General features: G+C 47.1%; 1 protein-coding gene across 1 annotated transcript; it reads right to left on the bottom strand.

Moving 5' to 3' along the window:
• Positions 1 to 100,780: 100,780 nt before the first annotated feature.
• Positions 100,781 to 393,965, bottom strand: NAMPT (nicotinamide phosphoribosyltransferase). The gene is made up of 11 exons (XM_085654138.1): positions 393,811 to 393,965; positions 309,036 to 309,192; positions 305,902 to 306,005; positions 233,079 to 233,207; positions 232,766 to 232,924; positions 213,110 to 213,246; positions 185,324 to 185,549; positions 136,391 to 136,510; positions 135,957 to 136,097; positions 135,708 to 135,842; positions 100,781 to 102,253 (listed from the first exon to the last, which is right to left on the bottom strand). Exons 1-11 carry the CDS (start codon positions 393,862 to 393,864, stop codon positions 102,149 to 102,151), a joined length of 1,467 nt encoding a protein of 488 aa, XP_085510264.1. The 5' UTR covers positions 393,865 to 393,965; the 3' UTR covers positions 100,781 to 102,148.
• Between the last annotated feature and the right edge of the window lie 177,296 nt (positions 393,966 to 571,261).

Raw genomic sequence — 571,261 nt, 5'->3', positions numbered from 1 at the left:
AAGTTCCATTCTTGAAACATTCAAGTCAATATGAAAAGTGCATTAATATTTCATTCTTGGCTAACAGTCAAATGATAAATGGATCTTAGCTTTGAGTTAGGTTTGTTTCACTCAAGCACATACTCTTATTTCAAGTCGTTCTTGGGCCTAGTTTCAAATACAGAATAGATCTTGAAGGAGCTATGAAGACTTTACAGCAGGACTCCTCCCACCGCGTTTTGTTCATGCATGATTAGCTTTCAGGGGCTGAAGTGGTGCGGGCATCTCCCTGCAAACTTGCGCCTGGACCATGCATGCTTTACTTATTTACACTATGAGCGCATGAGTTTACTACAGCCTCAGTTATAGTGATCAATGGTGCCACAAGCAACTTTCAAAGTTGTAAACAGTGGCGGCAGGCATCTACAGGGAGGGGAAGGGGAGCGGGAGCATGGGGTTAGGGGGAGGGGGCAGGTGCGGGCACATACAAATAAATACAAAATAAACACTTACTTTACACTTTCAGTGCTCCGCACCTCTTCTTTCTCGAACGGGTCTGTGAGCACGAGAGCCTACTCCCTTGCCCATTCATGGCGCTGCTCGCATGCAGCATGTGAGCAGCGCCCTGATTGGAGGGAGCGGCCTCACTCGGCTTCCACAGCGCTCTAGAGGCCTGCACTTACTCTCAGACAAGAGAGGTTTAAATTACTCATGTCTGGCTGGACATCCCAAGACGGCCGGCCAAAGAGACATGCACACTTTAAACAGTGCAAAGGCCCACCACTCCTCCCTGCTGTCACTCAGCAGGCCCCGCCCCGTCCCGACGCTCGGTTGCGGACGGAATGATGACAAATAAAATGGTAATGAATTACCCTTTTATTTTTTTTTATTTTTTATTTTTTTTTAATATTTTTATTTGCATTTCCAACACAGAACATAATAAGCATGTCACATTGAATCGTCCACCACCTAGTACCCTACCACCACCCACCGCCCACCTCCCCCAGCATAGCGCCAGACACCTCAATGCATTGATATTGCAGCACCCACCATCCATGTAGGAAATTAGCTGCATCCAAGTCGTTCCCATATGCAACAAGGCTGCCAGCTCAGCCCTCTCCACCCCCTCAGAGCCCCCCATCCAGGCCATGATAACGTCGCCATTTCCCCCATACTCTGGAAAATTTCTTCGGGCAGCCCCGTGCTTTGTAGGTAACTCTTTCGGCCGCCATATATATGTCCATCCCCCTCCTCCAGTCCTCGAGCTTCGGGGGGTTCGGGGCTCCCCATTCCCGTGCCACGTCCCTCTTGGCCACCACTAATGCTAACGTCAGGAAAATGAGATGGGGTCGAGTCAGGTCTATATCATTTGTTATCCCCAATAGAACTAATTTGGGCTCCAGGGGTAGGGACACCTCAAGTACGTTCACGAGTTCTCCCACTATCCTGGCCCAATAACTTTGGAGGACCCCACACTCCCAGATGGTGTGGTAGAAGTTGCCTTCGGCATGTCAGCACCGCAAACAGCTAGGGTCAGTGGCCCTCCCCATCCGGTGTAGGCGGAGTCGATCATAGTAGACTCTGTGGAGGATCTTAAATTGGATGAGTCGGAGTCGAGATTTTATTGCCACTTCCCTAGGGTGCATCAGGGCAGTGTCCCAGTCAAGCGTGTCCATTTCCCCTAAATTTGATTCCCACACACTCTTCAGTTTGACCAGTCCGTCCGGCATGTTGTTAAGTAGGTTTTTATAAGTCAAGGAAACTAACTTGGCCTGAACCTGTTCCTGTAGTAGACGGCCCTCCAGCGGCGAATATTCCAGCAAGGGGTCTGACAGCGCCTCTTCTGCCTGCCATGCGTGGCGTAGTTGTGCATACTTTAGGAACTGGGAGAAGTGCAGGCCGTACTCCGCCCTTAATTCCTGGAAGGACTTCAAGGCGCCCCGGCGCTGGAGGTCACCCAGCACGGAAACGCAAATATCATCCCACCGTCGGAATCCTTTCAGCTTATGTAACTCCCGTAACCAAGTACACCTCCAGATGGGGGTTTGTCTTGACGGTTTGTGCCGCCATCCAATTCGTCGTGTCGCCCTGTCCCAGAGCTCTACAGTCACCCTTGTTGCCGATAATAGTGCAGCCTTCCCCTTCCCTCCGTAAAGATAGTGCAGGCATGTACGACGGTCTAGTTTCACCCTTTCCAGTCTATATGTGGGGTGATCCGCCGGGGCATGTAACCAGTCATTTATGGGTGCGAGATGCTCCGCCCAGTAGTATGCCTCTACATTGGGGAGCGAGATTCCTCCATTGTACTGGTTTCTCTGTAGAGTCTCCAGCGCTATCCTAGGCTGTTTCCCCAACCAGAACAGCTCTCTCAGACCCTCATTTATTTCTTGAAACACCCGATGCGGGAGGGGGAAATACTAGTTTTGTAGTGCATAGAGGAATCGCGGTAAAGTGATCATTTTATACATCGTCGCCCGCCCTAGCATTGTGAGTGGGAGGGCCTTCCATCTGCATGCATCCTCCTTAAAGTTCAGTAGAACCCGTTGGATGTTCTTCGTATATGAGACAGAGCTACTACTTGTTATGTAAATTCCTAAATATACAAACCCTTCAGTCGTCACCCGTAGTGTCTCGGGTATCGCCCTCCCCAAGTCTCTCTCCCCGGGATTGTACAGGACCGATTTATGCCAATTTATAGTATAGCCCGAGCGCTACCCATAACTATCCAGCAGAGAGAATAGTCGCGGGATCGAGACCTCTGGAGATGTAACATACAGCAGGATGTCATCCGCGTACAGCGAGATCTTCTCTTCATATCCCTCACCTTGGTGAATTTTAAAACCAGCTATCTGACTATCCTGCCGTACTGCACATGCCAACACTTCTATGGTGAGGGCGAATAGTAGCGGAGATAGGGGACATCCCTGACGAGTCCTTCTTCGTATGGGGAAGTCCTTCGAAAGGGAGCCATTGACTTTAACCCGTGCTCGTTGGTCCGTGAAGAGAAGCGTAATCCACTGCCTAAATTTCGGACCAAATCCAAACTTTATCAGCACGCTATCTAGGAAGGGCCAATGCACTGCGTCAAACGCTTTTTCAGCGTCTAGGGAGAGAAATACATGGGGCTCCTCACGTGCACACACCTCCATCAACCAGTTGTGTGTCCTCCGTAGGTTATGTCTAGTCACCCTATCCGGCAGGAAACCCGTCTGATCTAAATGAATCTACCCATTTATTTTTCATCTAGTGGGGGCTATGGGGGGCATTTAAGTTAGGGACACTCTTCAGCTCCAACGGAGCCGCCACCCTTGAGTGTATTTCCTCTATTCCCGTAGCCAGACAGAGGACACCCAAACACTGAGGAGAGGAGTGAGAGCAGGTATCTTTAGAAATTTCAAGAGGTGTTTTGTTTAACAAGGTAATGCCGATTAGTTTTCCGGAACACTGTCATTTGGTGGATGGCAGGGGTGAGGGGTTGGACTACAGTTTCTGTTTTGTTTTCAAGGAGAAGAAGTGTCTAGACTCGGCCTGTCATTTATCTGTCTTTAGTTGCTGCTTCAGGAAGGATAATGACAGCCAGCCACTACGGTCTTACACTTAATTGAGCCCATGTTGTGGAAACTACTGCTTGGAGTCAGCCCTGGTACTTTCTGTAGTGAGAAACATCACTTTACACAACAGCTGTGTGGGGAGGGCAGCCTGAGCAAAACCTTTGAAAGAGAAGTACCCCACGCCAATGAGCACAACATTAAAAATAAACGTAACTGCACAGACAATTGAAAAGAATACATTTTATTTTGGTTACACTCTGGCTTTACATATATCACTAAGTAATTTAATGTAATAATATCAACAACAAAAGTATTCAGAGCATGCCAGGCTAGTGATAGAAAAAGAAAGTTACAGAAAGTTTCATAAAATAACTGGAAGCGTTGTAAGACAGTCAATATGTTTACACAATGTGAACTTCTTATACAGATTTCACCTGTATATAATTTATTTATTGACTGCATGTAATTAAATATTGTGCATGTGTGTGTCCATGACCTCCCATTAAAATATACATAAAGTTATTATTATGGAAAGCAGAAGAGTAAAAGAAATTCTGTTTACAAGATAAATTGTACACCCTCCTAGCATGAGTTATATGCATTTTAACAATAAAGCCATTTCAGTGTGATGGGATAAATGTCTTCTTTAACAAGCAAGCTAGGCGTTTTCCCTGGAATGTGCATATTTGGAATTATGCCTAGACACAAGAAATGAAAGGAGGTGAATAGATAGATTGAACTCGCCCTGTTCTAAGCAAAGAGACAGTGTGATGAGGTGGTCCTCTAAGGTGAAAACTTTCTGACTAAAGGCGGGGCTAGATGAGAACACAAAAAACAAACTGTAATGGTGGAGGTATGTGAGGGTGAATCAAAAGCCAATATAGAGACAAAATTCCGCCTCTAAAGGTCCAGAGGACTACCCGGGGAATGTCTCTCGATGTAGTGGACCATCCAGGAGCCCCGATGACCTCGTCATTCTGCTTCTCAGAAGTAAACCTCAAACATCTGCTCACAAGAGGGAGAAGGACATGCAGGATACTTTTCGGGCCTGCGAGCATGGTGCATCTGCATTACCATTGCCCATCCTTTAAAATCCCATAGTGTGCGGGTACCCATATCACACCTTGTTCAGCCTGAGATGGACATCAGGGGTCTTCCCTTTCAGCCTAGAGCTCAGAGAAGAGCCACATCATCTGAGGCTTGTCACCTTGAGTTCATAAACAGTTTGAACCATCACTGCAGCACTTACAGTTCTAAAGATGCCATTGTTCAAAACTGTCTAAGGTCCCCAACCATAAATCCCAGTTTATAGTTGCACTGAGAACCAGGGTGTCCATGTTTGAACGGGGACCAACAAGGTGAATGCTCCTAAAGATTGGTTATCTGGGGTTCCTATTGTGGCTGCTAGGTCATTTACAGCACTGGCAACCTCCCTGTTATTAACTTTGACTTTGAAGACCATTTGAGTGGAAGCGAGGTTTGGCATTAAAATGTATCTGTTCTATCTGTTTGTCACCAACCACCAGACTATGGGGCATTTCAGCAACACCCGGCGATAATTATCGCTCAGCGCTCTTAGCGTGAGGATAATTATCGCCGGGTAACGTGGATTTTTATTGCTGAGATAGCGTGCTATTAGCAACGCTTATCTCCTCAGGGATAAAAATCCTCACTCTAACTGCCTAACGTGAGATTATCGCTGGAAACCCAGCGATAATCTCACGCAATGTGGCGTTAGCTAGTTAATAGGGACTCACAAACTTAGCCATGATATCCACCTTCCATAGGATATCATGGCTAAGTCAGTCCTGAAGCAGGCGTAAGGAAAGTAGCGATAACAGGGGTTATTGCTACTTTTCCTGACGCTATGCTTCATAGCGTGGGGCTTGATGATAGGAGAAATGTCGCTTAGCGACATTTCTCCAGTCATGTTAAGTCAGGAACGCCCACTTTGCAAAGCTGGGCGTTTGGAATCCCCACGCTAAAGCAAGGTTTCACGCGTTACCGTGGCCTTGCTAATTAGGCGATAAAATTATCGCCGCTTTTCGGACGAAAACGGCCGCAAAAGCGGCGATAATTTATTATCGCCAGCTTGTAAATATGCCCCAATTTTCTTTTGTAAATGGGACATTTATTTCGGACAGTTCTTTAGTTCCCTAAAGCAATCATGTTTCTGTTGGTAGTAATCAAAATGTACTTTTCATACGTAGGTTTATGTGTGTTTTGGCGACTCTTTTTGCAGGTTCTCAGCAGCCGGAAATCAAACTCACTAAATTGTCTCCCACCTACTCTGAGTGGCACGACAAACACGCCACTCAGAATAGTACACGTGCAACATTTTAGCATTCTGTCTGGCGATTTGGGGTCAGATGTATCAAAGGGTTTTACCCATTCTATGTCTATGGGAAAATGTGTTCGTACATATGGCTCTTGGTTCCTGTGACTGGGATCTGTAAACAGAGCCACAGTAACAAAACTGAGACCGCAGACCTCAGGATTTGTGAAGACAGTCAAGGTCTCACAAACATTCCCCAATGGGGTTCTTCTCCTCAAAGTTACTTCAAGTAAAGTGTGTCACCGCGTATGCATTATAAAGCTGCTTGGGGGTCTTAGCTCACCCTAAGAAGAAACTAGCACCTTCTAGTTTATTTTTTATTTTTATACTTTTAACTGCCCTATGTTTCCGTGTGTTAATAAAGATATATGCATTTAAAAAGATATGGCTAGTCTAGCCAGTAAGCTATATGGACTCGAAGTATACAAAATGCAGTATTCGCAAACCTCCGATTGGTAAAATCACAGAGTATGCAAGTGCAAAAGAGTGTTTTGAAATACACAAACACATTTTTACGACTCCGAGTCAGAAAAGTCTTTCGGTTCAAAAAGTTGTTTTGCGACCCGATTGCAAACCATTGCTCAGAGATACCAATACCGCAAAGATGGCGGAGAAGCTAACCCTTGGTAATCCAGTTGGGCAGCCCAAGGAGGAGCAGGCTGAATGTGCCCCGCTGGATATGTTCCCAAACGGGAAACATGTGTTTTTCAAGCAGCACCTCTCCCTTTAATGGAGAAATGCTACTTTAAAGAGCACATTTCTCTGATCAGAAACCATTCACATGGGACTGGAGCCATTGTAAGCCCAGAGGTCACTGCTGGTGCTGGTGCTGCTGTCACTTTCTCAAGCACCCCTGACGTTAACTGCACATGGCACAGAGCGGGCTTCAGGAAAAGAGAGATATAGAATTAGAGTAAGAGAGAGAGAGAGAGAGAAAGCGTGAGAGAAAGAGAGCGAGAGAGATAGAGAGAGAATATGGATTGATGCATGGATGGATGGATGGGTGGGTGGGTGGGTGTGTGACTAGCTGGCTGGTTGGCTGGCTGGCTGGATGGATGGGATGGATGGGTGGGTGGGTGGGTGGATGGATGGATGGATGGATTGGTGGATGGTTGAATGAGGAAGTGAAAAGTGAGGTAGAGAAAGATGAGGTAGAGTGTGAGGATGGTTTTTAGCATTTGTGCCACAGCAGCTTTTGGTTCCCTATCCAGGCCTTAACCTGCCTTACCTAAAAATTATTAGGCAGGTGATTTTGTTATTTTCTGTGAATGTACAGTTTCCGAAGTGGCCTATTAGTGCATAGGTCACATTGCAAATTACATACCCATTCACAAACCAGTCGGTATGCAAACAGCACATTTGGACTTGGGAATGTATCTGTGTATCAGTGGCAACTGGTGATCTTGTTGGGGGCGTAATACCGGCCAGCTCTTCACCTCATTTTGTTCAAAAGTTGACTCACTCCTACTCACTCCCTCTCACATTTAATCTCTTCTCCTTCGCTCACTATCTCATATATTCTGTCTTACTCATTCTCACTCACTTTTGCTTCCTGGAGCCCCTGAGAAGGAACTGCTGCTGTTTTTCGCAATTTTGCTCAGGTCAGAGGAAAGGGAAACGCGGGAAGTGGATACAAAAACTCGGGATATGGAGTGGTTGGACATTTCTGCCTCAGATCAGCATTCACAAACCCCGCAGGAAGAGTATATGCAACATGCCTGGCCTCTGGCTTCCAAGTGCACCAGCTTGTCATTAACCCCCTCACTGCTGAGGCATGGCGGTAGGAGCAAAGGGAAAGAAATCAATCATTAAAGCACTTTCACATAGCAAAAGCCTTGTGCTTCCAAGCAAGCCTTCCCCATTCTTCTGCACTGATCAGAATACATGCCTTTCATGTGCATTCAGTACACAAGTCCTGCTGTTTGGCTACACTGCATGGGCATGGCTACACTTGAAGAGAGTGCAGATGTTACATAAATCATATCGGATAGTCCTAAGGAGTGCTAAATTTTGGTGTGTACCTCTGAAAACAAATTCAAACTTAGTGATGCATGCCAACCTCTCCCTAGCATTGTTTCTTCATTTCTGCTGGAAATCTAACTCTGCACTCCTTTCATACACCAAGGGCCATATTCACAAGGAGCTATCGCCGAATTAACGGCACTTTATCGCAGCCAAAGTCGTGATAAATTTACCTCCCCATTCACAAGCTTGTGCTAACAGCCATTATCACCAGTCTACATGGGATAGCAGCCGCAAAACATTTCGCTACAGAGGACCCCCGCAAATATCGCTAATGAGATGCAGAGTAGGCGTTCCCGTGCCAAAAGCTGCAACAACCCCACTCCTCAACATTCACAACGACCAGACAGATCTGTGATAACAACACAAATCCGGCGATAAGGCGCGTTAGCACCAGGAAATCTACATCTGCTCTGACCTGGTGTTAAGTCGGACGGCAGCCAGCACCACAAAAGGGAGACCAGCCCAGGGCCACATCGGAAGGGCAACAGATGCCATGGAGCCACCCATCATGCGGCCCAAACACCCAAGAGGGCCACAACACCCACCGACACCACAACCAGGCCTGCATAACCCCTGGGACCACCCCCAACCCCGGATTAAGAAACAGCACACCAACACCACGAATCCCAATACAAACACTTTCCCTGATGTCGCACAAGTAGGAAAATCAACAGACCAGTGTGGCCAGAAAATGGAGACACAGTCAAACAGCAATGCAATCAACCAACACAAAACACCATACAAACAAAAGCAGAGACAACCCTTAGGATGAGTCCTAGCGGCCCCTCACTGGATAATCCGTAGCACACAGCCTAGAAGACCAAACCCAAGAGAAGAAGGTGTGCCATAAGCCCACCAAATGAAAGAGAGGGAGGGAGCGAGACGGAGTGAGATTGCACAAGCAGCGCTAGGCCTCTCGGCCACCTGGCTCCACATGCCAACATACATATGTGTGTGTATCGCCATCCATACACCATGAGCCCAAGGCTGTGTCCCAATCTGAGCGCCAAAGCCACATCACATTCCGAAAACGCAAGTAGTAGTCAGACAAACATCAGGGATGAAAGCTCCATTGTCACAATGCAGAAGATGGGAGGACACCTGCACCTCTGACCTTGGACCAGAACCCGCCTGGAACACCCTGAGAGAGATGCCATAGCAGACGGGGACGACTCCCACACCACGCATTCCGCAAATGAACTATCCGACTCATCCACACCCCACACACAGAAGCCCCTGCCTGTGGTACCCCCGCATGGGATGTCCTTGACACACCCGAAAACAGAAACCCACTCTCCCTAACGTTGCACACACATTCGAATCATTGCTCAGAGCTGTGGCATATCCCCCACACAACTGCCGCAGTTCAGGAGAGTGCCGGTTCCACGAGACGCACCAGCGCAATGGCAGGCCACACCGGGCCCATGCGCAACCCCTGTCACGTGGAACAGTACTGTGCACGTATGCTGCATTCACTGGGCGCACTGCCACTGGCAGTGCTGCGTATCAGTTACCGGCTCAGCTTCTGCCTTGCCTATGTCACCTGAGTCCAGCCCTGGTTCCACTGCCGAACATGCACATTCAAGTGTCCCATGGATCTCTGCCTATCCAACACAACTGTTGATGAATTGGACTATGACTTGTGTCTGCACCCCCTGTTGGATCACGAACAGGAGTGTAACCGAGACAGCCATGCATGGGATGCCCTGACATACTGCGTATGTATTGGTAGTTGTGCATGGGAGATTGCACAATTCCTCGTGTGCAGTGACCCCATCGAGGGGCTTCCCTATTGGGCTGTGATGCGGATTGGTGAAACGGCATGGGCTGAGCACACCTGCCCAGACCACTTAATGGATTGGCTCACCCTGGTGTTCCTTGAACACGGCAACGACGTACTATTGGAACACATTGCACATGAATCTGCACAGGCATACATGGACGAGTAACTACGTTCCTGCAGCCACATCCGATTGGCACCTACAGCACATGTCCCAACAACTTGTTGCATCGTGGGGAATGCCCACATATCCCACCACAACAGAGGACATGTCTGCCTTCATCCGGGCCCTGGATGCATGTGCGTGAAACAACACGTGTGTACACACACATGTGTGAGGTGATGCAGTACCATGCCCGGTGCAACACAGCGTCGTTTGGCAACTTTGTCAATTCGGACACACTGTTGGGGGAGAGCACACACATGGCAATGTAGCACGACATGTGAACCTGTCGGACCCTCACACCTGATCACCGTCAGCAGAGCAGACAATCGGCGCACTCAGGAGGCAGAGCACTATGCAGATCCCATGGGCAGTGAGTCATGCCCCCTCACACGGGGCAATGGGCAGACGCAGAAAAAAACATGACTTATCCGGCAAGGCACGGTGGGCTGAGAGCGTTGCCATCCATGATGAATGTTGCCCATTTTAGCCCCAACTTATCATGAACCTCGAAATGTACCCATGCTGCGTGTAAGTGTCTTAAGCATGTCCCTGCCTGTTGTGGCCGTTGCCTCATCCGTACTGACACGCACATGCCAATAAAGTCCATGCAACTCCACTGGTGTCTGACTGTGAGGTGTGTTATTTGGATTCTCCACTTGTGTGCCACAATGAGCATTGTCCCTACACAGGTAGGAACTGACTGATGCATGTGCAAAGGAGGGGTGTCCCTTTGGCAAGCTCCACCTCGGTGAGCCAGACAGTGTCATTGGATAGGTGCTGGACGACATGTGCACTTACGTGACTACAGCAATGTGAGTATGGTGTCCAACCTCTGAGCATGTGGAGCAATGTCACATATCACAACAGAATGTGTCCACGCAGATGTGTGTGAGTAGGTATGCGACGTGAACTTCTGGTGTCACATGTGGTGTAGGACACCACTCCTGGCCTGCTTTCGTTTGGGTCAGTCCTACACACAGCCCTATTCAATACATAGACATGTCCCTACGTTTGGGGTTGTGAGATTGTTGTTGATGTGCAATGGGGACACAGCTAGTACTCACCTTCACAGTCATCCAATTGACCATGTGTCTCAGGGATACACATGCGCATAGATGTCAGCGACCAGGGTGTACCTTCATGTGCAATCATTGTTCCTACATCCAGCCATATCTCCATATGTGAGTGAACATAGTGATGACACATCTGTGTGATTCAGAATGTTTTATTCACATTCAGGTGATTGCGGGAACTGGGGCTGTACATGGCAATCCAAGCCCACATCACATGGAAGTCCAGTGGTGGGCCAACCAGAGTCCTTTGGGGATTGCACAGTGATTAGGAAAAGGGAGTGTGCAGTCCGCAGCAGGATTGCTGTGTAATTGTCCGGTGGTGATGAAATGGCAGTCCGTGTCGGCTTCCGGGTGAATGTCGCTGAGTGTTCCGGGGGTCAGTAGGAGGTATTTCCCATGGAATGATGCATAGGTCATGACCAGGCAGGAACAGGCCATATATGCGGTGATGGATGCTACTGCCTCCTTCCTCACACAGTAGTTCACATTCCCTACTCACTCCCCTGATACAGGTTCTGTGTCCGGTGTGTGTGGCGGGGTGATGGCTGCATCACTGTGTGCCACAGACACATCAGACTGCGAAGGTGATGGGGCAGCATCACTGTGTGCCACGGACACATCATGGGTCGGAGCTGTGTGTGTTGATGTTGCCGCTGCAGTCATCTGGGAAAGGCTCAGTGGCAGCAATGGCAAGATGAAGTACTGCAGGGCACTGAAGTTCCCAGCTACTACTCGCTGGTGTCCAGCCGTGGAAGACATCCTTCCAGCATGCATCTGCTCCATGGTCTCCATTGTCCTCCGCAGCTGTGCCAACTCTGTGCTGTCATCGTTGGTGCCTGTATGACCATACAGTCCTTGTATTCGATTCATGGCACCAGCGAGGTCAGCCAAGGTCTCAGGCGGAGCATGGTGCGTACAGGTGGTGTCCAATAGGGACTGTATGTGGTCCCTGATGGGACTCAGACACCAACGCATGGCATCGAGTTTGGCTGCCACGAGCACGAAACCCACCCGCAGCTGATGAGCCAACTCCACCTGGCAACCCAACACACGCCGTTAGAATTCCATATATTGGTCGGGGGTCCTGGAAGACAGCCGTGGTGGTGTGTGTTTCCTGCTGTGTGGTCTGTGTAGGTGGTGGGGTTACCTCAAGGCAGCTGGCCTGCCCTGCTCCTGGGGGTGGGGTGCTGAGGCTGTCCATTATCCGTTGGAGGGTGTTTTGACATATGTGCAGGTTGTCCTCCTCCTCATCACTGATGGGAGGTGTGTCATGCTCTGCAGGAGGTGTTGTTTGTCCCTCTGCAATGTAAAGGGGAGATGCAGGTCAACAGAGTTTCACATGTATGTTGCAGATTTTCAGATGTTTACATTCAGACTGCATGCCAATGTACATTATGAATGTTTTGGGGGAGCTGGCTATTTGATGGCAGTCAGTGTGTTTTTTGTCTAAATGACGGATGTGTGGTAGTCCCCATATATTGTCATCACAGTGTTAGGCAATGCCAAATGTGATTGGCCAAGCACTACACACGAGCGTAACCTGTTGTGAGCTCTGTCCTGTGGTGCTGGTGTTGCACGTTGTGCCACATTGGCATCATTGCTGATGTTCTGTGCTTGCTATGTATGTGTGCTGCATTGTGGTGGAGATGACCCTGCAGCTCTGATTACGTGTGGCCTTCTCCCTTTGAGGCGGGGTGCCTTTGAATTGTGTACTTTTCGGGGCCTGATTTGCTTTGGACTTGGGCCATATGTGCTCTCGGACAGATTTTGTGGCCTGGTGCATTGTGCGTCTGCTGCGTGTTTCGTAGGGCATGGGTTGTGGGTGCACGTGGACATGGCAGAGTGTGACTTGCTCCTTTACAGATGTGATCAGCACTGAGCTACCTCCATGTCGATTTGTGGGCCATGTCATTTGTTTTGGCAGCTGCCATGCTGTCGGACATGCATTGTTACTTGCATAGTCAGTGTGGGTCACAGAGCCGCTGCTATGCAGGATTCATCACATTTGCATGGCTCGTGTGTGATAATGGTGATGGGGGGGCCCTCTGTGCACATTGTGGATGGGGGCCTACTTGGCATTTCTATGTATGCTGCTGTGTGCCGAGCCAATCTGGGACATGTTCCGCAGTCATTGTGGGTATGCAGTGTGTTACGCATACTTGTGCATGAGTGCCATTGTGTCCATCTCCCCCCGCACCACCGTCCCTGGTGGTTACTCACCCTGTTGCTGTTGGGTCAGGTCGCATTCTGCTGTGTCCAGGCCACCCAATCCTGCCACCATCTCCTCACTGCTGACTGTGGCCACCATTTGCTCCAGCTCATCCAGCTACTCCTGTGTCTCTGGAGGCCCACCTCCAGTCGCTGTTGCTGCCTCCTTGATGGCAGCGATCTTATGTTTGGTCTGCCTTTTCAGACCATTCCAGCTCCTCTTGACCTCCTCCAGTGACCTCCTCGACACTCCGACTGTATTGACGTTGGTGACGATGGCCAGCCATATTTCTGTTTGGGTTGCCAGTGCCGCAAGGGAGGTGTCGAACAGTTGTTGATGGTGTTGGGTCCCCTCCGTGACGATGGTCCGGTCTTCCTGTGGACTGAACCCCGTATTCCTCTTCCTCTTGTACTTGCCCTTCCCCGAAGGCAGGATTCCTGACTGGTCCTCCGTGGGGCTTGTGGTGTTCGGCTTGATCTCTGCACTCGATCCGGGTGCATCCATGTTGCTGCGCAGTTTGGATTGTTTTTTGGCTTTTCTTTGTTGCTTTTACAGTGCATTTTCCCACCAGACGCGTGGGATTTGCAGGCCTGTGGCTGGTCTACGCTGATTTGTTTATCGCAATTGGCCTCATCGCATGTTTTTTTGTGTTCGCGTATCGAATTTTTGCGGTGTGGCATTGATTTTGACGTGGACATTTTGCGCGTTATCTGGTGTCTATCGCATGGTACCGCCGTGTTGTGAATTCCTCATTGAGACGGGGTTATTTTCCCGCGATGGGCTGCAGTATTTAAAGTTGCGTTACACTACTCATGCGGTAGTTATCACGCATTCTTGTGAATATACCCCCTAGTTCTCTCTCCATGGTACCATACTTTCTCCTCCTGAATGGCATTGTGGCCCTCCTTCCACGGCACTGTCACATCTCATACTTCATTTCTCTTTCCCTTACAGCAGTCTTTCCTCGCTTTCTCTCTCCCTTCTTTCCCTTATCCCTTCCTTCCAACTTCATCTTTTTCTTCATCCCTTCCATCTTTCCCTCCCTCCCTGCCATGATTGCTCATGTTTCCACTGACCCTTTGCCTTAACGTGTGTGCGGAGATGAGCCACCCGCCCTACTATCAGATTGGGGCAGGTGGGGTGAACTATTGTGGCTGATGCGTCTCATTCCTGAATTCAGCTGGAGGCCACCAGGCGACACGCTCAATCGTTCACATGCCCGACTAGGCCACTCAGACCTGAGAGTGCACCCTCCATGCCTCAAGGCATCATCCATCGCCATCTTTCAAACGGGGAACAACCTTTACAACGCAACTTTTACAACGCACTACCTTTACAACGCATTTTTTACAACGCAGAATCCATTACAACGCATGACATTACAACGCATGACACTACAACGCATTTTTAAAAACTACCTTTACAACGCATTCCATTACAACGCATACTACCATTACTACACTATCCAACACTTACCCTACTGTTGCACCCCCTGGAGTTAGAATAGTAATTTTTACCCCTATACTATCCAACACTTACCCTACTGATGCACCCCCTGGAGTTAGAATAGTAATTTGTACCCCTATACTATCCAACACTTACCCTACTGATGCACCCCCTGGAGTTAGAATAGTAATTTTTACCCCTATACTATCCAACACTTACCCTACTGATGCACCCCCTGGAGTTAGAATAGTAATTTTTACCCCTATACTATCCAACACTTACCCTACTGATGCACCCCCTGGAGTTAGAATAGTAATTGTTACCCCTATACTATCCAACACTTACCCTACTGATGCACCCCCTGGAGTTAGAATAGTAATTTTTACCCCTACACTATCCAACACTTACCCTACTGTTGCACCCCCTGGAGTTAGAATAGTAATTTTTACCCCTATACTATCCAACACTTACCCTACTGTTGCACCCCCTGGAGTTAGAATAGTAATTTTTACCCCTATACTATCTAATACTTACCTTAAATGTAATTTAATATTATGCGTTGTAATGGTATGCGTTGTAAAGGTAGTATGCGTTGTAATGGAAATGCGTTGTAAAGGTATTTTTTAAAAATGCGTTGTAGTGTCATGCGTTGTAATGTCATGCGTTGTAATGGATTATGCGTTGTAAAAAATGCGTTGTAAGTGCATGCGTTGTAAAAGTGTGCGTTGTAACGTCATACATCCCTTTCAAACGCCAGCCAATGAGTGAACGCGTCATGCCCGGCATCCTTGGCCTGTGGCAGTCGGTGTGGCACACAGCATGAAGTCTGTGGGAGCCTTGACTTCAAGTTACTGACCCCCCATTTACAGACAATCTGATTTCAGGCCTGCAATTTACTTCCACGCCTCCACTTTTTCAGAGTTGCATGTCTCTCTGGTGTGTAAGTGCACATGATAAATGGCTACTTACAGATGGGCAGTGCTGCATGCAATTGTTTCTTTCTTGGAAGGACTGCAGAGCATCACACTCTGGGAAAGATAGGGGGAGAGGATGTGGTCTGACAGCTAGAGCTGCCGACTTTAGAGCTGGGGATCCGGGTTCGAGCCTCGGGGTCACGTCCACTTCCTGTGATTCTGGGCAAATCACTTAATCTCCCCATACCTACCAAAAATAAAAATGAATGTGTCCTTGTGTAACATAAAGTCCTCATGTAAAGCGCTCCGATACCTTTGGGTCAAGACACGTTGAGTGTTTTTTTTATCCCATTCATCCACCAGTCCACTCTCGTACCCATACCAGACCAGACCAGGGCATGGGCCCTAACCAATCCAGATGCTGTTCTCATGCTATTAACCAGCATCAGAGAAGCACCAGTATTGGATGGAGCGTCCTGGTCCGAGTCTCCCTAAGGCCCTGGAGGACTGTGTTTGCTCTCCAATCATCTGTCTAAGACAGCTCGGGTTGGAGAGCTTCAAAGTGCAAATGTCAGGCTGGCCATCGCAAGACAGCCGGCCAAACTAACATGCGCACTTTGGAGCGTCTGGCCAGCCACTGCTCCAGTCCTCAATGCTGTCAAATCAGCAGCAGAGGACACACACCACATTGCTCTCAGGTGCAGGCACGCATCAGTAAAAAATAAAATGGCTATGAAATCATTTCATTGCCATTTTATTTTTCACAAGTGCTTCGCGTGGCTGGCAGCGGGTGTAGGGAGAAGCACACTCCTCCGCCCTAATGAGAAACCGCTACTGCTTTGTATATCAGGCACATTGTGTTTTGTTACAGAGTTGTGATATATCTATGACCCAAAGTTGCATATGACTTACGTCCGTGTCTTATGTCATGTTGGGATTGCATTTCTGGCACAGTAAATATATGCATACCGTTAAGCGATTTTGCCAAACTTTACGTTTTGTTTCTGAATTTGAATTCATATTATGCCCGAGCCAAGTATAGTCTGCCCTTGCTGTAAATGTTTTCTCATTTTACTTCCACCGCTCCAATTTCGAAAAGGGTCATATTTAAAGCCCGCAGAGATAAGCATAAATTAAATGTTTCTAGTTCGACGTTACCGATTGAATACCACTTTAAGCGGAATGCCTTCCTAGCTGGTCTAATAATCTTGAAGGGAAATGTCTTAAATCGAAGTTGCGCTACTTCAAGGAGCCTGGATTATAGAACCATCTTTTCGAGATGGCTGTGCAATTTTTGTCGGTGCTGTTACAATGTTATGGGCATTGGCGGTTAATATGTCTCATTATGGTTGCACTTTATAGCACTTTAATTCTCCTCTCTCTTTCGGGAAGGTCAAATGTACCGACATTTAAATGGCAATGAATTCAGCTTCTGTACAGGTGTGATAAACACTTAATTGCCATATTAATGAACTCATGAGTGGCCCCAAGTTTTTCGACCCCATGGACCTTAAAAAACGCGGTGTGCTATATATCTGATCCTGTACATTCAGATTTTATTTGGTATGACACCTCGCACCCTCTCTGGACCACTCGTAATTATGTCCCAAGAATTTCTCCAGAATTACATTTTTACTGTACATATTTCAGAGAGAACTCATTTACATGGTGTTTTTTTGGGTCTGAAATGCGTAACACATGAGTGGCATGTGCCTTTCTAAATATGGAATAGGTCATTCTTAGTGTACCTGGAGGGCCCATCTTATCGCACACATACAGTGCTAATGTGTTCATACTTTGTCTCAGCACGAGATGGCCTCGCAGTGTAGAGGGGTCCCTTTAAGACGGGACTTTTGGGATTACAGAAGCAGGGGATGACAAAGGACGCAGGTCAAGAAGCACATTTTATCCTACCCATGAGAGGCAGATTTAAAAGCAACTGATCTTGGTGTAGTAATAAATGTGCTTAGAAATATATGTGTAGTAATATATGTTTGCAGTGATATATATGTGTTGTAACATATGTGTGTAGTGTATATGTGTACTATGCATGTGTAGAATATGCACGGGCCCACGGACTGTTTCGTCCTTATTCGGTGCTTCACTTTTAGCAGAAATACAGCATCCGTTACTTATGCCAGTGTGTAACAATGTCTTCCCTCAGGTCATATCCACAGGGCCTCAGTGGCCCATCACAAGTGAAGCTCAATAGACAAGCATTGGTATAGCCAATAGGTCTTGCCTTTGGAACCTTATAAGTGTTTAGCCATGCAACAGTTGATGTTGTTGCACCAAGGATATTGTGCTGCATAACTAAATACTTATAAGGTCCCAAAGGCGAGACCTATTGGCTATGCCAATGTTTGTGTCCTTTGAACTGCTCTAAGTGCCCGAATAGCAGGAGTCGCAGGGCCTGCATATCCCATTATGCCAAGCGCTTTCTCACCGCGCGTTGATATCACCACCATAATCCATTCCAGTGCGTGCTGGTGTTTTTACTGAGCTCTGATGTTGTTGTTCATGCCATATATTGGTGCCGCAACGGAGGATTACAAAGGAGGCAGCTGGGGCTCAGGAGACAGCAGCAGGCTGCAGTATAACACAGCTCGATTGACCCTCACTTTTGCAGCCTGCAGAGCGCAATTTACAAATTCCTCCGACTCCGTCCATTTCATAAAGCATGGAGGGAATGCCTCGCTGTGGCAGACCCTTCATCACTTTATCAAACACAGTGCATTTACAAATTCTTGTTTATGTGTGTATGCGTGTAAGTACTCACATAAACGGTTCAAAGCCAGGGGGTCCCAGGGAAAAATTTAAAGACCACACAGGGTTTGTTCCCCAACGATGAGATCAAAAACAGTACGAAACCCTGAGGTCTAATAATACAAAAAACTAATTAAGTAATAAGGTGAAGTGTAGGAACAGACTAAGCCCGATAGATACTTCTAGGGGCAATCCCTTTATAGGACGTAATCCCTTACTCACCATAGGTGACATGCTTCATCATTTGGGATTCTCCTCCCAGAGGAAAAACCTAGTTCCTCTGGGGGCTACAACCCCCTCTCTGAGAGGGAGGAGCTCAGGGATGTTTTGAAATACAATGGAGGATAAACTAAATCCACAAATGATGAGCTAGTAATGTAAGTGAGGGGTGCAGTGCTGATCAGAAAACAGTTAGGTGAAAAATGTGTGGTTAAAACTAGTTCAAGAACGGCAAACAGAGGAAAAAAGTAATATATAGCAGCCGTACATGACCAGGATTAAAATAGTGTGCACCACCAGTCAAAAGGTCGTAGACTGTGGTGACTAATTAACAAATATTGGTCGACATGTTTCAGCCATCACGCCTAAAAGGAGGCTAGGCTTTCATCAGGACCACTCAAGCTACTGCAAAAACACAACTGTGTGAGAACCACACAGATAAAGGATACAAAAGACACACGAAACCACTTGACATGTGTCCGTAACTGGTGTGTTTCACCTTCACCCGTCAAGACTGGGTGAGTCACCAACCTCCACCTGGCAACCACTCAGGAAAGGAACACCGCTCTCTCCGTCGGTGAACCGGCATAGCTATGAGCCTGAAGCCGGCTTCACCCGTCAAGCCGGCTCTACTCCCGGGCAGCCGCCGCTGCATCAAGCTGCTGGACGTGCCGTGCAGACTCTGTCCGCCGTACTCCCAGTTCTGGCTCTCACATCGTGGGATCCACAAACAGTTCGCCTGACATTAACGCGCATAATGCCAACTCAGAAAATTGCAGTGATTGAAAACAGTAGTGCTGCATAGCCAGGAGCTCAGAGGAGGACATAAGGAATAACTAACACACCAGAGCTGAGTTGTTTTGAACTTATTACATTTCAGCAATAGACTGACTACGTTCCGTTTATCCGAACTCGTTGAGTAAATTGTGTGCTTTTACTTCGTTAGTTAATAAGAGAAGATGGTGTAGACACAAGTTGTTTTTTGTCACGAAGCAGGATTGCAGATTTAGGTGCATTTCACTTACAATCTTTTTTTTCGAGGACATTTAGTTACGTCATGCTGTGAGGTACGTCTTTTTTTTTTGTCACTTCTTCACCTGGTATGCTTTTGTGATATTTCTGGAAGCAACTTTCTGGTTCGTTGTGCTAGTGCAGTGGAGTGCCCCTTAAGTATCAGGTGTTTTTTCAGAGATGTATTTGTCCATAGCAAGCATACATAGAGAGCCTTCCAGCTTTAGAACTGTGTACATTCAGTTTTTCACATTGAACAAGGGTTTAAAAAAATTGTGTACTAGAAGGTGCTCACAGATAAAATCTCTCACATGCGTGCCAGTCAGTCGATTGCCCCAGACCATACCCCTTTCAAGGGGGCACCGTTGTTTTTTTACTGACGGTTTCAGTGCTGGTATAAAAGTATGACATGTCTACTGTAAAGTGATGCTCCTTGGTTTGTTTGCAGAGACTGTTGTATGTATTAATAAAAAGCCAAATATTTTTCTTTGCTCAAATTGATTTTAAATTAAATCGCACTGATTCGGTTGAGCTTTTATTGTGTTTGTAATGTGGGACAAACTGCACCCCGTTGTCTCCTCTAACCCCCACCACGTACTCAAACGCATCATTTTACCCTACCTGTGTTTATTTTGTCAAATAAGTCCTCGTAAATGAGTTAAAGTGTTTGCATAGCACACTGCCATTCCCCATGCACTCACTAGCCACACATGGAACACACATACAGTCTCGGAAGCCAAGTCCCTCCACCCCGGCAAACAAAATAACCTAAATAAAAACCATTAGCATTTACAACGCCAATAGGTCTAACTTTTAGAAATGTGAGACTTATTGCATTGCATATGCTTCTTAATACTGCTGCCAAAAAGAATTTGCAATTCAATAGGTCTCACATTACTAGAAACAAGGCTGGCAGCAACTGCTCCTCTCTTACTGCCAGCCTTGCTTCTCATAAGCAAGGACTGTAAGCACCAAGTGCATGTTTACACACCAATTGCAGGTTTTCAAAACACATAAATAAAAGATATTGTCATTTACAATGCCAATTGCTCAAACTTTCGCAAATGCGAGTCCTATTGCATTGCAAATGCTTGTTTTTTTAATCTTTTTTTGCACACACTCCTTCACTTATTCTGAGTGAGTACTGACTTATCACCCTTATTCACTAAGTACCTTACTTCATGGGTGTAATCATAAACAGGGTCTGTCTGAGAACCAAATGGAGACCTTGCACAATTTCCCATAAAAACATTTTATGTAGTGTTATATAGCGCATAAAAATTAACTACGTACAATAAAGACACATTTGTAACTTTTAAGGAAGATTATTAAAGCAGAAGAAAAAATTAAAAAATGTTTGGGACTCATTTGTCATTACCTACAACCATTTCTTGATATGGCAGAATGACAATCATATAATGGATGACTGTAGTGATATCCATCCCAGAAGATCTCCTGACAACCTCTCCCTTCAAGCTATGCCTGCTCACGGGCATTACCAATAACAAACAACCCGGAATGGACAACCCTGTGCCCTACCCAGCTTCATGGAGTGTGGTCGTAAGAAATACTACAAAGAGACCTGCAGAGCTGGTCACAGTTAGCGGCTTGTTGAAAATCATAAACTGCTGGTCTATCTCTCACACCTCTTCATCCACCACACTGCTAAGCACTGCATCCCACAGCCTAACAAGCACAGCTCGATAGACATCATACACAACACGGAAACACTTCCCGCACAGAATGAAAACAAAACAACACCCTTCCAACCATGCGTTCCATCTCTCAAACCTCTTCATTCACCACAATGCTAACTGCTGGGTCCCATAGCACGACACCTACACCCATGGACCTCGGTGGACATCACGCACACCATGTAAAACCTCCCCACACGTGATCAAAAACAAGACAACACCTTCCAACCACACACTATACACACGGCAGCATGCTACCTTTGCAGCCAAGCGCTTCAGCGTCCAACATACGAATAGTAGGAGCTATACAAATGTTACAATACAATACCAGACTCCCGTGGACACCAACGCACTGACATGAATAGGTGGAGTCCTGAGAGTTGAAGATGAATTGTTTTTACCACAACAAATTATATTAATAAACCACAATGCAGTACGTAGCCAACGTTTGTGTTTTCTGGCTAACACTAATAATGTGAGCTTTATTTTTAGGCATGTTCAAACCAGCCTAAACATTGTCTCAGAGTATGGGAGAGGATGTGGTCCATCGGCTAGACTGACGACTTTGGATCTGGAAACCAGGGTTCGAGCCTCATGGTCGCGTCCACATCCTATGATTCTGGGCAAATCACTTAATCTCTCCGTGCCTGAATGTGTAATGTAAATACGGTGCTCATGTAAAGCGCTCCAGTACTTTCGGGTCGAGTTTGCGCTATATAAATATGAAAAAAAAGAAAAATGTGAAGGGGTCGATCACACAAGCTCTCTCCCCATTTGCTTCCCCCATCCTGGTTCTTCTTGCCTACCCCGCCACTACCACCATCACACGCAACCCTAACCCTGCATGTACAGAACCCCAGAGCCGGTTCAGTCAGTGCTTAATTTGAGGCAGTGGTTTCAGCACAGGCACATAACTGGTATGCGGTGCTCGGTACCGGCATTTAATTGTCGACATCACACTTATGATAATATGCCACATGGTGGCGCTGATCACGTAATTTAGAGATTAGCAGAACAGGTTCTTTGTGATTACAATATAGATTAAAAATTACTAAAACCTGCCTGCCCAGCCATTCCTTTAGCTTTGGGGACCTGGAATAATCTGCACTTACGCACTTGCAGGCGATAGAGAGGCAGTTAGTAGTTGTTTTGGAGTCTTGACAGGGGCGATGGGCGGTGCAAACTGCAGTGGCCTCCTGGTCAGGTCCCTAGCACTTATCATTCTACAAATTAAACACTGGGTTCAATGGTTTGTGTAATCACTGGGACCTTGTGCAAGTGATAAAGGAGAGAGCCGGTCTGGGACACTGGTTCAGCACAAACACTTAGATTGTGAACTATATTATGGCGTTTGTCTTCAATCATCAGTAGTTCGAAGCTGTGCTGTTCAAATCAAATGTCAACAAACATACACCCTTGAGCACTGGTTCCTAGTTTAAATATTTTTTTTTTATTTCCAACCACTTGATGTTTAAGCAATCTCTTATAGGAATGTTTTGAACAAAATCATATAAATGGGGGTGTAGGACTCTGAGGGCACCACATAATGCTTCTACTGATAAAAACATCCCAGTGTTAGAAAAAGTAAAATTATTGAAGTTACTCAATGAAAGAAAATTTGAATCCTTGACATAGTCTCATGAGCATACGCCGAATCATCAATTTAGCGAGTTATTTAGAGGTTGGCAGATGTGAAACCGGCCCAAAATTGACAGATGTCCTCTTCACCATATTTAGAGTGCATGTATTTTTTTAATCTCTAAATAGGACAGTGCAGTGGCGTAACGAAAATTGATGGCCCCATCCCCTGAACAATGTGTCGCGTTGTCCCTGAGTCGTCCATATCTCACAGATATTAAAAGGCCTTGGATTGAATGTGGGGCGTGACGTCTACAAGGGAGCGGGCTACCGGTGCAGACTGTGCTTCATGGGCCTCGGTTACATCCCTGGGAGGGGTAAGATATCTGCCAAGCGCCAAATAACCCCTTTAGTAGCCCTATATACACTTTCAAGGCCTAGCACACCAACTGCATAGCGACTGATGCACGAGCCTCCCTGGCCAACAGCTCACCCTCAGGAAACCAACACAGCATCAAGCGCCATGACGTCATTAGAAGCGTCACATACTGAAGTTTAACATAGGCGTTCGTGCAACACAAGGTGATGCAAAAGAGAGTACCAATGTACTTACCGTTCTAAAGGCCTGCCTAGGCTCCACATATAGAGCTCACAAGGTGAGGGTAAGTTCTTTGTACCATGTGAGGCATGTGAGAAGTAATAGAAACATGACTAGTGAGCAATCTGTGTATTAATTATTTTCATCCTACACGAAAAACTATCTTAACGTAACGTCATACGCTTTCGCATAAGTATGGGCAATTTTAAGGTCCACACGCATTACCTACAAAGGAGCAAATGGAGTCTAACACTGGTGGCCTTCTCTCAAAAATACCCACAAGGCCACACAAAAAATGAGCATTACGGCCTAAGGGGTCGGATGTGCAGACCTGATAATAGAGGTGAGTGAGCCACTCAAAGCTCGAGCCAAGCTTGTGAGCCTGGAGCCTGGCTCAGCTCGAGGCCCCTCTGGGAACCTCGAGCCAGTCGCGAGCCCAACCTTTAGGTGGCTTCTGCCTGCCTCCTTCCTTTCATTGCTCTAACCAGGAAGGTGCGTTTACGGTCCGAGTTGCCGACTATTGAACTAGAGAAGCAGGTTCGAGTCTCAGCGTCGGCTCAAAATCCTGTGATTCTGGGCAAGTCACTTAATCTTCCTATTCATATCAACAATGCATGTGATCCTGTGTAATGTAACTGCCGCTCATGTAAAGCGCTCCAACACCTTTGGGTCGAGTTTACGCTTTATTTAAGACCTGCAGAAACACGCACCATAAGGGGAAGCCTTAACACAAGGAAAGACGAATAGATACCAATTTACTGGCTGGTCCGTTCAAAGTGAAACCAGAAAACCTGTATAAATCGTGGCTTCTCCACTTTCAAATATGTCAGTTCCGGCCACCATTTGTAGAAAACGAAAGTACTACTTAGTGCAGTGGTATAATATGCCCTATGTCAAAGATTCGACATGTTAAAGGAATCCACTTTTTGGATTTTGAAGAGATTATCCTATTTTACGCGTTTTGTTGGATAATTTACATAGCAAATAATTTGGGCTTGGCTCCTGCATGGGGTCTAAGATCCGAGGCAGACCTTAGGCTCAGCTCTGGCCCAGCTCCCCCTATTAATTTGTTGGCTTGCCCACCTCTACCTGATAAAATGTGCCCCAACCGACGAGGCGTAACAGCCTTTAGAACTGGGAAACCAGGTTTGAGTCTTGGCATTGGCTCAGCCTTCAGTAATTCTGGGCAAATCCCTTAGGGCCCGATTATGAGTCTGGCGGTCCGAGGACCGCCGGACTCGCGTGAGCACGGCGGTGGTGGTCTTGCGACTGCCACATTACGACCCTAGTGGTCGTGCCGCATTGGGACCTCCGACTCTGCTAGGGAATCTGTTCTCTGGCAGTGGCGCGGCGGTCCAGAGGCATATATATGCTTGGCGGGACTGCTGCGGTCCCGCCAAGCATATAACGACTTTCTTCACTGCCTCTGATATCATGGAGATCTTTCCTCCATGAAAACAGTGGTGGTGAGTAAAGAAAGGGGCCCCCTTGTGCCTCACGCCTTGTGGATGTACACTGGGGGTACAACATGTGACCCCCTGTGTGAATGCACAGAAGATCCAGCACGACATGGACTTTTCAGTCCATACCATGCTGGAACTTCCTTTGACATGGCGGTGCCTATTTTATAGGCACTGCCATGGGAATGGCAAAGCAAATGCCAGCCACGGACAAAAAAAGTAATTATAGGGCAGGCGGTCCTCATGCAGCTTTAGCGCAGCCATGCCGGCTCAGAGCCAGCGCAACTGTGCCAAAGTCGTAATCGGGCCCTAAATTTCGCCATGCCTACAGGGCCGGACTGGGAATCAAAACCGGCCCTGGCAAAGTGCTCGGCTGTCCCCCCGAGGGGTGGGGGTTGCGGCCGAGCTGTTTGCCAGGGCCAGTTTCGCCGATTTTGTTACAGGGCTGATATTGCAGCTCTGCTGCTAAAACGTCCCTGTAACAAAAACGGCCCCCCAGGGGCCCAAAACCGGCCCCACCCTGGCGGCCCACCAGGGAAACGCCAGGTGCCCGCTACGGCCAGTCCGGCCCTGCATGCCTACAAAAAAACTTGCAACAAATGTATCCTTGTGTAATATAAATGCTGCTCAGGTAAAGCACTCCAACACCTTTGGGTCGAGTTCGCACTATATAAAACTGCAACAAAAAAAAGTGAGGGCTCAGAAACATGTTGGTGGTTGCTTCACGTGCAGGGTTAGTTTCACCCTCGAGTAGTCAATCCATTTTTAATCACATGATATTGTGTTTGACTGAAGCAGAGAAGTATACATTCACGCATTTTTAATATGCACGATGGGTTAAGTGGAGGGACGCTTTAAATGCTAATTATCTACTTTAAATGAATACCTCCAGAGATCAATAGGGCTGCACCAGCCGAAACGCACCAACACCAGCCCACAGCCCACATTGATTCATTCTTATGATATGGTAGCAAGGAGCTATATATTATGATTGTTATGAGAAGCCAGTGGAATTTTTCACTTCTTCATAGAACCACTTTGTATTTGGGTTCTCAACATTGCAGGTCAGTTTTGAGGTCCAGCAAGGTACCAATACAATTCCTACCAACTTAAAAGTTACCAGATTTAGAGGAACAAAGATACTGCTTTGCAGGTTAGCAGTGTATGTTGAAAGGGACTTTTAACAGAGGTGATCTAAAAACAGAGGTTTGTGACAAAGAGCAAATTAGAATATTTTCTCCAAGGTATATTTTTTCTACAGGTGAAGCGTTTTTTAATCCTTGGAGCAAGGGAATACAATGGAACGACCATGTATTAGTTGTAACCTTGTTCAAGGGAGCAGCTTCAGTGATAATGTTAAGGATTTACACCCCTATGTTGAGTTAGGATTTAATTTGTGAAGAGATTGAGATTTTCTGGAATTTCTGTTTTCAACTGGTATCTCCACACATATTTACTCCTTTTAAGAGATAAACTCCACGAAATGGGGGAACAACTAGTTGTATCAGTTTTTTCCACCCGAAATTCCGCGAGGAATTCCCTGTTTCATGTGGTTTAACAAACACATCGATCAGCCGAATTTTCCAGTCAGTAAGACCATGTCTCTTGTTCCTGTACCCAGTAAATCCACCTGCACAAAGAACTTCTCACTTACAATTGAATGGAAAGGAATTCCATACAAGAATTCCACTTTCGGCCAACTTTTTATCAGGACATTAGATATGATTTTACTCCACTAAAGCACTCGTAGCATTTGAAGATATAAAGAGACATGTCATCATCAGGAAATGAGATGACCATTTAATGTAAATTCCCATGGATATGGCAAATAAACAAGGAAATGAAAACCTTGAGTATACTGGTTTTTGAGCACCATGATTCTTTGCCGTGACCTGGCTGGGGTCTCCTGTATTTAAGGTAGTCACATCCAGTTACCACTCTTACTATTCAAATTCACTCTCGCTGGACGGCGAGGAGGAATGGTCTCTGGCTTACAGTTGTCTGTTGTGGTCTACAGATAGATAAGTATGTTCATGCCTCTTTTACAGTGATGCAGTCCTTGGATCTTTGAGTACATCAATTGGACTGTTATTCCCCCAGGCAGCAGTGAGGCAGTGACAGCTGAGCTGGCCTGGTGGCGGCTGTGCAGCTTTATGGTGGATGCAATAAAGAGAACTGAACACAACTTTACTGCGCATTCTGTTCTCTTGCCAATGCGGCGAGCTGAGGCATGCGCCAGTGAACCCAGAGTTTTACGGACCTAGAGACCTTTCCTGATGAAAGTGCAGTGGAATTTTGTGGAGCGGTGAGTGACTATCTGCGGCTCTACTTTAGGTGAACTTTTTTTTTACTACTATCATAATTGGGCAATTGCATAGCTTTGCTTAAGAGTTTAGCCCGCACGTGCGATTTTGGAGAACTAACTGAGTCTTTCATTAGAGACCAACTGGTGCACTGCACTAATAATCCCAGAGTGCAGGAGAAGTTACTCATGAAAAATCACACTTTAAAGGATGCTATGGATATAGAGGAAAGTATGGAGCACATGACTAGGTGGGTCAGGGAGAAGCAGGATTAAACCACCAGTACTTGTAAGAGAGTGGCTCACCTTAAATTGAGCACTGAGGAAGATGATGACTATTATACATTGATACACAAAGGAAGGGCTAACAATTCCAAGGGCAGTACCACAGGTGCCAAGAACAAAGGAAATGTTGTCAGTGGTACAAAGTATGAAACTAAAACGTGAATTGAAAAAATGTAAATGCTTTAGGTGTGGTAACTCTAATCACTTGTCCAACAGTCCCAATTGCCAAGCCAGGAATTGACTTGTAGGGGGTGTAGAAAAAGGGGACATCTCGCCAGGGTGTGCAATATGTTGATGATCAGCCAGTGGTGCACCAACAGGCTACACTATGTTTTTCACAGACCCACATCAGTGAGGTAAATCAGCTGAACCAGGAGGAGAATGTTGGTCGTGTGGAAATGCCTCAGTATCAGATTCTGGTTGACAGGAGGGTGATATTGGTATGGGCAGATTCGGGTTCCACGTTCACTCTCATAGGTGACAAAAACTGGGAATGCATAATTGGAAATGAAAAAATTAAGCTGTGTGCCCCAGACATTTCCCCTGGAGGTTATGGTGGTGTTTTGACCTCAAAGTGCTTTCTAGCCATGAAGTGCGGCTGCCCGCGGCCCCCGCAGGGGGCCACCTCAGAGGGCGGCCCCCCTTAGTTCCATTTGGGCGTTTCCCCACCCCCACTCTCAACTATGAGACTCCAGGAGGAGTCCCCTTACAGGGCGCGCCAGAAACGTCATGTCCGGCGCGTCGGGGGACGGGGAGGGTATTTATGCCTCCCCCTCCATCTTAGATCCTCTTTGTTGCCTGTCGCGCTGTCTTGAGGGGCCGTTCGTCGTCGTCCTCGTCGTTTTACAGGCCTAGGTGGTCGTGCCGAGGAGCTGCTGCGGTTTTAAGCCGTCGTGTCCCTGGTCTGTCTCGGTTGAGTGGTGAGTGAAGGGGCATTATCAGCCTCCTCCCGTCATCCCTGATGCCTTGGGTTACATGGGGGGGAGCGGCATGGGCCGCAGGCCCACGGCCCAGTTTTGCACGGCCTTTGTTGTGCTCTTGGGCCAAATTTCTCTGCCATAGCTACGGGGGTAGTCGTGTGAGCCCGGCCTGCTGTCCTTATCTCCTGTGCAGTTTAGCAATGGAGTGTTTTTGGCAGAGGGAACAGAGCGGTGTGGAGGGTGTCCCACAGCCCTGTCGGTGCACAGGCCCCCATTTGTGTCATGGACGCACAGTGTCCTGGGGTGGAGGCAGCGGTGGGCATCGTGCGGGACAATGAATGCCTAATGTTTGCGGGGGGCATCGCCGTAATCTAAGCAGTAGCCTCACCAAAGATGAGCTTGCGTCGGGAGTATTGCATTATTTATATGGTGGCAGTAGTTAATTATTTGGAGTGTCGTGCGGGCATGAGAGAGCTGGCAGCCCGTAATGTTGGGCAGCCAGGCAAGCAAACTACATTGGTTGAATTTGCCTTTCCTACCTTGCAGACGGCGCACCCAGCTCCGGTGTTACAGCTTCAGTGTTTTCTAGGTTGAAATTGTGAGTTGGGTCTCGGCGCCAGCTCTCCATCCCATGATTCGGACCTGATCACTTGTTCCCATGGTGCCTCCGAAGAGGTGTGTATTGGGGCTGGCGCTTGTGGGTGAAGTTCTCTTGTTGGAAGGGGATGGTAGATGAGGGCGACTTGGCATATCAGGGGTAGCTGCGTACCTCCACCCAGACGGTAATGCGCTGGGGATATGTTGCTCAGGTCGGGTCACTTGAGCACTACCATCAGGCCAGGCTTTGAGGTGGCAGACCTGTTTGCAGCCAGGGGTCTGATCTGGACATGAGCCGCTGCTGGTCTTGACCGGTGTTGTGGAGTAGTAACACTCGGGGCTTTCTGAGTTGAGTGCCTGCTAACGGGGGAATGCGCATCGAGCAGTTGCTCAGAGAAATGGTTTTGCTCTGGGCCTTGATCTGGCCATTGGTGGAAAGGGCCGGAGGGGCTCTTCGTTTCCCTCGTTATGGGTCACTGGTAGGGTGCCTACGTATATGGTTTTGTGGAATACAAGTATTTGTACTACAGTGACTCATGCAATCACTGTAGTACCCGGGCAGCGCCTAGAGGGCTAGTGGCTCCTGCCTCCGGGCCCCTAGGAGGCATGCCTCGCCAGGCGCTACATGGGGGGGATTTACGAGGATCTTCTTCTCGCCCGAAGCAAGGGTTTAAGCAAGTGGTGGATTCCTAGAAGCCACGAGGTGGGGAGTATGTAAGTCGGTTAACACCCACACCGCGTTGCATCCTACTAGAAGCCAGGATGCAGCATTGGTGATTCAGGTTAAGCTCTGCTGTGAGTGTGGGCCCCTCTGGGGTCGTTTCTCAAGTCCTTGTCAGTGCCTTTAGGGCTGGGTGACCCTGCCTCCGAGTGTTTGGGGCATGCATGGCTGGGCGCTATGCGTGGGGGAGCAAACGGAGTGGCACACTTTCTTGGATAGGAGCTGCAAGTCCGATGCATCGTTTTTATGCAGTAGCCAATGGGTATTGGGCACGTGGGCGCCTTGTTTTGGTATGTGACACACACATTTAATCTGATATAACAAAAAAACTGCTAATACTGCAACCAATTTTTATCTCAACTTTTCTTATAAGAACACATTTTGAAATGAAACAAAAAGTGTAGAAGATCTTTGTTTTCTTTGAATTAATCAATGGATTTGTTTTATTTTTGTCATTTTTTTAAACTTTCATTTATAAGAGCAATTTTAGACTTCAATCGTCTATTAATGACTGATTTTAAGAAGTTGTTTTCCACACCATTAAATGCAACACATCAAATATACTATTCAGACATCCCATTCATTCATATAGTGTTGTCGTGCACATACATTCCTGACACATTCTAAGAAAAACATATACTACAAACTTTAGGAAATATTTGCCCGCGTTTAGAATCCTCAAAACTGACTTGTCACCTCAGATTGTTTTTGCACTATCAAAGTATCTAATGGCCATGTGGTATGTTCGATCTCGCATTTTAAAAGCGGGGGCCTCTGTTTAAAGTATTAAGACATCGGTGTATCTTTTATGACTCTTTTAATGTTTTTTAATGTTTTGAATCATGAAATTTTTGAAGGTTATTAAGTGATTGAATTTGCTTAAAACATTGTTAATTCTCAATTTTTTAAAACAAAATGTACTGTATTTTATCTTTGATGGTCTAAATGACCGAGAATAAAGATTATTGAATTGAATTGATATACTACAAACATCGTTAAACAAACATCCTAATTTTTTTCTGATTAGACCACAGAAGAATGGTTTTGACAAGTTAATCACAAAGGTTATATAATTTTTAGATTACTCAAAATTTCTTGTGGTCTTTTGACAAGGTCTACGCCTTTCGAGACCCATTCTTTTCTGGGGCTCTCATCAGGACCTAAAAGTTAAAAACAAAGCCTCATTTTAGTGACATTAGACCACTCTCTCTTATATGCAAATTACATGCCTCTTATAAATTGAATTTACCTCTGGTTGATATGTGTAACGATCTACCAATCTGACGAAGAATGTAACCTAAGTGGAAGAGTTAAGAGAAGAAGATGTAGCTGTGTGCTAAAACTCTGGCCGTATCAATCTTCTGAATTTTTTAGGAGCTGGAAGAGATTGAAGTAACGTTAATGAGCTGGTAATTCACGCGTTCCAAAGTATATCGGAGGAAAGAATCAGGGCCGACCTGTGTGTCTGCTTCGTCTTTCGCGGTGTTCGAAAGAGGTGGAGTCGGCTTTAGTCACGTAGTGAAACGTCCTCTAGTATTGGTGTTGTTTTACTTGAAAATTGAGGAAGGACTCGCTGCTGAGCGTCAGTTTTTAGTAGCTTTATTGAGAAGGGGAAACAACGAACAATTTGAGAATTTATAATTCCTTAGCTGATAGAAACGTCCTCGCATGCGCGAAAGTGCGCGATTGGAGTTGACAGAATCTATGTTTCTGGCAGTACCCATTGAACTGTAAAATTACAGCGTAATTAAAGTTTGTATAGCAACGTATAGTGTGGAAAGCTCTGTGTGTTTAGTCAAAGCGAGGAAGCACTTTGGGAAAAAATTAAATACGTGCTTGCAGATAACTGACGCTCAGCAGCGAGTCCTTCCTCAATTTTCAAGTAAAACAACACCAATACTAGAGGACGTTTCACTACGTGACTAACGACGACTCCACCTCTTTCGAACCAGCTCCTAAAAAATTCAGAAGATTGATACGACCAGAGTAAAAAAAGAGACTGCGGCTCATCTTCCATTCAAAATCAAGGTATGACGCTTTCTTCTCACACCCTCAAACCTCTATAATTGCTAGTACTCGCATACTAAGTGCTTCCTGCACTTTTCCCTCAGATAGCATCAGACTAGCGATTCTCTCGCTAAAACAAAGAACAGCTGACACCCTCCCTGACTCCGCAATGGAACTTTGAACAAGTAAGCCATCAACAGTTTGTTTGATCATGAGTGAGATGTGATACACTGTTTTAGCACGCAGCTACATCTTCTTCTCTTAACTCTTCCACTTAGGTTACATTCTTCGTCAGATTGGTAGATCGTTACACGTATCAACCAGAGGTAAATTCAATTTATAAGAGGCATGTAATTTGCATATAAGAGAGAGGGGTATAATGTCACTAAAATGAGGCTTTGTTTTTAACTTTTAGGTCCTGATGAGAGCCCCAGAAAAGAATGGGTCTCGAAACGCGTAGACCTTGTCAAAAGACCACAAGAAATTTTGAGTAATCTAAAAATGATATAACCTTTGTGATTAACTTGTCAAAACCATTCTTCTGTGGTCTAATCAGAAAAAAATTAGGATGTTTGTTTAACGATGTTTGTAGTATATGTTTTTCTTAGAATGTGTCAGGAATGTATGTGCACGACAACACTATATGAATGAATGGGATGTCTGAATAGTATATTTGATGTGTTGCATTTAATGGTGTGGAAAAAAACTTCTTAAAATCAGTCATTAATAGACGATTGAAGTCTAAAATTGCTCTTATAAATGGAAGTTTAAAAAAATGAAAAAATAAAACAAATCCATTGATTAATTCAAAGAAAACAAAGATCTTCTACACTTTTTGTTTCATTTCAAAATGTGTTCTTATAAGAAAAGTTGAGATAAAAATTGGTTGCAGTATTAGCAGTTTTTTTGTTATATCAGATTAGCGGCCTAGCTCTACTGCTTTTGGCCCACCTCCAGTGTTGGTTTTGACACACATTTAATCAGCACAGGTGAGATAACGTGCTAACAGTTTTGTGTAAAATGCCTGTCCCACACCGTTTTTGGCCCAGGAGCAGTGTCAGTGTTTTTATGCGATGAGTCCGGGATCATTAGTTCATAGCCCCAGACACGGATTGCCCGGGGACCGATACGATCCCTACACACGGTTTACCCTGGTTCATGATAGGAATGTTTCGTAGACATCAAAAAGTAGTAACGGATTGCTGCCAGGAATCCGAAGACCGTATAGGAACTCGGTATTATCGTGTTGAGTTTGGGGCTTTACATCATGTGGATATTGTGATTGCGGGGGATTTGGAAGTGGTAACCACGTGTCTATTACACTATTAGTGTGTATCAGGCATATTGGTCCTGCCCTGGTCGTCTCGTGGCTCGCCTGATCCAGTGTAATACAGGGGAGCAGAGAGCTTTGCGCCAAAGTCTTGCGGCGCATCAGCAGGAGGCCGATCCCACCGGTTAATGTAGGCACTGTCAATGTGTGCGTTCCGTACAGTCACCAGAGGGTTTGAATCCCCTGCTCCCACAATTCCTTGTCCACTGTGAGGTTCCCTGTTGGGCTGGGGCGGCTTGGGCAGCGGTGTCGCTCTCTGGGCCCAAGGTTTTTGAAGTGTTGGCGCAGGAGCAGCGTCTTTAGCGGCATTGCCAGCTTTCAGTAAGTCAGCCGGTACAATCCCAAACCCCACCCTCCGCATACCCGCTTGGTTCCATGTCTGGGGTATGCAGTATGTGTCCCCGCTACAGCACTGCAGCTGTCGCATGCGGATGGGCCGCGAGGAAGTGGCCTTGTGGCCCAGGGCAGGAGATGTGGGGGGAGGGTTCGCATTCGAGGCCAATTAGCTCTGTCGGTTGGAGCATGGTGTTGGTTACACCTAGGTCCCTGGTACGTGCCAATGTGTCTTCTTATGGGCAGTTAGGCAGGCCCTGGTAATTTAATGTTAATAATTTGCATTTAAATTTAAAATTAACACAGTTGCGCGACGATCGCCCTGGTGACTCGCACTACAGTGGCGAGGTCCTAGGTGCTGCGCCGGTCCCCTAGTTGACCTATCCAAGACCTGCAAGGTCCCAGGCGGCACACCCTACTCTCGGCAGTGAGACGAGAGAAGTGCCCATGATCGCATTTCTCGACACCCACCCTCACGCTGTAGTTGTGAGTGAAGGTGATGTGAACCTTTCTTAAGTTTATATCCTGGATGTGCGGGTTGTGGTCCGCGAGCGCAATTTCTGTTACAGCAGCGGGCCGGGCCATTGCTGCTTGGTCCTGGTGTGCTGCCTCCGCAGCACACAAGCAGTGTGTTAAGGCACGAAGGGCAATTTAATTGACAGTGTGCAAAGACTTTTAGGTGAGGAGCTGCGTTTACTATTACTCCCGCTGGTACACGGAATTGATTGTCCTTAAAAGTTAACACCTACTGCTATGGAGGCAGGTGCTGCATACATGCAGGAGTCAGAGGTGTCAGTACTTGAACTGCCCATGTGAAGGAGTCAAACTCTCTGAGCAGGCCTCTCTGAGCGTTCCGTTCTTGCGTGGACTACTAAACAGTGGCTTTCGGGTTAAAGAATTAGAGGTGCCCTTATATGCCTCCTATTACGGACTAGAGGCAGATTTCAGTAATGAGCCAGAGGTGGTCTCTATTAGAGAGTAGGAGGAGGCCCTTTTTGTGTGTATTCAAGGCGGAAGCATGCTCCGGGGCATGGGCACCGGAGGAACTGTGCCTGCTGCCATAAAACAGCTCTGGTGTCTGAAGGCAGATTTGGTTTACGGCTTGCTTTATGGGTAATGTTACAGGCGAGAAAGTGTGGCAATGAGCCACTAATGCTAAATTACAGCATCAAGTTTACCAGTGTAATTTGACCGGAAGGTTTCTGGTGCGCTGCACGTCACTTAATTGTCACACCGGCGCTTGTGACAGCCTGCCACGAGTTGGCGTTGTCTGTCTATTTTAGGGATGACCACAACAGGCATTCATTAATTCAATTTACATTAAAATCACTATTGCCTGCTGCCCAAGACATTCTTATAGCTTTGAGTGCTGGGATTAGGCTGAAGTGTCACGCTTGCACGTGTCAGGGTTAGTAGTTGTGGTGTTAATATGATTGGCAGCATGGTGGGAGCAAGGTGTGGTGCAAAAGGAAGTGGCTGCCTGACGTGGCTCTTGGCATATAGTAGCCCAATTGTCAGGTTTTCCGTGGAACTACCTTTCTGTATGTAGCGTGGGTGTTTGCTGATTCTAGTTTTGTGCAATATTGGGCGTCTCGATGTATGTGCCATCGTGAACAGCTCTAGGTCTTAAACTTGTGTTTTACCCTAGCCTTCAGTTGGCGTTGCGGTGCATCTGCCTTGGCGGTAACCGGACAGGGTGCTCTGGGTGGGGCAAAACAGTATATCAGTTGGGTTGATTATTGGTGTGTTGAACCAATTTGCATGGCCAGGGTGCCATAAAGTGGGAAGGCCACTTGGGGGCAGTGTTTCTCACTTTGGCTGAACATGAATGAACAATGTCTGCATTCACCAATACCTATAATGGCCATTGCTCCATTCTTCTCAGCAAGGTAGACCAAAGTGGTTTGATATGTCCTTTGACTTCGAGGAGTGATTCATTCAATGCTTTTCTTTCAAAGAACTATTCTCGCCAATTTTAATTCAGTCGTTTGGGTGGCGCCTATGTCTCAAATCTATCAATATTTCATTGACGTTCTGGTGACTGGCATTTAAGGGGATGTCCATGGTTCTTTGCGTGGTCAATTAATGTTTCCAGTCCACAAAGACACCCGTTGCTTATTGCTTCAACCTTGGTTTGGTCGTACCATAAGTGGGCAGTCACTTACGTAACGTATAAACCATCGGTTGGCTACATTAGAAAGACTTTTCTCACACCTGAGATTATCTGGAGCCTCCATAGCTGAGAATTCAGAGGAGAATTGGACAGACCACTGCCTCCAGTGGGGTGGCCGCCCACTGTAGCAATAGGTAGGTAGGGCATGGGTGCATGTGGCACATCTTTTAATGGTGCTGGATAATTATGGTTTTACTTAGGAAACAAGGATCCCATGCCCAGGTTCTGCCTTTTGGCGGTCGGTTACCAGCCCAATAGTAGGAAAGGACAATTTTACATTTACTCTGTGTAGTGTTATGCTAAGTACAGTTCCACGAGCAGCTACGGGGTTGTGCTAACTGAGCTGTAGGATGGAGGCCCGATTGACCTAGTGAGTTATGTAATCACTGTGATGTCATGATGAGGTTTGATAGCACAGGGTAATAGGAGCAGATGGTACGAAGTCTCTCTTGTATAGACGATACGAAGGGTAATTAAAATAACCTGGTATGGAGTCTCTTCTGGAGTGTGCCACTGTGGGAGTTCGGCTGGCACATTAAATTTACACTGCCTCTGGGATAAGCCAAACTCTCAGCCTAGCCACCTAGGGGGTGGGCAAGTGTCAGCCTAAGTGTGTCCTTCTTCCTCTTGACTAGAGAGGTGGGTTCGGCCAGGCTTAGAGGCATACCCTAGCCAACCAGAAACTCCATTTACAACATTGGTAGAGAATGCCTAGGAGTTGTTTGCAGTCCATCCGCAACCGCCAAACAGGGCGAAGGTTTTAGGCCACAAGGTTTGTGGAGTGCTCTTGGGTGGGAGCCTGGTGAAGAGCTAAGGTAAAGCTAGGATGTCTTGTGCTTTCGCCGCACTGTTGAGTCCCAACCATGAGTGGATTGTATCAGGGTGAGCTGGCTGTGGGTCAGGAAGCGCCTAGGCATCAGTAGCACTGAGCGGCTTACAGCCAGATGTGGTATCCGATGCAAAGGGCTAGTGGGCTGCTGTGAGCTGAGCGTTTGCAGGCATAAGTAACCTTATCAGCTACCAGTTCAAACGTGCATCTGTCACTAATTTACTCAGATAACTGGGACAGGAAGTAAGACGGGCTGGATAACTTTCTTCTACCTGCATTGGCACATCTTGTCAGGAGTAATGGTCAAAGGGATTGCACTTCAGCCAGGTAAAGTTGGCACCCATCCACACCAAGCCGATTGTTTAAGGTCACCCTGGGCCTCCCCCAGGCCCACAGGGCTTTCAGCAGAATGGCCACAGGCTCGAGCAGGTCAAAGGGGGATTTCTACGCAGTGCTTGTAGAAGGTCACATACCATTAAGGGCATTTTGTTAATAAAGTTGTCCCAAAGTTTTTTGGTCAAACTGTGTGGGGGCAATACGTTAAGGCACAAATAGGCCACAATGTATTGAAGAACATTTGGCATTCCCAGTATTCAAGAAAGGGCAGGTATTGATACATATTGTTCCCCTTCTGTTCCCATTGTCTTGTCTGCTCCCTGGTATACTAGCAGAAGTTTTGGAGGGCAAGACCTCACTAGGGAGGTGACTGGCTTAATGCAATGGACAAATCCAATATGTTTCACATTTACAAACGTGTGAAAGTTTTGAGCTGCCGGTGCATGTACACTAGCAGAAGTTTGGGAGTGCAAAACTCCACCTAGGGGGGTGGCTGGCTGAATTTGATGGACTAGTCCAAAAGGTTTCACAGCAACTGCATGTGGGAGAGTGTCGGTTACCTGTGCATAGTCACACACATATACCATATCATATTAATTTAAATAATCGCTTTAGTTGCAAGTGGTAAGCGTGAGATTCCCTCAATTTCAGCAACTGGTCACATTGTCAGCAACAAAGCTGCCTGGGAGGTCTGGGTGCAGTCATCACAGATTAAGCTGAACAGACAACAGCCTGGCAGGAAAGGAGGGATGTTGAATCGATTTCCCACTTAGCAGTATGACTATTGCACAGGAGGATGTCAGCTTATACTGAGTAGGAGGTTCCTTATCACCAACCAGAAGGGTGCCAAGTGGCAAACCCAGAAAATATGTAAAAGATTTGTGTTTCTGGCCTTACGGCGGTGTAGAGCCTTTCTCAGTTAGAGGTATGCCTAGGGAAAATTGTGTGCTGCTTAAGGTTCTAGTGAACAGTGCGGTTTGTGGTATCTTTTCAAGGGGAAGAGATATGTTAGGCACTTAATTGCTTACAACGTAGCACATTCAAGCGGGCGTTGTTTTATTGCAAGTTGCAACGGGAGATTCCCTTACTACGCCAGCAGAAGCGCACGGGGCCAGCAGTACGCAGCCTGGGAAGTCTGGGGGAGAATACCACAGATTAAACTATAAAGGCAAAATCACCGTACGACAGGAGGGATAATGGCAAGTACACAAAGACCCCCTTGCCTAAGTCACATATTCCATGGCGGGATAGTCACCACTTGACACTGGGAACCTTAGATTCTAATAGTATCATTGGTAAGTTGCACGCAACTCCGTGGTCTCGTGGGGTATGTAGTCCCACTATGAAGTGTAGAATGCAAGAGAGCTGCACATTGCCACTAGGTTGAGTGTGACAGATGCAACAATTTGATCCCTGCCAAAGCAAACCAAAGTTCTTAGGGTCAGATGCACAACATGCAACCGTTCACTCCAGCCTCACTGAAGGAAGTCTGTTAGCAGAGGTGTAGAGCGGGACGTCTTGCACCAGGGTGCGGTTATCGCACGGGCAACACAGCAGATAGTCTGCTGTCAGACGAGAGTGCTTGTGGTCTAGGAGACCAGGCAAGGTAGCAGAACCAATGCCAAGCACCCCCCTCTCCCCCACTGGACTGCCTGAGAATGTGAGTGCAGTGGGATTAGCAATGTTACAGGTATTTTCCCGCCCATACAGGGGCAGAAGGGTACATTGCAGGAATCTGCTTAATTAGAGTGGGGGCAAGACCTATAGAGCATCTAGGGTCCCAGCTGGTTAGCAGGTAGGTGGGCATCGGTGATCGAGCTTTAGTTAAGCAAGCCTGGTAGTTGGTGTAAGTTGTCACTCCATATGATGGCTGTGACTACAATAGTGTGCACCATGCGAGCAGTCTTGTTCATCATGGTTTATAAATCGCAAAGGTCTGTGCACATGTCTGTTCAACCTCAACAAAGTAGGTGCACTCTGCCCCCTGGGCAGGTTAAGGATTGCTCAGTGATGCATAAAATGCCCGGTCCGCTTAGTCAGAGTATATAGGCTGGTTGTAGAAGCGGTCTTCTTAGCAAGTGTGCTGCTGTTCCATAAATTGGGGAAACAGGCGTTAGGGAGCACTATATGCTTGAAGGGCTGTAAGTACAGCTCGCAGGAGGTGGGAGCCACATCAGCTTGCAGGGTTGCGATGTTTAACAGAGCTCCCTCCTCGGAAGCCATCACCTTTTTGCAGGTCATGTGAGGCACTGGTACATCCCCAGAGAAGAATAACCCGCACCATGCGTAAGTTCGCAGAGCTAGGACCTTTGGCTTCAGCAGGCATTGGCTATGCCAGGCGAACACCAAAGGTTATTCGACAAAGTTGGGGTGCACCTAGGCTCCGGTGGGTTTGAATCTGTTCTTACTGAGCATGAATGAGGCCCAGGTAATTGCAGGTGCAAAGTGAGAATACAGCTGTGTTGGTGGGGGGCTCTTTAGGCGACGGGGGCCGCCTCCAGAGCTGTGGCGGAGTTACAGGGCGATCTGGAAGCAGTTTGGGTACAGAAGGATACCTCTGCAAGAGCACAATAGGGGTGCCAGAGCCAAATCCCAGGAGCCTCATGGGAGGGTCCTGGAACAATGACGTTGGCGCCCCGTTAGTCCTTCGGGCGGTTGTGGGCCTGAACAACCGAGGGCTTGCCTTGCTACGCTCCGCCCTGAAAGGGGCGTGAGTAATAAGGGACCAATGTGTCACGTGATCCAGTAAGGGGATCACCCCTATAAGGGTAGCGCTGATTGGGTTTTCCACAGTGCTTGGCTCATCAGGCGGGCAGGGCAGCATAGTTTGGTGCAGCTGCCTGCCCTTGCATTGCCCGTAAGATAACCCACCATATTTGCATACTTTTGTATGGAATAAACCTGCAGCAATATTTTCTCCAAACAAAAAAGTTGTGTTGTGTATTTATTCATGCATGTCTATTCTGCTGTGGTGTGGGTGGAGTCTTGCGCCTATAATGGAACTAAGTCCAAATGCAAAAGAATTCTGAAGGTTAGCGCAGCATTTTCTTCTGCTTGAAAACTACTAGCATCCCATTCTCATAGGGTTAGCTCAGTGGGATACCAGCTCCCCCCTGAAAACTTTGTCATGGGCCACTCACAAGTTCAGATCTCAGCAAGGCCTCTTCAGACCTCTGATCGATATAAAGCGAAAGCAATTGAAGTGTATAATAATTATATACATCGCATAGAATCTGTTGAAGTTCGCTATAAAAACAGCAAATAAAAATGATAGAAGTACATATATAATACTTGGAAATCTGCAATCCCTTTATAAAAACACGTCGTTAATTTCTTTAAAATAGGCAACTTGTGATGCAGCCAGTTGCCTATTATAACGAAATGACGTCAGAACTCACGGTCATAACTTAATATAGTTACGTTCTGTCACAATGCCTGCTGCCAGCAGCCGAGGGGTTGGGGGGAAGGTAAAGTTAGGTCACAGAGCACAAGTAAAGCAGTTGCTTAAAGAATTTATTTTTTCTTTCTTCTGCTCTGTTTTTCTAGCTGTATAGTTGCAAGTAGAAAGAAGATATTTATGGCAACATGTTTCTTTTTAGCACTCCTTAGTTAATTATAGAAAAGTTTTAAACTTTATGCATGTTTCTACACATTCTGAGCTGTACCTTTCAAAAAATAAATAATAATAATTGGTATTAAACTGATTCCATTATCTTTTTGCAATAAATATCAACTGGCTTTTTTGATGTGCTTAATTTTGCACTAAAGATTCTATTTTTATTCTTCATGTTTGTAAACCTGCTCTCGTTTTCATATGAAAGCACCAAGGATTTAATAGATTTGTGGGAAAGATGATGGGGTAACTTTATATATTATAAGGAATAAATTACCAGCTGACGTATATAACAAAGGATATGCAAGTCACCTCTGAGTTCCATAACCTTATAAAGGAACTCCTCTGCAGCTTATACCAGATTACTTAGCTAGAGGGAAGCTGAGTAAGGACTCCTATTAGGAAAGCTGAATGCCGGGTATCCCCACTCGCCAAGCACTGTTAGCTCCAAAGGATGTTTGTGAGTGTGAAAGTGATGCTATAAAAATTACACTAATAAGCCTTAATGTTATTTAGGACAGAGTTGACACAGTCTGATGCGAATCACCGTTTACTACATGGCAGGAGTTCAATATTGGGTTACTGGCCTAGATTAGGATGAAGGTCCACCATCAACATGAGCACCCCAAAGACAGGCCTGGAGGACAGCTAGAGATCAAGGTGAGGTTTCCCACGGGACCTACGTTGGCAGTGATTGAAAAAATAATCTCCAAAAATGAGCACCCCAGTAAACAACTAATTTTTTCTACGTTCTCTTCCATTTCCATTTCCTGCTTGGTAAACTCCCAAAACTAATTAAGCTTGTACTCATCCAGAGTTAAGCTTTAATGAAAGTTAAAGTATAGCACTTATTTACATTATGGAACATGGTGAGGCTTATGAGAGAGCTACTCTGTAGTTCTGTTAAAGGCTAGTGCAATAATCTCTCATTCTGAAAACATATTTAAGCAGCATTACATATCATGCTGTCCCAAATCAGGTTAGAGTAGATCAGTATCACGAGCCCTGCATTTGGAATTGGGGAGACAACAAAGAATAAAACAAAACAAGGTTGGATAAGCTGTTCCAGGGTAACATGGAAAAACCCCAGAACTCTGCAGGAGAAACACAACTGTGGACTCACATGAAAGAGTTGGGGCCTTGTTTCGAGAAAGCTACAGGCTAAGGGGCTGATTATGAGTTTAGTGCAGTCGCCGGCACAGCTGCACCAAACCCGTGCAAGTACTGCCCACCGTATTACGAGTTGAACTTGTGTACAGCGGACGGTCCATCGCCTTTATCATGGCAGTGCCTGAAAAACAGGCACTGCAATGGGACCTGCAAAAAAAGTTCCAGCATGGTATGGACGGTGACGTCCATGCCGTGCTGGAACTTTTGGGGGAATACAGACAGAGGGGGCACTCATGTCCCCCCCCCCCCCGAGTGTATCCCCATGGCGGGGACGCCATGGGTACCTTATAGGGTCCCATTTGTTCCTCCACCACCAGCCTTTTCATGGCGGGGCTCCCGCCATGAAATGGCTGATGGTGGCTGAACTTGTAATATGCTCAGCGGGACTGCTTAAGTGAAACAGCACAGTGTGCATTTAAAAACAACTATTTGCAATGCAATAGGTCTCGCATTTACGTTTGAGCTATCGACATTGCAAATAACAATGCCTTTTATTTTTGTTTTCTTTTTAAAAACCTAAATAAAAAGCATTGTTATTTACAATGCCAATAGCTTAAACTCGCGTAACTGCCAGACCTATTGCATTGCAAATGCTTGTTACTTCTTCTTGTTGGGCTGCCCATGCACTTTTTAGGTCTCGCCTAGCATCGCAGCGCATGCGCTGCTCGCTCTGCGAGATCTATTGTAATTGAGGCGATTTCGGAAGTGGAGTGGAAGCTCCGCCCATGCTTTTTATTGGCGCGCGTCACACTTTATGCTAAACGCTCACTTTCTATTTGAAGTGAGGCTTGTTTATTCCCTCCCTGTCTCCTTTTCGGCTCGCCCATCCGGACTGGATTTTGCACTCGCGGCGTAACATGGTAGGATTTAGATGTTGGTGCAGTACTATTTTATACACACACTGTTCGGGACAATGGCAGCTACGCTGCATTTCCGGTATGTGACTTCTTCCATTTCATAGCGTTTTCCCTTTAACAATGCGCAGTGATTGAAAAAATAATCTCCAAAAATGAGCACCCCAGTAAACAACTAATTTTTTCTACTTTCTACGTTCTCTTCCATTTCCATTTCCTGCTTGGTAAACTCCCAAAACTAATTAAGCTTGTACTCATCCAGAGTTAAGCTTTAATGAAAGTTAAAGTATAGCACTTATTTACATTATGGAACATGGTGAGGCTTATGAGAGAGCTACTCTGTAGTTCTGTTAAAGGCTAGTGCAATAATCTCTCATTCTGAAAACATATTTAAGCAGCATTACATATCATGCTGTCCCAAATCAGGTTAGAGTAGATCAGTATCACGAGCCCTGCATTTGGAATTGGGGAGACAACAAAGAATAAAACAAAACAAGGTTGGATAAGCTGTTCCAGGGTAACATGGAAAAACCCCAGAACTCTGCAGGAGAAACACAACTGTGGACTCACATGAAAGAGTTGGGGCCTTGTTTCGAGAAAGCTACAGGCTAAGGGGCTGATTATGAGTTTAGTGCAGTCGCCGGCACAGCTGCACCAAACCCGTGCAAGTACTGCCCACCGTATTACGAGTTGAACTTGTGTACAGCGGACGGTCCATCGCCTTTATCATGGCAGTGCCTGAAAAACAGGCACTGCAATGGGAGCTGCAAAAAAAGTTCCAGCATGGTATGGACGGTGACGTCCATGCCGTGCTGGAACTTTTGGGGGAATACAGACAGAGGGGGCACTCATGTCCCCCCCCCCCGAGTGTATCCCCATGGCGGGGAGGCCATGGGTACCTTATAGGGTCCCATTTGTTCCTCCACCACCAGCCTTTTCATGGCGGGGCTCCCGCCATGAAATGGCTGATGGTGGCTGAACTTGTAATATGCTCAGCGGGACTGCTTAAGTGAAACAGCACAGTGTGCATTTAAAAACAACTATTTGCAATGCAATAGGTCTCGCATTTACGTTTGAGCTATCGACATTGCAAATAACAATGCCTTTTATTTTTGTTTTCTTTTTAAAAACCTAAATAAAAAGCATTGTTATTTACAATGCCAATAGCTTAAACTCGCGTAACTGCCAGACCTATTGCATTGCAAATGCTTGTTACTTCTTCTTGTTGGGCTGCCCATGCACTTTTTAGGTCTCGCCTAGCATCGCAGCGCATGCGCTGCTCGCTCTGCGAGATCTATTGTAATTGAGGCGATTTCGGAAGTGGAGTGGAAGCTCCGCCCATGCTTTTTATTGGCGCGCGTCACACTTTATGCTAAACGCTCACTTTCTATTTGAAGTGAGGCTTGTTTATTCCCTCCCTGTCTCCTTTTCGGCTCGCCCATCCGGACTGGATTTTGCACTCGCGGCGTAACATGGTAGGATTTAGATGTTGGTGCAGTACTATTTTATACACACACTGTTCGGGACAATGGCAGCTACGCTGCATTTCCGGTATGTGACTTCTTCCATTTTATAGCGTTTTCCCTTTAACAATGCGCAGTGATTGAAAAAATAATCTCCAAAAATGAGCACCCCAGTAAACAACTAATTTTTTCTACGTTCTACGTTCTCTTCCATTTCCATTTCCTGCTTGGTAAACTCCCAAAACTAATTAAGCTTGTACTCATCCAGAGTTAAGCTTTAATGAAAGTTAAAGTATAGCACTTATTTACATTATGGAACATGGTGAGGCTTATGAGAGAGCTACTCTGTAGTTCTGTTAAAGGCTAGTGCAATAATCTCTCATTCTGAAAACATATTTAAGCAGCATTACATATCATGCTGTCCCAAATCAGGTTAGAGTAGATCAGTATCACGAGCCCTGCATTTGGAATTGGGGAGACAACAAAGAATAAAACAAAACAAGGTTGGATAAGCTGTTCCAGGGTAACATGGAAAAACCCCAGAACTCTGCAGGAGAAACACAACTGTGGACTCACATGAAAGAGTTGGGGCCTTGTTTCGAGAAAGCTACAGGCTAAGGGGCTGATTATGAGTTTAGTGCAGTCGCCGGCACAGCTGCACCAAACCCGTGCAAGTACTGCCCACCGTATTACGAGTTGAACTTGTGTACAGCGGACGGTCCATCGCCTTTATCATGGCAGTGCCTGAAAAACAGGCACTGCAATGGGACCTGCAAAAAAAGTTCCAGCATGGTATGGACGGTGACGTCCATGCCGTGCTGGAACTTTTGGGGGAATACAGACAGAGGGGGCACTCATGTCCCCCCCCCCCGAGTGTATCCCCATGGCGGGGAGGCCATGGGTACCTTATAGGGTCCCATTTGTTCCTCCACCACCAGCCTTTTCATGGCGGGGCTCCCGCCATGAAATGGCTGATGGTGGCTGAACTTGTAATATGCTCAGCGGGACTGCTTAAGTGAAACAGCACAGTGTGCATTTAAAAACAACTATTTGCAATGCAATAGGTCTCGCATTTACGTTTGAGCTATCGACATTGCAAATAACAATGCCTTTTATTTTTGTTTTCTTTTTAAAAACCTAAATAAAAAGCATTGTTATTTACAATGCCAATAGCTTAAACTCGCGTAACTGCCAGACCTATTGCATTGCAAATGCTTGTTACTTCTTCTTGTTGGGCTGCCCATGCACTTTTTAGGTCTCGCCTAGCATCGCAGCGCATGCGCTGCTCGCTCTGCGAGATCTATTGTAATTGAGGCGATTTCGGAAGTGGAGTGGAAGCTCCGCCCATGCTTTTTATTGGCGCGCGTCACACTTTATGCTAAACGCTCACTTTCTATTTGAAGTGAGGCTTGTTTATTCCCTCCCTGTCTCCTTTTCGGCTTGCCCATCCGGACTGGATTTTGCACTCGCGGCGTAACATGGTAGGATTTAGATGTTGGTGCAGTACTATTTTATACACACACTGTTCGGGACAATGGCAGCTACGCTGCATTTCCGGTATGTGACTTCTTCCATTTCATAGTGTTTTCCCCTTAACAATGTGCAGCGTTTATTGTGTGTTATGTAACTTCTTACATATTTATGGTGCTTATACTTTCACAAACAGCGGCGCAACGTTCTTCATATGATACTTCTTAGATTTTTACGGCGCTTTCGCTTTACTAAGCCGCGGCGTTCATTGTGATATGCGAGTTCTAAATCTCCATGTCGCATTCGCTTTAACAACCTGCGGTGCGGCTTTTTTCAATATGGGTGTTCTTAGATATGCACAGCGTTTTCACATTAACAAACTGTAGCGTTTACGGTCTTGTTTGGAGAGCTGGTGGCGCCGGGCAGCACTGGCGCAAACTTGGAACTCATTAGGAAGAACACCTGAGGAGAGGTGAGCCTGGGAGTTAGACAGCGGGTCTCCCCTGCCCCAATTCCACTCCCACGGAAAACGTCAAGCGGGAGACTGTTGTTGCAAGTGCTGAAGCAGGAAAGCGGCGGCGAAGTTGCTTTCGGAAGTGGCTGCTGGCTGTAGCAGAAAACAACGACAAGCCACAGAGGAATCAAGCCAGGCAGGGGTAACTGGGCTTGAACTGTGGTTTCCCTTGAAAATGCGTAGAATTAACAGAACTCTACACACCTCAGGAACTTAATATCTGCCCTGTTCGTGTGCTGTGCGGCTATCCATGCTGCGCTTACCCCATGACTAATGCTTGCATTGCTTCGGTTGCCCACGCTACTCTTGTGCGTGAGGGAAGCTTTTCTGTATTTTGGAAGAATCTGGTGCAACGGCTGCCACTGGCACGTGTGCGTGGGACGTTTTACTGCTTCTGGGTGCAATACATTTGTTCTGCGTGTGAGGCGAGTTTGTACTTTTGTTGCGTGTGGTCTATATATTCTGTCTGTCCAAGTGAACCTTGGGCTAATGTTGACTGAAATTATGTACACCTATATTAGCAAGTGAAGCTTGCACCACTGCTGCACATGCTCCGCCTCCTTTGTGTGTGAGAGGAAGCCGGCACTGCTGCAGCTTAGTGTAGTGCTAGATGCACTCTTGTGGTCTGACACCCTGTGCAGCATTGGTGAGTCTCGCTGGCAAACCTGCCATTGCCGTTTTGGATTTCCTGAGGACACTCAGCGCAACTTTCTCCACGCAACTTTCTCCACGCCTCGCGGAACCCGCTGCGCGGGTCCCGCTTCGCAGAGGGGCGCTTTCCTTCCCGGGCTGAAGCTGCTGCTGGGGTAAAACAGGGGCTGAGGGCTGCGAGCAAGAGGGCTGGGACTCCATTTCTCAGGTGTCCCAGGAACCCGCGCCCGCGCCCGCTCCACCTGGGCTGCTCTCCCTCCCCGCCCCGCCCCCAACAACCGGGTGAACAAATACCAGCTTGCCTTGTACTCTGTGGGACCTCCTAGCAAACCTGCCATTGCCATTTTGGATTTCCTGAGGATACTCAGCGCAAATTTCTCCACGCCTCGCGGAACCCGCTGCGCGGGTCCCGCTTCGCAGAGGGGCGCTTTCCTTCCCGGGCTGAAGCTGCTGCTGGGGTAAAACAGGGGCTGAGGGCTGCGAGCAAGAGGGCTGGGACTCCATTTCCCAGGAGTCCCAGGAACCCACGCCCGCTCCACCTGGGCTGCTCTCCCTCCCCGCCCCGCCCCCAACGACCCGCCCATCACCACAACAGCCATAAAATAACGCGTGCTTACCGCTGCGCGGGAGCTCGCCGGGAGAAGCCCGGGACAAGGGCGGGACCGTCTAAGGCCGTCCAAGGACGATCAAGGTTGGGTCGGGGCTACTCCCTTTATCAGTGATCCCAGATCTCTTACTCTAAACTGTTTGGTTGTAAGTTATAGCACTATATATTTAGTTGTTTCCTAGAACCCACATGATGTCCTTGCGCTCAGGGAAGGGTAGACAGGTTACCGTAAAAACGAACAATGGGAAAGCAACTGGAACTTTAGACGATTTTATAACTCGGGCAACTGTGATCTTAGAAAAAGAAATCGCCCTTACCGAAAAGCGTTTGTCCCTAGATCTAATAACAGGCAAACGCTCATCCTTGGGAGATATTGCCTCTAAAAATACCCCCAATAAGGCACCCACTCCCGAGAAAAGTGCAGATAGTGCAGATAGCAACCTAGAGGCTAGTCCAAATCTAGTGGCACTCTCTGACTCCCGGACAATCACGATAGCAGACCCAGGGGACTCCCAAGCTGAAGCACCCACACTCACTCCTATACCTATTTCATCAGGTATCACGGGGGATAACGCCTTAGACGGCAATTTGAGCTATAATGGGCCCATCCACATACAAGATCATGTAGTAGTCTGTGAGCGGGAACCAAACAATCCGAACAAACGTAAAAGAGGGGGAAACCATAGAAAAGGAACCAGATCCAAGTCAGCGAAGCCAGCACCACCCAAAGTTCTGACAAATCCAACTAAACAAAAGGGCACCCACCCAGTTGACGCGGGACAGAAAATTTTCTCTTTTAACACCAATAATAATGACCGACTTTTGGGGGAAATTGAGAAATCGGTTCAGATGCTCTTGCTGCCTGTTCTAGAGAAAATTCAAATTGTTAATCTAAAATTAGACCAATTGGAACACCTTATCTCCCTTAACACCAACTCCCTTGAAACTCTAGTAACTAAAAATAAATCACTCGAGGTGGGGGGTACTAATAACAATAATAAAAACAGTAACGCCAATAATAGTAATTCAAAAAAAGGGGGAGAGAATAAAAATGCCAGTAAAACACCTAAAACACTTATAACTGGTGACCCTAAGGCAGCACCGGTCCCCTTAGCACGAACAAAACCTGTTCCATTAGCTCGTACTAAACTTGCAGTGGCGGGCACTGTGGGGCCCCCTAGTCAAAATATGGGTAGTACAGCACTAACACCAGAAGTTACTACTTCTAAACAGGGAACTACCCAAGGGCCAAAACAAACATCTTCGCAGGGGCCTGCAGCAAAACATGACAACGAGAGAGCACATAAAAGGAAATCACCACCTGTAAACTTGCCCCCAGACTCAGCTCCTTTTATGGTAATACTCACAGGAGTACCCCCAGTTTTGTCTAATAAAACGGAATCAAACCAGGAGTTAAAAAACAAAGTAATATACTGGCTCAATAATAACAGACCACTCCCTCCTGATTCTAAAACAAAAATACTTAGTGTACGCAGAGTTCCCTGGGTGGGCCCAAGTGAGAAGGACCTAGAGGGGGACTGTATCCTGATCAACTTCAGCGACACCTGGGTAAAAAATATCATCTGCTGTAAACCAAGATTTGCTAGAGCTGGGGATATTCAATGTATAGGTCTAGAATATTTCTATCCAAATTTGAATCTTGCTCCCCCGACTTTGCTTTACAAAAACACTGGGCAGACATCTAACAGTGAAACACACCCTGGGTGGGCCCGGAGAAATAGAGCCGTATGGCCAAACCAAAACAACTGGGGTCCTCTGCAACAGAGTGATGGTTTCTTTAGGGGATCAATTTATAACAATAACAACTCCTCGCAAACCTGGTATAATGAACTAAGACCAAGATTCCAGGGGGAAGACTACCTAGGATGGTTTCCAAGTAATATCCCCCTAAGAAACCGCTTTGATGCACTTGCGGGCATGGAAGAGATAGATTGACCATCACTAATTTCTCCTGGCAATACTAATATTCTGACAACAGGAGAGCCCAGCCAGAGGGAGAAGGGAGAAAGCTGTGACGATAACTCACGGGAGAGTGCTTCCGTTGGTGACGATCGTACTTCTAACCCCCAAGTCCCTGAGGCTGGCTTTACTAAAGAAAGCGAACCAAGTCCAATCATCTTAAGGCATAATCCGGAAGTATTACCTGAACCAGTCAGAAAGAACCAAAGCGAAGTAAGGATGCGCCTTATTTCTTGGAACATTGCTGGGCTCGCCTCAAGATTGGAGGATGAGGCATGGTTAGACTTTGTGGGTGACTGTGACATCCTGTGCCTCCAGGAAACATGGAGCCGATCCACTCAGAACATCGAGGGCTTCCAAGCCTTTAATACCCTAGCGATACCTTCACAAGCGGGTAGGGCAAAAGGTGGCCTAATGACAGCAACCTCTTTAAAACTATGCAAACTTGTAACTTCTATGATAGTTGACTCCCCATGGTTTCAAGTGCTAATGTTGGTTAATTTGTTTCCTGAACCATTGTTGTTGATTAACTGGTATTACAACATCTTTGACAACAATGAGACAAGCGTAATGTTGAAATTGGAGGAGGCCATAGCCAGGGCACGCCACGAGCAACCCCTACTATTTGTCATCTGGGTGGGAGATTTCAACTGTTCATTATGCACCTACGGGGACTCGAAGGTGTGTGGCTTGAGAGACTCCCATGATCAACCCCTGTTACACTTCAAACATACACCCCAGGGGGACGCCTTAAACAACATCATTATTCTAAATGATCTATGCATAGTGGAGCCCTGGGTTGGTCCAAATTTTGCTCCAATACCGACGTTTCAGGGAAGTAGAGGTATGATGAGTTTTATTGACTTTGTAATTGTCTCTAGTGGGCACTTCCATCATGTTGATAAGTTGGAAGTAATTGCTAATGCTGCCAGTGACCACAACCCTCTAAACTTATCCCTGCTTTGTCCCGTTAAACCCAAACATTCTGTTTGGGAGCAACCTGTAAAGTATAGTAGGAACCAAGGTATCACACTTAAATGGGGCAAAATAGACGCGGCAGGTCTTGAGGCAGAGATCCTAAACGGACATAGCTCTGAGTACGAGGCATGTCTAACACCTACAACTACCCCTGAAAAGGTCATAGGGAATTTTGAATCTCTATGTGGGCATGTAGCCGAACGCCTCACAAAACCAATTGGTAAAAGCAAAATGCTAGGTCCCAGATGGTTTGATGCCGCATGCTCGGCAACACACAGATCCTTGAAAGCGGCATTAAAACAAAAACCTAGGGACATAGAACTGGTTAGAGCATCTAGACTGGCCTATAAAGACGCCATAAGAATAAGGAAGTTGGACTTAAAAAACCAAGCCTGGGAAGATCTAGAAAAGGCCTCGGAATTGAAGGACAGTAGGCTTTTCTGGGAAGTTATCAATCGCCCCCTTTTTACAAGTAATGGCAAGGATAACATTGTGATGCAGATTGCATGCGAAACATGGGAATCACATTTTGGGAACATTTTTAACCCACATGGTACTTTATCCAATGAACCATCACTAGGAGACGCTAGGGAATCGGTGGTCTCTCAATCTTCTTTGTCCTTGAGCTCATCGCTCACCTTACAAGAAGTGGAAGATGCTCTGTCGAAAGGCATACCATTAAAAGCACCCGGCCCTGATCTAGTGCCTTTGGACTTTTTTAAACACAATGTTAAGGTTTGGGCCCCCCTGTTGTTAAATGTTTTTAGAGCAGTTGTCATTAGCCGTATTCCGGCATCATGGAAGGAGGCAGTAGTGGTGCCAATTTTTAAGAAGGGCGATAGATCAGACCCCCGATGCTATCGCCCAATCTCATTAATTGATGCATCGTGTAAGATATTGGGTAGGGTCATTTTAGCCAGACTAGAAACATGGGCAGATTCGGTGGGCCTTATTGTGAATTCCCAATATGGGTTCAGAAAAGGTAAAGGTACTGTCGAACAGTGCCTGAACCTGGCCCTGATCATAGGGAAATACATGAAGGCAAGGAAATCCTCCATCCACCTTGCCTTCATGGACCTTTCAAGTGCATTCGACACTGTGTGTCGGAGCAAGCTGTGGCAAATGATGGAGGTCATGGGTTTCGAGGAACCCTTGGTCACCTTGCTCCGTAGACTCCATGAATCCACTACTGTAGCCATAAGGTTTGGGCCAGGGGGAGAGAAAACTAAGTCTATCCTCTCAACTGAGGGCGTTCGACAAGGATGCATATTAGCTCCTTTTTTGTTTCTTGTGTACACCAATGGTCTGGAAAAATACCTGTTGGACCACTGTCATGATTTTCCAAAGGTCAACGGCAGGAGCATTCCAATGCTTTCTTACGCCGACGACACGGTACTTATGACACTCACAGGAAACAGTATGCAGCACTGTCTTGATGCCTTCCACAAATTCATGTTGGACCTAGACCTCAAGGTAAACTTCGCCAAATCCTTTGCTATGGTTTGTGGCCCAAAGGGTACCAAAACCAGAAAGTTTGTAGTCAATAACTCCACCATTGAAAAGGTTGAAAACTTTAATTATTTGGGAAACCTCTTCAACAACAAACTAAGCTGGGCCCCGTTAATGCAGACTCGAGTTCAAAGTGCTAGTCGCTCTATAGAGGGTCTGTTTCGTTTCTGTGGCAAACTAGGACAAAAACCTGTTATACATCTAAAAACCTTGTATAAAGCTAAATGTTTGTCGGTTGCTACTTATGGGGCAGGGGTTTGGGGGACTGAAAGCCCTGACACGATACAGATCATGGAGAACAAATTTTTAAAGCGTGTATTGGCTATTCCACCAGGCTCCTCAAACAGATTTGCCCACAACGAAATAGGTCTAAGCTACGTGAGTGACACCATTCGCCTTTCCCCTTTACTGTTATGGGGCAAAATATGGCTATCAGAGGACTTACAGCTCACCAGAGATATCCTCCGGGATTGTTTAAAATTGGCAAACATGAAACAGATCCCCTGGCTATCTTATGTAAATGAAATGCTCCATAAAATAGGCTTGGGTGACATTTTTGACAACCCCGAAAATATACAGGGAGATATCAAAGCTGTAATTAAAACAAATTATTGGAAATCACCGTTTGTGAATTCCCTGGTTAGCCCTTATGTTCCTAAGGCTACTTTGCAGCACCAGTTTTATTTAACCTTCACAAACCATGTGCAATGGCGATTCTACTTGACAAGGTTTAGGCTACACATCTTGCACTTCCTCTTTGCGTTTCCTAAACAGGGGGGTTGGTGTGAGAGACTGCCCCCCTGTCCTTGTAATAACAAAGATAGCCAAAGCACGATGCATATTGTTCTTTTCTGTTCCCTATATAAGGACCCGAGAATCAGGTTTATTAAGCCGATCCTTAAGGAAAAGCAACCATGCCATTATAAAGAGGGTTATGATTATTTATTATCTCTGTCTTCACCTGGTGTCTGCTGTGCAATGTTAAATTTTATACGGGTGTCACTTTTGATTAGAAAACGGTATGGCTAAATCTGGCCCCAAGAAGCTGACCCTTTGATCATGTATATTGTTGCATCGTGATTATCTTATTTATTTCACCTGCCCTTCAATGTATGCCCCGGCACGAAGAATCTATGAAATCATCTAATTTGATTGAAAGTAAAAGCTATGGGGTCTTCATCTGTGATTATATTAGCTAATGAATTTTATTAGTTTAGTGTTATAATTGTAAGACTGTCTTTTAAAAATGAACTTGAAATAATGCTTGTAAATGAAATTGTTTGACTTTTATGATTCTTTTGTTTTGAATCGAATAAAGTTTTTGAAACGAAACGAAGACACCCTGTGATGACCTTTTACTTCCACTATTTTAACTGACCTTAGTGTTATTTTATCCTAGCCTGAATGTACGACGGTCCTGCATATGCCTTGCTTCTCTTACAAGTTTCTTTCTTGTAATCTTGCTGTCTTTCAGTGGGAGCTGTCACGGAGTAGGACAGCCTTGCCAAGAACAGAGGTGTGGAATGTACTTTTTGGTCTTGAAGTGCAGTCCGGTGGGCAGTGATGTACACATGTGCTTGGTATTTTACATTGAGAGATGAAGTATCTGAATCTATAAGCAGTTGTGCACAATTGTGCATTGTGTTGTACATTGATGAGAAATGGCTTTGACATGGCCTCATGTCATCCTTTTTCCTGACTCTGCCTTGCTTCAGCTTTTCTGCGTGCACAGCAGTGCTTGCAAGTTGTTTGGGTTATTCACTTCAAGGATTGTTTTTGTGTTTAATATACTTTCGTGAGCTTCGTCAAGAAAAAGGCTGGAACATGCGAGATTTGGAGAAGGGTACGTGAGAACTCCTTCCTGACATTGGAATGCTTGCTTGGAACCTGGCCAGTTCTGGTAAGATTCCTCTGGCGCGGGGGGAGGTCTCTTCCGAACCTTCTAGCGTGTTTTGAGATCATAAAGCTGAGGGTTGTTGATTTAGAAACCGGGAGTTTGGAATCCGAGTGGGGACGGACACGTCTACCTTGGAGCATGGACCCTGGTTGCTGAGGCTCTCAATCACGGCTGTTTAATTTCCCCAATTAGGACTGGGCTGAGATGCAGTGTTTGCACCAGGTAAAGTATTTGTTTTGGTTATTGCCATTGTGATGTTTGGCCAGTGGCTTTGATCATTTGATGTGTTTTCTTTGTGATGTGTGAGTGGGTCAAGGTGCACCTCCAAATTACTTATTTGATGTATATATAGCTTTGTGATCTCTTGCAGGACGTCCCAGTATATTTGCTTGAATCTTATTTCATATTATTTGCTGCTTGTTTATTCATCAGTATTATTCATGCATTATATTCACCAAGTGTGTTGTTATTATTGCTTGAATATAAACATATATATCTCTTTGTGTATTTGAATCTTGTGCATTTGGCATCTGGGAAAGCCTTTCTGTTAGAGAGCATTGTGTAAAATAAAACCCCAAGCCTTATTCTAAAAGAGAGAGAGTCCTTGCATTTTGTAAAATAAAACCCTTTTCTAAAGGTGCTCTGTTTATGTCTCCTGCTTTGCCTTGTGGGTTTGGGCTACCGTGTGGAAGATTCTGTATAATCTGATAAGCGTAAGCAAGCCACTTAGTCACTGTTAGTTGCATTTGTATAAGGGCAGGTTGATTTTCTCTTGCCCTTCCTGCGCCTATTTTGTGGTGCAAGCTTGCTCTGGAGATCTGTAGGTTGCACTTGTGTCTATGTGTGAGTGAAGCTTGTACTCCTGGTGCCTGTGTTGTGTTTGACAGGAAAACGGATGCAGCTGCTTCCCAGGCTATGTCTGTTTTGTATAAGTGTGACTATTGCTGTACCGGATTTGTATGTGTGAAGAAAGAGTGTGCTGTAGTATCCCCTCTTTGGGTGTGAGGGAAGCTTTCACTGTTTTGCTTGTGATGTAAGTGCACATATGTGTGTGTGGAGGAAGCTTGGACTGATGTATGTGTTGTTTCTCTTCTTTGCGCAAAAGAACTTGCACTGCTCTTATCCAGTTTTTTTTGGTCTTTTGTTTGAGACTATCTTACTCTTTTGGTTTCTATGCAGCTGTCATCTTCTGTACTGGAGTGCTTTGATGCCTGCATTTGTTCTGTGTGTGAGAGAATCTAATGCTGCCATTGCCAATTCTGCATCTGTTAAGTGTGTGCAAGGGAAGTCTGCACTGCTGCTTCGTGTGTGTGTGTGTAAGAGAAGCTTTCACTTCTAATCCCCATGCCTTACATAATCTACTTGTCAGATATTACACTGCTGTTGCCTGTGCTGTATCATTTCTGTGGGCAAAGAATAATTTCGGCTGATGTGTGTTTGTTTTGAACTGCTGCTGTCTGTGCTGTATGTGTTCTTTGTATACAAGGGGAGTTTGCACAAGATAGATGAAAGTGCTACGTGCTTTTCATAAAATTCTCTCTTGCCACATTTAATGAGTAATAATGTCACACCTAAAGTGTTTCTCTTTTTTTTTTTTTTTTTTTTTGAAAATTTTATTGAACAATAAATCAATTACAAGCATGGGCCTACAACCACCAGGGCCGGCCGCTAGATTCAGAAAGGATCATACAGATGTTAAGGCAGTAGTCGACTCCCGGGGCCCGGCCCCGTACATGGCTCCGGATAGTCCTAGGGAAGCAGGATACATAGGTTTAACATAAATAACAAATAAAAACAAGGCGAGGCATAAGGGCAAAAAATGTGGGTCAGGCTACATCCGGGGGACTCTACTTCAGACCTTCAAATAGCTATCAAGAGGAAGGAGTACTGATAGGTCGGGGGGGGGTCACGGGAGAGGAACGTCTATATTCGGTTATTGCAAAAGTCACAAGGAACCATCAAGGGTCAGGGGGACAAAGCAATATCGGTGTCCACAAGTGTTTCTTTCTTAAATGTAAATATTTGTGCAGTGCATAAATGTCACTGTCCCAGCACAACTACCTTTCACCCATAAAACAAGCATTTACAATGCAATAGGTCTAGCATTTGCGAGAGTTTGAGCTTCTGGCATTGTAAATGACAATTCCTTTTATTTATGTGCTTTTAAAACCTGCAAGCAGTGCGTAAACACGCACTTTGTACTTATAGTCGTCGCTTAGGAGAAGCAAGGCTGGAAGTAACTGCGTCTCTTTTACTGCCAGCCTTGCTTCTTGTAAGCAACAACTATAGTACAAAGTGTGTTTTCAAAACACATAAATAAAAGGCATTGTCAATTACAATGCCAATAGCTCACACTCTCGCAAATGCAAGACCTATTGCATTGCAAATGCGTGTTTCTGGCAAAAGCTGGCATCACATACCAGAAGAGGTATGAGCAAATGGGCACATGCCGACTGGCAGCCTGCAACCTCCCCACCCTCTTTGGTACGCCCTCCTAATATAAACCTATGTCAGCCCCATATCATGTTTCACCAAATTTTACCATGGAAAATGGCGGTTTTTACTGAAGCTCTGTTTAATGTACCTTTCTTCTAAACTGTCATTCTCGGTCTCTGCCATACGCATATGTTCCACAGTACTTCCACATGGTTCACCAAACCTTCCTCTGTAAAGGCTGAAGCACAGACTCCTTCCCACGGCTCCAGTACCCTTCTTTAACAGTATGTACCGAGGAGCACGGAGCGGCTGACGAGCAACAACCTGAACTCCTCGTGAGATCACTGTAGACATTACAATTTACACAGAACTTTTCCACCAGTTGAACTAAATGAATTGCAAAAAAAAACAATGAAGGAAAAGTTTAAAATTATCATTTTTTACACAGTAAATGCCACTTGCTTGTAGAAAGGTTGGATTTTTTTAGTCCAAGCCTCATGAGAATATTAATGCGATGTAGCTTTTATTCATAACGCAAAACTAAAGCTGACAAGTCGTTGAAGGTTGGTTGAGAGAAGTGCATGGAAATGAACAAACACCAGTGGAGGAAAGGTTGTTTAATTTTGTAACAGTCCCAAAAAAGGTAATATGAAGTATTTAAACAAGGGCCACTGTACAAGAATTGTTATGAAAAGAAGATCATGGTACTATAATCACTACCATATTTTATGAATATTAATGTAACAGTGTTTTCCTTCTTTCGGAAGCACTACTAGCTCACACTGGAATATGTAATTACACCTTGTTTTTTATGCTTTTCCCAAAGAAATAATAATCAGACATGTAGATGCCCTCGGAATATTTTGAGTGAAGCTTTGGTTTTGACCCATAACTTCAACTATATTTCTTAGGTACTTGACATTTCTTTTCATGCTTAAACTTGGAATTGATTACTCAAGGTTGCTTCAGTTTAACAACTAGCACAAATACGTAATTGCTATCTTTTAATGTTTTATTTTTCATTTGCACAAGCTCCCAACCATCTCTCATAACACGGTTAACATCTGCGATCAATGATTCAATGACTTGTAGAGCCCTGCTACTTACCCGTGAGGGTCTCAAGGCAATTTGTTTACTAGCATGGACAACTACTGACTTCTGCTTGCTCTTGTCTGATAACAATCAGTCTACTTTGATCCTTTTTAGGTCAAGCCTAGCGTTGCAGCGCGCATGTGCTGCTCGCTCGGCGAGACATATTGTGAGAGAGGAGATTTCAGAAGGGGACTTGAAGCCCCGCCCATCATTTCATTGGGTTGTGTCAGCGTTTATGCTAAACGCTGGCTTCCCATTCAAAAGGATGCTTTTTGGTCACTGCCCTTCCTCCCTTTTGGACGGCCCATCCGGACTGGGTCGTCAGCTTCACGGCTGTTGTGAAGCAATTTCTTATCTCTTGGAGGCGTGTAGTGAGGGATCATGTTTCTGAAGTGGTACTTTTTCAGACCCAGCTTGTTTTTTGTCATTCAGGCTGGAGTGCGGCGCTCGCTATTTATTTCTTGTAATTCCGGCAGGAGTGCTGCGCACACTGTTTATTTATAAAGTTTTACTTTACATCGGAGCGCGGCGCCCACTTTAGGGACACTGCGCTCCGTTTATTTATTTATTTATTTTATACCGGATGTAAAGCACGATGTTGACACCGCGCTACATTAAATATTTGTGCCTAAGTTACTATTCACTGAAATTCAGCAAAATGTGGAAATGCACCCCTGACCGGTGAAAACCTGCACACGGCAGAACCGGAGACGCACCGTTCCCGAAAAACCTAGCAGCAGCTCAGAGACAGAGCTGAATCCGCTACCGGGAGCAGCTCACGCCCCTGTGAGCACTCACCTACAGACACAAAGCGGACAGACTGCCAGGCGGACTCCCTCGTCCCAAGAGCGCACCTGTGTACTGGGTTGAAAGGAACAGGGAAAGAGTAGACAGAAACAAAAAATCCTCCAACTTGCGGAGAATCCGCAGGCGGAATTTCCTTCAACATAACATATATGAGAGAGTAACAGTCTGCGTGCTGATGGCGCAGCCTGAAACTCCCCGGGCGGTGAATGTCGGTTGGGTCGGTTGACAATGGGTCACTCCAGGGGCGCTGGAGAGTGCTGGGAGAAAGCTGGCTGTAACTTCGAGTTTAGATGGGTAATGGGGGCCGTCCGTAACTGCCTACAGAGGGGATGGTAGAGTGCACTTTCGGGGATGAGAAATGTGCTGGACAGGTGTTTGGGTTACAGTCCATCTCCCATGTGACATTTATTGGTGTTGGGAAATGCCGGTCTACACTCGTTGGCGCTGGGAGGCTTATGCCACTCTGTGGGTGCAGGTGGTGACTCTCATGAGTTATGTGGCACAGGGCTGTAGTCTGTAAATCCGAGGCGCTAAGGGGCAGTAAGTAGGAGTGTACCATCACTGTGAGAGACAGAGGACACCGGCAGGCTGTGCCTCACTAGAGGCCAGGGAGCGGGGGTAGACGGCTGTTGGTGCTTGTGAATGCTAGGGGCACCCCATGAATCCAAGACGCTGGTAGAGGGATGCACACCGTACCCCCAGGGCCGCGGCGAGGGCTGGTGGATGTCTGTGGGTCTCTGGATGCTGATAGGTGAAGGATTTTGTATTTGCTATTCACTGATTACACCCCCACTTCCTTCTTATCCCCACTCCTCCATCTTTGATCCTCCCCACAGCTATTTCCCCCTTATCTGCACCCCGGCCCTTCCCATGATGCCTTCTCCCTCCTCCTCAACTCTCTCTCCGCCCTCCAGACCCCCGGCTCCATTCCTCGCACCCATCCCCAGATTTCCTCTCCCTCCTCCGCCCAGACCCTTCCTTGCCCCCTTGACCCCACAAGCCTTTTCCACATGCTTTCAGAGGCACAATGAGGAAGGAGAGGGAGCAGCGTCCTTGTTGTCATGGATACCGGTGGTTGCAGGCATGGAGACGGCACCCCAGCCCCTCGCAGCATCTTTATCCTTCAAGCAATGGCGAACTCAGACCAGCACTGTGAGGAAAGGCAGAGGGACTGGGGAGGCGGCAGGGGCTGCCGAGGTCCCAGCATTGCATGAGAAAGGGAGAGAAGGGGCGAGGTGGGGGAGAGAAAGAGTACAGCAAATGAGAAACCAGCAGGAGAGGTTTGAATGTGGTAGCGAAAAAACACGAGAGGTGGTCAGAGAGCAGGAGAAACAGAGAGGCAGCCAAGATGACGGAGAGATGAGGAGAGTGGTGGGCGAAAGCCGGAGAGATACAAAAAAAAACACCTACAAAAGAGCACGAGGGAGAGGAGGAAAGATGATAAAAGAGCAGCAGACAGATAGGAAGAGAGGCGAGAATAGAGAGAGAGCGCGGGAGAGAGGCATGTACAATTGGGGAGGGAGGCGAGCAGACGGCGCGATGAAAAGAGAAACAAGCATTTTCAATAGAATAGGTCTCACATTTACGCAAGTTTGAGCTATTGACATTGCAAATGACAATGCCTTTAATTTTTGTTTTCGTTTTTAAAACATAAATAAAAGGCATTGTCATTTACCATGCCAATAGCTTAAACTGACCTAAATGCGAGACCTATTGCATTGCAAATGTTTGTTTATATCTGGTCTGCATAGATTCCATCAACCTAGAATCTGCACGAGACATCCTTTCTGCAGGTAGAACCAGTCAGTCCAGAACCGACACTGTTTGCATGATACAACTGTGAGTGCTTTTGTGATAGAAGTAAAATAAATGTTTGCTCGGACCTTGGTCTCAAAAGTGTTTAATAAATTTAGCGTTTTTATTGAATAAATATTCATCTTAAAAAAAGAATTAATAATCAATAAAGATCTTCATCTCATACAGATTAAACCAAATTTAATCTACAGCTAAAATTCATTACACATCCTTCTACTTAAATCAATAGTAAACCCAATACTATCTATTTCGATACTGCTAGTAAGAAAAATCTGTCTAACGGGTAGGTTACATCTAAATATCACATATCCTAAAAAACTTGCAGGGCTTCAATTTGAGTCTTTGTACCATATTTGACAAGAACATGTTTTAAAAATGTACTCATTAATGTGATAACATATAAACAATCCATTAGACCATGAACACAGGCACATCATATTTTTAACCCACACCCACAATATCGGTCGTCATCTATCACACCTTTCCCCTCGCTTTGAATTGCATATGCGGGGCTTAGGCCTGCATTGAATTTCATTAATGCTCTACTCATCACAGGGTTAGTCAGGCTTGCAAGGTAGGAGTACGCCATGCATTTAATACAGGAATATTTTAGTAGGTTTGTGGAGTACTTTGTGTCGCGATATCTCAGATCCCTTACCCTTGATTCCACAACACTCCTTTCCATTGATCCCTCTTTACTCAGAGGCCGGGGGCATCACTTTTAAAATGATCTAAATTACAATACTGGGCCAAAATATTAAGAAGAGTCCTTACCACCCTCTCCCAGCATCAATCACTCTGGCAAATTTCCATCGCATGGAGCATTGAAACTTTTGTTTTGGAAACAGTCAACTGTTTATGCCAGAATCACAGACCTAAATAAGCCGCTATGCTGTACCAAGAGTTCAACTTGGCTCCAATTCTTATTGCTTTAACCATGGAACATGAAGGAGGTGTTTGAGCCAAGAATTTGGGGGCCCATGGACAACTAGTGCAACCCAAAGCACTTACAACAGAGGCCTACTTTGGCACCACTCCATCTCCAGGCCAACAAATCTTTGCCACCATTTTAGAATGGAGCTGCAATCAAACGAATTTCAAATGAAATAATCAAATTTCAGTATTTTAATCATCAGTCAATGATGAGAGTTGTGAGTAGTTTTTAAAGGGTTTTAATTTCTAAATAAAGTTTTAGATTTTTCTGATTCTTTATTCATTAGTCAAATATCAAACAGGTTACAGAATTATTAGAAAAAAACATGGTTAGACCGTATTATAATGTGCATACAGCGTGTTCCATAAAGGAAACATTTTTAATCTAAGAAATTAGGTGGAAAGGATGTCAGTCAGAGCCCATGTAGAGTTCAAAAGTAAAGGTAAGCGTGAGATTAGCATGAAGCTAAAAATCTATAATTAATAATTGCAGATTATTCTGTAAAGAGAAATAAAGACAAGAGAAATCAAGCTTTGGCAAATGCCAATTAGTTAAAGCATAAAGCATGGGTTTTTAATAAATGTCAAAAGGGCTCAGCCTGTCGTTTCTGCTCCGAATCTCCCTTCCCAGCTGAATCTCTGCAATTCTATACCTGCTCTGCCCTTGCCACAGCTGGTCTCTGCTTCACCTGCTCTCAATCATTGCTCAGCTGATCTGCTTCACTTCTCTTGACTCCTGCAACCCTCTCAGCTCCAAATCCCATCTATCTCTCCATACATCTGCACTCCTAAACTAGGAACACGCTTTTTAAAGGAGTAATTGAAAGTTGCGAAAGCACATATGGCCTGTTCTCGTCTCCATCCAATGGAAATTCAGCATTCTCCAAAATGCACATTTCTCCTTGTTTCTCACACGTCTTTGCGTCACCCAGCAGGATGCGGCAGGCTGTATCTTCCTACTTTTGCAACAATAAATAACCATAGCTTACATGACTTCACTTTTTCTAACCTTCTTATAAAGCAGCTGTTATTTTAACTAAACACACGGGGCCTCATTTACAAGTCCATTGCGCCGCCAGTAAGTCACTTTTTTTGATGCATCGGTGGGGCAGTGGGCCTGGCCATATTTACAAGGTCACATAAAGTCACCCTGCATGACATTGCAACTATGGGCCCCTTTCACGCATTACTCTGCGTGAAGGGGGCATTCCATGGGTGTTGCTGTGGGTGTACCAACGCAACATCCATGGAACTTGACACATTCACAGATTTACAAAGTGTTGTAAACCTGGGAATGCGTCAGAATCCTACGCCTCTCCAGGGGAGGCATAGAAGTGGCACAACGAGGAGAAATACTGTATCTCCTTGTTTTGTTTGCAGAAATGTGTCCCTTTCTACACATAAACCATCACCCCTGCAACGTGCAAGAGTGTCTGTGTTGGCACATGGCTGCTGTTTGTGCACCGGTGCAGAGTAGAAGGACAGGAATGTGCTGTAGATACGGCGCATTTCTGCCCTTTTATTTTGACGCATGGCAGCGCACCAGAAAGGCTTGCTGCATGCAGTGCGTGAAAATATAGTAAATGAGGCTCATGGTCTGTAAGCAGCAAGAACAAACTAATCAAGCAGGAAATCATTAGAAACATAAAATTGTAATGCATCTTGCAATACGTGTCTTTTCTTTTCTCTACGGCAAGTAAAATAAAGCATTAAGTCAGTTATGAATGTGTGAATGATAACATTTTACGAGCAACAAAATACGATATCAGTGAAGGTTCCAAGGTTACATGCTGTAATTTATGTGACGCATCTTTATTTCACAACTGAAAAACACATTCCATTTCGTGTTATCTTGAAGGCTAAGCTCTTCAGCAACCTGCATTTCTACAATCCATGATTTTAGTTAGCGATCACTGTGTTCGGCACAATTAAATGTTGTTTTCATTTAATACAAACTGTACGATAATTCCGCACACATGTTTAATAATTATTGTAAGTTAAAAAACACATTCTATAGTTAAGACAAAATCTAAACTAGTCACATTAAAGTCAATCTATCATACGTATTTTTGCATGTTTCAGCATTCTAAAGAACATTAGTTATTAAAGGGAAAGCACCTGGTTGAAAGCCTGGCATTGAATATGAAAGCCTTGTGTTGTTCAGCTACAAAAGTCTGCGTGTCATACTTGCAAATGCATTTTTAATGTTTAAAACCCAAGGCAGATTGTCATTAGTAGTTCTTAATTTTATAGGAACTTTTAGGCGTTTACAGAGGCATAATAGTTTCTTAAGATATTTTCACCTTTAACTTCTCCCAATCATACATGGTGCTTAGGTGTAAAATTTCTGCCCTTTATAACACTTGAGGGGGTACCATAGCTTTAGAAGCTGACAACACAAATTCTGTTGAAGGGTCTTCAAAATGTATTTAAAAATTCTTTAGACTGCCCCCCCCCCCCCACACTTGCGAGAGCTCAAATTTTTGGCGGAGCCACATGCATTTTCCAATGTAACTTTTCATTGATCAGCTTACCAAAGTATTTTACGAGAGGGCTTCTTCTATCATCAGTTTTCCTACAGACTACATAAAAAAGGCATACTTTTTCTCCCTATTGCCAGGATGTTACTTTTCATCATTGTAAGAAATTGGGGGAAGGTGAAGTCCTATTCAAGCAACACCACCAATTCTCGTCACGATGAGGCACAAACAAACCCCATATTAACCTGTACTCAACCCAAGAAAAATCCCACACCAATTTAGAAAGCTAGAGTACATTTATAATAATAAATAAATCAAACAAAATGACAAAAAAATCTCATCAGTAGAACTGGAGATATGCAATTTTAAAGATTTCAGTGAAAGTAGGGCCCAAAAAAATCACACAGGACCAATTTCTGAAGGATATCTGGTTGTGCTAAACTGGGACAAAGTGACAACTTCAGGCCGATCGCGATGTAGCGCATGCTGGCTACAGGGACCCAGTTAGGCCCCTGCACAAGAGTACCTTTAATCCTGGTTTGTGGAGTGCTGTGAAGTCCCACACTGAGGATGTATAGTGCAGCTGAGGTGGTGCATAATTTCTGGGGAGCTGCAATGTGAGGTCCTGCGTCGCCGTTGAGGATCCTGTCGATGAGGGTTTGCAATGCAAAGTCAAGCACCTAGGATGCGTTGTGCAGCCGATGCGGTGCGTCGGTTCCGACGAGCTGGGAGGCTGCAATGTTAGAACTGCCATCGTCATCGATGAGGGATTTGCAATGTGAGGGTCTGCGTCAGCAAAGCTTCATTTAGGTGGCAGATCTGATGTGAGCTGCAGGGGTCGATGTGGACTCCTTGTGTCAGGAGAAGTCTTGCAGTGTAGGTAATGTGTCAGTTCTGCATGGGATAGCGCCGCTCAGCAGATGAGATGCCTACTTTCTGCTGGGTCCACAGATGGAGACAGAGCACCTTCAGTCCCACTTCCAAGGGTCCAGGACTGGGGTGGCACCACTTGGCAGGGTAGAACTCTGAGATGGCAGAGTCCAGGTGCTGGTATTCAAGGTTGCTGGAACCTTGTCCCTGAGGCTCTAATCAGGAGGCCAGCCAACTAGCCCTTGGAGTCACTTTGGGGTCCTGGGTTCAACAGATGCAGATTCAGTCCTTATCCAGGCAAGAGAGCAACAGGCAGACTGTCAGCACTGCATGGCCGGAGTCCATCCTGGCCGCAGTTTTTCATAACAGCAGTAAAGCAGAGTGGCAGTCCTTTAAAAACACAGCAGTCCTTCTTCCTTGCAGAGTATCCAGGAGTGTTCTGAAGAGTTGGTGTCTGGGCTCCAATATTTATTTGTGAGCCTTCCTTTGAAGTTAGAGAAGCTTCTAGAGGTTTCCTTTTGAACTCCACAGGCATCCTGCCTTCCCTGTCCTGACTCAAGACTAACTACAGGAGGTATTCCCTTTATGTGGAGGCAGGACACAGCCTATTCAAGTGTAAGTAGGGCTGTGCCCTGTGCCCAGCTTCGCCCTCCCATCCTGGCAGTGGTGGCCCACCCAGGCACACCTAAGCTCACTATTGTGTGTGGCTGACTAGGAGGAAAGACAAAGCCCAATTGTCAGCTTCACCCAGCCAAGTGAGCCAGAGACAGGCTGCAGGTACTAATTGGCTAAAGTAGGAAAATGTCAGCTTTCAAACTTGGAATTTAAAATCCGACTTCACCATGAAAGAGCATTTTACTTATAACGCCAAAGCCACTAAACATGAACTAACTACCTGCTCCAATTTGTAATGTATCACATATTAGATGTAATAAGATAACTCCAATGTTAGCCTTTAGGAGGGGTAGGCTGTGCAGTAGTGGAAAACAAATGTAAGAGTTTTTCACTACCAGGACATGGAAAACTGAAAAATACATGCCCTACTTTTTAAATTCACTGCACCCTGCTTTCTGGGTTATCCAGGGCCAGCCCTAGGGTTGACTTACATGTATTAAAAAGGAAGGTTTGGGCTTGGCAAAAGGTGTATTTTGCCAGGTCGACATGGCAGACTAAAAACTGCTCACCGGCTGCAATGACAGACCTGAGACATGTTTTAAGTGCTATGTAAGTGGGTGGCAAAATCAGTGCTGCAAGCCCATTATTAGCAATTAAATTACAGGCCCTGGGCACAGGGAGTGCCACTTTACTAGGGACTTACAAGTACATTAAATATGCCAATTGGGGATCAGCCACCTTACCATGTTTTAACAAGAGCATAAGCAGTTTAGCACTAATTAGCAGTGCTAGTGTGCAGAGTCCTAAAACCAGCAAAATTAAGTCAGAAAAACAGGAGGGTTGAAGGCAAAAAATTAGAGGGAAAACCACTGCAAGGATGCCAGGTCCAACAATCCTATTTATTATTAATCATTAGCTTTAAAATAAATGTTAACTACGTGTCATTTTCTTTGGAGCCATACTTGCATCACGTACAGGATGACAAGATCAGTATAGTAGGCAGGGTGTATTCCCCCCTCCCCCCATCTTTAGTGAAAAGGAATGCATGTTCTGTAAGGTAGTTCCACCAGATACAGTGCAAACAAAGTGTGTGTGTGGGGGGGGGGGGGGGACATCCCTATTGTAGACCATTCTCAATTGGGATTTTCCATGATAGAGCTCTGTTTTTGTCTAACTATAACTTGGCCCAAGGCCCCTTGATATAATACCATCAGCACAACTAACAAACATCTGGGAATATTCACACCACCTAATTTTTCCCACAATACCCACCTATTAACCATATCAAAAGTGGATCGAAAATCAACAAATGAGCAAAATAGGCTCCCTTGTATTTTTATTGTCTTTTATTCCATTGCCCATAGACTAAAACTATGATTGATAGTTGAGTGCTCCTCTTCAAAACTGCTTTTCTAGCTGGGATTTATCACTGGTATCAATCCAATCCTTTAGATATTCGTCTGGGCTGATTTAAGAATACGTGTAAACTGGTTTTTAATTCAAATGCCTCAATTATCTATCTAGACTACATCATGAACATTAACAAAAATCGAAGCAACCAGCCTCACTGTAGACTGCAATCTAATTCCGTATGAAGTGATGCGTTATTTGTATCCTATGTGAGGATGGGTCGGTTGGTTGTTGTACGTTTGCTGTCAACAGATGTGGTGACTTGGAGGTCAAGAGTTCGGATCCCTCCAAAGGAAGACTCAGCCTTTTATAATTCCAAGGTCATTAAACTGGGTGACAGTGATGTTTCATTTAGATTCTTATGTTTCATAAATATTTGAAATTAAATGTTTTGGTCAATCACCTCTGGCACGCTGCATGTGTGCAGAAAGAATGGCATGAACTTTAGGGAACTAATCTAATATTTTCTTTGAATGTTTTAATCGAGTGGCAAAGAGTGACCCATATCTGGGAACAGTGGTAGGTAGAGAAGATGAGCACTACAAGGGCCTACGTGTGCGTCCTAAGCAACCGGTGCTAAGGGTGCGTATGCACAGTGCAGGCACTTTGCCGGGACAGAAAAGTCCCCTGCGTGGTGATGAACGTGCACCCCAGCCCTCAGTGCCCCAATTGAGAAGATGTCTGGATCCCTAATGCTGATTTTATCACAATTAATCGACAGGCAAAAAGGGAAACCTATTATTAATCTACTAACTATTTAACGCTAATCTTTGGTTCTGGAGTAGGGTGCTACTCGCTGCAAAGCGCTTCAATGCCTCATCAGGGGTAGTAAGTGCTATAAAATACAATTTACAATTACTATTTTTTATGTCATGAGCGAACAGGTTTCATGCATGTCCATAAAGACATAGGCCTGTCTCGCAGATTGTGGTCTTTTTGAACCGGAAGTGGCAGCCAAAACACTACCCTCATAGTGGTGAAAGGCTACTGCCTCTACCAGGAGTTTCGCAGCATGAGTGTGGTAGAGACCACATACCGTGTAGTGATCAGTAGGTGTGAACGGGTCCTTTTTACCTGTGCCTCTGGAGTGAAGCCTACAAGTCCAATCAATTAAAGCTCTGCTACTTTGTTCTTCACGCAACTTAGGCTTGCATCAGTTTGGTGTGGAGTGCTGCTCAATGCATGTGTGGTACACATATGCTGGGTGTATGTGTGCCTGTGAATGTTACAATGCAGGGATAATGCAGTGCTGTGCGGTGCGTGTAGATTACATGCATGTGCTGGGTGTTCAATACATGGAATCTCTTGGCTCCATTTTTGGAGACCCAGGACTGACTGAGCAACATGAAAGGAGGTAGGGGAATCCATCCCAGACAGATGTGTATTGTTGCATCCATGTAAGCTGAGTGGGACACACTGGATGAAGGGAGAGCCAGAATCTTCAGTACCCTTGAAAGGGTGCACTTTCATTCAGAGAGAAAGATGGGAATGGCGTGACCCTCTAGCCACTCTCATGGCCAGTGTTGGGGCGCTTTGAATTCACTCCTGCTGCAATAGACTGCTTTTTGGAGGAAGGGCAAAGGAGAATGCACTTCAAAAAGAAGCGGACCCCATTCAAACCTCAAAAACTTAGACTCTAAATCATATTTGGTGTCTGGAAATGGACTGTAAGAAGGGGAGCTTGAGCCTCCAAAAACTGTCACCTGCCAAGCAGGGTAGTATGGAGAGGAGAAGCTCTGCAAGGATTCTGCCTATGGCCAGGACTTGGGGGCCCAAGGTCTGCTAGTCTCCCAACTGAGAGAGGGGACATCAGCCAGGGAATCCAAGACCACCTGCCCTTGAAGCTTGGTGCACAAGCACCTGCCTGCTTGCCACAACCAGTGTGCCCTGTGAAGGAAAGGAGAATGCTGGAGGGAGCAAGGTTCCTGGCGAATGGATCCCAGTAGCGAGGCACAAGGAGACCACTGCTGCACCGATCAGGTCATTGCCCATCTGAAGGGAAAAGTCGGCAACCCTTGTATGTTGGAGGAGGGTCACAATGAAAAGAGCAGTGATCGTTGGTGCACCGATTAGGCCATAGTCAGTGTGCAGGCGAGCAAGTCAGCACCCCCGTATACCAGGAGGAGCCGCCTTGAAAATTGCTGCTCTGCTGATCGGTACGTAGCCCATGCACGGAGGAAGAACAGTGACCCTGTATTGGGGGGTGGAGCACTGGGACAAGGCAAGGATCATGGGTGGATAAAGCCAGTTATTGGAGGAAGAAGGTTGCAGTGGTGACCTGAGTGGATCCAAGCCGTGACTGTGGACTAGCATCAGGAGTGCCCCCACCTCACCCACTCTCACCAGCGGGGACGAACTCAAGAAACTTACTTGTTTCGAAGTAGCATCAAAATCCCCCCGGACGCAGCAGGAGCACGTATGAGAATTCAAGGACACCCGACCACAGCCCTCCCAGGTTGTGCATATCTTTCCAGAGGCAGCTGCTTCAACACTCATGAAGGTTACACACTCACACTCCAGTCGCCTAGATCTTGTTGGTGTGAGTGCCAGATAGCGCTTCAACGCTGTAACACTTTTGACTTTACTATAGAGTCGGAGGGGGACTCCTGAGACTCGGTCTACTAGGGGGGTCTACTAGTGGTGCTTAACCTGAATGTCGCCTATAGTAAATCGGGAATAAACACTAGCGCTAGGAGAGGGGAGTGGAACTCAGGGACCCGCCTAAGAAACACTATATCCCCGACCTCAGGGGACTGTGTATTGTTTGTGACTATTGTATTTTACTTTGTCTTGGTATATAAATACTCTTTTTTGGTAAAAGCAACAGGGTTCTGACACACTCAATAGCAGAAGAGAAGTTGAATCAGGGCAGTAGCTACCACTGGTGCAGCAAGTGCAGCGGTACTGGGCCTCAGAGCCCAGAGGGGTCCATCGAATCGTGATAATTGTTGTATTTTACTTCGACAACAGCAGTCAAAGTGGCCATTTTGCTTGCTTGCACCAGGACCCATGACATACCTGCTAGACTACTGAGATGAATTGCATGATGTTGTAGTGTTGTAGCCACTGCTCAATTTTTGGCAAAATATTATTGCAGACTCCTTAATGTCAAAGCTGTTTTCTAGAAATAACACAATGGTACCCCTGTTTTCGTTTACTACCTTTTTGAAAAAAGAAAAAAGCAACACACTGATGAGATACCATACTTACATTAGCTTTTGTACTCTGTTGAAGGCACCAGTTTGCTTTATCAACATCTGTAAATCACCTTTTACCAGTATGGTAGCATAGCACTTTCTTAATAACATGAGCTCGCTTTTTGTAAGATTGTGAGATTGACTTCAGTTGCATGTTAATGATGGGCTATCTTTGCCTTTCAGTTGGTAGATCTTCTAACAAACTGAAGGATGCAACCGAAACCCTTTTTCCTGAAACTCCCCAGGTAACTTCAGATACTAAATAGTTCACCTCAAATCATGCCAAGTACATGATTTGGACAGATGTCGAGGTGCTGGAGAAGCGCTATTCTCTTAAAGTCAACTGAAGTGCACTGACCTTAATTGTGGACTGTATAATTTGTTGGAACAATTGACAAAGTCAATCAATCAGGGTTTTATTTAAGCGCAGCTACTCACCCGGAAGGGTCTCAAGGCGCTAGGGGAGGGGGTGTGCGGCTACTAAGCACTCGGAGTATTGTTGAAGGCCAAGTGGGTTCAGTGGTCTTCCATGGCCCATCAGGGTATTTGCGGAGCCAGACACTTATGGTGATTCGTCTAAGTGCCAGGTCTTGCGGTCCTTCAGGAACTTGGAGAGAGTTGGTGTCTGGCACAGGCGGAGAGGGAGGGTGTGCCATGCCTTGGCTGCAAGGAAGGACCTCCCTTTCTGGTCTTCTTGATGCGCGGAACAGTGACAAGGGAAAGTTGGGCTGAGCGGAGGGATCTTTGGGGTGCGTGGAACGAGAGGAGGTGGTTCATGTAGGCGTGCCGGTGTTGTGGAGGGCTTTGTGGGCATGGGTGAGAAGCTTGAAGGTGATTCTCTTCTCGATGGGGAGCCGGTATAGTGCCCGCAGGTGTTGGGTGATGTGGCGAAGCAGGGTAAGAACTAGTCTGGCGGTGGCGTTCTGGAGTCTGCGGGTGAGGTTATTGTTGATCCTGGTGTAGAGTGCCGGGAGTCCACATTTTTTCTTGTATTACTGAAGTGTTTGATAGACTTATAAAACATAATGCTGCTTTTTTAACAGATTTTAATAATTTTTGATTCATGCTATTACAATTGGGGAACTGCTCTACTGTTAGGCGATTTTAATATACATATAACATTTATTAGCTATGCTTGTTTTGTCCTAATACACAGAGAACCCTATTCATGCAGCAAACACTCCTTAGATCAAATTTTGGATTAAATGATAATCAGTTGTGCAGCCATAGTACTAAAATGTTCATTAGAAATATAAAAACTATTTCTTGTGAAGAGCTGGACTTTGAGTACTCCTTCAGGCGGTAATCCAGCTGATATGATCACCATTCCTGCTATCTTATTAGAGAATATTTGTGCAAAAGGTCAAACAATCCTTGGTATCTCAGCTCATAAAAAATAAAGCTAGTTAGGCCTAGTTGACACACAATTCACTGTTCTATGATATTTATAAATCACTTGATTACTGTGCGTGGGAAAGTGCCTCTTTTGCATGGTCTTCCCCATCTTTGTGGACTGATGCTGCTGACTTTTTGACTCTGTGCACTTGGCACTTCTAAACAGGCCCCAGTGCATGTGTTCCAACCCCTAAAGCATGTCAAATTGGTTAACACCTAATGGGCATACTTAAAGTCCCTATAGATCCATAGTACAAGGTGTCCAAAGTATACATGGACGTGAAATTTAAGTGTCACCTACAATGCGATCCACATGAATCCAGGCCTGCTACAGCAGCCTGGAAGGTGCAGTTTCACCCACCAGCTCGGCCTTCAAAATATACCCTTTTGACAGGAGAAAACCTGTGAAGGTAAAATGATTTTGATACTGCTCAAGATCTTTGTTGCATTTATAGAGGTTGTGTAAAAGAAGACCAAGTTACTTACTTTCAGTAACATTCTTTCTGGTGGATAATTTATCTAGCTCCTGCTTCCTCACCTTTTGAATTTCCCCAGGTACCAGACCAGATCTTTTTGTAGCAATAGCTCCAGCACATCAGCAGGTGGTTCAACTAGACTCTGCTGACACGTCACGTCACTCCACTATATCAAATATATAGTTTTAACCCTTATGTATGAGGACTTATGAACGCCCTTCGATCTTTTCGTTCCACGGATCCAGTGTAAATTTATCTTTAAGGAAGCATTCAATTTCAAACATAATTTGACATTTGTCATTGGTTTCATTTTTTAGATTAGCTATTTTTCCAGTATTTTTTTGGGATGCCTCCATTCACTTACGAAATCACTCGGCGATAGTCTGTCTTCTGTTCAGACATCTCTACACACAAGTCAACTGTCTAGTTTTCATTAGCGTTTCTATACAATTCTCTGCAATGTCACGTTAACTCACGTTACGTACTGCAGTACAAATACTTCCCGTTACGGACATAGTTCAAGTCTTCCGTTTAAACCTTTGCTGCCAATCTACTAAGGTAAGACGTTGCATCTTAACATCTAATTATTGGCACTCATAGATGGGGGATTGAGCATAGAGCTTTGACAACTGTGGATTCAATATAAACTATTCTGACTTGAGAATCAAAAAGATTTTGCGCCTTGCTGACCCTCACGGTTATTCTGGGTCTTTATATACAACAGGGAGACATGAATTCACTGTATTCGTACTTTTATCAATTTTTGATCTTGTTGCATGAGAAATTATAGCTTGCATTTGTTTAGCGCATTCGTGATAGAGTTGGAAATTAAGTTTAAACCCAGGCCCAGTGCCAGATTATAATATACATTGCTTTCAAATTAGACTTCAATTGTCTACATTAATCTCGCTCATTAGAGACTATTAGTCTATATATCATGATTCCACACTGTCTTTAAGAGGCAGATTTTACTTACATATAAACTTAGAATTGTAGCCACATGGCGCCATGCAATATATTTCAATGTCACTATTCTTTCTGTTTCAAAAGTGGAATTCCTTAATCCAACTTTAACTCATCTGGCATGGTTTGGAATCTTTGCGCGACATGTAACCCCATATTGAGGATTATTATAACCACCTCCAATTCAAAAATGTTTTTTAGCTCTATTGCAAAATAAAGATCAACAATCATTAAAGGTAGACCTCTGGATGAATTGTATTTGATATACTGATTTGCAATTATAACCCCCTATTTTTTTTTTAGAAAATATAAATTTTTGATTTATTAAAACCATTATTTCAATATTTTTTTTTGTAACAATTTTTATTAAAGGTGAAAGCAAAGAGTCATCATTGCAATATCATATTACATTTAAATTACAGTGAAATACAATGCATCAACATTCATACTACTAACAACAAAACCTCCCCCTATACAGTTTTAAATAGGTGATTCATCCAACAAAACGATCAGAGCAAGTCTCGTAAAATAAATACCCGGCGAGATTGCACACACCTGGATGGCGTGCTAACGGGCGTGAAACGCCGAGAGTCTAGTGCGCATAAAGTTGGGCGCCATTTTAGGGGTATATGAGTTCCGAGGACGGGCAGATAAACCTTTCCAAAGAATGACATGCTACAAAACATTGAGAGAACGAAATTAGAAAGAATAATTTGATCATCGAATACAAGTATATGTAGAATAAATAAACGTTAATTCCAAGATATGTGAAAAAAATAAAAAACAGACTACTCATCACAGACGGGTCTCATTATAAACTATAACAGGACTCCAAAAGAAACACAATTAAGACAAAAGTGAACACATTGAAACCTAAATGATAAAGGAGACTAAAAAGAAGTATCTTCACATTGGAGAATGTGAGATCTCTACAACCAAGAATAAGAGGCTCAGGTTTAAGAATAGGCAAAGTATACCAAGCAATACATCAAAAGTATCGTCCCAAGAGAATATCCCGCCATTAGGTATAAAACACAGGTATAGAAGTCTATTATCAGATAAATTGATAAGCTGAAAATAGAACAGAAAAACGGCCTGTATGGGGAATACCAAGCCTAGGATAGAGAATTCATAATAAAGCATTATGCCAGGGACAGCATTCATTAAGTCCTGTGACTGCGGTACGAAGAGTAAAAATCCAATACACTTCTCTTTTACATCTGAGGCCATTGATGTTTTTGTCACTGGGAATATGAACTTTTTCTAGTATGGTCCATCTTAATTCATTATCCGCATGCCGGTGATCTATGTTGGACTAGAGGAGCCCCTCTTCGTTTGTTTTTGATCGCCGATTTATGTTCACTGAAGCGGATTCTGAATTCTCTACCAGTATCACACGTATCCCTTGTTACAGGGGCACAAAATTAGATAGATGACATTAGCAGACCTGCAGTTGGTCATTTCTTTGAGTTGTAATGTGTTTATCCCATAGTAATTCCGAAGATACTATGGCTGTGCTGCAAGCATGACAGGTCCCACATCTTTGTTTTCCAATGACCGGGTTAGTACCCATAATAGATCTCTGATTCATGGGTTTGATATCCTCAAATTTGGATTTGACCAGAATATTACGTAAATTTCTGTTTTTCCGAAAGGCAAACATAGGTCTAGGCAAGGGAATAGACTGTTGACCTGAGTTTAATATATGCTATTGAGAGCAGATGATATTGCATAGTTTGTTATTGATGGTCGAGTGTCTGGTGACACAAACCAGTTTGTTTTGATTTTTGGTTTGTTTTTCCTGAAGGAGGGCATCTCTGTTGTAGTACTTTGCGCTTTTGTAAGAGTCTCGCACAAGTCTACGGGGATATCCTCGAATCAGCAATTTGCTGCGGAGGTCCTCCGCATGGCACTCAAAGTCTCTGAGGTTGGTACAGTTTCTTCGTAGTCTCAAAAATTGACTGAAAGGAATACTGTCTTTTTGGCTATGAGGGTGGAAACTTTGATATTGCAAAAGGGTGTTCCTGGCCGTGGGCTTATTATAGAGGGATACCTTAATGATGCCATCTATCGCCCGAATCCAGACGTCTAGGAATTCGATCCTGAGTTTACTGGTATTGGGACTGAATTTAAGATTGGGATCGCATAGGTTAAACCATAAAATAAATTCAGCCAAATCTTCTTCTGGTCCATTCCATATAAAGAAAATATCATCAATATAGCGGTGCCAATGGGATATGTTTTCAGCAAACGGTGCCACTTCATTGAAAACAAAACGAGTTTCAAAAAGTCCCATGTAGATATTAGCTACATTGGGGGCACAGGTAGCTCCCATGCTTACTCCTTGCATTTGTTTGAAAATAGATTTGTTGAACTCAAAGTAATTATCCTGGAGCACTATACTGAGACGTTCAAGAATGAATAGTTTGTCATCAGTACTGTTATTGGCTTCCAGAGTATGTTTAACTGCTTCCAGGGCACCTATTTGGGGAATGTTGGTATATAGTGCCTCTATATCCATGGATACCAGCGTGTCAGTATGGAAGTTAAATGGGAGGCCTTCAATGGTGTTAATAAGGTGGCCTGTGTCTTGGATGTATCCCCGAAGTCCGATTGCTAAGGGTTTGAGAAATTTGTCGACATATTTGGACAACGGTTCAGTGATAGATCCTATAGTAGAAACTATAGGTCTAAAAGGTGGGTTGGTAATGCTTTTATGAGTTTTAGATACCCTATATAATATGGGGATATTGAAAAATGGTTGATTCAAATATTCAAACTCATGTTGACAGATTGAGCCTCTATCTAAAGCTCCTTGGGTAATCCCTAAAATGTCATTTTTGATTCTTCTACTGGGATATGAGTTAACCCTTAGGTAGTGTTCCGGTACATTGAGCATTTTTTCAATTTGTAGCGTATAATCAGAGCTGTTAAGTGCTGCAATACCTCCACCTTTGTCACAAGGTTTAATGGTAATGGTTTTATTACTAGCAAGATCTTTAAGTGCCTTGTATTCTTCGTAGTTAAGATTATATGTAGGTTTGGGAACAAATTTCATCATGTCATTAATTTTAGATGTTACAACTCTTTCTAAAATACCAACCTCAGGGCCCACTTCCTCAAGAGTGGGAGTAAAGAGAGAGTCAGGATGTAATCCTGACCTATTGATGGTCTGGGGAGGGCTGTGATTTTCAAAAAATTATATTGAGTCTAATTTTCCTAAAGAAAGATTGAAGATCTCGTAATTCAAATTTATTGAGTCCTGTACTAGGTACAAAAGATAGTCCCTGTGAAAGAAGTTCAAGTGCCTGATTGTCAATAGGAATATTAGATAGATTAAAGATAGATATAGAATCTTCAGGAGCTGAAGTATTCATTCCCGCCAGTATTAATTTCTCCGGGTTTGGAGAAAGTGTTGCTCGTTCTCTGGGTATGGCTACTGATGTTCCTGGTAGGGATACTGACCTCTCATCGGATTCCTGAATCGTGTACGTGGAGTATTGGGTCTGCTTCCTAAAAAACAATTCCCTCTATTATGATTTTCATAAAGAGGTCTTCTGAAATTGGTATTTCTAGATGGACCAGCACCTAATTCGCCATCAGAGTTCGAAGACTCAGAAAAGGTAAGGATCTTCTTATTGGACCAATGTTGTTGGTCACTCTGATACATTTGTTCCCAGGTAAGGCTGTAATATTGGCTACCCAGATAGGGATAGATCTTTTCCTCCGAAAAGTACCGAATATCTTTCTTGAGTTTATCAGTTTTCTTTTTGATCAAAGTCACTGAAAGAATTAAGTTCAGAATTGACTTCCTCCAATTTTCTCTTAGCCTCCTCAACTGAGTTGTTTTTCCCAAGATTATCTTCAATATCAGATATTTTTTAGGTGTAATTCTACAGCTTCCCTAGCTTTTTCTATAATAAGAATCATTAAATCCCTGGAACATCGGTTAGCTATAAGCGATCATTTTTCCAGGAATTTCCTGACTTCTACAAAGAGACCAGGAATGTTCCTAATTCTTGGTCCGTTTGGTATGACACCTGCCTTGAGGTATTCTAACATGAAATCGGCATGTGATTGTGTTCTTCTTGTTTTCTTTTTAAGATTAAGAAGTTTGAGCCATTCATCATATTCGGTTTTATTAAGAGAAAAAGGACGTTCAGTTGAAGAACTTTGTCCCATAATCCGGAGAAGTCTTCATCACTGAAACCGAAGGTTTTAATACTGTCCATGGGCAAGGCGGACAATAAAGTGTGAAGAACCATTAAGATAAAAAATAAGAAACAAAAGACAGAGCAATCAGTGTGTTACAGAGAATAATAAGAAAAATAGAAAGTGAATGAAAATGCTCCAAAGGATAAGGGAAAAAGTAACCCTCACAGCAAAGTGCTGGGAACTATGGGAACTGAACTCGAGAGGGCCCCTGAATAATGAATAAAAGGGGGGGGGGGGAGGAGAACAGGGGAAATAAACTACTACTAACAACAAAACCTCCCCCTATACAGTTTTAAATAGGCGATTCATCCAACAAATAACTAAAGCCTCATTGCATCACAGAAAAGGAGCGTAATACTTTTTTTTAGGTAAAGATTTATTTTTATATGAACAATATTATAAAACAGAAAGACATTTCAATTTACATAATTTGAATAATTTGTATTAGCAATGTACCAAGGCGAGCCCATAAACAAGAAGCAATTAAAATAATGTAACACAAAATTAGACCTCACATGACACAATAAAACAAAACATGTGAATAGAGCAAAATACATAAAAAACACAACACAATGACGTATGTATGTCACATAAATACTAATAAAGAGAAGAATACAAAAATACACAATAACACAAATTATTCATATCAGCCAATGAGTGGACCCCAATGTCTACCAATTCCTTCGTCAGGGCGCAGTAGAAGATAATCATAGAATGGACAAAATTCCCATCTACTGAGTCTCTTTAATCAATTGAGACTGCGAGGTAAGGGGTTCCTTGGAGACACACTGTATACTCATACAGAATCTGTGAAGCATAATGAGGCAAACAATAATAAAATATGAATATATTAAAACCTATATCAATTGGAGCAAACCACCACCAATTAGACACCAGGATATAAAGTGTCATATTAGAAAGCCACTGAAGCTCCCAAGTTGAAAATAAAAAGGAGCCTATCTAGTGGAAAATCCTGCAAGGCAGAAAAGATAAACCAGTGCCAAGTGAAAATAGAGTATAATGAAAAATTGATAATAATTTTATCAAAGTAGATAAAAATACTGATAGCCAAGGATGACCAGAAGAAATAAAAGGAAAAGTAGAGAAGGAAAAGTAAAACTTGACCGAACAAGTATAGTTACCAGCTTAGAAGGTAAGCGGCTACTAGTTGTTCTCAAACCGAATGTAGATCAAACAGGAAGTACAGGTACCAATATAAAGAGCATCCCAAGAAGATGAATTCACTACAAATGTGATTTCTTTTTTTTTTTATTATAATAAGTACAAGGCCCATATAGATGAAGAAAGCAAAACCATAAGGCAGGTAAGGGCCTAAACTTACATGGTAACTGGCGATTTTGGGAATGCAGGGCATAAGGAGAGTATAGAAAAGAATAGATGATCCTCAATGAAATCAGTGAAAGCGTGCCCTAAAAAGTAAAAAGACTAAATAAATGTGGAGGCACGTATAATATAGGTCCACAGATGGAACGCATCCCTAATCTTATGCCGATAGTATACTATACGCATAATTAGACACTCTATATATCGCTTACTTGCTGCCAAAAAGGACATTCACATACTACATAAATTAAGAGGTTGGGAGTTTAATGTTCCGGTCTTCTCCGCATCGCCATATCCTCTGCCATTATTTCATTTTTAGTTGCTACTGATTTTTCGGTACAATTAATACCTTGGGCTGTAACGTGGATCATTGTTTGACCGGTTTTGAGTGCCTTATATAGCAAATTATTAGGTAATTTCACATATTGTGTTAAAAGCAGTCTTGACAGTTGCTACCTATCTATCTAAATTCCCCATGGTAATGATCATTTTCATGGCTTATGTATCAGCTATTTAACTACATTCTAATTGTCCTGTATAACACATTTTTCGACCACTATATCATTTGGTCTTGGTAAGCAAGTTACCCCTCTACCGTAATCCATTTTATTCACTAAGATCCACATGAATAATGATTTTGGGTTTAACTTTTTGCACATTCTCTTTTCAATCGTTTTCTACCATTCCACGGAAAGTTTACATATTCCCGGATTGTGAACCAGCGATTGGTGCACTTGACTTGGTGATGGCGACTCTTTCCATGTTACCATTCTCTGCCTTCTTCTATATTCACAAAGTAAGACGGGTTTTAACTATGTACTATGTGTTAGTTTTTATCAAGAATCAGTGTACATCTTTTTTCATTAATTTACACTATCTGAAAGAAACACGTTAGTTAGATTCCTCACCTTAGAATATCCCCAGGCGTCAGGCTGGATCTGGAAAGATGTCAGCAATACCCTTGCGCGTTGCTAGGCGTCGTCTGCGGCTCCGAGTCGGTCGTCGGCGTCGTGATGACGTCGGAGTACTTAGACGCTGCCCTCGCGCGCTGACGTCAGTTCTTCTTTTTTCCGCGCCACACAGCGCCGATCCGGGAAGAGCATACCCGTTTAGTCATTTTTTGACTAAACTTTTTTGACTAAACTTTTTTGACTCTTTTGGTCTATTCTGTTGACTCGACTCTGGTGCCGGTAGGATGCCTGGTTTCAAACCCTGTGACTCCTGTAGCCGACTGATGTCGGTTACGGACCACCACCACCGGTGCTTCTACTGCCTTGGGGCCGACCACGATTCCACGTCATGCCTCGACTGCTGGGCCCTAACTTCGAAGGCTAGGCGGGAGCGGTCCCGCAAGCTACTGGAGTTCCGGCAGTCGGCTCCGCGTCACTCCCGGTCCTGGTCGAGGAGGAGGTCGAGGGACCGGTCGCAGAGCCGCAGTCATCACCATCCCTCGTCTGGTTCCAAGTCTTCGGGTAAGTCGAAGCATAGTAAGAAGTCCAAGCGGCGACATCGCTCTTCGGACTCCCCTTGCCGGTCGCGCTACTCGGCTGAGGGTTCGGGTGGTAACACCCACGCGGCTCCGTCGGAGACGTAGGAGTCACGTCCGTCCCCATACCCGCCGGTCCCTGGGACCGACGAGACTCCAGCGGAGGTCAGTGCCTTCCTCTGGGCCATGAGAGGCCTGGCTCCGCCGTCGACGCCTGCCGGCATGCCTTTGGACCCCGCGGGCTCGACTGGGAGGCCTAGCGAGCCGGCGGCTCCGGCCCGACTTCGGTCCCGACACCGCAGGTCCCCGTGGGATCCAGGCCTGGATCTCAGTCGGCGCCGGTCGACCTCACGACCCCTCCCCCGGCGCCGACTCCGGTACCCCCTTCGGACGACACCATTCCCCGGTTCAGTCCCGGTCCGGCGTCGGAGCGGCGCCGCCCAGCGCCACGTCCGACGCCGATGGGTGGCAATTTCATCTTCCGCCTGACTCCATTCATTCCACCTGTCTACCAGGAATCGGATGACTGTGACGACTGGGAGGGGTCTGGGGACCCTCTGGCCCTACAGGGACAGTTATCACAGGACTGAGCAGATGAGCTGGGGGATGCCAGTGGTCTGGATACCTCCCGTGACACTGGCTTCATCTCTCCTCCGACAGTGGCTTCAGAGGAAGGTGCTGCATTTTCTGTGGTGCTGCGCAAGGCGGCCTAAGCCCTTGGGCTGGAGCTGCCTGCTGTGGCCGTGAGGACGAACCTCCTCACAGAAGTGCTTCAACCGTCAGCAAGCTCCTCAGAGCCTCTGCTGCAGTTCAATGAGGCACTCCGTGACGTTCTGAAGGTCACTTGGTCCAAGCCCTCCACAGTTCCTCCTGTGGACCAGAACGTAGCCCGGTGCCACCGCCCTGCACCGGGTGACCCCAGTTTTCTGTCCCAACAGCCCACGTCCGAGAGCCTGGTCATCCAGGCCTCTACTTCCCAGACGCTCCCCCGGATCGGGAATCAGTTTGGAAAGAAGCTGTTCTCCTCCCTTAGTTTGGGACTGCGGTCTATTAACACCGCTTGTCTCTTGGACCATTACTCCCACTCTCTGTGGGATATGGTGGAGGACGTGCTGCCCCAGTGTCTGTAGGAGGCCCGGACACAGCTTGCCCACGCTCTTGCCGATGGGCGGGATGCAGTGCGGCACGCCATCAGATGTGGACTGGACACTACGGACTCGCTGGGTTGGGCGATGTCGACCACGGTGGCGCTCCGCCGCCATGCCTGGCTGCGGTCCACGAGCTTCTCGGGGGATGTCCAGAGCACCCTCATGGACATGCCCTTTGATGGCAGTCGCCTCTTTGGCGACAAGGCGGATAGTGCGCTGGAGCGCTTTAAGGACTCCCCGGGCTACGGACAAGTCCTTGGGCCTCTCGGCCCCGCGTCCGCAAACTTCCGCTTTTCGGCCCTTTCATGGCCATGAAGGGGCGCCCCCTCACGTCCGCCTAGCCACAGGCCGCAGAACCAACCACCACGCGGTCACGGACGTGGATTCCGCAGAGGCGGTACAGGGGGTCAACGTGCCGGTCAGTCCACATCCAGCCCGGCAGCATCCGCCTCAAAGCCCTCCTAGTCCGCGCTTTCAGGCCCATTCCAAGCCAGTGGGAGGCAGAGTTCGCCATCACCTGCTCCACTGGCGTTCCATCACGTCGGACAGGTGGGTGCTGCAAATCGTCCGAAGGGGCTCCTCCCTCCCCTTCGAGGTGACCCCTCCAGACATGCCACCGCAGTACCACCGCATGTCGGGGGATCACTTGAAACTTCTACAGGAGGAAGTTACGGCCCTCTTGGCCAAGGGGGCCATCAAGCGCGTTCCTGGTCCAGAAGAAGGTCGTGGTTGTTATTCCCACTACTTTCTGGTTCCCAAGAAGGGCAAAGGGGGCCTACGCCCAATCTTGGACCTCAGGAGCGTCAACGCCTTCCTCCGCAATGAGAAGTTCAAGATGCTCATCTTAGCTCAGGTTCTGGCTGCCCTAGACCCTGGAGACTGGATGGTAGCGTTGGACTTGCAGGACGCTTATTTCCACATCCCCGTCCTGCCGGCCCACCGGCGTTACCTGCGGTTCACGGTGGGTCAGGAGCATTTTCAGTTTACCGTGCTCCCCTTCGGCCTCACCAGTGCACCTCGGGTGTTCACGAAAGTGATGGCGGTGATCGCAGCTCATCTGCGCAGATTGGGGATTCTAGTCTTCCCCTATCTCGACGACTGGCTCGCCCCAGGCAGTCGTCTCCCACCTCCAGACTATGGCCGACCTCCTGCATTTGCTGGGGTTCTCCATCAATGTGCCGAAGTCGCATCTGATTCCCTCCCAGAAACTCCTCTTTATCGGAGCGGTTCTGGACTCAGCGCAGTTCCGGGCTTATCCTCCGGAACAGTGGGTCTGGGATATTCAGGCTCTGATTCCCATCTTTTGGCCTCTATCCCGGGTTTCGGTCAGGTTGGTGCTGCGGCTTCTGGGTCTGATGGCCTCCTGCATCCTGTTGGTGCATCATGCCAGATGGCGGATGCGGGCTCTGCAGTGGGACCTGAAGTTGCAGTGGTCCCAGCATCAGGGCAACCTGTCCGACCATGTCCTGATCTCGGAGGGCACTGCAAGACAGTTGCAGTGGTGGCTTACGGACCGCGATTGGGTCAGCAGCAGATCCCTCTCCCTACCACAACCGGAGCACGTAGTGGTGACGGATGCGTCCCTCCTGGAATGGGGGGGCCACATGGGAGAGGCGGAGATCAGAGGCCTCTGGTCTCCGTCGGAGTCCCGGCTCCATGTCAACCTTCTGGAGCGGAGGGTGATCCGACTTGCACTGAAGGCATTCCTTCCCTCTGTCCAGGAAAGTGTGGTGCAGGTGTTCACGGACAACACCACCGCGATGTGGTATTGCAACAAACAGGGCGGGGTGGGGTCGTGGACCCTTTGTCAGGAAGCTCTGCGCCTCTGGACATGGCTGGAACTTCAGGGCATCACCCTGGTGGTTCCACATCTGGCGGGCTCTCTGAACGCCAGAGCAGACGAACTCAGCCACCGGTGCATGATGGATCACGAATGGCGTCTAAACTTGGACTTGGCGCAAGGCCTCTTTTGGCAGTGGGTAGAGCGCTTGGTTAGATCTATTCGCCACCGAAGAGAACGCGCAATGTCCGCAGTTCTGCGCGTTGGAGTTTCCAAGGCGGCACTCGCTCGGGGACACCTTTCGTTGCGAGTGGAGTTGCAGTCTGTTGTACACCTTTCCGCCTATACCACTTCTGCCCAGAGTGCTGAAGAAGATCAGGCGCAACCGGGCCCAAGTCATCTCAGTGGCTCCAGATTGGGCACAAAGGTACTGGTATACCGAGCTACTCAGTCTGTCAATTGATCTCCCGATACGACTGCCTCTTCAGGAGGACCTTCTGTCGTAGCAGCAGGGGACAGTCCTCCACCCGAACCTGTCCAGTCTCCACCTCCATGCGTGGAGATTGAGCGGCGACAGTTGATGCCATTTGACTTGCCTTCTGAAGTCTGTGATGTGATTCTGGCAGCCAGGCGTCCCTCCACAAAAATCGGTATACGCCTGCAGGTGGAACAAATTTGTGGCATGGTGCACAGCAAAGGCTGTGGATCCCCTTTCCGCCCCTCTTTCTGAGGTTCTCCTCTTTCTTTGGCCCAGCAGGGCTCTGCTCTGGGCACCCTAAGAGGTTATCTCTCTGCTATTTCTGCTTTCTTGCGGCTTCCTGATCAGCCTTCTCTTTTCAAATCCCCTGTTGTTTCTCACTTCTTTAAGGGCATTACTCACATGTTTCCTCCTGTCCCTTTCGTAATGCCTCAGTGGGATTTGAATCTAGTCTTGACGTTTCTGATGTGCGCTCCCTTTGAGCCACTTCATAATTGTCCCCTTCGTATCTTGATGCTTAAGACTGCTTTCCTGGTAGCCATCACCTCTGCTAGAAGGGTGAGTGAGCTCCAGGCTCTCTTCAAAGCCTCCTTTTCTTTCTGTCCATCCGGACAAAGTTGTTCTCAGGACTCGTCCTTCCTTTCTCCCTAAGGTGGTAACTGCCTTTCACATCAGACAGTCTGTTACGTTGCCCACCTTCTTTCCGCCTCTGCGACCTTCGAAAGAGGAAGAGGCTCCAACTTCTGGACCCAAAACGGGCGTTGTCCTTTTATTTGGACCGCACCTAGCACTTCCGGGTGGACGACCAACTCTTTGTTGGCTACGTGGGCGCTAAGACGAGACGGGCGGTGCACAAGCCGACCATCTCTCGGTGGGTCGTTTTGTGTATCAAAGCTGGTTACTCCTTGGCTAAAAAGCAACCTCCTGTAGGGCTGAGGGTCCATCCCACTCGGGCCACAGCGGCGACAACTGCCCTGGGCCGGGGAGTCCCCTTGCAGGACATCTGTCAGGCAGCAACGTGGGCCTCGCTGCACATGTTTGCTAAACATTATTGCCTGGACAGCCAAGTCCGGAGAGACGGCTTCTTTGGCCGTTCTGTTCTCCAGGACTTTCTGGTGTGATCTTGGTTCGCAGACCCACCACCGGGGTTGTTATTGCTGGGGTATCTATTCTAATGTGAGGAATCTAACTAACGTGTTTCTTTCAGATGAATAAGTTACTTACCTTCGGTAACAATATATCTGTAAGAAACATTAGTTAGATTCCTCACCGTCCCACCCATCCTCCCCGTTCTGCGAACCGATATCTAGGGTTGAGGATATCCCTCTCAGGGCCCTGGAATTGTTTGCCACCAGTGTCGGTCTCTTGCATGGCTCTGCGTTCCTGGCGCGGAAAGCTATGTCCAAGAACTGAGGTCAGCGTGCGAGGGCGGCGTCCAAGTACTCCGACTAAGTCATCCCGGCGCACGACGGACGCGGAGCCGCAGACGACGCCTAGCGACGCGCAAGGGTATTGCCGACGAAAATCTTTCCGGATCCAGCCTGACGCCTGGGGAAATTCTAAGGTGAGGAATCTAACTAACTAATGTTTTACAGATATATCGTTACCGAAGGTAAGTAACTTGTTCTTTAGGCATAAGATTTATTGTGGCTTTCCTGTTGAATGCGCTCTATTCGCCAAAACGCGCATAGATTTTAAGAGATCAATCGCAAAGAGAAGGAGAAGAGCCAAAGAGGCCTGCAAGGCCGCTGCATAGGCCTCCATCTGGGCTCTGGTCGTGCCCGCGCCGGGGAACAGCAGATAGGGTGGCAACGCACGGGCCGCACCACCCACGGAGAACCCGCGCCCCCAACAGGCCAGGGACGGGGCCTCAGGGACAAACTGCAACACTTACCAAAAGGTGAGCGACGCCCTTGTGGCCTGGGAGAGGGACGATGTCGGAGACGGAGGCGTCAGGTCTTGAAACCTTCCGCGGGGGACAGGCGCGGTGCCGCCGCCAACCTGGACATGCGTGCCGAAAGGAGTTTCATCTGGCGCTCCCGCCGGGACTTTGGCTTCTTTTGCTGACACACCTCGCATTCGCACACTGTTCTCAAGAAAAACGCTCAAAGCAGAAAAAGAAGGCCTGAAACAGGCCAGGAACACGATCCGGATCTGTGTTGCACGCAGAAAAGAAGAAAACGGACATCAGCGTGCCGGGGTGGGGCTTATGTGACCTCGCCGACGTCACGCCCACGGAGGACGTCGGGCGGAGTCGCGTGGTACTGCCCCCAGGCGCACAGAGATGCTGGGCAAGAAAGCTTTCCGGGTCCGGTCTCACGCCTGGGGATGGTTCTACGTTAAGGAATCTGCGGCTAGTAGTCTATCAGATGTTGGTTATATTGTGATGTTGTCATATGTTTGACAAAAGGACCACAGAACCTGTAATGGTCATTAAAAAAATTGTATGAATAAAATGAATTTCTATTGAATATTAATGTACACAGTCTATAAATATCATGTGGTTTTATAACAAGGTCTTATATAATTTATAAACCAACAGTTGCCTAGGGAATTTTTATTCAATAATTGTATTTTCCCTGCCCTGGAAATTTATATTAGTAGCAGGGGGTCCTTGTATTGGCATTATAGAGACCTCACTCCACTTCCAGGTGATGGTGCAGAGTTGTATGCAAGTGCCACCCCTGCACAATTGCCAGTTTACTTTAAAACTCTTCAGCACCATCAGAAGTGAATTATCTACAACACGTTGGAAGGACAGTGTGTGAGATCTAACTGGGGGCCTTTTCAGAAGCCTTAATGTCCACTCCACTAAATGTGGAGGGAGGGCAACGAGGAATCTGCTCTAAGAGTATTCACCAGAAAGAATGTTACCAAAGATAAGTAACTTGGTCTTTTTATAGATACTTCCAACCAAAGATCCTTCAAGTTTTTAATACATACCTAATTAGTGCCTCTTAAAAAGGTGGAGGGTCTGAGGAGTAGACTAACACCAAGAGTCTCTGGGTGAATTGAATCCCCAACTTTTAAATTCTGTCCACTGGAGACACCATTAAAACATTAGTCTATCAAGATGCAGTTATTATCCTGGTTACCTCAACACTTACCTCCCCTCTGCACCACTGATGTATCAGACCTACACCACTATCATAGGGACTTACCCCTGTGGTACATCCTCTAAAAGCTTTCCTCCACAGAAGGATATAGCCCATGCTGGCATTTCTCCAATTGCCGGCATGAGGATCTGTACAATAATGAAGTATATAACCTTTGGGTGGGCGAGGGCTTTCATCCTAGAAGAACTCTTCTCTTAGTAGTAAGGTGACACATATTGTAGCTGCAGGCTTTTTTTGAACCACGTAATTTTAATTGTTTAGAAGTAAGCGATATTAAGCATTTGCAATGCCAATAGGTCTCTTTTTTTTTTTAACCCATCGGCTTTGCTAATGCGGTTTGCTGATACTGTGCAGCCTCATCAACAAGCATTTACAATGCAATGGTCTCGGCATTGGTAAAGTTAGAGCTATTGGCATTGCTCATGACATTATTTTTGTTTATGTTTTTAAAACATTTAAAGAAACGACATTGTTATTTACAATGTCAATAGCTTAATCACCTCAAAAGCGAGACCTATTGCATTTGCACCCACACACAGAGCCACCTACACACACACTGATTAAGCTATTGACATTGTAAATAACAATGCCATTTATTTACATGTTTTAAAAACAAAAACAAACAAAAATAATGTCATGAGCAATGCCAATAGCTCTAACTTTACCAATGCAGAGACCATTGCATTGTAAATGCTTTTTTCAGTTTTAACGTCATGATTTCTTTAATTACATGATGTGGCGCTGAAGAGCATTCGTCGTACTTTAGTTTGCATTTTGCTGGCTAGAAAGCAAAGTTCATGGTGACTGATTGCAATAATTTTATGTAAATATATTTGCAAAAGAGTGACTTTCAATTACCATAATGTTGTCATTACATACACTTTCACTGTGATTTTTTTTGTAATCTGTGATTATTTTTTAAGTACTACTCTTCGAAGGGAGTCGCAGTAACACCTACTGGTGAACGTGTAATAAGTCACGCAGTTAATTATCCTGCCACTATTTACTGGTTGAAACACGGGCAGGAGAGGGTTTCAAGTGTTATTCTTTTCAAATTCTCTGTGTACATATCGGTGTGAAGTGAGAGCCGCGATTTATGCATTTATAGTTCACCATGAGCGGAGTGTTACAGAACGTGTTGAGTGTTTCGAAATCTCAGCTAACATTGCATTTCAGACCAATCAAAATGCGAGCTGCATGGTTTTACAGTCTCTCTAGCCGTGACAGAGATATACAGTGGAGACCTGGGTATAAAGCCACACTTCACATAGCCACAGATAGAATAATTGCGACCTTCTGATGGTAGCGGAGTAGCGGCAGCACAACTTTCAGCAGGCAAAGATGGGTGGAACGCTGATATGAATAACGACTTTATCTGGGGGAAATGTTGAGCCCCTATTCGAGTGCCCTCCCCACTTGCAGGTGTCATTCCCAGAGACTGGGGGAGGTGGGGTCCGAGGGAGCAGTGCCCAATTCCTCCGGCCAAAGTAAGAGCTCCAAAGTTTCCCAGGCCATGCACGGGTAACTCACCCACCCAGGCATCCCCCTCCCCCCAATTGCATTGTGGAACTTGTAGTTCTGTTTCCCATTATAAAATAGGATCTACAAGTCCCAGAATGAAAAGCAGAAACCTGGACTAGTTGAGCTATTCACGCACAGACATGGGAAGCTTGAAAGGTCTATCGGAGCAGAGGAACGAGTGGCTGGACAGTCAGAGTCCGGAAGCAGGATTTAAGGAAGATTATTGCAATAAAATGGTACTCGAACCAATATTACATTAAACACTTTTCCAAGAAGATAGGCATTTGTTTTGATGTCATTCTTTAAAGTCTAACTTTGTAGTGTTCTTTCGGGAGGCGAAGGGGCTGGTTCTCCTTTGGTAGAGATGGGGTGGGGGGGTTGTCTCGCTATGGACGGTCACCGAGTAGGGGTGAGTTGAAGCAAGTTGGGGAATCTGTTTAAAAAAATGTTCAGGTTTGTGTGGGCTTTCTGTGCCTTACCCTCAGATAGTGGTGTCTCTGATTGCCTCGCTCTGTGAACGGCATTATAGAAAGTGACGTTCAGTGCTGGTTTGAAACTTGATTGGGATGTCGGTTTAGACAGAGTGTCGGGTGGGCTTTTCCGCGGGGGTCTGACTCGCGCGGTCTCTCTCTGAGGGTCTCTCTCGCCTTTGATAGTTTAGCGGAAAGTGGTCTGCAATGGGCTGAAACATGACTGGTGAGTTGTTTAGAGGCGATCCTGTTTGTCTGGGGATGGGTGGCTTGCTGTGCGCTGGCTCTGGTCTCGCTGTCAGTGTGATGAGTCTTGCGGGGGTCTCTCGCTTGGGGAGGTTTAGTGAGAAGTGGCCTGTCTCTTCTGGGTTGAAAGGTTTGGGGAGTTCTGTTAGGAGAGGTGCGTGGTCACACAGGGTAGCATTCAGGGGGTGGCTGTGTGCCTCGCGCTCTTACCCTGCACGTCCAAGGCGAGCTTCTTCCAGATGGGGGCGAATTTCTGACAGTGTCCAAGATGACCAGCGGGTCTTCCCGCGAGTACATGCAGGCCCAGCCGGGGGCCCACAGGGCCCAGAGGAGCCACAGCACACGCATCTCGGGCATCATTCTATCGGGACCAGCACTGCAGGGCCGGCCGGAGAGAAGACACGGAGCAGGCGGAGCGTGGGCGGGGTAGGGAGGACGGGCCTCTGGAGGGACCTGCTGCGAGGAGAGGGAGGGGGAGCGCGAGCCTGAGTGACAGGCCGCATGAAAAAATGCTAAATAAATAAATAGGGGTAAAGGACCCGCTTGCTGCATTTTAATGAGGAGATCGTACCAAGCATCCGGGTTGGCTAACGAACGGAGCTAAAAGAGGGCAGTGGATTTGTTACCGCACACTCCCCCAAATGCACTGAGCCGGAATATTGCGAAGTCCGAGCAGGTGTACCTGTGGAGTGTGGTCGGGGTCCACCAAGCAGTAACCCGGAGGGAAGATCGGAGGAGCAGTCAGGCACACCACCGCCTTTCTCCGAGGCAGAGCAGAAATGCCTCGGAGAAACGCAGCATCCATTTCGGATTCGTGGGCGTGTTTTGCTGGAGGAGAGAATGAGACTTTCTGCAAAAAACACGCCCCCCGATCCGAAAAGGACGGGGCAGGATTGGAGTGACGGGACCTCTTCTCCAATGGCTGGCCAGCATTTACTAGGCCAGCCAATGGAGAACAGGGGAGAAGAGGGGCGGGTTCAAGCCCCTCTTCTCCCAAGTCATTATCTCTCGCGAGCGAGACTGCGCAAGCGCAGCCATCGCTAGCCGAGACCTAAAAAGCAAACCTGCTGATGCTGTGCAGCATTAGGAAATCAAGACAAAAAAAGGGATGATGATGTGGCTGCAGCCAGGTTCTTCCATAGGTATGCATGCACACGTGATGCACATGTGATCGGGATGAAATGACACAGGCCGCACTTGATAGGTGATTAACAAAAATTACATTATACTTGGGCAAATACAACTTTTGACATGTGGAGCAACCTGGCAGGACAACGGGGGTTGTGGTAGCAACAGAGGAGTGGGTGGGGGGGGAGCAGTTGAAGGAAGCGATGGGGGAGTTGACTGGCAGCATATTAGAAATGAAGGCTCTTGAGGCGGAGGGGAAAACCAGAAAAACAGGGAGGGGCGGGGAAAACAATGGATGAACTTGGAGAGATGAACACAGAGCACACACTGGGGTGGGTGTTTGTAAGGCAAAGCAGCACACAAGGAACATAGTTCGAAAACAAATGCTAAATGTGAGCAGGCGAAGGATACAAGTCTGACAATCAAAATGATGGTAAAGAGGCTACGGCCCTGGGGAAGGAACAAGCAGAAGATGAGGAAGGCAAGCGACAATGAAAAGCAAGCAAAAGAGTGGCAATAAAGCCAATAAACTGTGAACAAATAGTGAACTTTAAGCCAGTGAAAGTTTTTGGAACGGTCCACATGAGGTCTTTTGCAATATCTTTGGTAGGCAAGTAATTTGGAAAGCACGGCCAGGCTTGGAGGGATTGCAAACGCCTTACATACTGATCTCATCACAGAGAAGTGAGTGCATAGTGAATTTGCTTATAAATACAAGATTTCCATTGAAAATACACTGGAACTTGAAAGGAAAATACTAAGTATTTTGAAGAATTTTACTGTGTATTCGCTCATGCCAGCCTAAAGATGTGCATATCTGACAGCCATAGAAAGGGAAAGTAGTGATAGGTAAAGAAATAATTTCATTCAATAACCCCATCTGGGGGGGATAAAGGTATGCTCTTCTATAATTGAATTGAGAGAAGACTGTAGTAGGTTTCATTTTTAGAGTTAGTTCACTGGCACACTGAGATTATATCATAGAAAAAGAGATGTCTCATTTATCAAATGTCAAGATTTAAGTGTTTGCAATGCCCTACTTAACTGTGGTAGAGGACACATTTGAGTTTGTCCTGGTTGCAGATTGAACGGCAAATAAAACGAGCGACCGGAGTAATCGACTGACAGGAGCCTAAAAGCCACAGAGACGCGCTCCGGTACCATATTAGACCACCTAAATCAAGTGAATTAAAGGGGGAATCTGATTAATATTGTACCACCGATTGAAAAGTGGCCTACTCATTATTGGATCAGAAATAAGATCTATAGAAAATAAGGCACAATTGGTGCATCACCTAAAAAGTTGAGTTGGAGCAACAAGCTACTGAGTGCTTTTGCACCGGTATACAAAGATTTAAAACACTTGTGGGACATACTAAACATGGAAAGGAATGAATGAAAGTCTTTGTCCTGAAGAAGGTGGCCTGATTAACTTACAACGAAACACGTAGATGCAGGTTACTCTGCCTAATTGGTAACAGACAGCATCAACACCAACACAGGAAATTCGTTACCCTGGGGGGTGCTGTCTATTTGACTAGAATTGACATTAACAAGACAAATTCTACTGTCTCACTATATTCCTTTCCAGGGAAACTAGTTGCTTAATGACTTTTGCACTATTGACTTTTAGATGTAATTGAGGGTTTTATGCAGTTTGTATGAACTTTAAAAAAAAAAAACATCTTTTGCATATGTTTTTATTGTAATTGCGATATTGTGTATTAAATATCTCGAATAAGTGATTCAGCATCCCAAGTGGAATTGTAATCAAATATACAGTGAGTGATTGTGAATGCGTGTAATGAATAAAAGTGTTGATTTTATGTTGAATATCTCCAAATGGAATCTCTTTTTAAAATGCTTTTCTCTGGAATGATTTGAATTTGGAGACAAAATGAAGTCACTCAAATCCATGTCAGCACTAACTTTGAACATGCACTTTTTCACAGAACGGAGGCTCAATTTTGACAGCCACTGCTGGAAGGGCTTACCGACAGTATATTTAGTCTATGTAACAGGTGAATGATTTGAATACAAAGTGTCTGGTCTAGTAACTAAAGGGTCTGTAGTAACAGACAAGCCATTTTGTATACACACATTATCATCCTGGACTGGATCCCATTTTTGGCGGCCACATGTCATCAGCAGCTTTCCCTTCAGTGGCAGAGCTAAGCAAACCCTTCTTGTTTGCTAGTTTTTATCTTATGTTCTTGACAATCGATGGATTCATGATATTTGAGCAGATAAACCAATCTTTGACTCCACCCTCAAGGGCACATACATGGCATTCTAGATTAAAGAACAAGACAGCTGCAGCACCATTGGTGGATCACTTCGTGGCCATGAATCACACACAAAATGAATTCAAATGAACTGTTCTAGCAATTATAAAAACCTCACCCTTGGGTGGTGACCTAGCGGGTCAGTTAGCAAGAAAGGAGGCTTTCCTAATAATGAAATTCGACACCGCCATTCGTGGACTAAATGAACTTTCTGAAATCACCCATCTACAAACTACATAGTCCAGCGTGCCTTGGGGCTTTCATTCCAGTCCATATTTTCCATTTAGAGGCACTATCAAAGGCCCCTCGCTTCATGAGTTGGAGATGCTGAGGAAGACGCCAGCACACGTACACCTTCCCTTTTGAAATAACTGCAGGCAAGTTAATACTGCGATTTAACCGAGGTGGTTTTCGTTGTTTAAGCGCGTACACATCGAGGGCATCTACACAATCCTAGAGCCAAGCGGCATCCAGCTTTTTCTAATATTATTCAAAAGCACGCGTCCTTTGTTGCAACAATGTCTGGCTAATTAAAGCGTCAGCACGCTTAACAGAACTCTCGAGCGGAGGAAGACGTCGGAGCTTGACAAAACTTTTCTTTGAACACTGGATGCAAGTAAATACCGCAACTTCGATCCAGGCGGTTTTCGTTGTTTAAGCGCACCCGCCCCTTTGTCACCATAACACCAGGGTCAAGTAACATCTTGCTTTTTTTTTTTTTTTTTTAATAGTTTCCAAAAGCACGCACCCCTCACTGAAACAATGTCTGGCTACTCGAAACGTTAGCACGTGTAATAGAACACTTAAGGTGACTTTGTCTTCCACAGGAATCCTGCTTACTGAATATAAAAAATTACGACACAAACAGTCTTCTAGTGGCACGAGGATATGGACACGGGATGCAATCCCGGTAATATGTAGAAGGTACGATACTTTACAATGGTTGAAAATAAGCCAAGTAACTCCATGTGCACTACGTTTTTCTGTGAACTGAGCCCCATCTAATTTTGTCCCCACAGCTTCTGCCTTACAACGATTAGATGAACCATTTACGCCCCATCATACAAGCGTTTGGGCATCCATAACAGGTACTTTCTAAATGAGAATAGGTCACATTTTAAACCTGACAGAAGGGGTCTTTCTTTACACTAAAGCCACATTTTTTAGTTTTTTAGTCATTGAACTACAGTCAGAGTGCGGAGGAAAACCCTAGAACTATTTGGGGTTTGAAACGCGTTGACATCTGGGCAAAGGGGAATTAATTATTTTGGGGGTACAGGATGGGAATTGGTTTAAAAGAATTTCGTTCCCAGTGAGCAGACGACCCTCTTTACAAACTGTGCAGCCCCAAACACAGGCAGGACCGCTGGAACTGCAAAGGGTCCGTCTGTGATCTATATATCAAATATGGACTGGTTCTTTGCAGGACGTGCATAGGACATTGATAATTGTATTGGCATTCACTTTCTCACATGTACATTTATGTGTATTTGTTGTGATGTTAAATGTGTTAAGTTGATAAGTATGGCATACTAAATAAGGTGTTTTCTATCTCATGACATCGATGAATGTTTTTAATTCACATGTGCAAAAAATAAGTTATAAATGATGTGAAATAAATCACATGAACTTAAACTTGCGGTCAAGCCTTTTCTGTATTTCCTGTACACAGAATATAGCATCTGACACAATGAGTTTGGAAACTAAAGGATCAGCCTTCTGAAGGCCTAGGAGGAGGGCAATAATCTTGGTTATTTGTGCAGTTGAGTCACTTAAGATATTAGTAAGAGAATGTAGCGCCTGAAGTTTCCATCTTGAAAGACTCCCTGCACTGCTGCACAAGCAGCAGAACATTTTTGTTTTGTCCCAAATTCAGACTGTGCAGAGCAGTCAGTATAGATCATGCTCTTAAACATATACAAGGGTAATATAAGTGGAGATTGAAGGATAGCCTGTTGCTATTGTAGAAATTCCTGTGTCTTGAGTGTGGAATCATTCTCAAATTTTATAATCACTGGAATTTTGCATGGAGGACCATTGCACCCAGCACCAAGTATATCACAGGTGTCAAACTTGCTTTAGTAGCTACATTGATTGTAGTTATAGGGGACACTACGAGAATCTGTTTTCCCTGTGCCAGATGACTCCTTCAACATGGCTGTGCAGTTTCTCTGCTACGGAGTATCAATGTGGTTTGTACACTCTGGGGGGCTCATTATAAACTACATAGGTGTTATCCTAAATGCTAGGACCAAAACCAAATTACTAGGTTTAGCTTATTGTCCCATATTTTGGAGAAACTTTGCCTTCTTGCAATTTACGTAAAAATATATTTTTCATGTCCATCCTGTTCTTTCCTGAAAAACGCGGCTTCTTGAATTTATATAAGGCGAGTCTCTCAGCACTGTGACAAGTAAGCCCTCCCAAAATTCAAGACCCCCATAATAACTTGTAATTTTCTCAATGTATTTTGAGGCTGTAAGATGACACATTTGTAAGAAATCTGGCACCAGTGCTTTACCTTCACTCAAAAATTCATGACCTAAAAAGATTACATTAAGGTATGCAATTTTTGACTTGCAAAAGTTTTTTTATAACCACGTCCAGCTACGATAGTCATTATTTTGTCAACCCTGCTTAGGTGCATATTTAAGTAATCATCAGTCAGGTATCTTATCAACACATCATAATCTTGTAAAATTTGAGGTATTCTTGCTGCAAATAAACCCCAAAAAGTATTTTTATACTTCTGTAAGAATCTTATATAGTACTTCTAAGTGCTACCAAATGTAAATGCAGTCAAATATTGTAATTTGGGAGCTATATTTCAGCTAAAGAATCCATAAGGAATGACCACAGTTGTTATTTATCATAACTAAATTTGTCAGTAGCATTTTGGATCACATGCATGCATGAGTTAAAATCGTGCATGTATGAGCTCAAATTTCTACAGCTGAGTGAAATACTAAAAGAATTGTAGTTTCAACATCAGAAGGAGGATTGTTCACATGGTTGAGTGACCTAGCATTATCACACCCTGGTACGGTTATTGGTCCAGCATGCTACTTCTTCAATGGTTGAGCCTGTAACTGGTTCACTTCAAAGGGAAATCACACGTGGTATGTAGTCTCTGTCCCACCCCACTTGATTCTATATAATTCAGGAGCCTGTTTTAAAGTCCATTTATGTGCATGCCTGTCCAGGAGATCCACAGGAAATAAAGAGCAAAATACTTTATGTATTACCTCCTTTCACCTTGTTCACTCATTACAAAGGGTAGAGGCCAATTGACCTAAGCAAGGATGATATCATAGGCATCTGCTAAATGGGACTAGAACATGGCTTTATTGCGTGCAATAGATCCTCCTTTATCTGTATTTCTACACAAACTCAAACAGGAGAGTTTAAGTGCCCATCCCGAGTATCTATCTTAATGTATTTTTCAGTTGGGGTCCTGAACCGATGCTCTTAGAGTCTGGCGAACTGTGGTTACTTCTGCTGCGCGGTTCAGAAGTGCTACTGCCCTTATCCCATACTGTAAAATATGTGTAGTCTCTGAAGGGTTCCTCCTTCTTATAAGGAGCTTTTGGTTACAAACCTTTCTGTTCCTTAGTTATACTTTTTCACTTATTACTCATCTTTCCTACAATCCTAAATTCTTTTCCAGAATTCTACAGAGAGTAAGAAAAGACATCAGTATACTGATCCAGTTTTTATAATTTTCCACAGTGCCTAAAGTGGTAACCACCACATCCAGACTCCTTCCGTGAAGGCGAGCTAACCCTGTTTTTCCGTTTAACTTTCTGCTTTTTCTTTAAATCTGGAGCTTTCTCCTTTACCACAACCTCTGACTCGGTCTTAGATTGACTAATGGGCTTTGAAGAGAAAATACATAAGCTAGCTTGACCTACGGATGTGTATATGCCTTAAATAATTTTAGGCAGTTGAGGTTCATGATCTTGTACAGGAACAGCGACCACACTAGTATATGACCAACAAAGCAACCTTCCTGTGAAAGTTACTAAGAAGTAGCAAAGAGTGTCAAAGTTACCTATTAACTTTCTTACCCAAATCAGCTACCAAAGCAAGGTTTTTTTAAATACTTGGTGATACTGCCAAAGACGGTTATGCACTGTGTATTAGTATATATACTAGCAAATATATTTCCCCCACATAGCACAGCCTTCTACATGTGGTATCATAGCAAGAGGAAGTGTCAAGATTCTTGGAGTGTTGCATGAGGCTAGACAGTTTCCAATTACAAGCGGTCAAAAATCCGATTTCATGTTAGCAGGAACCTTGCTAATAGCTTTGTTTATAGTCTGCAGACTAATTACTGCGTTTGTGATGGTAACTGCAGGGACTATGCTAGTTCCTAATGTTCGTAATACATACTGTCAAATTCATCTCTTGACAGTCACAAACTCATTAAGTGACTATCTCAGATGAGCTATCTTCAAGTTTCTGGTGTTCACATGTAGTGGATAACAAACCTATTCTGGGCAGGTAGGTCCCAAATGACCTAATCTAAAAGACTTCAATACATGTGGTACTTCCCCCTTCAAAACATAATGGATGCTCTTGCAAGCCTAGAAGGTTTTATTGTTTGCCATACGGTATTTAATTTGCAGAAAATGAAGCAGGTTTACATGTGATAAAGCGTTTAGTGCCTTGATAGGCTGAATCAAACTTTGGCCACAAGTAAATTATTTCAAAAGGGTAAATTGGAATCCATGTAACCACTAAACTTGCTTCACCCCCCTGCCTTAGGGAATCGTCAATGAACGGTTAAGGTTTACCATAATCTGAACAGCTGGTATAATAACAAACATTCCGCATAAAATTCAGTGGAGAAAAACCTTCTAATCAAGCACTTGACAAAACCTTCAGCAGATGGGGAGTTCCCGTCTGAGCTGATGGAGGAGATAAATACTATAACTGATGTCTTTGCATTATTAATAATTGGTACCTAGTGGTTTGTTACTCCTAAGAATACTAAGAAAATTCAGTCCCACATTAGGCACAATCAAACATTTTTTATTTACAGGTCCACCGAGAATAGGACCCAGTTAGACTTTAAAAGGCACTCTGGCAAGCAGAGATTTCGACTAACTTACCAAGCGGAGTTGGAAAGACAGGCTGGGACCCACACATTTCCCATGAATTACTGGACCATACTGCGTATCGGGCTATGACTAGTCCCGTCAGAACCTGCCAGGAATATACTTGTATATTAGTGGGTTCCAAAACATCTTCGCCCCAAACGATGCCCACACAGAGAAAATCTGCACTGTATCTTTTCAAGAGACCTTATTAATATTAAAGCCTGGTTGGAATACAGCTTCTATGAATAAACTTTATTGTAGGTATAAAAATTATAGAGAAAATCAGAAATGCAATTCATAAAAACAGACATAATATTAGATCAATGTCTATATGAGCACCAAAATCCTGTAATAGGTTTAATGATGGCGTTCAGCATGCATACCTTTTATTTATAATCAATATTTTCTTAGTCTGCTGCCTTGTCTTTGGCAGTGTGGCCAGTATATGTCGCTGTTATGCCGTACTGCTCCTGAGGAGACAGACTGCATGGTTTGTGACTTCGATGCTCCCTCAAAATGCTAGCCTCTAGTTCTCCCCTAAAATGTCAGAGTAGCAATACATATTAATCTCCACTATTATGAGAAAAACGTGCCTTGTAAGTTGTGAAACGAAACGTGTGAATTGAATTGCTTATTTGCCTAAACCTATTGCATTTCTTTCTAAAAATATTGTAGGAATAAATTAAATAGGAACTGGTGATCTACTTATAGCAAAGCATCACTGTACTGTAAAAGCATGCATTTTAACAAGATAATGTATGCAGGAGTAAGAAAAAGAATTCAAATGTAGGAAAAATGCACAGCATTTGAAATTCCGTTTTTAGCACTAGCAAAGCAAATAAAAAAAAGCTGGTCATCAACTCAGTGCTCTTATGTGTGCTTATTGTGAAAGCTAAGAACCCTTTTAGGGTTCACGGAGTGAAGATTCTCCTACTTCTAAGAGGGGGAGTGAAGGAGAGCAAAATAAAAGTAGGGACAGTGTTAGACTGTCTCACATGAAAGTGTGCTACCAATTTAGGCAAAAAGGAAGCACAAGTTCGCAGCACTAATTTATCATGGAACAAGGTGGTGCACGGAGATTGCACTAACACCACCTGCAGCTTCCTAACACGGTGTGAAGAAGTAATTGCAAGGAGAAATACCATTCTGATGGTTAGTAATCTCAGTGAACAACCATGCATGCATGCATATTAAAAGCGTAATGACCAAATTAAGGTTCAATTGAGGCATATTAAAGGCTCCAGCAGGAATAATTTGTGAGACCCTTCATAAAAAATAATTGGTGACTTGAATAATGTAGGTTGATCAGGCAAATGCATATAGGCTGAATGTGCCTAAAATAATATTGACTTGTTAAGCTTGGATTGTACTGGATGAGTTGGTAAGCAAGCAGCGGCCCCAGAAATTTCTTAAACAATTGAATCTGGAGAGGTTTCCTCAAAGGTATGAGAAGAGCTGGATACCTCCAGCATGTAGCAGGGTGGTTAATGTGGATACAGTGCAGGATGAGAAGATTTGCCTGCTGGAAATGGCAGTTTTGAATTTGGCACTCCGCGTAGAAAAATGTTTCTGCTTCTCAGACCTCTGGAACCTCCTATGATGGTGAGCAATTCTGTGAGGTGTTGTGGGTTCTTGTTATGCTGTGCCCTCTGATTGATAATCCATCTGTTGAACTTAAATCTGTTCGAGACAGGTAGCCAGTGAAGATCATGAAGAATAGGTGGGAAATGCTACTATTTGTATTAGTTCCACGTATTTTTTTGTAACTGAATTTAGGATTGGTTTGAGTGGGGTAATTGAGTGAGGGGCAGGCCTGACAATATTAAGTACCCAAAAGGTAGTCTGGGCATATCAAGGCCAAGCATCACTATTCTGAGTAATTTGGTAAGTGATGAGATGTGCATTTTTCCCTTGAACAATGCAGATAAATATGTGATTTTTAATCTATTAATTTGCGCCAGGAAAGTAAATGCAGAGTCAATTCTTACTTAGGGCATTGTAGAGACAACTGTTTATCATTGTATATTTGTGCACAGCAATTTTAAGCCTCTTACAATCAGACTTTGATTCTATGCAGACGTTTAACAGAATTGGAGATGAAAATGAACATTGAGGCACAAAGCAACTTGCTTTGCTGTATCTATTGTGTGCTCACCACTTTTACCAACTGTCTGACCTTAAAGAAAGAAGTTAAGCACTTCTGTACAGCTGCAGGTAGGTCAAAGAAAACTGCAGAACAAGTATCACCTTTTTAAGAATCTAACGTAAATTTTAAAGGTGGCTGATCCTGGGCAGAAACTAGCCCTCAAGGCAGATTGAACTCTCCCAACTTCTTTAGGAGCAGTTTTGAGCGGATGAGATCCAGGACTGAAAATCATGTAAATGAATACAAAATAATGCTATGGTGGTGTCTGGTTCAGCAGTTGTCAGTCATGATTTGCACGGTTTGCCTCTACAGAGGCATCATGCTGTTACAGTATTGTACAACATGTTACTGCAGGAATATTCTTTTTCAAGTCTCTAGAGAGCCTTTCTAGTGGTGGTAGGCTATTATTTCAAGTGAGGATATAAAAGAGCCCATTAAAGCTGTTAAGGAAGTGGTCAAACCAGTTGATGCAGATTGGTTTCTATCCAGCATTGCTATGCAGTAATAAGCAAAGCAGTGTGCATGAGGAGTTTGTGCCCTCAAGCTAAAGTTGTATGAAACGTTTTAAGTTGAAGTCAACCATCTGGCTTTAGATTTTTGGGGAAGGGGCTTGGCTGCACGTGTTCTATTAAGAAAAGCTAATTTTAAGTGTAATTAGAGTGTTTTCGCAGGAAGTGCTGTTTGGATTTCAATAACAACTAGTTGATTAAAGCATATCAGAAGTGTGTTGGGTGTGTTTAGTGTTCTACTGTGTACTATTTGGGTCCTTGTGTGTTGTAGGCTTTGGATATGAATGATGTTTGCAGTACATAAATATTTGAAAATGTGGCAAATCCTAACCACTAAGGCTTGTGGAAACGTCTGTCCTTTTGCTTTCTCCTGCAGAGACAATGAATATTTTCTCTGTTGAATACACTGGATGAGATTGAAGAATTTTGCTAATGCACATTTCAGTAGATGATTTAATAAAGTGTATTGAAATTATCAACAATATAGCATGAGGTATTAACAGTATTTGTTTTTATTGAATCACTGGCATTTGTACAAGAACACCATAGTAACCACAAAGATAATGTAATTGTACCTGTCACCACCTTACATTTGTGTTTAGTTCAGTGGCTCATACTGATGTGTGGGCAGTTTGGTCAGGTGAAAGACAGGTTCAAGCATGTAAGAAAAGAGGTAGGCTGTGATAAAAAAAAAAAGACTATTTTCGAAATTATAACCCACAGCTCAGTAATAAAGTATTTACAACTGTACAAAAACACCAGCTGAAAGAATTTGAGCCACATGGGTACTGTTGTCACCTATTTGATTAATATATTTTTAACTCACTTCTATTATAGTGTTAATGATCATTGTTTTATACACACAATATGACAAGACTAGTGAAGATGATGTTCAAGGCTCATAAACAAGGAGTGAGTGTAGGTTTGATGTATACTAAGTGTGAGCTACAGTTAGGGAAAATATAAAAAACATTTTGAACTGTCAATGAGAGCCTTTATGGAGGCACACAGTTTAAATTTACAAAGGTTTTAGGAAGATATCATCACAAGAAAAACATGTACAAAAACACATTTACACAATGCACAAAATAGAAACACAGCATTGGAAAGCAAAAACAAGTAGTCATTGAGACTCAAATAAGTAGAAATAGTTTACTACAAAACTGAACAAGCAAATTTATTAACCAAAAAAAAAAACTCAAAATATTTTTAACAATCTCATGTGCTCGTCTGTTACTTTTTGGAAGTGTTGGGATGTTGTGCAAGCACTTGAGGACAAAGATATTTTACGATAGTAAACAGTCTTCATAGGCTATGACAAATGCACGTCCACGGAACTGCTTTTTGTGTTTGGCCTGTTGGGATGTTAAAGGTACTAACTTTTTGAAAGATTTAGAAACAGACATGACTTCTAGATAATGGTATAGAAGATTAATCCAATCAAAACGTAAAAATGACAAACCATCATTAAATTAATCACTGGGATACAAAGAAATTGAACTGCATTTACACACTATTGGTTTGGAATTTAAATACAAAAATATGAGTTACAAGAAGTTAACAGCCATCATAGTTGTTGGTACATGAGCACCACTTTACAATAGTTTTCAATCACCAATCACAAAATTTCGTAAATATACACTTTAAGAATTAAAATAGATTCTCTAGTTTTTTTTTTGCAAGTCAATGAGAACTTTATATTTATACATATATATATATTAATTATATATTCTATGATACAACTTAATATTTTACTATTGACTGTTCATTCTACACAAAAGAAACAAAAAAATAATCCAAGTGTGAATAGAAATGCCTTACATGAAATACAGTTTGGGTAATATCCAAAGAACACTAATACCGCAATCTGATTTGAGAAATCTACAGTACAAACTCCTGGTCGAGTGAAAGAGAAAAAACATTTGATCCTTCAAAATTAGATATTATTTGCATGCAATAAGAACCACAAAAGATCGCATTCTCATTTATTGATACATTTTAAGTGCTTCTCAGATCATAATTCCAAATTATTGGTTCTCCGATTTCTTCTGAAACAAGCATATATTGAAGTAGGCTTTCACATAGGGCTTTCTGAAGTCTGATCAGAAAATGACATATTAAGGCATCCTAACCTCCTATCTCAAATAATGAGAGGAACTTATGGTATTATGGCAAGAAGAAGATTATAACTTGTGAAACAAACAGATGAAGACCTAGTTTTCAGGGTGATATTCTGTTTTCCATCAAGGCAAAATAAGTCCATTCATGATAAGTGCCATGAGTACTTGAAGCTAATGGTCAGAAACTTGACAATACCATAAACGTGCAGCCAGGATATGTACAATCAGATTTAAAAGGTGTCACCAATATTTTTCTTGACATTTAAAATTGTTTCTCTAAATACCTGAACAACCAGTTTGAAGGCATCAAAAACAACAAAAATTTAAAATAAGTGCACAATGTAACCTAGTATTATACTTTGAAACAGCAATGTTATATGAAAAAAGCACAACTGTAGACATTGTGTTTTTAAAAAAAAACCAAACACAAAAGTTTACAGTTTATAGTAGGAGTACACATATATTATATGAAGTCTGGATGGGCAGTATAGATCATTTAAGCCCCAGGCTCATAAAAACTTCAAGTGCATATTAGAATGTAGAGGCAACAGAGTGACAAAAGGATGAGCTGCAGGAGGTAATTTGCATTTTACAATTACATACATATATGTGATACTCAAAAAAGAAATACAGAATTACAGGTGAAATGACCAGGTATATAGACATCAGGAGACAGCGAGGACGAGCACTTGCTCATCTAACAAGAATAAAACCAAAGTCATACTTAAGTGGTAGAAAGGTCTGACCACGTTTTGGAAAGGTTGTGGAACAGTTGATTAATGGAAAGAACGAGTTATTGTGTCTATTTTCTTAAAAACTGCAAAACGCATTCAACAAAAATTAGAAAAGCAAAAAATTATCGAAGTTTAAATACAACAGACATGTTTGTACAAAAATACAAATACCATATAATAATTGTAAAGTAATAGCTGATGAAAACTATCCGTATGCGACACGTATGCATATAAAAAGATTTCAATGCCATCTCAGAAATACTCAATACCAGATTAAATTACAGTATACACTAAAATACTAAAGACGCATTTATTATACATTTTGAGTTGCAGTTCTTGCTTTATGCTTTAAAAAGAGGGCAGAATGTCAACAAATAAAATATTTGGATGTCATTCTTCTGCAATACAAACACACCGATCTGTACAATAAACTTGTTATAGACATACTTCTACTACAGACAATCATGGGATCAAAGTTAATAAAATCATATTTCCAGTTCGTCACTTTTCAGTCGAGCGTTGTCTCTTACATCATCAAAAGAGTAACTCTTTGTAACTTTGCCATTCTTAAAGACAGTATGAAGAAGATCCTGCAATAAGATAAGAGATTTGAATAAAATGCTCAGTCTCAAAGGTTTCTTAATATCATGCTAAAATTTAATGAATTACTTTACCACAATGCTAGAGCAACATAAAAGTTTACAATCAAAACACATTAATTGATTGGAGAATACAAAGAAGCACAATTATAGCTGGGAAAACATTTGAAAGATCGAGAGAAAAGCAGGAAACAAAGGAAGAGAGAATGATAGAAACAGAAAAAAATATGGACTAGTAAATTAGGAGGAAGTGAAAAAAGTGATAAAATAACTGCTAACTAATGGTGGAAGAAAGTATGCATGTGCATCAAAAGTATGAACAGAGCATTATCAGAGGAAGTGCAGGCACACTTGGCATACACAACTTAGCAGCAACACCATCTTCTGCTTGCTTGACTTTAAGGACATGAATTCCCAATTGAAGAGCAGGGTAAGTCTAGGGGAAGAGGCTTTTGCTTTTCTCCTCGCAATTCATTCAATTACACAATGCCATGTGGTCTGCAAGGGACAGTAATTATTGAACGGGTTGCTGCAGTCTCATTACATCTATAAAGCTCTTTGCCCTCCTAACGAGGGGCCGAAGCAGAAAAGCAGTTAGATGAGGCACGGCTCAATGTTCCAGATACTTGGAGCAGTTGAACCAAAACAGAATAATGTTAAGGAGTAAAGAATTTAGAGGTGAAAGGGTATCTTGCTTTCCACTCAAAATATACTCACTAAAGCAAGTCTATTTAAAGAAACCATTATGTTTCATTAGGCATTCTATTTTACAGAACTCTGCATTTTCTGAATAGTGCAGTTCATGTAACTGGCTCTCAATGGCACCAAACACATTCCATTAGCACCTGTTCTGAAGCATTTTCTCAACACTGGCATTAAGATGGTTAAAGAGGACTTGGTACTGCTAACAAATAGAATTGCCCGGAGGGGAAGGCAAAAATGGTGGCCACAGCAGTTGTGCTTTTGTGAGCCCTGGCCTGGGCCTGTCAAATATCCTTTCCCCATCCTGCGGGGGCTGGCCTGGGGGCATCCATCCGTTTGCTGGTGAATTGATTTAAGTTGGCGGGGCACTCGATGCCCAGGTCCCACCATATACAACTCGGGGATCTGTTGTAGCACTGGGCCATGTAGAGAGAGAAGCGGCGTGGGCTGGGGTTGCAGCTGTCATATTGGGCAGGCTGTGGGAGGTGTCACGGTGGCCCAGCAGTGTCAAGTTACAGGGAGGACTCGGGGTAATGCGGCTGTAGGGCCCATGGATCCTACGTTTTGAGGGCCCCACGACTCTTGTTTGTGAGGAACCTACAGCAGTCTGAGGCCCGGTGGTGAGGCTCACAGAGGGCAGTGCACAGCGCGACGAGCCTGTGATTCCAATGTTCAGAGTGGGCCGTGGGCCCTGCACCCCAAGTCTGGTGCAGCGTCACTAACGGTGAGTAGGCACTGGGAAGGAGGTGCACAGTGCGGAGAGAGCCTGTAGATCCGGCGATAAAGCAGGACCCCGTTGGAATTGTGCACAGGGCCCGCACTAGCTGTAGGCTTCCCAGGTGGATGAGAGGCAGGCTTCCAGAGACCTGTAGACATTGGGCTTGCAGCGGACTAGTGGCAAGGAGGCCTTAACCCCTTCGCTGCTAGGCCTCCCCCCCCCCCATGCTAAGCCTTTTTTTTGGCTATTTGGGGTAGTTCGGGCTTAGGCCCCTGTAACTTTTTGACCACATAAGGTATCCACGCCAAATTTGCACCCTTTTTTTCCATCATGGGGATTCAAAAGGTACCCAAGGTTTGTGGATTCCCCTGGAGGGGACCCAGAAATTAGCAAAGATACAGCAATTGTTTTTGGGGAGGGGAGGGGGGGGATAAAGGGGGGAAATGGGCAAAAAGGGCACCAGATGAAAACATGTTTTTCCCCCCTGCAAATGGTATCAAAAAAGGGGTTATGGTGCTGAAATCACCATCTTCCCACCTTTCAGGGACAGGCAGACTTTTGTCAGAAAACCAACATTTTTTACACAGTTTTGGCATTTTTCTGGGACAGCCTATTTTTGCTATTTTTGGTGCTTTCAACCTCCTTCCAGTTAATGGTAGAAATGGGAATGGAAGCAATGACACAAATTTCCTACCACCCAGCGTTCCACTGGGTCTCCCGATAAAAATGGTGCATCACTCATGTGGGAGGCCCAAGTACCCGCGACAGGCAAGGGCCCAAAACGTATTGAGGCAACATCAAACTTGCCTATCACAAAAGGACCTGGTTTCGCAAGTGGGGTCATCTGGGTTTTGGCCCCGTGCTCGGCTGCCACCTAGGGAAACCTACCAAACCCACACAGTTCTGAAAACTAAACACCTGGGGGATCCCAGGGAGGTATGGCTTGCGTGGATCCCCCAACGTTTTCTTATCCAGAATTCCCTGCAAACCTCAAATTTAAATGGAAAAAAAAAATTACTTTTTCCTCACTTTTTTGTGTGGGAAAGTTGTGGCATCACCGGGCTGACACAAATTTCCTACCACCCAGCTTTCCCCAGGTCTCCCGATAAAAATGGTGCCTCACTCGTGTGGGAGGCCCAAGTACCCACGACAGGCAAGGGCCCAAAACATATTGACATATAAAGACTTATTGTGCAGGGGGGGTTGGGGGACTTTGGCGTTCCCATAATGTGCAGCCCCCACCCCTAATTTACATAATAAAATAAATCCCTGGTTTCGAAAGACTGGAATTTTGTGTGTGTGTGTGTGTGTGTGTGGGGGGGGCGGGTATTGGCATGTCCATATTGCGCAGCCCCCACCCTAATAACGGATGGCAGCAAAAAAAAATCCCCGGTGTCAAGTGTGCCTTCTGCCCCCCTGGGGGGGGGGGGGGGCAGAAAGACTGGATATGCCCAATTTTTTGGAGTGGGAGCAAAGGCCCTTGTCCACTCCCCCCTCCCTGGTATATAGTGGGTGAATCCCTGCTTGGGAATCGCACTCCTGACTTTCTATGTGCTCAGGGGGCTGACATAGCCCCCTGAGCACGTAGAAAGTGAAACTGAAATGAGTTTCCTTTTCATTGCAATGACGTCAGCGCGCCATGTACGCTATCGGCATTGCAATAAAAATTAAAATTTGCCTCGGGAGGTTGTGGGAAGCTCTTCCCCAACCTCCAGAGGCCAATAAAAAAAAAGGGGAATCCCTCTGCTGTCTGCAGCAGAGGGATTCAGTGCCCCTGTTCTCATGAAGGAATGGTTCTGGCATGAGAACAGGAGCACTGATGCTCATGACGGAACCATTCAGTCATGAGCATCAAAGGGGTTAAGCGACTGACATTGCTCAGCACCTGTACCCTGCTGGGAAGCAAGTTGCAGGGGGTACGATCCTGGCCCTCCGGATGTGCCCAGACACTCATTTGGCTGCAGTGACTATGTGAGGGGAGGGTTACCCCAGCCCTGTTGATGTGGCCCTTAGACTAGCCTCCAAAGCAGACACGGGCCCCATAGTGCCTTCCTTGGGGCCTACAGAGGGGGCATGCCGGACATCTTGATTAGAGCTTGTGCTGGATAGGGGCTCTCCCACATAGTGGGCTGGAACAGACCTTGGGAGCAGGTGCTGCCTGGATGGGAGCCTGTTGGCATACCAAGGCGGGATTGCCACCCCTATAGGCAAAACTGTGAAGCCCAAATCGGTCAGGGTCCCCACCATGGGCTTGGGGTCTGCGGCAGATTCTGCCACTGCCCCTGATCGTGGGCTGGGCACGCTAAGCGATCTCAAGGCCAGTCTACACAGCCACTCCGCCCAGTTTAAGAAGGTTTTTGCATGCCATACTGGACACCAAAAACATGCTGGAGTCCAAGATTGACGCGTTCTCCCTGGATGTGAACCTCCTACGAGCCAATACCAGGAAACTGGTGGGTTGTGTGGATGAAAATGAATCTTCCTTGACCGCAATGTGACCACATTGCAGGAGCTTCAGACCCAAGTGAAAGACATGAAGGCTGAGGTGGTCACTCTACACAGGAGAGCAAACGATGTAGAGGGCCACTCAAGGTGGAATAATGCTTCATGGGCTTTCCAGACTGCTAAGAGTGTCGGAGCATAGAACTCTTTCTTGAACAATGGCAGTTAAGCACAGTGTGGTGGACAAGGTACCCAAGTTTTTCACGGTGGAGAGGGTGCATCATCTGCCTGGTAGCCCCACCCCCAAAACTCCCCCCCCCCCCCTCCCCCAAGGCCTGTAATTGCTAAGCTACTCAATTACAGGGACAGACTTGATTCTGCAGCTGTTTCGTACCAAAGTCCCTTGGCACTTCGAAGACCACACCATCACTGCTTACCTGGACTTCACCATGGAGGTACAAAGCCTTTTCCAACACCTACGCAGCGGTCAAGCAGTGCCTCAGCATTTAAATAGAGTCTCCATCTAATACCTTCAACTTAGCAGGAAAGCGATTGGCTTACTGACTTCTTTAGCGTGTTGCCAGGTCCAAGTGTTGCCAGGTGTCGAGAAGGTCTGCAACCAAGGAACAGGAGACTGGTGAGTAGCTGACGCCCCAGCAGAGGCACTGGTGACTAGGGGAGATTCAGAGCTGCCCCTCCATGATGCAAGCAGCCAAGGAGCAAAGGGAGGCAGTGAAACTTCTCCGCGGTCAGAACTTATTTGAAGGCTTGCGTTCAAACTGTACATCCGACACGGAGTTGGACATTAATGGCTCTTTGGTCTCTGCCAGGGAGGACCCGCAAGGGCTGCAGGCGACACCACGATTGGCAGGCGATCTGATGTGAGGAGTTGGGTCTGGTCTGAGTCCTGTGATGGGGGCCGCGGGTTAACTCTCACTGATCCTCAAGATGCATTTGGGGTGGGAGCAGGGGGGTTGCCCTATGGAGAGGCCAGACACTCTGAACATTGATGAGGGCCCGTGAGCCCTTACCTTTGACTGATCACGTACCAACTAATAACCGAACATGACATGTCTTTATCTAATTCTTCCTTTATGGCTGTTTTTGCCTCTTTATTGTTACACAAGTGGAGTCTAGTGTGCAGATCTTTGGCATTTGCCCAGGGTTGGGGTACTGGGAAGGGGGCGTGTGGGGAGGGGGTATGGGGAGGGGAGTTTGCTGCCATAGGCCACGATTACTATTGTGGGAGGTGATGCATTCCTAAATGCAGACTTACACGATGGGTACACTTTCTAGCGTCACTACTCCACACTATAAGTTGCCGAAGAGGAACCTGAGGAGCATGGCTACTCCCGCTAAGAGGTATCAGGTTCATGCTTACCTTCGATGACGCCATGCGCACATAGCCTTTTTGCATAAGACATCTCACCCAGGTGGAGTTACAGAAAAGAGCACACAAAGTGGAGGGGACAGGTTTATGGCACAACGACCTTTCATATGCCTGGTGGGTCTTGCTTTGGGTTGCTCTGGGGGTTCCAATGCGGTGAACACACAGTCGACATGATGGGTGGGTATGTAGTGGTGGAGGGCCATCTGGATGGATCTCACATTACAATGATTGCACTTTATGCCCCTAACACTAACCATTTTTCTTGTTTGGATCTCCCGACTCCGGACCTCTTCAGAGACCACCATGCCCATTTTATTTGGGGTAGAGACTTAAACTGTGTGCTGGATGTTGCCCGGGACCGATGCACCCCTCAGCCCAACGGTATCCTGTGTGTCAGGGTGTCGCAATCATTCCGAGAATGGATGGAGAGCAAGAGTGTTTAATATTATAGTGATTAAACCATCCTGACACCAGTAAATACTCATTTTATTCCCTGGTACATGACTTACACACTAGGCTGGATCCTATCCTCTGCAGTGAGCCACTAGGCATGCAGATCACCAAGGCGTAGTACTTGGCACGCACTCGGTCTGATCACAGCCCTTTGTTCCATGACTCTCCAATGTGTGAGCGAGCATCCTAGTATACTGACCTGGAGGCTCCATGTGGAGGCAATTCAGGATCCCCCATTCAGGGAGGCTTTGTCCACACATAGTGCCCAGTAATTTGACCTCAACTCCATACCGGTGGTGCAATGGAATGCATACAAGGTGGTGGTGCGTGGTGACTGCATTGCTATGATGCAAGGGGTACGTCCAGTCCTGCACAGGGAGCTTCTGACCGCAGAACGGGAGTGGGGCCAGCTTGAGGCCTAAATGCCCCAGCAGACTGCCTTCAGAGGTTACGAGAGTGTTACGGGGAGCTGGAGATGCACCAGGGGAAGCACGATTATCGATAGCATTCTCCCGGCTTGATGACGAAGGGGATCGGTAGGGTAGGCTTTTGGCGTGGTTGGTCCGGGAGGATCAGGTATGGTATGATGGTTAACACACATGCAGCCATTAATGACGAGTCTGCAGAGTTTAAGCGCTCCTCTTATGCAGATGGTCCCCTGCGGATCAGGGGATTTCTCTGGGAGCTTCCATTACTCCAACTGAATCTGCTTCAACGAGTGGAGTTGGAGGAACTTCTCCAGCTTGAGGAGATGCGGGCGGTTATCGATCAGATGGAACGTAATGTGGATGGGCTCCAGATTGAATATTATGCAGCCTTGAGCACACACCTCTCCCAAAGGCTCTTTGAGGTTTTTATCGAGGCAAGAGAGAAGGGTCGGCTCCTGGACTCACTAAGCTCTGCGCTGATAGTGGTTCTGCTCAAGCCAGGCTAAGATCCCCCTCGATGTGTGCCCATGCAGGCCTCTTGGCCGCTTAAACTTGGATTGCAAGATCCTAGGGACGGTCCTGGCTAATCGGCTGATTCCCGTTGTGACTACCATAGTGCACATGGACCGTTCCAGCTTCATTCCTAAGCGCAACCCCTTTCTTAATATATGAAAACTGCTCTGTCTGATGAAGGCCACATCAAGTGATGCGGGGGATCAGGTGGCAGATGTACTCGATATAGAGAAGGCATCTGATATGTTCATATTGGATTATCTACCGGCGACCCTGGAGAGAATTTGCATTGGACTGGGGTACCACTGCTGGATCTATGATTTATATAGTGACCAGATGGCGGGAGTCCGGACGGGACAATTGATTTCTGACCACTTTGCTATACCGAGGGGCACCAGGCAGAGATGTCCCTCGTCTCCGCTGTTCTTTGCCTTGGCCATGGAACCCCTGGCTTATAGCCTGAGTGTCCGTGCGACAGTGGGGACTCCTGTTTCATGATTAACATCCTATCATTTCTTTGTATGCGGATGATGCCCTTATTTACTTACGTGACGCAGCTGCCTGATGGTGCAATTGGGGGAGTTCGGAATGTCTAGGTCCTCAGGGTCAACTAGACAAAGTCTTGCTTGTTTACCCTGGCCCCGAGCATAATTAGTGAGCCCTGCAGAGCTTCATATATTTAGCGGTGCAAATTTATCATCCTGTAACGATGCAGCCATCCGAGCTGACAGACGGCTGCATCGTTACAGGACTTCTGGCTGTTTGCACGCTGTAGCACGGATTCATCCTTTGCCACTGCTTCACAGACCGTTAGATTGAAAACTCTGGCGAACCACTGGCGAACCACTGACTTGATCTACGTCACCTGTGCCAAGATCATATATGATCTAACCATCAGGTATCCCAAGAGGATTGATTAACCAGTATTTACTCTGTTTCTTTATGGGCAGTCATCCCCATCCCCCATTTCTGTCCTGATGAAGACCCGCCTTGACTATTTGATTAAGCATAGTTTGGGTTGAAACGTCAACGATTCTAAACGGTCCAGATTGACCAAGGCTCTGCGCGCTAAAAGACTAATCAGTGTATAGGCCACAGAGTCATTGTGCTTTTCCCAATTATCTGGCCTCCTCTCTCTTGTACATATTTTATAATCACATTGTATATACACCGTGCACTAAAATCTAACACTGAGCACAAATGTCACTTAATCACACATCACCTGAAAACCTCACCTTGTATTGACAGCCTTTTATTTACAAATGTGTAAATGTATATGAAGGATTCCAATTATATGAATAAGAGTATTCAGCAATTGGTGACATGTGTTACTATTTGTAATGTGTTCCATATGTCAAGACAACCGAGATATATTTTTTGAGACCTTAAAAAATGATTTATAAGCACTAACATATTTAAAAGAAATAGTTGGTAAAACAGACAGAACCATTCTTTTTGTTTATATACCCAAACCCAGTATCTGAGGGTCACCCCATTATGGTTTACCTTTTAGAAAGCGGACATTTTCTTGCTTAGCCATCTTATGTGCCTCTGCTGGGTTGGGTATGGACTATCTAGTTTGGGAGTGAGTGGAGCTGGGGATGTGCATTCACTGTAGACAGCCATTGGGGGGATTGAGGTGTGTCCTGCCTTTCCTGGATGACTCAGAGCTGAGCTGAATAGACCTTGGATGCATTTAGAGTAGTGGGAGGAGTGTTCCTTGCAACTGTGCACAATGCTGTCTCCACCTCCTGCCAAAAAGCTGGACCAGAGAACAGAACTGGTTTGGACTGATCTGAGAGACTTTCTGCCACAAGAGAACAAAGGAAAATATGGTATAAATACTGGAACCCGACCCCGGAACTTTAGAATACTTCTGGACCCAAGAGGAACCTCTGCCAAGGAGAAGAGCTGGAGAAGCTGTAAGGAGGAGTACTGACTCGTTGCTGTGTGGATGCTTTGCTGGGTTGGCCTGCAGTGGCTGCTTCTGCCAAGGAGAGGAAAAAAAAGAAAACGGAACTGTGTTGTGTATCCTGCTTGGAGAAGATCTCCAAGGTCTTGGTGTAGAGCTTGCCTCCTGTTCCGAAGTCTCGGGGACACAAAGACTTCACTCCCTCTGTCCTCTTGCACCTGGAACGACAGTTTAAGCTGCCACAGAGGGGAAAAAGCAACACCGAGCGAAGCCGTGACCTGCAATGAACCCATGGGCACCGCTCATAAAGTGCACTGCCCCAACTTGCACCCCAGCCCCGATGCCGCACCATATGGATTCTGATGCCATCAAATAGACCGCTGCCTGCACCGAAGTCAAGGGCATTGCTCATGGCGCTCACAAGGCACCGGCCCACTCACACAGCAGCCGCAACCTCACTGATGCTGCATTATCGTGGGTGGCCTCTTGAATCCATCGGCCACGCAGCGTCATAAGGAACAGACGGCGCCCGTGTGACTCCGGCCAGACACCATGCACCTCGCGGTTGGCGCCGTACTTTGGGATTCTTGATCTGTCATGACGTCATAATAGCCCCAGGGGAGCTATTTGCTCACAAGAATAAGGCACAATCTATTTTTGATGTATATGTATGTATGTACGTGTATATATGTGTGTATATATATATAAATCAACTTAGTTAACATATATTTTAGAGTGTTTAGATGTGTTTTTAGATAAGGGTTTTATTATATATGGTATTTATTAAGCACTAGAGAAGCACTTTTGTACTAATAATTAGGTGTTTTTAGGCGTAATTTGCACAAAAAATTTTTTGATAAGAAACAACTGGTATTTTAATTTAGATCTGACAATACGACCATGGGAAACTATCAAAATTGTTCACAATCAAATAAGTGTTTGCAATATAGTTTCAAGAGAGGTACATGTGAGATTTTACTGTGGGTTTGTAACAACAGGATTTTAGTACTAAAGGTTGTACCCCATTGCTGGCTGAAAATTTTTTTTGCATTTAAGCAAAGTATTTAAGCATATGTTTATGCGGACAAACTTTTGTCTTGTAGAATATTATTTTTTATGACAGCAATTTAATGGTATCCACTCACATATTTATGTGTTTTATTTCTGCATAGATGAATACAGAATCCGGCCCACAGTATTATGTACTTCACCTAACTCCATATCTTGATTTCCATGGATCTAGATGTATTATTTATGGATTTATCCGATTAATATTGGAGAGATTGTTTTAAATAATGTATTTATTGTTGTTACCTATTTATTATAATATTAGCGTTATTTTGCACATGTGAAAGTGGAGAGAAAAAAACACTTTCATAGTATGTTTTCTATGTCCTTTGGGAGCACGTGACACTAGTAGGTGGTATTTAAAAAAGCTATGGTATACGCATTTCTCCATGTGATCAAGGCTGCTGTGTCAGTCGAAACGCGTAATGACATATTGAGTGAGCAATAAACATCCTGTCATTCAAAAAAAAAAAAAAAAAAAAAAAAAAAAAATGACATATTGAGTGAGCAATAAACATCCTGTCATTCCAACCAAGAGGAGTTCGTGCTGGTTCTTTTCATCGCCCGTGGGGAAGTTGGAAGGCAGCAATTCAGTTATTTATATATATATATATATATATATATATATATATATATATATATATATATATATATATATATATATATATATATATATATATATACACACACACACACACACATACACACATACATACATATATATATATATAGTGTGGATTTTTGTTGTTTTGGTCTTGATTTGTTTAGATAAAGATTACCTATTTTTCTAAACCAGTGTGGTGTCCATTTGTAGTGTATTCACTGTGTTACCTTTATGCGTGCACAAATGCTTTGCACACTGCCTCTGATATAAGCCAGGGACAGGTGTCATGAATGGCATTAACATGCGGAGGTCGCACAGGGTGTCTTCCAATAAAGGGGAGTACGCTTGCTCGATCTATTCATCACTGCAAAAAACATGTATCACCTCGTACAGTACAGTTTATCTAACTGCAGATTCCTCTCAGTTCCGTTGAACGGACACATACAGTTCAATAATAAGATTCTAAATTGAAGTTTCCACACTGCCATCAACTGATTTCAATAGCTCTGTGTCCATCAGATTGCATGGCGATCTAAAATAAACTGACACCACTTCAGACGTACTGCATCGCAAGTGGCCCCAACGTCATGGCTGGGGTGGGACAGAACCGCATGACGCCACCTGACGTTGCATGAGGGAATTACGGCCAAAGATTCTGGATCTGGCACCAGGGACAAATTCACAAGGTGAGGAATCTGCGATTAGTCCTTTCCAGAAAAGACTAAGTGACTGGTTAGTTAAGAGCTCTTCAGCCTGCTTGAGAATCTGTTTTTTGATATGTCATGATGATGATGATGATGATGATGATGAGGAGGAGGAGGAGGAGGAGGAGGAGGAGGAGGAGGAGGAAGGATGGGGAGCTTGGTGTGTGCGGTTGCCCTAATCCAAAGTAATTAAGAGGAGATCACAAAAAGACCTGAATGTATGAGTGAGCTAAAACTGCCGGTATAAGTGATGTCCAAAATAGGTGTGCCTCAAAAGAGCGGGACTTATTTCTCAACCTAGTATTCCAGACAGCCCAGTTGTGCAATGTATCTAGTTATGAATTATTTCAATGTGTAGCCATCGCAGGCCAGCGGACTGATGCATGACAGATGTGGGCCCGACCGAGAACCTCCTGGATCCTGTTGCTGCACCTCCGAAGCCCGCTCTGGGCAAAGATCGCAGTGAGTGTGCCAGGTGCGGGCCGCTGGAGTCTACCTCCCTCCCCGCCTCTTGCTAACCCCATCGACCTCTATGGACCTAAACTGCGCCATACGCTCCTGCTACTCCCGAAGGCCCTGTGGGGACAGGGCCCACGGGCGCGCCTGGGAGGCAGTCACCCGGCTGCTCACGCAAGCACTTGGGGGAGGCGAGTGGCTGGCCTTGTTGGTTACTGTGCCCGGCTACCCCGCGCAATGATTGCTGAGCCGACCAAAGTGCAGACAACTACATACTGGTCCCCACTGGCCCATGGCCCGACTGCTATTTCCACCCCGGAACCGGTGAGCAGCTGCCATTTTGCAGGCTCCGACTTGCGATCTGCGTATAGGAGACCACTCCCCACAAATTGACCAGAGCCGCAGCGCACCGGCTGGCGCACACCTCTACTCCTGCCATACTACTGTGTTCCACTGGGCGATTGCGCCCCCATTGTCACTGCCCTTGACCCTCTTGAGCGGCCTCCCATCGTGCTGCGTCACCGAGGCCTACTCAGCGGTCCTCACGCTCTCTTGCCCCGATAAGCCCCCGAACGCAACCCACCTGTGACACTGTCCCACAAACCGAGCCATTGGCACTGCTACTCCTACTACTTCACACAGCGGCATGGGCCATAAATACCCTAAGCAAAGGGTCCTGCCGTTTGAAAAAGTCACTGAAAAAGCGTAAGACACAGGCCCAGACATGGCAGAGGGTGGGCAGGACGCAGGCCCTGGAGGAGAGACATCAGCTACTTCCAACTCCCTGTTGCAAGAAATTAGAGCTGGCTTTAGAGCATTAGATGGCAGATATGATGCCCTCGACAAACGTCTTGAGGGGCTGGGTGCCAAAATAGAGGTGTATGGTAAGCGGCTTGATGTGGCCGAAGCTAGAATCTCGGACACCGAAGATAGCTCTGCGCAGTCCCTCAAGCGTCTAGAACATGTAGAGCGCATACTCAAAGAGGTTGCTATTACAAATTAGGACTACGAGGCGCAAAGCCGGTTGAATAATATACCCATTTTAGGGGTGCCGGAATGGACTAATACTGGCCACATTGACACCTTCGTTGAAACCATACTTGTGGACCTGTTTGGTAGAGAGGCCTTCACGCCTGGCTTCGTGGTGGAACGGGCACACCGCACCCTGGGCCCACGTCCTAACCCAGGCTGCCCACCCAGGACCATCATTGCCCGAATTATGAACTATTGGGACAGAGACAGTGCTCTGCGTCTTGCCAGAGAGCGGGTTGACACAACATGGCAAGGGTCCAAACTAGCTCTGTACCCGGACTTCACAGTTAAGGTGCAGGAGGCCAGACGTAAATACAAGTTTTAAGGCCACCCTCAGGAATTTAGGTCTCAAATATGGCATGTTGTACCCAGCAAGGCTGTGTGTGAACATTAACGGCAGACCCCGCATTTTTGACTCACCCAACGAGGCACAGGAATTTTGTCAATTATAAACACAAGGGTGGCCAGCCGAAAGTTGACGGTGCTGGGTCCTCCCCCCACCTCGAAGTGGCCCAAACGCTAGCATGGAGCTCTTCTCCACTGAATGACCAGGCACTGGCAAACTATAATAACAGTACCCAGTTCATGGGGTGTTTGTCTATTGGGATAGTAGAATACATGTGTCATGAATAGTTTCATCATGCTGGGCAACCGTTGGAGCGTTGCCTCCCCCCTAGGTGTAGACCACTGGAATGTCAGTTGTGTACTGTTGCATCCACTCACTGTACCAATTCGAATGTTTCTGGGATGTTTTGTATCGTTGTTTGATGGATTTTGATCCTTGCGATAGGGACCGCGAGGCTGGGTGGGGGATGGGGGAGGGATTAGGCTATGGTCATATTCATTCTTGTTTAGTTACTGCTATGCTCACAGCAAACTCCTTTTTTCAGATCACAGATGTTATTTTAGAAACCACACCACCCAGATGACTAGGATAGGCAATGTTACCGGTCCATCGGCCCTGACCCTAATTCCATGGAATGTTAGGGGGCTAAATGACAATAGGAAGCGGAAGCATTTTCTACACTATTTACAGCGGCACGACAGACATCGCATTTTTACAGGAAACACACTTGACCAAATCAGATGTTACACGGTTTGCTTCCAGCTGGGGACAACATTGCTACTTCTCCAACTTTAGCACCTATGCTAGGGGTATGGCAATACTGATACATAAACGTGTACCCTTTCACTTGCACACCGTCCTATGTGACCGAGAAGGCCGCTACACAATAGCTACCGGGAAATTAATGGGACACAACCTCACATTAATCTGCGTCTACGCACCGAATACGGAGTGCCCTGAATTCTTTCATGAGTTGCACTCACATATTGTCCGACTGGACGCAGTTAAAACGATAATGGACGGGGATCTTAATCGGCTTCTCAATCCCACATTAGATTGTTCGAACACATCCTCCACCACCAAACAGCGTGCATGCCGGGCGCTCCTAGAAATCTGTGACTTCCTGACTTTAATCGATATATGGCAGCACCGGAATCCATCCACTACTGACTACACCCACTACGGCACATGGACTATTGGTTACTCACACCTGGTATGTTCCAGTGGTACAAGTCCATAACCACACTCTCCAGGACTTATTCCGCTCACTTCCCAGTGGTGCTTCACCTCGGAGTTCCCAGACCTGACGGCTATGAGCACCAATGGCGGTTCTCAAGACGGGCCCTGAATGACGACATCTTTCTCTCCGAGGTGGGGGGAGGCAATAGAAGACTATTTCAATATCAACACTGGTTCAGTGGATACCTGGACGGTGTTGTGGGAGGCCTTTAAAGCAAACATCAGGGGGTCTGTATCGCGAAGCACGCCGGGGTCTTAAAGGATTTGAGGGCTACGTTGTCCCGTATAGAGCAGTAACTGGTAGCGCTGGATCGGGAATGCACATCTCATCCTAGCCCAGAAAAGACCAAACAGCAGATTACATTACTCACTGACTTTAGGGAATCGGCAGATCATTAAGCAAATATATGACAGCCCGTCGCTATGGGGAAGGCGAATGACCGGGGCGTACTTTGGCACAGATGTTGCGACCCCCATATAGCAAAGCATACATTACGGACCTTAGGTCTGTTTCAGGGCAGCTCGTCACCAGCACCGCCGAGATCCAAGATGAATTCCTAGACTATTATACTGCCCTGTACACCTCCATGACTGTGCGCGACTCTACCGCATAGGAGGATTACCTGTCTGAGATAGCACTTGTGTATATGGAAAAGTATATGTAGGACTTCTTGGCTGAACCCTTCTCAAAAGAGGAGATCGTTAGCACCATCAATGCCCTGAATGGCTCCACTGCGCCGGGCCTGGATGGCTTCACCGGCGATTTTTATAAGTCCTATAAGGATTCATTAGCTCCTAAACTGCTGGAGGTATATGCCGAATCGCTCGGGAGAAACATGATGCCCCCTACACTCAGAGAGGCTGTCATCATCCTTCTCCCCAAGCCGGGCAAGGATTGCTTACTCTGTGGCACATACAGACCACTATCCCTACACAATTTCGACTACAAAATCCTCGCTAAAATGATTGCCCTTCGTCTGGCCCTTTTGATGGACATAATTATCGCCCCGGCACAATCAGGGTTTGTTCCTCAAAGGTCTACCTTGCTTAATCTCCGAACTTTGTTTGCGGTCCTTCATAGAATAAACCCAGAGGTCCCTGCGGCAGCGATTATGTTAGACACCGAGAAGGCATTTGACTCCTTAGAGTGGCCCTTTTTTATATCCGTAATGCTCATGATGGGCATGCCCAAGGTAGTAGTGACAAACACGGCGATGCTGTACAGCGGCACCACCGCGAGACTGCGACTGAATGGCTCGCTATCTCGCCCCTTCTCCTTATCGCGAGTTACCAGGCAGGGTTGCCCCCTATCGCCACTTTTATTTATACGTGCAATGGACCCGCTAGTCCGGCATTCCCAAGAGAAACATTTACAAAGGGGGCTACAGTTTAACACTGGACTATTGCCAATTTCTTTATACGCAGAGGATATTATTCTTTACGTTCGTAAACCTCAGGAGAAATTGGACCCCATGATACGAGAAATCATCCTATTCGGACAATTCTCGGGCCTGGGAATAAACTGGCGTAAATCGGTAAGATTTAAGATTTCCCTTAACATCCAGCACCATGCAATGGGACTGAGTTCCCGCTAGACTGGTGTGCAGACTCGACCAAATACTTGGGCATTCACATCCATCTGGACACCGCCCAATTAATTAGGCTCAATTATGGCCAAGCTGTCCACAATTTAGAGGTGCGGATTGAAAAATGGATACGGCTTCCCCTCTCTCACGGGATGGGTAACTGATTAAAATGATTGTACTACCGAAATTTCTGTACCTCTTTAATAACATTCCAATCCCACTACCGAATAGTTTCTTTTTAACATTATGCTCTCACCTGAACATACTGCCATGGGAAGGTAAACGACCGAGTGCGGTGGCAGGTGTTAACCCTTCCATACAACAGAGGAGGGTTCAGCGTCCCAGACCTTCAGCTCTATTATTTGGTGGCCCAGTGTAGTTATGCGTATGCCTGGTTCCACCCAGACGCTAGGATTCCATACCTGCGGCCTGAAGCAGATTTGGTTTTGCCGATGCTCTAAAAACGGTGTTGCCCAGAGGCCTGGCCAGAGATCCCGAAGACATTCAAACAGTTTCCACCACTAGTTGGGCCTGGGACAAGCTGCGGCGCATCGCAGGCTCTCCCTTATTATATTCATCAGCTCTTCCGATCCCCAACAATCGCTGGATACCGATCATGGGGGAGAAATTAGTACAACGCACATTGGCCAAATTTGACATCAACACGTTTGGGGACCTGTTTCTGGGAGGCCATGTATTCATAATGACGGATGAGGAGCGATTCCGCACCGCCCCTGTTATGGATAGGTTTGTCATGGACCGGGTAGGCTCGGCCTTAAGGACGACTTTGCGTAGTTTTCCCCCTGGAACCAGATTAGTTTGCTCCACTCACGATGAAGATAGAGAGTGCAAAGAGGGTGCACCTTATTTCTAAATTATATCACGCATGCTTAACTATAATTCCTGTTGTGTATGATAAATTCCGTAAGGCCTGGGAGGAGGACCTGGGACATCCCATTCTTGACGAACAGTGGGTTAAATGCTGTTCCCGGACGAAAACTGTTTCCCTAAACAGCCGCCATAAACTAATTCATTTCAAATTCTTACGTAGACTGTATGTGACTCTAGCGAAATCACACAGTCTTGATCTGAATAGACCACACACCTGCTTAAAAGGCGGGGCCCGCAAGCAGACTTTGCACACCTCACCTGGACTTGCATTAAGATACAAGCTTACTGGGAGGCAGTCCACAAGACAATTGGGGATATGGTGGATCTGGATCCCACGCCGCATTGGGTTCTGTGGCCAATTTTCCTAAAAACATTCGGAAATTTGTCGCTATTAGTCTACTGCTGGCGAAGAGAGAAATTGTCATTAATTGGGGACGTAAAGCCGCTCATACACTAAAGAATTGGCTGAACAGCCTAACATACTGTAACACCAATAGTGATTTATATGCCAGCACTTTGCCATGCTCCTCACAGCCAAAAGACACCAGGGGCCCACTCAAGAGTTATGTAGCCACGGAGCGCTTGCCCCCCTCCACATCAATTGAGCAGGGCAGAGGCCCTACCAGGGTGGGTTAATAACACTGCTGGACTAGTCAGAACACATTTGTTAGGACATCTGGCGATGGGTCTGCAGCTCTGCGTACCTGAGATATTTTGGTTATGTTGTACATCTGTGTGGGGTTTGGGGAGGTGTTGGGACTGGTGCGAGCACCTTCTGGGGTGGATTTCAGCATATATCTGTGATGACTGTACCTACAGGTCAATGTTTTTGGTCATATTCTATTTCCGTTCAGACTATCTTCATGTTGTCATAACTACGACAGTGAGCACTCCGGTTTCTTGATATTGTATGCTGCAAAATGGTAAATAAAGTAAAATAAATAAATGAATATGCATCCTGTAGGTCCAATGGGGTTGACGGCAGACAATCTGTGTCGTGGGGAGCATTTTTAACTTGTCTTTCCGCAGAAAGGCATGGTGAGGGCAAAGCTCTAAAATGAGAGAGAGGCCCTCCATCATTTTTCAGCACCAGAAAGCAGTGGAAATGACAATCACAGCTGACTTCTGGTGCTGGTACGCTCTCTATGGTTCCTTTGGCCAAAAGAGCCTGCACTCCCTGCTGCAAGAAAAAGATGATCCTCAGTCATCTGTTCAGAGGATGGTAGAGGATGTAGCAGGGTGTTGTGAAATGCTAAGGCATAACCCGTTTGAACAAATTTGTAGGAACCTCTTTTTTGAAGTTATTCCCTGTAACCTGGTCAAAAAATGTTGAATACTGCATCTGACAGGGTGGCTGTGTTCCATCAAGAGCATGCTAAAGAGGTTTAGGGGATGCAGCAGCTGGGGCACAGACAACTGGCCTGTGAGCTGTCCCAGTTCCCCTCTCCTGTGGACACCACAGCCACCAAAAGGTTGGGGCAATTGGTTCTCTGACTGAGGTGGTTGTCAATACAGGAAGCTCCCATCATAGCCATCAAAAGGACAAATTTGTTGATGCAGCTGGCAGGTGGGAGAAGAGATGTGCTGTGGCCCGGATTTCTTTGAAGCACTCAGTCTGCTTTGTCCCCAACAAGTTGGGAACCATCAAATGGCATGTCAGGAGGCTAGCTTGGATGTCTTCTGTAAAGCCAGAGGACCACATCCATGCTAAAGCCACACTAGTGGCAAAATCTCTACTCCGAGAATCAGTGGTGTCCAGCCCACTGCGAATAGCGAATTTGGCCCAATCATGACCACCCTGCATGGTCTCAGAAAGGATAGTATTGGCTCCTTCAGCAACCATGGGCAATACCTGGATGGGCAATACCTGGACTACTGAGTCCCAAAAGACATGGGAGTAGCGGCTCAAGAGGCAGTTGGCATTCACAGGGCAAAGGTTCGTGCTTGTTGAGGAGAACATTTTTTATCCAATGTTCTATCCTTTTTGACTTCCTGTCAGGCGGAGCCACGGGAAAAAAGTTTGGATTTACTTTACTGGTCACAGCCTGCACCACCTAAGGCTCTCTGGCACAGGGTGAAGAGTCAGAAAATCTGGGTTGTCTGCAGCAGGGTGGTGGTGTGTAAAGAGATTACTCTTTTTGCATGATCACCCCCCAAAGATTTGGGCTGATGCTGCTCTTTTTTTTTTTTTACTCAAATTGCGCCGAGTACTGCTAACCAGATTTCAGTGCCAGTGCTCGGACTCTTAAAGGTGTAGGTTTGATCGGCTTGTAGCTGTGGGCACAATAGTGGCAAACCTGGCTCCTAGACTTCAGATCACACTTGCAGTGGAGAGAGGACCAAAGAAGGTCTGCCCTACTGTTCCCTGGACCTGACAAAGAGAGGCTGTGCCAAAGACTGGAGTGCACCGGTTGCTCCTTGGCTCTTGACTAACAAAGAGGACTGTGTCTGGTGTCCTGCTCAAGAAAACGTCATTCTGAGCACCAGACAGAACAAGTGAACTTCAAGAGTCAATTGGCTGACTCCCAGTTACAACACCAGGGCCACAAAAGTTGAAGAAGGCACCTTGGCCAAGTTGGAAGTTGGCATTTACACTGGCTTGTTCCCTGCGGACCCCGACAGCGCAGCCCGGGAGACTGAACCCTGACACTCAAAAGTTGAACCAGAGTCTGCTAGACCCGGGAGAGTCACTAAAGTGCAGTCTGGTCACCCAAGACAGACATGAGCCACAGTTAAAGAGAACAGCTGGTTTCGCTGTTACTGGAGAAGAGTAGACCTGTGGCAAGTGTTTTTTTGCTGGACTTCACCTGTGACTTTGATGCACATAGACTTCTGTTGCCAAAGTCACTTCACTGTGTTTGTTGACCGAATGGTAGCCCCTGTTGATGGGATCAGCATCCTAAGCATCCCGTATCCCTTAGATCAGGAACACTACGTTGCCGTCTAAGGCGGCTGGCCCATAGGGCTTGGAACTGGACTGCTTTGACTGGACAGCAAATGTCCCATTAAGCCTTACTGACCCCATGGCTTGCTCGACCCAGAGCAGGCAGGAGTTAGAAAAAACAACTTTACGTAAGTTTTCAAAGTAGCTGCTAAGAGCAGTAGTTGCCGATGATGGTTTGCTATTAGAATGAAAAAGCAGTGATTTAGGATTTACTTTATAATTTGTATCGCCTGAACACTCCATTGAATTTTCTTTTGTTTTGGTGTCTAAAAGTTCATAAAGATGACATTTATTTTTATAAATTGGTGTTGGGTTACCTTTGTGTTGCATTTCTTTCATACTCAATTATTTTGGTACTCCGAAATGCTTTACACGTTCATTTGATAAAAAGGAACTGCGCGAGGCCACAGCTACCTAGGGCTGAGCTAAGGATTTACAAACAAGTGACTGAACCCATCACAGGTTTGTGAATTTGTTATACAGGAAGGTCGCACAACCAAGCCATATTATAAACCACATTCCCTCGCTTGGTGATTTACCAGTGGGCCTGAATAGAGTTTAGCCCAGGTCCCCAAAAGCGTGTCGGTTAGAGATTCATTAAACAGAAGAGGCTCCAAATTTGTTTGGCTGTGATGAATTACTTCAAGGAAGACATTAGTCTTAACTTCCTACGTAGGAACTTCCGCCACCCTTCGCACAACCATGGCAAAGGGGGCCCTTTCTTTGGGGAATAGTCCAATGTCTAGGGAGGTATCCAGATCACTGGCATCCCAAAAGTCTGGGTGAGACACATGCAAACACCAAATTTACCTGTGCCCAACCCTCTGTTTGCTTGGGACGGAGCAGTCAGTCTTAGCTTAGAGGCAATGCGTAAAGTATTTATACAGCACTTCAAACAGTAATAAATTTAAACTCAACATAAACATTCCACACAAATTTACAAACTGAGAATAAAATGTAATAAATTATTCAAGACCAACACAACAAAACTCCAATCAGTCGAACCAGAGCTATGCAATTTTAAAGATCTAAGTAAAAATAGGGCCTACAAGAACAAAACTGCAAATGAGGTTATCAGGTCACGCCGTACCTGGACAAAGTTACAAGTTCAGGCTGACTGCGATGGAGTTCAGGCCGAATACAGGAATCAGGCTAGGCCCCATGAACAAAGTATCTTCTATCCTGGTTTGTGGAACATTGCGAGATACTGCTTTAAGGATGTGTAGTGCAGCGGCGGTCCAGAGGAAGCTGCAGGCTGCGATGCGTAGTCCTGAGTCTTCGCCGAGGATGCGGTCGATGAGCAGCTTGCAATATGAAGTCCTGCGACACGGCACGAAGCTGCGATTTTGAGGAAGTTGCAATGCTGCGAGTCAAAGTCCGGCTTTATCAATGAGAGGCTTGCGATGCAAAAGTAGTTGTTGAGGATGCGCAGCAGTTTCTGCAAGGAAGATGCAGACTACAACACGAGGTTCTGAGTCAGGGATGCGTTGCACAGTGGCAGTTACGAAGGGGCTACGACGAGATGCGTTGCGCTGCATCAGTGGTTCTGCTCACAGGACTACAGCTGGGCTGGCAGAGCACATTCAGGCCTGCTTGCACGGGTCCAGAACTAGGGTGGCGCTACTTAAGGAGTAGGACTCACAGAATCCAGATGCTGGGTTCAAGGTGGTTGAAGCCTATTACTTCCCTGAGGTTCTGATCAGGAGGCCGGCCAACTAGTCTCACTCACTCTGGTGGCTCAGGGTTCAAGATGCAGGTCCAGTCCTTTCCACTCAGGCAGCAGGGCAACAGAGTAGCAGTCCTTCTTGCAGAGCAGCACAGCAGTCCTTCAGAGTCTTCCACAGTTCCAAAGGTGTACTGAAGTGTTCGGTCTGATGGTCCACTCTTTATATCCGGTGAGCATTTTGAAGTAGAAGACGGTTGTGGAGGTGTTTGGGATTTCCCACCTCCCTGCCCTGGCCCCAGCTTATAGCAGGGTCACAAAGGACTAGTGTCAAAACCCTTTGTGAGTATTCTGGGCAGATGTCTGAAGCAAAAGTGTGGTAGGTGACAGCTCCTACCACTTATCACGTCAGATTTCCCATCCTGACTGCTACCATCACCTTTTTTTTACTCTATGAATGCAATACGAAAAGACAAAATGCCAGCTTCTCCTAGGCATGTGACCCAGGATACCGACTGCAGGCATCAAATGGTTGGAAAAAGCAAATGCCAACTTTCTAAAAGTTACATTTTCAGAAATGTGACTTAAAATTAGACTCATTAAAAAGGGTTTTACATTACAATTCTTCAGACACCAAACTCTACATTCCTACTAGCTACCAATTGAAATTCATGCACTAATTAAATGCAATAAGGTAACCAAATGTTATCCTATGAGAGAGGTAGGTCTTGCAGTTGTGAAAAATGAACTTTAAGTGGGTGGCACAATTTGTACTGCGGGTCCACGAATAGCATTTAATTTACAGGCCCTGGATACATGTGGTACCACTTTACTAGGGAATAACAAGTAAACTAAATGTGCCAATTGGGTGTAAGCCAATATTACCATGTTTAAAGGAAAGAGCAAAAGCACTTTTAGCACTGGCTAGCAGTGATAAAGTGTGCAGAGTCCTAAATGCCAACAGAAACAGGTTCAGAAAAACGGAGGGTGAAGACAAAAGGTTTGGGAATGAACCTGGTGAAAGGGTCAAGTCTAACAGTGGTAAACTAATTGCAGCTTGGATGAAAAATTGTGCAGCCTTTGTTGAGTTTTTAGGCAGTGCAATCTGTTGGGGTTCTCCGTTCTGAGTCAATGGCTCTGGCATCAGCATTGGTGGATCGCGTTCCAACGGGAGAGAACTGGTACCCAAACAGGTACAGAGCCCTGAGCGAATCCAGATGGCCCAGCAGGTGCTATGGGCGAACGGCCCAGCAGGTGCTGTGGGCGAACGGCCCAGCAGGTGCTGTGGGCTAACGGCCCAGCAGGTGCTGTGGGCTAACGGCCCAGCAGGTGCTGTGGGCTAACGGCCCAGCAGGTGCTGTGGGCTAACGGCCCAGCAGGTGCTGTGGGCTAACGGCCCAGCAGGTGCTGTGGGCTAACGGCCCAGCAGGTGCTGTGGGCTAACGGCCCAGCAGGTGCTGTGGGCTAACGGCCCAGCAGGTGCTGTGGGCTAACGGCCCAGCAGGTGCTGTGGGCTAACGGCCCAGCAGGTGCTGTGGGCTAACGGCCCAGCAGGTGCTGTGGGCTAACGGCCCAGCAGGTGCTGTGGGCTAACGGCCCAGCAGGTGCTGTGGGCTAACGGCCCAGCAGGTGCTGTGGGCTAACGGCCCAGCAGGTGCTGTGGGCTAACGGCCCAGCAGGTGCTGTGGGCTAACGGCCCAGCAGGTGCTGTGGGCTAACGGCCCAGCAGGTGCTGTGGGCTAACGGCCCAGCAGGTGCTGTGGGCTAACGGCCCAGCAGGTGCTGTGGGCTAACGGCCCAGCAGGTGCTGTGGGCTAACGGCCCAGCAGGTGCTGTGGGCTAACGGCCCAGCAGGTGCTGTGGGCTAACGGCCCAGCAGGTGCTGTGGGCTAACGGCCCAGCAGGTGCTGTGGGCGAACTCACCAGCAGAAGCCCAGCTAGGAGGCCTCTCATCTCCAAAAAGCAACAGCATGGCTTCGCAGAAGACCTCAGTTTACTGAGATGTCACAGAAGGCGCTGGAATTTCCAGTTGCTGTGAAACACGCGTTGGCATTCACTTCGAAGGACTGCAACTTCGGGAAAACAACAGCAGGCACAATGAGGATCAGGTCACAATTGGTGGGACAAGGTTGAGTCCTACTTGCACTTCTTATGCTTCTTGGATTTACCCATGGATTTATATTGCTAAGACTATCTGATGCTGGAGTGACACTGGAAGCGGGACTGGGAGCTACTTTTAGACATCAACAGATCTTGGTGTGGGGTCTCGTGGTGGTTTGTCATGGCCTTGGAGTGCATGAAAGCACAATCACTGCAGGCCTTAGAGTTGTGGTCTGACCCTAGGTACCACAGGAAAACCACATGCGGGTCAGTCACAGACATTTGTTTGCAACACTGCCAACAGGGTTTGTTCCCTGCAGGGGTACAGCTTAAGATTTTCCGGATCCAGTTCGATTCCGGAGGAATATTCAAAACGTGAGGAATCTGTGGTTAGAAGTCTCTATCAGAACACATCTGCAATAATACAGTCCATGACATTACACTCTATAGATTGTTGCGCCCCAGGAGTTAATTGTTAGTGAAATATTCAAGGAATATAGCTTCTGCTTCTATGCGGAATGATCGAAGTTCTGGGAACAAATTCCTTTGCTATGTCTGGAGGGTCTTTGAATAAATGGTTACAATTGTCATCACTGATTACTAGTCTGTTTCACTGCACTGCTATTATATAGCCTTTCTATCTGTGTTCACAATTACTCTTCCTAAGTAAAAGATTGCATTCTGGAATTCTCACACCCACCCTCTTTTGTACCGCTTTGTTCGCCATAAGTTGGCAGGGTATGCTCAGACGTGAGTCCCTTGCTCCCTTTGCCACTGGATTCAAGCAAGCCTGGCTGAAGACGGCTGAAATGCCAGAAACCGGTCCTAGGAAGCTTGTTTCCGGTCCAGGGAAGGCATGGCTTGGCAGTTCGGGCTGGACTGTTCCCATGAGGCACAGGGTCAGACTGATTTGCATATGGCCATGTCTGAACTGGGGTGGCAGAGTGGGCTAAAGAACGGTGATGGATCAAACCCAGATCTGTTGATTGGTTGTGAGTGTTTGATTGGTTCTGATGCTCCGTCCATCACCACCCCCTTTTGTACCGCTTTGATCGCCATAAGTTGGCAGGGTATGCTCAGACGGGAGTCCCTTGCTCCCTTTGCCACTGGATTCAAGCAAGCCTGGCTGAAGACGGCTGAAATGCCAGAAACCGGTCCTAGGAAGCTTGTTTCCGGTCCAGGGAAGGCATGGCTTGGCAGTTCGGGCTGGACTGTTCCCATGAGGCACAGGGTCAGACTGATTTGCATATGGCCATGTCTGAACTGGGGTGGCAGAGTGGGCTAAAGAACGGTGATGGATCAAACCCAGATCTGTTTACTGGGTGTGAGTGTTTGATTGGTTCTGATGTCCGTCCATCACCACCCCCTTTTTTACCACCCCCTTTTGTACCATCCTTGAAAACATGCCCCAAACATTGCTCATTAATCCTTTGTGTCATCAATGAAGGTACCATGGTCATTTGATTCAATGAGGTAGAGTTTAAGGATGGACTGTACAAAATTCTGCTGAACCCAGGGTCTGGCAGTAGCGGATTCAGTCTTCAGTTTACTAAACTAAGGGGTCAGAGAGATGCACAAAACTAAAAGGAAGGCGGATATGTTGGAAACACTCAACCTCTGGTATATTTAAGGAATATGCTACTTACCAGTATGCATCTGTTCTTGGCATGTAGAGCTGCAGATCTACACACTTTTGTATAGATCGCCATCTGGTGTTGGGCCCGGATGTTTGCAGTTTGATTTTCCTCTTGGAAAGTCTTTGGAAGTCACGAGGTCGGTGACTCCTCCCTTGGTCCGTATTGCGCATGGGCTTCGGCTCCATCCTCCGATTGTTTTTCGCCAACAGGGAAAGATGGAGCGTAGTAATAATAGTGAAGAAACCCATGTGTGTTGTATCTAAATAAGATAGACTGGAACGGATACAGGTAGCCGGGGAGGCAGGTGGGCGTGTATAGATCTGCAGCACTACATGCCAAGAACAGATGCATACTGGTAAGTAGCATATTCCGTTCGAGGCATATGAGCTGCAGATTATACACTGTGCATAGATTATATAGCAGTACCCAACCCTAGCGGCGACCACCGGCATCCGTTGCAGTAGTTTGAACAGTGTTTTTAGAACAGCTTGGCCCACACTAGCTTGTTGCTTGGTTTCCACATCTACAAAACATTACTGTGTAATGGTGTGCGGTGTTGACCATGTCGCTGCTTTGCAGATGTCATCTAGTGGTATGTTCCCTAGGAAAGCCATAGAAGCCCCCATCTTCCTTGTAGAGTGGGCTTTAGGGGGAACAGATAGCGTTCGTTTTGCTTTGTGGTAGCAAATCTGTATGCATTTTACAATCCACCTAGCTATCCCCGATTTAGAAATAGAGTTGCCTTTATGTGGTGGGGAGAAGGAGACAAATAGCTGTTTGGTTTTCCTGAAAGGTTGTGTCCTTTGGATGTAGTAAAGTAAAGCCCTTTTAACATCCAGTGTGTGTAAAGCCCTTTCCGCAACGGTTTGGGGGTTGCGAGAAAAAGACTGGTAATTCTACCGACTGGTTTAGATGGAATGGGGAAATGACTTTGGGTAGAAATTTGGGGTTGGTGCGGAGTACAACCTTGTTGTGATGCATTTGGAGAAAAGGCTCCTGTATAGTACGTGCTTGTATTTCACTAACCCTTCTGAGGGAAGTGACGGCCACTAGAAAAGCTGTTTTCCATGTGAGAAATTGCAGCTCACATTTATGTAATGGTTCGAAAGGGGGTCCCATTAACCGTGTGAGGACTATATTCAAGTTCCAGACAGGCGAGGGTGGTACTCTGGGTGGAATTACTCTTTTGAGGCCTTCCATAAAGGCTTTGATGGCAGGCACTTTGAAAAGTGAGAGGTGCTGCCTGTTCTGTAAGTAAGCAGCAATTGCAGCGAGGTGTAACCGAATGGAAGTATATGCAAGGTTACACCTTTGTAAATGGAGTAAATAACATATAATGTGCTGTATGGATACATTTAAAGGATTGATTGTGTTGTTGTGGCAGTAAACAACAAATCTTTTCCACTTTGCTGCATAGCACGCTTTAGTAGTAGGGCGTCTAGCTTCCCTGATAATGTTCATGCAATCAGGGGGAAGGTTAAGGTATCCGAATTCTAGGACCTCAGGAGCCAGATCGCAAGGTTGAGCTGAGCTGGGTCCGGGTGCCTGATCTCTCAATGGTTCTGGGTTAGGAGGCATGGTGAGAGGTGTAGCTTTTGGTGTGGTACTACTGAGAGTTCCAGCAGTGTGGTGTACCACGGTTGTCTGACCCAGGTCGGAGCTACTAGGATCAGCGTTAGGGAATGCTGTTGTAGCTTTCGCACCACTAATGGAATTAGTGGGAGAGGTGGAAAAGCGTATGCAAATTTGTTTGACCAGTTCATCCATATCGCATTGCCTTTGGACAATGGGTGTGGATATCTGGCGGCGAAGCTTGGGCATTTTTTGTTTTCGTGGGTGGCGAAGAGGTCTATGTGTGGATGCCCCCACTTCTGAAAGAACGGGTGAAGAACTTGTGGGTGAAGTTCCCACTCGTGGATCTGCTGCGTCTGTCTGCTGAGCAGATCTGCCATGGTGTTTTGGACTCCTGGGACATGTTGGGCCAGGAGAAAGATCTTTTGTGGAATTGCCCATCTCCATATGCTCTGTGCTAATTGAGAGAGCTGTGGAGAGTGTGTGCCCCCCTGTTTTTGAATGTAGTACATGGCAGTCATGTTGTCTGTGCTAATGAGGACTGCCTTGCCTGAAATCTGCGTCTGGAAGGATTTTAGGGCGAGGAAGATTGCCAGAACTCCAGATGGTTGATGTGGAGTAACTTCTGTTGCGGCGTCCATGTGCCCTGTGCTGTGAGATGTAACAGATGAGCTCCCCAGCCGGAGAGCGATGCATCCGTTAGGATTATTTGTGGGAGCATCCGTTAGGATTATTTGTGGGACCGGGTCCAGGAACGGTCGACCTCTGGAAAGTTTTGTGGTGTTCCACCACTGCAGAGAGCGATGGGTGTGACCGTGTACCAACACCAGATCTGTCAGTTGTCCCTGGGCCTGGTTCCACTGGCGCGCTAAGCACTCTTGGAGTGGACGCATTTGGAGTCTTGCATGGGGCACTATAAAGATGCAAGAGGCCATCATCCCTATGAGCTGCATAAACACTCTTGCTGGGAGAGAGTGTTGGCATAGGAATTTTTGACGCAGAGCCTGTATTTTTGCAATCCTGGCAGGATTGGGATAGGCTATGGCTTTTGAGGTGTATATGGTGGCACCGAGGTATTGTTTTGTGTGTGATGGTACCAGGTGGGATTTTTGATGGTTCACCATGAAACCTAGCTGGTGAAGTAGTTGGACCGTAGCGGCGGTATGTTGCACACATTGTTGGTAGGACGTGGCTTTTATTAGCCAGTCGTCCAGATACGGGAATACGTGAATGTGCTGTCTTCTGAGGTGTGCAGCCACTACTGCTAGGCACTTGGTGAAAACCCTTGGTGCTGTTATTACCCCGAATGGGAGCACCTTGAACTGGTAGTGTTGTCCGTCCACCACAAATCTGAGGTAATTTCTGTGAAACTGGTGTACTGGGATGTGAAAGTATGCGTCTTTCAAGTCCAGAGTGGTGAGAAAATCGTTCTGGGAGAGGAGTGGAAGAACCTGTTGAAGGGTTACCATGTGAAAATAGTCTGAATGTATGTAAGTAAGTGTTTAGAGGTCTGAGATCTAGGATAGGTCGTAGAGTCTCGTCCGTCTTTGGAATCAGAAAGTACAGGGAGTAGACCCCTAAATTTTGTTGATTTATTGGGACCTGCTCTATTGCTCCTTTTTGCAGGAGGGAGATCACCTCTTGTGTTAGCGCAGTATGTTCTTGAGACATAGGGCGGTGCCTGGGTGGAATGTTGGGGGGGGGGGGGGGGGGGGGGGGGTAGATGTTAATTCTAGGCAATACCCTGACTGAATAATTTGTGTCACCCATCTGTCTTAGGTGATTGTCTCCCAGACGTGAAGGAAATGTTGTATTCTGCCTCCGACCGGACTGGAATGGTCTGGAGGGAGCGGGGGAAAGTCATTGGGCAGGAGGTGTGGCAGAGCGGGCGGTATTTGTTTTGCCTCTGCCCTTATTATTATTGCCTCTGTATCCGCCTCTTTGATAACCCTTTGTGAAGGTAGATTGAGGAGGGGATTTGTAGGACGTGGATGCACTATCCGAGGAGTAGCCTCTGCCCGTGCCCCGAAAGGAAGAGCGACGAAAGGAGCGCCTGGGAGTATGTGACTGCAGGGCTCCCATGGATTTAGCCGTGTCTGTATCTTTCTTCATCTTGGAGGGCTTCGTCTACTTTGGGGCCAAATAGATGATCTTGGTCGAATGGGTGGTTTAATATAGAGGCTTGTACCTCCGGTTTAAACCCTGAAACTCTGAGCCAGGCATGGCGACGGAGAAGGACACTGGGGTTTATGGCCCTGGAGGCTGTATCTGCTGCATCTAGGGCACAGCGTATCGAGGTATTAGTTATTGTTTTTCCCTCTTGAATCAATTCATTAGCCCTAGTCTTGTACTTTTCAGGGAGATGGTGCATGATGGTCTCTAGCTCATCATAATGCGCCCTGTCGTATCGGGCCAACAGTGCTTGCGTATTGGCGATACGCCATATATTGGCAGCTTGTGACGCAGTGCGCTTCCCTGATGCGTCTAGGAGCTTGGACTCTTTGTCAGGTGGTGGTGCTTCGCCAGACGCCTGAGAATTTGAGCGTTTCCTAGCTGTAGATACCACTAGGGAATCCAATGGTGCAGGGCCTTTAATGTAGGACGGGTCTGTGGGGCGGCTTTGTATTTCTTCTCTATACAAGGGTTTAGGACTCTGGCCCTGACTGGGTCTTTAAAAACCTCAGGTGCATGTTTAATTACGCCCTTTAACATAGGTAGAATGGCAGTAGACCTATGTGCATCGTCAAAGGTGTCTAGGAGAAAATCTTCCTCCACTGGGTCAGTATGTAACTCCACCCCGTGGTAGTGTGCCGCCCTTTGTAACAAGTGGTGAAAGCCCAAGGAATCTTCAGGTGGGGATGGCCTAGATGGGTAAAGGTCATCCTGTGGGACATCTGGGATGTCCGGATTGTTATAATCATCCCATGGGTCTGGAGATCCAGTAGGGGTGGGGTCTTGTGGCACATCTGCTGGATCATAATAAGGGTCTCCCAAATCGTATGGGACAGGAGACAAGGTGGAGGAACGATGAGGTGGAAGGGGTGGAGGTGGAGAGGGTGGAGGAGGTGGGGAAGGCACCCTGAAAGGAGAGGTAGCAATGTCCTTTCTCTTTGGAGGTGGAGCTGGTTTGTCCAAGTGTCTCTTTTTTTAAGACAATGTCATGTGTCCAGTTTTTGGATCCTTGGGGAGTGTTTTATGCAGAGGATCCGGTGTGAAAAGTTCCTGCGACACTGGTTGTTCGGTCGGCGCCGAAGTTTTCGGGGCCGACAGCTTTTTAGGCTTATCTAAGCCGTGTTCTTTGGAACCTCCGATTTTTTGGTCGGTGCCGAAGAAGGCCTCGGCACGGGAGTGTCGGTGCCGAGGGTCTTGTGAGGTTTGGTCGGCGCCGGAGGAGCAGGTTTCGACACCAAAGGCTTGGGTGCCGGGTTCGGTGTGGAGGACGATTTTTTCTTCGGTGCCGAAGGGTGTTTTTCGGCACTGGTGGTCAGCTGGCTCGAGCCCGAGCTGCCGGAAGGCTTAATAGGCTTCTTTACCGGGCCTGAAGGCGGGGTGTGAGAAGCAGTGTCCTTGGTCTTGCCTAGGCCCGGAGGCGAAGGTGTGACCGAAGTCTTTTTCGGTATCGGCGTGGGAGGGGGTATTGTACTCACGACCCGCTGCGCCGGGGTGATGTCCTCCACATCTGAGTCGTCGGCCTCGGAAGCGCTGACGAGGTAGTCGTCCTCCTGTCCGATGTTCTGCTGTACCGGAGCTTCGACGTAGTCTCCGAAAATGTCGACTGGAGCGGAGGTCGAGGAGTGCGCAATGTTGCATCTAGCCCGTCGATCTCGAATGGTCTTTTTTGAGCGAAAAGACTTGCAGGCGGGACAGTCTCGGGCCTCGTGTTCTGGGGAGAGGCAGATTTTGCACACCTCATGAAGATCGGTGTGGGGAAACTTGGACCCACATCGAGGGCACTTCTTGAAGGGAGTTCTTTCCATCAGCCGAGACCGGAGCCGGAATAGGCCCGAAGGCCGCCGTCGACGACCGGAATCGAAGAAGTGGCGAAGAGAAGGGGAGTAAGATGATTTATTATCTGAAGAAGCTCGATGAGCGAGGATTTTTGCGTCGATCGTTGAACTGGGAAGTTCGGAACCGGAGCGCGAAGTATTACATCCGAGCCCGATGGCGGAAAAAAACAAACGGAGGATGGAGCCGAAGCCCATGCGCAATACGAACCAAAGGAGGAGGCACCGAACTCGTGACTTCGAAAGACTTTCCAAGAGGAAAAACAAACTGCAAACATCCGGGCCCAACACTAGATGGCAAGCTATGCACAGTGTATAATCTGCAGCTCATATGCCTCGAACACAATCTTTTCTTGGGCCACGCCATGATCTAAGTGTACTCTCTGTGTTGTCTGAAACAAACAAATATGGTTGATTCCGGTAATGCTGCTGCAGCCTATGGATTGCCGGAATACAACTGCTGACATTGTGTGGAATGTGGAGTGTCCTCAGTACTCACCCAGCAGAATCTGCTGAGGGAGCAGGAGCCACGTACTTCACAACCTGTTGTCTAGGATACAAAAAAGGCCACAGATCGCAGAGACCCATCAGAGCGATGAGCAGCCAAAGCTTAGTAAGTGAAGACTTGCTCCAACTGTGCTGCTTCTTCAGCTTCTTGAGTGCCAGCAAACTGGCTACAGAGATTTGGCAGTAGTCGGGTGCTTCTGCTTTTCGGCATGCACAGGCACAGCCATGGAGCAGGTGGGGGGGGGGGGGCTCCTCGGCTCTTACTGAAACGTCTGAAGTAGACAAGACCACTGTCAAGAGTAGGCTGAAGATTTGGCCTCCAGAACATATGGGACCTTAAAGATGGTCACATAAATACATATGGCTGCTTCTCGGAGTCCCCAAAGGTTTAATAAACTTGGCTTGAGTTACACACTAAGATCGTCAGAGTGCACCACTGTCCAGTAAGAACAAATTGTTCTAATTGAGGATGAGACCCCCTCCCTCTAACATTATGTGACAATCTTTATCGTCAGGGTCACTCTGCTGGTAACACATTGGTATTCAATGGGCTCTTCCAGACCTCTTTTGAGTCTTATGTACCTTAAAGGAAGAGACAACCGAGAGTTTCCATATTGACTATTAAAACTGTATTAGAATAGGCGATACTCACATGCTTTATTGTCTCACAATGTGGGTGCCTATTCAATTCAGGATTAAAACCCAAAACAGAAGTGTAGAATTGGGTGGTTAAATAACTACAGATACGGACAATGGGCTGGTCTATGTGGCTCCCGGTACAAGGTCGACTGGACCGCTCAATGCCCCTCATACATGTGACCTCGTCAGATTGTGTATTGGGAGTGCAACATATGATGGCTATCAAGCAGCCAAACCATTTTAACAGTTGACTTACTTTTTTTTCTGAATAATTCTGTTATAGACTCACAAGCTGTGCATAGTTTACAAAGTGACACTTCATTTTGCAGTAGAATAGGTTGAAGCCCAAGCTCTGTTAAGCACTGCTTACCCCATGCGCATTGTATTGTAAACCAACACAATAATGCTTTATACATGTGGGCATGAAATACTACGTTGAAACTGTGCGACTTGACAAGTAACAAAATCTGAAACAGTCACTGAGGCAGGGATAGCCACTGAGCTCACGGTCTCCAGCAGTTTTGAGGTTTGTTTCTAACATCACTGTATACACTCAATAACCTCCCTGTTATTCCTGCCATAATAGAATTGATGCCCACAAAACTATTTCCTGAATATCTTGTTATTTTGAATATCCAAAAGTGTAGGTAGATCCTTTTTACAGCATTCATTGTGGCTTTTAAAAGGTCAGTAATGCAATATATTGATTAATTTAATATAACACCAAGTATGGCCGTATGTTTGTCCTAAACAGTAGTACTTTTTGTACCATTCTTCTGACATTTTGTAAATTATCCTCAAGGGTTTTTTTTTTTTGGGTGTGCAAAAATCTATTGTTGCCAAAATATATCCTTCCTGTGATAATGGAACATCTTGCTAGGAAATCTCCTTGAACATCAGAGTTGCTAATCCATTTGTCTCACTATCCCATGCTCGGATAGAATTAGAAAGTATGTTCGGTAATTAACTTCCCTCTTACCAGCATTGGGTATTCCCTTGCTTCCTTCTGAAGCAATGTGTTTACTTTTTCCCAGATTAACAGTAAAGGATTTACTTCAAACTTTGTGTTCTAAATATTGTACCCAGCACCCCGTTTTCAGGAAGCGAAGATTTTCTATGTTGTGGATAGCGCCTTAATCTTTAGCTGGCCATGTTCGGAATAAGTCTTTCTGAAGTCCCCGTTTGCAAGAGATAGCATAACTGCGAACACTATCTCCTCCTCTGGTGTGAGTAACACTAAACGTTTCGTTTTCCAGATCAAAGCTCAAAACTATTTAGAGACTCACTGCGTTTCACTGAAATATCATGAGGTACAATAAGCAGTACTTAAAATGGTTCTCTCAGTATCCCAACAAGGGCTACTCCACATGAATGCCAGAACGGTCCATAAGCAGAATCACGGATATATGATATCAGTTTCCAGAATGACAATTGTGGACAAAATCTTCAATATTCTAAATCTCTTCTATCGTTGGAACAACATTTTCTTCACCTTAAACCCAATGATGGTAAAAACAATCTGAAAACTGCACCAACATGCTGATGTTCAGTGGAAAGGGAGCTTCACTGCAGACATGGCCAAGAACAAGAAGAGTGCTAGAGAACAATAAAGGGCTCTGATTTGATCAAGTACAGCTCTGCAGGAGTCACACCAAAGTTCAAAATGTTTGAGGGAAGTTTCAAGCATACATCAAAAAATTCTTCGGGTCTAGAGACACTACCAACCAGAAGAACACTAGACCTGCTTAAACCTCTTTTTAGAGAAACAAACAAAACACTCCTATCTTATTCTAAATCCATCTAAAATACAACAAATATGGCTTTTGAGCTCTATGCCCAAATCTAGTTTAAAAGCACTAATACAACAAGAAACAAAAGATGCAAAGAATACATACAGGCCCGTATCCTTCAAGATCTCCTTTCCCTTCTTCAAGAGTAACATATTCGCCAGAAGAGGTCATATGCAAAGATAGGCGACCTTTTTTGGATCGTTTGTTCGGATCAGCAACAGGGTCTTTGTAGACATTTACCTATAATAAGACATACACATTCCATTACCGTTAAAGACCAAATATTTTCTACAAGGCAAACAGTAAGTAAAATCTGCATTGCTAAACTACAAAATATTCCTTTTCGGGACATACCCCAAGGCCATTGGTCACAACATGACTGCATTTGAAGGAACAGTTCAAAAGATCTCTTGTTAATTTCTGCAGAAGGGCTCCACCAGAACCGAAGGCAATATTTTCAATGCTCCAACGGTGTTGCTTCATGCCTTCCACGATCTATAAAAAGTGAAATATGCAACTTGTGAAACAACCAAACTTTACAGTTGAGCATTGGTTGGGCGCTTAAGGATTCTTAAGGGAAGAATAGGAAGAGTGAATAGTGCAACACATGGGGGGAGGAGTACAATGGATCTGTCTTAGAAACTCAGGGATGTACCCGAATGCATATTAAGTGACTAAATTGTAGAGCAAATTAATCAGAGACAAACAGGAGTTACATGGTTGGAAGAAAGCGGGATAAAAGAGCGGGACTAACTGCCTGGGGACTACACACTAACCGCACTGCTTACTTGTTGGAGAGTATTGATATCCACACCATCTCCTTGAATTACTCTAATATAAGGTGGTAACACTTTGTAGCCTTTTGCATTTTCTGTTGTAGGAAACTTTCTGTCGAGGATCTGTAAAACCTGTTAGAAAAAAAAAAAGGAATACATTACTAATGAATAAAAAAAAAGTACTTTGACTTGGTTAAATAGACTTTTTCGAATGCACAAAAAAAGAAAATCGCATTCGTTGGTAGCAGGGAGCAAAGGAACAAAAACTGATGACCCGGTAAGAGCAATTGGGGAAGTGTTAATGCAACAATTGTTAGAAAGTCCTTTGGTGACTTGAAATAAATTCATTTTTTATAATGGCACAAATATCAAATTTCATCATATTTCTAAGATTTGTCAGAAATATTTATTGAATTTTTTTTTACCATAGTTGATGAATAGTGTTGCCATCATAGCAATACAAAAACTGATAACTATTTACAGTTTTAATTAAATTCCAAACAAGACATGTGGACAGTCCTAAATAATAACTGATGTAAGCATTGCATAAACAAGACACCTGCACAATATTCATAAGGACAAATAGTAAAAGGCAGGCTCTAAAAGGATACCCAAATGTTAGGTTTGTTATTTTATGTAAGCCTTTTATTTGATATTCAGATGTTTGATCATTCCACCTTACAAAGTGGTCCATATCATGCTGAAAATAGGGGGTTAGCAGATCTTAGCACTCTCTGATGCGAGTCAAACAAGAAATATGAAAAATACACCCCTGCCTGTCAGACTGTATTTAATGGGGCTTAACAAGAGGAAGTTCCTCCTAGCCCCAATTATACTTTGGCTTTAGAAGCATTTTTCCATTTAATATGACCCTTCCTATAGAGATACACATCCAGTGTCATTTGGGCATACAAGTTGTTATTCTTTAGTAAGATCTTGGCTATTACTAATTATTCTAAAAATCCTGATTTTTAAGAAACAAAACAGTCGACCTAACTGGTTGAACATTCTTCACTGCCCTAATTCTGAATGGGTTCCAATAAGAATCACTGGAATACATTCAGCAAACTGTCACTCCTGTGCTCACAGACCCCTTTTGTCTCTTATTATGCTCCCAGGTTACAGAATTCTCTGGCCGACTAGTCGAACTATTACATCTATTTACATATTAATCCTTGTAAATGGATAACTTTAAGACCTAGCCAATCTATTTTTATCCATTGATTTTGTAATTCAGCTCATTCAATGATATAACAATATCTGCAAATGAACTTCTGTAGTCCAGTGCATTCAAAAGTCCTCAAGTAAAGTTCATCTTGCTTCATATATATTCTTTATGCCTGCCTTGACAGCACAACTGCCACCAGACTTTGTGTGATTACCAGAAAGTGTTTTAAGAAGCACGACAGAGAGAGAAACTTTGGCTAAGTCCACATGTTGGATTCCTCACAGAAAGTATTTGGTTTGGTTGAGCAAACTTTGTGCACTTTCCCCAAAACAGTGTTCACTGCTTTTTAATTGGCTGATAAGGCGCGTTCCTTCACCTAACATGACTGCTGCGTTCACTTGTAATGATGTGGCAGCATGCAAATAGAAATGCAGCATGATAAACTGAATTTTATTTCTAACATGACAATGGTGGGCGATCTAGGACGATGCTGTTCCTGGGTAGTGTAGTCACCTGTCTTTTATACAGTTTTCCGTATCACAAACGCGTTGTTATAAGAAGGTCAGCCAGGATAGGCTTGCATGCAGTTGATACCAGGGTTGATGCTGTGAGCCTCCCAGTCCTCCTAGGAAGAGTGCACCTAGCATGGCACTCTCTTGAGCATGTATCACTCTAGCCAAGAGTTCACCACACACTGAAAACTGAGTGGATGCCACAGTGAGGAATGTTTATTTGATTACTTTTCACACAGGCAGATTGGTTACTTTATCTGGGGCAGAAGTAATTGGAACTGCTGCAGGGAAACACAAAGTGCAGGTCTTGCAATGCAAAAGACCTACACAGACAGGTATGTTCCTATGCAACCAAACTAACACCCTAAAGGACTGCGCTCACTTTTTTTTTCTTAATCCACAACAGAAATGTGAATACATTGTTATGCCATGCCTTAATTGTGCTACGATCTAACCTAGTCACGTATACAGGTACAATAAAATACTACCACTTATATTAATTAACTTTTAAGGCTCTGTGTTGTTGTCCCATTCCCTACCTGCCACAACACTGACTTCTGCTCCTAGTACTGCTATGGGCTATAGCACATAACTGGCACCGCATTTGGTTTGATCTCTGGCTCTGAGTCCGAGGATTGAATATCTATGTTTATTACTGACAGGGTGGCTGGACGTCTTTTCTTACGCATCCCTGTTGGCACGATGCTCAATATGTGGGACTATTTCTTTGACTTATTTCATTGACATACAAATTAGATCTAAAATTTTGCAATACAAGAGTTGCACCATAAGATAACTTAAGCCTTTTTTTACCTGGCAGAATACCTCTCAAAATCAATAGTAAAACCATGTCTCTAGCAAAGTCATCTTTGATTTACAATTACTTACTCCTCTATGAATGTCGCTCTGTCAGGTTTGGTCATACAACATCCCCTGGTGTCAACCTTAAGAACAACTAGGACACCAGGAGAAATCCTGGCAGCAGTAATTTAGGCCTCTACCACCTGCCCATCTGGTAAGTGTGTGAACTTGTGATCTTAACTACAGCATCTCATCTTTAGTCCTTCCACTGACTTTTCCATAAAGTGTATTAAATGTTTAAAGTTAGATTTCATAGTGGTGTATAAGCTCCTGTAGGTCTCTGTAAAGTGTCTGCATTGGTGGTCATGAGGGTTTATATAGATTAGCATTATCAATTAAAACCGCATCTCATGTCTCTAGCGGCTGGATGCGGTCATACTTTAGAAATACTGTATACAAGAGCACAGGTGCAGCAGCTGAACACATGGGGGATATCTAGCTCTGTGGCTGAAGCTGGTGAGTGAACATTTGAGAGATAATCATCTTATCCATGGAGCACCCCCTTTCACAGTATGTGTGGACAGACTCACATGGTACTAACTCCATTTGCAGACCAATGTTCATTAACGTACAATGCTGGCAATTCAAAACATAACTGGATTTCATGTAATTTATCTATTGAAATCTTCTTCCAGGTACTGGGTACATTGACATCGAAGATATTGTTGAACCATCTATAAGCACAGGGCAGTGGGAAATCGAAGAAGAGAATTTGGTCCTCCCTCAAGCTACAATATTTACGGCTAGCACTTCTCATTAAAAAGACAAGGATGAGGAGGGCCTGGATGAAGAGGAGGGCATTGTTACCCCCACATATAAAGTCTTCAAGAAGGCCACAACACAGCCAGGCAGCAGTGTTCCTCCTAAGGACTGCCTGTTCCCAGCTACTAGGCAAACCGCCACAGATGATGCGTGTGTCTATGCAGCAGTCACCTTCTCACAACCCACACATCAAAGGTCTCTCTGAACAGTCTCCTACACACTCCTCCAATTAAGGTGCATCTCCGTTCTTCCCTCAATGACATGCAGGACAGCACACCCCTATTGTGGAGCAGGTATCCCATTCATGAATCTTCTCTATCCCACCTCCCACCCCTCTCCATGCTGCTCAACATGCTGGCCATGCCAGACCGCCACACATGGGTGGAGTGGGAGCCGTTGGCAAGGACTGTCAGCCACAGAGAGCAATTTTGTTTTATTTATTTTTTTTTTTTTTTAAATCAGCAACCGAGCAATGTGCAGCAGGATATTCATGCTATGGGGGCTACTCTCCGAGAGATCACAGACTCCCTTAAATGGCTTCATCGGAATGCTTAATTTGTGCGGTGGCTTCCCGTGCTCTGCACTGGCACTTAATTGTCATACCGGCTCTAGTTACACTTCCATGGTCATGTTGGTTCTGGCATTGGCAGCGCTGGTAGGGTATGGGAGGTGCAGGCTTCAGTGCTCTTCAGAGAAGGGCCCTGGCACTTATTTTACAAATTAAGCACTGCTCCCTCGGATGATTGACAGGCAACCCTGTGCCTTGGAGTATGTAGTGAAATATTACTAAGATATGGCAAAGATAAGTCAAGAACATTTAAGAAGTTTTAGGAAAGAAAGAGTAAGATACCACGCTTTTGATCTTGAAGAGGTTAGCGGGAATAGACAAAAAATGCCAATGTTAATCTTCACGGCCAATGCATGCAGGCGATTCTAGAGACACCTGCACCACCACCCAGAGCACCGACATAGTCTCAATCTCAATAAAACATTCTCACTAGTAACACTGCAAGGCGGAATAGTAGGGGACTCCCCACCATAATACCTGTGTTCTCTTCGTATCTCGAACATAATCACTGTCGCCATTTTTTCTTGATGAACATGTTGACTTTTTACATCACAAATCCGTGCCGACCTTTCCTCTGTGTTGAATGTTTAATGTTACATTTCGCCTCGTAGAATAGTGTTACAAATGTTTTCTTTGTGGTTTACAAAATGCCCTACACTTTGAAATATTACATTGTGATATAGAAAGCATTGTTTTTTTAAACTAACAGACATTTTCTTTGGCTGACAAACGATGCATCACACTTTAAAATCTGTAAAAGCAATGGGGTTGCTGGCTATGCCGGAATGCAGTTGTGCTCCGGTGCTTGGAGATACGCAAACACCTCTGATGTTTCTCCATCACGAAGGACTACCCATGTAGGTCACCTCTCGACACAGCAACACTCTTGCCAGCTCAGATGTGCGATAGAACACAAGCTGGGGTGCTAAACTGAGAACCAATAAACACCATAATAACTTTGGAGTTGGTTAGCCTCTCCAATCTCCTCCAATCTTTAGTACATACACAACCTATCAAAGATCAGACTGGTGAAGCAGGCCACACCCTAGATCCAATCTCCTTGGGTATATAACTAACACACCTAGTCATAAAGACATAAACCAGGGGCAACCACACCCGAATCACCCAAGAGACTTTTCAAATAATCCCCAAGCCTTCTCTCCAAAGTCCCTGAAAAACATAACTAGACCCTCTTTCCAAAATGTTCTCAATGAGTTTGTTTCCAGCCATCAAAACAGCTGGAGAACACAGATGCCTCAGATGATTTGGTTCCCTCTGCAGTTTAGGAATTTCAAACTGGTAACCAACGCCGCTAAAAAAGTGGTTCAGCTTTTAACTACCAAATTTAAATTTACTTTTAAATAAAGCTATGGAGTAGGAGAGCTAGTTCTCAAATTAATAGATCGGTTTGTAATAAATTAAACAACTGTAAACACTACAGAACTCCATTAAAAAGGAGAGTGCAGCTGCTAAAGACTAGGTGAAATGTCATGAAGCTGTGGTGAATTGGGTGTTAGGAAATTCTGGAAACTAGCTGCAGCTGAAAAGAAGATCAAATTAGTGGTTCCTGTTGAGCAAGTCATATTAGGCCCTTGCACAAAAGTGAGACCGTAACAAGGAAATGCACCACAAAGGGGACCATTTCCTCCAGATATAAATATTCAGTTCACCAAAACTGCAAAAGTAGGCCAGCTACTTGAAGAGGTCTAAGGAAATGGGCACAGACTACCTTTCTATTTATGTGGTGCTTGCCCATCCTTGGGGTTCGGGCTTGAAACACAGCAGGGTGCCACTGAAAATGTTCTCTTCTAGGGAAACTATTGCAGATTTGTGGTGGGCGGCATATCAAATGCCTCAATTTGTAAGAGGAAAAAAATGACAGAACTAAGGTATTTGCTAGGTTTATGTCTGAAGACTGATAATTTTGGCACCGTGGGAATCGCATATATGTGCTTTACAAGGGCAGTTCTTGAATGCCACGACAAAACTAGCTTTTTCTGTGGATCCTATGCTGCATTGCGCATCTGTTGATTTGCGGTCAAATGGTCGTGACTGACTGAGTCAAAAGCTCATGCCGAATGCGATGGACAGCAGGCCGCCTACACGGACCAGGTTAATCTCACTGAAAAAGTTATCTTCTTAAAGTCCATTGCGATGAGTGGAGGAGGCCGTGATGAGCAAGGAGAGCATCATGGATGGCCGTCCCTGTAACACAAACAGTAGGCCAGGAGAAATGCTGCGTATTAAACTCATCTGCAGCACTTAGGAAGACTATAACATCGCGCAAGCAGGAAGAGGTTCCTAGATAGGGGCTACGCAGCTAATGTTATTGACAAAGCCATTAATAAAACTAAGGCGATTGTCAGAGAGGAGGCCCTTTCATAAAAATCTAGTCAAGTTAGTGAGGTTTTGGATTCATCCTCGCAACCAACCAGAATGATCCTCACTTTTAACCGACAACTACAGGCATTACGCAAAATATTGAATAATAACTTGAGTCTTGTAAGGAATGATCCAATTCTGGGAGATTGTGTCTCCAAGAAACCTGAGCTACCTTTTAGAAAGGCTAGATCTATGAGCAACAGACTGGTGAAAAACAGCCCAGAATTGAAAATGCTTGGCAACTGGCTCACCTCTTGCAAGGGTTTCTTCAAATGTCCCTCATGCAAAGCATGTAGATTTGCTAACAAAAAAACATGTTACACCAGCCCATTCAAACCAGATCCAATACCCATTAAGAAAAGGCTTGCATGTAAGACCGAATTAGCGGTTTATGGGCTGGAGTGTCCCTGTGGCCTACGTTATATAGGCAGTACCAAACTGCCGGTACACAAGCAGATACTTCAGCACGTAAGAGCCATCACTAACAGCGATCCAACGTATCCAGTGGCGAGACATTTTGGGGAGACTCATGACAGCTGCCCGGAAAACTTCAAATACTTTGTGATAGACACAGTGTTGCCACTGAGGAGGGGAGGGAGCCGTGAGGCCCAGCTTCGTCTACTGGAGACGAGGTATATTTTGGAACTGGACACAAAAACTCAGTTTGGGCTCAACGCAAGTGAAGATTTCTTCACTTGCTTATAATCAGTTTCTTCTGTGACTTGCTTGCAAATATTTGTTTTAACATTCTGTCCAACTACTCAGCCCCTCAGTCACATAGTTTTTTAGTCCTTATATTGATAGCACTTAGCACTTTTTGAACTCTTGCAGGTTCGAGAGGGTGACACGATATGCACTTACAGTTTAAGACACACAAGACATAGCAGAGAATCTAAGCCCACTGTGGGCATATAATTCTGGGTAAATACAACAGACACTATTTCAATAAAAACCAGTGAAAGAGTGTAATTAATTCACCATCATGGTAAATACATCTATGTACTGACAGAGCTGTGACTTTTACTGTATGGACTTTTTAGCACTCTATAGCATTGCTATTTTTACATTGTTTTCAAACTGCAGGATATAGCGAAATGTTGCAATCAATACGACTCAAATCAAATTGTTAAATGCATTGGTATTATTTTTCTTAATTTTTTTTTACCTATGAAATACTGAGTGATTTTGAACCAATAGGTTTGCATTTTTACCTCTATGATGTAAATTTACTCTGTATCCAGTTGGGATTTTCTCATCAATCTTCTATGTCTATGATGTAGCAACGTGTGAGATCACGAGTGTGGCACTGGCACTTGAAATTTTGGAAAGGCACTACGCAATGCGTCATGTGATCAAAACCTTTGGGAAGGCCGAAACGCGTTATGGCGGTGGTGCAGGGTACCAAATTAATTCATTTTGCACCATAAAGTGGGTTCGCGTTAGTCTGTTTCAGAGAAAATGGGTGTTCAGAGGTGAAGCAGATGATGTGGTATATATTTTTGTGTGTGTGTGTGTATATATATATTCAGTGAAAAAACCTTAGGTTTCACACATGTTATAGTTAGCTGGAAATTTTACTGATAAAAAAACCAATGAAATTCCACCGTTATAGTTAGTGCAGGCAACTATAACTCACGCGACCGCAATCCTCTGCTGATGACATATGTGTCTTTATGAAAAAAAAATATTTGTAATATATGTATAGCTAAAATTTAATGGAAGAAGACATGGGCAAATAAGTGTCTAAATACAGTATTAGCATCAGCAGAAAATTGCGGTCGCATGAGTTATAGTTGCCTGCACTAACTATAACGGGGGAATTTCATTGGTTTATCAGTAAAATTTCCAGCTAACTATAACATGTGTGAAACCTATGGGTTTTTCACTGAATTTGCAAGGTTTTTTAAATGCTAATTCCTAACTATAACGTGTGTGAAACCTATGGTTTTTTCAGTGAATTTGTACGGTTTTTTAAATGCTAAGTTACTCTACGCCATTCGTGGCGTGCGCGCCCACTTTACGCAGTTAGTGCCGTGCACGCACGGTGGGCACGCGGTGCGCTACGCGCACCCCTACGTGCCCACGTTACGCTAGATGGGCCATGTACGCACGATGCGCTTCGCGCACCGTGCGCACATGGAGGACATATGATGCGCTTCGTTGTGAAAGGTAATATTTTAATTTTTCACATCTGTGATATGCCATGCACAAATGGTGCCCTTCGGGCACCATTTGCACATGGGGTGGGGAGAGTATGGATAATTTTTTTTTTAAATAATTTTTTACCGTACGCGTACGGTAAGCGTAATCGGCGAAATTATCGAAAAAATTAAAATTCCGTTTTTGGCCTTGGGGGATCTTTGGGGACTCCCCCAACATGGCTAGGTGCTTAGGAGCTGTCTAAACAGCCCCTTTACATGTTTTTGTCCTTTGTTTTTAAATCCCCACTCAGAGTGCGAGAGAGAAAATGGCGGCCGCCGCTTCCTGGTTTCGACCGATTCGAATGTTTACTAAGATCTAACAGCCAATCAGAATCGCGCTCGCGCACGTCACCGTACGCGTACGGTAAGCGCACCGCAAGCTGGCTCAGATATATATATTGATTTAAAGGCTATTTTCTCAGAATCTACTGAACAGATTTACACCAAACCTACAAAAGGCACTTCCTTGACCTGTAGACTACCTCTCTGCCAAATTTCAAGGAACTCTGTTCAGCCGTTCGGGCTGTAGCCCTGTCTAAAGGTCCTATGGAAAAATGCATGGGAAAAACGCGTTTTGGGACCCCCCTTTTATCTCAGCCCCCGCTTGACGAATCCCCCCGAGACTTTCAGGGTAGGAGCGGAGCGTAGCGCCCCACCTATTTTGAAAATTTCGCGAGGATTCGTCGACCGGCGCCAAAGTTATTCAAAATAGAATGTTGCGGTTTTCCTATGGAAACAGGGTCCTAACTATAACTACCTACTGGCGACCGCCAGTATGTTATATATATATATATATATATATATATATATATATATATATATATATATATATATATATATATATATATATATATATATATATATATATATATATATAGCGTCAAGCGGGAGGGGGAATGGGCGAGAAATAAGGGGGGGGGGGTCGCAAAACGCGTTTTCCCCATGCATTTTTCCATAGGGACCTTTAGTCGAAGGTACAGCCCGAACGGCTGAACAGAATTACTTGAAATTTGGCAGAGAGGTAGTCCTCAGGTCAGGGAAGTGCCTTTTGCATATCTGATGTCAATCTGTTCAGTATTTCCTGAGAAAATTGCATTTAAAAGTACATAAATATCTATAAGCGTGCACCGTGCGCGCACGAAATTGTGATTGGTTGTTAGATGTCAATAAACATTAGAATCAGACGAAATAAGGAAGTGTCGGCCGCCATTTTGTCTGTCGCACTGAAAAGGAAAGGTTGAAAAAAGGTGGAAAACGTGAAAAGGGGGCAGGGAAGAGAGTTCCTGACCCCCTAGCCTTTGTCAGGGGGTCACAGAAGGACCCCCAAGGGTAAAAAAAAAACATTTTTTTTTTTTCAAAAAATTGCGCGGTGCGCGCAGTGAAAAACCCTTAAAAAAAAACCACATAAGAACGTGAAAAGGGGGCAGGGTAGAAAGTTTCTGACCCTAGCCTTTGTCAGAGGGTCCCTGAAGGACCCCGAAGAGTGAGAAAAAACATTTATTTTTTTTAACAAAAAATCGCGAAGTGCGACCGCAATCCACTGCTGATGACGTCAGATATTACATCACTGATGACATGTGTGTCTTTCTGTAAAATAAATATTTGTAATATATGTATAGCTAAAGGTTAATGGAAGAATAAATGGGTAAATAAGTGTCTAAATACAGTGATGTAATATCTGACGTCATCAGTAGTGGATTGCGGTCGCGTGAGTTATAGTTACCTGAACTAACTATAACGGGGGAATTTCATTGGTTTTTTACGAGTGAAATGTCCAGCTAACTATAACATGTGTGAAACCTATGGTTTTTTAAGTGAATTTGCAAGGTTTTTTAAATGCTAATTCCTAACTATAACGTGTGTGAAACCTATGTTTTTTTTAGTGAAATATATATATATATATATATATATATTTTCAGGCTTCAGAGGCGGAGCACTCACGGGACATTTTCAAATAATTTATTGAAGCAAATGCATTTCGGCGTTTATGCCTTCCTCAGTGCTTATCAACCGGCACTTACGCATTGTGTGTTTAAATACATCTGGGAATAATCCGATTGGAAGGGCACACAGTCACCGCAAGTGAGGAAGGACTGTAGCAATTCATAGTTTATTCTATGGCTGCCATGTCTGCGTGTGTCCTAGCAGCCAGATGAAAACATATTGTTGGGCTTTAAAAGGTCACAGTCTTTCATAGACGATTTTCCAAGTGTAGATAACACTCACACGTTATGTTGCTCCAACAGCCCTTCGAAATTACTGCAGTCATGGTGCCTCCAGATGTAAGTGCCGTGATGTTAAATAGAGTCCCTCGCCTGCCAAAGTCAGAAGCGTTGTAACATCCTACAGGTATCTGTATGAATTACTTCAATCCTCCAATATATGATTGTCACCCAAGCTGGAAGGATGTCATCACATTCTTTTTTCTTCGGCGGTGCAGCAGTATTGTAGATTCAAGCTCAAGTGTCACCCTTTAGCTGCAGCACTCGGGCGGGTGCTCTCGTCCGCTAAGACGCGAAGGGTGAAATCACGGTAAATATTCAGGCTTCAGAGGCGGAGCACTCACGGGACATTTTCAAATAATTTATTGAAGCAAATGCATTTCGGCGTTTATGCCTTCCTCAGTGCTTATCAACCGGCACTTACGCATTGTGTGTTTAAATACATCTGGGAATAATCCGATTGGAAGGGCACACAGTCACCGCAAGTGAGGTAGGACTGTAGCAATTCATAGTTTATTCTATGGCTGCCATGTCTGCGTGTGTCCTAGCAGCCAGATGAAAACATATTGTTGGGCTTTAAAAGGTCACAGTCTTTCATAGACGATTTTCCAAGTTGGCTGGACATTTCACTCGTAAAAAACCAATGAAATTCCCCCGTTATAGTTAGTAAAGGGAACTATAACTCACGCGACCGCAATCCAGTGCTGATGACGTCAGATATTACATCACGGTATTTAGACACTTATTTACCCATTTTTCCTTCCTTTAACCTTTAGCTATACATATTTAATAAATATTTATTTTACAGAAAGACACATGTCATCAGTGATGTAATATCGGACGTCATCAGCACTGGATTGCGGTCGCGTGAGTTATAGTTCCCTTTACTAACTATAACGGGGGAATTTCATTGGTTTTTTACGAGTGAAATGTCCAGCTAACTATAACATGTGTGAAACCTATGGTTTTTTAAGTGAATTTGCAAGGCTTTTTTAAATGCTAATTCCTAACTATAACGTGTGTGAAACCCATGGTTTTTTCAGTGAATTTGTACGTTTTTTTAAATGCTAAATTATGTATTTATTAATATATATATTTTTAAGGTTTTTCACCGTGCGCGCACGATGCGCGCACAGGGCGCTTCGCGCACCGTGCGCACGTTAGGCAGTTCGTACCATGCGCGCAAGGTGCGCGCACTCCGCGGTTTTTAAAAAAAATTAAAAACTTTTTTGGGACCCTTCGGGTCCTCCTGTGACCCCCTGACCAAGGCTAGGGGGTCAGGAACTGTCCACCCTGCCCCCTTTTCACGTTCGCCACCTTCCTTTTCCACTGTCGCACTGAAAACAAACAAAATGGCGGCCGACACTTCCCGATTACGACCGATTCGAACGTTGACTGACATGTAACAACCAATCAGAATTACGCTCGCGCACGTTAGGGTGCGCGCACGGTGCGCGGCTATAGATATGTATGTACTTTTAACTGCAATTTTCTCAGGAACTAATGAACAGATTGACTCCAGATATGCAAAAGGCACATCCCTGACCTGAGGACTACCTCTTTGCCAAATTTTAAGTAATTCTGTTCAGTCGTTTGGGCTGTACCTTGGACTAAAGGTCCCTATGGAAAATTGCATGGGAAAAACGCGTTTTGGGACCCCCCTTTTTTCTCAGCCCCCGCTTGACGAATCCCCCCCGAGACTTTCAGGGTACGAGCGGAGCGCCCCACCTATTTTGAAAATTTCGCGAGGATTCGTCAATCGGCGCCAAAGTTATTCCAAATAGAATGTTGCAGATTTCCTATGGAAACACGGTCCTAACTATAACTATCTACTGGCGACCGCCAGTAGATAATATATATATATATATATATATATATATATATATATATATATTCACACAAAAAAAACAAAGGTTACAGGGACGTTATAGACAGGCTCAGGTTTCACTCGTACAAAATCAGAGAAATTGAGCAGTTATAGTTAGCAGACTATACCTCACGCCCGCAATGCACTGCTTAGGACCTCACTACATCACTCTGAGACATCTGGTGACTGGGTGTTTCTAAAAAATGTATGAGTGTTAAATATAAATACACCAGGCTGTATTGATGAATTAGTGGGTGCTCAGTGCCTATATCGATGATTTAGTGGATGTGTGACTGAATGCATAAGTGAGTGATTATATGTGTCTAAGTGAATGTATGGGTGAGTGACTAGGTTGAGTGAATGTCTGCATCAGTCTGTCAGTTTGCGTGCAAGTATTGGTTGGTTAGTAGGTACATGAGTGGCTGCATGGGTGTTTGAGTGTGTGGATGGGTGGGCTAGTCAGTGGCTGTATGGGTTTGTGAGTGCGTCTGTGAGGGGCTGTATGGGTGAGTGAGCGTATGGCTATGTCGGTGGGTGAGTGAATGGATGTGTCAGTGGTATATGGGTGAGTAACTGCCTAGGTGAAACGCAATAGAGGCGAGTGTTGGAGTATATATGGGACTATATGTGAGTGAATGCGAGAGTGGCTGTATGGTTGAGCGTGTGCTTGGGTCAGTGACTGTAGAGGTAAGGGAGTATGTGGTAGTATCCGTATGAATAAATGAGTTGGTGTATGTATAACTGTATAGGTGAGTGAGTATGTGTGTCAGTACCTCTATAAGTGACTGACAGTGTGTGAATGGATGTATGAGTGAATATATCAGGAGCTGAAGAGCAAAAGAACCAAAAATTAGACCTAGTTTGTTTTGAATCATCATCGGAAGGGCAACGGGAAGGCTGATTTAATGAATGTAAATGGACGGGGTAACCCAGCATTAAACAAAATCTTATCAATAAAAACCGCTGCTGTGTTTTAACTATAAATGACAGATAACAAGAGACCAAACACAGGGGGCATCGTCTGATACATTATTACTGAGCTTTTTGCATAATTTTTTCCATTGATCTTGACTACTTTTAGATATGAAAAGATCTTTTAATCTAGATTTGTGAAAGGTTACACAATGAATCAGTGAATCAAATAGATCTGAAAAGCCCAAGGCACTCAGACTGTCTTACATGAGTTAGCCAGGGGATAGATTAAGCACAATCCAGGTTCATAATGTCTTTTAGGATGAGCTGATTTAAATGTACAGAAATCCTTTAACCGAGTCGGCGCGGACCTAGGGTAGGTGGGAAGGCGTCCCGTTCTGCGGACTTCTGACACTGTACTATCCGGTGTCAACATCCAGCGCCAGCTCGTTGGAAATCGTAGCCCTGTACTCTAGGGTGTTGTACCTCACCTTCACTAGTAACCACTTATTAGGGTGCTGTACGTGTGGTAAGTGCCACATTAGTCACTACCACTACCAATAAGTGTGTGAATCACCTGGTCCTGAAGAATTGTGGTTATTTAACTAATGCAAGAAACATGTTGACCACACATTACCATAGCGTAAAACAGTCATTTTAACTGGAGTATTACGCACTTTATTGTTTTTAATTTAAGAGTGGGACCCCTGTCATTTAATAAACGTTGTTATTTAGGTTTCCCACTACTTATTTTTAACACACCTCTTTCACCACACACTTTTTCACTTTAGGGCCCTCACCTGCACTCACCTACCGGCATCTATGGAATAAAGATCTCCACTAAAAGGCGCCACTGAGGTCGCCGATCGGGGATTGCAGCGCCGCCCCGATTCGGAGCAGACCCTATGATGAAACTTGACATCTGGGCCACGTGCTGACGACATATGACAGCTAGTCTGCCGGATGTGTGAGGGTCTTTTTCCTTAAGGAGAATTCTCCTCCTGACTTTGGGGACACATACATCTCTCTACTCACTATTAGCTCTCTTGAGGAACTGCATACTTCCATATCTATTCATTTGTACCCGGGCTATGTATGCTGGACCTATTGTAAACAGCCCCTGTTCCTCCATTTTTTTGATCCATTTTAAAGGTGTCAGTTATATAGGGCAAGCCTAATTCTTTATGGGCAATACAATTGGACCATGACCCAGGGATGGACAGTAACCTTTTTAAAAAGGTATCTTCTGTAGGGTCTCCACTTGTGCTATGCCCCAAATTGCTGCCCCATAGGTAGCTACGGATATTGTTTTCGCTAAATAGATTTCCAACATTTCTTGAATCAGTTTATTTCCTAAATGTTTTGAGAACTTAAAAACGGCAGCTATACTCTTAGACCAAAGATGACATCTGTTTCTCACCATCTCATTCAAATTTAGTTTGGCGTCAAATAGCACGGCAAGATACACAAAATAATCTATTCTTTCCAGCTTTCTTTTATCTTTTTGTAACCAGTGTTTTTGTTCCCATTGCTACCAACAGCCATAACAAAGGACTTTGATTTATTGACAGAGGCCAAAGTCTGCCATATAAGCTGAATAAGTCCCCATCCCTATCAAGGTTTGTAGGGTCATTGGGGTTCTGGCCAATAGGACCGCATTGTCTGCATATAGCATAATAGGCAAAGGTAACGATGCGGCAAACAGTAGATCTTTGCATTTTCCAGTCAGTGCTTCATTTAGCTTATTGGTATAGAATGAAAATTAAAATGGGGCCAGAACGGAGCACTGTCCAACACCTTTTTCGATTTTAAAGGGCTTCGAACATTCCCCCTGTTTCCCGTAGTGGATCTTCCCCCCTGATTCTGTACAGAGCTGTCTTATGAATATAATTATTGCAGGATCCACACATTTCCATAATGGACCACAGTTTGCTGTGGGACACACAATCGAAGGCAGATGACAAATCCATTAAGGTCATCTAAAATTGTCCTCTCTTTGCTTAGGTATATTTGGTCGTCGTTAAAACTAAATTAAGACACTGGCCCAGCGTCCCCCTGCCCTTTCTAAAGCCATATTGTACCTTGGCAAGAATATGATTTTCCATCGCCCATTGCTCCATGCTGTTGAGTAATAGTCTGCCCATTAGTTTGGCTATACTATTAGAGCGATTGGGCGATAGTTTAAAGGATTTGAGCCATCGCCCTGCTCATAGATTGGTATTATTAAAGATTGCTTGCAGGATAACAGTGGGCCTACTTTAGCTATTGCATTAAAAACTATAGTCAGGAGTGGTAACCACAGTGACTTCTTGTTGAGGAAAATATCCAGCGGGACTCCATCTGGGCCTGCAGCTTTCAAGGCAGAGGACTGTGACACAGCAAGATCTATTACTTCAATGGTAAACACTAAGGCAGAACAGTCACATCTGGGTGTTTTTAAAACCTCCAGATTACGGTTACCTGCTTTTGGAATATATTCTTAAAGTGCATTAACCATGTACCTTCATCTATATGAAAGTCCAGAGTTCACCCACCCTCTTACCATAGTTAATCAATAACAGAACACTGAAGAAGTATCTGCAAAAATGGATGGAATTAACAAAATTCACTTACATAGACTCATTCTTGTCCTCAGAATTAGCTCCATCCACTCAACACATAGGAAGATCTCCCATGGGGTCCTCAAGGGACTCATACAACCATACTGCTGCTCAAATTACACATGTGGACATGCAACAATTTCTGATCTACCATAATAATACAAAGAGCTGTATTTCACGAGTGTTTCTAAATATAGGAAATATAGGAACTTAAGAAATGTCTGTCACTTCCTGTGCCTGGGTCAGTCCAAGACGATGCTACTGGTGACAGAAAATACATCATACGAAACAACGTGTCCACCAGAAATAGTGCTATCAAAGCTAAGTAATCTGATATTTTTCCACCATTAGATTAGATATCAAAGCAATACCTTCCATAGTGGTGGGTCTATGGAATGACACTTAAAAAGCTGAAAGAATGAGCAACTAAAATGCCACTCCCGTCAAGCCTAGCTGTCAAGGCAGTAGTGCTCTGTGAACATGTGCACTGATACCCAGGTTGCAGCTGGACATATATCCAGGCGGACGCTATGAAACAAAAGTGGTGAGGGCAGCGTAGAGGGGAATGGGGGGGGGGGGGGGGGGCGTGTGTGTGTGGATTTAAGGTAAAATACAAATAAAATGATTAAAAAGCACCTAACTGCTGGCCATCACCTCTGTGCTATTGTGCACCTCTCCTCTTGACTCCTGTTAGTCTATGCAAGGCTACCAGTCCCCTACGCCAATCCAGACACTGTTCTTATTAATCCACATTGGAGGGCTGTGGAATGGGCCCTTAGACCTTCGGGAGGCTGCTTCTTTACCAAGGCATAACATGCTTTGATGCAGATGATAACCCAGCTTGAGATAGTCCTCTTTTGGACAGCATGCCCCTTCTTTGTCCCACATATCCTATAAAGAGTTGGTCATCCACCCGGAACTATTTTGTGCAAACAAGGTAGAAGGATAACCCTTTTTTTGGGATTCAGACGGTGGAGATGCTCCTCTTCCTTGGAAGGATGCAGAGGTGCAAAGAAAGTGGGCAGAGTAACGGACTATCCCAGATGAATGGGAGGTACGGCCATGGGCAAAAGGGACAACCTAGTTCTCAGTACCACTTTGTCTGGGAAAACTGTCAGATAAGGAGGCTGTGATGACAGCACCTGTAGTTCGCTCACCGCAGGAGAGGTAATTGCCACCAAAAAACCTGTTTTGAGTGAGCAACCGTAGAGGACAGTTGTGCATCTGCTCAAATGGTGCACACATCAAGAAAGTAAGGACCAAATTAAGGTCCCATTGTGGCATCAGAAAAGGAGAAGGGGGAAACAAGTTGGTTCACCGCGTCAAAAATCTCTGCACCAGAGGGGACTTAAAGAGTGAAGACTGATCTGGCAGCCAAAGAAAAGCAGAGAGGCCGAAAGGTAGACCTTCAGAGTGTCCAGAGCCGAGCCCTGCTGCGCTAGAGAAAGGATAAACAGGATGATATCTGCTAGGGAGGCAGTTCTGTACAATATTTACAAAACGTATTCCATCGGCAGGTGTATATCGATTTTGTTGAGGGACACCTGGCGGCCAGATTAACCTTGCAGATTCCAGCGGAAGGTCAAAAGCTGTCAACTGTATACGCTCAATATCCACGCAAGGAGGCGGAGAGTGGATAGGTTCGGGTGGAGAACCCTCCCCTGCTGCTGCGACAGAAGATCCTCCCGAAGGGGCAGCCTGATCGGAGGATTGATGCTCATATACAGTAGCTCAGGATACCAAACTCTGTGTGCAATCTGGAGCCACAAGAATAACTTGTGCCCCGTCTCTCCTGATCTTCTGGAGCACTCTGGGGGTAAAGGGGTTCAGGAGGACTGAGCTCCACTCGTGACAAAAAGCGTCGCTGACCGAAAGCTGCCTTGAAAACTCCAACATGCAAAACTGCTGATATTGTGCATTCTCTTGGGAGTCGAACAGATCTAACCAATGCTCTCCCCACCGCTGAAAGAGACCTTCCACCATCTCCGGACGGAGATGCCACTCGCCAACCTTTGGCGGAGTTAGTCTGCTTTGGTGTTCAGAGATCTGGCCAGATGTTGAACCACCAGGGAAATGCCCTTTGTTCCAGCCGAGTCCACCCCATCCCACAAGAGACGTATCAGTCACTACTGTGAGATCTGGGTGGTCAAGGGAGAGGGGTCTACCTCGGACCCAATTGTGTATTGTTAGCCACCACCGCAGGTCTTTCAAAGTGCCCTCCGATATCTGAAACAGGTTGGTGAGATTTCCTCGATGCTGTGCCCACTGGAACTTCAGGTCCCAATGCAGAACCCGCATGCACTATGTGCATGTTTCACCAGCAGGATGCAGGAGGCCACGAGACCCAACAGCCTCAGCCATTCTCACCGAAATCTAGGATAGAGGCTGAAGCATCTGTATCATAACCTGAATATCCTGGACTCACCGCTCAGGAGGATAAGACCTAAATTGTACCGAGTCCAGAACCGTCCCAATAAGAAGGGAGTCAGGTGCGACTTCGGCATGTAGATCGTGAACACCAGCGAATGCAGGATGTTCGCTGTAGTCTGGAGGTGAGAGACGACTGCTTGGGGCAAGCCATCCTTCAACAACCAGTCGTCAAAATAGGGGGAAGACTGGAACCCCTGATCTCCGCAGATGGGCGGCGACCATCATCACCCAAGGGGCACTGGTGAGGCAGAAGGGGAGCACTGCAAACTATGCTCTCGGCCCGTTGTAAACCACAGGTAGCGACGATGGGCAGGCAGGACAGGGGTATTAAAATAGGCATCCTGTAAGTCCAATGCTACCATCCAGTTTCCTGGGGCAGACCTGACCTAGGGTGAGCATCTTGAACTTCTTTTTGAGGAAGTAGTTGAGGGTTCTGAGGTAACAGATAGGACGAAGGTCTCAGTCCTCCTTTGGGATCAGAAAATAGCAGGAATAACAACCACAGCCTATTTCTGGCCCGGGAACCCTCTCTATAGCTCCCTTGGCCAAGAGAGTTTTGACTTCCTCGCAGAGTAGAGCAAGATGATCCTCCGCCAGCTGATCATACACTGGAGGCATAGATGGAGGGGTATTCTTGAAGGGGAGGGAGTAAATCAGTCAGGATATTTGCAACACCCACCTGTCCGAGGTGATGCTTCACCAGTGGTGGAGGTGATGGCGTACTCTGCCACCAACTGGCCATGTATGATCCTGGGGGAATCGGAACAGGAAGGTTTTGCATTGGAGGAGAGGATCTTGGCTTGGCTCAACTTCTGGCCTCTGGACCCACAGGGTCGGGGTGAACCACGTCCACGGCTGCAGGGGCTGCCGAGCTTGTGGGGCCCACTGGCTGGAATAGGGTGGGCAACCCCTTCCGTAGCTGTGGAAGGAGCAAAAAGCACATACAGGCTGGGACGTTGTAGTGAATCCCAAGGACTTGGCCATAGCCTGCAAGCCCTTGAAATGCTCAAGGGCAGAATTTGCTTGGTCTCTGAAGAGACAGGAACCATCAAAAGGCCGATCCATAAGGTTAGCTTGGAAATCCCTTGAAAAAAAGAAACAGATGTCCTCAGCCAGGTGTGGCAACGTATGTCCACTGCCATGGAAAGCGCTCTGCCCAGTGAGATGGTCATATACAAGCCACATCAGATGGCAAACTTTGCTGCATCTCTCCTGTCTGAAATGGTTTGGGAGAGTTGGATCTGGTCCTCCTCAGACTCTGGACAGTACCTGCACAACGTGTCCCATATCCAATGGGAATAATGGCCCAAAAAGCATGTAGTGTTCACCGACCGCAATGCCAGACCGATCGGAGAAACATTTTCTTTCAAAGTTTTTCAGTCTCTTGTATTCCCTGTCCGGAAGAGCGAAAGGGAACACACAAGGGAAGTGGAAGCTTGAACCACCAAGCTTTGTGGGGTGGGGTGAGGAAAACTGGATTGCCTGGTGCAGGGTGGTGGCAGCGGGCAATCGTCCTATTCACAGGAGCCTCTGTGCTGAGACCAGATGCCCAGAAGTACGTGCATTAAAGCCTCATTGAAAGGCAGCAAGGGCTCCAAGCTGGAGACACCAGGCGTTAGTGTTGAATGCCACAGTAGGGAGCTGTAGGCTCAGTACCTCCGCAGCCCTACGCACCACCATAGCAAATGATACCCACTTCCTCCGAGGCCAGGTTAGGTGGAGACAGCATGCTAGAATCTAGGGAGGTGTCCAGACCACTGGCATCACCCAGTTGGAGTAGTTTCTTACCTGTAACTCCAGTTCTCTTGTAGGGGTATTTCTGTGATAGTCAACCATGTGAATAGTACCACACATGTGTGGACCCCGGAGCACTTCATTAGATATATCTTAAGTTGTCATCTTCTGCCTTTCTTCAGGAAGACCTATATAGACACTTAAGAGATAAAAAGAAAATAATGCAGCCTAACCAAGTCTAGGCTACACTGGCCATTACTTCATCTTGAAGTGAAAAAAATAGCCAGTTTAACTTCTTAAATTTAGCAATTTGCTGATTTTTACACATAGAAAACTCTCCTTCACAAAACTCCTTTTTCTCATGATCGAGATGAAAAGGAATGGATAGAGAAGCCCCCATAGGCTGCCATTATGTGTCTGCAAATGAATACGGTGCCTTTAAGAGTCTCCAGAGGCCACCGGTATCCCATGATGCACAGCCAGTGCTTTTTGAAGGCGTAAAGAAGCAGAGCCTGATGAGTCTTGGGGACATCTGTCTGCAACCGGGGAGGCGGGTGGGTTGCTTATGACTAGCACAGAAATACCCCTACAAGAGAACTGGAGTTACAGGTAAGAAACTACTCCTTCTCTTGTAGGGGATATCCGTGTAGTCAATCATGTGAATAGACTAGCAAGCCCATCCCAAAACAACTCTCCAGCGGTGGAAGACAGAGAACAACCGCACTATTGTGCAAATAGATTTCGAAGAGAAGCCTGCCCAACCTGAGCATCTGCCCTAGCATCAGTGTCTAGGCAGTAGTGCTTAGTAAATGTATGGACTGACTTCCAAGTGACAGCCTTACAGATTTCCGAAATAGGTACGTTACGAAGTAAAGCCACAGTAGCTCCTTTACCTCTGGCAGAGTGAGCCCAAGGCTTATTAACCAGAGTCTTTTTGGCTTTCTGATAACACAGCTGAATACAGGAAACACTCCACCTAGAAATGGATTGTTTGCAAGTAGCTAGACCAGTTCGGACCGAGCCATCATTTACAAATAACTGGTCTGATCTACGGATATCCTTAGTCTTGTCCAAATAGAACTTCAAGACCCTCCTAACATCAAGAGAATTAAGTGACCTCTCAGCAGGAGAAGAGGGATTCTGAAAAAAATGTAGGCAATGTAATAGTTTGGTTCACATGAAACTCTGAAACAACTTTAGGTAGGAACTTAGGCTGAGTCCTCATAACTACCTTAGAGGAATGAAAGACTGTATAAGGCTCTTTACAACATAATGCCTGAAGTTCGCTAACCCTGCGGGCAGAAGTTATGGCCACAAGGTAAGCCGTCTTCCAAGACAGATGCTGAATAGAAGCCTTATGAATGGGTTCAAACTGTTCCTTTATCAGTCGTGAAAGTACCACATTGAGCTCCCAGGGAGGCGAAGGACGCCTAATGGGAGGAAACACTTTCTTCAATCCTTTAAGAAAATCTCTGATGACTGAGGTTTAAGAAAAGGAAGTTTGTGAAGGACATTTCCAATAAGCAGTTAAAGCTGCCAGGTGAACTTTGATCGAATGAAATTGAAGGCCAGATTGAGCCAAGTGTAGCAAGTAAGGAGTAGTTTCTTACCTGTAACTCCAGTTCTGTAGTAGGGGTATCTCTGTTATAGTCATAATCTATGAATAGTCCCGCCCATGTGCGGGGACCCCGGAGCAATCAAAATATCTCTTAAGCTGTCCTGCATTTGCAAACCTGCAAAGACACTTAAGAGACAGACAAAATAATACAGCCTAATAACAATATGGCTGCACTGGCCAGCACTTCCTCTGAAGTGAACACAAAAGCCAAAATAAAGTTTAAATGTCATTTTTATTCACATCTGACATGTTCCTTTATTGTATCACACTCCCTTCACCAAAATCCCTTTAAACAATAGAGAGGAAGGGGTGGACAGACAAGCCCTATAGGCTGTCATTATGTGTCTGCTAAAGGGATACCGTGCCTTTAAGAAACTCTCCAGAGACCCCCGGTATCCCAGGATGCACAGCCAAAGCAAGTTACTTTCAGTTCTTTTTGAAGGTGTATAACAACAGGCCTGATACTGCCAGAATTACTCCACCGGGGAGGAGGGAGGGTCGCTTATGACTATAACAGAGATACCCCTACTACAGAACTGGAGTTACAGGTAAGAAACTACTCCTTCTGTAGTAGGGGATCTCTGTGTATAGTCAATCTATGAATAGAATGGCAAGCCCATCCCAACCAACAAACAGCGGTGGAGTAAAAACCAAACACCAACAAACTACTGTGCAAACAAATTCCTAAGCGAAGCCTGTCCAACCTGCGCATCTGCCCTAGCATCAGAATCCAGGCAGTAATGCTTTGTAAACGTATGGACCGACTTCCAGGTGGCAGCCTTACAAATGTCAGCAATCGGAACATTCCTAAGCAAAGCTGTAGTCGCTGCTTTGCCCCTAGTCGAATGCGCTGTAGGCTTACCCCCCCAACGTCTTATTAGCTTTCTGATAACAAAGCTGAATACAGGACACAATCCATCTGGAGATGGACTGTTTTGAGGTAGCTAGACCAGTTCTTACTGAACCATAATTCACAAACAGTTGATCCGACCTGCGGATGTCTTTTGTCTTATCTAGATAGAATTTCAACACCCTACGCACATCTAAGGAATGCAGAGACCTCTCCGCCGGATAGGAGGGATGCTGAAAAGATGTAGGCAAAGTTATCATTTGATTTACATGGAAATCAGATATCACTTTAGGTAAAAACTTAGGATGAGTACGCATTACCACTTTAGAAGCATGGAATACAGTATACGGCTCTTGACAACATAGAGCCTGAATCTCACTTACTCTCCTGGCCGATGTAATGGCCACAAGGAAGGCGGCCTTCCAGGACAAATGCTGCAGAGAAACCTTATGAATAGGCTCAAAAGGCTCCCTCATCAATCTGGACAACACCACGTTCAATTCCCATGGTGGAGAAGGTCGTCTAACAGGGGGAAACACCTTACGCAAACCCTCCAAAAAATCTTTAATCACAGGGATTTGAAAAAATGAGGTTTGGGAAGGGCCCTTTCTATACGCAGTCAAAGCTGCGAGATGAACTTTAATAGACTGAAAATTAAGCCCAGATTGAGCCAACTGCAGCAGATAAGGCAAAATAACATCTTCTCTACAGGATGTAGGGTCAATGTCTTTTGCCTTGCACCATAAGCAGAATCTCTTCCACTTATAGGCGTAAGAAGTCCTTGTAGACTGTCTCTTCGCCTCTTTCAAGATCTCCATACAGTCCTGAGGTAGGTTCAAGTGTCCATACTGTACTAGCTCAGGAGCCATGCTGCCAAACTCAAGGACGAGAGATTGGAATGAACCATCTGTCCTCCGAACTTCGTGAGAAGGTCCGGCCGACACGGCAGGCGCCGGTGTGGCAGAACAGACCGGTGAAGAAGGTCGGTGAACCACAAGTGCCTCGGCCACTCCGGAGCAATCAGGATCATTCTGGCTCTGGATTGCGACAGCTTGATCAGCACCGCTGGAATCAGGGGAATGGGTGGAAAGGCGTAGAGAAAGCTGTTGGACCAGCTGATCCATAGGGCATTCCCCAGTGTCCCTGGTTGGTAGTACCTGGACGCGAAGTCGCGGCATTTGCTGTTTTCTGCCGTAGCGAACAGATCGATATCCGGAGTGCCCCACTCTGCGAAGACGTCTCTGAGCACGTCGTCATTTAGCACTCACTCGTGATTTTCTTGAACGAGCCTGCTGAGCGCATCGGCTTGGGCATTCTGCACTCCCGGCAGATGGGTTGCCGTGATAGTCAGGTTCCTGGCCACCAGCCAATTCCAGATCGTCTGTGCCTCCCGAGACAGCGTGCGTGAACGGGAGCCCCCCTGCTTGTTGAGGTAGTACATGGTAGTAGTATTGTCCGTCTGAACAAGCAGGGAGTTCGTCGTGAAGGAGGGATGGAACGCCTTCAGGGCCAAGTGTACTGCTCTGAGTTCCAAAAAGTTGATGTGGTAAGTCATCTCCGTCTGCGACCATATCCCCTGAATCTGAAGAGGGCCCGAATGCGCTCCCCAGCCCTGGAGAGACGCATCTGTCACTATGGTCTGGACCGGAATATCTTTGTGGAAAGGAGTCCCCTTGCAAACATTCTCTGAGGAGCACCACCATTTCAGAGATTGGAGAGCGTGTTGGGACAGATGAAGCTTGTCCTCCCAACGCCCCCGCCTCTGGTCCCATTGATCCTCCAGACATTCCTGCAGAGGCCTCATATGCAGACGTGCATTGGGGGTGAGAAAGATGCAGGAAGCCATCGACCCCAGTAAGGAGGACACCGTCCTCACTGTAGGAGAGTGGGCTGAGAGGAGGTGCAGGGCCTTCCCACGGATCGATAAGCGTCTTTCCTCCGAAGGACACACGCTTGCGTTCAAGGTATTGACTGAGGCCCCCCAAGTACTGGAGACACTGCACAGGAATCGGCACTGATTTTGACATGTTGATGTGCAGCCCCAGGCGATGAAGCAAGGCAGCTGTCCTGTTGAAGTGACACTGTGCTTCCCGGAACGTGGAAGCCTTGATCAGCCAATCGTCCAGGTATGGATACACAAACACTTTAGTCTTCCGCAAGTGTGCTACCACCACTGCCATGCACTTGCAGAACGTCCGTGGGGCAGACTTCAGACCAAACGGGAGTACTGTATACTGGTAATGGTTGTTGCCTACCAGAAACCTCAGGAACTTGCGATGTTTTGGTGCGATCGGCACATGAAAGTAAGCGTCCTGCAGATCTATGGCGCACAGCCAATCTCCTCGATGCAACTGAGGGTAAATCTGATGCAGGGACAACATACGGAACTTTTCTCTGCGGATCCACTTGTTTGCTTGACGCAGATCTAGAATAGGCCTGAACTCGTTTTTGTCCTTTTTTCTGACGAGAAAGAACCTGGAGTAAAGGCCTGTTCCTCTTTGCCTCAAAGGAACAGCTTCTATCACCTTCTTCCTTAACAGGACGTCCGCCTCCCCCTGGAGCTCCCGTACCATGAAGGGAGAGCGCACTGGTGGAATCTGAGGAGGCGGGCTGGTGAAACGAAGACTGTCGATTTTATCCACACTCAGTGTGGGAGGGTATGCTCAGACGTGAGTCCCTTGCTCATTGCACCATCAGGATTCAGGCAAGCCGGGCCGACGAAGGCTGTGATGCCAGAAACCGGTCCCCGGAAGCTTGTTTCCTTCCCAGTATAAGAATTGGCTTGGTAGTTTGGTTTGCTCTGTTCCCATCATGCACTGGGACAGGTACAGACTAATTTGCATGTAGCCAGGTTCTGAGCTGGGATGGTGCAGTGAGCTAAAAAACGGTGATGGATTAAAACCATGATCTCTTGACCTGGTAAGAGTATTCTGCATCATTCAGAAACTCTGTCCATCACCACCCCCTTTTCCCAAATCGATTTTATCCACACTCAGTGTGGGAGGGTATGCTCAGACGTGAGTCCCTTGCTCATTGCACCATCAGGATTCAGGCAAGCCGGGCCGACGAAGGCTGTGATGCCAGAAACCGGCCCCCGGAAGCTTGTTTCCTTCCCAGTATAAGAATTGGCTTGGTAGTTTGGTTTGCTCTGTTCCCATCATGCACTGGGACAGGTACAGACTAATTTGCATGTAGCCAGTTTCTGAGCTGGGATGGTGCAGTGAGCTAAAAAACGGTGATGGATTAAAACCATGATCTCTTGACCTGGTAAGAGTATTCTGCATCATTCAGAAACTCTGTCCATCACCACCCCCTTTTCCCGAAACGAAGACTGTATCCATTGCAAACAATATTCAGCACCCACTTGTCCTGTGTTATTGTCCTCCACTCTGCCAGGTAGAACTGAATACTCCCCCCCCACCGGAGCGGGTAACGGACGAGGGGGAAGTGACCTTTCAGGGCTTCGACCCGGCCGGGCCTTTGTTCCCCGACGAGGATTGATGCTGGCCTCTGCCGCTTCTGAAAGGACTGCCTCGGGAACTGCTGTTGTTGCTGATGCTGCTGCTGTTGGTGACCAGACTGGCGCCCTTGACCGCGTTGCTTAGAATAACGCCTGCCATAGGAACGGAATGACTTCTTCTGCTCCTTGGGTCGCTCCAACCCCACGGCCTTCAGGGTTTCTGCTTCGGCCTTCATGCGTGCCATCTCGTCGTCCGCATGAGACCCGAACAGCGTCGAGCCAGAGAAAGGCAAGTTTGCGATCTTCTGCTGCGCTTCAGGCTTGAGAGAGGTAAGCCTCAGCCAGGAATGTCTCCTCATGTGCACTCCATGACAGTACCCATGGGCCGCCAGCAACGAGACATCCCCCGCCGCACTGATGATCTGGTTGGAGACCATCATGCCTTCGTTCAGCACCTCCTGGAAGTCCTCTCTTTTGTCTCTAGGCAGGGAGGCAGCAAACTGTTGCAGAGAGTCCCAAAGCGATCGGTCATAGCGACCCAGCAGGGCAGAGGCGCTAGCGGCCTTCATAGTCGTGGCAGACGTAGAGCACATTCTCCTCCCCAAGGAGTCCATCTTGCGGCTCTCCTTATCCGGAGGAGCCGTGGAAGAGGGCGTCGTGGAGTGTTGTTTACAAGCCGCCACCACAATGACAGAGTCCGGGGGAGGGTCCACCCTGAGGAAGGCCGGGTCCGAATCAGGGGCCCTGTACTTCTTCTGCAACCGTGAGGGAGCAGATTTCACCACCGCAGGAGTCAAGAAAACCTCCATGGCTGGTTCCTCCAAACCCGGAACCAACGGAAGGAGGGGGCGTGAGAGGTGAGCTTTGTGCAATGTCTCAAAGATCACCGAAGTAGTGGGAACAGGGACTGCTACGGAGATCCCCCCAACTTTGCCGCCCCCCTCATCAGCACATCCTGGAACGTGGCAATATCATCCACTGGCGAGATTCGAGTAGGAGGAGTCTCCGACAGTGAGGGGGAGAGCCGTCCATTGCCAGAAGAGTCTGTATACCACGTGCCTCTGGAACGAGATCTATGCCTCTGTCGCCCATGTCTCGTGTGGGTGGACGACCTGCGTCTACTCCGTGCCCTCCGGCGAGATCGAGAACGCGACCTCTGTCTGCGAGGAGCCTTAGGAGCCGCTGGTAGCCGAGGAGACTGTGGAAGCTGCGGCACTGGCGGCGGAGGAGGTGGAGTAGGCCGCGGAGGAGGAGGAGGAGGAGGAAGAGGAGGAGGAGGCGGAGGCGGAAGAGGCGTTGGAGGCTTCCGAGGCAACGGCTGGGGGAGAGGCTGCGGAGCCCCATCACTCCTTGCAGGGGAACCAGGACCAGCACTGTCCGGACTCCCGGCCACCCTTCTCCTCTTGGCGGGCCGATCCCGTGTTGAAGTAAACGAGGGGGAGCGCCGTCGCCTCCGAGAACCACGACTGGAGATTGTAATCACCGAAGACGTGTTCCCCGATGTCACCGACGTCGAGCTGATAGTCGACCTCGACCGTCGTCTCCTCGCCGTCCGGCGTCCCCTCGACGTCGACCGGCGGCCCCTCGACGTCGACCGGTGGCCCCTCGACGGTAACCGACGTCTCGACGGCGATCGTCTTCTTCTCGACGGCGATCTGTGCCTCGACGGCGATCTGTGCCTCGACGGCGATCTGTGCCTCGACGGCGATCTGTGCCTCGACGGCGATCTGTGCCTCGACGGCGATCCCCTCTGTCTCGACGGCAGTCGCCGGTGCCTCGGCGTCGATGTTGTCGGCGTCGATCCATCGCGGGGCTCGGTACGACGTCGACAACGACCGTGGAATCCTCGACGGCGACCTAGTCCTAGGTCTCGCCGGCTCCTCTCTCGACGTCGAGAACGCCGCGATCCCGAGCCCGGGATCGACGGCGAACACACCTGTGCTTTACCTCTCGCCGTCGCCGCCTTCGACGTCGAACGCGATCTACCAGCCGGTAGGCGCCGTTTCTGCTGCGGTTTCTGCCCGGAGGTCCCTCCAGTGGCTGAAGCATGGGCAGAAGAAGGGGAATGGGATCCCCCATGCCCCCAAAGTCCCACCTGTCCTCTGCTTCTCCTGTCCCTGGAGGCGAATCTTCTCCCTGTCCCTCAGGGTCCTCTTGGAGAAGGTCTTGCAGATGGCACACGTAGCAGGGACATGCGAGGAAGACAAGCAGAGGATACAGACATCATGTGGGTCCGTCTTGGCATTCTTCCTCCCACACTCAGGGCATTTATCAAATAAAGCCATGCTAAGAGTGAGCAAACTGCACCAAAACTCAGGATGCAGTACAGAAAGGCTCTAGACGTCGAATGAACACTCCATATAACCAAAAATCTAAGATTTATTCCAAATAACCACCCAAAAGGGTAGAGCTCAAGCTCCAGGGTCCTGCTAGCAGGAGCCGGAAAAAAGAACTGAAAGTAACTTGCTTTGGCTGTGCATCCTGGGATACCGGGGGTCTCTGGAGAGTTTGCTAAAGGGATACCGTGCCTTTAAGAGACACATAATGACAGCCTATAGGGCTTGTCTGTCCACCCCTTCCTCTCTATTGTTTAAAGGGATTTTGGTGAAGGGAGTGTGATACAATAAAGGAACATGTCAGATGTGAATAAAAATGACATTTAAACTTTATTTTGGCTTTTGTGTTCACTTCAGAGGAAGTGCTGGCCAGTGCAGCCATATTGTTATTAGGCTGTATTATTTTGTCTGTCTCTTAAGTGTCTTTGCAGGTTTGCAAATGCAGGACAGCTTAAGAGATATTTTGATTGCTCCGGGGTCCCCGCACATGGGCGGGACTATTCATAGATTATGACTATACACAGAGATCCCCTACTACAGAAGGAAGAATTACATCCTCCTTGCAGGAGGTAGGATCCACATTCTTAGAGGCACACCAGATGCAAAATCTCTTCCATTTATATGCATAGGATGTGCGTGTAGATGGTTGTTTGGCCTCCTTTAATATCTCTATACAGTCCTGAGGGAGATTCAAATGTCCGTACTGTACTAACTCAGGAGCCATGCCGCCAAATTCAACAACGAGAGATTGGGGTGCACCATCTGTCCGCCGAACTTCGCCAGAAGGTCCGGCCAGGATGGAAGACGGAGATGTGGCAGGAGAGACCAGTGGAGTAGGTCTGTGAACCACCACTGACGTGGCCACTCAGGAGCAATGAGGATCATCTTGGCCAGTGATTGCGAGAGCTTGACCAGTACTGTCGGAATCAGGGGAATTGGCGGAAAAGCGTAGAGAAAGCCGCCTGACCAGTTGATCCATAGTGCATTCCACAGAGTCCCGGGTTAGTAAAACCTGGAGGCGAAGTTGCGGCATTTGCTGTTTTCCGCGGTAGCGAACAGATCGACTTCTGGAGTACCCCATCTTTCGAAGAGGTCTCGCACCACTTCGTCGTTTAAGATCCATTCGTGAATTTCTTGAATGAGTCTGCTGAGCGCGTCTGCCTGAGCATTTTGAACACCTGGGAGGGGAGTTGCTGTGATGGTCAGGTTCCTGGCTAACATCTCAGGAATCCCAGGCCATCTGGAACTGGCTAACGCTCGAGATCACGAGCCCCCCTGCTTGTTGAGGTAGAACATTGTGGGCGTATTGTCCATCTGAACAAGCAGGAAACTGGTATGAAACGACGGTTGGAAGGCTTTCAGCACCAAAAGGACTGCTTGAAGCTCCAGGAAGTTGATGTGGTACTTGGTTTTTTTGGGGACCACATGCCCTGTATCTGAAGGTGGTCGGAATGTGCACCCCAGCCGTGGTGAGAAGCATCCGTCACTATGGTCTGTGTCGGAATCTCCTTGTAGAAGGGAATTCCCCACAGGAGATTGTGTGGAGAACCCCACAATCGGATGGTCTGGAGAGCCTGCTGCGACAGTTGAATCCTGTATTCTCAATCCCCTAGTATCTGGTCCCACAGATCCTCCAGACATTCTTGCAGGGGTCTCATATGGAGGCGTGCGTTCGGCGTGAGTAGGATAAAGGAGGCCATGGAGTCCAGGAGAGATGATGCCTTTCTCACCGTCTGGGAGGGCATGGTCATGAGAGCTTGCACCTTCCGAAGGATCGATAAGCGTCTCTCCTCCAAAGGACACACTGTTGCTGTGCGTGTATTGATGGTGGCTCCCAGGTACTGTCGACATTGGACAGGAGTCGAGAGACTTCGTGAGGTTGATGTGGAGGCCCAAACGAAGTAGTGGATTCGAAGTCAGATTGAAAGGCCATTGCGCTTCCTGAAACGTAGCTGCCTTGATCAACCAGTCGTCCAGATACGGGTAGACTAACACCTTGTTCTTCCTTAGATGTGCAGCCACCACGGCCATGCATTTGGAAAATGTCCGAGGCGCTGACTTCAGGCCGAAAGGCAGCACGGAGTATTGATAATGGTTGTTGCCCACGGTGAATCGCAGGAACTTGCGATGTTTCCTCGCTATGGGCACGTGAAAATATGTGTCTTGCAGATCTATTGCGCATAGCCCGTCTCCCTGATGAAGTTGAGGGTAGATCTGTTGCAAGGAAAACATCCAAAACCTTTCTCTGCGTACCCATTTGTTAGTCTGTCGCAAGTCGAGGATGGGTCTGAACTCGTTCTAGTCTTTCTTGCGGACTAGAAAGAACCGAAAATACAGTCCTGTTCCTCTTTGTGCCAGAGGAACCGCTTCTATCGCCCTTTTCTGTAAGAAGGTGTTGACCTTCTTCCGCAACTCATGTAGCATGATCGAGTTGGAGGAATCGACGGAGGAGGACTTGTAAAATGTAGCGAGCATCCACTGCGAACAATATTCAGCACCCAATTGTCCAGAGTTATTTTCTGCCACTCTGCCAGATGGTTTTGAATGCTTCCCCCCACCGGAGTGGGTTACGGACGAGTGGCAAGAAACCCTTCAGGGCTTGAAACCAGCAGGAGCCTTGTTCCTTTTTCCATACTGCTGGTTGGATCGTCCTCGCTGTTGGCGTTTCTGAAACGGCTGTAACGACCGCTGAAACTGCTGCTATTGGTTGGATTGACGGCCCTGAGACCGCTGAAACCTCAGAGGAATAACGCCGCTGGAAATGGCGGAAGGTCTTTGGCGGTTCTTTAGGTTTTTCTAAACCTACAGCCTTCAAAGTCTCCATTTCAGTCTTCATGCGGGCCATCTCGTCGTCCGCATGGGAGCCAAAGAGTCGTGCCAGAGAACGGAAGATCAGAAATGCGCTGTTGCGCCTCAGGCTTCAGAGAAGTAAGAAGAAGCCAAGCAGGACTCTGTAGAGCAATTCCGTGGCAATACCCGTGGGCTGCCAGGAGTGAAGTATCCGCTGCAGCGCTGATAACTTGATTCGAAACCATCAGGCCCTCATTCACTCTCTCCTGAAAATCTTTACGCTTGTCTTTGGGTACGAGATCCACAAATTGTTGAACGGACTCCCATAGGGATCTGTCATAACGGCTCAGTAAGGCAGTAGAGCTGGCCGCCTTCATGGATGTACCCGCGGTGTTACAAGCTTTTCTCCCCACCGAATCCAGCTTAAGGTGCTCCTTATCCGGTGGCACCGTGGAAGTCAAAGCCGTAGCATGCTGTTTCCGTGCCGCCACCACTATGACTGAGTACAGAGTGGGGTCCAGTCGGAGGAAGGCAGGAGCCAACTCAGGTGGGCGATATTTCTTCTGTAACCTGGAAGGTGCAGATTTTATAGAAGACTGTCAAGAACAGCTCCATAGCCGGTTCCTCCAAACCAGGCACCAACGGGAGCAACAGACGTGATGTTTGTCTCTGCTGGAGCGTGTTAAATATCACCGATGTCGACAGCACAGGAGTAGACAGGGGAATGTTCAGCTTTGAAGCTCCTCTGATCAAAACCTCCTGGAAGGTAGATATATCGTCAACAGGAGACACCCTCTGAGGGGGAGAGTCCGTTAGAGTAGGCGAGTACCTCCCCGTACTCGGTGAAGATGTATCCCTAGTATGCCAGGAGCGAGATCTCTCATATCGATGACGACGGATCGTGTGGAAGACCAGTGGCGTCTATGGGAGCGATGTCTCGAGCGAGACCGTGTTCTTAGTCTTTGAGGCTCTACAGGATGCGTGGGCTGAGGAGCCGTGGGCCGAGGAGGAGCCGGAGGAGGAGGAGGAGCCGTGGGCCGAGGAGGAGCCGGAGGAGGAGGAGGAGCCGTGGGCCGAGGAGGAGCCGGAGGAGGAGGAGGAGGAGCCGGAGGAGGAGGAGGAGGAGGAGGAGGAGCCGTGGGCCGAGGAGGAGGAGGAGGAGGAGCCGTGGGCCGAGGAGGAGGAGGAGGAGGAGGAGGAGGAGCCGTGGGCCGAGGAGGAGGAGGAGGAGGAGGAGGAGGAGCCGTGGGCCGAGGAGGAGGAGGAGGAGCCGTGGGCCGAGGAGGAGGAGGAGGAGGAGGAGGAGCCGTGGGCCGAGGAGGAGCCGGAGGAGGAGGAGGAGCCGTGGGCCGAGGAGGAGGAGGAGGAGGAGCCGTGGGCCGAGGAGGAGCCGGAGGAGGAGGAGGAGGAGCCGTGGGCCGAGGAGGAGCCGGAGGAGGAGCCGTGGGCCGAGGAGGAGGAGCCGGAGGAGGAGGAGGAGCCGTGGGCCGAGGAGGAGGAGCCGTGGGCCGAGGAGGAGGAGCCGGAGGAGGAGGAGGAGCCGTGGGCCGAGGAGGAGGAGCCGGAGGAGGAGGAGGAGCCGTGGGCCGAGGAGGAGGAGCCGGAGGAGGAGGAGGAGCCGTGGGCCGAGGAGGAGGAGCCGGAGGAGGAGGAGGAGCCGTGGGCCGAGGAGGAGGAGCCGGAGGAGGAGGAGGAGCCGTGGGCCGAGGAGGAGGAGCCGGAGGAGGAGGAGGAGCCGTGGGCCGAGGAGGAGGAGCCGGAGGAGGAGGAGGAGCCGTGGGCCGAGGAGGAGCCGGAGGAGGAGGAGGAGCCGTGGGCCGAGGAGGAGGAGCCGGAGGAGGAGGAGGAGCCGTGGGCCGAGGAGGAGCCGGAGGAGGAGGAGGAGCCGTGGGCCGAGGAGGAGCCGGAGGAGCCGTGGGCCGAGGAGGAAGAGGAAGAGGAGGAGGAGCCGTGGGCCGAGGAGGAAGAGGAGGAGGAGGAGGAGCCGTGGGCCGAGGAGGAAGAGGAGGAGGAGCCGTGGGCCGAGGAGGAGGAGGAGGAGGAGGAGGAGGAGGAGCCGTGGGCCGAGGAGGAGGAGGAGGAGGAGCCGTGGGCCGAGGAGGAGGAGGAGGAGGAGGAGGAGGAGGAGCCGTGGGCCGAGGAGGAGGAGGAGGAGCCGTGGGCCGAGGAGGAGGAGGAGGAGGAGGAGGAGCCGTGGGCCGAGGAGGAGGAGGAGGAGAAGGAGCCGTGGGCCGAGGAGGAGGAGGAGGAGAAGGAGCCGTGGGCCGAGGAGGAGGAGGAGGAGGAGGAGCCGTGGGCCAAGGAGGAGGAGGAGGAGGAGGAGGAGGAGGAGCCGTGGGCCGAGGAGGAGGAGGAGGAGCCGTGGGCCGCGGAGGAGGAGGAGGAGCCGTGGGCCGAGGAGGAGGAGGATGAGGAGGAGGAGGAGCCGTGGGCCGCGGAGGATGAGGAGCCGTGGGCCGAGGAGGAGGAGGATGAGGATGAGGATGAGGAGGAGCCGTGGGCCGAGGAGGAGGAGGATGAGGAGGAGCCGTGGGCCGCGGAGGATGAGGAGGATGAGGAGGATGAGGAGGAGCCGTGGGCCGAGGAGGAGGAGGAGGAGGAGGAGCCGTGGGCCGAAGAGGAGGAGCCGTGGGCCGAGGAGGAGGAGGAGGAGCCGTGGGCCGAGGAGGAGGAGGAGGAGCCGTGGGAGGAGGAGGAGGAGGAGCCGTGGGCCGAGGAGGAGGAGGAGCCGTGGGCCGAGGAGGAGGAGGAGGAGGAGCCGTGGGCCGAGGAGGAGGAGCCGTGGGCCGAGGAGGAGGAGGAGGAGGAGCCGTGGGCCGAGGAGGAGGAGGAGGAGGAGGAGCCGTGGGCCGAGGAGGAGGAGGAGGAGGAGCCGTGGGCCGAGGAGGAGGAGGAGCCGTGGGCCGAGGAGGAGGAGGAGGAGGAGGAGGAGGAGCCGTGGGCCGAGGAGGAGGAGGAGGAGGAGGAGCCGTGGGCCGAGGAGGAGGAGGAGGAGCCGTGGGCCGAGGAGGAGGAGGAGGAGCCGTGGGCCGAGGAGGAGGAGGAGGAGGAGGAGCCGTGGGCCGAGGAGGAGGAGGAGGAGGAGGAGCCGTGGGCCGAGGAGGAGGAGCCGTGGGCCGAGGAGGAGGAGGAGGAGCCGTGGGCCGAGGAGGAGGAGGAGGAGGAGGAGGAGGAGGAGGAGCCGTGGGCCGAGGAGGAGGAGGAGCCGTGGGCCGAGGAGGAGGAGCCGTGGGCGGAGGAGGAGGAGGAGGAGGAGGAGCCGTGGGCCGAGGAGGAGGAGGAGGAGGAGCCGTGGGCCGAGGAGGAGGAGGAGGAGGAGCCGTGGGCCGAGGAGGAAGAGGAGGAGGAGGAGGAGCCGTGGGCCGAGGAGGAGGAGGAGGAGGAGGAGCCGTGGGCCGAGGAGGAGGAGCCGTGGGCCGAGGAGGAGGAGGAGCCGTGGGCCGAGGAGGAGGAGGAGCCGTGGGCCGAGGAGGAGGAGGAGCCGTGGGCCGAGGAGGAGGAGGAGCCGTGGGCCGAGGAGGAGGAGGAGCCGTGGGCCGAGGAGGAGGAGGAGCCGTGGGCCGAGGAGGAGGAGGAGCCGTGGGCCGAGGAGGAGGAGGAGCCGTGGGCCGAGGAGGAGGAGGAGGAGGAGGAGGAGGAGCCGAGGAGGAGCCGAGGAGGAGCCGTGGGCCGAGGAGGAGGAGGAGGAGGAGGAGGAGGAGCCGTGGGCCGAGGAGGAGGAGGAGGAGGAGGAGGAGGAGCCGTGGGCCGAGGAGGAGGAGGAGGAGCCGTGGGCCGAGGAGGAGGAGGAGGAGGAGGAGCCGAGGAGGAGGAGCCGAGGAGGAGGAGGAGGAGGCGTGGGCCGAGGAGGAGGAGGAGGAGGAGGAGCCGAGGAGGAGGAGGAGGAGGCGTGGGCCGAGGAGGAGGAGGAGGAGGAGGAGCCGTGGGCCGAGGCAGAGGAGGAGGAGGAGGCGTGGGCCGAGGAGGAGGAGGAGGAGGAGCCGAGGAGGAGGAGGAGGAGGCGTGGGCCGAGGAGGAGGAGGAGGAGGAGGAGCCGTGGGCCGAGGCAGAGGAGGAGGAGGAGCCGTGGGCCGAGGCAGAGGAGGAGGAGGAGCCGTGGGCCGAGGCAGAGGAGGAGGAGGAGCCGTGGGCCGAGGCAGAGGAGGAGGAGGAGCCGTGGGCCGAGGCAGAGGAGGAGGAGGAGGAGCCGAGGAGGAGGAGCCGAGGAGGAGGAGGAGGAGGCGTGGGCCGAGGAGGAGGAGGAGGAGGAGGAGCCGTGGGCCGAGGAGGAGGAGGAGGAGGAGGAGCCGTGGGCCGAGGCAGAGGAGGAGGAGGAGGCGTGGGCCGAGGAGGAGGAGGAGGAGGAGCCGAGGAGGAGGAGGAGGAGGCGTGGGCCGAGGAGGAGGAGGAGGAGGAGGAGCCGTGGGCCGAGGCAGAGGAGGAGGAGGAGCCGTGGGCCGAGGCAGAGGAGGAGGAGGAGCCGTGGGCCGAGGCAGAGGAGGAGGAGGAGCCGTGGGCCGAGGCAGAGGAGGAGGAGGAGCCGTGGGCCGAGGCAGAGGAGGAGGAGGAGCCGTGGGCCGAGGCAGAGGAGGAGGAGGAGCCGTGGGCCGAGGCAGAGGAGGAGGAGGAGCCGTGGGCCGAGGCAGAGGAGGAGGAGGAGCCGTGGGCCCAGGCAGAGGAGGAGGAGGAGGCGTGGGCCGAGGAGGAGGAGGAGGAGGAGCCGAGGAGGAGGAGGAGGAGGCGTGGGCCGAGGAGGAGGAGGAGGAGGAGGAGCCGTGGGCCGAGGCAGAGGAGGAGGAGGAGCCGTGGGCCGAGGCAGAGGAGGAGGAGGAGCCGTGGGCCGAGGCAGAGGAGGAGGAGGAGCCGTGGGCCGAGGCAGAGGAGGAGGAGGAGCCGTGGGCCGAGGCAGAGGAGGAGGAGGAGCCGTGGGCCGAGGCAGAGGAGGAGGAGGAGGAGCCGAGGAGGAGGAGCCGAGGAGGAGGAGGAGGAGGCGTGGGCCGAGGAGGAGGAGGAGGAGGAGGAGCCGAGGAGGAGGAGCCGAGGAGGAGGAGGAGGAGGCGTGGGCCGAGGAGGAGGAGGAGGAGGAGGAGCCGTGGGCCGAGGAGGAGGAGGAGGAGGAGGAGCCGTGGGCCGAGGCAGAGGAGGAGGAGGAGGCGTGGGCCGAGGAGGAGGAGGAGGAGGAGCCGAGGAGGAGGAGGAGGAGGCGTGGGCCGAGGAGGAGGAGGAGGAGGAGGAGCCGTGGGCCGAGGCAGAGGAGGAGGAGGAGCCGTGGGCCGAGGCAGAGGAGGAGGAGGAGCCGTGGGCCGAGGCAGAGGAGGAGGAGGAGCCGTGGGCCGAGGCAGAGGAGGAGGAGGAGCCGTGGGCCGAGGCAGAGGAGGAGGAGGAGCCGTGGGCCGAGGCAGAGGAGGAGGAGGAGCCGTGGGCCGAGGCAGAGGAGGAGGAGGAGCCGTGGGCCGAGGCAGAGGAGGAGGAGGAGCCGTGGGCCCAGGCAGAGGAGGAAGAGGAAGAGGAAGAGGAAGAGGAAGAGGAAGAGGAAGAGGAAGAGGAAGAGGAAGAGGAAGAGGAAGAGGAAGAGGAAGAGGAAGAGGAAGAGGAAGAGGAAGAGGAAGAGGAAGAGGAAGAGGAAGAGGAAGAGGAAGAGGAAGAGGAAGAGGAAGAGGAAGAGGAAGAGGAAGAGGAAGAGGAAGAAGAGGAAGAGGAAGAGGAAGAGGAAGAAGAGGAAGAGGAAGAGGAAGAAGAGGAAGAGGAAGAGGAAGAAGAGGAAGAGGAAGAAGAGGAAGAGGAAGAGGAGGAGGAGGAGGAAGAGGAGGAGGAAGAGGAAGAGGAGGAGGAGCCGTGGGCCCAGGCAGAGGAGGAGGAGGAGGAGCCGTGGGCCGAGGCAGAGGAGGAGGAGGAGCCGTGGGAGGAGGAGGAGGAGGAGGAGGAGCCGTGGGCCCAGGCAGAGGAGGAGGAGGAGGAGGAGGAGGAGGAAGAAGGAGGAAGAAGAGGAAGAGGAGGAAGAGGAAGAGGAAGAGGAAGAGGAAGAGGAAGAGGAAGAGGAGGAGGAAGAGGAAGAGGAGGAGGAAGAGGAAGAGGAGGAGGAAGAGGAAGAGGAAGAGGAGGAGGAAGAGGAGGAAGAGGAGGAGGAAGAGGAGGAGGAAGAGGAGGAGGAAGAGGAGGAGGAAGAGGAGGAGGAGCCGTGGGCCCAGGCAGAGGAGGAGGAGGAGGAGGAGGAGGAGGCGGAGGCGGAGGAGGCGGAGGAGGAGGAGGAGGAGCCGTGGGCCCAGGCAGAGGAGGAGGAGGAGGAGGCGTGGGCCCAGGCAGAGGAGGAGGAGGAGGAGGAGCAGCCGTGGGCCCAGGCAGAGGAGGAGGAGGAGGAGGAGCCGTGGGCCCAGGCAGAGGAGGAGGAGGATGAGGAGCCGTGGGCCCAGGCAGAGGAGGAGGAGGAGCCGTGGGCCCAGGCGGAGGAGGATGAGGAGCCGTGGGCCCAGGCGGAGGAGGATGAGGAGGAAGAGGAGGAGGAGGAGGAAGAGGAGGAGGAGGAGGAAGAGGAGGAGGAGGAGGAGCCGTGGGCCCAGGCAGAGGAGGAGGAGGAGGAAGAGGAGGAGGAGGAGGAGCCGTGGGCCCAGGCAGAGGAGGAGGAGGAGGCAGAGGAGGAGGAGGAGGCGGAGGAGGCGGAGGCGGAGGAGGCGGAGGAGGAGGAGGAGCCGTGGGCCCAGGCAGAGGAGGAGGAGGAGGAGGAGGAGGAGCCGTGGGCCCAGGCAGAGGAGGAGGAGGAGGAGCCGTGGGCCCAGGCAGAGGAGGAGGAGGATGAGGAGCCGTGGGCCCAGGCAGAGGAGGAGGAGGAGCCGTGGGCCCAGGCGGAGGAGGATGAGGAGCCGTGGGCCCAGGCGGAGGAGGATGAGGAGCCGTGGGCCCAGGCAGAGGAGGAGGAGCCGTGGGCCCAGGCGGAGGAGGAGGAGGAGCCGTGGGCCCAGGCGGAGGAGGAAGAGGAGCCGTGGGCCCAGGCGGAGGAGGAAGAGGAAGAAGAGGAGCCGTGGGCCCAGGCAGAGGAGGAAGAGGAAGAAGAGGAGCCGTGGGCCCAGGCAGAGGAGGAGGAGGAGGAGGAGGAGGAGGAGGAGGAGGAGGAGGAGGAGCAGCCGTGGGCCCAGGCAGAGGAGGAGGAGGAGGAGGAGGAGCCGTGGGCCCAGGCAGAGGATGAGGAGCCGTGGGCCCAGGCAGAGGAGGAGGAGCCGTGGGCCCAGGCGGAGGAGGAAGAGGAGCCGTGGGCCCAGGCGGAGGAGGAAGAGGAAGAAGAGGAGCCGTGGGCCCAGGCAGAGGAGGAAGAGGAAGAAGAGGAGCCGTGGGCCCAGGCAGAGGAGGAGGAGGAGGAGGAGGAGGAGGAAGAGGAGCCGTGGGCCCAGGCAGAGGAGGAGGAGGAGGAGGAGGAGGAGGAGGAGCAGCCGTGGGCCCAGGCAGAGGAGGAGGAGGAGGAGGAGGAGCCGTGGGCCCAGGCAGAGGAGGAGGAGCCGTGGGCCCAGGCAGAGGAGGAGGAGCCGTGGGCCCAGGCGGAGGAGGAAGAGGAGCCGTGGGCCCAGGCGGAGGAGGAAGAGGAGCCGTGGGCCCAGGCGGAGGAGGAAGAGGAGCCGTGGGCCCAGGCGGAGGAGGAAGAGGAGCCGTGGGCCCAGGCGGAGGAGGAAGAGGAGCCGTGGGCCCAGGCGGAGGAGGAAGAGGAGCCGTGGGCCCAGGCGGAGGAGGAAGAGGAGCCGTGGGCCCAGGCGGAGGAGGAAGAGGAAGAAGAGGAGCCGTGGGCCCAGGCGGAGGAGGAAGAGGAAGAAGAGGAGCCGTGGGCCCAGGCGGAGGAGGAAGAGGAAGAAGAGGAGCCGTGGGCCCAGGCGGAGGAGGAAGAGGAAGAAGAGGAGCCGTGGGCCCAGGCGGAGGAAGAAGAGGAGCCGTGGGCCCAGGCGGAGGAGGAAGAGGAAGAAGAGGAGCCGTGGGCCCAGGCGGAGGAGGAAGAGGAGGAAGAGGAGCCGTGGGCCCAGGCGGAGGAGGAAGAGGAGCCGTGGGCCCAGGCGGAGGAGGAAGAGGAGCCGCGGGCCCAGGCGGAGGAGGAAGAGGAGCCGTGGGCCCAGGCGGAGGAGGAGGAGGAGCCGTGGGCCCAGGCAGAGGAGGAGGAGGAGCCGTGGGCCCAGGCAGAGGAGGAGGAGGAGCCGTGGGCCCAGGCAGAGGAGGAGGAGGAGCCGTGGGCCCAGGCAGAGGAGGAGGAGGAGCCGTGGGCCCAGGCAGAGGAGGAGGAGGAGCCGTGGGCCCAGGCAGAGGAGGAGGAGGAGCCGTGGGCCCAGGCAGAGGAGGAGGAGGAGCCGTGGGCCCAGGCAGAGGAGGAGGAGCCGTGGGCCGAAGAGGAGGAGGAGCCGTGGGCCGAAGAGGAGGAGGAGCCGTGGGCCGAAGAGGAGGACTTGGCAGTGGTGGAGGTGTCACTGGCAGGGCCACCAGTTGACGAGGAGCAGGAGGTGTCATGATGATGAATAGGTACGTGAGCACTCCGAACCTGAAGAGACCAACCTCCTCCGTTTTCGGGCAGGCCGCGAAGAAGGGGCCCTGGACTCAACATCAGACCTTCCCCTCGATATCGATCCACTGCTCGACGGCAAGCGTCAACGTCGTCTGGAACGCAAACTTCCTGTCGACGACTATAAGCTCACTACGGAGCGAGTCCCAGAACGGTACCTCGACGCCGAAGCGACGTCGACCTTCTGATCGACTTAGACCTTCTCGTAGACGTCGATGGCTATCGGCGGTAACGCATCGACGGCGACCTCCGTTGCCTATGTGACTCCGATCGACGGCTATGTCTCGACGGCGACCTTCGTTGCGTCGACGGCGTTCTCGTCCGAGACCTCGCCATTCTTCTCCTAGACGTTGATAGTCGACGTCGCTTCGACCCAGAGTCCTGAGTCGACGGAGAGCATATAGTCGTCATACCTGCTCTTCGCCGTCGATCGGGACCGGTGTAGTGTTTCTGCCGTTTGACTGGGGAACCCCCAGAGGTCGAACCATGGGTCTTGGTAGAGGACTTTCCCTCTCCTTGCCCAGAGGCTGAAGATGCTGCCTTCTGTCTTCTCTGCTCCAACCCTTGGAGCCTAATCTTCTCCCTGTCACGCAGGGTGCCCCTGAAAAAGGTCTTAAAAATAGAGCAGGTGTCAGGAACATGAGACACAGGCAAACACAGAATACAGGCACTGTGAGCATCAGACTTGGCCTTCTTCCTACCACAGTCAGGACACTTGTCAAACAGAGATGGCATTTTGACAAGAAAACTGCAGGAATTCTGCCCAAAAACTACAGCAGAAGGTAGATAAAGGCCAAAGACATTGAGTGAAACTGCAAAATTCCAAATACAGAACTAATTTTGAATGCAATACCAAAAAAAGTAGAGCTCAATGCTCCAGGATCCAGAAAAAAGTACTGAAAGTAACTGCCTCTGGCTGTGCATCATGGGATACCGGGGGTCTCTGGAGACTTTTAAAGGCACGGTATCCATTTGCATACACATAATGGCAACCTATGGGGGCTTCTCTATCCATTCCTTTTTATCTATATCATGAAAAAAAGAAGTTTTGTGAAGGAGTTTTCTATGTGTAAAACTCAGCAAATTGCTAAATTTAATAAGTTAAACTGGCTATTTTTTTTCACTTCAAGATTAAGTAATGGCCAGTGTAGCCTAGAGTTGGTTAGGCTGCATTATTGTCTTTATCTTTCAAGTGTCTATTTAGGCCTTCCTGAAGAAAGGTAGATGATGACAACTTAAGGAGATGTATCTAATAAAGTGCTCCGGGGTCCACGCACATGGTCGGGACTATTCACATGATTAGGACTATACACGGAAATCCCCTACAAGAGAACCTCCTATCAGTTCATGTCTTGTGGTTGCAGGATGTCTAAGGGATCCTGCTCCCCCTCCCAATCCTCCTCATCCATTCCTAACCCTTCAGAATAGGGCTGCTTGAATGGCATGGAGCCGTACGGCTTTGTTGGCGTCAGTCTCTGTGTTGGAGTTCACCCGACTGGCTCCGTGTCATTGGGAATGAAGATTTGGGAGGTGCTGCTGGGGAGGATCTCGGCGGTGGAATCAGTGCCCGGCGCCGGTACGGACCCGGGTGAGGCCATGGTGCCAGGGCCAAAAGCGTAGAACACACAGGGACTCATCGTCTGAGCGTGCGGGGCCTGAAGGCATGCTGGTGGGGTCAGGCCAGACAAATATGGCGCACATGGAGTCATAAAATTCCTTAAGCTGGGCGGGGATTGCTACCGCACACGGAATGACAGAGAAACGCATAGCCACCTGGCACCCGCTCCGCGGAGCGGGGCCTCAAACGTCAAGGGTCCTTTCGCCTCGTCGCAAGACGAGCAAGGCGATGTCAAAGCACACTTCGACTTATTGTGCTTTTTGTGGTGCCTCTTACCTGGCTTTGATGAAGAGGACTTTGATTCACTGGAACTTCCTCTCAACAGAGACCTGGATTGAGAGACGAGGCAACCTCCATTGTGCCGGAGGCTGGGCCTAGATTATCTTTAGGGACTCCTCCCTCAAAGCCTTCGGCACAAGCGCTCCTGGCACCAGAGGCACACTAAGTGGGGGTCTGTGACCGGGATGGTGTGACAGGCACCGCACAGTTCAAACCCTGAGGTCTTCTTACTAAACATCCTACACACCATAAGGAATCAACAAAAAGACAGTCAAATGACAGGGGGTAGCTTTCTTCGACGGACATGCGCTGGATGGCACTGAAAAACGGAAATGAACTTGCGTCAGCTCGCCAGAGTGGCGGTTATATTGACGGGGATGTCACGATGACGATGAACACAACGCCAACGACATCACGCAGAGCCAACCGACACCACCTACCAGCGCTTAGGGGTACTAAGAAAAATCTTCCTGATCCAGCCGGACGCCTGGAAGTTCAAATGTAAAATCTGTGGCTAGATGTCTCCACCAAATAAAGGGATACTGGCAAATACCTTCACACGTACTGCCATGGAGAAGACCGCTTTCTCCACTCCATCGGGATTATATAATTTTAAGGTAATGCCCTTCGGCATCCATGGTGCTCCCACTGCCTTTCAAAGGCTCATGGTCATTCTGTTACAGGCACACCATCAATATGCAGTCGCATATTTAGATGACATAGTTGTGTATATCCCTGACTGGGAGACACAGCTATCAATCAGTGACATTTATAGAGCACGCTATTCACCTGTGAGGGCCTGAAGGCGCTGAAGGGGGGGCAGGGGGTGCCGCTACTGCTCGAATAGCCAGGTCTTGAGGTGTTTCCTGAAGGTGAGATGGTCCTGGGTCAGACGTAGGTGTGCGGGGAGGGAGTTCCATGTCTTGGCTGCCAGGTAGGAGAACGATCTTCCTCCAGTGGTGGTTCTGTGGATCCGTGGGATGGTGGAGAGGGTGAGGCTGGTGGAGCGGAGCTGGCGGGTGGGGGTGTAGAACGAGAGGCGGTTGTTGAGGTACTCGGGCCCATGTTGTGGAGTGCTTTGTGTGCGTGGGTGAGCAACCTGAACGTGATCCTCTTGTTGACGGGGAGCCAGTGCAGGTTTCTCAGGTGGGCAGATATGTGGCTGTGGCGAGGGATGTCTAGGATGAGTCGTGCAGAGGCGTTCTGTAGGCGCTGAAGACGTTTCTGAAGTTTGGCTGTGGTTCCTGCGTATAGGGCGTTCCCGTAGTCCAGTCGGCTGGTGACAAGGGCCTGGGTGGCAGTCTTTCTGGTTTCGGTGGGGATCCACCGGAAGATCTTTCAGAGCATGCGCAGGGTGTTGAAACATGAGGACAAGACTGCGTTGACTTGCTTGGTCATCGTGAGGGAGGAGTCCAGGATGAATCCCAGGTTGCGTGCGTGGTCCGTGGGTGTCAGTGAGGGCCCAGCGCCGTGGGCCACCAGGAGTCGTCCCAGGCGGATGGGGATTGTTAGAGGATGAGGACCTCAGTTTTGTCCGAGTTGAGCTTCAGACGGCTGTGCTTGATCCATTCTGCGACATCTTTAATTCCGTCCTGGAGGTTGGTTTTGGCGGAGGATGGGTCTTTGCTGAGGGAGAGTATCAGCTGGGTGTCGTTGGCGTAGGAGATTATGTTGATGTTGTGTTTGCGTGCGATGGTGGCGAGGCGGCTCATGTAGATATTGAAGAGGGTTGGGCTGAGTGAGGAGCCTTGGGGTACGCCGCAGATCTTGGTGGCCGCGGAGCGGAAGGGAAGGAGGCGGACTCTCTGGGTTCTGTCGGAGGGGAACGATGTGATCCAGTCCAGGGCCTTTCCTTGGATCCCAGTGTTGTAGAGGCGTCGGCTTTGTTGAAGATATGATGAGGGCATAGGTCGGAGGGGGAGCCAGAGTGGATGGTGTTCATGACGTGGGTGGTGTCTTCAGTGCTGATGGGGCTCAATGCGCGGAGGGTGGTGGTGGGGGGGTCGTTGGTTTGGTGGCTGGAGGCGGAGTCTGTGGTCCGAAACGGTTGTGTATATCTGCGATCTTGCGGTGGAAGAATGTGGCGAGGGAGTTGCAGAGGTCTTGTGACGGTGTGATGTTGTTGCTGGCGCTGGGGTTGGAGAGCTCTTTGACGATGCTGAAAAGTTCCTTGCTGTTGTGGGTGTTGTTGTCCAGCCGCTCTTTGAACGATGTCCTTTTGGTGGTGCGGATCATCTGGTAGTATTCGCGGGTGGCGCTCGAGGGCTGTCATGCTTTCTGATGTCCGTTTGTGGCACCAAGCTTTTTCGAGGGTTCGGCATGATTTCTTTGCGACTTTCAGGGCGTCTGTGAACCATGAGGTTTTTCTGTTGCCAGTCTTGCCTGGGGGTTTCTTCAGAGGAGCGAGCTCGTCGGCGCAGTTGGTGATCCACTGTGCGAGATTGTGTGCTGCGTCGTTGGTGTCAGGGGTGTCGGCAGGTGGGTTCTGGCTCAGCGATGTGGTCAGCTGGTCTGTGGTGACTTTGCTCCAGCATCTGTAGCCTGTGGTGGTAGGATGTAGTCTTCTTGAAGGTGAAGTGGATACAGCTGTGGTCGGTCCAGTGTAGTCCGGTGGAGTGGCTGAAGGAGACGTGGTTGCTGGCGGAGAAGATGGGGTCGAGCGTGTGGCCAGCGAGGTGGGTGGGCGTGTCCACCAGTTGCTTGAGTCCGAGGTTGGCGAGGTTGTCGAGCAGGGTGGTGGTGGTGGTGTTGTCGTTTTTCTCCAGGTGGAAGTTCAGGTCCCCTAGGAGGATGTACTCTGGTGAGGCTAGGGCGTACGGGCTGATGAAGTTGGCTATGGTTTTGCTGAATTGTGTCCGTGGGTCTGTAGATGAGCGTTCCTCTGAGGGTGGTCTGGGGGTTGGTGTGGATCTGGAAGTGTAGGTGTTCGGCGGTGGTGAGAGTGTCTTCGGCGTTGGTTGTGACGCTGATGGTGTTCCTGTAGATCATGGCGATTCCTCCTCCAGTTTTGTTGACGCGGGAGATTTTGTAGCCGTCCGGGATGGCTATGGCGATGTCGGGGGCCGAGGAGGAGTTCATCCAGGTTTCCGTGAGGAAGGCAACGTCTGGTGCTGTTGTATCAAGGAGTTCCCAGAGTTCGACGGCGTGTTTGTGGACGGAGCAGGTGTTGAGGAGGATGCACTTGAGGTGGTTGTTATTGTTGCTGTGTTCGGTGGGCGGGGTGCAGGTTCGGAGGCAGGTGAATTTGCAGGCTTGGCAGGTGAAGGGTCCGTGGGTGCGCTTCGGGGTGGCTCGGTGGCAGGTCGTCCAGTGTTGTGTGATGAGGGTGGCGGTGTTGTATCTCAGTCGAGTGCCCTGGTATCGGCAGGGTCCAGGGGTTTTGGTGCTGGGCGCAGTCCAGGCGCAAACGGGCTTGCCTTCGGCAAGTTGCTGCTGCGCGACCTCCATATGAGGGTCAGAGGGAGGGAGGAGTAGCTGGGAGGTGGGAGCGGGGCGGCCAATGGGAGACGAGGGGCGGGGCCGCAGGGACGGGAAACAAACGGCGGGGGAACAGAAAAGAAAAGGGGGCACAATGGGGGAGAGCGGAAACAGGGGTACAGAAGTCAAAACGATCAGGGGTACAAATGGGATCACCAAACAGTGGGAAAAAACAGGGGAAAAAGGCACAGAGGATAAAAACGGGCACAAGTAAGCAGAGGCAAAGACAAGGTAGCACAGTACTCAGCCGGGTAGCAGGCGGGCTGATGCGAGCGACAGTGGCAGCGGGACACGGTCACATAGGGGGCTGCGTGGCGGTGAGGGGAGCGACCTGCCTGGTGACAACCGGCTACAACATTTAAACCTGGTTGTCAATACTCTCAAACAAGTAGGTGCTAAGGTAAATTCTAGACAACTCTTGCTCGGGATCATATGGAGTATTTGGGATATACCATCTATGCCAGCACAATAGAACCCAAACTCAATGAACTCGAAGCTATACAGAACATTCCTTAACCCAAAACAAAGAAAGGGGTTCAATCATTTCCAGGCCTTGTGGACTACTAGCGTAGGTTCATACCCCAGTCCTCAGAGATTGTCAGCCCTCCCACAGACCTAATCGCTAAGGAACACCCTGGCACGAAGATAAAATGGATTGCACTACAAGAAAACAGTTTTCAACAGTTGAATTTCTTCTGTCGCATGCCCGCCTACTTATGTGTCCTGATTTTGACAAAAGGTTTGTTCTCCAAACGGAGGCCTCCGGTCGTGGTCTGTCAGCGGTTATCCCAACCTGATCAACAAGGGGACTTACGCCCATCCTGTTTTTCAGTTGGAAACTGTTTCCGCACGAAGTCCATTATGCTCCTATGGAAAAGGAACGTTTAGCTATAAAATGAGCCATGGAGGCACTTCAATATTATTTATTAGGTCGAACATTCATCCTTTTAACAGACCATGCCCCTCTTACCTGGTTAGCAACACACAAGGACACTAATCCTAAAGTACTGCGATAATTCCAAGCTATGCAGCCTCTCTGTTTTAAGGCATTCCATGTACCAGGAAAACTGCAGGGGAATGTGGACTTTCTATCTCGTTGTTTGGTCTCCACATGCCCCGAACATCCAAGCCTAGAAGAGAGGCAATGTAATCCTGTACGCATTGTTTGAAGCTCACATCACAAAAGCGTCAAGCAGAGGTTCTATGAAAACGCCCGAGGCGGAGGTGATGTTGGACAATTGCTGCAGGGATGAGGACGACGCAGAATCACACAACACAGAGTCTTGACATTACAGGAAGAGTTGAGAACGAGGAGAGTGGAAACGTCAGAAAGCCATAGTGAGAGAGAAGGAGAGGAGTGAGACGCCGAAATAAAGCAAGGTGGCAACGGACAACTCACCTGCAAAACTTGAGTCTAGTGGTCACTGTGAAGAGAAAGACGCTGTGACAAGCCCTGCCACAAACCCGGAGGGCAGCGGTCTCAGGCAAGTATCAGTATTTTGGCACTTGGTAGCTTACCATCACCAGACCCAGAATTGCAGGGTTTCTTGGACAATAGCTTTTTACACCACTGTCTCTTCCCTTAGAATGTATCCCAGAGGCACCATGCCAGATCACCTTCTCAAGACAATCTAAACCACACGGATCTCCCGATGGTGTTGGTCCCTTACCCCAGTTGGTGAGTCCCCACCCAAGAAACCAAACAGGATGCCTTAAATCACCCAGGGCATTGATTAAAATAGGTTTCTTTGCAGCTTGCCAACTCAGACCTGAGCCATGATGAGGTTTCCCTAAAGACCATTAAAAACATCACTTATTGTGATATTTCTAGTCACAAAGGAATGTCATGCCAACAGACTATACAATCAAAAGAAGTTTGCAATAGAACCACTGCTCTTATTCCTGCAATTTGCTGGATACAGGGTTCGTTCAGTTTTAGGTGTCTCGTCTTTATACCTCCGTCCTGATGATGACTCAAATTTAAATAATGTTGGTCGAAACAATAACAAATACTGGGGACTGTTTTTTAATATGATTTAGAATTTCAACACTCCTACATGGAGGGTTGACTCTGAGATCCAATTATCCTCAATCACTCACATGTATATGTCTGCATACTGTATAGCACTTGCGCACCTTATATTTACTTTGTTACTTGCACTGCGCCATCGCACTATTAGGAGCACCTTGTTTAAGAATGATCCTCTATACAAAGAATTAAGTACTTGTTGAAAGTAATATCATTTCCATGAAATATAAAGGAAGGTTTGGACATGACAAACAGTTTATTATGGCAGGTTAAACTGCACACACAGGCGCTACAATGGCCGGCCTAAAACATGTTTAAATGGCTACTTAAGATGGTGGAACAATCAATGCTGCAGGCTGACTAATAGAATTATATTTACAGGCCCTGGGAATATGTAGTGCACTTTACTAGGGACTTGTAATTAAATAAATATGGCAATTGGGTAGAAGTCAATGTTACCATGTTTTAAGCAGAAAGCCCAAGCAATTTAGCGCAGATTAACAGTCCTAAAGCCAACAAAAACGAATTAAGCAAAACGTTTGGGGGATGACCCTGCAGAGGGCCATTTCCAACACTCTACTAAAAGTAGTCATAGTAAAAACAGTACAAAGATATGCACCAGGTGCACTCCTCAATCCTCTATGACAGTCTTGAACCAGCAGAGGGATGCAGGAGGAAAAGGTGCACTGCAGGCATGTGACAACTTGGTCACTGTTAGCACTGTAAGCCATTGTATTTCAGGTGTGATTATAAGCCATATGCAGTGCTGTCCATGATTGCATTCTATGGGGTAGAAATACAACTGAATGCATCACATATATGGGTCCTTTAAGACCATCTTGTGAAAGCTGCTCCCAAGGGCGAATTGGAAACAGAGCCTCCTTGTTTTGAAGAGACTCAGTCTCATACTCCTCCACACACACAGCTCATGGAAGCCAACTCATTAGAAACGAAGGCACATACCTGCTGCTCTACAATTAACGACGCGCTAGCACCAGATATCAAGTGCTGCACGAGTCCGTATAACCTAGCCCCTCATTAGTCCCTCTTCCCTTTTACAAATTAAGATCAAAGGCCAATGGAAATTTGCCTCCAGAAGAGCAATCCTCAATTTGCCACTTCCAAAGATATTTACACAAATTATGTACTTAATACTCAGATTTGTCATAGAAATAGTAAATGAAAAGAGACAACAATTATAGGACACATTACACAATGGTGCATCCCATAGATTTCACAGAAAGGAAGCAATATATACTTTATTTCTGACTGTTATATCATGGCAAGACGTGAATAGGTACAAGCAGATGTGAAGCAGTCAGAAACAGAAGGCAGCAAGGGAAATTTAGATAATACATTCAACTATGAAATGATACAACAAAAAATGAAGAGTGTTCAAGATCGAGAATGATGCCAGAGGCATACCGGGAACAAAACAGCGAATGGAATTACACAGTCATTTTTCACATTGTTTTTTTCTCAACCGATCTCAAGTGCCGTCTACTCTTCTCGCCAAAAAATATTTCTAGGTATGCAAACATACAAATATCCTCACAAACTCTGAATCACTTGCTTGAAAGGAGACGAATAGACAGATAAAAAATGATCAATGTTTTTTTCCCATGACTTTTCTTTCAGGTAGGTGAAATAAAAGCAGGCTTTCCATCCACCGTAAGTACATACAACAACTTTCATTTAGCAGGCCCATGAACAATCTTGTTTTTGCAAAACAAGCTAAGTATTAGGGTACAAAAAAATATTACCTTTAATACTGTATCAAGAGGATCTCCAGAGTCTGGTCTTATTATAAGAGGTGCATCTGCACTTCTAGATACAATTAAATGCCTCAGGTCTTCACCCCAAATTTTTTCACAGGCATTATAAATGTCGTAGCTATCGCTGACCACAGATACAGGCACTGATGAAAACTGTGTCACAATGTGTTCGAAAGCATCCTTTTCATGGTCTTTTCCCCAAGCTGTAATAGTACTAAAAGAGCAAATGTACATATCAAAAGAGACAAAAAAAGGAGCATAATTTCTTTTTACAATCTTAAATACAAAGTTTTGCGTCAAAACATACCACACTGTTCAATAAATATAAATTACGTGGGAGATAGGACTCCTTATGCCTTGGAGAAACAATTACAGAATAATACACAAAATTCTATTGAGGCTAATATTATACAAACTTAATCTGTAATGCGGAGCACCCAGAATAAAATAGCAATGCGTATGTGCAAAAAGAACAAGTTACTTAACTTCGGTAACGATGCATCTGGTAGAGACATAGTCTAGCCGCAGATTCCTTAATTTAGAATATCCCCAGGCGTCAGACTGGTCCGGAAAATCTTGCGCAGCAGCACCTCTGCGCGCCTGGGGGCGGCGCCGTAAGGCTCCGCCATGACGTCGTCCATGGACGTGACATCAGCGGAACCATATATGCCCCGCCCCGGCTCGCCGACATCAGTTTGTCAGAAGACTGTTCCGCGTCAGGACGCGAAGCCACCACCAAAATCTGAGAAAATATGGGAACAGTGTGCAGAAAAAGAAAAGAATAAACAAGGTATGGTGAAAAAACATCACCATAGAAAGACCGTGCCAGGCACCGTATATTGTAAACTGAGGGAGGGGAAAAGAACAGAGCACCACTCTGGGAGGGACCCTTTCAATCGTTGAGTCCAAAACCTCCCCCGGAGGCAGAAGAAGATGCAGAGCATAGTCCGGATTGAACCCTTGGCCTGTGTGTGCCTGTGCCATCAGAGGCACAAGACTCACCATTCAGCCATAGCTCCGTGGTGAACCATCACAGCAGCCGGTAGAAAGGCTGCAACCACAATATAGGACAGTGAAGGACAACCAGTCCAGAACCCAGGAGCAAAGACAAAGTACCATAAAGAGTCACCCAAAAGGAGATGCCAGATCCGAAAAATGGACCTGCCGAATGCAGCATTTTCAGAGACTGCAACCGCTAGATTGCAGGGGAGGCAAGAGACCTCAAGCGGTTGAAGAAGATAGAAGGGAAGAATTAGACGCACATTGGATAAACCAAGGGTAGGGGTTGTAAAGGACACATGGCACATGAGCATACCGTCCAATCACAAGAATGGGCAGAGCAGAACCCTGAAACAGAATGTAGCTTCGTGAGTCGGAGTGAAGAGAAGACGTCACCCCGCAGAGGAATAAAGCCACCTAAAGGGAGGCGAAGGCAAGAAGCCCAACCGGAAAAGATTCTCGCAGGACGGGGAGGACGGGCAGGCGTTAAGGAATCTGCGGCTAAACTGTCTCTACCAGATACATCGTTACCGAAAGTAAGTAACTTGTTCATTTGATAGAGCCGTTTAGCCGCAGATTCCTTAACTTAGAATAGATACCAAAGCCATACCCCTAGAGGAGGTGGGACTGCGACTGCACCCCACAAAGGTCCAGAGAGAACCTAGACGTCAATAACATGACCAAAAGAGTATTGTCAACCAAAGGGCGAAACACAGTGGGGACAGAAGTGACAGCGCAGCCAACCACCAGACCCCTAAGTCCTGAAGAGAGCAGGGAATCAAGGGGAGGCGAGGGCACCACAGCCCATCCAGAATAACGAAATCGAAAGAAGACCAAGAGGCATGAAGGATCCACAGTACCAAAGGTGTCGACAAGAAGCCAGAGCTAGCCCCAGCTAAATAACTCAAACAGCATAAAACACTGTTAAACCTGCTCCCGTAAAGATACAAAGGCAGCAGGATACTGACCCCCGCCCAGCACGGGCCGTCATGGAATAAAAACACACCCAGCAAAGAAACGGGCATGAAAAGATAGTTCAGTACCTCACAGGAAGTAGAACTGAACCTTATGGCGCGAAAGAACCGCAGAATGCGGCAGTCGACAAGCCAACCCAAAGGACTGGTTAAGTGGTATGGTGGAGAGAACGCGTAGCGGTCTCACATGTACCACAGAGTAAGAGTACTGCGGAGACCCTTGCCAGTCAGACATGTGGAGAGCATTGAAAGGATGCCCCTACACAGCCCGAAAGACGCTCATACGTGGCCAGGAGGAACACCAGGAAGCAAGACAGCAGGAACAGCTGAGATGCGCCCAATAGCAAGAAGGCAACGGGCCGCACAAGCCATGAGGAACAACATGGCGTACAAACAGCCTCAAGAAGATGCTGAAACCAGGCCAAACACAGGCCCTAGGGTACGCTCAAAAGTACCCGCAGTTACATAGAAAGTGGAACTAGGCCAGGCTATAAGCAACTTCTGCCGGCAGTCCGGAAGAGAGAGAACAGTCCCCCGCAGATAAATTTAGAAGAAAAGACGAATCTAACAAGGGAGTACTTAGGACCAACTCACGGGTCCTAGACACCAGGAAGAACTGGGTTCAAGGAGAACCGTCCCCATGAGTCCGCCACATGTAAGAATGCTAGTGGAACATAGAAATCCCTGCGCAAAAGCAGCGTGGAGATGGAGAAAACTGTTGGGGAATAAACCAAAAGGCCATACCAACCTGCAACAGAGGTCCACGGCAACTCCCTACTTGGGAATACAACCCAGAAGGGGCTGGCACCAAAAGACGGACCATAGGAGAAAAGCAAGATGCCAGGCTATGCGAGGTAGATACCACACAGCATAGACCTAGACCCAGAGTCCAAGCACTACAGACAGAGCAATGCGACCCTGCAGGACGCAGTAAAAGGAGGTAAATGAGCCCCAGAGGGATACCCATAATGAAAACTCCACAGGAGCGTACGAAGGCAAAGGCAGACACCTGCCACCAGCCAATACCCCACATATGGCAACGGTCAACCCCTGGCAAGAAGGGGGTCCTCTTGGCAAAACAGACAGTCTAAGAACGTCAAACAAAAACAACCATACGGCTATACAGACAATACAGAGACACCAACCTGCCTCTGATAAAAACTGGTCCGTAAAGGAAGACCGCAACGAAGAAGAAAACTCAAGCAGTCAGTGGCACGGCAGAATTACGGTAGCCCTGACAGAAGCCTGGAGATCGCCGAGTCAGCGTGAGACCCAAAAAGGTCTATTCCTTTAAACGGCATGTCTTGGAGGCTCTCCTGAATATCAGGGAAGCGACGACTGTCACGCATCCAGGCATGACTGCGCAAGAGCACGGCCCATAGAGTCTACGGTATCCAGGGAGGAGCGTATTGTAAAATGAGCCATTTCCTTGCCGTGAAGGACAAGACGGAGTAACTCAGGGCGCAATTCCTCCAGAAGGGAGAAGGTTAGCCACGGAGTCCCAGAGTGCAGAGGACGAACGGGCAAACATGCATGTAGTGTTTAAAGCGCGGATGGCCGCGCTAGAAGAAGCAAAAAGCTGTCTTCCACATGCATCCAGCCACCTGGATTCCTAGGTGGGAGGAAACTAGGGCAAAGTGGAGGAGTCCTGCAACCCAAAGGCGCCTAAATTACCAGGCCCTGAGCGGTAGGGTGGAGGGACAGGCAAAGTGGATCCCCCGGGGCGGGACGGTGCCTACCAGCAATGGCCCGATCAACCAGGGCTCCGGAAGAGGGTCGTGCCCACGCGCCACGCAGGGCTTCTAATAAAGCACCCCAAGGGTAGCAAGGGCTCCATTGTAATGGGCTCCAGATGGAGCAGATCCATTAAGGGAATCGGGAATGAGGGGTACCACAGGAGGCTAAAAAGCGGAGAATAGCAGCTGCCCAGTGGATAGTCCGCGCATAGGCAGCCCCTAGCTCAGAAGTCACCCTAGGAGGGGACAAGAGGCCGTCTGAAGTAGAAGGTTGGAGGCTTATTCTCCCAGTTGCCATAAAGAGCGGGGCTGGGGGAACGACCCGAAGGCCATGCCACACTAGGGACCTACACCAGTGGCCCCGACCAGGGGAAGCAGCAGCAGCCTCCGAAAAGGCCGTAGCGGATACTGGAGTCGCCTGACCCCCCTGAGGGGACAGAAACGGGAGGGAGGTCAACCCCAGGCATGGACGCCGGTGTCGATGAGCGGATGGACACCGGCGGCGAGGGATGCGTTGACAGTGGTGTCGTGGGAGGGGGGGGCGCACCGTGTAGGAGTCGACTGGAGATTGACTGCCTCCACGATGGACGCTACCTCGACGTCGGATGATGCGTTGCCCCAGACGCGGGATCAGGCCTAGAACTTGGTGTGGGTTTGGACGTCGAGCCTATCATTGGGTCCGAAGTGGTGCCCGGTTCTGAGCCCGGCGTCGTTGACGCAGCTTCCGCTGTCCGCGCAGGAAGCCACACAGGGCTATGCGTTGACTGGCGGTGGGCGCTGGTGTGCAGGGGCGTGCCCGGGTGGAGCCTGCTCTCACTGGTGTCTGTCTCGGGCGGAGGCCTCAGGCGCTAGTGTGAGGGTGGACGCTGCTTTCACAGGTGCCCAGGGCGGAGGCTGGGCGCACCGGTGCTGGCCCCGCGAGCAGAAGAGCCACAGAACCTCCTCCTGGAACCAAGACTTAGAAACGAAGCATGCAAGATTGACTGAGTTTTCTGACCCGTGGAGCACGTTTGCCTGTTCCCTTTCACTGACCTGTGTGGCCCGGTAATTCCTGGTGGTGCCGGCTTTGTGTTGGTTCCTGCATCTCCCTCCCGCTGTCGCCTGCCATCGCGACCGCTGTGTGGGGGGAGCGCTCGACGGGACCACAATACCCAGAATCCCCTGGGACACGGAAGTGGGACTATTGCACTTTGTGCTCGCCAGGAGGCGCTACTTAACTGTCCCCGCCCCCCGCGTCGTGGGACGCGCGCGGGCGGCGCCGGGAGAAGCCCGGGACAAGGGCGGGACCGTCTGTGGCCGTCAGGGGCCGAGGGAGGCCAGGTTGGGCCAAATCTCTTGGTTCCCGACACAAGATCTTCAATTGCAGCCTCGTATTCACAAGAGGACTGTCGAGATAACTCGAGGGAGGGGGCTCGAGGGCTACCCACTGTTTGGCACACTGAGCCCCAGATACAGGTATTCAAACTTCCAGTAGGGGGCCTGTCAAGGTGCATTGTTATTTGTGTTTCGCCTGTTAACTTGGGTTGATAGCGCCGGTTAGTACTTATTGTAACATTTCTGTGGGTTAGTCCCAATTGTCTTGAGATTTGGCAGGTCAAGGAAGAAGATACACGACATTATAAGTTTGTGAGCCTGAAGTTGTAACATGGGCAAACCCAAAAAAACCAACTAGATCAGGGGGTGGAGTGAAGAGAACTTTGGATGCATTTATCACGCGAGCCAAATCCCTGTTGACCCACGAAATACAGCTAACAGAGCGTAGGCTGTCCCTTGATTCCCTTCTGGCACACAAACGCTTGTCGTTGGGGACAATATCTGAATGTGTCACGCCAGGAGTAAGTACCCCAGCAAGCCAGGGACTCCCTGTCCATAGCGTAACTCAGTGCGTTACCACGGCACAAGTCCACACTAACACGCCAGTACGTGGGGAACGGGAGCCACTGATTTTGGAGGGGTCTGTAAACACCATCTACCAACATGAACTCTCCCCTGTGAGATTGGAGGAAAATTTGGTGGTAGAAACATCGGGAATGGGGGCAAAGGGAGACCAAGAGCAGGAGGGTATTACACCTGGAGGGGAGAGGGAGCCCAATGCATTAATAAGGAGGGAAAGGGAAGTGGTTACTCGCTCAAAAAAAGCGTTATTGGTGCCAGTTTCTCCCCTAGAAACAGCTGCCTCAGAGGTCACAAGGACCACGGTTATCTTACAAAGCAAGGGGATCAACAAAAATAGAATAGATAAAGCGAAAAGAGGTGGGCCTAGAAAAGACCCCAAAGTTGTTGAGGACGGGACTAATAGGTCAGCCTGCCAACACCGTGAAATTCGCTCTTCTGTAAATGGGGCGGAATGGTCGCGGGAGATAATTTAAACATTAGAGGCCAATTTGGAAGCCCTTTTTGTTAAACATTTGGGTCCCATAGTGGAACATATAAAGAGAATAGAGGAGAAAGTTAGTAGGCTTCTAGAACAGAATAGCGGTGAACCCCCAGTGCCCCCACTGAGTTCGAGACATGAAGGGTTAGGGATTGTACCTTGCCCTGTTAGTCCCTGTGAAAACAGAAGTAGGTTGGCAGGAAATAAGCGGAGTGTAGATCCCACTTCCAGTAAGGATAAAGGCGCCCCCGCTATTATTGTGCCCCATAGACCACAACACGAGGGTAGTAAAAAAGGGCTTGTAGCAGCCAACAGCTCCCTAGATGATCAGGTGCATTGTACACCGGGGCTGCAGACGTTGGATTTACCCCCAGCTTCTTGTCCCTATATGATAGTTTTAGTGGGGGTTCCAGCCCATAATCAGGATAGAGAAGAGTCCACAAGCTCCCTGATAAATAAGGTCAATCATTGGATGTATAACAATGTGAAGGAGTTTAAGCCACAGAGTAGTCACATCCTTATGGCAAGGAGGGTAGCCTGGGTTGGTCCCTCTGAGAAAAAGTTTGCAGGAGACTGCGTTATTGTTAATTTCAGACACCCCGAGCTGGTAAAAGAATTGCTTATTTCCAGTTACGGGGTTTTTGATAGAGGGACGACCATAAAGATGCTCCCCCTGAACTTTTTTTATAGGGACTACTCAAAAGAGTCAGGCCAAGCGACACGCAGAAGAGGGGAAATTCCCAATACAAGGGCCAACAGACTGGGCTCAGTATCAAACAGGTTCATTCCGTTGTTTGATGCGGCAGTGATGGATGAACTGGACTGACTGGCCCAAGGCGCGAACAGGGAGATTCCCCCTCTCCCAGCCAGCCCAATGCTAAGGGATACTGTGGGTCCCATGGGAAATTCTCTTTCATCCGCTATCCCCCCCAAATGAGGTTTTGCTTAACCCCTCAGACAAGAGTATTGTATTGGCAATGAGTTGTCCAGCAGGACTTTCTCCTATCCCAGTCAGGAGAGAGATAAATCACGAGGCTGAGGAACTTAGGGGTGGTATCATGGAACATCGCAGGGATCTCAACCAAATTAAAAAATAAGGAATGGTTGGACTTCAGTCAAAAATTCCACATTATCTGCCTACAGGAAACGTGGGAGACGGACAGTAGTGCCCCGCACTTAGAGGGGTATAAAATGTTTTTTGTTCCCGCCCGAAAATCTACAATGGGCCGAGCTAAAGGGGGTTTAATAACGTATGTGTCTCTCTCCCTACAAGGGTCCTGGGATGTCCTGGGCTGGAGCTCGGACAATATCCAGGGTATCAGTTATTGCAAGAAGGGCTTAAAATTTGTTTTGATAAACTTCTATAATGCGGGCCAATCAATGCAGAGGTTGAATGAGCTCAAGGATAGATTGGCAGACTTGCACGTCAGGGGAAATAGCCCCCCTAATTTGATTTTAGTGGGCGATTTTAATTGTCACCAATGCCCATATTTGAAATGGGGAGGGGGAAAATGGGACTCTTGTCCATCCATAAAGGATTGGCACTTAGAACACACAATGGAAGGCAGCGAACTAAGTAAGATCCTGGGCATATATGATTTAGCCCCTACGATGGACTTAATCAAGTCCAGGAACTTTAATACCATTAATCCTTCTTTTAAGGGCAGGGGCAGGGATACAATTATTGATTTTATCTTTGTTTCACATAGTTTTAAATGTAAGATCATACATTTTAGTATAGAAATCAGTATTTTTAGTGATCATAACCCTTTGGTGCTGTCCCGGAGGGATTTGGATTTACCTATGCAGCCAAGGATAAGGATGATGAGGGGAACACTGGAAGCAATAGACCAGGGCAGGCGTATACGTTGGTCCAACATAGATGGGGAAGCATTTTATAAAAAACTCATTGCATCCTCAGAAAGTGGAATATGGAAGTGCTTAAATCAGGAAGTTGAGGGTAAAGAACTGATAAGCGCTTTTGAAAGTACGGCAAGGGACATTGATAGGTTACTGAGGGCCAAATCATCGCCTATGCCTAATCTTTCACCAAAATGGTTCGACAAAGCATGCTCCAGAGCCCAAAAAGAATTGAAACGGGCACTCAAAACGGTACCTAAGGACAGGAGTAGGATAGTGGAATGTAGAGCTCAATACAAACTGGCCATAAAAAAGAGGAAATACACTATCTACTACGAGGCCTGGGAGAATTTGAGGGAGGCAGCTGAGAAGAGAGACATGTCGAGATTTTGGAAGGTGATTAATGACCCCAGTTTCCAGGCACCGAACAAGGTGGCTTGCCATGTCCTCCCTGAAGCATGGGTTTCTCATTTTAAGAACCTGTATAATCATGGCAGCCCCACTGCCCGACAAATCACAGATGTGGGCATTTTACCAAGCTCTTGGTCGCAGTTTACAGTGGGTGAGATTAAAGATGGAATACATGCCCTGACACGGAATAAGGCCCCAGGACCGGATGGGACCCCCCCCTCCCCCCGACTTATTTTTGTCCCAGGTCGACCTATGGGCACCTATACTCACGAGAGTTTTTAACACGGCAGTTGAAATGGGAATGCCCAGGTCTTGGTCAACTGCTAGCATTGTTCCCCTATTTAAAAAGGGCAACAATTGCGACCCTCAATGTTATCGCCCGATCTCACTAATCGACGTGTCAGCAAAGGTTCTAGCGAAGGTAATCCTAAACCGCCTAATGGACTGGGCAGAGGAAAATGAAATTATTACCGACACCCAGTACGGTTTTGGAATGGGCCGTTCCACCTCGGACCAATGCCTTAACCTATACAACCTGGTGGCAAAGTACACCGTGGCAAGCGAGGGGACAGTCTTTCTAGCCTTCATGGACCTGACAGCAGCTTTTGACCGGGTTAACCGGGAAAAGTTGTGGGAGATTTTAGAGCTGTTAGGGGCCGATTCAGGTTTGATATTCATCTTAAAAACATTACATATGAATACAACAGCCCAGGTCAGATACAGTAACGAGGGGAATCTTTCTGACCATTTCTCATGTACTAGGGGTGTGAGACAAGGTTGCATCCTGGCGCCCTTTTTATTTACGCTATATATAAATGGTTTGGACAAAGCACTTGGAGAGTTGGGGGTAGATTGTCCTAGAGTGGCCAACAGAAGCATACCTGTCCTCTTATATGCGGACGACGCAGTACTCCTGTCGCGTACAGGGAGGGGACTGCAGTCTCTTATTGATTGCTTCTGTGGGTTTATGGCAAATATAGACCCATCTCCCAATTTAACAAAATCATATGTTATGGAAGCAGGAAAAAGACCAACGAGGAATTTTATTTTTAAAATTGGGGGTCACAAATTAGAGAAGGTCGAGGTCTTTAATTATCTAGGGATAATTTTCGACAAACACCTCAATTTTAACACACTAATCTCAGAAAAATGTAAACATCAGTCGAGCACAATGGGCTCAATCATGAATCGAGCTACGAGATTAGGCCGCTGGTCACTGAACGAAATACTGCATTTATATAACTAAATTTGCTGCTCCAAAATCACGTATGGGAGTGAGGTTTGGGGATTTAGAAACACTTCCATGATACAACTGGAGGAAAACAAGTTTCTTAGAAGGATTCTGCAAGTCCCTCAAAGTATACCGGCCTACATTGTTCACGAGGAGCTAGGGCTCCCTTACATTACTGACAGACTAATCATTAACCAAACACAAAAGAAGTATAATAGGGTCTAAGGGAAAGTTCAATGACCTGCCTCAGTTCTAATCCCCTAATCCTATAATTGAAAAACAAATGAAGGAACTGGGGGTCTAACAAAATCCTGCAGAGTGAGCAGAAGTTTAGATAGAGGACTGGTTAGTACCACATAGCAGAGGAGGGAGTAAAAGAAGAAGAAAGAGACATCCAAATGCAATCTATAAGGACCTCAGAGCCAAGTTTTTGGATACCCATCAATTGTCTTTGTGATCAATCTTATCATCTGGTCATCCAATCCAGGATAAGATGCTTCTCTTGATCATAGAGAGCATCTAATTAGGAGTGATTTCACTCAAGGGTGGCCCAAGATTGTCAAAGGATTGGAGCGAGAAGACCAACAGTTATAAGATGATAGAACAATTGAAAGGAGTGCAGTGCTAACAAAAGAAAACTAGAGTGGTGTGTTAAAATAGAATTGTGAGAAAACACTACTATTTTAATATGTGTCTCACATTCTAAATAAAACAGTGAGAATGCCTTAGAATGTCCTGGCATTGTGGCAACCTTATTAGGTACACTACTTTGCATTGGAATTACAGGCTACACTGCATTCAGATACATATTGTTAGGCATAGTACCTACACATTTTTACGAACTACAGACGCCATCTTTCTGACGTCATTTCGAAGTCCTCTGAGTCAGTTACTATCTACCAGGGGTCACGTGCTTACGTTTCCACGTTTTTTCCATAATTATCAACACGGAGGTCTTTATTGCTTTGACATGGCCCTCTTACACTGTAACGAGTGAGTTATATATAGTTACTCAAGAGGTGTAACCAGTCAGCGCGCAAACATTATATACGGACTACAGACGTCTTCACTTTGACGTCATTTTGTAGTCCTTGTTGTTTTTTCCAGCATCCGCCTAGGGCCAGGTGATGACGCGCATTACACGCCCCTGCGTTTGTAACTGACGAGGTTTTCCCGGCTTTATAAACATCCTTGGCAGAATGCTCCGGTTACCTCCTTCCTGACTCTGCAGCCACAACGAGGCAACGACGGATAGGTGAGCACTCCCCCCTATCCAATACTAGCTTTCTTCAAGGCAATTTAGTTTGTAGTGTCCTTGAAGGATAACTCCATGATAGGCTTCAACATCATCATGGCGCTCGTAGTTTTATATAGAATCTCTCGTGACCAAGGTTCTTTCTGGTGTGTACTTCAAACTGGAGCTTATTTAAAACCATAGCGTGTTTGATAGATACAGATTGGTATTTCTACTGCGCTTCTAACATTTCATAGAACTCCCTTTTTGACCACAGTAATTTACAATATGTACTATTATCTGATAACCTATACATTTTGTAGGAGCTTTCATAGCGCTTTCACAAACTTGACGTTTATCATCATGGCGAAGCAAAGAAACACGGCCTTCCTACACTGCCCCTTCCCACGTTTGACGGCAAATTATCACAGCATATGGGCAAGGGATTCTTCTCTTAGGCTGACATACGTGTGGATTTACTTATACACACTTGGTACATAGTTGCTAGTAGTTAATTACACTAGCACCCCTCTGAAGATGTATTAAGCTTTTATGATTATTTTCTGGTTTTTGGCAGTTTCATTTTTCTTCCATACAGAGCGGGGCCTCCTAGTCCTGAGCCAGGATCCAGGCGAGGTGAGGTCCGTTCCTCGATCATTACGGGTAAGCCCCCTAACACGAGGTTGGGTACAAATATATATTTGGGAGTACTATTTTTAAGACTGAGACACTTTCCATATGTTCTCTTGACAGATGCACGCTGCATCCTTTTGAAGCGGAGGATCTACTTAAGGTTGTACAAAGTGCCACCTTTAAATGATAGTGAGATAAATTTTCTCTTTTCCTTTTTCTTCACTATACATTATGTTCTACACACATTTGCAGTAGCGAAAATTTAATAACAAGGGTCCTGAAGAAAGCCGCAGGGAGAAATGGATTCCACTGGGCTGAAACATGTCGACCTCTCTATATAGCAGTTTTTTGTTTAATACTGCTTTTTGCACTGTTGTTTTATTTAGAATGTGAGACACATATTAAAATAGTAGTGTTTTCTCACAATTCTATCTAACACACCACTCTAGTTTTCTTTTGTTAGCACTGCACTCCTTTCAATTGTTCTATCATCTTATAACTGTTGGTCTTCTCGCTCCAATCCTTTGACAATCTTGGGCCACCCTGGAGTGAAATCACTCCTAATTAGATGCTCTCTATGATCAAGAGAAGCATCTTATCCTGGATTGGATGACCAGATGATAAGATTGATCACACAGACAATTGATGGGTATCCAAAAACTTCGCTCTGAGGTCCTTATAGATTGCATTTGGATGTCTCTTTCTTCTTCTTTTACTCCCTCCTCTGCTATGTGGGACTAACCAGTCCTCTATCTAAACTTCTGCTCACTCTGCAGGATTTTGTTAGACCCCCAGTTCCTTCATTTGTTTTTCAGACTAAGCATTAAACCAATAATGTGTTGGATTAAAATTTGGACCAAACCTGAGGCTAGTCTAAGTAGAAAAATAATTAAAGATTGTATTAATAGGGACAAAGGACATAGGATACCGTGGCTTAAATATGTGAAGGATACGTTTAAGTGGCTGGGCTTCGCTAGTTATTTTGATGAGCCCACATCCCTGACGCCCCAGTTAAAAGTAGTTATAAAAGCAGAATACCTCAGGCGTTTAGCCTGCGCCCGGGAAGACAGTGAAATACTGAAAAGGTCAGTGCGATCACACATTAACGAAATCTGTAGCAGGTTTAGAACCTTACCTGGCGCAGATATATAATAAAAATGATAGATTTTTAATGACTAGATTCAGATCGGATCTTTTACATCACATCTTAGCTGTCCCCGCAGGGTTCACAAGAGATATTGGATCAAAGGGTCCGTGCGGCTGCGATCTCCGCAGGATACCCTCCATTTTGTATTCTTTTGTCCATTATATGAATACCCACGGGCAGTTTTCTTAAAAACCATCCTAAGAGTGAATAAATTTACCCAGGTAAGGGTAGCGCTCTTATACCTGAAACTCTCCTCGGAACCCCTTACTTTGTTTTGCACCGTGAACTTCTTAAGACTAGCTGCAAAATTAAGGAAGTCTAGACGTGAGGTGTAAGCAACTTTGCTTGTTGGGCACAGAGGGTTGGGTTCTATGATTAAAGTTGCCTCTTAAAGCCTGTATATATATTTTGCACATAACAGTAGACATTACCGAGGATGTATGTAAATTATGATTTGTATGGTACAGTGCATTTGGGATGTTTTAATGTTATAACTTATTTTATAAGGTATTGTTTTAAACTGGCTATGATCATGCATTTTAAAAGAATTTTACTGTGTTGGTATCTCGTACTCTATAGCTGTTAGCACCCTGCCCCGGACAAACCCTGTAGAAATGACTCATTTTAAATATTTTAAGATCATTTGCTCATATTATTGTATTGTGAAATGTGTAAATGTATTGTTCTTTTCTTGGATGTTTCAATATCCGAATAAAGATATTTTGATGATGACTGGCGGTGTGAGCCTAGTGTCAAGCCCAGCATCGCCGACGCCGCTCCCGCCGTCCGGGCATGAAGCCGCACAGGGCAATGCGTGGACTGCCGGTGTGAGCATGGCATCGAGCCTGGCGTCGCCTACGCCGCTCCAGCCATCCGCGCAGGAAGCCGCCCAGGGCTATGCGCTGAATGGCGGAGGGTGCTAGAGCGACCAGGATGGTCTGGCCACGCCAAACGGCGTTGCCTCTGTGTCGGCGCACACAACCCTGGTCGGGGAAGAATCCACCGACGAGAGCCCGGCCGGAGTACCCTCTGCCTCTGTGGGGCCCGAAGGCGCGCCAGGGAGAGAGGGGACTCAAAGTAGGCCTGAAGAGCCCGGGAGTAGGCCTCCATTTGGGCGCGCGTCACTCCGACTCCTGGAAAACGAGGGTATGGAGGAGGTGACCTCCGGGCACCCGCAGCTGACCCCTTACGAGAGGAATGGGCACCAGCAGCACGCCTACGAGAATTGGACCTCAGTGGACGCTTGTGGCTCTGCTTATCTTTTTTAGGACGCAGAGAGCGGCTTCAGGAACGAGCTCCCTCTGGAGAGGGAGAGCGGCGACGAGAAGAAGCTGGGCCGGACAGCTGTGCGGCCAACAACTTCATACGGCGTTCCCGTAGGGACTTCAGATTCATCTGCTGACAGTCGCCGCATTGTTTGGAATCGTGGTGCACGCAAAGGCACCACATGCAAATAAGGTGCGGGTCAGTGCCCGACATCGGACACGCACAGGCCTCGAACCCGGAGGGCATTGCACACTGCTCCGCTACGACAACAACGGTGCCTAGAAGGCCCAAAACAAGGCCAGGAACTGCTGGTTTCCAGGGTCTGCGTCGTGATGCGGAATAGAAGAAAACTGATGTTGGCGCGCCGGGGCATATCTGGCTCCGCTGAGGTCACGTCCATGGACGACGTCAGGGCGGAGCCGTACGGCGCCGCCCCCCGGCGCACAGAGGTGCTGCTGAGCAAAATTTTCCAGACCAGTCTAACGCCTGGGGATATTCTAAGTTAAGGAATCTGCGGCTAGACGTCTCTATCAGATATGTAGACGATTTAAATAGTAGGGCTCTATCAAGCAATCGGCCTAATAAAGAGTTTGGCAAGGCTTAGACATTAGCCAGATGAGCTAGCACTGTGAGCAATCCAGGGGGCATCAGGTTGGGTGCGAGCAGGTGTGAAATGTATATACGTAATGGGGATGTTGGGCAGTTAGTATATCTTGGTGCACTTAGAGTTCAGGCAAAAGGTCTGTCCATTTTCTCCAAAGTGTTTTCCTTGATGCTGAAAGCAGCCATCTTGCTTTTCTGTCGTAAGACTCTCTTATTTGGCCTGCTCTAATACTGCAACAGATTGGAAGCAAGCTCACTATGCACTATGTCCATAAGGTACAAATTATTTGTTCGGAATTTCAAATAATCCAATGTCTTTAGCTCTAACACGAGTTTGAGGATTGTTGGTGTGATCAAGATCCCAAATATTAACTATAAAAATATATTGAGACTCATAATTGTTACTGTTAAAGATGGCATCCCGAGAACCTGAGCAAGGTTGGTAGGCTTTCTCGCATTCGTGATGTGACATGCACACGTATTTGAAGAGAGTTGTCTGGCTAAAGAGAGCACCTCCAGAGCTTAGATTAGTTTTGGTCTTTTGCACAAACAGGTTCAATAAAAGTTTGAGGCCCAATACAAGTGGAAGACCCCCTTCACTATTTATACAGGATACCGCAGGCTATAAAAGTGACACTTTAAGTTCTTTGGGGCGTTCTAACACATGAAGGTCTAGAATTGCCAGCTAAGTCTGGATGCAGGCAGACTAATCTGGTTTCATTCAAGCTTGAATGAGATCAAGACATTATGAGGCTATCTGACAAACGTGCAGACATGGACCACAAAGGAGCAGAGGATACATTTGAATTGACTGGATCCATTAGTAGTTTATATTGTGTTCAAAAGCTTACCAACAGGCTATGGGTCTCATTTGGAGTCGCACTGCAATTCTGGTTCCAGACAAATCAAGATTATAATTTATAGAGCAAAATGCATATTTGGTATTTTCCCCTTCATATTTGGCCAGGAAAACATGGTGAAATGCGGACAGGAAAACTGTTTGAAAAGAGGGGGCAATCAGCAGTATTGGGTACATAAACCTTCACAGGTTACCTCTCATTTCAACTAGAAACAATCAGAATGATGTAGTAGTGCATGGTAAATACCACAGCCTGTGGCACCAGTTTTTAATAGGGGAGGATTACCACACTAAGGGCCTCATGTAGGTAGCCAAATACCGGTCGGTAACGGCCGATTTTCGGTAAATATGCCGTTACCGACCGGTATTCAGACAAGTGAGATGTAGGAGTCCAAAAACCACTTTTCGGTAAATATGAGGCGGTAAATACCGATTCATAGTTACCGAATTCTAAAATACCGATTCATATTTACCGAATACATTATTAACGAATCGGTAAATATGAAGTGGTAAATATGAAGTGGTAAAAATTGAAAATGACATGTAGGAGCAGTCGGTAATTAAGAAATCCAGGAAAATCGGTAAATAAGAGTCGGTAATTAACACGGATGGAAAGCAGGTGGTAACCATCAACAATGCACATAAGCAATCCCAAAATGCAACAGCGTGGACAACATGGCCGCCATGTACGTCATTGCAAGGCGCCTACGTCTACAGGCAGCAGGACTGAGGGTGTGGCGACGGGAGGAACAAATCTACAGACAGCGCATCACACTATTCCAGCTGACTGATGCAGAGATACATGAGAGGTACAGGCTACACCCCGAAACCATCATGGACTTAATCAGGGACCTTCACCCACTCCTGGACCAGCCAATAAGAAGGGCGCACGCCATACCCCCACATGTGCAGGTGCTCTGCAGCCTACATCTGTTGGCATCCGGCAGTTATCAGGTGGTGATAGCTGCGGTGGGTGGGGTATCCCAGAGTTGCCTGTCACGTTTCTTCAGGAAGTTCCTGGATGCCATGATGCAGAGAATGCACCACTACATCAGCTTCCCAAACACACAGGCTGCACTGCAGAAAACAAAAACAGACTTTTATCACATGGCACAGTTCCCCCATGTCATCGGCTGTATTGATGGTACACACATCCCAATCTGTCCTCCAGCTGACACAGAGCACATCTACAGGAACAGGAAGTCCACCCACTCCATCAATGTGCAGGTTATCTGTGATGCAGGGAACATCATCACAGATATTGTTGCAAAGTTTCCTGGGAGCACCCACGACTCTTACATCTTCCAGAATAGTGGGATCTACACACGACTGAGAGCCGGAGAATTCGGAGAGGGATACCTGCTGGGTAAGTAACAGTGACGCCCCTTGAAACCTGCAAATCAGAGTGTATAGAGGCATGTAACTGATGGTTCCCTTTTACTCATCCAGGCGACAGTGCATATGCATGCCGTTCATTCATCCTCACTCCCTACCTACACCCAGAGTGAGAGACGATACAACGTGGCCCACAAATCTACACGCAATGTGGTGGAGCGCACGTTTGGACTGCTGAAGAGCAGGTTCCGCTGCCTCCACAAGAGCGGAGGCGCACGCCAGTACAAACCCATCACCTGCTGCAAGATAATTGCCACTTGTGCAATGCTGCACAACCTTGCCACGAAAAAAGGTACAGATGTGGAACTGACATATTTTGAGGACAACGAGGATGAGTCAGGCCAGCCAGAGGGCAGCGCAGCTAGAGTGCCAACTGCAATCGATGGGAGAGAGAGACGGGCAGAGATCACATGCAACTATTTCTGAGTAAGTGAGGGGACACAGCGAGTCGTGAGAAGTCATGACGTAGTTTAATGTGGCACCACGCCATGAACACATGAACAGGCCAATCTGGCAATATGCCATCTATACAATGAGTATGTCCAGGGTTACGTCACCCAATGGCAAGTGGATAAGCAGGGCCACATCAATGTTTGCGCATACGCGCTGCAGTGGTGGATTGCACGGCCTGTGCATCCTCACTAGAGCCAACCCCAAGCCGCCTGCTGCTCCTGCGTGCTTCGGGGACGGGGGGTGTGATGCTGCTGCTGGTGTCGATGCTCTCCGCAGCATCCCCTGCAGCAGTTGTCGACGCCTGACTAGGCAATAGCACCCCTAGTGCACTTGTCACCTGCACCATCCCCCGTGACAGGTCGCTGCAGCACTGTGTTAGGCCCTCCTGCATCGTCAGAGCGCCGGCAAAGTAGGGAAGTCGCAGTTGCCAGACGGTTGAGTGCCCTGCTGGTAGTGTCCCTTCTCTGGCGTTCCCGGCGCCGTGCTTCGATGTCAGCATCTAATTTGCTGCACAACTGCTGGATTGACTGGGACATGTCCCGAATGCCCGCAGCCATGCCGCCAATGTTTGTGTCCATGTTGACTAAGCTTGTCCTCATCACCCGCATGTGCCTCTGGACTGACATTACTGCCTTTGATTGCAGGCGCTGTTGCTTCAACATTTGGCCCTCGAGCCCCAAGAAGACACCATGGCCGTCAGTGGGTGCTGGTGGACTCTGGACACGCGACCTGCGGCGCCCTCTTGCTCCCGTCTGTGCTGCCTGTGATGTTTGGGGCACAGTGGGATGGCTCCCTTCCTGGGGCCCGGTGCGGTCTTCTGGGCCCATGCTGTCGTCTGACGAGGTGTCTAAGGCTCGTAGCCTGGCTGCTGGACGCCTCCTCATTCTCACACCTGCAAGCGGAGATGTGGCCGGTGAATCGAACATGAGTGGCGATGCTGGCTCTGGTGGTGGTGATGCTGGCTCTCGGTGAGGTGATGCTGGCTCTGTGTGCGGCGAGGCTGGCTGCGTAGGTGGTGCGGCTGCAAGTGGGCCTGCTCCCTGGTCTGCACTCGTGCTGGCTAGAGGTGATTTTTGTGGCCGGTGTGCCGTCTCCCCTGCAGCATGCCCTGTACTGCATGATGTCACATCTGTGGACAGAAAAACAACATTGGCTCAGTGTCCCCGAAGGGCTGCATTGCAAGCGTCACAATAAATCATTTCACATTCCAATCTGTCCTCTGTCTCCTTGTGCCTCGAGTGCGTGACATGCCTTGTTGCCCTGTGACATTTACGTCATGGTTAGTGTTGCCCTGACTACATCTCCCGGAATGCATTGCCTGTCTGCACTGACACGTGTGGACTGCAGTGTGATTCTCGTGTCACAATGGGGGATGTGGGATAGGGGTAGGGGCGGCTACATTGCTGTGCTTTCGTCTTACCTTGGTGTGTTGCGGCTCTGGCAGAGCTGTCGGCGTCCCCAAGACCCACGACGCTCTCTTGCTCGAGTGTGGCCGCCACCAGCTCCTCCAGTTCGGTGAGGGCAGGTGCCCTGTTGGTTCCACCTCCGGTCTGGCTGGCCTCCTTCTGGATGTCGCCCATCTTCCTCTTGGTCACAATCCTCAGGTCATACCAGCGCTTTTTGAGGACCTCAATTTCCCTGTGGGTCACTCCCACAGCATTGACCTGCGCCTGGATGGCCAGCCATATGTTGCGCTTTTCGGCCTCAGGCACTTGCAGGGATTGCCTCCCAAACAGCTTCTGGTGCTGCTTCACCACCTCCTCCACCAGCACCTGGAGTTCCTTGGGGCTGAATTTGAGCTTCCTCCTCCTTTCCCCTCCGTCTTTCTGTGTGCTCTGGCTGGACATGCTGTTCGTTTCCCGCTCGCACATGCAACTGCTCCCTGCCTCTCCTCTGCACTCCGAGCCTCTCCAGGGTCGGCTAATTATGTACACCTGCCTGGGTGTGGCCACTTCGGCTAATTGTGTACACCTGCCTGGGTGTGGGCAGTTCCTGGTTGGGTGGGCTGTCGTTGCACAGGATTAGCTGTTTCGTCAAGTCATGTGATGTTATTTACCGAATCCGTACGTACCGATTCGGTATTTTCCGATTCGGTAGATACCACCTCGGTATTTTCCGATTCGGTAGATACCACCTCGGTATTTTCCGATTCGGTAATTATCACCTCGGTATTTACCGAATCGGTGAATTCCGATTCGTATTTACCGACTGTTACCGAATCGGTAACTGTTACCGAATTTTTACCTACATGTAACTTACCGATTCTAATTTACCGATTCGGTACGGCTCGGTATTTAAGAACCGGTAAAATTTATTTACCTACATGAGGCCCCAAATGTTGTAATGGGCCTTAGAGACATTTTGCACATTGATGATAGGTTTGACAGACATTTCAATTCAAGTACCTTTTGGGTCTGCCAAAGGTGGTCGCTGATGTCTTTACAGGATCTGAGGCACCAGTTTCTTGTATAAATGGGGGACTATTTAAACACATGGAACGATGAGACCCCTAAAAGGGTGTGGAGTATTTCCTGGTACTTAGGTGAAACAAACAAGTGTCAATAATGTTAGTATATGCCTGGACCTGGAGGCACACATTGGGAGGCATGTTTGTGGACAAAGAAAACAAAAAAAGAGTGACTCTGGTAAAAATTCTCTAAGTGCTAGTTTTGATTTGTTTCCGGTCCACGGAGGACCTGGCTTGGCTGTTCGGGCTGGTCTGTTCCCATGAGGCACAGGGTCAAGACTGATTTGCATATGGCCAGGTCTAAACTGGGGTGGCATGGTGAGCAAAAGAGTGATGGATTTAACCCAGATCTTTTGACTGGGGGTGAATGTTTTGATTTGTTCTGCATTCAGTCTATCAATTGTGTGTCTTTTGCTTTCTCGCCCTAAGTGTGCCGGGTATGCCTAGACGTGGGTCCCAGGCTCACTGTGCACTGGAATCAAGCTATCCTGGCTGAAGAGGGGTGAAACAACCAAACTACGGCAGTCCTCTAGATGATAAACTGACATCCCACATTTTTTAAGCTGAAAAATGTCATACACAAATGAAGAAAGCCCTAAAGGGGCCAGGATAGAGGGGGAGAAAAACCCAGCTAAAAAGCCAATCCTCTAACACGTCCTTTTCAAGATGGTAAATAAGGCACCCTGCATTTTTAAGGAAAAAGCCACCACAAAGGTGCAGGTACAGTTATACAGGAGACATTTCTGTCAGAGATAAGATACCTTTGGGTTCTTTTTGAGCATACAGGAACACAATGCTATCAACCATACACATTATTTGTCAAGTATACACTTAAGTTTATCACCACAGAATAGAGCCCAAAGCAATAATATAAAAATATAAGCAATTTTTCATTTATTATGAATAGGATCCAAATAGGATTCAGAATTTGAACACATTTTACAGTAAAAACATTAAAACTACATATACATCAATTATTCTCCTTCAAATGGTCACATAAATTAAAAACGTATCATTAAAATTGATCTAGGAGAATGTAACAAAACAACAGAGACCACAAAGACTTATCCAGCACACCAAGTCTGTATCTTTTACAATGATCTGGAGAGTTTGATGTTCTCAGACAGGAAACACAAGATCAGTGGGATAAAGTCCCTGAAGGCTAGGAGACTTCTGGGGCTTTACCATCAACTGGAGTAAAATCCTGCAGAAAATCCTTATTTGTTTTGCTCAATCGATAAAAAGGCTCAAAATCCAAAGCTTTGTCTATATTCTTAGGATTCTGAGCTACCAATACCAAAGACTGAACTGACTTCGGTGTGTGAAATGAGTAAGATTCAAACTAAAGAGATGTCAGTAAGTCACCTATGCAGAAACACTAGCCAGTAAGCAAGCGACGGTTGTTGGCATAAAAAACCTAAAAAAAAATAATTAAACAGACAAGTGGGCAACAAACCTCCACAAACCAATCTAGTTAGGCCACTTGTATATTTGTGGAAAAGGTTTTCATCTTCAAACAGAAGTTTTAGAAAAAAATACACAACAGTTTTGAAGTAAACTATTACTAAGGTAGCAGTTAAGCTGTTGCACATTCACAAGTAATACACTGAAATTGTTGTGCTTTTTTCCGATTCCTTTATTAAATCCTTCAAACGTGCATTAATCTTTTGACACATTGCTACCAGTGGTGTCGGCTGAAATTGTTGGAAATCAACCTTTCAATATAGATCACCACATTTAGTGGAAGACCACCAAGGTCATGTGTCGAGTGTAAATAGGAAAATCCGTGTGTACTGCGGGCAACAGGTAGCTACAGCAATTTTTCATATATTCATTGCATACTTAACATACAAGATCTACACCAGGGCAATCAATATCAGAAATGATATACCCACAGTGCACCGATATTTTGTAAAAAGTTAAAGAAAAGGAAACACAGTATGCACCTGTTCTTGGCATGTGGAGCTGTAGATTCACATGCTGTGCATAGCCCACCATCTAGTGTTGGGTCCAGAAGTTTGCACTATGAAGAAGTCTTTTCCAGTCACGAGGTAGAGGACTCCTCCTTTCGGTGATAGTGCGCATGGGCATAGACTCCATTGTTAGATGGTTTGCCGCAGAGGGTGATAATGAAGCTAGTAAGAGTAGTAAGAAATGTCCATGTATATATGTAGCTAAGTAAGAAGTTACTGCAACAGCTATAGGTACCCGGTGAGGCGAGTGTGTGCATGTGAATCTACTGATATACATGCCAAGAACAGATGCATACTGGGTAAGTAGCAATTTCCGTTCGAAGGATGTGAGCTGTAGATCACATGCTTTGCATAGACTATACAGCAGTTACCTCCCAAAGCGATGGCTAACCTGTAGCTGTTGCAGCCATCTGAAATAGTGTACGTAAAACTGCTTGGCCCACACTAGCTCGCTGTCTTGCTAACACATCTACACAATAGTGTTTTGTGAATGTGCGAGGTGTAGACCATGTTGCAGCTTTGCAGAGGTCATCTATGGGTATATTCCCTAAGAATGCAATAGAAGCCCCTAGTTTGTGTGTGGAGTGCGCTCTAGGGGAAATTGTCAGTGTTCTTTTGCATAGCATGTTTAAATGCACTTAACTATCCACCTTGTAATGCCTGATTTTGATATAGGATTGCCTTTATGTGGTGGTGCAAAAGCGACAAACAGTTTTGTTTTGCAGAAAGGTTTTGTTCTTTCTACATAGTAAAGTAGTGCTCTTTTCACATCTAAAGTGTGCAAAGCTCGTTCTGCCACAGAAGCTGGTTGAGGGAAGAACACAGGCAACTCAACAGATTGGTTGATATGAAAGGCAGAAATGACCTTTGGTAGGAATTTAGGTTTGTTCCGAAGAACCACTTTGTTTTGGTGTACTTGTAAAAATGGTTCTTCTATGGTTAGTGCCTGAAGCTCACCTACTCTCCTCAGTGATGTGATAGTAATGAGGAAAGCTACCTTCAAAGTGAGAAATTGCAGTTCACATCAATGAAATGGCTCAAAGGGTGGAGACATTAGTCTGGTACGGACAATGTTGAGATTCCACACTGGAACAGGTGGAAGTCTTGGAGGAATTATTCTTTTAAGTCCCACCATAAATGCTTTAATGACAGGCACTCTAAAGAGAGACAGATGTTGTCTGTTCTGTAGGTATGCAGCTATTGCAGCAAAATGCAAGCGTATGGAAGAATACGCTAAATTGTAACACTGCAGATGTAATGAATAGCAAATTAAGTTTTGAACGGAAGGATCCAGCGGATCGATTTGATTGTTATTGCAGTATATTACAAATCACTTCCACTTTGCTGCATAGCATGCTCTTGTGGTAGGACGTCTATCCTCTGATGATGTTCATGCAGTCTGGCGGGAGATTAAGGTAGCCAAACTAAGATTTCAGGTGCCAGATTGCAAGATTGAGAAGACTAGGATCTGGATGTCTTATCTCTCCATGGCTCTGAGTGAGAAGACTGGGAGTGAGATGTTTTTGGTGAGGAACTACTGAGAGCTCCAACAAGGTTGTGAACCAGGGTTGCCGGGCCCATGTGGGAGCAACTAGGATTAGTGTCAGGGACACCTGTCTGAGCTTCCGAACCACTAATGGAATGAGTGGGAGAGGCGGAAAAGCGTAGGCAAATATCCCCGACTAATTCATCCATAGTGCATTGCATTTGGACAATGGGTGTGGATGCAAAGCTTGGGCATTTTGCATTTAGGTTTTTGACAAACAGATCTATGTCTGGAAAGTCCCACATTTGGAAGAATGGGAGAAGACCTTGAGGGTGAAGTTCCCATTTGTGGATCTGTTGTATTTAACGACTGAGCAGCTCTGCAATCTGATTGTTTACTCCTGGAAGGTGTTCTGCAAGGAGATACATTTTGTGACGTACAGCTCATCTCCAGATGGTCTGTGCTAGTTGTGACAGCTGGACAGAGTTTGAAACCCCTCGTTTCTGTATGTAGTACATTGCTGTCATGTTGTCTGTACGGATCAGGACAGCTTTGCCTACTAGATGTACTTGAAATGCTTGGAGCGCTAGAAAAATCTCTAGCAGCTCTAGATGATTTATGTGAAGCTGCTTTTGCTGCAGGCTTCACATGCCCTGAATTGTAGGAGTCTGGAGATGAGCTCCCCAACTGCGAGCGATGAGTCTGCTGTTAGCACTATTTGTGGAACCGGGTCGATGAAGGGCCGCCTTTCTGAAAGGTTTTCTGTATTCCAGCACTGCAGAGAGTGATGGGTGCGGCAGTCCACCAACAATAGATCTGATAACAGATCCGGAGCCTGGTTCCTCTGACGTGTTAAGCACTCCAGAAGGGGACGCATGTGGAGTCTTGCATAAGGGACAATAAGAATGCAAGATGCTATCATTCCTAGTAACTGCATGAACACTCGTGCCAGCAAGGAGTGTTGAGGCTGAAACTGACAGAGTAAAGTTTGCATGTTGCGGATTCTGGCCGGATTGGGGTAGGCCAAAGCCTTTTGTGTATCTATTATGGCTCCCAGATACGCTTGGGTGTTGGATGGTTGTAAATGGGATTTGGACAGATTTACTGTGAATCAAAGATACTGGAGCAACTGCACTGTTTTGTGAGTGTCACGTAGACAGCTTTTTTGCGAGCTGGCTTTTATGAGCCAGTCATCCAAATATGGGAAGTTGTGAATGTGTTGTCTTCGTAGATGCGCTGCGACTACTGCCAGGCACTCTGTGAAAACCCTGGGTGCAGTAGTTACTCAGCATGGGAGCACTTTGAACGGATAGTGCTGGCCTGCTACTACGAACCTGGAGGTACTTGCGGTGAGCAGGGTGTATTGAGATATGGAAATAGGCATCCTTTAAGTCCAGAGTGGAAAGAAAGTCGCCTTGTTGAAGGAGCAGGAGCACTTGCTAGAGTGTGACCATGTGAAAGTGGTCTGACTGAATGTATAGGTTTAGTTCTCTGAGATCTAGTATAGGCCTGAGAGACCGAATTAAGAAGTACAGGGAGTATACCCCTGTCCGTTGATAATTAATGGGACTGGTTCTATAGCTCCTTTCTCTAACAGGGAGAGAACTTCTTGCTTTAGCAGGGTAAGATGTTCTTGTGACATTGCATGTGATCTTGGAATAATGTTTGGGGGAGTGACTAAGTTTCAGGCAGTAACCATGTTGGATGATTTGTAAAACCCATTTGTCTGAGGTGACTGTTCCAGACAGGGAGAAATTGTGAGAAACGTCTGACAGGAGTGGAATGATCGGGGGTAGCGAAAGGAAGTCACTGCTTGTTATTTGCAGGGGATGTGCGTGTGGTTACCTCTGCCGCTTCCCTTAGCAGTATTTCCTCTGAAACCTCCTCAGAAATAGCCTTTTGATGAGGGCGATTGGTTGTTGCTCTTGTAAGAGGAGGAATTTTCTGTAGAAATATTTTTGGAGCCACCCCTGTAAAAGGAGCAACGATAGGAACCCCTATTCGCAGGTAACTATAAAGCCCCCCCCATGGACTTTCTGACCTCAGTATCTTTTTTCATCTTTTCCAGCGAGGTGTCAACTGCTGGACCAAAGAGGTGCTCTTTGTCCAATGACTGGTTGAGAACAGAGGTCTGTACAGCAGGTTTGAAACCTGACATTCTCAACCATGCATGTCTGCGTAGCAGTACCCTGGTGTTTACTGCGCGTGCTGCTGTGTCTGCTGCGTCTACGGCGCACTTGATGGAGGTATTCGTTATAAGTTTTTCCTTCTGAATAAGATAGTTTACATTAGATTTATGTTCTTCAGGCAAAAATTGCATGAGTTTTTCTAGCTCATCATAATGAGCCCTATCATAACTAGCTAACAAAGTCTGAGCATTAGCGATGCGCCAGTATTTTGCCGCTTGTGAGGATACCCTTTAGCCAGAGGTATGAATTAACTTTGACTCCTTATCAGGAGGAGGGGCCTCACCTGTGGTCTGTGAGTTAGCTCTCTTGCGAGCATTGGAAACCACAAGAAAGTCCAAGGGCAGCTGACCCTCGATGTAAACAAGGTCAGTAGGTGCTGGTTTATATTTCTTCTCAACCCTAGGTGTGATGATTCTTACCCTTACAGGATCTTTGAAAACCTCATCTGCGTGTTTAAGCATCCCCTTAAGCATTAGCAGTGTATGGGTAGTTTTTTTGAGAGGAACTTAGGGTCTCAAACAAGAAGTCCTCCTCTAAATGCAGTTCCATCCCGTGATAATGAGCTCAATGAACCCTATATTGTCATCAGGTGGTGATGGTCTGGACAGATATAAGTCAGGGTCCGTGTCCTAGTCCTCTCATGGGTCAGTGTCTTATGGCCTATCCCCATCCCCTTCATCTTGTGGGTCAGGTGATTGTGGTGGTGGTGAATTTGTGGGTGTGATGAGTAAGTTTGGATCAGTGGGCAAAAGAGGTGGAATGTAAGGTGGTGAAGGGTTAGTACCCACATTTTTTTTGCTTTTGAGAGGAATGTGGTAATCCTCCTGCAGGCCCTTTTTCCTTTTTTCAGGCATTTTGGCATGGATATGTCCAGGGTCTGGGTTTATTACCAGTTCTTTCTGTTTCGGAGCCGAAGGTGGAACGTCGGACCGCAGCTCTTTTGGTTGAGTCTTTGGTGGCAGTTTTGGGTGTCAAATGTTTCGACTCCGAACCCTTTGGGTCCAAAGATTTGCTCTTCGGTAACGGTGGAATAGTGACCACTACCATGCTTTGGTTTCGACGCCGAAGATTTCAGCTTAGCACCGGCATGGAGCCGACTTAAGCCAGAGTCGAAAGGCTTTTCTTCGTGTTCTGGCACCGGGCCAGAGAGCGGGGCACCTGAAACATTCTCTGTGCCCACCTTGGCCCGCAGGCAGAGGAAGGACCGTAGCCTTTTTGGTCTTGTGTTGCTTGGGCAAGGGGGTTTCTGTACTCGCAGTACGCTGACCTGGTGTAAATTGCTCCTCTTCTTCCATGTCGGAGTCTGCCTCAGACACGGAGATGTGTTCTGCTTTCTCGGCTCCTTGAGTTTGTAACTCTTCTCTGACAGAATCTTCGAAGAAGATGTCCGGTGCGGAGCCACTCTGATGTTGCATTTCGTGACGTCGAGCCAGACTGTCACGAAGAGTCTTCTTCGATCGAAACTATAGGCATGCTTTGCAGTCTTTCTCGTCGTGTTCCAGGGATAAACAGAGGTTGCACACTTCGTGCAAGTCTGTGTGCGGAAACTTGGCGGGACACCCTGAACAGAGCTTGAATGGAGTCAGTTTCATCGACTGCTGGAGAGCCCAGCGTGGGTAGGCCCAATGGCCCTCCACGAGTTTTCTGATCGAACACCTTTGAGTCGGGACGATACACGGAGAATGGGAAACGTGATCGAGAAACAATACAGTCAAGGGTAGTGGATTGCGCGTTGAAGGGAAACCAAGAAACGGTGCCGAACCGAAGCACAGGAATTCACATCTGAATCCAATAGCGGAAAAAAAACTATAACAATGGAGTCGATGCCCATACGCACTATCACCGAAAAGAGGAGTCACCTACCTCGTGACTGGAAAAGACTTCTTCGAACAAAAACAAAGCGCAAACATCTGAACCCAACACTAGATGGCAGGCTATGCAAAGCATGTGATCTACAGCTCACATGCCTCGAACATGTAAATTCTTTATGTTCATTCATAACAGGCTTTCGTTATAACTGCCTTTAATTTAGTATTTTTAATTGCAATTTGAACTTTCCAACTAAGCAACCGTGATAAATATTTCAAGAACTTACAGAAGTTCACTAGGGGAAATTTTGTAAATCCACACACTAATAACAAAAAGCAATTCCTTTCCAATAGTGCCCATCTTTTATGCAGTCGAAGAAACCCAAAGCATGATAAAAATTATCTTAAACATTTTACTAAAATGAAACACAGCTGGCAGATTCCCTGCACAAAGATGTTGCTTTGCTGTTTCTAACGGATATTAACTAAAGACACAAAATGAGCCAATAGCAAGGCTACATTATTAGGTGAAATAGTGCCCCTATTTTAGTTGTATCCGAGCAGGTTGAATACTTTTTTTACTCTCTCGAACAGCAAGAACGCAGCGTGAGCAAGTCGAGCGGCAAGTTAAATTCAATATACAGTCATTCAAAACTGCAGTTGTCAGAAACTGTACCTGTGTTCAGCGGCTGGGACAGAAAATCCAGGGACCGGGTCCTTTGTTCCATAATATCTTTTAATTAACCCAATTCCAGCAACTGTATCAGTTCCTTTAAAGTTCACTAAGTGAGCCGACGCCCCAATTCCAGCAGTCTTAAAACAAGAGAAAACCGTAATGTGCAACAATGTAGAACAAACCAGCATATGTAAAACAACCAACTGATATACCGGCACTTCATCGTGAAGAAGCTTTTGTATGGCCTTTTATGGTCACTTCAACAATGGAATAGAGCAGAAGGAGTAGTTTCTTTTCTGTAACTCCAGTTCTGTAGTAGGGGTATCTCTGTTATAGTCATAATCTAGTGAATAGTCCCGCCCATGTGCGTGGACCCCGGAGCAATAAAAAATAATCTCTAAAAGGTGACAAATCATGCAGACCTGCATACACCTTTAAGAGAGAATTTAAAGACAGATAATGCAGCCTATACCCACAGGCTACACTGTCCAGTACTTTAACTAGAATTCCACCAACATCCACAAACAGCCCTGCCTGTCTAGTTTTTCTCCACAAAGGAAAAAACCCTGCCTCTACCAGCAAAAGCCTCTGGAATGATAGAGAGGAAGGAGAGGACAGACAAGCCCCATAGGCTGCCATTATGTGGCTTGGAACAGGATACTGTGCCTTTAAGAAAACTTTCCAGTTTTCCAGAACTTTCCCCAATATCCCAGAATGCCCAGCAGGTCCCATTTACTTTCAGTTCTTTTTGAAGGCGTAGCACGCCAGACCTGTAGCATTCTACATATGAATAAGTATCTCTCCACCGGGGAGGAGGGCGGGCGCTTATGACTATAACAGAGATACCCCTACTACAGAACTGGAGTTACAGAAAAGAAACTACTCCTTCTGTAGTAGGGGGATCTCTGTGTATAGTCATAATCTAGTGAATAGAATGGCAAGCCCATCCCCACACAACAAAAGCGGTGGAGAACCCACAAGACACTACCACTACTGTGCGAACAGATTTCGCAGCGAAGCCTGCCCAACCTGAGCATCTGCCCTGGCATCCGTGTCCAGACAGTAATGCGCAGCAAAGGTATGGACCGACTTCCAAGTGGCCGCCTTGCAGATTTCCGCAATCGGAACATTACGCAGCAAAGCCGTCGTGGCGGCTTTGCCCCTGGTGGAATGAGCCTTAGGTTTACCCCCTAAGGTCTTATTAGCCTTTTGATAACACAATTGAATGCAGGACACAATCCACCGAGAAATGGACTGCTTAGAGGTCGCAAGACCCGTCCTGACTGAGCCATAGTTAACAAACAATTGGTCAGACCTACGAATATCCTTGGTCTTATCCAGATAAAATTTCAACACCCTCCGAACATCCAGGGAATGGAGAGACCTTTCTGCTGTCGACGAGGGATTCTGAAAGAACGTAGGTAAAGTTATGGTCTGGTTGACATGAAAATCAGAGATAACCTTAGGAAGAAATTTAGGGTGAGTACGCCTCACAACCTTAGCAGCATGAAATACAGTATAAGGTTCTTGACAACATAATGCCTGAAGTTAACTCACCCTGCGGGCCGAAGTAATGGCCACTAGGAACGCCGCCTTCCAGGATAGGTGCTGCAATGAAGCCTTGTGAATGGGTTCAAAAGGCTCCTTCATCAGTCTGGACAGCACCACATTCAAGTCCCAGGAAGGCGAGGGAAGTCTGACGGGAGGAAACACTTTCTTCAAGCCTTCCAAAAAATCCTTGACCACAGGGATCTGAAAGAAGGAAGTCTGTGAAGGGCATTTCCTGTAAGCAGTCAAAGCAGCCAGATGAACCTTAATGGAATGGAAATTAAGGCCAGACTGCGCCAGATGTATAAGGTATGGAAGGATGACATCTTCCTTACATGTCGTCGGATCAAAGTTCTTGGACTTACACCAGATACAGAACCTCTTCCACTTGTAAGCATAGGATGTTCTAGTGGAAGGTCGCTTAGACTCCTTCAGAATGTCCATACAATCGTCTGGTAGATTCAGATGGCCATATTGCACTATTTCAGGAGCCATGCCGCCAAACTCAAAGACGAGAGGTTGGGGTGCACCATCCGCCCCCGAACTTCGTGAGAAGGTCCGGCCTGCACGGCAACCGCATGTGAGGACGGAGAGACCGGTGAAGAAGGTCCGTGAACCACCACTGCCTGGGCCACTCCGGGGCGATCAGGATCATCCGCGCCCTGGACTGGGACAACTTGATGAGCACCGCCGGAATCAGGGGAATGGGTGGAAAAGCGTACAGAAAGCTGTTCGACCAATCGATCCATAGCGCATTCCCCAGCGTCCCCCGCTGGTAGTACCTGGATGCGAAGTCTCGGCATTTGCTGTTTTCGGAGGTGGCGAACAGATCTACGTCTGGAGTTCCCCACCTTGCGAAGACTTCTCCTAGTACTTCGTCGTTTATGACCCATTCGTGGTTTTCCTGAATCAGCCTGCTCAAGGCGTCCGCCTGAGCATTCTGCACCCCTGGCAGATGCGTGGCCGTAATCGTCAGTCCTCTGGCCAGCAGCCAGCGCCAGATCGCCTGCGCCTCCTGCGACAGAGTGCGCGATCTCGACCCCCCCTGCTTGTTGAGATAATACATCGTGGTTGTATTGTCCGTCTGTATCAGCAGCGAGTTGGTCTTGAAGGACGGAAGGAAGGCCTTCAGTGCCAGGAAGACAGATCTGAGTTCCAGGAAATTGATGTGGTACGTCGCTTCCAAAGCAGACCACTTCCCCTGAATCTGCAAGTCCCCGGAATGCGCTCCCCAGCCCTGGAGAGACGCATCCGTCACGACACTCGTCGTGGGAATGTCCTTGTGGAAGGGAACCCCCTTGAGGAGGTTTTCCGCCGAACACCACCACTTCAGAGACTGAAGAGCATGCAGCGACAGGCGTATCTTGTCGTCCCAAGAGCCTGTCCTCTGATCCCACTGATCCTCCAAACACTCCTGCAGTGGTCTCATGTGCAGCCGAGCGTGAGGCGTGAGGAAGATACAGGAGGCCATCGATCCCAGTAGAGACGACACCTTCCGCACTGTTGTCGATGGAGCAGTCCTGAGGTCCTGAGCCGTCCGAAGGAGTGATAACCGTCTCTCCTCCGAAGGAGACACGCTTGCTGACCGCGTATCGATTGAGGCCCCCAGGTACTGTATGCACTGGACCGGAGTCGTGACCGACTTGGACATGTTGACGTGTAACCCCAGCTTGTGCAAGAGCTCGCACGTCCATCGGAAGTGTTCTTGCGCTTCCGCGAAGGATGATGCCTTGATCAGCCAATCGTCCAGATACGGGTAGACAAACACCTTGTTCTTCCGCAGGTGTGCCGCCACCACCGCCATGCACTTCGAAAAAGTCCTGGGCGCAGATTTTAGCCCGAATGGCAGTACTGTGTATTGATAGTGATTGGCGCCGACTTGGAATCGCAGGAACTTCCTGTGCTTCCTCGCTATGGGCACATGGAAGTACGCATCCTGTAGATCTATGGCACAGAGCCAGTCTCCCCGTTGCAGCGGAGGGTAAATCTGGTGCAACGAAAGCATACGGAACTTCTCTCTGCAAATCCATTTGTTTGCCTGCCTCAAATCCAGAATGGGCCTGAACTCGTTCTTGTCCTTCTTGCGAACGAGGAAGAACCGAGAGTACAGACCTCTTCCCCTTTGAGACAGAGGTACCTCTTCTACCGCCTTTTTTCTCAACAAGATGTCTGCCTCCGCCTGGAGCTCTCTCAGCTGGAATCGAGAGCTGACCGGCGGAATCGCTGGAGGCGGGCTGATAAACCGAAGACTGTATCCATTGCAAACACTATTCAGCACCCACTTGTCCCGAGTAATTTTTCTCCACTCTGCCGGAAAAAATTGAATGCTTCCCCCCACTGGAGTGGGTAACGGTTGAGGGGGAAGTAACCGCTCAGGGCCGAGACCCGGCCGGGCCCTTGGTTGTGGTAGTAGCCTGCTGGCCTCCTCTACCCCTCTGGCGTTTCTGGAAGGGCTTGCGGAACTGCTGCTGTTGTGGCTGCTGCTGTCCCGAGCCCTGCCCTCGCCCTCTGCCCGACGATCCGAACCTCCTTTGGAACGGGCGCTTCTTTTTCTCGGCCTTCTCCAACCCGACTGCCGTCAGGGTTTCCGCTTCAGCCTTCATGCGGGCCATCTCATCGTCCGCATGCTTCCCGAACAGGGTTTCCCCCGAGAAGGGCAGGTTGGCCACTCTTTGCTGCGCCTCTGGCTTGAGGGACGTCAGGCACAACCACGAATGACGCCGCTGGTGGACGCCGTGACAGTAGGCGTGGGCGGCCAATAAAGCTACGTCCGCCACTGCGCTGATCGTTTGATTCGACACCAGCATGCCTTCGCGCACCGTCTCCAAGAAGTCCTCCTTGTCCCGTGGCAGGAGGTCTGCATATTGCTGCAGGGACTCCCACAGGGCCCAGTCGTAACGGCCCAACAAAGCCCCTGCACTCGCCGCCTTCATGGTGGTGGCAGCGGTGCCACACACCTTCCTGCCCGCAGAATCCAGCCAGCGGCTTTCTTTGTCGGGTGGAACCGTGGAGGCCGGGGCAGTCGCATGTTGTTTTCTTGCCGCCGTCACGATCACCGACTCCGGCTTCGGGTCCACTCTCAGAAATGACGGATCCGACTCCGGGGCCCTGTACTTTTTCATGAGCCTGGAAGGAGCGGCCTTCGTCGTCGCGGGAGTAAGGAACAGCTCCAAGGCGGGTTCCACCAGTCCTGGTACCAAAGGCAGTAGGGGGAGAGACAGGTGTTTTTTATGAAGCGTCTCGAATATCACGGACGTCGTGGGTGTTGGAACCGTCACCGTGATACCCAACTTTGCAGCCCCTCGCAACAGCACCTCTTGGAAAGACACCAGGTCGTCCACCGGAGACACCCTCGTCCCCGGGGAGTCCGACAGCGTCGGGGAAAGGCCTCTGTCCGAGGAGCGCGTGCGCGACCTGGACCTATACCTCCTACGGCGTCGTCTTGAGTCCGACGAAGACCGTCCACGGCTCCGCGATCTTCTCCTCCTGTGAGAGCGGGAGCGCGACCTCTTCGGCTTCGGCCTGTCCACCGGCCTCGCTGGTCCAGGCGACCGTGGGTGTCGTGGTTTCGGGGTCCCCTGCGGCGGAGTCGGGTACCGTGGAAGGGAAACCGACCGCGGAGGAACCGGCGGCGGCCCCACAGGGGTGCGTGGCAGCGACAGAGGCTGGGGCGGCGGAGGCAGCGCCCGCGGCCGAGGTGGCGGTGGTGGAGGTGGCGGTGGAGGTGGTGGAGGAGGCGTCGGCGGGAGAGGAGGAGGCGACGGAGGCATCCGCGGCGGCGTATACACCACCGAGTACACCGATCCCGGTGACTCTCTCTTCCTCGAAGTCGATCGTCGCCTCGACGCAGACCTGCGCCTCGACGGCGACCTGTGCCTCGACGCCGATCTTCTCCTCGGCGTCGATCTTCTCTTCGGCGTCGATCTTCGCCTCGACGGCGACCTCAAGCGTCTCGATGGCGACCTCAAGCGTCTCGACGGCGATCTCCTTCTCCTCTTCATCGACGGCGAGCTGCGATCCCTCGACGGCGAATGCCGACGCCGGGTCCCATCTCGACGACGACCGCTGGACGGGGCAGACGACGGCATCGTCGCCGACGACGCCGATGTAGTCGACGGCGGCATATTCACGTCCCTCGACGGCGATCGTCGACGCCGTTTCTCCCCAGAGCCCTGGGGGGACGGCGAACAGACGGTGGTCATCCTCCTCGACGTCGCCGTCGACGCCCTCGACGTCGACGGGGAGTGGGAGCGCTTACTGGTCTTCCTTGCCCCTGGGGAGCCCCCCAGAGGCCTCAGTATGGGCCAAATCAGCCCCTCCAGACCCACCTGGTGCCTTCAGTCTTCGTTCCTCCAGAACTTGAAGCCTAATCTTCATTCTGTCCCTCAGGGTCCTTGCAGAGAACGAGTGGCAGATGGTACAGCTTTCAGGCACGTGGGACTGGGGAAGGCAACCTATGCACACCTCGTGTGGATCAGTTTTAGCCTTCTTTCGACCACATTCCGGGCACTTGTCGAACAAGCCAGGCATGTTGACAGTACCAGCTACTAAACACAAGAAAAAATGACAAAAATTGCCAAAATCTCAATTAAACCCTTGAAAGGGGAGAGCTCAATGCTCCAGGGTCCTGCTAGCAGGAGCCGGAAAAAAGAACTGAAAGTAAATGGGACCTGCTGGGCATTCTGGGATACTGGGGAAAGTTCTGGAAAACTGGAAAGTTTTCTTAAAGGCACAGTATCCTGTTCCAAGCCACATAATGGCAGCCTATGGGGCTTGTCTGTCCTCTCCTTCCTCTCTATCATTCCAGAGGCTTTTGCTGGTAGAGGCAGGGTTTTTTCCTTTGTGGAGAAAAACTAGACAGGCAGGGCTGTTTGTGGATGTTGGTGGAATTCTAGTTGAAGTACTGGACAGTGTAGCCTGTGGGTATAGGCTGCATTATCTGTCTTTAAATTAAATTCTCTTAAAGGTGTATGCAGGTCTGCATGATTTGTCACCTTTTAGAGATTATTTTTTATTGCTCCGGGGTCCACGCACATGGGCGGGACTATTCACTAGATTATGACTATACACAGAGCTCCCCTACTACAGAATCTCAAACGTACAATTTTTCACGATTCAATCACATTTGTGTTACTGATGGACAATTGTGTCCTAAGCCAACAGATGAGTTGCAACACAAAATCAGGCTCTAACAAAAGCCACTTAATTACACAAAAAAAGGGATGGAAACGAGAAAGATTCACATGATGGCAACCAAAACCGCATGTGCTCTATATGCAGTCTCTAGCAAAGGACGTCTTTCCAGGAAAAAACACCAATATCACTGCAAATATTCAGATGTAATTGAAAGAAGCCCAGTGCATTGCTATAACTTCAGTGAGAGGTTTGGTACAGGTATTTTTTTTAGACAGTACATATTGGCAGTTAGCAGAGCTTGTATTGGTGTTTGAGTGTGCAACAAAGGACCTGATTAAGAGTTTGGGGGCATGTGAGCGGAACCGCCCGGCTGCACTACCAAACCAGGGTGCGCACCGCCCGCCGAATTATGACTTTGTCAGTCACTTGTGGGCGATTCTTTGGAGTTCCCACAGTGGTACTTATGAAATGGGCACCGCAATGGGAATGTCAAAGACAGTACTTGTACGGCATGGACTGGTGCCGTCCATGTTGAGCACATACTGGGATGCATGCACACAGGGGGGCAAAACATGTGCTCCGCTGCATGCAGCCCATGGCCCAGAGGCAACAGGGGGGCCCTGTAGGCTCCACTTTGGTTCCTCTCCGCCACGGTTTTCATAGAGGAGGAACCACCACGAAAACTGTCGTAGAGAGGAAACTTTTAATATGTTTGGCAGGATCGCGGCAGTGCAGCCAAGCATATTATGTCCTGAAGACCGCCACGCCACAGCCAGGGATCTCAGATCCCTATCGGTTGCGGCAGTGCAATGGTGGTCCGATCACTCTAGTTGTAATAGGGCGGCCGGAAGACTGCGCCCCCGTGCGTCTAGCAGTCCGTGGACAGCCAGACATGTAATCAGGCCCCAAGTCTTTAAACTTACTTTTTTACTTTGTTAAACTGCAACTGAGACCACTAATTTAAAAACAAAATTAGTTAACAGATGAATATGAAATTATAAATGTAAAATTCAATGCACAATTGATACGCTTTTGAAATGTGCTTATTTGCAATAGGCAGTCACAGTTAACCACATAGGACATAGAAAAGCTAAAAAGCAAGTTTCTTTAACAAAGAGCAAACTTAATATTGGTGAAGTGTGCACAGCATGAAATTAGAAGCTTGACCTTAAAATTACCAGCTTAGAAACGTTCGCCATAACTGCAGAATGGCCTGGTTTAATAAGGAATATGCTACTTACCAGTCTGCATCTGTTCTTGGCATGTAGAGCTGCAGATCTACACACTTTTGCATAGATCGCCATCTGGTGTTGGGCCCGGATGTTTGCAGTTTGTTTTTCCTCTTGGAAAGTCTTTGGAAGTCACGAGGTCGGTGACTCCTCCCTTGGATGGTATTGCGCATGGGCTTCGGCTCCATCCTCAGATTGTTTTTCGCCAACAGGGAAAGATGGAGCGTAGTAATAACAGTGAAGAAACCCATGTGTGTTGTATCTAAATAAGATAGACTGGAACAGATACAGGTAGCCGGGGAGGCGGGTGGGCGTGTGTAGATCTGCAGCTCTACATGCCAAGAACAGATGCATACTGGTAAGTAGCATATTCCGTTCGAGGCATATGAGCTGCAATTACACACTTTTGCATAGACTATATAGCAGTTCTCAACCTTAGCAGCGACCACCAGTATCTGTTGCAGTTGTTTGAAATAGTGTTTTTAGTACAGCCTTGCCCACACTAGCTTGTTGCTTGGTTTGCACATCTACACAGTAATGTTTAGTGAAAGTGTGCGGTGTTGACCATGTAGCTGCTTTGCAGATATCTAATGGGATGTTCCCTAGAAAAGCCATAGAAGCCCCTATCTTTCGTGTAGAGTGGGCTTTAGGGGGAACAGATAGCGTTCGTTTTGCTTTGTGATCGCAAATCTGTATGCATTTTTGAGATGGGGTTGCCTTTGTGTGGTGGAGAGAAAGAGACAAATAGTTGTTTGGTCTTTCTGAAAGGTTGTGTTCTCTGGATATAGTAAAGTAATGCCCGTTTAACATCTAACGTGTGCAGAGCCCTTTCTGTAACAGTTTGAGGTTGTGAGAAAAATACCGGTAATTCTACCGACTGATTTAGATGAAAGGGGGAAATGACTTTGGGTAGGAATTTTGGGTTGGTACGGAGAACGACCTTGTTCTGGTGCATTTGGAGAAAATGTTCTTGTATAGTAAGTGCTTGTATCTCACTGACCCTTCTAAGGGAAGTGATGGCTACAAGAAAGGCTGTTTTCCATGTGAGAAATTGCAGTTCGCATTTATGCAAAGGTTCGAAGGGCGGTCTAATTAGCCTTGTAAGAACTATATTTAAGTTCCACACAGGTGAGGGTGGTACTCTGGGGGGAATTATTCGTTTCAGGCCTTCCATGAATGCTTTAATGGCAGGCACTCTGAAAAGTGATAGGTGCCGTCTGTTCTGTAGGTAAGCGGCAATTGCTGCGAAGTGTAGCCGAATGGATGTATATGCTAGGTTACACCTTTGTAGATGGAGCAAGTAGCATATGATGTGCTGTATAGATGCGTCTAGAGGATTGTGTTATTCTGGCAATAAACAACAAATCTTTTCCACTTGGCAGCGTAGCAGGCTCTAGTGGTAGGACGTCTAGCTTCTCTGATGATGTTCATACAGTCAGGGGGAAGGTTAAGGTATCCGAATTCTAGGATCTCAGGAGCCAGATCGCAAGGTTGAGCTGAGCTGGGTCCGGGTGCCTGATCTCTCCATGGTTCTGGGTTAGGAGGCATGGTGAGAGGTGTAGCTTTTGGTGTGGTACTACTGAGAGTTCCAGCAGCGTGGTGTACCACGGTTGTCTGGCCCATGTTGGAGCTACTAGGATGAGCGTGAGGGAATGTTGTTGTAGCTTTCGCACCACTAATGGAATTAGTGGGAGAGGTGGAAAGGTGTACGCAAATTTGCCTGACCAGTTCATCCATGTCGCATTGCCTTTGGACAATGGGTGTGGGTATCTGGCGGTGAAGCTTGGACATTTTTTGTTTTCGTGGGTGGCGAAGAGGTCTATTTGTGGATTCCCCCACGTTTGAAAGAACGGATGAAGAACCTGTAGGTGAAGGTCCCACTCGTGGATCTGCTGCGTTTGTCTGCTGAGCAGATCTGCCATGGTGTTTTGGACTCCTGGGACATGTTGGGCTAGGAGAAAGATTTTGTGTGGAATTGCCCATCTCCATATGCTCTGTGCTAGTTGAGAGAGCTGTGGAGAGTGTGCCACCTTGTTTTTGAATGTAGTACATGGCTGTCATGTCTGTGCGAATGAGGACTGCCTTGCCTAAAACCTGTGTTTGAAAGGATTTTAGGGCTAGAAAGACTGCCAGTAACTCCAGATGGTGGATATGGAGTAACTTTTGTTGCGGCGTCCATGTGCCCTGCACTGTGAGGTGTAAAAGATTAACTCCCCAGCCGGAGCGATGCGTCTGTTAGGATTATTTGTGGAACCGGGTCCAGGAACGGTCGACCTCTGGAAAGATTTGTGGTGTTCCACCACTGCAGAGAGCGATGGGTGCGACCGTCCACCAACACCAGATCTGTCAGTTGCCCCTGGGCCTGGTTCCATGAGCGCGCTAAGCACTCTCGGAGTGGACGCATCTTGAGTCTTGCGTGAGGCACTATGAAAATGCAAGAGGCCATCATCCCCATTAGTTGCATAAACACTCTTGCTGGAAGAGAGTTGAGGTATGAATCTTTGACGCAAAGCCTGAATGCTTGCAATCCTGGCAGGATTGGGGTAGGCTATGGCTTTTGAGGCGTCTATGGTGGCACCGAGGTATTGCTTTATGTGGGATGGTGTTAGCTGGGACTTTTGGTGGTTCACTGTGAAGCCTAGCTGGTGAAGTAGTTGGATTGTAGTGGCGGTGTGGTGTACACATTGGTTGTAGGACATGGCTTTTATCAGCCAGTCGTCTAAATATGGGAAGACGTGAATGTGCTGTCTTCTGAGGTGTGCCGCCACTACTGCTAGGCACTTAGTGAATACCCTTGATGCTGTTGTGACCCCGAATGGGAGCACCTTGAACTGGTAGTGTTGCCCGTCCACTACAAATCTGAGGTACTTCCTGTGAGCATGGTGTACCGGAATGTGAAAGTATGCGTCTTTCAAGTCCAGTGTGGTGAGAAAGTCGTTCTGGGAGAGGAGCGGAAGTACCTGCTGAAGTGTTACCATGTGAAAATGGTCCGAATGTATGTATGTGTTTAGAGGCCGGAGATCTAGAATAGGTTGTAGAGTCTCGTCTCTTTTTGGTATTAGAAAATCTAGGGAGTAGACCCCTAAATTTTGCTGATTGCCGGGAACTTGTTCTATTGCCTGTTTTTGTAGGAGGGAGATTAGCTCTTGTTTTAATAATGTGGAGTTTTCTTGTGACATTGGGTGGTGCCTGGGTGGAATGTTTGGGGGGGGGGGGGGGGGGGGGGGGGGGGTTGGATTTTAGATGTCAATTCTAGGCAGTACCCTGAGCGAATAATTTGGGTCACCCATTTGTCTGAGGTGATGGTCTCCCAGACCTGAAGGAAATTTTGTAGCCTGCCCCCGACCGGAGTGGGATGGTCTGGAAGGAGCGGGGGGTAAGTCATTGGGTAGGCGGTGTGGCAGAGCGGGCGGTATTTGTTTTGCCTCTGCCTTTATTGTTAATGCCCCTATAGCCGCCTCTTTGATAACCCCTTGTGAAGGTGGACTGAGCAGGGGATTTGTAGGAAGTGGACGCGCTATCTGAGGAGTAGCCTCTAGCCGTACCCCAAAAGGAAGAGCGGCGAAAGGAGCGCCTAGGAGGGTGTGCAGGGCTCCCATGGATTTCGCCGTATCCGTGTCCTTCATTCTCTCGAGGGCCTCATCCACCTTTGGGCCGAATAGGTGTTCTTGGTCAAAGGGATGATTTAGGATGGAGGCCTGTACCTCAGGTTTGAAGCCTGATACTCTCAGCCAAGCATGGCGACGGAGGAGGACGCTAGTGTTAATGGCCCTGGAGGCTGTGTCTGCTGCGTCTAAGGCACAGCGTATGGAGGTGTTAGTTATAGTCTTACCCTCTTGAATTAATTCATTGGCCCTATTTTTGTATCTTTCTGGGAGGTGGTGCATTATGGTTTCTAATTCATCATAATGCGCTCTATCGTATCTGGCGAATAGCGCTTGAGTGTTGGCGATACGCCATATATTGGCTGCCTGTGACGCAGTGCGCTTTCCTGACGCGTCCAGTAGCTTTGACTCTTTGTCAGGTGGTGGTGCTTCACCCAACGCCTGGGAGTTTGACCTCTTCCGTGCAGTGGAAACCACTGGCGCTGGCCTTTTGATATAGACAGGATCTGTGGGGGCAGCTTTGTACTTTCTCTATGCGTGGGTTAATGACCCTAGCCCTGACTGGGTCCTTAAAAACCTCTGGCGCATGTTTTATCACCCCCTTGAGCATAGGTAGTATGGAGGTAGACCTATGTGCGGTGTCAAAGGTGTCGAGGAGAAAATCCTCCTCTACTGAGTCAGTGTGTAGCTCTACCCCGTGATAATGTGCCGCCCTCTGAAGTAGGTGGTGGAAACTTAATGAGTCTTCCGGTGGAGATGGCCTGGAAGGGTAAAGGTCATCTTGTGGGACGTCTGGAATGTCTGGATTATTGTAGTTGTCCCATGGGTCTGGGAATCCTGTAGGGGTGGGTTCTTGGGGCACATCCCCTGGATCATAATATGGGTCCCCCTGATCATCATCATCATCTGGAGACGGGGAGCGATGAGGTGGGCGTGGAGAAGGCGGAGGGGGCGGAGGTGAAGAGGGTGGAGGAGGTGGGGGAAGGCATTCTGAAAGGGGAGATAGCAGAGTCCTTCCTCTTTGGAGGTGGAGGCGGAGCCATTTTGTCCAAATGTTTCTTTTTAGAAGAGTGCCAAATGTCCAGTTTTTGGATCCTTGGTAAGAGTCTTTTGCAAGAGATCCGGTGTAAACAGTTCCTGTGACCATGTTTGTTCTGTCGGCGCCGAAGGTTTCGGGGCCGAAGATTTTTTAGGCTGGTCGGTGCCGTGTTTAGCACTGGGCTTGGGAACCTCCGATTTCTTGGTCGGCGCAGAGGTGGCCTTCGGTGTAGAAGTGTCGGTGCCGAGGACCTTATGGGTTTTGGTCGGTACCGAAAGGCTGGGTTTCGACACCGAGGACTTTGGTGCGGGGCTCGGTGTCGAGGTAGAGGCCGATCTCTTTTTCGGTGCCGAAGTGTGTTTCTCGGCACCGCTGGAGGGCTGGCTCGAGCCCGAGCCGCCGGAAGGCTTATTTGGCTTCTTCACCGGGCCCGAAGGTGGGGTGTTTGAAGCAGTATCTCTGGTCTTGCCTAGGCCCGGAGGCGAAGGCGTGACCGAAGCCTTTTTGGGTGTCGGTGCGGGAGGGGTATAGTACTCACGACCCTCTGCACCGGGGTGATGTCCTCCACATCTGAGTCGTCGGCTTCGGAAGCACTGACGAGGTCCTCTTCGGTGTGCTGCTGTCCTGGATCGTCGACGTCGTCCCCGAAGATGTCGATTGGAACGGAGGTCGAGGATTGCGCCATGTTTCGTCTGGCCCTTTGATCTCGAATAATCTTTTTCGATCTGAAAGACTTGCAGGCCGGACAGTCTCGAGCCTCGTGTTCAGGGGAGAGGCAGAGGTTGCACACCTCATGAAGATCAGTGTGGAGGAATTTGGGACCCACATCGAGGGCACTTCTTGAAAGGAGTTCTTTCCATCAGCCGGGACCGGAGCTTGGGTAGGCCCGAAGGCCGCCGTCGACGACTGGAATTGAAGATGTGTCGATGATTGAGGAGATCTGGATCTGAACAATACCGCGATGAGCGAGGATTCCGCTTCGATCGTCGAACTGGAAATGTTCGAAACCGGAGCGCGAAGTATTACATCCGAGCTCGATGGCGGAAAAAAAACAATCTGAGGATGGAGCCGAAGCCCATGCGCAATACGATCCAAGGGAGGAGTCACCGACCTCGTGACTTCCAAAGACTTTCCAAGAGGAAAAACAAACTGCAAACATCCGGGCCCAACAACAGATGGCGATCTATGCAAAAGTGTGTAATCTGCAGCTCATATGCCTCGAACATGTATTAATTTATAAGCAACACTTTATTCTTAAATAACAAGAACTTCCTATTTTCTCATATAAATGATTGATTAAAATAGTTGTGCATTATAGACAATAATTCTTGTTTGTAATAAAGGGAGTGCATTACCCAACAGTGATTTCGTCTTAGTTAGTAGTTCATTGTTCTCACAGTGAAACAAAATTGATGTAGAAGGAAGAATTGTGCTCAAATGCTATGGGAACTAAGACTTATGTTTCCAGAATCTAACTACGCAAGAATGTTTGTAGTTAACTTTGTGATAACTTTACAAGTTGCATGTATTTTTGGTGGGAACGGAGGAGCTGAACCTACTGAATGGCAAGAGATGCCAGACCCTAGACCCTGATTTCAGGTCAGGCCGCTCCCCCCACCGCTCTAGCTCACCCTGCTAGTGTCGTGTCCATTGCCCCGCTACTGCAGTGTGTTCGAGGCTCTCCTCCACCCGCAGGCTCCCGCCTGCGCCTCATCCCTGGTGGCCCAGTGGTGGGCTTGTAAGTATCCTTGTCTGCCCCTGACTGTCTGATTGTGCTCTGTGCGTTTTTTTTTCTCGTTTTTCCACCTGTTCTCATTTTTATTCCTTTTTGTTGTTACTGTTGCTAACTGTCCCCCCTCTGTTGCCCCTTGCGCCCCCTTTGCTCTGTTAGCCTCTTTGTCGCTCCCCTCTGTGCCCCGTCCACTTGTTCCTCCACACCCCCTCCTGCCGCCCCGCGTTTTCCGACGCTGCCTCCCCTGCGGCCCCGCCCCCCGTGTCCAGATTCATCCCGCTTCCCCCCACCCAGCTGCTCCTCCCTCCCTCGTCCTCCCTCATGATGCAGGCCGCTGCCTGGCCCGCGCCCAGCGCCAGAACCCCGCTACGACGCCGCCGCCCTCCACCCACTCAATACCAGCCAAAACCACAGCTGCTTCCAGGCCACCCCGAAGCGCACCCACGGACCTTTCTCCTGCCGCAGCTGCAGCTTCACCTGCGACAGAGCCAGCAAACCTCCAAAGACCAGACCCAACCACCTCCTCTGCATACTCCTCAACATCCGCTCCGCACGCAGACACGCCGTCGAGCTCTGGGACCTGCACGACACCGCCGCGGCATTCCTGACCGAGACCTGGTGGAACGACTCCTCGCGCCCGACATCGCAATAGCCATCCCTGACGGCTACAAGATCACCCGCAGAGACCGCACCAACTGGATCGGAGGAGGAATAGCCATCGTCCACAAGTCTACCCTCAAGGTCTCCACCCACGCAGAGAACACCCTCAAGACCGCCGAACACCTGCACTTCCAAATTCACACCGACCCAACACAACCCTCAGAGGAACGCTCATCTACAGACCCCCAGGACCCAGGGCGCCGTTCAGCGACTCCATCGCCGACCTCACGAGCACCCACGCACTCACCTCCACGGACTACATCCTCCTCGGGGACCTGAACTTCCACCTCGATAACAACGATGCCAACTCTACCACCCTGATCGACAACCTGGCAAGCCTCAGACAGCTCGTCACCGGCCACACGCTGGACCCCATCTTCTCCACAGGCACCCACGTCGCCTTCGACCACACCACCGAACTCCACTGGACCGACCACTGCTGCATCCACTTCACCTTCAAGAAGCCAACCACGCACCACCACACCAAACAACTCCCACGTCGCTGCTGGAGCAAAGTCACCAAAGACCAACTGACCTCCACCCTCGCCCAGAACCCACCCGCGACCTCCACCAACCCAGACACAGCAGCCCGCAACCTCAGATAGTGGATTGAAGACTGCGCCAACACCCTCGTACCACTCAGGAACCCCCCCCCCCCCCCCCAATCAACCATGCCAGCAAGAAAGCCACCGGGTTCACCGACGAGCTACTGACCTCGAAACGCGCCTGCCGGAAACTGGAGAAGAAATGGCTCCACGATCGCACACCTGACAGCCACGCAGCCCACAAGGACGCCACCCGTAGACACCACCACCTCATCATAATAGCCAAAAGATCCTCCTTCAAAAACAGACTGGACAACAACGCACACCAGCAAAGAGCTCTTCAGCATCGTGAAGGAACTCTCCAACCCCAACAACGTCCCGCCTTCACAAGAACTGTTCAACGCTCTGGCAACCTTCTTCCACCAGAAGATCGCAGACACCCACAACAGCTTCAACATCCCGATCAACCCGACCGCGCCAGACTCCTCCCCCGCGAACACCACCTGGACCAACCATCTGACCTCCTGGACCAACATCAACGACACAGAAACACGCAAGGTCATGAACTCCATCCACTCTGGATCACCGTCAGACCCTTGCCCTCACGTATTCAACAAAGCCGACGCAACCATCGCACCCCAACTACGAAAGGTCATCAACGCCTCCTTCGAGACAGCCACATTCCCGGACAGATGGGAGCACGCCAAAATCACCGCCTTCCTCAAGAAGCCAAAGGCGGACCCAAAGGACCTCAAGAACTTCCGACCCATCTCCCTCCGCCCGTTCCCGACGAAGGTCATCGAGAAAATCGTCAACGTGCAACTAACCCGCCACCTCGAAGACCACAACATCCTGGACCCATCCCAGTCCGGGTTCAGACGAAACCACAGCACTGAAACAGCCCTCATCGCCACCACAGACATCAGGCGACAACTCAACAACGGCGAAACTTCAGCCCTCATCCTTCTGGACCTTTCGGCCGCCTTCGACACGGTCTGCCATCACACCCTAAAAACACGCCTTCAAGAAGCCGGGATCCATGAGAAAGCCCTCAGCTGGACCACATCCTTCCTCTCCGGCAGAACCCAGAGAGTCCGACTCCTACCCTTCCTTTCCGAAGCCACCGACATCATCTGCGGCGTACCCCAGGGATCATCACTCAGCCCGACGCTGTTCAACATCTACATGGCCCCCCCTCGCACAAGTAGCCAGTCAGCACAACCTCAACATCATCTCCTACGCCGACGACACCCAGCTCATCCTCTCCCTCACCAAGGACCCGCAAACCGCCAAAACGAACCTCCACGAGGGAATGAAGGCAGTCGCCGAATGGATGCAGAGCAGCCGTCTGAAGCTGAACTCGGACAAGACAGAGGTCCTCATCCTCAGATCCACCCCCTCGCCCTGGGATGACTCGTGGTGGCCTACAACGCTGGGAACGGCACCTACACCTACCGACCACGCACGCAACCTCGGATTCGTCCTCGACTCCTCCCTCTCCAACGCTGCCTCCTCCTCCTACAACACCCTCCGCATGCTCTGCAGGATCTACAAGTGGATCCCATCCGAAACAAGTAGAACGGTTACACAGGCCCTTGTCAGCAGCAGGCTGGACTGTGGCAACGCACTCTACGCAGGAATCCCAGCCAAACACCTGCATCGATTACAACGCATCCAAAACGCCTCCGCACTTCTGATCCTCGACGTACCCTGACGCAGCCACATCACCCCCCACCTGAAAGACCTGCACTGGCTCCCCGTCGACAAGAGGATCACCTTCAAACTCCTCACCCACGCACACAAAGCACTCCTCCACACCGGACCATCCTACCTGAACGACAGACTCAACTTTTACACCCCCACCCGCCAGCTCCGCTCAGCAAACCTCGCCCTCGCGGCCGTCCCCTGCATCCAACGAAAGACCACGGCGGCAGATCATTCTCCTACCTCGCCGCCAAGACCTGGAACACCCTCGCCACCAACCTACGGCAGACCCAGGACCTGCTCACCTTCAGAAGACATCTCAAGACCTGGCTCTTCGAGCAGTAGCGTTTCTCCCCTCCCTTCAGCGCCTTGAGACCCTCACGGGTAAGTAGTGCGCTTTACAAATTCCTTGATTGATTGGTCGGTGGATGAAAGAGCCCGATATAATGTCTGCAACATGTATTTGTGTCTTTTATATTAGGGTGTGTTCCTAGGTAGATGCAATGCTTTTTCTTCTGTCTGCCAGACTCTAGACGGTTGCGGCTACCGCTGCTGCAGTTTCCCTATTGCCCTATTATTGCCATTTGATTTTGACAGATTGCTACTGCCACTATATGCGGATTATTTTGGATGTACTGAGATTCTGTAGAGTTTAAATAACTACTCTATGTGGGAATTTCTGTTCAAGGTTTGCTTTGAGCTTTATGCTCCTCCGATCTCACCCACTCTTTTGAATCCGAACTCTTCATGGGTTCTACGTATCGAATACTCCGACCTTTACAATAGGGATCAAGTCCTTTACAGAATACACTTAAATGTATAACCGGACTAGAATCTAACCTTTTTTTATGATGAGATTTCTGCATACTTATTAGATTTATGGACTGATCAAAATGAAAATGCACCAAGGAACTTTACTAATCTCTTAAAGAGAATAAAGGTTTTTGAAACTTACTCATTATATGATATTTAAAGACAGTAGCTGCTGCTACCCAAAGGAGGCGGTGGGGTAGACGGAGGGAGTGGGGGGAATATTAAAAAAAAAAAAAAAAAAAAAAAAACACACTTACCTCAATACTGAGGGCCGCTGCCTCTACTCTGTCCTTACTGCAGCAGGAACCAGGAAATGAGCACAGCCTCCCAGAATACACTGACCTATTGCAACGCTGCCTTACAGCAGCGTTGTAATTGGTCTGAGCTCCGTGCTTCAGCACTCAGACAGGGGCTGGCAGGCTGTGCATGTTTGCCACCCAGGCTGTAATGCAGCTTGGGTGGCAAACATGCAAAGTGAGCATGATGTCTGGCTGGCCCAAGACGGACGGCCAAACCATCATGTGTACTTAAGGTGCTACCACCACTCCTCCCCCTGTGACATTGGGAGCCCAGTACCGCCCCACCGCTTCAACTGCAAGCTGAATACAAAAAACTAAAATGATAAAACGGAAAGTTATCATTTCGTTTTCTGTATTCAGCTTGCAGTTAAAGCAGTGGGGCGGCGCTCCTCCGCATTAGCGGAGGAGCCACCGCTGTTTAAAGATCCATCACGTAAGGAGAGAAAGTTCCAGCACGGAAGAAGGGCCTAACCTGTCAAGTGATGACAAATTGGTAATAAACCCATGTTGTTTAAGAATCAGTTTGGGTGCCAGTCTGTGCTATCACTGATGATTTTAGCAGCATTGATAAGTTTTGCTCCTAGGATTGCCCATCAAGTATCTCAAAGCCATGCTCACTCCACTGACATTTGGTGACAGTCAGTGGCACAAAGTGAAGACATATCGTTTGAAATTTTTCTGAGGTTAGAAGTTGACTTATTTTTGTGAATTAGACACAGGATCTCCAAAACTATTCTTAATTTAACTAGACACCAATGTTTATGCATTTAAAACAATGGCATAATTTTGTTTTCTTTAATTTATCTATAGATTCACTCTATGTGCATCAATCCAAGTGGCTGAGATAGGCTTTGTCGCAATTTGTAGCAGCCTTCAAAATACACCATACGCCACCATTTTGTAGTTTGTGGCTTGCTGGATGTACTTCAACCTCCTCTTAAATGTTGAAAATGATATAGCCAAATGACAGTAGAATTGCTGTTTGATTTACTGCACTGCAACCATACGTTGCAAGTTCTTCAAACGTTTTACTACTTTCTACAAACTCTTTTTTCAACATTATTGGCCAGTATATCAGGGAGCTGTTAATATCCAAGCGTACACAAAGATGTCTCTATTTAATGCACCTGCTCAGTCATGGCAATGAATTCCGGACTTTTAAAAGTTACCTGGTCTGTGTGTATAAGTGTGTATGCAAGCAATACATCAGTAGATTTCTCTTCTATGCAAGATTAGGTTTTGGAGCATCGTCTACAGCAATGGTGGTACCCAGTAGTAGGATTTGATTTCTGGTGCAATACAAAGACAAAGTAAGTTGCAGGTTGGTACAGCAAAGCTGTGTTTACCTCTTGGGAAGACACTCCTCGGTAGCCAAAGTCATGCAATTTGTACTCCAATCCGTCTAAAGTGCCAGAGGTCTCCATCAAATACTTTGCCAAAATCCTCTTCTGCTCCCGGGAGTTCGTGGCTACCGTGATAGGATACCAAGTTTGGACGAGTATCGTCTGAATGGTGATACAACAAGAAGCATTAAGTGCTCAGCATCAGGGCGGTGCAGCAAGCGCATTAGTAATAATAACTCATAGATCTAAACTCCGTATAATAGCACGTTTAATTTTAAAGAGCCATGCAAGGAAGGAGACAAACGAGTCAACCAACCTCAACCCAGTTTGTAAGCCAGAAACACTCAGGATCTGTGTTTTCCACTGTGAAGAGAACGTTTCCTCTGGGAATGACGCTGCCCTCAGGAACTGCTTTCACTTCCACAGGAAGATGACCATCGTACTTCTAAAAGGAAAAAAAACAAGATATTAGTTCATCAAAACTAGTGACGCTGCATTAAGGGGCCCCAACAATTTTTCTGTGTACTTCTAGATCAGGAGTGAAGTTCAATATGGTGGAAAAAACAGACAAGCCCATGCCAAAAAACATTCACTTGGTGGTTAAAAAAACAAATGCTTTTCTGCAAATTTTCGAGTGCATTTTCTTTGCACACATATCCAACACCAAGTGCCCTCCATGTAGAGGGAAGTGCCATTCGGACATTGAATCCCATTGGCAAGGCGGAAATTCCATGAGAAGTAAGAATCAGCGGGATGCACTAGTTGTTTTGTTCATAAGCTGCCTCGAGCCACATGGATGAAGAATAGGCCCTTATGAAACTTTAATCATGCTGGCGAAGTTCCAGAATAATTTTGCTTTATACAGAATTTGTGGCAGTTAATACAATTTTGCATAACCCGTTTTCTTCTTATTATTTTTAAACACAAGAATACACACTTGGGTTTAAAAAAATAAAATCACAACCAAAAACAAAATAGTGGATTGTATTCTTACCACATACTTAGCAATGGAAATGTGACCATGTACACCCATGGCTTGAAGTACTGTTGGTGTACAGGACCTGAGCTGAATTTGTCCCTGGCCTCCACTATGTCATGACTCCCCTAGGTTACGGGGAGGACCAGCAGACACCGCTCTCTGGCATCAATCTGTGAATAAGGGGTGCACACAGATTTGTGATGGCTAAACCTCTGACCTCAACCCACATGTCCAAATTTTGTCAAGGGCTTGATGCAGGTTTACAAATCAGTTATTGTACACATACCACATTAAAAGTGAATTTAAAATTGCAAAATTGATTTGTTGTATTGATGTAGAAGAAAAACAGTGAATGATGCTATATATGTATTTGTTCTGATAAAGCAGTCAAAAAAGTATACTATGGATGCTTTTCTTGGTGGGGTGGGGGTGGAATAGGGAAGTTGAGGCAAATGTACCTTCTCCTTTCAAAACAAGTTAAGAAAGTGGAATATGACAAAGAATTTTAACGATATTCAGAGTAAAGGATATGAACTTCATGAAAGTCAATTTATTATGCAAGGCATATTTTATTGTGACATTTGGCAACACTATCATGATCAGTCGGGACTCCTGCACTTTAAGGTGCAGCACACCATAAAGTCTAAATGTATAAACTGGTGTTCAATGATATTTCTTAGGATTTTGAGAGTAGAAAGAAAAGAAAAAGTTACTTACCCAGAAGGCATCTGCTCATCGAATGAGTTTCTGAAGATGCATATGACCTGCATACTTCTGCCATCTAGTGTTGGGCTCAGATGTTCGCTAATTGTTTTTCTTTGAAAAAGTCCAGCGAGTCACAAGGTGCAGTGACTCCTCCCTTAGTTGGCAATGCACTTGGTCACCAAAATAGTTTTTTTCTGTCATCAGGTTCGGACGTGTACCAACGGGTCTCCATGTTCAGCACTTGTAGGGCTTTCCTTCAGACCCATTCAGTCGCCTTTCGACTCCGGGAGCACCAGAAGAAATGCCGCTCCATGATAGTTTAGTTTTCTTCAGAATGGGGTTCAGTGGGCACCTGCCTTCTTAGACGCTTCATCGTCAGGGCTCGAGTTCCCTTGGGGACTTTCTGCCGATTGCTTCAAGGACATCTCACAGAGAATGTGTAAACAGTGATAGAAAAGGACGCCTTCCAATACTGCCCCCAGTGTCACTCCAAATTTCTGTGGACCGACCACCAACAGGTCTGCAATCTCTGCCTCTCACAAGACCACGATGACACCTCACCTCCCAGTTCAAGATGACCCTTTGCTACAAACGTGAGCAGAGGTGGGCCCATCGGAGAACGCAGAGGCAGAAGTCTGACAACACCCAGACCTCTTTGGGGAACATGGCATTGAGGAAGGAGTAGTTTACCTGTAACTCCAGTTCTCTTGTAGGGGTATTTCCGTGATAGTTATAATCATGTGAATAGTCCCGCTCATGTGCGTGGACCCCGAAGCACTTCATTAGATATATCTTCTTAAGTTGTCACCTTCTGCCTTTCTTCAGGAAGGCCTGCATAGACATTTAAGGGATAAAGACAATAATGCAGCCTAACCAACTAGGCTACACTGGCCAATACTTTATCTTGAAGCGAAAAAAGATAGCCAGTTTAACTTTCAAATTTAGCAATTTTACTTTTCACACTTTGAAAACTCCTCTTCACAAAACTCCTTTTTTCATGATAGAGATGAAAAGGATTGGACAGAGAAGCCCCCCATAGGCTGCCATTGTGTGTCTGCAAATGGATACCGTGCCTTTAAGAGCCTCCAGAGATCCCCTGTATCTCATGATGCACAGCCAGAGGCAGTTACTTTCAGTCCTTTTTGAAGGCGTAAAGAAGCAGAGTCTGCTGAGTCTTAGGTACGTTGGTTTCTGCCACAAGGGAGGCGGGCGGGTTGCTTATGACTATCAAAGAAATACCCCTAGAAGAGAACTGGAGTTACAGGTAAGAAACTACTCCTTCTCTTGTAGGGGATTGCCGTGTATAGTCATAATCATGTGAATAGACTACCAAGCCCAACCCAAAACAACTCCCCAGCGGTGGAAGAAATGGATTGTTTAGAAGTAGCCAGACCAGTTCGGACCGAGCCACAGGTTACAAATAACTGGTCTCATCTACGAATATCCTTAGTCTTGTCCAAATAGAACTTCAAGACCCTACTGACATCAAGGGAATGAAGCGACCTCTCAGCAGGAGAAGAGGGATTCTGAAAGAATGTAGGCAATGTAATAGTTTGGTTCACATGAAACTCTGAAACTACTTTAGGTAGGAACTTAGGCTGAGTTCTCATAACTACCTTAGAGGAATGAAAGACTGTATAAGATTCTTTACAACATAATGCCTGAAGTTCGCTAACCCTGCGGGCAAAAGTTATGGCCACAAGGAAAGCAGTCTTTCAAGACAGATGCTGAAGAGAAGCCTTCTGAATGGGTTCACAGGGTTCCCTCATCAGTCGAGAAAGAACCACATTGAGCTCCCAAGGAGGCGAAGGACGCCTAATGGGAGGAAACACTTTCTTCAATCCTTTAAGAGAATCTCTGATGACTGAGGTTTAAGAAAAGGAAGTTTGTGAAGGACATTTCCTATTAGCAGTTAAAGCTGCCAGGTGAACTTTAATCGAATGAAACTGAAGGCCAGATTGAGTCAAGTGTAGCAAGTAAGGAAGGATGACATCTTACTTGCAGGAGGTAGGATCCACATTATTAGATGCACACCAGATGCAAATTCTCTTCCATTTATATGCATAGGACGTGCGTGTAGATGGTTGTTTGGCCTCCTTCAATATCTCCATACAGTCCTGAGGGAGATTCAAATGTCAGTACTGTACTAACTTAGAAGCCATGCTGCCAAATTAAACGACGAGAGATTGGGGTGCACCATCTGTCCGCTGAACTTCGTTAGAAGGTCCAGCCGGCATGGAAGACGGAGATGTGGCAGGAGAGACCGGTGAAGCAGGTCTGTGAACCACTACGGACGGGGCCACTCCGGAGCAATGAGGATCAACTTGGCCCATGACTGTGAGAGCTTGATCAGCACTGTCGGGATCAGGGTAATTGGCGGAAAAGCGTAGAGAAAGCCACCTGATCAGTTGATCCACAGTGCATTCCCCAGAGTCCCTGGTTGGTAAAACCTGGAGGCAAAGTTGCGGAATTTGCTATTTTCTGCGGTAGCGAACAGATCGACCTCTGGAGTACCCCATCTTCCGAAGATGTCTCGCACCACTTTGTCGTTTAAGATCCATTCGTGAATTTCTTGAATGAGTCTGCTGAGCGCGTCTGCCTGAGCATTTTGAACACCTGGGATGCGAGTTGCTGTGATGGTCAGGTTCCTGGCCAACATCCAGTCCCAGATGGCCTGGGCTTCCAGAGATAACGCTAGAGATCTCAAGCCCCTCTGCTTGTTGAGGTAGAACATAGTGGTCATATTGTCCATCTGGACAAGCAGGGAACTGGTGTGAAATGATGGCTGAAAGGCTTTCAGCGCCAAATGGACTGCTCAAAGTTCCAGGAAGTTGATGTGGTACTTGGCCTCTTTCCTGGACCACGTGCCCTGTATCTGAAGGTGGTCGGAATGTGCACCCCAGCCGTGGAGAGAAGCATCCGTCACTATGGTTTGCGTCGGTATCTCCTTGTGGAAGGGAATCCCCTGGAGGAGATTGCGTGGAGAACACCACTATCGGATGGACTGGGGAGCCTGCGGCGACAGCTGAATCCGGTCTTCCCAATCCCCCAGTTTCTGGTCCCACTGATCCTCCAGACATTCTTGTAGGGGTCTCATATGGAGGCGTGCATTCGGAGTGGGGAAGATAAAGGAGGCCATGGAGCCCAGAAGAGAAGACACCTTCCTCACCGTCAGGGAGGGCATGGTCATGACAGCCTGAGCCTTCCGAAGGATGGATAAGCGTCCATCCTCCGAAGGACACATGCTTGCTGTGCGTGTATCGATGGTGGCTCCCAGGTACTGTAGACATTGGACAGGGGTCGAGACAGACTTCGTGAGGTTGATGTGGAGGCCCAAACAAAGTAGGAGATTGGAAGTCCGATTGAAATGCAGTTGTGTTTCCTGAGACGTAGCTGCCTTGAACAGCCAGTAGACGAACACCTTGTTCTTCCTTAGATGTGCAGCGACCATGGCCATGCATTTGGAAAATGTCCAGGGCGCTGACTTCAGGCCGAAAGGAAGCACGGAGTATTGATAGTGGTTGTTGCCCACGGTGAATCGCAGGAACTTGCGATGTTTCCTCGCTATGGGCAGGTGAAAATATGAGTCTTGCAGATCTATTGCACATAGCCAGTCTCCCTGATGAAGTTGAGGGTAGATCTGATGCAAGATCAACATCCGAAACTTCTCTGCGAACCCATTGGTTGGCCTGTCGCAAGTCGAGGATGGGTCTTAACTCGTTCTCGTCTTTCTAACGGACTAGAAAGAACCGAGAATACAGTCCTGTCCCTCTCTATGCCAGAGGAACCGGTTCTTTTAATTTATTTACAATAGGTTGTTGATAATGGGTGTGTTTTGAAGCAGGTGTATCAGAAAATTAATGCAAGAATGAGGGAGCGGATGAATGAGTAGATGCACGAGTGCAAAGATGAGTGATAAAAGTGCATGTATGATGACTTACTAAGTACCTACAGCTATCAATGACACAAAAAGCAGGTCCATTCAATAAGCCAGGCTGACTAGTATTGCCAAAGCTTGTTCAGATTTTGACACAAGCACTTGGCTACATCGAGGTTTTTATTTTTTTTACAAATCGTCATAATGTCTCTTTTTCCCCTCTCTCTACAGAACACTTAATGTCTTGCCACTTGAAGTTTTAAAACAAGATAGTGTAAATGCCAATAATACACTGAGTTTACAGTTCTTGGGTACCTCTTTGCTAACCATAAAGACACAGGAACTTTTAACAGGTTTTGTTATGTAGGTCTTAACTATGTCGTTAGCGGTTAGCAGCTATTTGCACTAATATTGAATCTGATGTGATAGTTAAATGAAGTGTTGTAAAACGTACAAGATTTTTATACAGTCTGGTATGTAAGAGAAAAATATGCACCAGGGTCATACTAGATGACAAATTTAACACTTGTGTGATAACTTTACAAAATTCGGATTTTGAAGTGTCTTACGTGGCCAATTGCTTGACGGAGATTAAAAACATATCAGCAATTGGAATTAATCAGTTTGCACAAAAGGGCTGCAGTGGTTGAATTAGGAAAGCTTGCTGTAAGATTGGATCGTTGGCAAAGGGCACTTCTTGCGATACCAGAGGTTAGTGAAGCATTTTTGCCAGTTTTACCAACAGTGAACTATCCTGGCTTTTTACGAATGCATTTCTGGTTTTACCAGATTAAACAGATAGTTTGTAAATCCCTAGCTTTAATTGGGTCAAACAGCCTGGATGTACCAAAAGACTAGTCTCAAAAGGTGGCATTTAATTTTGCAGTGCGACCTTTGTACCAAGAGATCACATCACAAAACCTTCAATCACAGGAGGGCGTAAACAACCTGCCTAATAAATATTAAATTAGGCAAGTCGCTAGCTGTCAGCCCCTTTGATTGGCTAAAAACATGGAGATGGTGCCCTGCAATGACCAGAAGACCACCATCTGTGTTTGCATTCCTAAACAGAAAACTTGAAATTTTGAAGCAGCCCATGATCTGGCTTTAAAATAAATAAAAGTTTCCCTTGTGGGAAAATGTAAGGGGTAGCAAACAGTGAGCTGTTGACCCAATATTACCTCCCAGCGTCTCCCCTCCTTCTTTCCAATGGAAAAATATGAATGTTTAGAAGTCACAGCGCAGTATCGTAGCCCAATCAGGTTTCTATCATTTAGATGTGTGTGCAACCGGCATCCTAGAAAACATATCACTAAGTAAAAATATATTTTGTGCAAGTCTATAATGGATACCCATTACATACCACTTGAGTATTTCTCAATTTCTGAGAAAAGTAGAGTGATTTTTATCTATTGTTTAAACGCACTTTATGCAACAAAAAAAATAGCCTTGAGAAACATAATAAAAAAAGGTCCACTGACAAATTATGGACCATCAGTTTTGAACAGCTTTCAATTCCTAAATCCAGCCAAACTCACTTCATTGCCTGCTGCGAGTCTCGGCTAATTTACTATTCCAACTAGTGTTAGAGTAATTAAGTACTCCGCTTGGCATATTTAAACTTTGTGGTCAACATTTTTATCATCTACGTTTTGACATGCTGTTTAAATATTGGTCTGCTTTCAAAATTACTACATTATTTAAATTTTGCAAAGATTCTCTTATGCAATGTGTATAAAAGCCTACTTATGTCTTTAAATCATAACGAATCATTCATAAAGTGACCACGCAGAAGGAGCCCTCTTAGCCTGTCCACACTGCATTGTACCTTGGGAAACGCAGCAGCTGATTGGCCGCTTGCTGACCTCATTTCATGTCCTTTATTATCAGCATATTGGGTGCGAACTAAAAAGCACAATCCTCATTCACCACTCACTCCCGCAGTAGGAAGCTATACCGTTTGGTCTGAGAGACAGAGCTTATACCGATTAGCTCATTGAAACTTAGGTGTGAAACAGCTACTTGCAGATGGTTCATGTGAGAAGTTGGCCTGGTATATGCTGTTCACTAGTTAAAGTGACCACCTTGTACCATGCCAAGCAACCCTTATGGTGTGGTTGTAAGTCAACCTTTTCGGACCGGCTGCCCTAGTGGTAGCGTAGGCTAAGCAGTCTTTCAGGCTAAACTCGTTTTGGCATGTAAAGCAAGCTGTTTTACCATATGTAAGCCCCCTTGATACCAATGAAAGGACACCACACAGATATATATTCAAAATATATATGTATTTATTACTCAAAGTATCCCCTAGACTCTTTATGAGCACAGGAGCACAAATCGTCAAACAAGAAAGTATTACAATATACAGAAGTTGCACTTTATATGGATAGGCCCTGGTGGCCGATCAAACCATATACTAAAATAGTGGTATAAGTACCACGACTAGGAAAGGGAAAAGGCCTAGGGCCTCTAGAATCGCTGGACCTACAAGGAGCTAACTTCAGTTAGTGACCAGGAGGTCCACGGGTCGCGTGTGCAGTGAGGAAAGTTACACGCGGGCTCCCATAGGTTTTCAATGGGTGCGTAAAAGTTCAAAAGTTACTGCTAGAAGAATCTTCTGAATGGACTACGAACTTAAGACTTAAAACACAGACACTAGAGAGGTTTCTCTACACTTGGGCACCGGAGTGCCAGCTTTACCTCACCCACAGGAAGCGGGTGCATAGGTCTCGAAGTGCGTCGGGTTTAGTCTATCTGTTCAATGGAGCCTGATGACAAAGATGCTGCAGGCGGTCGGTACAGAAGAGATGCGGTGGATCCAGGGGTGGATCGGAGTTGTAGAAGACCTGTAAGCAGAGGGGACAGTGTTCACAGTCACTAGCCAGTGACCGGTGTGGCACCAGGTAGGTACCAGGCGATGTCGGGTGCAAACAGGCAAAGAGGTGTAGCTCGTCTCTGCAGCCACGTGGTCCCTGAAGGTCGACGACGTCCAGGAGTCGGTTCACGAGCTGTCCCACGCAGGCTCTCGCTGTCGGCGACTCAAAGGAAGCAAACAAGCCTTGGCAAAAGCAGGAGTCGAATTGAAGAAAGCGGATTACTCTGACCAGCAAGGTCAGAGGGGCTGCTCCTTTGGAGGGAAGCAGGGGCCAGTCTGGAGCAACCAGACCAGCGTCGTAGTTTTCAAAGTAGGTCGCCAAGATGGCCACTAGCCAACGGGCCAGGGTCCGGTTAGGTGCGTCGAGTTGCAAAGTGCAGAGGGGCCCCACGCAGATCGTGGAGATGCTGGAGGGCTCACCTTTGGTGCAGATGCTGCTCGGGTGTTGGGCTTCTCAGGTCCCAAAGCACAACTTGGAGGGAGCCTCTGTTGTCGCGCTTGCAGCTTGTCGTGGGTCTTTCAAGATGGCTGGCTCCACGTGTCTCGGTGCCTCCACGGGTTCCTTCCTTGCAGGGACTGTGGATCGGGCAGTGAGAGGTCTGGAGGTCCAGGTCTTGTCGGGCTCTGGGCTCGGGCTCCGGCAGGAGGCGGCGGCAAAGCAGACGTCGAGTAGCTGGTTGGTGCTTGCGTTAGCAAGATGGTCACTCCCTGACCATAGGGGAGAATTCCTTCTGTCCTCTGTGCAGCAGAGCGTCGAAGTTCCCGTCTTCTTCTTAGTGTTAAGTTGATTCCAGGATGTCTGAAGTCTTAGGACACAGCTCCTACCTTTAAGCGGATTCTAGGGGCCGGACTACCTGCTAGGTCCCTCCCTAAGGGTGGGACCAGGAAGGGGGGTGGTTACACCCCCAATCCTTTGTCCAGCTCGCCCCAGGTCTGGGGCTGGTGTGCCCCAGGACTGGTTTGAACTAGCATATGCACCGAGGCTCCTTGTGAGCCTCAGGCATGTCTGATTCCATTCAAGCCCTACCTGACCAATACACAAAATCCTGTCTGGGGTGGTGCTCGCACCTCCCCTGGCAGGAAACCCTTTGTCCACGTCTCCCAAGCTGGAAGGACTCCCAGCAGCAGGAGGGCAGACTTGTGTTGGTGGTGGCAGCGTCCATTTTGTGAAGCTGAGGCGATGTCTGATTTTACCCGGGTTTCAGGTGTTGTACATGTCGTGTCCCTCTAGAAGGGTGGAATGCTAACCCCGTCGTCAGAATTGGTGAGGGGTTAGTATTCCAATTCGTATGACACCTTACTCGACATGTTTTGATAAAGCCAAACCAAATATAGCATTTAACCGCGAGGTTCATAATGCACTTAAGAGTATATGGTATGACGATATCTGGAAACGGTAGAAGGAAGTTGTTCCGACCACTGCAGACAGGCTCAGCTCATGCCAGAGCACCATCTCACATGGAACCAAGCACTCTGCCTTCAGGATTGTTAAGGCCTGCCATAGGAGTGACTTATAGGTTAACATGTGTCCCATTTAAGGTTAGGTATAGGTATACTACACCTAAGTAAGAGGTGGTTACACCAACTTACCCCAGCTGAGTGATCAGCCAGTTGTGTCAAATTGCTAGGCCAGGCCTGGGGTGGCATAATACATGCTTCAGCCCCTGGCAAGCCTTAGATACACCAATGCGCTGGGTACCTAGTGTACACTGGTACAGGGGGCTCACAGGGTGATCTAGTTCCAATTGGTTTTGTACCTAGAGTGCATAGTGTCAATTCAGTAGAGAGAACAGCAGGCTGGGGGTCTGATTAGCAGGCCCACAGCCTCAATATGTCAAAAACCAGTGAAGCAAAAAGCAAAAATTTGGGGTGACCATAGGATAGCAGACCCTACTCTCCTACAGTTCAATCATGGACCATTCTTAAGTGGTGCTGGTATACTTTCCTCAGGGGAATAATATTTGTTTATTAGGTGTGCCAGATATCTGAAGCTCTGCTGTAGGATGTTTTTGTGAAACAAACTCACATATTATTGGGTCACCCCAGACCAAACATTGAAAGGATCCTGAATTATAAGGCTTGTCACTCCATCCCAAGAGCTGGCATGGGGCAATCATTTTATGAGAATCAGTAGTGTTATCTTGACTTCACAACTGCGTGTCAATGCTCTCATGGGCACTTTGGTCCTATGAAGCTTGGAGGACTAAAAACACCATAACTTTCCACGGTACTCTGCTAAAATTATAAGTGCGAAAGAGAAAGCATTTTTTCCCCACGTACGCTGATGCAGCAATGACATTTGTTGAGCAACGGAAGTGAGCAAGAGGCCTACTTCCCGTATCTTTGGTTTGCTCAACTCTTCAGTGAAGCAACTGCCTGGGTTCCTAATTTTGATATCCGCTGGATGCAGTTCTTGGTTTTTCATTTTTGGGTGCATGAATACAGATTTTTTTAACCTAGCATTTTGGAAGATACGAATTGGCTATAAAGAGACATGTGTGAACTTCGAACAGCTAGTTCCATAGGAGATTGCTAGTATGGCGCCCTAAAGTGCCCAACAGGGGTGGCTGTGATAGCTACGAATTCGCCCTTAGGGCCGGGGCCATCCTCTCACCGCTCCAGGTGGGAACGTTTGCACCTCTGGGTGGTAGCAGAATGAGCTCAGCGTGTAGTGGAGAGAAGACTGGCTCCTGGCCCGCACTTGGAGCTGGAGTGGGATTGCAGGGTGTTGTCGCCTGTTCGAGTTGCACTAAGATGTTGGTACACAGTCCTGCTCTGCAAGACTGCCTCAGCCGTCTGCTACACATCACAGCAGGAATGTCATTGCTGCTTAGTGACACCTGATGCACGTTCTTTATTCTATCCAGATTACTCCTATTAGATTATTTACGTACTTTAAACGACAGTGAACACGTGAATGTTTGGTCACAAATACATAACTGTATTTTGCTAATGTGCAAACAAGATCTGGACGTATCCTTGGGCAAAAGGTTTCGAAAGGGTTGTCCTTGAGCATGGCTGACCTACTGTATTTCTTTCCCGGTCGTCTCCTTTGGGTTTCCTTTAAACAGTTCATTCTCGGGGCGCTTTTAATCCCGTACACAGACTTTGTACAGGATTTCAGCTAAAATCTGTTGATTAAAGGATGTGGATTCGGATGTGATATCTGGTGCTCATGAGGTGGATAAGGAAAAAGCTTCTTGCCTGTTAACATCAGCTTGAAGCTTGTATAGCAAGCCCTCCCCCCCACACAAATGGGGAGGGGGGGGGCGAATTGGCTCGTGATTAGAGAGACCACCTTACTCCAGGTAATTACAGATACCGACTCCAATTTTAAGTTTTTCCCCTATAGATCGTTATCAGGTGCATTAGTCTGATTAATTCAATGGAAGTCAAGCAAGACTACAATACCAAGAATGTACAAGTGATCACATGAAAGTTCAGGAACTTAAACAGTTTTACTAAAGACCTGGAAGGAGGTGGTCATCTGTGAAAACTTCTTTGACACACACAATACACCAGGGCACAGAATCCAACTTAGATTGCGCCTCCCTTCCTCAAGGGTAAAGGTTTGTGTGGACATGCAAAGCATTACATGATCTAAATACTTGGAAAGGAACAACTTTGTATTAAGGAAGTGAAAAGATCGTGTCAGTGAAAAAAGTCTCCCGTCAGCTCCCATCCAGGGTGGCTAGTAGGACACAAGCCGCAAACAGGCTGCTACAGGGAAGTGACATTGCCATTTCCAGCATGTCCTGCTGTAGATCACACCATGCGCATAGACTAAAAAGCAGTACCCACATCCCTAAAGCAATGGCCTGCAGGCAAAAGCAGAAGACATCTGGAACGAGATTTTTAAGTACTGTTAGCCTGACTTGTGCCTCTCAGCAGGCATGAATGTCTTGACAGTAGTGCTTGGTAATTGTGTGGCTAACTGTCTCAGAAGCAGCACCACATGTCTGCTAGTGGAATATAACCCAGGAAGGCCATTATCGTTCTTTTTGTACAAGTGGAATGTATCCTAGGCACAGCATGAAATGTATGTTTAGCTTAAGCATAATAAAGCAAGAATAAGTTATTTGGATTTCTTAACGGGCCAAGCACTGTCTATGCCGCACTTTATGGGCCTTTAAATGTCCAAAGCGAGTAGTGCTTTTACGCTAACAACTGTCACTCAGACAAAAAATTAAAAAATATTTTTTTTTTTAAAAGAGGATAAAGGCAATGGCTTCTAGTAGTGAAGGAAGACTCTGTTTTTGTGTACTGGTGTATTAGGTTTTTCAATTGAATTGCATTTTCTATCTACTCAGCATGGACAATAATAGAGTAACTTGAAGGGTAGTCCCCCATAGTTCTAGTAAGAACATTAGTATGGGCCCAGGAAGGGACTGGTGCAGTCTAGGAGGGAGTACTCTGAAGACTTGGCATGAAGGCCTTGATGACATGAATTCTTAAGTTAGACTCGTGTACTCCATTTAAATTAAAAAAAAAAAAAACAACCATTGCTCTTTGAAGGTGTATTATGTACCAGGCAAAATGTTAGATGCATCTGGTGACAAGAGATAACATGTTGAAAAAGGAAAGCCAAATAGAAGGATTCCACATTTGACCAGTTAGCCTATAGAACAAGTTACTTACCTTCGGTAACGATGTATCTGTAAGAAACATTAGTTAGTTAGATTCCTCACCTTAGAATATCCCCAGGCGTCAGACTGGATCCGGAAGATTTTTCGTCAGCAATACCCCTTGCGCGTCGCTAGGCGTCGTCTGCGGCTCCGCGTCAGTCGTCGGCGTCGTCGTGCGCCGGAATGACGGAGTACTTAGACGCCGCCCTCGCGCGCTGACGTCAGTTCTTGTACATAGCTTTCCGCGCCAGGAACGCAGAGCCATGCAAAGACCGACACTGGTGCCAAAAAGAAAATCTAGGGGCCTGAAAAGGATATCCTTAACCCTAGATGTCGGTTCGCAGAACGGGGAGGATGGGTGGGTCGGTGAGGAATCTAACTAACTAATGTTTCTTACAGATGGAATATGCTACTTACCAGTATGCATCTGTTCTTGGCATGTAGAGCTGCAGAGTCACACACTGAGGATAAGATCGCCATCTGGTGTTGGGCTCGGATGATTGCAGGTTGTTGTTGTCTTCGGAAGAAGCCTTTGGTCACGAGGTTGGTGACTCCTCCCCTGGACAACAGTGCGCATGGGCATCCACTCCATCGTCAGATTGTTTTTTCGCCATGATGGGAAAAGATGGAGTGTATAGAAATGAAAGAAAGGATGTCCATGTGTAATGTCTAAGTAAAACGGATGCTGGAACAGATACAGGTCCCGGGGAGGCGGGCGGGCGTGTGTGACTCTGCAGCTCTACATGCCAAGAACAGATGCATACTGGTAAGTAGCATATTCCGTTCGAGGCATATGAGCTGCAGATCACACACGGAGGATAGATTATACAGCAGTGCTTCCCCTTAGCGGTGGTCGCCTGTATCCGTTGCAGCAGCTTGAAATAAAGTTTTTAGGACAGCCTGGCCCACGGAGGCCTGTTGTTTGGCCTGCACGTCAACACAATAGTGTTTAGTGAAGGTATGCGTGGTAGACCACGTGGCTGCCTTGCAAATGTCTTCTAAGGGAATGTTACCTAAGAAGGCCATAGAAGCCCCTATTTTACGCGTGGAGTCTGCCCTAGGGGGAACTGTAAGTGTACGTTTAGCCTTTAGGTAGCATATTTGGATGCATTTAACTATCCATCGGGCTATACCTGATTTGGAGATCGGGTTGCCTTTATGTGGTGGTGCGAAAGCAACAAAGAGTTGTTTTGTCTTTCGAAAGGGTTTTGTCCTGTCGATGTAATAAAGCAAGGCTCTTTTGACATCTAAGGTATGTAGGGCCCTTTCAGCTACGGAGTCTGGGTTTGGGAAAAAGACCGGTAGCTCTACTGATTGGTTAAGGTGGAAAGGGGAAATCACTTTTGGAAGAAATTTAGGGTTTGTCCTAAGAACCACTTTGTTACGGTGTAGTTGTAAGAAAGGTTCCTCTAGTGTAAGGGCTTGTATTTCACTTACTCTGCGTAGGGAAGTGATTGCGATAAGGAAAGCTACCTTCCATGTTAGGAATTGCAATTCACATTTGTGCATAGGTTCAAATGGGGGACCCATGAGTCTTGTTAGAACCACATTGAGATTCCACACTGGGGCAGGTGGCAATCTTGGGGGAAGAATTCTTTTGAGACCTTCCATAAACGCTTTGATGGCTGGTACCTTAAAAAGGGACAGGTGTTGCCTATTTTGCAAGTAGGCTGCTAGGTGTAAACGTATAGAGGAATACGCTAGATTGCATCTTTGCAAGTGTAGTAGATAGCAAATGATGTTTTGGATGGAAGCATCCAATGGATGTATGTCATTATTAGCGCAGTAGATGGCAAATCGTTTCCATTTAGCGGCATAACACGCTCTAGTAGTAGGGCGTCTGGCTTCCTTTATGATATTCATACAGTCTGGAGGCAGATTGAGGTAACCGAACTCTAAGACCTCAGGAGCCAGATCGCTAGGTTCAGTGTTTGAGGATCTGGGTGTCTGATTTCTCCATGGTTCTGGGTTAATAGACCCGGGGAGAGGCGTAGCCTTTGATGTGGAACTAAAGATAGTTCCAGAAGTGTGGTGAACCACGGTTGACGTGCCCAAGTGGGAGCCACTAGTATTAGTGTTAGTGACTGTTGTTTCAGTTTGCGTACCACAAATGGAATTAGTGGGAGAGGCGGAAAAGCGTACGCAAATCTGCCTGACCAGTTCATCCATAGGGCATTGCCCTTCGACTGTGGGTGTGGAAACCTGGCGGCGAAGGTTGGGCATTTTGTGTTTTCGGGAGTGGCGAACAGGTCTATGTCTGGTTGTCCCCACTTTTGGAAGAAGGGGAGTAGAACCTTGGGGTGTAGTTCCCATTCGTGGATCTGTTGTTTGTGGCGACTTAGGAGGTCGGCCACTTGATTGTGGATGCCTGGGAGATGTTCTGCTAACAGGTAGATGTTTTGGGGAATTGCCCATCTCCAGATTTGCTGTGCCAGTTGGGACAGTTGGAGAGAGTGTGTCCCTCCCTGTTTCTGTATGTAATACATTGTCGTCATGTTGTCTGTGCGTATGAGGACAGTTTTGTTCTTTAGGTGAACTTGAAAGGATTTTAGTGCTAGGAACACTGCTAAGAGTTCCAGGTGGTTGATGTGGAGCAGTTTCTGTTGACTGGTCCATCTGCCCTGAGTGGTATGGTGAAGGAGGTGGGCTCCCCACCCTGTGAGAGATGCGTCAGTAGTTAGCACAACTTGTGGAAGAGGCTCTAAGAACGGTCGTCCTTTGGACAGGTTGATGGTGTTCCACCATTTCAGTGAGCGAAGCGAGCGACTGTCCACCAACACCAGATCAGTAAGTTGTCCGTGAGCTTGGTTCCACTGTTGTGCTAGACATTCCTGTAATGGACGCATCTGAAGTCGTGCGTGTGGGACTATGGAGATGCAGGACGCCATCATGCCTAGGAGCTGCATGAACACTCTTGCTGGAAGAGATGGATGAGTTTGAAATTGAGAGACGAGATTTTGTATACTGGCTATCCTGGCAGTGCTGAGATAAGCAATGGCCTTGGATGTATCTATGGTTGCTCCTAGATACTGATGTAAGTGGGAAGGTTGTAGATGGGATTTGGGGTAGTTGATGGTGAACCCCAAATTGTGGAGAGTTTGAATGGTGCGATGAGTGTGGAGAACGCATTTTTGGTGAGTATTGGCTTTTATGAGCCAATCGTCCAGATAGGGGAAGACATGGATCTGCTGTCTTCTGAGGTGCGCTGCCACGACTGCTAAGCACTTGGTGAACACTCTGGGTGCTGTTGTTACTCCGAATGGGAGAACTGTGAATTGATACTGTTGCCCATCTACCACAAATCGTAGATATTTTCTGTGAGCGGGATGCATAGGGATGTGAAAGTACGCGTCCTTGAGGTCCAATGTGGCAAGGAAGTCTCCTTGTTGTAACAGTGGGAGGACTTGTTGGAGGGTGGTCATATGAAAATGATCTGAAAGTATATACTGGTTTAGCAGTCTGAGATCCAGTATGGGCCGTAATGTTTTGTCCTTTTTGGGACTGAGGAAGTATAGAGAATACACCCCGGTTCCCTGATGTTGAAGGGGGACTGGTTCTATCGCATGTTTTTGTAACAGGGATTGAACTTCTTGTTTGAGGAGAGAGAGATGATGTGATGACATTGGACGTTGTTTGGGTGGTATGTTTGGGGGGGATTGTAGGAGTTCTAGGCAGTAGCCAGACTGGATAATTTGTCTTACCCATCTGTCTGTGGTGATGGAAGTCCAGACAGGTAGGAATTGTTGGAGCCGCCCCCCGACCGGAGTGGAATGGTCTGGGGGGAGTGGTGGCAAGTCACTGTTTGGTGGCTGGGGAGGTGCGGGTGTTGTTGTTGTTGCCCCGCCCTCGACCTTTGTTATTGTTTCCCCTATAACCTCCCCGGAAATAACCTCTGTTAGGGGATGTTTGTCCAGAATTTTTAAAGGTGGATGTGGTCTCAGTTGATGTGTTTTTGGAGCCTCTTCTATAAAAGGAGCGACGAAAGGAACCCCGGTTTTGAGGAGACTGCAGTGCTCCCATAGACTTGGCAGTTTCATTGTCCTTCTTCATTTTTTCTAATGCAGTATCAACTGCAGGGCCAAATAACTGCTCTTGGTTGAAAGGTTGAGCCAGAATTGCGGTTTGAACCTCCGGTTTAAATCCGGAAATACGGAGCCAGGCATGTCGTCTGAGTAAGACGCTAGTATTGACCGCCCTAGAAGCAGTGTCTGCCGCATCTAAGGCGCATTTAATGGAGGCATTAGATATTAATTTGCCTTCTTGAATGAGGTCAGTGGCCTGGGACTTAAAGGGTTCAGGCAGATGTTGCATAAGGTCCTCAAGTTGGTCATAATGTGCCCTGTCATACCGGGCTAACAGGGCCTGGGTATTGGCAATACGCCAGTGGTTCGCCGCCTGTGCGGCGACTCGTTTGCCTGAGGCCTCTAAAAGCTTAGACTCCTTGTCTGGGGGGGGCGTTTCTCCAGTTGTCTGTGAGTTAACGCGCTTCCTGGCATTTGATATGACCAAGGAGTCTAAAGGGAGCTGGGCTTTAATGTATGCAGGGTCCTGCGGGGCTGGTCGGTACTTTTTTTCGATGCGGGGGTTGAGAACCCTCGCTCGAACAGGGTCTTTAAAGACATCAGTGGCATGCTTTATAACCCCTTTAATCATGGGAAGTATATGAACAGTTTTTTGTGACTGCTCAAAGGTATCGAGGAGAAAATCCTCTTCAAGGGGGTCCGTGTGCATAGTGACACCATGGAATGTTGCTGCCCTATTTATTAGTTGGCCAAACCCTAACTGGTCATCAGGAGGGGAGGGCTTGGAGGGGTAGGTAGTGGGGTCAGGCATGTCAGGCATTGGATAAGACCAGTCATCTACTGGTGCTGTGTCAGGGAATGTAAACGGGTCGTTTGGATCAACAGGATCATTAAACAAATCAGGGTCCGCCCCTCCCCCTAAGTCATCATGATCATCCTGTGGAGGAGGTCAATGATAGGGAGATGGTAAAGGTAAAGGTAAAGGAGAAGCAGGAGGAGGAGGAGGGGGGGACGGGTTAGAAGGTATTACAGGAGAGGAAGGACGAAGTGGTGAAGTGGCACAGTCCTTTTTCCGTATGGGAGCTGGAGGAGGTGTAAAGTCCAGCTTCCGCTTTTTATATGGGACGGCAGTCACATGTCCAGTTTCAGGATTGATGTAGATCCGCTTTTGAGTAGGATCTGGTCGAAAAAGTTCATCTGGCTCCGAAGGTGGTGGCGGCGATGTCCGCTTTGGGTCTTTATGAGCCTTTTTCGGTGTGGACGTAGTTTTCGGTGCCGAAGGATGTTTCGGGTCCGATGGATTTTTCGGAGCCGATGGAGTTTTCGGTGCCGATGTTTGTTTCGGTGCCGATGTTTGTTTCGGTGCCGATGTTTGTTTCGGTGCCGAGGGACTTTTAGGCATCGATGTCGAAGACCGTTTCGGCGCCGGTGGAGACTTCGGTGCCGAGGAACGTTTCGGAGCCAAAGGAGATTTCGGTCTTGAAGCCTGTTTCGGTGCCGATAGTGGTTTTTTCGGTGCCGAGGGTGTTAAAGGCACAATCAGATGAGGTTTGCTCGAGCCCGAGCCACCTACAGGCTTAGATGTCTTCGGAGCCGGGGGCGGGGCTTCTGAAGAGGATTTTCGGTCGCGACTGGGCCCAGCTGGCGGAGTCTTGACCAATGCTTTTTTGGATGGGGCAGGGGCAGGGGGGGTGGTACTCACACGCTGCCCTGGAGTGATGAGGTCATCGGAATCGTCGGCTTCGGACACGATCGAGATCTTCGGTGTCATCTTCGGGAACATCTTGAGCAAAGATGTCGTCCGGTTCTGGAGCTGGTTTGGCCATAATATGGCGTCGAGCTCTTCGGTCCCGGAGGGTCTTCTTCGAACGGAAAGCGGCACAAGCTGGACAGGTGGAGTCGTTGTGTTCCGGCGACAGGCAGAGGTTACAAACCTCGTGGTGGTCACTGTGGGGGAACTTCGCTCCACACTGGGGGCATTTTTTGAAGGGTGTCCTGTCCATCAGCCGCTTCCGGAACCCAATGGCGGAAAAAAAACAATCTGACGATGGAGTGGATGCCCATGCGCACTGTTGTCCAGGGGAAGAGTCACCAACCTCGTGACCAAAGGCTTCTTCCGAAGACAACAACAACCTGCAATCATCCGAGCCCAACACCAGATGGCGATCTTATCCTCAGTGTGTGATCTGCAGCTCATATGCCTCGAACACATCGTTACCGAAGGTAAGTAACTTGTTCATCTGAAAGAAACACGTTAGTTAGATTCCTCACCTTAGAATAGATACCCAAGCAATACCATCCCCGGTGGTGGGTCTGCGAACCAAGATCACACCAGAAAGTCCTGGAGGACAGAACGGCCAAAGAAGCCATCCCTCCGGACTTGGCTGTCAAGGCAATAATGCCTGGCAAACGTGTGTAGCGAAGCCCACGTCGCCGCCTGACAGATGTCCTGCAAAGGGACACCCCGTCCCAAAGCAGTAGTAGCCGCTGTGGCCCGAGTGGAGTGGGCGCGCAGCCCAACAGGAGGGTCCTTTTTTGCCAAGGAGTAGTAAATTTTGATGCACAAAACGACCCACCGAGAGATGGTCCGTTTGTGCACCGCTTTCCCCTTCTTAGCACCCACGTATCCAACAAAAAGTTGGTCGTCCACCCGGAACTGCTTTGTGCGGTCCAAATAAAAGGAGAGCGCACGTTTTGGGTCCAGACGGTGGAGCCTCTCTTCCTCTTTGGAAGGATGCGGAGGCGGAGGCGGAAAGAAGGTGGGCAAGGTGACAGACTGCCCAAGATGAAATGGAGTCACCACTTTCGGAAGAAAGGAGGGACGAGGCCGAAGGACAACCTTGTCCGGATGAACAGACAGAAAAGGAGGCTTTGAAGCTAAAGCCTGGAGCTCACTCACCCGTCTAGCCGAGGTGATGGCTACCAGAAAAGCAGTCTTAAGCGTCAGCAGACGAAGAGGACAATTATGAAGAGGCTCAAAGGGAGCGCACATTAGAAATGTGAGAACAAGATTCAAGTCCCACTGAGGCATTACAAAAGGGACAGGAGGGAACGTGTGAGTAATGCCTTTTAGAAAGCGTGTAACCACAGGGGACTTGAAAAGAGAAGGCTGATCAGGAAGCCGCAAGAAGGCAGAGATGGCAGCAAGATAACCTTTCAGGGTGCCAAGGGCAGAGCCCTGCCGGGCCAAAGAAAGAAGAAAGAGGAGAACCTCAGAAAGAGGGGCGGAAAGGGGATCCACAGCCTTTGCTGTGCACCATGCCACAAATTTGTTCCACCGGCAGGCGTATACCGACTTTGTGGAGGGACGCCTGGCTGCCAGAATGATATCACAGACTTCAGGAGGCAAGTCAAATGGCATCAACTGCCGCCGCTCAATCTCCACGCATGGAGGTGGAGGCTGGACAGGTTCGGGTGGAGGACCGTCCCCTGCTGCTGCGACAGAAGATCCTCCCGAAGGGGCAGACGTATCGGAGGATCGGTCAACATACTGAGTAGCTCGGGATACCAGTACCTTCGTGCCCAATCCGGAGCCACCAAGATGACTTGGGCCCGGTCGTGCCTGATCTTCTTCAGCACTCTGGGCAGAAGTGGTATAGGCGGAAAGGCGTACAACAGACCGCAACTCCACTCGTGACGAAAAGCATCGCCGAGCGAGTGCCGCCTTGGAAATTCCAACGCGCAGAACTGCTGACATTGCGCGTTCTCTTCGGTGGCGAATAGATCTAACCAAGGCTCTCCCCACTGCTGAAAGAGACCTTGCGCCACTTCGGAGTTCAGACGCCATTTGTGATCCATCATGCACCGGCGGCTGAGTTCGTCTGCTCTGGCGTTCAGAGAGCCCGCCAGATGTTGAACCACCAGGGTGACGCCCTGGTGTTCCAGCCACGTCCAGAGGCGCAGGGCCTCCTGACAAAGGGTCCACGACCCCACCCCGCCCTGTTTGTTGCAATACCACATGGCGGTGGTGTTGTCCGTGAACACCTGCACGACACTTCCCCGGACAGAGGGAAGGAAGGCTTTCAGTGCAAGTCGGATCGCTCTCAACTCCAACAGGTTGATGTGGAGACGAGACTCCGCCGGAGACCAGAGGCCTCTGATCTCCGCCTCTCCCATATGGCCACCCCATCCCAGGAGGGACGCATCCGTCACTACGACATGCTCCGGTTGGGGAAGGGAGAGGCTTCTGCCCATGACCCAATCGCGGTCCGTGAGCCACCACTGCAACTGCTGTGCAGTGCCCTCCGAGATCAAGACATGGTCGGACAGGTTGCCGTGATGCTGGGCCCACTGAAACTTCAGGTCCCACTGCAGAGACCGCATGCGCCGCCTGGCGTGATGTACTAGTAGGATGCAGGAGGCCATCAGCCCCAGAAGCCGCAACACTAGCCTGACCGAAACCCAGGATAGAGGCCGAAAGATGGGAATCAGGGCCTGTATATCCCGGACCCGCTGTTCCGGTGGATAGACCCGGAACTGCGCCGAATCGAGAACCGCTCCGATGAAGAGGAGCTTCTGAGAGGGACTCAGGTGTGACTTCGGCACGTTGATGGAAACCCCAGCAAATGCAGGAGATCCGCCGTAGTCTGGAGGTGGGAGACGACTGCCTGGGGCGAGCCCGCCTTCAACAACCAGTCGTCGAGATAGGGGAAGACTGGAACCCCTGATCTGCGCAGATGAGCTGCAACCACCGCCATCACTTTCGTGAACACCCGAGGGGCACTGGTGAGGCCGAAGGGGAGCAAGGTAAACTGAAAGTGCTCTTGGCCCACCGTGAACCGCAGGTAACGCCGGTGGGCCGGCAGGACGGGGATGTGGAAATATGCGTCCTGCAAGTCCAACGCTACCATCCAGTCTCCGGGGTCTAGGGCAGCTAGAACCTGAGCCAAAGTCAACATCTTGAACCTTTCCTTCCGGAGGAAAGCATGGACGTTCCGGAGGTCCAAGATAGGGCGTAGGCCCCCTTTGCCCTTCTTGGGAACCAGAAAGTAGTGGGAATAACAACCACGACCTACTTCTGGACTCGGAACGCGCTCGACGGCCCCCTTGGCCAAGAGGGCCGAAACTTCCTCGTGGAGAAGATTCAAATGATCCCCCGAGATACGGTGGTGCTGCGGTGGCATGGCTGGAGGGGTCGTCTCGAAGGGGAGGGAGTAGCCCCTTCGGACGATTTGCAGCACCCACCTGTCCGATGTGATGGACCGCCAGTGGAGCAGGTGATGGCGAACTCTGCCGCCCACTGGCGTGGAATGGGCCTGAAAGCTCGGACTAGGAAGGTTTTGAGGCGGATGCTGCCGGGGTGGATGTGGACTGACCTAGTCGTCCTCCAGAACCGCCTCGGCGGAAACCACGTCCGCGACCGCGCGCAGGTTGGTCCTGCAGCTGGTGGCTAGGCGTACGTGAGGAGGCACCCCTTCCTTGGCCACGAAAGGGGCGAAAGGCGGAAGTTTGCGACCGCGGGGCCGAGAGGCCCAAGGACTTGGCCGTAGCCCGGGAGTCCTTAAAGCGATTCAGCGCACTGTCCGCTTTCTCGCCAAAAAGGCGAGTGCCATCAAAGGGCATGTCCATGAGAGAGCTCTGTACATCACTCGAAAATGACGTGGACCGCAGCCAGGCGTGACGTCGAAGCGCCACTGAGGTAGAAATGGCCCTACCCAGCGAGTCCGTGGTGTCAAGCCCACATCTTATAGCATGTCGCGCGGCATCCCTCCCATCGGCCAGAGCCTGGGTAAGTCGTGTCCGGACCTCCTCCGGACACAGGGGCAGCGCGTCCTCCACCGCATCCCACAGAGAGTGGGAATAACGGTCCAAGAGACAAGCGGTGTTCAAAGACCGCAGGCCCAAACTAAGGGAAGAGAACAGCTTCTTGCCAAACTGCTCTAGTCTCTTGGAATCCCGGTCCGGCAGGGCGGTCGGGAAAGAGGATTGGGAGGTGGAGGCCTGGATAACCAGGCTCTCAGGGGTAGGGTGTTGGGACAGAAAACTGGGGTCGCCCGGAGCAGGGCGGTGGCGCCTGGCGACGTTCCTGTCCACAGGAGGGACTGTGGAGGGCTTGGACCAGGTGCCCTGTAGAACGTCAGTGAGGGCCTCATTGAACGGCAGCAGAGGCTCAGTGGAGCTTGCTGCAGTCTGAAGCACCTCAGTGAGGACGTTAGTCCTCACAGCCACGGCAGGTAGCTCGAGCCCAAGGGCTGCGGCCGCCTTGCGCAGCACCACGGAGAAAGCAGCACCCTCCTCCGACGCCACAGTCGGAGGAGAGATGAATCCAGTGTCTGGCGAGGTATCCAGACCACTGGCCTCCCCCAGTTCATCTGCCCAGTCCTGGGACAGTTGGGCCTGAGCGGCCATATGATCCTCGGATCCCTCCCAGTAGTCCCCATCATCCGACTCCTGGTGTAGAGGAGAAAGTAACGGAGCCGGGCGGTAGACAAAATGCGTCTCTAGCGGCGTCGATCTCGGCGTCCATCGACGACGGACCGGCGCCGGGCCCGGAGCGGGACTGAACTGGGGCACGACGTCGAGCGGAGTCGGGGGTGGTACCGGTGTCGACGCCGGCGGAGGAGGCGTGACGAGGTCGACCGGCGTCGACGGGGACTCGAGAACGGGTCCCTCGGGCGCTTGCGGCGTCGAGGCCGGAGCCGTCAACGGCGCCGGGGCCGGAGCCACCAGCAGGCAAGGCAGCCCAGTCGGGTCCGCGGGGCCCGAAGGCGCACCAGCGGGAGCCGACGGCGGAGCCAGGTTCCTCATGGCCGAGAGGAAGGCACTGACTTCCGCCGGCGTCGCGGCAGTCCCAGGGACCGGAGGGTATGGGGACGTGCGCGGGGCCTGCGGCTCCGCCGGAGCCGCGGGGGTGGAACCACCCTGACCCTCGGCCGAGTCGCGCGACCGGCGAGGGGAGTCCGAAGAGCAATGTCGCCTCTTGGACTTCTTGGAATGCTTCGACTTACCCGAAGACTTGGATCCCGACGACCGATGGTGACGTCGGCTGCGGCTCCGCGACCGATCCTTGGACCTCCTCCTGGACCGGGATCGAGCGACGCGCGGAGCCGAGTGGCGGATCTCGAGAAGCTTACGGGACCGCTCCCGTCTAGCCTTCGAGGTCAGGGCCTTGCAGTCGGAACACGACTCCGTGTCGTGGTCGAGGCCCAAGCAGTACAGGCACCGGCGGTGATGGTCCGTAACCGACATCACGCGGTTACAGTCAGCACAGGCTTTAAAACCAGGCATCCTACCGGCACCGGAGTCGATTGACAGGATCAAAAAGGATCAAAAAAAAAAAAAAAAAGAAACTAGTCAAAAATTGACTAAAGGGGTAGCTCTCCCATATCTGCGCTTACTGGCGCGGAAAAAAGAAGAACTGACGTCAGCGCGCGAGGGCGGCGTCTAAGTACTCCGACGACGTCATTCCGGCGCACGACGCCGACGACGGACGCGGAGCCGCAGACGACGCCTAGCGACGTGCAAGGGGCATTGCTGACGAAAAATCTTCCGGATCCAGTCTGACGCCTGGGGATATTCTAAGGTGAGGAATCTAACTAACGTGTTTCTTTCAGATTCCCCAATTACGAATCCCATAGTTATAAAATATAGAAGATCTTAAAGAAACATTGGCTCCTACGTCTAGAGTTTACTAGTATTAGAAATGAGATTTCCCCAACACCAAAAGTAATAAAACTTTGAAAAATGTACTCCATCCTAGTTATGTGGCTCCTGTCCAGAATCTAGGAAGTTGGTGAACTGCTGAATCACTGAAAGACTATGCGATCCAACGCTTCATAAAAACACAATTTGCTGTTTATGTGGTTGGCTGCAATTGTAATTTGATTAATGTTGAAAGCACAGTTCGTGCTTTGAAGTTTCGGATCCAAGAACATGCTAAGGCATGGATAAATGGGGACACCCATTATCCCAGGACTCTTCATTACATGAAAAAACATAGGGACAATCCAAATGTTTGGCATCTTAGGATAGATTATATACTATTTTACACAAGAGATGGTGATAAGGGATTACCTTTAAGACAAAATGAATCAGAATGGATAGGCCGTTTAAGGTCAATAGAAAATGGCCACAATACGGACAATGAATTTCACCATTCCCTTTGAAGACTTATAATATATGATTAGGAAGGCACACTTCAAGTATATATTGGGGGAAACTATTAGAATGTTACCCTTCGCACATTGGATTGGAGTTTAAGGTATTTTTCGATGTGAAGTATATAAGATGATGTGCTATCCCCTATATAGGGACTGCCTGGCCCATCAGATTAATTGTAACCTATTATCACTTGTGTTAGTTACAAAATACTTCTCTTATTGTGTGTGGGGGGGGGGGGGAGATTAACATATAGTGGGACTTAGAACGCATCCACCGCATACAATATTCCATACTCTATGTCGTATTGTCGATAAAGGTCATTGTGTTTGGCCCAGGATTCATACTGTCTTACTGACTCAACATCGATCAATTAAATCTTTTGATATAATTAAATACTGCACATTATGTTGAGACTGTGCGACTTCGCATAGATCTGTAATTTGGTTGCCTATGTGGGACACAGCAATTATAATTTCAATGATGTTGATTTTAAGTGAAATATATAGAGAAATAACAGAGAAGGTTTACTTTCAGGGAACAATTTTCCAGGCCATTCATAAATGGATATTGGACAAGCTAAAGGAAACTGATCTGATCCATTGCGCGGACGTAATAGGTCAGTATAGAATTTTATATTCGGACACTAGTCAAGACAGCGCTCAGTTTAATTCGTTTTAGTCACTCAAAGATGGTGCCGAGCTTGGTGTGCCTTTTGGCTATGTTGGGATGGTACACTGGCACATTCACGGAGGAAAATAAAAGGCGGCTGACTAATGGTGGTGTTGCCTTTTCGCATTCGAATAGTATGTGCCGGTTTTAATATAAGAGGCATATCTGGGTAAGTAGAATTTGGGATTCTAAGTAATTCAGATACCCTGCATTTTACTTCGCATTGTCATTACTGCATTGAAAAGTACATGTTATTTTAGCACTCCTATCCCTAGTTGGGACACATGCTTGCCATGTATTGATAAGTTGAAGCATACATTTGCCAATAGGGATGTACACAGTTTATTAATCAGACAAATTGCCTGTCCAGGAATGTGTTTGCAGGATTGCACCAGTAAATGTCCAAACAAGCGAATCGCTGGGGAGCAATACAAGTTCCACCATTTTGAACAGATAGTGGTTGGGCTTTGTAAAAACATTGGCCGTGTCTCTTGCTGTTGGCGGAGGCGATCACTGCTATTACTTCTGTTTTTTGTTACTTGTAACATGGTTTCTTTGATGTCCGAAGTGTGGCTGGCAAGTAAATCAAGTAAATTAGTTAATTGGGATTTATAGTTTCCGATTCGTGGTTAATTTTATATATAAGAATATATTTTTTCTATTCTATTAGACATCAACAATGACCCTTTCCTTCCCTCAACACTTGGGGCTGCAAGATGGAGACTATCTGATAATCACCATATTATTATATGTTTGAAAGTTGGGAACTACTCGTTATAGATTACAAAGCAGAATGAAGGTGTCGAGACTAAACAGAAAGTATGCAGACTTTGAAGGAACACTTACGATACAGATGGCTTTACAGTTTATATGGTATGTGATATTGCGGTCTATATTTAGAGACCTTAACTGTGTGAGTTGTTAATACAGTCTTTTAGGTTATTTAGGTGAACTCATTAGGATATTAGACCATTTTTTGCTGCAGTAATGAAGGCCAATGTGTGTGTGTGTGGGGGGGGGGGGGGGCAAAACTGTAGTGGCTATGGATTTTGCTGACAAATGTGTGGCTATCTTCTCTTGGGCAATTATGAATTCAAACCGTTTCAATCAAAACTACTGTAATTAAATTGCTCTTTTGGGTATTAATGATCTTAAACTTAATCAAATTATTTCAAATTCAGCATCACTATAGTGAGTCATGATGTTTTAGATTTTCAATATTCATATATTTAACATTGAGGAGCGGTCTCATTTGTGATGAGTTAAAGTTGTATGTGTTTGATAGCGATGTTCTGTAAATGGTCACACGATGGGATAGGTTTTTCACAGTGTGTGTGTGCGTCTGTGTTCACATGTATTATATACATTTATTATAATTACAGCCCTGAGGTAGTTTAGTAGAAAGAAACACCTTTTTTGTGGCTGTGCTGGATGTTATATAACAAGAAGACAATTATTTGCAATCCAGTAAAGAAGAAATGAAAAATATTATTGCCTGGATATGATTTTTTAACTGTTACATAATTAGGTGCACTCTGTTGTTTGTAATAAACATGTTGGACAAGGATTTTTAATGAATGTTGATAAGAGATTGGCACACTAAATCACAAAGTGTTTTCACTTAGTTTGAGAAGTTGAGTGATTGCAGCGTGGTTTGCTACTGCTCCCCGTCCTCAAGAGTCACTAAATCAGGACATGGTTGTAGCTTTTTGTGTGGGTGAATGGGCGTCTCTGAGAGTGTACTCAAGACAAAGGACTCAGAGGTTCTAGGGGTAAAGCCTATGCAATAACTTTGACCTATTTATTCATAGGGCACTGTCCATGGATCAAGGAAGTGGAAACCTGGAGGTGAAGTTCAGGCATTTAGAGTTTTTGTGCCAGGAGAACACATCCTGTGTTAAGGTCCCCCTCAACAGTGGTATTGGTGGTTGAGAACTTGTGAGTTGCCATCCCATTCATTAGTTTTTTGGTATTATCAGATGAGACGATTAGCAAAGTTATTGTTCACCCCCGGTAGCTGCACGGCAAACACTTGTATTCAAACATTGGGCACCCATGTCACACTGCTGGGACAGCTTGGACAATTTAGAGAAGGTGTACACTCTTATTTTGTATATTCTTATTAGGACCACTTCTGAAAAGCTCAAAGTGCTAACTGTACCGTCATAACCACCAGTGCACTGTTGTGAAAGATGATCCTACAGGGAGTGTTGACCCTGCAAGGTGAGGTCACCAATGTGAGCTCACAAACGTGTGGAATGAGCCTGTGTCAATGGTCACCTGCGGCTGTGGGTCGAAAAACGATCTATCCAGTAACAAGTCATCATTATTCGGCCATTGTAGTTTGTGTTAACACTAGGTTCCAACTAAACAAGATCCTACCTGTAGCTAGTCACTAGTGACTATTGTCTGACAAGACAATTCTTGTATAGGACACATGCACCCCATTGTATTTGCAATTAAAGCAATACAGAACATCATAATTTCCAAGTCCAATAAATTATCACTGTCAGAGGACGTAACCTCTGGCAAACCAGCTTTTGAAATGCCATCTCGCTTGCTGTTGTGGTAAGCTTTCTCTGCCACTGCACCGAGTGCAGCTCAGAGCAATGCATGGCACTGTTGGGGACAGAGGCATGACTTTTTAGCATCGCTTGCAAAGCCCAGCAGAAGGAGAAGTAGTATCATCTGTTGAGTGCAGACGAGGCACTGCCTGTGATTCATGCCCTATCCCAGCCAGTCATCACGATTAGTCACAACCACCAGGCATTTTGTTAACACTTGGCAGTGCTGGAGTGGCCCTAAAAGTTAGGACATTAAAATGGGAATGAACATCATGCACTAGTGATTAACCTGGTATAGGCAGAAGTGTAAATGGGCGTCCTTGAGATTTAGTATCACCATAAAGGCCAAGTTGTCAGAAATGGAATGACTAAGGGACGGGTTGTCGTTATTTTGTAATAATTGGATGCAACACCGCGGTTCAACGCTTTCAGATCCAACATTGGGCACAAGGCTTCATCCGTTAGGGATCCAGAAAGCACAAGAAGTACACCCCTTGTTGACGCGGTGAACTGGCACTATTTCTAGTGTGCCCTTGAAAAGGGGTGTGCTTGCACCGTTTCTAGTAAGTGGTTGTGTTTGACCTTGTTGATTTTGTGGAAGTGGGACTAGAAACTGGAGACGTGGTGATAAATTCTTCTTGATCAGTGGGTGCAGAGTAAGCACAAGGGTGGATAGCACCCACTGATGGAGATGAGATACAACAGGAGTCTCCTCAACAGGTCTTGGGTGGTCGAATGGATAACATTGTTTGGGGGGGGTGGGCGGGGCAGTGAAGAGTGTTGTCCATCCACGCTTGAACTACTGACTGCTTTCCTGAAAGGACTGCTGCGGCTGGAAAAATTGCCTTGGAGTGCACCTTTGGGTGCCGTGTGGTTTTATGTCCACTCAAAGACTGATTTGTTTTTAATGTTTGAGGCCACCTATGGCTTTGACCTTTAAAAAAAAAAAAAAAAAAAGAGAAGAAAACTTTAATATTTTAATCAAAACGAGGTACGAGCAAGTGCTGGCCATCAAGGAGTCAGCCTTGGAGATGCTGCTAAGCCTCGAGCCAAAATTCAGAGATTCTGAGTCACCTTGACGACACAGAGCACTACTTGTCGATTTGCCTGGAGGCTGTGTCTGCCGTATCCAAGGAACACCTAATGCTGGCCATGCAGATGATCTTATTCTACTGCATGATCTCTTCTGCCATCTTCCTGTGTGGACAGGAAGATATGACAAGATTTCTTCCAGTTCTTCCCACACTAGTGAATATCATAACATGTCGATAGGACCATGGAACCTGCAATTTGCCACTGCACTGCTGCATCCAGAACTGCTCTACTTCTTGTGGCATTGATAGTCTTACTTTCTTTGTCAAGAAGCAGTGCATCCCATGTTCCTTGCAGGAGAGTCTTTTTCCAGGCTGTATCCACTACTAGGGAGATTGAGGGGGGGTATGATCTTGAATAAACAATGGGTCTTGAGGCACAGGTTTGAATTTACTCTGTACTTGTGGCACACCAACGCCGACTTTCACAGAGTCTTAAGATCCTACGCATACTTGAGCATGATTTTTAAAATGACTAAATACTGGATGCTTCTATCAGCTTTGGAAAGAGTCTCTGAAGAAATTATCCTCTGTGCCTCCTCAAAGACTAGCTGGCAATTTTATGGAGTGGCTGCTTAGAATAAGGTGAATAGGTGACAGGAAGGCCAGTGTTAGAGAAAATGCAATAGGTCAGATTCTTATTGGTTTACAGTTAACTAGATATCTGTCAAACGGTCACATTCTTACCAGGACGTTATCTCATCACTCTCTGGTAGTAGCCAAACGTGATCTTTCCACTCCCAGGCCAGCCTTTAGAATATGGTGATTAACTAGAGAGCCACTAGCAGGAGGCTACAATTGAACATCACCAGAGAATATATGTAGAGGAGTCAGATTTTGAATGAAAATATTTTGCAGAGGGGCATGGAAGATTTGGAAGACCTTCAAGGTTGATTTGTCACTGAACATCTCTATGGAATGTGGGGTTCTAAAATCCATCCGAGCAGGCTGGGGAATACGCTTAAGGGATTGGACGATTCATACGTTGGTACTGGGATAGCTTTAGTGTTATATTGAGCAGAAAACATTGAGAACGTTCATAAGGTGGCGGACTCAGAAAAGGAATGCATGTATGGCAAGGTGGCATTTAAGAGTTATGGTGACAGGGAAAGTCCAGGTATCTCTTTTCCTTGAGCTGTTTGGAAAGAGAGGGAGTGGAATGGATGATGGCATCAGCCCTGAATTCTGCCAAAAACTACTCTGATCATCTAACCAGGTATATAAGAAGCTACTCTCCACTAGGCATCTGCTCTCCTTACCAATGGAGCACTCATTACACCTTTATTAAAATCTGGAAACCCTGCTGCGGAGATCTCTTCATAAAGGCTGCTTTCCTTCATGAATTCTAAGGTACTAGCCAAGTTGTTAGCATGTAGATGCTTCTCATATAGGCCTTTTGGCCCTTCCAGATCAACAGTTTTCACACTGGCCAGAACTACGTAGAATAATTTGAGAAGTCTCTCAATAACCCTTCATAATGTCGATCTGCAACTCTCAATGTGAAGGCCTTCGCATCAGATGAGGGACCTTTTATCTATAGGATTAGGATCGGGTTATGCTGCTCCCACTGCTAAGATTTGTTACGAGTGCTTGCTGAAGAAATTCATGAATGTAGAAATACCAGACAGAAAAGTCAACTCTCCGCTCTGCTTTTTGCACTGGCCAACGAGACACTTTTTTTTCATATGAGAAAAAAGAAAATATATATATATATTCACTGAAAAAACCATAGGTTTCAGACATGTTATAGTTAGCGGAAATTTTACTGATAAAAAGCCAATGAAATTCCCCCGTTATAGTTAGTGCAGGCAACTATAACTCACGCGACCGCAATCCTCTGCTGATGCTAATACTGTATTTAGACACTTATTTGCCCAGGTCTTCTTCCATAAATTTTTAGCTATACATATATTACAAATATTTTTTTTTCATAAAGACACATATGTCATCAGCAGAAGATTGCGGTCGCGTGAGTTATAGTTGCCTGCACTAACTATAACGGGGGAATTTCATTGGTTTTTTATCAGTAAAATTTCCGCTAACTATAACATGTCTGAAACCTATGGTTTTTTCAGTGAATTTGCAAGGTTTTTTAAATGCTAATTCCTAACTATAACGTGTGTGAAACCTATGGTTTTTTCAGTGAATTTGTACGGTTTTTTAAATGCTAAGTTACTTTACGCCATTCGTGGCGTGCACGCCCACTTAACGCAGTTCGTTCCGTGCGCACACGGTGCGCTTCGCGCACCGTGCGCGCACAGTGAGCACGCGGTGCGCTTCGCGCACCGCGCGCCCACTTTACGCAGTTAGTGCCGTACACGCAAGGTGGGCACGCAGTGATATGCCATGCACAGAGTGTTTTTTTTTTTTTATTAAAATTTTTAGCGTAAGCGCACCGTACGCGTACGGTAAGCGTAATCGGCGAAATTTTCAAAAAATAAAAAATTTACAGGTTTTTGGCCTTGGGGATCTTTGAGGACTCAACTAACATGGCTATGTGCATGGGCGCTGTCTAAACAGCCCCTTTATATGTTTTTTGCCTTTGTTTACAGCCCCCCCCCTCAGAGTGCGAGAGAGAAAATGGCGGCCGCCGCTTCCTGGTTTCGACCGATTCGAATGTTTACTTAGATGTAACAGCCAATCAGAATCGCGCACGCCACCGTACGCGTACGGTAAGCTTACGGTAAGCGTACCGTAAGCTGGCTCAGATATATATATTGATTTAAAGGCTATTTTCTCAGAATCTACTGAACAGATTTACACCAAACCTACAAAAGGCACTTCCTTGACCTGAGGACTACCTCTCTGCCAAATTTCTAGTAATTCTGTTCAGCCGTTCGGGCTGTAGCCCTGTCTAAAGGTCCTATGGAAAAATGCATGGGAAAAACGCGTTTTGGGACCCCCCTTTTATCTCAGCCCCCGCTTGACGAATCCCCCCGAGACTTTCAGGGTAGGAGCGGAGCGTAGCGCCCCACCTATTTTGAGAAATTCGCGAGGATTCGTCGACCGGCGCCAAAGTTATTCAAAATAGAATGTTGCGGATTTCCTATGGAAAGAGGGTCCTAACTATAACTACCTACTGGCGACCGCCAGTAGGTAATATATATATATATATATATATATATACACACATCTATATACATATATATACATACATATATACATATATACACACACACACACACACACACACACATTCATATATATATTAGCCTTTATCATAAGGATATTCTTCTTTAGATTAACTATCCCCAGATTGACATGGTCTACCCTTTGATACTTTTAGCAAATTTAGCATACACTCGGTGATGAGAATTAAGTGGAAAGAAATCGGAGCTCAAGTCTCTTGCACCTGCTACCAAACTTGGGTTGGATGAGCCCCCATTAAATTGGTGCCAATGCCCATAAGATAAGTAGGTGTGACAGCTACTGCTTGTGCAATTTCTAAATATGAAGAAAACTATGTGGCCACGCTGGCAGAGTTTGAAGCAAACATTGCTGTGTGGATGAGGCCAACACTCTATGGGTTTCGGAGTAGCGTGCTACTCGCCGAAAAAGCGTGTCGACGTCTCGTCAGGGGTAGTACATGCTATATAAATGCAATTACGATACAATTAAAGGTAGGCCGCATTTCTTTCACCAAGCAAGCTGTTCTACATGGCTTAAGAGTTTTCCAGTTATTATTCCTAGCTGGTATTTTTTTAACAAGATAAGTCAGCTATTACACGTCTAATCGGAACAGAGTGTTCCCCTATAGTGAGTTAGGACTGTCTGCTGGCACCTGAAGGAAAGGGGGCCTAACAGTACCTAAACTTGGAAGAGGTGGCAAAGGCTCAGTATGCAAAATATTGGAATTATTTTTTTCCGGGTCTGCCTCATATCGGAAATGAAAGAACAAGCTCCTGTCCTTCGCTTTGGACGGGTTTAGCATACATAGGACCTCAATACAAAGATTCAGCCTACTGGAGATAACTTTTAAAAGTAAGTTTGGTCAAACCTTTTTCAGTGCTGGGGATAAAAGCAGTTTGGGAATTGTATATTATTCGGTTTTCCTGATGTTTGACCAGCTTGAGTGCAAAAGCCTCGTTCTTTTAGTTGACATATTTTACTATGGATTATGAGAATAATCACAAAGAGACCTACACAACTTTGCAAGACACCAGAAGAGTCCAAACTGGTGCGGCAGACTTTGACCTAGTACAACCTGATTGGTTTGGTGTGAATTATGGATGATATTTTGTTGAGCTTTAGACCTCCTGTAGGGAAAACGTACTAGCAATATTGAAAGGTGCAGTGACCGCATGTACTGATGGATGCTCAGTGGGCCAATACTTGTTTACAGACCAAAAAGGTGTCTCTAAATAATGCTTCTACTGCATTCAATTTCCTTAATCAGACTTCTCACTTCACTTAAATTCCATAAGACAGATCCTACCATCTATCACTAAATCCTGCCTTAGGTGTCGTATGAGTGGGTCAGGACTCCTGAACTTGACCCGATTGTCTCTCTGATAAATAAATATCGCAAAAGTATTTGCACGAGGTTAACTAAAAATGATAATTGAATACTTCAGTAGGATTCGAGGCTTGGCTTCTGGGAATATTTGAGGTGCAGCCTTACCTCATAAGGCGCGTTCTGTGCTACGGTGCAACTACAGATCAGTTGCAGAGAGCTACATGCTCTGACTGGCTACAATGCAAGGTCTATCTGAATGAGCTTGAGGAAAAGAACTGTACGGTGACTGCTCAGACTGTTGGGCCTAAAAGTGAAGGTTCACATCACTCTGCATAATTTCATGAAGACCGGTGACAATGTTAACACTATTGTAGTTAGTTTTCCTACATTGCTTTGTATTTTGACTCGCTCTTAGGACGACTTGTGTGTCACTTCTAGTCCAATAACTTCTAATCACTTTAAAAGTTTGTTTTGTATGTAAATTACAAGACTAGAAAGACAGTCATGTATTACTCATTTTTTGTATCCACTATTTTAATTTGGAATTCCTAGTCTACTTCATATACATTAACAACCCCAATTATCAATATGAAAAGCCTATGTTTTGCATGGACCTTTTTTTTTTTGCTGGCTGTAGAACCCTATGCACTTTATCACTTCTAACCGGTGGTTATGTTCTGTGCTGCCCCTTTAAACACAGCAAAATTCCCATATTACTAATTAGTATATTTAATGTTCTTTAAGGCCCTAGTATGTAGTACAAAATGTACCCAGGGCCTAGAAGATAAATGCCACAAGTTGGATGCAACACCTTTTGTGCCATCCACTATAGTAGCAGTGCAAATATGGTTTCAGGCATTTCTTTGTAGCCCCATTACAACCGTGGAAAACCTGCATGACAACCTGTCAACATAAACCATGCAGATAGGCAAAAAACGTCTTTTTAATTATTAATAAGTCACTCCTACGTAGACCCTGTAGCCCACAAAGCAGGGTGCATAGCATTTAAAAGGAGGACATGTATACATTTAAAGTTAACATCTTCTTACAGCGACTAGCACCTCAAAGCTATTTTCACTGCAGGAAGGCTGGCTGACAAAGAAACACTGGGAAGTGATATTAAAGACTAATACTGTACCTCGGAATGGGACTAATGACAAACCTAATTGAACAAGACGAGGCTTGGGGCTAATCACGCTGCAGAAGCGAGAGGTGCACAGGAGCACGAGAGGACAGCCGGTCGGTGGCAATGGGGAATCGCTACGAGCCACTGGATAGCTACCACAGCAGCATCTGCTCAGGTAGGCATAGAGGGAGAATCAGCATGGCTTCCTGCTGTCAGCCGTGGGCCTGCATGACTGCCTCCAACCTCGGCCACACTTGCTAATTTCACCACCCGACAGTGAATTAATCTACTCCCTGAGACACCCTCTGACAGTTTCTTTCTCCCACACAGCAAACTAGTGCCCCGGCAGCTAAAAGAACCGCTTCCATACTGACCTTGGGAGCGGGATAAATGAAGCAGAGCACTCTGGATAAAGTGACATCTCTGGGGCACTAAACCTGCGGCTTCTACGTTACTGAACGGGTGCGGATGGACCCATTCAATGGCTGGGTGCCACCTGAGATGAGCAGAGGCCAGTGACCACGACTGGGAGTGTGGCAATTTACTGGGCCCTAATTTGAAATCCAGCGATCTACTATTCACCGCTGCACTGAGACCTAGCTACTGTTTCCTGTAGTGCAAATCGTGCTTACTGCCCTTCACCTTCAACTAGCAGAACAAATAGTTTTAGCGGTCGGTGTAGTTTTGCAGCTTGAAGACTTTCTGGATTTACTATGCTGTGCATTATTCCGCGGACTAGTGGTTGGGTCCGGAATCGTAGGGCACCATCTTCGGATTGTTTTTTTTCTTGTCTTGTTCTATTTGGTTCATCCTTTTGCGCATAAAAGTATTTCTTTTTTTATAATTTTTTTTTTTATTCCCTTCCTCCTGTCTCATCTTTCTGGCGGAGGTGGGTGGGTTCGCTACTGAGGCTTCAAGCTGCAAACGTACACCAACAGGTAAGAAACTATTCGTTTTGCAGCGTGAATCTTTCTGGATTCACTATGCTGTGCATATACTTAGTAGCGGTTTGCTAAGTTTGTAGGGGCTGGGTGGAAGATGAGCGTTGGTTGTTGAATATATGTTGAAGCCCTTTCTGTCCTACTTGTGCTTCCTTGTTCATCTGTATATCCACGCAGTAGTGCTTAGTGAACGTGTGCACTGTGGCCCATGTTGCCGCCAGGCAAATGTCTTGGATGGGTGTGTTTGCCAGGAAGACTATTGTTGCTCCCTTCTTTCTGGTAGAGTGGGCTTGTGCCACTCCTTGTAGTTCTTGTCCTGCCTGCTTGCGGCAGAATTGTATTGTCTCTGCGATCCATCATGCGATGGTGCCTTTTGTTACCGGTCTTCCCAAGAAACTGCTTGCGAAAGACACAAAGAATTGCTTTGTTTTCCTACAATCTTTAGTTCTCTCAATGTAATGCATCACTGCCCCTCTAGCGTCCAGAGTGTGCAGTGCCCTTTCTGCGCTTGTGGATGGTTTCTAAAACAAACTTGGTATCTGTATTGTCTGGCTTAAGTGGAACCTTGACACCACCTTTGGCATAAAATGTGGGTTTGTTCTCATTACCACCCTGTCATTGTGAATTTGAATGTAGGGTTCTTGTAGTGTTAGCGCTTGCAGTTTGCTTACCCTGTGTAGCGAGGTGACTCTGGCCGTACAGTTGTCTCTGGAAGGCTTTTAGGGCAAGGAACTCTGTCTTTAGTTCCAGGTAGTTGTCCACAGACCCCTCACTTTGTCCCTTATTTGTGGTACAACTTCTTGTAGAGACGTCATTTTGACTTTTGCAGTTTTTATGCATTGGTTTAGGAACCGTAGGTCCAGGATGGGTCTTAACGTTTCGTCCACTTTTGGCACGAGGAAGTAGTTGGAGTACACCGTCTTGTTTCTTTGAACTGCACTGTTTCTATTGCCTCCTTTTGGAGGAGATCTTGAGCTTCTTGCAGGAGGAGCGCGAGCTCTTTTGCTGCGCGTTTTGTTGGTTGGCCTCCTGTTTGGTGGCTTTTTTTCCAGTTCTATACAGTATACGAACTGTATGATGTTTAGTATCCATTTGCCTGTTATCTTCTTCCACTCCTGGAAGAAGTGTCTTAGTCTGCCTTCTACCGGTATCACATGTTTGCGGTTTTCTCCTTTGTGTGTTTGAGCCTTTTGTTGTGCCGCCCCCAGAGATGTTGTGTGGGTGGGCACGTTCGGTACAGCCGAGTCACTTTGAGGTGGATTGCTGCTGTCCCCCTTTTCTCGTTTGTCCACGTCCGTACAGTCGCCCCCGAAAGGACTGGCCCCTAGGTTGGTACTGCCAGTTTTGCTGTTGCTGACCTTGCTGTGCCTGGTTGTTACCCTGATCACTTTGCTGGAAGGTCTGGTGCGACGTTCCCGGCTGGTTTCCTCCTCTGCAGTTTGGTTTCCTTGAGGGGGTGCCCCTTCTCATCCCTCTGAACTGCAGTGCTCCCATGGCCCTCGCAGTTTCGTTGTCCTTTTTGAGCTGTGTCAGTTCCCCATTGAAGGCTGTGTTCAATATATTGTTCTGGACCTCCGGTTTGAAACCCGAGATCCTTAGCCAGGCATGCCTCTTTTCTGTCACTCCAATTATCATGAGCCTGCTGGATGTGTCCGCCGCATCAAGGGCCGATTTTAGGGAGGTGTTGGCCATGTTCTTGCCTTCCTCCACCAGGTGTGTTGCCCTCTGTTGGTATTGTTCTGGGAGATGTTCGAGTAGCTGTCCGACCTCTTGCCAGGGTTGGTACGCAGGTCTGTTTATTAGGGCATAGGAGTTCGCAATGCACCAGTGAATTGCTGCATTCCTCTCTATTTTCCTCCCTGTGAGGTCTATCCTCTTACTCTCCTTGTCTGGAGGAGGCCCAGAATTTGTGGGAATGTTGGACCTCATTCTGGCTGTCGCCGTTAGAATGGAGTTGGCCGGTACGGATCCCTGGATATATGCTGGATCCTTCGAAGAAGGTTTATATTTTTTCTCTGTTCTAGGTGTGACAGACCTGCAGGTTGCTGGCTCCTTGAAAGCTTTCCTGCCCTGGTCCAGTACACTTGGGAGCATGGGAAGGAATTGGCTCCTAGTTTAAGTGGGTAGCAGTGTTTCTAAGAGGAAGCAGGCCTTTGGTTTTTCTTCCTCTAATTTGACCCCATACGTTGTTGCAGCATTCTTGATGACCAGGTTGTAGATGCCAATGTCGTCTGGCGGCGAAGGCCTCAACGGATAAGACTCTACGGCTTCTTCTGGGCTTTCGGCGTCGAGGTCCTGCCAATCGAGGTCCTGGGCCGTCGAGGGAGTCGATTCCAAGTTTGTTTGTTGATCTTCCTCGCTTTTTCCCTTGTAATACAGGCCCACTTCGTCCTGTTGCTCTGCTGGTTCTGGACTTTTTGGTGGGTCGGCGGCGGCGAACTCTTCTTCGACTTCTACCTCGACAACATTCTTCGGAAACCTTCTTCCTCTGAAGGATACTCTCCATTTCGGCCTCGAGCCTTCATTTCTTCCTCTCCATTTCGGCCGCTTGTTCGGCGTCGAGAGTTTCGGCACTTCTCTTCGATGTTGACGTCGAAGTCGCCTTTTTCCTTCGGCGTCGAGCGTGCGGTTTCGGGGGCGTGCTTCGACGACCTAGGTTTCTCTTGAGCTTTCGTTGGCTGGGAGTTCTTTTCGAAGGATCCGCTGGGCTGTTTGTCCATGGACGCAGCTGTGGATGTCGATTGCTTCGACGCCAGTGTTCCTTTCGAGGACTTTAGCTCTGGTTTGAGAGTCTGTCGGAGTTTTAGGGGTCGACATGTCTCTTACCTCCTTTGTCGACTTCTTATCGGTCTCTACGACCGTGTAGTCCTCTGGTCCCTCGGCGAAGTTGTCCTCTTCCCCGCTGGAGAGGCCCAGGTCCCGGAGTGACGGAGGTTCTCCTTGGCCTTGCATGGCGTAGTTCGCTCTCCTCTGTCTTTCCCCAACTCTGAGTGTCCTGGGGGTGAATGCTGAACAGACGTTGCAGTCCTTGCTCTCGTGGTCGATTGGCAGGCAGAGGTTGCAGATCGGCTGCTGGTCCTTTTGCGCGTATTTGTGGTGGTAGTTCCGGCAAAATTTGAACACGGTTTTGTCCATTCCTGCGCTCAGGGAGCCCCCTGTGTGCGCCTTCTCCGTTGAACGTCGAAGTTCTTTATTTTCCTCTCCTCCTTCGTAGTCCTGGCTCTGTGTTCCTGGTTGTGAGATGAAACCTCCAACTTCTCGTGGTTTTCTGCTTGATTTCTTCTCTTTTTCCCCCAAAAACTCTGGAACTCCTTGGGGACGATCCAGACCCAACGGCGGAAAAAAAGAATCCAAAGATGGCGCCCAAAGGTGGGAGCTTCTGGAGGAAGCACGCCGACGATACGGGAGGACACCAAATGGTGGGACGTCAATGCCCACCTGGGCCGAAGAAACACTACGATTCCGGACCCAACCATTAGACCCCGGAATAATGCACAGCATAGTGAATCCAGAAAGATTCACGCTGCAAAACTGTGCACACTCTTGTGTGAAAGTCCTAAACAGACACCGGATTGCTCCCTCACCAACTCAGGTACACTGCCAGTATACAACTCACCGTGTTGGACTCTCCAGTCTTCAGCTCACACCACACGCAGGGGGTAGATGGACTTCTGCCATTCCCAGCCAATGTTACCCTTTGTGAATCAGCCCTACCGGCTGCTTATAAGTGGGGGTTCTGCCAAGGTGAAATTATGGTACATCCTTCTTGTAGCATTACGGAGGTCCCCCCTGTAACACAGACACTTTGGGGGTAGGCCGAATTTAAACAGAAAGGCTGCAGGGTACACACTTGTTGCCCCTGGCAGATGGTGGCGACTACTGAGCTGGTCCCTTCACCCGTCCACTCCCAAGGCGTTGCTTTGTGGCTAAATTGGACGAGTTTATACACCCTAGAGACTCAATTATGCGACTGATGGCTCAGACTTTGACCTTGCAGGCCTCCCCAGAAGATTAAGCGCTCCCCCTTGAATACCCACTGGCTGCGATTCACAGGGTGTGGAGTGCCCTTGAGAACAAAATCGACTCAGTCTCAACCATAGTTACATTGATAAGAACTGACCTCCGTAATATTGGAGCTCGAGTAAAGGAGGCAGAGGACTTAATTACCACCCTCAAGGCTGAAGCTGCAACATTAAAGGGTTAAGTTAAAAACTTACATGCAACCACACCTGCCTTAGAGGTTAGACTGGAAACCTTAAAGGTCGCTCAAGAAGGAACAATGTCCCCATAATAGGGGTCCGTGAGAGATTGGTGGGACCAGTTGTTGATCTTTTAGTGGAAGACGGTATCTTCTAACAGCTGCAACTCCGTGGCACGTCCAATTATTTTTCTGTTGACCAAGCTCATCTTGCCCCAGGTACCCCACCAAAGCCAGGTGCGCCTCTATGCCCAATAATGGCTTGCATCTTCAACTATCGCGACTGGGACATCAAAATACAGATCGCTCGCACAGCACCACCAGTCCAAAAAACATTTTGCAGTCGTTTTTCTCCAGGACTTCTGACTACATGTCCAAAGGCTACACCGCAACTTTGAGGTCAAACGGGCCATGAGAGACTGAAATAAAAAACTGCATGATCTTCCCTGCAAAACTGCACATAGTAGCAGACGGAAAGACCTGGTAATTTACAACACCTAATGAGGTTTGGGATTGGATGAATGGATAGAGGGTGTGTTGTATGGTTTGTAGGTTCATTTTCGACATTGCTAACTTAGCACGAGCTCCGCTACCATGAGGCTGCTTTTGCGCACGATACTACATGCCTATTTTGCATGACATTGTTTATGCCTATCAGATGAGAACGGTCTGCTTTTCGCGTTCTCTACTATTCTCTGGGGTTTAGTCTGCACACAATGTACAAGGTCAATAAACAATGCCCCTCGTTATTCTGTTCTGGTCAGTCCCTAGCATCTTGACATAACATGACACACGGCTGCGTTACTGAAAGTCGCGTGCTTTAATATTGCAGAAAAGCATTTTGTTCGGGCACTTGGAGAGGGACCTTTCCAGAGAGAAGAGCTGTGCTGGTCCTAAGATGTAAACCTTTCATCTAGGCCTTGAGGTATGGGGTCTGCTGACTAAGCCCAGAAGTCTTTTTTATAATAAACTATTTCCTATCACAGGGAGGGTGGTTGAGTCTTATAGTCCTTTTCCACCGTCTTTATAAAATGACATCCCCTTTTGTATTCTATGGTACTGTAACAATGCTGACTATATTGTGTTTATGCATTTTGCTGCTGGTAATGGCATGTGTACTGACCATAGAGCACGTTAGTTAAAATAAACATTTTAAACTAGATCGTGACTGACTATTCTTATTGTGGACAAGTATGAGTGAGCGAAAGAGTGGTCTTGCTACCGCGATTCCTGAGAGTCTGGAGTCTTGTGTTCTGGGTTGTCTAATCATTTGTAGCTTTGTGATTATGTAGGAGAACGAATGAGACACTATAGCTAGTCTGTTTTGGGATTTTGGGCACTAAGGTGACAGGTTGGTACACCACTATACACAGAGGTCCTGGTTTCCTGCGCAAAGTTCTGTATATGTGCAGAATCCCTGCAACATGGCGCCTCCAACGTTTGGTCTGGTTCTTATCTGCGCGACGCTTGAGTAGTGCTTGTACACAATCTCCTCACTTCTTTTTCCGGAGACGGTCAGGACGGTGTTTCCTCCTATATAGGTTTTTCAAGCTTGAATTTAAAAAAGTATTTTCTCTTACTTGTTATACCCACTATTGTGCTGCCATGCGCAAGTTATTATCATCTAGCTATTAATCATGGCGGCAGTGGTTATAGCGCCGCCTAATAGAGCTGCAATCAAAGCTTATTTGACTCAACATGGAGTCCCTGATGCTGGTGTTGCACCCATTTTTGTTGTTAAGGCGAATGCAGCTTATCCTTTTCAGGCATTTTATTCTTGGGTTACATTTCCGGTGGTTGACGGGACGAATGATCTGTTTCACGAATATACTGCCACGGCCATTCCAGTAGGTTATCGCCCAAATGTCTCTTGAAGTTCCGCTAACGGCTTGGCAACACCAAATATGGTTTAATGGCACCCTTCCACACCCAATAACGCCGGTCCGTTTAGGCCCCTTATCAATAGATGAGGCCACATGGTCCGTTTTGGCTGGATATACTCCACACCCACGTTATGCAACTACTGCCACACTTGCAGAGCTTCGCGTATTGCATACCTTGTTGACATGCGTGCATAGAGCGGTTTACTTCATCTCACGCAACTTCCAGGTGGAACTACCTGGAGCTGCTGCGCAACCGGTGGGACCTCGTGCGGTGAGCATCAGTGTCCTTATGATTAATTCTGTAATGGGCAAGCGTCCGTAAAATAAAATCGAGCTTCCTTATTGGCTTGCTGAGAAGTTTGAGCAACTCGAAGCAGTCTTTCCCAATACTACACCTGTGGAGAAACACAGGATTTTGACAGTCTGCTTACCTAAAGACCGGTTTCCTGATTTAGCAGACTGTAAACTGGGGTAAAGTGTTTGCAGCGGTATATTCGATGTGCTTCGGTACCCCCTCCATGACTGTACGGCTGTGGAATTGGGTATGTGACTGGTAGGGGTGTTCGACGTAGTGGCTGATATGATCCTTGCTAATGTTAAGGGAGATGCTGTGAGCTTTCAGGTGGCTAACCACTTGGAGGCCGTAAATAAGCCACGAGAATTACAAAAGATTATTGCAAAAGCTTACAAAACCATAGGGCACAATAGTCTGGGTGTTAAGCACTTCTTACAAATGCAGACGCAATCCCAGGCCCCGAAAACCCAATCTGATAAGGATGGGCAACCATTCTTTTCTAAAAAGAACTGGAAAAGGGCAGCAACAGAAGCAGGGATCACGTGCTGGTTCTCCGACCCCGGAGATTTCTGAGCGTACTTATGGTTTGTGCTATCATGCGAAACTTTAGTCACCCAATAGATTTAAAGTAAGTCTCTGATCAACGCTCTCCTCGTGTTTTTTACAAGACACATTGGGCTCACAACTCGTTGGTGGCGAGCGCCAGGATCGTGGCAAAGGATCATCCACGCTGCAGGGACAACATCAACCTCAACAGTTTGACGTTAAAGCCAAACAAGAGGAGCTGCCTCGGTTTTGACCACAGTATCAGAAGAAAGTGGCCGCTTTGACAGCGAATTATGCCTCAGACGGTGAGAACCAGACTACTGGATAGGACTTGGGCGGGGACTCTGCTCGACAGCGCAGCTGTGGTTACCATAGTGTGGGAGGCACTGCGTCCTTGTCTGGAGGTGTTGGACCTTGATCTCAACCAGGATGATAAAGACGCAACTCCAGTACTCCGATAGAACACAAGAATCGGGAGACCAGTGATATTGACAGATGTCAGCACAATGCTTACCATTGGGACTAGCGACTCCACAAGCTTTCGGTTGGGACTGGGCCGCAGAGATTGAGAGTAGCCCACGGATCCGACACTGGTACTCTATAAAACTCAGATTCTTACCACAGTCACAGCCACAGCCACAGCAAATAGAGACAAGAAAAGAGTACATGTTGGCGAATCATTTTGTTAACATTTTTCTGTCTCAGTAGTGGTTGGGCAGATGAGTGACCACTTGGCGAGAACCACAGCCTCAAAGTTTTGTAACAGGTGTGCTGTAGTGTTGGGGCGTGGGGGCAGTGCAGTGTCAAGCCAGCAATGCAGTGAGGCAGGTCAGAGTTGTGTTTTATGTTGACTTTTCGGTTACAATTATGTTTCAATTATATGATTGTAATATTCTAGCATTGACGTAGCATTTGCACCATCATTTCACACTTTATTCCCCGACCTTGGACCCACCCTCAATCTATATCCGTAGGCACTTACGACATAGACAGCAGTTTAACAGCCCATTGAACTGTCCTACTGCAATTCCCGCAACTCTGGAGAGGAGCTTAGGATTCGATGCTAACCATTACCCTTTACTACACTATATCCATTGCTGACACATTAGCAGCATTCATCTTGAAAGCGATGTCCTGGAATGTCAATGGGCTGGCAGATAAGAAAGAGGAGTAGTGAGGCAATATCTCAAGAGACATTCCCTGGACATGGTCATACTCCAGGAGACACCTTAAGGGGAACACGGACTGCACTAGACAGTTGGGGATATAAAATGGTGGCCCATGCGGGTTACACAACAGGCTCAAGAGAAGTTTGCATCCTAGTACTCCAAGTCACTACCACTCACCATACAATACACTTAACCCGACACGCAGGGGAAATATGTAGCACTCTCGGGAAAATGGGAGGGCCAGACACTCAACGTCATTTCTCAATGTCATTTCAGTGTATATTCCCCAAGACTCCACAACGTGGTTTTTATTGGCCTCAGCGCACTCCTCCTCCACCTTCCTGATGGTGAATTGAAAGGCCGGTGCTCCAAAAGTATTATATCCCGTGGCCGGTGAACCAGTGTACTGCCACAGGAGTGTTCTATCCCGGGGCCGGTGAACTGCCACAGGAGTGTACAGACATAAATAGGGAAGACAGAGATGCAACAAAAGTGCGAACTCCGTTCGATGCACCGAGGCGGGAAACTCTATGAAGGTAAATAGCAAAGCAGTGCTCCAATCATGCTTAAACCGGGACTAATATAACAGGGAACTGTCACAGTGATGTATAGGTAGGCCAGTGCTCCAATAGTATTATAGCCTGGGCTGGTAAAACAGTGTACAACCACAGGACTGTGCAGACATTAAGGAAAGGTGGGGACCGAAGCTGAGGCTCTACAAGAGTGGTTCTTGTGCGTGAAACTTGGGTGAATATTTTAAGCGACGAACACTGCTGAACGTATGACAGACGAAGGACATACAAAGTATTCGTAAGGGACCCTGTTGTTTGAAATAGCCAAGGACGCATGCATATCATGTGAGAAGTCGAGTCAAGGGGGCGTGGCCAAGCCGGCTACCATGGCGGCAGCAGCTTGCTAGGGCTCCGAGACCGGGCCGGACAACTGACCGTCTCCAGGCGTTGCTCCTGCAGAGACACGCAACCCTGGGCACCGGAACGGTCCTGGCGTCCCCTACTGTGCAGCCGCGGGGCATTGAAAGGAGGAAGAGCAACGGAGGCGCAGGGAAACCTCTTACCGGGACTCGATGACCCAAGATGGCGGCGGGCGATTCAGGAGGTCCGCGATAACGCACCCGGGGGACGGCTCCGACACGGACATAACTGGTGAAGCTCCCCGTGCCTTACACTTGCAGCGGCAGTGACGAGGGCTCAGCACTGGCGGGCGGCGGAGCCCTGGAGGCCTGACGAGAGAGTGCATATCGGCGCGCAGAAGCTGGGCGGCCAGGACTACAACGACGCGCGCCTCGCGCTGTGACCGGCTCCACAGGTGAAAAGGCGAGGCGGTACGGGCCCGGGACAATTCATCCCCTGCAGGGCGTTTAAACGCTGGGACTTCTGTGGCGAGAGCAGCACCGAGGGGGAGTCCTGGTGTGTCTCGGATCGGGGCGCCTGACCCTAAGATGGCGCCCGGCGGGACATTGCAATAACGAAGCTTGGAGCTCGAGGTGCGGGAAAAAGACAGCCAGCGCTGGCGAGGCACGTCCTGCGCTTCCCCCTTATCAGGCCTGGGACACCCCCCCTTACAGGGAGACACAAGTTTGGTAGACACCAAGCATCAATGTCAACACAGCGCCCTGCGTGTCGACGGAGAGCAGCCCCCTAGCAACCAGGTGCAGACACGGGACAACTCATCCCCTGCGTGGAGAGCGGCACTGAGGGTGGAGGCCTAGCGTGTCTTGATGCAGGATCGGGGCGCCTGAGCCCGTTTGGCTGACACCAGGCTTCAATATTCATTCAGCGCCTGACTAGTTGACGAAGGGCAGCCCCCTGGCAATCTACTGGAGAGCGCCGGGCGGCAGAGTGTCCACGGGACCTGGGGAGCCCTGCCTCGCGAGGAGCTTAGCGGTGGGACGATTCCGGACCTGTGCTCTGCCCGATAATCCCTGGAGGCGACAGTCGGTAGCCTCCGTGTGACCCACGGGCAGGGAAAGAGCAGTGGAGTGTCCGTGGGACCGGAGGCGGCCTGCAGCAGTGTACAGACGCCCCGGGCGGGGACGCAGGTTGCTGGAGAGGGCAGGACTGACAACGAGGCGCCCCCCAGCCTCCCTGAGGGGAGAGGGACTCCACGAACTCGGCGGACAAGCTCGAGGCACTGACGTACCCGGACAACCGCGATGGGGAAACCCCGGGGGACCCAACAGACGTCGGTTCCCGAGACGGCCCCTGAGAAGATGCCGAAAACCCGGACATGGGTGGGTGCGGTGGAGACGCAGTCCGACTCCTCGGTCTCCGTCAAGTTGGACCAGGTTCTAGCCGCTATAGAGCATTCTAGAGTCTCGATGGAGGAGCGGCTCGGGACGCTGGCGACAGACATCAGCCTTATCCGTGACGACCATCGGAAACTGGTGGATAGAGTGAAAGACGGAGAAAGGAAGTTAGAGGACATACAGCCGACGATCGATAAGCACCAGCAGACCCTCCAGGGGGTGCTACATCGCCTGACACTCGTGGAGGAACGTGCGGACGATTTAGAAGGACGCTCCCGACGCTGTAACATTCGCGTACTGGGGCTACCCGAAGGAATTGAAGGCACGAACCCCCTGCAGTACTTGGAGACATGGGTGAAATCCTTCACTCCGGAAAAAGATCGCTCCGCATTCTTCTCTATGGAGAGAGCCCACAGGGTCCCGGCCCGCAGGCCACCCCCTGGGGCGGCCCCACGGCCGATGCTGGCGAAGTTCCTCCATTTCCGAGACAGAGATGCAGTGCTGCGCGCGGCCCGAGTGGCGGGCGCCCTGCAGGTCGCCAATCAACGTATCATGGTGTTCCCAGACTATGCGAGAGCAGTTCAACAACAACGGGCCTCCTTTCTGAGTGTAAAACGCCGGCTGCGCGAGAACAATATCCAATACTCCCTACTGTTCCCGGCTCGCCTCAGAGTGGTCCACGCCGATTCCACTGTATTTTTCACAAACGCCTCGGAAGCACAAGATTGGGCAGACCTACATTGCACACGACAATCTAGAGCGGAGATCGCAAGAGACCCGCACCCTAAGCCCTCACGTTCTGGAAGGAGATTGCAGCGGCGCCCACGCAGCGGAGTGGGTGGCAGAGCCCATGCACGCACCCAGGACTCTCCCGATCTAGAGCAAATTGTGAAAGAGCGGAGGGAGGCCCTACAAGCAGTGATCGATTTGCAAGCATCTCCCCTGCCGGACGACATAGACCGACCACCGCATATCTTTACCTCGGAGGGGGAGAATGAAAGCGATGGAACGGTGTCGGGGGAAGACTCGGTGACGCCCCCCATGGTCACTCCTCAGACGGCGGACCTTATTCTGGACGAACAATCTGGCTCCCGAGCGAAAGGAGACGGGTCTTCTGAGACTGGCATAGAGCTAAGTACACTGTCTCCCCACCCATCGGACATACACATCAGTCTCACTACTCGCCAAAGCAGGACGAACGCCCATTTTCTCTGCTAATGGCCCGACTCGTTTCTAGCCCAGTATGCATGGACCGCCGCCCCTTTCGTATATAGTTGTACCCCCCTTCATTGGGTAAACAGGTTTGGACGCATCGTTTTTGGCGATGGGCCCTAGGCATTGGGAATGTTCCCCGACCCCGATTGTTAAGTTATTTGCCCCAGTTCAGCACTTCCCTATCCCCCTACATGGAAGGACACGGATCCAGACGTCCGCTACACAGGATTACACGGAGTTGGGGGAGGCAGGCGCCCTTAGTCAGATAACTCGACCAAGCTTTCCACACCTTAAGAGAAGCAGCCCCACACATGGCGAAAAGACACAAAGACATGACACCTCATACGCCTCACACTGATGTCACCATCCTCACTCTAAATGTTAGGGGGCTTCACACTCCGCGCAAAAGATATGCGGTGTACTCTTATGCAAAGCGCCACAACGCCCCGATAGTCTTGCTACAAGAGACACACCTCATTGAGAAAGAGGTTGGGAAGCTACAGTCAAAATGGAGGGGTCTCATTTGCGCCACGACTTATTCTGCATATGCACGGGGGGCGTTGATTTGGGTGCGACCGGGAACCCCCTTTCAAGAGCTTCGGAGGGTGGTAGACAAAGAAGGTAGATATGCACTACTGGAGGGTCTTTTGGATGGGCAGCTTGTACTTCTCGGTAGCATTTATGCCCCTAATGTAGAACAAGATAAATTCTGGGACCATCTCACGGGGGTCCTTGCCCCATTTGCTTCCATACCCTGGGTCCTGGGAGGAGACTATAACTGCACACTCGACTTGAGCCTTGACCGCTCACACCCCCCTCCACCACACTCCCCGGCACATAGGCAGACTGACAGATTCCGGGCTTGGATTACACACTGGTCGCTCACCGATGCTTGGCGCATGCGTCACCCTTCGATCCGTTTGTACTCCTTCCACTCCATCCCACACAATTTGCGCGTCCGTCTTGATCGATTTTTATGCTCGGCGACTATATTACCCAAGATTGCCCACACAGACTACTTGGGCAGGGTCATCTCCGATCACGATGCACACATCCTCCAGTTACACTGGCAGCCCCCACACCCGCCGGTTCCCACCTGGCGCTTGCCGCGGGACTGTCTATCGGACCAGGTCTTCCGGCACGAACAGGAGAGTAGCATCCAAGACTATTTCCTCCGCAACTCGGGCACAGCATCATCCACATTGGTGGAATGGGATGCATTTAAGGTGGTGGCTCGGGGAGAGTGCTTGAAGCAAATAACAGGAGCTAGGCGCGTACTGGAGCAGGCTCTTACCACGGCTGAGCAACACTTGGCTGCTCTCACCAAACGGGATTCCACGTCCGAGGGTGAGACGCGGCGTATAGCCGAAGCAAAAACTGCCTATCATGCTGCCTCCGCGGATTTGCGACGCTACAACTTCCGGTCGTACGCTACACGGATGCATAAAGAGAGGGACAAAACGGGCACTCTTAGCATGGCTGGCCAAGCAGGACACAGACATCAAGCCCATTACCGAGATAGTGAACCCTGAGGGGCTACTGGTGCGTTCCCAGGCAGGGATTCTCGGGGCCTTTCGCGACTACTATGCGGCGATATATAGTGACCCTGCCTCTACCCCACAAGCTGTAGTGGATCGATTTCTCGATCCCCTACCTATCCCAATCATTACGAAGACAGAGAGGGAGGCCCTAGACGCCGTAATCACCGCGGCAGATGTGACACGGGCCCTGCGGGCCCTAGCCCGAAATAAAGCTCCGGGGCTAGACGGGTTTCCCTTAGAATATTACACGACATTCTCGGTGCACTTGGTTCCTCGATTGGTAGAGATGTTCGCGGCGGCACTGAAGAAGGGGTGTAGGAAGGTGGATATCTGACTATGGTTACCCCCAACTTTTTGCCTAGTGTCTAGCTGGTTTTTCGACTTAGTTGGCCTGAGATCCTGCCATTCAGGGTCTCAGGCTGTCTGCTCTCTCTGTAAAATGGACTCCATGTACCCTAGGTACATAACCAATTGGTAAGGATCACCTTATTGGACCCTGTACAGGGTACCCAGGGCATAGGTGTACCCTAGGCCTCCCAGGGGCTGCAGCATGTATTATGCCACCCCTGGTCTGGCCTTCCAATCAGACACAACTGGCTGATCACTCAGCTGGGGCAAGGTCGTGTAATCACCCCTTGCTTAGATATAGTATGCCTGTATCTGCCTTATATATAGACACATGTGTACCTATCAGTCACTCCTATGGCAGGCCTTAACAATCCTGGAGGCAGAGTGCTTGGTAACATGTGAGATGGTGCTCTAGCATGAGCTGAGCCTGTCTGCAGCTTTCGGAACCATGTCCTTATAGCTGTTCTATGATATAGCCTACCATATACTCTTAAAGTGCCTTATAATCTTAAACGGTTATGGTAACTATGGTTGGGCTGTATCAAAACATGTCGTGTAAGGTGTCTAACACTTTGGAATAATACCCCCATACCATTTCTGGTGATGAGGATATTATTCCTCCCTTCTAGAGGGAGAGACATGTTAAAATCCTACTTTGCTGTGTAACCTCTGACCAAAGCCTCAGCATCACAAAATGGATGCTGCTGCCACAGACACAAGTCTGACCTCCTGCAGCTGGGAGTGATCCCAGCCAGGGAGGCCTGGACAATAGGTTTCCTGCTTGGGGAGGTGCTAGCACCTCCCCAGACAGCCTTTAGTGTATTGGGGCAGGGGGGGCTGAAAGGAATGAGACATGCCTGGGGCACACAAGGTGTTCCTTGCATAGTCCAGTTCAAACCGGCGCTGGGGCACTCCAGCCCCAGCTCTGGCGCGAAACTGGACAAAGGGAAGTGGGTGTAACCACCCCCTCCCAGGTCCCACCCATAAGGCGTGACCTAGCAGGTATCCCAGCCCCCCAGATTAGTATAAGAGTGGGAGTTGGGCCTCAAGACTTTAGATTATCCTGAACCTGCAAAACTGAACAGAAACTCTGGACCTTCGACATTCGACGAAAGAAGAAGACTGAAGAATCTCCCTTGTAGCCAAGGAGTGGCTACCCTGTGCAAACAGGCACCATCAAGTGACTACCCTTTGCTTTGTGAAACGTTCGACGAGGAACCGACTGCAGAGCCCGACCAGAGCCTTGATTTCCAGACTTCTCCGACCCTCATCCACATCTGCAGCAGAGCTGAGATCCGTGGAGGCGACGAGCGACGTGGGACCGGCTACCTGGGAAAAGTGGCTAGTAACTTACAGCGCAGCTTCTGAGGTACCCTCGAAGTTGTGCACCGGGGATTGAGAAGCCCCAACCCCAAGCACCATCTGCACCGAAGACCAGCCCCCCACACTCCACGAGTCCTGCGTGGGGCCCTTCAGCATTTTCCTGCTTGCCGCGTCTGTCCGGTTGCTTGCCCGCTGGCTAGTGGCCTCTGTGACGACGCTCCCTGAAATCTTCTGCGCTGGTTTGGCTCCTCCAGACTGGCTCCCGCTTCTCTGCAAAGAAGAAGCACCCCAGACCTTCCTGGTCTGCACCAGAAGCAAGTCCCTTGTTCTTCGTGGGTTCCGCTTGCCAAGGCTTGGTGAGTCCTAGTCCAACTTCGACGCCGCCGACAGCAAGAGCCTTCGTGGGACAGCTCGCCTCCTGGTCCTGGTCGTCCTCGACGCTTCCTGGTCCTCCTGGCTGCAGCGACAAGCTTCACCTTCACCTGCAACTCTTCACGACATCGCCTGGTTCCTTCCTGGTTCCACGTGGTCACTGGCTAGTGACCTTGACTCTGTCCCTTCTGCTTGCAGGTTTCTTCTCTTCTTGATCCCAGGCTTGGGATCCACCGGACACTCTCCCCTGACTGCCTGTCAGCATCTTTCTTCAGGCATCCATAGGAGTCGACGACGAAAACGACGCATCTTCACCCCTATGCACCCGCAGCCTGTGGGCTAGGTAACTTGGGTACTCCGGTGCTCATCAGGATAGTGACTATCCTAGTGTCTAGTTTTCAAGTCTCAACTTCCTAGCTACTCCGGAAGTGTCCTAAATCTATCTATTTCTAAACTGTAACATTGCTATTGACTTTTACGCATTACGCGTGAGTGTTTCCACTCTGCACACGAATCCCGTGGGCCTCCCACTCCCTAACTAACGCTAGTGTAGTGTAGCCCCAGCGATTCCCTAGGCCTAGGCCTATTCTATTTCCGTGACAGTGATCCTTATACCACTTATTTAGTATATGGTTTGCGTGGCCCCTAGGGCCTAACTGTATTACTTACCTGCGTGACTTACTGTATGCATTAATAAGACTGTGTTGTACTTACCTCTAAACTCATAAAGAGTGCTGAGGGTTTGTCTAGAATAAATACACTTTATTTTATATATATATCTGTTGTGGTGTCCTTTCATTTGGTATTCAAGGGATTATATATGGTATCACAGCTGGCTTCACATGCCATTCAGAGTTTAGCCTAAGACTGCTCTTGTCCATGCTACCACTAGGATAGCTGGTCTATAAGGTTGACTTTACAACCAATCACCATAAGGGTATTTGGACTGATATAAGGTGTACACTATAACTAGTGACATCATACATCAGGCCAACTTCTCACATTGGTGAGCAGCGGTTGGGATCTGAGCTTGCTGTTGTAATACCATTGTAATCTTGAGATACTAAATTGAAAGATCACACAGATATTGTCTAGGTACATATAACATAGATTATTATACTTAAGTCCTACTGGACTTTGTAGTTGTAGGTTGAAGGGAATAACACACCCTGACTACAACTACTAGAAAGGTTTAGTAGATACAACTAGTGTAGGTAGGTGCACACACCACACCCTCACTAGATCATGCCTCTGGGAGGAGATCAAGTAGATGCTCTCTCAGGAGGGGCAGGTCTGCAGAAGACCCCCTCTAGGTATGATACCTTAACATTCCAGGAGATGAGACAATTGTGTACCTCCAGAGGAATAAAACAGGGTGCAAACCCTACCCTCCTTCAGTTAAGACAACTCCTAGAGGAGTATGATGCTCAGAGGGCATCACAGGAAGGTGCCCTAGGCACAGAGGAGGGTCTACCCACCACAGAGGAGTCAGATGGGCCTTCAGATGGGGAGGTAGACAGCCAGAGCCAAGTAAGGAGACTTAGCCAGGCTAACTTAAGTTTACATGGGAGTTTGCATGGGGTCCCCCCATACAGACCCACAAGTAGGCATTCACAGAGAAGCAGGAGGGACAGATCCCCTTCAAGGGAATCCATCCACTCCCATGTCTCTAACATCTCTAATGCTTCCTCTCACAGGGGAATGACTTCACCGGAGAGAAAGGAGCATAAAGCCAGAATGAGGGAAGCTAATCTGAGGATTCAGAGGGAAGAAATTGCCCTTGCCAAAGAGAAGCTTGCTCTGGCTAGAGAGCAAAAATTGTGTGGGTCAGAACCCATTGGTGGCAGCAACATTCCTAGAGATAGGGATAGGTCTTATGACCATAGAAACCTAAGCAAGATAGTCCCCCCATATCAGAATGGGGATGACATCCACAAATGGATGACTGCTTTGGAGAGGGCCTGCAAAGTACAGCAGGTACCCCAAAGTCAGTGGGCAGCTATCTTGTGGCTCTCCTTTTCTGACAAAGGTAGAGACAAGCTCCTCACAGTCAGTGATGAGGATGCAAACAATTACAAAGTCCTGAAGAGTGCTCTGATAGATGGGTTTGGCTTAACCACTGAGCAATATAGGTTGTTGTTCAGAGACACCCAGAAGACACAGACACAGGACTGGTCTGATTTTGTGGATTGTGCCACTAAGGCTTTGGAAGGTTGGTTAAATGGCAGCAAGGTGCAGGACTATACAGGATTGTACAACTTGATTATGAGGGAGCAGATCCTTAGTAATTGTCAGAACCAGCTTCTCCATCAACACCTGGTAGACTCAGATTTGACCTCTCCCCAAGAATTGGGAAAGAGGGCAGATAAATGGGTCAGGACCAGGATTAGGCCTAAAAATCAGGGTGGTGACCAAAAGAAAGATACCACCAAGCCTCAAGAGAAGGGTGGGGATAAAGCAAAAGAGAAATCTTCCTCAGGGCCCCAAAACTCCACACAGGGTGGTGGGTCCCAAGCTCCCTCCTCTACCACAGTTAAAAAGCCTTACTGCCATGTGTGTAAAACACCTGGGCATTGGAAAACTGACAGCAGTTGTCCACAGGCTAAAAACAAAACTGTTCCTCCAACTACTCCTGTCACACCACCTATTACTGTCAGCAGTAATCCCCCAGGTGGTGGGAGTGCCCCCAAAAATTTGGTTGGGTTTTCTTGGGGAACACAGGGGGACTCTGGCTTAGCCAATTCCCCTACAGCAGCTACTCTGGTCTGTGATGGTGGCATGGGGTTTGCCAACTTCACTGCCTGTCCCAACACTTTGGGTAGGTACAGACAGGAACCCTACATCAATGGTAGAAAAGCTGAGGCCTACAGAGACACTGGAGCTAGCATCACTATGGTGGCCCATAGGCTAGTTCCCTCTGAGCAGCTTTTGCCTGGTTTCTCATACCAGGTAACTAACATTGATGGCAAACAGAACAGTCATCCCATGGCAGAAGTATGTCTCAGCTGGGGAGGTGTCACTGGCCCTAAAAGGGTGGCAGTGTCTCCAACCTTGCCTGTGGACTGCTTGCTGGGGAATGACTTAGAACTCTCAGCTTGGGCTGGAGTTGAACAAGACACCCATTCTAAAATGGTAGGCCTTTCCAAAAAGGGTAGTGGGGTTGTGCCAGTCACAACCCCTGTCCAAGTAGCTTTCCTCCCTGAAAAGGTTGGAAGGGCAGTGGTAGCCACAGCCCAGGCACAGACAGACTTCCCTGTAGAAATTGGCAGAGCTGTGACAGTCACAGCTCAAACACAAACTGAGTGCCTTCCTGAAAAGGTTGGCAAGGCTGTAATGGTCTCAGCCCACACTCAGACTGATATAGATGTAGTGAAGCCTGAAACTATGGATCACTCCACACAAACAGAGAGTAGTGGGGAGGAAGAAAAGTCTCCCTCTCCCCAGACATTAGGAAAAGGTCAGCCTCCTCAGGGATCTGACCTCACCCCTTGTGAAGGAACTGCCCCAGAGGTAGCCAGGCCTGGCCTGGCAGAGCCTCTGATGTCAGTGGCCCCTTCCAAGGTGGGACCCAGTCTGGTGCAGGTAGCCTGCCTCTCTCTACCCTGCCTCAGTCAGCCCAGGGCTGCAGAGGTCAGGGAGGCCAGTGGACCCCAAGAGGGCCCCTGTCCACAAGAACCCCCCCTTCAAAAGAATGAGGATTGCCTGGTTAGTTGCCCTAGCCAGGTGATGGGTAAAAACATTCCTGAGGGATCCCCTTCACAGGTAGTTAGGGACCTCCCCCAGAGGGATTCTGTTGGGCACAGGCAAACATGGGACCTTAGGGCCCCAAACCTGACCTGTCCCCCCAGTAAGCCCACAAAAGGGACCCAGCCTCCAGCTTTAGGTAGCCAGAGGCTGACCCTGAGAGCACAGTGCAACTCAGTTAGAGAAAGAAAGGCATCCATGGTGGAGGATGATTGGAGGAAGCTGAGGCCTCACTTTGAGGACACTCACTTCAGTACTCCATCTCAACACCAGCCTTTTACTTTGCAAAGACACACCAAAGGTAGAGATTCCCTATGGTGGAGACCCTATGATATCTTTAGGATGAGGGATTGCTTAGTGGACCATGAGACAGGGGGTAACCATGCCAGTGCTGGTTCTTCCTTATATGGCCACTCAGGCAATAGAGGCTTACCTTGTCAAGGCCAGCCTTATCTCCTTTCGTTTGGGGGGGGGGGGTTGTGTAGGAAGGTGGATATCTGACTATGGTTACCCCCAACTTTTTGCCTAGTGTCTAGCTGGTTTTTCGACTTAGTTGGCCTGAGATCCTGCCATTCAGGGTCTCAGGCTGTCTGCTCTCTCTGTAAAATGGACTCCATGTACCCTAGGTACATAACCAATTGGTAAGGATCACCTTATTGGACCCTGTACAGTGTACCCTAGGTACCCAGGGCATAGGTGTACCCTAGGCCTCCCAGGGGCTGCAGCATGTATTATGCCACCCCTGGTCTGGCCTTCCAATCAGACACAACTGGCTGATCACTCAGCTGGGGCAAGGTCGTGTAATCACCCCTTGCTTAGATATAGTATGCCTATATCTGCCTTATATATAGACACATGTGTACCTATCAGTCACTCCTATGGCAGGCCTTAACAATCCTGGAGGCAGAGTGCTTGGTAACATGTGAGATGGTGCTCTAGCATGAGCTGAGCCTGTCTGCAGCTTTCGGAACCATGTCCTTATAGCTGTTCTATGATATAGCCTACCATATACTCTTAAAGTGCCTTATAATCTTAAACGGTTATGGTAACTATGGTTGGGCTGTATCAAAACATGTCGTGTAAGGTGTCTAACACTTTGGAATAATACCCTCATACCATTTCTGGTGATGAGGATATTATTCCTCCCTTCTAGAGGGAGAGACATGTTAAAATCCTACTTTGCTGTGTAACCTCTGACCAAAGCCTCAGCATCACAAAATGGATGCTGCTGCCACAGACACAAGTCTGACCTCCTGCAGCTGGGAGTGATCCCAGCCAGGGAGGCCTGGACAATAGGTTTCCTGCTTGGGGAGGTGCTAGCACCTCCCCAGACAGCCTTTAGTGTATTGGGGCAGGGGGGGCTGAAAGGAATGAGACATGCCTGGGGCACACAAGGTGTTCCTTGCATAGTCCAGTTCAAACCGGCGCTGGGGCACTCCAGCCCCAGCTCTGGCGCGAAACTGGACAAAGGGAAGTGGGTGTAACCACCCCCTCCCAGGTCCCACCCATAAGGCGTGACCTAGCAGGTATCCCAGCCCCCCAGATTAGTATAAGAGTGGGAGTTGGGCCTCAAGACTTTAGATTATCCTGAACCTGCAAAACTGAACAGAAACTCTGGACCTTCGACATTAGACGAAAGAAGACTGAAGAATCTCCCTTGTAGCCAAGGAGTGGCTACCCTGTGCAAACAGGCACCATCAAGTGACTACCCTTTGCTTTGTGAAACGTTCGACGAGGAACCGACTGCAGAGCCCGACCAGAGCCTTGATTTCCAGACTTCTCCGACCCTCATCCACATCTGCAGCAGAGCTGAGATCCGTGGAGGCGACGAGCGACGTGGGACCGGCTACCTGGGAAAAGTGGCTAGTAACTTACAGCGCAGCTTCTGAGGTACCCTCGAAGTTGTGCACCGGGGATTGAGAAGCCCCAACCCCAAGCACCATCTGCACCGAAGACCAGCCCCCCACACTCCACGAGTCCTGCGTGGGGCCCTTCAGCATTTTCCTGCTTGCCGCGTCTGTCCGGTTGCTTGCCCGCTGGCTAGTGGCCTCTGTGACGACGCTCCCTGAAATCTTCTGCGCTGGTTTGGCTCCTCCAGACTGGCTCCCGCTTCTCTGCAAAGAAGAAGCACCCCAGACCTTCCTGGTCTGCACCAGAAGCAAGTCCCTTGTTCTTCGTGGGTTCCCCTTGCCAAGGCTTGGTGAGTCCTAGTCCAACTTAGACGCCGCCGACAGCAAGAGCCTTCGTGGGACAGCTCGCCTCCTGGTCCTGGTCGTCCTCGACGCTTCCTGGTCCTCCTGGCTGCAGCGACAAGCTTCACCTTCACCTGCAAGTCTTCACGACATCGCCTGGTTCCTTCCTGGTTCCACGTGGTCACTGGCTAGTGACCTTGACTCTGTCCCTTCTGCTTGCAGGTTTCTTCTCTTCTTGATCCCAGGCTTGGGATCCACCGGACACTCTCCCCTGACTGCCTGTCAGCATCTTTCTTCAGGCATCCATAGGAGTCGACGACGAAAACGACGCATCTTCACCCCTATGCACCCGCAGCCTGTGGGCTAGGTAACTTGGGTACTCCGGTGCTCATCAGGATAGTGACTATCCTAGTGTCTAGTTTTCAAGTCTCAACTTCCTAGCTACTCCGGAAGTGTCCTAAATCTATCTATTTCTAAACTGTAACATTGCTATTGACTTTTACGCATTACGCGTGAGTGTTTCCACTCTGCACACGAATCCCGTGGGCCTCCCACTCCCTAACTAACGCTAGTGTAGTGTAGCCCCAGAGATTCCCTAGGCCTAGGCCTATTCTATTTCCGTGACAGTGGTCCTTATACCACTTATTTAGTATATGGTTTGCGTGGCCCCTAGGGCCTAACTGTATTACTTACCTGTGTGACTTACTGTATGCATTAATAAGACTGTGTTGTACTTACCTCTAAACTCATAAAGAGTGCTGAGGGTTTGCTTAGAATAAATACACTTTATTTTATATATATATCTGTTGTGGTGTCCTTTCATTTGGTATTCAAGGGATTATATATGGTATCACAGCTGGCTTCACATGCCATTCAGAGTTTAGCCTAAGACTGCTCTTGTCCATGCTACCACTAGGATAGCTGGTCTATAAGGTTGACTTTACAACCAATCACCATAAGGGTATTTGGACTGATATAAGGTGTACACTATAACTAGTGACATCATACATCAGGCCAACTTCTCACAAGGGGGAACTACCGAAATCCATGCGAGAATCCGTAATCGTGACGTTCTTGAAACCCCATAGGGACCCGCAACAAATGGCCTCCTATCGCCCCATATCACTGTTGTCCGCTGATTGCAAACTCCTCGGGAAAACTCTTGCGGACAGATACGTACAAATCATACGCTCCTTGGTCCACCCAGATCAGTGCGGATTTATACCCGGCAGACGCACATCTCAGAACATACGTCGGGTTTTTCACATTCAGGATCAGGTGAAGGGGATATACCCTCGAGCGGCCTGTCTCATCCTGGATCTTGAGAAGGCCTTTGATTCCCTCACGTGGCAGTTTCTGTTTTCAGTGCTACAGAGAGCGGGCATCGGGTCTACCCTCTTAGCGTACACACGCCTACTGTACACCGGGCTGACATCACGGATACGCCTGGGCCGGTATATATCGACGGAGTTTGCGGTTCAGAGGGGCACGCGACAGGGCTGCCCGCTGTCCCCTCTACTTTTTGCTCTGGCGGTTGAGCCCCTCGCCATACGACTTCGGCGGGAGGGGGAGAGTTGGGGTATCCCGGTGGCAGGCACAGTGCATAGTGTTTCCTTATACGCGGACGACCTGTTGATTTATGTGCGGGACATTGCGGACGACCTGACTCCCCTCTGGGAGACTTTGACGGAATTTACAGCGGCCTCGGGACTGCGGGTGAACTGGGATAAGTCCACGATATACCCACTGCATCCGGGCCTCATCCCACAGGAGGTTCGCATGGGCGCTCAGCGGGTGCCCTGGAGTGCGGAGGCCCCTCGATACCTCGGGGTCCGCCTATACCACTCCTCCACAGATATGTTCGAGGGTAACCATATTAGGGCATTGGCGAGTATTAGGGCTACGGTTGGATTCTGGAGGAGCCTTCCGTTGGCTCCAATAGGGAGAGTGGCATTGGCCAAAATGATCATGGTCCCAAGATTATTGTATTTCTTTACCAATTTGCCAGTAATTCCGCCCAGAGCCTTTTTTCGGGACTTAGACTCCCTCCTCAGCGCACTCATCTGGGGGTCCGCCAGACACAGAATAGCCCTGAAAAAATTGCAGTTGCCCACCTCACAGGGTGGCCTGGGAGCCCCCTCATTCGAGGCCTACTTCCTAGCAGCACAGCTGCAGTGGCTGTCGCACTGGACGGCAGACAGGTATACTGTGGAAACTCACACCATCGCAGGACAGATATCGGTCCCGGAGATCCGTCGCCTACTCCTCCCTGGCACCAAACCAAAACGCACATACCCTCTGCAAGTGTCAGTGGCACGTAGGTGCATGCTGAGGATACACCGCATGTCCCCGGGGACCCCGTTGTACTCCCCTCTACTCACCCTGGCGGGATGGCCCAAACAGGAACACTACTACACAACAAACGCGGTCCGCACGTGGACATCGTGTGGTATAACGGAAGTGGAGTCCCTTTTTGAGGACGGGCAACTAAGACCGTTCCACAGTCTTGTGGCAGAATACGATCTTCCCCCGGGACAATTCCTGCTTCACCGCCAACTCCTAGATAGCTACCGACCATATCAGGACCTAATCAAAGGGGAGCCACGCACACATCCAGTTCTTCACACGATCCTACACATGGGAGCAGGGCAACATTTAACGACATGGCTTTATAAAGCCATTCGGGAACTGACTAATAAACCACTGGAGACCCTGAGGGCTACCTGGGAGGCTGAAATCGGGCGCGCACTACATGATGGGGAGTGGGAGAGGGCTTTGGAGTACCCTAAGAAGGTCTCAAGAAACGCACGCTTTAAGAATATCCAATATTACATTCTGCACAGGGCCTATTTAACGCCTGCACGCCTCCAACGATTCTACCCCGACACTCAGTTCCTATGTCCCAGATGCCACGAACGGAATGCGGATTTCCAGCATATGTTTTGGATTTGTTCCGTCATTAAAACTTTCTGGCACCATATTCATACTGCTTTGGGTACTCTCACAGGGCTGGCCTGCATGAACACGTGGGAGGCCTGCGCCATAGGCGTCTTTCGCGCAAGTAAGCAGCACAAGGTGCGGACCCGTTTTCTCTCCCTTGCGGTGCTCTTAGCCAAACGCAGCATCGCCATGCACTGGCGCTCCCCCACCGGTCCACCGCTGGCGGCTTGGGTGGGAGCAACACACAAATGGGCGGCGGCTGAGGAGGAGACATTACGGGAGGAGGAGGTGAGAGGGGTCCGCAAACACCCAATATCTATGGAATGGGCCATGCTATTATATCAGTTCAAGCAGCTAACCCCGGGAGCAGATCCAACAGACGGCCCGCCCACATTGTCAGCCCTGCACACGCAGTCACAGACCCCACCCAACCAATCTCTCGAAATAACGACCGCATGAACTCCGCACGAACACCAGCATCAGGGGTGCTATCGTGGCTTCAGATCGAATCGAATCTGATAGGCAACCGTGAGTCACAGTGGTGCCTTACCCATACGACGTTCCATACCCTCGCTAGAGATTCTGGAGAGGTTCTTCCATGCCCGTTCCCTAGGTTATGCCCCGTTACACCCCAGTTCCTGTGCCATGTCTGGAACCTGAGACAACAGGGTACACTCATCACGATATATCTGTAAGTTGTTTATGCTCCCACTTGATGTATCACCAGTATATACAGATATTATGTACCACCATGGAATATACAGTCTAACCTCACTATTCGATAACTTTGTATGATGTACGATGTGTGAAATATGAAAATGGCAATAAAAATATGTTTAAAAAAAAAATGTGAGAAGTCGAGTCAAACTACATGATAGTGTAGCGGCATGTCTCTTACCTGTCAGTCGGTATCCCAGGCGGTACTCGAGCTGGAACCAGTGGTAGAGGTCAGCCACAACCATCATGTTTTATGTTCCGGCACAACGGGCCGGTGCGCGTGACGTCACCGAGTCATCATGTGACACCAGAGGCTGCCGGGAAATGTAATTAATGAACCGCTGAGTCTGGATCAGTGGTTCTGCTGGCGCACATGTGCGGGACTGCGCATACCCTGGTCGGCAACAGAGAACAATGAAGAACACATTGTTGCAACTCAAGCAGAAGACTACTCATTCCGGTGAATTGCCCTGCCAAAGTACATCAACAAACTTGTATATTGATGGCTTGCAGGGCATGCATGTGTGAACCAACGGTGCACACTGGGAGGAGAATTTTCCTTCCATTGATAAATAATAAGTCGTGTAAGATAAATTGTGCAAGATAAATTCATGAGCAAACAGGCTCTCATGTAGGCGCACTCACATTATTGCTAGGTGTGACCCTAATTATAATAAATTCTGTGCAGGTTGTTTGTAAAGTAGGGTCGGTCATGCTGACTCATTCTCAAGGTAGAGAGCTGTTGAGGTGTCCTAATTAGTTTTAGGGTGTCATGGCAAATGTGGAGATACAATCTCTTATGCTCGTATTAAGTAGTGATACCTTTATCGCAGGCCTGAGTGGTTCAGATTCTGTTTGACGTCAGGAAGTGGATATACCAGTCTCAAAGCTAACGCACCTAGGACTGCGGAGTCCAGGGTAGGGTGTGTGAGTAAGGGAATAGCCCTGTGATGCAGTCCAAGAAATGTCATGTCGCTAGACAAAGTGGTTCATTTTCTGTTTGACGTAGGATTTCTAGCATATGGATATGCCCTACCCACCTGTCTAACCGCTAAAGAGGGGGGACATACACTTTAGGACCTTGCAGTGATGCTAAGGATATACAGAGTAAGTGTTATGTATGGTTTACTAAACGTAATGGCTACCATTGGTGGCTGTTACCTGACCTAATGTAATGTAGATGATAGAGTTCTGATCATTAGTTTTGCTAATGTACCTGGCACTGCGGAGAGCATGGTAGTATGCATTAGAGTAAGGGTATAGCCTTATAATGCAGTCCAAGGGATGTCATCATTTAAACCTGTGCTATCCCTCTGTAGTTTATGGACCCATCTCTGTTCTCGTTGGAACATGTATTTTGCGATGTCAGATGTGTGAAGGGATATATGGTTGTTCCTGCACTGTCCAACTCAATCTGCAGAGTGTTTTTTTTTTCTAAAAAATGGTTTGGGAGTTTGGTGGACTGTTTCTTACAGCGGATGGTGCTTTCGTGTTCCATTATCCTTGTTTTAATCTTCCGTGTAGTCATTCCCATGTACTGTAGTCCGCATTGACAGTTGACATGGTAGATAAGCCCATCGCTGTTGCAATTAGTGAGGGGGGTTAGGACCCAAGGCCTGTCAGTGCTGATGTCAATCGAGGTGGTATGTCTAGTTTGTGGGCACGTTGCACAGGCCCCGCATGGAAAATTACCTTTAATTGCTGGCACGCCCCATAATGTGTCCCGATGGGTGGATCTCTTGGTTTGTGTGGACCAATTGGTCCCTGAGGTTTGTGCTCTTTTTGAAAGGAAACTAGGGTGGAGGAATGGAGGTAGTTCATATGTTCAGGATCTTCCAGGTCTTTTGGATGCTCTTCTTGATGTGGTTGGAGAAGGTGCAAAACGTGTTGACACGTGATCCTAGGAGGCTCTTCTCTGGGTGCAGCGCTTTCAATCAACGCCTCTCTGTTAGATGCCCTTTTGAGAGACCATCGGAGCAAGTTGGCCGGGTAATGTCTATTCCGGAGATGAATGGAGAGTGTCCTGGCATTTTCATCGTATTTCTCCTTAGAGGAACAATTCCTTCTAATTCGCAAAAAACTACCCATAAGGCAGGTTGTCGCGAAAACTCATAGGATAGTAGGGAGTTTCTGGCCATCGGTTTCCTAAAGAGCTCTGTCCCAAGTCCATCCCCTGATAGAAAAATGCGAATGTCCAGGAACTGTAAGCTGGTATTGCTGAATTCAAAAGTAAATTTCAAGAACTCCTTCTTGGTGTTGAGCCATTGGTGGAATTCGATGCTGATATCAGGTGGAACCCGCCAGATGACAAACACGTCATCGATATAGCGCATCCAAAGGAGAATGTGGGTCCTGTATGGGTTCCTTTCAGTCAGGATATGTTCTTGTTCAAACAGGTGTACATACAGATTCGCCAAGCTGGGCGCGAAAACGCTGCCCATGGAAGTGCCCGATATTTGTAAGTATAAAACATCTTCGAATAGGAAGAAATGGTCTTTCATGGCTCATCGTGCACATTCCATGATGGGCTGTACTGGGGAGATGGTGTCCAGATCCCTGTTGCTCAGTAGGGTACGAATTGCTGCTAGTGTTTCATCTTGAGGAATGCCCAGCTAGGCAAATCTGTATGTTCGTGCAAGTCTGTAGGAGGAACACCTTCCCACTGGCGGGAGCACAAATCCAATAACAAGATAAATTGTTATAGTAAGTTTCAAATCAAGTTGTAAACAAATAAATCAGCTTTGATGCAAATACTTATTCTTATTTCCAAGAGAGTACTTATTGTTGATTATTCATTCATCAACAATGCTATATCCAATCAATCAAGATTATCCAAGATATAATAAACAACCCAATGCATTTTGGGTCAATGACGCGACCCTTCGTCAGGGGTCATCATGCAAGGTTCTAGAAAACAAGAGAACAGGGGTCTAAACTCTACACAGTCCCGAAAAATAATAACATTAAACATCCAACAGTCATCCAGGTAACCATTAACATAAACCCATGAGAACTCATGTGCAGCATAGTAGAAGCGCCCGTCTTAATGAAAACATAACCAACCAGTACGTGCACACTCAATCATAGAAGCAAAGAAAGTCTTTGGTAAAGAAACCCTTATATCCCATACACATCAAAAAAATATACCGAACAATTGTGAATATTTTGGAAATTATAAACTCGGTGAACCGCGTGTGCTGCCGAATAATGCTGAAAATGTACCATTAGAACTCATACGTCCCGTGACTTATGTGAACTACTTGATAAGGGAACCAAAGTTATTGCATACAAAAATAACGCCATGCCGCAGTGATGGCTGTGACAGTAAAACTCATAAGTCAAAAAAAAGTGACTCGAGTAATGGTATTGCTGTTTTAGCAAACTAACGCTGAAATGGCAGCTTGTCAAACACTCCCACCGTAGAGAACACGAACCGCGGGTCCAGTGTGTCAAACGGAAATGACGTGACTGTTAAATACGCTGCAGCTACGTGAATGTTATAAGGGATAGACCGCGCGTTCTACACTGACGTACCGAGAAGCCAGGAAGTGCTCCTAGAACAAACCAAAAAGTAGTAACAGTTGATTGTGATACAAGGCGCAACTGATAGTTATAATTGAATGTGAGGCCAAGGGGTGCTCAGAGATAAAATCAGGAAGTAGTGCCACGCAGTGAATTGTGAAATAAACCTTAGCTAATAAAGTTGTGCTTGAATGCGATGCATTACCCAATGCACTAAGCAAGAGTACTCCTCCATGGAGCGAGCTTACATTCCAAAACAAGAACATTATAAAGTTCTAATTAATGCTAAAAATGTGGATTATTTACAAATGATAATTCAATCGTGTGCGCTCTATAGATGGACCTAAATCAATTCAAAAGAAATCACAACCATTATTTGACGACACTCAATGAATTGTGAGAGCAAGTACAAAACAAAACAGTGAGAAAGCAAAGACTCATCTTATCATGGGTTAAACAGCACCATGCTTATAAAGGAGTGTTGAGATATTACATAAATCATCCGATTCACAACCTGGGTATACAATGGCAGGCTTAATAACACTGTTCAAAGTTCAGCTAATAAAAGCATAAGGCACAATGAATAATAAAGCAACGTAAAGCACAGTATCTAAATCGGCGTCAACTGCGTATTACAGAAAACAATTGAATTCCAGTCTATCATTCAACCCATGTGGTTGCATCGCTTGTAATCATTTGGTGCCAAAAAATTTGGCCCTTGCTAACGTTTTGTGGGGATCAATTCCTTGTTGCTGTTGTAATGCTTCCAAAATAGTAAATTGAAGTTGTGAAATGTTGTGTCTTGCCTCCATCCAATGAACGGCGACAGTCGCCGTTCATTGGATGGAGGCAAGACACAACATTTCACAACAGCAACAAGGAATTGATCCCCACAAAACGTTAGCAAGGGCCGAATTTTTGGGGACAAAAAAAATTACAAACGATGCAACCACATGGGTTGAATGATAGACTGGAATTCAATTGTCTTCTGTAATACGCAGTTGCCGCGAATGTAGATACTGTGCTTTACGTTGCTTTATTATTCATTGTGCCTTATGCTTTTTTTTTGTTGCACTTTGAACAGTGTTATTAAGCCTGCCATTGTATACGCAGGTTGTGAATCGGATGATTTATGTAATATCTCAACACTCCTTTATAAGCATGGTGCTGTTTTACCCATAAGAGGAGTCTTTGCTTTCTCACTGTTTTGTATTGTACTTGCTCTCACAATTCATTGAGTGTCGTCAAATAATGGTTGTGATTTCTTTTGAATTGATTTAGGTCCATCTATAGATAGCACGCGATTGAATAATCATTTGTAAATAATCCACCTTTTCAGCATTAATTAGAACTTTATAATGTTCTTGTTTTGGAACGTAAGCTCGCTCCATGGAGGAGTACTCTTGCTTAGTGCATTGGGTAATGCATTGCATTCAAGCACAACTTTATTAGGTACGTTTTTTTTCACAATTCACTGCGTGGCACTACTTCCTGGTTTTATCTCGGAGCACCCCTTGGCTACACATTCAATTATAACTTTATCAGTTACGCCTTATATCACAATCAACTGTGTGTTACTACTTTTTGGTTTGTTCTCGGAGCACTTCCTGGCTTCTCGGTACGTCAGTGTAGAACGCTTGATCTATCCCTTTAACATTCACGTAGCTGCAGCGTATTTAACAGTCACGTCATTTCCGTTTGACACACTGGACCCGCGGTTCGTGTTCTCTACGGCGAGAGTTTGGCAAGCTGCCATTTCCGCGTTTCTTTGATAAAACGGTAATACCATTACTCGAGTCACTTTTTGTTTGACTTAATAGTTTTACTGTCACAGCCATCACGGCGGCATGGCGTTATTTTTGTATGCAATAAATTTGGTTCGCTGAACAAGTAGTTCACTTAAGTCATGGAACATACGAGTTCTAATGGTACATTTTCAGCATTATTCAGCAGCACACGCGGTTAACTGATATTATAATTCCTGAAATATTCACAATCGTTCGGTATATTTTTTGATGTGTATGGGATACAAGGGTTTCTTTACCAAAGACTTTCTGTGCTTCTATGATTGAGCGTGCACGTACTGGTTGGTTATGTTTTCATTAAGAAGGGCGCTTCTACTATGCAGCACATGAGTTCTCATGGGTTTATGTTAATGGTAACCTGGATGACTGTTGGATGTTTCATGTTATTGTTTTTCGGGACTGTGTAGAGTTTAGACCCCTGTTTTCTTCTTTTCTAGAACCTTGCATGAAGACCCCTGACAAAGGGTGGCGTCATTGACCCGAAATGCATTGGGTTGTTTATTATATCTTGGATAATCTTGATTGATTGGATATAACATCGTTGATGAATTAATAATCAACAATAAGTACTCTCTCGGAAATAAGAATAAGTATTTGCATCAAAGTGGATTTATAGATTTACAACTTGATTTGAAACTTACTATAATAATTCATCTGGTTATTGGATTTGAGCTCCCGCCAGTGGGAAGGTGTTCCTCCTACAGACTTGCACATAATTACATACAGGTGCCTTTGGACTAGGCACAGGCGTGGATGCACAGAATATTTTGTTTACATTTTATGAACTTGTCTTGAACATACAGAAATACATGTGCACATTGGCAACATTGTTTTGAATCTATGTTCACCTGTTTGAACAAGAACATATCCTGACGGAAAGGAACCCATTCAGGACCCACATTCTCCTTTGTAAGAGTTATATCGATGAGGTGTTTGTCATCTGGCGGGGCACACCTGATCCCATCATCGACTTCCACCAATGGCTCAACGCCAAGAATGCGTTCTTGAAAGTTACTTTAGAATTCAGTAACACCAACTTATAGTTTCTGGACATTCGCATTTTTCCATCAGGGGATGGACTTGGGACAGAGCTCTTTAGGAAACAGATGGCCAGAAAATCCCTACTATCCTATAGGAGTTACCACCCCAAATCGCTCAGCAACAACATGCCTTATGGGCAGCTTTTGCAAATTAGAAGGAACTGTTCCTCTAAGGAGACATACGAAGAACATGCTAGGATACTCTTCACACAACTCAGGAATAGACATTACCCTTAGTCCGACGGTCTATGAAAAGGGCATCCAATAACAACAGAGGAGTTGATTGAGATTGCTGCGCCCAAAGAAGAGCCTCCTAGGATCACATGTGTCAACACGTTTTGCACCTGTTCAAACCACATCAAGAAGAGCATCCAAAAGAACAGGAAGATAATGAACATAGGAACTATCTCCATTCCTCAACCCTTGTTTGCTTTTAAAACTAGCACAAACCTCAGGGACCAAGTGGTCCACACATGAGCTAAAACCAAGAGATCCACCAAAAAGGACACATTATGGGGCTTGCCAGCAATTAAAGGTAATTTTCCATACGGGCCTGTGCAACGTGCCCACAAACTAGACATACCACCTCGATTGACATCAGCACTGACAGGCCTTGGGTACTATCCCGCCACACTAATTGCAACAGCGATAGGCTTATCTACCTAGTCAACTGTCAATGCGGAGTACAGTACATGGGAATGACTACACAGAAGATTACAACAAGGATAATGGAACACAAAAGCACCATCCGCTGTAAGAAACAGCCCACCAAACTCACACACCATTTTTTAGAAAAAAAACACATGCCAGATTAATTGAGTTGGACAGTGCTGGAACAACCATATATCCCTTCACACATCTGACATCGCGAAATACCTGTTCCAACAAGAACAGAGATGGGTCCATAAACTACAGAGGGATAGCACAGGGTTAAATGACGACATCCCTTGGACTGCATTATAAGGCTATACCTTTACTATAATACATACTACCATGCTCTACGCAGTGCCAGGTGCATTAGCAAAACTAATGATCAGAACTCTATCATCTACATTAGGTCAGGTTACGGCCACCAATGGTAACCATTATGTTTAGTAAACCATACATAAAACTTACTCTGTATATCCTTAGCATCACTGCAAGGTCCTAAAGTGTATGTCCCCCCTCTTTAGCGGTTAGACAGGTGGGTAGGGCATATCCATATGCTAGAAATCCTACGTCAAACAGAAAATGAACCACTTTGTCTAGCGACATGACATTCCTTGGACTGCATCATAGGGCTATACCCTTACTCAGACACCCTACCCTGGACTCCGCAGTGCTAGGTGCATTAGCTTCGAGACCGGTATATCCACTTCCTGACGACAAACAGAATCACAACCACTCAGGCTTGCGACAAAGGTATCAGTACTTTATACGAGCATAAGAGATTGCATCTCCACATTTGCCATGACACCCTAAAACTAGGTAGGACACCTCAACAGCTCTCTACCTTGAGACTGGCTCAGCAAGACCGCCCCACTTTACAAACAACCGACACGGGATTTATTATAATCAGGGTCACGCCTGGCAATAATGTGAGTGCGGTCACATGAGTCTGTTTGTTCGTGAATTGATGTAAAGCGATTTATCTTATGCAACTTATCTTTATCATTAGCGGAACATTCTCCTCACAGTGTGCACCGGTGGTTCACACATACATGCCTCACAAGCCATCAATATACAACTTTATCGATATACTTTGGCAGGACAATTCACCGGAATGACTAGTTTTCTGCTTGAATTGCAACAATGTGTTCTTAATTGTTCTCTGTTGCCGACCAGGCCATGCGCACTCCCACACATGTGCGCCAGCAGAACCACAGATCCAGAATAAGGCAGTTCCTTAACTACATTTCCTGGCAGCCTCTGGTGTCACGTGATGACGTCACGCGCACCGGCCCGTTACATCATAAAAAATGTTGGTTGTGGCTGACCTCTACTTCCGGTTCCAGTTAGAGTACAGCCTGGGGTACCAACGGACAGGTAAGAGACATGCCGCTACACTATCATGTAGTTTGAATTGACTTCTCACATGATATGCATGCGTCCTCGGCCATTTCAAACAAAGGGGTCCCTCACGAATACTTTGTCATTCCTGCGTCTGTCATATGTTTGGCAGCGTTCGTCACTTAAAATATTCACCCTAGTTTCAGGCACACGAAGGACTCTCGTAGAGCCTCAGCTTGCGTCTCCACCTTCTCTTAATGGGTCTATACACTCCTGTGGATGTACACAGTTTTACCGGCCTGGGCTATAATACTATTGGAGCACTGGCTTACCTATACACCACTGTGACAGTACCCGGTTAGATTAGTCCCTGGTCATACATGACTGGAGCACTGCTTTGCTATTACCTTCATGGATTTTCCCGCCTCGGTGCATCGGAGGGAGTTCGCGCTTTTGTTGCATCTCTGCCTTTCCTAATTAGGTCTGTACACTCCTGTGGCAGTACACCGGTTCACCGGCCTCTGGATACAATACTTTTGGAGCACGGGCCTCCCTGTACACTACTGTGACAGTACCCTGGTACATTAGTCCCTGTTACAGCATGATTGAAGCACCACCTCGCTAGTCACTCAGACTCTGACTGTACACTACTGTGGCAGTATCTTTATTTACCAGCTCCAGGCGCGAGCACCACTGGAGCATTGTCTATTTACTACTGTGCCTGCACCATGTCACACCGTTTCCGGGTTTAGCGCAAGTCGAGCACCGCCTCGCTAGTCACCATCTAGGCGCCTTGCACACTTTAAGCATATCATTTTGGGTGGACAGCGGCTCTAGGTAGTGCACTTCTGTGCTTTCAGCCCTCTATGGAAGAGCCAGTGCCTTTCAGGATGACTTTACGGTGTCTCATACAGAGCCATCCAATGGGCATATCTAGACGGACCGACTGATTTACTTCTTGCCGCTACCTACAACATCCAGCCCAGACCATGTCCAACTTACCCGATGGTGGCTACACGACTTACCTTTTTAATCCTTGACTATTCTTAAACACCTGGCTCATAAGCACGTTTGTGCACTTGGTCTTTACGTGATCAGTTTTCTTCAAATTATGTCCTTAAGGAGCTGTGTCAAATTAACTCTTGATAAGTTTGACACACCCAGCATCCTTTTTTTTCCAGAGCGGTGCCCCTTCCCTGAGCTGTTGCCAGGTTAAGGGGAGGCTTCTTATCCTTACACTACGGGTAAGCAACTCTTATAGTCATTAGAAGTGTCAAATGCAGTAAAACCTGGGTTGAAAACAGTATCCCACATGTATTTACAAACCTGTTTAGAGTCACTTATTTGATTTCTCTTGTTGCTTGTTTTTCTCTACAGGTACGACCAGTATATCGGGCACACAAATCAGTAAGATCACTGGTGTTGTATTTAAATTTCCTTATTATTATTTTCATCACTAATCGCGTGCTATTTCGCAGTGGCAGATCTAGGTCCTGACGAAAGCCGTGACACCTTCTTGGGTCTTCAAGGCTGAAATATGTAGACGTTTTTTCGTCTGACACGTGCAGTTATAAATCCATACTGCAGGTGCGCAGTTTTTAATCCTGGCACCGAGAACGGGTCAATAAAGGAAGCTTTGTCGCTCTTGTTAGCTAGTTTTAACATCACTACTCACACAGTTTTTTTTTTGTTGCACTGCCCCCTCAACCCAACCAGTTTTCTTCTCGTCTGCAGGATTTAGTATATCCCAACAGAGTGGGAATAAAACATCCCGGAGCTCCTTCCTCTCAGAGATGGAGTTGTACATACTTGGTGAGACTAGGTGTTCCCACCAAGAGGAAAATCCCAGATGATGAAGCATGCCACCTATGGTAGGTGAGGGATTTTGTCCTAAAAGGGATTCCCCAAATAAGATCCCGGAGATAATCTCTAGTCTTCTCTTCCCTGTTTAAAATTGTATTGTTTTGCTTTTTGACTTTATTACAATTTGATACTGTATAAAAACTTTGCACATTTCCCAAGATAAGCCTGTCTGATCAGTGCCTAGCTATCATGGGGAGCTCAGATTAATTTAGTGACTTAGAGGGTTCACACCATGACAAGTGTTACGATCACTACTTGAGGTGGATAGTCACCCACCCCATATAATAATTAAATTCCTTAAAACGGAACTGACAAATATTAAAGTCCTGCAGAGGTGATGTTAACTAGAGAAGGCCGATATCTTCAACAGAGATGTTTTGCATCCTTATTTCTGCTCTGAGAAAGAGGCAACATTTGGTTTCCAGGTTTGTGTCACTGGCATGCAAAGGGCGCGTCCAAATGGTTAAATCTTCTTGGCCATACCTGCTTTCTGCAGTCATGTCTGCTCCTGGAATTAGGACATTTATTGTCACTCTCTGCTTTGCTTGTTTGATTTTGTTGGAATTTGTGTTTACTGCAAGTGGCATCCTGGGTGTATAATTCACTACCATGGTTTACATCTTCCTCTTCTAAGATATGCGTGCCAGGAAGATACCTGGTAGTTTAAGGGACTTTTTGTATCTCATCTTAACGCATATATATTCCCTTTCTCCTCACCCTCTACAGAAACATAAGCCTAGACTGATTTTTCTGGTTACTTGATATAGCACAATTGTAGTTCCTTTTTAGAAACATTCAATCCAACATACCTGTACAACACTACTGGTAAAACACTGTTCAATGCCAGATAATTACAATCACTTGTGAAGTTGAATGATCTTGGATGGCCAAGTGAGGGTTTTAAAAACAAAATATATACATTTAATGGTAAGAGAAAGCTCGCCATTTTAATTATGTGAAGTGATGCGATTAATGCTTTTGTGAAATTGTTCTATTTTAAAACATATATGTGCGTTTTATTAGTGCATGTGGCCAACCATCCAGAAGGCATCCCAACATTCAGATTTAAATTCAACTAGTTTTGTTTAGGCTTCCATCCTTTATGATACAGGTAGTTGGTAAAGGAGAGGACACCATGCTGTAAGCAAAAGTCATCTAGTATTTCCTGCTCCTTCAAATAGCATGCGCTTTACAGTACATCATGCAATTTCGCTGGTATCAAAGTCTCGCTTTCTCCCTGGACTCTCAAGCTGCCTTACCAACAGGCTCCTTCAAAAGCTACAGGGTCGCCCTTGCCAAAAAACACTCAGGTTTTTCCTAAGAAATTGCTAGGTTTTGTTTGTGCTCCTCTTGGTAAAATGACTAAAATACATGTTGAGGAAAATAGTAAAGGGTATGTGCAAATTGCTCAGCGTTTGTGCAAATCATAATGATCTGCTCCTGGCACAGAATCTCTGTATACAGATCTTTCTGAAGCTATAGGAAGGTGACACTGTTATGCTGCTTTAAAGCTGAAAGTTAGTTTCTAAATTTCCTAGTAGAGTTACACTTGCACTCAATGATGGCACTGCCAAATCTAAAGCGTATTTTTTTTTTTTTATCTCTTCACATGTATACGACCAACTTACTACTATGACCCTTTTTAAGAAGATTTAATTGCAAATAACCGGTCTCCCTTTCGTTTATGTACGATGTAAGCCCAACTCCCTCTCCGATTACATTCAGAGCACTGCCCATTCTCAATACTGGATACAAATGAGATGATCTGTACTTGCAGATCAACTAAACAATTATTATTGTGGTGTTGGGCAAGTGGTTCTTAAGTGAGTAAACCGAATCCTCAGAGTTTCAAAGATCTGACTGTTTCCAATCTGTTGAACAGACATCACAACAATAAGAGATTATTGCAACAGAAATGAACAAGTATTACCGCATAAGAAGCAAGGCCTGCACCTTCAAAACACAACTTGATACTCCTTTTGAACAAACTTATTTTGTGGTCTTCGTTTAAAACCAGCTGCCTTTCGGCAACACTAGCTCAGGTTAAAAACACATTAGTGCATAAACATTGCATTTGTGCAGACTGCACAGTGGAATCTGTCGGTATTAGAAATATTAGATCACAGCCCGAGTGGCGGGTATACCTCAAGGATATAATTCCATCCCTTTTCATTAAATACGTCATACTGAAAGTGCTCTCTGTACACCTCTTTGGCCTCTTGAATCTTCTCCTTAGTCACCACCCTCCCTGAAATAAAAACAAGAATTCAGTTTAGCCAATGTATTCCTGAAAGGATACAGCACATATGGGGTCAGTATTAACAGAATGCGGTTCACATTGGGTTTTTAGACAATGGTACATGAGTAGACACTGAGAATGGTCACAGTGCGTGTTTAAATCCATGATGGATGAAGGAGGCTTCTAGATGGTGTCTGATCAGACTGACGAATTTAGGGCTTTTGATCGCACTATAAGGGTATGTGGAAGTGGATAAAAGTCATTGATGAATTTGCCTGGGTTCAGAAGGCTTTGGAGACTCTGGGCTCTTCCAAATGAGTAGTCATACTGTTAGGTGCATAGACGTTGAGCAGTAAAGCAGGCTGTGTTCTAAGTAAAGCAACATATTTTGCACCACATCGACAGAATGCGAAATTTTAAATGGTGATGGTTTACCATTTATCTGAAATTTGTGGAAAGAATCTTCAAAACTGCAACAAAGAACAGAAAATGTCACGAGCTTGAGAAACACTTTGACACTATTGAGGCTACCTCGGGATAGCGTTTCCATGGTTCTGACCTGAGCTATTACAGAAAGTGGGAGCAAATACATAAATAAGCCCCAAAAGGAGCAGTCTAGTCTGCCTTCCGCCCACTGCATGAGATCACAAGCCACAGCTGACATCTTTCAGTATCTCTCTTCGAATGACACTCCAGGCTATACAGGTCACGACATGCTTGAGCAAACACTTGCAAACCACAGAAAATATCACGGGGCACTATTCTGTCTAATGGAACCATGGGTTGAGATCCAGCCAATTGCTAAGGTGTTCAATATCAATACAAGCTCAAAAAAGGCCAATCCCTCATACTTCTGTATGGAAACTGCAAAAATGGTAAACTAAACCAGTCTATATGTCCTAAGGGGACTGGGCCATACATTTCTTTCCAGCTTAAAATGAATGAGGCACAAGTGCTGTGGGTTTTAAACACCAGAGGAGGTGGGTGTCGGACTGGACTGCAAGAATTCCGATTATGTCACCTTGCGTACCTACAGTGTCCAAATGACCTATGAGTGATTGGATTTAGGGGCATACATTTATAAAATTTTGGGAAGGAAACTTGAACCGATAAAAGCACAAAGAAGCAGCTAAGCTTGTATCATTTGCCCTTAGTTTGGTTGGTGAACCTGGTTAGGTAGTCTCAGTTCAGACCAGTCAGAGGTATAATGGCTTTCGACTGTGTTGCACAGAAGGCCACCATTGCAAGACTGGTAGGGGGAAGGACGAGGCAGGTGTTTTAATAATGCAACAAACTTACTCTGAACTAGGAAAAAAGGGCAGTAAATCCAGACTCACGACAAACAAATTTTAGGAAGGAGGGATGCGGGGGTAATTCTCAGACTTCAAGACATGCACGCTGTCATGTCTACTATGGGGAAGGTCAGCACAAAAGAAGACCACCATATTGAGCAGCCATGCAGTGTCCCAAATGGACATCCTGGTTTCATTTTCCAGTTATGTACATAAACACACTACAGCGCACGCAGTTGGGCAAAGAAGCCAAATTATGGGCGACTGGGCTGACATTTTCCAGGGAGAGCAGCCAGTCAGCCTTTTCCCCCACACACATTAAAAGAGTACAGACAAAAATCCCAAATTTCTCAACTATAATCGCTGTTATCAACTCATCTCATAGCAGCCTGGGACGAAGGGGTGTAGCCACCCTCACTTGGGGGGGTGGGGGAGGGGGTAGGTGAGAGGGTGTCACTGAATGGGTTCACCTCCAACCTGACAGCAGCACGCGTCACATCTGGTGAATGACACTATTATAGAATGTGGAGCACCCCCAGGACAATAGCAGGCTATGGAGTTCATTGGCGGAAAAACATGGGAATAGGTTAGGGGAAAAAAGGCCAGGACGAAGCAGATTTCCCAATCTATGCAGACAATTTTCGTCAAAACAAATTATACCCTAAATGCATTTTAGACTTCATGGGCTATGCCATGCAATTTAAAGATAAAGGGCAATTCAAACACTGAGAAAACGACCAAGTGTTATTTATGGGACCTCATTCGAAGAGATCGCTAGGGGATGGAGGGGTGGCACAGCCTCAAGTGGTCCACAGGGGAGCAGTTTCATCATAGTGCTACGGATAAGCAGGATTATATGGAACCTTGTAAAGGAGGAGGGGGGGGCTCGGATGAAAGTGGAAAAGATAAGGAAGTTACGAATAACAGTGAAAAGATTCATGAGGTTTATCATTGCTTTTTTATATTAGACTGTCCCACTTTACAGTCCTTCTTTGATGCATGCAAGTGATCTGCAATTCTGTTCCAGTACTGTGCCAACAGTACACTTCAGAGACAAAACAGTCATTTTCAAAGCCAATAGGGTTGTTTTCTTGCTAGCATGTGCAATAAACAAAAGAAATAAAAGATAAATTTGTGCCATCTAAATGTGGGCATGCACGATTGCCAACAAAAAAAAAACCAAATATTAAAAAACATGCAATGAAAGCAGAGATTGGTCTACCAGCCCTGGCAGTGAAGAGGACTACTTGTTAAGAAGCTCTGCACATGTATGTGCAAGTGAAAAATGTACTCTCACAGTGAAGAGGGCCAACAGTTGACGTCTACAAATAGTGTGGTGGGCGAAAGCAAAGCGTGAATGACACTTTTGCAGACTAGTGAGTGAAGTGAGCAGATCAAAAGTCCCTTTAAGTACATGCATATACATTTGATTTTATAATTAACTTTTTGAAAAACATGAGGCTGGCAACAGCTGCTGTGATCTCTAGGCCTGACCTAAAAATAAATAATTGTGAGGACTCCTATAACAATAAACATGCAGACAAAACCGCAGTGGGAACATGCATGACTTTCAGATATATGTGTTAAAAACAAGTTAGGGAAGGCAGAAGCGGACGCTCTCGGAAGAATTATGTCTCCCATGTCCATCTAAACCAGGTCAAGTTTACATTACAGAGGAAAACAACGACAGCATGCGCGTTTGCTTTCACAATTCAAAACCGACTGTCGCACCACTCATACTGAATACCTTTTAAGTACTTTTTAAGAATATACTGCAAGCCGTAGAAGACAGTTTCCTCATACTTCACTTTTTTTATCTTGGCGTTTTCGGTCTTTTTCTCTCGACACTCAAAGTAGGAGTACACTTTGGTTGTATTGGGAGGATACTGTCTGTAGTGCGTAACCTACGTGAAATGAGGAAAAAATCAACAACTTAAGAACTAGGCAAAATAACAAGGTAAAACTAGAATCAGGCGGGGTACAAAGTAATATTATTCCGACTCGGTGAACACACCGCAGCCTGCAAAATAGACGTTCTAAGCAAAATTCCAGTTTTTTTGGTTTGCCCTCATTCCTCCGGGATTAGCCCCTAAGTAAGCCCGCCACACACTCAATCGGTTTTACTTCCAAAGTTGTTTAACACAACGGCTAGCGTGTCGGCTCGTAACCGGCATAGAAATACAAGTGGTACGTAGAAAACTTCAGCAACATTCTTGAAATTCCAGTAATATACAGGAAATACGATTAATTTATGGTTGGTGGGAAAATCGATGCGGTCTGCCCTAAGAACAGTATGGATTTTTTTTTAATACATTGACATATTTGTAATTTTATCTCATTTAGTTAAACACATACGAGCTACAATTAATTAACATATGGAAAATAAGGGCTGGTTGCACGACTAAGGATTCCAGGTAAGATTCTGAGCATATACTTTCAGCGGGTCTCCGGGTAGTTTCTTCACTTGCTTTACATCACTAGCTGTTCGTCAGTACTGGACTTTCAAGTTTCACAACAAAAATCCACGCAAATCATGTCCAACGATTACTTTTGACTTCTATTGCAAGCAGTTGTATCGGCATGGCTATTTTTTGTGACCAACAGTTACTGTGGCCGCGGCGTGGAATTTGTGTATAAAATATATTTTAGTTGACACACCTACCGATATTACCGGCAGTCTATTCAGACAGTTTAAACATGCATCAGACTTTAGGGGGAGCAGGTGGGAATATGGTTTCTGCCGCCTTTTACAGCTTAATGTTTGTGGGCATCAAAAGGCTGTTGTGCAATGAAACGTATTATCAAAGCAAAAGGAAGGGGTCTGGGGGGCGCTTATAGGTCCAGCATACAAGTCCCTAGGATATATCAATGCAAAAAATGTATGCAGTTCCTGGTGAAAGTGATAGGTGTAGAGGATTGATCGGTATAGCTATATGTGCAAAAGTAAGAGGGAGAGTCTCCCACTTTTGGAACTATGGCCCTCACACACCTGGCAAGGTGCCATGCTTCATCATGGGGCTTGCTCATCATCAGGCCAGTGCTGCAATGCCCGATGGGCACCCTATGAGGGGCTCTGTCGGAGAGCTTTTGTTGCCAAGCCGTAAGGTGAAGTGCGGGTGTAGGGCCGTGGAGTGTAGATGAGAGTCAAGTGTGTGGGTACTGTAAGAGAAATTAAAAACTTGTGAATTCGTACTCAGAACAAATTTAAAAAAAAAAAAAAAAAAAAAAAGTCGGTGTGCCTGCTCGTTCTGGTTAAAAACTGGGTTACCACACCACCGATATAATGTTCACTGGTTACTAGGAATTTTAAGTGTAGGTTTTGCAGCAGCTCAGTGGCTTGCTCTACCAGTTTGGCATGAAACGTGTCCTTATGTCCACGACTTAATTTTAGATAGTCCATCTTCTACTAAGAGACCTGGTACACAGACAGCTATGCCCAATAAGAGAGAACAGAGCCCCCTGCCTACACTCTCACCCAACTGTGAAAAGTAGAATGGGGAAGAGGTGTACTTATGACACAAGAAATACACCCACTTTATCAAAGACTCCACCAGCAATACCTACAAAGCATGTACAACCACAACGAAATATTAATGATAACCGCGTACTAACCACATACCCTAGTTAAAGAATTTCTTTACCTACAGGTCAGTGGCGACCTTAATCTCGAAGATTACTCAATCCCAACCTCCTTAAAATTCCAGAAGTAAGAGAGAATCCACACTTAAGACACCTGTCATGACACTATCCACCAATGAATTTAAAATGTATAAATTCACAGCAACCTATTTCATATCCTCCAACCACAAAGCTAGACTTTCAGCATCAGGCGACTGGCAAAACTTAAAGCAAGCCCCTATTTTTGGATCTAACAAAAGTTCATTTTCAAAACAAAGCTTGTCTGTCAACCTCATTCTCAATTCACCTAGATCACCAAATACCTTGTCAAACGTATCACTCAGGCTGTAGTGCCCATACAGGAAGGTGAAAAGAAAAAGAAACTATGCCCATAATCATGGGTAAGAAGTTACCTTTCCTGCAAGGTCTTCCAAGATGGTTCTTCTTTTGTTGGACCCTATATGTTGGCTGCCTTTGAGATGCTGTGCATTTTAACCCTGCTAACCAGTGGTAAAAAGGCCTGCCCCCCCCCTCCCACCCCCCCCCTTTAAACATGGTCAAATTGACATATTCCTAATGGATATATTTAACTGGCCTATAAGTCCTTAGAATATGGTACAAAGCGTACCCAGAGCCTGGAAGTTGAATGCCACTAGTGCAGTGCTATGCCATGCCATCCACTACACTGGCAAGGCAAACATGGATTCAGGCCCATTGTAGAAGAGTAAAAACTGATTTGACTTGTCAAAATACATCCTATATATATATAAACCTCTTTTAAAAAATATGAATAAGTCACCCTATTGTAAAGGCCTAGTATCCCACATGCAGTGTGCATGGTATTTGAAAGTAGGACAAGTAGAAAATGTATGTTAACATATTCTTGCAGTGACTAACACACAAAAGCTATTTTTCATTGGGGCAGGCATAGCAGTCCCAGTCTAAAACCAGAGTACTGATTAAAATTCTAATACTGTATCTCGGGAATGTGACTAGCTAGAACAATATACAACTATTTTTTATAGTTATTAAAACTCCAATTCAATAATGACGTTATATCATTTTAAAATAGCAAGGAAAAGTAACTGTTAGAATGTTACCCTGTACCTGCAAGAAATATCAGAAAGCTAATTAGTATACACTCTGTCAGCTCCCATCCAGTGATTAGACTTTGAATAGGTGTGAAATGCATCCCAGGAGCAAACAATAGGTTGACCTGAATGGGCAGAGAAAACTCCTCTGAGCTTAGCAGAATATTGAGGTTGGGGCAGTGGGCCTCATTTTGACAGCACATTGTTGAATATTGCTTGAGATATCTGTTGAGCCACATGTAACACTTCAAAGGGAGAGACAGGATGCCAAGACAATTCATGGGTATCCACTGTCTGGCTGCTGAAGAATCCTGCTTTTGTCCTACCAAACTTCTGTCTCTGGGTCTATTGTGGCTAGAGCGTGGCTGACCCAAACTGGATTTGTGTGTTAAATGAGTGAGGTCACTAGGATTACCATAGTACACTTTACACACACCCTTCCCTGCTCTGAGCTCAAGCTTAGCGTGGCTATGACTTTTGCAGTCTTTGAAATGTCCAAAGTGGGTAGGGTTGACCCTGGGAACCTTTACCCCCCCCCAATGAATAGGGCATGTACAGGGGTCATTCCAACCCATGCGCTAGTGCAATGCTTGGCAGTTCAGTCTGGACTGTTCCCATGAGGCACACGGTCAAAACTGATTTGCATATAGCTGGGTCTGAACTGAGGTGGTGAAGTGAGCTAAAGAATGATGGATTGAACCCAAATCTGTGACTGGGGGTGAGTGTCTGAAAAGTTTCAGCGCTCCGTCCATCTCCTTGCGTTTGCTTTGTTCGCCCTAGATTGGTAGGGTATGCCAGACGTGGGTCCCTTGCTCACTTTGTCACTGGATTCAAGCTAGCTCAGCTGATGAAGGGTGTTACCCAGAAACCGGTCCCAGGATGCTCTTTTCCGGTTCAGGAAAGACCTGGCCTGGCAGTTCAGTCTGGACTGTTCCATGAGGCACAGGGTCAAGACTGATTAGCATATAGCTGGGTCTGAACTAAGGTGGCGAAGTGAGCTAAGGAACGGTAATGGATTCAACCCATATCTGTGACTCGCAGTCAGTGTCTGAAAAGTTTCAGCGCTCCGTCCATCATCTCCTTGTGTTTGCCAAGCGCTAGTGCCAGGCATAAATGTGGCACTTTCAGAACACTTTCTTCACCTGAAGAAGAACAAAGGAGAACTGGACATGCTGTCTGTGACCTGAGAGGAGCCCTGAAGGACTGGACCTGCTCTCCCTTTTACCCAGGACAAAGAAGTGGACTTGTGGATAATAAGGCTGACCTCCTGTTCAAACAGCTATGCCACAAGAGTCTTGTCCTGCAACTGCCAACTCACCAGTAGCAATAGAACCTGGACTGGACCTTGCCGTTGGCCTCTGCCTGACACCATATGAGTCTGAAAGTGCCTGCCCTGAGGTCTTGGAAGGGGGGGGGGGGGGGGGGGGTAGTTAAGTGTATTTCTCTGGTGGATTGGGAATTAAAGGACCAAGTTAGAAGATTACATATTTTCCTAGGACTAACCTGGTTGGTGTATCCAACCGTGCTCCATCATGGTCTGCCTCAAACTGTGGTCTATGTCCCGGTCTACTGCGACCATTAATTATCATTGGCTCTTTGTGGAGCTATTTCTGCTTAGAATATAAAACATTCATTTCTCTGGATTAGCTTATTGGATTTTTGTCATTTCGGTATAAGTTTTGTAATTGAATTTCTACTCTTTTACTAATTTGTTAGGAATTTGTATTGCTTTGTAATTTGACTTTATTACTGCTTTGGTACTGCATAACTAATTTACATATTGCCCCCAAGCTAAGCCTGTTTGCTCTGTGCCAGAGCGAACATGGGGTTGAGCTCAGGTTAATTTAGTAAAATCGAGGGCTGACCCAAACAGAGTTGTAATTATTCCCTGTGGTGGGTATTCACACACCCCGATTAATAATCCAATTTCTTACACTGTGGTTCACAGATATTCAGAAAACTTGTGCAAGGCATCCTTTGAACATATGCGCTGCCCACCCCTTTCACACCATTAATTCTCAGACACACAAGAACCACATTCCACAAGCTATCTTTAGCACAAAATAAATGACTCCCGGCAACAGTTCTTGATACCACAGACACAATGCATACACCCCACACCCTCAAAACAGAAATCCCAGTAGCAGTCCCATAAACGCAGGATCTATAACACCCCAGGCTGTCCCTTCAGAGAATAAAGATCAGGTCAACTATAATTCTCACTAAGTTTACAGCGACACTCACAGTTGAAAGTCCAACATCTTAGCCTTCACTAAAGCAGTTCACAAGGAATCTTTTCCTGACAAGACTGACTCTCGAAGGCCTCGGAAAAAAGATGGGAAAGTAGTGCACGTGAAGAACAAGGCCTTTCAAGTTCCTGCTTCTATTAAAAGCTCCCTCCAATATAATGAAGTCCCAACAACCTGAAGCACGTACAGATCAACTGTGTCCTGAGGAAACATTGTTCGATCAAGTTACAAGTACTACCACACTGCTGGCCCCCTGGAATGATAAAATCCCAGAATAAATACTCAGGGTACAACACTAGAGCACACTTAAGAGTGGATAAAATCGAAGGCACAAAACCAACCCAATTTCAATACCTGGGGTAACTTGTTAGATGCAGCACACCTGTTCTCAAGCACCATGCTCATCATACTCGGTCTCTCAAACACCTTCGATATCGTACACTACAATATTCTCATCCTTCACATCCTGTCAGTTGCGTACATTTTAGATAAGTTCCTCAAATGGGAAATGTCCACACGTCGGGATCCTCCAAAGGTCGCCAAAGGCACCTATTTATTAACATTTCCAGTAAATGTCTCGGGATCTCTTCAAATTGCATGATCTCCACTTTCTTGCATATGGCGATGCAAATATACATACTTCTCACAGGACAATAGGGAAGAGTTAAAAAAACTTCCAAAGGCTTAAATACAACAGAGCTCTGAATGAGCCAAAACAGTATCAAACTCTAAAACTAAAGCGGATAGACAAGTCCTAACCCCACCAACTTAGATGTGTGAGAACAGGGTGTAGAGCAAATTAATTTCTCAGAGACAAAAATAATATTAAGCCAAGAGGCCCCTGCATGAAACATAAACCTCACCGTCAATACCCAAATAGGAACAGTAGTACACATAACACTACGAAATGTATCAAATGAAAGGCCACAAACGCTCCCCCCTTTATTCTTCCACAAAAACACCATATGGCATAGGAGGTCTAGTTAACTCATGCCCGGACTGCAGAAACTCATGGGAATCTAATAAGACTCAAAATGCTTCAATGTGACTCATTTTCAAGCCAAGGAAGCACCATACCTAAGAAAGGTCCCCGATACCCCATAAATACCAGAATTCTGTTCAACAAAAATGCTTAGAAGCACAATAATAAGTTCAAGATAACCAACCTTCAAGATCAGCCCACTCTGATCAAGAAGATCTTCTAGAACCTAGAGCAAGCAAACAGAAGACATATGATACTCTGGCATTTTGCCTTGTCAAAAGGATGGACCTTGAGATGCTTTGTGTTCTGATGCACTCATCAAGCGTGGTAAGTGTTATATAAATGAAATGACAATACATCACAGTAAACAGGAAGGGTCCTTCATATAAAACTTTGAAAAGTAGGTTGAATCTCACAGGAAAAATGATGACCATGCTGCTAAATATGCTCCTAATGGAAATGTAGGTTCAATTGAACTAAGACCACATTTGGTAAAAACTAAAAACTCTACGACCAACACAGATAAATAAACATATGCGTAAGAGACGGTAATAAACCATGACTGAACAACTACTAAATTAAGTTCACTATGGTTTTACCAACAGAGCGAAGCCACTCATTTTGATTTATTTCGTAATCAGTTTGGTGCTGCAATTTGTAATCATGTGGTAACACATGCCATCTAAGGGTTACAGAAGAAGGACTCGACAGACAAGAAAACATCCACTATAAATGTGAAAGCCTAGATATAACAGTGAAAATCACCAACGGGTCCTTGGGTAACTTACAGGAAAAAGAACTAAATAAAGTTAATGGTTTGCCAACTAGAAAAACATTTTTCGCTGCTGTATTGAACTTTCACCAAATATAATAAACTTTCATTGATTTGGAGGCTGGGATAGCATACAGGTCGTGGGTTTATCACATTAGCTAAAACAGAACTATGTGGAGACAAACAAGACTGAACCTTGAACCAAGGCTACGACACAGATAACTTCTATATGCTGCTTTAGTATATAGATACAAGATGCCATTTTACAGTAGAAACTAGGGAATTAGTACACCTTGTTCCAAAGCAATGAACGTGGAGTACAATGGGAAGGGGCGGGGATGGTGGTCTCAAGTTTGAGTAAATTAACATTAATCAGAGAGGTCTGCAAACCGAAGGCAGGAAAGGACCTATAGCCTGTTAAGTTTCTCAATACAGCATAATCGTGAAGAACAACTTGTGCTGCAGTTCCACTTTACCGTTTTACACATGTAACTGTTACTATACGTGAAATCATCTCTCCCGTATAAATTTGCCACCATCTTTTTTTTTTCCATACAAAGGAACATCTTCCATATGCACTGAATACAGTGAGCATCGTGTGATCACGTCTGTGTCGAATATGAGATTTTTATGTAACAAAACACTTACCTGTAGGCTTTAATGCAGAAAAATAAAAATATACCCTTTAAATGCCTAAATTCACAAAAAATACAAAAGTATACAAACCCACAGCAGCCAAAGCAAAATGCCATAGAGGGCATCCAGCACCAAAACCCTTGTCTACAATAGCAATATTTTAAATTCCTTGTAAAAAAACATCTATCAGTAGGTTTTAATGCAGAGTACCAACAATCCACATGTAATGGCCTATTGTCTTTAGCATATGCTTTTTACAATCAGTCATGTCTACCGCCTTTATCATAACCTTTCATCATAAACAACCAGGCCTGTAACCATCATTTGCTTGTCACCATAACCAACTCAGACGTAGTGTGTTGGTCATAAGTGTTCAAACAAGGCAAGCATTAGGAATATTGTAACAAAAATACAAATATGTCAAAAAAGACAGTTGTCAAAACAATATAAAATGCCTGCTAATAGAGCCAATTAAGGATTACCACAAGGCAAATCTTCTCTCACCCATGATTTGTTAGGGTGGGTCCAGAGCTTAATTTGAACTTGTGGTTACAGGCAGGGCCTATCGGCACTTATTATTGGGGACCAGGGCTTACTTTCCCTCTACAGACTTTGATCCAGAGCAAGGGACAGGAAACATGCAAATAGGGAGACAGGAGGAGGAGGAAGGGAAACACTGAAAACAGTGGTTTGAGGGAGACAGCAGGAGTGAAAAAGAACCTTCAAGAGTGAGATAAAAGGAGAGGGACTCCCTCTCCTTTTATCTCACTCTTGAAGGTTGTGGATTAAAGGGGCCTCTGATGGAACAAGACTATTCAGCCTTGGTATTCAGTGCCCAGACATTGGATAGTGCCAGCTGCAGGCTTCTGGTAAAAACTGAGCTCCTGCACTTATTCTTTTTCAAATTATGCACTAGATGAATAACCAAAACAAAAGGCCTTGTCTGCTACAGCAAACTGCAAGATCCTGTGAAACAAAATACCTGAATGCAGACTTTAGCACAGTGTAACAATTCACCCGTACAAACCTATTGCCTTTAATGCATGCACTTCGGAACAAGTAAGACCTACTTGCTTTGCCAGAACTTTCATTATATATTAATTTTGTCAGATGTCCAATATGGCTTCCGGGAAGGTTTGTCAACTACGGACCAATGTGATATCTAAATACACAGTGGCTCAACCGGACGCTCTGTATTTAGCTTTTAAGGACCTTACATTAGCTTTTGACTGGGTTAACGGACTAAGTTGTGGGACATATTAATCTCTTTGGGAGTGGATGCATGCATTGTTCACCTACTTATATCACTCCATGCCCACACGACGGCGGAAGTGAGATTTTCCCATGAGGGAGACCTTTACAATCACTTTAATTGCATAAATATTGTAGAAAGGGACTGCGCCAAGGCTGTATTTATGCTCCTTTTTTATTCTCGGTTTACATTAATGGCCTCGAGGCTGCCCTTTTGGCACTCCAGTAGGCAGGAGAGCTTTAACATGACTACTTTATGCCGACAACACGGCGCTCATGGCCCGTACAGGTCGGGGTCCGCAGGTTTTAATAGATGGTTTTGTGGCATTTATGGACAGGCTGGACCTATATTAATTTTACTATGTCCTATGTTTTAGTGGCGGGTCCCTGGGGGCTCCGGATGAAAAGTTTTAAAGCTGGTAACCATACCCATGGCAAGGTCCTGGCTTTTTCCTATCTGGTTGTATTATTTGATGACACATTACAGTGGGAAGTCCTCCTAGAAGGGAAGCCAAGTGAGCTGAATAAATGCTTGTGTGCCATCACTAGTTTTGCAAGTAGATTGGGTTCATGAGCCCCGGAGGTCATCATAAAACTGTATGTCTAAAGGCTTTTTCAGAGATTTATACAGCCGTGAAATCTGGGGGTATGTGCCCCCACACAGGTAAAAGAAAATCAGTTATTGCGCCAGATCCTGCGTATCCCCTAAGGCCCACCAGTCTGGTCTATGCATGAAGAGCTAGGGGTTGGTTACCTGGCAGATCAAGTGGCAATCAAATCTTTAGTGTGCTGGATAAAGATATGGACAAGCCAACATAAGGGATACGATACGTAAAGGAGTCTTTCCAGGCTATAGGAAGGCCAGACATTTTCTTTGCACAAGACACTACGTTTCGGGGATGTCAAAATTATAAAAGACCTACATCATAAATGTTTTACTGTTAATCGTGAAAACACTGAGCTTAGTAAACTATCAGTGAGGGCCTATGTAATGTTAATATCGGTTCCAGGTATCGAACCATACCTTTTGGCCCTAACTAGTGCTCATGATAGATTCCTAATCACTCGTTTCAGATTCAACCAGCGTAATCATTTTTTTAGCATCCCCGGCATTTTTTTTTCCTGGCAGACCAAAGCAGTCTGTGTCTGCGATCTCCGCATGACACGTTACATTTTGTACTATTGTGTAAAAAGCTAAAGTGGCACTCTTGCACTTACAGTTGTTACCCAACCCCTTTACAACCTGTGCAATGATAAGGTTTTTGCGGGCCGCTTGCAGATCTAGGCTCCCCAGAATGGACTAAATTTGTGCGGCCTGCATTGTTAAATTTCTTTTATCGTGAGTGTGTACAGCCTTGTCCCCCAGAGTTCTCAATTTGCATTGTTTTAAAATCTTAAGATATTTTAGCTGCATGAAATGTTTTTTTTTAAAAAAAATTATTACATATTTTAAGGTGTATTTTCCTTTTATTGCGGTATGACTATCTTTTATGGATGAGTTTGCACCCGAATATATATACACACATGCAGACATATATACATATACACACACCTAAGGAAATAAAAATCCTAATGAAGCGATCAGGTCTTTTTTCTTTACCATTGTTATGAGAGTGTATCCAACACAGACCTAATGAACTGCGCATAACCTGGTAACCATCAGGCATACAGTTATAAAATACAGTAATAAAGATTACAAATCTGCACATAATTCCAGCTTGCAAAACAATGCACACCTACTTTTATTTGGCCCTAAAAATCATCTCCAAATGCAAATGTCTTGCATGTTTGCGAATGGACATTTGTTTTCATACCCACAGATATGACCGCCAAGATTTTAATGAGCTTTAAGCCATAATTTAATGAGGGACAAAAACCAATGCCATACAAGGTTGAAGGAGTTTGTTATAATGTAATACAACATGCAACCTGGGATATTCAACTCCTAGCTTAGAGATGGAGAGCCCAGAAGACAGATGCATAATAAAACACGGGTAGATTTTCAATGTTTGCATTTTGTTCTTGTTTTACTTTTAGGCAAATGTATTTTGAAGACTCATTCAAATACTTAAAATGACGTAATCGCACCTTAATTGGATCAAGAGTTCTCAAAATCTCGAAGTAGTCCCCCTATTCCTCAGCATCTTTTCTATAATGGTTAAGATCAAGCAGTCCTACATTTATAGATAAATATTATTTGGTTTGGTTAATCAGGAGGCAAGAGGAGAGCTGAAGGGTTAAAATGCCTGAGAGGAATTTCACAGTTGATCTTTCTGAAATGCAAATCTACATATTGCCTAATTCAGGTTTTGAAGAGCTATAGAAACAAATCAAGCCAAGAGGAGGTTATATGCTAAAACTGGTTGTTAAAAGTTTGTCTTACTAAAAATGATGCAATAATGAGCAGATCAATAAACTATTTAAAAAAAAAAAAGCAAAATGACAGTGAACAAGTCACTTAAGGGAGGTCATGTAAATAAGGAAGTATTTATCATAAGGTAATCAATTGTTGATGCATTGAATTAGAGTGATTCCACAAACAATGCTAGTCCCAATTAACTCTTTCCATTTATTCAGATTCACACCTGGATGAATGCAAGAGAAGCAAACAGTGAAGATGGGTGGAGCACTTTTAATAACTACTGAACTAGCCTGTGCTGCAGTCTCCACCAGACATACAGCCAGCTGACAAGGACTTGTCAATCAACTGCAGCAGACCAACCAAGGGAGAAATACAACAAGCAATCAAGCATCTATCGTACCAACAACCTATGGGCAGGAGACTTCCCAACTTCCTGCTCATGAAGAAATCATGAAAAGATGCTGGTGCTGGATCAGTCACACCCTCCGCAAGTCAGCATCAAACACCACCACACAAACCCTCCCCTGGAACCCTAAAAAAACAAAAAAAAAAAAAAAAAGAAAAGAAGAGAGGAAGGCCAAGAAACACCTGCAGTCAAAGCCTCGTGGCTGACTGCAGGGAGATGGGCTTCGCCGGGAGTCAGAACAAAAAAGATGGCTGAAGAGTCCTGGTTGCTAGCCTATACCCCAGGAGAAAGGAGGAATAAGTAAGATTCACATCATGAAATCACTGACTGTATTCAACGCAATTTGGATACTGAAATAGAAGCTATATCAAGTAACTTATGAACCATCGACAAAATCTCTTTATGGCCAAGGTTAAATTAATTGAACATTAGAGAGTTGGAAATGAAACTAGTGGTTTAGTCATTTATACACATTTACCAAATGATCTACCTCGTTATCATTCCCTACTAACTTATTCAAAGACATTTTGAAATGTAGGATTCCTCAGTTAGTTCTTTTGTAATTGTTGCAGGTTATCGGATGCGATGAACACTATTGTATCTGAAGTAACAAACACTGACTCTTCAACATACATTATTCTCACAATGTTTTGGCATTTTCTTTTAAAAACGTTATTTATTTTTGTGATGTATACGCTGTATCTAAATCTGTACACCACTTATCACTGTACCTTACCCTACCCTACCCCTTTCAGACTGCAACCACCCAAGGATGGCACCTCTGTGCAAGGATGAGACCTCAATTGTGACAACACTTATGCATTTTGTCTTGGCGTCAGAACATCAAGACAGGAGCTCCTGCAACGGTTGTAAAACAAAGGCTACTATGTTGCTCCAGAAAGCGCTGTAGCCTGAAACATTTTGTGAACGCTTACAGTGGGGTTAAAAGTTGCCCAGCAGAACATCCGAAAGGATTAAGGAGATCAACCGACCAGTAGCTCGTAGGAGATGGAGCAAGATTTTGGGAAGAACTGCCCATCTTCGGCTGGGCTCTAATATACAAATAACGCCTGCCCAAGACCAACCACTAGTCAATGAGTAATCAGGCGCAAGTTAGGAACTTGGAAAAGTATTCTCTATGGAGAAAAAGACCAGCTCCAGTTGGTGCAGAGCAGGCTTCAAGGAGTTTCAGGCCTTTAATAAAGAACTTTCCGGATTTAAGTTTGCATTTTGCAGATTCTGGACTCTGATTTCCAAGGTCAGTGAGTGCACTTTACAAAATGGCAAAGACTTGATTTTCTGTTCATCAGTAGACAGGATACTTCGCTTCAAGTGAGCATTCCAGGTTTTGAACACATGTACCAACAGATTTACTCCTCCTAAAAAGTACTCTAAAGAACTGGCCAGAAAAGGCCTACCCTTCTGGATACATTTTGGGTTTCTTTGACGAAGCCTAAGGCAGAGTCTTGGAACTGAGGAACAAGATCTCCTGAGCTTAGTCTGGTGTAAAGGCTTTAGTTTGTGCAAAGACTTCACTATATGTTGAACACAGAATGGAAAAAGGTTTGTGGTAGTTAAAGAGACTTTTGTTGTAATATGCTTGTGAAACCAGAATGTTCCCTTGACCAAAGTTCTAATGAGTCCCTCTCTGCAGTATCTCATGTCCATGACTTCTAACACCCTTATGACCACATCCTTCAACGCTACAGGTATACCCACATTCTACCAAGGTAACCGGCTTCAGAATTGGTGTGCTGAAAGGTAGGAGAATCTTGCTATTATCGAAAGATCCTAATTTCCTATAATCTCATGAAAACACTATTGAGCACCTTGCTGAGCCCCACTCACTTCATTTTGGCATGGTTGTAATTATAATACTTGTGGTTATTGCACTAAGGTACTGTGTGACAATGGATGCCATCAGGGACGAATTCTGTATTAGGGGTCTTGGGCTGTGCCCCCTTGTAATTATTTCTATGACATTCCTGTACAAATATTAAATAGATCAATTTAGAGGTACGATTTCATCTCTAAACAAATGGATGTATTCGAGTCTGGGCTATCTGTCCCAGGCTGCCTGACTAGCATTGCTCTGAAGCAGTAGAGAAAATCCAGGTAGTAAATCAACGTTCATAACCGTGATACACGATACAGGGCTTGCAGTTCTAAAGCCATTCATAAGGAATCAATGCCGTTGTAGTCTATGGCAATAGCCACTGTAGGCCAGTGACGCTTTCAGCGTCATGGTTTCAAGAGCTAGAGTCTCTGTCCCTGCGTGAGCACAGCCGTCCGTCATCACAGGCATAGATCCCATCGTTTTCCATTCATCACAAGGAGTGGAAGCAGACATGTGTTTTGGTGCCTTGTCCTAAGGTAACGGTAAGTGTTAGAATGCTAATCTTCTGTTATACATAGTGTGCTAAGACTCCTCACCACACTACCCTCCCCCACTGTGACACCCCAGGGCCTGGCAGCACATCGCTGGCCCAGTTAGAAGTGGAGCTGCTGCATTTGTTCCCATGCGAAATTGATACAAAAGACTAGCAGGCCAGGGTTCTTGTTTCCTTGTGAAGTTCAGAGTCAAAAGCAAAGCAAGAGAAATATGCTTACAGTAGACAGTTATCTACTGTAGGACATTAAAACTGGCTCTATCTTCCGGCCCTTAATAACATAAATGCCAAAAACATGGAATGATTTACAAACAATGAATGTTAAAAACATTGAGGCAATGCATGTCAGCGATTTAGTTCCGCTCTTATTTAAAGTTTTACTTAATCTTGCCTTGCTCAAGAATGAGCTATTTAATCATGTGTTTCATTCTGTATTTTTTTCCTAGCATACTTTGAGCTATGCAGGTGTTTATGAGGGGCTTTGATTGAGAGCTCTGACGCTAAAGCCAAAGCAAATTGCCTGTCAGTGGGTTGGCCTCTACAGAGCACACAGAACAATGGTCATGCATTCAAATTGTAATTGAAATTTTGCGAAATTGTGTGTGAAGGGGGTGCACAGATGGCAAAATATTTACATGTCAAAAGCAAATGTAAATAAACTGTTTAAATGTGAGTGAGTGCAGTGTATGTTTGGAAGTGGTGAAGTGAGGGAGATGAAAGGAAGTGCATTCGGGGGAGAAGTGAAGGGGGTGCTGAAGAGGAAAGAGGTGGCTGAAAATGTACCGATTTTTTCTTCAATTTTTTTTCTCAGGAGGAGGATCCAGCCTGGACCTCCACATTTGGCCATTAAGCTAGCCCGCAGCGCTCAATACATAAGTCATACCTAACTTTTATGACCCACTACTTTCAAAAGAGTAAACAGCAAATCGCCTACATCCCAGTGGACCAGTGGCAGTAAATTAGCAAATAAGTGACTCAACACAGCAATCCACCTACACACCCCTGGGGTCGGCAGAGTGATCCAGGCCAGTTTTGTAAAAACAGAAATCAAGAGAACAATCAGTCGAACATACGCCCCCCCTCCCCCCCTCCAGCACCCCTCAAAGTCTACTTTAGAACAATAACTAGCTATTCAGTCAAAAACCCTGGCTATAAATAAAAGGCCATGTTGAGGGCAATGAAGATGTGAGAGCCTCAGGTGGTGTCTATGACTCTATGTCCGTAAGTAAGCGTGCATGTCAATTCTCTGAACTCAGAGGAGAGAATCTAGATAAAGGGCGCCCACAGTTCCGGTTAGGAGGAGCGGCCCAGACTTGTGGACAAGTACAGCTTCACCATCCCCAAAGTGAACCACAACTAATGGAGCAAGGAGGCATGGTTCAGGATCCCGTTTGTGCCCCGTACAGAAAAAGTATGACCTGTTGAGCAGCCCCCAGGGCCAGAGCTATTTGAATCCCCCCGTTAGCGTAGTGGATAAGTCAGAGGGTTTAGTATACCCAGGAGGATGTAGCAGAGAAGCTTGGGATGTAAGTATCAAAAGCCGAGTCTGTATCTTTCAGAACCTGGTCCCAGCACCGGGCAAACTTCGGGCAGTGCCACAAAAAGTGAAGCAGTGTTCCGGTGTCCCCACATCCCCACCAACACTCCTTTTAACGCTGTGTCAGCCATTTTGGAAGTCTCTCCAGGGTGAGATATTTCGCCTCAGTACCAACCATGTTGTGCTCTGTGTGGTGTGTGTCCTATAAAAGCTGTGCCCCCCCACCCCCCTCTTTAGCAGAGAGAGTTCTGCTCAGTTCCACCTTCCAGCGTAATTGCCCCTTAAATTTAATCAGTGATGGGACCTTTCTCAACAACGCATAGAGTTCAGTGATAACGCATTTGTCGTTTAATTTAAGGAGAAGCAATTTCTCAAAGGGGGGGCGAGCGTTTGAGTTCATAGGCCGTCCCATCCCTGGTCTGTTCCCGGGTCCGTCACCCAATGTAAAAGTTGTAAGTTTCGTATACGGTCAGACTCTGCTAGGGAATAGTTAGCTTTAAGCTGGCCAAAGGGGATAAGTCCCTGGATGTCAAAGAGGCAACCCACCTGCTAACACCACCCCCGGTCCTGCCAGCATAAATAGTTCTGGTTGAGATGAGGCAAAGCATATTCCACCCAATCAAAGTACAGGCGTTTGAGAATCCCGAGGACCCCTGTTCAGTTGTGTGTGGCTTTGAGTCCTGAAACAGTCAGTTACAGACTTTGCCGTCTGCAGCAATGGGTTTCTGCCGGGAAGGGGGGGTAGACTATGAGCTTCCCATCACTACATGTTTCATGGCTTCCCAGTTAGAGGCCAGGGAGGTCACCCCAGTGTAAATGCTTAGGAGATAGTTTGCTAAAAAAAATCCCCAGAGTTTTATATAGCGCGAACTTGACCCGAATCGGGTATCAGAGCGCTTTACATAGCACCAGTTGCATTACAGGAGGACACATTCATTTTTGTTAGGCACGGGGAGATTAAGGGATTTGCCCCGATATCACAGGATGATCAGCGTCCTTGCCGAGGCTCGAACCCAGTTCCCCAGATTCGAAGTCGACCACCCTTGCCGTTAGGCCAACTCCTTTCCCCAAGCTATTGCTTTCTGTAGGGAGTCAACCATAGTTTGAGACTGCAATAAGTATCTCGAAGACGCCAAATGGAACTTCTGGGTTGGGTCATAGGCAATCTAAGAGATGGAGACAAGAGGGCAGGCCTAGAGAGCAAACGAGGCACAACAGACTATTCGGATGCAAGAGCTAGCAGGGCAGGGGTCGCCATGTGCAATATGTCTTATGCATGTCTGCATAAGTCTTATGTGCAGCTGAATAATTTGTGTTGTCGCCGGCAGACATCCATGGTCCACGAGCCAAAGTAACCTCCTTGGCCAAGAAAGCCCCAGTCTGGTCGGAGCCTGTCCAGAGCGGTCAATGCAAGGCCAGTGTCTAAGCAGGTTCTTGTGCCCACCTACCAAGACAGCTGCAACAATAGTCTGAAGCACTGGAGCCAGGGAGCTCATTAGTAAGGGATCCCGTCGATCGTTGGGGCATAGATGCTCACCAAGGTAAAGTGGACGGTGCCCGCCGCAAGGCTAGGAGGCATGACTTCACTATCATGGATGGGATTTCTCCCCTAAAACCCAGTGAGAATAGGATGGTCACCCCGCCTTTCTTCATAGAGTTTGAGGAACAGAATTGGTGTGGAAACCAGCAAGACTGCATTCTATGGAAATCTTTAGCGAGCAGAGGAGTGTCATGCAAGAGACAAATATCACGGCCGGACTGTTTAAGAAGGGAAAGGACTTCTGACCTTTGTGAGATTGTTAAGGCCACGCACATTGAAGTGGTTATCCTTAAGGTCTCGGAAAACGAGACACAAGAGTAAAATGCTGCGTGGGCCCCCCCCTCCCCATTAAGCTGTCAGGACCTAAACCAATGAAGCATCTTCCTCCACAGCTGACCACCACTGTGTGATCTGAGTAGCCAAGGGGGTACACCCATTTAGAAGGAGCACCAACACTCATAAAACAACCCCAACAAATCAAGTAAGGAAACAAATAACCAAGGAATCCAGCAGTCACTTAACCACTGAATCAGAGTGAAACATGACCCTGGCGGTCAAGGCCAGAGCCAGAAGTAAGACGGGGGTGCGGGGGAAAGAGAAGAGTCTCATCCACATTGAGTCCATTGTACCTGTAGGGTGCTCCAGGACCTCTGGACCCAGTCACAGCCCCATGCAGCCCCACTTTCCAAAAGAAAATGAAGGCATTGCCGATCCCTCAATTTAAGAGGCGTCAACCCTGCCAGTGTCACCTGTCAATGAGGCCAGTACAGACTTTCTTTCCATCTGCATGGTCTCTGGGTCAGGGCACAGTCTGTTAGGAGAGTTCTTGGACCGCTGCCACTGTGGGCACTTCCGTGCTATTTGGCCCTGCGGATCGGTCTGTCGTTCCTCCGGTAGCAGATCCTCAATGCCAAACACTGGGCAGGCCTCCATGAAGGATCGAAGCTGGTGGAGTTTGCCCCCAAATCAAAAGATGATCCGAAACGGATGACCAGAAGAGGAGATAAAGGCATTCTGCAGATTAGCGGTGATCGGTGGAATTTGCACCGTTTCTGAAGGGTAAGGGTCACCAGGTCCTGATATAATGACGGTGTATTGCCTCTGAATTGATTTAGTGTACATCATGGGCCTTGCGCAGAATACTCTAAGCTGAAAATTATGGACGCATACTAAAATGTCCGAAGGAGGACCTTCCTCTGGTTTTGGCTGACCCACCCGCTGCAACCGTGACATCTTAATCTCCAGATCGTCAGAGGCCCCCAGGATGCGGTGAAAGAGTGCCCCTCAATGTTCTCCCAGGTCAGCCGACTCTGCGTTTGTCGGAACTAACATGATGCGAACGAACATGGTTACGCCTGGACCGATTTTCCAGGTCCTCGGCATGGGCCTGGAGGCTGATCTGTTCTTGAAGTTGAAGTACCTCTTGCTGAAGCCACTCAACTTATTAAACAAGACTGCAGTCCTTATCCTCAAGAGCGGAGACCCTGTCTCCCACCTCCTCTAGCTCTTGGCATACCTCTCGCAGATCCGAGGAGAGGTCCTTTTTGAGTGTCTGCAGGTCCTTGTGCAGGAACACCAACAAGGCTTCCAGGAAGGAATGGATCACCGGGCCCTCCACATCACATTCGCTGGGGGATGCTCCGAACTAGTTTTGTCCCCAGATTACCCCCCCCCCCACACACATTGGGCTTCAGCAGCATATTATGATAAGAGCGGCCCTCCTTTGCCCTGGCCAAAGACATGGCATTGTGCTTGATCGTTGAGGGCCACTGCAGCCCCCGGAGTGTTGGCGGGGGGGTGGATAGCACCTTCTCAGTACGAATCTTAACCAGACGCACTGCGTGAGTAGTAGATCGAAGACATGCCACCCACCCCCTTCCCCCCCCCCCCCACCTCCCCCCAGTATGTCCAGTCACGGCAGAAGGGGGAAGCTGCAGGCTATAAACTTGGATAGAGGGGGTTGGCCCCTTGCTGTGGAGGGCCCACTGTAATGGCCCGAGCCCACTGGGCCTCCGCCAGCCACTCAGAGGCTCAATTGTCTATCTCCAGCCCTACCGGGGGAGGAGGAGGAGGGCTGGGACTGAATGTCGAACAACAGTCACCACCTGGGGGCCAGGCCTATGTCTACTTTCAAAGGGTCAGTTCGCTGGGCAGATCATGCTAGCAGCTAGCCGCAGGGCCCCAACCAAAGCTCCTCCAACAGCCACAGACGGCCAGGGCATACTTTTCCCTTATAGCCCTTCCACAGCGCCAGTAGGGGTGAGTCCAGGCCTAGGGAGCAGGCAAGTGGCGCAGTGGTCACGTGAGGTGGATGGGGGTCTTGCATCCAAGTAAGGAGTTGATCTATTGGCCTTCCCTCCCCTTCGGTACAATTCTAACAGATACCTTGCATCCACAAAGTCAATGGGGCTCTCAGAGAACCCGCATGCCCCAAATTCCCGTGCAGGCCCGGTCGGTGCCAAAGCCTGCTGCGCCTCTCGTGGACGCTGCGCCAAAGAACCCTCGCTGCAGCGGCCAGCCTAACTAACTAACACCAGATGCCTCTCACGTGGAGTCTCATCAGGCAAAGAGACTATCTCCGCATGCTAAGAAGGCCACACGGCTGGCCCAATGCTGGGTATACAGGGAGGTCTCAGCCCTGTCAGTTATGGTTAACTGTCAGCCATCTTGTCGGCCACAGAGCTGGCTGCTCTCCACACCCCAATTTTATATGGGCAGCCCACGACTCCGTGGGGGTACCCACAGTGTCTCCAGCAAAGCCGCGCCAATACTGCTGCCCTGCCCATGGCGGGGGAAAAAAATTGTGGCAGGCAGAGTGTTTAACAATGCTTTACTGGTGGTGAAGACAGAGCCAGAGAAGCACTACCTAGCCGCCCGCCATCATGGCCAAGGTTAGCAGCACAGTTTTTAGCCAAAAAGGTTCAAAATCCCAGGTTTAAGATTTGGCTATTTAGGCACTTTTAGCAACACTGCCAAGGGTCCAGGACTGGAGGGGCACTACGTGGGGGGGAGGGGGTTGGTTAGAACTCCCTTAGGCTGGGTCCTGTTGCGGGTTCAAGATTGAAGGAGCAGGAGGCCAGCTTACTAGCCCTTGGAGTCACTCTGGAACTGCTGGGTGCAGGTGATGAGAGGGCTCAAGCTGCAGGGCAGGCCTTTGAGGGTTCAAGGCATGCTCCAGGCAGCAAAGCAGTCCTTCCAGGTATAGCAAGCAGTCTTCTGGAGTACACAGAAGGCGACAGCAGCAGCCAGTCCTCTGAAAGTCTGTCAACAGGTCCAGAAAGCGAACTGAGGAGTAGGTCTGATGGTCCACTTGCTAGATTTCACCTGCACAGCGCTTGTATTTAATACATCTTAAAAGGGGGATCTCCTCAGTTCCCACGGCCGAATTAATGTGTTCATTCGCTTTTGTGTGGAACTTTTTTTTTTTTTTTTACTTCCACTGGATGAAGATGTTTAAGATACTTCTTCAAAAGTGGTTCACACTGTTTAAGCCCCATTAACAGTCAAGATGAGATATCTTTCCACGGATAAGGTAGACAGCTCCTAACAGTATGCTGGAATGCTTGCATTGTATTACTTAGTTGTTACAGCAGATGCTTTAGCCTTTAAACGTTTGTAGCATTTCCTATTCATGCTTCAGTACCTTTTTTGGCACTTTGTAGGCATTATCAGATGGATTTTTTCCAACTTAATCTATTTGGACATTATGATCAAATTCTGAATGTTGTAATAAACACCTCCACGGAGTGCAGAAAACTCTGCAAACTCCACGAACGGTGAGGACTTCACAGCGCAGGCCTAGATAAAAGGGATTTAATAGGAGTGGTGCGGTGGGTGCAGCGGCATCAGGGCCAAAAGCTCTAAGGACCCCACTAAACACCAAATATTGCTATATTTTACTACTAAACAGGCAGTGACAAATGCAGCTACCTTGCAGGCAATAGGGTCATGATTTAAATTGTGCAGCAGGTGCAGTGGCACCGGGCCAAAAAGTTGTCAGAACTCCTCTACACACATAATATTGCTATTACATCAATTAAATTCTATTATTTCCCTCCATTTAATTTTTTTAAATGTTGCTATTACCTACCTGCACTATACCACTTGTTACAGCACAATATTTTGCCTTTTTGTATATAAAAAGGTCATAATGCTTTAACAGACTTTCTGTAATTTATATTGTACAACTACTCAGCAAGCTACAACTTACAACAAAAACAGCTTATTATTAATCACATAGGTGAAACCGAATGCATTTACCAATGCTTGTTACACACAGTGCCTTCTTTGAAGTAGAAGTTTCTAGAGAATACGCATTGATGTGCCTGAAGTTTCTGGTCTTCCCTGCACTCGCTCAAAGCTGGCTGCATGAATAATGCAGTGATGACAAATCCTTTGTGTAAAGGCAGGACACACCCTGTTCAGTTGCAAGGAGGCTGAGCCCAGCTACCCACCACCCACCCCCCCCCCCCCCCAACCCCCATTTGGTCCATTAGGGACATCTAATTCCTCTATTGTTTGGCTGTCTGGGAGAAATAAACAAAGCACAACTACTAACACCCCGTCCTGTGAACCAGGATAGTCTGTCGGCATCAAATAGTTTAGGGCAGTTAAATATCAACTTTCTAAAAAGGGCATTTTCAAAATTCTAACTTAAAATCAGATTTTACCATTAAAGAGGATTTTTAATTGCAATTTCTTAGACTCCAAACATTAAATGCTCACCTGTTATCAATCAAAAGTTACCACTAAATAAATGTAATAAGGCAACCCAATGTTGTAGGACCCACAGTAAGAACAAAACAAAAGATTTTACTACCTGGATATGTAAAACTTAAAAATAAACGTCCTAACTTTTAATTACAATGCTCCCTGCTTTATGGGCTACCTAGGGCTTATCTTTGAGGTGGCTTATATGCAATAAAGGGGGGAGTTTAAGGCTTGGCGAGAGGGTTATATTGCCAAGTCGAACTGGAAGCTTAAAACTGCAGTCAGGCTGTAATGGCAGGCCTAGGACATGTTTTAAGGGGCAACTTAAGTGGGTCATGCAATATATGCTGCAGTCTCACTAGTAGATTTCATTTAAAGGCCCTGGAGATATGCTAACCACGCTACAAGGAACTTATAGAAAAAGTAAATATGCCAATCATTGCAAGCCAATGTCTATCAGGTTTAAAAGGAGAGAGCACAACTACTTAACCACTGCTAACCAGTGTACGAGTCCAAAAGCCAACAATAACAAGTTCAGCAAAAATAGGAGGGTTGAATGCAAAAAAAACCTGGGGGGCACACCATAAGGCAAACTGGTCTGACACGACAATGCTATCTTGTGGCCACAGGCCTAGGTGCTCACCACATTTACAATTTGTTTTTCATACTAGTGTATTTAGGGCATTTGAAAATGTGGAATTGGATCATCAAACCAATTACACTGGTTCTAGATTTTGATAATGGATTAAGCCCAGTATTTATCTAAAATATTAAATGATTATAGCCGGTGTGATAGTGAATACGTTTCTTGATACAAGTGAACCATCTTTCAGGTAGCACCCATGAAGGTGAGTGAGCTTTGTCCAGATGGTGTTTTCTACACGTTGATTTTCAATCTATCCAAAAAAGAATAGGCAGGAAGCAGCACCATATCTTTTTAAGAAGAATCAGTTAAGCACTGCTGTGGTGCTTAAAAAAAGGCTCAAATGCCCTTGAACTGTGTAATAAACATTTAAGTACTGTGAAAACCAATTGGCAACTCTTCACTCCATATCAAAAAGGACAGAAAATGTGCAGCAACTAGCCTTTTACAGAAACCCCATCCAAACCAATAAAGTTCAAATGTCTTCAGGCGGATTAACAAAAATCCTGCCTTGACAAAGTGCCTATTCTATTCTTCTGATGCTCCTAAATTACTCATGCGGGCACACAAAGAAGAAATAAGCTCACATGTGAAATTCTTGGGATTTTCGGACTGCCAATTTACCAGTTTCCACACAAATACATATATCCTTCTCCTTTACATTAGAGGTCCAACATATTTTGGTACTAGTTCGGAATTCTAGCCCCAGATCTGTGATTAGCATGAGAGTATGCCCTATTAATTCCACTGGCTCACTTTTGGGTCTTGTATTTAATGCTATGGCAGGAACGGAGACTTGGGATTATGCTTCTCTTTTCTTTATTAGCAAATACAGCAGCCAATCAACTTCAAAGTACATCACCCATGAACGCTCACGGCTCCTCCTCCCCACCAATCACTGGGGATCATGCTTATGTATCAATGTCCATCAGACAGAAAGAAAGAAAGAAAGAAAGAGAGAGAAAGAGACAGAAAGAGACAGAGACAGAGACAGAGACAGAAAGAGACAGAGAGACAGAGAGACAGAAAGAGACAGAGACAGAGACAGAGACAGAGAAAGAAAGAAAGAAAGAAAGAGACAGAGACAAAGAAAGAGAGAAAGAGACAGAAAGAAAGAAAGAGACAGAGAGACAGAGAGAAAGAAAGAAAGAGACAGAAAGAAAGAGAGACAGAGAGAGACAGAGGAAGAAAGAGAGAGAGACAGAGAGACAGAAAGACAGAGGAAGAAAGAGAGAGAGACAGAGAGACAGAAAGACAGAGGAAGAAAGAGAGAGAGACAGAGAGACAGAAAGACAGAGGAAGAAAGAGAGAGAGACAGAGACAGAAAGACAGAGGAAGAAAGAGAGAGAGAGACAGAGAGACAGAGGAAGAAAGAGAGAGAGACAGAGAGACAGAAAGACAGAGGAAGAAAGAGAGAGAGACAGAGAGACAGAAAGACAGAGGAAGACAGAGGAAGAAAGAGAGAGAGACAGAAAGACAGAGGAAGAAAGAGAGAGAGACAGAAAGACAGAGGAAGAAAGAGAGAGACAGAAAGACAGAGGAAGAAAGAGAGAGAGACAGAGAGACAGAAAGACAGAGGAAGAAAGAGAGAGAGACAGAGACAGAGAGACAGAGGAAGAAAGAGAGAGAGACAGAGACAGAGAGACAGAAAGACAGAAAGAGAGAGAGACAGAGAGAGAGAGACAGAGAGAGAGAGACAGAGAGAGAGAGACAGAGAGAGAGAGAGAGACAGAGAGAGACAGAGAGAGACAGAGACAGAGAGAGAGACAGAGAGAGAGACAGAGAGAGAGACAGAGAGAGACAGAGAGAGAGAGAGAGACAGAGAGAGAGAGAGAGACAGAGACAGAGAGAGAGACAGAGAGAGAGAGAGACAGAGAGAGACAGAGAGACAGAGAGAGACAGAGAGACAGAGAGAGAGACAGAGAGAGAGACAGAGAGAGAGACAGAGAGAGAGACAGAGAGAGAGACAGAGAGAGAGACAGAGAGAGAGACAGAGAGAGAGACAGAGAGAGAGACAGAGAGAGAGACAGAGAGAGAGACAGAGAGAGAGACAGAGAGAGAGACAGAGAGAGAGACAGAGAGAGAGACAGAGAGAGAGACAGAGAGAGAGACAGAGAGAGAGACAGAGAGAGAGACAGAGAGAGAGACAGAGAGAGAGACAGAAAGAAATAAAGACAGAGAGACAGAGAGAGACAGAAAGACAGAGAGAGACAGAGAGAGACAGAAAGAAAGAAAGAAAGAGAGAGAGAGACAGCTCAAAGCTGGCTGCATGAATAATGCAGTGATGACAAATCCTTTGTGTAAAGGCAGGACACACCCTGTTCAGTTGCAAGGAGGCTGAGCCCAGCTACCCACCACCCACCCCCCCCCCACCCCCATTTGGTCCATTAGGGACATCTAATTCCTCTATTGTTTGGCTGTCTGGGAGAAATAAACAAAGCACAACTACTAACACCCCGTCCTGTGAACCAGGATAGTCTGTCGGCATCAAATAGTTTAGGGCAGTTAAATATCAACTTTCTAAAAAGGGCATTTTCAAAATTCTAACTTAAAATCAGATTTTACCATTAAAGAGGATTTTTAATTGCAATTTCTTAGACGCCAAACATTAAATGCTCACCTGTTCTCAATCAAAAGTTACCACTAAATAAATGTAATAAGGCAACCCAATGTTGTAGGACCCACAGTAAGAACAAAACAAAAGATTTTACTACCTGGATATGTAAAACTTAAAAATAAATGTCCTAACTTTTAATTACAATGCTCCCTGCTTTATGGGCTACCTAGGGCTTATCTTTGAGGTGGCTTATATGCAATAAAGGGGGGAGTTTAAGGCTTGGCGAGAGGGTTATATTGCCAAGTCGAACTGGAAGCTTAAAACTGCAGTCAGGCTGTAATGGCAGGCCTAGGACATGTTTTAAGGGGCAACTTAAGTGGGTCATGCAATATATGCTGCAGTCTCACTAGTAGATTTCATTTAAAGGCCCTGGAGATATGCTAACCACGCTACAAGGAACTTATAGAAAAAGTAAATATGCCAATCATTGCAAGCCAATGTCTATCAGGTTTAAAAGGAGAGAGCACAACTACTTAACCACTCCTAACCAGTGTACGAGTCCAAAAGCCAACAATAACAAGTTCAGCAAAAATAGGAGGGCTGAATGCAAAAAAAACCTGGGGGGCGCACCATAAGGCAAACTGGTCTGACACGACAATGCTATCTTGTGGCCACAGGCCTAGGTGCTCACCACATTTACAATTTGTTTTTCATACTAGTGTATTTAGGGCATTTGAAAACGTGGAATTGGATCATCAAACCAATTACACTGGTTCTAGATTTTGATAATGGATTAAGCCCAGTATTTATCTAAAATATTAAATGATTATAGCCGGTGTGATAGTGAATACGTTTCTTGATACAAGTGAACCATCTTTCAGGTAGCACCCATGAAGGTGAGTGAGCTTTGTCCAGATGGTGTTTTCTACACGTTGATTTTCAATCTATCCAAAAAAGAATAGGCAGGAAGCAGCACCATATCTTTTTAAGAAGAATCAGTTAAGCACTGCTGTGGTGCTTAAAAAAAGGCTCAAATGCCCTTGAACTGTGTAATAAACATTTAAGTACTGTGAAAACCAATTGGCAACTCTTCACTCCATATCAAAAAGGACAGAAAATGTGCAGCAACTAGCCTTTTACAGAAACCCCATCCAAACCAATAAAGTTCAAATGTCTTCAGGCGGATTAACACAAATCCTGCCTTTGACAAAGTGCCTATTCTTCTGATGCTCCTAAATTACTCATGCGGGCACACAAAGAAGAAATAAGCTCACATGTGAAATTCTTGGGATTTTCGGACTGCCAATTTACCAGTTTCCACACAAATACATATATCCTTCTCCTTTACATTAGAGGTCCAACATATTTTTGTACTAGTTCGGAATTCTAGCCCCAGATCTGTGATTAGCATGAGAGTATGCCCTATTAATTCCACTGGCTCACTTTTGGGTCTTGTATTTAATGCTATGGCAGGAACGGAGACTTGGGATTATGCTTCTCTTTTCTTTATTAGCAAATACAGCAGCCAATCAACTTCAAAGTACATCACCCATGAACGCTCACGGCTCCTCCTCCCCACCAATCACTGGGGATCATGCTTATGTATCAATGTCCATCAGACAGAAAGAAAGAAAGAAAGAGAGAGACAGAAAGAAAGAAAGAGAGAGACAGAAAGAAAGAAAGAGAGAGACAGAAAGAAAGAAAGAGAGAGACAGAAAGAAAGAGAGACAGACAGAGAGAGAGACAGACAGAGAGAGAGACAGACAGAGAGAGAGACAGACAGAGAGAGAGACAGACAGAGAGAGAGACAGACAGAGAGAGAGACAGACAGAGAGAGAGACAGACAGAGAGAGAGACAGACAGAGAGAGAGACAGACAGAGAGAGAGACAGACAGAGAGAGAGACAGACAGAGAGAGAGACAGACAGAGAGAGAGACAGACAGACAGAGAGACAGACAGAGAGAGAGACAGACAGAGAGAGAGACAGAGAGAGAGAGACAGACAGAGAGAGAGACAGACAGAGAGAGAGACAGACAGAGAGAGAGACAGACAGAGAGAGAGACAGACAGAGAGAGAGACAGACAGAGAGAGAGACAGAGAGAGAGACAGACAGAGAGAGAGACAGACAGAGAGAGAGACAGACAGAGAGAGAGACAGAGAGAGAGACAGAGAGAGAGACAGAGAGAGAGACAGAGAGAGAGACAGAGAGAGAGACAGAGAGAGAGACAGAGAGAGAGACAGAGAGAGAGACAGAGAGAGAGACAGAGAGAGAGACAGAGAGAGACAGAGAGAGAGACAGAGAGAGAGACAGAGAGAGAGACAGAGAGAGAGACAGAGAGAGAGACAGAGAGAGAGACAGAGAGAGAGACAGAGAGAGAGACAGAGAGAGAGACAGAGAGAGAGACAGAGAGAGAGACAGAGAGAGAGACAGAGAGAGAGACAGAGAGAGAGACAGAGAGAGAGACAGAGAGAGAGACAGAGAGAGAGACAGAGAGAGAGAGAGACCCCCAATGGATGTCTACAGGCCTCACGCTTGCACGAGCAGCAGATCGGAGCTTTCTCTTCTGATCGACTCCTGGCTGCATGGTTGTTTTCCTGGTGCCTCTCTGTCCCAATGTACTCCCGGCGGGGCACAAGAACATTGTAGGGCTTTGCCCTAGGAGAATTATGGGTGCCTCCCTCCTCTTTCTATAGCTGAATAACAGTCTTTAAATTTACAAATACCCTATTAACTTAAGACTTTGTTAGTGGACTCCTGAGCTTGTGAATCTTAACAAATTACCGCACCCTTTGGGTCTACCCCATAACCTTTCCCCCCTCCAATTTGTAGGAATGGCATACTACGCTTGGGGGGGCGGGGGGGGGGCTATGATTATGTAGAGTATAAAGAGGCACCCTAACACCACCAAATGGAAGAGCAGTTAGTGGATGCATTAGATTCATATGTCCAGGATTCAGTGAATCATGCTTTGATCAAAGCTTTGCAGCTCTTTACTGAGCCCTTGACACGTTATGGGAGAGATGCAGGGGGGGGTGGGGCGGTCCTTCAGGAGATTCATATGGGCAGGGTTTGGACGCGAGTGACTCAGGCTTTGACCGTGATGCTGCTTCTAAAGGTTCATCCTCAGTGGAGGTTGTGTCACAAATGGCTTCTTTGGTCTCTAGGGGTCATAGTGACGGGAGCTCATTTTTGCAAAAACTGTATTGGGAACCTTCACGATTTCCACCCCTGTTGTGGCGGATGAATCCTCACCTTCATCGCCCCCCTCTTCTGAATCAGAAGATGCCCAGTAAGAGCAACACCCCATGACCAAATGTAAGGCACACCATGTCTCACCTGATGTTCCGCTCAATTAGAATCTGTTGGACCCCAAAAGTATCGTTCACCCTAGATCCACTGAGTGGGTGCACTGCATGGAGGTGGAACACTATGGGCATGATAATATTCACCAAGGCTTTGGAGGCGAAGTGCGCAATACACTACGGTCAGTATGTCCCCGGCCATCTCTCATGGGCAAGGTTGCAGATACCCCTGAGCTTTTCCCAATATGGCAACATTTCTGAAGAAATTTGTGAAAGACCATAAGAAGGGGTAGGGCAGAGCCTGGCGAGGATGTTAGGACAAACTGTTAGAGGTTTCTGGTCCAGTCACCAAAATATTGGATTTGGCTGTCCAAGCTAAGGATACCAACACTCAAATGGATCCTAATGAGATCTTGGAATGGGCACAACGCGCATTCTGTTTCTTGGGCACCACAAACTGTGCCCTATCTACCGAAAGGCGAAAGTCCTTCCTCATGAGGATTGACCCACAGTAGCAGATTTAGCCTCTACAGAGGTGGGCACCTTGGCCAACTGACTACTCTTTGGAGACAAGTTCGTAAAGGACCTGGGCAAATCCAAGTCCACTTTTTCAGCCCTCGATAAAGCTCAGACCTTCCTGAAAAAGTCTTCAATAGTGGCCTTTTTGTCCCGGCTGGACACTTCTGACGTGGGGTGCCTGGCCGGGGCTTCTACCAGATTTTAAAAGGCAATGCATCCAGAATGTGAGGGGGCATTCCGTGCTCCAACTTCCAACCTCCCCACAGTAGACGCAGACGAGCCAAGAGAGGAGGCTTCAAGGGAGGACATAACTTTAATGCTACATCCTATCCAGGGAACAATATTTCCATCTTCGGAGATTATTTGGGGGGTGGGGCTGGGGTGCTGACTTACGATCAATGAGTGTTAGACTGTTCAGGGTTTCCACCTGGAGTTTTATTTCTCTCCACATCAGGTGAAACAACTGACTCCATTTTCCTCGAACTCTCGTTATTGCGTAAAGGGGGGGGGGTTAACAGACACCCCTCACCTGCATGGCTTTACCAGCACGATATGTTTGGTCCCAAGGAAGGATCAGGGTTTCTGCCTGGTTATAAAATTAAAAGAACTCAATTTGTGGATTGTGTATCGCCATTTCAAGATGGAGCATGCACTGGTTATGCGATCTTTTACAAGAGGGAAACTGGATGGTTCGTCTCAACCTTGAGAATGCTTATTTAGCTGTCCCTGTATTCGGCCCCCCATGTCAATTTTCTTCAGTTTCAGTGGCGCCATCAGTGGGTCGAGTTTATAGCCATGCCATTCGGCCGGTCTTCTGGTCTTTGGTGTTTCACCAAGCTTCTTCAGCCAGTGGTTCAATACCTCAGAGAATGAGGGAATAGGCTGATCCTTTATTTAGACGACATACTGATTATGGCACATGGCAAAGACTTAGTCCTTCTTCATCTCTCAGACGACCCAGCTCCTTCAAGGTCTGGAGTTCGAAAGCTGGTTGAACTCCTAATTCCTCCGTGATTCCAGCAACTAGAGGCTTCACGCCAAGATATTCCTTCTCAATTTGGGCTTCGAAGGCTCAGTGTTGGTTTCTGGTAGACATGCTCTCGTTTTATGCGCCTCTATTGAGCCTTTCCTCCAGATCTTCTCTTGGATTTTATGGGCCTACAACATCTGAAGCGGACACACTGGCTATTGTCCCTCATGGACTGGAGACTTTACGGCGACGCTGGCAAGTGCTAGGGTTTTCGCAGGATGCTTTGTTCTCCCTGTCACAATCTTGGGCTCCCCCTACACACAAATGTTATGAGTCAGCCTTGCGTAGACAGGTTGGTTGGTGCGGCGAGATGGGTGTGGATCCAAAGGATCCAGAGCCCATATGATAGTTAATTTTCAGTAGAATATTGCTAGTGAGGGTCTAGATCAGCATTTCCCAAACTGTGGGCCGCGGACCCCCAGGGGTCCGTGACACATTCCCAGGGGGTCCGCGGACTGGATCGTATTAAATATTGAAGCGCCCATGCGCTACTACGGCTACAAGCACTGAATGACAGCGCAGGGGCGGCAGGACCAAAAAAAAAAAAAAAAAAAAAAAAATCGGGCCAATCACCATTTCAGCTTTAGGGTGGAAGCTGAAGGGTGATTGGCTTATTATTTTATAGGCGCGCACGCTTGCACGGCAGTGCGTCTTCCCTCGCGTTTGCGGCCAGCCCAGGAGCATTTTGCCGCCCAACGCCCGCTCCTCAAGTGGTCCGGTATCTCGGACCACTTGAGGAGCACGTGAGTGTTTATTTTTAATTAATTTACAATTTACAGCTAGAGGGCAAGGCCAGGGGAATTAGGACGCCGTGTTTATTGCGGCCGGGTGTACTTAACCATACATGCCAACATTTCAGAAGAGCAAAGTGGGAGATTCTGTAAAAAATAAATCGGGAGAATGGGGCCTTGAATCGGGTTACTGTCATGTATGGGCCCTTGAAGTGTGCTGCTGCAGGATCGGACATTTAAAACGCAAATGCACGTGTTTACCTTTCAGAAGCATGGAGCGCCAGGGCCGGCTTTAGGGCGTTGCGACCGGTGCCACCGCACCGGGTGCTGGCTTCCTGGGGGCGCCGTGCTTGAACGTTTATTACGCTTTTGAAGCACCTGCTGCAGCGTTTCTTTCCCCCAGCAATTACCAGGCCTCACATAAATGTCACAATAACTCCTGTGATTAATGATAGTCCGAGAGAGATCAGCATTTTGCATAGTTAATGTTTTGACTTATGTGAAGTTAGTGCAGAGGGTTAATATGCCTGCTGCAAAGAACGTGTACCAAGTGATTACAGAGTGCGCATGATGTACAGATCAGCAGGTTACTGCTTTCAAAAGAAACCTCCTTTTGTTACTTGCAATTTATAACTTAAAGTCCTAATACACAATAGTGAGCTATTAACTTTCATCCCAGAACTGCATACACACTGCAAAGAATACATTATTAGAACATTGATTAATGTTGCAAAAAGGATTAATTTGGCTAGAAATTGATTCTTATTATTAAAGAGAACTCCCAACTATGCTGTTTCTTTTTCGACTCCGAGTTTGTGCTTCTCCACTCCAAGCACTCGAACTATACTGCCTACCAGTATGGATGACATGTGACTCCTACACTTTTAGTCTTTTGGCTTATGTAACATTTCCTATACACTGATTTACACACGTATGATTGTCTCTGTTTAATGTGTGTGTGATGCAAACTGCCTGGACACCCTGCACTGGTATGAGTGGCGCTCTATAACTAATTCAATGCATCTGAGAGTGTGGGGTTATGGAGACTTCGTCACTGTTAAAGGGTGCTAGTGAGAGACTCCCTGGTGGAGGTGGTCATTGGGGGGCGCCAACAAACATTGTCGCACAGGGCGCCACCAGCACTAAAGCCGGCCCAGTGGAGCGCAATGGCAGGCAGAGAGAGAGTGATGCAAGTGTTCTGCACTCACTGGCCTGGCAGGTTGCTGGCAGTGCATATACCAAACCGCCCCCTCCCCCACCTGTGTGGCAGCCCAGGCACACACACACAGCCGCCCAGAGTACTTCACAGGTCTTTTAAAGACCATTTGCACGTTAATGAGGCCTTACTGTTGTTTCACCCCTTCTAAGAGCCCCTGCAGCACCACTCTGCCTATTGCTTAAAAATTCAGGCCCCCCCCCCCCGAAATCGGCCCCCGAAATTGTAAAAATTGCTTGGGGGTCCCCGGACTCCAGTAGTGATTCAGTGGGGGTCCTCAGGAGTCAAGAGTTTGGGAACCACTGGTCTAGATTATAGAACAGCGAACAATGGTCGCTCACAGATTTCGGCTGGCCACCCTCATCTGGATGGTAAACCAGTAGGTGAGCATCCATTAGTTTGCAAACTGTTTAGGGATTTCGATGGTTCCGACTCCTCAACCTTAGTATTCCTCATTGTGGGATGTAAATGTGGTGTTACGTTTTCTCAAGGAGTAGTCCACGAAAGAGGGCCTTTTGAGTAAACAATAGTCAGCGAAACTTCCTCTCCTCTTATGTCTGATTTCTTGTTGGCGAGTTTCAGATGTAAAGGCCCTGGATTAGCAGGCAGCATATTTATTCCTTCGGGGGTGTCTTTTACTATCTCTAGACATACCAAAACGGATTCCAGATGGGTTTGTCACCCTTCTTTTCCACATCATCAGAAATTGTGTGTGGTCCAGTGTCTAAAGTGTTATGAAGATTGTACACGTGAATTGTGGAATGCTACAGGACCATTGTCAATTTGTTTGCAGAGACCTTTCCGTCCAGTTACTGGTGCAACTTTGGCCTGTTGGGTTAAATGGTTATTGTCTGAAGCTGGAATGGACGTCTCCATTGCCGGAGCTCATATGGTGAGAAGGGCTGCAGCTTCTAAAGCTTTTTCCACTGGTTCTCGTCTGGAGAAAATTATGGCTACGGCGGATTGGACTTTTGCTTCAATTTTCAAAGTATTCTATCATAAAGCAATTGTAGATGTTGCATCTAATGTGGTGACTCAAATTTAAACTAGCATAATCTGAAGCCTCTGTTCCCGACATAGAATAAAAAAAATTCTAGCCAAAGCACCAAGAATTTTCAATTCTATTTATGGACATGGAGGCGAGGATTATCCCGCCCTTGGAGGTGGTCTACTGAGTTATTGTAGGTTTTTGATTTCATATGCATTTGTTATGTTATAACAGTATGCTTTACTGTTTTTAATGAGATCCCTCCCATCCCGACCCCCCGAATAATTTCACAGACATTTCTGGAGTTGGGGTATTAGGACTGTCATTTTCTTTTCAGGCAGTGATGCCAAGGCAAATTGTAGAGGCCCGATGTTCGACTGACAATACATCTGTTCATTGCAAAGGCGGTTTATCTTTGCACTTTGGAACTGGTCCGGTGAATGTTTGATACTAGTCCAGTTGGTTCAAGGTTTTATGGACTTAAGTTGTTTTGCGCAAAGAATGAAGAAGATCTTTGGTCCGATGGACATTTATATATAGGCAAGATCCCCTGTGATTGGTGGGAGGAGGAACCATGTTCATGGTGATGTAGTTTCAAGTTGATTGGCTACTGTATTTGCCAGTAAAAGGAAGCTTAACCCTCACCTCCGTGTCCCCAATAGAATAAAAAGTTCTTGGCATGTTAGCTAGAAATGTTTGTATTCCACTTCAAGTGAATCACTCACAAAAAGGCATGTATTTTCGTGGTTTAATAGAGCGCAAACTAGATCTAGGTTGGGCAGCAAAGCATGTCACATAGAACACATCAGCTCCTATAAAGTAAATGGTTGAAATTATAGAATCAGAAGCAAGGTATTATTAGTGGCATGTCACAATAACATGATACGACTAGTTGCAAAGTCAGTAACATACAAATATACAATTTCAATACAAGTCAAAGCACAAATATAGCATTAGTGGGGTACTTTAAGGTGGATGCCGCACAGTGACCTATGTTAGCAGCATAGACAGGGGGAAGGCCTTGCCACTGAAATCAGTGGTCATTCAGCTACTTTTTAGGTCGAGCCTAGACAGCGCATGTGTTGTATGGAAGACCTACCGCAATCACTGTACGGAGTGGAATCTCCCCTGTTGCTTGCCAATGGTTCACTCCTGCATTGCCTGTTTTTCTGGGCTCCTTATTGGTTGGTGCTCCCTATACATCATTTCTGTTTTATGCCGAGGAGCACCGGCTACCTACAGTTTACTTACGCTGTAGGTGTAATGTGTTTTTTTAGTGGCTACTTGGTTTATTTCCTGCTAAGCATTCACCACAGCACCCGCTTCATGGGCCACTGCACGTAAAACATTTGTACATGGATGCCGCAGTTCATGTTACAGCACGGCGCCTGCTTTCATGTGGGCTGCCATGCGCATAACTTTTATACAGACAGCACCCGCTTTCATATTTGCAACACAGGGGCTGTGCTTTATGTTTCAGCATGGGACCCACTTTTAGGTTTACCATCTCAATAGCTCTAAGGCTCGCAAATGCGACACCTATTGCATTGCAAATGTTTGTTTGTTTTTATACTTCATACTCTTTGTTCTCATGAGGACTGTGTTTGTGGATTGTTTCAGAAAAGGGTGAAGTGATGTAGGGTGATGTGACATAAGGTGCAGGGCAGAGTAGAGTGGCATAGAGCCCAGAGGCATAGAGTGGATTATATCAGAGTAGGGTGAAGTGGTGCAGAGTAGAGTGGCATAGGGTGTAGTGTAGAGCGATGCAGAGTCGTTGTGTAGTGTACATTGGTGTAGAGTGCAGAGGGTGAGTGTTGGACAGTAGAGTGTCGTGGAGTGCAGAGGTGTAGACTGGCATGGAGTTGTGGTTTCGAGTAGACTGGAGTAGAGGGGCGCTAAGTAGAGGGGCGCAGAGTAGAGGCATTGAGTGGATTATTCAGAGTAGGGTGAAGTGGTATAGAGTGGAGGGGTGCAGGGCAGGGTTGAGTAGTGTGGGGTAGAGTGCAGTGGCATCAAGTAGAATGGTACAGAGTAAAGTGCAGTTGCAGAGAGTGCAGTGTTGTTGCATAGTTTTGGCATGGAGTAGCTTAGAGTACAGTGTTGTGGAGTGGTGCAGACCAGATCCAAGAAGAGTGGCCTAGACTGGAGTGGTGTAGGCTGCAGTGGCAGAGTGCAATGGTGTACAGGGACGTAGAGTGCACTGGCATAAAGTAGAGTGTTGCACAGTAGCGTAGAGAGGCGTAGAGTTCAGTGGCGTACAGTGGAGTCGTGTAGAGTGCAGGGACACAGTGGAGTGGGAGTTCAGTTGGGTGGTGTGAAGTACAGTGGGGTGGAGAGGTGCAGAGTAGAATGAAGTGTTGTAAAGCAGAGTATGAATGGTGTAGTAGCGGACTGGCACTCAGTTAAACACATTTTCAACTGAAATAACCATTACATAGACATAGTTTTACTGATAACCGTATACAGTACACAAACGATAATGTGTGAAAATGTCATCACCTAGTGTATTGATTTGATACTTCAGAATTACAAGAAAAATTGCTTTATATGTGCTTTACTTATTCTGAAAGGTCTGCACAGTTCATTGTAGACATTTAAACTTTGGTATGTGCTAATAAAAAAGCCTTTCACAGTGAGGTTGCTTGATAAATTCTCTCATTTCCAAGTCAGAGAAAGAAAAGTGAATGCCAAACTACCTTGGAAGACTGAGAATGACTTTTGACATCTGTCTATGAATGCACAGCAAATGTGACAAGATGAGAACAAAATCTAAAGGCCTGTTTACAGAGAGAGGGCACTCGAAAAGATACAGAAAATAAGGAATGTTGTTCATGAAGGCCAAAATCAAGCTCGGCACAGCGGCGGCTCTTCCGCAAAGGCGGAGTAGTATCACCACACTGCGCTCCGAATAGTGCACAACAGGAAAAATAAAATAACAGGATATTATCATTTTTAGGTATTGAGCCAGTTTGGGGGAGTGGCTGGCCTGTCGTCACAGCCAGCAGGGGGAGGAGGGGTTGGTGAACTTCTGTGTGCATGACCGTTTGGCCAGCCAGCTTGGGTTGGCCAAACAGACATGCGCACTTAACATTTCTCCACCTGGCTGTATTGCACAGCCAGGTGGAAAACATGTACAGACTACCACTCCCTTTCTGAGTGCCGAACCAGGCCGCTCAGATCAATCACGTTGCTGCTGCCAAGCAAGGGACAACAGCGTTGTGATTGGCTTAGGGAGTCAGGGCGCCTGTGTGCTTCTGGGAGTCAAAAAGGATGGAGAAGTGACGGCTGTAGAGAGGTAAGTGTTTTTTCTTTTAAATCAATCTCCGCCAACCCCATTCCATAGCTGCCGCCACAGGCTGCACAGCCTAAAAACAATAAGACCTGCAAATAGAAAGAAAGCAAAAGTGAGTTACAAACCACATAGCCAATGGTAAGCAATGGGTGGAATGCATTCCCAGAGATGCATTCTAAATGTCACCAAGATGGTTCTAGCAAACCAGACAGCTTCTCGGACTGGTAGGCTTCCATCTACAAAAGTGATTCTGTGCTAAAGTGGTGGAGGCCTTCCTCGGAACAACATTAAATAAAAGGCTCTACTAAAGTAAGTCACAAATAATTTTTCCTTTCCAGTGAAAACTAACTGTACAAACTGGGAACTGTCAAAGGCCAGGAAGCCGATAACAGTTTGCAGGCATTTTTTTTACCAGAACCCCACAGAAGGGGCAAACTTGACCCACGGTTTATTAAAAGAATGGTTACTAAATCTGAGACAACGACTTACTAGCTCTGTCACAGTGAAAATAGGAAAGTAACTGACCTCAACATAAATGCTGCCACTAAATATTTGAGGTTTTCTTTTAGGTGCATATATTGGAAATATGCCATTTCACTGGTAATAGTCAGGATATGTAAAGAAATAGATCTCCCAGATGTACGGTTTTACTGTTGAGTGTCCCATTAGTGTGCATTAAAGCATGATTAGGCATGCCATTTTTAGTGTTCTTCTACTGCCCAGGGGATTTCAGAAGGCACCAGAATCCACAGAACCTGAGAACAAACACCACATACGCTTACCCCAGTACCTTGTGTGCACGTTTTCTAATCTTCAGGGATGAAGTATAACATGTCACAGGGTGTAGGAATGTGCTTCTTCTAATAAAGACAATTCTGCACCTCTGTGATGCCTCGCAAAGAAAGACACATTGTTTGCATAGGTAATGAGTGTTGGGATCATTTTGAGAATCAAGGCACTTGAAAACCCTTTGCTCAAAAACCCAAATGGTACACAACAAAATTGTTGACTTTTTAAAGGGGCAAGTCATGCGTATGGCATTGTCACCCAAATACACCAGGTTAACATGTTGGGATTTCAGAGAAAGAATGAACTTGTAGTCAGGAGAGAAGTTAAACTCTAACTAAGCCATGAATAATGTACAGTGGTGGTGTTGCTATACAGGGTAATGAATTGACAAAAAAGCAGGGTTCACTGAGGACCACCCCCCCCCCGGCATTTACTTTCTAAACACATATTGCCCGAGGATGGACATAACATGTATAATTTGCAGGGAAGATCCAGAGTTTGGTAGAAGCAGACAAGGGAGGCCTCAGAGGTTTTCTTCAGGAAACAAATTTTCCATATTTACCAGATCCTTGAAGCTTTGCACCCCCCATGGTGCAGTACCGATTGATAAACGTTCCTTGGTCTTAAAGAAATTCAGATTAAGCCCACCCCTTCGTCCCACCTCCCAGCAGAAGAATGTTGTTAATTTATTGAAGAACAGGAATTTAGAGATCCAATTGAGATCCTAATCCCAACCTGTGCTACAAAATGAAGGGGCGTGAGGCTCACTGTCTCAAATATGGATATTTCCAATTTAATAGCTGATGAGGGCCAATAACCATACAGATAAGGCATTAGGGCTGCTCTATAACAGAGGTTCCCAAACTTATTTTTTTAGAACCATGACCCACTTTTTAGAAAGACAAACTTGCGATCCACCTACCTTTAATGGATATTAGGAGGGGTGATTTTTCTTTTAATGTAAATAAAGCTTTGTGTGGTAGCAAAGTGCCAGTTAAAAACAGCACATTTTCCATTAATTTGGCCACTAACATTGCACCGACGATTTAGCCAGTGGCGGGCGGTGACCCTCAACATTAGAAGGGTGTCAAGAGGACTTAGAGCCAAACACAGTGGGGGCCAAAAAGATAATAAAAATTCTCCTCTGTATTGCCGATAGTACCACAGATCCTCAGGGTACCCGCTTCTGCAAATCTAGACGCTGATCTCATGCTGCACATGATCAGCACCAGGATTCACTGAAGTGGGCTGCCTCAACACTCCAGCAGGCACAGAAGGGCTGTGCCTGCTCTCCGCCCAGCTGTCTGAGACAGCCAGGTGGTGATGTTTACACTGCGCATGTTAGGCTGGCTGTCACAAGACAGCCAGCCAGCCAGCCAGCCAGCCAGCCAGCCAAAGTGACATGCGCAGTGTAAACTGGAGTGAGCATGACTTCCCTGCTGCCAGTCAGCAGCAATGCCCCACCCCCAAACAGTACTCGGGCTGGGAGCTGTGAAAAGTAAAACAGTAATTAATTTTGTTAGTGTTTTATTCTTCACTTTTGCAGCACTGGCAGGGGGTGTGGGGTTGGTGGGGAAAGGGGGGAGACGCTGCTCGACCCTAAAAGGTGGGCCGCTGCTGTACTTAGCACTCACATGATAATGTGTGGAGATTGGGTTTCTGGAAAGGTTTACCATTTGGGCACCACCAAGTGTCTTGATTTGTTTGGATACTATTAAAATCTCTTACCGGCACACTTCTGAATTACAAAAAATGTGATTAATTTTTGCTTTCTTAACTGCTGAATGCATACAGTTAGTTTACAGGTATTTAGATTTTATTGTGCTATGCAAACACAGGGCATCCCAGAGCCTTTCCATTCACGTTATGTGGACTAACAAGATGGTCACATAATTCACCAAAAAACCTCCTCTCACTTTGCAGTCACTAAAAGAAAAGTAACCACCAGCCTGCATTACTTTATCAGGGACCTTTGTCTGACATATGACCGCTGTTGAGGAAGCACCATTACACAGGAACAATTAAACAAAGAATTTAAGGGCTCCCACTTTCCTGACCCACCAAATATCAGCTCGCGACCCAAACCCTGAGCAATACGATACAAGGTTTTAACATCTGCGGGGGGTACACTCAAAGAAGCACCAGTAAAGGAGGAGACTTCCAAGAAGAGGCTTCTGAGCAATACAAATTAATTCCAGGACTAGATTAGAATTCTAATCCAACAAGCCATGCAAGGCACTCTGCTGGAATTAAATTTTCTCTATGTATCAATCTGAAAAGGAATGGAATGGGAGAAACTGCTTAGCCTGCTTTGGGCTCATGAAGCCCTTCCTCCTAATGAAGGATTTTTCACCAACTACCCAACACAAGATACTTTTGAGCCAGCTTACTCCCTCGCCCTTTAACCTGTACCCCAAGCCAGAATCAGGCTTCACTATGGGCCTATTCTACTTGAATGAACAACCAACCATAGATTCTACTAAGTCTTTAATGTTAAATTAAGTATTGGGCAAACTTGCATCCACAGGACAAGCAGGGCCAATGGCCAAACGTGGCCCACTGATCCTTCTAAAATGACCAATAAAGACTACAAAATGAATTTCTCAATATTCCAACTCGTCACTAATACGCGATCATTAAACATAAGGGGTCATGGAATAACTATAGACAATAACCAAGTGTAGTTCTATTGGAGTTCTCCCATTTTCAACTTTGAATTATTTGGTAGCCCCATATTAATATATAATTACTATTTAAAAATCCTGCTTTTTCTGAACATTAAATGATTGGCCACTAGAATGTCATGCTTTTTTGCTAAATGATTTTTGCATCCCCGCCATATCTGGCGAGTATACCTTTTGAGTCTGATCAAGAGCAAGTAAGTATATTTGAGCAGGCATCACTCACTTAAGAGATCCCCGAGAGATGTAGCATAAAGAGAAGCAAACAGGATGGAGAGGCCCTATCACAAGCACACACAGTTTAGAGAAAATTAGTGGAGACCTTCCAGTGTTATGGTTGCAAAGTTTTACGAAGGCTCCAATGAGCTTAAGCCACTCTTGATGAACTCTCTCGACATTCCAAAATAAAGTGCATTCGACTCAGAGACTTATTCTTAAAAAGTGCAAATATGTAAGTCACACAGACCAACTACTATACAACAGAAAATGTTTTGCATTAAAGGGCTCTTTGTTCAATACCAAGAGGAAGAAACTACACCAGATTCCATAACAGTTAATGGAGAAGGAAGCTGAATCCATAAGTGCATTCTAAATAAGATCAATGGTAGCTTAGTAATCTTGTCATGTTAATCAGGTGTCGCAAGGATTCTGCTTTCATCTGTTGCCTTTCACTGTTGCCCATTCAAAAAATACCTTTATTTAATATTTAGTTATTTACACGGTTTACTTTCACATAGCCATACAAATAAACAAATATATTTATATATAAAAGTAGAAGGTGGTATAATTACCAGACATCACTTGTTTTAAATTAATATGGAAAGAAACCCTGGTAGAAGGCATTTTTTTAGCATTGGCTTCTTTAAAATAAAGTATTATCTCTGAACCTAAATGAAGGAATTGAATAGTCATATTCTACTGAGACAGTGGCTAACTTTAGTAGCTGTTGATCCGTAGTGCAACAAAGTTTTTACTAAGAAGGAATTTAGGGAAGAATACTTCTCCAAAGTGACTGCACAAAGACTTCAGAAAGCTTAACAGATCATCGCAACTCAGAGAAACCAGTATTTTCACTAAAGCTACAGTAAGCCTACAAAAAAACAAATCTACAGTTCGCATGTGACACAACCTCAACAAATCCCACAAAAGATCTTCCGCAGTGCAGGCCGTCTTTCAGGTTAGTTTAGAGAAACAAATGTATATATTTTTTTTATGATGTACTGGTTCAGATATGTAACAATAAAAAGAAAAAGTGGTAAAAATGCCCTCTAATGCAATGACATACTAGCAGTGAAAAAAAACTCGTAGTGAAAGAAAACAAACTTAGCAATTGTAACTTGATTACCAAATGGACTTACAAATAATTATCACTTCACATGCATACGAGCCATGAGTTGAACATATAGGAACGTGTCTAACTGGTCGCACCACAGCGGTGTCAACTGTTAAACAAAACCCCCGAATTACATGGTTCATAGCTTCTGCTAGACAAAGAAAAAAGGTCACACATTCTTACATGAAAAGTAATCTCACCTGGTTAAGAGGGTGTTGATTGTAAGAGTGAAAAGCGGTCACAGTGCCTGTTAGAGACTAGAGGCCAAAAGTACAAAGCATTTTTCCGGTCGCAAACTGCCCGATTTACTGAGTCGGGCAGTTTGTCAATGGAAAAATGCGTTTTTCAAATGTCCAAAATGCAATTAGGTTACTTGTAACCAAATCACATTTGCAATTTGGTATTTGGAAGGGACATGTTTAAGGCGTCTCTTCAAAATACCAAATTGGTATGGTATGTATTACTGTTTTGTGACCAAATGCAGGTCCCAAAACAGTAATACTTTACCACCAATTTAAAACTGGTGGTAACCCATTCGAAAGGAGAAGGGGTCGGTAAGGACCCCTTCCCCTTTAAGAATGTAAATAAAATATTTTTTTAAGATCAGGCAGAGGTCCCACGCTGCCTACTCTTAATAAATGAAACTTCAAGGTGTTATTTTTGTCTGTTTAAACACATCCAGTTTTCCTTTAAGGAAAAGGGGCTGCATAAAAAAAAAGAAAAAAAAAAAAAGATTGCTTTATTATAATTTGCAAAAACAACAATTGATGGACAGAATGCAGAACAATGTCATACATTCACCCCAGTACAGAGATCTGGGCCTAAATCCATCGTTTTTTTGCTCACCATGCCATTCCAGTTTGAACCCAGCCATATGCAAATCAGTCTTGACCCTGTGCCCCATGGGAACAGTCCAGCCCGAACTGCCAAGCCAGGTCCTCCCTGGACTGGAAACAAGCATCCTAGGATGTTTGATTGGTTCTGATGCTCCGTCCATCACCACCCCCTTTTGTACCGCCTTGTTCGCCATAAGTTGGCAGGGTATGCTCAGACGCGAGTCTCTTGCTCACTTTGCCACTGGATTCAAGCAAGCCTGGCTGAAGACTGCTGAAATGCCAGAAACCGGTCCTAGGAAGCTTGTTTCCGGTCCAGGGAAGGCATGGCTTGGCAGTTTGGGCTGGACTGTTCCCATGAGGCACAGGGTCAGACTGATTTGCATATGGCCATGTCTGAGCTGGGGTGGCAGAGTGGGCTAAAGAATGGTGATGGATCAAACCCAGGTCTGTTGACTGGGTGTGAGTGTTTGATTGGTTCTGATGCTCCGTCCATCACCACCCCCTTTTGTACCGCCTTGTTCGCCATAAGTTGGCAGGGTATGCTCAGACGTGAGTCCCTTGCTCACTTTGCCACTGGATTCAAGCAAGCCTGGCTGAAGACGGCGGAAATGCCAGAAACCGGTCCTAGGAAGCTTGTTTCCGGTCCGGGAAGGCATGGCTTGGCAGTTCGGGCTGGACTGTTCCCATGAGGCACAGGGTCAGACTGATTTGCATATGGCCATGTCTGAGCTGGGGTGGCAGAGTGGGCTAAAGAATGGTGATGGATCAAACCCAGATCTGTTGACTGGGTGTGAGTGTTTGATTGGTTCTGATGCTCCGTCCATCACCACCCCCTTTTGTACCGCCTTTATTATAATTTGGTCACCATCCCTGGGATGGCAGTCATTCCTAAAGGGTCGCAAACTCTGACTTCGCTCATTAATATTCATTAGGTAGGTCGATCTGCGACCCACCAGGAATCCCTAAATGAAACTCAATGGGTTTCATACATTATGAACACTGATCTAATTGCGATTCAGAGAGAATCTCAATTAGAGCATCTGTATTCCTAATGTTTGTACATCTGACCTTAAATCACAAAGCAGGTCTATTTATCTTGATGACTAAAACCAGAAGTCTGCTTTGAGCTATGTGTTAAGTCTGTGAAGCTCAATGTAAAAATGCATAAGTAAACATATCACTGCAAGACAGATAAGCGGAGGACCACAGGAACAAACAGTAAACACAAATTTAGTATTATGTTTAATCTACAGGGATGCTGTAATAGCTTTGAAGTTACCATTATAACTACAGAAACGGAGAAAATATACATATTCTACTGAGACAGCAGATAAACTACTGATGAGCAGCTACATAAGTTAAGAAAATTAGCAACATTCTTATCGAGTGGAAATTTAGGGAAAAATGCTTCTCAAAAGAGAAGGTACAAAGAAACCAGTAATTCGATTAACACTAAGGTAAGCCTAAGAAAAGCAAAAGAAAAACCCTGCAAGAGGCAGAACCTGAGGACCCCAGGATCGAACAGTAAACACAAAGGAAACATTTCAATATCAAACCACATTCTATTCAGTCCACAGGAATGACAGACTAACGAGGACTAATGCTGCGGCTGAAAAGGAGAGTTGAAGAAAATTCAAGAGCACTGGAGAAGTTATTTAAGACTACCTCTTTTACTGTAGTACTCAAAGCGAGAAAGGCACAAAACAAAACAAATATCTATTAAATAAATTGACCCTGGATTATACAGGCACCTCTCCATGATCAACAATGACGTCAAGTTGCTTGCTAAGGTGCTGGCATTGCGATTGAGCCAGGTGGTTGCGCATTTGGTCCTAGATAGCCAAAGTGGTTTTATGCCAGCCAGGGGCACGCATATGAACTTAAGACGTCTCTCCCACATGATACATGTGACCTGGGGCACAGAACTGGGCACAGTGTTAATAATGGACATAGAAAAAGCCTTTGAAACTTTGTCCTTTGCGTACTTGTAGGAGGTGCTCAATCGTATAGGCCTGGGCAAGGAGTTTCTGGCAGGGGTGAGACTCCTGCATACGAAACCAACTGCAAGAGTGCGTACTGGTGGTGTGGTGTCAGACTGTTTAAAACAGGAAGAACCAGGAGCTATATTTAAGCAGGTCCTGCACACGTGCTCCAGGGCAGTAGTCAGAAATACAAGGAGTGTACAGTTCCTAAGGGTAAGGGAAGAAGGTCCTTTTTAAAAAGTGCCCTCACACACCCCGAAGGATGTCATGCTTCATCATTGGGCCTTGCTCCTAGTCGGGCCGGCGCTCCAATGACCGACGGGCACCCGCGAAGGGGCTCTTTAGCGGAGATCTTTTTGGATGAAGCCGTAGGGTGAGTGCGGGTGTGTCGGCTTGGTAGTGCAGTGAGTGAGTGGATTAAAATAGGTCTAGGGCTGTCCTAACTAAATGAATTTATTCCCAGGGGGCACTAGCCTAGTTAAAAGTAATCTGCCCCAACTGGATAGAATGTTCCTATAGGGCTAGTGTGGTGCATAGGGTCGACATGTTTCGTTTCAGGTTAGCCCCGAACGGGTCTGGTAGCACTTCATCAGGACCAGAGGAATGAAAATTGGGTATTTTAACACTACCGCAAAGCTGGTTCAGTGGTTTCTTACTGGTAACCAGAAGCAGTTAAACGCCCCGGGTTTGAGTGATCCTGAAGTGAAAGACCCCTAAAGATTAGGGCCTGTGCAGGCAGGGATGGCATAGCACCTCGTTGCTCTGATGGCAGTGCAACAAGCAGCTGTCCTACCCTTGCTCACGGGGCCCAGAGCAAGGGTAGGACGGCCGCCAGTTGTTTCATGTGGTTGCACGGACTGATGAACAGGGCGCTCTTGCTGCCCTAGCAAGGTGACGCGGTGACTCTTCCCCCCCCCCCCCCATCTATCAAACCTGGGCATCTTATACAACAGCTCCTGTGTGGTGTAAATCAAGCCAATACACTGGCAACAGCAAATGGCACTGCAGCCTAATGCCAGCAGGAGAAAATATGCTCATGCAAACTAAAACCTGCAAAGTGGGGAGGATGCTGGCAAGCAAGAGCAGAGGATGCATTCCGAAAAGCCTAGCGCATAGTCCTTATTGGCAAGAAGGCAGCATCCAATGTGGAGTGAAGTGCTGCTGTACAACAGCAGGAATCAACCACACTCCATTCAGTCACATAGAAAAGGAAAAAGTAGGTTCTTTGCTTTTCAGCTCATTGCATCTGTCGCCCATTAAAGAACCAAGGACACACAGTCACAATGTATAAGTTAGCCTAGCTTCTATGCAGGTGTGGCCCGAGAGAACTCCTTGTTAGCACTCTAGAGGCACAAAACTGCAACTCTACCAGCTCTCTGTGACTAACATTACTGTGAAATAATATTGTATTGCAACATTTATATAGCTCTTACTACCCCCATCTGGGGCACAGATGCGCTTGCCTACATGTGTAGAAAGCTACACTGTGTAGGGAGTTTGTTTGGAAGGGTGTTGCCCTTCCTTCAATCCTGTGTGGGCGGTGTTTTGAAGTCATGAGCGATGACCACAGAGGTGCGGTTATTGTGTTACGAGATACTGCGCTTAGCAGTGTGATCGATGAAGAAATGTGAGAGAGAGGCACACAGTTTGTGGTTTTAATAAGCAGGCAGCTTTGAAAGCTTTGCAGGTCCCTTTAAGTTAGTTCTTGTGATCACAGTCCACTTAGTTTGTTACGGAACAGGGTTGTCCATACTGAGATATTTTGTTTAAAGTGTATGGTCCTTAGAAGACATAAGTTGGAGGGCAGATTGCAGGGAGATCTGCTGGCATCGGTTGTCAATCATCCCATGTCTGGTTGTCATTAGGAGGAATCAAGAAGTAGCCATAGCATGCTGGCTGAGACCTCAAGTGGTGGACTAAATTGAAGTCCTCCATTGGTCAGATGCAAGTGGCAGATCTCATCAGTTTTTCCTTGCCTTTTCGATCAGTAATGATTAATGGGTGGCTTAATGCTGTGGACTGGTACGATACTAGGTGATGGACATGGCCAATAACAGTTTTGTCTTACATGACTGCAAGAATATCAAGCAATACAATGGTAATATTATAGAGTGTGTATGCACTACAATCGGTTTCGCAACTGTTGTAATATTAGTGTTAGTCAGGAGCAGTGCTTAATTTGTGCTGGTGCTTTCCGGTGCTTAGCACCGGCACTTATTTCTCAGGGCCGGGTCTATGTCTCCGGGACACTGGCTGAGATTGCCAATGCTTGTTGGCAACCGCATTGCAGTTTTTATGGTCCGTTTTCAGTTTCCTACATCCCGCTATATTGTCTTTGCCTCGGTCGGAAACGGAAGTGGAGTTGCAGTTGAACCGCAGGGTCAAGAGATGTTCTGCTGCTTGGACACTGCTTGTTCGGGCCGAGCTTACTAGAGAAGGAGAGAAGAAACCATTGCTCCGTTTGGTTGGTAGGTTTTTAACGGTGGAATAGAGGAAAGAGGCATAAAGTGACTGGGGTGGGTGTGATTTTGCTGCCTCCTTGCACTGCGAGTACTCTGCAAACGCCAAGATGTTTTTCAAAGGTGGGAACTGCCACTCTGTTATGCGACGCTTAAATGTATGCGACATTAGTGAAAGCAGTGATTTATTACAAGTGACGAGGTTTCACTTTCCCATTAACAGGCATCATGTGGCTGAGGGGGGCGTGGCCAAGCAACATGGCGGACGCAAATCCCTAGTGCTCCGTCCATCAATCTCCTCTTATCCGTAATAATTATCCTGAGAGTGCCATCTGCGACAACAATATCCAGGACCAGGCGTCGGAAGGCGCGCTGCACCCGAGAAGCACTGTGCTGAGCGGTTTGGCCCACTGGGAACGCGGCGGTGCAAGTGGCAAGCGTGAGGCCCAGCTACCGGTGAGGCCGCACGCGGACATTTTGTGACAGAAGATGGCCGCCCGTGGTGGAGTGTCTGCCCCGTAGCTACAACGGAGTCTCCGACAACAGCGTGATCGGGTGGTGTAAGCGCTCCTCCGCAACCGGAAGACTGGTGCCAGGCTGCAGTATCCCCCAGAACTATCGCCGGCAAGTTGTGGCAGACGAGAAGCACAAGGTGCGCAAAGGGGCCGCTTGTGTGGGGTGGCGGCAGACGAGAGTAGTGACAAGCCCCTGTGCCGGAGCAAGGAGCGCCCAAGCGTACGAGCGCCGTAGTGACTGCGGCATACCTCTGCCCACACTCACCTGCCATCCAAGACAGTGGGCGCCGCGGACGTACCGCCTGAGGACCCATGTACAGTGGGCTACGCGGTGCCGCCGGAGTGGCGAGAAACTGTCAAGCACTGAAGCGAGCAACAGGAGAGCGGATCAGGAATCTCCCGAGATCCCTCGAGGCGCAGAGGAACATGACAGGCATCGCCGCACGGCCCTACATAGGAGACGGAGACCTGGGGGCTGTACGGTGTAGGCGCCTGCTTTAGAAGCAGCCAACTAAGACTGGGTAAGCGGCACGCCCGGCGGCTGGGAGCTGGCACCCCTGAGGTGCGCAGGAGCTTGACGGACTGTGACAGGCATTGCCGCTGGCCCCGGTGGGAGCCCCTGAAATATCGCCGCCATTGCAGCAGTGCGGCCAGAGGCGTGGTTGAGACCCCCGGGATCCTGGCCAAGACTGCTACTGGGAAACTGAAGTGGCCTATGGTGAACGGGCAGCGGGACCAGGTGTCAATGGAGAAGGAAGCCTATGTAACACCGGTGAGGAGGCTAGAGTGGATGTGCGGGCGGTGCTCCCTGTGGGCGGCCTGTGGGACCTCGGCTGATGCTGGCGGGAAACTATGGCACTTGCAGGACCCCCATGAGGCCCCCAACTGGAGCCCGAGGGATAAGTACACAGCGCACTACTAGATGAGTACATGGTAGAGACACGGACCGTGAGAGATCGCTATAGTTCCCCCTCTCCCACGCCTATAGGACGCCGCTGCTGACGTGCAAAAGGCCACTAGAGACTCGATGCTGGCTGAGCTGCCTTTACTCTACCACACATGCGCCACTGGGTTCGAGTGCCCAAACACTTCTGGAAGACGGGACGTATCCTCCCACCGGTGGGCAGGTCTGGAAGCGGCGACCCACGGACCCCGCAGTCTGGTGCCAGGGATACTACACATAAAGGGTGCAGAGCGGCGAGGCAGCCACATACAGTACCTACCTGATCACACCTCTGAGGTGATCACCTCAGACGAGGACCTTTTAATTGTGACACAGTTGCCAGCACGTTGTTTTCGCTTCTTACATCCTGCGAATGCCCACGGCACAGCAGCTTGGTAATGGGCCAGATGCGGGCTAAAACACAACAACAAGGACACCTGCCGGCCGTTAGCCTCGACCCTATGCAAGGGGCTATGGGGCAGATGCCGGAACCAACGACCACAGCCCTGGCAGCAAAAATGGACTCCGTCCTCGCGGCAGTGGAGCAGATCGGTGCTGCATTTGATCACACCAGGACCTCCCTGGAGACTAGGATTGATAAAGTTACCTCAGACTTTACCTTGCTTCACGCCGATCCACGAAAGCTGGTAGATAAAGTTACTGCACACGACCATACACTGAAGGAGATCCAACCTGTGACGCAAAATCATACAGCTGCACTACAGGATTTGATAGACCGTGTCCACATACTGGAAGATCGGGCAGAAGATGCGGAAGGACGCTCACGCCGTAACAATATTCGCGTGGTGGGTCTGCTGGAAGGCGAGGAAGGTAGAAACCCGGAACAATTCACAGAGCGATGGCTGCGCGATCTTCTGCCCCAGGGAACACTATCCGTGCAGTTTGTGGTTGAACGGGCTCACCGCATACAAGCGCAGAAGTAGCAGCCAGGTGTCAGACCACGTCCGTTCATATTTAAATTACTCAATTATAGAGACAGATGCGGTGCTCCGCGAAACACGCAAGATGGATTCCCTCAAAGTGAACGGCAGCCAAGTTATGCTCTTCCCAGACTACAGAGGCGTAGGAGCAACTACACAGCTGTGAAGCATCAACTCCGGTCCCTGGGGCTACCATATTCACTGCTGTTCCCTGCCCGACTGCGAGTGGTCACTAAAGACGGGACCCGCTTCTTTGACTCTCCTGAGGAGGCATGGGACTGGCTAGAGGAGTCGGGACTGTGGACGGGCGTGCGGCCCTCGGGCCCAGATGGCGACAACACATCGAGCAGGAGTATCAGACGATGACGGAGACGGGGGCACCTGAAGGCCGGAAGCCCGAGGGCTACAGCTCCAACCCCCGAAAACATGAGGAAGGAAAGGCAGGACGCGCTGGAAGCAGTTACGACCCTTGGATCTCCACACCTCAATGAACGGTCCGGCTGTTACACGCAAGATATGCTGGTGCTCAGTGGCTCTTCGTCACCATCCACAGAAATCTCTGAAGATCTTGGTCTGCCAGTGATCACCCCACAAACTGTTGATGGCATTATATGATGGAGCGGTGACATGATGTACTCTAACATAAGCAGCTCACGCAAGTAGAACGCTATTTACTGACATCTATAGTCTTGGTGACTGCTACATTGGGGGGGGGGGGGGGGGGGGGGAGGGCCCTTGGGTTACACACCACACAACCCTCACTCTGAATCGATACCTTAAATGGGGTGCCCGCCACTGGGCAAAACATGGATATACTACAGGTCACATACACGCCTGTTTGGGCTGCCAGGCCTGCACACTGCTGGCCCTACAGGACGCCTCTGGAACTTAGACAGATGGCACACAAATAACACTGGCAATAAAGGGGAAAGCTAGCACGCACCCCCCATAGGCAACACATTGTCCTAGTTCAGAATTCTCCAGAGTTAAAGAAGTTTGGACGGCCATTGCGAAACGACCGCCCCAGATGTTATGATGTTCATAGTTTCTTTAATGTTGTTCTATCTGATGCAGCATTCCGACACACCCATACAGGTCCCTAGCCTCCACGCCCTGCGAGACGCCTAGTCCCTGGCGTGCCTTTTGATCACCACCATTAGAAATGACACGAGCGGACATAATCACATGGAACATACGTGACATGTACACGCCTGCGCGCTGTTACTCCATCTTTGCACATCTCCAGAGACACTCTGCCGCAATCGTCTTGTTGCAGGAAACACATGACCCAGCTGGAGCTCGACAGTTTGCGCAGGCGCTGGAGGGGACATATATATGGCACAACATACTCAGCGCACGTGAGGGGCACACTAATCTGGGTGCGAGCGGGCACCCCATTCATTTGTGAGGACACAGTGACAGACCCCGATGGCAGATACACTTTAGCGAAGGGGACACTTAATGGCCAACAGATACTATTAGGCTCCATATATACCCCAAACGCAGATCAATCCTCGTTCCTGGCGCGATTGTCCGTAATACTGTCTCCTTACGTTGGGCTTCCCTGGCTGCTGGGAGGGGATTTCAATTTGGTACTCGATGTGCACATAGACAGGTCCTTCCCGCCACTTCAGTCAACGACTGCGGCTTCGAATGCGCAGGCACTCGCAGACTGGTTGTCACACTGGGCAGTGCTAGATATATGGCGTGTCCTGCACCCCACAGACCGAATTTACTCCTATTACTCTGCAGCTCGCGGCTTACATGTGCGGTTGGATCAGGTGTTGGGCTCGCAGTCCCTGGTCTCCCTGGTTGAGGTGGCGGAATACCTGGGAAGGACACACTCCGACCATAATCCACTTCGGCTAAAACTGAATTGGGAACCTGGCCGCCTTCCCATACCCACCTGGCGCCTCCAGCCTTACTGCATTGGAAGACCCAGAATTCCGTGCATCCCTGGGGTCGGCTGTCCTGGAATATTTCTAGCATAACGAGGGGACGGCGAGTTCCGCACTAGTGGAGTGGGACGCCCACAAAATAGCTATTAGGGGGCACTGCCTTGGGGCCACGTGGAATTTAAGCAAGCAACTGACTTTGGCGCTCACTCGCCTAGAATCACAATTGCTCCAATACGAACGAGAGGGGGGAGGGCGGGGTGGACAGTCAGGCCAACTAGAGAACCTCAGAGCACAACATGCGGACCTCATGGAGAGACTGCGATGCCATAACTACTCTGCCCACACAGCTCGCACACACTCCAAAGCAGACAGAGCGGGCCGACTCCTGGCTGTTGAAACAAGAGAGTAAACACGCACCAATCGGCACCATACGCATGCCAGAGGGCTCTCTAGTATACACACAAAGTGATGACAGACCATTATGCACAACTGTACCAATCCAGAGGGCGCTGCTCCGAACCCGACCTAGAGATATTTTTAACATCTATTCAACTACCAACAGCGTCCAGAGCACACCAAGAGGCACTCAATGGTCCCCTTACTATAGAGGAAATCGGGGACGCGATTGGTTCCATGATGTCTGGGAAAACACCGGGACCGGATGGCCTGCCTGCTGAATATTACAAGGCCTACCGGGAATCTCTGACACAGCACCTGCATACTCTCTACTCCACAGCCCTGACAGACCACACATTACCCCAGTCGATGCGCGAGGCCTACCTGGTGTCCCTCCTCAAACCAGACAGAGACCCCGAGAACTTAGGGTCATACCGACCTTTGACACTCCTGAATACAGATTACAAAATATTTGCTAAGTTACTGGCAGAACGCCTGGCGCCGGTGGTCCCCGAATTGGTCCATAACGACCAAAATGGATTTGTACCCAAGCGCAGTACATCATTGAACTTGCGGAGGTTCTTTCGGGTGGCGACAGACAGTGGGCGGCAATGGCCTAATGCTGGGTGCCTGGTGTTAGACCTCGAGAAGGCTTTCGACTGCTTAGAGTGGAGTTCTCGCGGTGGTGCTACTGCGCTATGAGCTGGGTTGGGGGTTTCTCCAAATGGTTGCCCTGTTATATAAAAATCCCACAGTCCGGGTGCGGCTAGGGCCATACATCTCCGATGCCATTCCGATACGCAGGGGAACCAGGCAGGGCTGCCCACTGTCGCCTCTCCTGTTCGTGCTGGCAATCGAACCCCTGGCGGCGACTCTGCGAGTAACGCTAGAAGATGGAATACCCCTAGGGGATGCAACACACCAGGTCTCGCTGTACGCGGATGACCTTCTGGTCTTTGTGAGAGATGTAGGAACTATTCTGGCTCAGCTAGAGCACATCTTGCGTGACTTTGCTGCCCTCTCTGGACTCCGGATGAACGCCAATAAATCCTGTCTTTTCGCGCAGTTGGAGGGGAAGGGGGGGGGGGGGGGGGGAGGGGTTGGGGCGGAAGACACTCAAGACCCTGGATATGTTCTGGCCGGTACAAGGGTGCAGTGGAAGGCTGATCCGTTCCGCTATCTTGGAATCCAGATATACCATCAACGGGCTGACCTCTTTGATGGCAACCTGGGACGTGCGGTGACAGCCATCAAGTCACAAATATATTTTTGGAAGACGCTCCCGCTAACAGTCACAGGCAGAGTGGCGTTGACTAAGATGGTGATCCTTCCTCGTCTCCTGTATCACTTCGCCAACCTACCACTATATGTCCCAGTGGCCTTCTTTAACAAGCTTGCTACACTCCTCAGAGACTTCCTCTGGGGTAATGCGCGTCATAGCATAGCGCTGGCAAAGTTCTACTTGCCCACGGACCAGGGGGGCCTAGCTGCACCCTGTTTCGAACACTACTATTTGGCTGCACAATTGCAGTGGATAGCCCGATGACTCGCGGACAGAGGTCGAGAGGATATGGCGACCATAGCTCCCCCCCTATCTCTGGACTATATCACTAGGCTTTTTCACCCGGCTACTAAGATGCCAACGCCGGCTCCACTCCTAGCAGTGGCTCACAAATGCTACTGCCGCTGTCTATACATTACTAGAGGACTAGTCCCCTACGCACCAGCCATACCACTAGTGGGCTCCCCTAGTGGGCCTGGGGTGCTTACATCCCTGGAGCTTACGGAGTGGCACGAAGCAGACAGAGACCCTGGGAGACCTGTATCGAGATAGCACGCTCATACCATATGAATCCCTAACCGAAGAACTGGGGCTCCCGCCAGGACAATTTTTAAGACACCGTTCACTGATCAGATCACTAGCTTCTAGGTGGGGGGCATGAAAGAAGAGCAGAGTCAACATCTCACCATACAGTACCTTCACGTTATGGGTTGCGGCCGACACTTAATCTGATGGTTTGCAGCATCCCTTCGTACGCATGCGGCGATAAAACTAGACTCACTTTGCTGCAGGTGGGAGGCAGACTTGGAGCAGCAGCTGGAAGACAGGGAGTGGGAAAAGATATTGAAGAGCCCCAAATGCATTCCCAGAAACATGCGGTTCTGCCAAATAGAATTATTCATAGTTCACAGAGCATACCTCACGCCCGAGAAGATCAATAGGTACTTTCATCGCGTGGATGCGATATGTCCCCGCTGTGCGGAGATAGGAGCTGGACTGGTGCACATGCTATGGGGCTGCCACAAACTACATACCTATTGGCGGGCTGTTGGTGAGGCGCTATGCGCATGAACGGGCCGCACCATACCCTTTGAATGGCTTACTTGTTACATCAATTTCGCATGACCCCGGCCACAAAAGTCACTTCTCGTTTCCTTGACTTGGGGCTGGCGGCTGCCAAACGACTTAACGAAGAGATGGAAGGCGCAAAACCCACTACACATACGGGCATGGAGGTACTCACTCATAGTGTGGGCCAAAGCAGAGGGAATCGCCATCATACGGGAGGAAACGCTGGGTCTGCGTAAGACACCTATGGCAGCGCAATGGGAGGGTTTGCTTCAGGTCCTAATACACACGGAGGGGGGACAGCCTCGAGCAGCGACCGGATGACGAGGGGGACATTCCTACAATACGAGACGGACGATCTGTCAAGTACACCTTTGTCACACCACGCAGGAACACATACACTAACACTTAGGAGGGACACCGATGTGTGCGGAGGATGGCGTTGCAGTTCTATGAAGAGCGGCGGGGCAGGAGAAAGAAAAAAAGGGGGGGGGGGGGAGGTAAAGGGGACTAAGTGAGGAGTGTACAATCAGAAAATCGGACTCAACTGCTGTTGTTGGTTTTAAGTTATTGTTTGTTTTCTTTATAACATCTGTGTGCTCACCCGAGATGAATGACCTGTAACATTTTGTATACGGTACCACCAGAATCACATTAAGAATGCATAGTGGACTTTTATCTTCGTTGACATGACCCACCTGTTGAGGCAATGATACCACCAATATGTATGGCATATGGCCATGAGGTCTATGCGATACTGTTAGAAGGTTCTAAATGTGGCCGCAATAATACGATGGATGTTGCCTTTCATGCATATGTAAACTCTTTGAAAAGTAATAAAAACAGATTTAAACAAAAAAAACAGGCATCATGTGGCTCCAGAGGATACCTTGGAGTACGGTAACAAAGAAAAGAGCTGGGCTCCAGTTTGAATAATGTTAAACGGCGCGTGTATTTAAATTCAGGGGCATGGGAAAGCAATAAAGTTAAATGCACATTTTGCAGTAGCTCATAAATCTTGCTGCAAGGCTGTATGGAAATCGGGAGGGGTACCTTTTGGACCAGCCCTGAAGGTGTGGGTGTGCACGCAAACTAATAAGGAGAGGCCAGTGAGCTTGAGGTGGCCAGTGAGCCGAAAACTTGTTTTTCAGTTATAACGCCGTTCCAGCTGGAGGCTTCCTGTGTGTGTGTGTGCTTGTTTGTTTTCTGGTGTTTTTCTGGCCTCAGCCTCCATGTGTGTATCTTTCTCGATGTGCCCTGATTTTAAGCGCAAAGACACTAAGTAAGTGTTAAAGTTTAAGGAGTAGCTGTGAAGCAATAAATTAAGAAGTTCTTTTTTAGGTCTCGCCTTGCGATCGCGGAAGCGAATCGCAAAGCGAGACTATTGTAAGGGGCTCCCAAAAGTGCTCCGAAAAGCAGATTGCATGGCCAGCACGTGCACAATCCCGCGCATCGTGCCGCCATGCAATCCGTTTGGCATCGCACTTCAAAGGGTCCGCTCCCCCGCCTGGAATGCGCTCCCCTGGGCTGGTCTTGTTCCAAGTTGTTCACTCCCGTGGAGTATTGCCGAAGGATTTGGAGGCTTCCGCTTTTTTCGATGTTACTTTCTGTTCAGGGACTTTTTACATTTATTTGAATTAGCTTTTCCCTGACTTAGCCTTGCACCCGATTCATGGATACCACACTATCTTTCACAGACGCTCATTCTCCTCTCCCTTCGAGCCTTTCCCTTTTTTTTTTTACTCTGGGCACCGTGTTGATAAGTGTTCACTGCGGCTGTGCACTGTAGAGTCTGCGGGGTCGGGCGTCTGCGGGGTCGGGCGCCGCTCTCTCCCTCAGTAGCTGCAATTGAACCTACGCGCCGTCCCTGGATTTTTAATTGGAACAAGCGTTTCCTCGGCTTAGCACTGCACTTGGCTTTATCTTGATCCCCTCACACGCCCCGTCGCTGCTTCATCTCGCTCTCCCACCCTTTCATCTCGCTGTCCTCCCCACCCCCCCAACCAGTCCATGCCATTGGGAACAGGACGCGGCCCGTGGGGTGGATGTCCCGTGATGATGCTCCAGTGGCTGCTCTAGAAATCCCGGCTTCCCAGGGCTCGTTTGCATTATGTACACTCCCTGTGTGCACACCGCCTTCACATACCTCCGCGAGCACCATCATCTGATGCCTTCTGGTGTCTTTTCTTCTCCCTGCTCCCTGGAGTGCGCCTCCTGTCACTCCACCGGCATCTTCTGCAGACGTGTACAAAAACAATGTCACCTCCAGAGCCAGCGTCGGAGAGATGAGCTCAGCTTGTGGCAAAGCATGTCATTTCTGTCCCTCGCGCCTCTGGTACTGTCTGTCTCTTGCTGTCTCTATTACTCCCCTGATGCTCTCTCCTGTCTGTCCCTTTCTGTCTCTATTACTCTTTACCTCTCACAGCAAGGCTTCTGCCATGGGGTGCTTCAAAATGTTCAGATTTCTGAATGTCGATAACTCTCGCTCACTTCCCCTCTCTTCCATATCTCTGCTCCGTATCCACCACCGGCCGCTTATTGTTTCTTTAGCCAGCGCCACTTTAGGTTGTATATTGTCTTTCTCTGCCTAAAAATGCCTGCTAGATCTGGGAAAGATTCAACAAAAGCCCAGGCTCTTTGTTATCTCAGTAATGTGATAATTACTCCGTTAATTAGGAGAGAGGAAAGACCTCTTTGTGTCCCCCGGAAAATGGCTGCGCCAGGATCTTCCGCCACGGGAGGGAATCAGGCATTCCAATGGCAGGCTGCTTTGATCTGACTGACAGGAAGTGAGATAAAGGGGGAGAGGTTTCCCTTTGAAAACCTCTCCCTAGCCATATTGCTTGTTGTGGAAAACACGACACGAGGCAACAAAATACAGCAAGCAATTCTAGGAGGCATTACATATCATATACATGGATGGTAAAAAAGGGCAAAAAAGAGTCAGATATGCATAGTTGGGAAACTTGGAAATCATAGCATATATGGGCTGACCTCCGCTATTTAATACAAGTGTGCTAGTAAGTAATTTCTGCCAACCTGAAGATAGCGTAGTAGTGGCCTAACTCAAGGCTGAACTGAAGATGTTTGCAAAAACTGGGAGAGATAGTTTTGTGATTATGTTCCTCAGACAATTATGACTTTCTGCTTTGTTAGTAAGTCAGCTGTGCACCTGGCTTCTGTGCACACACCCCACACCTTACCCTAGTTCCACCCCCGCAGGGCCCTAGCCACAGGCAGCAGGATGTAGAACAGGATACTGTATTTTACTTATCTTGCCCTTAAAATGTTTTGGATGCATGTGGTACTGTGACAGTGGCTCTGGCCTTAAGTTTTTTTAAGAGTTTGAAGAGCTGCAGAGTGTTGTTTTGTTGCTTCTCTGATCGTTTCATAGGCATCCTTTCGAATAAGTTATCACATCTACTTTTACTGTATTTTATACGAATACAGCTTTTATGCAAGAGCAGTGGCATTTATTCAATCTCAGTATGGAGGCCCCTCAATCAGTGGGTCTAATTTGGTAAAATTGCTTTTACGGTTTTCCGATTGCTGCAGCTTAATAGGTTTTCGTTTTTGGGGTTGTGGGTTGGCTCACAGTTCGAAAACAAAACCACAACGCAGTGATGTGTTTTACAATGAACTCCACACTTTTAAAATGCCTCAACATTTTTGGTATACATTTAGAACACCAACAAATATTGCACAGTTTTGTATTTTCACATACCACTACTTCGGGTTAGCTTTGGACAAAGTGGCACACTGCAGTCTCTTTCACAATGCTGTATTTCTCACAAACCATGCTCGCATGAGGACACACACACACTACTCTCTCCCTCACACTGCATGCGCTGGTCTGGCAAGACTTATTGAGAGGGCTCCAAAAAGTGCTACCAGGCCAGCCTGGAGCTACAGTGCATGTGCGCAGGCGCGCGCCGCGCTTTACCGCGATTACTTTAACTTTCGCTGCCACACGGTCGCTTTGATGTTTGATCGCGATCGCGATCACTTTTACTTTCGCGGCCGCACGGCATAGCCAATAGGTCTCGCTTTTGGGACCTTATAAGTATTTAGTTATGCAACTGTTGCATGGCTAAACACTTATAAGGTCCCAAAGGCGAGACCTATTGGCTATGCCAATGCTTGTTCCATCTCTGCTCTCTCTCACACACCATGCTTTCAGTACGACACACACACTGCTGTCTCACACGCACACACACACACACACACACACTGCTGTCACACACACACACTGCTGTCACACACACACACACACTGCTGTCTCACACACACACACTGCTGTCTCACACACACACTGCTGTCTCACACACACACTGCTGTCACACACACACACACTGCTGTCACACACACACACTGCTGTCTCACACACACACACTCACTGCTGTCTCACACACACACACACACACACACTGCACTCACACACAGCACTACTGTCTCACATGTGTTGTCTACTGTAAACAGATTTAATGTAGATCTGAAAGAGCCAACTGGGATGTGGACTTTAAGCTAACATTTGGGCCGAAATTGAGACATGGAATGAAATGCACCAATGACAGCACATTGTGTATAGGGCTTATTTACCTTCTCACAGATATTTCTGGAGCCTTAGGAGAAATCACAAACAAAATGATGTTATAATAAATGCTTTTCCAAATATAGCCCCTGGTAGGCACCACAGCGCGTTACCAATTCCATGTACACCTCGAGTGCTCTCACTACACGTGAATTTCTTCCTAATCACGATTGCTTAAAGACTGGAACAAATCCCTTGGCCTAATCTACAAGGGGCTCTTGGTCGCGGGGCCCTGTGCTAAAAATATGCAGTCCTTACTTTTTAGTGGCATATGCTTGTCGCCTATCAAGCCTATGCCAACATTGTGAATGGATTTTAATATTTCCAGGAGCTACAATAGATGTGACTATGCAATACAGGTTGAATCTTCTGGCTGATTTCACTTCACTCGTTTATTTAAGTCTCCCATAGTCAGCCAAGTTGCGGGTTGGTAAGGGCCTACAGAGCCTTGCAAGCATCATCTAAATTTAGCAGACTAGGGTCACAACACCCTTGGACATTACAGCGTATTAATACGAGTGCACGGCATTGTTAAGATGTTCAGAGGGATAGTAATTATTCATAGGTCCAACCTGCGCCCTCTTTCCTCAGGCAGGATATTGTTGGAAGGATTTCCAGATTTATGTCGATAAAGCAGAATTCTGATTTCTTTTAAAAATACGTTATACAGCTTTATATTTGGGACTCTTTACTATATATTCAATATGAGAAAATATATGTTTCATGATCTGTCACGTACGAAACTAAACAATAAATATATGGACCCCATTAATGGGGAAAGACTAATAATGACTGTACTCAAAACAAAAATGAACAAATTAGTTTATATATACTTTAGTAACATTTCATTTACTCTACATTTAATAACTCAAACAAATAAATTACACGGGGAAACATTTTTGTTCACCCTTTCCAACACTGTTTCCTTAGTTTTCACAGTTGCTCTCTCCCAGTCCACTAAATAACTGGTCAAGCACACCCAACCACACACACACAGAACCAACCACACACACACAGAACCAACCACACACACACAGAACCAACCACACACACAACCACACACACAACCACACACACAACCACACACACAACCACACACACAACCACACACACAGTTTTTTAGGCTGTCAGCATAAATACACTGTCACCAAACACGATGAACACCTCGGGAAAGTTTGGGAAGTCACCCCCAACTTTGAAACCACTTGTTGTTGCAGAGTGTGTGCTGTAGACATGGCAATACCTTGACACAGCGGACTGTTGCAAGGAATGCTTTGAGCCTTGGAGGCTGACAGACCTCAGTCTGTGCATTAGTTCAACCCCTCTTGGCACTGCATGAAAACAGGGTGCCCACTGTCCAGCATGAAGTGAGACATTGTGATCGGGGCTGGAGATTCTATTTAGCAATCTGCTTAGAAGATTGTGTTTCATTTATGGCATTAAACATAAAGGAGCACTGGCAATGCTGATAAAATGGATTTCATTTTGAGTAGTGACTAAAACTTTTTAAAAGCCTGCAGTACTGAAACAAGCATTTGCAATGCAATAGTTCTCGCATTTGCAAAAGTTTAAGCTATTGGCATTGTTCATGACAATGCATTTTTTATCTATTTTATAAAACAAACACATAAATAAATGCCATTATCATTTACAATGCCAATAGCTAGTGTTGCATTATTATTAGCAATGCCAACTTCTCACACTTTTATAATGCGAGACCTATTGCACTGCAAATGCTGGTTTTCTTTTGTGTGGCTTCCACTTTAAACACTTTCACAGTAATGAGATCACGCTGGGGAAATTCTACCTTCACTGGTCTTTCTCCATCTCACCCGAGCAAAGGTTTGGAATGAAGTTCTGGTTTCTGCTCTGGGCCGGCTTTAACCATGGGTCACGCGGGGCCCAAGCCACCAATCTTAAAATGAGTGCACGTAGCGGTCTCAGTAAAAGTCCTGCACACAACAACATCCCTCTTGATTTTAGGGATTCATATTAAGCTGCTTTAAATCATATTTTTTACTTGCCGAAGGTGCCGTTTGACACCCCCTAAACCCCCTCCCATCTCCCTCTTACCCTCTGCTGCCGTGTACCAGCACTGCTCTGTTCTAATCCTGTCTCATGCACAACACATTCTGCAATTATAAGCAAATCATGTTATTCTCCATGATTGCGATACTACTCCAATTACATCCTGATTCCTTTCCTACAGGTTCTACTGCCCCACATACATTTCTAGTTATACCTTGTGTTTGGGACGCTAAACCTACAAATAGGTGTTTTCTGTACAGTGTTTCACAGCTCTTTGAAATTGGGCTTCTGTTATTATCAAGCAAAACAAAATAAGCACTAACAAAATCAATAGGTTGGACTTTTGACTTGTGGAAGCACAGATGCATGCAAGCACGCAATATGGATTTGTAGATGAACAGAAAACACATGTTGACGCAGACAGACCAATGTCTCTACAAAAATGCATGCATATACAACCAACCAAAAGAAAAAGGGTACCCTTTCAGCCCAGTACGCAAGTAGTGCCCCCATGACTTGCAGAAAAGTTCCTTTGAAGTGTAATATCAGAGCGCGGTATGACAGGAAAGTGCTTATATGAAGAGCCAGGTGTTCAGCTTCTTGCGGAACTCAAGAAGTGGGGATCTGGCTGTGATGTGTGTGGATGTGGGTGGAGCCAATAAAGGAAGTGGGTGGAGTCAGTTGATGAAGTGGGCGGAGCCGGGAAAGTGGGTGTGGCCTCTTACAAAAAAAATGTGAGCACCTGCACTTAATATTTTACAAATTAAGCGCTTGTCAGGAGTCTTAAATATTGCACTGTATTGTAATTGCATTCATATAGGGCTTACTACCATTAACAAGGCATTGAAGCACTTTTCACCAGATGGTAGGCTGCTCCGGAACCCAAGGTTAGTGGTGTCTTTGTACAGTGGTTATTGTCGGTTATCAGGATTAGCCTTCTGCTATTAAGGAAACCATTCAATGCATTTACTTCAGTTTCTGTGCGATAGTCTAAATTAACAGGAGTTAGGAATGATCGTTAGAGGGGTGGAGGGGTATGGATTCATGTAAATTGGTGATGGTATTAATACATAATCTACAAGAGATTACGTATTGTTAAATTACAATGGGAATTGCTTTTAAAGGAGATATTATGATCTTTGAAATGAGGGGTGCGCAATAACAAATACAATAATAGGGATTAAGGCAAACAAGCGTGTGCACAGTCGCCTACACTAAGCTCAGAAAGGGGAGGCATGCAGAAGATGGAAAGGAAAGTCATTCAAAAGAAAAGGACTCAATCAGAAGTTTTAATTCAAGGTCAGATTTTCATAGAGTAGATGCTTTTGAGCGAGCATTTAATCAAGTAATGCTACATAATGAACGGAACACACAACCTTAATGTGCAAGTTACCCAAAATCTGGATGGTTCACTGACCTGCCACCCATAGACCAGATATATTTACTGACCATCCAACGTTTATCCGGTTATTTCTATCCATCACAGTCGTTTCTCTTATTTTGGCTCTCCCTTTCACTGACATCATATCCAATCTTTTTATCCTATACTTTCCCTACAACCCTCACCTATCTATACCGGCTTTTCTTCACTTTCAGATTTTAATAGTCATGGCCTGTGCAGCTAAGCATGGTGGGGCAGTGGAAGTTGACATACAACGGGAAAGAAAGAAAGAAAACCACTTACCTTGAGCTTGCAGCATCGGAGAAGCAGCGAGCCCAAGGTTAAGTGGTTTTAGAGGGACTGTCACCTACCACACTTGCACTTCAAAGGCACTGGCTTAGAACATACACATAGAACTTTACCCTGACCTATTATGCCCCGAGACAGGGTAACCTATTATGCCCCGAGACAGGGAGGGACCAGGGCGGGGATTCAGGAAATTCCAGACACCTCTGTAGGGGGGTAATCCAGAAGTTTCTCCCGCTTCAGAGTGACTTTCAGACCCATTCTTTAGTCCACTCCTGGAACTGTGGAAGGCCTGCTTCCTTCATTCCAGGGTGACTCCAACGGTCAGCTGACTGACCTACAGGGACATAAGCTCCAGAGACCTACCTGCACCTGTTCAGCTGGCCTGCACACTGAACTGCCTGGGGTCTCTTGGCCTCTGCAAAAGTTAGTCCCAGACCAACTGCCCCCCCCCCCCCCCCTCAAGAGAGGACTCTCTGGATCCTGGACCCTTGCCTAGTATTACAGCACAGTCCTCTGACTCAAAAAAGGAGAAATCCTAATGTTTTGGGCTCTTTGTGACCATGAATGGGCCTGTTCACGCCAAAAATCTTCCCATGTGACCTGACTGCCAACACAAAGCTTCGGTGAACCCGGCTCTTCACACTACAGCGACCGACAGTGATGACCGGCAACGTGCTATCCGCACTTCATGCTACAGCATTGACAACTCAAGGTGACAACTAATGTGAACCTCCAGCAATAAGTCTGCGATGCCCAACAGGATCGTCACACTACAGCAAATACCGTCCACGACACCCGACCTGCTTTTTGTGCTAAGACACCAACAATTTGCGTCACGCTCCCTGCTCCTTCACTGCGAACAGACCTACCTACACTGGACTTTAAAAAGTAACTTTTTCAGCGGGTCTAACCTGGTCCCTGTATCTCACCAACGCTCCAAATTTCATTCTCCGTTTTTCTAAATTGGTGTGGGGTTTTCTTGTGTAGGGTTTTCACTTTATTATTGCTTGTGTGCTGCATAAACACTTTACACATTGCCTCTACGTTAAGCCTGACTGCTTTTGGGCCAACCTACTGGAGGGTTAAGCACAAGTTAATGAAGTGAATTTTGTGGCAAGGATTGTGGCCGTTGCTGGAGTAGGGTTCACACTCCTCAGCAAACAACCCACTTTCTCAGTTAGTAATCACCATAATGGGAAATGAACACCATACTGCTGTTTTGTGCCGGAGCTAAAATTGCATCTTAATTGCTCAATCCATTACCATCACAAAAAGATTACCATGTGATCACTGTTCCCAATAAGGTGCGTGCATGCGCGCACCTCTGTTAACCTGTAGCGCGCAGTACTGTGTGTGGAGCGCGCACACACACAGCACAAACAAGAACATTCGTGCTGCTTTTAAAAAGCGAGCGGCGCGAAAAACGGGCGTTTCCTGGGAGAGCGACAGAATAGATTGACTTCAATAGAAAATGAGAAAGCGGCAGGTAAGTCTTGGGCACTTGCTTTCTTACATGTAGAGACCGGCTGCGGTGCATACTGTGTGCTTTTGTTTAAGTATTCATGTTAATTTCGGCGCCGTCACAAGCTGCGATTAACATGAATACTTTAAACAAAAGCACACAATCTGCCCACAGCCGCGCTTAGGCAACAATAGAAATTCAGGAAGTCTACAAACACGGTGTGAAGAGCACACGTCGTGTTTGTAGACTTGCTGAATTTCTCTTCTTAACAGAGCTGGGCTGTGGGGCGATTGTGTGACTTTGTTAAAGTTTTCAGGTTAATTGCAGCTCCAGACGGGCGCTGCGATTAACCTGAAATCTTTAACAAAAGCCCACAATCACCCTGCAGCCCAGCTCTATTAAGAAGAGAAATTCAGCAAGTCTACAAACACGGTGCGAAAAGCACACGTCGCGTTTGTAGACTTGATAAATTTCACTTCTTAATAAAGCACAGCTGTGTGGTGATTTACACTTTTCTGTGCTTGGCATAGTGTGCCACCCGACTTTTTCCTGTTTCTGTCATTGCATCCAGATATATGATACAACAAGTAACATCATACCAGAGAGAAAATGACTCTTTATAGGATTTCCCTTTCCCTACAAGGCTCACCTGGCATGACATCATGCCCTAACGTCTCTACTAGTGAGAAGTGAGCACGCACACATCAATGTGCCTACTGTCACTGCAGTCTGGAAAAAAACAGACCCTCTCATAACAATTTCTCCATTACCACCTTCCCCATCTTTGCACCCTGACGTCTACTTTGTTCCGCTCTACCCCTTTCCTCGCCACTAAATCCTATTTCTCACTAGTCTCCTCTCCTTTTCCTGCAGGCTAGGTTACAATTTTGAAAACACATACCACTATCCCTGAATATTAGATGGAAGCACATTTAGAATTTGGACCAGTGTGCCTCTGCAGTGTTGGTGACCTGGCCAAAAAGGACATGAAAATGCTGAAATTGGATCATAAATCCAAAGCGGTTCTAATCAGGAGCCCCAGAATTAAGTTTGGCCCAGGGCACTCAAAATCCTTAAGATGTCCCTGTGCATTTGTTAACGTTTTCATGTTAATCGCAGCACTCATCATGAGCTGCAATTAACACGAAAACCTTAACAAAACACACAATCTCCCCGCAGCCCAACCCTATTAAGAAAAGAAATGCAGCAACATAGCTGCTAAGGTTTCAAATTGCAATGTGTGACGTTTTCATAATTTCACAGTAATTATTAGTGCCATTTGAACAGGGCCGGCTTTAGTGCTGGTGGCGCCTGGTGTGACAATGTTTGTTGGCGCCCCAATGACCACCTTCGCCACAGATACTCTCATTACCAACCTTTAACAGTGCCCCTCAAGTCTCCATAACCCCTCTCTCTTTCATTTGTATTTTGTTTAATAGCGCCACTCATACCAGTGTAAGGTGTTAAGCACTTTACATCGCATACACATTACAGACACACTGAATCATATTGAGTAAATCAATGTATCGGAAATGTTACTTCAGACAGAGGAATACAATTTCTCTTAACAGAGCTGGGCTTTTAAGCAAATATTCGGAGTGATATTTGGCGCTGCACACACGCGCGGTCTAGTTCCTGAAGCACATAGCCATGGCTGCAGCGCACAGAGACCCTACACTGCCACACACAGAAAAAAAAAATTAGAGGGAACACTGCATGTGATCTACATATCTTCAACTGTTTGCAGTATCTGCATTGTTCCCACAGCACACTTCAACACTAGACAGAACACATTAGATAGGTTCACATGCATCCAACATAGCTGAGATGTGCTATATATATTTTATTATTGGACACAAAGAAATACCGCACAAACACCCACCTGTAAGGCTCTTAGGAGGAAACTGGCCCACTTCACCATTTAAAATTGATGCAGGAGAAACAAATTCAGATACTAGTACTAGGTAACGGCTACATCATAATAACCTCAATAATGGTGACCAATACCAATCCATTTTTTCTCGACTGGAACAGCATATGTATCCCCTTGCAACAGATCTAACCGACAACTTCAAATTCATTCAGGTATTAGAATACCATGTGCACACAGACAACAAATGGCAAATTGCTTGCTGTAGAGTATGGTAAAGTGAGGCTGATTTCACAGCACCTATCCTATAGATCATGGATACTCAAGAACATTTGCCCAGGGGCCGCAAAGTAGGGTCTGTGGTGTAACTGAAGGCTGCACTGATAAAAACTGGGTGATGGTAGGTGTTCTGAGTGGGCCAGGAATTGTGTAAAGAGGTCTACAAATATTAAATAAACGTGCAAGCATTTATTTGCAGGTTAATAAATGCTTACTTGTTTATTTAACATTTTTTGTGCAAAATTAGTGCTCAACAGCTAAACAGCAGTTTGTGCTGCTGTTCACCAGGGGGGCCACATGTAAAGGTCAAGAGGGCCGCAAGTGGCCCACGGGCCGCACTTCGAGTAATACTGCTATTGATTACCATAAAATTGGGCCCAATCGAAAGCACAAGCCGGCAATATTAAAAGATGCAATTTTCCACAAGACTGAAGGCACCCGTTGGGATTAAAAAAAATACACCATCTTAAGAATTGTGATTCTCCTAATACCATGACAAGAGAATATGGATTTCATCAAAGACAAGGAGGCTAACTTTATGCATATTTCTTTTAATGCTGACTCCAAGCAGCCACTTAGAAGCAATACATCAGTCTGCCTCTTTAAAATTAGATGAAATAGTGTAAGAATTCTTAAAATATCCTTTTTAAATTTTCTTCTTTCCCCCTTTTTTTTTATTGGAAACCGAGATAAACGATGAATATTGAACGAAAATGTCACCATTTGATTCTTTCTGAACATCTTGCTTCCGAAAAGACGGTGACGCAGGACTAATTATTTATGTTGAGTTAGCTGAAATGAAAAACAGTAAGAGTCTTCTGTTGATCTATAAAAGAAAAGGTTGAGACATCAAAAGAGGCCTGTTACGTAAAGTTTATGTTAATACAGTAAAGGTTGTATAAGATTAGCAATAATACTATCAATAAAGGTTAAATTAAAAAATATCTTGTTTCTTAATTTATTGTCCACCTATGGGGAGGGACAGGGTGGGATAATGTTAACCTCAGAGTCTTTAATAAAATCCAGATTCTCTTGTCATGGTATTAGGCGAATCGCAATTTCATTACAAGATTGGAGGCTACCATTATGCATGTTGGTAGCTTTGTAACACCACATCCAAAATATGTTCGATGGGTTTACAATAATGTTTTGCAAATGTGTTTGCATTAGAACAGTCAGCTACCTTAAGGATGTCATCTAATTTACCACCTGTCCAGATGGATTTACTTGACATAGCCCCTCAAACAGTAAGCTTGAGTTTTTTTTTTTTTAGATCAATGCCAGCTAATTGCATGGCACATTTAACCCATCTCGATATTGAAGCTGAAGTTAAGGCTTTAAAAGGTTTCACATAGGATATAAGTAGTTGATTCCCTTCATTCGTACGATGTTAGCTCATTCTATACTCATATTCTTTCATGCAATCTACAACACACAGTTTTTTGCAAGCATTGAACCTTGGGTAGAAAATTGTATACATCATAGTTTTAGTTCTTATGATAATCTCGAATTTTACCCCAAACATATCAAACTCTATTACTAACCTCTAAAGCTTTAACATCTGAAACTCTCGGCAGGAGATTAGACAAAGGAGCTATGAAAGTTTAATGAATAGTCTTTTTGTCTAGATGTCTTATCAGGCCAAGTTGTGAACAAGTCCAGAATTAGTTTGACATCCCATAGATTGTCGCATTTAGGTTTAGGGGGTTTCATTTATTTTTTACTTTTTAAGACTCTACATACTATGACATTCTTACCTACCATTATCCCGTTGACTAGGGCATGACCTGCTGAAATGGATGATCTGTAGCAGTTAATTAATCTGTAACTGAGACCCCTCTCGAACTGTTCTAAAAGAAAATTTACTAAGTGACAATAGGAGCCTCAACGGAATACACGTTCCTCTCTAGGCACCGACATACCCATTTTCTCCAAATGCTGTTGTATCTATAGTGGGTGCTGGCAGCCAATGATTCTCCAGGGAGAACTGCAGCTCTTCTTAAAAGGCCAGTAATTTTGTTAGATCTCCTGGCATTCTCCGAGCAAGAAGGCTCAAGGTCCCTGTTTGTACTAGGGGATGTTCTCTTCCATCTACGTCTCTTAGGATGCCTTTCTTGGCTGGAAGTAGTAAGTGAATGTTGCAAGCTAACTCCAATGTGGTAGGGAACTATGCCTGGGATGGCCAGAAAGGTGTTACTAGTGCTAGGTAGCATTGTTCCCGTCACTTCCTGGAGGACTTTATGTATCATGGCAAATGGGGGAAAAGGCGTCTGCTTGAATTTCTTTCTAGGATTGGGGGAAAGCATTTACTGCTAGAACACCTGGGTCGGGCATCCAGCTGAAGTAATTTTTTACTTGGAAGGTCAATCTGCTTGCAAACAGATTGATCTCTAGAGTGCCCCAGATTTGATGGAGAGCTCGGAATACTTTTTCGTTGAGCTTCCAATCGCTGTGGTCTAAGAGGAACCTCGAGTTCCAATCTGCAGAAACGTTGGTTTTTCTCGGTAGGTATTCTGCTTTTAACATGATTTTGTGTTCCAGGCAGAACACCCAGAGTTTTTGGGCTATGTTTGAATGGTCTGCTGATTTGGAACCCCCTAATCAATTTATATAGGCTACGGCTGATTGTCCATTTTGAGAATAACGGATCTCCCTTGAAGGGATTGCTTGAAGCTCATCAGGGCGTATAATCATGCTGTCAATTCTAGATAGTTTATGCGATATGAGCATGTGACCATACACCGCACATGCTCTGATCAAGTAGGCAATCCCCCCAGCCATGAAGGGTTGCATCGGATTCCAGTATGAATTCTAGTGAGCTCCCAAAAATGGCCTCGTCATTACAAGTATCTAGATTATCTAGTCACCAAACCAGTTACAATTTGGCTTCGTGGTCTAAGTTTATCTGATCTCCGTACCCTAGAACTGATCTTCATGCTCTAGCGTTTACTCTTTTAAGATCTCAGTAGTTCAGAGTTCCCGGAAAGATAGCTTGTATCGAGGAGGAGAGAAGGCTCGGGGGTCTGACTAACCCTTAGGGTTTCTTGTTTTAATACAAACCTTATTTCTTTCCATATTTTCGTTGTCTTCTTTTGTGGTAGTAAGACAAGACATTTAATTGTGTCTACAGTGAATCCTAAGAATTCCAGAGACCTGGAGGGGGTTAGTATGATTTTCTCTTTGTTTATTATGAATCCTAACCTACGAGGTTCATTACTACATACAGATCTAAGATCTTCGAGTGGTGTTGGGACATAAGAATGTTGTCCAGATAGACAATGAATCGTACCCTCTTTCCCTTAGGAATTACCCAGTAGTTCTCATTAATTTGGTGACGCACCAGAGGACAGATGATAAACCGAAGGGGAGAGCCTGAATTTGGAATAAGTGGTGGTTGCATATGAATTGGAGGTAGGATTGATGTTCTTTCGCCATGGAGATGGTTAAGTAAGCAACTTTTAGGTCTAGTTTCACTAGCCTGTCTTACTCTAATAGCATAACCTTCAAAAGATGGATGCATTTAATCCAGGAGTGTCCGTAGACTATGAATTTGTTTACTTCTCTGAGATTTATAACAGGCCTCCATCCTTTGAATCTTTTTCTGATCAAGAAAAAGATTACTTACAAACCTCTTGCATTCCCATGGAACTTCTTGAATTGCCCCTTTGTGTAACATGGAGGTCACTTCCTCCTCTGCTATTCTTCATTGTTCTTTTGTCAGTGAGACTTCTCGGGTGTTAAAGTTTGTATGGGGGGGGGGGGGGGGGGGGAGGGGTTCTGAGAAATCCATTTTGAAACCCTGGATGGTTTGGAAGACCCAGGGGTCTTGTGCAATTGTTTTCCAAACCTGAGAAAAGAATCGGAGTCTGCCTCTCACCTTTTCTAGGTGAGAATGAAGAATGAGGGGCGAAGGTACTCACTTTGGAAGTTGTTGGGGCGTTGTCCACGTGGCCCAAACCTCTGGAGCGGGGTGTTCTTCCTCTCTGGGGGTAGAACAGTGGAGGGCTGGTTGCTTGGTAGGGTCTACAGAATTCCCCCCCCTCCCCAGAGTCTAAAGTAGGGCCTTTGGTTGAAACAGGTGGTCGAAAGGCCCCTTCTTCCGGCCCGTCCAAAAATATTCGCGTTGAAGACATGTCTCATTTTATTTTGGGTTTGTCGAGGGCTGTGAAGGTCACCACATATTTTCCCAGAGTTTTAATTATGTCTTCTTCTAATAGCAGGCCCTTAGGGTTATGAGAGGGTTCTTTGTCAGCCATGTCACTCAACTTAGGGTTAATTTTGTTGAGGACCACTCTTCTTTCTGCATTCATGCCGGTGTTCGCATTCCCTAATAGGATCAGTGCTCTCTGACTCCACCCTCTGACCAGGTCTGTGTCGAGTGGAGTTCAGTTGATATGGCTTTACTCCGCCATGTCGATTAATCTGGCCAAGGGGCCAAGTATGTCGAGCAGGCAGTCCTGGCAAGCTTTTAGTGATCTCTCCATACCTTTTCTGGGATCTCTTCCAAGTTTGAAGAGGAACTTGATTAACTCAGGGTCACAGTTGGGAGTCTGGCAAACTTTCTTGAATGACCGGTCTAGAGCATTCTGATCTCAGGATATCAGGTATTTCTCTTTCTATGGGATTTCTGAGCCATTTTTAATTAACGTGGCCAAGTGGTCTTGAGGCCACCATTACAAGCTTCTTGGGTGTTATATGAAGAGAACACCTCCTCACCCAAGGGGTTAGTTAGGATTTCGTTTGAGGATGATGGGAATTCTTCCTCTGTAACTGGACTGTCAAACTCTGATTCATCCTCATCTAAGTCAAGTACATATTCATCCATTAGGCTGGTGTTGATATCCCCTTCTTCCTCCATTTAATTATTTGTATATTGTAATGAGCACTTGGACGATTTGTGCCGCTTAGGACACCTGATATATTTACGGTACGAAGTCCTCCTTTAAAGGTTGAGGTGCTTAGACTTCCCATTTTATATGAGGTGCTAGGATCTCCCACTGTGCTCGGGGGCTCAGATCTTCGACATTCTTAGTTTTCTTTAACCTTTTCCCCCTTTAATTAAGATTATCCTCATTTTTGGGAGGTTTGGGATTTATTATGTCGTCTTCTTCCACAGGTAGAGTTCTTTCACTTGATATTACTTGATTTAAGGTCTCAAGCATGCAGGAATGCATTTCCTTTTGAATAATTCTTTTTTGCCTATGCCTCATCTGATTCCAAGTCGAACATTAAATTGGGAATAACTATTTTTTTTAGCTTCACTAGTTAAGAGTATGAAAAGCTCAGAATGGCTCAAAAGCTTCACTAGTTAGGGTAAGAATAACTCAGCAGGGATGTTGAATTCCTATAGCCCGACGCCCAGGACATATTGCTTGGGGTCCAGGGCAATACGTTTTTATGTTCATTTTGTCCCTGGAACAAGTAGGCACAAACCCTTAAGCTGCCAGTTTGCAGTACCACATTATGGATCAGGGAAGGGCATTGTCTGCAGTTAAGGCAATATTTGTGTCCATGTATTAATGCTGCTCAAACTTGTATTTATGGTTCATTAATGCAAAGCATGTATTATTAGGGTGAGTGCTCTAAGTAAATGTTATAAGCTCGGACTCCACTACCGACAGGGGTTTCAGTATAAAAATGTGCACACACATTTGAAATGTTTAGCAACATGGGGCTATGTAAAATGCTCCCAGAATTCTCTCTGATTAGATGCAAATATTTGCAGAAGCTTGAAAGCAAGATTGATGATTCTTTGCTTTGGAAAAATGTTCACAAAAAATGTAAGTAAGAAAAAAACATTTCAGTAAACTACTGTAAAATTTAAGGTACTATTTTTTTGTAGCATCATTTATTAAAATGAGTAGATGCATGTTATTTCCCCACAAATATTCAAAATGGAAAATCATTGTAACCAGTTTCAATAAGATTGTGGGAAATATAAAAATAAACAAGCCTTGGTAAAGCCGATAGATCTGAAATTGGTGGTCATCCGTTTTATTTGGCCAAGGTGCATCTTGCTTTGACATAGTTTTTGTAAAACCTTATTGGTGTGGGAGCTGCCGGGCCCTCGCCAACATAACAAACATTGTCAAAATCAAAAATTGTTCAGTCTCAAAAAGCACACATTGCCACAGTAGTTCCTGGCTCACAGTGAAGCGAGAGAGGGGGAGAATTTTAATAAAACACAAAAAGGTCATAGTTAACGCCAAACCCAATTAGGGGCCCAATTATTTTAAAAAGTCTTAAAAGTGCACCCACAGAATATGTCCTTGCATTAAGTGCAGATTTATGCCTTTTCGTTAATTCAATAGAATTTATAGAAGTAGGCCAAGAAATAGTAATCCTAAAAAATATTGGTCAACTGCATTTAAGTATTAGCAAGTATGCATGGGTAAATGTGCTCACGAGAAAATCTCGAGTGTTTAGAAGTTCACTTTCCCTCCAACAACTTTATTCCAACCTTTCTCAGTATGGGAAAAGAGCAGAGAAGAGTTGGTAAAAACCCTTAAAACATGCAAGTTAGTAGGTTTGCATAGACTCAAAAGGGTATTCCAACCCTGGAACTATTCCTTACCACTACCTTCGGCCCCAGTATGTAGATCTGTGGAAACGTGGCAAAATAAGGGAATTGCTAGTATTCAAACCCTACTATGGTATGAACCCTGGCATAATTAGAGAGGCTACATCTTACATAATGAGATCGCTGCCATAATTTGTAGCCGCATTGCATGGCACAAAATGGACAAGTGGATTTTGTTACAGGACAAGTAAATTTATGAAGCAACCTACCCCATGGACAAGTATACATTTTATTAAATTCCACATCCCTGAACTCAGAATTGCTCGGAAGCTTTACTATTTAGGGTATGAAAGGCTCAGATGGCTCAGAGTGAGAGAAGGTAAGTTAATTCAAGCTTGTTTATGAAGAGGCAAAAAAATTTACTTGCGGTTGTTATGCAGCTGCTGATACTATTTAACTGTCAGGAGATTTCTGATGTTGAAATCGCTTGTGCGATCAGCTGCGTGTTACCAAGGGAACCTCTTGAACGTAGAGGGTTTGCGTAGGCATGCCTCGGTGTATTCTTTTTTATATTTATTCCTCCTTGGCCACGGGTCTACGTCATACGCGGACGAGCTAGTTGCAGAGGTTCTTTTCTCCATTTCGTTATGGCCCTAGGAAGGGATTGGGACCGAGGCGGAGAGAACGTTTGGCCCTAGCTACACGTTTAAGTAATCGGAAGGAAGGAGGGGAGCCTTCCGAGAACCAGATCGTTGGAGTGAGTTGGGGCAGAGAGCCCAGAGGCGATGCGGTGAGTAATGCGGTGCCACAGAGGTTCCTGAAGCGTGGAACTCGGATAGCACTGGGGGAGGGGGGGGGGGGGGGGCAGGTAGTCTGCAAATATGCCCTACAAAGAGGTTATGAGTAGAAGCAAAAACATAATAACACAATAACACCATATGAATCAATCCCTCTCTTGAGAAAGGTCATAGACCAGGAATAGTGGTAAAATAGTACTTAGCTGCCTGGAGCCGCATTTAAAAGAGGCAGACTGTTCTATGCTCATGGGTTTTACACATGAAGAAGCTTCTATTCTAGAACTGCTTCACGTTATGATGTATTGCTTCTAAGTGGATGCTTGGAGTTAGCATTAAAAGAAATCTGCATAATAGTAACCTCTGGTCATGTAATGAAATCTAGGATTTTACATATTAAAACATTTTTACTTCATCTAATCCTCACAAAGTTCCAACAGTAAATGAATCCAATCTCATTTGACCAGTAACTCAAATATACATTTATAATTACTTGCAACAACAACAAAAAACTTTGTGTTAAAACATAAATGCACTCCTATAATATGTAACATATGGACAGTCTTTACCAACAGAAACTTTAAAAAAAGAATTCTGAAAGAGTTTTAATCTCTCACATCACCTACCGGAAATTATGGCATACTCCTCCATACAAAACTACTTAAGCTCTACGATGTCTGAAAAAGTCAATTGATGCACAGCCCTCTTCATGTTCCTTCACAGCATCTCACTTTGGTTAGGGTCTGGATATAAATTGGCCAATGCAAAATATAGCTAATTTTCTGGTGTGTTTCGGATTACTGTCCTGGTACTTAGGTTAAATGGAAGCATAGCTGTTCCCAAGAGATCATATTCTGCTCTTCAATGCACAATGACAATTGTCAGATCATTATGAGGGAGGGATTTTGTAACACGGCATATTTTCTGCATTTTCAAAACTAGAGCAATCTCCAAATCACCATGCCTTAGTAGTGAATTAGAGCTGCTGGCTAAGATATTAACACCACTGCTATATTTTCTCCATGAACTCACTTTTCCTAAAATTTGGACTTGCCATAGCGCTGAAGACTGTTAAAAAGACAAATAAAAACACAAACCTCTCAAGCCATAGCGCAGTCACTCAGGAGTCTTGCGAGTTGCTTGGAATCCACTTTTAGTCAACATATGTAATTTTGACAGAAGCAGTCTTCAACACATTTAAACTTGAAAGGAACAGTTCATTCAGCCCAGCCATGGTGTGGATACGATGGACAGACCAGGGAACAGAATTGAGGAAGATATGTTGGTAATACGACACACCATCTACTGGTACAAGACAAACCTTGATGAATTTTGGAACGATGGTGGGACCCCACACCAGGTGGAATACAACACTGAGATATTGACCAACCCTGATGAAGTCCAAATGGGATGAAAAGCATTGGCTTGGATATATGAACTGTTCCTGTCAAGTTTACAAGTGTTAAAGACTGTTTCTGTCAAAATGACATATGTTGAATAAAAGTGGATTCCAAGCAGCTCGCAAGACTCCTGAATGACTACATCATGACTTTTTGACCTATTATTGAAGAAATAGATAATCATCTGTGAACTATGGAACAGATTATCATTTACAAATTTGACGCTCCTTTTTATTTGTTGGTTTGACCTTGCGTTGTGGTGGCTTCTTGACAGTGGGGCCACAAAAGTTGAGCCTTGGAGGAAATTGAATTGATCACACACCAGTGCACATTTTATAGCCCACATTGCCAGTGTGCAGTTTTGTAGTACTTCTTCAGCTATAATTCATTAATTTCACCCCTTAATAGCTGGAGAAGAGGTATGGCTAGACACCTTATAATGAAAAGGGTGTGTCACTTTTCCATTACGGAGACCAGGCTAAACATTGCAACCTTTTGTTCCAATAAAATCATTATTTTATTAGAAAATCAGGTTAAAATCATCAACCTCAGTTTTTCAAAAATATCAAGTTTCTTCAATGGTTTCAAAAATCTGCCAATGAAGAAATATCCCCTTGCCATTACTTAATGGGTCCTTCCCCTACAAACCTGAGTGGGTTTTGTTCCAGGATTTTTGTATCTGAATTATCCAATTTGACAGGGTTCAGTTCAATCCACACTTGCATCAGTACTTACATCAGCTCTACTATCTCCCACTAACCCTCTATTTTTACCATGTTTTAAGTTAACCTTTTACTCGTGTGAATCTTTCACAGTGCTGCACATGTGATGAATGCCTCTGCTAATTTGTATCCTCAGATCTACAGCTCACCTTTTTCTCCAAAATGCTATTACAGTACAATTCCCTTGCAATGTATTTGTACCTATTACATACACATATAAAAAAGAGAGGGAGGCAGGTCAGTGGAGACAAGGCTTCACTGCGACCAAACTCTGAAAAAGCAATGGTCTAATTTAAGGTAGATGTTCTTTAAATACAAAATATTGAGAAATGAAGGAAAATCGGGTAACGGGAAGGAAGTAAGTCACAGACAAGATTACATTTCCCTGTGGATTTCCAAGAAATAACTTTATATGAGGCTTCAAGCTATTAGGCAAAAAGTTTTGTTGGATGCCTACAGGTCTTCTGTTGGCTTAGTCTGTTTTCCAGAGTGCATTGCACTATCTGCAAGTAACACAGGGAAACCATGGAGTACTTTCGAAGTCACCCTGAATTGTTCTTATGAAGCTCCCACATGCAACTGTAGCTGCAAGGTCATATACATGAAAGAGCCAGACTCCATTACTGCAAACTATATTCATTGACTAATGAATCTAGTGAGAGCACGTAATTGAAGGTCCACTTCCTCAAAACACGAGTTAACGGACCTTTGTAGCTAGAATTATAAATGTGTAAACAACTGAAAAAGGTGCACACTTTACTGAAAAAAGTGTGCAAAATTCAAGTCAAAGGAGAAACAGCAAGGCATTTCAGGTCACAAAACATGGCACGTGCAGCACACCAACACTGGTATCCCTGAAAAATGGTTAACAAAACATATGTTGTGCTTTCGGACAATATGTGTTGGCAGGGAGTCTGAGCAGGGCAAAGAGAATTCATCCCCTGGTGCAGAATATCCCCCATTACCCACGCAGTCCGTAGAGGTCATCTAAATAGTCCCATTGAAGGGGATCATATCCAAGAGAAAGCAGTATGCCCTCGCTAGGAGGACCATGACCCCCAAACTTTCAAATGCTTCTAGGCACAGCCTCTCCACTTGTATCTCTCTTTCAGCATTACAACAGAAATTCATACCTTCCCTCCAAATAGCCAACAGGGGCAGATTTGCAATGTCTCATTTAGCTACCACATATCCATTACCTGCAAATTGCCTATGGTGCGAAATATCTAGCCATCCATCTATCATCCCAAGAAGTACCACTTTAGGGTCCAGCTCCACCACTACCTAAAGTGTGCATGTAATCTGTGTGTGGACTGAGGCCCAGTAGGCTTGTATCACCAGACAAGACCAATTAACATGGTAGAAGGATCCAATGGGGCCACCACATCATATGCAACTAGGTGAGCTAGAGTGCCCCATCTTCCAGTGCCTTTCTGGTTTATAATATATACAATGCAAATAGGAAAATTGAATGAGTCAGAGATTAGAGGACATTAACAGTGTGTGCAGAGCCTTTTAGAGGGGCAATCTCACAAGGTGGATGTACTGTGACTTGTCCCAACTGACACGCAGACCTGTCACATCTCCATAGACTTTCAGCATTCTAATAAGTTGTGGCAAAGTCATCTGAGGAGGCTGCAGGTAGAGCAGCATATCATCGGCATAGAGCGCCACTCTATGCTCGCAATGCGGAAGCCTTGGATCTGGGCATCTAAGCCAATTTGTCATGGGTTCAATCACCATGGTGAAGAGTAACAGACAAGGGGCATCCCTGCTTCGTGCCATGCCAGCTAGGGAAGAGTATAGAAAGTGTCCCATTGACTCAGACCCTCGCTGTAGAGCGATTATATAATACCTCAATTACAGCAAGGAATTGTTGCCCGAAGTTCATACATCAAAGTATTTGAAACAGGAAGGGCCAATGGCCAGTGTCAAATGCTTTTTTGTAATTAAGGAGGAGGGCAACTGGACCTGACAAGTGGCCAATGTAGGATAGGGTAGTATTAAGTCTATATAGACAATGGCATGTGCTCCTGCTGAGCATGAAGCCATTTTGATCCTCATGGACCAGCGATTGGACTAAGGTAGTTAGCCGTGTGGCCAGCATTTTTGTCAAGATTTTGGATTCTATATTAAGCAAGGAAATAGGCCGGTAGGAGGCACAGAGCATCGGTAGCCTACCCGCCTTAAGGAGGGCGGTAGTAAAGGTGCCGGACTGAAGGTCAAGGAGCAGTGTTCTTGTACAGCCTTCCCCATCAAGAAGCAGGAGCAAGTGGGTGGCTAGGAGGGAAAAGAATCTCTTCGAGAATTCAGCTGGAAAGCAGTTTAGGCCAGGTGTTTTCCTGGATGGAGTAGCAGAGATGGCGGTTAGCACCTCCATTAATGTAAATGGTTTGTCTAGTATAGACCGTTGGGTATGTGACAATGGGTGGATCGTGAGGACTGCAGCCATCAGATGAATGTGTTCTAGCAATGGTGGAGGAGTATAGCTAGAATGTGAGTGACAGTATGTTGCAAACATATCTGTGATTTCAGTGGGCTCAAACTCAAGGCATCCATCCGAAGTCTAAATGGCTGTGGCAACGCGGGCCCCTCTTGTTTCTTCAATAGAGCAATTTGCCAGCATTACTGCCATGTTTATAGAGCCAGTACTGTCAATAGGGAAGCAGCCATGAGGATTGAATTCAGGAGTCTTCACCTCAGTGTCTCATGGAGGCCTTCTATGTGTTGCATGCAAGTCACTGATGGTGTTGCCTTGGTAGACTGTTCAAGTACAAGGATCTGGGACTCTAGGAGTGTAATGTTATGTTAATGTAATTTATAACACATACGAATCACCCTGGGAGGAGTATCTCGGCACGCGCAGATCACAGGCAAAGAGGAAAATGCTAAGCTGAAAACAGCTCTGACTTAAGTAGTTTTCTGAATTAAAAATGATCAGTACACTTTTGAATATGAGGCGGCAGCTCATTCCAGTACAGATGGGCTAGGTAAAAGAGAAGTCAGCTCCCTGAACGGGACTTTCTGGCCTTTTACTTACATAGCACCCTGCCCTTAGGGCTAGCTAGGGTTCACCTTAGGGGCGACTTAAATGAAATGAAAAGGGGAGTTTACGGCTTGGCAAGTAAGTTTTAAATGCCAAGTTGAAGTGGCAGTAAACTGCACACACAGGTACTGCAGTGGCAGGCCTGAGACGAGTTTGAAAGGCTACTTCTGTGGGTGGAACAATCAGTGCTGCATCCCACTAGTAGCATTAAACTTATAGGCCCTGGATACAGGAGTAACACTTTACAAGGGACTTGCAGGTAAATTAAATATACAAATCCGGTATACACCTGTCACATACATGTTTAGGGAAGAATTCCATGCACTTTAGCACTGATCCGCAGTGGTAAAGTGCTCAGTCCTTAGGCCAAACAAAAGGTCAGAAAAGTGTGGAAGACAAAATGTTTGGGGGAATCCTGAAGAAAGGGCTATTTCCAACAGTGGGAGCAGTAAAAATGCCAGAGACTGAAGTTTAGCACATCTCAGGACTGAGTCTTTCTTTATATTGTCAAGGAACCGTTAATGCTCCAGAGTACTGTGTCAAGACCGGGGGCACAACAGGTAAGTGAGATTAGGAAGTGGGACGAGCGACACCTATACTTGTGTGGTCTGTCGCATATGCCTTGCAAAAAGAGAAACAGTGAACAATACAAAACAGAGCAAAGAGGTCAAACGAAAACCTCACATCCCCCAACTGCCGCCTCCCCATACTCCCTTCCCCGGGAGCATCTGTTGCCCATCAAACATTACTAACTATCCCCAGAGTAACCAAGCAATAAAACATGGGGTGCGCCTTAAATGTCAATCACTATGGCCCCAAGTTAACGCCAGAATAAGTTGTTCCGACAAGTCCTGGTCCAGCGTCGTGGACTCTTGGCTTCTTGAGACACCAAGTGGGACACCTCTAATATTCCTGCACCGGTGAACCTCTACCCGCCACGTGTCAATCTGGCCCTACTCCTGGAACGCCATCTCCGCCATGATAAGACACCGAGGTCCATACGTGTAGGCCGCCCTTCGATCCATTCCCACACTCTGTCTGGGTGGTCGAAAAAGTGTTTTCCCTTGAAATAACACCTTTAATTTGGCCGTAAAGAGGAGCATGTATCGCAGGCCCATATCGCAGAGCTTCTACTTAACCGGCTCAAAGAACTTTTTGAAGAGTCAAAAGGGATATTTCCCCTGAAGCTTGCCGAACATACGCCATGTCACGATGGAGGTAGGTAAGGCCCTCGGCCGGGCCCCAAACAGCAGTCTCCGCAAGAGTGCCTTACGTGTGCATTCAATGAGAAAGCAGGGAGATAACTGGTCGGTAAGCAGGAGGCTCCGTAGCCAGGTTTCAAAGAATGCCTCAGGGTTCAGCCCCTCCGGTCCCTCCAGGAAGCCCACATATAGATTATTGTGACGGACGCATCCCTCTGTGTTGATACGCAGCGTCTTGTTGGATTTTGCAATTTGCTGGGCGTGGACAACCCGCTGCAATACCTGCACTATCTTCTATGGTTGAATTACGCCCTTCATTCGTGTCCCTCAGTGACACGGCCTGTCCTTTTTCTGAAGTCCTGACAGAGTAGCAAGACAGCTGCCCCGACTGCAACAATTTTAGTCTCTAGAGCAACCTGGACTCCTGGATGGGAACAGTAGGGATGCACTCTCCACTGGTTGGCCCTGCGCTACAATAAGGATGGTCGAGGGTTCTGGCATTTTCTTATGCGCCATGTCCGGGTGCAGCAAGGATTTGGCATAGTGGTCCAATTTGCTTTGCCTCGTAGCGGGTTTATCCTTAGCCATCGTGAGAGAGCTGCTAAAAACTGGCCCACCAATATCCTCAACTGGGGCAACAGTAGAGGCACCCCTCCACAAAGGTCCGCCTGAGAGCCATCAACTCTGCACTGGGCCTGTCAGACCCTCACTAGGAGGCGACACGAGCAGCCCTAGGTGTACATGGCACTGTTTCAGCGGCAAGGGGGAGGGGGGCACAGTTCAAGCAGCCAGCAACCAGACTGCTGTAGGGCTCGAAAAACCAAGAAATTGTTACTAGACCTGCATGTCTAGCAACTTTAAAAAATGTACGTGACCCAACTGAAATTCACTTGACCTCTGTGAGCAAATGAGACAGGTTAACAAGATGTAAAGGCATTTTTATTGCTCATTCAATTTGTGAGCAATAACGATGCCTTTAAATCTTGCTATCTTGTCACATTTGCTCTGCTTTCATAGACAGGTCAAAAGTCAGTTTGTCTTCCTTCTCGCCAGAAAGAGTAGGACCTAAAAATAGCTTGCCCTAATTAAATCTGGCTCGCAAATGCCAGCGGGCGAGTTGATTTTTCAAGCCCTGAGCTGGGTCCAGCTCCTGCGCAGATATGCAGACCAGGGAGGTCCAGCAGCACCCAGATAACAGCTACATGTGCTCGGAGAGGCAAGGGAGCGAAGTGTACAATTCCTGGGGTCATAATGGCACCGCTACAAATGCTCCTTCCGAGACCATCCTGAGAAATCTGCTGAGGCTCTCTCTATCCAGGAGTAGGCTCAGCTGCTCTTGGTACCACCATCGTCCACTTCATGTGGGGGGCACCACCAAACTTCAGGAGGCCGTGGCAAGTCTCCACGCGGCTGATCCCATGAATTATACAGGCCATGGCGCTGGCCAGGGGTTAACTTGGAGCGCAGCCACTAGCGTCCCAATCCGGCCAGGTAAAGTTTATTTTAAATAGGTACATGGCAGTCTAGTGGCCTAAGGTGGAGAAAACTGAAGAGGACACTGTAATGGTTTGTGCATTATCCTAATAAGTTTTTTTGGGTGAAGTTTTATATAGCGCAAACTAGACCCGGAGGTATCAGAGCGCTTTACGTGAGCACCAGTACCGTTACAGAAGGACATCTTTTTTGTTAGGCGTGGGGAGATTAAGTGATTTGCCCAGATTCACAGACTGTTGAGCGTTCCTGCCGAGACTCGAACACTGTTCCCAAGCTCCGTGGTCGACCGCCCTACCATTAGGCCACATTCTCTCCCCTAAAGTTATGAAGGGTTGAAGTTGAGTGTGTGGAAATATCAAGTATGGCAGAGGAAACTAATGCAGATTCCACTGGGCCAATGAGTTCTTTATTTTGGGATAGCTCTTAAAGAAACAGCCAGAGATACAATCTGTAGTACTACCACACAAACAGTGATAGGATTCTTTGAGGCACTACTCTCTAAGCAGGGTTATCCAGATACACTAGAAGCAATAACATATCCAGACCATCTCACGAGAAATGCAAGTGTGCTTAAAGGCTTGAGAAACTAACCATGTATAAACAAGATTATATCACCCAGCGACTACTGGACAAAAAAAAGGCCCACAAATGTAGAAGAGCCTTCGACTAGCGAATTACGGGGGGGGTTACGTGGAATTGTGCAGGGAGAGCAACTGAGCCTGCCATACAACATTAAGTAATAGACAAGTCACTTTGGTTGTTGTAGGGACAGTATTGTGGCATTGGTGGATTAAAGACAAAAATGGGCAACAGCACTTATTGAGACGTTGATGGTCATGGAAAGTTATTGCAAACGGAGTACGAACTGATAGGTTCAGCTCACTATTCATAGCAGTCAGTATCTGTGGGTGTAAACCAATTTGATTACTGTGGAAGGATGAAAGGCCATGCTGACCTTGCTGTGATCTCAACTTGGGCCAAACCACTGACACAGATGACAGAAGTATGGTTAACTAACTAGGCCGCTTTGCTGCCATTGTGGCTGATGTCATACAAGAAAGCTGACCAGCTTTGCCTTTTCTACCTTGCCTCCTCAGTGGGGAAGAGGAACAACATGGGAAAATGATTGTCAACAAAGGTGTTTACATGTGGAGTAAGCACAGGTGTTGCCGTACGCTGGAAAGTACAGTGCAGCACTAGGTGGATTTGAAACTGCTGTAATGTGCTGATGTGATAGAGAAAAAATGTACCCCTGACAGCAGAGGTGGACGAGCCACACATTAACAACCAGGGCCCCGTCAAGAGTCTCTTGCCTCAAGAGCCCATGAAAGAGCAGAGCCATGAAAATATTTGGCATGCAAATCAGGCAACAAAATGTAAAAATATGACAAAGCCTCTTCAACATTCAGAAAAATATGTTTCAGACACTGAGGTGTTTCACCGTGACACATTAGGTTATATCACTGTACGGAGAGGCATTTATTAAAGGTGATAATTTACAAACATGAAACTAGAAACTTTTCTGCTCTAACAGCAATGCCATTAGTGAACTAAAAGGGCAAGTCAATTGTCTTGTATTATAAACTATTAACACAAACACAAGAGGCTTTATACAGCGAACATCTAGAAGTCATGTATTTGAAGATCATCTCATATGTGATAAAGTGCTAGTACTGGCAAACCTAGTAGGTCTCATCTTTGAGACCTATTGGGTTTGACAATGCCTTTGGAGATGCTGTACAGCATCTGCAAGACATCGTGCAGCAGGCCCCACCAAAAAAGTGTGGGGACGCAACAATAGGCATCATCGTGACATATGCATGCATCTTTATGCATGACGCACCTTCAAAATTAGACCTGCGTCATTTTTAACAGTGCAGCGGTCTAGTTTCAAAGACATACTGTGGGCTTTCCAAGAGCGTTCCTCGGCTTAAAGACCGCCCACTGCTTACTATTGGCTTCTTTTACTGTCGCTCTCGCCTGTGTGTTTCTTCCCACCACTATCCTGCAACCTCATCTGTTTGAATTAATTTTTTTAATAGCTATTGTGCTACATTTAAAAAGGTGCACTTTTTATATTTACGACTCCATTACAGATCTGTAAATGGAAAACGAAAACATCTACATCTGTATCATTTTGCAGGTGTATGCGCGAGTGTTGACCACATGTGAACACCTACAAAAACACGTGGATACCTCATCATTGTACCTTTTTTTGCCATACAACATCGTAGTCATTGGGGCTAAAAACATTGGCAAAGTCAATATGCCTCATCAGTGACACCTGTTGGCTTTGCCAATGCTTGCTTCTTTTTATTTACTCAGCTCAGTTGAGTTGGTAAATTAAAAAATAAAACTGAGCAAAAATTATTTTTAAATCGATGAGGCTGGCAGCAATTTGCTGTCTGGTCCTTAAAAAAAAGTCAGTGTGGAAGAGGGCCAGGAACAGATAGGGACGAAAAATCAGATCACGATGGAAAGCAACACAGGAGTGATAGAGAGAAACATGTGAGCAAGAATGCAACGGGGTGGGGGGTAGAGTTTGGCAGGAGTCAGCGCATGAGCCTACTACACAAGTGAGACATCAACACAGTCCAAGATATAGATATATGACAGACGGGATAAACACACGAGATAGAGAGCTGCAAAACACATACACTTGCATGGAGTGCTTAAGCAAAAAGTTTCCTACAAGATACAATTCAGACAAGTCAAACCTTGGTAAAGAGACTTTGCCCCAGGGAAGGAACAAACACAAGATAGACAAAGAAAACTATTGAATAAGAAGGTAACAATGAATAATAAAGCCAACCAAATGTAAGCAATGGGTGGGCTGTAATCGCATATTTTGCTCTTGGTAAGCCCACCATAGGTCTTTTCCAACCACACTGCTTGCATTGTCTGGTACACCTGAATCTAAAAAGTAGGCCTGGTGACATAAAATATTTCCCTAGGATCACGCAATCTGGTCAAACTGGGAAGTAAGGAGGCAGAAGCCATGTGAACGTGAGGCTTGTTTTGGATTCAAAGGTCCAAGAGGTCCTCGAGGTGATCTGCATCTGATTTTAAAATACAAGTGATGCGAGGGGAGCACAAGGTTTGCAGTGCGGCGCTGAAAGAAGCTAATTACAAGAAGATTTCAGTGTGGAGTATGGTTGTGGACAGGAGTACAAGCTATGTGTGGTTGTCCTATCAGGTTTTCCTTACAAGTAGGATAATGGACTAAAAGGTATGGGCTGCGTGGAATGTGGAGGTATGTCTGTAAAATGGGTCGGCGTAAGGGTGCTGTGGAATATTGTAGGTGAAGCAAACGAAGTATGAGTTGGTGTCTTCAATTCGCTGAACCGGACACTAGTTTTAAAGTTAATCCTTTAAGTGAAACAAACAGGGTGTGTACTGAAAAAAATAAAAACGTGGGACCGAAAATTCGACGCAAATCGTGGATAGACTGCCTGCTCCGTCTAAAAGGGCGTTCCGTGCTCCTGGTCAGTCAGCGGGGTCTGCTGACTCCTTCAATGGGACGGGACTAGTTGCTTAAGTTTCATTTCTACTCAGGACTCGCTGCTTTCGTTTTCCACTAACACACCCTTGGCTCAGAAAAAGCTATTCTGGGAACAGAAGTCGTTCTCTGTGCGTCTAGTGGGAAGTACCGTGAAGGAAACCCCCCACATCCCGTATGCAGACAGGGTTGAAGGGTCCCTATAATTTAGCACCTGTCAAACTCCCCCGACGACTTTGGGGTGGGAGGTGGAGAGCGCGGGGTACTGTTTGCTAGAGCAGAATGGGGTTTGAGATGGAGGAAAGGTTCGGGGTTCCTGGAGCAGATCCGTGTGGGCTGGAGAAAGGACAGCGAACATGTAGCTGCCCCTGAAAAAGGCAGGTGTGAACACTCTGTCCTGCTGAGATACGAGGGTGAAGGACGGAGGGTAGGTCGTGTTGTGACACGGGGGGTGTGGGGGGGGGGGGGGGGCACTCTACTTCTTTTCCTATTGGATGTTCCCGATTCTCATCACTTCTCTCTTGCTGCAGCAAGTACCCCAGCATGATGAAAGGGAACTACTTCCCTTTTTGGCCCAGAGTACTACAGGGTCGCAACCGAGCGCCCTGGAGCATGGTCTTTGCCTGCTGGGCGTTCGGGGTGCCCCTCTGTTGGGTAGTACTGGCAACGGTGGAACCTGTCAGGTGCACTCATGGGAGTGTATATGCCCTACCACACCTTTGAATAGATCGATACCTGGGTGCTGCTTACTGGGACTTGAAGAGGCGGGATTTCTTTAATACCATGGCTGTGTCTGCCATGCAGCCGGCGCCCCATGTTCTGCAGGAGCTGCACTCAGCGGACCGGCTATTGATTTCTGCTCCCGTGATGATGCTCTGGCCGCAGGTTACATCCCTCTGCGCATCCCCCCCAAGGTCGGCGGATTCCCTGCCAGGAACCCACCTGCCCACTCCAGCCCACCGTGAGAGAGGGGTCTCACCTTGTATGAGTCGGTAGCCAGCAAGATATTAAACTCGCCCTCTCTGCCTGCCATCTTGAACTGCGCAGCGCGGAACCGTCAATGTGTGCCTGTCCCGGAGACCAGCGTGAACAGCACAGTGACCCCCCCAAGCCCCCGCCCCCAAGACCAAGTCCGGTCCGCAGAGCAAGCACAACCCTGCAGGCGGAGCTGGACTGAAACAGGCCACGCCTACAAAACAAGGTTGGTGCACCAACGGGCTAACAAGGAAAATAGAAAGCCGCAAGGCCAAGTGTGGAAATATTCTGTATGAAGTAAAGCCAGGTGTCGTAAAGACATGTAACTGCACATAAACTTTATACTAAAATTCAGAAAATATACTATTCTCTTGCCAGGCAAGCGTCGTACAGCATATTACATTATTTTAGTATAAGTATAATGTGCGAGATTTTCAAGACTTATGAATTCGTAGCTCACAGAATATATATTTACGGTCCAAAAACATAGTTTTAATTGACAGACCCCTAAAATATGTTGGTACAATTGTGAATTGAATGTAATATAGGTGACCTCAATGGCCGCCCGACTTTTCTACACACATGCTATCATCTAACGCCCCGCCCACGGCCACCGCCTCCCGCGCTACTGGTAGGCGCCTACAAAGGAGGAGAATAGCGTACCTGACGTCAGAGGCGGTGTCGAAGGGTACCTCCAATTTAGTGTGAGTAAGGGAGGTGGGGCTTGTGGATGACGTTAGCTGACAAGCTGTCCTCGGCGGGTTGTGAAGGGCGGCAGTCTTAACTGCCGACTGTCCACCTATCTTTCGGTTTCGATTCTCTTCGAGGAGGGCGGGCATGCTTTTTGTTGGAATGAGCCCAATGTCTGGAAGCGCCACACCCGGCCCACATCAACTCGTGTGCGTGCTGAGCCCGGACTTTCGTTTCTCTTCCTTTAGTTCCTTCTTAACTGCTTGTGTTCTATACTGGGGCATATAAAACAAAGCAGGGCCGCACGTCAGGACTTTAGGCCTCGCGCGTAGTCCACATGTGGTGGAGGAACAACTCGCATCAGGAAACACCAGACCACTAGTGTATAGCTGAGTATATCGTTCTAAAGTTCCAGGTTAATAGTTGAGATGGGCGTGCCTACAAATTAGAGGGGGAACAGAGCCTGCTTCCACGTAAATCATGAAACATACCTCTCCTAAATAATTATAAGGTCTCTGCGGTTCAGAAAATCATGAAACTTACCTCTTATAAATAATTATAAGGTCTCTGCGGTACTGAAAAGTGTATTACTTTAACATGTGGAAGCTTTGTCATTAATACGTTACATAATACAACTCTACGGAAAGACACTTATTACAGGAGATTTATTTTTCCCACAACACATTTTATTGGGGTTTATGTCAAATTTGGACCAGTGTGGCCCGCATAAGCTTACAAGACATTATTATAGAAAATCCGTTGAACAATAAAACACATGAACCTGCACGTCAAGGACCAGGAGGAGGGTCTCAGATGTGTGGGCTTTGGATATAACTGCCTGTGTGTTTCTCCTGGCTGGGTAATTTTCACGGTAAGTAGAGGCAGACGCACCAAGTGTAAACAAGCCCCCTCCTACTGCTATGGCCCCCAAAACAAAAAAATTCCATATTTTACTATACTAATTCACCACTAATCCTTTATGGGTTCCAGAGTAGTGTGCTATTCGCCAAAAAAGAGCTTCAACACCTCATCAGTGGTAGCAAGCTCTATATAAATGCAAACCTTTTTCCCTCTTATATCCCTCTGCTATCCTTCTCAATCCAAATAACTGACTAACATATCCACCACTCAAATTACATTTTCATATTTCACTATACTAATTCACCACTAATTCTTTATGGGTTCCGGAGTAGCATGCTACTCGCCGAAAAAAAAGCTTCAACACCCTATCAGGGGTAGCAAGCGCTATATAAATGCAAACATTGTTTCCTCTTCTATCCGTCTGCTATCCTTCTCAATCCAAATAACTGACTAACATATGTACCAGAAGAAACAACAGAAGAGTGTGAAGATAATATATACAGGACTAGTGATTCCTAAAACAAAACTATTGTGACACTGCGAATCAATCTGAAGTTCCTCGTGAACCCTCACTCACCAACATAGTTGGTGACATGCTTCATCATGGGGTTCTCCTGGGGGTACCTTGTGTACCTCCAGTGTGCTTCGACGCTATGTTAAGGCGGAGCAACAAGATCAGACTAAAAAGATAGTGATTATCAGTGAAAAAAAGGGGGAAAATTTTAAAATGTCAAGATTCATCCACCAATATATTTAATTAAGATGAAGCTTGGACGTTAAAAACAGTGAAGGATGTATAATCCTGACAAGGAACTTCAGATTGATTCGCAGTGTCACAATAGTTTTGTTTTAGGAATCACTAGTCCTGTATATATTATCTTCACACTCTTCTGTTGTTTCTTCTGATTATTATAGGGGGACTAAGAGTGTGGCTTAACCCTCTCGCTCTTGTTGTTCGAATTTATTTATTTATTTATTATTATTTTTTTAACATATGTACCATTCAAATTACTTTCTTATTTCACTATAGTAACTCCCCACTAATCCTTTATGGGTTCCGGAATAGCGTGCCGCTCGCCGAAAAAGCGCTTCAACACCCCATCAGAAGTAGCAAGTGTTATAAATGCAAACCTTTTCCCTCTTCTATCCCTCCACTATCCTTCTGAATCCAAATAACTGACTAACATATCCACCACTCAAATTACTTTCATATTTCACTATACTAATTCATCACTAATCCTTTATGGGTTCCGGAGTAGCGTGCTACTCGCCGAAAAAGCGCTTCGACCACCTCATGAGGGGTAGTGAGCGCTATATAAATGCAGTTACAATACAATACAATATCTGACCAAAATTGATCTTTTTTTAAATATGAACTTAGAACCATGAACTACAAGAAAAGTCAGTTGTCATGTGCAACCTGTGTGTGGCCTTGATTCTTATAGATAGACCAAAGTTATAGGGCCAGATGTACGACCATTGATGTTTGCGACTTGCAAATTGCGACAAATTGTGAGTCGCAATTTGCGAGTCGCAAAAGTCAATGTACAACAGTGTCTGAGACACTTTGCGATTCACAATGGTGTTGCAAATTGCATGCCACATGAATATTAATGAGGCTGTCGCAATTTGAGACCCTATTGGGAATGACTGGCACTCCCAGGGATGGTGGCCTGTTCGGGTCAGCAGATCTCCATGTCTGGGACTGCTTTTAAATAAAGCAGTTATGTTTTTTTAAATGCAGCCCATTTCCCTAAAGAAAAACGGGATGCATCTAAAAAAGAAAAATGTAACTTTTCATTTTGTAAGGGCAAGCAGTAGTAGTCCCTGGGACCACTGCCTGCCATTAAAATTTTTTGCACATGTATTCCCAAAGGGGAAGGGGGCCCGTTCGGACCTCTTACCGTTTTTGAGAGTGCTTTACCACCCTCTGAGAAGTGTGTTGAACTGCAAGTGTTTTGCGACCGCAATAGCAGTCGCAAAACATTCTTACATAGCTTTTGGGGTCAGTATGAGGAAGGGAATGCCCCTTACTAATAGCGGGTCGCTTAACCCTATTTTGCTACTCGCAAATTATTTGGGACTCGCAAAATAGGGTTGGAACATGGGCCACACTTTTGCGGAGGCCTAAAACCCCTTTGCGAAAAACAGAGGTACATCTGGCCCATAGCCTATTAAATTAAACACATTTTTGTCCAGCTTGAATAATAAGTATTTGAAGGTGCTTTCGTAGGTAGTAATGAAGAAAAGCAGGATCGAACAAAATGTTTCCCCAAGAACACACAATTTGGTTAAGTGGGGAAGCAAGCAGTAACTTGTTTTCTGGGATCTCCTCATACAAATCAGCTACTAAATGGGTACACATTTGTCTCTCCTGTTTACCGCAAATTTTAATGCAATGCTTTGCTTTTAACTCAGCGTATGAAAGTAGGACGAGGGTGGGAAGGAAAAAGTCAAATGAAAGCTCGACAATTTTGAGCTCGAGGTTCCATGAGGACTTCGAGCTGAGCATTTGAATCAAGCCTGTCTCTAATTTCAAGTGGCTCGCCCACCTCTTGTTAGCAGAGGAGCCAAAGTGAAGATGTGAGCATGGACACAGAAGGTGCAAGTTGTTACATAACTAAATATCTCAGCTTCAAATCAACTAGGCCTTGTAAAGAACTGCACAACCACAAGGCCAAGTTTAAAACAAGTTGAAGCTTATTCCAAGAATGGGAGTACAAGACTAACACAGCTCTTTCTGTGAACGTCCAGGATCAAATGCAACAAAAAGCAGTTAGTCTGAATACCAGCGAGACGCCAGAATCTGAAGATAGGATCTCCATCAACAGCTAAGTACAGGAGGGGAGGAGCCTAGCGCGCAACCAAGATGGCCGCGTAGGTGCGAGGCTCCCGAGGACCTCCGCGACCTCCTGAATTAATCCTGGCGATATCCTGTCCTTGTTGAGGGGACTGTGTCGGGGAACCCGAGCTGAGGCGCCGCCCGTTTTTTGGGCTCGAATCGGACCCCGAACACCGGTGGGAGCATCGATCGACGGTTGCGGCCTTCTCCTCGCCGGCCCCCCGGATTGGAGTAGTGGGGCGATCCGGGGACAAAGTGAATAACAGCGGCGAGCGGGGCTGGGCGGCTCGCGTACCCCGCACTTTCACTTTCGCTTTTGCGCCCTCCTTGCTTCAAGCGGGGTCGGGCTGCGGAGCGGGGTGCGGTGGTGTGGCCTTGTCCAGGTGCCCGGCTGACCCGCCGGCAGTGGGTTGACCCGCGGCCCGGTGGTCGCCCCCGCCCCCCCCCTGACACCCGTGATTTGGTGTGGCGGCCCGTTTGGAGATCTTGGCACGACGGTGGAAGAGCCAGCATGTCCACCAAACAAGATGGCGACCGGGCGAAGATGAAGACAACTCGCCGTGGCACGGCGCACCAGGCCAATAGTATGGATCGCTACACGCTCCAGAAGGGTTCTCCGGAGACATCGCGGACATCCCCGGTGGGCCCGACGGAGGCACCTGCCCATCCGGCAGATCTGACCCTCCGGGACGTCATGGGCGCCATCGCGGAGATGAAGGCCTCAGTGGACCAGCGTTTCGATACCTTGGCGCAAAAAATTGACTCGGTCCTGGTGGATGTGGGCCTTGTGAGGGCAGACTTGTCAAAAACAAACGACCGAGTCGACTCCCTGGCCCACACCACAACGAGCCTCACGACGGACGTGGTGGCCCTCCAGAGGGAGGTGCGCCGGCTTGGCCAGGTGAGCGCCCTGATGGACCGGCGACTAGAGGATTCCGAGGGTCGGGCCCGGAGGAATAATGTCCGTATTATTGGTGTGCCGGAGGGCCGAGAGGCGGAGGCGGCGGATCTCTTCGTGGAAGAATTGATCCTGACCCATCTCCAGCCCCGGGGGCTGAGTAAGCTTTTTGCGGTGGAGCGTGCCCACCGGGTCCCCGGGGGCCGCCCTAAGACCGGTGCCCCGCCGCGGCCTCTTATTGCCCGGATTTTTAATTTTCGGGACAGAGATGCCATCCTCCAGACCTCCAGGCAACAGGGACCGGTCAGGCTGGACAACATGGACGTACACTTCTACCCAGACTTTACTCCGGCGGTCCAGAAGCAGCGACAGAGCTTTCTTGGTGTTAAACGTCGCCTAAGGGACCTAAACCTCAAGTACTCAATGCTCTTTCCGGCTAAGCTGAGGGTGGAGGTGGATGGCCGTACGCACTTCTTCGACCGGCCCGAGGTGGCTGGGGACTGGTTAGACACTTTGCCTGGGGATCGGGGCGGGGGGGGCGCGGCTGGCGAGGAGGGCCCGCCGGATCAGAATTGAGGGGTGACTGTATAGGCCTTGCTCTGGATGTTGTTCCTTTACCATATATTGCTTTCGTATGTTCCCCTCCCATGGAGGTCGGGTGGGGTCTGCTGGGGGCTTCCCTCCTCCTCTGGGGGACTAGTTAGTATTTAGCTATGGGGCGACAGGCACACTGCACTTTGGGGGGGCTGTCTGGGCTCATGCAGGGGTGCAGGGAGGGGGGAGTTCTGTTGGGACCGGGGGGTGGGGGGGGTGTGTTGTTTGTTAGCACCGCAAGGCAAACCCGCAACTGTTTTGTCGTTTTTAAGATGCTCGGTGGGGGACGACCGATTGTTTCGACGTATGATGGGGGGTAGGGATTTGACTGTGTTGTCATGGAATGTTAACGGCCTGGGGGATAGGATTAAGCGTGGTGTGGTCCTGCAGTATTTAAAACGTATTTCACCAGATGTTGTCTTCCTGCAGGAGACGCACCTTATAGGTAACACCTTTCATGCAATGAATCGGCGGGGATATCGTTTAGCGGCCCACTCCGGCTTCACTTCGGGCTCGCGGGGGGTGGGTATTATGGTCAAGAACTCGCTCCCGTTGGAGATTGACGAGGTGCGTCATGATGAGAGGGGACGCTACACTGTTCTGGTGGGACGAATGGAGGGTAGAGTGTTTATCTTTATATCAGTGTACGTCCCGCCTGGGTTACAAGCCACTACATTTGCAGACCTGGGGCGCCTCCTTCTGGACCTTCCGAGTGGCCTGTTGGTGGTTGGAGGGGACTTTAATGCGGTTGCCTCCGGGTCTATGGATCGCCATCCCCCTAGGGACCTCCCCCGGGCACAGGCATGGCTGCCCGGCCTTTTAGACACGCTGGGCCTGGTGGACTGCTGGCGCTTAAAGCATCCTGGATTGCTACAGTACACCTTCCATTCGGGGGCCCATGGTAGCCTCTCGCGGCTTGATTACATCCTTGTCCCGGCGGCCCATGCAGGGAGGGTGGGGGAGGTGCGCCATTTGGCACGGGGTATCTCAGACCACTCCCCATTGTTGTTGCATTTCGATGTCTTCCCGAGGGGGGATGGCAGGGTGGCCCCGATTAATGCATGGTATTTGCGCGACCCCACCATTCGTGCCGACTTGATCAAATCCTTACAGCGCTATTTTGATGAGAATGTGGGGTCGGTTCCGTCTGCCATCTCCCTGTGGGAGGCTTTTAAGGTGGTTCTTAGAGGGGAGGCCCTCTCCGTTATTTCCAATGCCCGGCGGCGCGAGCGGGAGGAGGTGACCCGGGTTGAGGCCGAAATTGCAGAACTGGAGGGTGACCTGGGGAGCGGGGTAACAGACGCCAAGTTGCATGTGTTGCATTTAAAGCAGGCGGCCTATCGGGCCCTCGTCACGGAGGCGGCCAGGGGCCTCAGTAGAGAGCAGCAGGGGCGATTGTATGATGTGGGTGACAAGGCTGGCAAACTGATTGCGTGGTTGGATAAGAGGGAGAGAGCGAGCCGCGTGGTGCCTTTGATTGAGAGCGTGGATGGAGTGTGTGTCACCGAGCCGGAAGCCATTGTCTCCTGCTTCGCGGACTATTTCCGAGAAGTTTACTCCCCGGTTTCTCCCTGCTCGGAGGAAGATTCCCATGCCTTGCTTCGGGACATCGCACTGCCCTCCCTTACGGTGGAGGACAGGGATTCGCTGGATGCCCCGCCCACCTCGGACGAAATTGCCTCGGCTATTCGCTCGGTTGCATCCGGCAAGGCCATGGGCCCCAATGGTATTCCCATTGAGCTATACAAGCTACGCCCGGATGTGTTGGCGCCCCACCTGCGCGCGATGTTCCTTGCGGCCCACTCGCAGGGCTCCCTCCCGCCGGACCAGCGTCTGGCTACAATTGTGGTGATCCATAAGGAGGGGAAGCCCCGTGAACGGGTCACATCCTATAGGCCGATTTCGCTTTTGAACGCGGAGCCCAAAATCCTCGCCAAGGTGTTGGCCAACCGGTTGGTTGGCGTGGTGGGCGATTTGGTCCACCAAGACCAATCGGGCTTTATACCACACCGCAACACGGCGCTTAATCTGCGGCGCTTACATGGGGTGCTCGCGCGTGTTCCATTTGTGCGGGAGCCGGCCATCTTGGCGTCCTTGGACGCCACCATGGCGTTTGATACGCTCGAATGGCCATATATCTGGGCGATGCTGGCGAAGTTTGGGTTCGGCCCGGGTTTCGTCAGCTGGGTCAAATTGCTATATTCGGGCCCATTGGCGCAGGTGGTGGTGAATGGGCGAGTATCGGCCCCATTCGCGCTGGGGCGGGGCACGCGACAGGGTTGTCCCCTGTCGCCTCTCCTGTTCGCCCTGGCCATGGAGCCCCTGGCGGAGTGGCTGCGGTGGCACCCTTCTATCCGTGGTCTCCGCTGGACCCCCGAGCATGAGGACCGCGTGTCCCTCTATGCTGACGATATCCTTTTGTATCTCGCCTCCCCGCGCAAATCACTGATCGTCCTGGTTGATGTTTTGCGCTCCTTCGGTCGCAACTCAGGCCTGGTCATCAACTGGGCGAAATCCTGTGTCTATGTGCTTTCCGGGGAGGCTCCGGTCCTGCCACGGGACTGTCCGATCCAGATTGCCTCCCAGGGTTTCCGGTACCTGGGTATATATATCACTCTTGACCCGGAGGCCCGCTATGAGCGGAACTTGCTGCCCCCCCTCCAGCGTTTGAGGGAGGACGTGGTGCGCTGGCGGCGTTTGCCGCTCTCGCCGCTCGGCCGAGCGGCCTTATTTAAAATGATGTCCCTGCCGCGCTTCCTCTACGCCCTCCAGAATACCATGGACTTGGTCCCGGCACGCTACTTTCGCGAGGTGGAGGGCCTCCAGCGGCGCCTGTTCTGGGACGGGAGGCCGCGTATTGCTCTGGCTAAATTGACGCTCCCGTGGTACGATGGAGGGGTCGCCCTCCCGGACATCAAACGGTATTACTGGGCCTCCCAACTAGCTGCAATTAATCATGGCCTTTACGGGCCTGCCTTGAACCCGGCATTTGAGATGGACAGGATGCTTCTGCCCGGTGGCGATTATAATCGAGCGCTCTTCTCTGGCGCGCCCGACTCCCGTTTGACGGGACCGACGCGTGTCATGGTGCGTGTCTGGCACGCGGCTAATGCAGCTATGGGGTGGAAGGACCGTTTGACCCGAGCGTCTCCGCTGTATGCATCTGAGAGGTTGGGCTCCCTGTGGATGTCGAAGGGCTTCGAGAAGTGGGACACGATCGGAATCAGCACGGTGGGAGATCTCTGGACGAGGGGGGGATTCAAAACTTTTGAGACGCTGCAGGCGGAGTTTCAGCTGCAGGGCAGTGAGTACTTTCGGTACCTACAGGTCCGCCATGCGCTGGGCTCCGTCTTCCCGGATGTCGCATCCATTCCGGAGTCTTCCCCCCTGGAGGACAGAGTGCTAGATGGCCATGTCCCGGACAGCACGATCTCCCTCATATACAAAAAATTGATCAACGATAGATCGTGCCTGCTGACTAGTCTCCGCACGGCTTGGGTTGCTGACGGGCTGGAGCTGGACGACGAGGATTGGATTTCTGCGGTGGCCTCTCCGAAAGAGGTGGCCATCCCGGCTCGCCTTCGTTTCGTCCAGCTCAAGATCCTTCACCGGGTCTACGTGACGGGGCCAAGGCTTCTACGTATGGGTTTTGCCGGTGATGGAATGTGTAAGCGTGGCTGTGGTGCGTTGGCGACTTTCATGCATATACTGTGGGAGTGCCCGAAGGTGGAGCGATTCTGGCGTGGTGTGCATGAGGTTCTACGAGTGGTTACGCGTGTCGCGCTGCTGCCTGAAGCGAGGAGATGCTTGCTGAATGTCTGGGAACCTAATGATTATTCGGTCCCCCAGACGCGGTGGGTGACTCTGGGATACATGATAGCTAAGCGTGATATTGCGCAATTGTGGGGATCCCAGAGGCCCCCTGCGGTGTCGGCCTGGAAAGAGCATATGGATTGGTGTATGTTTCGTGAAAAGGTGGTGTATGTGGCGAGGGGTAAGCCTGGGGCGTGGATGAAACTCTGGGGCCCCTGGAACGCCTACCGCGGGGGTATTTGTGAGCCGCCACTGCTACCGGCTGCCTCGCCTGCTCCGTCTCCCTAGATGGCCCCCCTCCCTCGGCCGCGGGCGCGCGGTCCCCCAGTCCCTGATCTACTCCCGTCCCCCTCTTCAGAGTTTTGCTGCTGTTTGGATCCCCCACTTATGGAGTTATTGTCACTTTGGATCGCGGGTTGCCTTGCGGTTGTGGTTTGTTGATGTTGTTTTGTTTTAAGAAAATGGAACCGTATTGTGGGCATGGAGCTATGTGGCCTACACCATTGATTACCCCTGTTTTCCTACTGTGCACCGCTGAGAGACTTTTTGCTGTATGTATGTAATATGCTTCTGATGCTCTAGCGGCCGGCCGTGTGGTTGTAGGCCCATACCTGTAACTTTTATAAACTGTAATAAACGGTTTCAAAAAAAAAACAAAAAAAAAAAAAAAACAGCTAAGTACAGACTAACAGTATAACACATGTTGCATCATAATAATAAAAAATATGTACAGTACATCTTCTTTACCCTTATAAACAAACACAAAGAAAAACAAATTAACAAATAAGAAGAAACGATTACTGTAAATAAAAATCTTCAAATCTAACGCATGGAAGCACTGCAACCAGGCCTATAAATTGCACAATGCCAATGATTGAGGAATCATGGACATTTTGCAAATCTGTGGCTACCTCAGGCACAGAGAAATCATGAGCATTTTGCAAACAGAGTGTAGTCAATAATTGCGTCCATGGTCTTAAGGGCTCACCAAGTGTAAGTGCTTGGTGCATTAGCAGGTTACAGTGCTAGATTAAAGGGACTGCGTGAAGAAAGAGCAATTCAAAAACATAGTTGATGACAGTTGTAACCATGATCTTAAAGGCACACTAAACTGAAGTACTTTGTGCATTAGCAAATTACGATACTAGGCTAAAATGGACAAAACTGTTGGTGGACCTCCGTAGGTTGGAAAAACATGTGCATACGACCTGTCGTCACAGATTGTATAAAGAGAGAGATAGGCCTGGCACCTTACTGGCATGATTAGTCAAGCAGGAGACCCCCGTAGCCCCAATAATGCAGATTCGAAATAGTAGTGGGACCGTGGTCTATACACAAATAGCGATTGTGGAGACATTAGCAGGTCATCTACGGGCCGTCTTTGCACATCAGCATTTTTCGCATCAGGAGACAATTTCTGCCTACCTGAACACGGTTGAACTTCCTCAGTTAGAGCCCGAGGAGACTGAGGCATTGTGTGCCCCGATCACAAAAGAGGAACTTATGCTAGCTATACACCGACTTAAACCTGCCGAGAGTCCAGGTTCCGATGGGCTCCCGGCGGAGTTTTACCAAACGTTTGCCCCACTTTTAGCAGATTGACTGTTAGAAGTCTATAATGAAGCGTTAGGAAGGGGCGCTTTACCGCCTTCCATGCGAGAGGCGTTGGTTGCCTTGATACCTAAAAATGTCAGGGACCTTCTCCTGTCCAGCTCCTATAAGCCCATCTCGCTATTTAATATTGATGTAAAAATACTCAACAGGATTATGGCGGAGCGTCTCTTACCGAGAATTCCCCAGCTTATCCACCCAGACCAGGCAGGATTTATTCCGAGACGGAGTACGACCCAAAACCTCTGATCAGGTATGGCACGCTCCAGGCTTGTGGGAGAAGGAGTGCGCTATGGCAATGTTAGACATCGAACAAGCTTTCGATTCCGTTGATTGGTCCTATATGTGGCAGGTTCTTGAACAAATTGGGGTGGGAGATCGGTTTCTCAAGTGGGTGCAGCTGCTCTACACAGCTTATGCACAGCAGACGTGCTGAACGTGCGTATTTGAAGGTACTCTCATATGTGATAAAGAAGAAAATGGTGTCTCAGTGAATTAAAATACTTGCCCGGAATCACATAATTTGAAACCAGTTTATGGGTCGAGCATTATAATTAGGGTGAGTAGATTATTTAAGTCACTAGACCTGCAGGTCTAGTAACAAATACAATTTCATACAGGTAGCTGAAACAATAACTACAAGTTAGGAAAAGAAATCTTAAAGGCCTAACATTTTTAGTAATCTGTTTAGCAGCCTTCTTTCTAATCCACAAAGTACATTGATGCCTTTTAGATGGTGATGTAATGTAAAAATATACAGAAGAGTGGGCAGTTATCCAGTTTGTTTCTTGTCATAGTTGATGTACTTTCATTTTTAAGTTTTCTATTTACTGCTTGCTGCTCAACACTTTCTCCCGTTTTAAATTACATTGGAGCTGCGGTGCCGGTCCGTGCGAGCGAGCCCGCCTCCTTTTGGGTCAGCTCTCTAGTTCTCCCCTGCAATTTGATTTAAATTCACGCTGGCGCGAGCGCGCCTAAGGCTAGCCCGTCAGCGCCAGGAACGCGCCAAGGGCCACGACCCCTGGTAGCGTGGGGTTTATATACTATTTGCAGACGGCGTTATTGGGCCTTCGGCCTGAGCAGACCAGGGAATGCACCCGATTCCTCTTTGACGGTGAGGCAAGAATGTACTCTTGAACTTATTGCCATTTTTCTACCTGTAGGTATGCTGGCAGAAGCGGTGGGATGAAGGGCTGTGCAGTTCCCCATGCTGGTTTTGGGAAGGGAGATGGCTCTTGGTCTGATGCTGCCTCCCGTTCTAGGGAGAAGCAAGCCTCGGCCCTTGAGCCTGAGGCGATTTCAGGGAATAGTTTTATGGGCATTCTCCTTAACGCCCGCTCAGTGGCCAAACATAAACATGAATTAGAATTGTTTTTAAGTACTTCTAGCCCTGATATGGTCTTTATTACCGAGACCTGGACGGGTGCAGCATCTAGTCCTGACTGGAATACAGCCCTGCCCTTTGGCTATGCGTTATTCAGCCAGGATAGAACAGATAGCAGAGGCGGCATAGCTATAATCTATAGGGAAACACTGAAGGTTCAGGCTAGGGCAGTAGCCAACTTACATGCGGAAGCAATGCAATTTTGTATTAAATTAAAAGACATGATTGTTTTCCAAGGTCTGCTGGTCTATCGTCCGCTGACTCTGAATTTTACTCCATTCTCGGCGATTTCAACTACCATTTGGAGCTTGATAATAATACTGTTACCACCAGACTCTCAGATTGTCTGGCAGCTTTTGGCCTGCATCAGTTGGTTTCGGACCCCACACATACTGGTGGCCATACTTTAGATGGCTTGTTCTCTAGCCATCCCGACCTTTTATTCTGTAGGGCAGAATCCCTCCCCTGGACTGACCATAGAGCAGTGTTCTTTAAGGTTGGGGTTAAGTCAATGGCAGGGGGTGCTCCCCATAAACCCACTAAGATCTCGTTTAGGCGATGGAATAAGATAACCTGCGCTGACCCTACGGCCGCCCTAGACCATACCCCCCAATTTTAAATAGCAATAACGAGGTGGCAGCAACTCGGTTTAATGACTGGATCCTGGGAGCAATTAATCGTGTCGCCCCCCCTACAGGTTGCTACACGTAATAGACGCCCACCGGGTGCCCCTTGGTATGGACCAGAGCTTAAAAAGTTAAAAGTAGAGTGCAGAAGGCGCGAGCGACAATGGAGAGTGGATTATAGTAGGGTCAGCAAGGCAGCCTATAATGATGCCCTGAATAAATATAAACAGGCCATTCTGATTACAAAAAAGGCCTATTTTACCCGGAAAATTTCGGACGCTGGCAATTCTGCCAAAGAACTTTTTAAATCTGTGTCTTTTTTGGCCAAACCCCAGCAGGCCAATTTGTTTAGTCCCGACCAGGCTTTTTGTGATCAGTTGGCAGCCTTCTTTCAAAACAAGGTGCAGACAATATATGACGACCTGGCCATCTCATCAAGTCCAATATCTGCCTCAGGTAAGTAGCAGACACCGTGTATGGAGGAGAACCTGTCGTGTAGTCTCACCTCCTTTGGTTCCCTGTCTAAGGGGGTGGTATCAGATCTGTTAAGATCTATCAAGTCAGGTTCAGCTACCGATCCCTGTCCCCCGCCAACGATGCATTTGGCGGCTGAAAGGATCGGTTCCACCCTCACGTCCCTGATCAATCAAGTTCTGGCTGCTGGGACCTATCCGGCTGCCTGGAAGACGGCCACTATCATGCCTCTTCTCAAGAAAGCCTCATTGGAGCCGTCAGATTTCAAAAATTACCAACCTATTTTGGGCCTATCATTGGTAGCTAAAGTAATGGAAAGAGCTATAAATTTGAGCCTAACTGACCACCTAGACAAACATGACCTGCTTGACCGGTCCCAGCATGGTTTTCGGCCTAAACACTCTTCTGATTCGGCCCTTGTTACGGCAGCTGAGGGAATTCGGGCAGCAGTTGATGGAGGAGGGAGGGCAATTCTTGTCCTCCTTGACTTGTTTGCCGCTTTCGATACCGTGAATCACGCGGTATTGGTACAGCAACTAAAAGAGGTAGGGATTACTGAGCAGGCCTTGGCCCTCCTCTCCTCGTTTCTGGACGACAGAAAGCAGAGCCTAAATTGGGCGGGCTTACAATCGGGTAATTTTACCCTGCCTTGCGGCGTCCCACAAGGCTCTGCCCTCTCCCCGACCCTCTTCAATGTGTATGTCAGGCCATTGGCCAGAGTAGTCAGGAAATATGGCTTCACCCTTGTGTCCTATGCTGATGATTCACAATTGGTGATATCAGTATCTGACAATCCTGAGATAGCAGCGGCCAAATTTCATGCCTGTCTAAAGGATGTCATGGAATGGATGCGCCAGAGCTTCCTAAAGATAAACACAGAGAAGACAGAAGTCATGGAATTTGGTAGGGGCTCTCCTCTGTGGAGTTCTCTGTGGTGGCCACCTGAGGCCGGGCAATGTCCTCTACCAGTCACTAAGGTGAGGAACTTGGGGGTGATTTTTGAAGATAAGCTGAATATGTCAGCCCAGGTCAACAGTTTAACCTCCTCCTGTTTTCTTCTGCTAAAAACGCTGCGAAAAATCTTTCCTTTCATTCCTCAGGCGTTGCAGAAAACGGTAATGGCTGCTCTCTTTATGTCCAGATTGGACTATTGTAATGCTATGTTCCTGGGTATTGATAAGTACCAGGTCGGTAATATTAAATCACTGCAAAACGCTGCGGTTCGTGTCATCTTAAACCTACCTAGGGGACACCCCACTTCCAAGGGAAGAAGGTCACTCCACTGGCTTCCGGTCCAGCAGAGAATTGAGTTTAAGGCGCGCTGTCTGGTGCACAGGGCACGGTTTGGTGGGGGTGCAACTGACGGGAGGGATAGGTTTAGGCCCTATACTCCCTCTCGTGACCTGCGTTCGGCCAGTCTTGGCCTCATCTGCACCCCCAGATATAGACTGGCAAGATGGGGTGGTCGCTCATTTACCAGCTGTGCAATTAAACTATGGAATAACTTACCAGTGGCCATGCGACTTCAATGGAACTTCTTATATTTTAGGAAAACCCTGAAGTCTCAGTTGTTTAACATTCACTCTCTCCACTGACCTGTACACACTTCAGCGCCAAGACGCCGTATGTCATTCGAGCGCTCAATAAGCTTCTTTATACTTATACTTATTGTGATTTTGAAATCCTGGAGTGAGTTTGAGGACCGAATGATAGATGGTGAGGTGTTCCATTGGAATGGGCCTAGCAGGTAAATGGCTTGAAAGTTGGAACCAATACATGGTGGTTTAGGTGCAGTCAGAGGTGGTGATTAGCAAATCGTCATTATATGATGGTGAGAAGGATGTCAGTAAGTTAGCAGGGGGGTATGCTGTTAATGATTTGTATACTGGTTATAGTAATTTATATAATGCTCTGTTTTTGGCAGCCAGCCGTCCTAGTTGATAGCTGAAGTTGAAGGTAGAGGTGTGATTGAGAAGATTAAATAAAGTTTGGATTGCAAACTTCAAAACCTTAGCTCATAGAGAGTAGGAGTAAATAGGAAGGCTGGCCAGAAGACTATTGCAGAAATCCAGTCTGCTAAAAACTAGCAAGTTGATGTGCAAGTTTAGCTTTCTCCCTTTTTTAAAACTGACTGCACTCCAATGTGAGTGAATGTGGAAAGTATAGTCCCCTGACCTTTTAACCTACATCTCCCTCCTACCTGGTCTTAAATGTTAGCATATCATGCACACCGGCCCCTCGGGTCTGAGCTAATTACATTTAGTGATAAAAACAAACGCATAAAAGGTTTTGGTTCCTTGGATTCATTAGCACCATCCCCTCTGTATATTTCTTCTACCAGTTTCTGGTGTTAAACATCTTGGATTCTGATGATCCCCTGCTGCAACATCCTTTGTTAGTAAACAACTTCCCTGAGGGTCCTATACTTTCATTCAGTACAAGTGACTGGTATTCTTCTAGAGACCTATCTTCAAAGCTTCTTGCCCAGTGTACAAGGTACATTGCCCTAATAACAAGGGGAGCAGATTTACACCTACATCCCACATTCCTGAACACAAGGGAGTCTGCAATTTCATCAACATTCTCCATTCACCACAACATTTTGCCTGACAATTTTATTTTATCTCTTTTTTTGGTGTCAAGCTTGCAGCGAACCTTACCTTCAGCCCGCGGGGTTACCTCGCATAGATGATGTGGGACAACTCCACAGTCCCTAACCTCTTACTTTCAAGTGAATGCTGAACAAGGAAGATGAGCTGGGCATGGGGAGGAGGTCCTGGGATTGTGGAATGGATCCTTCTACATGCACTGCTGTGAACCTTAAAAATAAAGGGCATACATCTGTCACTGTAAAAGCGTATGCTAAAACTTAGTGTAAGAACCCACCCTGAAATACTTCAAACTATCTACCTATGATTCACTGTAGCTCTCATACCGGCACACTTGATGTATTCACTTGTTTGTGAGATGGTGTGTTAAGGAACAACTAATGCCGTAAACAGCCCAGGAATAGTGGATTCTGTAACAAAGACACACAAGGTAAGTACTAAACCCCCTTCTGGACACACTTCCTATAGAGAGGTACATATACATATTAACCTTATATCCCCACTACTGGAGATTCTTCGGCATCTCTTCACATTTGCTTTGACACAATGGGTAAACACTGTAGAATGTTACTTTCACACTCTCTCTGACTTTGGTATGCCACACTCTGTCCAAATTATTGTGCCAAAACCCAGTTACTTCTTCACTGCATCCAGGCTCTCTTAAGAAGGTACACATCAAATGTGTTGCATTAATGAAATAGCTCAGATCTTAGTGTACAAAGCATTGATTATGTGTAGCATGCGCTCTTATTATGACAAAGTCAGTGCATGCACTCAGATTGGGGCAAAGCCGTGGCCTGCACTTTCAATTAGGGCAAAGTAGTTGCATGCGCTTTGATTAGGGCAAGGTCGTGGCATGCACTTTGAGTAGGGCAAAGTACTTGCATGCGCTGTAAGCAATTTGAGCGTCCGTGTGCATACGGTCTTCTCGTAGATTGAGATACTTCCATGTACACTGGTTTTTAGGTCTCGCCTAACCCAGCGCATGCGGTGCTCTGGCGAGACATTTAGGAGTGGAGTTTTCAAAGTCTGACCACAGCTTTGTGTGGCATACAGTGTGCGGTTACGCGCACAGGCATGAGCAGAGGCGCCATCTGGCTTTCCTCTCGCTCAGCCAAGCCTGCGCGCCTTGCTTCAATGCCCCTCCCCCACCACAGAGCGCGTCTCGCAGCTTGTTTTAAACTTTCAGCGCGCGCACGCTTGTCTTTCTCTTTACCCATCTCCCTCTTGTTTCCCTTCTTTTTAGCACTCTTGTTTCTCTTTCTGCTACTGCATGTTTTTTCATAGCTGTGCTTCTTTGCCTCACTGTATTTATGCTTTAATACCACTTTTTGTCATCTGTGCTTCTTTTATTTTTTATGATCTCTGCCTGTCTTATGGACTTTTTGTTCAGAGCACTAATGTTTATGTTTTATTGTCAATTGTTTTGTTGGCTCTGCTTTCTATTGGAGGTGGTGTTTGTAGGCTACAGATGGGGTTGTGCTACTTAGCTGTGATAGAGAGCTCTTGGTTGCTTCTGCTCCCTCCGCACCATACGCTTCCCCTGCCCGAATTTCACATCCCAGCTGGCCTCTCCCAGCCTCTCTTCCAGCATTGCCGAACCTCTGTGCTGTGCTCGTCCTGCGATCATCCATCCCTAGAGACGACATAACCCCCCAGACTCGAGAGCCCGGCGCTGCACAACTCACACCCAAACATGGTGAAGAAGGGACGAGCCGCAGTGATTGCCGGCCTGCTCTTTCTCTGCCTCCTTTGCGCCATAAAGTCCACCAAACAGGAACACAAGATAATAGAGGGCTGATCACGGGACAACACTGCTCAAGCCTGATCCTCCGGTGCCTTATCCATTTGCAGCCTGTATTCATATCCGGCTGCTTCATGCATGCTTCTACCCAGGGCAAGATCCTGAGCTCCAATAATTTCTGCATGCTGCCGCTTTCCCCTTGTATATACCTGCAGCCTCAGGCATACGGTGCTGCCCCTGTGCACCCTGCCTCTTTCAGCGTTCCCCGCTGGCTTATGTTGGTTCCCGGTGCCCAATTATCTCCCACTACGTGTGCCCTATGCATGCTCCACCTGCCATGTGCACCTCTTATTATTATTATTTGTTATGATAATGCACATCATCAAGAAAAAGCCGAAAGCTGTAGAGCATGGCCAAAAGGCATTGGCAATAGCTCCAGTGGGGAAACCTATTGGCTTTGCCAATGCTTTTTTTTAAAGTGTGGGCTCAAAATACAAGCCTAGCCTACAGTCTGAATGCTTTTTGCATGATAGGCAGCACATCGCTTGCCGTTGTTAATGTTTGTTTACATCTGCTGCTTTCATTTTAAGGCCTGCAAATCGGAACACTTCGAAAGGACAGTGAATGCCCAGAGATCTGGGATGTTTTCTGGTCACGACAAGGAAGCATTTCAGGGCAAACCATGCTTGCTTTCACCTCTCTGTGACCAATCCTCAACTAGTGCTGTCGTGAAAGTGCATTTGCATAATGTGAATGCGCGCACGCTGCCCCATCTCAGTTCTGAAATACTGCAGCACTCCTTTGGCGACAAACTTCTCGACGCCGCTCTTATTCGGCTCGATCAATTGCCTTCAGTTACCGTGGCAACCAGCAGATGGGGTTCTTTGACAAAGGTCAGCGGGGCGGCTGGAGGCGGAGAGGTTAATTTGTTTTATTTTTTAAATCTCTTTCATCGCTGTGACAGTTCCGCCGTGGATGCGGCGAGGGGGAGTTATCAGATTACTTGTATTAAAAGGTAGTAAAGATGTGTGCCAATCAGTGCCGCATGGCTACTTGAGTCGGTGATTTAAGTCGCCGTACATTTGGCGTCGGCGGAGTACGAGCCACGGCGGAGTAGAGCTCTTGAACAGGATGTTTTTAGCAGGTCTCGACCGGAGGTGTCACCACTTACTTAGCCAAATGCGAAGCATGTTTAAGTTTAGGGCCGCAAACGTTGCTGCTTCTCTTCTTCGCAGTTTGGAACAAAAACTGTACACAGTATGCAACAGTTGGTGTTGTTGCACTAAGGATATTGTGCTGCATAGCTAAATACTTATGAGGTCCCAAAGCGAGACCTATTGGCTATGTCAATGCTTGTTGTGTCTGTAGTAGGTAGATGTGCCAGGTTACAGGCAGTGGTGTGCCGGGCTCCCCGGTATCCAAAAGAAGAGAAGTTCTCCTACATTGTAGTGCAACCGATCTCGCTGTGACGTCTCAAGGCAAAACAGCATAGGGGCTGCGGCTTAAGTGACAGACATTGCGTCCCACCCAAGATGGCCACTTTGGCATGTCTAGATTTCGTGGGATCTCAGCAACTCACCGAGTTCACCGCTAACCTCTTTGCTTGTTTGTTCCCTACGGGTGCCTCAGCTTCCAAACTGCACTCACCCTAGGACACACAAAATGAACAGGGAGTAAGCAATTCAGGATTCGGAAATACCACATCATACACTGCTCGGGAAATTAAAGTAAATGGTGCATACATAGCTGTTATGCTAATCCAACCGGCACAAACATGTTTAGAACGGTGACAGTAGGTCCCAAAGGTAACTGAATGTGGCAGGGTGTAACACTGATGTGTTCTGGGTAGTATCACAGTTTCCGATGGCTATCAGCGAAAAGTTGCAAAAGACCTTCATGATCTGGATTTGGCTTGAGCAAAGTCTCTAGTGCTGCTGGCTCTTTTCATCCAGGTACTGGATGACACCATGCATTATGCTGTACGTCACCTCTCCTGAAAGACCAGGGTTGGTGCAACATGCAGGGTCTCCCATTTCAACTTCTGCCTGCTTCTTGTGCAAAGCATAACATCAATGCATGTGGAAATCCAAAGTGCTTCATGCGGAGTTCTCTTCAATACTACACCAAACAGAGCCTTGACGACCGCAGGGACTCTCTCCGATATGTGCTTGTGAAATTGTTATGTGTTGTCATCAGGCAGCTAAAGCGTGACAAGAGATCTAGGTTTAGTCATCCGGAAGATTATAGAACTTTGGTCAATGGAGTAGCTGATATACTTCGTAGTTGAAGCACTTGGACGAGCAGTGCTTAATTTGTAAAATATTAAGTGCCAGGGCTCTGACCAGGAGGCCACTGCAGCTTGCACCACCCATGACCCCTGTCATCGCTGCCAAAACAACCACTAACCATCTCTCTCGCATGTAAATGCGACAGTTCAGATTATTCTAGGTCCCCAAAGCTAAAGGAATGGCTGGGGAGGCAGGTATTAGTAATTTTTTTAATGTATATTGTTTTCCTAAACAACTGTTAATCTGCTGATCTCTAATTTACATGAGCAGCGCCACCTTGTGGCAGACTGCCTTAAGTGTGGTGTTGACAATTAGGTCCCGGTGCCGAGCACAAGAAACCAATTAAGTGCCGGTGCTCAGCACCGGAAAGCTCCGGCTCAAATTAAGCACTGTGGACGAGTCGTTTTCGACCGGAGAGTCCCGTAAGTGAACCACAGTTGCATGTTAAACAATTTTGTATTCGGTGGCGGATGGTGACATTTGAAAGTGGTGCGGCGTAAACTTTTCTGTCGGAGTGCACCGTGGCGAGCGAGCGCAGCGAGCGAGACCACCTTAGAGGGGGTTCGGGGGGGTTTTTCCCCCCGAGAAAATTTTGAAAAAAAAGTGGGTAAAGGGTGCATTTTCAAGCAAATTTGAGAAGCACAGAGACTAGAGCTGCAAACACACATAGAGCCCACTGCAGAGGGTATGTTCTTAGGTGAAGTCCTGCTGAAACTAAAATGCATTAACATTTTAATCTCAGTTTCCCCACTTAACAAAGAGAGTCATCCCCAGAAAATGAGTTCCCCATCCTGTTTCTTCATTACATTTTCAGACAAAATTAGGAACATTCATACCCTTCGGAGTGTACTAATGCCCTAGGCACACACCCATGCACTAATGCACCCGTGCACCAATGCTCCTAGAACACACCTGTGCAATAATGCTCCACGCACACACCTGTGCACTAGCGCTCCAGGCATACACCTGTGCACTAATGGTCCAGCCACACCCTATGCATTAATGCTCTTGGAACACACCTGTGCACTAATGTCCCAAGCACACACCCAAGCACTAATCCTCCAAGTAACACACCCATTCTTTGCTCAAACAAGACAGGCATCAAAGTATGAATGCATGTTAAATAAATGTTAAAAACACAATTTTATGACTTCGTGTGTTTTCCAAACACATAATAAATATGAATAAATACAGATAAGATGGCAAACATTGAATACGGATAAATACAGACGAAAACATAAATCAATAGCATACAACCGGGAGCCCTAATTAAAATCCACCCCTAAACACTACACTGGTCTCCTCCATGCAGCCTGAGCAGCCACTCTCCAAAAGGACTCACCTACAAACAGCACAAAGTACAACTTAATACTGGAGTAACCTGGCTCTGTAAAAGATGCCCAAACCAATCCGCAACTTGTGCCCGGGTTATAGGGCAAGGGGTGAACCCTGACCCCAAAGCCACCACATATTTATTATTATATGATATTTCGTTAAATTATAATCTTATTTATTATAAGTCACATTAAAACAGAATCATAACAACATATTTTAGAATGAAAATACTAAGCTTCCATTGAAACGCAATGGAGTGAGAGAACAAGGAGCCGAATTTAAGAGTGTAAATACTGCTTACGGTGGGGGTGGAGAGGGGAGAGGGAGTACAGCGCCTCGATGGCCTTGTCTGAATGCAGTGCCTGCCATACCAACAGCCAGAACTCTGTGTCCTGACCCTGCCTTGCACACGCCTGCACCCAAACGCAGTTAAACTACCGCCGCGCCGGCTCTCAACAAATTGGCAAGAAACTAAATAAATATACCGAAGGTGATCACAGGACACCACTGCAAGACACGGAGACAGGAACAGGAGGCTAGTTCTAAGACGACCAATTTTTTAGATCTGACAATCATGAATACAGGAAATAATAATCGCAGTGTAATTATTTTCGCAGCCAAAACGTCACCTATAAAAGTACAGGCTGATAAAATACATATTCTAGATATGGGTTCACAGCAGTGGTTTTTGAATAGTCTTTGATGAGGGCACTGTTTATCCCATGCATTCAGTACATAGTATGAGTGTGGAGTCGCAGCCGGCATGACGGGTGGTGGGGGAGGGAGAGTAGCATGGGTTCATGGGGGGGAGCGGCCCGGTGATAAAATAAAATAAAATAAAACTTATCTCTAACTTTCCACGTTTTTGTAGAACGTTCTCTATGTGTAGACCGGGTCCATGCTTTTGGTCCATCGTACCGGGTCTGTGATCCAGTAATCTGCCAGCTTCAACGTACATGGTATTTTTGGCTTCTACAAATATTCTACTTACTCCACGACTTCTACAAATATTCAGCATAAAACACACAAAAAATCAACTATTTATGCTGCGACTGCGAGGAAATATGCTGACACCCTGATCCAACCTTGCCTCATGTGAATATTGAAAGCAAAATCGCTGGCGTGACTGCTAACATGCTCTTGATCAACGAGCATCTGTGTCCCTAAATCTGAATCATGATTCCATCAGAGCAGCCACTCTCATGTCCGAGTGCTTCCCTGTTCTGTTATCGACCTGTAAACATTCAATTCAATACACGTAAGGGCCACTGCAGAAACCTACGGAAGAGGCAATTAACACATATCTAAGGCACTGTAGCATATTAGTGTGTTAAAAATGTTAATCATTTGCTAAATTCAGGATTGCATTTCTAGGTGAACTTTTCTCAACTTATTTTCTCAGTTTTGTAAAACACACAAAGGGAGGAAATACCAAATATACAGAATTGTATGCTTTTAGTAGATTTCAGAAGAAAGCATACATTTGTTGTTTTCAATCTTACTCTGCATCTATGGTTGCCTCCTCCCCACCCACCTTCCCACATCAATGAAACCCTCGGTCTAACCCTAAAACGGTACCTATGAATCTATCGCCTTCCGTTCGAACCCGCATATCGCGGTTGTCGACTTGGTCGCAGGGAAGAAACAGCAGGTGGAAGTTGATGTGTCTTTTCTATTTGGTTCTCTCCGATGGGGAGAAAACGACACTCTGAGAAACAAAAATGTCCTCTGCACTGCGCTTGCCCCCGAAAGACGGTGATTACCTGCTGCAGAACGAGGCACACGGGGAAACAAGATGTCGACAAACAGGGCAATTTGATAAAACATTTTTTTTTTAAAAGAAACCGACTGCCGTGCTCGTAGGAAACCCAATATCTGAATTAGACTGCGTTGCCCAAGGCGCCAACAAGTGTAACAATCAGTGCCAACGCCATAAAGTGCCATTAAAAACAAAATAAACACAGATACATAGCGGCAACAAACCACAGCCTGCGGGAGTGAATAGCGTATATTATGAGAAACTGAAACCTCGGTGTGCCGCGAGGGCAAAGATGCGAACACAGACCCTGGCGTTGGTTTATTTGACTGCATTTGTGTGTGACGCAAGAGACATTTCCTTTCGCTCTTATATGCGGTGTTTTGCTCAGTCGCGGCTCGTGTCGTGTGGGGGTGGTGTCGCGCGGGAGTGTTTTTTAAAAAATAAAATCCTACCTGTCCTGAGCAGGTCCGGGTCCGCGCTGCCTCGCCTCAGGTCCGTTACTTCTGGCGCCGCCGCCTACACACTCACTCACCGGAACAGGCGCAGCCCATCTGACCCCTCTCAGCCAATCCTGGTGCTGGAGCAGCACCAGGATTGGCTTAGAGCAGGCTTACGCTCCGCCCGCCTACCCATTACGAGACTGAGGTTTGAGCCTTGGCTCAACCTCGCTCTCCTAATGGGCATGCGCCAGATTCGGGAAACACTAGTGCGCATGACTGGGCACGGTGCAAAAATCGCCCTCCATCCCCACTCATGCGCACTTGTGTGCTGCTGGCAGACCGCCCACCCCCTTCAGACTCTGAAGGGGGTGGGCGGTCCAACGTCATACTGACTGACAGTTCTCCCTCACCGAGGAAGCTGCGGGCGCGAGGCGCGGAGGCGCGGGCAGGGGGGCAACGCCCCAACGCCCCCAATGGACGGACCGCCACTGTTCACCACGAGGTGTTTTCTTTTCTTTTTAAAGGTTCTCTCGATTTACTATTTTATTTATTGTCGCACCACGTTCCGGACTGCACAGTTTTCATTCAGATTTAAAGATTATTTGTCACGCTTTAGCCACCTGATTACAACACGGGATACAACTTTTTTAAATGCGAGAGTGCATGTGTTTTTATACATCACTTCTGCTATTTCTCTTTGGCTGATCTAGTTTCATTTTTTAGCATGTTTCACATGTATGTATCACATAGCAATTTCAAAAAGACATATTTTTTGTAGTTTTGAAACTGTGGATACCAGCAGGCACATCAGTAACGATACAACACAGATTATAGCCTTGTTCTTTAGAGCTGGAGCAACATCGAGGCTTTGTTTTTCTCGTAGTTGTTTCATTTACGTTGCAACAGTCTGACCTTTTATATCACTGGGTATATGCATGACTAAAAGTCCCTGAGATATTGTCTGCTAAACAAATATTGTTCTAAGAGCAGCCGGTTGGCTGTTATTTGTTATGATCCTCATTCACATATATTTATATTTAGATTGTTTACCCCCTGACAAAGGGCTATACCAGCCCTAAATGCATTGGGTTGGGATGGAAAATGAATGCTTCTTATTCTGGAAATGTGTGATATGAAGAATTGTTGATACAAATCTGGTGGGAGGAAGAATACCCAATACCACCATTGAAAAATAAATGTAGATTGAACTTTGATAAACGACTCGTGATTTACAGTTATGAACTTGATGCAATCCCTTCCATAGGGACACTAGGCAGTGCAATAGGGGACGCGCCCCAGTTGGGGAACGCTACTTTATTTTATTTATGGTTTTTCACACTCAAGAATCAGAGAGTGAAGCCCTTCTGCACGTCATAAAAAGAGTATGATTCAACTTAAGTTTGGAATATCAAAGAGTGCGTGATCCTTCTTACGTGTGACTATTATTTATTATACCATTCATACAAACTCCCGGAACATTGATGTAGCTTCCTGCTCTCATTTGTTGGGATTATGAAACAAAAGCTTTATTTTCTCTTTGTACTTAATTTTAATTTCATATTTCAGTCAATTAAAATTTCAATTCAGCTGCCTCCACACGTGTGCATATGCGTTTTGGCTTCCCATGTCTAAATGAACGGTAGAGTCCTCTTTATTGCAGGTATTGGTGCTACAAGGTGGTGGATGGCTCTGAATGGGGTTGTCAATGTTCACTTCGGACAGTATGATGGGTATAGTCACTCTAGCTGGGTGTGGAGCAGAATAACAGTACATGCACTTGCCCCTTTCTTTTGCACTTGGTATACTTTTTACATCTCTCTTAGCCAGCGCTTGTACTGTCTCTTTGAGACATGTATATACTTTGTGGCCTTCAGCCAACTCATAGTGTTCCCATTTACTGGCTCCTTCCTCGCTTCCCTATTCTTTCTCCCCATTTGTCCATGGCATGCATTTGTCATGCCTCTTGCTGTGTTTAGCCGCCCCCGAGAGCAGGGATCAGGTACTATATGGATCAACTGGTCACGATTTTACCACTTGTTTTACAAACAATTTTTTTCTTTCTTGAAAAGCAATTGACACGATCAATCCTGTTTTTACTCGCTCTACTCCGTTTTTGTAAACAGGCTGGTATATCCTGTTCTTATCTCGTCACATTTGCTCAGATTTAAAAAATTGAGATTAAATGTCAGATTCTGTTTTAGAGGATGCCTGTTCCGTGCTCCTGCCCCCTCCCTCATTGCTGCTTGTTTAATATAGCCACTGGAATGATTACTTTTGTCCCCGTACTCCAAAGCTATTGAATCGCTGTACATGAGTCCGACACATGCATTTTTAGGCACAAAGAGAAGAGATTTACGGCATGATTTATAACTCACCTGCATGTTACTCCTTACAAACGTAATGGATATCCCGTCCGCTATATTACAAGTGCCATTGGGCATAATGTACTTGTAATATCGCAGATAGGATATCCATCATGTTTGTGACGGAGTAACCTATCTAACGAACTCTAAATCAGGCCCTAAGTCATTTGCCCAGAACTACATGATGTTGAGACTCTCACCGAGGCTCGAACCCGGTTCCCCAGCTTCAAAGTCGGCCTCCCTAACCATAACGCCATATCCTCTCTCATCCTCTTAATTGCCCTGTTCTGCTTCCTCCCTCCTCCCCCGCATCTGGAACGATGTTTGAGATATTTTGGCAGCAGCAGCTAGCTGCATGCTGTTAAAAATTACTTACTTTAGGTAGTTTAAAAACAAAACGAATGTACACATAATGCATGGTAAAGGAAAGCACACATCCATTAAGTTATGTAAATGTTTACATTAGCGCGTGGGCAATAAAGAGGTGGTTGCAGAGGATCCCTGGATCTGTGAGATGGATCAAGTGTCAGCAGAGACAGCAACAGTACATTAAATATATATGCAGGCAGAGTCCTCATATTTTTTAAAAGTGAGAATATAAATGTTCGTACTTAATGCCAGAAAATGCTTACCCACAACTGCTTCATTTTTAGGTCAAGCCTAGTGGCAGCGCGCATGCACTGCTCACTCTGCGAGGCATGCTGTATTAGGGTATACAGTGGAAGCCCCACCCAGTCTCCGCCCCTATTTGTCATTGGCTTGTGTCATTGTCCTTCGAAAATTCTGGCTTCCTATTTATTATGAGGCTTGTTAGTCCCACCTTGGTACTGCCTTGTCGCCATTTTTTACTGCCCACTAGGACTGGATTTTTTACTTGGCTCGTTACACGCATGCTTTATCTACTGGGTGAGCACTATTTTGTTTATTGGCTCTAATGGGAAAAATGGCAGCTGTTTTTTTTTTTGTTGGATTTGCATGCTGAGCGCGGCTCCCGCTTTCGGGATACCGTGCTCAGTTTAAATTTTATTTGTAAAAGTTTGATGTTGTGCGCGGTGCCCGCTTCAGGGACATCCCGCTCCGTTTATTTTTTTAAACTTTACCCAGCAGGGTCCTTGAGTGGTGGCAGGGGTCTGTTTTCCCAAAGGCTGCCCTGGTTTGTCCCAGGCTTTTCCGCTTCTCTGCTGTTTCCCTGTGAAGAGCCAGGCGTTCTGTAGAGACCACGTGAGTGTTCTGTCAGGGAGGCTGAAAGTAAGTGGTCTGGGAAGATCCCTGCGCAGACGTAAGACAGGTAACAGCTGGAGCCAACCGGGTGGTTCCTTCATCATCTTTTTTTAATCATGTGCACCAAACCATTGACAAATATATACTTCTACATCACATGCGTTTACAACGCATGCGATTACAACGCAGTCATTACGACACGTTGTTACATCGCAGTACCATTACTACGCAAGTTGTTACAATGACTTGCTGTAGGGGGCGCTGGATGTTGGAATAGTATAGTTTACTATTCCAACTCCAGTGTGTGCAACAATAGGGAAGGTGTTGGAATAGTAAATTATACTATTCCTTATCTGAAAGCGCCCCCTCCAGCAAGTTGTTGTTTTAACGACTTGCGTTGTAATGGTACTGTGATGTAACAATGCGGTCGTTGTAACGACCGTGTTGTAATCACATGCATTGTTACACAAGCAATGTAATGGCTGTTTCCCACCATTGACATTTGGACAACCCAGTGTCATTTATGTATGTTCTATGCAGTAAAGAAATTGATTTGTAGAAATGTTTGAATGAATATTGAGCACTGCAAATTCATCTGGGTAGAATTCCATCGGATAGGTTATTTTCTCAAAGAATGGGGCCAATCATATGCAAATCCTGGCACTCCCTAACCCCCTTGCCTCCCAGGCTCACCCTACCCTCACAACCTCTCCTGGAATACATATATTGTACCGCTCTAAGTCTACCGACTTCAGCTGTCTCGTAGCTAGGTTCACATTTTCGAAATCGTTACATACATATTTGCTTTAATACACACAAAGCAGCTCCAACCCTAGTATTCTAAAATGCTTCAATAGATTCAATTTCAGTTTGACTCATATATTCTCCGGAGCAGGAACCATCAGAATAGAAGGCAAACTATACATTGTTCATCTTTGTCAATGTCAAGGCTGCCAACTACAATGAGCCACAAATACCCTGTTTGACATGTATGCCAATTTGAACTCTCAAATTAACATAATCATCAATCAACTTGTTTGATAAATTGTATTCCTGCAATCCTAGTGCCCTAATTCCTGTTGCTTTCCAAATTGCACCCCAACTTTTATCTGAAAGTTTGATTGGGTAAAGGTTTTCCGTGGTGTTATCCATTTTTGTCACAGTAAGAGTGATTATGCAATAACTTTTGTTATACAGAATATCTGACCACATGTAGGTATCACCTTATCAGAGATTATGATTGCAAAAATGTTGTTGACCACATTAGATTTTGATCCGGCTGCATTATTTAACAAGCATTTCCAATGCAATAGGTCTCGCATTTACGCACGTTTGAGCTATTGTCATTGTAAATGACAGTGCCTTTTATTAATGTTTTGGTTTTTAAAACATAAATAAAAGGCATTGTAATTTACAATGACAATAGCTTAAAATCGCATAAATGCAAGACCTATTGCAATGCAAATGCTTGTTTATATTAGAGACCTCTTGTATATGTTATGTTATGTTATATGACTTTTATATAGCGCAAATCACCTACAAGTCTCTAAGCGCTTCTAGAGAAAAGTGAGCAAGTCACTGGTGCAGAAGTAGAAAGCAGCGGCGGAGGCGGATGATTACGCAGTGGTTAACGCCTCTTTAAATAGGAAAGTTTTTAAGCGCTTCCTAAAGATGAGTAGAGCCGGTTCCCTGCGAAGATAATCCGGCAGATCATTCCAGATCTGCGGGAGAAGAACAGAGAACGCTCTACCCCCCTTAGATTTAGAGATGTACCTGGGGGGAGCTAACCTGCATGCCTCAGAAGATCGTAGAGTCCGGCCAGGTACATTTTTCTTCAAGCAATCTTTTATATACTTGGGTGCCTGGCCGTAGATTGCCTTGTGGGCAATACATAGACCCTTGAACTGCGCTCTTTGTTTGATAGGGAGCCAATGTAGTTTATGTATCAGAGGGGTAGCGTGTGTCTTTCTAGGAAGTCCAAAAATAAGCCTGGCCGCATCGTTCTGCACCACCTGCAATCTCCCAATGAGCTTCTGAGGGAGGCCAATGTAAAGGGCATTCCCGTAATCCAGCCTGGAGATGACAGTGGCGGAGACAATTGATTGTAGTGACGATGTTGACAGGAGAGGAGCAAGTTTCCGCAGCTGCCTGAGTAGGCCAGTACAGGTTCCCACAAACTGGTGACCTGGCAAGACATGGAAAGTTCAGAGTCAATTTTCAGCCAGAGGCTCTTTACGACCGGGACTGGTATCGGGGCTACACCTAGTTCCGGAGGCCAGAAAAGATCACACCAGGGGCTGTTCCTAGTTGGAATGATAAGCACTTCGGTCTTATCTGGATTTATTTTTAAAGAATTGGCCGTCATCCGGTTTACAGTGAACCTGAGCAATTTTTTGGCGCACTCCTGAGCCTGGCGGGAATTGTTAAGCCGGATAAGAAGTTGAGTATCATCGGCGTAGTTAAAAACCTGACAGTCCATATGATTCAGAGTCTCCACCATGGGTTGCAGATAGATATTAAAAAGAAGTGGAGATAATGCAGAGCCCTGGGGTACCCCACAGGTCAAGGAGCCCAGAGCAGATAACTGTTCACCCAGCTGGACTCTCTGGGTGCGGTCAGACAGAAATGACTTTAGCCATTGATATGCTTGCCCGCTGATACCCAGATTGGTGAGACGGTTCAGCAGTATGTTATGGCTGACCCTATTGAATGCCGCTGACAGATCTAATAAAATCAGGGCACTCAGTTGTTTATCATCAAATACTTTAGTATATACTTATATGTGTATGTACTTTGTGGGCTCTGGAGATTAGCCCTAGGACTTGTCTGCTTCCGCTTAGGGACTTTTTTTTTCTGTTCAACTGCCTCTATTTAACTGTCTTGATAGAAAATTACCAGTAGAGGTCAGTAATATACCAGAATTTCTTTCTGCTGAGGGACTTTCTTTTTTTAAAAAATTCTGGCAACTACCTCTATTTAACTTTATTGATAGAAAACGACCAGCAGACATCAGTAAAATACCAGAATCACTTCAGCATTCTCTAGATTCCAGTCCATAGAAATTGTTTTCCACCAGCACCCGTAGACAATATTATTTTTTTCAAATCTTCTGATATGACCACTGAAGGCCCTGATTTTATATTAAAAACAGAGCTTTGGGCTATACCATTTCCAGCTGAAAGGCAGTATTTCACTCCATGTGTTCCCATACCTGGCGTGTCTCGCAGTTTAGTGTTTACTTTCCCTCCATGTTAAAGAACAGTAGATGTTTCAGCACCCAGGCTAATGTGCTGCATAGCTAAATACATATAAGGTCCCAAAGGCGAGACCGATTGCATTGCAAATGCTTGTTAAAATATAGCCACTGGGACGATTTCCCCTCTTGTCTCCACTCCATGCACATTCTTTTGCCTCAGGTTGCCATATTAACACTGTGCTGCATATTGCTTTACAAATAGGAATTGGTGTGTTTTTGGTACATGCGTACGTTTGCCACCCTCAGAAGGGCAATGCAAATTGTTTGTTTGCTGAATGGTGATGTAAGTGGCAGTTAATTTATTGCTGCAGTCATGTGGTTAACATCACTTTGGACACAAAGACGTCACACTGATTGGTTAGTACATTAGTCTGTTCACTATCATTGTGAACTAAAGCCTGTAGAAATAAATATGTTTCCTCAGTTGGGCTTACCGACTGCACCGCTTAGAGGTTTTTCAGATGTTTCATTCTTATATGCTGACGGCTTGGTGGATGTAGATTGATGCCAAGTGGGGAAGGGTGTTCATGTAGCTTTAGATCACCTCCACTCTTCCCATGGTCAAGAGGATAGTGGGGATGGTAAACACCCTAAAGCAATGTTGCAGTCAGTGCCCCATACCCCTGGGGGTTCTCTAGCCAACAGAGATGCTACAAATATCCCTACAAAACTGTCCTGTATTTCTCAATTTTCCCCAATGTTGCCCACCAGCTCCGAAATGCTGCCAGCCTCCTGTAAAACCAACTTGGGCCTTCCCTCTATCGAAACACATATTGCTTCCCAACAACCTCAGGCTTCTCCCCTGCCTAGCTCTTCCTTGCTTTCACTGTGGTTTCTTGGAACATATCTGGGCTTGGGAGCAAGCTTGTCGAGAAAGACTGGGAAGCATTTATAGACCAATGTGATATTATCATGTTTCAGGAAAGTTGGGAAATATCCCCTCGTATAGACAAGGCCTCATGTCCTTCCATGTCCCTGCTTGTAAATCCCGGACTGGCAGGCCTTCTAGAGGCCTTGCAGTATGGCTAAATATTACTCTGGGTTACACCGTAAGGCAGTTACCCCTTGATTCCCCATATTTATTGGGTTTTGAAGTTTTAGTAGGAAATACGGTCCATTTGGTGCTCCTTAACCTCTATCGTTGGAGTCTGCCTAAGACAGACGAATCCCCGGTTTTGCACCTCCTAAGAGACACCCTCACTAAAACTAGGGAAGAGCCAGTATAATAGTTTGGTGGGAATTTTCATACTTTCTTTGAACCCTAATTTCTTCTGCAGGAAGTTGTCAGCGAGGAGGACTTGTTTTGGGGCATACCTCAGCTGCAAGGCCCTAACCTACAAACCCTTTCTAAGGTAGCTCTGCAAATGCTGGACCTTTGTGTATGCTGTCACATGAGAGCTTGTAATGGCAGAACGAAGTCGGACCTAGAGAGGAGCCCAACATTTAGAAGGGGTACATACAGAAATCGCATTGATTACATTCTTATAGATGGTAACTCCTGGGATAGCTTACTTGATGTGGAAGTTCTGCCCCGTTTTGAAAGTGATCATTTTCCACTGGCTCTCTTCCTTCGGGGATTCCTGGCAATAGGAATCAAAATCAAACACAGCCAAGAGGCGACATAACGACCAGTAATAATCGGAGAACAATCAGGTGGGAGCAAGTGGCCAAAAACAAAAGAGGGCAAGCTCAATTATACCAGGACTTTAATCCAATATTGCTTTTTTCACAGAGTTAACGCCTAATGATGTTCTAGAAACCCACAGTAGGTGATTTCAGGAACTGAAAAAGCGCTTCTTCACCAAATTGCCCTCTGGCAAGAGCAAGCCCCCTGCTATAGATCCTATCTGGTTTAATAAAGAGTGTAGGGAGGCAAAGAGACTTTTAGTTAACTCTCTAAAAGCAGGCTCCCCGGAAGCTATCAAGTCAGCAAGAGCTTCCTACAAATCAACCCTAAAGCAAGCAAAAACTACGTGGGATACATCACCTGGACCGATATTTTGACCGCCTTAAGAGCAGGGGACAAGTAATATCTCACGGGGCTAAGACGTCCAAATCTAGACCTGAAGCCTACATTCCAGCGCAAGACTGGGTTAACCACTTCCATTCTTTGTATAGTGATCATGGGGCCTCTCCCCCTTCTGTTTCTATGGGTAGGTTCACCTTAGCAATTCCTTCACCAGAAAAGCCCGACTTGACCTCCTTAGGCCTTGCATCAGGAGATGCCCTGGATTCTTCACTTTAGAAGATACCTATTCTGCCATTCGCTCTCAGAAGTCTGGCAAGGCCCCAGGATTGGATGAATCCCGGCTAATCTATTCCTCTCTGTACCAGCTGTTTGGGCACCCTATCTCAATTGTGTAGCTAATGCTATAATGGCGGGCGCTGTCGTCCCTGCTACCTGGAAAGGTTTTCCTCATTTACAAGAAGGGTCCTAAGTCTGATCCTGCAAACTACCGGCCTATTAGCCTTATTGACACAAGCAAGACATTTTCTGCAATCAGGTTCTGGATCACCTGCATGCCTGGATTGATGACAACAAGATCCTCTCCCAATTTCAGGCTGGGTTCCACTCCAGAACCAGCACTGTCGATCAGGCTTTTAGGTTCCATCTGTTGAGATAGAAGGAGGTCGATATAAACAAGGGCAGTCTATATATTACCTTTGTTGATCTGAAGGCAGCTTTTGACATGGTCCCCAGGACTAAACTCTGGTCCACCCTTAAAGCTCTAGGATTACCGGGACTCTTGTATGTCATCATAACTTGGTTCCATTCAGATAACTTTGCAAAAATTTGTTGAGGAGCAAACTTGGAAACTACTGACCATTTTGAAGTTAGCAGGTGAGTTAAGCAGGGCTGTGTCCTTGCCCCTACCTTTTTTCTTCTTTTCATCAATGGCTGTTTCGGTTTTCTTATGGGCTGTGACAATGATTCCCCGGTGCTTGTCTGTACTAAAAATCCAGCGATATTGTTTGCAGGTGACACGCTACTGATTTTGAATACCCCAGTGGGTATTAAAACTCTCCTCCTCAGGTTTCATTCATTCTGCTTTTCCTCTGGTCTGACTATAAACGTATCTAAAACTAAGTTTATTGCGAAAAACCCTCACAGGAGCTTTAGAGGACCATTAACTCTAAAGGGGCTAGAATTGGAGAGAGTTCTCAAATTTGACTATCTTAGAATCTGGCTTTCTACCACCAACTCCTGGGATAGCCAAGTCTTAAAGAGCTCTCTTAGGCTAAACCATAGGGCCGCTGCTAAAGATTTGTAGCCAAGACCACTTTTCACCCTGTCTCTCCATTTCTTTTAGTTTGGTGAGCCCAAGCAGGAGCAGCTGCTACCTATGGCACAGTAGTAAAATAGGGCATATTAGTAAAATAGGTATGCTGGGTACAGCTGAAAAAGGAAGGGCCCTTAACCCCTTCTGTGCCCATGACGAGATAGTCTCGTCATGGAGCGCGGTTGCGCTGTGCCCATAACGAGACTATCTCGTCATGGACCCCGCCCGCTAATACAATGCCCGGCACAGGAGGGGGAAAGGGCGGGGCACTCAAGGGGTTAAACTACTGCAGAGTACTCCTTTGATCTCAGGTAAGACCTTGGTATATGCCCTATAACTGGTGCGACTGAAACCCCTACTTTTTTAACTATGCCTTTGGTCTGTTCCTGAGCTGTCTCACTACAGGGCGGGTTTGAACGACATCCTGGGTAAACAAAAAAGTAGGACTTTGGTACCATGGCTGAGCTATATTAAGCAGACCTTCCACTTATTGGGGATGCAAGAGCTCTGGGGAGACACTTCCGCCATCTCAGCTTCCTCAATTAAAACATTGAAGTCTCTTTATTGTGACGAAATGAAGCTGATCAATCAGCCAAATCTGGGGTCCCCTAGTGACTGATTTATAGGGTTTAATCTCCTTTCAGCTCTTGAGACCTATATGAACCAGATTAACCCTCCTCCCACCAAAGCACTTTATGTAAGGTTTAGATTGGGCAGTCTCCCCCTCGCTTTATTTACTTCTAAATGGAAATGCTGTTCGGGGGAGGGTGTAGCCTCTTCCCAGCATGTAATGGGTGTGAGGAAACTGATGACCATCTGTTGTTCTTCTGTCCCTTTTACTTTAAGCAGCCTAAACGCAGTGGCGTACCTAGCCCTCTGGCCGCCTGTGGTGCTCCCCGTGTTTGCTGCCCTGCGCAGGCCACTTCGAAGAGCAGCAGGGCTGTAGCTGCTGGCGATATTCTTCTGTTTGCTAGCGATTGCTGCCGGAGATGGCAGGTAAGAGTGGGGGGAGGCTGCCATCCCCAAAACATGTGCCCCCCCTTGCTACACCACTGATGTTTTTCTTTCTAAGTTCGCTAGGAGTCCGTCAGTATAGGGTCGCCATGAGAATCTGTAGAGCAGACACCTCGTCCATTGTCGTGTTCTCAATCGCCAAGTTTTTAGAGAGTGTTTGGCTGATCCCGCGCAATGTCACCTCACACTAATCACCAGGACTGAGATACATTTTTTGCCGCACAACTATGCAGAATTAAACAATTCCTCTTGTATGTAGAGTGTTTTAACTGTAGTATATGTGCTAATTTTATCTGTGATTTAAAAAAAAAGAGAAATCTTCTCTTTTATGGTTTTCTATTACTATTTTTATTATGGTTTTAATATTTAAGGTATTTGTCCTGCTGTCACTTAAGTGAGCCATATAATTTTCGTATCTCCTTTAAAAAAAAAAACATTGTGCTTTGTTATTAATTGCGCTCTTGGCGGACTCATGTACAGTAATTTTCTTTTTCTTTTTTTTTCTTTTTTTAAAACTCTTTTCATTAACATAGCTCATAGTACCATACAATGACAGACAGTGTTCAAACAGCATGTCAGGGAATAGCATTGTGATATGCAAATTAAAAAATTTAAGGACACAAGTGGGACATCCAAGTGGTGTAGTTATGCCCCAGGCTCTCTCTCTGTCTCCCTGTATTTCAACCAGGGCCCTTAGACTTTCCACCATTTCTTAGTGTAGCCCCTACTCTCGTAAATAGTTTCTTCTGCCCACTGGCACCAATCAAGATCTCGCCTCCATTGTTCCCATTGCGGCGGTGTCTGTGACCCCCACCCCCTGGCAATGTTCCTTTTCCCCACTGCCATGGCCAGCCAGATCTCCATATATCTAGACTAATTAGTATCACCTTTGATCATTAACAACAGCCACTTTGGCTCCATTGGGACTGTAGTGCCCACTACAGCCGACATAGTGTCCGTGACCCTGGTCCAGAATGGAACTATCTCAGGGCATTCCCATAATATGTGGTAAAAGGTGCCCTCCCCTTGACAACCCCTCATGCAAAGGGCCATCTGACTCCTGCCCCAGGCGTATAGGTGTGTATGAGGGTAATAAACGCAATGTAGAATCTTAAGCTGCACCAACATGAACCTTGAGTGATTCGCTATTTCACACGGGCTCTGTATGGCGTCTTGCCAGTTGTCGTCATCCTGGGTACCCATGTCCCGGACCCACGCCACACGAAGCGCCACCAACGGGTCCGGCATATTGTTTATGAGCTTGCGGTATATGGTGGATGGGGGCTTTTCTAGTATGGGATCTAGGAGCAGTCTATCCTCCATGGGGGAATACTCTGGGATTGACGTGCCACTGCGTATGTGCGAGCGTATGGCGAGAATGAGGCGTATGTAGTGGTGGTGTTGTAAGTCATGAAGGTCATATTCCTTCTTGAGGAAAACAAAGGATCGGGGGGCAGTCCCTTTCCATACGTCCCCCAAATACTCAAAGCCAATGAGCTTCCATCCCCTGAAACCGGTTAGCCGAGTCACCTCTGTTAACTGATCCCCGAGCCATAGAAGGGGTTCTTCCCATCAGTGAGTCCGTCAACCCCAGGAACTTGTTCGCCTCCCTCCAGCATTGAACAACCACCCCTGTGTGTAGGCCACTCCTTCCACGGCCTCCGGTATAGAGGACGGGCTCACAGTGTCCCCCCGGCATGACCATCCTGTCAACTCTATAGGCCGGTTCAGACCCATCCATGAATACCCAGTCATTGACGACTTGGAGCTTCGAGGCCCAGTAAAACAGTTTGACGTCAGGAAGCGCCAGCCCCCCATCATATACCCCTCTGGTAAGCTTGTGTAGTGCTATCCTCGGGTTCCCACCATCCCACAGCAGCGTCTGTACCGCCTGTGATATTCGTGTAAATACACCCGGAGGAACATGATATGGTGTATTTTGTAGAATGTATAAGAGCCTCTGCAATACAAGCATCTTGAACAATGCAGCCCGGCCCATGAGGGAGAGGGAGAGAGGCAGTGATCGCCAGTGACTCTCGTCTGCCCCGAGGCGTGCCAGTTGGGGCTCCAGGTTTCTAGCAAAGAATTCCTCCTTGTCTCTTGTGACATTTATCCCCAAATACTTGAACCCGTCAGTCACCACCGAGGCGGGACACCTAGTCGGGATCCGAGGGGAAGGACCCGAAAGTGGGAAGATCACTGACTTCATCCAGTTAATTGTGTAGCCAGAGTTGCTACCAAATAATTCAAAGAGGTGTAACGCCTGTGCTATTGAGTGGTACGGCCTTGCCATGTATAACACAATATCTTCGGTGTATAAAGAGATACGCTCTTCCCACTCATCGGTCAGCTCCAAGCCCCGAAATGACCTGTCTCTCCTGATCCAATGAGCCAACGGCTCCAGGGCCAAGACAAACAGGAGGGGGAACGGGGGGCACCCCTGCCTGGTGCCCCAGTACTTTTCTTTTTGATCCTTGACTTTTACGGTCTATGAGTGAAATAAAGCTTAAACTGACTGACAGCTATATTCTGTGCTAACCGTCACATATTTGTTTCTCACAAGGACCACAACATGAGTGTTTAAGAGTGCACAGTAGTTACTAGTGCTTCGGTTCCTACTTTTTGCAGTACACCACTGCTGTACAGGTTGTGCTCTTTGTCATTCTTTGTTTCAGATTCACAGCACCTCAGGATACAGGCACTTACATCAACTGTCACTCAGGATTTGCACCAAGTTGGAAGTGCTTACCATTTGAATGTGCATTTTCTTCTGAGGGCAGCTCTTAGGGCCCAAACTGTGAGGGTGTTTCAGAGGGTTCCACCATTTCTTTACATAGGTCAATTATTTTGTTAGGTTTCGGTTTGGGCTGCATGCATATCAAAAGCAACACCGGACGCCACTTAGTCATCTGTTTTTCTTGTCTTTGTCACCTGAGTCGCACCCTGCCTTTCCACCCGCTGTCACCTAACGACAGGCATTGTCATGTTAATGATTAGTAAAAGGCTTGACTCACAGCATCCAAAACCACCGGACTCCTAGCTCCAAGGATTGGGGTGTGCATGTTCAGACATGTACAGAAACACACCACGAGTCTCATTGGGGGCATATAAAAGTGTACTTTATCCTTGTAATGCCTCAAGGCTTGGCAGGAGCCACAGAGTAAGAGAAACATACTTTTGCACTTTGCTTTATTGCTTACAAGAGGATTCCTGCCCGAGAACACCCTGGTGGGACTCGGAGTCCCAGGGTGCAATGCTCTTAACCCGACACAGCTGCCGAGGGGGGCGGCTTGACCAGCACGCTTTAAAGTGCCGCCTCAACCCCCGCTGCGCGGGATGCACTTTGTTTCATTTCCTACAAGAGGATTCCTGCCCGAGAACACCCAGGTGGGACTCGGAGTCCCATGGTGCAACACTTCTAACTAAGCCTGGGCAGAGTTCCGCGTAAAAAAACCTATGCCGCGCTACGTGAAGATCCGCAAGCGGCAGCGTGCGTTAGATAAATGCCATTTGTGATGATTTTCAGTGCCAGATGCTTGTCCGCAGTGTGCAATCATCGCCAACGGCACCATGCACAGCGCAAGTGGGCGCTGCTTCCTTTCTGCCGCTCAAGTAGATTTTTACTACAATGAGAAATCTGACCGCCCACGTTGAGAAATCTCACCAGGAGGTTGATTTCCCCTCGCGATCGCCAACTTGATGTTGACGATCGCAAACGAGGAAAAATCTCACTGGAAGGTGGATTTTCCTCGCTCGTGCTCGCCAACTTGACGTTGACGTATGCGAGTGAGGAAAAAACTCTGCTTCACGAAGCAGAGTTTTTTTAAACTCTGCGAGCTCCGCGTAATGCGGAGTGCAGAAAACTCCGCGACCGGAGCACTGCCCAGACTTACTCTTAAACCAACATAGCTGCCGAGGGGGAAGGCGTGACCAGCGCGCTTTAAAGCGCAGCCTCGACCCCTGCGGCGCACAGGCCGTGCCCAGGCGAATCCCAGGCCAGAACGGGCCCATCCTGTGCCTGTCGGCGACAGGAGGAAGCGGAGTGGGGCCACCCCCCTTGAGTGTGTAAATTTGGCAAGCCCTGAAGATATGAGTATAGCTGGATGTAAAGCCATGGAAAATCTCGTTGGCTAAGGCGTAAGAAACTAGCTTTGACACGGACTTACCGGCGTGCGAGAAGCTGCTCATTTGAAGGAGACGGTTAAAACCAGGAACAGGTCCGGAGGGTTCTATCCTATCCGCAATAGACCAGAACAGATTAGTTCTTGACTATACAAAACAAGGTACGGTCACGTGCTTTTAGTTACCTTTCTTCTTCCCCACTTGTGTTTGTTTTCTCTCACTTTTACGCTATTCTGGATGTTCTCAAGTGAGGGACTTTCTGCCCTAATTGTCACCCCTTACTGGAATACAGAACTGTGGACTCAGAAGCACCTTATAAAGACTTGTTAGTTGTGTTATCGATACTCTTGATTTCTCCTTTGACTTTTGATTTTAAATCATTGGGAGGGGAGAGTGACACTTGGGATTTCATTCTGTAAATACCTGGTGATAATTGGTAACTGCTAGCACACATTAATAGTCGGGAAGTATTATCCGTGAATTGCACTGAGTGACACGTTTTTGTATCTTTCTTGAAATAGTTTTTCACCTCCCTCTATAGAACATCCATTAAGTATGGGCAAGAGGAAGCATCCTGCCACTGCCGGCACCGCTGGCAAGAATCAGCCAACTCACACTATTAAAGTATATTACGGGAGCCATAGGGGCCATTGAAACACACATATCAACAGTGGAAGAGTCACTGCTAATAAACAGTGATTGCGCCCCTGCTTTGGTAATTACATCCCATGCGCCCCAAGCCCCTAATCATAGTTCAGAGAATCCCGCTGGTGTCCCCGAATCCCGCTGGTGTCCCCGTATGTATTAGTGGAGATTTGGGACCAGGAAGGGAACACGAGAAAAGCGGGAATACCAGGATAAATGGCTGTATTCAACACATCCCTGAAACCATCTAAATCGACCTCACCACCTTCAAAACGGGTTAGAAAGCCACGGATTCACCAGGCGCCACCAGCGCTGAAGCCGGCCTGTTCATCTACAACTGAGGCTCCAACCAAGACTGTAGTAAGCAACACAACGTCAGCAGGACCAAGTACACATCCCCCCAAACATGTAGATACACAAAGCAACAGAGTGACGGGCGGGGAGCACTTAAAAATATGGACACCTCGATCTGATGAAAGAGGTGGAAGGAACAGCGGCACTGCCACAACCACACTAGCCACAGACGGTCATTATAGAGATCTTGCAGTGCACACAACTGACCGTTTGGACCTGCCACTGGCTGCAACACCATATGTGGTAGGTCCTAACGAATGTCCCCCCACTACCTACAGATAGCAGGGAGAATTGGATTTCATTAAGAAATAAGTCTTTACACTGACTGGGTGCCAGATCAGGGTTAAATGAACACCTCTTTAATGAATTCAAGATGGCAAGGAGAGTCAACAGGGTGGGCAATTTTGAGTGGAGACTGTGTAGTTCTATCTTTTAAAACACCACAGATGGTGGAAACAGTGCGGAATAGGACCAGAGTTCGCAATATTTCTGCAGATGCTATTTTTTCCGTCCCTCTGGGCTATTTTTATCAACCTAAACTTTTCATTAACGATATCAGACCAAAGGCAATTTTTGAACAGAGACCGATGATGAACCAAAGGTACCTGGTTCAAACTACCAACCGCTTCCATTGTTTATCGACTTTGGATGGTTTATATTGACTCAATGACTATCCATGTACAGGTAGTAAGGAATACACTGCAAGAACCCATCCAGCAGAAAACCTTAATGATGGTAAAAATTCCCATATAATGATTAAGGATATTACATTGATAAGTGAAAGTAAGCCTCAACTGGGTGGTAGCAACATACCAGTCCCCATGATAGATAACAACAAACCAAAATCCACACATGATAACTATGAATTCTTAGGATATTTGAGCTGGAATGTGGCTAGTCTGAGAAGTAAGAGAAAAAATCCGGAATGGCTAGAGTTTGTGGCCGATTTCCAAATCATCTGCCTGCAAGAGACAAGGCTCACGGAGCCTACTCATATTAATGGGTACAGGACATATTTTACAACAGCTATCCAATCAAGACATGGTCGGGCAAAGGGGGGGATTATGTATTTATGTCTCCAATAGTATACAATATACTAGCATTAACATGGTCACACATAACCCATGCTATCAACTACTTATGCGAGTAGCTAGGTGCGGCGAGGCTAGTACTAATTAACTTTTATAATAATGCCACGACTAGTGACATCACAGATACTTTGCATAAACTGAATGCTGATTTGGAGCCCGGCTTGGCAGTTTGGGCTGGAATGTTTCCATGAGGCACAGGGTCAAGACTGATATGCATATGGCTGGGTCCAAACTGGGGTGGCATGGTGAACAAAAGAAAGATGGATTAAACCCAGATCTTTGTGAATGTTTGCATTGTTCAGCATTCCGTCCATCAATTGTTCCTTTTGCATTATTTTAGGGGTGCCGGTCGTAGTCAGAGGAGCCTGGTGTTCTTTTCGGACTTGGTTAACTTCATTCTGCTACACACGCTGCCTTGAAGATAGCGGAACTTTGGCCCTGAAACCTCATTGCGGATAAATCTTTCAGACGGGACTGCGAGGACCAGCAGCCCCGTGATCTTGCTCAGCTGTGTCCTCTTCCCGCCCCTGCTGCCTGAACGCTCTTAACGACTCCCGGCCCCCGCTTCGCGGGTGCCGGTCGTAGTCAGAGGAGCCTGGTGTTCTTTTCGGACTTGGTTAACTTCATTCTGCTACACACGCTGCCTTGAAGATAGCGGAACTTTGGCCCTGAAACCTCATTGCGGATAAATCTTTCAGACGGGACTGCGAGGACCAGCAGCCCCGTGATCTTGCTCAGCTGTGTCCTCTTCCCGCCCCTGCTGCCTGAACGCTCTTAACGACTCCCGGCCCCCGCTTCGCGGGTGCCGGTCGTAGTCAGAGGAGCCTGGTGTTCTTTTCGGACTTGGTTAACTTCATTCTGCTACACACGCTGCCTTGAAGATAGCGGAACTTTGGCCCTGAAACCTCATTGCGGATAAATCTTTCAGACGGGACTGCGAGGACCAGCAGCCCCGTGATCTTGCTCAGCTGTGTCCTCTTCCCGCCCCTGCTGCCTGAACGCTCTTAACGACTCCCGGCCCCCGCTTCGCGGGAGCCGGTCGTAGTCAGAGGAGCCTGGTGTTCTTTTCGGACTTGGTTAACTTCATTCTGCTACACACGCTGCCTTGAAGATAGCGGAACTTTGGCCCTGAAACCTCATTGCGGATAAATCTTTCAGACGGGACTGCGAGGACCAGCAGCCCCGTGATCTTGCTCAGCTGTGTCCTCTTCCCGCCCCTGCTGCCTGAACGCTCTTAACGACTCCCGGCCCCCGCTTCGCGGGTGCCGGTCGTAGTCAGAGGAGCCTGGTGTTCTTTTCGGACTTGGTTAACTTCATTCTGCTACACACGCTGCCTTGAAGATAGCGGAACTTTGGCCCTGAAACCTCATTGCGGATAAATCTTTCAGACGGGACTGCGAGGACCAGCAGCCCCGTGATCTTGCTCAGCTGTGTCCTCTTCCCGCCCCTGCTGCCTGAACGCTCTTAACGACTCCCAGCCCCCGCTTCGCGGGTGCCGGTCGTAGTCAGAGGAGCCTGGTGTTCTTTTCGGACTTGGTTAACTTCATTCTGCTACACACGCTGCCTTGAAGATAGCGGAACTTTGGCCCTGAAACCTCATTGCGGATAAATCTTTCAGACGGGACTGCGAGGACCAGCAGCCCCGTGATCTTGCTCAGCTGTGTCCTCTTCCCGCCCCTCTCCTCCCTGTCAGCCTACTTCACGCCTCGCGGCACCCGCTTCGCGGGTGCCGCTCGTAGGCGTTACTGGTGCAGACATTCACCCTTTGCTTGGCGTATGGTCAAAGAGGACGCTTCCCTGATTTAGCGGGATATTCGTATTTATCGGAGTAGTGCACCCTCCCGGGACTGCGAGGTCCAGGTAGCCCGGCGTTAAACCACCTGCAATACCTGATTCCTCTTCCCGGCTCCTCCCTCCCTGTTTATTGGTATATAACGTGGCCTATCCCTGAACGCGCTAGCGGGACGCGCAACCCGGAGCGAAGACCGGGCAAAGAGCGGGCCCTCTAAGGCCCTCCGAGGCCGATCGAGGCTGGGCTGGGCCTGGTCTCTGTGACTTTGGGTTTCAGGGGTATATCATTATTATAATTGTAATGGCCCTGAGTGGGAGTGATCTGGCAGGGGACACGTTGAGGGGTGTGGTTAATGGCCCCCTAGACAGTTATTTTAAGAAAAAGATCCTACGGGTTGATGATCAAGGTGATACTTTGGCCGAGCGTAGATCTGAACGACGACGCTCTATTGAGAACATGAAACGTAGGGCTCCAGGTGATCCTAATTTTCAGGTTCCCGTAGACGTTAGCGACAGCTGTGGTAATAGTGACGTCCCTCCTTCCCAAGAGGATGTCCCGCTATTATTACGTGAGTGTTCCCCTACAAACAATGTTCCCAGTGTTCATGTTCCCAATGATTCCCCTCCCTCAAATGTTATAACAAATCCTAAGGTCCCTAACACACGACTTCCAGGCCGGGGGTTACAAAATGGGAAAAAGGCTAAGATTCAGGCCAGGAGGAAAATTTATGGTCCTCCTCCTAGGAAAATAAGACGTAGGGAGGGGGTGGCCCCAATTACCCCTAGGATCCACCATTCGGAGTTTGGTAATTATACAAGGACTCGAAATGGAACTGCTGCAGGGCCAGCTATAGGGCCAGAATATAGGCCAAATCCGGCGACTAGTACCCTCTCTGGGGGCCCGGATTTGGTCGTAATCACTCAGGAGCCCATTCAGCCCACTGTTAACCCTCCGCAGGCGCCCGCTATTGACACTGCTTTTCTAACTAAACTGGGGGATATGTTCAGCACTCTCATATTGCCCATTACGGACAACCTGAGGAGGCTGGAGCACAGGCTCGAGAATATTGAATCCACACTGAGAAAACTGACCATAGTAGAAAAGGTGCAAACGAATGGTACTAGCTTCCAGGCCCCAGTACCTACTACTAATAATATTCTCCTAGAAACTTTGGATTTTAGTAGTAATGTACTTAAGGTCGGGGATCACACAGCTCCTGACCGTGTTAGTAAGGGCCCTCGGATGTCTTTGGTACTCCCAAATAGCAAGCCTGTTACTGCCCATGGGGAGGAGATTAGTACAGCACCCATAGGGATTACACGTCAGGAGCAGGATAGCTCCATGCGGGATCGGGGTCCTAGGTTCAATGGTCCTCAGGTTGATTTACCCCCTGAAGCCGTGCCCTCGGTGGTGGTTTTGACAGGGGTCCCGATATTGGCTGATAACAAGAGAGAAGACTTCTACCAGTTGAAAAACAAAATTATACACTGGTTAAGAATACATAGACCTATAAACAGGAATATTAATGGAGAGATATTATACGCCAGACGCCTTCCCTGGCTTTGTGGTAAAAGTAAGGACGTTGAAGGAGACATAGTCCTGATTAACTTTAGAGATCCACAAGTGGTTGATTGTATATTAAATTGGCCTTTAGGTAATGGTAACAGCCAAATTAGCCCTCGAGCCCTGACCTATTTTTACCCTAGGTCCCTGGTGTTACCCCCAACCCATGCCGGGAAAAACTATAGAGATTACCCAGCCATCCCCACAGCACCACATGCTATGAACCTGCGATTCGACCATCAAGGTTGGAATACAATACCTTTTAGAGGCCCCAGGTTCAACAAGCTGAGAGTGGACCATATGAGGCCATTCATGCCCCTAGAGCTAGAGAACAGGTTTGATGCTTTTTCCGGCATGGATGATTGCGATTGAAGATTACAGCATAGGAAGGGTAATCGGGATAGCCAAAGTTTAGGCAGATTAAAGGGGAGCGCAATTGTGACATCTAAAGAAGCTGATGAATCCCCAACTAGCGATAGGGTATCTCCACCCCCGGAAATTGGAGCAGCTGTTGGTTTCCTAGTCAACACCCACCATCTATCTGTGGGAGGTAGTACTTGTGATATTGATAAACAGCTGCTAAAACAGGTAGAGCATTTTGAAACAACCAATTTAGGGGTAACGGTTGGAGAAAATAGAGTTAGCCCAGCCCCGTCTACTAGTGGTAAAGACGTAATTCACCTATTGTCTTGGAATATAGCAGGGTTGGAAAAAAAACTGGTTCTCCCGGATTGGAACGACTTTATTGGAAAATTCGATATATGTATGTTCCAAGAGACTTGGAGTTTATCACCAGTTTATAAAACTGGTTATGCTACCTATTGTGTGCCCGCCTTCAGTTGTGGGAAGGGTAGACCCTCTGGGGGCTTGCACATTTGGATAAAAATAGATCTAAATTGGAATATCTTAGTTCATGATGTGGAGTGTAGGGACATTCAACACCTTTCATTTCCAGGCCAGGCGAAGGGAAGCAAGGTGGAGCTATTTAATATTTATGCTAGAGGGAGCAAGGGAGTTAAAACACCTTGTACCTTTACGATTCTAGAACAGTCACTAGCCAATTGTACCCCAAACTCTAAAAAAATTGTGGGAGGTGATTTTAATTGCACATTCGAACCCTTAAGTGAGGATGACCCCTTGGGCATAGAGGAGGACGACGCAAGTTGGTCTATCCCCTCACTGGCACTGCCCCCGATTAAAAAGTGGTCCGCTAGAGCATTACAGATCAGCGCTCTTACTGTGGATCACAATTTAAGAGCAGTGAATGGTAGATCCCCTTCTGATCGGAATGGGGCGATGACGTTCAACAGACTTAATAGTCCATCCAGAATTGATTATATTTTACTGGACGTCACCATGTGGCGAGACTTAGTGGATATGGAGGTGGTTCCCTCGCAGGATAGCAACCACAACCCCTTATGTCTGTCGTTAGGGTGGAGAAACTTAACAGGTGGCCCAAACACTGCTCCACCGAAGATAACAAAGGAGGTAACCCCTTATGATGGTAACCGAAGATTGAAATGGAACAAGGTTGCCTCTCACCCAGATAAATTGATAAAGATTAAGGCGCACATTGATGTGTTGACTAGTGAGTTGGAGGCCCTAGCCATGGGGATGGGGGCTGCTCAGGATTCACCCTTTCCTCTGGTATATAACAACACCATTGAAGAAGTAGGTAATTTATTTTTAATTAAGAGCAATAAAACAAAAGCTCCCAAACCCAGTAACCCCTGGTACACTACTAAGTGTCGGGCAAAAAGACGTGAGTTAACTGCCGCCCTCCGTAAAAAGAACCAACCGCTAGTTAAAATAGTTAGGAGGGAGTATGCCCGCGAACTAGCGTGGGCTAAAAAAGAGTGGGAGGAACAGTATTGGCAGGACCTTAAAAATGCATCTAAAATGAAAAATGGCTCACTGTTTTGGGACTTGATTAATAAGGCCAGAAATTTTAATAGGCCCCTGTTGGCTAATCATATTACTAGCCAACAATGGCATTCCCATTTTGCAACAATTTACGGTGGTCAAGATGCACCTGAACTTTTTTCTCGGGTTCCAGCCAATCGGGCCCCCCTTGTTGCCATGCTCGAGAATCCATTTGTGCCCTCTGAGATAGTAGCGGCCATAGGGCATCTAACCCCGAAGAAGGCAGCGGGCCAAGATGGCATTCCGGGGGACCTTCTTATGACTGACCCCACGGGCTGGGCCACACTCATTGCTTTAATAATGAACCTAATAGCCAATGGACATCCTGTCCCTGACTCATGGAAGGGGGCAGAAGTGATTACAATCTTTAAAAAAGGTGACAGGGATGACCCTGCCAACTACAGACCAATTAGTCTGATAGACGTGATTCAGAAAGTGGTTGGCAGGGTCATCACCTTGAGAGTAGGTGCATGGATGGAGGAGGAGCAGATCCTTTCTCACTTCCAGGCCGGGTTCCGGAAAAAAGTGGGTACTATGGACCAGGTCTTCCGCTTTTTTGCGATCTATTGGAAAACTGTGTTAATTAACCAGGGTAGTCTCTACCTGGCGTTTATAGATCTCAGGATGGCGTTTGACCTGGTCCCCCGAACTAGGCTATGGAAAGTCCTGGAGGAGATGGGCTTGCCGGGTTATCTTCTGGATCTTATAGTCAAGCTCCATGAAGAAAATTATGCAAGAATCAGATGGGGTACCCAAGGCCAATTGACCGAGAGGATTCCTGTGAGGAGGGGAGTCCGCCAGGGATGTGTCATGGCGCCGACCCTATTTTCCCTATTTGTGAATGGTGTGGTGGATCACCTGAGGGATGAGGCGGCGGATGCGCCATCCCTGGCTGGGGAAAAAAAACCAACTCTCCTCTTCGCGGACGATACCATTCTGATTTCAAAAACCCCGGCAGGTCTTCAAAAGTTACTCCATCGCTTTAGTGATTTTTGTAATGATAGGGGCCTTGCAATTAATACCTCGAAAACGAAACTAATGGCCCTTTCCCCGTCCAGAAGATTTCGGAATAACCTTTCGCTCAATGGGGAGTCTTTGGATATGGTGGAGTCCTTTGACTATTTGGGTGTCAGGGTGAATAGTCGGATGCGTTGGAATGACCATCTGGCTAAAATGTTACTAAATTTCAAAAGAACTGCTGGGGTGGTATTACGTGAGCATAGGGAGTCAGTGAGTAAACCCGCGGCCCCGGCTCTAGCCATTTATGAAGGCCAAATTCTGCCAAGTGCCCTGTACGGCTTGGAACTATGGGGGTTCGAGAATGTCCAGGATTTAATCACCTCAGAAAACAAGTTCTTGAGAGATCTGGTTGCCTTACCAGCTTCCACCCCATTGACACCATTACGTTTAGATATGGGCAGGCGCCCCCTTAAGGAGATAGTGCGCCTACGCCCTCTACTTTTTTGGGTACGGCTGAGAAGGACGGAGGAGCTCAAGAACTATGCTGATGCATTGGACGAACTTATCTCGTTGGATAAAGGTAACAGGATTAAGTGGTTGAGCAATCTACGGCAGCTGGTGGGACTTATAGGTCTAAGTGATCTATGGAAGAGCCAATCCCCGCCTCCTAAATTAGTTATCAAAAAACTTTATTGGGAGTGGGTCCAGCTGGAGAGCTTGCGTAGAGGTGCTGTGGGTTCTCTCACCGAGCGGTTTCTAGAGATAAAGGGGTCATGCTATTTTGAACCATTCCTTGATTACATAGAGAAACCACTGGATAGATCATTATACTTAAAAGTTAGGTATGGAACCCTACCGGTAAATGCCTTTACCTCTGGGTGGAATGCACAAGGTAGTTTATCAAAGGGGTGTCCGTGCTGTGCAGCCCCTATGGAGTCTGTGGCGCACCTTATGTTTGCTTGCCCGGCTTACAGAGTATCTAGAAGAACATGGCTAAAACCCTTATGCAGGGGCCTGGGCCTTCGATGCCACGCAATGGCCCTGCGAGTTCTCTGTACCGATACATCCTCTTTATCAATGGTGTGTGGTGTCGCCAAATTTATCGGAAGTGCTTGGGTGATCCGTACGAGGAGATTAAAGCTCCTACTTACCATGTAGGCCGGGATGTCACAATGAAGGAATGGCTCAAGGGCTAGGTTAGTGGCCACTGTTATTTGTTTAGTAGGGGAAATGAGTAGTTATGCTGTCAAACGCAGAGTAAACTGATGAATTTCAATTGGTACTTTCTGCACTGAGAATTTTATATGTGATCTTGTGTTGTACAAACTTTTAATGATGATATATATTGTATTTAGCAGCATGTGTTTACACAGGTCACGAATACTGTATATTACTTTTATGATGAAATTTTTTATCGAATAAAGTATCACTGAACTGATAATGGAAAACTAACTATAATCCTATGGGGGGTGAATTTAATTTGCAACAATGTAATATTCAGCCCCATTTCATCCATAGCTTTTACAGTGACAAGATCAATGACTTAATAGCTAAATTTTCTCTGCTATTTGCAATGAAATTTCTTTCCCCTATGCCATTTGCAAGACAACTTTTAACGGAAGAAATAGTCATAGCATTATTGACCACATTTTACTGTCAAATAGGTGTTCTGGCTATGTTTACAAGTTTTCTACTCACTGGATCTCAATTAGTGACCTTTTTCCTTTGAGTATGCAATTAAACACAGTACTATTTTTTAAACAAAGACGTGGTAAAACCTATGTACAAGCAACAGAAATCGAATTAACATGGCGTAACGGTTACTCTTTACGCTGGACACAGATCACCCCAGAAGGCTTCCTCAAAAAATTGATAAGTAACAAGAGGGAAGCCTTTTAGCAGTGCCTAGTTGACACCACCCCAAACAACGAAATTATCACAGCCTTTCTGTCAATTACACATGGCATAAAGGAGGGTCTTTTTGTCACCAGAGAGAAGACAAAACAGAAGGAGAAGGGGTGTTTAGATTCATTGTGTTCCAAAGCTCTTAAAAGACTAAAGGAGGAATTACATAAATTAGCAAGGAGTACTGTAGAAGTCTGACAATGTAGAGTAGAATATAAGTAGGCAGTGAACTTGAGAAAGTCACATTTAAGTGAGAAGGCCTGGGAGCTCTTACAGGAAGCTAGCTCCAGTAACGACAATAGAGCCTTCTGTCGGGTAATCAATTCTACACCTCTGACAACAGATGAGGCCCCCAGGTTGGAGCTCGCAATTCTGGAGGAAGAATGGATTATGCATTTTTCTAATATCTACTCTCTGCCTGATTTAACACTAGCATCTGAGTCCGAACACAGTGGTAATGACATTACCCTCTTATCTCAAACTTTCTCCATTACTCCTTTTACACCGGAGGAAGTTAATAACACAATACGAGAAAGTAAGAGTGGCAAAGCACCGGGACCAGACGCTATGCCGGTAGATTTATATAAGGACAACTCTGCTTTTTGGGGGCCTGGGTTAGCTGGTATTTAGGGCATGCTGTACAGTAGGCTTTTTGCCAACCTGGGTCGAGTCCATTATCGTACCTATTTTCAATCCAGTGTGTTATAGACCTTTTTCATTGCTTGACTCTCATGCCAAGGTGTGGGTCGTAATATTCTAAAAAGGTTACAGGACTGGGCGAATCGCAAAATATTTTGTCAGATCTACAATATGGCTTCCGCACGGGGATTGAGACGATAGAGCAGAGCCTCAATTAAAATATGATAATTGAAAATATGTCAATATTAAAAAGGAGAACCATATTTAGCATTTGTTGACCTGTCATCGGCCTTTTACTGTGTTATACATGCTAAGCTATTTCTAAAAACGAAAGACATGGGGGTGGAGGCATCGAATATTAGCCTATTGAGGGACCTATATTCAGGATGTAAAACTAGTATCAGATATGCCAGCAGGGGGGAATGCACTGAAGCCTTCAGCGTGGAGAGAGGGGTGAGACAGGGATGCGTTATGGCCCCCTTTCTGTTTTCATTATACATAAACAGTGTAGGAGAGGCACTTGTGGCATATACCAAACATCTTCCATAAGTAGGATGGCGCCCTGTCCCACCCTCCTTTACGCTGATGATGCCCTCCTCATGGCCCTTACACCCTTGGCCCTTCAATCCCTAATGTCGAACTTTGTAGAATACATGAAGAAACTTGTCCTCCTAGTTAATCAAAGAAAAACTTTTATTATGAAATGTGGGAGGACTAGTAAGAAGTGTAGCGCAATAAGAATAGATGGTACAACTATTGGCCTTACTAATACTTTTTATTAAATGGAGATCTTATTCGACAGAGACGGTTTATGGAATAAGGCCATCGCTAACATGAAGCTACAATTTAGCAAATCTTGTATGGCCCTCAGAAGCTTTGCAAAACGATTGGGCTCAAACCCACCTGAGGTGATATTGAAAATGTATAATGCCAAGTGCCTTAGCATAGCCATGTATGGGGCAGGATTGTGTGGATATAAAAAATGTACAGATATGCAAACCGTAGAAAATGAATTTTTTAGATACTTACTTGCCACACCTAAAAGCACATCAGTTTATGTTTGTTTCGCTGAATTGGGGCACAACACATCACAGATGTAATAAAGCTGCAACCAATTCTCATTTGGCATAAAATCTGGACTTCGGAATACACAGTCCTTAACCGAGACATAATCTGGGACTGCCTTAAATCAAGTTTAGACTTAAGAATCTCATGGCTAGCCTAACTTCAACGCCTTTTTTGTTATATGGGCTACCCTGACTACTTCGAAAGACCAGATACACTAAACACTTTTAGCAGAAAGATCCTGAAGGAGGAAGGGATGATGCATCTGGACAACCTTCGACTGCGAACGGAAGTCCCTAAACCAAATGTATTGAAAAATCAACTGATCTTAACCACTTTTAACATGCAACCATACCTTAAAGCAGTATTAAATGATAGGCACAGGTTTGTTTTGACCTGCCTAAGACTGGATATATTTCACAGATTAGTCAGTTTTCCAAAAACGAACGACTGGTCAACTACCCTGATCAGCTGCCCTTGTGACAACACAATGCCTCTGGTTACAATGCTTGTGGTCCTTTTCTGCAAGTTTTATAGTTAACAAAGGAAAAGATACATCTTACCGATAATTAACCTACATTGTGTAATACAATGTCGCCCAGCATACCTATATTTGCATTCATTGCCTACCCTAGGTATTTGTTGCCGAATGTCATCATTTTTCTGGGCGTTTTTTTTATACTAGAAAGAACATTTTCCTAACCCTATGATTAGGTCAGGTTATATGCTGTAACTCCTCCATGGATCTAGAAACTTTGACTGATGGAACCTAGGTCCTGATTCAGATTGTGTAATACTTTGTTTTCGCTAATTGTTAATTGGATTAGACTAGTGTAATAGTTTGTATTCTGTATTCTAATTTGATCAGTCTTGTGTATTTGCGGACTATATCAGTTGGAGGGCTGGTTGGACCAGGTTCTAGGTTATTTTGTCTCCTTAATTTCATCAGCCGCGTCCAATTATAGGTCCAATTACAGGTCTATGGCACAATGGGTACTTGTAAATGACTGTCATTTTATTCTTCCTGACATATGATGAAATGGGTATTTGTTTTAGGGTTGTCTGTAATATTCGGTTAGGACATGTATAACTAAGAGAAAACCCCTCTTCTCAGCACTAGCGTTTTAACTCAAATCATTCTGAATACATTTATATATTGCCCACTTCAGATACTAAGGGGCCCATTACGATGGCGGGTGGACAAAGTCCACCCGCCACCGTAACGGTAATGGGACCGACCGCCAGAGGTGCGGCGGTCCCGCTGGGCACATTAGGATGTGACCGCCACCCTGGCGGTCGCATCCTGCATATTTAACATTGTGGCGGGCGGTTCTGCAATCAGCACGCGCCACAACATTAAATATGCATGTTGCGCATTGGCATGCACAACGTGGCAGGCACCGCGCGATGCCTGCCACCTAGTGTATTCTAATGAAGGGGGGTACCATAGCTACCCCCCCAAGTGCAGCCCCCTACCCCCGGGGCTCGTAACGGGCCCCCAAAGCAATCTCCGCCGGCCTTTCAATGACGGCAATTTCAGAATGTCCATGATAATATGGATGGCGGTGCCTACCATATTGTCTCCCTTTTCCGCCGGGCCGGCAATCCGACTGGCGGCAAAGCGGCGGACGATCTTTCCATCCGCCGCGGTGCTGCTCACCATACTAATATGGCGGGGGTGCAACAGGGACATTTGGCGGGCGGATCGCCCCCGCCGGCCTGGCGGTGGCGATCTGCCAGTGATCATAATCGGCCCCTAAGTATAGTAGCGCTACCCTTTATATATACGTCCTTAACTTTCACATTTATACCTGACATCTCTTTGATGTACACATTCCTTTGTACAACTGTGCTCATTACTTTTGTAAATTCTCGAAAGAATATTGCATAAATACTAAAGTATTTATGTTGCTGCATACAAAAATGCATGCCTCTGTAAAAGTAGGGACCAAGCACTGATTGATTCAACTTGATCATTGCCTGTCTCCTGCTCCCTACGTGATTTTTCTTGTTAAGTATTAGTACCAATCCAAACAGTAGGCATGTAACAGACATAAACGCGCCCAGCAGGACAAACAAAAGTGCAAAATGTATTTTCTATAGTTTACTCTTTCATTTTGCAAAGTCTTCTTTTCTCACCTTTCACTCGTGTTTTCTTTCTTTTTGCTAGTGAATGCTATCACACTAACATTAACACTAACACACTAACATCAGTTAGGGGACCAAATATGGGTAAAAGACATTCACATTGACAATGCTAATAACTCAGAGTGCGGGAATGGCCAGTACCTATTGGCTTTGCCAATACTTGTTGGATCTTTAGGTTGGCTGGTACGTTTGCCATTTTTCTTTTCACATGGCTTCAGAGTTCCTGCCCAGTACTGCTTAAAGCATTCATCATAGTGGTCTAGGTGTGACATTTGTGTAATAATAGGGGAATATAGGTTTAAATACCAGCAGCAGACCTTTTGTCTTCCTTGCTCGGTAAAACTGGTGCAGTCAAATGTCCAGTACCAATTAAAACATTTACTCTACTTTTTATTTTCCTCTCTTGGAAAATGTGTATTCTGCATTAAACGTATGCCGTTTACAAGTGTGTGCAATGCTTTGGAGAGTGCATTGTCTCGTTAATACACCTAGGGCTATCACAGTGGCCCCTTTTCTTAGTGTCACTGACTGCTTGCACTTAGAGACAAAGCTTTTCTGAAAGTGAAGACACTGATCCAGCGTAAGCGGTATAAATAATTTTAGATTTAACCTTCTAATCACTACTTACTTATTTGTCCCTCTGACTGTACTGGGCTCCCTACAGCTAGACAGATCACAGCATTAACCTTATCACAGAGGTGAATGGTCATCTGATGGATCTTTCTGTTTTGATAGGAGGGGTGGGAATTAGGATGTTCAAAATCACAATGCTAGCCACCCAATGAGGACCTTTACTTGGTCACTGACTCACAAGTATGAAATGGACGTTCAAATATTCTCAGGACCATTCTGTTGAAATGAAATATCGCAATGGGAAGACCCAACCTCCTAAAGAATGTTAGTCTAACTAGAATGATACACACTAGAAGCTCTGCAACACAGAATAAAAGAAGCAGAACATGATATTCTGAAAAGATTAGCTGATTCTCTCTACAACACATTTAGATCAAAAAGGTAATTTAGCTCAGTTTCAAATAAAGAGCTTCAGAATACAATAATAGACTCAGGCAATTCAGATAGTTTAGTTATTTTAGTAATATGCTAAAATCGATACAGATAAGCAATTTCTTAAAGATCTCAGTCTAGAATATTAAAGCATGTATTACAAGACTACACATTTAGTCAGAGGTTCAAATCCAAGGAGGATGGTTTAAAACAAACATCAGATACAAGGTACAGTTTTTCTTTAACAACATCTAAAGATTTAAAACAAAGGAGTAAAAGGAATCAATTTTAAGGTCCTCTCAGGGCGAGTCCATGAGCATGGGCAAAAGAGGGAAATAAAGCAAAAATCAATTAGTTTGATAGAGAAGGATTCCAGGTCAACTGCATAATAGCAGCTGTATCAGCAGAAAGGCAGTCAAAAATAGAGATTTAAAGGATGATTATAAAATCATAGGAACATAGGAAAAAAGTTCCTATGTCTCACAAAGGAAGAGAAAGATAAAACCAATGTGATGCATCAAAAGAAAAAAGGTATGGTGTTGAGTGGATGTGTGTCCCATAGAAAGAAACATAATAGGGTTGCGTTTTGTATGTTCTCCCTCCTTTGGGGTTTCTTCTTTTATAGTCCTTATGACACCTTAATGATGTGGTTTCACTCCACTAGTTAATCGATCGTATGATTATTTCATGTATGTAGTCACTAAATACATTTTAGTTACGCCTTCATTCTTTCCCTAGAACTTAATGTGAACGATGTGGCTTTCCGGGTCTCACAGGTTTGTCAATGGTAAGAAATATACAATGGAACAGATTATGGCATCGGGTTAGAGTTGATTTTCCCACCGAACCATCTCACAGTGAACTTCAAAAAAATGCCCTTTGTATGTAAGAGGAAACATGCCCAGAACAAATACTTCAACATTTGCAGAAATGCCAATGAATTATTATGCTTGCTAAGGGAAAATGTGCAGCTCAATAAAGAACATATTTAAAGCTTAAAATGCATATATTAGCTTTAAATTAATTAAAATCAATTGATATAAAATATAATGCATCAAATCATCATTTCATAATAAAAGAATAATAATAAATGTTTCACCAATGTATTTTTACACAATATTGACTGATGTTAGCTATGACCTACTGCCACAATTTTTCAACATCTATACATGTATATCATTCCTAAAAACCATTTTACTAAAATCGTTCTTAATTTTTACAATCATTAGGGTCTCTACTATCACATATATAAGTTTAATTTCCCATCCAATTTTATTGCATAATTGCACCACAATCTATTATAATGCATTTACAATGAAAGTCAAGAGGCCTTTCATTGCAAAGGCCTCATCCTTAGATTCATTCGTTTTCACCAGTACTTGAATACTAAAACAACATGTCACAAGTAATCTTATGAAAACCTATTAATAACCATTATAACTATTTAGCAATGTATGTTCTCAGTTTTCTAACTCTTTCAAGCAAGCTTTTACAGTGCTGTTACTTCACTTGTCTCTATTGCTATATCCCTTCATGCATTTTGTGCAATATGCACATTCAGGTTTTTTGTTCTCTGAATCGGAAAAGGTGTCATGTAAAGTGTTTTTGACATTTTCGCACTATCAACACCTTTGAAATTTTCCTTAAGGACGCAATCGCAGCTCCAGACTGTGGAGATCATACTTGTTTTAAATTTCTCTGTATTAGGTTGGGTTTTAGTCAGAGTATGGAAGCAGACATAAAAAGTTACACAGCTGCAAGAAGGCATATTCTAACTGGGAATGTAATCATCAAAGAGCATTGTTTGCTTGGTGCACCTCTCGGGTGTCTAACCTCCATGGGTACTTCATTTGCAAGTATATCACTGACTGTGTCACTGAATTCCTTTGCGAAATTATGTATGTGTACATCAGTGTGTGTATGTGTGAGACTGCACAGTTGTATCTGTGAGTAAGCATATGTGCACGTGTATGTGTTTGGCCAAGTGAATGGAATCAGATATGCTTAATGGGACTCATCTTTGAGAAACTGTGCACATTCTTAAAGAGATACTGCGTACATGGATATGGTGGGTCATCCATGATGTAGGGTGGGAACTACAAACGTATTGGAATATATCATTAGTGCCACTTATACGTTATTACAGTCAAGTCCTGACGTCACAATGCCTTCTGACAGAGCCATTAGCTGAGGTGAAAGGCAGGTCAAGTTATGAAGAATTACTGAAATGTTTATTTTTTGCATTTCTTAGATAGAGAAAAGCAAGAATGTTACAGTATGTTTCTACACATTCTGAGCCACTGCAGTTTTTTTGTTACTTACTTGCATTTAACCTTTTCTAATATTTGTTTGCAACAAATATCAAACAGGTGTTTGATGTGTTTAATATTGCACTAGAGGCTTTAATTTTATTGATCATGTTTGCAAACATGCTCGCTGTTTCATATGAAAGAGTTACACACCAAGGGTTTAAGTGGTTTGTGGGAAATGCAATGGTGTAACAATGTATTATATGGGATAAAGTAGCCCATTACATACATTTTTTTTGTCAAATCTGTTTTATTAAGTTTTTAGATCATATTACATAAGCTTATTATATGGCATCACATTACATAGACATCGAGTCTGAAATTTATACATACTGGGGAATCATGCCAACTGTCGGGGGGGGGTGGGGAACAGTCTGGTGTCTGCTGGCGCGCCCACCACCGCCCTCCTGAGGCCCAGTCCCTTCATCCTTAGGAGTTCAGATGTCATCTCGTTAGAAGGGGCCAGCCCCACCACCCACCAGCCATGGAGCCGTACAGGAAAACTAGACTCGCCAATGCAACTGAGGCGTCGATATAATCAAAAAGGTGACATGCAATACAAAGGAAAGAACCCATAACAAAGGCAGCGTGTGTATTAACGTGTTTGGTGTGCTCCCACCCCCCAGTCCGCCCCCGACCCCCCCCCCACAACCCCAGGGGCACCCCTCCAAGCTCCAATAGGCGCAGGTATCCCCAATCGCTCCCTACCGCCTCACCAGTAGACCTGTGACAATGGGGGCCGCACTGGTTTGCCAGCGAGGCTGCCTACACTACGCCGCAGCTTGCGCCATTGCCGTCCTGCCTGGCCTCATCCCTGCTGCCTGTGGTGCCCTCCCCCATCGAGCGCCGGAACTCGGCAAGCAACTGTTCCCAGCGGTCCGCCATGGGCTCCCTCCGCAGCCCCAGTGTGTCCTCCCTGCGGATGGCCGTCCCCTCCGCTCTGGCCCATGCCTGAAACGATGAACTCCAGGCCCTCGCGTGCGGCGGGTCAGGCGCCTTCCATCTCCTGGTGATGAGGCGCTTCGCCACCACGAGCCCCAGGTCCAGAAATCTGGACACTACCTTGTCTTTGGGCGATCTGGTGAATTGGTGTAAGATATGTTCGGGCCAGTCAAAGGGAACGCTGCGCCCCACACTCCCTTGCAGCTGCTCACTAACCGCCCTCCAATAGGCGTGCAGCACAGGGCAGCCCCACAGCATGTGTAGCAACCCCGCCCCCAGCTCGCGACACCGGGGGCAAAGCGCATCCACGCGGTGAAAGTACCTGTTAATCAGCTCTGGTGTGAGGTAGGCCCTGAAGTAGCCCATTACATACATGATAAGGATACTGCAAGTCACCTCGGAGTTCCAGAACCTTATAAAGGAACTGAACCTTTGGCCTCTTTTCTCTGTATGGTTATGGAACTCCTCTGTGACTTACAATATCCTTATAATGTGCGGCAGGGGATACTTTATCCCTTAGGAAAAACTACTTCCAATATTAATGCTCAAATTAGTTTGCATTTTGCCCAAGCTCTAAATGTTGCAGATTACAGTGGAGTGGCATAGATTGGCGAAGAGTGGAGTAGAGTGTTTCAGAGGGGAGTGTAGTAAAGTGGAGTAGAGTACCATAGAGTAAAGTGGAGTGGAATAGATTAGATTGTCATAGAGTGAAGCATCGTGGAGTGGAGTATTGTAGAGTGGAGTGTCATATGGAGTGGCGTAGAATTGAGTAAAGGGGCATAGAGTGGTGTAGATTAAAAAGACATAGAGAGGCATGGAGTGGAGTGTCATAGAGTGAAATATCATAGAGTGGAGTGGCATAGAGTGAAGCCAGTGGTGTAGAGTAGAGTAAAGTGGAGTAGAGTAGAGTGGCAAGGAGTGGAGTGAAGTGGGGTGGCTTAGAGTGGGGTGGCTTAGAGTGTCGCAGAGCAGAGGGATGTCGAGTGGAGTATGCATCGTGTGGTAGCGCACTGCCATTACAGACAACAATTTCAATTAAGATAACTATTACACTTACACAGAAATTCAGGTTTACTGATAAAATTATACAGCGTGCAAACTACACATCTAGTGAATTTATTGGATACCACCACAATTCAGAAGTACAAAAAATTTGATTCATTTGCGCTTTCCTAATTCTGATATAGTCTGTAATATTTGATAGATATAGGAACCTGTAACAAAACAGAACCATAGAGATGACATTCACAGTTGTAGCATTTGGTAACCGAGGATTTGATTATTATAAGTGTAATAAGCACCCACGTTATCACTGTTATTTTTTTTTATTATACCTTCCACAGATCATTCCATCATTGGAATTCGCATACCATACAAGCTTCAAGTCAATAACAATAGTTCTAACCCAGGCCTAACATTTTTAAGCTATGCAGCGTAGCTGAACGCTGTCAAGCTGGCCTCGTCATAGTGTTTTTTTTTGTTTTATAGCTTCAAACATTCTGCACAGCAGCTTTTCTTCTGTACGAGATGGCAAAAAAACATTGACAAAGCCAAATAGCTCTAGTATTTGGCCTTGTCAATGTTTTTTAAGTCAAGTTGTACAGCAGTGCATCTTCTGTGCAACATGGTTGAAAGTAAAAAAAAAAAAGTGATATACGTGGCTAGCGTTGACTGTGTTGTTTTTGTTTTAGTAAGTAAGGTAAAATTCCCAATGGAACTAGTTTATGAAGCATAAGCCATATATGTCCTACAATACAAATCAACCTAATTTCGTAAAAACACACACAATTCAGTTTATATGGCCAAAATAATACTAATACAAAATCTAGAAATAGATTACAGATTTTTTTCTTTAATAAAAATAAAAATCGATACAATAATAAAAACAACAAGGGTTTGTGCTTCCCCTGTATTAACACGAATAAAAACACATATTTCCTACTAAAACAAATAAACATCAATTCATATAAACATCAGATCATATAAAAAACACACACACAACAGAAATAAAATTATAGACTCCTTTCGTTAGTCTTTTAGGTGTGCACATCCACTATAACAGTAAGTTAGAAGTTCGTTTTCAAATTATATTTATGTGATAACCGGACCAACTTCCACTAGAGATTGTGCGTTCTCCAAATTGCGTCGACGCGTTTCGATGGATTTTTCCAATCCTTTCCATCTTTTTCAAGACAAAACATACATTTCTCTCTATCTATTGCTTTTCTGGTTTCTAATAGTCCTTTTGTTTAACTTAGGTTGTTTCTCTTTTTCCAGAGCCGTACGACGGATTATACTTTTTATGAGACAGAACGAATTTGCAACGTTCGGAATAATCTCCTTTCAATTGGCAATATATCCACTCATATCCCATCGATGTGCTTGTTCTACGTGGATGCTCCTAGTTTATCCTTTATGAGTTTCTCCTGGAACTAATTCTTTTCAAATTTAGTTTATCCAGCAATACGGGAGACCATTCCGTCTTCTCCCCTCCGTGTTGTGCTGTCTACTAGTATGCTCTTTCCGTCCTGCCCCTTCTCCTCTGTTCTCGTAGCGTGCTCCCGACGTAATTGTTTTCGTTTTACCACAGCAGTTGTACTGTAGTACAAAAAACATGCAAAAACAATTGATGGACAGAATGCAGAACATTGTCATACATTCACCCCAGTGCAAAGATTTGGGCCTAAATCCATCCTTTATTTGCTCACCATGCCATTCCAGTTTGGACCCAGCCATATGCAAATCAGTCTTGACCCTGCGCCCAATGGGAACAGTCCAGTCCGAACTGCCAGGCCAGGTCCTGCCTGGTAACAAGCATCCCAGAATTGGTTTCGGGCTTTCAGCCCTCATCAGCCAGGATAGCTTGCCTCCAGTGGCATGGAGAGCATGGGACCCAGGTCTGGGCATACCCGTCCCACTCGGGGTGACAAATGCAAAAACAACAATTGATGGACAGAATGCTGAGCATTGTCATACATTCAGCCCAGTACAAAGATCTGGGCCTAAATCGATTGTTTTTTTGCTCACCATTCCATTCCAGTTTGGACCCAGCCTTATGCAAATCAGTCTTGACCCTGCACCCAATGGGAACAGTCCAGCCCGAAGTGCCAGGCCTGGTCCTCCCTGGACTGGAAACAAGCATCCTAGGACCGGTTTCGGGCTTTCAACCCTCATCAGCCAGGATAGCTTGATTCCAGTGGAATGAAGAGCACAAGACCCACGTCTGGGCATACCCGTCCCACTCGGGGTGACAAATGCAAAAACAACAGTAGATGGACAGAATGCAGAACATTGTCATACATTCACCCCAGTACAAAGATCTGGGCCTAAATCCATCATTTTTGTGATCACCATGCCATTCCAGTTTGGACCCAGCCATATAAAAATCAGTCTTGACCCTGCGCCCAATGGGAACAGTCCAGCCCGAAGTGCCAGGCCAGGTCCTCCCTGGACTGGAAACAAGCATCCTAGGACCGGTTTCGGGCTTTCAGCCCTCATCAGCCAGGATAGCTTGATTCCAGTGGAATGAAGAGTACGAGACCCACGTCTGGGCATACCCGTCCCACTCGGGGTGACAAATGCAAAAACAACAATAGATGGACAGAATGCAGAACATTGTCATACATTCACCCCAGGACAAAGATCTGGGCCTAAACCCATGATTTTTTTGATCACCATGCAATTCCAGTTTGGATCCAGCCATATGCAAATCAGTCTTGACCGTGTGCCCAATGGGAACAGTCCAGCCCGAACTGCCAGGCCAGGTCCTCCCTGGACTGGTAACAAGCATCCTAGGATTGGTTTCGGGCTTTCAGCCCTCATCAGCCAGGATAGCTTGACTCCAGTGACATGAAGAGCACGGGACCCACGTCTGGACATACCCGTCCCACTCGGGGTGACAAATGCAGAAACAACAATTGATGGACAGAATGCCGAACATTGTCATACATTCACCCCAGTACAAAGATCTGGGCTTAAATCCATCGTTTTTTTGCTCACCATGCCATTCCAGTTTGGACCCAGCCATATGCAAATCAGTCTTGACCCTGCGACCAATGGGAACAGTCCAGTCCGAAGTGCCAGGCCCGGTCCTCCCTGGACTGGTAACAAGCATCCTAGGATTGGTTTCGGGCTTTCAGCCTTTATCAGCCAGGATAGCTTGACTCCAGTGGCATGGAGAGCATGGGACCCACGTCTGGGCATACCCGTCCCACTCGGGGTGACAAATGCAAAGACAACAATAGATGGACAGAATGCAGAACATTGTCATACAGTCACCCCAGTACAAAGATCTGGGCCTAAATCCATCATTTTTTTGCTCACCATGCCATTCCAGTTTGGACCCAGCCATATGCAAATCAGTCTTGACCCTGCGCCCAATGGGAACAGTCCAGCCCGAACTGCCAGGCCAGGTCCTCCCTGGACTGGAAACAAGCATCCTAGGACCGGTTTTGGGCTTTCAGCCCTCATCAGCCAGGATAGCTTGACTCCAGTGGCATGGAGAGCACGGGACCCACGTCTGGGCATACCCGTCCCACTCGGGGTGACAAATGCAAAAACAACAATTGATGGACAGAATGCCGAACATTGTCATACGTTCACCCCAGTACAAAGATCTGGGCCTAAATCCATCGTTTTTTTGCTCACCATGCCATTCCAGTTTGAAACCAGCCATATGCAGATCAGCCTTGACCCTGCGCCCAATGGGAACAGTCCAGTCCGAACTGCCAGGCCAGGTCCTCCCTGGATTGGTAACAAGCATCCTAGGATTGGTTTTGGGCTTTCAGCCCTCATCAGCCAGGATAGCTTGACTCCAGGGGCATGGAGAGCATGGGACCCACGTCTGGGCATGCCTGTCCCACTCGGGGTGACAAATGCAAAAACAACAATTGATGGACAGAATGCTGAACATTGTCATACATTCAGCCCAGTACAAAGATCTGGGCCTAAATCTATTGTTTTTTCGCTCACCATTCCATTCCAGTTTGGACCCAGCCATATGCAAATCAGTCTTGACCCTGCGCCCAATGGGAACAGTCCAACCCGAAGTGCCAGGCCAGGTCCTCCCTGGACTGGAAACAAGCATCCTAGGACCGGTTTCGAGCTTTCAGCCCTCATCAGCCAGGATAGCTTGATTCCAGTGGAATGGAGAGCACGAGATCCACGTCTGGGCATACCCGTCCCACTCGGGGTGACAAATGCAAAAACAACAGTAGATGGACAGAATGCAGAACATTGCCATACATTCACCCCAGTACAAAGATCAGGGCCTGAATCCATCATTTGTTTGATCACCATGCCATTCCAGTGTGGACCCAGCCATATGCAAATCAGTCTTGACCCTGGGCCCAGTGGGAACCGTCCAGCCCGAAGTGCCAGGCCAGGTCCTCCCTGGACTGGAAACAAGCATTCTAGGACCGGTTTCGGGCTTTCAGCCCTCATCAGCCAGGATAGCTTGATTCCAGTGGAATGAAGAGCACAAGACCCACGTCTGGGCATACCCGTCCCACTCGGCGTGACAAATGCAAAAACAACAATAGATGGACAGAATGCAGAACATTGTGATACATTCACCCCAGTACAAAGCTCTGGGCCTAAAACCATCATTTTTTTGATCACCATGCCATTCCAGTTTGGACCCAGCCATATGTAAATCAGTCTTGGCCCTGTGCCCAATGGGAACAGTCCAGCCCGAACTGCCAGGCCAGGTCCTCCCTGGACTGGAAACAAGCATCCTAGGACCGGTTTCGGGCTTTCAGCTCTCATCAGCCAGGATAGCTTGACTCCAGTGGCATGGAGAGCACGGGATCCACGTCTGGTATACCTGTCCCACTCGGGGTGACAAATGCAAAAACAACAATTGATGGACAGAATGCAGAAAATTGTCATACATTCACCCCAGTACAAAGATTTGGGCCTAAATCCATCGTTTTTTTACTCACCATGTCATTCCAGTTTGGACCCAGCCATATATATGCAAATCTGTCTTGACCCTGCACCCAATGGGATCAGTCCAGCCCAGACTGCCAGGCCAGGTCCTCCCTGGACTGGAAAGAAGCATCCTAGGACCGGTTTTGGGCTTTCAGTCCTCATCAGCCAGGATAGTCTGACTCCAGTGGCATGGAGAGCATGGGACCCACGTCTGGGCATACCCGTTCCACTCGGGGTGACAAATGCAAACAACAATTGATGGACAGAATGCAGAACATTGTCATACATTCATCCCAGTACAATGATCTGGTCCTAAATCCATCATTTTTTTGCTCACCATGCCATTGCAGTTTGGACCCAGCCATATGCAAATCAGTCTTTACCCTGCGCCCAATGAGAACAGTCCAGCCCGAACTGCCAGGCCCTCCCTGGACTGGAGACAAGCATCCTAGGACCCGTTCTGGGCTTTCAGCCTTCATCAGCCAGGATAGCTTGACTCCAGTGGCATGGAGAGCACGGGACCCACGTCTGGGCATACGCGTCCCACTCGGGATGACAAATGCAAAAACAACAATTGATGGACAGAATGCAGAACATTGTCATACATTCAGCCCAGTACAAAGATCTGGGCCTAAATCCATTGTTTTTTCGCTCACCATTCCATTCCAGTTTGGACCCAGCCATATGCAAATCAGTCTTGACCCTGTGCCCAATGGGAACAGTCCAACCCGAAGTGCCAGGCCAGGTCCTCCCTGGACTGGAAACAAGCATCCTAGGACCGGTTTCGAGCTTTCAGCCCTCATCAGCCAGGATAGCTTGATTCCAGTGGAAGGAAGAGCACAAGACCCACGTCTGGGCATACCCGTCCCACTCGGGGTGACAAATGCAAAAACAACAATAGATGGACAGAATGCAGAACATTGTGATACATTCACCCCAGTACAAAGCTCTGGGCCTAAAACCATCATTTTTTTGATCACCATGCCATTCCAGTTTGGACCCAGCCATATGCAAATCAGTCTTGGCCCTGTGCCCAATGGGAACAGTCCAGGCGGGACTGCTAGGCCAAGTCCTCCCTGGACTGGAAACAAGCATCCTAGGACCGATTTCGGGCTTTCAGCTCTCATCAGCCAGGATAGCTTGACTCCAGTGGCATGGAGAGCACGGGATCCACGTCTGGTATACCCGTCCCACTCGGGGTGACAAATGCAAAAACAACAATTGATGGACAGAATGCAGAAAATTGTCATACATTCACCCCAGTACAAAATTTTGCAATTTTGGCTGGGGTATAGTATAGTCTGTTTATTACAAAAAAGTGATTTTTCTTCAGGGATGCCAGCTTTATATATTTATACAATAATTTTAATGATGGATTAAATAACTCTTCAATGCGGGTGTCTAAAGGTGATCCATTCCAAACTGAGGAGGGAGAAGGGGTCTTGACTTCCTCTGCTTCCTGAATTCGAGCATACCATCAGGCTATCTCCTTCTTCCTCGGGGACGTATCTTGTAATAGTTGCTCTAGTTCCCAGTTTCCGGCAATGTTACGTTTTTCTGACTCGTACCAACTTTTTAATTGTAGATATTTAAACCTTGAAAGGTGAGGGCCTACTTTAACTGACAGTATTTCCCAAGGAAGGATACCCTCTGAGTCAACCAGTTCTGACCACCTCTCCATACCTGAGTTTTTGATTGGTATTGCCAAACTGTCACACATACAAGGAGGGGTCCCCGGAGAATCCCAAATTGGAGCAAAATTCGAAAAGTAACCAATACCCCATATCTTCCTCATTTGATACCAATTTATTAAGGCAGATTTCAATACCTTTAGCTGGACCCTTTTAAAAAACCTTGGTGCACCATATTTGTATAAAAACCCGCCTTGCCGGCAGCCGCCCTCAACTAACACCATTTCCCCCAGTACTCTCCCCCATGCAGTTGTGTCTGGGTAGGTTAGTAGCATTCTAACAGCTTTAAACTGGAAGGCCATTAGATACCAGTTGATGTCAGGTAAGGCTAATCCTCCTTTAAGTAACTTCCTCCTAAGCTTCTTCCACGACATCCTAGCTGTTTTTTGACCCCAAATAAAGCTACCTATTTTATCGAAATATACAAATTACTCCAAGATGACCTTTTACCAATACTCCACGGGCTTTTCAACTCAATCTACTGTCCCAATGGGGTGATGCCTAGATCATGGAGTAAGGCCACGTTAGTGTTAATTTTAAAACCTGGGAAAGACCCTTTGGCGGTGGATTCCTACTGTCCAATTTCTCTGCTCAATGCAGACTATAAAATCTTCATGGGCATTTTAGCAGAGAGACTGGCGAAGTTAGCTCCTAGTCTAATTAACTCTGACCAGAAATGCTTCATACAAGGGAGGGTTATTCAAGATCAAACCCAACTTTTGATCGGAAACATAGATCTGGCAGAAGCAAGAAAAGACCCACTGGCAGTAGTGGCAGTAGATGCCGCCAAAGCATTCGATCGCGTTTGTTGGAGATATCTGTGGCATGTGTGGAGGTCATGGGAATAGGCCCCGTATTTATACAAACTATTAGGCACTGTTACGTCCCACTCGGGGTGACAAATGCAAAAACAACAATTGATGGACAGAATGCCGAACATTGTCATACATTCACCCCAGAACAAAGATCTGGGCCTAAATCCATCGTTTTTTTGCTCACCATGCCATTCCAGTTTGGACCCAGCCATATGCAAATCAGTCTTGACCCTGCGACCAATGGGAACAGACCACATACAACGGTGGCCCCCTGAGTAAGGAATTTAGATATCTTGGAATAAAAATTGTCAAAGATTTAAATAAAATTACATTAATAAATCTTGGGAAAATCGAAAAGGACATAGATTATTTATTTGCCAAATGGAAGAACCTCCCTTTGACCATCTTTGGAAGGTTAAACTTGGTCAAAATGTCTGTGCTCCCTAAACTAACCTATATTTTCTTTTTTTTTTTTTTTTTTTTTGAAACCGTTTATTACAAGACTCAAAAATATACAAATATGGGCCTACAACCTTCCGGCCGGCCGCTAGCAATGAAAGGAGCATACGATATACATTTATGAAACACATGGTGCTGCGGCTGAGCATGCACAGGAGTTAACATCGTTGCGAGCCACACTATCCAGACCCCACTATACGGTTCCATTTTAAACTTAAAGAACGACAAATACAAACAAACCCACAAGGCAATCCTCAATCGGAAATAGCAACACGTGCTCCCCTAGAGGGGGGATCCTAGCCATCCATAGGAATCTCAAGAGGGGGGAGAGATCAGAACTAGGGCTGGGTACACCTAATGCCCAGGTACCGGGGGAATGAGTTGGCTAAGGGGACGGGGCCGGCGACAGATCAGGCAATAACGGTGGAGCACAGATTCCCCCGCGGTAGGCGTTCCAGGGGCCCCATACTTTCACCCATGTCCCAGGCTTACCTCTCGCCACATACACCACCTTTTCCCGAAACATGCACCAATCCATATGTTCCTTCCAGGCCGAGACAGTCGGGGGCCTCTGGGATCCCCACAGTTGGGCAATGTCACGCTTGGCAACCATATACCCCAGAGTCACCCACCACGTCTGCGGCACCGAGTAATCGGTAGGCTCCCACACATTCAACAGGCATCTCCTCGCTTCGGGCAACAGCGCCACATGCGTAACCACTCGCAGCACCTCATGCACACCACGCCAGAACCCCTCCACCTCCGGGCACTCCCACAAGATATGCAGAAAAGTCCCCAACGCACCACACCCACGCTTACACAAACCGTCCTCAGCATAGCCCATACGCAGGAGCTTTGGCCCCGTCATGTAGACCCTATGGAGTATCTTGAGCTGGACGAAACGAAGGCGAGCCGGTATGGCCACCTCTTTCGGGGAGGCCACCGCGGAGATCCAGTCCTCGTCGTCCAGCTCCAGCCCATCGGCTACCCAAGCCTCACGAAGGGCAGTCAACAAGTCTGAGCGGTCGTTGATCAGTTTTTTGTAGATCAGTGAGATCGTGCTGTCAGGGACGTGTCCATCCAGCACTCTATCCTCCAGGGGGAAACACTCCGGGATGGAGGCAACGTCCGGAAAGACGGAGCCCAGCGCATGCCGGACCTGCAAATACCGAAAGTACTCGCTGCCCTGCAACTGAAATTCCGTCTGCAGCATCTTGAACGTTTTAAATCCTCCCCTCGTCCAGAGATCCCCCACTTTGCTGATGCCTATTAAGTCCCACTTCTCAAAGCCCTTCGAGGTCCACAAGGAGCCCAACCGCTCAGACGCGTACAGTGGTGACGCCCGGGTCAAACGGTCCTTCCACCCCATAGCTGCATTGGCCGCGTGCCACACTCGCACCATGACACGCGTGGGGCCCGTTAGGCGAGCGTCGGGCGCGCTAGAGTAGAGCGCTCGATTATGGTCACCACCTGGAAGTAGCATCCTATCCATTTCAAACGCCGGGTTTAAGGCGGGCCCATATAGGCCCTGATTAATCGCAGCTAGCTGGGAGGCCCAATAGTACCGTTTAATATCCGGGAGGGCAATCCCCCCGTCATACCATGGGAGCGTCAGCTTAGCCAGGGCAATACGTGGCCTCCCGTCCCAGAACAGGCGGCGCTGCAAACTCTCCACTTCGCGGAAGTAGCGCGCTGGGACGAGGTCCATAGTGTTCTGCAACGCGTACAGGAAACGCGGCAGTGACATCATTTTAAACAATGCCGAGCGGCGAAAGCGGCAAACGCCGCCAGCGCGCGACATCCTCTTTCAGACGCTGGAGGGGAGGAAGCAAGTTCCGATCATACCGAGCCTCCGGGTCCAGAGTAATGAAGATACCCAGGTACCTAAATCCCTGCGGGGCGACCTGGATCGGACAGCCCCGCGGGAGGATAGGAGCCTCCCCGGAGAGAACATACACACACGATTCAGCCCAGTTGATGACCAGACCGGAGTTACGACCGAATGAATGCAGAACATCAACCAGTACTATGAGTGATTTACGTGGGGAAGCTAGGTACAAGAGGATGTCATCAGCGTATAGGGATACGCGGTCCTCATACTCAGGGGTCCAGCGGAGACCACGGATGGAAGGCTCCCACCGCAGCCACTCCGCCAGGGGCTCCAAGGCAAGTGCAAAGAGGAGCGGCGATAAGGGGCAGCCCTGTCGTGTGCCCCGGCCCAGCTCGAACGGAGCCGATACTCTTCCGTTCACCACCACCTGCGCCAATGGGCCCGAATACAGCAATTTGACCCAACTGATGAACCCTGGGCCAAATCCAAACTTCGCAAGCATCGCCCAGATATATGGCCATTCAAGCGTGTCAAACGCCATGGTGGCGTCTAAGGACACCAAAATGGCCGGCTCCCGTATGAACGGGGCACGTGCAAGCACACCGTGCAAACGCCGCAGATTAAGGGCTGTGTTGCGATGGGGAATAAAGCCAGACTGGTCCTGATGAACCAAATCGCCCACCACGCCGACCAGCCGATTGGCCAGTACCTTGGCGAGAATCTTGGGCTCCGCATTCAGTAGCGAAATGGGCCGATAGGATGTAACCCGGTCCCGAAGTCTCCCCTCCTTGTGGATGACCACGATTGTAGCCAGACGCTGGTCCAGCGGGAGGGAGCCCACCGAGTGTGCCGCCAGGAACATAGCCCGGAGGTGGGGTGCCAGCGTATCCGGTCGCAACTTGTACAACTCGATAGGGAGACCATTCGGACCCATGGCCTTGCCGGAAGCGATCGAGCGTATGGCGAGGGCGATCTCGTCGGAGGTGGGAGCGGCATCCAGCGACACCCTGTCATCCCCGGAAAGGGACGGCAGCGCGATATCACTGAGCAGGGCACGGGAATCCTCTTCCGAGCAGGGAGACACCGGGGAATACACCCCACGGAAATAATCCGCGAAACAGGAGACGATTTCTTCTGGCTCAGTTACACACACACCATCCGTTTTCTCAATCAGCGGAACCACACGATTCGCTCTCTCTTTTTTGTCCAACCACGCTATAAGTTTACCAGCCTTATCACCCACATCATACAGTCGCCCCTGTTGCTCTCTACTGAGGCCCCTGGCCGCCTCCGTGACGAGGGCCCTATAGGCCGCTTGCTTGAGTTGGAGGACATGTAATACGGCATCCGTCACTCCACCTTCTAAATTACCCTCCAACTCGGCTATTTCAGCCTCCATCCGGGTCACCTCCTCCCGCTCGCGCCTCCGAGCGTGGGAAATAAGGGATAGGGCCTCCCCTCGGAGTACTGTCTTGAAGGCCTCCCATAGCGGTACAGCCGAAGGCACGGACCCCACATTCTCATCAAAATATCGCTGAAGGGATTTAATCAATTCAGCGCGAATGGTGGGGTCGCGCAGGTACCAAGGATTGATTGGGACCACCCTACCCTCACCCCTCGGAAAGACATCAAAGTGCAGTAGGAGCGGGGAGTGGTCCGAAATACCCCGTGGCAAATGGCGCACCTCTCCCACCCTCCCAACATAGGCCGCCGGGACAAGGACATAGTCTAGTCGTGAGAGGCTACCATGGGCGCCAGAGTGGAAAGTGTACTGCAGCTGCGTGGGGTGTTTTAAACGCCAGCAGTCCACTAATCCAAATGTATCCAAGAGGCCGGGTAGCCACGCCTGTGCCCGGGGGAGGTCCCTAGGGGGGTGACGATCCACAGTCCCAGATACCACCGCATTAAAATCCCCCCCCACAGCTAAAAGCCCCCCCCGGAAGGCCAAGGAGAAGGCGCCCCAGGTCCGCAAAGGTGGTCGACTGCAGCCCCGGTGGGATGTATACTGACACAAAGACAACCACTTTGCCCTCCAGTCTTCCCACCAAGACCGTGTAACGTCCCCTGTCATCGTGGAGCACCTCATCAATCTCCAATGGGAGCGAGTTCTTCACCATGATGCCCACACCCCTTGAGCCAGACGTGAAGCCCGAGTGAGCCACTAGGCGATAGCCACGCCGATTCATGGCGCAGAAGGAGTTGCCAATGAGGTGTGTCTCCTGCAGAAAGACTACATCGGGCGAGATTCGCTTAAAAAACTGCAGGACCACACCTCGTTTGATCCTGTCCCCCAGTCCATTCACATTCCAAGACAACAAAGTTAATTCCCTACCCCCCATCATATACAGAAGCCATCATTCGTCCCCCGGAGAGCACTTTAGAACTAACACAAAAATACGTTTGCCTTGTGATAAAAACGAACAACACCCCATCCCTACCCACCCGCCCCAACAGAACTCCCCCCTCCCTGCACCCCTGCATGAGCCCGAACAGCCCCCCCAACGTGCAGTGTGCCTGTCGCCCCATATATAGTTAACCTAACTAGACCCCCTAGAGGAGGAGGGAGAACCCCCAATAGACCCAACACAACCTCCATAGGAGGGGAACTTACAAAAACTGACGCAGAATCGAAAGTGGCATCATTTTCGTCCAGAGTGAGACCCAATATTAAACCCTCAGTCCTGATCCAGCGTGCCGTCTCCCCCCGCCGCCCCCCCCCCCGCCCCCCCGATCACGATCCCCGGGCAGAGTATCCAGCCAGTCCCCGGCCGCTTCGGGACGATCAAAGAAGTGCGTGCGACCATCCACCTCCACTCGCAGCTTGGCTGGGAAGAGCATGGCGTATTTGAGGTTTAGGTCCCGAAGACGGCGTTTGACGCCTAGGAAGCTCAGTCTCTGCTTCTGGACCGCTGGGGTGAAATCAGGATAAAAATTTACCTCCATATTGTCAAGCTTGACCGGTCCATGCAGTCTGGAGGTTTGCAGGATAGCGTCTCTGTCCCGAAAATTTAAAATCCGGGCGATGAGAGGTTTCGGAGGGGCTCCGACCTTCGGCCTTCCCCCGGGAACCCTGTGGGCCCTCTCCACAGCGAAGAGTTTGCTCAGCCCCCGTGGCTGGAGATGGGTAGCAATCAGGTCCTCCACAAAGAGATCCGCCGCCGCCTCCTCGCGTCCCTCGGGCACCCCGATAATGCGGATGTTGTCCCTCCGTGCCCGACTCTCGGAGTCCTCCAGGCGTCGATCCATAAGCGCACTCGCCTGACTAAGCCGGCGCACCTCTGTTTGCAAGGCCGCCACATCTGTCGTTAGGCCCGATGCGGTGTGGGCCAAAGAATCTACTCGGTCGTTGGTTTTGGAAAGATCGGCCCTCACCAGGCCAACATCCACGAGGACCGAGTCGATCTTCTGCGCCAGTGTATCAAACCGCTGGCCCACCGAGGCCTTCATCTCGGCAATGGCGCCCATGACATCTCGCAGAGTCAGATCTGCGGGCAGGTCTGGGGCATCAGGAGGGCTCTCAGGGGACTTGCGCGGTCCATCGGGAGATCCCTTCTGGAGGGTATAGCGGTCCATACTGTTGGCCTGAGGGACGGCGCCACGCCGGGTCGATTTGGTCTTTGCCCGGTCTCCATCTTGTTTCGTGGCCATGGCCACCAGTCTCCCAGTCGCACCAGCCACGTCGTGTAGGGCAGGAAAGCAGGGCCACGAGCTCCGGGGGGGGCCCCCTCAGAGCAGCGGGGTGGATCACAGCCTGCAGGCAGGCAGGGTCTCCCAGCAAGGCCACACCAACACCAAGGGCTCCGCGACCCAACCTCGCAGAGACGACAAGGGGGTGTGAAAGCGAAAGCGAAAGTGCGGGGTACACGAGTCGCCAGGCCCTGCCTGCCGCTGTTGTTCACTTTGTCACTGGATCACCCCACAGCGAAAATCCGGGGTCCGGCGAGGGGAAGGCCGCAAACCTCAATCGGTGCTCACTCCGGTGTCCGAGGTCCGATTTGGAAGCGGGAAACGGGTGCCACCTCAGCTCAGGTTCACCAACATAGTCCCCTCATCCAGGGCAGGATAATTTCAGGATAATCGTAGGAGGTTGCGGAGGTCCTCGGGAGCCTCGCACCTACGCGGCCATCTTGGTTGCGCGCTAGGCTCCTCCCCTAACCTATATTTTCAATGCTATTCCATTAACCTTTCCTGGTAAAACCATAGCCAAGATGCAAATCAGTCTTGACCCTGCACCCAATGGTAACAGTGCAGCCCGAACCTGGCCTCGCAGTTCGTTCTGGACTGGTCCCATGGGGCACAGGGTCAAGGCTGATTTGCATATGGCTGGGTCCAAACTGGGGTGGCGTAGTGGGCAAAAGAACGATGGATTTAACCCAGATCTGTTGACTGGGGGAGAATGTTTGCATTGTCAGCATTCCGTCCATCATTTGTTTGCTGTAGCACTTTTCTCCCTAAGTGGGATGGGTATGCCCACACGTGGGTCCCTTGCTCACTGTGCCACTGGATTCAAGCTAGCCTGGCTGTAGAAGGATGACATACTCTGAAACCGGTCCCAGGATGGTTGTTTCCGGTCCATAGAGGACCTGGCTTGGCAGTTCGGTCTGGGCTGTTCCCATGGGGCACAGGGTCAAGACTGATTTGCATATGGCTGGGTCCAAACTGGGGTGGCTTAGTGGGCAAAAGAACAATGGATTTAACCCAGATCTTTTGACTGAGCAAGAATGTTTGCATTGTCAGCATTCCGTCCATCATTTGTTTACTGTAACACTTTTCGCCCTAAGTGGGATGGGTATGCCCAGACGTGGGTCCATTGCTCACTGTGCCACTGGATTCAAGCTAGCCTGGCTGAAGAAGGGTGACATACCCTGAAACCGGTCCCAGGATGCTTGTTTCCCTTCTAGGGAGGACCTGGCTTGGCAGTTTGGTCTAGACTGTGCCCATGGGGCACAGGGTCAAGACTGATTTGCATATGGCTGGGTCCAAACTTGGGTGGTGTAGTGGGCAAAAGAACGATGGATTTAACCCAGATCTTTTGACTGGGGGAGAATATTTGCATTGTCAGCATTCCGTCCATCATTTATTTGCTGTAACACTTTTCGCCCTAAGTGGGATGGGTATGCCCAGACGTGGGTCCCTTGCTCACTGTGCCACTGGATTCAAGCTAGCCTGGCTGAAGAAGGGTGACATACCCTGAAACCGGTCCCAGGATGCTTGTTTCCGGTACAGGGAGGACCTGGCCTGGCAGTTCGGGCTGGACTGTTCCCATGGGGCACAGGGTCAAGACTGATTTGCAAATGGCTGGGTCCAAACTGTGGTGGCGTAGTGGGCAAAGAACAATGGATTTAACCAAGATCTTTTGACTGGGGGAGAATGTTTTCATGGTCAGCATTCCGTCCATCATTTGTTTGCCGTGGTACAAAAAATGGCAAAAAAATGACAAAGGCAATAGATCACAGGTCGGCGAGACCTGTTGATTTGTAAAAAGCTTGTTTTATATGCATAAATGACAACATTGTCAGTTTGCTCCAGTGTAGGGCAATTTTGCACCAAAACCAATGCAGAAATGATATTTCAGTCAATTAACCAGTTCAACTTGCTCAATTTTTTGCAGTCATCAGTTGTAGGAACTGTTAGTGCGAAATTCTCATTACCGGTGGTAATTTATGTAATCATGCCAAAGTGTCTTATACCATGACATATAGAAAGAAAGGTTGCCCTCGAGAGAAGACACATTCACAGGTAGGTGCACCTCTTTAATGAAGACTGCAGCGAAAACGGCAACTGTCATCGAATCATATAAAAAGGCCAAACGCGTTTCGAACTCTGCAGTTCTTGATCACAGGCCAGCACAGAACAAAACAACAAACAAATTGCAGCCACCTGTTCAAATAGTAGTCCCGCCCTCAGTGGGCCTCAGTTGTGAGTTACAGTGCATTCTGGTCCTGGTGGTACTGCAATTAAAATGTACCCCATGTGGGTTCTGCCGTAGTTCCGAAATCAGTCACCAATTCTTCACCCTCGCTGCAGGAGCCATTCCAGGACTGGGACAGAAGCCACCCAGGGCGGAGACAGGATGCACCACAGGGGGGACAGGAGCCATCACAGGTGGGGGGGACAGGAGCCACCACATGGGGGGACAGGAGCCATCACTGGGGGTGGGGGCAGAAGCCATCACAGGAGGGGGAACAGGATCCACCAGGGTGGGCACAGGGGTGGGCATGCAGTATTCTACTATCATCTTGATCTCTGCCAGGGTGGGGTAGGGCTCCTCACCCCCTCCTGGACAAGACAACGAGAAGACAGGCTCTCTTTCCAAAATGTTAATTTTGCCACCCCCCACTGTGATGTACAGTACTTAAAGGAGATACTCCAAGAGAACTGATTTAACTGATTGTCCTCCATACATTGTAATCAGTGTGGGTGCGATTGTGCCATTTCTTTATTTTATTACATTATAGACTGCATGTTTGAAGAACCGAGGTTTGCTTACAATTTAGTGACAGTAATTAAGCTCTGTGAAGAGAACCATGTGCTGCCTCGGGGTAATCAGGGCCGGTTCTAGGATGTTTGGGGCCCTGGGCAGGAAGGGAATGTGTGAGGCCCCTCTAAATTGCACAGACATGACGCATTCAGGGCTGTTTGCATGTGAATAGATGCCCCTGCGCCTGAAGCTGCAGCCCCTCCCTCTGTCACCTTCGAGCACCTCTCCCCTTGCCTGAATGTGTAATGTAACCCGTGCTCATATAAAGCGCTCCAATACCTTCGGCTCGAGTTTGCGCTATATAAATGTGCAACAAAAAAAAAAGGAAGTAGAAGTGACTTTGTCAGAGTGCAAATGAGGGCCGAAGTGCTTTTGGTAGTCCGGGGACTATTGGGAAGAGGAGTCCAAAATACAGGTCTTATCCGAAAACGACAAAGCTCATTGACATGCAAATGGTCTTTTAAAGACCCGTGAAGTACTCGGTGCGGCTGTTGGGTGCCCGGGAAGCTGGCTCAGCCAGGCTGACACACGACGGGGGTGTGGGGGGCTGAAGCAGAAGCCCTTTAAGCACAATGGGCTTTGCACGCCTGCAAGCACCATATCTCTTCCCCTGCCTCACGCCCGGATTTCGCGCCGCTCGCGTTCAAAAAGCGGCGGCGCGAAGGGTCTTGTAGGGATGACAGTGTGCGCGCTAAATGCAGTACACTGCGCGCTCCGGGTGACCATCGTGGGCGCGCGCCCACGCGCGCAGGTTAGTGGGAACAGTGCTCACAGGTAGGTGCACCTCTTTAACGAAGACTTCAGCGAAAACAACAACGGTGGGCCAGATTTACAAAAGTAATCTGAGACAAAATCCTAACGTTAGGATTTTGTCTCAGTTAAACTTAAGTTTTGTTCTTAAATTAAACTTAAGACCAAAATTTAAGTTTAACTGAGACAAAGTCCTGACTTTACGACTTTCGGAATTCACAAAGGGCATTTAGGAGTAGTAAAATTAGGATTTTGTCTCAGTTAAACTTAAGTTTTACTAAGTTAAACTTAAGTCCAAAACTTAAGTTTAACTGAGACAAAATCCTAACTTTACTTTTCCTAAATGGCCTTTGTGAATTCCAAAAGTCGTAAAGTTAGGATGTTGTCTCAGATTACTTTTGTGAATCGGGCCCAGTGTCTTTTTTCCTTGAGAGACTGTAATGGAACATTGAGGGGCCTGTAAAAGGTATATTTCTGACAAGACTGTAACCCACTGAGGTGATGGAATTTTCTGTTTTAATTGTTTGAAGGTGCGACACCAACGAGGGTTGAAAGGTGATCTCCAGACTACAAGCACTATAAGCTTTGCGAAATTTGCTCACATTATGTCAATAAAAGGAGGCTGTTTAATCAAATCAAGATGGTGGTTTGGAGTTATATGTTACACTGTTCAAATGGCAGCCTGTGATCAAGGTTGGCAAGCATCTGAAACGCGTTAGGCAAGAATGCAGAATTCCAAGAATTTCAGGTTGTCATTGCCCGGATTCTCGACGAGAGTGCATGCGTTGTCCTTTGGGCAAACTTTGGTATTGATACTATGACATATCTATAGATAATGCTTACATATAATTGAGGCCATTAGAATTAAGTGATAGCATGGTCATGGAATGTTCCCAAAGCTTTGGTTTTGCCACACTTGCTACATAATCCATCATCTGCTGCAGAATTTGCAAATTGCAAAGAAAATGTTATTGCTCGCTCAAGAAAATTTTAGGGTTACTACATCACCACAGAACACATAGTGTATCACAGTAGCAAATACTTTTTAATGGTTAGCTGGGCATCCTTCAGCTGTTGATTGTTTTTTTCAGGTATTAAACAGGAAATAAAGAGGTAAAATGTTGCCCAAATAGTATGAGTGCCCCTGATGGATGGACTAAAGAAAGTATTTTGACAGTTGTAGGCAATGCCTAATTTGTAAAAAAAAATAAGTACTGGGCCTTCGTCAGGAAGCCACTTCCGCTTGCACTGCCCATTACCGCTGCCAGTTTTGCCAAGTACAGTAACAACCAAACTACCAACAATCACACTCAATCAGGTGTGACAATTCTGACTATACCAGGCCCTCAAACCTATACGAATGGGTTTGACGTAGCAGTGTGGAAATTTAGCTTGTAACTGAACATTATCTGCGCCATCTTGCCTCTCCCCAGCGCCACGCACAGCGAATGCACGGCCGCCATTTTAGGCACCCCACTCTCTCCCCGCTCATTCTCGATCGCCAGCGCTTTCCCCTGGCGCTGCGAGCATCCCCCGCGCGCCGGCCACCCCCGCTCTCTCATACACGGGCCATAAACCCTCGCATTCTGCGCGACCCTGCCATGGAACCACATCCCACACCTGACCGACATCCCATACATGGTCATGCCTCTCTTTGATAAACCCCCTTCCTCTGCGCCCCATTGTCCGAACCGATCCCAGGCCATCACCTAGCCCTGCGGATGCAGTTTATTGCCCCTACTGTAAGGGAAACACCCCACATCAAAGGGATTACAGTGGATCAAAGCCCCTACCCCCTGAGACCCGGCCGGTTGCACACAGCCCGGGAATTGGCGGAATGTCCAGCTGCGTGATAGCCATCTCCTACTGTAGATGGGGTGGGGACTTCTACTGTAGATATGTGTGGGAACGAGCTTGAAGTGGGGGTTCCAAGGAATGTCTTTCCGTACATCAAAGTCTCAATAAGAATGTACCATGTGTAATAAAGCAATAAACCTGTGTATAAGAGGCCAGGCCTCAGAGATGCAGTTAGAGCACCTCGTGACGATACCTTGCTGTCTGATCTGATGTGTTCTGCTCCGACGGATAAAACTTTGTTATCTGCCTTCCAGTCTCCGGCGCCTGCCTCTTTCATTGGTAAATTATCGAGTGGTATGAGAGGCGATTACCGCCGGGCAATACTTGAAGGGTTATCGACTGAAATTGCCGCTACCATTTAACAATTGGCGTCCCAAGCGTGGGGCCCATCAGAGACACGTGGATCCAGTGGGAGAGGTCCTGACGACAGAGTGAACGACTGCAACGATCGGGAGAGCTCCTGCCCAATAGACCCTCGTCTGGCAGCCGATCATCCGAACTTCACTGGTTCCGAGCAGACCTCTCTCGAGTGATCTACGGTCCTGACTGGGAACCATCAGGAGTGCCGCGGCAAATACGGAGAGTAGAGGACGATCGGGCGCTGGAGGCGGAAGACGAGAAACTGTCCACGCGGTCCGGGTAAGGTCGTGATACACGACAAATTGCGAAATAATTGATTGATTGTTTGAAGTTTTGGAATACTAGTATTGCTCATTGATTGTGCTCATTGATTGTTCTCTTTGAGATATTCGCTGTCTACAAACGGGGAGGAGTAGAAATACTCTCTCTCTCTCTCCCTTTGCAGATAGTGAAGGGTAGGTAACGCAGACTTTTGTCCCCATTGAAACCCGTCGTGCCTATCTTTATCTCCCCACTGATTGATTGTCCGAACATTGATTGTTTTGAAGAATAGTGCTCTTTGAGATATTCTCTGTTTGCAAATAACGTAGAATAGAAATATTCTGTCTAGTCTTTGCAAATAGTGAAGGGTAGGTAACGCAGACTTTTGTCCCCGTTGTAACCCGTCGTGCCTATCTTTATCTCCCCATTGATTGATTGATTGATTGTCCAAACACTAGTTGTTCGATATTGGTTCTTTTGGAGGTTTTCTCTGCTTACAAATAACGAGGAATAGAGATATTCTGTCTAGTCTTTGCAAGCAGTGAAAAGATAGGTAGTGCTGACTTTTGTCCCCATTGAAACCCGTCATGCCTATCTTCTCCCCACTGATTGGTAGTTGGTTCTGCCCGGACCGCTTATTAGAGGTGGACCATCCGGCTCCACTGGAAGGCACCCCTAATAAGGACATGTTCACTAAATATGGACTAGTCGCCGTAGCTTATACCAAGCTATGGCATAAATATACAAAGAAGGACCCCGAGAGTCAGTGGCCACTGATGGGATCCTTCGACGACCATAAGATAGAAGTGCTAGAAATGGCTCTGCGTAGCAATAAGACGACGCCTACTATGCTTGACAGTATCGGCATGTGGCGCAAAGAAGCAACGCAACGGAAAAAGAGGGAAGAAGTAAAAGCAGAAAAGGAATTACGAAAGGCAGCTCACCTTGCCGCTAGAAAGTTAGAAGAAGAAATAAAGGAGAGAAGGGAAACTAAACTAAGACAGGAGCCCGAAACCTCAGGCCAGTACGCTGTTAGGACCCCCTCTATGCTCTACCCTGAGTTGTCCTCTAAGCAACGGACGAATGATGAATTACTATGAGGTCCCCCGATCATTTACATGCCCCCTCCATACGCACCCTCCCAATCGGTAGTGCAACACCCACAACCCGCAAACACGAGCGAAAGCAGTACAGGGGCCTCGGTCCTCACGGCCTCCGCGCCGGCCGAGCCTCTTGTACTGAACACAACGTCGGCAACGACGTTGGATGACCCTGAGATAAGAAAGAAAGATTCCACCAGAATGAATCGATTAACAAAGGATGAACGAGCAGGAATTGACAAGATAGTAGGGACACTGGTGGAGCGGAAGGAAAGTGAGGAGTATATAACAGACGTGTGTAACTCGTATGCCGACAGCCGCAGACGACACTTTGTCGTACGACTTTGTTATCACGCCCTGAATGCATATGAGGATAGGTACCACGATAAAGGTCCCGAAGGCTTAGCGGCCCTATATAGGAAGGTAGACATTGGGGAAGAAGGAGAGGGCGATGTGACGAACCTCTTCACTCGCACACTCGAGGTCTATCGACACCTTAAAGAACACAGGCAGACAACCAAAACAGAAACCCCCATAGCGGCTAAGCCCCAGGAAGGAAGGACTGATACCATGATGCCCATCAAAGAGGCCGCCCCCTACTGGGTCCCCCCACGAGGTCAGGGAACGCATGACAACATCAACCACCAAGATGCGAAGGGGAGGGTTGTATATAATTGGGTCTACCAGCCATGGGACCGACAAGATATTTTGACCTTTAGAAAAACTCTACCCGACTTAAGAAAGAACCCGACTGCCTTCTACACCGAACTAGGTACAGCCTTAGGCTCAACAATAATGACTTTAGCAGATATCGACTTGTTCTTCGGATTATGTCTGCCGGCTGATGTGTGGAAACAAATCCGGAAAGTTGACCACGCTGAGCCGTTCGGATATACCTGGGTACAACTCGATACCATAGATAAACAGCGAGAACTGGGACAGAAACCCCCGAAAGCCATATTAGAGCTCCCAGACAAGATTGTACTTAAGTTGAAGACTAATCCCAGAAAGAAAGGTAGATTGGTCAATAGTGACGGCTTGTCGCCAGAAACCCCAGGAGGATGTGTCTGAATATTTCTCTCGGTTCGAGACTGTGTTTTCCGATTATAGTGGCCAGGATATGACCACTGCAACCGGACATCACCTCTTTGTCCAGAATTATGTGAAGGGTCTGTCACAAGAAGTCTCCCAGAAGCTGCAGACCAGCAAGAGTAGTTGGGCAGCCTCCAAACCCGCAGCTATCCTCCAGATGGCCCAATACTACGAAAACCAAAAGAATGAGAACGATAGGGCGTCAGAAAGGAAGAAAAAGGAACTAAAGGAGAGGGTAATGATAGCACAGTTGCAAGGGGTGACCATAGGAAGGGAACCCCCGAAAGGGAATTACCAACCAACCGCCCCTAGAAAGCTACCCCCTAGAGACCATACCCCTGCACCCTACAACGGACGGAGAGACTTAGATGGGAATCAATGCGCGTTCTGTAGAGGGTTCGGACACTGGAAATCCCAGTGCCCGGTCCTTCTGGAAATGAACAAAAATAGGGACCCCAGAGACACAGCATATGACCCCAGAAATAGAGGACAGGGACGAGGGTACACGAACGACGCCATCAACGACAGGCCAGGCAGACCAAACACCTTTGATCGCCCCCGACAAAACCAGTGTCAACAGTCCGACTATGAAAGCACCCATGACTTCGCATAGGACCGCCAGGGGCAAGGGAGGGATCCAGTCGAACTCCGTGTTGACCAGCAAGGTCCTTACGTCACTGCTAAGGTCTTGGGCACAAAATCTCCATTCCTGGTAGACACTGGGGCGACACGTAGTGCGTTATCCAAACGACTGATTCCTAGGGCACCCTTGTCTGGCTCACATGTAACCTCAATAGGCTTCGATGGAACGCCCTCCACTAACCCCTTATCAGCACCAATCTCCTTTGACTTAGAAGATAACACCACTGACACGACCTTTCTGCTCTCCTCCAACACCCCTGATGCTATTATGGGACTTGATTTGCTAAAACATTTTCGAGCTACCATCAGATGCTCCCCAGACGGAGTTCGAGTCATCCTACACGATAACCCAGATCTGTCCAGACCCTGTCACACACGGCGTATGCTCTCTATAACCGATGCTGACATGTCCCTACTCGACACATTACCTTCACACCTATGGGCTAAAACCGACTCAGATGTAGGGCGCATGGTGATCGACCCGGTACACATAACCGTCCGACTGGACGCAGTGCTCCCAAAGCTTCCACAGTATCGGATATCACCCGAAGGCGAGAAGGCATTGGTGGAAATCATCGAGTCCCTAGTCGAGGCAGGAGTGGTAGAAGAAGTAGTCAGTAATGTTTGCAACAGCCCTATCCTACCCATTGTAAAGAAGCAAGGCGAGGGAGATGAGAAAGCCTACCGTTTCATTGTTGATTTGCGAGAGGTTAACAAAGTAGTCATACCCCAGTACCCCGTGGTCTCAGACATCACCACCATCCTCACCCTGATTCCATCCACTGCCACCACCTTTACTGTTATTGATCTCAAGAACGCATTCTTTTCCATCCCCATCCACCCAGACAGCCGCTACCTGTTCGGCTTCACTTTAAAAGCCCGTTCGTACAGATTCTGCAGGGCACCCCAAGGCTACACTGAGAGTCCCAGTATTTATAGCCAAGCCCTCAAGAGGCAACTAGATGCAGTCCAACTACCCGATGGAGTGGTGTTGATACAGTACGTCGATGACATTCTTTTGGCGGCCGACACCACTCCACTTGCCGTCACAGCCACCATTCACCTCCTCCGCTTCCTTGCGGAGAACGGTCACAAGGTCTCCAGAAAGAAATTGCAATTCTGCCAGCCCCAAGTAACGTATCTAGGCCACCTACTATCCAAAGACGGGAGAAAACTTACCCCTGACCGAATTCAGACCATCCTAGAAACCCCTGTTCCCAAAACTCAGAAGCAAGTGCGGTCCCTAGTAGGCCTCACCTCCTTTTGTCGACAATGGTTGCCAAACTTCAGTCTTATCGTAAAACCTCTGCTTTCCCTGCTGGCTAAAGATGTCCCCTTCCCCCTCCCCTGGACACCCGAATGTCAATCCTCCTTCAAAGAATTACGAGACGCCCTCTGTTCGGCCCCAGTCCTAGGAACCCCAGACTACACTAAACCTTTCTCCCTCTACACCCACGAAAGGGAGGGATGTGCGTTGTCTGTCCTAACCCAGTCCATAGGCCCTAAACAACGCCCTTGTGCCTACTTCTCTGCCACTCTTGACCCTGTAGCCAGAGCTTTGCCCGCATGCCTTCGAGCAGTAGCCGCCGCGGCTATCTCTATCCGGCAAAGCGAGGGGATCGTGCTCTCAAACCCCCTCACAGTATTGGTACCCCATGCGGTTGACACCCTCCTGAACCAAACCAAGACTCAACACCTGACTAGCGCACGACTGACTGGTTATGAGCTGACTCTGCTTGCACCCCACATCACATTGAAACGATGCACCACTCTGAATCCAGCTACTCTACTGCCTCTCCCTGACGCTGACCCCAATGCGTCCCCTATACATGATTGCGTGACTCTCACCGACGAACAAACCAAGAGTAGGGTTGACCTCCGGGATACTGCCTTCCCGGACCCTGACGGAGAACTGTGGGTGGATGGCTCATGCATCAAGCTCCCCGATGGCACCACCTCAGCTGCCTATGCAGTCACCACAGCCCGAACAGTTGTTGAGACAGCCCGCATCACACAGCGATCCGCACAGGCGGCGGAACTAATTGCTCTCACACGAGCCTGCATCCTGGCAGCAGGGACAACCGCAAACATTTACACAGACAGTCAGTACGCCTTCGGGGTAGTTCACCACTTTGGGCTCTTATGGAAAGAGAGGGGATTCTTGACTTCTCATGGCACACCCATCCTGCATGGAGATCTAGTCTCTGCCCTGACCGAAGCAGTCCTCCTCCCCACACGGTTAGCTGTGATCAAATGCCAGGCACACAAGAAGGTGACAGACATTATAGGACAGGGAAATGCACTGGCTGACATTACTGCCCGAACCACAGCCGAGAATAGGTCCACGACCCGTATGTACATGACCAGGTCACAAACTGAGAAATGGAAGGATGCTAGGGAAACAATTAGGGATATCCAACTAGCCAGCACACCACACGAATTAACTGAATGGGCCCGGGTGGGATTGAAGGACGATGACGGTTGCTGGCGAACTAAAGACTTGAACAAATGGTTGCTACCAGATTCATACTTGATCCCCATGCTGACCATGGCACACTCCCCCGCACACATAGGGTCTGCCCCCATGATCGAGCTCATCTCCAAAGTCTGGCACAACGACAAAATCCCAGACTCAGCCAAACGTCTGGTCCAACAATGCCTAGTATGCCTCCAACACAACCCTGGGAAGGGAACTGCTGTACCCCGGGGAGGGTTTGGGGTCCCCAATCACCCCTTTGAAGTCCTACAAATGGACTATGTCCAGTTAGAAAGATGCCAAGGTTTGAAGTATGTACTTGTCGTTGTGTGTGCCTTCAGCAAGTGGGTGGAAGCCTACCCAACCCATGACAACACCGCTATGACTACCGCAAAAGTACTACTTATGGAATTCTTCCCCCGATACGGCCTTTGTCGAATTTTGTGGAGCGACAACGGCCCCCACTTCGTAGCCGAAGTTATCCAACTCATCTTAAAAGGGTTGGGTGTAAAACAGAAATTCCATGCGGTCTTCCATCCCCAATCTGCAGGCTTGGTTGAGCGACACAACGCCACATTGAAGCTTAAGATAGCAAAAATAGTCGCCACCACAGGACTGAGATGGCCAGACGCTCTCCCGCTAGCATTGCTATCAATGCGTTCCACCCCCACTAAACACCACTTAACCCCCTACGAGGTCGTTTTCGGGCGGCCCATGAACCTTTGGGCTGCTCCAAAGCCAACATCCATCCACGACGTCCCGGACGTCCTCATGTCTGACTATTTGTATAACCTAACTAAAACGTTGTCTGTCATCCATCAGCAGGTGCTGCACGCCATTCCCGATGTTTCCAGGGGCCCCGGACACGACATCCAACCCGGTGACTTCGTCTTAGTGCGTAACTTCCAGCGCACCAAGAGTCTGGAGCCCCGGTGGACGGGCCCCCTGCAAGTCCTGATCACCACCCGAACAGCTCTTCGAGTGGAGGGGAAACGCAATTGGCTGCATGCACACCACTGCAAGAAGGTATCACCGACCCTGACAACCACGGACAACATCACCGCCCAAGAAGAACTTCTGGACAAAGACCGACCATCCCTGAGCCGCTGCCCAGATACAGAGACACTCGAGTTAGTAAGATATCCTGATCCCACCGTGCCATCCAAGGAAGGGTATAACTTGCGACGAAAGGAGAGAACTTCGGCTAAGCAGACCACAGGCTAAGTGGAAATCTCAGAGCGGTAGCCTAGTCACCTCAAAGGCCACCAGGAGAGAAACTAAACAAAGTCTGTGGTTCTGCCCGCTACCGAGTCTCTTGAAGGTGATGGAAGCGCCCGACATGAAGATGATGGAAGCAACCGGACGTCCGAAGATCTACTACAAAAACCCAAAGACTGACCGAATGCACAGCTTAAAGACTATTGCACTTTTCATTACCCTTCTCTTTTGCCTTCTCCTCGTGGTCACCTTCTGGATCATGGAGGAGAGCACACCCGCTCATAAGACATTGCTGACCACCGTTCAACCTACCACCACGAAAGAACACCATCTGATCTCACTTTCACCCCAACTCCGAGAAAGGCGTAAGGAGTTCTGGAATAACTCTTTTGTGCAGTTGCTCCACCAACACAATCTTGCTGCCAACGCCACTAATTGCTGGATCTGTGGATTGCTACCACATGCCACTGGACACTCTATCCCTTTCATCCCTTCACCTTTTTCTGTCCATGGTTCCTGCCTCGCCTGGCTAATCCTCCTGCAAGAAAGCTACATGGACAATGCCACTTCCGGCAGAACCATGTCACACTTCTACCATGGGTTCTGGCTGAACAAAACTGGAAGAACTTCTACCCTCTTCTGCCCTCTGAGATCGAACACTTCCTTTCACATGGACATCCCTGCCAAAGAACGAGTTGAAATGCAAGTGTTCAACAACCCAGCCAGACCCACCTTCTCTTACCTCCGGAAACGGACGGCCGCCACCCTAACAGTGGCCCTGTCCGTCATCAAAATCACTGGATTTGTGTGCCTCGAAGGCCTGGGGGCGCAGCTGGTGGGCCACAGCTCCTGCCTCATCACCCGAACATTGGACTCAGTTGACCCACCCTCCTTTGTTGCCTCCCCGAATATGTACTTCGTCTGTGGTACTAAGGCCTACACCTGGCTTCCGAAAGGTTGGGGAGGCACCTGCTACATCGCCTTTGTCCTTCCTCCGACATATGTGGCTCCAGCAAACCATCACCGACAGAAACGGGCCAAAGACATTGTGCAAGCCGACTCCGCCGGAGCACGGTTCATGGACGCAGTGAAAGGCCTTATTCCACTCTGGGGTCCAATGGCAAACAGCCGTGCCATCCGCCACTTAACCCAGGCAGTCGAAACGGCGATGAACATTACGGCTGGCGCCCTCGCCAACAACACCGCCGAGCTCCAGGCCGTCCGCTTAGTGGCCCTTCAGAACCGCCTCGTTCTAGATGTGGTTCTGGCTGATCGTGGAGGAGCATGCCGCATCATTGGGTCCAGCTGTTGTACCTACGTACCGAATAACTCACCCTCAGTCTACAAAGCAATTAAACACCTCCACAGACTGTCCGCAGAGGTCCATCAAGAGCAAGAAGAATGGTCACTGGGGAGTTGGTTTTGGGACACTATTAAAAGTTGGGGATGGAGGCTGTTTTCATTTATCCTAATACCGATTGTGATACTATGTGGATGTTGCTTGGGGATTCAGTACCTGCCACCTTTATGTTCGCTTTTTATGAACTGCATCTGCCCTAAGACTTTGGACTTTGAAACAGAGCGAATGAAAGCTCTGTATGAGGTGGAAGTTCAAAGTATTATGGGGATAGATCCGAACTAGACAAGCTGGCGAGATATGTTAAAAGGGAGGACTGTGGAAATTTAGCTTGTAACTGAACATTATCTGCGCCATCTTGCCTCTCCCCAGCGCCACGCACAGCGAATGCACGGCCGCCATTTTAGGCACCCCACTCCCTCCCCGCTCATTCTCGATCGCCAGCGCTTTCCCCTGGCGCTGCGAGCATCTCCCGCGCGCCGGCCACCCCCGCTCTCTCATACACGGGCCATAAACCCTCGCATTCTGCGCGACCCTGCCATGGAACCACATCCCACACCTGACCGACATCCCATACATGGTCATGCCTCTCTTTGATAAACCCCCTTCCTCTGCGCCCCATTGTCCGAACCGATCCCAGGCCATCACCTAGCCCTGCGGATGCAGTTTATTGCCCCTACTGTAAGGGAAACACCCCACATCAAAGGGATTACAGTGGATCAAAGCCCCTACCCCCTGAGACCCGGCCGGTTGCACACACCCCCGGGAATTGGCCGAATGTCCAGCTGCTTGATAGCCATCTCCTACTGTAGATGGGGTGGGGACTTCTACTGTAGATATGTGTGTGAACGAGCTTGAAGTGGGGGTTCCAAGGAATGTCTTTCCGTACATCAAAGTCTCAATAAGAATGTACCATGTGTAATAAAGCAATAAACCTGTGTATAAGAGGCCAGGCCTCAGAGATGCAGTTAGAGCACCTCGTGACGATACCTTGCTGTCTGATCTGATGTGTTCTGCTCCGACGGAATAAAACTTTGTTTCCTGCCTTCCAGTCTCCGGCGCCTGCCTCTTTCATTGGTAAATTATCGAGTGGTATGAGAGGCGATTACCGCCCTGCAATACTTGAAGGGTTATCGACTGAAATTGCCACTACCATTTAACAGCAGGAGTGAGTCCAGAGCGTCCGCCTCCCCCCATTCCGTTCCAAAGCCTCCGAGATCATCTGCGGCGTACCCCAGGGATCCTCCCTCAGCCCGACACTGTTCAACATTTACATGGCCCCACTCGCACACGTCGCCTGACAGCACAACCTCAACATAATCTCCTACGCCGGCGACACTCAACTGATCCTCTCCCTCACCAAGGACCCCATGACCGCCAAAGCCAACCTCCACGAAGGAATGAAGGCCGTCACCGACTGGATGAAGATCAGCCATCTGAAGCTGAACTCAGACAAGACAGAGGTCCTCATCCTCGGCTCCAACCCTTCAGCCTGGGACGACTCCTGGTGGCCGACGGCACTGGGGGCAGTCCCGACACCCACCGACCACGTCGCAACCTAGGAATTATCCTCGTCTCAATGACCAAGCAAGTCAACGCGGTCTCCTCCTCCTGCTTCAACACTCTCCGCATGCTCCGCAAGATCTACAGATGGATCCCGACAGATACAAGAAAGACAGTCACCCAGGCCCTCGTCAGCAGCAGACTCGACTATGGAAACTCCCTCTCCGCGGAAGCCCCGACCAAGCTAATCAAACGACAACAACGCATCCAAAACGCCTCGGCACGACTGATCCTCGACGTACCATGACACGGCCACATCACCCCCACTTGAGAAACCTGCACTGGCTCCCCGTCAACAAGAGGATATCCTTCAAGCTCCTCATCCATGCACACAAATCACTCCACAAGACTGGCCCAACCTGCCTCAACAGACGGCTCTCCTTCTACATACCCAACCGCCAGCTACGCTCCGCCGACCTCTCACTTGCCACTGTCCCGCTCATCCGAAGAACAACCACCGGCAGGAGATTCTTCTCCCACCTCGCCGCCAAGACATGGAACACCCTCCCACTGAGCCTACGACAGACCCAAGACCTACTGACCTTCAGGAGGATACTCAAGACCTGGCTGTTCGATCAGTAGTTCCCCCCCGCGCCTTGAAACTCACGGGTATGTAGTGCGCTTTACAAATGATTGGTTGATTGATTTTTAATGTATATTGGATTAATAAATAACTGTTGTTGTGCTGATCTTCAAATTAGAAAAACAACGCCACAATGTGCCAGACTGTCATAAGTGCTGGTGTTGGCAATTAAGTGCAGTGCCAAGCACCAGAAACCACTGATTCAAATTAACCACCGGCTATAGGAAATAGGACTTTTTGTAACTAAATGTAATCCAAACATGGTGAAAACTCTTCTTTGTCATGAAATTGTTTTGTTTATTTATTCCTCCAAATTCATGTTACACCGCAGACACTGTTCCATAACACTAGACAGCAACACAGCACATTGAGGATTCAATAACACTAGACCTCAGGACAGCACATTGAGGGTGGACCACTTTTCCCAAAGTGTAACCCTTAAAATATGTTTTTATATTCTGAGGACTACCTACTTGTGAAACATTTAGAAGCCAGACATGCCAGAGTAAATTGATAGATGGAGTACAATTCAATTACTCTTAATTATTGTCTAGAAAATCCATCCATTCATCCATCTACTTATCTTATGTGTGACAAAAACATTAAAACATTTTCCTGTCTTCTTTTTTTATAATCTGCCTAATCCCAACTGACCAAGTTGCAAGGTTCTCACTCTTAAATAAAAAAATAAATATCTTGATCAATCTGTTAATAGAAGGATGGAAAAAAGATTAGAAATGCTGAGAATTTTGTAGACAAAAAGGATTCTTCGAACTTGCCAGCATCTATGGCCATCATTATCTGGAAAAAGTGGATGCAGCAATGTTTCTAGGTCTCAGCTAGACAGCACGTACACTATCTTGAAGGAGACATTTTATTCAATGTGTGAGCTTTAGCCCGCTCATAGGCTTCTCATATGCTGGCTTAATTATTGAGCTCAAATTCTTTCTCCCATTTGTCCATGGCATGCATGTGTCATGCCTAATCCTGTGCTTAGCCCTACCCAAGACCAATTACTACTATCTATCCACTTCTCCCATTTTAGGAATTGTTTTAGGAACTACTTTTTTCTTTGCTTAAGAGCACTTAACACAAGCGCTTGTGTTTTCTCTTGTCCGAGCTCCATTTCTGTAAACTGGCCTATAATTCTTGTTCTTATCACGTAACATTTGCTGTGCATTCAAAGACAGAGGTCAAATGTCAGATGCTGGTTTCCAATGGTGCCGGTTTACTTTTCTTTCTCTGACTTCAAAGTGAGAGCACTTTTTTAAATTAATGTCCCAGTGTTGCTTGCCTGTCCCCAGAACCCCTCCCGCTTCACTGCTTGATCTGTCTCATCACACCCTCCTTCATTTGCTTGCGTTTTCTATACATTTGCTCCCCTAACAGAAAGCGGACGCAGGCCATGGAAAGGAGCCCACTCCCTGTTCGTGTACATATTTTTTAAGGCATTTTTTATTCAGAGTACTCAGCACATACTTCTTCACCGGTGCGGAGATATCCCTGCATTACGTCTGCAGCGCATGCTAATGTGTTCAGTAGCTTTTTATGCCCATTCGGCACAACACACGATTGCTTTGTTAGTATTGACTAGACACAGCACTTCAAACTACATTGGGGAAATGCTGCTTTGACGCCTGCAACAGGTCGTTCCTGTTTCCCTGATCAGCCTCTTGCAAATCCAGTCTCCTCCCTCTGCAGCCTTTCATTGGGTGAAGCTATCGCATGTGCGTGTGTGTGTGTGTGCTTTGGCTGAGAGAGGGGTCAAACATCTTGGGTTTGTTTGCATTGCGACTCATATCTGTACGCTAATTTAAGCCAATGATTTCTAATGTGACCGGAGAACAGACATCAGAGCTGAGAGCTTTAAGATGCAGTACGTTATAGGTTGGAGCTCATAGCCAATACAGATCCGTTTTTCAAGAGGCACCATTCAAAGACAATCTCGCACAAACCCGCTTTCTGAAGCAAAGAATACGCAGCTGGAAACGGTAGTTGAGTATTTACTACTTGAAATGTCCTGCAGAATTCAAAGTCAGCAGTGCCCAAAAAGGTTAATCGCCTCGATTCGTTTCCAAATGGTAGCCTGCTAGCTCCACCCAAAGAGATTTCTTGGTACCTGCTGCCCTTATCTAAGCAGGAAACGCCTGGTGAAAACTATAACCAGCCGCAATGCTGATCTGACTACCTGCGTCCATTATCTAATCAGCCTTTGTGCTGTGCAGGTTCCATATACAGTACATTTCCGCAAACAAAGCCCATTTTCATAGACTTTTAGCTATGCTGAACAGCAGCCATGCTGCTATACAACATGGCTAAAAGAAATTTTGACAACACTAAACTCTCGCATTGTCAAAACCTATTGGCTTTGCCAATGCTTGTTTCTCTTGGGGGCACAGGTCTTGCCTTTCTATTGACACTGGGGAGGCACTCCATAAGAATGCAAAATTAACACAGACAGAGTATACCTAAATATATCCTTAAATATAAAATGACCAAAAAGACAAAAGGCAGTTTTTAGCATACACATACAGGCCCAAAAACCTGTGATATTTCGAGGAATGCTTGGAATTTGATTGATTTCAAATTTTTCTTTCATAATGTATTCATTGTTTAATTTTCGATTATTAAACAGTTTATTATTCCATGATTTCTCGTGAACGCAACTTTGGTTGTTGAACACTGGTGTGAAAAGATTCAAAACATTTTACTTCTCTTTTTAAGGAGCGTTATGTTGATGAGACACTTACATTATACAAATGAACAGTAAATTGCTTTTCTACAGGGCCCTTTCTTCACGGAAAGATATGTTTTCAGACGCCCATAGATTGGGACCAGAATGAACATGAAATGGAACCAGTTTTGAAATACTTTTGCACTCACAATAAATGAGATTGACATTTTATTGCAGTTAGTCTGAAAACTTTAGTTTTAACGCCGAATTTAACTTTATATGTTATTTACAAACAAACTATTTTACTCAGGAAGTTAAAGCGGACAGTATAAATAAAAGGGTTATTAGTTTTCTTTAAAAAAAAAAAAAGCTTTCTATTTACAAAGAGATAATATTGCCACGGAATGTGCTGCAAATTGCCACTGGGTTTCCATGTCACGACTGCATAATTTTGTCAACCTTCCGCATGATTTGGTCCTCTATTGCCATAGAATTGTAGTGGCCCTGTGTCTAAATGTAGGGGCAGGCTGGCTTCCTTTTTGTTAAAAAAAAAAAACATTCTTCATCAATTCACTAGGCCTCTTTATTCCCTGGCAACTGACCATATGTTTGATAGAGGATTTATATCTGGCTTGTAGTCAAGGGCGTAGCTTTCTTTAGTGCAGCAAGTGCAGGGGCCATAGGGTAACTGCACCTGGATCATGGCTGCCTTTTACTACTCAACAAGGAGCCCATTTTTAGGTCTCGCCTGGCGTTGCAGCGCATGCGCTGCTCTCTCTGCAAGGCTTCTTGCAATCAAGCCAATTTCAGAAGTGGAGTCTAGGCTGCGCCCCTTCTTTCCATTGGCTTGCATTATCCTGCATGCTAAACCCTGGCTTTCCATTGTCAGTGTGGCTTTTTAGTCCCTCCTTGTTACTGCCCTGTCTCATTTTGGCCCCGCCCACCAGGACTGGATCGTTTGCTTGCAGCATTAGACTGTCTCCTTCAATTACTTAGTAGGCACTTTCTTTTTGTCAGTCGCCCACAAAGCGCGATACTGCAGCGCTATGCCTGCTTAATTGTCTGTTTCTTTCTTTCTTTAAGGAGCGCAGCACCCACTAGGGACCCCGCACTCACTTTAATTATTTATATAATTGCATGTCTTTCGTGGCGTCCACTTCATGGACACCGTGCTCGGTTTATTTATATATTTTTTAACTTTAACACTGAGTGAAGTGCCCGATTCAAGGACACCCCGCTCAGTGTTAAAGTTAAAAAACAAACAAACAAGCGCGGTGTCCTTCAAGCCGCGCCACGCTCAGTTTTAAACTTAAGCATTTGCAATGCAATCGGAACTATTGCATTGCAAATGCTTGTTTTTTCTTACTCAGTCACCTCCACCTTTTGATGAGGCATAACCCCTGCCCCCACCGCCTCCGATAAATCAAGAAGGTGTCCTTGTGAGTTAATTGAAGCAAATGTCTCGTGGAACACCAGTGGGGCCATTTGCCTACAATGAAAGAGTATTTAGTGAAATCCCTTTCATGTGACCCATGAGTATAGCCCCAGGCGGCCCTCGGTGTTGGCTTCCGTCCCAAAACTTGGCCGTGGCTGAAGCTGGAATGATTAACCAAGGACGTGGACTGGCGGCCTCTCCCGGACACATTACCCGGGACCCCGAAAGCGCGAGATTTTCACCACGTATATTTTCACAGACAGAAAGCAGTGGCGTTCAAACCCTCTTGCTTTTAACCTGGTCTTTCTTTGCACCATTTGGAAAACACACAAAACCGTAAAAATACATACATTTATTGATAAAGGCACGCATTAGGGTAATTTTCCTGCTAAACGAAATAAAATAATTTCCCCCATAGCCTTATGGACGAGTAGCAGCTCTTAATTCTGACGTTAGCCCATTTCCGAGTGCTATCAACAATGTAAAATAATGTGCCCAAGATCACGCAGCTTGTTTACGGGGAAAAAGTCTTAATTTCCCACCTGATCCAAGAGAAGAATATAGAGCCTGAAAATAGCCTTCTCGGGATTCAGGTGGTGTTTATTTCTTATGGTTCTTAGAGAGGATTTGTGTTTATTTGTAAGAAATAGAGGCGTGCTGGACCTCCCAATTCAAACGTCAACGGTCGCAGACCTGGTGCCACCAAAAAAGTACTTTCAATTGTGATTCTGATTGATAATAGTATTACAAGTAATAACATGATTTCTGCTCTGTTGTTTCTTTGTGCTTTACATAAAAAAAGTCACTATTTCTGAATCTGTGGTACTCAATTACCATACCTCAGAAGGATGAAGGCTCACCCTGCCTTACCAGGACTTATAGAGCAACACATTGTGTAAGAGGTGAGTGTTCAGCTCACTGAGCCATCCCACCAGCTCAAGACTTCTATGGTTTCTCCCACAATGTTCCCATTAAAAGTCCTATGACATGTTCAACTATGAGTAGGGCAGATTGACACTCAGGGCCAGAGTAAAACAAGCATTTGTAATGCAATAGGTCTCGCATTTACGCAAGTTTGAGCTATTGACATTGTAAATAACAATGCCTTTTATTTTTGTTTTCGTTTTTAAAACATAAATACAAGGCATTGTCGTTTACAATGGCAATAGCATAAATTCGCGTAAATGCGAGACCTGTTGCATTGCAAATGCTTGTTTATTTTTGTTCTAGGGCCACAGCATTCTTGCTAGGGAAACGAAAATGAGCACGAAATCCAGACCAGTGCGGAAATGACTGTCTTGTGCAGTGAACTGAATGCTGGACATGCCCATACTTTTCCCTCAGACAGTACTTACAAGCGCAAACAATGGAAACCGTGGAGCTGAAATATCAAAGCCAAACCACAAGCTGCAAAATAGGGACTGATTGAATGAAGACAAAAGCATGGGTAGGGCTGAGTTTGTGAGATGCCTTTCCTTGTGACTAACACAGAGGGAGAATCACCAAGGCAATATGTGTCACACACCACCACTGTGAAGGACTTCACTGTTAGCAGCAGTGCCTCTTTTCTATAGTGCTCTTGATCGTCAACCACCCTTACGAACTGTGCAGTCCTCTCTTCCCTCATAAAGGCAACAGACCCAACTTCTTGGGTAAGGACATAGCAAATTTACTTCTCATGAAACAAGGTGGTATAACAAACATTGCAACCAATAACATTACACAGAAAATATGGCAAAATAATACAGCAAACATGAACACGAAATTGCACATATCCTATTTACATCCCCTTTTGGGGTCAGCAGCATACAGACAGACCAGCTGAGATAAAATGACACATCAAACATTTCTGACATCTCCAGAGACTGCATAGTGTGTTGGTCCCTGCAGGGGCTTCCCGTGATTCTTGGTCAAACCACCATAAACTCTGGTAGGGTTAGAAGTGTAGGGTTACCACCAGGTCAGCCCCACTTCTACCCAGCCTCACCTAGAAACACTTCGACTGAAGGAGGTGGCCAACTGGACAACCAAGGGATCCTGGGAGAACGAGCGCAGTTTAGCAAACATCGAAATAAGCCATTCACAGACTCCTCACCTCTCCATTGGGATCATGTCATTCCCCCCAACATGAATGAGTAGAAAGTCCAGCTTGGGAAGCCAGCCAAGCTCAAGAGGCTCACTCAACCGCGCTGGCAGGTCTAGTAACTTAAGGCCAGCAACACACAACTAATGGTGCTCTGTTTCGGGCATCATCTCCCAGACGATGGAATGGAATCTCTCTGCTGCACTGTTGACTACTGAATCCCCGAACCAACACACTTTGATGGTTTTCCCTGTAATGAAACAAATGGAGGCTGCAACTCACAGCCCTTCAAAGAGGTGGTGAGGAGGGAAAGAAGGGAGGGCCCTAACCAGTCTGACCCTAGGCCAAATGAGGTCGGATGTAGCGTTCAAAGCAATTGGATTTCCATCTTCCAGTAGCCTCAATTTCTTCTGGCGACATTCCCATACCTATCGCCATTGTAGCTGCACCAATCCTAAAAGGGGACGAAGAGGTGGCCATCATGTGCCAGCCCACATTTAAAGGGTCTTACTCTGCCCCTTCTCCTAATTGCATACCTCATGACCACTTCTGGTCATCCCCCACTTCCTTGGGCACCCACCCCTCCACAGTGGAGCACTAATGATGCCCACTAGCAAATAGCAATGGGCTCTGAGCCACAACGTGTTCAACACTACTGCTTCAGGCTTCATTGTCTCACATTGGAGTGCCAAAATATAACAATTTGAAAATTTAAGCTTAACTTTGATCAATCCCAATCAATAATATTTATTAATAGTCTTGTCAGGTTCCGCCTTCCAGAATCCTCGGGATTGTGCTGATGCTCAACAAGGGGTCCACCTCTCAACTGCCCCAAGTCCGGAATATAAGTACACGCGGACTAGTGGGATAGTTAAGCGACGGAAGGAAAGGGTAGGAACAGCAGGGAGGGAGACCTATGGATGACACATGAAAAACAAGGTAAATACCCAGCTTTGGTGCAACAATATAATGAAGCAGGTGAACGCTCTAGGAGTATATCTTAAGGAATCTATATAACACTCTACCTGTAAAGGAATTTAAAGAAGAGTTGCTACCAGAAGAGAGGAGAGGGTGATTGCCGACTTCCAACATGAAACACTGTACAGAGGAGAAAACAGCCATCAGTATTACACATACCCCCACAATTCACTCTGTTATAGGAATAACATGTATTCTACCTGGGTCATGTGTGGAATTGTCCCAAAAGCAATATAGGAACTTCCAAACGCCCTCTATATCTCTCTCTCTCCTAGGAAATGGTGTACAAGAACAGACCATACATGAATAAAACCAAGAACAAGGTGCACAAAACTTTCTGCACTTTGAATTCACAAGGCGCTCCACTGGAGGAGTTCAGTAATCATATGACCGTCTATATATGCTCATAGGTGAGCTAATATGAGCAAAGCAAGATTCAAAGATCATCAATTTCAGGGAATCCAAATGAATGTTAATATATATATATATGTTGGAAACCGGGCAACCGGGTTAGCAGTCACCAGGTTCCCAGCACAATGGTAGCTTGGCTCGAGCGGTCGGGGGTCAGGCACCGTGTTAAGCGTACGTCACACCCTCACAATAACCATGCGTTCATCCGTTCCAAAAACGACACTACACCGTAAAAATTATGAAAGAAAGAAGTTTGTCTTTATCTTATTTTCTCTTAGTTGCGGGTTTCAAAACATACATACAATACCATACAATAAGATTTTCCTCAAAAGAGCAGGTCAAATAAATAATACCACAGTGGGGTTTCAATAAATAGGATCAGGTCATAAATAAGCAAGGAATAAATAGGGTGCAATAAATACAGATGGCAAATAAATACAGTCAGGAATAAATACAGTGCAGGAATAAATAAAGCACCCTCAATAACTTAAATAACACAATCAATGACAATTACAGTTCAAATCACTTTTCACGAGGTAGTTTGGTTTCACTTTGCCCAAGTACAGATTGTGGTCATTTGGATGACATGGGGGGGTTCCCACCTAGATGGGTCAAGGCTGGGCCTGAACTGAGGTAGAACAAGGGTAACCTAAGGATCTGGCTCTCCCAAAATACACAACCCCTCACAGAGGTCACTGCACCAGTCTCAGTTCACCCCTGGCACTCCCAGGCTGGTTCTAACACCCCTCTAGCCCCTAGAATGGTCTTTTAGGGCTCCACGGGGCCTCAGACGCCCCCTCTACCACTTACTGCCCTTTTTCACGATGATCGGCTCCGCTCGGCGCCGGGTCGACGTCGCTGGACGGCTCCGGTTCGATGTCGCTGGGCGGCTTCGGATCGATGTCGCTGGGCTGTTCCGGATCGATGTCGCTGGACGGCCTCGGCTCGATGTCGCTGGGCTGCTCCGGCTCGATGTCGCCTTCCGGCGTCGCAGGGTCACGGCCTCCCCACTTCCGGGTGTCTCCGGAGTGCGACCTCCACTCCCGACCTCCGGCGCGCTACACCTCAGATTCCGGCGTCTCCGGAGTGCGATCTCCACTCCCGACCTCCGGCGCACTTCACGACCTCCGTCGGCGCCCTCACCCCGACCTCGGGTGTCTCTCCACTCGACCTCCGGCGCCTCTCCACGACCTCCGTCGACGCCCTCTCTCGACCTCTGACGTCTCCGGGTACGACGTCTGCTTTCTGTCAGCGCCGCTTCTCCACCTCAGGCCTCAGGTCTCCAGGCTTCTCGACGTCAGGACTCCAGGAGGACACCGCTAAACAGGTCAGGAGCTTGCTGGTCTTCTTCTTTAAGGCCTCTTCACAATATGTAGGTCCTTAAGATGGTTTTTCTGGTCTTGGTCCCACACAGGGCTCTAGGCTGGGCTTGGTCAGTAGGGACTAGCATCATGGGTGGGTTTCTGGACCCCACTCCAAGCACTGGTTTCCACCCCTGCTGCCTTACTCCGACCTCCTTCTGAACTGGTCCTCTCTCCTCTCTAGTCAGATGCCAACTGCCACTCTGAGATGGCCTCCCAACATTCTAAACTGCCTCTCACTGTCACAGGGTTCCAGAATGTTACGGAAGGTTCTAGAAATCTCCAGTGGGTTCTGATGATGTCACAGGTGATAATGGGTGGCCACCATTTTGTGTCTCAGGCCCTCAGACAGAAGTTCCAGGGGTAGGGAAAATGGCTCCCTGACCCTGCATCAACACTAAAAAGTCTGGTGGTTCCCAAAAAGGAAAAATTATAACAGGGTTTGAGGCAAAAGTGGGACAAAATAAATAATGATGAGGAGGGACCACCCAAAGGGCTGACAGGTCTAACAATATATATATATATATTCCAAGAAAGAATGGCCAAAAGAAACAGATCCACTTCCTGCATGAGAATTAAGAAGCTTCTGATCTCGCCAACAGGGAATGAATAACAGAGGAGCGAAACGCTGTTACCTCACAAGCGTCTCACTGCATGGAATCGCTGACTTACTGCAAGGAAGCAAGGAGCTTGTTCAGCTATGAACCAGCCAGTCCAGAAAGGATGAGTGAAATGCTGCCCACAAGGATTCTCTGCATGAAAACAGCTGAAAATGCTGTGCTCCCCAACAGAGAAACACGGGCCAAGAAAACGCTGAGAAGGCTGTTCTCCAGCATACAAGAACGAAGTCAGATAAATCAAAGAACAAGAACAAAGTGCGGGAAGCACCCTTACCACCTCGAAATATCCGGATAGGAACGCTGATACAGCCGCAGGAAATCCAGGATAATCTGCAGCGTTTGGAGCATTTTGTGTTCCTATATCCGGGTTCAATCATCGGAGTCACGTGGAGCGTGCTCACGCAAAGGACGCTGGGAATTGTAGTTTGTTGAGGGAGTTCCTGTTTTTTTTCAGCTTTATCGTGTAGTCAGTGTCTCACCGACCTACAGATCCTTACACGTCTGTAGTAAACAACAGATTCGGGGCTGGGTTCCAGGGCAATCAATGCTCTGACATCTCATAGAGCTGTGCTCCAACTAGACAAATAGCTTATCTTATATACACTTGACTTTCCAAGAGTTACAATCTTTGGACATTCGCTTCCACAGGTATGCAGACGACACCCAACTCTATCTGAAAATCTCCTCCCCAGATGACATCACGTCACTCAACTCCACCCTACTGACTACCCAAAACTGGTTAACTGAGAACCACCTCCTGCTAAACACCTCCAAAACAGAATTCCTCCTCATTTTTCCCCCGAAACATACTCCTAAAATAGACCTCTGGATGAGCCAACTCACCCCCTTTAACTGCTCCCCCAGCATTATTGACTCGGCTAAATCTCTAGGAATCACCCTGGACAAGCATCTGAATATGAAGACCCATATTAGCAACGTGTGCAAGGGAGCTAACCACCTTCTGAGATTTGATTATGGCAGTGCTACGCTATGTGGCCTCCCCAAATACACTTTGGCCACCCTAAAGGCCTCACTGAACGTGGCGGCCAGATTAGTCATGGGAATCAAGCGAAATGCACACATCTCCCCGGTCTTAAAATCTCTGCCCTATGAAGCTAGAATTCAATTGAAGATTGCCTGCCTATCCCACAAAGCCCTCCACTTCAAAACCCCCAACTACCTTGCGCAAAAGCTAGAACTATCAAGAGGGGGGAGACCGTCTAGGAGTGCTAACTCCCTCCTCTTGAAACCTCAGATCTTCCGCAAAAAGAGAACATGCCAACGAGCCCTCTCTGCAACAAAAATTTGGAACTCTCTTCCACCGAAAATTCGTAGAATCTCTTCCAAGGTTACTTTCAAACTGGAAACAAAAAGATTCCTCATGAATAAGTTCTTACCTTAACATGATGGACGACGATCAGCTCTAATCGCATCGGAAATACTACAGTATTGGTTATTAATCCTGATTATTACTACTGTATTTGTATTATCATCGACTAGCCCATTCTTCGTTACCCCAGGTTTATAAAGGATCTGTTATGTGTGCACTATATGATTCAATGCCTATTAGACTCCCCATTTCATTCTTGTTGTGATCTGTTACCTTCCTTTCCCTCAAATTGTAAAGCGCTCTGATATCCCTCGGGATCAAGTTCGCGCTATATAAAACTTTATAAATAAATAAATACAAGTTAGAATGTCAAGGCTAACTCAAAGAGGTGAGTGGATGGTTGAAACTAAGATACAGTAACATGTTAATTAGACACAAGGAAGTCCATGGTAGGGTGACCAGATTTTGAAAAGCTAAAACCAGGACACGTCAGACATAGATAAAGATACACACACCAGACCAGAAAGGGTTAAGCTGTTTTCAACTGCAGAGTACACTTGCTACATCCATAAGTTAAGTAAACCTGATGTGTCCTCTGTAATGATTGGTGCCCATCCTAGGATCATTCTGAAGGTTTAATGAACTTGTTCTTTTAAACTCTTCATTTACAAAAAAACGTAATTTTCAAAACATGACCTAAATGAGAATAACATGTTCTTCTCCATGCCATCTAGTCCCTTTCACCCTTTCACTAGGAGGATGGACTGAGGTTCCAGCTAACCTCCACTTGCGCTGCCGAAAACAAAGAGATGAATTACTTGGAACCCATGGAAGTGAGGGTGTATTCAGCAATTGAATGCTGATATTCAGGATCACTTGACCATCTTCCCAAAAACAGGGATATGTATTCAAAAATATTAAAAGCGTTGAAACACCCGGACAGACCTCTGAAACCTAGGACTGTCCAGGAAAATCAAGATATCTGGTCACTCTACTCAATGGCCATTTGGGGCATTATATTTGAAAGGATTAGATTGTTGTATACACATTGGAAATATATTCCCGTTAAGATGAATAACCAAAAAACAAATCAAAATGTTTTTGCACCTTTCAAACAATTTAAATGTACTATCGCAGTAAAGCACTATAATTTAAATAACCCAGCATGAAGGAAGTATAGTGTTTGCATTCAGGCTGTCAGAAAGTAAAGAGGATTAAAGAAGAGCGACCAAGATGTTCTAATAAGTTAAATACCCACTAATCAACAGTGAACCTGGATTTTAAATCAAAAAAGATGCTGAGTTTGGAGTTTGCAAGATCTGGTTTCAATGCCAGTACCCCAATGTCCAGTTAATGCAATATACTGCAGATATATTGGTCATGGTAAGAGTGGCTGGAAAAGTTGAAACAGGTGAACTACGGCTCCATCTGGCTTCAAAGTCAAATCTCTTAGCAGGTAGACTATTGGTACGAAAATGGTCATAGAACTTAAGATTAGTCAGCCAGAGGCACCAAATTTTAGGTCCCTAGAACTCACAGACATGGTACTAAAACATTATGGCCTGAATATCATCTGACACGAATACTGTGTCTTAGGTGTTGTTTACAAACATATTGCCCCATTGAAGTTAACAATGGAAAGCTACACACAGAGCATATTTTTGAAAACGATATTTAGGACAAGGTATTGCCCAATTTTTTTGCTACTGTGCCAACGAGCTGAAATCGCGGCTGGGCATTTTTCATATCAATGCCAATACCAAATTCAATCTAGATCAGGCGGGTATCCTAACATATAGGATAACTTACCTGAAATAATCCTAAAAACCCTTCCTCCTAGTAATATGTCCCCATGCATCCCTACCACCCTCACCACTTCCAAAGCTCAAAATTTAACAGGACTTATAGTCTGTTATCTGAATACCTGATCTATGGTGAAACACCAAGTTTAAATCTCCCTGCTCCTACAATCAGATAACCCTGATATACTTCTTCTAACTGAAACGCGGCAGACTGAGGATTGTGTCCTGGACATTTTAGCAGCAATCCCAGAAGACTACTATATTCTTCGTGCAAATCGGTCTTCAGGGAAAGTCGGAGGTGGGGTGGCAGCTATTATCCGCAAGAAACATCAGTTTACATCCTTAGGGGTCACTGGTTTGCCCTCAACTGACTATCTGATCTTTAAATTGGAATCTCCTTTGTTGTCCTTTATCTGTGCCCTCTTTTATAGAACCCCCGGTAATATGCCCAGTCGTTGGGTGAGATAATATCTCACCTTCTCATTAATCATGCTAGGATTCTTATAATTGGGGATTTTAATTACTGGCCTAGCGTTGATCGGGAGAGCGCCAGCTCAAGGGAATTTACTGACCTTCTCTCTGGGATGAATTGCACCTCGCATGTGAGGGAAGCCACCCACATAAAAGGGCACATTCTAGATGAAGTCTGGACATCAAACTTAAAGATCTCCACTCCCTTGATAGCCCCGTGTGCCTACTCGGACCACTATTTGATCAGATTTACTCTCCAATGTGATCCCTCTTTGAAATCCCACCTAACAGAGAACCAAATGTCCAGAAATTGGAGACGGGCAGACATGGATCACTGTAGAAAATCAAAAGGAACTAGCCCCACGGTCGAGGGGGATATGTATATGTAGATATGAAGAAACAGAATAGTCTCTTTAGTTACGCGGTAATGTGTCAAGTGGCTCAAGGACACGGTAAAAACCGCAGCGGTCTGGGGTGAAAGCTGTTGAAGTGTAGCAAGGAGTATACACGCACTACACCATCACTGCACACTCACCTTGACAATAAACCAGCTCCGCTGCAATTGCAGGCGTCTCAGCACACTTGGGTTACATTCGGTACCCCTAGTGGGGGCCGATGATGAAGCATGCCACCAACTAGGTTGGTGGGTGAGGCCTTTCTTAAAAACCTAAATGGTTTCCCTTGACTAAAGAGACTATTCTGTTTCTTCATATCTACATACACATATCCCCCTTGACCGTGGGGCTAGTTCCTTTTGATTTTCTACATTTGTACTCAGGGGAATTGAACCAGCTTCCTTTTTTCCTCTCTCTCTCTTTGATTTATATAATATTTGAGCAGTGCACAGCTGTGAGAGTAACACATAATGGCTGAGAACTCAGGTCTTGCGTTTACTGAGAGTGATGTAAGTGAGATCCTCTCTGACCCTGCTTTCTTAGCTGACATCAACTTCTCTCAAACCATAGTACAAACATCTGATTGGGACACACTTACCGAAAAGAAGCGCAATAGGATTAGGACGATCATACACGGAGTCATCCTCACTGAGTATCTCCGTTCAAATACTGCACCACAAGGCCTGCTGGTTACCAATGCACCAAGGATCTTTCTTGATGACCCTGCTCGCTAATCTGCCTGTCACAGCTGGTGGTGCTTTTCTTACCTGTGGCGCTATTCAGGGGGCAGTTGGGTCCTTGTGTGCATTTCCCTTTCTCCCGCTGTCGCTGTGGGACTGGCGGCGACCGCTGTGCGGAGGCTCTATTGGACTTCAGTTCCCAGGCTCCCCTGCACCGACATCCGGAGGCGGACACCAGAATTTCACGCCCGAAGGCACTTTAAAAGTAATAGCACCCCCGGCAGAGCGGGTTTCCCTGCTCGCTAATCTGCCTGTCACAGCTGGTGGTGCTTTTCTTACCTGTGGCGCTATTCAGGGGGCAGTTGGGTCCTTGTGTGCATTTCCCTTTCTCCCGCTGTCGCTGTGGGACTGGCGGCGACCGCTGTGCGGAGGCTCTATTGGACTTCAGTTCCCAGGCTCCCCTGCACCGACATCCGGAGGCGGACACCAGAATTTCGCGCCCGAAGGCACTTTAAAAGTAATAGCACCCCCGGCAGAGCGGGTTTCCCTGCTCGCTAATCTGCCTGTCACAGCTGGTGGTGCTTTTCTTACCTGTGGCGCTATTCAGGGGGCAGTTGGGTCCTTGTGTGCATTTCCCTTTCTCCCGCTGTCGCTGTGGGACTGGCGGCGACCGCTGTGCGGAGGCTCTATTGGACTTCAGTTCCCAGGCTCCCCTGCACCGACATCCGGAGGCGGACACCAGAATTTCACGCCCGAAGGCACTTTACAAGTAATAGCACCCCCGGCAGAGCGGGTTTCCCTGCTCGCTAATCTACCTGTCACAGCTGGTGGTGCTTTTCTTACCTGTGGCGCTATTCAGGGGGCAGTTGGGTCCTTGTGTGCATTTCCCTTTCTCCCGCTGTCGCTGTGGGACTGGCGGCGACCGCTGTGCGGAGGCTCTATTGGACTTCAGTTCCCAGGCTCCCCTGCACCGACATCCGGAGGCGGACACCAGAATTTCGCGCCCGAAGGCACTTTAAAAGTAATAGCACCCCCGGCAGAGCGGGTTTCCCTGCTTGCTAATCTGCCTGTCACAGCCGGTGGTGCTTTTCTTACCTGTGGCGCTATTCAGGGGGCAGTTGGGTCCTTGTGTGCATTTCCCTTTCTCCCGCTGTCGCTGTGGGACTGGCGGCGACCGCTGTGCGGAGGCTCTATTGGACTTCAGTTCCCAGGCTCCCCTGCACCGACATCCGGAGGCGGACACCAGAATTTCGCGCCCGAAGGCACTTTAAAAGTAATAGCATCTCCCGCGTCGCGGGACCGCGCGCGGGCTAAGCCCGAGCAAAGGGCGGGCCGTCTGTGGCCGTCCGGGGCTGGAAGAGGCTGGGCTGGGCTACCCCTCTAACAGCTATTGTGTGACATTATTATCGTGCGGTGCCACTGTTGAGTTATTGTAAAATATTTCCACTATGTTGATGACCAGTGGGAGCCTTGCTACGCTGGTATAGCTACTAAGAAGTTTGATAATATTTACTTAGCGCTTTGTGTGCTCTTGAGCTTAAACAGGTTGCTTCCATTTAAATTTTGGTCTGCCACGCTTGCACCCATATTTGTGATTTTTTATATTTGTTATGGCTAAAAACAATATCAAGTGTTCAGCAAAAGGGGGCTCGGGGACCTTGGATGCTTTTCTGAAGAAAGCTGAAACTGTTGTTACCAGAGAAATCGAAATTGTAGAGAGGAGACTTTCTTTGGAACCATTATTATTGCCTAATCTTGAAACACAATCGGGTGTACTTACTACTGGCACTGACGTGAGGCTGGCTAGCCGTCCATCTTTTGTAGAGCCTGCGTCAGAAGATAGTGTTGTTGTTCCACTGGCATTAGATTGTACTGGTGGTCCTCTTCTCTCACCTCCAGCTACACGCTCTGGCCAATCTCGAGCATCTCTTGCCTCTACTATTAAATTAAATAAGGGTAAAAGAAAAGCGACTAAGGGCCCTAATGGAAGTCGTCAAAAAGTAAAACAATCTAGGAATTTAAAGCCTGCTAATGACCTAGTTCCCCAGGATTGTATATTGGCCCCCCTGGCCCAGGGTGATAAGACCCATGGGTTAGATGCTAATATTGCTCAAGTTTCTGTAAATTCTACTGGTTTCAATCTGACTGAACTACTAAAGCTTATGGACGAGCAATTGAAGGCTTCTCTGTCGCCGGTTTTGAATAGACTTGATAAAATTGACGATAGACTTACTTTGATTGAGCGGCATATAGCAGGCCAGAAAACATTATTATCAAACCATAATTTATTGGAGAGGCCCATTTTAACCGGAGCAATTTCTAGAGTATCCGACCTAGCTGATTCTATGATAACTACTGCTGTAGGCTCTACTAACCCACCCCCAGTAGTTGCAGGACCCTCTGGTGGTGTTATTCTGAGACCTCGGGATATGACAAGGAGAGTAAGTATGCCCCCTACACAGGTATCTAAAGAATACCCTCTGCATTTGCCACCAGAGGCCTGTCCTTATAAATGTACCAGCACCCACAGATGGGAAGGAAGAGAATTGGTCCTCTTTGAGGAACAAAGCCCTACATTTTTTAGCTGGAAAGACAGTTTTGGGGAGTCACCTTTTTGAGTGCTTTAAAATGGTTAGAAGGGTTCCCTGGGTTGGGAAGTTAAATAAGACACTTAAGGGTGACTGTGTTGTCGTGAGTTTTAGTTCCCCTGAATTGGTAGCTAATATTTTTAGACAGGCAGGGACGTCTAGACTACATGAGGACTATGTAAATATCCTCCCGCTGGGGTTCTTTTATCCACCTCACATACAGAGATGGATTGGAAATAGTGGTTTTAATGCTCAACCTGTCCCTGCGATTAGGACATTGGCCCTAGTAACAGATTTGAGGCCCTCAGTTCTCTGGACATTAATGACTGACTCAATGTAACTCATATCCAGCCTTTGGATATTGAATCCAGTTGGTCGTTTACTGAAGAAGAGGGAAATGTGATGCTTGTTAATTATAATACCGTATTTTATGGCTCCGGTGATAGTCCCGCAACTCGAAAGATATTTCAGGGTAACGGCACTATTCAGCCAATAACTAAGATTACTCAAGAAGATCAGTGTGACATGGTCCCCGCTGGTGTATTTAGTTATGTGCCTGTTAGGGCCCTTGTAAGTGATGAGGTAGTGGACCCCTTCCCCCAACCATTACTCATAGGAAATAGTGTGGTACAAGATAAAGGGCTTGAGGGGGTAAACTCATCAGCAAACAAGGTCATGACTTTGTCATGGAACATAGCCGGGCTGAGAGCGAAAAGAGAGGATATATGCTGGAAGTCATTTCTCTCTACTTTTCACATAATTGCATTGCAAGAGACGTGGGAGGCTAAAGACTCTTTTTACCTGGATGGGTATCAGTCATTCATTAAATATGCTGAGTCCTCATCCTCGGGGAGACCCAGGGGTGGTCTTTTGCTATTATTCAGTCTTAAGCTATTGTATAACACAGAACTTGTAATGACTAGCTCACCTAACATACTGGCGGTTAAAATAGCAGGTGATAATCTTCCGTCAATATTGGTTGTGAATTTTTATAACTCATTCACGAGGTTGGATGAATTGGAGCATTTAAAGGCATTATCCACCTTTTTGGATGATTTTGATGCAAATAATGTTACACCTTATTTTTTGTTATTGTTTGGCGATTTTAATATTCATGTATGTCAACCCAATTGCTTTGGAAATTTTAACCAGGTTTATTGTCCTCAGGAGGAAGCCCACTTTGATCATTCAAAGGGTGGGATGTTTCTAGATAGTATTGTATCTGCCTTTCATTTATTTGTTCCAACGCAGGACTCATTATTTCCTGTTCCCACATTTACTGGCCAGGGCCACAATAGTATTATCGACCATATACTAATTTCCTGTCCTTTGAAGGATCGGATAGGTCCCTTTCGTGTTACTCCAAATGCCCTAAGTGATCATAATCCTCTATCTTTGGAATTAAACATTAATGCTGTGATTAGGCCAAATTATATGACTACAAATTCTAATTTAAACTTAATCCCTATTAAACAGGGAACACGTCTGAGATGGGATGTTATTACCCCGATTGATTTTCTAGACAAATTGTATCATAGCAATTCGGAGGATTTTAACATCTGCGTAGCAACAGAATCTAAACCAGGGGATATTCTTGGTGCCTTCGAGAGAATAACCAATCAGATTGTGGATAATCTAACCCTCGTTGGGAAACCAAGACCTAAGAAGCTTAAAAACTGGTTTGATCAGGCATGTTGTAGTGCGCACTCCGCTCTCTTACTGGCCCTAAAAGATGGTGGGAAAGACACCAGCAGGATTGCGGAGGCAAGAAGATCCTACAAAAAAACACTAAAGGCAAGGAAAACTCATTTAAAAAATATGGCATGGGAAGAATTGTCAGACGCTAGTGTCTTAAAAAGTAGTTCCCAATTCTGGAAAGTAATTAATAGTCCACTTTTTAATGAATTAGAGAACACTATTAACGATTGTCTTATTCCACCAGACAAATGGGTGGCTCATTTTAGTGGGCTTTACTCTGAAATTCCAGATCAAAATCCAGTAAATTTTGGGGATATTAATCAGTCATCGAAAATTAATTTTAATGAGGCGGAAGTCCGGGACGCCATCGAGTCTATGGCAAAGGGCAAAGCACCTGGCCCCGATGGTGTGCCCGCAGATTTGTATAAGGCAGATTCAAACTACTGGGCGAAGCTTTTAACTTTAGTTTTTAATGCTGTAGCAAAGGTGGGTGCTCCCCGTTCTTGGGGAAAGGCTGTGATAGTACCAATATTTAAAAAAGGTGCAAGAGAGGATCCGGCATGCTATCGGCCTATTTCTCTTTTAGATTCTGCTATGAAAATTATGGGCAAAGTTGTCCTCGCAAGATTAACTATTTGGCTGGAGGACAACTCCATTATTTCGGACCTTCAATATGGGTTCAGAAAGGGAAGGAGCACTGTGGGTCAATGCCTCAATCTGCACCTTATAATTGGGAAGTACACGATAGCGAAGCAGGGGGTCTTACACTTAGCATTTATGGACCTGTCTACTGCTTTTGACCTTGTAAATCGTCAAAAATTATGGGCTTCCCTGGCAGTTATGGGTCTTGACCCCGTGCTGATTGCCTTTTTAGCACTCATACATGAGGATACTACTGCTGCTGTTCGTTACAACAAGGACGGGAATCTATCTGAAGCCTGGCAGGTGAAGCGAGGGGTAAGACAAGGGTGCATTCTTGCGCCCTTGCTTTTTTCGCTCTATATTAATAACCTGGGGGAAGTTTTGTCCTCATTTTGTAAAGATATACCAAGAGCTGGTACTAAGCTGATTCCCGCATTGTTGTATGCGGATGACACGGTCTTGCTGGCAAGAACTGCGAGAGGCCTTCAAGCCCTTTTAAATGGTTTTAACGATTTTATGGTCTCCTTGGACTTAGTAATAAATTTTTAAAAATCACATTCGATGACAATAGGATATGGGGCAGCAAAAAAGGCAAAATTCTTCTGTAATGGGCAGGAGCTTACCAAAGTGCAGACCTTTCCATATTTGGGGATCACCTTTGATGACAGAGGATCATGGGTCATGCAACGTGCACAGAAACAGAATATTCTCGCTAGGGCAACAGGAGCCTTGTTGGGCTTTGCAAAACGGTTGGGCTGCAAACCCTTGCCCGCGATTTTGAAGATATATAATGCCAAGTGCGTGCCTATGGCCCTGTATGGTAGTGAGGTCTGGGGCTATACGTCGCCAGGAGAGATTCAATTAATTGAAAATGCCTTTTTTCGGAAACTATTGTCATTACCTGTTTCTACTTCAATTTTTAATATTCATGAAGACTTGGGGGCTGAGTACTTAATGGATCAGATTTCTGTTGCCTCATTAATGGGATGGCTAAGGGTTTGGGCGCAGCATCCACCAAGCCTAAATCAGCTCATTATTCAAGACTGTCTGGCCCTTGATAAAGCCATGTGTATTCCTTGGCTGCGATATATTAAATCTAAGCTGGAGACTCTTGGCTATTTAGAATTATTTGATAGACCATGTGAATTGACCAAATCAGAAATAAAAGATTTTAAGTCCCAGTTCATGTGTAGGGCAAGGTTGTCGAGGGAAGGCGAGGAAGTGTGCAAACCATCCGTTAGGAGATTTGTCATGTTAAGTATGGGCAATGAGATCCAGCCATACTTGACCTATATAAACAATCCATTTCACCTGTTTTTATTGACAAGGTTTAAACATGGCATGCTTCCTTGGCTTTTAGCTCATCCGAAGGGTTTCTTTAAAGAGGGCACCTTGGGCCTTTGTCCTTGTGATAATGCCTCTGAACAAAATACGTTGCATATGGTTTTTTTTCTGTATATTTTATATTTTGCAACGTAAGAAATTTATTTGCCCTATTTTTAAGAACTGCCACTTTGAGCAAGTGAGGCCCGCGTTGGTATATTTGCAAATGCTACGTTCTCCTTTGGTCTGTTTTGGAGTAGCCACCTATCTTACCGGGGCTATTAGAAGTAGAAATCGAATGTAGTTTAATATATCCTTCCCCTATTTTTTAGTTTGTTTGATAGTCTGAGACTGGGCTTTTTAATCTTCTTTCTCGATACTATAAAATAGTTTTATAATTCCTGGGTTGTCTTACCTTTTAATGTGATTGTTCGCCAATTTTTTGCTTAAATATGTTTTTATGCATGATTATTAATTGTGTGTTGTCTGAAATTCCTTTGTAAATTATTCTTAAGTGTAACTTTTTGCAAATGAAATTTTGTGTATGCTTTGATGGTTTTAATTATTAACCGAATAAAGCTATTGTTGACTGACTGACCCCGTCTTCAGAAAAGACTGGGCCCAGATTGCTTGGCGGTGTACCAGGGACGGGCTAGTCTTAATTATCAAAACAGCCAAACGTCTTTCTGATGCCATGATTATTGATATTCAACTTACCGAGAGTCACTTTAAGACCACAGTGACCTCCTTCAAAAAAAAGCTTGATGAGACCAACAAGGAAATGGCAGAATACATGAATATATGACCCAGGCCAAAATTTCTAACTTCCGGCAAGATCTCAAGAAATTTAGTTACTCTAAGACTTATCCGTATGCTGATGACAACTACACGGCTCCTTCCAAGACTGATAAATCTTCTGACTTGTCAGGAGATTCCAGTTCGGCATCAAGCGACTCCAGCACTAGCTCTAACAAATCCAAGGGCAAAGGCCGGTTTCAACGCTGGCAACACCGTGGAGTATGCCACAGCAGCAACATTACCCCCACCCCACTTTATGGCACCACAACCATTCTTTGGCTGGCCCCCACAATATCACCCGGGGCCGCAACCTTTTTTTCACAACAACCCTAGGCCCCCTCCTTTTTTAGGAAAAGGCCGCCGATCAAGGGGCCGCAGAAGAAACCCCCAAGTCCACTGGGTCGAAGAGAACGAACCGGTGAGCGCCAACACAAGGAACCGGATGAGGGAACCCCAACCGGGGACAAGCTTGTCCCATTGAATCAGGACATTACACAGAAAACCTCCCTTGTTTTCAATCTGTCTTCCATTCTCCTCACTCCGGTTGAAGAACAGGTTCTTAACAAAGGGCTCTCCTTTGTTCCAACCAGCAGACTGTATAAATTCCAGTTACATAAAGAAATGTCAGTTTTTTTCCGCAAACTCAAACTCAAGGCCTTCTTCGAAAACACTTCGGAGCCCACTGCCCCAGTGAAGAGCAATGAGACAGGCCTAAGACCTAAATCAACTTCCGTTCCACCTCCATGTGCCATCCCTGTGGAAATCTCCACCTTTGAACAGGATGTTACTAATGATGTTATCAACTTACAAAATCCTAACCCTTTTAATAACTTCTCCAAAGTTGAAAGAGATGCCCTCTTGTCTCTCCAAGAAAACAACAACATTGTTATCAAACAAGCCGATAAAGGTGGGGGTATTGTGATACAGGACAAATTGGATTACTCTAAAGAATGCCACAGACTTCTTAATGATACCACTAATTACAGACTCCTTAGCGAGGACCCATCTGATCGCCTAAAACTGACTATACAGTGCCCGGTTGACCACGCCGAAAGCCACGGGCATATATCCAAACAGGAAGCCGATTACCTATGCAATACACAGGCGAAGGTCCCGTATTTTTACACCCTCCCTAAAGTGCATAAACCCCCCAGACACCCTCCCGGGAGACCCATTGTCTCCGGTATTAACTCCCTACTAGAACCTCTATCGAGGTACTGCGACTTCTTTCTGAATCCCATGGTGCAAAAGGCCTCTACTTATATCCGGGATACAAAGCATCTCCTGGGCATTCTCAAAGACATCACCTTTGACCCCACGACGGAACTCCTGGTGGGTCTCGATATTGAGAGCCTCTACACGAGCATCCCCCAAGACGCCACCATCCAAGTTCTTGAGGAGATGCTCTTTGCAAACCCCTGGAGCTACGCTACTCCCAAACACTTTATCATTCAGTGTGCAACCCTAGTGCTGAAAGAAAACTTTTTTGAGTACGAAGGCAAGATATACTTACAAACCAATGGTACCACCATGGGTAGTGTTTTCGCTCCTAGCGTGGCGGGTTTATACGTATATCACTTTGAACTTACGCACATCCTGGGCAACACCAATCCATTCAGTTCTAATGTTAGACTGTGGCATCGCTACATCGATGACATCCTCCTCATATGGAGGGGCTCCACAGAGATGTTGCTTGCCTTTACCACCTGGCTCAATGCCCGGGACACCTTCTTAAGGTTCACCCATACAGCCAGTCCTGACTCTTTGGACTTCCTTGACCTGACTATTAGGAGCGAGAACAGCGTTCTCACCACCACCACTTTCCATAAACCCACTGCCAAGAACTCCTTGCTAAACTTCAACAGCTTTCACCCCAGATCGCTGCAGGAAAACCTACCATTTGGCCAGTTTCTCCGCCTCCGCAGAAACTGTAGCTCTTCTACCGATTACAAACACCAAGCGGCTGACCTTTCAGTGAAGCTACAAAAGAGGGGCTACCCACGCAAGGTTGTTGAAACAACGAATAAAAGGGCTCGCAACCAGAACCGCGATGTCCTGTTGGAAGACCACTCCAAGGCGGATTCCACTGCCCCCTCACCTGTGTTACCACCTTTAATACTGCCAGCAATCAAGTGATGAAGATCATTAGAAAAAAACTGGCTTATCCTGAATACTGGTACTAGAAACTGGGATCCACCTCTATTTGCACACAAACGAGCTACCAGCTTAAAAGATCGCCTGGTCTCTACACGGCCTAAACTCAAAGAACCTATCCGCACCACTATCTGCGACAGTTGGGGCCTCACCAAAGTCACTGGCCACTACCCTTGTGGGGATTGCAGCATCTGTCATCTGACTAGACCATCCAAAAACCTGGACTTGGAACCAGGCATGGTGTGGTACCAACAAAAACACACTAACTGCAACTCCACACATGTGGTATACCTGATTCAATGTCCCTGCAACCTCAGGTACACTACTCGAAAAGTGAGGCTAAGGATTGTGGAACACCGCAGCACAATTTGTTGCAAAAAAACAATGAGCAAATTGACCAGCCACTACGCTGAACGGGGTCATACCCACAATGACATGTACTGGACTGTGATTGAACAATTTAACCCTACCCATGATAACATGGCGAAGTTTCTTCTTGACAAGGAGCAACGCTGGGTATACCGCCTGTCCACCCATGTGGAAGGTCTCAATGACCAGATACCTTGGAATACCCTGAATAATTGAAATCATCCCTCCACACTTGCGCTCCTTCTGTTTTATTTTTGCTTTTATTTATTTTTGCTTTTATTTGTTATTTTATTTTAATTTTTTTCATTATATTTGGTTTCCCTTTTGACTTCTTCTGTCATTTGCAGTTGACATAAGTAACTTCGCGCTACTCCTTACCCACTCTGGAGGCATTGCCCATGAACCACACATACATGCCCCTTTGTCGGTCACGTGCGCGATTTACCCCCGGCTATTGGCCTCTCTGCTTATGCACATTATACACTTGCCACATTGCTTGGCATGTGCGACTGCACTTCACTGCCGATGCGCGGTTACACACCTTCTGTGTGACGCGCTGGTCTTATTAGTCCTTTTAGTCTTTCTTTTCTTTTTGCCTGGTATTTTACCGGTCCCTGTTTGTCTGTCTTCTGTTTCCTTCTTTTTTTACAGACACCTGCCTGTTAATTGCCTGCAGCTGCTCCCCACACCTGAGCGCTATCTTGGCGGGTGTGCTATTTAAGCCTCAGCTTCCTCTGCTCATTTCCAACCACGGAGTCGGAGAGAGGCCACACAGGTTTGCGGTATGAGCTCCGTCAGCTACAAGTAAGTGGGATCTAATCTCTGACCGGCTTTGATTCCTTTGCCGGTTAAGTTTATTTACTTCCCCCTCTTTTGGTCCCTTTCTCTCCCTTTTTTTACCCTGTCCAGATGGTATCTGTGACAGAATACCCGTACTCCTGACTCATGGAGCCTGTCCCTTTAATCTTTGGTGTAAGCATTCATGGGTTCATTCTAGTTTTTTTGTTCACCATGTTTTTACCGTGTCCTTGAGCCACTTGACACATTATCGCGTATTTTTAGCGTGCATCGCCACTTATAGCACGCTTTTGACGCTGCCTCACGTGCCGTACCGCCCTGCACCTTCACTGCGGTATACCATGTCACTCATGTTACTTGATATTGCTTGAGGCTAACATTATATGTGGTATGTTTTGTGTATGTTTGTCTTTTCCCTCCCACAGGATTGGAAATAAGAGGAATACCCCCTCTGCCAGTTAAGGCGCCTTAGCGTGCACCGCACATAGACGGCTATACACACTCTGTTAGACCTTTCCTCTCACCTTCCACTTTCTTGGTCCTGATGAAAGCCACTGGCTGAAACATGTTGACCCCACTGGATGGTGGTGGCCATTGATACCTCCTTAGCCATCCCCTGCCTCCTTTTAATGCTGCCCATGGCCCATTATTAAATAATTCTAATTGGTTTTTGGGACCAGAGGGACAGCTTTTAAATATACACGCACTACAACATCACTGCACACTCACCTTTATTTATTTATTTATTTATTTTACAGTTTTATATAGCGCGAACCAGACCCGTGAGGGTATCAGAGCGCTTTACAGGATTGAGGGGGGAGTAAGACGTAGGGACGGGAGGGATCACACTGGGAGAGAAAGGGATACAGGGAGAGATTCAATTTCAAGTTCAAGCTACTGAGGGAGAAAAATTAAAGTATGCAGAGTAACAATACAATACAAAGTTTCCAATCCACGAGGTGCATCCTAGCTGCAGTTGATGCTACAAATGGGATAAAAAGTTTGAGCAGGCAGTTATAGGGCACAAGCGGCAAGTCTGATTGTAAGGGGTTCGCTAGATGAGGTATTTTCCCATTAAGAAAGTTTTGGTCTCCCTCTTAAAGTGTGCCAAGGATGGGAGTCTTCTAACGGAGGGTGGGATAGAGTTCCAGATTCTTGGAGCGGCTCCAGAGAAGGCTCGATTGTAGGTGTTTTTCTTCCGGAATTTTGCTGGCTGCAACAGCAGGTTTTTGGCAGATCGGGAATTTCTGGCCTGTCCGGATATCACGAGTTTTTGTGCAAGAAATGTCGGTGAGTTCGCGTATAGAGCTTTGTGCGTTATGCAGGCCAGTTTAAATTGTATTCTGGCCTCCAGGGGCAGCCAGTTCAGAGCTTTGAGGTGGGGAGAGATGTGGTCAAATTTTTTGAGCCCGTTATGAGTCTGGCAGCGGAGTTGAGGCAGGCTTTCAGTGGAGTTCTTGGGTAGCCCTGCGAGAGTAGAGCATCCATATTCAAGCCTGGAGATGACAAGGGCCTGGGTAGCCATTTTAAGGTCGGACCTCTCGAGGAAGGGTTTTAGGTTTCTTAGGTAGCTCAGGTGGAATCTAGCCGTTTTGGCCATCGCGTTTATATGGCTGTGCATATTCAAGCTGCCGTCAAGGGTTATTCCCAGGGATTTTGCCGAGTCAACAATGGTAGGCGGGCAGTTTAGTGCCGTGATTGTCTTGATCCATTCCTGGATGTCTGGGTTAGGTTTGGGTGGGGAGATCAGAAGGAATTCGTTTTTGTTGGCGTTGAGTTTAAGCTGGTTGGCAGTGAGCCAATGGACTGTTAGCTTCAGTGCCATGTTTAGGGAGAGAATGTCCTGGGGGGAAGAGATTTTAATGTAGACCTGTGTATCGTCGGCGTACATAAGGTATGAGATGTTGGCGGCACTGTACTGCTTGATTTTCCCGGTCTCTCCGTATTGAAGAAGCGACCAATATGACTTCAGTCTCTTTCCATCCATGCCTAAGGACTAGAGTAGTGAATAGGGCCTACCTATCAGATACTTTTGACACAATCCCGTGCTCCTACCCCTAGCCTACGGCCTATATACATAGCCTAGGGGATAGATTCGTTAGACTTGAGGATAACTTGCCTTATAGTGAGGGTATTTCATAGAGCTGTGTTGAATTCAGGCCTGGTAGGCCTCAAACGGGAGAGACTCCATCTTTCTTTCTGCCCCGGCAGCCCGGGGCCTTTCCAGAGGGAGGGGGATGTTTTAGTTATGAGGTGTTATTCGCTCGGAGAGAACCGGTCCAGGCCGGCCCTTATCGAAGGATTGTATTTTTCTTCATGCTGAAGACACTACATCAGGCCGGCCGGCTGGGAAAGTGTCCTTGGTACGGGGAGGTACAAGAATTTGGTGGGCGGCAGGTTTCGAGCTGGAAATTTCCATGAGGGAATGCACTTCTATATTAGTGAAAGTCTGAGTAAGATAAGGGCACTTGCTTCTAGACCGTAGGCGGCATCTGGCCGTTAGCAGTAAAGCTGCTACTTGTTCCAGGGAAGACAGATGATGAGCCTGAATCTAAAGAGGAGAGAATAGCTGATGGGGAAAAGGTTCCAGTGACTCGGAGAGAGAGAGAAGGGAGCAGACCCACAACTGCAGAGGGGTGACTTCCAGGCTAAGCCGAGGCATAGACGAGAAGGGAACCTAGATGACCATCGAGCACAGGCGACAGACCATTAAGGTGAAGTCGATCCCTTTTTCTTTGAAGTGTATAACTTAATCTTTTACTTTCCTTGCAGGTTATATATATGTATGATGCATTTCGTAAATGTGCATGTGGCATTTAAATAAAGTATTCAGCTTGTTGTAAGTTAGCATGTGTTATGTGTCTTTACATAGTAGAATAGCCTAGTCTTTCCGTCAGGGCTAATGCAACATGAACCGGGATTAATCCTGGTCAGGTAAGTGATAACTGGATGAGGAGGAAATGAGCCCCTCAAACTGGAGAACAGGTTGCGCTCAACTAATGGTCTTTGTGTGATCTGATATATAGTAATCCCAATTCCCCTGTCGTGGACTACGGTAACAATAGGATGAGCTCGTGCTAAGGCTGCCGTGTAGGTAGGAGATTCTGGGTCTGACTGAGGCCGCGAGATCGTGTGTGTGTCGCTACCGAATGGGTAGGAGATTCTGGGTCTGACTGAGGCCGCGAGATCGTGTGTGTCGCTGCCGAATGGGTAGGAGATTCTGGGTCTGACTGAGGCCGCGAGATCGTGTGTGTTGCTACCGAATGGGTAGGAGATTCTGGGTCTGACTGAGGCCGCGAGATCGTGTGTGTCGCTGCCGAATGGGTAGGAGATTCTGGGTCTGACTGAGGCCGCGAGATCGTGTGTGTTGCTACCGAATGGGTAGGAGATTCTGGGTCTGAATGAGGCCGCGAGATCGTGTGTGTGTCGCTACCGAATGGGTAGGAGATTCTGGGTCTGACTGAGGCCGCGAGATCGTGTGTGTCGCTGCCGAATGGGTAGGAGATTCTGGGTCTGACTGAGGCCGCGAGATCGTGTGTGTTGCTACCGAATGGGTAGGAGATTCTGGGTCTGACTGAGGCCGCGAGATCGTGTGTGTCGCTGCCGAATGGGTAGGAGATTCTGGGTCTGACTGAGGCCGCGAGATCGTGTGTGTTGCTACCGAATGGGTAGGAGATTCTGGGTCTGACTGAGGCCGCGAGATCGTGTGTGTCGCTGCCGAATAGGTAGGAGATTCTGGGTCTGACTGAGGCCGCGAGACTGTGTGTGTGTGTTGTTGTGATTGTAAGGCTGTGAAACCTTGGTATAAATATATAATAGGAATTCCCTGTCCTTAGGTGGTACATATATATGTGGTTATTTAGGTGTAAAAAGACCCTAGGGAGGGGGGTAACGTTCTGATTTGGGTCAGAAGGGCTCTGTAGAGCGGGTTCCACCCGATCCAAAAACCCAAGCAGAACATTTGGCGTCACGAACTGTTTACGAAACCTGTGTGTGTTGTGATTGTCTTGTGTTTGCTTTCGGCGTGTGCGTGGTTTTCTTTTTTGTACATTTGCGCGTATAGTTTTTTTTTTCTTTCTCTCTTTCTTTCTTTTTTCCTTTCTTTTCTCTGCGTTTCTTTTTCTTTCTTTTTCGCGATGTTTTCTAGGAAATCTAAATCTACTCTTAAATTGTCCGTTGATATTCCCGGATGGGATTCAACGCCTTATGGTGCCTTGGCCCGAGAGTGGGCTGACTCTACTGGTCTGAGTGAAAATTGGAACTCTTCTTTGGAGTCGGCGGAACCCGCGGACGTGATTGCTTGTTTGCAGACGGCACCTGTCTTGAAGGGTGAGGAGGTTCCCGCTTTGGGGCGCAGAGGTTGGGTTATTCTGTCTGCGTATCGGATTCTGCATGAGAGGTTGCTAAAATTGCAGATCTCTCTTAAGGATGCGGATTCACACTTTGTTGAGATTCAGAATTCCAATACTTTATTGCGCTGTCAAAATAAGTTGCTGTTCGACAAACTTGACACTTATCAAACGGTTGCTGAAAGGGCGGCTGTGTGGATTGCTCGTTATAAGTACAAGAACAGGCGTGGTCGAGTTTCATCGCGTAAGGTGCGTCTGGTCGTGGCAAAAGCTGGACTGGATTGGAATCCTGATGAATGGGATGGTAATATCTGGGACTCGACTACGTCTTGTTCCTCGGGTGACGAATGTGCTATGCATGAGTTTTCTCGTTCCCGTCCTGCAAGTAAGTCTACTTCTCGCACCTCTGATGGTGCATCCCGTGATTGTGCTCGTTCTTCGGGCGGGATTGATACTTCTCACACTGATTGTCCCTCTACTAGTACTACTCGGGCTCCTTGTGATGCTCGTCCCGTTGTTTCTGCACACCCGGTTTTTCGTCGGAAATTGCAGCAGTCTCCCAATGCTCCGCAGGGTATTTCTTTGGACTGTTTGGAAGATTTTACCCAGCAAGAAATTAGTGATATTTTGCAGCGCTTTAGGCAGCGGACTGGTGAGGCTTTGCTCACGTGGATGGTGCGCCTTTATGAACTGGGCGCTGCTGGTATTATGTTGGATACTGGCGATTGTTTGAAGTTTTGTTCTTTGAGTTTGGATTCTACTGTGCAAGATCATTTTCGTAACTATAATGGTGGTGGTCAAATTTCTTTGCTCCAATTGGCGACGGAGGGTTGCAATTTGAAGTATCCTACTGAATCTGACTGGCCTGTCAATGACAAGCCGTGGTATACATTGCGTGATGCTGCGCAACGTCTTAAGGAGGAGGTGATGAAAACGGCTATTTTTCTGGGCACTGCTGACAGGTTGCTTGATGGGTTGTTGACTTCTTCTGTGCGAAATCGTATCATTCGCTCTTCTCCTGTTGCCTACAAGCAGGTCATGATGACTTTATTGATTAATCAGACTGGTAATGTACTATCTACGGTGTTGGAGTCGGTACGCCAACTCGGTGAGTTGGGTGAGTGGTTTAAACCTGAACGTCAGTCCCGGCCTGACACTCGTACTCCTGGTGAATATAAATTTACTAGACGTGACATCTTTACTGGTCTTTTGGCTGATGGTGTGCGTCGGGAAGACATCGATGGGGAGCCTACTGCTCGTTTGTGGGATATGTTTCGCAAACGGGGTCTGGACCGGAAGGAGGGTGCCCGACGTGTTCGGACGACTGAGTATGATCGTGGTTGTTCTGATGGTAGCGGTGATGATGATCGCCGTGGGCGCTTTGATCGTCGTAATGATCGGCGTCCTGTACGTGATCTGTCCCCCCGTCGAGAGCGGGACAGGGAGAGAGAGGGGGAAAAGGAAAGGGGGAGAAATGATCATGCTTATAGCAGACGTAGAGATGATAGGGATCAATCCCCTGAGTTGAGAAGGAGAGAGGATCGACACAGTTTGGCCGATCGAAACTCGCAGTACAATGCAGAGGACAGGAATCCATTTCGTAATAGAGATGGATATGAACAGGAGGTACCGATACCTAAGAAATGTGAGAGTCTTTATCCTGATTTGTCCTGGTACACAGAATGCAGTAAGAATGATTAGGAAATAGGTCAAGCTCCGGTACACAGATGGGCTCACAGAGATAATAGACCCTATGTAGATATTGATATTTATTGGAGACATCGTAATATCCAAAGGGCCCGAGCATTAGTTGATACAGGAGCGGAGGCCACTCTTATTCATGGAAAATCAAAGAAATTTACAGGGCAGCCTTTTACTATTACCGGATTAGGAGGGAAAGAAACCCCTGCAGTGCAAACCTTGCTTGAAATGAGAATAGGTAGAATCCCTAGAAAAGAATATTCTGTATTAGTGGTGCCACTCTTAGAATTCATAATTGGAATTGATATTTTGAAGGGAATGACGTTGCATCTTGATGATGGGTGTTACCAATTTGGAACGACGCATTATATCTCGTCCAGACCTATACGGATTGGTCGTTTGCAGATGCCCCCTATACAAGTCCCCCAGGCGACCAAAGTGGTTTGTCAGAAGCAGTATCGTATTCCGGGTGGTCATGAAGAGATTAGTACCACCATTCAGGAGTTGGTTGATGCAGGCGTTATAACTCCAATTACTTCTGCTTGGAATAATCCTGTTTGGCCGGTGCGTAAAAGTGATAATTCTTGGCGCATGACTGTTGATTATCGAGAATTGAACAAACACACGCCCTCTTTGACGGCTGCAGTGCCGGATGTTATCACTCTGATTGAAAGAATTCAAACACATCCAGGCACCTGGTATGCGTCCATCGATATTGCTAATGCTTTCTTTTCTATTCCAATTGCCCCTGAGTGTCAGGAACAGTTCAGTTTTACGTGGAACGGGCGTCAGATGACGTTCAGAAGTCTTCCTCAGGGCTATGTGCATAGTCCTACGATTTGTCACCGGCTGGTGGCAGAACACTTGACTGAGGTACCAGCTCATCCCAAAATTCAGATATGTCATTATATTGATGATGTTTTGATCCAAGGCGAAACACAAGGGGATGTTCAGACACAATTAGATAGAGTCATTGAGTGTCTGCGTGGGAAAGGTTGGGAGATCAATCCGGACAAATTACAAGGTCCGTCTCAAGCTGTAAAATTTTTAGGTATTAATTGGCATGAGGGACACCGCGAGGTGATCCCTCAAGTTAAACAGAAGATTCTTGATTTTTCGGTTCCGAGGAATAGGAAGGAAGCCCAGAGCTTCATTGGTTTATTTGGTTTTTGGCGCCAGCATATTCCTCATTTGAGTCAAATATTGGCCCCTTTGTACCGTGTTACACGTAAAAAGAATGCATTTGAATGGGGTAAGCAACAGCAAGATGCATTTAGTCTAGCGAAAGAGGCAATTCAACAGGCTATGGATCTCTGGCCTGTACGTGATGGTGATGTGGATTTGAATGTGTCTGTGCAAGGCCCTTATGCAAACTGGAGTCTGTGGCAGAAACAAGGCAGGTGCAAAGTACCATTAGGGTTTTGGACCAAAAAGCTACCTGATGCTGGTGAGCGTTATACACCCTTTGAGAAACAACTACTTGCTTGTTATTGGGCTTTGGTGGATACCGAGCAATTGACTTTGGGGCATAACATATTCTTGCGTCCTGAAATTCCTATTATGCAGTGGGTTTTGAGTTCACCAAAAACTCATCGAATTGGGCATGCTCAGGAGGCGAGTGTGATTAAATGGAAATGGTACATACAAGACAGGGCACGTGTGGGTCCGAAAGGAGTTGCGTCTTTACATGAGCAAGTGGCACAAGCACCATCGACTGAGACTGAGAGTGAGTGTTCTGTACCTTTAGAACAGGAGTCTCCTGTCAAGTGGGGTAGACCCTTTGATGATTTGTCCGTCGAGGACAGGAACCATGTGTGGTTCACAGATGGGTCAGCGAAGTTTATTGGAACGACACGGCACTGGAAGGCGGTGTCTTATAATCCGATCACACAGAAACTGTTGAGCACAACTGGTGAAGGGAAGAGTAGTCAGTTCGCTGAGCTTTACGCTGTTTACCAAGTTTTGAAACAGGAGTTACCTGGCGTATGCCATATATTCACCGATTCCTGGTCCACTGCCAATGGACTGGCTGTTTGGTTGCCGACTTGGCACTCCCATAATTGGAGGTTACACTCCAAAGAGTTATGGGGAAAAGAGTTATGGCAAGAGATTTGGGAAATGCTCCCCCAGAGTACTGTTACCATCTTCCATGTGGATGCTCACACCCCAATAGACTCTCTTGACAAATTTTTTCATAATATTGCAGATGAGAAATCTAAAATTGCTGAGGCAGTGGTGGACAGACAAGATCCTGATATTGCGGGATTGGCGAAATGGGCACACCAGAAGGCAGGACACTTTGGAGAGAAGGCCACTAGCAGGTGGGCTGCTGATAGAGGAATTTATATTCCCCTGGACCTAATCAAAAATGTTATTCTACATTGTCCCGTCTGTCAACATATCAGACAGCGTAAAGTACCCCAAATTGTTAGAGGTCATTTACATCGCGGGAAATTGCCCGCTCAAATCTGGCAGATTGATTACATTGGACCCCTTCCCATGAGTAGAAATTGTCAATATGTTTGCACAATTGTCGATACATATAGTGGTTTGCTGGTAGCTTTTCCATGTAAGCAAGCCACCCAATTGAATACCATAAAAACATTAGAATTGATTATGATGTATTATGGTGTGCCATTCCAAATTCAATCTGATAATGCATCCCATTTTCGTGGAAGATTGGTACAGGAATTCTGTGTGGAAAATAATATTGAATGGATATTCCATATACCCTACTACCCGCAGGCCTCAGGCCTGGTGGAGAGATTGAATGGCCTGCTGAAGGACCAGCTACGTAAGTTAACAGATGACAAGTATAAAAATTGGCGAGATTTTTTACCCCAAGCACTATTGATCCTGAATAATCGTCCTTTTTTAAATGCTGAATCTCCACTTATGCGTTTGTTTCCCCCACAGGTTGAGACTATGCCTAATGTGATCAATGAAACTGTGATGTATTGGGAAATTACTTTTGGAGCTTTGGCTCCATGCAGAGCGACCCCAGGGTCGGCAGGCTTAGATTTGCATGCTATGGATGACACCGTCCTGGAAAGTAAAAATCGGGTCATCATTGCTACCGGTGTTGGTATTCATATACCACCGGGGAATTTTGGATTGATCGCCCCTAGATCGGGGCTGGCTGTAAAAGGCATCCAAGTACTTGGAGGGGTTATCGACAGCGACTATCAGGGAGAGATTAAGGTACTTCTGCTAAATAGCAGTGAGAATGACTTGCTGATACACCGCACCGACCGAGTGGCTCAATTACTCATTATGCCTGTTTTCAGTGGTGAAATAAAGAAAGGCACTGCCCCAACTTTGCTAACTGTACGAGGCCAGAAAGGCTTTGGTTCTACGGATAACCCTGGGGCCAAGGTTTGGGTGCAATCGCCTAAAAATCCCCCTGAACAAGCGGAGGTTATTGCCACCGGTCAGGACAACACCATTTTGGTTATGAGGCCAGGGAAAGATAGCTGGGAAGCTGTCCCAGCTGATAAATGTTATTTACGAGAATGATTAATACCTGTATTTGGTTCTTTTTCAGATCATTCTTTGGATTGTTGCTGCAGGATGTGTCGGCACTGGACACCGTTTGGACTACTCCGGAGAGAGAGAGGGGATCCTATCGACCCAGGATGAATTGGGAACCCGAGTATTGCGTTCCTTCAACGCATGGGACTCGTCATCGAACTTTTGGACGCAACTGGCAAAAAGAGTGACTGATGCCCCTCACTTTTGTTTGACACCGATGAGATCCGTGCACGACATTTTAGCGACATGTCTGGTTGCTGTCCCCGCCTCGCTAGAAACTTTAATAAGCATTTTTAACATTTCAAAGGCTCGCTCAAATGTTATTCTGGGTGATTTTGCTACCCACGCATATTGTCCTTTGTGTACTGAACTGCCGAATGAGCAACTTCCCATCCAATCCCAAATAACTACGTACAATATCACACAAGGCGATCTATGCTTCTTCCTCACATGTAATCCTAATGCGATTTCTGAATGTCTACGTCTCAAGTTAAGAGGCGCCACTGTTTTCACATCTCATGAACGAACTCTGTGTTTCCAGAGGACACCGACGACATGCACCTCAGTTCAGAACAATATGACTTGCAACAGTTTGGTAGTTGCTCCCAGTCACTATCGTGCAATATTGCTACCTGCCGGGTGGCTTTTCTCATGTGGTAATACTTCCTGGCCCCATGTTCCCGCAAACATTTCCGGCGGCCCGTGTGCTATTACTAGGTTAAGTCTACTAATGTTCTCTTCACATCCGAATGCCAACTCTCGTGTACTTCGAGATACAGTAATGCTGCAAGAGGATTGTGACTCATCTTTACATTTATATTCCAAGTCTGAATACCTTAGTCTAGCCATTTCAATTATTGGTGTTCCTGCTTTGGCGGTTTACAATGCTAAATCCATTGGGAAAATGGCTTGCTGGATGGTCAAATCTATTAATCATACTTCCACAGTCTTATCTGACTTACTGTTAGACGCCCAGGGTGAACGTAGAGCCATTTTGCAAAATAGAGCAGCCATTGATTACCTTCTGCTTAAACATGGACATGGCTGCTCGGACTTTGAAGGTCTCTGCTGTTTTAACTTATCTGATCATACACAATCCATTCGTGCACACATAGATAAATTGCATGACTTAACTGATGAGGTTAGAAAACACATTGATCAGGGCTGGTTTGACTGGCTCTTTAATTGGTTGCCGGACATGCATATGCTGCGCCACATATTAGGTGGCATTTTAATTGCTATTGTTATTCTGATTTCTATCTGTTGTTTTATTCAGTGTATCCCTTCACTGCTTCGATTTTGCACATCTAGTACTAGACATAGATCGATTAGTTTTGTTTCATATTATTCTTCCACTGACATTAATGCTGTTCAGTAAGATGTATAATAGACTGAAGTCAAGGGTGTAATGTACTGCTTGATTTTCCCGGTCTCTCCGTATTGAAGAAGCGACCAATATGACTTCAGTCTCTTTCCATCCATGCCTAAGGACTAGAGTAGTGAATAGGGCCTACCTATCAGATACTTTTGACACAATCCCGTGCTCCTACCCCTAGCCTACGGCCTATATACATAGCCTAGGGGATAGATTCGTTAGACTTGAGGATAACTTGCCTTATAGTGAGGGTATTTCATAGAGCTGTGTTGAATTCAGGCCTGGTAGGCCTCAAACGGGAGAGACTCCATCTTTCTTTCTGCCCCGGCAGCCCGGGGCCTTTCCAGAGGGAGGGGGATGTTTTAGTTATGAGGTGTTATTCGCTCGGAGAGAACCGGTCCAGGCCGGCCCTTATCGAAGGATTGTATTTTTCTTCATGCTGAAGACACTACATCAGGCCGGCCGGCTGGGAAAGTGTCCTTGGTACGGGGAGGTACAAGAATTTGGTGGGCGGCAGGTTTCGAGCTGGAAATTTCCATGAGGGAATGCACTTCTATATTAGTGAAAGTCTGAGTAAGATAAGGGCACTTGCTTCTAGACCGTAGGCGGCATCTGGCCGTTAGCAGTAAAGCTGCTACTTGTTCCAGGGAAGACAGATGATGAGCCTGAATCTAAAGAGGAGAGAATAGCTGATGGGGAAAAGGTTCCAGTGACTCGGAGAGAGAGAGAAGGGAGCAGACCCACAACTGCAGAGGGGTGACTTCCAGGCTAAGCCGAGGCATAGACGAGAAGGGAACCTAGATGACCATCGAGCACAGGCGACAGACCATTAAGGTGAAGTTGATCCCTTTTTCTTTGAAGTGTATAACTTAATCTTTTACTTTCCTTGCAGGTTATATATATGTATGATGCATTTCGTAAATGTGCATGTGGCATTTAAATAAAGTATTCAGCTTGTTGTAAGTTAGCATGTGTTATGTGTCTTTACATAGTAGAATAGCCTAGTCTTTCCGTCAGGGCTAATGCAACATGAACCGGGATTAATCCTGGTCAGGTAAGTGATAACTGGATGAGGAGGAAATGAGCCCCTCAAACTGGAGAACAGGTTGCGCTCAACTAATGGTCTTTGTGTGATCTGATATATAGTAATCCCAATTCCCCTGTCGTGGACTACGGTAACAATAGGATGAGCTCGTGCTAAGGCTGCCGTGTAGGTAGGAGATTCTGGGTCTGACTGAGGCCGCGAGATCGTGTGTGTGTCGCTACCGAATGGGTAGGAGATTCTGGGTCTGACTGAGGCCGCGAGATCGTGTGTGTCGCTGCCGAATGGGTAGGAGATTCTGGGTCTGACTGAGGCCGCGAGATCGTGTGTGTTGCTACCGAATGGGTAGGAGATTCTGGGTCTGACTGAGGCCGCGAGATCGTGTGTGTCGCTGCCGAATGGGTAGGAGATTCTGGGTCTGACTGAGGCCGCGAGATCGTGTGTGTTGCTACCGAATGGGTAGGAGATTCTGGGTCTGACTGAGGCCGCGGGATCGTGTGTGTGTCGCTACCGAATGGGTAGGAGATTCTGGGTCTGACTGAGGCCGCGAGATCGTGTGTGTCGCTGCCGAATGGGTAGGAGATTCTGGGTCTGACTGAGGCCGCGAGATCGTGTGTGTTGCTACCGAATGGGTAGGAGATTCTGGGTCTGACTGAGGCCGCGAGATCGTGTGTGTCGCTGCCGAATGGGTAGGAGATTCTGGGTCTGACTGAGGCCGCGAGATCGTGTGTGTTGCTACCGAATGGGTAGGAGATTCTGGGTCTGACTGAGGCCGCGAGATCGTGTGTGTCGCTGCCGAATAGGTAGGAGATTCTGGGTCTGACTGAGGCCGCGAGACTGTGTGTGTGTGTTGTTGTGATTGTAAGGCTGTGAAACCTTGGTATAAATATATAATAGGAATTCCCTGTCCTTAGGTGGTACATATATATGTGGTTATTTAGGTGTAAAAAGACCCTAGGGAGGGGGGTAACGTTCTGATTTGGGTCAGAAGGGCTCTGTAGAGCGGGTTCCACCCGATCCAAAAACCCAAGCAGAACAGGCACGCAGAACCTCGGTGAGAGGTTCGAGATAAAGGTTGAAAAGGGTAGGGGATAGGGTTGATCCTTGGGGGACTCCCACGGAAACTGGAGATGGGGCGGATAGATCGCCATTGATAAGGACTCTTTGTGAGCGGTTTTGGAGGAAGGATCTAAACCATTCAAGGACGGTGCCCTCCAGCCCCATCCTGGATTTGAGGCGTTCAAGGAGAATTTCGTGGTTCACCGTATCAAACGCGGAAGAGAGGTCTAGAAGGATTAGGAGACAGGTTTTGCCTAGATCTAGGGCTTGGAGAGCGTCATCAACAATGTGGAGGAGGGTGGTTTCAATGCTGTGTCCCGGTCTGAAGCCTGATTGAAAGTCATCGAGCAGGTGAAAGTTGTTGATGTGATGGCTTAGCTGCTGTTGCACACATTTTTCCAGAACTTTGGCAAGTAGTGTGATGTTGGAAATGGGTCTATAGTTCTCGGCGGAGGCAGGGTCCAGCGTAGGTTTTTTTAGGATGGGGACAACTTGACCCGCCTTGAGCGAGTCAGGAATTGAGCCCTGTAGGAGGGAGGCGTTGATTATTGAGGTCCAGGAAGGGATGATGGCCTTGGAGGCGGCAGCTAGGCAGTTAGAGGGGAGAGGCTCGTTAAAATGATTGTTCGGTTTAAGGGAGGCAAGAATTTTAGAGACAGATTGAACGTCATATAGATTAAAATTGGACCAGTGTGCTAGGTTTTTGGGTGAGGTTTGGGTGGACAACACAGAAGAAGAAGGTGGAGCTGGCTGATTTCGATTTTGGTGGAGGGTTGCAGATTTAAGCTCATTTCTTAGGGCCGAGATTTTTTCACAGAAGAAGGAAGAGAATTCCTCACTTGATATTAAGGGTTTCGGTATTTCTTTGGCAGTTTTCACTAGTTTGTTGGATTGGTGTTTGACCAGGTTGAACAGCTTGCGGGGCCTATTTTTCGCATTTTCCAGTTCAGTTCTGAAGAATTCTTTTTTTGTGTTGAGTATTTTCTTGTTGTAGGCATTTCTGGCCTGGCGAAGGAGATTTAGATGTGCCGCAGATGGGTGTTTTTTCCAGATTCGTTCAGACTGTCGCAGGGATCTCCTCTCCTTGTTGAGGGATCCACTGAACCAGGGGTTTCTGTCTTTGATCTGTGTTCTTTTTAGTTTTAGCGGTGCCAGGTCATCAAGAATGTCGGATATGGTGGAGGAGTAGTGGTCCGCCAGGTTTGAGACCGTTGTGCACTGTGGAGGGGGGGGGAGGTCAGATTTACAACGGGCTGCCAGTTTCTCGTGGTCAAGGTTCTTGGTGTCTCTGACCCATCGTTTGGGAATCGCAGGTTGGGGGGCCCATGGTTTGCGAGTGTTGGGCAGGAGGAAGGTGATGGCGTGGTGGTCAGACCAATCACAAGGATCAATGGAGATAAGTTTGACCGCTGATTTCTTAGCAATGATCCAGTCGAGGGTGGCACCTTTCGCGTGAGTGGGGAGGGTGCAAGCTTGGGTAAGGGCTAGATTGGCTAAGAGGTCTCTGATTGCATTGACCTTGACAATAAACCAGCTCCGCTGCAATTGCAGGCGTCTCAGCACACTTGGGGTACATTCGGTACCCCTAGTGGGGGCCGATGATGAAGCATGCCACCAACTAGGTTGGTGGGTGAGGCCTTTCTTAAAAACCTAAATGGTTTCCCTTGACTAAAGAGACTATTCTGTTTCTTCATATCTACATACACATATCCCCCTCGACCGTGGGGCTAGTTCCTTTTGATTTTCTACATTTGTACTCAGGGGAATTGAACCAGCTTCCTTTTCTCCTCTCTCTCTCTTTGATTTATATAAGACATGGATCCCTTCCAGTCACTCTTAACTAGCACGTCTCCTTCTACACTGAAAGTTTTCCAGTCTCAGGCAGCGAGTATTAAGATATGGCAGAAATGGGCCAGCGACCGAGTCGCCCCTCTCAAAAAAACAAAGGTCATGAGAACTCACGACGCTCAACGGTGGTTTTCCGATTATCTAAAAATAAAGAAACGTGCACTTAGACAAGCAGAACGCGGTTGGTGCCACCACTATTTCCTAGATAAAAAAGTTTCTTACCTAACTTTGTTGAAAGAATACAAAAATCTGATTATCCAAACCAAGGCGAACTATTTTTCTCAAAAAATCATTAACGCGTCAAATAAATCTAAAGAGATCTTCTCTATAGTCAATGAACTCTCCAGAGTTACGCTAAAACCTGTTCCATCACAGTCTTTATGCGATTCCCTTAATTCATATTTTTTTGAGAAAATAGCCGCCATTGAGGCTAGTATCCCTCCCGATGTTTTTCCTACACAGGATCCAAATATTGGTATGAATCCACACCGTCTTGATCAAATTCCTCCGTTCTCAGAGGAGATCTTTTTGAATCTATTAAACAAGATCAGCTCTGGTTCTCCCTTGGATTGCTGTCCCCCCATATACTCCGAGAAGCTTTCACCACGTGCCCAGATCCCCTCATTTCATTTCTCAACAACTCGCTTGAGCTTGGCATTGTCCCCGACTCTTTCAAAATGCTGGAATTCAGGGTCTGGCACTAAAGTGGCTCTCCTCCTTTCTTAGTAACCGGTCTTAAGCGGTGCGCCTCGCCAACTTTTCATCCAGCAAAAGGGATATTATCTGTGGTGTCCCTCAGGGCTCCTCTCTCTCCCCGCTCCTTTTTAACCTCTATCTTCTTCCTCTAATCCGCTCCCTGAGAGAAAGAAATGTTGTAATCTTTAACTATGCTGACGACCTTCAATTGGTGTTTGACATTAATTCATACGCACTGTCTGCGTCAAATATTCAAGCCACTATGGTTTTTATAAGTGACTGGATGAACAGCAACCAATTGAAGCTGAACCCGGATAAAACTGAGCTGATCCTTACGGGTGGGTCAGCAAATCCATGGCACTCCAACTTCTGGCCTCCCAAACTGGGCAATCCCCCTTTGCCAGCCGCCTCTTCCAAAAGCCTGGGGATTATCATTAGCAATGACTTTGCCATGAAGGCCAAGATCAGCTCAGTCGTCTCTGCCGGCTTCTTCCAACTGCGGAGAATAAAGAAGATTAGTAGATTCCTGAGTAGGGAAGCTATGATTCTGGTCACTCTTGCCTTGGTAATCTCCCGCCTGGACTATGCCAACTCACTGTATGTTGGCATTCCTGCTTACCAACTGAGACGCCTCCAATTGGTCCAGAACCAGGTGGCCAGGCTCATTTTTCATCAGCCTAAGTGGCACCATGTTAGTCCACTTATGAAAAGCCTTCACTGGCTTCCTATGACCAAGAGCTGTATGTTTAAGATGGGCTGTATTATTTTTAAAGCACTACATGGTAACAGCCCGGCTTTTATTCCAACTAGACTGCATCGCTACACTCCCTTTCGAGACCTTAGATCCTCCCACCTGAACTTACTGGAAACACCTTTGTCCAAATGGAAGAAGTACGGCGGACTAAGGTTCGCAGTTCTGGCCCTATAATTTTGGAATTCCCTCCCGGCCGAGATAAGGTCTCAGACTTCTCTAGCCCATTTTAGGAAACAGCTAAAGACCTGGTTGTTCATTCAAGCATACAACGACTAAGCGATCTCCCTGCCACTGCCTTGACCGCTACCCGCGCGCCATGAAACCGTTGGTGTACGCGCGCCTTAACAAATGCTTTTAACTTAACATATAAGACAATATTTTTGTTATCTATATTCTGACATACAAATGTGGATGATTGGTTGAAGTTGCAACTATCATGTAGAATCCATGGGACCTAGGGCACAAGCAGGACTCATAGGCTTGCACTAGTAACTGTGGAAGTGGGATTTATGATTAAGGTCTAGGTACATCTTACCGGAACCGCACAGACTACTGTGTTGGTTGAAGTGGTTCTGTATGCATTTTGTCTTTGCAGAAGGCACCTAATTTCTTTGCACACCTGCATGATCTTAAACACATAACTCATATTTATGCTGCAGAGAAGGACAGGTTTTGAGAAACTAGACAGAGTTTACATGAAGAGTGTCATAGACTCCACTTCCAGAAAAATGTATAAAAAGAACTGTGCCCCTAATAGTTCTACTGCCACCAACCATTAGCCTCAGCTCACCCTGGTAGGGCGCAACAGCTGCCTCCATCTACTCTAGGTCTGGGTGCACCCCCTGTTCAGAAGAGCCATGTGCTTTGCAGGGGGCAACACAAAACACTTGTATCACCTCAAGGAAGTTCAACGTTGTCATCTCCATTAGAACAAAACACAAGATCAGCCAGAAAATTGAATGAAAGTTCAGAAGAGCACAATAATCCTCACAATGCAAGGACCTTTGATCCTACAGCAGTATCATGAGAAAATTGTCATTTGTGTATAAGACTAGCAATTCAAACATATCAACCTTAAACTTTAGGTAGAAAGATCCACTCAATTGTACTCTAACTTAAAAAACAGTTATTGCTTCATCAACACATAAATCTATGTGGAGCACCCATGACCCAAAACAAGGCTGGACACTATGACGGCCATCAGATTTCCTGTATGATCACACCCACCACAAACACATCTTTTGACCATACCTCCAACCTGTGTGATGTGACCTTTAAAAGGTACGTGCTACTCATCTCAACTTTTTCAAACTTTCCTCGATAGCACCCGCAAGTTCTACTTTATTCTATTTTTATTTTAGTTCAATTGAATACAATATAAAGACGTCCTCAGCATAAGATAATAGATCATTTGTTGTGTCATGCTGGAGTTTTTTAAGGAGACTCTATGTTCAATATGGCTACCTAGCCTAGGACCTGAATTGTTTCAAGTTCATCAATCAAGATCCCTCACTGGTGGCACACAATCATCTTTTCCCTCTATTTGTCCCGTCTTCAGTCCATTTCCTTGCTACAAGAGTTTTGCTACTTCAGCTGCAACACCAAATGTACCTCATGTGCTGTGAGACGTACCATCAATAGGCTTTCCTACTTTCAGTGATTATTTTTCGTGAATTATGGTGGTGTTTCTCAAGTGTTCTCCAAAGTTTGGAAACCAGTGTGTATCATCATTTACTAAAGATGCAGGCTGGAGACGACTTGTTGTGGAGTGCACACTGAAGGACTGCTTTTTGCCTCTCTAATGAAAGCAATAGTAATACCGCGCCTCTGCCCAGACCTATGAAGACCTTCTAAAACAGAAACTAAGGACTGGACAAAGAGTCCCATATGACCAAAAAAGAAGAAAAAAACTTCAAAAGTTGGAGGGGAAGTGTCCGATTTGATTTGATTACATTTGACTATGAAAGTATACTATAAAACAACTTTTTGGTCCTGACAAAAGCCATAGGCCCATAGAACGCAAAGTTGGCTGAAACATGTTGACCTGGTTCCTCCAGAGATAGATGTGAGAGGCACCTAATACCTCTCTTTTCACATCTTGCATTTTTAATCATACTACTACCTTTGATCTTCTTAATAAAATGTGTCCTTTCTAAAGGTAGGAGGTATTTTAAAACTTTTTTTCCTCACATGGCATGGTGGATCCCATATGGTCTCAGATTCAAGAGACAATCCCTCTCGGTGGAGGAAAAGTCCCAATGATGTAACGATCAGTGGATAAGTACGAGAATGGGAGACATGCCTTTGGCAGAACAACACTGTTGAGGGTCTCACAACAATTTGGGTGTTGCTCCACCCCCGTCTCAACACAACTCTTCCACACCTTTTGATCTTACATGTTCATTTTAGGGAAGTTAATTGGAACTCTAACTTCTCCCTTCCTCTTTTGATTCTTAAGTCAACAGTTACCTAGCCAGTACTAGGTAAACTTTTTTCTGGTGTTAAGAAATGTTTCTCTAAACACTAGTTTTTGAGTGTTTATAAAAATTGCGTTTCATTTACAGGTAGAATAGTTCAGGATATTTATATTGCTCTCTCTATTGACAGGGTGAAGTTGACTTTTAACAGGATGTGCTAAGCACGGTCTTTCTATCCACCTGAGTGCTATAAAATTTGAAAGGGTGTCTGCCTGAAAGATGGTACCAAGTAGAACTATTTAAACGTATTATCTGCACTAGACTAATTTTCACGTATTCCTGCATTATTTAATGCCTGAAACCTGATTTTTGTATGCAACCTCCATGTTGCGTTTCTGCACGCTTCTTGCACTTATATAGAAGTGGTGCTGCCATTGTGTGGAATTTCACAGTTTCACAGAAAATTCACACAAGGTGCTTCATTCCCAGCCTTATAGTTTTGCCTTTTACATTGTCAGTATGGGCTCCAAAACACCATCATGAAAAGTGCTGTTGGCTAAATGTTGAACAATGTCAAACGGGACATAAGGCTGACCAGGGCAGCTATGAAAATCGATAGCAATCCGTTTTGGTGCGGGAAACATATTGTATGTATTACTCACTCTTTCATAGATATGGGGCCTCATCTACAAGAAAATTATGCCGCGCGGTGACGCAAGACATTTAGCTGTACCGTGCTGCCTCATTTTCAAAGCACAGGGATGCATGGTCTTAACAACAATACGACGCATCCCTGTGCTTTCCCCTGTGCTGGTGCACAATTGGCTGTCATGCGCCAGTGCAGGCACCCTTGCTTCATTTTGCAAGGGTGCCTGGGCTGCAGGGATGATTAGTTTTGTGCAGGAAGGGACACCTTCCTGCACAACCACAATCATTAATGGCATTTTCCTCTTTCTATGCATGCTGCAGAATTCTTCTGGATCGCCCCCAGAATCAAGGGGTTCTTATACACAATTCTTGCATAACAAATGAGCTAATACTACAGATTCATCATAGCATGATTGTATGTAACAACTCTTCAGTAACTCAGAAGTAATAACGTTAATATCTTTATGTGGTAGTACTATCTCATTCTACAAAAGCACCCAGCATCTTCCGTGCTACTGCCATCAAACAAGTTATGAAACATTTTAATCATATAAGTTCACACAAATGAAAAGGACTCATTTATCCAAAAGAAGTACAGTGGAAAGATCTCGAATGTGAACATATCTGGAACTCTAGAAGTTTCATTAACAAGTCTTGTATGCATAACAGTAAGAAAAACATGACATCAGCTGTCTTCGCTCTATTTTTTTTGTGTTGTAATTTTTTATTGCAATTACTTTAAATAACAAGTTCACAGTATGGTATACCAGTTAAAGAGTATCAGACAATATAATGCAGTTGAAGAGCATCAGGTAACAGAATACGCTGCAAGGCACTCAGGGAGAGGGGAGGGGGGAGGAGAAGGGAGCGGAGGGGAGGTATAGCACCCATGGCACTTGTGGTACAAGGTGAGCCCTCCTCCCGACATTGTGATGCATCCCTCTAGGTATGAAGGGTTGATGAGTCATCAGCCTGGGCCAGCCAAAAAGGGGGGACAACAGGAACGTGGTTCCCGCTCTGAGCAGGGGTGGGGGGGAGATGACCGTGCTCAGTGTTGGAGTTATGGGGCCAAAGAGGGTTGGGAGGGAGGGGGGATATGCACTATCAGGGGGTGGGTGAGGGAAGGTGGATCCAGTTTGTCGGTCCGGCAGGGTCCCCTGTTGTCTGGTGGGAGAAATATGATAGACTAATTCGCACAGTAGAGCAGAGGGTAGTGAGGGTAGCGTTGGTGGTGTTCCCCCAGAAGGAGCTGTTTGCATATATGCATCTTTACATCTGTACATTTGTACATCTTTATATCTGCATGCCTAGTAGAGTAAAAAGGAATCAGGGCGGGAGTATGGGGAAGGTAGGGTGTATGTGGGCTGGGATGAGGAGGAAAGGGAGAGGGGAGAAGGATGCTGGGAAGGGGACCAACAAGACGTCAGCTGGTGGGTAGTGGGGTGGAGGCGGGACGGGCCTCCCTTTGGTAGCATTCGGGATTAGCTGTTCAGTGTGCAGAAATGCCTACCATGAAGCAATAGTGGGGATGCAGAAAAGGGGGATAAGAAAAGGGGGTGTAGATCCTATGCTTCAAGGATCATCTCGTAAGGAAGGATTTCGTGTCTGCGTGAACACCTCTGCCTGATCTTGCAGGTTGTGGATAACTCTTTCATGTGATGCCGTTTGTTTCATTGCCACTGTCCAATCCTCCAGGGATAGGTGCACTGATGACATCCACAGATGGAGGACACAGATCTTGGCTGCGGCCTGGGCCGTGTAGAGGAGATAACGTTGCGGACAGGATAGGTCCAAGGGTGTCCCAGTATCGTGGAGGAGGATGATCGCAGGGGAGAGGGTAGGTCGTAGCGGCATGGATGCTCCCATGGTACCCCCAACATATGTCCAAAAGGGGTGGATGGAGGGCCACACGCACACAATGTGAGCAATATCACAGCGAGTATCCTTGCATCTCCAGCAGTTTGCATGGGGAAGAAGTCCTGCCCTGTTCAGTTTTGTTGGCGTCCAATGCCACTCGTGGAGCGTTTTGAAGAAGCAGAATTTCAAGTGGGTCTCCTCCAGGGTGATCTGGAGGTGCGCTTGCCATTTGACGCAGAGGTTGTGTAGAAGAGGTTGGGAAAAGAGGTGTCCTGAGAGTATGCCTTAGAGCCCCGACATTACCCCTCGTTGTCGGCCTAAAGCAGTCAGGTACGTCACCACAGGCGATGATTGCAGGGACCAGGGGCGTGGGCCCAAGCAGTGCCATAGGCAGTGATGCATCTGCAGGTAGCGCCATGCTTGCCATGGTTGAAGACCAAATTCCTCCCTCAGGCGGTCGAAGGACTTCAGACCCCCGTTGTGCAGAATTTGGACCAGGGTGTGGATGCCCGCTTCCATTCAAGAGGCCCAATGTAGAGGCCGCCGTCTATACGTAGACCCCGATTGTCCCACAATGGCGCCTTAGCAATCAAGTGGGGGTCCACGCCGAAGAGGCAATGGGCACAAAGCCAGGCCTTTTGCATGGCATGTATTACAGGGTGTGTGGGGCGTGGCTGAAGGGTTGGATCCCCTTAGAGGAGGCCCAGACCCTTGCATCAGAGAGGAGCGATCTCTCCGTAAGGTCCACTGCGGGAGATCTGAAGTGCCAGAAAGCAGATATACAAGTTTGGATGGATGGAGGGCCAGAGATTAGTGCTCTACAGACTGGAGACCCAGGCCTCCACATGAGTGGCGCGCCATGAGCTTGGACGCAGCTAGCCTGTGCCGCGAGGAGCCCCACACAAAGGAACGGATAAGCGAGTCGATGGTGAAGAGGGAGGCAAGAGGCACTAATATGGGGAGCATGCCCAGTGTGTAAGTGAAGCGCACCACTTGCACCTTACCCCACATGGAAAATCCCAGAAGGGACCATTTCTCAAAATCCAGTTTCATCTGGGCTATCAATAGGTCCAAGTTGTCCGACACAATCCATGCTAACCCTTTATTAGCCGACTATTTTATCCACAATTAATCTTTCCTCAAAATGTTGCATAACTAATTCATGTTAATAAACACACTTCTAAACCTCATATTCAACTTGTTTTAACTGCAATCATATTAATTCATCATTTGCATATTGGATACCTCATAAAAATAATTAATACTCATTATTGTTTTTTGCACAGAAATATAGACTTTATGGTTTAAATCTCTTTATTGATTTCAAACAGACATTGAACAACAACCACCCTTGAGTCTGAAGGCACAATACCAATGAGGCAACTGGGTTGCCAAGCTTAGCTAAATTCCGGGTGGTAAACAGAAACCGAAGACAAAAAATTATAAAAATAATAAAACCATACAATACCCAAATGATACCTCCCCCCTCCCCTTCCCTCGTCCGCTGTGACCGATCAAGTGAGGGCAGCCTCTAAGGGATCAACGCCGCCGCTTGCGGCGATTCTGGGAAGTGGCTTTCGGGATCTGTGTGTCTGCTAGGCGCAGTAATCGCAGGTAGCGGGGACAGGTCAGCTCACGGAATTCAGACACCAGTAGGGTGAGGAAGGGCCTCCACAACTCTGGGAATTCGGATCCTCTGCCAGCTAAAGTGAGTGTGAGTTTCTCCATTCCCAACACCCCCCAGAGTCTCTGGAGCCATCCAGAGTGTGTCGGGAGCTGGGCTGAGCGCCAGTGTATCAGTATGTTTTGTGTCGCTGCGCCTAAGGCGATGGCCATCAGCCTGCCCCTCCGGGATTTGAGTGGGTATGTCAACGGGTTGGGCAAGCCTAGAAGAATATACGCGGGCAAGCGCGGTAGCTCTGTCTCGAAGTGCAGATCAATTTCGTCCAGAACCTGGGACCAGTATGGCTGTATACAGGCACAGCTCCACAGAACGTGTACTAGGGTGCCCACTTCTCAACAATTCCTCCAACACAGCGCGCTCCGGCGTGGGTCAAAGCGATGCAAGCGCTCTGGCGTATAATACCAGTAGGTGGCAATTTTGGTCAGAGTCTCCGTGAGACCCATGTGGTACGCAGAGTGCCGCGCTCTGTGGTAGACACCTTCCCATTCCTTGTGGCTTAAGGATCTGCCCAGGTCCCTTTCCCACCGAGCCCGGCCTGCGTTATATGTGTGTGCGGTGGAGTCCAGAAGCATTTTGTAGAGGTCAGCGATTATCTTCTTATTGGACGTGCGCGTCAGGAGACGCTGCGCCTGGGGCCTAACCTGTTGGTGGAGTGCCCAGTGTCGGACTTGTAAATATGGCATGCGCTCTGACTCCGGGAGGCCATAGTGCTCCTTGAGTTGCTGAAATGTGATTATGCCGTCAAAATCGAAAAGATAACCCAGGGACTTACAAGAGGAGGAGCACCAGGCGCGAAAGGCCTGGGCGTCCGCGCCAGGGCGAAACTCTGGATTGTCGAAGATTGGGGTGAGCGGTGACGGGAAGGAGGTCAGTCGGTGGGCAAGGTTAGTGCGGTCCCATGAGTCCAGCACCGTGCTCGTGATACCGGAAGCGTAGAGATTGGGTGGTCTATGCTGCTTACGAAGGAAGGGGATGCCCTGCAGCGGTCTGGCTGCCACCGCTTGGTCTTGAAACAGCCAGTGTTTCTCCGATTCCAATTGGTGCCATTCCACTAAGTATCGAAGCTGAGCGGCATGGTAGTATAGTTGAAGGTCGGGCACCCCCACCCCCCCCCCCGCTCCGGTGGGAGAGTCGCTACTGCATGTCGAAATCGGGGCTTACGGCCCTGCCAGATAAAGCGCGCCAGGTCCGTCTGAGTCTGTTGGATCCAGCCGGGCGGTGGGCGGAGGGGAAAAGTTTGGAAGAGGTACAAGATCTGCGGGAGGACCGTCATCTTGATGGCCGCAATCCTGCCTAGCCAAGAGAGCGTATAGTTTTCCCATCTGCGCAGTTCTGATCGGATGCGGGAGCGGAGATTAGAGTAGTTAAGGTCCGCGGTGGCCTGAAGTGTCGGGGCTAGGTGAATGCCCAAATAGGGGATCGAGGCAGCCGCCCAGCTCAGGGTGTGCTCTGCCTGGATTTGGGCCAGGGTGTGTGAGGAGAGCGAGACGTTAAGTGCTATGGATTTCTCCAAATTGATTTTGAATCCCGATCCCCACGCGAAGCCATACAGTTCGATGAAAAGAGCGCGCAGAGCTGATTTTGGTTTAGAGAGGGAAAGCAGGATATCATCCGCGTAGAGGCTAATGGTATGGGTGTTGCCTCCAAATTTAATCCCCGTGATGAGGGGATGCCTCCGCACCCTTAAAGCCAGGGGTTCCATATAGAGCACAAACAGGAGGGGTGACAGGGGGCACCCCTGCCTAGTACCACTCCCAATGGGGAAGCGGGAGGAAGTGTAGCCATTCACCCGGACCGTCGCCATGGGGGAGCGATAGCAGTTTAAGATCCTGGTACGTAGCTTCTCCCCAAGCCCAGCGCCCTCCAGTACAATCTCGAGGTATGGCCAGTGCACCCTGTCGAAGGCCTTCTCTGCGTCGATGGCCAAGAGCATGTATTCTCCTTGCGTACGAGACGCCTTTTCGATCAGGTGCAAGATGCGCTTAGTGTTGTCGCTTGTCTGCCGCTGTGGAATAAAGCCCGCCTGATCCGGTTCAACCAGGGAGGCCATATGCGGCGCCAATCGGGTCGCGAGGATGCTAGTGTACAATTTAATGTCTATGTTCAACAGGGAGATGGGTCTGTACGCGCTGCAAACCGTCCGATCCTTTCCAGCTTTAGGGATAACGACTATCGCGGCCTCTAGCATTTCACTCGGGATAGCTCCCGCTTGGTCGAAGGTGTTGAATAAACTCGTCAGGAGAGGGGCTACTTGGCTACAAAAGGTCTTATAAAAGGCAGCCGTGTAGCCGTCTGGGCCCGGCGATTTACCCGACTTAAGGCGTGAGATCGCCGAGACAACCTCCTCTATCCGGATATCCTTCTCCAAGAGGTCCGCCTGCACAGAAGGCAGGGAAGGCATGTGGGCCCCCGCTATGTAGTCAGCGCAGGCCTGAGTCTCCAGGGGCTCCCCGGAATAGAGGCCCGCATAGAAATCGCGGAATGCCTCTGCTATATCGGCATCGTCAGTTACAGGTTCCCCCCCTAACGTCCGGATCTCGCGGACTCCCTGCTTTTGTCTGGTCTCCCGCAGTTTGTTTGCCAGCAGGCGGCCGCACCTATCCCCTCCCGTGTAGTATGCGTGTCGAAGCCTGATCGCAGCGAACTCGGCCCTGTCCTGATCCAAGGCAGCAAGCTGCTTCCTTTCTATGCAGAGCTGTCGCCAGGCCCGGGAAGCGCCGGTTCTCTGATGCATTTGTTCAAGCTCTGAGACGCGCTGGGAAAGTTCCGCCCGTTTGCGGCTGCGTTCGCGGTTCTGGGCAGATGAGATGGCTATAAATTCCCCCCTTAGGACAGCCTTCAGCGCCAACCACTGTGTCGCTAAAGTCGTATCTGGATTAGCGTTGAGAGCGAGGAAGTTCGAGATGGCTTTCTGGAGCTGTTCGACAACCGAGGGGTGGTGTAGCAGTGTATCGCGCAGGCGCCAATGTCGGAGAGGCTGCAGGGATGGTGGGAGCTGGAAGGTGGCCAGAACTGGGGAGTGATCGGAAAGGGAGGCCGGCAGGATGTCAGTGCTCAATGCGTGGGCCTGAAGTGATGAGGAACTAAGGAAGTAATCTAAGCGTGCATACGTTTTGTGTGCCCCGGAGTAGAAGGAGTAGCCCCGACTAGACGGGTGAAAGTGGCGCCACAGGTCAGACAGCCCCAGATCACGGAGACGAGCTCGTCCGGCAGCCGAGAGGACGCCCGCCTGACCAGTTCTCTGACCGGACCGGTCCAGTGCGTTGTCAAAGACAATATTAAGATCACCGCCCAACAGCAGACAGCGGCCCGAAGCGGTGGCCGCATCGTCAAGAGCATTGAGGAGGAATGCAATCTGCCCTTCGTTAGGTGCATAGATGGAACCAACATCCAGAGTCACCCCCCCCAGTAAGAATTGATAGGTGAGGAGTCGACCCCTGATCTCCGCCCCCTTGTGCAAGACCCTGCCTGTGAAAGAGCGGGAAACCAAAATGGCCACCCCAGCTGTCTTGGAGTTGGCAGAGGAAAACATCTGTGTGGGGAAGGCTCGAGATTTCAATCTGTGGTGGTCCTTAGCCAGTAGGTGTGTTTCCTGTAAAAGGCATATGTCCGCTTTCGAATGTTCCAGATAACTAAGGACTGCCTTTCGTTTGACGGGATTATTCAGCCCCCGCACATTGAGCGTAAGAACTTTAAGGGGGGTGTGCGGCATCTACGGTCCAGTGAGCAAGGCGGAATCGCTGAAGGACGCTAACTATCCTAAGCAAGTGCGGGTGGCCTCTAAAACCCTCTGAGATCTTGTGCCGCATCTGTCGGGGTGCAACAGGGGAGAGCGGACGAGGGAACCCATACCAAAAGAAAAAACCCAAAACCCCCTGCAAAACAAATGTATCAAGAGTAACAACATTAACAAAACCCAACAGCAGAGTCTTGATCTGGTAAGATTGTTCGTCACCTTGGCAAAGCCAGGAGGGCATCGGTGTGGGGACCATAGTGTGACCAAGAGGGGGAGTATCGGTTCCCTCCGCCGCCCGCCGGAGACCCCTGGGCCAAGTGCGTGGAGCTACAAGTGGCCAGTGCTCATTCAGCCCCAGAGGGCAGCCCGGCCAGCGCGTCCGTCGCCGAGGCCAGAGCGTCCCGCTGACTCTTAGCTATGTTTGCTTTGTGAGGCTTCCAGACCCGTCTGCGCCCTCCCTGTCGCCGCCATCCTGAAGCCGAGGGCCCGGGCTCCGGGTCCGCAGCTCGATTGTCCCCCTCTTCGTCCGGTGGCACCAAGTCCAGCACTCCGCAGGCCTCGGAGAGCGAACGTAGCTGGTGAAGTTTGCCATCGAGGCGGAAGATGATGCGGAATGGGTGCCCCCACGAGTATGGAATGCTCCGCTGCCGGAGATGGTCCGTGACAGGGTGGAACTGTCGTCGGCGTTGCAAAGTGATCAGGGCTAAATCCTGGTAGAGCACCGGGGAGTGCCCCATATAAGAGACGGGGTGGAGGGTCCTTGCTTTCGCGAGGATAGCTTCTTTGGTTTTAAAGTCTTGAACACACACCAGTATGTCCGCAGGGGGGCTGTTGGGCGCCCGGGGTGGACCGACCCTATGTGCTCTGTCCAGGACGATCTCTGCGTCATCAGGCGCCGCTAGGATGTGGCGGAAGAGGCCCACGACAAAGGCATGGAGGTCTGCGTTGTCGGCCGCGGGTTTCACTCCGCGAATCCGGATGTTATGCCTGTGGGACCTATTCTCCAGGTCCTCGAGGTGGGTCTGAACATCTAGCTGCTGGTCCCGCAGGCGGAGGAGTTCTTGTTGGATCGTATTCATGTCGGACACAGTGGCGTCGCTCTTCTCCTCCAGCGCCGCCACTCGCTCCCCCACCTCCTCCACATCCCTGCGGATGTCTTTTATCTCTGCGGTGAGGTCAGCCTTCACTGTCTGTAGGTCAGCCCGCAGAGTCTGGAAGAGGGATTCCATGAACGCCTTGGTGACCGGTTCCTCCCCAGCGCCGGGAGAACGCTGCAGGGTCGCCATCTGGGAATCCGCGCCTTGACTGCCGGGGACAGGCTGAGGGCGCCCAAATATGTCCTTTAGAGGCTTTGATTTCCTCGCCTTCGATACTGGCATAGCGTAGTGTCCCACGAAGAGACCAGCGCCGAGGGGCGCGTCGATGTCGCCACCGGGGAGCAGGAAGGGCAGGGAGGTGGAGTCCAGCAACGGCAGATAAGTTCCCGCGCCAGTAGCAGGCTGTCTCCCGCCGTCACCCCGCGGGTCTGAAGGCAAGGTCTCGGAGGGGGTGCCTATCGGGTAGGCACGGCTTCCAGCAAAGGCCACGGGGGGGGGGCGCCACGTGCGCCCGCAGGTTAGCGCCCGAACGCGGCCCACCGTCTATTGCACTAGCTGGCCGATCTCCGGTGGTGCCCTCAGCCCCCAGGGCTCGCCTCCGGCGGCACCTCCCAAAGTTTCAGGTCCGGGCACCCACCGGGCCCCCCAGCCCCTCACCTCGCTCCCGCTCCGGCGCTCTTTGACTCACCGCCTTCCGGGCAGCCTCCGTGAGCTCACGCGCATAAGGCGAACAGGCAGGCCTCCACACTCCCCAGTCGCCGCAGCCTGTCTCGCCAAGCAGTTCCAGGAAAGGGGTCGAGGGCCTCGCACGAGAGCAGATCCCTGGGTCCGGATCCCGCCAGCAGGGTGCCCCAGCCGGGTCCCGGTCCGCGTCCAGCTGCTGGCGCTCCAGTCACAGCTCACCCCCGCGCCGGGCAGCCCTCAGTACCGGTCCACTCGTCGATCGCCCGGGACAGAGAGGGGCCCCGCTCCAGCGCCAGCCAGACTCCGGGCACAGGCCCCGGCGAGCCCCAGAAGCCACGCCGCCGTCCAGGGTCGCCCCTCCTCGCCGCCCGGGCCTCCGCAGCGTCCAACGTCCGGCGGGGGTGGCCCGCGTTCAGGTCCCCAGGCAGAGGCTGGTATCGGGGTAGCTGGCCTCGGTAGGCCTCTCTCGGGGCCTCCGCGTTGTCGAAGCCTTCGCTGGGTACCGACCACCGCAGGCCGGGTCGCCTCCCAGAGCTCCGTCTCTAGCCGGGGCCAACTGCGGCCACCTCCCGCTCCAGTTGGGGCCAGCGGGTCCCTGGGGCAGCCCCTCGCCGTGAACTGCAGACGGCCACGGGTCTCCCTGAAGCTCTCAGAAGCTGTTTTCGGCGGGCGGCGGGCAGGAGCTCCGAATTCTGCGTCCTACCTCGCCGCCATCTTGGCCACGCCCCCGAAATATAGACTTTAAAATGCTTTCACACATGGTAATCACATTTCTCATTACTGGTTTCTTCATACTCAGCCTGGCAGCAAGGTATTTTACATGGGTTTTTTTTTTCAGTGATTTCCTTTTTCCCATGTATTGACTCCAGTGTTTTGGTGGAATTAGGGTGTTGCTCAGAACTTTTGTGCCACTGAAAACATACTTTGTTTGTGGCATTTCAGCCACTAACTAAACAATGCCATTGCAGTGTGGACAGCCACCGCCGCTGTTTTTAAAGGCACCAGTTGAACAATCTATGAAGTGGGAAAACGACTCAGATTATTTTAAAACCATATGTTGGCGATTGATGGTGATTCCTTTGATTCTAACTGGAAAACAATATTATTAAGTTTCTTGGAAATTGAGGCTAAAGATTTGTTTGAACATTTACCAGCCTTAGCCCCACTATCAGGAGTTGATACTAGGGATTATGAGTGCTTTACTGGGGCTATGGAAAGGCTTAAAAATCACTTTGATGAAGGCCCACACATAGTGATGGAAACGTTTAATTTATATACTTGCCATCAACAAGTGAATTAATCTATTGATGCTTATGTTGCCACTCTCATAGTTTTAGCCACAGATTGTGATTTTGGAGCCAAACCTGACATGTATATTGGACATTCGAGGGCAACTGTTAAAACCATGTAACCCCAAGCTGAGCGAAAATATTGACACTGCAAAGAGTGTGAAAGAACAATAACGTATTTCAAAATGTTACATATCATTTTTTTTTTTTTTTGAAGACCTTTATTGCAGAATTCCACATTACACAGCTTTCAGCCTACAACCCCTCGGGCCGGCCGCGGAGGATGTACACAAGCATGTCGTCGTAAAGCACACAGCCCTATGCCGTCATCCCGGGGGTACGGCGGCGCTATAAGGTGCGGGTATCTCACAGTTTAGAGGAGGATAGTGCAGGACTCATTTTTCTCTTTATTACAGCCATATAACATAGGCATATTGCCAAAATGGCGTAAAGGCGCCTAACAGTTGAACTGCCCCCCCCCCACTAACTAAACAAGGTCATCACGTTAAGCACCGTAAATCACCTACGTACCGGTGATGCGACCTCCGCATCCCACTCTATAGCACTCGGAACAACAAGAGCGTTGGGATTTTACATATCTCCTGAGCCTTCCTGCGCGACGGAAGGAGGCTCGCAGATGCCTCCCCTGAAGTCATTCCAGTTGGACCACACCTCCGCCCACTTCCGGGGGCATCCTCTCGCTACATACACAGTCTTTTCCTGCAGCATACACCAGTCCATATCGCTGTGCCAGTCCGACAGTTTGGGTGGAATAGGGCTTCCCCAAAGCCTGGCAATGTTCCTTTTCGCTACCATTTGTCCGAGCGTCACCCAGAGCCTTCCTTTCGGTGGCAGGTCCGTTGGCTCCCACATATTGAGGAGGCACCTCTTGGCCTCCGGGCGAATTTCCACCTCCCATACCTCCTCCATACACTGCACCACCCTTCTCCAGTACCGTTGAATCTTCGGGCAATCCCACAACACATGGAAGAAGGTACCCGTGCCACCACATCCCCTCCTACAGAGTACTGTGTCCGCCCTCCCCATCGTGTGTAGCCTAGTGCAGGAGATATATACTCTATGTAAGATCTTTAGTTGGATAAGTCGCATTCGGGCTGATATTGCGACCTCACGTGGGGAAGCCAAAGCATATAGCCATTCTTCGTCGTCTATCTCCAGCCCATCGGCGACCCATTTTTCTCTAAGGGGTAGGAGCATATCGGGGGGGTTATTGATTAGTTTTTTGTACGTAAGTGATATGGCGTGCTCTGTGAGGTGTCCATCCAGCAACCTATCTTCAAGCGGGGAGGTTTGTGGTAGCTTGGTCTCCGGTGGGATATTAGCCTGTAGGGAGTGTCGCACCTGTAAGTATCTAAAGTATTCGGTGTGCGCCAGCTCATATGTGTCTCGCATTTGGGCGAATGTGCGGATCCCTGTAGGGCCCCAGATATCCTTGATTTGGGAGATGCCGATCAAGTCCCAGTTGCGGAATCCCTTGGTGCGTCCTAGATTTCCTAATTTTTCGGATGCCCAAAGTGGCGTGGCCATCGTAAGGACTCCTGACCATCCGAGCTTCCTCTGAGCAATGTGCCATATCTGTACCGAGTGAAGTGTAGGTCCGGTGAGTTGACGTATACCCCGTTTAGAGTAGAGTGCTATCTCATAGTTCCCGCCGGGAAGCAGCCATCTGTCCATACCGTAGGCGGGATCATTCCCGTCTCCATACGTCCCCTGGTTGATCGCCGATAAATGGGCTGCCCAGTAATATTTGCGAATGTCAGGGAGGGCTATACCGCCGTCATACCACCCCAGTGTGAGTTTGGTCAATGAGATTCGGGGCGACCCGGCCCAGAGGAGGTCGCGCAGTGCAGCCTCGATCGCTACAAAGTAGGCGTTGGGGACTAAGTCTGGATAGTTTTGTAGCGCATAGAGAAACCGTGGTAGCGCTAGCATCTTAAATAAGGCTGCCAGGCCCAGCAGAGACAGTGGTAGGTGCTGCCAGGATTTGGCCTCCCTTTGGAGCCGAACTAGCGGTGGCTTGAGGTTGTGCTCATATGACAGGGCCTTGTTAGTGGTGATGTACACTCCCAGGTACTTAAACCCGTCCTCTGCCACCGCGATAGGGCACGTGTCTGGGAGCCTCGGAGGGTCACCACGTAGGACGTAAAGATGTGATTTGGCCTAGTTGACCCGGAAGCCAGAGTTACGACCGAAACTTGCAAGTATATCGAGTGCCACAATTATCGACCTGCGCGGCCTACAAAGGTACAGGAGTATGTCGTCGGCATAGAGGGATATTCTATCCTCCCACCCTTCCGACCATGCTATACCTTTTAAGTCGTCATCCTGCCTTATCCAGGCCGCGAGCGGTTCTAGGGAGAGGGCGAAAAGAAGGGGAGAGAGGGGGCAGCCCTGCCTAGTCCCTCTTTCAAGCGTGAAAACATCGGACATCTTATTGTTCACCAGCACCTGCGCCAGGGGTTTGGCATATAATAGACGCACCCAAGCTATGAAGTGAGGTCCAAAGCCCAGTTTGCGCAGGACTGCGAACATATATGGCCACTCTAAGGTGTCGAAGGCCATGGTGGCGTCCAGAGAGACCACCACTGCGTCCTCCTGTAGTCTGTGGCGCTGCCCCAGTACGCCGTTTAACCTTCTAATGTTGAGGGCCGCGTTGCGGTGGGGCATGAACCCCGACTGGTCAGGGTGGACCAACGAAGGAAGCACCGATTTGAGCCTATTGGCCAGCGTCTTCGCCAGTATTTTGGGTTCCGCGTTTAGGAGCGAAATTGGTCTGTATGACGCACATGGGTCTTTGGGTTTCCCCTCTTTCGGTATTGCCACTATGGTCGCGATACGCTGATCACGGGGCAGCACCCCCATTTCCCTGCTCTGTTCGAACATGAGTTTCAAATACTTACTAGTGGCGGCAGGCTGGAGCTTGTAAATCTCTATTGGGAGGCCGTTGGGACCGAGCGCCTTACCAGGACGGAGTTCTCCTATTGCACGCTGCAGTTCGGCCTCAGTGATCGGGCTGTCCATAGCCTCCCGATCTTCATCCGATAGGGAGGGCATGCGAATGTCGGTTAGGAGGTCCATGGAGTCCTCCTCCGGGCGGTCAGACTCACGCCTGTAGACCTGCTGGTAGTGTCTCGCGAACTGTTCCACTATTTCCCGGGGCTCTGTAACTACAGTCCCGGACTCGGTGCGTATTTCTGGCACCACCTTACTGGCCTGTTGTTTTTTCTCGAGCCAGGCTATAAGTTTCCCGGCTTTATCGCCCTGATCATATATTCTACCAAGCTTGTGACGAGCCACGGTCTGAGCCTCTTGGGTCACCAGTGCTCTATACTCCGCTGCCTTTAACTGCAGTTTGTGCCTGACATCCCTGTCTCCACCTTCCGGCGCCTCCCTCTCCAGGACCTCCAAATCCGCCTCCAGTGTTGTGACCTGCCTGCATCGCTCCCGCCGTCTAGCCGATATGGCCGAGAGCGCCTCCCCTCTAATCACGGGTTTAAATGCCTCCCACAAGGTGACGGGGGAGTCTACCGAGCCAACATTCTCTACGAAGTACTGTGAGATTGAGTTGGATATCTGCTTTCTGGTGTCCTCATGTTTTAAGTGCCAGGCGTTTATTGGTGCTATGCAGCCCTCACGGCTATTTCCAAATGTAATGTGCGTACGGACCGGTGAGTGGTCAGATATGCCTCTAGGCAGAAGCGCTGCCTCAAGTATTATCATGTCTTGTTGCAGCAGGGTAAGGATGTAGTCTAATAGTGAAAAGGAATGATGTGACCCCGAAAAGAAGGTAAATTGGCTGTCTGTAGGGTGGAGCAGGCGCCAGACGTCCGTAAGCCCGAAGGCCTCAAGAAAGTCTGCCAACCACCCTTGCCCCTGGGGCAGGTCTCTGGGGGGCTGCCTATCCCGGGTTCCTGACACCACTGCGTTAAAGTCCCCGCCCAGCACCAACTGACCCTCGGGAAGGGAAAGGAGAAATGTGCCCAGGTCCGCGAAGGCCCGGGTTTGGAGGCCAGGCGGGATGTAGACAGATAGTAGGTTAAGCGTGCGGCCCTCCCAGCGTCCAGACACAGCCGTGAAGCGGCCCTGTGGGTCAGTTTTGATTAGGTCTATATGGAGGGGCAGCGAGCGACGCAGGAGTATCCCCACCCCCCTCGAGCCGGAGGTGAAGCCAGAATGGGCTGCTAGAGTGTAGCCACATCTATTGAGGGCCTGACAGACATTCCCCATCAAATGCGTTTCTTGCATTAGCACTACGTCTGGCTGGTGCCACTTGAGGAAATGTAGGACTATAGTGCGCTTGAGTCTGTCTCCTAATCCGTTAACATTCCAGCTGAGGACCTTCAAACTTTTTTCCCATCTCCTAGCCATAGCTGTTGCTTCATAGGGTGCTTCGTCCCACCACCCCGGTATTCCGGCTGACTACATGACAACTTAGTTCGTGTGACCGTAGAGGATCCCCAAATCCCCACCCCTCCCTGGTTCCCACCCCGCAAGTGCATTTAGTGCAAACGATCAAAGAACTGGCCAACCATTCACTCCACCCACTCCCCCCCGTCTGTCCCCAACATCCCTGCCCCCCCTTGCAAAAACAAACGCCTCCCTCCCTGCCCCCTGCTCCGTGGGTTCTAAACTACCCACCACCCCAATTAGCAGAGCGCCTGTCGCCCAACCCTGCCCCGGTGAGAGCCCACCGAGAACACTACGTGGGAAGTTCGTGGGCCAGCCCCTTCCTGGCCGCCCGTCCGTGGTGCCCCAGTTCTTTTAGCCCCTCAGGCCGGCGGTGCATCATCTAGACAGTGAGCCTGGCTCAGAAACATTGGGCAGGCAGTCACACTGCCCCGCGGAGCAAGCAAGTCTTACAGTCAAAAACTGTTATACTTTACTGTCCGACGGCTTCTCAGTCGAGCGCTAGTGGCCTCATCTCGCTGCGTCGTCTCTGGGTGAGTCCCAGCGGGGACTATTCGATCTCGAACGCCAGGATCGCTGGCTCTGCTCACCACCTTCTGCTCGTCCTGCCGCTGACCCAGGGGAGGGGTGCCCCGCGCCTCGCCATTGTGCGCCGTCCCGCCGGGGGGCCTCCGCCGTCCCAGCCGCATCTAGCCACTCCTGCACCGCCGCCGGCGAGGTGAAGAAGAGGGATTTACCGCCAGTTATGATCTTCAGTTTGGCGGTAAAGAACATCATGTACCGAATCCCACGATCTCGTAATGTCGCCTTTTCCCCCTGAAAGGAGCGCCTTTCATGTTGGACCTGGAGCGTGAAGTCCGGGAAGAAGCGAACCGTGGCCCCCTCGTACTGTAGATCACCGTGTTGTCTAGCAGCCTGGAGAATTGCATCGCGGTCACGGTAGTTCAGTATTTTAGCAATAATTATTCGTGGTAGGGCCCCTGGTTTGGGTTTTGGGATCGGGGCCCTGTGAGCCCGCTCGACCGTGAAGAGCTTAGATAGTCCTTGGGTTTCAGGTGGCGGAAGATCAAGTCCTCAAGAAAGAGCTCCATACAGTCCCCCTCAAGACCTTCCGCCACACCTACCACGCGTATGTTGCTCCTCCTGGCCCTACCTTCCTGGTCTTAGAGCCGTAGGGCCATCAGCCGGTGTTGGTGCACAAGCTCATTAACCCTGCCCTCGAGCCGCTTCTCCGATTCCTGCAAGGCTTTGATGTCAACTTCATTGGTTTTGGACCGGTCCGTGGTTTTCCCCAAGTCGGCATGGAGCAGGTTCACCTCTATCGTGATCTTGTCTATTTTCGTCTCCAGGCTGGTGCCAAGGGTTTGGATTGCGGCCATTATGGACGTCAGGGAGGGTTCCGCCTGACTTGCGGCCTCCCTCGTCGTCCCTCTCGGCTGCGGCGTCGTCTTGGCTATCGTGTAGTGATCCAGCGTATTAGTCTGGGTCGTGGTGCCCCCTTTAGGCCGCATGGTTGCTCCGGTGCCTCTGGGGCCAAGTGTTCCTCCGCCCGCCTCTGCGCTTGAGCGCCCGCGGGTCCGCGCCAGCTCCGATCCTCCACGTGAAGTCTGGGCGCAGCCGTAGCCCCACCGGCACTCTCCAAGTATCAGCTCAGAGCGGGGGGCCCCCGAGTGAGCCCAGGCAGTCACGATCCGGGGTCAGCGACCTCAGCCACCCCACGCCGCCGGCTCTCCGACGTCCAGTCTGCCCAGCAGCTGCGAACGCGGGCCCCCCACCTGGCAGGCAATGCAGGACACCCCACAGCGGCAGCCCCAGCCGGTCCTCTCCCCTCACTCCGGTGGCAGCAGATCGAGAAATGGCCGCCCCTCTCCCCCGGTAGGGTCGTCGCCTGGTGGCAGTGGTCGTGGCAGCCCGCCTGCCCTCTGGGCGTCAGGATCTCGCAGCCAGCGTCGTCCGGGAGCCGGAGTCCAGCAGCACCCCAGCGTCGTAGGTGAGGCGGCGCCCCCCTCCGCTGGCGCCACTCCGGGCGTGTCGCGCCACAGGCCGAAAGCCGGGGCCTCAAGTGGTGCAGGGAGCGGCCGCGGAGATCCAGGGGCGAAGCGCCGAGCCGCCGCACGTCGCGGCCGCTGTGTTGAGCCGTCCGCAGGTCTCCGGAGTCCGCAAAGCTGCTCCAGTAGGGCACTTGGCCTGGGGGAGCTGGGGGGCTCTCACGGGCGATCCCCTCAGCGCGGATGTGTATCGGATTTAGGAGGACACCAACGGTCCCGGCGGAGCTCCGGAATCAGGCGGCCATTTCTTACGGCGCCTGGCCACGCCCCTACATATCAATTTTGTCTTTGCAGATGTGGCTATGGTTTCAGAAAGTTCATTTGGAAAAACAAATCAGAAAGAAATAGAGACACAAGATATCTGGAGCCTAACCCAAAGAATAAAATCAATTGTATACTTTGGGGATCACATTTTCATATATCCACATTCAAGTCTTCTCCTGCATTTGATAAAGAGTGTTTGAAATGTGGCAAAGTTGGCCATTTTTCCAAAGTATGAATCAGAACATTTTCCTATATTAGGAAAATGTTGCTTGTGGAAGGAAAAAGTATGGATGAGTACAAGGAAAATGCACTTTTTGATGGTGTTGGCTGATTCTGTGGTGGTTGGTAAAACAGATTGTGTAACAATTGATATCAAAGATTCTGTTGCAAGTTTATGCAATTTACATATGCGAAGGGTGTGTATGTTGCCTCTACATTGGATAAGGATGTTACCTGTTTACCTGAATTGGCAATTGTGGGTGTACCAAATGTTCCTAAGGAGTCAATTGAGATGATTTTGAAGCAACATGATTGTGTAGAAGTTTTTCCTGAAAAGAAATGGATTGAGGATTTCCTTCAAGAAATAAATTCTACCTGTGATCAGCTCTTTCCTCACATCTGCTAATTTGCCCAGTGCCTCCCGTAGGGTTAGGGATCATATTGGCCAGTTATTAGCCCCCTACATCTCAAAAACCATACCCCTACCTAACGCCCCCTTCCGCAGAAGATTTGAAACCAACCTGGCTTCCAAAGATCTCAATGACCTTCACAACTCTTACTCTTCTAGGTATAACTCCAACTTGATTCCGCCAAGACAAATACAAGCCATTCAGTCTAACCCAAACAGAGAAGCTCCTCACAATCTCAGAGTCATCAATAAAGACAATCTCACTAGAGTAAAAGTCACTCAGACTCCTTACCCCTAAATCCATTACAACTTAAATGTGTACTACTTAATTGCAGGTCAGCCAGTAAACACGCCTCCGATATCTTCAACCTCATCCAACACACCGCCTTAGACATTATCATCCTCACTGAAACTTGGATAAATTCCGCCTCCACTCCTATCCTAGACCTCCTAGTACCTCCCACTCATGACATAATTAGGCTAGACAGAGCTCTGAAGCTGGGTGGGGGTCTAGCCTGTATTCATAGGAACACTCTCTCGATTTCTCGCTTGCGTCCTCTACACCCTTATCTTGTGAATACCTTTGTTCCAGCAGCTCAAGTAATAACCTGCCAGTTTGTAACTTCACACTTTCTATCAACCCCGGGAGACAACCTCCCCTTCATCGAGCAAATTATGGAAATCATCTCAGGCAATGTCGACTCAGCCGTGTCCCAAATCTTCCTCGGTGATTTCAACCTTCACTGGTCAAACCCCAATGACCAAGCTGTAACCTGTCTTAAATCATTCTTAAATGACCTAGAGCTGATTCAGCATTGTGACCAAACTACTCATAATAAAGGAGAAATTCTAGACCTTGTTATCTCGAAAGGGCAGTCAACCACATTGGATACCATTACCCCTTGCGATTGGTCCGACCACCACTGTATCCTCTTTTATATTAACAAGGAGGTGTCGAGGAGGAAGGGTCATCCAATGAAATCAAAGACCTGGAAAAGGGGCCTCAGATCAATTCAGATGAACTAGCTGCCCATTGTAAATCTGGCCTCTCCTCCTCCCAAACTGACTTGGTTGAGGTTCAGTCTCTTACAGACGCCTACAATTCAACTATCTCTAACATCATGGATGGCGCTGCTCCACTCCAACAAAAAAATTCATCAACAAAAATATCCAAGCTGTGGTACAACGACAATTTAAACACGGAACGTCGCAACCTTAGGGCAGTTGAACGAGGTTGGAGAGCCAAACCCTCCTCGGACCAACTAAAACTCCTTATAGAGGTTAGGAGCCTCTACAACGAACAAATCAAGAGCGCTATGGAAGATTATTTCAGACTCCAACTCGATCAAGCAGCTAACCGTCCTAAGAAACTTTTCGAATTGGTTAAACAAAAATCAGTGGTAGGGCCAAACCACTCTGACTCTGGAGACAGCCCACCCTCATGTGATGATATTGCTGCCTTCTTCACTGAGAAATCAAGACTCATCACCATTGAGCTCGCCTCTAAAAAGGCCCTACTGTCTTCCTCCAGGTCTGCCCCCTCCCTTGATCTCTTAGTAAAGCAAAAACCTATCAGTCTGAATACCAAGAACAATGCAGCATGGGGCAGTTTTACCACATTCAGTGAAAAAGACATCAACAAGATCCTGCAGAATATCAACCCGCCTAACCACTTAATTAACCTCTTCAGTGCCCATGACGAGATAGTCTCGTCATGGAGCACGGTTGCGCTGTGCCCATGACGAGACTATCTCGTCATGAACCCCACCCACTAGTGCAACGCCCGGCACAGGAGGGGGAAAGGGCGTGGCACTGAAGGGGTTAACCCGTTGCCCCTGGCCATCTTCAAAGAAATCAATAATGTACTCATCCCCACCTGGACAAGGATTGTAAACGCTTCTCTTTCCCACGGCACGATCCCCAATTGCCTAAAAGCAGCTCAGGTATCACCTATACTAAAAAAACCTAACACAGACAAAGCTGACCTCAATAATGTCTGCCCTATCAGCAACAACCCACCCTAGCCAAACTCCTTGAAAAATGCGTTCAATCCCAACTTTGTGCTCACATTGAGAATTTCCAACTGCTGGACCAGCATCAATTTGGCTTTCGGAAGGGTCACAGGACTGAATCGGCTGTCATACACGTTATGGATGACATTTTAAAAATGCTTGACCAAAATGAATTCTGCCTCCTGATCCTCCTTGACCTCTCCTCCGCATTCGACATGGTTAATCACGACAACCTCTTATCCATTCTGAAGAACAGGATGGGTTTCTCTGGTCTGGTGTTACAATGGTTCTCGCCCTTCCTCCACCACAGATCACAAAGAGTCAACGCAAACCACTCCCTCTCCCAACCCCCTCCAGGACTCATGGGTGTCCCCGAAGGGTCCGCCCTATCGCCAATCCTCTTCAACCTTTTCTTGGAACCATTAGCTAATTCACTAAATTCCACAGGCATTTTCTTCCGTATGTATGCGGACGATACCCAACTTTATCTGAAAATCTCATCCCCGGATAACATCATCTCACTCAACACTATAACGTTTACGCAAAATTGGTTAACCAAGAACTATCTCCTACTCAACACCTCCAAAACTGAGTTCATGCTCATCTCTCCTCCGAATCATATCCCCAATCTAGACCTTTGGCTGAATCATCTCACGGCTTTCAACTGCACCCCTATCATCATAGACTCAGCCAAATCTCTCGGAATCACCCTGGACAAGCACCTTAATATGACAAATCATATCAGCAATGTATGTAAGGGAGCTAACTGCTTGATGAGGACACTCAGAAAGATCAAACCATTCCTTCCACAAACTGATTTCAAACAGATGGTGTGAGAAAGTGCCCTCTTTCTTGCATGGTATGCCCCCACTTTTTGCTGAATTGCTGATGTGCTTTGACTGAGTGTGCCCTGGGCTCCTGACAATCAGGTGCCCAGGGAAGTGGTCCTTCCCTAAACCTGCATTGAAGCCTAAACCCAAATGGCATCTCTGGCCACATGTCAGCCCCTGGTAAATGGTACCACAGGTACCCAGGGCACTGTGACCAGAGAAGGCCTCTAAGGGCTGCAGCACTTATTGTGCCACCCTTAGAGGTCCTGTACACTGACACTCACACACTCCCTTTGCAGGCTGCGTGTCTTGGTGCAGAACGAAACAAAGAGTCAACATGGCACACATCCCTGTGTGCCATGCCCAAAAACCACTGCCCTGGCATACATCAGTCACCCCTCTAGCTGGGTGCACTATGCCAGGTACAGGTGCATGAGCCCTGCACCCCTACAGTGCCCAAGTCCATTTCTGGGCCCTGTAAGTGCAGTGTGCCATTAAGAGTTTTATGGTGCTGGGAGTTTGTCATTACGATCTCCACAGCACCATGATGGCTACACTGAAGACTGGGAAGTTTGGTATCAAACTTCTCAGCACATTAAACCTACACTGATGCCAGTGTGGGATTTAATGTAAAATGCACAACAGAGGGCATCTTAGAGATGCCCCCTGAAACTCGATCAACTTCCAGTGACGTGACTGAGTGGCTGCGCAGGCTGCCACCACCAGACATGTTTCCGACCCCTGGGTCGAGAGCTTGCTGCTCTCAGGGGCCTGAAACAATGCACATCCTGAGACGAGGTGCCAAGCCTCCTCCCCCAGGAGGGGCAGGGTTCACGAAGGAGAAGCTTCAAAGGCATGCCGCCTTTGTGAGCCTCTCCAGACCATTTGCTTCTTTCAGCACCTGGTCCCCACTAGTTCTACCCCCCACTTTGGGCGAGAGAACCGGCGGGAAAAACAAGTGAGGAAGAGAAGTGTGCCCACCTCTGCCAACTCCACCCCTAAGGTGGGGGAGGCAAGGTGAAGCACAACCTCGAGTCCCCGCCATCTTGAGGATGGGGGACCCAGCTAACCAGAGACAGGCTCCTGCCCCCCTTCCACTGTAGAATGGCAGAATAGGGTGTGTACCCACCCCAGGGAAGGGAACCATTGGTCCCTGCCCTTTACCTACATATAACACCCTTAAATTTAGTATTTAGGAGCACCCTGAACCTTTCTTCCTCAGATCCAGCAACCACAAGAAAAGAAGAAGAAGAAGGACGAGAAGCCATGCAGAGCTAACAAGAGGATGATACCCACTGACTTGGCCCCAGCCAGACAGGCCTGTCTCCACTCGAACCTGCTCCTGCAAAAATCCCGGCGTGTCCAGCAGCCAGGAACCTCAAAAACCACAGAGGACCTGCTTGCATTCACTTTCCAAGCTGTTTCTCCCGTGAACACTGGACGTGTTTGAACTGCAGCTTCTGGTGCCAGCCGCGAATCCAGCCCACTGTGCACCCGCTGAGCCCGCCCCGAGCGTGAGTGGAAAAACACCACGAGGAGGTCCCCCTGGCGATCCTGACCTAAGATCCGGCGAACCATGACATGCCTCAAACCTCCTGACGACGCCTGCAGCCTAAATCCAGAGGACCCACCCACCGCGACCAGAGCGGGTAAGAAAATCCGACGTCCCAAGGCACACTTGCACCCGACGCCCCACGGCCTTGTGTGCCCAACCCAGCGGTGCCTATCCAACCCTCTACATCCCAACTTACCCTTTCGAAGTGGTGGTCACTCCTGGAAGATCCTCGTCCCCGAGCCTGCAGTGTTTCTTTGTCCCGGAGAATCTCCATTGAAATCAACAGGGCACCCGACCTCAAAACAGCACCCTGCACCAGCCCGCCCTAGTGCCGCTGAGGGTGCCCCTTTTGTGCTAACCTGGTCCCCAACTTGCCCTGAGCTTAACCCTAGGAGCTTTGCTCCCACAACCCAGTGGCCTGCTTGCCAGCAGCCACCAACCGGAGTCCCCCTATCCTCCATAGGATAACATTGGGCCACAACACTCTGCACCCGGCCATCCTAGTGCCACTGGGGGTGCAATAACAGTGCATCACTGACTCTGGGAGACCCCTGAGTCTAACCCCAGAACCCTAACTCAAAAGACCGATTACCTACTTGGAAACCGATAACCTCTTTTTCCTCATAGAATAACATTGACACTTTTTCACCCTAACTCAAAAGACCAATTACCTAGCTGGAAACCGATAACCTCTTTTTCCTCATAGAATAACATTGACACTTTTTCTCCCAAAAAGTTTCTAAGTGTCGACTTTTGAAAATTACAAATATTTCTTAAAAATCAGCCGAATAACCAAAACGCATTTTCTCAACTGTTTTCATGAAATGTCTCAGTGCTGAATCTAGGGATCCAGCACTGAGTAAGAAAAAGTATCGTTAACATAACTTAACTGCTAAGTGAATTTCCTCCCAAAGGATAACATTGGTGATTCTATGTGAAAAAGTTTCTAAGTATCAACTTTTGAAATGCAATAATATTCTTTAAAAATCGTACCTCTAACTAAAACGCATTTACTCACCTGTTTTCAGGAAATGTCCCAGGGCTGAATCTAGGATCCAACCCTGTGTTAGTGAAAGTAATCTGAAAAGTAATTAACTGCATTTTACTTAAAACGCCCATTCATTTGAATGTACTATACCTGCAATGTGTTGCAAATTGCTTACTTAAAACTGTAACCAAAACCAGTATAAGTTACTCTGCAATTTTGAACTGTGTTCATACAAGTAATTCACTACTGAAAAGTATTTTTTATGCTTACCTATACTAGGCTTGCTTATCTAGAAATAAAACAACAGTATATTTTTTATACAAAACAATCGGCCTAGAGTTCAGTTCTTGAGTGTGTGAATTCATTTTCTGACTGAGTGTGTACATCACATGCTTAACACTGTCCTCTGATATTGCCTTACTGCTTGACCAAGCTACCACTTTAGAGAGTAAGGTTCTATCCAACTTTAACCTCTGCCAAACCTCTGGAGACCCTTGGACTCTATACACACTGTACCTCACTTTGGTGCAGTATATATAGAGCCAGTTTCTTACAGGTGGTCCAAGCGCTTGTTTTGCCGAGGTTAGACTACGGCAGCGCCACGCTCTGTGGCCTTCCCAAATACACCCTGGCTCCACTAAGGGCATCATTGAACACTTCGGCTAGACTGGTTACAGGTGCCAAACGAAATGAGCACATATCCCCAGTCCTAAAATCACTTAAATGGTTGCCCTACGAAGCCCGAATTTAGTTAAAGATTGCCGTTCTGACTCACAAAGTCCTTCATTTCAAAACTCCCAGATATCTAGCGCATAAGCTCGAACTATCCTGTGGCGATAGAGCCTCAAGAAGCGCTAACACTTTCCTCCTGAAACCAATCTTGCTTAGCAAAAAGAGAACGTGCCACAGAGCCTTCTCTGGCGCTGCCCCAAAGATATGGAACTCTCTTCCACCGGAAGTACGTAGAATCTCCTCAACGACTGCTTTCAAACTGGAAACCAAAAGATTCCTAATGGACAAATTCTTACCTTCATTGGGCTAGTTCACCTGTTTGAAGTCTTTGATCCTACAACCATTGTACCTTCATTATTCAATTCAATTCAATTCTTGCTTTATTTCGATTTTGGTTGCAAATCATAAAAGCATACAATAAAATGATCATTCATAAAACATACAATAAAAATGTCGGACCTAAATACATACATAGAATAAAAAAACATACTATTTACAAGTTAAAAAATGTATACCCCGCCTCCTCTTTTGTAAGGAAACTAAAAAGGGCATATACATAATAACTATTTGGTCTTTAGTTTAGACAATTCACAACCAACAAAATACATCCATTAAAGTTAAAAAAATGACATTAATTGATCTCCGTGCTATGTTAATCTAAATTCCTACGATGGCGAACAATACATTTCAGAAAACTAACTACTATAAATACCAGCTGCTCTCCCTCCAGCCTCTGTAAAAAAAGTAAGGCTGGGCGACATAGTCTATAACCAATACGCCTCAGGAACGGAATAAGCCATTTTTTCCTGGATTCTGTATAAAATTTACAAAAAAGAATAGTGTGTAGAGTCGATTGTGAAGAAATATCACAGGAACAGCAAGAAAGTACTTTCGCCCAGTTATTTAGCGCTGGAAATGCGACCATTCGATGAAAGAAGTTCATCCTAAATCTAACCAATAGATGACGCTCGTAACTCGTGGTATTAAAAGTGAGGTACGGCTGTATTGTAGGTACCAATTGTATCATTAGACTGTGGGTAACAGAAGGTTTGGCGGCTTCGCTCATCAGTCTCAGCTCCTCAAGATGGGCGAGACCTTTCTTTTTTAAAGCCTTCCTTGAAACCTCACTTATTGAGGAGGGATTATGATAAAAACTTTGCACAAGTACGTTGGGGGAATCAAGGGCAGGTCACCGATAAATTTAAAGTAAATAGGGGTGTTAGGCAAGGGTGCGTCTTGGCGCCAACTCTCTTTTTGTTATTTATAAATAGAGTTGTGCAGTACTTTTCATCTACTTCTACTGACGCCCCCTCGCTGGGTGGTACCAAGATTCCACTACTCATGTTCGCCGATGACACCTTATTACTGTCCCAGACACAGATGGGGTTACAGGCGGCCCTGAACGAATTTGCCAATTTTTGTTCTGACTATGATCTCCAAGTAAACGTTTCAAAAACCAAGTATATAGTTTTTAATAAAGGAAAAAGTGTGAAAGGTCATGTCACTATGAATAATGATATACTTGAACGTACGTACGTACGTTATGACCTATCTGGGGGTTGTTCTTGAAAACAAACTGAGCTGGAAGCCACAAATTGATGTTTTATCTCTTAAATTTGCCCAGCTCTCTGGGTGTTTGATTAAAGAACAGAAACAGTCTCAGACTAAAAGGATAGGTCCTGCTATTAAGATTTATAACGCCAGGATTAATTCAGCGATCCTTTATGGCGCTGAACTCTGGAGTTTTGCTGATCTATCCCCTTTGGTCAAGGCGCAACATAAATTTTTTTTTTTTTATAACTCTTTTTATTAAAGAAACATCGACAACAAGGCATAGTTTCATAAGAACACCGCAGAGGTATTGGCAAGCACAAGGATTCAGCAATGCATAACACATTTATACAGTTGGAGTTACGGGGAAGGGGAGACATCGTCGTCGTAGAGTCTGGGAGGGGTACATATTTCACCTCGGTATAAGTTCAAGGGGGTCCAGATTTTGGACCATTTTCTGGGGCAGCCCCTTGCAATGTAAACAGATTTTTCTCGTTGCATGCACCAATCAAGGTCCTTTTCCCAGTCTTTTATTGCAGGTGCCTGGGCAGCCCCCCAGTGCTGCGCAATGTTCCTCTTGGCTATCATACAGGCAAGTGTCACCCAGTGTATGGCATAGGCATTGAGGTCTGTGGGCTCCCAAATATTTAGGAGGCATCTAGGAGCTTCCGGCCGGATGTCAATCTCGAGGGTTTCACTCATGATGGCATGTATCTTGTGCCAATACTCCTGGATGAACCTGCAGTGCCAGAGGATGTGTGTGAAGATACCTGGCTGGGAACACCCACGTCTACATGACCCATTTGTGTGTCCCCCCATATGTACCAATTGGGGCCCCGTAATATATGTTCTGTGTAGAATTTTTAATTGCACCAGGCGGAGCCGGGCTGAGATTGCTACTGTTTTGGGGGATGAAATGGCCGTCTGCCACCCTTCGTCGTCTAGTTCTATTCCGTCCTCAGTCCATTTTTCCCACAGTAGGGTCAGGGGGTCAGGCAAACATAAATTTTTAAGGATCCTCACGGGTCTCCCCAATTCAAGTCCAGTGAAACCGCTTTTACTGGATCTTGGTTGTCATTCATTTGAAGACATCGCCAGGTTCAAACCTCTGGCCTTTTGGAGGAGATTGTGGACCACACCAGAGCTAGGCCCCTATGCAAAGGCATTTTTGGATGTTCGCTCCATTTTGGGCTCCGGTAACATAGTTTGGCTTAAGCAAGTTGGTCTGTTATTGGAATCTATGGGTTTGGGAAATCTTTGGTCTGACCCTGTCAATAATCCTTTTCCTCCTAAAAAACTATTTAAAAGCCTCTACTGGTCTTTGGTATATCAGAAACAATTATCCCAAGTGCCAGCAGAGTCTTTGACAGGCAGGTTTCTTGTGCAGAAAAATGTCCCACTTTTAGAAGCCTATTGGGACATCATTAGTAGGCCCATTGACAGGAAACTCTACCATCAATTGAGGGTTGGCTCCCTACCCACTAGACTGTTTACTAAAAATTGGAAGGGAGAGGCGTGTGAATCCTGTCGCTGGTGTATAGATTGTGCTGAATCCGTGGGTCACATATTTTTTGTCTGTCCGGCCTATGCAGCCCCTCGGGCCAAATGGCTCAAACCCATGTCGTAATCTGGGAACTAGATTGGGGTTTGAGGCACTAAGAATTTTAAGATCCGATACTAGTGAATGTATTGTAGTTGCGGTGGCCAAATTCCTAGGTTGGGTTTGGATTATTAGAAATAGGAATCACTAGGCACCAGTGATGTGTCTTATCTTGTTCATTATTTTGAGTTCATTTTGGAAACGTTTTTATCCTCTATTTTGTATGTAACGATTCTTTTTATATTGTCTTGTCTTTTTATGATGAAATTACTCGATAATAAAGAATATAAAAGAAAAAGAAAGATAATATTTATCCCAACCCAAATCATGAAAAAAGCTCGCAATGTACCACAGCCACCTAGACCTGCGAGCATTGCCCATGGTTAGACAGTCGGACAGAATAGACTGAGAGAAGGTTACTTTATCTGAGGACCAAATCCTGCGCCATAATAAAAGTGGTTCAACTTTGGCTAGGTCCGTCACATGTGCAAGACCCAGCTCTGTATGACAAGCAAAGGTACCCGTACTCCCAGGAACTGCAAGAAGAAACCTCAAAAACGAATTTTCAACTCTCTGAATGCTATCCGTACCCACAAAGCCCCAGAGACTCGCCCCGTACAAAGCCACAGATAAGCATTTGGCTTTATAGATCGCAATAATTTCAGGGGGAGCTCTATTTTCCAACTTCCTGGTAAAATTGACTAGGGCTGTAGTTGTTCTTAAAAAAAGAAGTTTTCTCGTTTCTACAGCCGGTTTCCAGGATAGTTTGTGATCTATTGTTATGCCTAAATAGGAGTATTTTTGCGTAGTTGCTATTTTTTCTTGGTTCAGATAAATACCCCTCATTTTACTAATGCTTTTGTGGCCAGAACTTGCCCTCATGACAAAGGTTTTACTGATATTTATCTTCAGGTCAAGGCCTGCCATAAATGTGGAATATCTATCCAAATTCTTTTGAAGTTCACGGGGGGTACGAGCTAAAATGACGGTGTCATCTGCATAAAGGAGTGCAGGTATTGGACGATTGTTCACCATTGGGAGATCCTGGGATCCCTTCATCATCTCTCTTTCCAACCCATTAGTATACAATGTAAAAAGGAAAGGGGCCAGGACACACCCTTGCCTAACCCCTTTTTCTACTGGAAACTCTTCCGTCAACTCCCCCGCACCCTGTAGCGAACTCTTGCTGTGGCATTTGCGTAAAGTTCCCTCATAAACTTGACCAAATTCAATGGAGCCCCCATATCAACCAGTAATGCCCAAAGTTTGGAATGGTAGACACAGTCAAAAGCGGACGATAAATCCACATAGACCATATACAGGTCTCCTCCTTTGATGTAAGCATACTTGTCTATCAGAAGTGAAAGATTTAGGGCCTGTTCAATGGTCCCCAGACCCTGGCGAAAGCCGTACTGTAAATCTGAAATAATCCTGCCATCATCCGCGCAATCCTGTGGTTTCTCTAAGATGATTCGACCTGCCACCTTTCCTAGGGAGTCTAAAAGAGAGATTGGACGATAGCAGCTTACTGACTCCCGGTCGCCTTTTTTTAAAATGGGAACTAGTACGGATTTTGACCATGAAACCAATAAACCTATATTACAAGATGCGTTCAGGACTCTAGTTAGAAGGGGGGTCCAGAGATCCGTTTGAGCTTTAAATAAATCGATAGGGACGCCATCTGGGCCCGGTGCCTTCCCATTTTGACTTGCAATCAGAGCCTGGGCAGTTTGTTTCAGCGAGAACTGTAGGTCAATGGGATAGACGCTATCTGTGTCATTCCGGGAATTAGAGTTCTGAGGTTTTGGGTCCTGCGGTTTAACAGACTCCAGACCAACTGAAAAAATCTTGGAAAAATGAAGAACCCATTCCTTTTCTTCTATTGCTAAGTCTAACTTAGCATGATTAGTATTGTCAGTTAAAAAGGGAGACTTGACCACTTGCCAAAAAGCAGCACAGTTTTTATGGGAGCAGACTTCATGCAATTGGTCCCAGAGTTGGTTTTTTAGTTCTTTTTTCCTTTTTTTAATACAGAATTATAAGCTTTCCTTAATGATGTTATCTCGTGTGGGACCCTAACCAGTTTTCTCAATGCAGTTTTCAAATTTGATTAAGCAACCGTGCAGTCATGATTAAACCAGCCCTTCCTCTTTTTTTACTTTTGTTTTATTTCTATCCACAGAGCCTCATTGATCGCTTTGACGATCAGTTCAAAGTTGGCAATGACTTCTGTATGTGTAGTATCGAGAGTAAGGCATTTCATAATGGAGGGATAGGCCCTCACTATCACTAGCTTTGTTCTTTCCATAGGGTCTACTTTCCCCCACTTAAGCGCATATCCATTTAATCTGCTTAATACCAGATTATTTTGTAATAAAATGGAACCCAAACCACTCTTCGGTTTATAGGACAATGACAAAGAAATGCTGAGAGGATAATGATCGCTTAACACAATTGTGTGTCTAGTAAATCCTGCATCTGTAGTCCTCTCACCATTTGAGACCAAGATGTAGTCTATAGTTGTTAGGTATACTCTCCCATGAAAAGTAGGGGCCAGTACTAAATTCTTATTATTCAAGGTATTTGCCTGGACCAGGTCTAGCTCGAATAAGGTTTCATTTAAATAATTACCTAGGGTGGAATGTCTAAAATGTGGGATGGGGTTTTCAAATTCGTCCAGGATGCCACAGATATTGTTATTGTCAGTAGTAAAGCATGGACCCAGGTTAAAATCCCCCCCCCAAATAATAATCTCTTCATTAGTTGTCTTCCTTGTTTTGGGTATTAATATAGACCGGATCAAGGATACCAAATTCATTGCCTCAACGTCAGGAAGGTTATTATAAAAGTTCATTATAAGGAAGCTGTCCCTGTTGTTCAAAGTCAGCCTAAGAATCTGAAAATTTGGATCCAGATTTATGGGCACTACTTCCGTTGTGTTAAGGAGGTTTGAAACATAAATTGTTAGACCTCCTTTCGCTCTGCCTGAGATGGAGGGTTGGGCAGATGTAAAATAGGTTTTAAATCCCTCCATGTGTATCACATCAACAGCCCATGTCTCTTGAAGCGCTATGATATCAAATTTAGAGCTAAAATCCCTCCATACGTCATTTGTAACCTTAGATCGTTGGCCTGCTATGTTCCAAAATAAAACTGAAATACGGGGTTTTCTCTCCTCCCCTATACGTTCCTGAATATCTGGTACGGATCCGGTAATAGGGTTAGAATTTAGATCCTGTTCAGAAACAGGGGTAGATTCGACCTGATTCAAATCTATAGACTTACCCAATAGGTCAGTGGATGTGACCTGATACCGTTTACATCTTGGATGAGAGACATGAGAGGCATAAACAGTATAGTTAGTATTTGCTTCTGTGCTTGTAGTTGTGGGAGGCACCTTTTGTAGACTGACAGCATCATCCTTTGTTATACCTCTAGAGTCAAGTCAATCCACTCCCTCCAAACCTGATAATGCCGCATAGCGGTTATAGAGGGGTAAGGGATGATCATCCTGATGTTGAAATATGGGCCTAAAGCGATCCTCCTGATATTGAAATAGGGACCTGAAACCACCATCCTGATGTTGGGATGGAGGCCTAAAGTGACCATTCTGATATTGAGTTATGGAGCTAAAGCGATCAGCCTGAGACTGAGATAGTGGAACAGAACAATAATTCTGATTTTGAGGTAGGGGCCTAAGAACATCATTCTGATATTGATATAAGGGTTTATAATAATTCTTCTGATCTAGGAGTAGGGGCCTAAAACAATCCTCCAGATGTTGAGGTGGGTGCCTAAAGCAATCAACTTGGTATTTGAATGGGGACCTAGAGTGCACGTCCTGGTGTTGGAGTAAGGGTCTGATGTAATCGTCTTGATTTCGGAATGGTGGCCTCGAATTAGTTTCAGAGGTCATCAATGCTCTAGGATAAAAGTAGGACAATTCACGTGCTGTGATTGCGTTACTGGCATTTAAAGGAAACCAATTTAGAACATGTCTAACTGCCCTTTTATCTCTGAAATTGATTATAATAATGTCCCCCATAATGTATTTTGGTCTTTGTCCTAGCCAGGGAAGACGCCTAACATATAGAATTTCCCCATTTAAGTTTGGAGGAAGTGGGCGATTCTGCCTAAGCCAAAATATGACCTTATTTTTTAGCTGGCTGTGATCTTCTCTCTTTCCGTCCTCTAGGACAGGGACTCCCGTAAGGACCACCACGAGCGGAGCTGCTTCCGGAGGCAGTTCCACATTATGGCTTTTAAGCAAGGATGTCCTTGCAAGGTCTTCATGGCCATTTGGTTTTTGGGCACTTCGTGGAAAGTTAAGTTTCCCACCCACCTCAGCCTCTTTTTCTCTAATTTTTGCGTTTAGCCGAGATTTGTGGGGAAGCATTTGATTCAGGGTTTTTTATTTAACTTGACTCGTAGAATTTGCTCCCTTTTGATCGGTAGTGTTTGGGGCTGATACAATAGTTAGGGGCACTGATGGGGACTTTGGTAAGTCCTTAGTTCCCTCTTTGATCTCCCCAATTGCCTGTTCTAAATTCCCCAGCTGTAGGGCTATTCTTTTTAGTCTCTCTACTAATGGCGATATGAAAGATCTTATCAATTTTTCGATGTTTCCGATATTTCCCATTCGATGGGTGTCTAATGTTTCTATTATTGGGAAGTGTGATGGAGTAGCCGATATGGGTAGTGTGGGTGCGTTGGATGAGGAGCTCTTAGAATTACCAAGATTAGTTAGTTTGGTCTTATTTCTCTTTGGTCCACTCCCCCTCTTTCTCCTTTTTTTCAGTGGTGGGCCTTGAACTCGAGAAAATTTCGGAGTAATAATAGATTTTTGAGCAGTCTGTACAGTTGGTAACAGTGTGTCTGACAGAACTTCTGGGTCTGTTATTGTGTTACTAAAATAAGCAGATAGGTTTATAATTAAGTCATTATTTGGCTCAGGTGGAGAGGTTCTATCTCAAAGGAGTAACGGTATATTGTCACAGAGAGAAGCATCAAGACCCTCGCTTTCGCGAGGCGTACTGGAATGCGGTGACATGGCTAGCTGTAACGGGCCCAGGGACGAACGTTTGTTCTTGATAAACTCAACAGAACGGCATCTCTCGCCTCGTCGCTCAGCAAGTGCGATATCCCTGTCAATTCCTATGGTAGCCCTGATGACATAATTATCTAACGTTCCTCGGTTAACAGCTCCTCCCACCAAGGATTTTTCTTTAGAAACAGGCAAGGTCATAATACGTGCTACAAAAATATAGGTAGTTAATCAAATAACACCTAACCTCTAGTGCTGACTAACAAAAAACTATAATTATACAAATCACAATATACAAGAAGGCCAAGTGAGGGGATTTAAGTGGATCTGCTTACTAGAATCAGGTACAGACAGTTCATACTCGGCGTGAATTTACACTCCGATGGGGGAGGGGCCCAGCCCGGCCTCCTCTGGCCTCTGAGGGCCACAGAGGGCCCGCCCTTTGCCTGGGCTTCGACCGGCGCCGCCCGTGCGCGTCCCGCGACGCGGAGGGAGCCTCTGTCTTTTCAACGCCTCCGGGCGCGAGGGTCGCGTCAGCCGGCCGCTAAGCAACCTGGGAGCTGTAGTCTCCCCCTGCAATGGCCGCGCGATGGTGAGTAGCGGCGTCAGGAGAGACACACAGCGTCAGGACCCCAGGAGCGGCAGGAGGGCAGGTAAGGCAAAGAGGTCCCCTGAATAAGCAAAGACAACTCTGAAAATGTACCTTCATTAGTTACTGCTAATCCTTACCGCATATTGGTTCACCCTTCGTAACCCGATAAATACTTGCTTAATGTATTCATCTCCCTGACGCAATTGTCCTGTAATTATGTGTTCAGTCTTGTTGCTTATTCTTATTTGATGTCGATCTTGCATTTATGTCCTTTCTTCCATCCTATTGTAAAGCGCTCTGATATCCTCCGGGATCTTGTTCGCGCTATGTAAAACTTTATAAATAAAATAAATGAAAAATATGTTAACTATAGATGGGGGTAGGGTTAAAGCACCCTATATGCGCCATTACACTAGTTGACAAATCAGTTAAAGTTATGACAGATTTAGGATCGTCCTTCGCGTTAATTTTGGATACTCTTTGTCAAAGATGTCTAGAAAGACAATGATCTGTATCCTACTGATATGTTTATGGATATCTGAGAAAAAATATTGATGTGCTAAGCTTTTTCATCACAACTGTATCTTTTCAAGACTGATCAATTTTGGGAAAGGTCTACGTTGCTGTTGATGGGTAGTATGTTTTAGGATGGTGACATTATGGCAGGATGGAAATTTGCAATAATACCAAAGTGAAAAATCCACTCTTTTTGGTGGATGAGTTTAATCATTTAGGTTTATGACTATTTAATCCTAATGAAGACATTGACTTATTATTAATTATTATGAAAAACTCTGCGAAGTCCTAAGCATTCTCTCACAATATTGGTTTGAAACACAATGCTGTGCGTATTAAACACAAAGTGAGGAATGTTTCTATGAATGTTAGGAGAGAATTGACAGGATTGTTGAATGAAATGTGTTCCACTGGTGGAATAGAACTGTTTGACAGCTCAAATTATGTTTCCCTCATAGTTTTGATTTAAAAAAAAAAACAGGAAATGTATGGTTGTGTGTTGATTTAGGTCAGTGGATAAACAAATAGTGGTTGATGTTCATCCACTTCCATATACAAAGGATTTACATGCTAATTTAGATGGTGACAAGTACGTTGGACATTGGACATTGGACCTTAGATCGTCATACCATTCTTAACGCACATAAAGATTATTCCAGAATTGCCAATTGCCAGACAAACAAAAATCCTGTAAGATTTCGAACAATGTTTAGAATATGTGGTATTTTGAAATTTTCTTTCGTAGTTTATTTAGCATTTACTTATGGACTTTTCCACAGCTGATTGCCCCATGAATTCTTCTGAATGCAAATCTAGTTGTGAAACATTGGTGTGAAAAGATTCCAAACATTTAACTCATTCTTTTTAAGGTGCATTATTTCGAATCTTACATCACTTCCTGATGAGCCATTATATCATATAAATTTCCATTAAAATAGTTTTCTACAGGGATGTTTCTTAATGAAAAGAGGTGTTTTCAGAAGCAGATGATGCAGAACAGAATAAACATGAAACATCTGCAGCAGTCAATAACTCTATTAACTGCTGGCGACGAGAATGCTATAGTATATTGTATATTGTTTATGTCTTTTGTTTAGCGAGTATATGTATGGCATCAAAAAAGCGCTAGTGTGATTTACAAAGGGTGTCAAACAGCCGAAATGCCTATCTCTGTCCTCCGTGCCTTTGCGTCCAGAGTGGCCTGGTTCATTAAACAGGTTATCCTTCCCCTGACTTTGAGTGCTGGCTCTCTCTCTCTCATATAGGAGCTTGGAGGTACAGTGATTTTAACAACATTTTTACATTCACAACAAACAAGTAGTGTGATATTTTTATTTTGTTTACTGACACATTTAAATGTGAATATTATTTACAAGCTATTTACTCTGGAAGTTAGAACTAAAAGGGAGTTTACTTTTCTTTCTAAAAAAACGTATTTTAAAGAGATAACAGAGCCATGAATATGCTGTATATTGCCATTTAATATTGCATTTCCTGCCTGTTTAATTTACTCAACACTTCTTCATAATTTGGTCCTGCAGTGCCACAGAATTCTAGTGCTCTGCGTCTAAAATGTAGGCAGGCGGTTGTACAATTATTCATCGTCACAGCACTAGGCCGCTCATATGTGCCTTTATTCACTGGCAGGTAAACATGTTTGATCGAGGCCTTATATCTGGCTTGTAGTCAGGGGCAGGGCTTTCTTTAGTGCGGCAAGTGCAGGGTCCAGAGGGTAACTGCACCCGGATCATGGCTGCCTTTGACTACACAGCAAGGGCCCATTTGGTTGCGTTAGGGCCATGACAACGAAAATGATCACCAATTCGGGACCCAGTGCAGAAACGAGCATCTTGGGCAGTGAGATGAAGGCTGGACATGCCACCACGTTTCCCTCAGGCAGCAACTGCAAGCGCGTACAATGGAAGCGGCGGAGGCGCAGCATCAAAGCCAAACCACACGCTGCAAATAAACAAAAGCATGGGTAGGGTAGGGCTGAGTTTGTGAGGTGCCTTTCCTCGTGACTAGCACTCAGTTACCGCAAGAGAAACGTCAAAGCAATAGGTGCCACACACCGTCACTGTGAAGGACTTTACTATTACCAGCATTGCCTCCACATGGTCAGTGACTGGCTACCGCCCTCCCCCTATGTCCACACCACCCCCGGACACAACACCTAGACGTGGTATCTTTGGAAGGCGGGAGGTCGAGAGACCCCCCGGCCGTATTTATTAAGTACAAAAACAATAAATTTTTTAATTTGCATGATAAACAATTATACAAAAATTCAGCAGGACATTAGATACATTATTGTCAACAGGTGTGAGTGACTATCCTTAACAAAGACTCTAATACAGATTGTTTCCTAACCGAGTCTAACATCCTCCTCTGCATTTTTGTATACTAACATTTCTGGGCCATATGGCAAGGTCGCTAACCGGTGTCAGGTCCTACTAGCTGCGCCTCCCCTACAGGTGTGCGCATGCGCAGCCGGGCCCGGTAATTACCCGGTCCACGCCGTGAACTCCATTTACCCACTGAAGGAGGGCCCTTACTCTGCGCCATCCGGTGACGTCATGAGTATGCGCGCGCGGGGTGGCTACCAGCCTAAGGAAAGCGTGACTCCCCAACCCGCGCTCCTTTGAAGCACCAGTTACCTTGCCCCTGAAGTTCCAGGAGGAGCCAATGGCCCCTCCCCCTGGGCGGGCACCTCCGTAGGATGATGCCCGCCCCCTCAGACCTTCAAATAGTTGCTCACCGGTCATGACCTTACCGCATGCCCCCATACCTAATAAATACGACGACCTATGGGAGAAAATTCTAAAGGACAACTACACTGACTAAAATCACACGTCATGTATAACACCATAAAGCTACAAGGGAAAGAAAAGGCCTAAACACGACTGCATCAGTTACACATAATACAGTATCATTCACTACCTTGGGAGAACAAGGCCTACAAGCAAGCATAAACAAGAACATAACTGCTCAATACCATATTGATCACTACAATGGGAGAAAAAGTCCTAAAAGAAAACCTCATCAGAAACTAACATCTCATAACAGTTTCACGCGCCCAATGCCCGCTAGTTGGACTAGCAACGCATCAACCACGTACTCCAGGGATGGTGGGTGGGGAAAATTTGCCGCCCTGCGTGCCAGGGCACGTCCGTGGTGGGGGAGCGTCCAGGGGACAAGGGGGTCACCTGGGCGCTCCCCGCCGCTTTATCCCCCCAGAGGCCCGCCCCCCCCCCCTCCCCTCTGACCCGGATGTCGATTAACGTCATCCGGGTCACGTAGGCAGCCAATCGGTGGTAGGGCGCGCCCCCAGTGAACACGCCCCACCACCGAGAGGTCCGGGGGAGGTCGCCGCACTGCCATGCAGGCGGAGGGGCCAAGGGCCCCCCCTTTCCACATGGTCAGTGACTGGCTACCGCCCTCCCCCTATGTCCACACCACCCCCGGACACAACACCTAGACGTGGTATCTTTGGAAGGCGGGAGGTCGAGAGACCCCCCGGCCGTATTTATTAAGTACAAAAACAATACATTTTTAAATTTGCATGATAAACAATTATACAAAAATTCAGCAGGACATTAGATACATTATTGTCAACAGGTGTGAGTGACTATCCTTAACAAAGACTCTAATACAGATTGTTTCCTAACCGAGTCTAACATCCTCCTCTGCATTTTTGTATACTAACATTTCTGGGCCATATGGCAAGGTCGCTAACCGGTGTCAGGTCCTACTAGCTGCGCCTCCCCTACAGGTGTGCGCATGCGCAGCCGGGCCCGGTAATTACCCGGTCCACGCCGTGAACTCCATTTACCCACTGAAGGAGGGCCCTTACTCTGCGCCATCCGGTGACGTCATGAGTATGCGCGCGCGGGGTGGCTACCAGCCTAAGGAAAGCGTGACTCCCCAACCCGCGCTCCTTTGAAGCACCAGTTACCTTGCCCCTGAAGTTCCAGGAGGAGCCAATGGCCCCTCCCCCTGGGCGGGCACCTCCGTAGGATGATGCCCGCCCCCTCAGACCTTCAAATAGTTGCTCACCGGTCATGACCTTACCGCCACAGGCCAGTATTGTTAACCGACGATCTGGCCTCCCCCCCAATCCTACAACACAGAAAGGTCATGCCCCTGCCTCAATTCCCTGACCACACCTATGAAATTTCTCAACACTATGTCATCACCCACCCTAGTCGGGTGAACCACGACTTCTATAAAGCACAATTCGCCCTGACACCCCCTGTGACCAGACTATGCTGCAGCCCTGTTACCCCTGTGCTAACCGGCCAACCTCGAAGATTACCTCCTCCCGCAAGACCCTTCTGCCTAGTGGTAACAAGCCATTCCTCTACTAACTATGGGAACTATTGCGGCGAAGGACTGTATCTCCTCAGAATATCAGTCCTAAAGAAAACCCCGAAACTGACTGAGGCCAAGGACCTATACTTGAAAAAACCACCCTGTTCTCAGCTCTGTCTGTCTAGTCTGCCGGTGTAAAACGCTAGCCAGCCTCCTCCCTACTGGAATCGCTGCACTCCATGCCGAAGTGTCCTCGGGATAGTCATGTCGCATTCCCAATCCCATGCGAAGTATTCCCCCCCATTCTACCCAGCGCGTAGGGTACGCAACCCCCCACCCAGTGTGGGGCAACACAAAAAATCCCAGAGCTGACTGAATCTGGCAAAAAACGACATACCGTCAAGGAGCCTCAAAATGGTCATGATTGACGTATCGTGATGTACCACGTTGGAACCCAAACCCCTAGTATTATTAGCACCCTGCTCTAAACCTACACAGTTGCCCAGCCACTCACATAACCCGGTACTCATTCCCAATGTAATTGTACAATTTGTGATACAACCCAGAATAGTGCCCCCAGGGTCCCAGATAATTCCCATGAGCATCCCCCAGGGCCTCATGTACTGCTGAAACTGAACCAATATGTTCTAAGCTATGTTCTGTGTTGGCTGCTGCCCCTACTCCGGAGCCCCCCAACCCACCCAGTGACTAATGTAATTACAAGGTGCGTTGAGGAATAATTCCACACCCGGGCACTCCCATTAGCAGGACAATAATGCTATGGTGCTGGATTCATCATAGGGAGTGAACCTCCCATTTAGGACCCCCTAAACCGTGAACTATCTGCATCCAAGCCCAAGGTTCTGGGATAGGCCCCGTGCCTGCCTATCCCCCTACACGGAGCATCCAGACTCTACTCCATGTCCGCATCGATAAGCGCCCGCGTGCATGCGCCGTAATGGCAGTTAACCGTTCCATGACACAGGAGTTGTGTCACCTCTGCCCCTGATACTTGTGTTTTTACCATTGGTAAAGGTATATACTTACAAAGCGGCGCCCTGCCGTCAGAACTCGTGTGGCAAAATTAAATGGTGACAACCATACCCTCTCACTAGAATGCACCAGTAGATCCGCAGGTATTACCTGCCAGGCAGACGTACTGCCGACTTACCACTAATGGTAACCACACACGCATGACAGCTATACAGTCCGTTTATGAAGCACCATCCAGGCTGGCACCACTTGACCACTGGGTTGATCCCCATCCAACTTGACGGCGCCGCTTGCACCTCACATTCCGGATCCACCGGTCCCCTTGATTGTCCACTTTTGCAGTCATAGCGGCACGTAGCGCTTCCAGGCACCAGGCGTTGATCCAGGTAAACAAACGAAAATCAAAGACAAATGATTAGTGCCTTACACCGAGAGGTGCCCAACATCGATGTTTGACTGCCTTGCTATTCCGCGAGACTGTACTCTCCCCCCTTTTTTCCCCTACTCCCCACAGGCTTTAAACGTGCCAAAAAATACGTGACCCACACTTACATTACACTGTGGGAGTGGCTGGGCAATGGTGCATAAATACAACATGACACACCCCCGGCATATAATGACGCCGTGTAACGTACTGGGGGAGCGACGGTATCCTGTGCTGCCATACGACGTACAATAAGAAGTACACAAGCCCCATAAATGCAGAAATCCCGTGTGGTACCATATACCTCATTGTGCACAAGTGCTCCCTGGATACTAGTGTACAGACACTGAGCAGACATCGGACCTCAGTCCCTACATGTATAATTGGACCGGCGCAAAAGGCGCCGTGTGACTGAATGCCCTCCTGCAGCTACTTCCCCTGCACATAGCGCCTAGGGCTTCCTTACCCCACCTTCCTACGCCCCCCACCACTGCACATATGGATACCCTTGCCGATGTGACGACAAGGCCTATACCTGTTCAGATTCACCTAAATGACCCTGACCCCCAGCCAGTGCCTAATGGGCCCCACCCCATAATCTTTTTAAAGACAAGACATTAGGTAACACGCTGAGTCTCGCCTGCCAACAAAAAATTGTAACACACTGTGCAACCCAGTAACCTACCATAAAGGCACTAAATATGTAACGGAGCGAAAGCCTGCTCCAACCGGGCAAATTACCAACTGTTTGAACAGATCCTACAATGATAGGTCTGACACCCGTGTTGACTACAAGGTGGGCCACCCCGGCGGGTGGCAATGCTGGTGGTACAGGCCCCACCATGTGTACTTGCCCGGTACCCGCCATATTGACCCGCTTTGCAGGAACAAACACAGACTCCCATCCTACATTTCCTATTCTTGCCAACTTTATTTTCCCTCATCTATAGCTAATCCCCTTAACGCTGTTCATTACAATGTTACCTAATGAATTTGCCTGCTGGCCAAGACATTGCTTCCCGCTATCTAATGAGTCTCCAAACTGCCTGGGTTAGCCCCCCACAAGCAAATGCTGACTGATTACTGACCAGCCTATATCACCCATATGTGTTCCCCAGTGATCCGAAGCCTGATGATGTTGTAAACTAACAAACGGCGGTCGGCATCAGCCACCTACGTCAACTGTGTACACTCCAAAAACTCCCCTATGGATCATTTTAAGTAAAATCTCATTGCCAAAAGAACCTTGATAACAGACAATAAAATTCAAGCGACACTTATCATAACGCCAGGTGCCCCACCTCTGGGACACTAGATTCATACTTCCAATAGGGAGAGTCTTGCCTAGCACTGGTCACAGCCCCTCTGAGTATTTGTTAGTATGGCCGCACTTCCTCATACCACTAACAGATTGTGTCCCGCAAAAGGACATAACACGTGTGTGCGTAACCCCGTGACGCTTTCTGCAAGTATCACCCATTTTTTGGTTTTCACAGTCGCACCGGGGCACAAACATGCATTTTATGTGAAACGAATGTATTGCCTCTTCTCGCAAGAAAAACCCCGCTTCTTAACAACATGCATTGTTCAATACACAAGTACCAATGGTCAACCCATGCAGACGCTCAGGGACCCACTCACCAGGACCCCGCAACATTTGTAACGCCCACCTGCCTGCAATATGTGGCCCCCTTCGGCTTCCCCCTTCCGGAAAGCTGTCCAGGGCGCTTCCCCTCTTTTCCTTTAAAAAATTGTCTACATTTGCCAAGTCACAAAATTGGACCACAACCACTGCACCGGGGTGAGGGTCATAAAATGAGCAAAGAAGGGGTCTGTACGTGGCCCCACGTGGATGTAAACCGATGCATGCACAGTACAATACCTTCACGCGTTGGCCCAGCCAAAACACTCACCGCTTAACATGAAGACCGTGACTCGCATGGTTATATAGTGGGCGCAATGCCCAAACGGGCGCGCAAGGCACAACGCTACAAATACACCAACTAAAGAACAATCCATGGGCAAGCACAACGAGAAAACCAAGGCATGACATGTGCAAGTCCCCTAGAATGACATGTACCAAATGCAATCAGAGGCAACCGCCCATCCCCGTTCTGTACTCTGGTAGAGAGGTTAAAAAGTCTTCCGCTCTAGTTGTAGGCTGCGCTAAATGCATGGTATTGTTGGCGGGGCACAGAAAGTGATGCCCCTGCAAGGCTGGGGTGGGGGGGGGGGGGGGCTGCTGCGTTACACAGATTTGGCCGAGAATATTTCACTCGCCAGTCAAGTACTTCTTACCCGCGAGCGGGCAGGCCAGGAGTGTTTGATTTTTATGGCTCTCTCGAATATGTTGAATGAGGAGTTATTACAGTTAAATGACCCTGTGAGAAACCCCAAGAACTGCGACTGCCCGCAGCACTAATAATGAAAACTGACAGGGAAATCCTGCTGTGTTTATTTACGACCCTCCGCCTTTGTTAGCTCTTGTGAGAAATTCCTTCCTAACCATAACAATATTGCGGCGGTTGGCAGCGGCCGGAGGCCCCGCCGGCCGGCACCGGCTCGGCACGGAGCACGTTGCCACGCGGGTTGCACCTCTATACGATTTTACTTTAAGACTCGCTAGAATTATGCATAGATTGGCCCGTTGCGCACAAGGCCGCGTTGGTGAGCATGCCGTGACAAACACACAATTTTACCTTTCGTTTCCTTTTTTAAACTCTCAAGTTAGTTTCGGTTCGATAAATTCAAAAGCAAACGCAAGAAGGCTGGTTCCAAATTGTGACCACAAGTTCCACCAACGCGAATACTGGCCCCGAATACATCCGCTGCAGATGCCTGTAGGCAATGCGTGGCCAACTCTGCGTTTCATGGTTCCAGAGTCGATAAAGCCTCGCTTTTTATCTTCACTTATAAACGTGACGTGCGGGTACAGTGAAGATGTTTGAATGAATGTACCTCTATCACATGCAGTTTTCTGAAATCTGAAAGTGGGATTACTATTATGCTACTGTGTCTAGATTATTGTCAACAGCTTTAAAACGCCCATATTCAAGCCTGGCGATAACTAACACACTAACTCACAGTATCTCTTTCTCTCACATTTGATTCCTGATGTATAGGGCGACAATGCCATCCAGTGGCCATCAGTGGAGCTCTCAAAGCACATCACGGTAAAAACAGCTGAATAACCAGAACCTGCCATACATAAAGTCGGTACCGGTTCACCAGGAACGCGTATAAGAATTGACGAGATACCCTAATATCCGACCCACGCACCCGGTTCGAAAAAGGCTTAAAACATACTCGCGCTCAGAATATGCCAGATCTCCTACACCGGACCCTAGAACTGTGCTGCACAGCGCTTCGGACTAGAGCACAGCCCCCCGTCTCTAGGCACTTCCGAATCTTAGAAGATATGTGCAGTGAGGCACAGACTAAGCATGCGCTGGGATTTCAAACAGATGTGGATTAAAATGCAGCATTTTACCCATTTAACCAAACATCTCATATCCCTGATTCCGGACGGTCCTGCCCGCCTGCTACAGAGGATTTAAAATGACGACACAGAATTCACAACAGCAACTGCCCTACATGTTCGTCTGTACCCAGAGCTCTTGCATCAGCTGCCGCCTTTCGTGCCCCCCTAATGCCAGATCGCACACACAGCGAACGATCGCAGGAGGGGCGTGCCACCGCCTCCCATTACCTGTTAATTCCTAGCATGCTGCCGCCGCATCACTCGATCGCTTCCCCCCTCGTGCAGACGCCGAATTGCGAGATCGGACTCCCGGACCACACGATGCCTCCTGGCGAGTCTTCGTGCTCCCGAAGCCGCTGCCTGCCGTCCAACGTGAATGCGATTCCCCGCCTGCTTCCGAAACTCGGACACGAACAGCACCTGCAGAACAAAAAACAAAGAAAATTTGCCGCCCTGCGCGCCAGGGCACGTCCGTGGTGGGGGAGCGTCCAGGGGACAAGGGGGTCACCTGGGCGCTCCCCGCCGCTTTATCCCCCCAGAGGCCCGCCCCCCCCCCTCCCCTCTGACCCGGATGTCGATTAACGTCATCCGGGTCACGTAGGCAGCCAATCGGTGGTAGGGCGCGCCCCCAGTGAACACGCCCCACCACCGAGAGGTCCGGGGGAGGTCGCCGCACTGCCATGCAGGCGGAGGGGCCAAGGGCCCCCCCTTTCCATTCTCTACCAGGTGATCAACACAACTGCTTCCGGCTTCATTGTCTCACACTGGAGCGCCATCATTAATAGAACAGTGTGGAAAGGTAAACTCCCCTTAACGTTGACCAGTTCCCGTCATAATCTGTATTAGTAGTCTGTAGTAAAGAACAGATTAGTGATCGGGTCCCGGGGCAATCAGTGCTGGTACTTCAGGTAGAGATGCGCTCATACTAGACCTATAGCTTATGTACCATTCATTGACTCTCAAAAAGTAGCAAGTCAGAGATGTCAATTCTAACTCGAAGAGGTGGGTGGATGGTTGAAACTAAGATACAGTAACATGTTAATTAGATATAAGAAACTCTATGGTAGGGTGACCAGTGTTTGAAAAGCAAAGACTGGGGGAAATTGGGACAACTGCTTCCACCGTGAATACGGAGGCAGAATATTATTTTTAAAAATGATGATGCCGCTAGCTATAAAGAAGTCCCCTGCTCCATACTGCCCTCCAGGCCCGTGACTGCAAGGCGGCGTTACTGCTTGATACAGCCGCTCTGTGTGTTTACTTTTAAGAAAGTAAACTATGCAATCACAATTTTCTCGTTGCCGCAGTGGATTGATACGCGTAGCACAGTGGCGGCTCCTCCGCTATGGTGGAGGAGCATCGCCCCACTGCTTTTAAGCAGTGCCAAGTAGAAACATAACATGTTAGTAACTTAGATTTATTATCATTTTATGCTTCCTGTCCTGCTGCTTTGCAGGTGGGCGGGGCTGCTCTGCGCTCGGAGCAGGGGAGGAGTGGTTTGCCCACTCCTAAGTGCACAGTGATTGTTTGGTCGGCCCGCTCAGGCCTTCCAAACCAGTCATGCGCCCTTACCCGTTCTCCATACAGGCTGCATTACAGCCTGCATGGAGAACATGCCCACCCCTCCAGCCCCTTGCTGACCTCTGTCACGGCGCTCAGACCATTCACAATGCTGCAGTGCAGCATTGTGATTGGCTTAGGGGAGGGAGCCTGGCTGCCTGCTTCCTGTTCCTGGAGTCAGAGGCAGGAGAGCAGGAGCAGAGACGGGGTACCCGGCAACAAGGTAAGTTTCTTTTTTTTATCCTCTGTAACACCCCTCCCGTGAGCCCCCCACTCCCGGCTCACCACCCGCGAGCCATGCTAGCCACCACTGGCATAGCGGTCCGTGTTTTTGAATTTTCTTTGAAATGCTGTGTTGCACTACTACTGAGGCGGACTACTAACCACATTAGTAGAACTCAGAGGCATTTGCTATCCATTGCTTTATACTGACCCATCTCGGTTTTTACATGCAATATTTCGTGATCTGAGCTCTTGGTAGTGTGAAATGTTACAGACAGTAAATACACAAATGTTTATTATTTTATGTACATGTTAATTAATAAGAATAATAATAACAAGTGGGGCATAACTCTATTAACTGCTGCAGACGAGAATGCTATAGTATATTGTTTGTCTTTAGTTTTACGAGTAAATGTATGGCAACAAAAAGTGCTAGTTTGATTTAAAAAGGCTTTCAAACAGCTGAAACGCGTAACTCTTTTCTCCGTGTCTTTGTGTCCAGAGCGGCCTGATTCATTAAACAGGTTATACTTCCCCTGACTTTGAGTGCTGGCTCTCTCTCTCTCATATAGGAGTTTGGAGGTACAGCGGAGAGACAACGGTGGAGAGACAGTGTCTCGGCAGTGAGGAGGCACCACCCCGTTTCGTGCTAGACACCTCCTACAATATCTATATATATATATAAATATATATATATATATCACAATACTCCATAAAGAAACAAGCGGCACTCTATCAATCAAGTGTGTTGTAAAGCACGACTACTCACCCGTAAGGGTCTCAAGGCCGTAAGGGTCTCAAGGCTCCGGGGGGGCTGCTGATCTGTTGAAGTCACTGTGGTTCAGTCGAAGAGCCAGGTCTTGAGTGCCTTCCTCAGTTGAGGCAATGACAGTGACTGCCTGAGGTGGAGAGGCAAGGTGTTCCAGATCTTTGCTACGAGGTAGGAGAAGGATCCTCCTCCGACTGTGGTCTTGCAGATACGAGGGACGGTGGCCAAGTCCAGTTGGGCGGAGCGGAGTTCTCTGGTGAGTGCATGGCATGCTAGGGGTTGGTTAAGGTACGCAGGTCCTGTGAGGAGCTTGAATGTGATTCTTTTGTTGACTGGGAGCCAGTGGAGGTCTCTCAGCTGGCTGGTGATGTGGCTGCAGCGCGGGATGTTGAGGATGAGTCTCGTGCATTGCCGTAGTAGATTTTGCTGCTGATGAGTGCATGGATGGCACTCACGGGATAGTTCTTTATTTAGAACCCTTAAAAATCACAAAAAGACGT

The sequence above is a fragment of the Triturus cristatus genome, chromosome 4_1 (assembly GCF_964204655.1).
Source record: "Triturus cristatus chromosome 4_1, aTriCri1.1, whole genome shotgun sequence".
NCBI lineage: Eukaryota > Metazoa > Chordata > Amphibia > Caudata > Salamandridae > Triturus > Triturus cristatus.
This window is presented reverse-complemented; position numbering and strand designations above follow the sequence as displayed.

Excerpts from the sequence above, each read along its gene's own strand:
- NAMPT (XM_085654138.1), bottom strand. The coding sequence starts at position 393,864 with ATGGCAGGCAGAGAGGGCGAGTTTAATATCTTGCTGGCTACCGACTCA. Across the intron at positions 185,550-213,109 it reads GTCCCAGCCGCTGAACACAG|TACTATTACAGCTTGGGGAA; the intron begins GTACAGTTTCTG and ends TTGCTCTTTTAG. Across the intron at positions 136,511-185,323 it reads CTCTTGATACAGTATTAAAG|GTTTTACAGATCCTCGACAG; the intron begins GTAATATTTTTT and ends TTTTTCTAACAG.